A 537982-nucleotide genomic window follows, 5' to 3' on the forward strand; every position below is an offset into this window, starting at 1 on the left:
TTTTTACACTTCTGAGAAATATGACTAGATATTTGCTCTTCTATCTCCCTATGACAATTTGGGGGTCTATAGTATCTCTCAGGAGTATGATTGTTCTTTTTCTTCATCAATTCAACCCATATGGGCTCATTTGATGATCCTTCTCATAGTATTTCATGTTCTTCTCAACCTTATCTGAAAATTTTGCAACAAGGAATGTTGAGTCGTGGTTCCATCCCTTCCGATGTTGCCTTTATCTGTGGCAAAGCAGATGTAGGAAGGCTGGGACAGCACTGAAACCCTTTTGATACTTTCACATGAACTGCTCAAAGCAGTTGGATGCCATTGATGATGTCGGAGCCAATTCTGAATGGCAAGTCATTTAGCCTTGCATCAAAACTTAAGTACAGACACAATGGGCCAAATGACATCTTTCTGTCCTTTAACCATGCTATGATGTACGGTCACCAGATGCACCGACACTTTGGGCACAATAGAGCTGACCATATGCTGCATGGTTGACAGCACTAGTTTGTTGTTGCACTACAATCTCACAGAAGTTGGAAGTTCCTACACACTTTGCTACACAGTGCGGAGGTCCTGGCAGGCCACCCAATGGATCAAACAACTGATGGTGCACGCCCGCATTTTAAAGGCTGGCTCTGTTCCTCCTTATTTATGATCTCAATAGAGAGCTTGGATGTGAGCTTGCCCTGTACAGAAATGTCTTTGCTATTCTTTCCCACTGTCATTACTCCTTTTCATTTTTACAAAGTGATTTACCTACAGCAGACTTCTGAAAGCTGCTAAGGTATTCAGAAAGCTGTTTTAGGAGCTGGTGTTTCTGTGTTTGGAAACTGATATGAATGATGGAAATTTCTAGATGGACCCCTGGGTCATGGAAAGAGGGAATAACAACATTTAACACTTAGGAGCCCAGTACATTGGTGCAAAAGACAAGACTGAAGTTTTTGCAACTATTTTCAGCTAGAGGTGCCAAATGATCCATCTCAGCCTTCTCTGAAGCTCACCATATCACAATTGCCAATCTTCAGCCAATTTGATTCTCTCTACATGATATCAATAAATAACTGAAGGTACTGGATACTGGAGAGGCTAAGGGTTCCCACAATATTTCCCACAGTATTTAAGACTTGTGCTCCAGAACCTATTGCACCTCTGGCTAAACTGCTGTAGTACAGCTACAACATTGGCATCAACTTGGCAATGTGAAAGATTGCCCAGGTATGTCCTAAACACAAAAGCAGGACAAATCCAATATAGCCAAATACCCCCATCGGTCTACTCTTTAGCATCAATGATGGAAAGGATCATCAACAGTACGATCAATTGCCATTGGATAAGCAATAACCTGCTCACTGATGTTCACTTTGGGTTCTACTAGGATCACTCAGCTCCTGACCTCATTACAGCCTTTGTTCAAACAGGGTTGAGAGAGCTGAATTCCAGAGATGACGTGAGAGTGACTGCCCCTGATATCAAGGCAGCACTTGATGAAGTATGGTTTCAAGGAGCCCTAACAAAATTGGAATCAGTGGGAATCAGGGAGAATCTCTCCACTGGTTGGAATCATACTTAGCATTAAGAAGGGCGGTTTTGGTGGTTGAAGCTCAATCATCTCAATTCCAGTACATCACTGCAGGAGTTCCTCAGGGTAGTTTCCTAAGCCATCTTCATTATTTCACTATTTTATTAGTGACCTTTCTATCATAAGGTCAGAACCAGGGATGTTGACTAATGATGGCACAATATTTATTCACAATGCCTCAGATGCTGAAGTAGTGTCTGTCTAAATGTAGGAAGACTTGGACAATATCCAACTTGGGTCCACAAGTGGTGAATGATATTCATGCCACACGAATGTCAGACAATGACTATCTCCAACAAGTGAGGATCTAACCATCATCTCTTGCCATTAAATGGCTTTACCATCGCTGAATTCCCCCATATCAACATCCTGGGGTTAACATTGGCCAGAAGCTGACTTAGCTATATAAATATTGTGGCTACAAGAACAGGTCAGAGGCTAGGAATCCTGTGGAGGGTAACTCACCTCCTGACTTCCCAGCGCATGTCTACTGTCTGCAAGGCACAAGTCAGGAGTGTGATGAAATACTCTTCACATGCCTGGAAGAGTGCAGCTCCAGTGACACTCAAAAGCTGGAAACCTTCTTGGGCAAGCAACCTGCTTGATTAATAATCACCCTTGTACGAACATTCAATCACTCCACCACCTCTGCATTGTGGCAGCAGTGTGTACCATCTACATGATGCAGTGCAGGAACTCACCGAGGCTCCTGAGGCAGCATGTTCCAAACACACAACCATCTAGAAGGACAAGGGCATCAGACACAATGGAATACACCACCTGGAAAGTCTCCTCCAAGATACACACAATTGTGACTTGGAAAGTATCACCTGTTCCTTCAAGGTCCTGGAACTCCTTACCTAATAGCACAATGGGTGTGCATACACCATATGGACTGTAGCAGACCAAGAAAGCAGTTCATCATCACCTTTTCAATGACTATTAGAGATGGGCAATAAATGCTGACCTAGCCAGTGACACCCACATCCCATGAGTGAATAAAAGATATACAAAGCTGCAGCATATGGATGACATTGTGTGGATCACTAGGTTGTTATGCAGCACGTGCTCAGAGTTCAGGAAAAGATGGTCAAACATCCCACAGGATTCTTCTTCTAGCTTTGCCATTTGCCACACTTTGAGCTCTCTCTCTGCTTGCAACATTGATTGCCACTTTTTCTAAGGATTGCTGGTGGCCTGCCTCCATATTTGCAAAACACCCTCCTGCTGTGTGTCAATTTTTTCTACTACAAGCCTAGACATGTTCATGTGTGACCTATCAAAGTGATGTAAAGATCTCTACGGCATTGTAGCATCACTTCCAAGATAAGAGAACGTATTAGTGGGTGTAGAGAAAAGGGTCAGTAATTGTTAGGTCATTAGCAGGTGTAGCATGTGCATACGGATGCAGAAGCAGGTGCATTGATGATTGTTGCTGTGATTGCAGGAGATAGAAAACTGGGATATGTAGGCTTGCTCATGTTGGAGCCAGAGAACAATCACCCAGAGCTGTGCATATTGTAAGAACATGGCAAATGGGTGTTCTAAGTTAGCAGCTTTGATCAGGTCACTGAATTTCTTCCTACGCTACTGCTAGGCCTGTGGTGTCAAGACTTTGGTATTCTTCTGCTCAATTATCTCTGTCCGTTGTTGCTTGGCTGTGTATTGACTCATTCTGTCCAGTCTATGGGAACAATCACCTTCTGGCATTCTTCATTTCTTTTAAGACGTGCAGGCTGTCTTTAAAACATACAAGTCCTGCCAAATTGCCTGTCACTTCAGTGGATGAGCTGCCAATTGCAAGAGCAAGTAGCACTGACAACTCTACTTCATTATAGAAATAAAGCATAGTGTTCAAAATTGTGCAGACCTCAAGTCCACTAGTTCAGACAGATGTAAGATACCAAACCCATACTGACCTCAAAATTTGAAAATTTCCTTCTACATTGTTCTAAATATCCTTTCCAACTGTTTAATTCCAAAAAAAAGTCTGGAACCAATCTGCTTCATAAATGAATAAGAACTCAAAAGTCTGTGGTGTGATCAGATCCATCATAGCACCTTATTTTTACCCAATCTGAGTATTAATTAGATTTTTATACAATGTATCTGTCAAGGTATGTCACTCCCATTTTATTAAACACTTCGTGAACAATAAAAAAGAACTCTATAGTGAAGCTACTTGCTTCGAGAGGGGCAAACTGCAAAACGAGTTTCTGGTACAGTAAAGTATAATTTGTATCCACATTATTAGATATGGCATGTTTTGGACTGTAAAGAGGTAGGATCTCCCCTTGAGTTAGGGAGAAGACTTGACAATGAATTATGTTTAGATATGAATACAAAATCCCGCATTGTTGGAATTTTATTACATCCTAAGGAATAACAATGCATCCTATGTGCAAAAAGAAATTTGAAATTAGACCATTTTTGTCTGCAACATTGTTATTGCTGTGCCTAATTCCAAATTTATTTGACTTTATATTTACATTTGCTTTTTTGCTATAACATGTGGAAAGAAAGCTGGAAATGTCAACAGAAATTGCTTTGTGGTACTGCAAGGAAACAGCTCATCAACATTTTACATTGACAAATTCCATTAGGTGCATACAATAAACTTGCTAATTTACAATTCTGAAGAAACCAATGAATTGACAATCACAGATCTCACTTTAACAATTTAGGAAATAGAAATGTAAGACTAGAATCAGCAGGTACACATTTTGCTTAATTTTTTTTCTCCTTTACCTTTAATCATGTGGAATAATACTTAATAAGCAACAGCAGCAGTATGCAATGTATTAGAATCCATTAACAAACGTTTGACCCAAAGTCACAAGTTCAAAGAAGAATAAACTACCTTGCTAGTGATCTAGGTGTTCTCCCTCATGAAGAGGCTTTTGTAATTTATCACTTGTTCAAATATAAGCAATTCATTTTCATTGAAATCTAAAGCTCTGTAGGTTGGTCTCATGGCCATTACAAATTGGGATGGGACCTGAGGGAAGACAATTTTTATTCTACTTGTCTTAAATGAATTTGATCTTGGGTGTCTGCAGTGAAAAAATGAATGGGTATTCTGTGCGTAGCAAGCTTGCTCTGGAGATGGAGGCAGCAAACATGGTAAACGTTGCTCCGTCACTTCAAGGTGTAAGATAGCTTAATAGTTATTTTATTGGACTTCCAATTCAGATATTAGTCTCAATATTAACCCTCTGATGATGGGTAGAAGAACGGGGGTGGAAGTTCAACCCTAAAAAATGTGGAATCCATCCCAGTCTGCCACATATGTGCTAATTTTTATGGCAGCAGGGAAGGAGCAAGTGTGGCACCCTTGAGAAGTAGAATACTTCGTTAACATATAAATCAGGCATTCAGTGCCATTTGGAGCCCAGTTTAAATGCTACTGGCTGGATTCCGTATGAGTTAGGAAACTTGGCAGTGAAGTGGAGACAGGCACATTTTCTAACATGTTTTGTTGCCAGGTTTAGCAGGACTATATTCTCTGACCTCAAGGAATCCTTCAGTTTCCATTATACTTATAGCCTCTCTTTCCTTATTGCCACAATCAGTGATCTTTCACACTCCCTAACCCCAATTGGCAACCTGCCCCAGGATCCAATCTTCTGCCCATACCAACTCATGATCAAATTCCCTGCCAGCAATCTTCAGCCTAACCTCCAATCTGATCTCTGCCTCCAAACCTTGAAAGAGCAAAATTCAAAGAACCTGGCGAGAATAGAACTTTACAAGATAAATTAAATGTAACAAAGGTATCAGCTCAATTTTTTATATTTATAGATCGTGAATGAACGACCATCAAAAATGGTCCAGGTTAAGTGAAAAAGTGATGCCAGAGCCTGGTTTGGTTTGAGATGGAAGAAGAGTGCAATTGGTATGTCAGGAGGGGAGCACACATGGAAGAGCACTGAGAGCAGCATAAAGATTTAGAATGTAAATAACCATCTGATTGTCTCCTGATTTCTACTGACTTTGTGTTCAACACTGGGACAGAATTCACTGAACTAGTTTCAAGTGCCAAAGAGCAAAGTATAGCTCGGTGATTAAATGTATCAGTTACTTTGTCAATCAAATATTCATGCTATATCACACTGACATCTAAAAATAGATACCTATTTTCTTAAAAGCATTATTTAAGTACTCTTTACGTTAAGCACTTTATATTGTGGGTATTAAATATATAATTTTGATGGGGAAACTGTGATTAATAATCCGATTGAAAAGGGTTCTTTGAACAGGGAGGGGTGGTTTAGAGAAGGGAAAAAAGATGAAAAATATACTTGGTGATGTTTTATGCTGAAGTCCTGGAGCTGCATTTGAACCCCACAGCCATTTGCTCCTGAGTAGGGATGATACCAACTGAGCAACAGCTGACACTTGGTGGGAGAGGCAATCTAAAATTGGGCAAGATCAGGCCAAACATATTATTGTATATTTTTTTTTGCTGGTTTTGGATGCGGAGACGGCAGGGCTAAGCTTCTTGATGTTGCCAGCTTAAGAGCGTAGTTGCATTTAAGGGAAGCTAAAGGAGTAGATGCAGGAGAAATGAATGGATAACATGAGTTGAAGAAGAGTAGGAGAAGGCTTGTGTGGAGCATAAACACCAGCATTGATTTGTTGGGTTGAAAAGCCTGTTTCTGTGCTTTATGTTCTGTTTAACTCTTTATAAGCATATACTCCTCAATGGATTGACATACCAGTAAAAACTGGTGTGGGGGGGTGGGGGGGTTGGTGTGCGTTGGTGCGGTAGTGGTGTGTGCGGGTAAGCTGCTCTGTCGGGGAGTCAATGCAGACTCAATGGGCTGAATGGGCTCCTTCTGCACTGAAGGGATCCTACGATTGGGCATTTCCTCATGTTATGACTGTATCTATTGTAGAATAATTGGTAGAGATCAACTGCTACAATTAGTCAAAAACTCCATTATGCTACAATATAATTGCTAGGGTGGGAGAAACTGAATTGAGTGGACTAATTAAAATGGTCTTACAAAATTACATCTCCTTAAAAAAACAGGAGTAATGGAACTCAGTGAAGAGAAAAATAATCAGAGACAATTTCTGGTTATCAATTCCATAAGTGAGCCCATTGTATGCCACAAAGTTGCTAAGTTATTGACTGAAAGGAACAAACCTTCTGGAATTTTATAGTTTTTGGTATTCTCCAACTCATCACTGTATGATGAATATGTTTTCATCTATACGATCATCAAAGAAATAACAAAATAAGGCCAACTACTTCCACAAAGTCAAACCGCTGTGGAAAGCTCCTGATGTCCTGACCTTTCTCTCCTATAATTCATTTCATGGTAAAAATGTATGATCTTTAACAAGGATTTGCTGGTACAAATATTATCAGTACCCCTGTACTAAACAAACCCTTTGCTGCTACTCTAATTTTTCATTTTCTGTTGATTTACAAAATGAACATTTCATGTCACCCACCAAATAAAGTTTCTTTTAGTGCTAATAGATTTGAGCCATAAGCATGCAGCTGCAGTTTCATGCAGACATGAAAATAACCATAAAATTTCAATAATTACAAATCTACTTTCTTTTACCAATTTGTGCCATCAGGCGAGCATTTGCTGCTGCCTTTGCTCTCATACTTTTAGCTTTGGCAATGTTTAAAAGAATACTGAGAATGTTCGTGGGCACATCTAGGGACAGGGTAAACTTGGTTCGACGATTGTTCCTTGCATTATTCTGGTACATTTTCCTTTTTAATTGTGTTCGGTTGAGATATTTATATCGAGCAAACGGCAGTGTCCTTTTCTCCTTTTCTTCAGCAAATGAAGATGTATCAGTTGGTAGATAGGTGAAGCTTCTCTCCTTCAGCGAGGAGTTTTCTGGAGGTTCATCCTTCATTACTTCAGAAAGCAGCTCGTTGTTGCAAGAATAGCTTTTGTTTATTTTGTACAATCTGTAGCCAAAGATGGTTCTCGCAGTGCAACATACAGTTAACAGCAGCACAAGCTTCATAAAAGACATCATTTTATCCTATTTCAAAAACACAAAGGAGATAATTCAGATCAGTAACAACAGTGGAACAACAGCTATTTTTCTAACGGTGAACTAAAAAGTACAAAATATTGTTTAAATAGAAGATTGATGGAACATTATAAACATTTATTAGCAGCTTTGGGAACTCCACTCACAGAAGACTATGATAAGTTGCAGAACGTTTATCATTTGTCCTTGGTCTGTATGTCCACTTGGGAAATAAAAACTTACCATTACCAAAATAAAAGTCCTTCAAAGAGTAAAAGTAAAGAATGTGAGGGATCACACAGCAGTAATATAATTAGAGAAGAAAGTATTAAAGGGTCATCAGATCCAAAGAAAGGTACAGTATAGCTGCAACTTCATATTATTGCTGTTTTGTTGATGTCCTGTGAGATTTATGATAGACTGGCATGTGCCTGATGTGTGGAATATTTTTTCTCATTTTTAAGATGAATTATAATACAGAAAATACTTTTGGATTTTCCATGATGTTGCTCAATCATCAAGTCAAATGTTATGTTTCTTTAAGAAAAGACAGGAGTATTATACATTGTAATACATAATGTATAACTATGCTGCAAAGGTGTCTGTATGGATACATCCCAAGTTCAATTAAATAATAATTGACTCAGATCCTGAGTCAATTGCACGGTAGTCTCTAACGCTATGGATGGTTATTTGAAACCAATGAGAAATTGCTGTTTGCTCTTTTTAATGGATTTTTTAAAAAGTGAGGCAGCAAAATGTGCATGTGCAAGTGACACTTTTACTGAGAAACTCTTGAAAACATATCTATGTAATTAAGAAGTATTTTGTTCATGCTCAATTAGTTCAACTTTCCATTATACCTTTTTATTTGCATATTTATAATACCATCAGCCTATGTATATTTGTTACAATGTAATTACAACCTCCTTCCACTACAGGTGTAGTGCCACAATTATCAGCAGGGTATCATTAAAACTTGAAAACTGCATGTAAGTAGTTTCCATTATACACATGAACCATCAAAATTAATGACAAAATATAAATATAAGGCTGCTAACAATCCCTCTTGGCAGATAATAATTGTCATTAGACCAGCAAGTTTCTCCAACCCTTGTCAGTCTTTGCAGACTTTTTGAAAATATTCATTCACAAGATATGGGTGGTGCTGGCTAGGTCAGCATTTATTGCCCATCTCCAACTGCCTTTGAGAAGATGGTAGCAAGCCACGTGAACTCCTGCTGTCATGTAGTGCAGGTACATCCACAGTGCTGTTAGGGAATTCCAAGATGTTGACGGTGACAGTGAAGGAATGGCAATACAGTTCCAAGTAAGGATAGTGTGTGTCTTGAAGGAGAACTTGCAGGTGCGGTTCTAGCCCTTCTAGGTGGTGCTGTCAAAGAAATCTTGCTGAGTTGATTAGAGAAGCTTTGGTGTTTGATACATTTTGCTGCTGAAAGGTCATGATGTCTGCTGTCTAATGCCATCGATATAATTAGTGCTGCAAGTGATGTTGACTGCAGTGTTAAATTTTATTATTAAAACAACCAAGCCTTTTCTCCTTATAATGGTCAAACTCCATTTTGGATTCAAGTCACCTAATTAAACAGCTGGATATCTTCAACTGCTTCAGCTTGAATTAATATTCAAAATTAATTAACCATTCTGGACATTTTTGAAGCTCTAGGTTAAAGTACTTCAGTGACTTGCTTTAATCTCATCCAGTCTAATGAAATGCAACTTTCCATTCTGGAATGGAGGCAAAATGAGATTTCTGCAGTTTCAACAAACATAATAGGTTTGTACCAGGGCACTGGATAAAAGGACCAGTTATGTCCTTTTCTATTCAGTGTTAACAGTACAGTTGAGTCATTTTCTATGTAAGTTTTGTTGGGCTTGCCATTTTGCATCTAACTGTGGCCAATTTAACTTCTTAGTTAATAAAACCAAATACAATGGATGCCAGAAATCTGAAATAAAAACAGAAAATGCTGGAAAAACTCAGCAGGTCTGGCAGCATCTGCAGAGACAGAAACAGAGTTCTGAGTCCATATGACTCTTCTTTAGGGCTAAGAGAGGGAGAGATGTGATTAATTTTATACTATTTAAAAGGGAGTGGAGGAAAACAGAAGGCCAGGGATAGGTGGAAGCTCAGGAAAGACTGACATAAATGTTCTAGACATGACTTCTTAGTTCATCAGTTCAGAACTTTAATGTGCTTTTCCTATTGCAAAGCTAACATCAGGGAAGTTCTAGGACAAATTGATTTGGTTTATTATTGTCACGTGTATTAACATAAAGTGAAAAGTATTCTTTCTTGAGCGCTATACAGACAAAACATACCGTTCACAGAGAAGGAAACGAAAGGGTGCAGAATGTAGTGTTGCAGTCATAGCTAGGGTGTAGAGAAAGATCAGCTTAATGCAAGTTAAGTCCATTCAAAAATCAAAGTTCACAACTTTGCTGCAAGGGAAACAACAATTATTGTTTCCCCCTATGCTTGGCTATGTAGGATTAGAAAGGCACATTCTGCTATTATCCCTTTCAGTCAGTGTGCATATAGGACAGAATGAGGACAAGATCAAATTGTAGTATAACGCTTCCCATGATGGAATAACTCTCTAACAATCACAACTTGAAATATAAATACTGAATGGTACTTGGCAAAGCACTGGATTGCTACTAGCACCAGTGAAAACATTCCACAACATGAGTGACTGCCCTAAGGGGGAAAAAAGGAAACATAGGGAAAACAAAATGTAGAACAATAGAAGGACATTTTATCAACAAGCCCATTCCTTTCATTGACCATTATAATTCTTTAACATGACAATGGAATGTAGTATGAAAAAATGTGAAGTTCTCCATTTTGGTAGGAAAAACAGAAATGCAGATATTTTTAAATGATGAGAGATTGGAAGCATTGATTCCAAATGGATCTGTACTTGTTGGTGAGTCACTGAAAGCTAGCACATAGATACAGCGAGCAATTAGGAAAGCAAATGGTGTGTTGGTTTTTATTGAAGGAGGATTTGAGTATAGCAGTAAAGATGGCTTGCTGGAATTGAATAAGAGGCTTGATACGACCACAACAGGAGTATTGTATACAGTTTTGGTCTCCTTTCCAGACAAAGGATATATCTGCTATTGAGTGAGTGCAACAAGGTTCACCAAACTGATTCCTGGGAGACGGGATTGTCTTATGAGGACCCTGAGCTTGTATTCTTTCTAGAGTTTAGAAGAATGAAAGGTGATCTCATTGAAATATACAAATTCTTTCAAATAGATATAGAAAGGACAGGACACTTCCCTTGGTGGGTCTCAAATTGGGCAACACAGTCTTAGAATAAGAGGTAGCCATTTAGAGCAGAGATGAAGAGGAATTACTTCACTCAGAGGGTGATAATTCATTATAATTCTCTACCCAAGAGGGCAGTGGATGCTCAGCCATTGAGTTACGTTCAAGACAGTCTAGATGGTAAAAAAATTCTAGATAGCTTCAAAAAAGCTATGTGCTTCGTACTTCCTCTTTTGTGTAAGCATTGTAGTTAGGAACAAAGGGGGTACTTGATATGCATTCAAGAATGAGTGGAGAGGTAAATAAACAGAACTGACTGGAGGCAGAGTAGAAAAGCTGTCAATCAAATTAGAGTTAAAAGCACTGGACTGAAATTAAAGGTGATCAAGAAGGCGAATAACATGCTGGCCTTCATCAGTTGGGCATTGAGTATAGGAATTGTAAAATCATTTTGTAGCTCTTTAAGACTTTGGTTAGGCCGCATTTGGAGTATTGGTCGCTTCACTACTGGAAGGATGTTGATGCATTTGAAAGGTTGCAGAAGAGATTACCAGGATGTTGCCTGGTATGGAGGATATGGACAATGAAGAAAGTTTGAACAAACTTGGATTATTTTCACTGGAGCATCAGAAGGTGAGAGGGGACCTGATAGAGGTTTACAAGATTATGGCAGGCTTGGATAGAATGAATAATCAGAGTTTTTTTCCAGGGTCGCATGGTCAATTACTCGGAGGTATAGGTTGAAAGTGAGAGGGGGAAAGTTTAAAAGAGATGTAAGGGGCAAATTTTTAACACAGAGGGTGGTGAATTCCTGGAACACACTGTCAGAGGAGGTGATGGAAGCAGGTTCTGTAGCAACATTCAAGAGGCATCTGGATAGATATATGAATAGGCAGGGAATAGAGGAATATTGACCACATAGAGATAAGAAAATATTAGATTAGGGAGACATCTATGTTGGCACAAACATAGTGGCCCAAAGGACCTGTTCCTGTGCTGTGCTGTTCTTTGTTCTTTGAATGGAAAGAAAGGGGGCGATCTTACCAAGAAAATCAAAGTGCTGACAGAACGTGAAAATGGGAGAGGATTGTGATGATTTTTTGGGCGAGTTAAAAATCCAATCTTACCAACACACTGAGGAAAAAAATGAAGCAAGATCTGTTTCCTGTTAGTGGGAGGCTAAGCTCATCTCAAAGCCAGCAGATTACAGCAGAGGGCGCCACTATGCATGCACAGAATAGCTGGCCTCCCTGACTGATCGTGACCCCCACTCCGGCCTGCACGTGGGCCAGACAATCCCCCCTCCTTGCATGGAATGAGCGATCGCCTGTTGCAGAGTGCGCAGCATCCCTCTCCCACCTGCCTCCCCTTAGGTCCTGCCTGCCTCTGCCCAGTTCCTGCTGCCAGTGTGCCAGGCTGGTAGGCCTAATGGGCTTCCCCTGCCCACCTAGGTGCACCTCAATGGCCTCTGGTCCTAGTGATGAGGCCATCACGACAGGTAACGTGGACAATGTGATTCTCAAGACCGCTAAGGCAACTGAGCCTGGATGACTGCACCCCAGGCTCATTCGTAATATTTAAATTCTACTAGCATTGAATTTAAATATTACAGTCAGTCTTGCACCCTTTTCGGGCTGATCTCACCAGGTATCCGGTACTGGTATGATCATGAGAGGCGAGAAATCAGGTGCGAACTTGATGTTCCAGCTGTCATGTGATCTTGCCCTGCCTATCAATCAATGAGGCAAAAAGGTAAAATTGTTCTAAAGGTTTTCAAAGGATTGAAAGTTATTTCAATGAGATTTGTAGGAAGGCTCAGCAACTTCAAATTAAAGCTCTGTGAATAGAATGGGATTGAGTGAACCCTGAGGAGGGGTCTCTCTCCCCCAGTCCCCCCACTCCACCATGAAAGTGACATCAAACCTGCAGCTTCTGAGAGAGAGAAAGGGAAATCCCTGATGCAGTATGGAGTGATGCAGTGATTGAAAAGCTTGCCAGGTGACCAGGGAAATGGAGATTAAAGTGTTCCAAGACTCTAGGCCAGGGTGTCAGTGCCAAGGGGCAATGCAGGGAACAGAAAACCAGTTATTAAAGTGATGGGGAAGGGATGCCCCTATTGGTGTTCCCTTTGTTAAAGGGGGAGTGAGGAACACCTGTCCTGAACCACAGAAATCGGGCACTTTTTACAAAGGACACCCCGATCTCTAAAGAGTTGGGCTGGCTAGCGTGATTCATGGGATGTGTAAATTTGCATCCATCAGACGAGAGAATTCCACTGGACAGACACTGCCAATCATTTTTCCTGCTGGCATGGCCACTTAGTACTGGTTCAGAAGAATTGTGTCCCACTACTACCATTCTTGGACTCAGGCACTAGGAGAGTACAAGGAAATGATGGGAAAATTGAGATTCCTCATGAACAGGATGTTGCATCCATTCATGGTTTCAGAATTCATTCAAGATGTTCATGGGTACTTGTGATTACACTTGTCCAATTTCAGAAGGACATCAAACCACTTTCAGCATAACGTTACTACTTACAAGTGGCTTGAAATGGTCTACACTCCCTCTGTTGGTGGTTTCTCAGGCCCCGGTCTCTTGTTGCCCACCTCTTCCATAGAAGCTTCTGAAAATGTACAGGCTTTGTCTGCAGCCAATGCCCTCAATGTCACCTCTTCTGATATTTCAGAATTTGGTTCTCACATATTCCTTAGTTATGAGCACTTTTACACTTTCAGCAGCTGCAGCCTCCTAAATGCAACTAAAGTGCATTTCTCGCCTTCCAAGTGGCAGTAAGCCATTTGGAATTGGAAATCTCATTGATATTCTGCCTGTGGAAGAAGCCCTCTTCAGAAAAAGCCTGTGGGTGTGAGATGGAGATCTTACTAGATTTCCAGAAAGTGGAGAAAAATCCAACCCGGTATATTTGGAACGCAAACTCAATGGCACAATAATTCACATTGTGAAATTTACTGTAATTAGATGTTATTAAATTTGTTTAATCATAATTTTACTTTACAATTGTCAAATGAGTTAAAAATGATGAACAAATATTTTCCCAAAAATACATTGAACGATTCAATTTGTTTGCTTTCTCCTTTTATTAATAAGTTATTTTGACTGGTCATTCAGAATTGGTTGCCCTCATAAATTTGTAGTTGTTTCTTATTTCTAATTTACACCTTATCTGCTTATTCTGTTCTAACTTGCCGGTGTTTTACTTCGAGTTAATTAATAAACTGTAATGACAAAATGTGTGGTGCTACAAGAAATTTGCAGATACAGCATTTTTAATATAAATATTGATTACACTAAGCGTGCTACATTCCTTGTGTGCATTTATCAGTTGTTTACCTGTTGATATTTTTTCCTTTGGAAAATCTTACTGCCACCCTATTGCAGAACAATAGAAACTGGCACAAAAACTTATCTTAATCAAAAACTTTTATCTTAATAGAAGCTGGCAACTAAATGAGAGAAGTCAGAGAAATTACGATTTCATCTTATATCTCACCAAATTATGTCACATTGCAGTTTTGTTCCCAATGAAATAAGTCAACCTGATGATTGATTTCTTTAATTCTGCTTTACTGAAAATATAATTTTTGTTTTAAAAAGTTCAATTTTAACATCAAAAGGACTTATAAACCACATGCAGTAGTTTAGAAACTGCAAATTTTAGCACTAAAAATAAAATTTAAGATGCAGGAAACAAACTAGTGAAAATGCCTTCTTTGCAAAATGTTCTAGTTTTAATACCAGGGCTAATTTCATACTTCACTCAGTCCCCTAACGATATGTAAAAGGCTGAATATTGTAATATTTACCTCAGTAATAACCAGGATTGTATTTTGTTATAAAGTGAATATTCATAAAGTGGGAGTTGAGTGTCCTGATTACCAGTAATCAGTTTTAAGAATGTGTTCAGAAGCTAAAAAGAAAATTCACATGAACGCTGATATTCATAATTAAACAATTAGAATGTCTAAACTTCAAGGAACTAAAGGTTTAGGTTCAGAAATTCTACAATATTCCGAGTCCCATTGTTTCCATGGGCGGGATTTTATGGTCTTGCTCATCCCAAAACTATAAAATCCCACCTGAGGTCAACGGACCTTCCCATTGTCTGCCTCGCCTGCTCCGATTCCCATGGCAGGTGAGTTAGTAAAAATCTGCCCCATGAGTCTTTGATATGCCATTAAAAGACAAATCAGAAAAAAAAATTGGTTGGTGAAGTATGGGAAAATATAAAATTTTTCACCGTGGTGGGAATGGTGAGGGACTGCAGAAAGCAGTGGTATGAAGGTATCTGCAGTCCTCCTAGATGAATCTCAGAAAGTTTGCTTGCAGATACAGCAAGTAATTAGGAAGGCAAATGAAAAGTTCACTATAGAATGGGCTTTAAAAGTAGGGCAGTCTTGCTGCAAATGTGCAGGACATGGTGAGATCTGACCTCGAGTACTGTGGATAGTTTTGGCCTCCTGAAGGAAGGAGAAGATTCAATAAATTGTAGAAGTTGTCTTATGAGAAAAGGTTGAGCAAGTTGGGTCTAAACCCAACTGGAATTTAGAAGAATGAGAGTTGGTTTTATTGAAAGATACAAGATTCAGAGGGGGCTTCACAGGGTAAGTGCTGGGTGGATGATACCCCTTGTGAGGAAAACCTCCAAGGGGCACAGTTTCCCATTTAAAACAAAGATGAGGAAGAATTTATTATTTCAGAGGGTTGTTAACCTTAGGAATTAGCCAAAGAGAGTGGAGGCTTGGTCATTGAATATATTCAAGGCCAAGTTAGACAGATTTTTGGACACAAGTGAGTTGATATTTATATCGGGAATTGAGGGGGGTGGTGGTGGGGAGAAAGAGGGCAGGCAGGAAAAGTGGAGTTAAGGCCACTACCAGATCAGCCATAATCTTATTGAATGGCAGAGCAGGCTTCAGAGGCCAAATGGCCTATTTTTGCTCGTATTTTGTTTTCCCAAAGTTCTTCAACACCTCCTTTCAGTCTGCAAGCAAGACCCTGAGCTTCTTTTCAATTTTCTATCTTGCATCCACTCTCATCTTTTTTGCCTTTGACTTGCTTCAGTGAAGCTCAATGAAAGTTCAAGAAATAGTACCTTATCTTGTGACTGAGCACACTTACAGCCTTCTGAATGCAACATTGCATTCAATTTTAGATCATAAACCCAGACTACATTTTATTTTGCTTGTTCCTTTTGGAACCCAGTTATTTTGCATTTGGATGGCTGCTATTCTGTCAGTTACATCTCATCAGGACACTTTTTTATTTCCTTACTTAACCTATTAGCTTGCTCTTGCTTTTCATAGTGAAAATATTTGTCATTAATTGGTTTTCCCTCCACACTATTACAGACCTTCCCTATTGTTTCTTCCCTCTCACTCTCTCCATTTCACTCATCAAACCCTATTACATTTCTAACTTTTCTCAATTTGACGCAAGGTCACAGATCTGAAACATTGGGCGGAATCTTCTGCTCTCATCCATGGGGAGCTTGGAGGCAGGAATGGCATGTAATTAGGTGGGATGGTGGTGTTCCGGAATCTGGAACTCCCTGCCTGTGCCAGAATTACATGCTGACAATTAATGACCACTCAAAAAGCTGGACTGTCCCCATGTGGTGTGTATGCCATGTGATCACCACTGGGAGTGGGAGGGCATCTCAATCAAAGGCACTTAGTACCAAATCAACTGACTAAACACCAGGAAGGTGGGCCAACTGATGGTCACATCTCCCCACTCTTGCTGCTGATCTCTCCCCACCCCTTCTCGTTGCGACCTCCAGCCACAAAACCTCCCCCCACCGCCACCAAACCACATTATTTAACTGTAACTTTGGTGAGTCCAAGATCCTGGACTCCAGTACCTGTCCTCCGGGCAACCCTCCTGTGTGCCACTGCTGAGCAATCAAGGTGACATTTCCACCTCTGGGTCCTTATTCCAGAGTGAGGCCTGCTGCAGACTTTGCCATTGCCTGATTTGTTGTGGTTCAGTGGGTTTTTCCATAAAGAGGCAGTATGGACCTCTCGCCAGCTCTCCAGCTGGCAGGCAAGATCCTCGAGGCCTCAACAAAGTTCCACCCATAACTATTTCTCTCTCCACTGATGCTACCAGGTCCAAGTGTATCTAGGCATTTTCCATTTTTATTTCAAATTTCCAGCATCCACAGGACTTTGCTTTTGAAATGGGTGTACAATTGTAATCCAGAAAATTATACCCGAGAATAAGTCAATGCTCAGAGGAAGAGAAAATCAAACTAGAAGAAGGGAGGCAGAATGAGGTTGGTGCAGAGGTGAGGAGAAGTGTAATCTTACTGAATCCAGTCTTCCATCACCAATCACCCTTTGTTTACAATGCATTCGGCATGTCATTTGGTGGCTAGAGTGCAGGTCGACCTTGATCTTTCTACTCTCGGCTTGAGGGGAGTCAGCTGGTTTTATATGCCCTACCTGCTGCTCCTTTGCTATTGGGTGAGCCTCTACTTGCCAAATAGGAGAGCTCATATTCGGTGAGGCCCACATGGAGAACTATTACGATCCTCCATAGTCATAATATCCTTCCTCCCTCAAGTTCATTCCGCTGCCCCCCCCCCACCCCGGCCGCCATAGGGGCGCCTTTTGGGCCACTGAGCAATAGCCTGGGCTTGATAGGTAGCAGGACCAGATCAGGTGTTTGAAGCGGATTGGAGACCTTCACTTCTGAAGGAAATGCCATAAAGCAACTAAACTGGTTCTTCTTGAGGTCTCACTTCAGAGGGGTCGCCGATCTCTTCCACTTCCATTTCAGGATCCATGTCCTCATCACATGGAGTGGAGTAGTGGGGTTGGCATCCAGTAGTGGCTCGATATGGCAGTGGTTGTCCCCATGGCTGGCAATGAGGCTTGTACTGACACAGGCTCCCTGGTCCTGAGATGGTCCAGGTACTTCTAGACAATTTTACCCTACACTTGGGCCTCAGTTACTCAGTCATGATCCCAGGCACTCAACTGCGGCCATCTGCAAATTTCCTCAAATGGACTGGGTCATCAGTTCTGAATGTTCTGTCTGTTCTTACAGAATCATGGTTGTTTTTCCGGTTCCCTTGTTGGGACTCAACCCTCTCCACTAGGTTTGGGAGCAGTAAGCTGAATCTGGTCTGAAGCCTCCACACCATTAACAATTCCATTAGGGTGGTTCCTGTTGTTGTGTGAGGAGTAATCCTGTAGTTGAATAAAAATCACACCAATTTGGCCTCTATGGATAGTGCAGATTGTTTGTTCATGGAGGGCTTAAAATTCTGCACTTCTCATTCAGCCAATCCATTTGATGACGGGTGATAGGCTGCTGTGGTTATGCCATTGGAAAGCACTAAGGTCTAAAACTTGGTGCTGTTAAAAGCAATGCCGTTGTAAGAGACCAGGACTTTGGGTATCCCTTGCATGCATAAGCTCTGTCATGTGGACCAGATGGAATGCATCCCAGGGTTCTGAAGGAAATGGCAGAGGTGATAATAGATGCCTTAGTGATTATTTACCAAACTTCACTGGATTCCGGGGAAGTGCCGGAAGATTGGAAAACGGCTAATGTTATGCCGCTGTTCAAAAAAGGTAGCAGGCAAAAGGCAGGGAATTATAGGCCGGTTAGTTTAACGTCTGTAGTTGGAAAAATGCTTGAATCCATCATCAAAGAAGAAACAGCGAGGCACCTAGAAAAGAATGGTTTGATAGAGCAGATGCAGCACAGATTCGTTGAGGGGAAGTTGTGTTTGACAAATTTATTGGATGTCTATGAAGATGTGACTAGTGCAGTAGACAGAGGGGAACCGGTGGATGTGGTGTTTCTCGATTTTCAAAAGATGTTTGATAAGGTGCCGCACAAAAGGTTGCTTCAGAAGGTTAGGGGGCATGGAGTTGGGGGTAAGGTGTTAGCGTGGATAGAGGATTGGTTGTCTAATAGGGGGCAGAGAGTTGGTACCGGAGATGAGGGGGTTAGACTATGAAGTGAGATTAAATAGACTGGGTCTGTACTCGTTCAAGTTTAGAAGGATGAGGGGGGATCTTATAGAGACGTATAAGATAATGAAAGGGATGGATAGGGTAGAGGTAGAGAGATCCTTCCCGCTCAGAAAGGACAGCAGGACTAGAGGGCACAGCCTCAAGATAAGGGGGGGGGCAGTTTAGAACGGAGTTGAGGAGGAACTTCTTCACTCAAAGGGTGGTGAATCTCTGGAATTCTCTGCCCATTGAAGTGGTGGCGGCTACCCCGCTAAATATATTTAAGTCACGGGTAGATAGGTTTTTGACAGACAAGGGAATTAACGGTTATGGGGAGAAAGCGGAAAAGTGGAACTGATCCACTTCAGATCAGCCATGATCTTATTGAATGGCAGGGCAGGCTCGAAGGGCTAGATGGCCTACTCCTGCTCCTATTTCTTATGTTCTTATGTCATAACTTCTCAATGATAGTATAGTATCTGGTGGTATCCATGCAATGCATCTTCAACCATTTGGAGTCCGTGTCAACCATAATTAAGAACATGGAGCCCAAAAAAGGCCCAGAGTCTTCACACACTCGTACTCAGGGCCTACTAGGCCACTCACATGGATGTAGGGAGGCTAAGGGAGAGGGGGGATATTTGATTTTCTTGGTACAATTCACTGTCTGACCAAGTCCGTAATGTTTGTGTCAAGGCTGGGCCACCATACGTAGCTCCTTGCTAGCATTTTCATGTTCGAAATTCCAGGATGGCTATTGTTTAATTCCGTAAGTATTGGACATTGCCCTGGGCAAGGGACAACTACGTGGGAAATCCTCAACATTGAACTTGTCTTTCTTTGTCCAGTTGTGTTGCATTCCATTTTAGGGCTGTCCTCTAGATCCCCCATGTAATATTATATTTTTTAATTTAGACAGGACTGGGCCTTTTAGCGTCCAGGTCTTCATTTGTCTTGCAGACACTGATAAGGTGTTCAAAAAATTGAGGGTTTAATGATTGAGCTATCTCAATGGCCTTCTTTAGCTGCAAATTTGGTTCTGCCATTGTTAATTCCAGAGACCAGTCTATCTTGCAGCACATGATCCAGGAACGGCCTGATCTTTCAGTGTGTTCGGGATACCGCTCAGTGAGTACAGAGTGCAGGTCTTTTAACTGTCAGCCTGAGTGGAAGCAGCTAATTATAACCCCACCTCCCCTGCTGCTCCTTCCCTACTGAGCAACCCTCCACTTGCTTAATAGAGGAGCTCATAATCTATGAGGCTCACAGGAAAATCTACTGATGATCCCCCAGTGCAATCAGAACAGGAAGAATATATCTTCAATCTTGAGCTTTCTTCTCAAAAATTTGTTTCATCTCCAGTCGTTAATGTGTTGCTCTCAGGTTATTTTATTTTGTTTCGCAAAACAAAATCAAATTTGATATTCTGATGAACATGTATTTTTCAATTAATAACAGCAAATGCAAATTAATCATTCATTTATTGGTGAGAACTTGTGCACAAAATGGCTGCTTAATTTGCTAATATAATATTCTGTGCATTCAAGCTAGTTCACTATTTCATAAAATCCCTACAATGCAGAAGGAGGCCATTTGGCTCATTGAGCCTGCACATAAACAAGCCCACTAGGCCTCATCCCCATAATCCACATATTTATCTTGATATTCCCCCTGACACTAAAGGGCAATTTTGCATGGCCAATTAACCTAACCCATACATCTTTGGACAGTGGGATGAAACCAGAGCACCTGAAGGAAACCCCTGCAGACATGAAGAGAATGTGCAAATGCCACACAGATAGTGACCTGAGGATGGAATTGAATCTGGGTCCCTGAAAATGAAGCAATTTTGTGACAGTTGTGAAAGATGCAATAATGCACTATACAAATGCAAGTGTATTTTTACTTTTCAAAATTACATTAAGCTCATGAAGATATGTGGGTGTTAATACTGGTGACTTAAATAATTATTATGGGCACCTGCAAGTGGATCAAAGCTTAATAAGCATAAGATTTTAGTTAAGTGAGAAATTATTTATATGAATTGTAAACTGTAGAATAAACTACATGATATGGGGGAGGCGATGGCCAAGTGGTATTATCGCTCAACTATTAATCCAGAAACCCAGATAATGTTCTGGGGACCTGGGTTTGAATCTGCCAAGGCAGATGGTGGAGATTGAATTCAATAAAAAATATCTGGAATTAAGAGTCTACTGATGACCATAATACCATTGACGATTGTCAGAAAAACCCATCCTGTTCACTAATGTCCTTTAGGGAAGGAAATCTGCCGTTTTTACCTGGGTCTGGCCTACACGTGACTCCAGAGCCACAGCAATATGGTTGACTCTCAATTGCCCTCTAAAATGGCCTAGCAAGCCATTCAGTTGTATCAATCACTACAAAGTCTCAACAAAGAAATGAAACCCGATGGTCCACTTGGCATCGACTTAGGCACCGGAAAAGACAATGGCAAAACAAATAGCCCTGTCAACCCTGCAAAGTTTCTCCTTACTAACATCAGGGGACTAGTGCCAAAATTGGGGGATCTGTCTCACAGGCTAGTCAAGCACCAGCTAGACATAGTCAGTCTCACAGAATCATACTTTACAGATAACACCCCAGACACCACCATTATCATCCTTGGATATATCCTATCCCACCAGCAAGACAGACCCAGCAGGGGTGGTGGCACAGTCGGGAAGGAACTACCCTGGGAGTCCTTAACATCATCTCCGGACCTCATGAAGTCTCATGGCTTCAGGTTAAACATGGGCAAGGAAACCTCTGACTGGTTGCCACTTACCATCCTCCTTCAGCTGATGAATCAGTACTCCTCTATGTTGAACAACACTTGGAGGAAGCACTGATGGTGGCAAGGACACAAAATGTACTCTGGATGGGGGATTTCAATGTTCACCACCAAGAGTGGCTTGGCAGCAGCACTACTGATGGAGCTGGGCGGGTCCTAAAGGATATAACTGCTAAGCTGGGTTTGCAGCATGCGGTGAAGGATTTAACAAGAGGAAAAAACATACTTAACCTCATTCTTACCAATCTGCCATCTGCAGATGCAACTGTCCATGACAGTATCAGTAAGAGTGACCACTGCACAGTCTTTGTGAAGACAAAGTCCTGCCTGCACATTGAGAATAACCTCCATCATGCTGTGTGGCACTATCAGTGTGCTAAATGGCATAGATTTCGAACCGACGTAGCAACTCAAGATTGGGCATCCATGAGGCACTGTGGGCCATCAACAGCAGCGGAGTTGTATTCCAGCACAATCTGCAACCCCATGGCCCGGCATATCCCTGACTCAACCATTACCATCGAGCCAGGGGATCAACCCTGGTTCAATGGAGAGTGCAGTGCAGGAGGCCATGTCAGGAGCAGCACCAGGCATTACTAAAATTGAGGTGTCAACCTGCTGAAACTACCAAACAGGACTACTTGCATGCCAATCGGCAAAAACAGCAAGTGATAGATAGGGCGAACCAATCCCACAACCAATGGATCAGATCTAAGCTCTGCAGTCCTTCCACATCTAGTCGGGAATGGCGGTGGACAATTAAACAACTCACTGGAGGAGGAGGCTCCACAAAAATCCCCATCCTCAATGATGGAGGAGTCCAGCACATCAGTGCAAAAAATAAGACTGAAGTATTAGCAGAAATCTTCAGCCAGAATTGCCTAGTGGATGATCCATCTTGGTTTCCTCCAGTGGTCCCCAACATCTCAGATGCCAGTCTCCAGCCAATTCGATTTGCTCAACGTGATATCAAGAAACAGTTGGAGACAACGGTTGCTGCAAAAGCTATGGGCGCAGATAACATTCCAGCAATAGTACTGAAGACTTGTGCTCCAGAACCTGCTGCTCCCCTAGCCAAGCTTTCCTGTACAGTTACAACACTGGCATCTACTCAACAATGTGAAAAATTGTCCAGGTATGTTCTGTACACAAAAAGCACGACAAATCCAATCCAGCCAATTGTAGCCCAATCAGTTGACTCTCGATCATCAGTAAAGTGATGGAAGGGTGCATCAACGGTGCAATCAAGCAACATCTGCCCAGCAATAACCCACTCAGTGACGCCCAGTTTAGGTTTTGCCAGTGTCACTCAGCTCCTGACCATATTACAGCCTTGACTCAAACATGGACGAAAGGCTTGAATTGCAGAGGTGAAGTGAGACTGACATCAAGGCCGCATTCAACTGAGTGTGACATCAAAGAGCCCTACCAAAACTGGAATCAATGGGTACCAGGGGGGCAAACACTCTTGCTAGTTGGAGTCATACCTAATATATAAGAAGATGGTTGTGATTGTGGAGAGTCAGTCATCTCAGCTCCAGAACATTTCTGCAGATGTCCCTCAGGGTAGTGTCCGAGGCACAACCATCTTCAGCTGTTTCATCAATAATCTTCCCATCATCATAAGGTCAGAAGTGGAGATGTTTGCCAATGATTGCACAATGTTCAGCACTATTCACGACTCCTCAGAAACTGAAGCAGTCCATGTTCAGGTGCCACAAGATGTGGACAATATCCAATCTTGGGTTGACAAGTGGCAAGTAACATTCACGCCATGCAAGTGCTTGGCAATGACCATCACCAATAAAAGACACTCTAACCACTGCCCCTTGACATTCAATAATGTTACCTTCACTGAATCCCCAACTGTCTACATCCTTGGGGGTTGCCATTGACCTAAAACTCAACTGAACTCACCACATATACATACTGGCTACAAGAGTAGGTCAGAGGCTAGGAATACTGTGGCAACTAACTCACCTCTTGACTCCCCAAAGCCTATCCACCATCTATAAGGCACAAGTCAGGAGTGTGATGGAATATTTCCCACTTGCCTTGATGGGTTCATAATAAGAACATAAGAACATAAGAAATAGGAGCAGGAGTAGTCCATCTAGCTTGTCTACAATCAGTCCCTCCAGTCTGTTGAGCACCGCCTCTCTAGTAACAATAATGTCATTCAGGCCCTCCACTCCTACCATCCTTCCATCGCTAACACCCAGCAAATTATTCACGTCCTCCTCCGTGAACTCCAACAACATTCAAGGAGCTTGACATCATCCAGGACAAAGCAGCTGCTTGATTGGCACCACATCTACAAAGGTCCACCCCCTTCACTGACACTCAATAGCAGCAGTGTGTATAATCTACAAGATATACTGCAGCAATTCACCAAAGGTCCTTAGACAGCACCTTCCAAACCCATGACCACTTCCATCTAGAAGGATAAGGGCAGCAGATACTTGGGAACACCACCATCTGCAAGTTCCCCTCCAAGCCACTCACCATCCTGACTTGGAAATATATTGCCATTCCTTCACAATTGCTGGGTCAAAATCCTGGAATTTCCTCCCTAATGGCATTGTGGGTCAATCCACAGAAAATGGACTGCAGCGATTCCAAAAGGCAGCTCACCACCACCTTCTCAAGGGGAACTAGGGATTGGCAATAAATGCTGGCCAGCCAGGAATATCCATGCCTCACAAATGAATTTAAAAAATCATTAATTAAATATAATTATATTACCATGCTTATAATCTTATTATTCAATTAAAAATAATGATAATATGGAAATGAGAATAAAGGGAACAAGGATATTAAATGTGATTTGGATATTTTCTTGAACAGTGAGAGAAAAAAAGCTAGTTGAAAGAGAATGTCATAGAGAAAGTGGAACAGTTTCATTTCTCATTCTAATTTTTAAAAATCAAAGAATAAAAATACTTTGAAAATAAGCAAAGCTTCTCATAGTAATAGATAGGGAGGAGTGAGGTATTGTTGTAGTTATGTTACTAGACTAATAATGCTACCATTCTTATGCAGTATGGCTTAAACATAACTTCAGACTGACACAGCATCCTGACTCTGAACGGCCTAGTAAACCGTTCCGTTTTTTTAACTAAAAAAGCCACTCAAGACTACAATAAATGCCATAATTGTCAGTGATGGCTACATTCTGAGACTGAATTAAAAAAAGAGGGCACCCCTTGTCTTTAATTATTAACATCTGAGGCTCACTTGTATGAATGATGTGGGATGGTGCACAGTTTGTGATAAAAGGTGGGTTAATGGTAAGCCCTCAACAGTGCAGTAAGAGGAATGCAGGATAGAAATTGAGCAGATGGTTCAACATGGAAGAGACAAGGATAGGGACAGGAGAGGGTAGGGGTAGAAAGGGAGGGAATCACTGAAATATGATGGGGTAGGGGCAAAATGGAAGAAAAGTGCCAGGTGTGAGTGATGCAGGAGAAGATGTGAAGGGACCGACCAAGAGCTATATTTTTATTACCCCAAATGCAATCTACAGTTCCTGTTAGTGGCTCCTATTCTGCCACTGAAAGGGAAAGAAGTACAGAAAGTGTAAGAGAAAAAGAGAGGGAATCAAAAAGAGTTAAAAGAGAGAAAAGCAAAAGAGAAAGAGACACCGAAAAAAGATTGATTCCAGAGATGAGGGATTTGTCATATGAAGAGAGATTGAAAAGTTTAGGGCTATACTCTCTGGAATTTAGAAGATTGAGGGGAGATCAAATTGAGGTGTACATGGCTATACTCTCTGGAATTTAGAAGATTGAGGGGAGATCAAATTGAGGTGTACATGATAAAAGCTATGGATAAAGTAGACATGGAGTGGATGCTTCCTCTTGTGGGGCATTCTAGGACATCGTAGGATAAGAGGTAGTAAATTTAAAACAGGGTTGAGGAGAAACTATTTCTCCCAAAGGGTTGTGAATCTGTGGATTGCGCAACCCCAGAGTGCGGTGGATGCTGGGACAGTGAGCAAATTTAAGAGGAATTAGACAGATTTTTAACTGGTAATGTGTTGAAGGGCTATTGGGAGAAGGCAGGAGGAAAATGGGGATGAGGAGTATATCAGAAATGGTTGAATGGCAGAGTGGACTCGATGGGCCAAATGGCCTAATTCTGCTTTTATATCTTATGAACTTATGAATTAAGCAAAATCATGATAGAAGAGATGGGTGACCATATCTTCTTAATCAGCTGGCATAGATTTTTATCTTGCTGCCTGAGTATAAAATGGTGCTGCAGATTGGCTGCCAATTACAGAAACTGTTCAATTTTCATTTCTCTTGAAATCGACGCCAGTCCCATGCTTGAGCAGCAAGTTCATAATCAACTGGGTAAAATAGGTGATTTACCAGTTATATATTGGCCCTGTTATGTATTGAAAAATAACAAGGGAGACTATGCGTGCTCACTATTATTAAAGTGTAAATCCTGCAGAAATTTTCATGGAGCAACTTCCAACAGTTGCACTTGCACAGTTAAAAGTGAAAATCAGGATATTCCTGTCTAGGTTTCCCTGCTTCTCTTGAAGATGTTTTATACTGATTTCCTGTAGAGGCTTGATACTGAAATACATGCATTGCAAGACACGGGTACATATGATCAATGCCAACTTAACGTGTCACGAAAAGTTAGGACTTGCCTGTTCCAGTTTCTGTGAATTAGTTTGTTATTTTTTAATGGCATGAGTAGTCTTAATTATTTCCAATCAACCTCTCTAGCACTGAAAATTGACTTTTACTAGTGTACAGTCTCATCCCTACATCTTTGGATTATTGTTGGAGTTTAAAAAATATCTTTGTCTCATATCTCTATCTTAATTTCACCCTCCCTTCTGTACATGATTTGGCATGGAATTACATATTCTAACTTCAATGTCCTGGCTTGAGCCTATACGACTCAGCAAAGCTTTTGCAATCTGATTGATTAGAAGTGCACTGCAGCTTTCTAATCACATTAGGCCCATATTCCCTGTACAGGGCACCTTGCTGTTTTGGATTTCTAATCATTGCACATTCCAGCACAAAAAGATCAAAGTCCATGAGCACGTTTAACTGTAAAGGATGGTTAGCATGTTTACTTGCTGCTGATTCCAAAATATGAGCCACTGAAAACTCTAAACTTCAACTTTAAGTTGCTATAATATTTTGTACCTCAGCATAGGCACTTGTATCAGCATTGAACTTCCTAACTCACAGACCACAATCATTAAGGATAGGCAACAATACCTCCTCCACGATCATCCTCAACACTGGTGCCCCACAAGGCACTTAGTCCCCTATTCCCCTATAAGTACTCCTTATACACCCATGACTGTGTGGCCAAATTCCCCTCCAATTCGGTTTTCAAGTTTGCTGATGACACCACTGAAGTGGGTCGGATCTCAAACAATGATGAGACAGAGTACAGGAATGAGATAGAGAATCTGGTGAACTGATGCAGCAACAATAATCTCTCTCACAATGTCAACAAAATGAAGGAGATTTCAGGAATCGTAAAGGAGAACATGCCCCTGTCTATGTCAAGGGGGGTGAAGTAGAAGGCGTCGAGAGCTTCAAGTTTTTAGGTGTCCAGTTCACCAACAATGTGATCTGTCCCCCCATGCTGAGGGTACAATTAAGAAAGTCCACCAATGCCTCTATTTACTTAAAAGACTAAGAAAATTTGGCACGTCAGCTACGACTCTCACAAATTTTTACAGATGCACCATAGAAAGTACTCTTTCTGGTTGTTTCAACCAGAAAGAATACTTTGAAGAAATATGACTCCACACTTTAAATTGTTTTCTTCTTGGGTCAGAAATTCTGATTGGCTGCTGATGACAATTATTGCATTGTTCAGTATGATTAATGACTAGAAATAATTTTCAGTAGTGACTTTAATGGTAAATTAATGTGTAAGCGGGGCAACATCAAGAAAACAAGGGGTGATTAAGAGCAAGATGGTGTTTTTGTTCTGGTTGTTTCTGTTGCCTGGATTGGGTGGCATGTTGCCTGGATAGGGTAGCATGCCTTATGAGGATAGGTTGAGGGAGCTAGGTCTTTTCTCCCTGGAGAGATGAAGGTTGAGAGGCAACCTGATAGAGGTTTATAAGATGTTGAGAGGTATAGATAGGATGGGTTCTCAGAAGCTATTTCCCAGGGCTGAAATGGTCGCTACGAGAGGACACAGGTTTAAGGTGCTGGGGAGTAGGTACAGAGGAGATGTCAGGGGTAAGTTTTTCACTCAGAAGGTGGTGAGTGAGTGAGTGGAATTGGCTGCTGTTGGTGGTGGTGGAGGCGAACTCGTTGGGGTCTTTTAAGAGACTTTTGGATGATTACATGGGATTGAGGGTTATAGACAGGCCTGGTAAGTAGGGATATGATTGGTGCAACTTGTGGGCCGAAAGGCCTGTTTGTGCGGTAGTGATCTATGTTCTATGTTCTAAAACTTGGTATGGCTCCTGCTCTGCCCAAGACCGCAAGGAACTACAAAAGAGCGTGAATGTAGCCCAATTCATTATGCAAACCAACCTCCCATCCATTGATTCTGTCTACACTTCCTGCTGTCTCGGCAAAGCAGCCAGCATAATTAAGGATCCCACACACCCCGGACATTCTCTCTTCCACCTTCTTCCGTCTGGAAAGAGATACAAAAGTCTGAGGTCATGTACCAACTGACTCAAGAAGAACTTCTTCCCTGCTGCTGTCAGACTTTTGAATGGCTTTATCTTGCATTAAGTTGATCTTTCTCTACACCATAACTATGACTGTAACACTACATTCTGCACTCTCTACTTTCCTTCTGTATGAACGATATGTTTTGTCTGCACAGTGCGCAAGAACAATACTTTTCAGTGTATGCTAATACATATGACAATAATAAATCAAATCAAATCAAAATCAAATCATTGACAGAACAATGTATTCACAGTGCTTAAAGTGTCCATTATAAATGTGGACATAAGATTTTATAATAAATTATGTAAGAATAAGGATGGAGTGCATATAGAGGGGAGTGAATTGTGTATCCCCTTGGTTCCATTATCTGCAGCCTCCAAACTTGCTTCATCTGATCACTTGATCTTTACTGAAAAAAGTAACAGTACACGAACAACACAGATTGTTGTTAATGTGTAAATTGGCCAGCAACTTGTAGCAAGGAAGAGATGAATCTCAAAATGCAAATTTCCCAGATTGCTTGCTATTGTTTTGCCATTGGTCTTCATAAAAACACCATGTTTCTCTTAATCACCCCTTGTTTTCTTGATGTTGCTCCACTTACACATTAATTGACCATTAAACTCACTACTGAAAATTATTTCTAGTCATTAATCATACTGAACAATGCAATAATTGTTATCAGCAGCCAATCAGAATTTCTGACCCAAGAAGAAAACAATTTAAAGTGTGGAGTCACATTTCTTCAAACAGTGAAATCAGGATTTAAAAAAACATAATTTTAGTCTTCACTTTTCTGTCTTTTTCCCCATTTTCTCTTAATCTGATCTTTGTTTTGCTTTATTCTCTATTCTGCACTTGATTTGACATTGAATTCACTCCCTTCTCTGTTATTCCTTTGTTTCTTTCACAATCCTTAAACCTTATCAGCAGAGAAGATTTACCATTGTTCCAGTTGTTAACACAGGTCCCAGATGCCCTGGCCACGCCAATATCAGCTTGCACTTCCAGGGCAAAATCTTGAGATTGGGGCACAGAAACAAGTCTAATAGCGATGCCCCTCTCCAGTCATATAATATAGACACTGTGTATGTGGAATTAGAAGTTGTTTAATTGAATTTGTACTTTGATCTATTGGCTGTAGATGGCACATAAAAAATGTTTTCTAGCTTGTCCAAGATAACTTTCATCCTTATCACAGAATCAAATAAATAGTCATTATCAAAAATAACAACTTTTTCCATGGCCTGAGTCAATTTGAATTTTTTTTTAGCATTAATTAGCATTAAGCTAAGAGGAAATAACAAATTTTATTTGGACAACATCTGAAGACATATGTTTGGACCAGGTATATTAATTAGTTCTTGAAGATTCAGTCTTACTATCAAATACTCTTACTATCAAAACAAGTCAGACATATATATATATAGCCAGTTAAGAGGAAAAGCAAGCCAGAGAATACTTTGGCACAATTTAAAAAGAGAGGTGGAGTTACTGTTCAGATTGTAAAATCATTTAAATGCTTTTGATGTTGTTCTATAACAACTTGCATTATAAAATATTCTATATCAAAAATGCTGAAGTAATTTATTCAACCTCAAACTGAAGGGCAGGTGAACGAGTTGAAAAAGAAATCAGATTCAGGAACCAGAAATAAAATTAAAGACCACATTTACTAGATCTGTGTTGTCAATAGCCATTAATCCATAACTGCAGCCCAACCCTAAACTGCATGGGATCAGTAGTATTTTTTAAAAAATTCATTTTACGGGATTGTCTAAGAGGAGGCAGAGAGTTGGTATCAATGGGTGCTATTCTGATTGGCGGTTGGTAACTAGTGGAGTGCCGCAGGGATCGGTGCTGGGGCCTCAGCTATTTACCATTTATATAGATGATCTGGAGGAGGGGGCTGAATGTAGGGTAATGAAATTTGCTGATGACACAAAGATGAGTGGAAAAGCAAATTGTACAGAGGGTATGGAAAGTCTGCAGACGGATCTGGATAGGCTGAGCGAGTGGGCGAGGACCTGGCAGATGGAGTACAATGTTAGCAAGTGTGAGGTTATCCACTTTGGCAGAAATAATAATAGGAGGGATTACTATTTAAAGGGCGAAAAGCTGCAGCATGCTACGGTGCAGAGGGACCTGGGGGTCCTCGTGCATGAGTCGCAAAAACCCAGTCTGCAGGTGCAGCAGGTGATCAAGAAGGCGAATGGAATGCTGGCCTTTATAGCGAGGAGGATAGAATATAAAAGCAGGGAGATCTTGCTGCAACTGTACAGGGCACTGGTGAGGCTGCAACTGGAGTACTGTGTGCAGTTTTGGTCACCGCACTTGCGCAAGGATATTTTGGCCTTGAAAGGAGTGCAGAGGAGGTTCACTAGGCTGATACCGGAGATGAGGGGGTTGGACTATGAAGAGAGACTAAACAGACTGGGTCTGTACTCGTTGGAGTTTAGAAGGATGAGGGGGGATCTTCTGGAGACGTATAAGATAATAAGGTAGAGGTAGAGAGATTCTTCCCACTCAGAAAGGACAGCAGGACTAGAGGGCAACGCCTCAAGATAAGGGAGGGCAGTTTAGAACGGAGTTGAGGAGGAACTTCTTCACTCAAAGGGTGGTGAATCTCTGGAATTCTCTGCCCGTTGAAGTGGTGGCGGCTATCTCGCTAAATATATTTAAGTCACGGGTAGATAGGTTTTTGACAGACAAGGGAATTAACGGTTATGGGGAGAAAGCGGGAAAGTGGAACTGATCCACTTCAGATCAGCCATGATCTTACTGAATGGCAGGGCAGGCTCGAAGGGCTAGATGGCCTACTCCTGCTCCTATTTCTTATGTTCTTATGGGATGTGGGCATCACTGGTAGGGTCAGCATTTATTGCTCGTCCCTAACTGCCTTCCATTTCAGAGGGCATTTGAGAGTCAACCACATTGCTGTGGATCTGGTGTCACATGTAGGCCAGACTACGTAAGGATGGCAGATTTCCTTCTCTAATAAGCTTGGAATTCATACAATGGGGATTTTACAAATTAATATGAGACCATTTTTTCAGTCATGGTATAAGAAACAATATTTTGTACAAATGGTAATTTAGAAGTGTTATAAGCAGAACTTTATTTTTATTTTACCAAGAAAAGTTAATGACACAATTTGGGAAAATTCTGTCAATGTTGCCTTAACTGGACAAAGTTACATATGGTCGAAGTAACTCCTGAAAAAACCATAAGTAATACATATGATTTATTATTGTCTCATGATTTAACATACAGTGAAAAGTATTGATTCTTGTGCGCTATACAGACAAAATGTACTGTTCATAGAGCAGGAAACGGGAGAGTGCAGAATGTAGTGTTACAGTTAAAGTTCAGAGAAAGATCAACTTAACAACAGGTAGGTCCACTTCTATTCAACAAATAACTACAAGCAATCAGAAAAGCTCCATTTCTACCCTACTGCGCCTGAAACCCAACAGAAATTTAATCTGATCTAGTCAGGTTACTTCACCATTTTAAAATGCCTGTCAAGGTGTTTCAGAGCACAAGCGTAAGGTTTTGAAGACAGGTGAGGTGTTTGGGAGAGGGCGCGATCACGTGACTGCATAGGACGCGCACCGTAGCAGCCGCACGCGGACGCTTACCGTTTGAAGCGCGGGACGAGCTCGAGCGCGACGGTTGGAAGCGCGAGACGAGCGCGCAGCGGGGAATCGATGCAAATAGCGAGGGTCGAAACGCTCCCAAGTAAACGGGAGGGGAAACAGCCCAAGAACGGACAGTATCACGTCACACACACAAAATAAAGCCCGAGAACATAATTGGAAATGGTGGGAAGTAGGAAAAGAGCAGAGCAAGAGGGGTTACAATTCTAAAATTCACCCAGGGGAGTTGTGGGTTTGGAGAAATAATCCAGGGAACCGTTTAAGGAAATATGAAAATAAAATGGATTGGGGGGGGGGGAAAGTAATACTGGGTTATTTAAGGGAATATGAATTTATAAAAAAAATGCTGAAAATGGAATAATCGAGAATCATCTCAGATAGCAGCTCGATATCCGGGAAGAGAGGGCAATAATCCGGATAATCGTCTCAGAGAACGGGGAAACCCAAGGAATTGAGTAAATAATCCATTCGGGGAAATTTGCCCGAGTCCCGTTTCGGGATAATAGGAATCAACAGGGACCGGGAATTATAAGAAATGAGGCAAAAGTTGAACACTAGCGAGAAAAAGGAGTGAAAAGTCTGGCAAAAGGGATCGAGAGACCAATGCTGCTGACAAACTCGGCGAAAGAAGGGTATTCACAGGAAATATGGTTTGCAATTCATCATAGGATGGAGAAGCTGAAGAAAAAAAATGCCGTTAGGAATCTTAGATGTGGGGATTTTGCAATGGGACGGGGGGGGGGGGGATGTAGTTGTCAATAACGGCTACAAAACATTTAAGACAGAGAGCGGCCGGAAAATGTACAATCTTCGAGAAGCTGTGTTTTTTTAAAAAAGCAAAGCTGTGAGGAACATGAGCAATTTGGAAGAGTTTGGGAGACATGCCGTGTGCCGCTGAGAATCGGAGGAGTTTGGGGGCCAGCAGGATGGGGCAATACTGTGATAATTCCAGAGACTGGGAAGTTTGGGAAGAGGCACAGGGACTGGAATTGAGAATGAACATTTGCAGGGTGCCGTGCCACACCAGAGGTTTGAAAGGGCAGGGAGAAGAAAAACGCTGACAATTCCTGTCGTTGGTGGCTGGGGATGAGCGCAACTCAACAGCTGACAATCAGGAGGATGAATCGAGACAAAGAGGGGGAAGAGTATCCAAGATGTGGATTGTGGAGGAGGTGGGCAGAGCCATAAATTACCAGGAGATACGAGTCGCGAGAGTATAAGGAGACGAACAGAATCGCCAGGTAAAACCTGCTCCATCAACTTGTAACTTGGCGATTCTTCGGGTCTGGAACGGGTTAATCTTGTGAATAAAGGGAAGGGGTCCCATTCCGTCTCAAACTAAATGGGATCCGACCAAAATCCACATGGTGGGAATGTAACCCACATCGAGTCACTCATCATGTTAAATCGAGACAGTACGATCAGTTCCAAACGAGTAAGACCAGTTCACTCAATTGAAAAGTTTAATCAGGTAGTATTTGGAATTTATTCATTTCTAAAATCTTTTGCCATAACAACTTCTGAAAAAGTAATAATCGGGACTCTAGTCATTTTAAACCTTAAAAAAGTTAATTTTCACTTAGGTTTCACAACATTAGGTTCTATAACACTCTTAAATGTTTACTTACAGATTGCTGTTGTCAGCTGAATATCTCGAAGAGAGAACTCAGTTGTCAAACTTCAATGTTCTTTAATTATAAACTGGAACCAACAAGTCGCTCGATTTTACCTCTCGATTTCTTTCTTACATTTCCCCCCAACTTTTTTTTCCGTGAAATGGTTTGTTTCCCCCCTCTTAAAACAGCTCTGTCTGCCTCTTAAATCAAACTCTGAGATCACGGGGTTGGATTCGTAACATTTACGTCGTGCATCTTTAAAAGATGATTTCATTAAAACAGCACAAGCTACCAGCGCCACGGACAGGTTCATTCTGTCACATCTGACATTCCTAATGTCTTCAGATACATACATGAAATCCTTCCAGTCATTAAACATATTGATACTAAGTGGATAGCCGTGAACTGTGACTTTATTTCAAAAGTTCAACTATTCACGGTACTTTTTTCCCAGTCATAATAGTCACCTTCTTTAACTGCAGTATTATTATACATAACGTTAGCTGAAATAAACATTTCATCTTGTACAACTTCAGTACCCCTAAATTTTTCAATTATAACATTTTTTCTTGATTTACCATTGCGCATATATAAATTGTACAAATGCAATGGGCATAAATCATTCAAGTTAGCAGCATTATACAGCTAATGTAATTATGTTTATTCCTTTGTATCCTTTACTCATGAATTTATTCTTGTCTAAACATTTTCTTTGCAATAGTTAAACAATTCTCATTTGTATTCTTAAATGTTCAAAATCATTTTAATCTATTAATGGAACTATGAAAGAAGGAACAAGCATAAAGTGGGATGGTGAATGGAAAGAGGTTTGCATTCCTAAGAGTAAAATGACTCAAAAGTATTCTACATCATGTTGTTAAAATGCAATAGACTATCAAACTGTAGTTTTCAAATTTGCCTCATTTGCAGATAGTTACAATGAGCATTCAAGCCAATCTATTGCTGGAATTGGGGATCCTGAGTTGATTAAATTGCATGGCTTTGCTTCATGCTTTAATCATCTTTGTGGGGGACTGAACATGTTGGAATATTATTATGTAATTTTACAATATTACTTCAGAGCTGCTTAGACAGTGGAAATTCAAGTTCCCCTTAACACTGAATTAGCTGAGTTGTAACATGGTTAACATATGAAACAGCCAAATACATTTACATTTTAAAAATTTAATTAGTTTTTATTGGGGTATTTGCACTGATCAGGTTCAAAGCTATATTTGAAATGACCCTTTTGCGCAACAACCTATGTTAAAATTATAAATCCAGGAAATTGGTTTGAGCAACGGAGATAACGTCTATGAGTTGCTGAGCAACAGAATCCAAAGCTAATGATACTGAGTTTGATTGCTCCTGTTTATTTTGATGCAGATGGAGGATTTTAAATTTGGTTAAGACAGACACCTCCTCACCTATTCAAATATTATCATGAGATCTTTTATTGCTACATGAATAATGGAATAAGTTAACCTCTCACCTGAAAGACAGCACCTCCAATAATGCATTCCTCACTACTACACAAATGTTTCTGGCTAGATTTTGTGCTTCAGTATCTGATGCGCGTTTTGAATCCTCAACATTTTACCTTAGAGACGTTGCTGATCAATACTGATATTTCCATTAGTATTTGTGTTACCAAGATTTTTAACATAGCAACGTTTTCTATTTGACTTGATCATCAGACTGACAAGTTTCGTAAGACTAAGAGGTTAGCTAGTTAATATAGTAGTCTATTGTGTCAAAACTGTGGTTGATATAATTTCTGACTGCTAATGTACTTTAAGTTTTGTTGCATCACATTGCCCTCAAGTGAGATGAACTTTAGACACCTAATGACCCTTAAATGTAAGAAGTATATTTCCTACACAATTCTAAGAGGAACTGAATTAAAAGAGTTAAGAATTCTGTCTGATTGTAATTCCTTACATTGTTAAAGTTTTCTGTGGGGAGACAATGGTGTAGTGGCAATGTCACTGAACTGGTAATCCGGAGACCCAGGTTAGGGCCTTGGTTTCAAATCCGAACACACCAGAAAGTGAAATTTAAATTCAGTTAATAAACCTGGAATATAAAGTTAGTCTTAATAATGGTGACCGTGACAACTATCATTGATTGGCAAACCAGATGGGTTTTTACAACAATGTTCTGTAGGGAAGCAAATCTGCTGATCTTACCCTGTCTGGCCTGCACGTGACTCCAGGCTCACAATCATGTATATTCTCTGCAATGGCCAATGACGCCACTTACCCAAATTTAAGGATGGTTAGAGATAGGCAACAAATGTAAGCTTAGCCAGCAATTCTCATATCCCATGTTTCCAGTATTATAAGCATGTTGTTGCAGAACATTGTTTAGCTATTTGAACAGCTAACAACCTTAGCAAATGTTTGCAAGTTGTTGCACTTTTGCCTCAATTGGGTTATGGTTTTCATTATTGCAAAAGCTATATCCACCTGCTCTGCCACTTCCTAGCCCTGCTGTTTTTGACAAAGGTGCCTTTAACGACCAAAATCCCATAATCTCTCTGCCATCTAGAGTTTTCTGAGAAAAGGGAGATGTCAGGTACTCTGGTTTCCCCCCACAGTCCAAAGTTTTGTGGGTGAGGTTGATTGGCCATGCTAAATTGATCCTTGTGTCAGTGGATTGTGGAATAAATATGTGGGGTTACGGGAATGGGGCCTGGATGGGATTGTGGTCGGTGCAGACTCGATAGGCTACATGGCCTCAATCTGCACTGTAGGGATTCTATGATCTCTCTTTCCACCCATTAACTGGTAGATTCCCAGAGAAACACTCTGATGAGGGTTCGGGGTACTTATGGTTTGGATCTCTGGCAGCCAAGGCTAAACAAATTTCTGTTACCTATTATAAGTAAGTAGACAACCCTTTGGATGATCTGAAAAAAGGGCCTTGTGTCCAGATTGTACACGTGCAAAATGAGCCAAAGCCAGGATTTCAGCTGCTCTGAAAAGAGCCAGATTTTGAACTGCAAAGAAATTGGAAGTGGAAGGGAAGATAACATAGTTCAAATTGTTTACAACCAAACCAGAAGCTACAGCAATAAGCTTTATGTATTAAAAAAGTACTAACACTATATTAAGGGAGCAACTTTTGATGTACAAGAATTTATGGATCAGGGAGTTTGAATTGACAGAAGTTAGTGTTCTTAGACATGGAGCAACACAAAGCCATTGCTAAATGGATAGGACTTGAGTTCTCCAGTGAAACAAAAGGACAGGAATTCCTGAAAATGTTGGCTAAGCATTTTGAATTTAGTCAAGATTCAGAACAGATGGCAGAAACTGATTCAGAACCAGACCAGGTTACTTTGCAAAATTAGTGCTGGAGAAGCTGAAGATTAAGCCAGAGTTTAAAACCCAAGAAAAATAAAAGAACCAGAATTTCTTGGAACCATAGAATCTCTATAGGGCAGGAGGAGGCCATTTGGCCTGGTAAGTCTTCACCAACTCTCCAAAGGAGCATCTTAGCCAGGCTCTATCCCTATTACCCCACATTTTTACCATGGTTAATCCACTAAACCTACATATCTTTGGACACTAAGGGGCAATTTAGCATGGCCAGTACACCTAATCTGCACATCTTTGGATTGTGGGAGGACACTGAAGCACCTGGAGGAAACCCAGACGCACATGGGGAGAACATGCAAACTCCTCGCAGTCAGTGACCCGAAGCTGGAATTGAACCCAGGTTCCTAATGCTGTGATGCAGCGGTGCTAACCATTGTGCCACTGTAGGAAAGAGAGAGACCGGGAAGGTCAGAGGTAAATCATAACTTACCTGATGAAGGAGCAGCACTCTGAAAACTAGTGGTTTTTGCTACCACGTAAACCTGTTGGACTTTAATCTGGTGTTGTGAGACTTATTACTGTGTTTACCCCAGTCCAATGCCGGCATCTCCACATCTTGATTGTGACAAGTCGGACCATATAAAGTAACGCTCCTGGCAAAGGAAGCCATAAGCAGTATTCCAATGCAGTCCATATCTGTGCTCATGAAAATCCTAACCCTTGGTGCAAATGCTAAGGAAGGCACCGAAACCTGTCAGGGTTTTGTGATTATAGCTCGAATGGTCGCTGGTAGTTCCAAAGAAACAGGAAAATGGATTAACATTCTCTGGAATACAGGTTCTTTACAGACACAACTAACTGGAAAAATTGAGGATTCTCCATGCAGAAGAAGGACAAATTCCAAGTCATAGTCCTAGCACAAATTGGAAGAGGCATCGAGGGACCATTGATGAAAATTCACCTTAAAGAATGAATTCATTACCAGGTAGGTGGCAATAGGCGTAATCTCAAGCTTGCCCATACAAGTGATAGACCTTTCGCTAGGAAATGACCTCACAGATTGTAAAGTATTTCCTCACAAAACTCAAAAACAGCCCAGAGGAACTGTGCGAACAACAATTTCAGAAGCAGGAATCTGTAAAGTTGCAGACAGTTTAAAAGGTTCAGATGCTCTACAGGAGATGATATTGCCCATAAAGGTTGAAATTGCTAAGCCAGAGCCCATAGAATTAAACAGGGACCACAAACAGGTCAAGAGACAGTAAGGCAGATTTCCCATTCTGTCAAAGAAGCTGAGGAAAGTCACTTGTGTTAAAAAGGCTAAATCCAAACCAAATGAGTTAAAAAAGGCAGAATTCTCAAGTCAAAATGTTCCACAAAAAAGATTGAGATCTCAGAATAATCCGAAGGGTTAATAGCAACTAAGCCTGAAATAACTATTTCTGCCTGTGCTGAAGCATCAATGTGGAGTCACATAATTCAGATGAGAAACTAAAAGATATGGAACTCAGTTCAAACCATGACTTTGACAAAATAATTTGTGAGCTAAGGGATAGGCTTAAAATGTTTGAGAAAAAAGCAAAAACTCAAACTCAGAGGCTGTTGACATCCCAAAACTAATTAAATAAGATCCGATCTGAGTAGAATGAGAAGCTGAGAGATTTTTAAAGTAAATTGACCAAGGTAAATGGAGAAATTGGGTTTAAAGATGTGATAGTTGCTAAGCAATGACAAGCGTTTAAAGAAGTAGTCATAACCCCCAACAAGTATACGTTGCCTTAATTAATAAACACTGTATTGGAAAAGTGGTATAGCCATGGTTAACTGGAGAAGTTGAGGATAGTATTGGATTAAAAGAGGAAACTTACAATGTTGTTAAAAATGAGTGGTAAGCCAGAGAATTGGAGAGGTTTTAAAAATCAGTAAAGCATAATGAAGAAATTGATTGAGAGGTTGAAAGTATAATATGAAGGTAAAACCATCAAGAAATATAAAAACATACTGTAAAGAGTTTTGCAAGCATGTCGAAAGGAAGAGTAAAAGTAAACAACTGGATTCATGAGAAGCAGGGACAGGAGGAATTATAATGAGGAATAAGGAAATGACAGAGATGTTCAACAAATATATTGGGTTAGATTCTCCAACCTCACCGTAACTGTACGCCAAATTCTCTATTCTCGCTGATGATGGAGTATGAATGGCTGGAGAATTCTGACCATTATGTTTGCTTTCAGAATAGAAGACACAAAGAGAATAGCATAAATTGTGTAAGAGTCTAATAAAAATGAGGAACTTAAAAGTAATTAATACTAATTGAAAAAAGCACTGAAGAAAAGACTAAAAGCTGACACGTCTCCTGGATACAATGGCTTCTACACAATAATTTTAAGAAGTATCTGCAGCCACGTTCAATGCATTGGTTTAGATATTCCAGAATTGCCTAGATTCCAGAATAGTCTCTTGTAAATTGAAATGTCATGTTGCCAGTCAAGAAGGAAGGAAAAGAGAGAACAGAAACTACAAGTCATTTAGCCTGAAGTTAATAAGGGAAAATGCTGCAAGTAACAGGGCATTGGCAAATCACTATGATTTCATGAAAGGGAAATCATGCTTGGCAAATCTGTTAAAGCTTTTTTGAGGGTGTAATGAGCAGGGTGGATAAAGCTGAACTAATGTATGTAATATATATGGATTTTCAAAAGGCATTCAATTAGGTGCTGCACAAAATGTTATTAAACAAGATCAGGATTCTTGGAATTGGAATATATTAGCATGGAATGACAATTGGTTAACAACCTGAAAACAGAGTCTGAACCATATGATCAGCGGATGAATGAGGTTGATATGTGAACCATAGGTTACTGTTCTACCAAAGAGAAAATATGGTATGGCTTTAGTTTTGTCACTTTCTGGACAAATTAAAATCAGAGTAAGGGATTTTCTGAGATTGATGCCAATCAATTGGTTAGTTATGAAAGTTTGGACTTGCCAGTAGGATTCCTGGATCAAGCCTACAACAAAGATTACCTGTCAAATGTCTATGAGCTCTGGTAAGAATCTGATAGATTTTGGAAAAAGTCTGGTCATTCCATGGACGAAGATATCAGATATCATGGACTTAAGGTTGACAACGTTCAATTTGCGGATCTTGAATTGGTACTAGTGTTTACATACTAGATATGGGCAGCATGGTGGCACATTGGGTAGCAGTGCTGCCTCACAGCACCAGGGACCCAGGTTCAATTCTGGCCTTTGGTGACTGCCTGTTTGTGGAGTTTGCACGATTTCCCTGTGTCCGCGTGGATTTCCTCTGGGTGCTCTGGTTTCCTTCCACAATGCAAAGATGCGCGGGTTAGGTTGTTTGGTCATGTTAAATTAACCCTTAGTGTTAGGGGGATTTGTAGGGTAAATATGTGGGGTTCTAGGGATAAGGCCTGGGTGGGATTGTTGTTGATGCAGGTTCAATGGGCTGAATGGTTTCCTTCTTCACTGTAGGGATTCTATGATTCTACATAGTGCGAAGATGTCCCACATGACAATCATTTAGATTGAACTGGTGTTCAGTTTTTAGATAAGAGTAGTCTTGGATCAAATGTCTGTTGCCTTAAAATTCATGGGGAAACAGTCATTTTCTATAGCCTTCATAGAGCAAATGAGACAATCCATTGTGACATAAGAAGATGAGATGGTTGTCATTTTAAAATAGCCTAAATACTGGATGCAGTTATCAGTGCAAGGGAAAGATTAGAGACAGAGAGAATGGTGTTGAAATCAACTACAGAAAATCTGGTTAAAGCAGCAGAAGATGAAATTGGAACAGTACCAATAGAGTAATAGATGAACCAATTGCAGCAGTGCCTAAAGAAAGGTTAATGGATGCTTTAGAGGTAACTCCAAGTATAATTTGATGGTGAATTGCCAAGAGTAAAAAGATAGCATTTTGAAGTGACACTTGAAGATGGTTCTGAGGAAGAGGGCGAAGATAATGATGAATATGAACAGATTATAGTGGACGCAAATTTAATCATCTGGTGAAAGTATTAGTTGTGGACTCCTTAATTGTATATTATTAGTGCATGTAAAACAATAGTATGTTGAGTAGATTGGTTAAAATGTTATCTTGATTCAATAAATAGAGATGCTCCTGCAAGGTTAAGGAACATACACACACTATTTACTTTAGATTTGGTGATGATGTTACAATATGTTATTTGTATGTTTAATTTACACAAAGGAGTTCATTTTTTGATAAAGAGCCTGGTTTAATTGCAGTGGGAACAAGAGGCCTCAGTTCAGGATTGTACTGGGCAAGGCATCAAATTATCCCACCTGGGGCAAAGCACCAGAGCGTTTGTGCTGGGGGAAAGTGGACTTGTTGGCTCCAGGACGTTTGGAGCAAAAGAGAGAGAGAGAGGAAGACCGATCTTGCGAGATCTGAGCGATCAACAGAGAGAAAAGGTTGCTTGACTGTGCAAGTTACAAAGCTGGATGCTGGATGGAGACAGTCTCTAGTCATAGTGACTCATCCTGCAGTCTTCTATTTATTTTGGGAGATTTATTTTGGCACAGCCAGGGGAAGAAGAATCATTGGAATAGGCTTTGGTGGTAGATTTAAGAAACTCTTCTAAAACTGAGGAAAGTGCCTGAAGACAGTCACTCAAAGTAACTACTCGGTGAAATGGGGATAGGGGAACCCGTTGGAAGCTGGAAATGACTATAGACAGTTTGCTGTAAGAAGTGTAATTCAGTGGAGAGTGTGATGTGTGGTAAGTATAAAAGGTGACCTTTTATTTCTGTAGTATATTATGACCACATAAAAGGTGTTTCCTTAAAGTAGTCCATGAACCAAGAATTTGTAATTTGAGTGGTTCAATTTAAAAATAACCTAGCAGCCAAACTTTAGTTCTAAACAAGGTAAAGATTAGTTTATTACAAAAGCTACTGCTGAAAGCTACTTAGGTAAAAGTGATAAAGTTACTAAATAAATCACAAATGTAAAGATTAAATGCACATAAAGAAGAAAGATACTTATAGGTAAGATTTTAAATTAGCGATATTATTGGCACCCTATTGCTTGAATTCCTCCTTTCAAAAGTGAAGGAATTGAAAATTGAGGTTCACTTTAGCAACTTTGATGGACTCTGCAGTCTATCTTTTCAAGTGGACTCAGCATGTCAGTAAGTTTTTTGCGAGACAGAGAGAAGGTTTCCTATTCCTCACAAATACTATGGTTATGGAACTTGTAGATTGCTTGAATTATTTTGGCAGAACAGCAGTTTATTTCTTAATACCCTCCTCTTTACATTTCCTTAGCCAAAAATCCTCGCTGAAGGTGTTTCTCAGAGTTCTTCTTGGAGTTTTGCACGTAAGACCAGAGGCTGTGATTGCTTCTGCAATTGACTGTTCAGAAGTTGCCTTTTCAGTGGGGAATGCATATTTTTGGGAGAGAGAGAGAAGATTTCCTATTCCTTATAAATTCTAGGCTATGGCACTTGATAATTATCTGCACTCTTTTGGCAGAATAGTCGTGATTTTTTAAATACCTTTTGCTTTGCTCTGCCTTGGCCAAGAATTGTCTCAGAAAGTGTTTCTGAGAATTCTTCCAAGGGTTCTGCACACAAAATGGTGTTTTCAACCTGATTTTATCGCAACCAAAACAAAATGTCTGCTATGTTAATCCTGGTGAAGCGCTATTCCATCAGGCAAATAAGATAATTATGTTGAGGTGTGTTGAAGCCCATTCTTGTCTTCTCCTATTCCTTCAGAAATAAAAGGATTTTTCACGCCTTTTGGAATTCAGTGGATATCCTGATGGGGTCTTTCCATTTTTAATGACTTTTCATATCCAGGTGTAGACATAAGAGTCTGACAGGTTTGAATAAATCATAGAAGGTGTTGTTTGGCCTGCTTGTACTTCTATTTTGAAAAAGGCTTTTAAATTCAAGCTGAATGCTACTCAGAGGAAGTTATGGCCCTATCAGCAGCAGATTACCACTCCATAACTGACTAGCCTGCAATAAAATTTTTAAGCGTTGTCTCACCCAACTTTCCTGACTCAGGCTGGATGAGATTAAAACAGTGCAGCAGATGCTTGGCTTCAGCACTGAAATGCAAACAAAATGCCCCAGTTTAAATCTCCCATTGAAAAAACAAGCCAGGGAGGAGGCAAGTGTCTAGGGTAAGTGAACGAGATGTGGGGCTGGTGGTTCAGACATGGGAGTGGAGTCAGACAATGGAAAGCCAATATGGGGAAGATTGGACAACAGCTGGGGGTGGAGTTGGACTTTGGGGGCTGTGGGGATTGAACTTCAGGGATGCGATGGGATCAGGTTAGAGGAAACCCTTGTTGTTGGGAATCTTTTGAGGGGTTGGGATGCTTAATTGGGGAGCGGGGTGTGGGAGAATACCCTGGGGATTAGGGGATGCCCTGTGCTAGGTTGATCTGGACATTTAAAATAGCTAAGCCGAAATTAGAAATGCTTTTATTTCTTCTAATTCTTTCAGAGTAACCATTAGCATATCACTGACAAAACCATCCAGAGTTAGTGATCTAAATTGCTTTGTCTGACGGTTCCTAGTGCAGTGCAATTGTCCAGGGAAAGTTAACACTTCTGGATAATTGCCAAGTAAACCCTTACGTGGGAACTTCCAAGAGGGATTCCCCACTGCATCTTTGGGGTAGCCCCCAGAATCAATGTTATGGAGCCTGGACGTTACGGACTAACGTTAAGGTTTGAAAACAGAAATGTGCTTTTAAGGCAGTTATCCATAAAATCTATAGTCATAATTACTTGTCTGTGACAATAGGTTGCCTATGAAAAGAAAATACAGCATAGTCAATAGTGTTTTAGTCATTTGTTACAATAAAAGTTTTAAAATGTGAAGTCTTGTCATGTTATTCTTTCAGCTAAAAACTGGAAATTTGCATCTTGTTTTAAAAGTTCTCGGCCTTTACGGAGATTGTAACTATGGCAATTTCTGAAATACTCTTGAATGTAGTAATTTCATGTAAAATAGGTGGAAAAAGCCATTTTATAAGAAAGGATGGTGTCATTTGTGAGATGCCTATGTGATTAAGTAAACTTTCCACGCAGAAGTTAAAAATGAAACGACATGGAACACGAAAAGGCAATCATTTTTGGAAAGTTTGTTGATTTGCAGGTTACCCAGTCAGGGCATTGTCATACCCTCTTAACAAAATTTGTTGTTTCTGGTCAGAATATTTGGCAAATATTAATGGAATCAGGTTATAAGGATGAGAAAAAATGTCTTAAAGTTATATAGATAATTTGCTCATCTTCCTTGTCAGCAATTTAAACATTTTGGTAAATGTTGCAAGTATGGTTGATAGACAATTTACAAGGCTAATAGGAGAGATTAATGAGAATTGTAAAGCTGTTTAAAAAGCCACAGCCAACATAACTGTAGTTTATTATCAAGTATTTTAATGATGTAGTTGCATGGAGCAAAAGATTTGGGATGAAAATATTTTATTGAACTGGCTATTCTGCACCAGCATATAATAAGGAAAAAAAATTATCATAGATAAAATTATGGAAAAGCTGACAGGGAATGGACTTGTGATATCAACAATGTTCTTGGATCATGGTGATGAATTTTACAATTATACAGTCTGAAATATTGATGAGAATTCAAATATTATTATCATGAACACAACAACTGAGATCCTTTATATCATGTTATGATGTGTAAAGGTTTAGCTGACCAACCAGAGAGTAAGTTATTAATTACCTATCTGGGGCACCTCATTCAAAGAATCCATTTCAGATGGTTGGAGGATATAGTCATTATCAAATAATCTGGATGCACAATCCTACATTACTTTGTGTTTTCTGAGAATCTTCCTGCTCTAGAAGGTGGTACAATTAACAACATCTTTTCTGAGCAGTCAAATGCTCAGAGAGATAGTATCAGGACAATTTATAGAGTACTGAGTGAGGCATTGTTTTAGACCATCTGAGACACTTCAGTTCAAGCGATTGAAATGGAAAGATGCTGGTAAGCTAATAGGTCATAATAGTAGCTGACCCCTTTAAGGGGTGTACATCTGGAGGGGCAATGGGGAATGAGTTCAGGAATCTTGATAGATTGTGAGATTTTGCAGACCGAGTACATCCAAGAACTGGAAGTGTTAATATCGTGAATGACTGTGGGCATACTGATTGATTGACGTTGCAAGCCAGTAAGAAAAGGCGAGAGGCAAAAAATTGGGCGTGTGCCCAGTTTTTGGCTCTTGAGATGTTACTGGTCCCATTCTGCCAGTGAAATCACCAGGTGCGAGACTCATTTAAGTATTTAGTACCTGATTTTAAAATGCTTAGTGAGTCCCAAACACGATTGTACAGGCTCACTTATCCTTAACCTGCTCGTGGTGGAGGCCCTCACCAATGGTGATCACATATGGTCCCCACCAACGGGGACCTAATGTGATGGCCTTGCTGATGGGAACAGAGGCCATTGAAGCCCCTGGGTCAGTTGGAGGCAGGGTTGGCTGTGTCCCTTGGTTGGCACTGCTAGCTTGGCAGTACCCACCAAGCACAGTACAATGCCAGGGAGTGGGGCCTAAGGGGAGAGGGTGGAGTTTGATGGTGCAGGCCCATGACATGAGGTGGGTCCATGACAGGGAGGGAGAAGGTGGGGAGCTCTGCAGGGATGTTGCTGTGCATTGGGGATTGGCGGGGAGGGGAGTTTTCCCACCAATAGGCCGGGGTGGGGGGTAGGATCAGGGAGGCAATCAGCTGAGGAGGAGGGCGATACTACACCCACTGTGTATTTATCTGATTGTAAATGAATTGTTAAAGGTTGTTACATACTAGCTAGTGGTTGCCAATCCTTCTAATTACTAAAGTCACGATGATTATATAAGAACATAAGAACATAAGAAATAGGAGCAGGAGTAGGCCATCTAGCCCTTCGAGCCTGCCCCGCCATTCAATAAGATCATGGCTGATCTGTCATGGCTCAGTTCCACATTCCCGCCCTCTCCCCATAACCCTTAATCCCCTCGCTTATCAAAAACCCATCAACCCGCGTCTTAAAAATATTTAGCGAGGCAGCCTCCACCACTTCAACGGGCAGAGAATTCCAGAGATTCACCACCCTTTGAGTGAAGAAGTTCCTCCTCAACTCCGTTCTAAACCGCCCCCCCTTTATCTTGAGGCTGTGCCCCCTAGTCCTACTGTCTTTTTTGAGCGGGAAGAGTCTCTCCACCTCTATCCTATCCATCCCATTCATCATCTTATACGTCTCAATGAGATCTCCCCTCATTCTTCTAAACTCTAACGAGTACAAGCCTAGTTTATTCAGCCTCTCCTCATAGCTCAACCCCCTCAACTCCGGTATCAGCCTAGTAAACCTCCTCTGCACTCCCTCCAAGGCCAAAATATCCTTGCGTAAGTGCGGCGACCAAAACTGCACACAGTACTCCAGCTGCGGCCTCACCAATGCCCTATACAGCTGCAGCAAGATCTCCCTACTTTTATATTCAATCCCCCTCGATATGAAGGCCAGCATCCCATTAGCCTTCCTGACCACCTGCTGCACCTGCAAGCTGGGTTTTTGCGACTCATGCACAAGGACCCCGAGGTCCCTCTGCACCGTCGCCTGCTGCAGCTTTTCGCCACGTAAGTAATAGTCCTTCCTACCATTATTCCTACCAAAGTGGACCACCTCGCACTTGCCAACATTAAATTCCATTTGCCAGTTCCTGGCCCATTCGCCCAGCCTATCTAGATCCTTCTGCAGACTCTCCACACCCTCCGCACAATTTGCCTTTCCACCAATCTTGGTGTCATCAGCAAATTTCGACACCATACACTCGGTTCCCTCCTCCAGATCATCTATATAAATAGTAAATAGCTGAGGCCCCAGCACTGACCCCTGGGGCACTCCACGAGTCACCAACCGCCAATCCGAATAGCACCCATTAACCCCCACTCTCTGCCTCCTATTTGACAACCAATCCTCTATCCACGCTAACACCCTACCCCCATCTCCATGCCCCCTTACCTTCTGCAATGGCAGTCAAATTGCTGATATTTATTTCTCACGATTAATTGGAAATAATTCTAAAAACTCAGATTCTGCTTTGTTGAAATTATGTTGTATTCAGCTAAAATCAGATCCCACAATATTTTATTAATGCTGTAAAGAGAGCTTGCAGGGATCTTCATGTTGCAAGTTACTAGTATCCAATGGTGTGGTATTGCAGAATTTGAAGAATATTATTAATAAGGTTAGTTAGTTAGTTAGAAATTAAACTTGGGAGTCAAGCTTTGGAGGCTTTAAGTACACTAATTTAGATTCAAAGAAAGTTGGGCTGGTGTAACTTCAAATCAACAGTCCTATTTAGAGACTGTTACTCCCATCTCTGTTAATGATGCTAGGTCATCACAGAAGGATGACAGAGACAGAGCAATTGAGCAGTTGAACCCCAGTCGTGCACTCAGAAGAGTCTTGTTGCCAATTTAGGAGTGTTGGAGATAAGTACTTCAAGAAAAACACTCTAAAGTAGGGAATGTTGTAAGGCAAATAAAACATTAAAGGACATTTAATCTAGATAAATTTGTATGTAAGTTCCCACCCTTAATTGTCTTAGCTGTACTGAAGCTAGTCATCTTTAGCAATTCTTTGCATGTTAATCTCCCTGATTGGTATTCTAATTTACCTGGTTTCATAATATTTACTGTGGATCAAAATGGGAAGATAAGAAAATAAGCATAATTGTGAAAATTACTCTAGTTCCTGAAACATAATCTTTTGTGTAGGTAATGGATATGGGATTCTATTTGGCAAAATCCTTAAATAACATTCTATACAATGAAAGTGAACACTTGATATATAACCTCTAGTGGGTATACTATTGCTCACTATGGGATAATATGCACTGTATGAAATGTGTGAATGAGAAAACATTGTGAATTGCTCTTGATGGTTTGAAATAAATGCTGAAGAGAAAGGAAATCTTAAACGGATGGGTACAAGCCATCATCTGGCAGACTGTTTAACTTGATGAAATGTAAGTGTGAAGGAATTGTCAGGAGTCCTGGAGGAGAGGCTTGTCTCACAGTGTAATGCTTTGTAGAGGATTTGTTAAGTCTTTAGTTTTTTTGCCATTTTGGTTGTGTAGTCAAGTCTATTTTTGATAATTTTGTTTGATGAGAGATGGGAGTCAGTTAATTGTAAACCAATTGTCTGTTAATTATATTCAGGTGAAAGTTATTAATTGAGACCGACCAGCTGTGCTTGTATAAATAGAAGAACTCTCTGTGCCTTTCTGTTCGACACAACGGGATTCCCTGTATGGCCTGCCGCTGCACATCCGCCGCCTTTTTTCCTTCCTCCCTTGTTAAGACATGTCATGGCATTCTGTTCTACTGCTTGTTGGTTGGAGACGTCCTGGGCCTGGTCAAGTTAGCCCAGGCAGTGGGTGCTGAGGAAGTCATCTGACCCAGCTGTCTGCCCCTCAACTGTGACTACTTTCACGGCCTTGAATCTCCACCTCACTCTTGTTTTAAAAACATCCTCAAAACCTATTTCTTTAACCAAGCTTTTGGTCACCACTACCTGCGTAAGGCTGATTGGGGAGTGGGTTTTGGTATGTATAAAGACATAGGCAGTGGCTATGTCTTTGGGTGACTTCAAGTTATGGAGTATAGAATGTGAGAGACCAGCCAGGTACACATAGGAGTAGTTGAGTCTGGAGGTAAAAATGGCATGAATGAGGGTTTCAGCAGCAGGTGAACTGAGGCAGGGTAATGTTACAAAGATGGAATATGAGGTAGAAATTCATGCTGCACTGACATGTGAGACCAAGGTTCTGAATAAACAGTCAGGAGGTGATTTTCCCAGCCCACTGTGCTAAATTATGTAGATCATCATTTACATCTTGTTAGTGGACCCAGGACTGAGGTCTCCAGATCTGCTAGTTTCTCTTCCCATCCACCCACCTGGAGTGTTTCACAAACAAGGAGCTGGTGGTCTGACCCCGCTGGAGCGAAAGGGGGCCAGAAAAGCCCCCACAGAGGATTGTGGAACAGGGGGGTGCCAGCTGGCCATTGCCAGCCTGGCACCCAGCACTGCCCAAGGGAAAAAATGGCAATGCCCGGGGGCATCTTGGCACTGGCCATCAGGAAGTGCCAAGGGATGGTTCCTTATGGGGGTGGGTCCTCTGGAAAGAGCTTGCCCCTCTACACTTTGGATCAGTGACAGAAAGAGGGAGGCCAGCAACTGGGGCTGGCTGTGGGGGTGGGGCGGGGTCTGGACTGCGGGCAAGGGTGGGGGGGGTTTCGGGATTGCAGGGGTTGGTTGGGACTGCTAGTAATTGGGGGATGGGGAGCAGATCTGCGGGACTGGCCAGTGATTGGGAGGCTGGCATTGTGGGGCTACTGTGCATGCCCCGATTTTGGCACTGATAGAACAGCGCATGGGCAGTGGCCTGCTCAGTGCTCAGCTGCTGACCTCTCCAGTGGGAATTCGTCCCAGCCCCGGATTTTTAGCATGATTCACTCTAGAATACTCTGTGATGTGCAGAGTATGGGAGATTCATTTTAAAAGTCCTGCTGAAAAAAAACAACTGGATTTAGTCCAGTTTTTATGCAAAGTCAGCACTGAAAATTTTTTTGGGAGAATCCCACCCTTGGTTTATTTTAAAAGGATGTGCTAGTTGAAAACTGTCGCACAATTGTACGAACTGTTCATCTGCTAATATCAGCAATAATACTTCCAATGTTCTTGTGACCAAAACAAATTGTCTTTCTCTATATATTCTTAACAAGCAATAGAAACAAGATAGGTCATTCATAAGCCTATCCCTTACAACTAGCTACATGCAACTCATGTGATTACTGAAGCCATTAAAGTTATTCAATATATAGAGATAAGTCAATAAGTATCACCAGGGACCGAGGTTCAATTCCGGTCTCGGCTGACTTTGTGTGGAGTTTGAATGTTCTCCCCATGTCTGCATGGGTTTCCTCTGGGTTCTGTGGTTTCCTCACACAGTCCAAAAGATGTGCAGATTAGGTTGATTGGCCATACTGAAAAATTGACCCTTAGTGTCAGGGTAAATAGGTGGGGATAGGGCCTGAGTGGGATTGTTGTTGGTGCAGGCTCACTCAGCTGAATGGCCTCTTTGTGCACTGTCGGGATTCTATGACTCCATGAAAAGTAGGAACTTCCCCTGCCCCACCCTTTTTGATATTGGTTCCATTATAAGGAGTGCCCACAGGCCTCAGCCACTAAGAGATTGAATGGTATTTCTCAAACAAAGTTGGGACCTGGGCATTTGGGTGCTGAACATTTTCTGAGCTCTTTACTAGAATTATTCTGTGAGCCAGTCGAATAGTTGGTCTGGAAATTTTGCCCCTTTATAATGCATCAGTTTTGCAGATTTTTATTTTACTGATGATAAGATATGAAAGAAATCAAGAAACACATCAGCTATTATGTAATAAGAAAAAGGTATTTTTTGGAAACTGTGACTCGGACTAAATACTACATGTATGAACTTGGACTCCATGCTATTGGCAATGCGCCTTAATATTTTTTTGAGCTATTAATCACCATCACATACTGCAGGAATCTAGTGTAAAATATTCCCAATCCCTTCTCACTGCTTCCTATAATCTGTGACCATTGATCTTGTCATTAGAATTAATATCAACACCCACACGTGTTTATTCTTTTCAGACATTTTTTTTTGTTGTTAGTCCCTGGTCCTTTCCAGCTCACTCTGACTAACGTCAACTGATGCTTTGAATTTTGTAAATGCCAAGTAATTCTACGTCAGTGACAAATTTAGGAAATCTGAATTTAATCCTCCTTGAATTTTTTATGTAAATACATATTTACGTTGGTGATACTTTTTTCCTAAATTGTCTTCACTCTCTAGAATGTGGTTGATATTGGGATACAGTTAATTACACACCACTGCCTTCTCAAAGGCAATTAGGGAAGGGTGATAAATGCAAGCCAGAGATACCCATATCCTATGAAAAAATAAATAAATAAAACGGATTCAATGACACTAGGAATTTTTTCCATTATCTAGCTCAAATGACTATTTTTGTGTGAAGCTATACAAGGGATGTCAAAACTCTACTTGATTCCTTTATCTGACATCAAGACAATTACATACCAAATTTCATGTAAATAATGAACCATATCTGGCTAGTCATTGAGTGCTACTCATTGGGAAAAGGATCAAAGACCTGTAGTGTTCAGTTTCTGCTGTTTTTATACATCACATACATATTCTGTGGACCTGATGGAAAGTGCAGGAAACTTCCAGTGAGGGCTTCAAAATATTCACATGCTACAGAGGTGACATTATTAGTCTTTTATGATTTTCAGCCCATTTCCTCATTGCAATCTCACTTCCTGTATTTGTCTTCTTAAGCTGAGTGCTCACATGCAGATGAGCTGCATCTTTTGTATGTGTTTTTTTTTGTTCATCAGAAAGCCAGAAAGCAATTTAAGTTGACTTTCTGGGATCATTTTGTCCTTCAGTTCAATTGTGTGGGTGAAGTTATTAATAATCCCTGACCCTTTAAGGCCTTTAAAGCCTTTGTACCTGTTACATTATTCTATTAGATCATGGTCAACATGTATATCAACTCCATTTACCAGGCTTTGCTCCATTTCTTGATACTGTTACCTAACAAAAATCTGTTAGTCTTAGCCTTGAGAAAAATATGGTAAGATGAGGCCAGATATGAATAGTTGGGCTACTTTATTTCATAGCAGATAAAGCATTTGGAACAATAGTTATGATCATGTAATTCAATCAATGTTTCCTTAATAATACAATACAATGAATTGCTATGCTTCCTCACATTTTTCTACCATTTTGGCTTAAAAAAATGGTGTGACTTTCATGTCACTGTCACCTTGCTTTGTGCTAACAGGGCTGCAGCAAGATGAAAATTTAAAATAAATACTTGTTGCCTAGGGCTTCCAATATGATTTTTGAGTAGGTCTGAATTTAGGTGGCTAGCACACTCATCTCTGTTTCTTTTAGTTTATAATTGTAGGCTACATTTCTTAGTCTCCTTAAGAAGTTGTCAGGCTCACCTGGTCATAATGACGTGAAATTCACACTATTTTGTTTAAGTCAGAATGGTAGAGTGATGTGGCTTAGGCTCTAAAATTCAAATCAAATCCAATGGTTTGACTTTGGCTGGAGATGTGTGTTGAATTTCTCAAATTCCGCCTGGGTTTTTACTATTGTCCTATTTCCCAGGTATTGAACAGATCTGAAGCTTTCTCTCCTATATGCAAAATGATTTAACTGACCCTTTCCTTTTGTGCCTTTTACAAAATTACTGAGTGTCAATCTGCATTTTGCTTAACCTTCTCTAACACCTCTACGAGGATCAGCCTCCTAATTCAAAATGGGTTGCAATTGCACACTCATTTCTGTGGTGGTGGGCATCTTGTTTGTGCATGATTCATTTAATTATTCCTGCTGGTACTAAATTGATTTTTCACAATCTAATTCAGCATTTTGTTCATAATGCTTGGATTTTACTCAAACATCTGCTGCCACCATGTTATGTCTTGTGGTCCCCAGAGGTTTAAAATAATCACACTTTTGGACACATAAACTGGAACTTTCATTGATTGTGTTTTTTCAGGTCTCACCATAATGTTGCGGAATGGTACATTGTTGCAATAGTATGCTGACTGCAGTATTAAACAATGTGGCATCCTGGATATGATGTAGAGATGCTGACGTTGGACTGGGGTAAACACAGTAAGAAGTCTCACAACACCAGGTTAAAGTCGAACAGGTTTATTTGGTAGCAAACACCACTAGCTTTTGGAGAGCTGCTCCTTCGTCAGGTGAGTGGGAGTTCTGATCACAAACAGAGCATATAAAGACACAAACTCAATTTGCATGAATAATTCCAATCAGAGCATATAAAGACAAAAACTCAATTTACATGAATAATTCCAATCATTGTTCATGTAAATTGAGTTTGCGTCTTTATATGCTCTGTTTGTGATCAGAACTCCCACTCACCTGATGAAGGAGCAGCACTCCGAAAGCTAGTGGTGTTTGCTACCAAATAAACCTGTTGGACTTTAACCTGGTGTTGTGAGACTTCTTACTGCATCCTGGATATACAGGAATATACGTGTATCCTTAGATCAATTTGGAATAAAATGACAATATACCATAATGTAACAGGAACAATAAAAAAAACTGCAACAGATAAGCTAACAATGAATCAATTTGCTGTTTCAAGACATCCACTTAGTAAAGTGATTGAATTCTGGGCTTGATATTAAATGATGTGATCATTCTAATGATCTATGGCAGCTGCAGCTTCGACCCTCTAGGTTCACCTGCTTCATTCTTGCACCCACTCACTCTGAATATGGCATGTCTACATGTTACCTGTTAATTATCATAGATTCGTTAGAAAAGTAAGATTGCTACTGCATATTTTCATTACTATTTTTGTCCATAGTTTTGTTGTATTGAAGAGATAATTTAAAAGTATTGCACAATATCAACTGTTCAATATGTCATTTATGTATCAGTTGTCTGTATTCGTATCCTAATGAGAATATGGCCTAAACTCTCCTTAGCACAACCGAAAGATGGCAGGAAAGAACTTCCATACAGTCAAATGCATTTTCCAAAGAAGCATTAATTAAAGATGCAGGGTGGATTGAAGACAGTTTACTTGATCTCTGCCACTAGGATGGACATAATTTTAGCAATAGCATTTAAAATGTTGCTGCAGCTAAAGCACAAGATGACAAGCAGAGGGTTAGCATGGAGGTCAAAGGGACTTTTTCATGGAGGCCATCTTTGCTGTCTTCAGAGCCCTCCAATCAGGAGGGTTAAGTCCAAGGAGGAGAAATTTCTGCTGTTTGGTGGATTTCCAGCATTGAAGTTTGCAATTTCGCCATTCCAAATATGTCTCTGACCTCCATCTCTGTAGTCTGGCTGAGCTAGTCTAAATGAAGTGGAACAATTTAAAGCACTAGCATCAGCAAAGATGGGAAATAATGCAGAGTTGGGATTGGAGGAGCTGCAAGAGTGGGAGAGACAGAATCTGTGAAAAACTGCTCCTCCAGTCACAGATTCTGGCTGTCTCATGTTGGCTGCTCCGGCTGCTCCAGTTTCTCTCTTCCAGAAACACAGTCTATCTTTAGGGGAGCAGCTAAGGTGGGAATGAGGGAACCTGCAACTGATGATGGAAGAGCATTTATTTGAGCTTTCCTGTGGCTGTTATGCAGGAGACTTTTGGCTGAGTTCTCAACAATCACTTTGATTAGGTGCTCAAAAAGCATTTTGACATTTTCCATATTGCTGAAAAAGCTAAACAAGGAAAAGATGTAGCAAGATATGGTCAAAAACCAAGAGTAGGGCTCTAGGCTAGGGTGAATTCTGTACTGGGCCAGGGGTGGGGCGGGGGCCTGTACATGACCCGCCATTGTTTTGGATGTGCAAGGCTCCATGTGTTCAAGGATGAGAACCTGGCCCAGAATTGGGATAGCCACATCATGGGATCCTTCTCAGTTTAACAGGAACCGAAGCACAGAACTATGTGATTTTTAAAATTGTGAGGGTGATATACAGCTGGGGAATATTTGATACATTCCTGGAGAATATTCCCACAGTGTTGCATCAAATTGATGCTTAAATATGTTGATTCTTAGCATAGTTCAGCTGAATCTATCAAGATCCAGTCAAAATCAGTCAGTTCTGCAGAGAAAGTCAATTGAACCTGTGAACTTCCTGACTTGTAACACTATTGGACAGGTTGCTAGGACTTGGGGATCCTGGCTGCCATCTTTAAGTAAATAAACTTATGTTGGTGGTGGCGACTGAGAAGTCCATGACAAATGATCAACTATGCAGAAATTCATCTGGTCTGTTACTAGCTTACATAAACCTTTTCTTAAGCTTTAAATAAAACACTGCAGCTGGAAATCTGAAATAAAAACAAAGTGCTGGGTTGGAAATACTTGGCAGGTCTAGCAACATCTGTGGAGAGAGGAACACAGTTAATGTTTCGAGAAGCAGTTCTGAAGAAGAATCATATTTGAATTGTCTGTTTTTCTCTTTCCACAAATGTTACAACATCAACACCAACTCGGGCTCCACTGTGCTGGAAATGTTTGTTCATTAACTGTAGACCATTGTCTGACACTATGTCATTTGGGATGCCATGAGTCACAGCTGGAGGTCACAGTTTAACTGTTATATTAAGACTTCATGGTGAGTACATTCTTCCAAGGACACAATCTATTCTGTGACCTGCTGTCTTGGGACCTCTTGGTCATCTGACCCTGATGTCATGCTTACATAAACATTACAGTTAACAGTCAGTAAGCAGAAAGTGGGCATAAACAGAGCATTTTCAAGTTGGCAGGATGTGACGAGTGGAGTGCTGCAAGGAAGATTTGCTGGGCTATTTACAATGTATTCATGACTTAAATGAAGTGGCATTGAGGGTTCTAGCCCAGTTATCCATGGGCACAAATCCCACTTGGTCGCTAAATATGATGAGAGGCTAAAATTCTCTTGAACAAACTTTTGGGATTGAAGACAGGCAAGTCCCCGTGGTCGAATGACCTACATCCTTGATTTTAAAGGAAGTGGCATTGGAGCCAGTGGATCCATTGGTTAAAGTATTCCCTGGATGTGGGAAAGGTTTCTTTGGATTGGCAAATATTAATATAAATGCCCTTATTCAAAAAAGAGAAGGAGCAAAACTTTAGGAAACTGAAGGCCAAATAGTTTAATATCTGTCATTGGAAAATTGTTAAAATCCATTATCAAGGAAGTAATAACAGGACATTTAGAAAGTTGAAATGTAATCCATCAGAATCAGCATGATTTTATGAAGAGTAAATCATATTTGAATAATTTGCTTGAGTTCTTCAAAGATATAACAAGCAAGCTGGATAATGGGATCCTGTAGATGTAGCATATCCAGACTTCCAGAAGGCATTTGTTCAGGTGCCACACAAAACACGAGATTAGTTCACATGGGATTAGGTGTAATTTATTATCTTAGATAAGGATTGACTAACCAACAGAAAGCAGCAAGTCAGGGTAAATGGATCTTTTTCTGGTTGGCAAGATGTAATTCGTGGGGTGTCACAGGGTTCGTTCTTCAGTCCCCAGCTAATTACAATCCATGTAAATGACTTGGATGCAGGGATAGTAGGTACTATAGCCAAACTTGCAGACAAGACTGAAATAGGTAGGATAGTAAGTTGTGATAATTAAATAAATTTACAAATGGATATGGATAGGTTAAGTGAATCAGACAAAATTTAGCAAATGAGGTTTTCCGTGAATAAGTGTGAAATTATCCATTTTGGCTAACTATTATCTAAATGGAGAGAAACTTTGGTGCAGAAGGATCTGGGTCACCTCATGCATGAATCACAAAAAAACAATATGCAGGTACAGCAAATAATAAGGCAAATGGAATCTTTGCATGCATTACTAAAGGAACAGAATATAAAAATAGTGAAATGTTGTTGCTACTGTGTAATGCACTTCGAATATTGGATACAGTTTTGGTCCCCATACTTGTACTGTGCAATGCATTAGTGAAACTGTATCTAGAATATTTTATACAGTTTTGGTCCCCTTACTTGAGGAGGCTTGTAGTTGCATTGGAGGTAGTTCAGAGAGGTTCACTAGATTGATTTCAGAAATGGGGGTTTGACTTACGAAGAGAGATTGGGCAATTTGGGTCTATACTCCCTGGAGTTTAGAAGAATAAGAGGAGGCCTAATTGAGATGTGCAATATGATAAAGGGGATTGACAAAGTAGACATGGAGAGGATGTTTCCTCTTGTAGGTCATAGTTTTAGGAAAAAGGTTGGCAGATTTAAAACAGAATTTGAAGGTTCACTAAATTGGCCCCTGACATCAGAGGGTTGCCCTACGATGAGAGTCTGAGTAAATCAGGTCTATATTTTCAGTGTTTAAAAGAATAAGAGACAACCTTATTGAAACATTCAAGATCCTGAAGGGGAATGATAGGAATATGTGTTGCAAGATTATTTCAGCTAGGGAACCTAAAACATAGGGATAGAGTCTAAGGAAAGCATAGAAATAGGAACAGAAGGAGTTCATTTGGTCCTTCGAGCCAATCATTCAGAACTGAGATGAGGAGAAATTACTTCACTCAGGGTTGTGAAACTTTAGAATTCTTGACCTCAGGATGTTGTAGAAGAGCAAAGTGAGAGTTCCTAAAGCCAAACTGAAAGTGGATGCATAAAGAAATGGAGAAAGAAAAACAAAGTTATTCTTTACATCTAAGTTATGATTTTCATAACTTATCCAAATGACCATTCAGTTATATGAAAAGAACATTCCAAAAATTTCAATTTAATAGCTGCTATCCTTTTTAGTTTGCATCCTGTCAACTAAAGCAATTTATGATTCAAATATGTGTTGTTAGGTAGTTTGCACTAAATTCAACAACTTTGCCAACCTGAAATCCCTACACACTACATAATCTGTGCCTTTTTGTTTAGTTTTATGACATTCAATTGCCCGGCTCTAAATTTAAATAATATACTTCTGATTATGATCAACACCTTTCCTTTTTTCCTATTTCTATATCGTGTCAAGATAATGAGTTATTTTGGATACATTCATCTTTCTTTGAGTTCATGCTGAAAATGAAAAGGTTTCAAAACTGTTGGATATCTTGTGTGCATAATTATCTGTGTATGGCATGATAGCATTATAGGAACAGAATATATTTTCTTAATTTACTCTTTGCACACCTGCATTGTTCAGTAATGGCTTAATTTTTGAAATTGAGTTTTTAAAGCTGAATCTTCCGTTTTGCCTTTCATGGGATTTGAGTGCTTCTGGCAAGACCAGCATTTGTTGCCTATCACTAAATGCTCTTGATGAGGCGGTGGTGAGCTGCCTTCTTGAATCACTGCACTCCATCTGGCATAACTAAGCTATAGTGCCATTAGGAAGAAGTGGCATGTTTTTGACCCAGCAAATGTGAAAGAATAACAATATAGTTCCAAGTCAAGGTAATATGTGGTTAGGGGGAGGTGGAACTTGCTTGTGATGAAGTTCCCATATACCTGCTGCCTTTGTCCTTCTAGGTGGTTGAGGTTGAAGGTTAACAAGGTGCTTTTGAATGGAGCTTGAAAATTGCTGCATTTCATCTTGTATATATCACACACTGCTGCCACTGTGTGCCAATGTGGAGGTAGTGAATGTGTAAGGTGGTGGATGGGTGCCAATCAAGTGGGTGCTTTGTCATGGGTAGTGTTGAACTTCTTGATTGTTGGAGCTGAATTTATCCAGGAAAGTGGAATGCATTCCATCATTCTCCTAACTGGTAGTTTATAGATGGTGGACAGGAGGTGGATACTTTCTGCAGAATTCCCAGCCTCTGACTTTCTCTTGTATCCACAATATTTAGATGCTGGTCCAGTTAAGTTTCTGGTCGATGGTAATCACTGGAATATTGACGTTGGGGTATTCAGTGGGGGCAATGCCACTGAATGTCAAGGGGAGTTGGCCAGGACATCTGTCCAGCCCTCCTCCTCACCCTGCATTTCACGAATGGTGGGCCCAACTTCCAATTCAACTTGTGTTCCCAGAACAAAAGTCCCAACTGCAGGGAGTTATTTTTATAGGTTGGCTTGAGAGAACCAGGAATTCTCTTGTTTTTATGCTGCTCACCTAGGAGCAAAATCTGGGCTGTTGTTTAACCATTGGTTTCAACCAACTAATATTTTGTGAATGTAATGGTAGCAATAGTAATGGAAGAGTTTAGAAACGGCATCCCAATAACTATTGGGTCACACCTGGAAGACTGTATGATTTTGAAAATAAGGGAAGGTGTAGTTCTAATAGACAGGTATGATATATCACACAAACAGGGGGCAGTAGATTTCCATTTGTAATCCCACAGGGATGCAGGAGGAACAGAAAGTTTGAGAATGGAAAAAATTCTAGCTTTAGGAAGAATGTAGTAGCTGTTCTAGTCAATAAAAATTATAGTTTGGAGGATAAAAGTGATGGAAAGAAATCAGTATACTCTCATTGCCATAAGATGAGGCATGTAAAAGTGAATTGTTGAAAATTGAAAGTTAAATCAGTAGCAGTAATAGGGTACCTAAGAAGTTTTCAAAAAAGACTGTTATAAGAACATAAGAACATAAGAAATAGGAGCAGGAGTAGGCCATCCAGCCCTTCGAGCCTGCCCCGCCATTCAATAAGATCATGGCTGATCTGTCGCTGCTCAGTTCCACTTTCCCGCCCTCTCCCCATAACCCTTAATCCCCTTTCCTATCATTAAAGGAAATGGGTAATAAGACAGTACCAATAATAGAATTACAGAGTCTTCCCTCAGAACCTACATGAGTGACAGATATGGCTCAAAATATTCAAGAGGAATTATCTCCAGATACTGATGAAGTGAGTCAGGCTTGTGGAGGCTTTAGAAATTTGTCTCTATAGGGAATGTATTCCTTTTCTCCCCAACAATCCAAGCAAACAAATTAATATTTTGGGAGATACTAGGGCATTGATGGTGGCTGGATTTTTCTTCCAGCTGGTTTGCTGAAAGAAAAAGAATTGATAGAAGTAGTATTCATGGGAGTTTTTAATGTGTTGCCTTGGATAAAGTTAATTTACAAAGTAACTTAGTAAAAAGAGTTATTTCTGTGGGAATTCCTAATTCTTGCTTGCCTATTGAAGGTATTTACTTTATATCGGGTAATGATCTGGCAGGTTTGAGAATATAAGCATCTCTGAGAGTTTGGAGTGGGCTTGTTAAGGGGAAAGAGACTGAGATTTTGCAGGAGCAACATCTTGGATTGTTCCAAGATTGTGTGGTAACTGGGCCCCAGGCTTGTAAGGCTCGGCAGGATGAAGTGCAATTGAGAAGGAGAATAATTCAGATGTTTGATTGGGTAACACTTTCTTGGGGAATTTGTTCCCTTGGTTGGATCTTGGATGGGGAACCAAGATGACTAGAAACAGTACCAGTAGAAGCCTGTTGCTTACAGACATGTAGCTACACAGCAGAGAGAGGACCAGCAGAACAGATGAACAGGGAGGGGACCAGCAGAAAAGTGCAGCTTGGTGAAATTACTATCTATAAAACAGGCCTGCAGACAGAGAATCAGTTTCTTTGACATGTTTTAACAGAAGTGTCTTAGAATGCTCAGGTGATGTCAGACACCTACAACCTCATAGAAGATCACCTGCAACTTGCTGAACCCAATGGCCTTGCATTACCAATGGCTGCCAAAGGCAGCACCATCTTCAACTTTTTTGACTCCAGATTTTTCAGGGGTTTTATCACAGACATTTGCAGGTTCTCCCAATTGACCATACATAGATGCAGAAGACAGGTGTATCCTACCCAGAAGACATGAGGAAAACGTATATGTCTGTGTCATCCTGGCTACTTTCTAAAATTATCTTTAAAGGGACAAATGGCTCGACTGATGAAATGGCTGCAACTGACCACATGATAGTAGTTCTGGCAGTTGCTAAGCATTTTAAAAATAGACAATATGACATTCCTTGCATTTTATAAATATTATAACCTCTGAACAAAAAAGCGGACTCCAGGCTAGCAGCCTTCCTTTGACCTCCATCTCTCTCAAAGTCAGATCTTCAGAAAGAATCCTATATTTCGCCTATAAATGAACTAATTAGCAGTATACAAGAATGCTTTGCTGCATCTTCAATCTGCAACCGAGTTCTGAGGACCAAGACTAGGATCTCTGCAGGAAAGAACCTTCATTGGACATTAATTTACTGGACTCTGGACTCACGTGAAGAAATAACTCTTATTTAGTCTGTGGCCTTAGCTCTGTACCTATTTCTTTCCATTATCCTTTTTTGTTGTATGATAGCAAAAAGGGCAGAACATTGCAAACTCCTTTCCTGCATTTTGTGTGTATATAAAATAAACTAATCTTATCTTACCTTAGCTCATGTTTGCTGGGATTTTTAGAGGATTGGATTACTCCAAAATGGAAGGATTGTGAAAAATACTTATAAAAGGGGAAATCAAAAAGTCCTTTCTGTTTAGGGGTGTTAAGAGAAGAAATCAGAATTGCTTAAATCCTCTCCTACCCATGACAGGTGGATTATGAGATGCTAACTAGGGCTAGCAATGATACCAACTTTATCACTAATGATGCTAGCCACAATAAACAGCAGTCTATTTGGTCCTCTGGCTGACTTCCCACAGGCGCAGGGCACCATCAATTGCAGGTACAATCTGGGCATCCCAAGAACAACTAATTGTATGTCATTTATAAGGGCTTTTATTCTATCAATGTGCAGCTGGTGTGCAACCACAAAAAATATTTTTGTGCAGGTGTGTCCCCTCTGGTTTGCTTCTTCATTGCTGTTCTGTGTTGTCTTTTCCTACAAGGAGGGAAGAAGAAGAAAAAAGTGAGGGTAACTATGAGGGAGAGGAATAACATTGCATAAAGAGGAGGGGGGAGTGTGAATGGTGGATGAATCGGTGGGTATCTGAGAGAGTGCATTGAAAGAGAAGCGGGGGGGGAGTGTACCTGCAAGATAAGTGAGTGTGAAGAGTAATGTTCAGAAGTAGGTTTACAAGGCAGAGTGAGGGGATGGAGTCATGTGCATAGCAGAATTTAGGTTAATGCATCATTGTAGTCCCTGGACTACTTGGGTCATTAAAGTGCTTATTAAGTAAGTTAAGAACCATGGTGCTACTGGAATGGATAGAAGATTGGCTGACTGGCAGAAGGCAGAGGGTGGGGATAAAGGGGTCTTTTTCAAGATGGCAGCTGGTGACTAATGGTGTCCCTTGGGTTGGTGCTGGGACCACAACTTTTCACAATATATATGATTTGGAAGAAGGAACTGAAGGCACTGTTGCCAAGTTTTCAGATGATACAAAGGTATGTAGAGGGACAGGTAGTATTGAGGAAGCAGGGGGGCTGCAGAAGGATTTGGACAGGTTAGTAAAGTGGGCAAGGAAGTGGCAGATGGAATATAATGTGGACAAGTGAGGTTATGCACTTTGGAAGGAGGAATGAAAGCACAGACTATTTTCTAAATGAGAAAATGCTTAGGAAATCAGAAGCACGAAGAGACTTGGGAGTCCTTGTTCAAGATTCTCTCAAGGTTAGTGTGCAGGTTCAGTCAGCAGTTAGGAAGGCAAATGCAATGTTAGCATTCATGTTGAGAGAGATAGAATACAAGAGCATGGATATACTTCTGAGGCTGTATAAGGCTCTGGTCAGACCCCATTTGGAGTGTTGTGAAAGCTTTGGGCCCCATATTTAAGGAAGGATATGCTGGCCTTGGAAAGGGTCCAGAGGAGGTTCACAAGAATGATTCCTGAATGAAGAGCTTGTCGTATGAGGAACGGTTGACGACTCTGGGTTTGTACCCATTGGAGTTTAGAAGGATGAGGGGGAATCTTGTTGAAACTTACAGGATACTGTGAGGCCTGGACAGAGTGGACATGGAGAGGATGTTTCCACTAGTAGGAAAAACTAGAACCAGAGGGCACAACCTCAGACTAAAGGGACAGTCCTTTAAAACAGATGAGGAGAAATTTCTTCAATGGGAGAATAGTGAATCTGTGGAACTCTGCCACAAAAGGCCAAGTCATTGAGTATCTTTAAGACAGCGATAGACAGGTTCTTAATTAATAGGGTACCAGGGGTAATGAGGAAAAGGCAGAAGAACGGGGATGAGAAAAATATCTGCCATGATTGAATGGCAGAGCAGACTCGATGGGTGAATGGCCTAACTCTGCTCCTATGTCTTATGGTCTATGGTCTTTCTGCACTGAATCCAGGGAACTAGCTTATTGCCACTTCCAGCCACAGCTTCCTGAAAACTTTGCTAAACTCACAGCTGAAGGGAGGCAGGTCAGTGTTTTTCCAGTACTGGTTTTGACTGACTGATTTTCAATTTTCCAGTCACAATAGATGTTGGGGGAATCAGCCTCAGAGTTTGGTGAGGTGAGATATGAATTATTTTAATGGCTAATCAAGCCGACCCAAGAAAGACAAAATCTGCCTAAGTGCTGCATATGAGATTTTTCCTTGCCAGTGGTTTGGGATGATCTGTTTGCAGCCATTGTTTGCAGGGCTGATGTCTGCTTGGAGTTTCTGAAACCACATGTCGCTGTGGTCGGATGTCGCCGTTTGCATAAGTTATCAACTAGTGTTTCCTGCTGGTTACAATTGATGTTGAGAGCTTTCATGTCTCTTTTGATTAAAATTCATTTCCTTTTTATTCATTCAATCATGGGACATGGGTGTCTCTGGCTGGCCAGCATTTATTGCTCATTCCTAGTTGCACTTGTCAAGGTGATGATGATCTGCCTTTTTGAATGGTTGCAATCCATGTTCCGTGGGTTGACCTACAGTGCCGTTAGGGAGGGAATTTCAGGATTTTACCCAGTGACGGCAAAGGAATGGCGTTATATTTCCAAGTCAGGATGATGAGTGGCTTTGAGAGGAATTTGCAAATGGTGGAGTTCCCATGTACCTGATGCCCTGCTTCTACTAAATGAAAGTGGTGATGGGCTTGGAAGGTGCTGTCAGAAGGATCTTTGGTGAATTGTTGCAGCGCATCTTGTAGATAGTACACATTGCTGCTACTGAGTGTCGGTGGTGGAGGGAATGCATGTTTGTAGATGTGGCGCCAATCAAGCGGCTGCTTTGTCATGGATGGTATGATGTTACTGTACCTTTAAGAAAGTTTTTTTTTTAAATCATGGTTTCTGCAGTACTCTCAATTTCAGTGTTTTCTCAGTTCACAGCCTTAGCTGATATCATTATGGTGCTGGCTTGACTGGCAATGTCCTTTTTTTACTCCTTAAGTGGCTTGGATGGAAGTTGTTTGTTTTTATTTTGGGACTTTTTATAACTCTGCATTGTTAAGAGGGAAAAAAAAGTTGGCAGGTTAGGTGACAGAATTTCTTTCATTTTCGGTTCTTTGAGAAGGGACAGCCAGCTGAAAAAAAGCATTCTTTCACTCCTTGTTTATTTTGGAAATTCTGCTGGATATCTGAAAGCAAGGATTTGCCTTCCTGCAGAAAGATTCTGTGATTAGTGGCTTGACCAGAGAGTCTCTCCCTGGGGTTCTGAAAGCTGTTTTGACTTCATACTGTTCTGAGTGAATCCAGAAAACTGCAGACTTCAACCAAAGCACTCAATTTCCAGTATCATGTGAGCATTAGTCTTTGCTGTGTTGAACTTGTTTAAAGGGTTTTGTCTACGGAAGGTCTTGGTTTTGATTAGAAGACGTTAGTTATATTTGTTAAGGGCCATACATTACAGTGGCCATTTTAGTTCCTTGTTTGTAATTGATAAAAGTGCTTGCTAATTTTCTTTCCACATGTGTTAACTATTTGTTAAATAAACTTTGATAAAAGCTCCCTAGTGGGTCCTTTGAATCATATCTGAAATGAAACATCTCGTGCTTATCCTAGCCAATTCAAGATGCAAAGCCAATGATACAGGCGGGCTCCATACAACTCTTTTGTTTCTGATCTGAACCATAACAATGGGTTCAAGCTTCTTGGGTGTTGTTGGAGATGCACCCATTCAGGCAAGTGGGGAATATTCCATCACACTCCTGACTTGTGCCTTGTAGATGGTGAATGGTGGATAGGCTTTGGGAAGTCAGGAGGTAAGTTACTCAGTAATTTCTGACCTGCTTTTGTATCCACTGTATTAATGTGGCAAGTTCAGTTGAATTTCTGGTCAATGGTAACCCCAAGGATGTTGATAATGGGAGATTCAATGATGGTAACACCACTGAATGTCAAGGATGGTGGTTTTTGTCTCTTATTGGTGATGGCCATTGCCTGGCAATTCTGTGGTGCACATGTTACTTGCCATTTGTTAGCCACAGCCTGGATATTGTCTGGATCTTGTTGCATCTGAACATGGACAGCTTCAGTATCTGAGGAGTCACAAATTGCCGCAAATAGTGCTGAACATTGTGCAATCACAGTGAACACCCCCACTTCTGATCTTATGATGGGGGGAAGGTCATTTATGAAACAGTTGAATATGGTTGGGCCTAGGACACGACCCTGAGGGACTCTTGCAGAAATGTCTTGGAGCTAAGATGATTGACCTTCCACAATCACGACCATCTTTCTATGTGCCAGGTACAGCTCCAACTAGTGGAGAATTTTCCCCAATACCCATTGGTTCCAGTTTTGATAGGGCTCCTTGATGCCACACTCAGTTGAATGCGGCCTTGATGTCAAGGGCTGTCTCTCATCCCACTTTGGGAATTCAACTCTTTCATCCATGTTTGAATCTGTAATGGCTGTAATGAGGTCAGGAGCTGAGTGACCCTTGCAAAACCCATACTGGACGTCACTGAGCAGATTATTGTTGAGCAGGTGCTGCTTGATAGCACTGTTGATGACCCCTTCCATCATTTCTTTATTGATAATCGAGAGTCGACTGATTGGGCAGTAATTGGCTGGGTTGGATTTGTCCTGTGTTTTGTGTACACGACATACCTGGGCAATTTTCTACATTGTTGGGTAGATGCCAGTGTTGTAACTGTACGTAAGAGCTTGGTGAGGGGAGTGGCAAGTTTTGGATCACAAGTCTTCACCACTATCACTATAATGTTCTCAGGGCCCATTGCCTTTGCGGTATCCAGCGCCTCAAATTGTTTCTTTATATCACGTGGATTGAATTGAATTGGCCAGAGACTGGCACCTGAGATGCTGGGGACTATTGGAGGAGACCGAGATGGATCATCCGCTTGGCACTTCTGGTTGAAGATTACTGTGAATGCTTCATCCTTATCTTTTGCATTGATGTGCTGGACTTCTCCATCATTGAGGATGGGATTGTTTGTGGAGCTTCCCCCTCCAGTGAGTTGTTTAATTGTTCAGCACCATTCATGGCAAGATGTGGCTGCAGAGCTTAGATCTGATCGTTGGTTGTGGGATCCTTTAAAGTCTTTGGATGTAATTTGCAAATATTTGGCCTGAATTAACTGATTGTCATTACGGTATCCATTTCTTCGTGCAATTTTTAAAAAATAAATAATAAACAATCTTCCTTTTATAAAGTTTATAATTGGCATATTTTCAAAATCGGAAAAATGAGATGCATTCATTCTCAGTGTTTTTTCTCATTCAGATACTTTTGCAGTTTGATGATTAATCTACTGTATTTCATTACTTATTCATTCTACTGTATGCATTGCATATATTAGGTCTTTTCACAAGTTGGAATTAAAATATAAGGTACACTTCTGAAAAATTTCTTCACCCAAGGTGATGTGAGATTTTAGTATGTGATTGAACTGATCAGTAAAATTGAGTTATGGCATCCATTGTGTCATGGGAATTATAATAACACAGAAAATTGTTAAGGTGAAAAGAGAATTGTAAACTATTCAATTTGAAGCAGGCCACCAACCTTGTAGGTCACAGATGGCAGTTTCATTCATTGATCTTGTTTTCTTTAGAGATGCCTAATGGTATCAAACAGATGGCGAAGATGACTAAAAAATTGGCATAATAATGTTGGTTACTAAGGCATGGGCAACAAGTCAGTATAGAAATAGGCAGATGAGTAAATATTCTAGGCGTTCTGCTTAATTAGCTTTGGAAAGCAGAGTTTTGACATAGATCTTTCTCTAAGGATATTACATGGACTAGAGTCCATATAAAGCTCATGCTACCAAATCAACCTGTTGGACTTTAACCTGGTGTTGTGAGACTACTTAGAGTCCACATTAAGATAGGCTTTATGTGGAATTTGGAAGGAGTGGAATTGTTGGGTTCCTGAATTTAGGAAAGGAGAAAGAAGAGGAGTAGTATTAACATAATTTCTTCATAATCTTGGTGCTCTCAAGTGCTTTAATGTCGAGGAAGTACTAGGCAGCTAATTGCCACACAATAATGTCCCACTACCCGAAATGAGGAATCTGATCTGTTCTGGTAACAGAAAAAAAATGCATTTATGTAATATCCTTAATATAATAAAATATGTATTGCTGTAAAAAGAGATACGTTGAAGCTTTTCATCTTGCGCTCATCAGGACATTTCACAAGAATACCAATTTAAGGGGAAAACAACAATTCATATTGTGTGTAATGGTGGCCACAAAGGACATGGGGCATCATTAATGGATCTCCCATGGACTTCGCAGAATATGACTTTTCCTATTGAATGAGCAGGAGCTCGGCTAGGGAGAGATGTGCAGCAGGAGTTTAAAACCTATACTTACAACCTAGACCAGGGTATTGTAGGCCAGGAACACTGATTTGAGTTATTGTAAGCTGTGGACTCTCTTTTCTCAATATTGTGCAAGCTCTTTTCTTTATTTCAATACAACACTGTTGTACCAGAGGACTGGCCTTGGTGAGGTTATTACATAGGCGATGAAGATGAACAAGTTTTTTTCTTACTCCTGGTAACCTATCCTTAAGCAGAAAGCAACTTTTTCTCCACTGTAAAAAATGCCTTTGGCAAACTTGAACTTTATGATGTGAACAGAGAAGACTGGGCTCAAAACATAGAGTGTATGCACTTCTTCTTTCAGGCAAACAATATTAAGGAGAATGGAAGACAGAAAGTAATCTTACAGCATGTGAGGTTGCAGCATTCAGCCAAATCAAAAGCCTAACTTACCCCTGATTAAAAGACATTTAATGAACTTTCAGATTTGGCTAAAAACCACTATGAATCAAAGCTTTCTATCATACTCTAGCGATCTTGTGCAGGACTTTTGGGTTGCACTCGCCCTAAGGCCGGAAATTCCCATCCGAGGTCAACAGATCTTTGCATTGTCCGCCCCTGCCCGCTATAGTTCCTGTGGTGGGCGGGATGGGAAAATTTTGCCCATTGTTTTATGGGGAGGGAGACCCTGCAGGGAGCCCATCACAGACTTTTTGGCCAAGATGTGGAAACTGATTGGATATTGTGCATTTGGGTCATCACTAAATGGAACATTGAGAGACAACAACAATCCAAAAACAATTATTGGCAAAAGCTGACCTGGACTTAAAGAGAATTAAGAAAGAGCCTTGTCAACAAAAATGCAGAAAAAATGGCTTAAGAGCTAAAAGGGGCACCCAAAGGTGATGTTTCCTAGATAGGAAGAGAAATCATGAGTGATAGTAATCATCCCTCTACTGAGGGTACCTGCACAAGTAGGATGTCAAGATTCCTGATACAATGCAGCTTACATTGCTTGGCAGTTAAGGAAATGCAATGATTTCCCCCATGTGGAGGAGATCATGCTCTTGAAGTTTGCAAGTGCAAGTGCTGTTGTAGGTACAGTCAGCTGACTTGGCCAAGTCACAGCTGCAGAAATAAACAAAATTTGTGTTGCTCCAGAAGGAGGCCAAGGCTAGTACTAGCTCATACCATGCAGGTATATTCGCTGCCAGCTCAAGAAACGCAACTAAATCACATTGTCCCAATCAAGGTTGCCCCAGTAATGATAGAACTGCTGATAGAGGGGGACACAGGAGCCACATTACTGGGGAGCAGGTTTCTAATTACCCCCAAACTGGTATTCATTTTTTGAAATGGGAGAACACAAAGGCCAGACTAGCCAGCTACACCAACTCTGAACTGCTAAGGATAAAGGGCAATACTATGACTCCAGTGACCTACAGACTGCAATCACCTGACTCCAACACATTGTTTTGTGTGGGCAATGGCCAGGACTAATGGGAAGAGATTGGTTCCAGAAAATCTGGTTAAAATTGGTTGGAGATCTTCCGGCTAGGTGAGGGAGGCCTATATGAAATCATTAGCAAGCATCCTGAAGTTTTTCAGGAAAGACTCAAGTAGATAAGAGGGGCTCAAGCCAAAATTTATGATGACCCTAACACCAAGTCCAAATAATACAGCACAAGACCTGTCCATTACTCCCTATTAGAGCAAGTGGAAGCTGAACTCGGACACCTTGAAAACCTGGATCTTATAAGATCCATACAATTTTCGACCCCTGTCCTCAGCCAGATAAATATGTCCACATTTGTGGGGGCAATAAGTCAATAGTCAACTTGGTCTCTAAATTATATAGATACCCTATGCCCAGAATTGAGGACATGTACACTAAAGTAACTGACGGGCAGACGTTCATCTATCTGGACATGAACCATGCTTATCTTCAACTTGAACTACATGAGCCGTCCTCGAAATACATTACAATCCATTCACACAAGGGCTTGTATGAATATGCCTGCTTGCCCTTCGGGGTCTCATTGGCATGTGCCATATGCCAGCAGATGATGGAAAACATAATTCAGTGATGACCTAAAGTGGTAGTATACTTAGTCGCAGGAATCTCAGAAGACCATTTAATGAATCTGGAAAGGATATTAAAAGATTTTCAAAAGCTGGGATATGCTTAAAGAGAGAAAAATGTGCCTTTTAGGTGAAGGAAGTGACCTGTTTGATTTATCTGTGGATGCAAAATGTTTACATCCTATGAAAGAGAAAGTAAGGGTCATCAAGGAGGCATCAGCCCTGAAAATGCCACATTGTTAAAATCCTTCTTAGGATTATGGGAAATTCATTCTGGATTTGGCTACCTTACTGGATCTCTTGCACACCCTTGCTGAAGCACCAAAGATGGAAAAGGAATCCCAGACTAAGATGAAACAACAATTATTATTATTGTCAAACCTGTTCGCCTATTTTGATCCCAAGAAGGAATTCATCCTGATATGTGTCACACCCCTTATAGGAATGACATTGTTCCTTTGCATTGTTGGAAAAATGGATCAGAAAAATCTTTAATTGTGCATCCAGGACCCTCTCAGATGCTGAGCATGGGTACTCACAAATTGAAAAAATGGTTTGGCAGTCAGCTTTGACATAAAAAGATTTAATCAGTAAATTTGTGTTAGATGCTTCAAAGTAGTGACAGACCACAAATCTCTAGGCTATTCACAGAAGATAAAGCAATTCCCCCATTGTCTCTGCCCTATTACAGCATTGGGCTCTACTACTTGCTGCTTATAAATACCTTTTAAAACATTGCCCCAGAACCTGAATAGTCAATGTTGATGCTTTAAGCCACCTTCTGATGCCCATGAGTCCTACTCCTTTCCTGGCATTAGAAGAATTTGTGATGACCTTAAATTGTTTAGGGACCTTACCAGTATCTTCAAAGCAGATTAAGACCTTGATGCAGAGAGACCCAATTTTATGAAAAGTGAGGCATTTGATCCTGAATGGTACATTCCAAGGACGAACCTCAGAAGAGCTGAAGCCCTACTTGACAAAAAGGAACCAGCTCAGTATTGAGGGTGGTATCTTCTGGAGGTCTTGGGTGGTTGTCCTTCATCCAGGATAGCATTCAATGGAACTCAAGGAACTACAGGTGGCTACCTAGAAAATCGAAAATGAAAATGCTGACCTGGAGCTATGTTTGGTGGCCTGGCCTTGACTTGGGATCATAGAATCAGAGATTGGCAGGCTTAGTGTGAACTATGCCAGAAGAATCAAAAGTTTCCTCCTTTTGCCTCTTTGCACTCATGGGAGTATCTTGGTAGGCCATGGGTGAAAGGGCGCATGGACTTTGCGGGGCCTTTTATGGGCTTTGTGTTCTTGATCCTGATGGATGCACACTCTAAATAGTTCAAGGTACACTGCATGAACTCTACTACCTCGCATGCCACAAATGAGAAGCTGAGACAAAGCATCTGTCCAACACCAATAGCCTTCACCAACAGCAAGTTCCAAAACTTCATACTTTCTAATGGCATCAAATTTGTTGAGACGGCACTTTACCAACTGTCCTCAAATGAGTTGGCAGAACAGGCTGTGCAAACTTTTACAACTGGCATGAGGAAACAACTAGTGGTAAATGATCAGGTTTATGTGAGGAACTTTGGGCATGGTCCTGGCTGGGTCCCAGGAATCATAATAGAGAAGACCAGGCCACTGACAAGGTTGTGAAAAGTACCTAGACCACCTGAGGAGCACAGAGCCTGCCCTAGAATTGGCCTTGCTACCAATTGCATTAAGTTGCTCTTACTGTACACCCTAGTTATGATTGTAACAGTATGTTCTGCACTGTCTCCTTTCTTTCCCTATGTATGGTATGCTTTGTCTGTATTGGTACAAGAGACAATACTTTTCACTGTATACTAATACATGTGACAATAAATCAAATCAAATCAAATCATGGAAGCAGCCATTGCCTGTTCAGGACAACAGCTTGAGGCTAACTCAGATTCCAGTCTTCCAGATGATGAAGAAATAGACTGAGAGGTGGAAGCTGAGGAAGCAGATGCCATGAACGAAATGAACCCTGAAGAAGAACCCACTTCAGTGATACTTAGGCATTCCCTTCAAAAACAGAAGTCCCCAGTTAGATTCAAGCCTCCAGATCTGGTGATGTCTCAAGTTGTTTTTAAACCAGTCACCAAGTGGCAAAAAGTATACCTTCCTAATTTTAAAACTGACACTCACAGTCTGGACCAGGCTGTTGTAGGTCTGGAGCACTGGTTTTAGTTATTGTAAGCCACGGATATGGTCCTTTTCTTTATTTTAATAATGCACAACTGTAGTGGAGGACTGGTCTTTGTTATTACTGTATGAGAATAGAGGTCGGATTGGTTGACAAGTGGACTCTGATTGGTAGAAAATGCACCAGTTGATGGTGACTGACAGTTAACTGCCAGGCATTGTTTGAAATTTAAACTAGTTCCTTGACCTTAATTGGTCAAGTCTTTGCCCTGAGGAATGACTCAGCGAGTAAGTCAGACAAAAGGGACCTCTGTTCTGTCTCCTGGTTTGGATTCAAAATCATATTACAGAGGTGAAAAGCCAAAGTGGTATGTTAACTCATTATCCAGTATCTCATCATCACTCCTAATTTTACATCAAAATAATAAGCAAAGGAAGTATGACAGTGAAAGTAAATAATCATAAAAAGGATATTGACCAGAAATAGGCTGAAATCTTTACATTAGCTCAGTAGATTTTTGAAGAACTAATGAATGAGTCAACTCTGTATAACTCTAATCCTAACAATAGTTTGTGGCAGGAAAGATCTCAGTGGTTATTATTTCTCCCATGACTTTGGCAATTACTTTATCTAAACATAGAATCAATTTAAAACTTTCTTAAAATTAAAAGTATAATTTACAGTTATCTTCATATCTTTAAGCAAATCTGTAATAAATTCATTACATGCACTCCTCAGGTAATAAATTTAGGCAATTTGCAATTGGTTGCTTTGATTTATATCTATGAATATAACGAAATTGTGTAGATCTGAACCTGCATGATTGAAACAAGAATAATTTTGTTTTTAGGTTTCTTATTGCCTCCCTTCAAGATCACGATTCATGCTATGACACTGACTCCAGCCAGTTTCTGCCACTGCATTCATGTTTATGTTCACCCCTGCAATTCTTGAGGGGTGAACATAAACAATGAATATCAGCACAAAATAAAAATCACAGCTGCGCTTTATCCAGACCTCTCCTGGTATGCTTACCAATTACCATTTGGAGTAGCCACTCTGTTTAATTTTTTACCTCTTTTATTAGGCCGGAAGCATTGTGGCTAATTACTGTGCTCCCATCGATGCCCTGCTTGAGATCAACTTAACTCCTAACATATCAGGAGATACCATACAAACTTTATTTGTAGCTCATTTGCCTGCTAAACCATGAGAGTATTCTGATGAATGTTTGATTAGCGATCAATTTTATGTTGTAACAAACTATATATAGAGGGAGGGGAGTGCTGCATGGTTGGAGGTGCTAACTTTTGGATGAGATGTTAAACCGAGCATCTGTCTGCTTGGGTGGATATAAACAACCCAAGATACTGGTCTGGATTCTCTGATCTCTTTTGCCCCACCACTGCTGCCAGGAGGAATAGAGAATTTGGAACTATTTGATTGGAGAATTTGACTGGAGAATCCCAGCAGCATTTGAAGAATTCTGGCCACTATTTTGAAAAGAGCAGAGGAGTTATCCTTGGTGGTCTAGTCAATATCTATCCCTCAATCAACATCAGAAAAACAGATTATTTGGCCACTATCAGACTGCTGTGCGCATATTGACTGCCATGTTTCCTACATTACAACAGCGGCTACACTTCAAAATTACTTCATTGGCTGTAAAGTGCTTTTAGACATCTTGTGTTCGTAAGAAGTGCCATACAAATGCAAGTCTTTCTTTCTTTTGTGGAAGGATTGCATACCTCAGAAGGGGGCCTAAGTTTGTGTGAGGCTAACAACACTTGAAGCTAATCTGCATTTCTGAAAGTGAGCCTGCAGCTCTAAAAAGGGAGGTGAATTCTGGCTGGAACAGATGCTGAAACTGTTTGTGGAAGAGAATCTGAGCAGAAAAAAGTGTGAATTATGTCACAATAAGGGAGACACCATTCTCCAAGATTTCCCTTATACTGCACAGGGTGCCTTGGCGGAGAGAAGCACGGTGACCAATCCACAGGAGGCCAGGTGACCTCCAGACAAACTTTGCAGACAGTGGGACCAGCTAACTATGGTGATTGATGCCAAGAATCAAGCCCCAAGGATTCAGATGTGGTGCTGTTACAAGTTCAATTACCTCACCTGAGTGGTCAAGATCAGTGAATATATTTTCAAATTCCACATCCTGCTTACTGCATTTATCCTTACACAGTGCTCAATTCACCAAATACTAACAACCTTTGTCAATCATGACTTATAACTAATAGACACAGCTTCACTTCACCCTCATACATGTAGCATAGCTGCAAGCCTCAACCCCATACCTCATAGCTTGCAACCATGATGGTCACATCATCAAAGTAAATTACACCACACTTACTGACACATTTCTCATGTTTGTACATCAGGAGAACACAAAACTGGAGGCAGCATTGCCAAAATGGTGAGGGACAACTGTGCCTGTTTCCTTACCCCCATGTCTTCATACATGAATTGCAAAATATTAGCATGCAGGTTCAGCAAATAATTAGATAGACAAATGGAATGTTGGCCTTTATTGCAAGAGAGATGGAGTTTAAAAGTAGGGAAGTCTTGTTACCACATACAGGGTAATGATGAGATTACACCTGGAATACACTGTATGTTTTTGGTCTCCTTATTTCAGGAGATGTTATGTACATTATGTAATATTTCAAATTGGACATTACATAAAGTGTAATTCAAATCAGTTTCTTTCATAACAGTGCATAAAGTGCCTCACTACATTTGCCATTACAGGTTACACTATATCGTCATTTACATAACATGTTAAAAGTCCTCTACTGCATACAGCCTGAAGGTTTTCACATGGTTTCCATCCTCTCTGTATGTTATAGTAGGGGAGCCTTAAACAGTGGCTTTTCCCCATTGAACCTTTCTGGCAACTATTCAAAGCTTTAGTACATTCCTAAGCATCCACTTAGGACCTTGGAATGTGCCAGTCTGCAACTCTCAGTCATTGACCAATTAGTTTCAGACAGAGCAAAGACTGTCCACAAGTAGGACCCAGACCTTCCTGTTGCTTGCCAGTTCAACACACCACCCTGCTGTCTTGCCCACATTTCCATCCTTGGCCTTTTGCCATGTCCCAGTGAACCTCAATGCAAACTGGAAGAACAACCCCTCATCTTCAGATTAGGGACTTTACAGTGATCCGGACTGAACATAGGGTTCAACCACTTCAGAGCATGAACTCTCCCCTCACCCCATTTCCATTTATTTTATTTCATTTTGTTTCATCTCATTCTGTATTTTATCGCCCTCCTTCCCATTTCTCCGCCCCGCCGCCCCAGCCTATAGACCAGTTATTGCTGAGTTGTGGAGCTGATCAGGATAAACCTCAACATAAAACATTAAATTTCTTTCCTGACTTGAATTGTGAAGGCATATTGCAATGGAAGGCTGGGGAAGAACGGGGGGGGTGGGGTGTACGAGCGGATGTGGGTAGAGGTTTCTTCCTCACTCCACTCAACTCGAGGGCAGCAAGCATTGGTGCTGAGACTTAGGGCATGCAGGATAGATTTGACGGGGAGACTCCATCAACTAAGCCATGTCTTGATGCTTGTTTGAGTGTTTTGGCAATGAGGCATTCTGCCATATGAGTTTTTTAGCCTGCTCAGGGAACCATCCAATGGCGTCCATCATCTCCTTTTCCTGCAGGGCCTTGAGGATTTTGCATGTGGACTACCTTCTGTTTGACTTTTGGTCAAAGATGTTTATACAACCATTTCCGGGAGCAACAGGTAGTGTGGTACAGCAAACTGAATGGAACCTTTAGTAGCAATTTGGTCAGACTCATCCTTCGGGGAAGTACACATACTCATTTTTCACTGGGGAAGATAGAACTTAGCTTGCAGTGACGTTTGTTTTTTGCATACTGAGGTTCTATATGCAGCTTGATGTAGCTGAACACAAAGTTGGCCACCAGGATGAGGGTGGCATTGGGTATGCTTTTCTCTCTTTTCCTGGAGATGGGGTGATTCTCCCTTTCTGGCGGATTGGGTCAGGAGATGCACGTGTCGGTCATCTCACAAATTGTCCACGAGCGTTTACGACCTGTGCGCATCTCCCAACTGGAAAAAAATGGTGCCGCCGGGACCACACAGGAAACCAACATGCTGTTGATTTGCATTAATTTCCATATCTTAATATGCCATTATAGGGATCGACACAGCAATCCCTGCCCGCATTAGCATCTCCCATCTCTTTGGCGTGATGTCACTTTGATGCGAATCGGAGTAGGTATATAAGAGTCTCAACCTGGCATGGCAGCCTTGAACTGGCATGAGGAGGTAAGTGCTGCCAGCAGAGCGTGGGGGATGTTGCAGGCAGGCCCTAGAAATGCCTGGTGTGCTTCCTCCTGCTGTCTTCAAGTGCTGGCCCATGGACCAGTGATATCTGGGGTGGGGGGGGGCTTCTATTTTCTCAGAGCTCTCTGGTTGAGGTTCCGTGAAGGAGTCTTGCTCAGCCCTCCTTCCAGGGCAGCGCTGTAGCTTAGTGTGGGTGGCACCCTCAACATGTCCTGCTCAGCCTTCCCCACCAGGGCAGTGCTGTAACTCAGTGTAGGAGGCACCTTCAAGGATTCCTGCTCAGCCTTCCCCTCCAGGGCACTTTACAAGGACTTTGTCTTGCCACGGGATGTAGTCAGGGACTCAGATGAGTGCTGGTGTTCCAGGGTGAGGGAGGTGTGTACCATGTGCTGACTGAGGCCTAACCAGATGAAGCTGGGGTGCAGAGGTTCAGACGTGGACTGCATGGAATCTGCTGTCACTGGGCACACATCTGGCGCTGATTTGCAGTCTGTCCCTGCCCTGTGACATGGACCAGCAACACATGCCTGTAACAGATGCTGCAGCTGCACACATAGCAATGGCTCAAGGGTGTGCATTGCCCACGGCTGCACACCAACCTGCATAATCTGTGCCAGAGTTTGTCATGATGGGAATCTCACACAACCCTAATCGGGTCATGCATGGCACTATGGATTGTGTGGTGTTACCAGCATCCTCAAGTGGAGGTACTGGCCCAAGTGAGGGATTGGGGTGTGTGGGTCCATGAAGCCGATGGTAATAATCCCTCATTCAATGCTTGTTCCAAACCCACTGTGCAGATGGATCTTGGACTGCTCGATTTGGAGCTGGCCATTATGGTGGCAGCAAGAGGAGGAGGAGGCGGCTCAGGAGGTGGCGGGCATGGAGACCAGGAGCAGCCACTACCAATCCCTCAGGAAGAAGGGCTGGGGGCTACCACTGAGGGCCAGGAAGTGGGTGAGCAGACTCCCGAGAGGGTTCATAGAAGGCGGAAGGTGCCAAGGCCAAGAAGGTCAGGCTCCCCAATTCAATCTAGGCTCTCTTGGAGGAGGTGTGCTGGCACTGGCTGCGGCTCTCCAAGACCATGGTGCGACACCTTTTGTGAGGTGCTCGCACACCTGGCATCTCAGGGGAGGGGTGGCCTCCCACTCCCTGTTGACTTGAAGATTACGACTACCCTGAATTTTAAGCCTTCGGCTCATTTCAGGCACCCAATGGCGACCTAGTTGGGATCTCCCAGGCCTCCGTGCACGGATGTGTGCGGCAGGTCACAGATGCCGTATATGTCCAAGCAGGGCAATACATAAATTCCAATGTGGGCTGTGCACAGCAGTAGGCCCAGGCTCTTGGCTTCACTTCCATTGCTGGTATCCCAATATCCAGGGAGCAGTGGATGAGACACACATTGCCTTGCGTCCCACATCGCCTTGTGGACTGCAACAATTTGTAAACAGGAAATGGTTCCATTCCCTGAACACTCACATTGTCTGAAACCATTTAATGAGGATCATCAATGGTTGCAGGCAGATGTCCGGTAGAAAGGGCAGCGAGGGATGCCTTGATTGCAGCCTGCTTCACCTAGCTGGTGCTGTGCAGTGAGGGGGCTGCAACCAACACACATCCACCACATCCCAGGAGCAAATGCAGTCGTAATCTCCCTCCAAATTGACCTGGGCCCTCAAACCACCACATCACCTTTCCCCAGCCTCTGTCATCCCACCACCCTATCTCCCAGAAACATTTGAACCCGTTAATGCCCCTGGGCTGACAATGGTTGTGAGTCTTGTTTGAAGGCTGCAGGATGATGACGATTTGCTATTGTGTACACTGGGATCCTGCTCCTGGTGCCACTCAATTTCTGCCTGTACTCCGAATGCACTCTGCCACCCTGGCCCAGGTAGTCTTAAGGTTGGGGACACATGTTTCTTGGCCAATAGTCGGGGGGAGGAAGGGGTGGTCTACTGATTCTTTTAGGTGCTACCCCAGGATGCACATAGGAGATGGAGGTGTCCAGCAGTAGATCTCTGAATTTAGGCTAAGTTGTCGAGACTCACAGCCAAGGCCTGCTGTGTCTCCACTCAATTTGTCCAAATCACACTGAATCACATCCTCCTCCTCCTCATAGCTCCTCATAACTCACTCTCCCACCCAACTTGGTGTGACTGCAAATTTGGAGATATTACATTTAGTTCCCTCAGCTAAATCGTTTACATACATTGTGAATAGCTGGGGTCCTAGTACTGATCCCTACAGTGCCCCACTAGTCAATGCCTGCCATTTGGAAAAAGACTTGTTTATTTCATCTGCCAACCAGTTTTCTATCCATCTTAATATTTGTAACCCATCCTTAATTGCTAGACTGAATGGCTTGCTGGGCCATTTCAGAAGGGCAATTAAGAGTCAACTACATTGCTCTGCAAATAAATAGGACTTTGGTGAGGCCACACATTGCGGAGTTTTCATCTCCTTATCTGAGGATGCATGTGATAACTGTGGAGGGAGTGCAGCAAACATAAGAACATAAGAAATAGGAGCAGGAGTAGGCCATCTAGCCCTTCGAGCCTGCCCCGCCATTCAATAAGATCATGGCTGATCTGTCGCTGCTCAGTTCCACTTTCCCACCCTCTCCCCATAACCCTTAATCCCCTCTCTTATCAAAAACCCATCAACCCGCGTCTTAAAAATATTTAGCGAGGCAGCCTCCACCACTTCAATGGGCAGAGAATTCCAGAGATTCACCACCCTTTGAGTGAAGAAGTTCCTCCTCAACTCCGTTCTAAACCGCCCCCCTTTTATCTTGAGGCTGTGCCCCCTAGTCCTACTGTCTTTTTTGAGCGGGAAGAGTCTTTCCACCTCTATCCTATCCATCCCATTCATCATCTTATACGTCTCAATGAGATCTCCCCTCATTCTTCTAAACTCTAACGAGTACAAGCCCAGTTTATTCAGCCTCTCCTCATAGCTCAACCCCCTCAACTCCGGTATCAGCCTAGTAAACCTCCTCTGCACTCCCTCCAAGGCCAAAATATCTTTGCGCAGGTGTGGCGCCCAAAACTGCACACAGTACTCCAGCTGCGGCCTCACCAATGCCCTATACAGCTGCAGCAAGACCTCCCTACTTTTATATTCAATCCCCCTCGCTATGAAGGCCAGCATCCCATTCGCCTTCCTGACCACCTGCTGCACCTGCAAGGCATGCCAGACTGACTCCTGGAATGGCAGGACATGAGGAGAGATGGAGTTAGTTAGGATTTTGTGCACTGGACTTAGGAGAGTGGGAGGGAGGAATTCCAGAACCAGGGGTCACACATTAAGAATAAGAGGTAAACTATTTAGAACTGAGATGAGGAGAAATTTCCAGACAGTTGTGAGCTTGTGGAATTGTGTACCAAAGAAAGCAGTTGAGGCTGAAGCAATGGTGACCAGGATTCTCTGATCTCATTCACACTCCCCCCCGTCGTTCACTGTTGCCAGTGAAATTCTCCAATCTCATTCACCCTCTTCCCGCACCGCCCCCCCCACAACCACTGTTGCCAACGAAAAGTTGGCGTTCAGCCAAAACTCTGTTCACTGCAGCAGGACTGGAGGATTCCAGCTGCATGCAAGGTCGCAGAATTCGAGCCTGTATGTTTTTAAGAAGGATTTAGCTATTGATCCTAGGGTGAAAGGGATCAAAAGATGTGGGGGGAAAGTGGGAACAGGTTGCTGAATTGGATGGCCATAATGAATGGTGGAGCAGTCTCGAAGGGCTGAATGGCTTACTTTCGCTCTTATTTTCTATGTTTACATATTTCACAAAAATCAAAATTGTCAATGATCCTGTAGGCACATTCTGTGCAAATTTCCACTCTGCTTTGAAGATGATGTGTCATCAACCAGTTGATTATTTACTTTATATTTTAGTCAATACAAATAAAACTACAGGCAGAATCAGAAGGATTTATACACTGCTACTCAAGTTAGTCAAAACTTTTTGAAAAATCTCCTATATCAAAGAGCACTATGCATGAAGGACATGCATTTTTCATCAACTTATCTGTTCATCTTTGGCAGAACGTAATGACATTTGTTTCAGTTATTATAGTTCCACTAGAAGAGAGGCTAGCAAAGAAAGGAAGTATTTGGCAAAATCATTTTGCTTCAAAGGGAAAACTATGCATTTGAATAAAGTGTATATTCTGGTCTATGATAGTGACAATATGAGTACTTAACCTGAATATAAAATACCTTACTTACAGAAAGTTTTGAAATGATTGTAATTGTCAACTGTACATATGAATAATCATATTCAATCTTTGATGTTTCAGCTGTGTTAATTACCTAGAATATATAGCATAGAAACAGGCCATTTGCCCAGTTGGCCTATGTCTTGTTTATGCTTCACCTCCTCTCCTTTCTCATCTAACTTATGTCAACACAATCCTCTATTCCCTTCTCCTTTATCTGCTTATCCAGCTTCCTCTTAAATGTATCTGTAATCTTCACTTCAATACTAATTGTGGTAGTGAGTTCCGTGTTCTCAGCACTCTCTGTATAATAAACTTTGGGTAGGCAGAAGCAATCATTTTTGGTCCCTGCTCCAAACTCTGATAATGACTTTATCCCTCTCCCTGACATGCGAAATTAGGTCTGTTTCCAACCTTGGTGTCACATTTGCACTGCTGCCTCACAGTGCCAGGGACCTGGGTTCAATTCCAGTCTTGGGTCACTGTCTGTGTGGAGTTTGTACATTCTCCCCCGTGTCTGCATGGGCTTCCGCTGGGCACTCCAGTTTCCTCCCACAGTCCAAATATGTGCAGGTAAGGTAGATTGGCCATGCTAAGTTGCTCTTTCACGTCCCAAGATTAGGGGGCTTAGGTAAATATATGGGGTAAGCCTCGATAAGAATTGGTGCAGACTCGATGGGCCAATTGGCTTCCTTCTGCACTGTAGTGATTCTATGATTTAATGGCAGATGAGATGATCGGGATTCTCCCAAAAAAATTCGAAGTCCCCAATGTGCAGGAAAATGGGAGTAAATCCTGCTGGTTTTTTCAGTCTGATTTCCAGAATGAATTTCCAACACTGTACATCAAACAGTGCCTCAGCGTGACTCAAACTAGAAATCTGAGGGCACGGTCTATTCCTCCCAGCATAGCACTGAGTGGGCCAGTGCGCATGTGCCAATCTGTCAGAGTGGAGATCAGTGCATGCACAGTGGTCCCACATTGCAAACCTCCCAATTGCTGGCCAGCTGGATCACTGGCCAGCCCTGCAACTCCCCACCGCTGGCCTGCAGATCCCCCCACCCCTGAAAATATACAAAGCAAGTAGGAAGAGCTCGTTACCAAATGTCGTTCAAAGAGAAGGATGGACTCACCTTGAAAAAAAAATCAGAAACAGATGAACTGAATAGATGGATCAATGTTTCAATGAGACAAATGTAAAGTAAGATTAAAACCAGTGTATGCTAAGAGACTTGGAAGTTTCAAACTAGGAGCTGTTGAACATAAAGAAGAATCACCAAAAAGAATTAAATCTCTGGAGAGAGCCAAAGAAAAAGCTGCAAAAGTGGATAAAATGAAATCAAGAGGAAGGACAACTTAATGAGACAGTGTTAAATAAAGTTAAATTGGAACAAATTCAAAAACGTGTTGAAGACCGTATTCACTGCAGAGAACTCTTTTTCAACAAATACTAACACTTATATTTCTAAAAGTGTTGTGGGTTGCTTTAAGTGCTGATCACATGATTTGATGGTGATGTCATTAGGGTGTTTGCAGAGACTGCTGGTTTATTTTCAGTTTTGTACTCTGCAGTGCAGAGAACATCTATTTAAATAAACTTTTATGTGAGTTGAAGCTTCATATGCACACTACATCTTTTCCTTTTGTGCAAATATCCACACCCCGAATGTAGTGAGGAAACATTGTTTAAGAAAATTGGTGGCAAGCAGGTATCTTTAATTTTTTCTTAAGGAGTTATTTGTCTAAGAGGCTCATAAAAATGTCCAAATCTTTTTTGCCATTTTATTTCATTAATTATCTTTTCAAATGGAACAGTAAGTAGTCTCACAACACCAGGTTAAAGTCCAACAGATTTATTTGGTAGCACGAGCTTTCAGAGCACTACTCCTTCATCAGGTGAGAGTTTATTCCAACAGATAGAAGAAAGAGTGCCTCTACATTTCTTTCCTCAAACTATAGAAGAGCTTGTACAAATTTAAATATTTCCCTTGTGGGTTCTGGTTTGGAAATAAGTCCTTCTCCACCCTCTGATACCTCTCCTTTAATTGTTATCTTCACAGCTTTTTTTAAAGTTTATTTATTAGTCACAAGTAAGGCTTACATTAACACTGCAATGAAGTTACTGTGAAATTCCCCTAGTCACCACAATCTGGCACCTGTTCAGGTCAATGCCAACATGATTTTCAGAATGTGGGAGAAAATCGGAGCACCCAGAGGAAACCCATGCAGACATGGGGAGAATGTGCAAACTCCTTACAGACAGTGACCCAAGCTGGTTCCCTGGTGCAATGAAGCAGCAGTGCTAACCATTGTGCTACCATACCGCTGTTCTCTTTCTCTCTCCTTTTGTCTTTCTTCCTTTTCTAATTTCACATTTTCCAATTCCCTTTCCTGCCATTGTTGTCTTTCTGCCTGTACCCCCTGAAATGCTTGTTTTTTTTCCTTTCCATTCCCTCTTTTTTCCTTTTCTGTCTTTCTTTTTCTTTCACATTAGCCTACAATTCAAGTTGCTCCTTTCTCTTTCTCTGTTTCACTTGCAGCTAAATCTTAGCCAATTCAAGTGACTCACCCTTTGGAGAACTCAGTCTCTTGGCTATCCCTTCCAATTTCAAATGCTGTGCTATTCTTTTAATTATGTCTACTCTCCATGTTCCTGCAAATAATCCTAACTGTAACTTATCCACCAATTCTGTCCACTGAGTTTTATTAACCTTTTATAAACCACTCAAGGTTACATCTTCTTCTTAGCACTTGCCAAAGCCATTTTGCAGTCTCCCACTTTAAAATCCCCACAATATCACTCCTAAGTTCGGTTTCCTCCTCAGAAGCATTGCCTTTAAATTCACCAATTCCGAAACAATTAAGGAATTTTAAACCCTGCAAAGTGCTCTCAATTTTGTTATGGCACAGTAGAAGATATGTGCCAAGCTGCCCAAATCCCAAAGGGAAACTTAAAACAAGCTGCTACAATGATTTTCAATTTGTTTATTATGAGAATATATTTGAAGTCAAGATAAGTAACTCTCAGACCACTTGTAATCATTTTAAACAGTAAAGTTAAACATTTATTGAAATAAACAAAAAGGAAAATAACACTTAAAACACAAGAACACCATTCCACAGTTAACAGAACTTCTACAAATGTTTCCTGAAAAAGTTGACTTAAGTAAACTCAGAGCTAAACTCCCTTTTGATGGCAATAGCCCTCATAGATTTTAAATCTATGGAAAACTCCCATAATATTGCCACACAACCCCTGCTGCTCTAGGGGAGATCTTATACTGGCTTTTCCTCTCTGACAATGGTGACAAAACCAGTGTTCACACATCCAGTTTCAATATACACTGGCCAGAATTCTCCAGATATTCATTCCTGTGGGATTTCTCGTTCTGCTGACAGTGCACCTCACTGTCGGTTTCCAAGTGGCGTGAGAGGCAATCAATGGAAATTCTATTGACAACAGTGGGAGGCACAGTGGCACTGTGATTAGCCACATCTCGGGTCACAGTCTGTGTGGAGTTGACACATTCTTCCCGTGTCTGTGTGGGTTTTCTGCAGATGCTCTGGTTCCTCCCACAGTCCAAAGAATTGTGGGTAGGTTGATTGGCCATGGTAAATTGCCCCTTAGTGTCAGGGGGATTAGCAGAGTAAATATATGGCCAGGGTGGGATTGTGCTCAATGCAGATTCGAGGAGTTGAATGGTCTCCTGCTGCACTATAGGGTTTCTATGATCAGAGGTTGCTACCGCTAGTGAACAGTGTACCGCCTCCCGCAATGAGATACACGCTGCGGGGAGTCCAGAGAATCCTCCCCAGTGTTTTGTTCAATATGTCACATGGCCCTTTAGTTTCACTTTCATATTTTTTTTCTCCTTCGATCTTCCACTTTATTATTTCTACTGTCCAAATATAAGTTCCTCTTCTCAGAAATGGTCAACTTATTTTTTGAATTACTTTATGGTACTCTATTTATAAAGTACATTTACCCAAATACAATCTCCCAATTATATGTTTCCTTTGAAATCCAATGGTCAAATTTAAAATCACTCCTCTTATCTGCCAAATGTAAATCCCTGGTCCTTATTCTTCATTCCTGTTCATTATCATTTCAACCATTGCCTTCACGCCTTCTATTGTGATTTGATTTATTATTATCACATGTATTAGTATACAGTGAAAAGCATTGTTTCTTGTGCGCTAAACAGACAAAGCATACCGCACGTAAGGAAGGAAAAGAGAGAGTGCAGAATGTATTGCATGGAATGTTACCAGGTTTTTTCTAAGTGTCCAGCTAATCTGAAAATGGGAGAGTTCATGATCTTTTTTGGACAAGTTTTCACACCCAATCTTATGCACTCTGTCTCTAAAAAGATGAGCTAGTCAGTTTCTAACCAGAAAGGTTGTGGGTGGGGCTTAACATGCCAGACAACCTGTATGGGGAGGTATTACATATGTGCAAACCTCTGATGCTGCAGATGTGCATTCACAGTAGCAGGGGCCTGACAGATAGGGAGAAAGAGCTGTTAGGCCTCTGCTACTGCAAGTAGCCTCAACTAGCTCCCCCTGAAATGCAGCCCCCACTGCCACCCCTGCCACTCAGACTGATCACGACCCCTGTTCCCTCCCCCACCGATTGCAGGCAGAGTGGTAGTGGGCCCCTCTCTCTTCCCCACTGTTTGCAAGCGGAGTGGCAGTGGCCACTTCCCTCCCTCCCCCACTGATCACATACAAAGTAGCAGTAGGTCTCCTTTCCTTTCCCACCGATCGCATGTAGAGTGGGAGTGGGCCCCCTTCCCCACTCCCTCCCTCACCAATCATTTGCGAAGCGACAGCAGGTCTCCTCCTCCCTCCATCCCCACCGATCGCATGCAGAGTGGCAACAGGCCTTCCCTTCCCCATTGGCCTACCCCAATTGGCTCCACTCCTCACTGCCCCCGGCCCACTCCCCCCATTTCCCCACCCCCTGACCTACCCCCATTGGCCCCAACCCTAGCCTGCTCCCATTGGCCCCACCCCTGGCACTGCTGCCACAGGCCTCCGCCACTTGGCACTGCTCAGGTGTCCAGTGGACATTGCTCAGATGCCAAGCTGGCATTGTCCAGATGTCTGGATGGCATTGCCAATATGGCACTGCCCAAGGGGCACCACTGCCTTGCTCCCAGTCTCCCTGGGGGCCTCAATGGCTTCTGGTTCCACCAGTGAGGCCAACATGACTGTTCCCTGGGAATGGGTATTTTCTTCGCCAGAGAGAACCTCTTCCAGGTAGGCCATAAAGGCAAGCAAGCCCAAACGATTGAGTGTTGGGCTCGCCAAACAGATGTAAAGCACTATTTACATTATTTAAATAAATTTCCGGTGAAAAGTTGACCGAGTAGGAAACCAAGTGTGGTAAAATTGCAACAGGCATGAAATTCGGTGCCGTTCACTCGAGCTGCTTTATGCCCGATTTTACAACCTTTTTCTGCCGCAAATTGGGCATAAAGAGGTCGTAAAAGTCCGCCCAGTGTTACAGTCATAGCTAGGGTCTAGTGTAATTGGGTAGAAAAGCTTACTTTAGGGCGGACTCCAGATGTCGTCTCACCAATGCCTACACAACAGTAGCAAAACTTCCCTATTTTTATTTTTTTCGTGATAAATGCCAACATTTTGTTTGTTTTCCGAATCACTTGCTGTTTCTATGTACTAAATTTTTGTAATTCATACATCTGGACGCGTAGATTCCTCTGCATCATAACATTTTGCCATCTTTCTCCATTTAAATAATTTACTGCTTTTCTATTCTTCCAGTGAAGGTAGATAAGTTTGCATTTTCCCACATTATATTCCATTTGCTAATCTTTGCCCATTCACTCCATCTGTGCAAATCCCTTCATAGACTGTTCATGTTCACTCCACAATTTCTTTTCCTACCTTTGTCTCGACAGCAAATTTATTTGATTTTATTTGATTTATTATTTTCATATGTATTTGTACACAGTGAAAAGTATTGTTTCTTATGCACTCAGCAGCCAAAGCATACCGTTCATCGAGAAGGAAAGGAGAGAGTGCAGAATGTAGTGTTACAGTCATAGCAAAGGTATAGAGAAAAATCAACATGATGTGAGGTAGGTCTAACCAAAAGCCTGATAGCAGCAGGGAAGAAGCTGTTCTTGAGTCAGTTAGGAAGTGTCCTTAGACTTTTGTATCTTTTTCCTGACGGAAGAACGTGGAAGTGAGTATGTCTGGGATGCGTTGCTGCTTTTCCAAGGCAGCAGGAAGTATAGACAGTGTCAATGATTGAGAGGCTGTTTTGAGTGATGGACTGGTTGTTCACAACCCTTTGTAGTTTCTTGCGGTCTTGGGCAGAACACGAGGCATACAAACCTGTGATACAACTAAAAAGAATGCTTTCTATGGTGCATCTGTAGAAGTTGGTGAGAGTTGTAGCTGACATGCCAAATTTCCTTAGTCCTCTGAGAAAGTAGAAGCGTTGGTGGACTTTCTTAACTGTGGTGTTGGCATGGCGGAACCAGGTCAGGTTATTGGTGATCTGGATACCTAAAAACCTGAAGTTTTTGACTATTTCTATTTCTATTTCGTCCCATTAATGCAGACATGGCATGCTCTCCACTACGCTTCCTGAAATCGATGACCATCTCCTTTGTTTTATTGACAATGAGAGAGAGTTGATTGTGTTTTGATGTTTGCGATCTAATTGTCTCCATTTTAATTAAACTAGTCACCCACATACAAGGTTGTTTCCTAGTATATGACAATATGACAATGATTTCGCAAAGTAAAATGAAGAACTTTAATTTTCATCACAGTGGAATTAAGCTGCCTTTGTCCTTGACATCCAGTGTTGCAAAAAACAGAAATTACTTTTTCCCTCATTTGTATTTTGTTTCAGTACACCCAAACATGTTCTATGATGCCAGGACCATTTCAGAACTCCAAAAAAGTCCAGAGTGGCAGCTATGAAATCCTGACAAAGATAAGTAGCCAGGTAAAGCCAGAAATGTTATGCCAGGGGTGTCCCAAAACAATGCTGCAGGCTTGAGAGAGAGAAAAAGTAATTCAAACATAAACTAATTTGTGTGATTGGTTAACTTTGTATCTCACAACAGTTTATTTTTGAATTTGAGATGTCAAATATTCAAAATCAAGGAAGTCTTAGTAACTCCATGTTATTAAAGCGATCATTATATTTAAATCAGAGACAGCTGGAAATCCAATCAGAGAGTCTGTTTGAAATGTCAGAGATACAACTAGAAAGGTGAAAGAAGAAATTTAGGAAAATTTTCAACTGCTGCTTGTGATTTCTTGAAAAAAACAAGCACCTTGGACACTGTTCAATTTTCAGGCAGAGCTTTAAATGGGTTTTCAGAATTTCTGCACATATAAGATGGAAAGCTGTTTAATTTTGCAAAACAGGACTTACACGTTATAGCTTTAGTCCCACTATCCCCCTCTTTGTGAATTGGGATTGTCTTAACCTTCACTGGTGGGCTATAGTGTTGAGAATAACCAATGCTCATAGTGGCTCTTACTGGTAGAATGATTTAATTAGAAGTTTAGGGCGGCACAGTGGCATAAAAGTTAGCACTTTTAGCCTCATTGCACCAGGGACCCTCTCTCGATTCCAGCCTTGGTGACTGTCTATGTGGAATTTGTGTTTTCTTCCCATGTCTGCATGGGTTTCCTCTGGTGCTCTGGTTTCCTCCCACAGTCCAAAGATGTGCAAGTTAGGTAGGTTGACCATACTAAATTACCACTTAGTGTCCCAAAATGTGTAGCTTGGAACATTAGTGGTGTAAATATGTGGAGTTATAGGAGTAGGGCATGGGTAAGATGCTCTATCAGAGAATCGCTAAAGACTCATGCGCCAAATGGCCTCCTTTTCCACTGTAGGGATTCTATGAAAATCCAATAACATATTAATTCCCTCTTGAGCAAGTCATCCACTATGGGTGCCGCACTCAGAAATCAGGAAGGAGAGGAAGTTCTCTAAGGTGGATCAAAATCTTAGGCCCGTCAGTGAAAGTCTGGGTCTCTGCTACTCTTGACTTACTCCCTCTCCTTCTCCCGACTGTAACATCACCTTAATTCCACCTCACCCACTTCCTTCAATGACTTACCCTGGTACGAGCAGGTGAGTTCTGCAATTTTGATCCATCTGAAACTATCTAGTTGCTCTTTCTACTCCTTCATGGTAAGCAACTGGAATACAAATGAGACCAGGTGTCATTTGAATTTGATGCCACCCTCCCAAACCTTTCCCAGTTAGGTTTCCTTTTATGAGGACAGTGAGGATACTGTTCACATGAAATCAGTTATAACACTTAAATCCTAAAGGGTTCCTCTCAATCAGCACATGCTCAGATTAAAAAAGAATGATCACTATATTTAGAATTTTGCAGGAACCAGCTGTTTTGACATTAGATATTATACACTTAACTCATTATCTTTGGTGTAGTCAGCCACCAATCCACATTCTACTGTACACTTGAAACCTGCAGGGCTTAATATTTCTGTGAGAATTTTTACAAATGTGGTTTGGCAACAAGATTTGCTTGTATTAATTGATCTAGAGAAAGCTTATGATCGGGCACCTAGGGAGCCAGTCTGGAGATGTGCTGGAATTTGTGGAGTCCCTGAGAAGTACATACAACTGTTACAGAACATATACAAGGAATGTCAGACAAGATTAAGAGACAGTATGGGTGAGTGAGAGAGTTTTGAAACCAAAGCTGGATTCCAAAGTCTTTCAAAGTGTTTGCAGATTCCAAAGTGTTTGCAGATGGCATTGAGCTGTGTGATGGCCATGATGAGAACATGACTGAATACAAAGAACCGATGCAAAGCACTGGAAGAGATGGGTATGAAGATCAGTAAATCAAAGACCAATTTGTGGATTGTCAGTTTGAACCTAGGGAAGAGGATCAAAGTGAAAGTGTAATGATGATAGGTGAAGACTTGAGATGGTGTGTAGTAGAGTCAGTGATACAGAAGGTGAAAGTATAGAAATAGACATTAAGCAACAGATTCACTCTGGCTGGAGTGATTGGAAGAAGTACAGGGAAGAGTTATGTGATAGAGAAATATTGTTAAAACTGAAAGGAAGAATCTCTAGGATGAGCTAAATTGTGAAAACAACCTTGTCATTTGCAGAAGTGAGTCAGAATTAGGATGGTGTTACAGTCGGGAGAAGGAGAGGGAGTAAATCAAGAATAGCAGAAACCCAGAATTTCATTGTGGGGCCTAAGCTTTTGATCCATCTTAGAGAACCTCCTCTTCTTCCTTGCAATGATTTCCTTAGTGGGGCACCCATAGTGGATGTCTTTGCAGAAGGTGTGGAAACTTAGGCAACATTAACAAGAGAGGAACAATAATTGTACTGTAGCCAAATTTGCAGAAGACACAAAAATAAGTGGAAAGGCAAGGTGTGAAAGGGACATAAAGAGAAGTGTACAAAGAGATATTGTGGTAGGTTAAGTACATGGGCAAAAAAGTTCGCAAATGGAGTATAATGTGGGAAAATGTGAAGTTGTTCATTTTGGAAGGGAGAACAAATAAATAGAGTAGAACTTAAATGGAGATGTGCTGGAATTTCGTGGACAAGTGTCGTGGACTGTGTTTCGTGGACAAGTAGAACTTGTCCACGAAACACAGAAAATTAGCGCACAGGTGCAGGAGGTAAGCAGGAAGGCTATTGGAATGTTGGTCCTTATTTCAAAGGGTTTGGAGTATAAGTGTAGGCAAGTCTTGCTGCAACTGTGTAAGGTAATGGTGAGACCACATCTGGAGCACTGTGAGCAGTTTTGGTCCCTTTATTTAAGTAAAGATATAATTTAGTTGTAAGTAGTTCAGAGAAGGTTCATAAGGACAATCCGCAGTATGGAGGGATTACATAAGAACATAAGAACATAAGAAATAGGAGCAGGAGTAGGCCATCTAGCCCTTCGAGCCTGCCCCGCCATTCAATAAGATCATGGCTGATCTGTCGCTGCTCAGTTCCACTTTCCCGCCCTCTCCCCATAACCCTTAATCCCCTCTCTTATCAAAAACCCATCAACCTGCTTCTTAAAAATATTTAGCGAGGCAGCCTCCACCACTTCAACGGGCAGAGAATTCCAGAGATTCACCACCCTTTGAGTGAAGAAGTTCCTCCTCAACTCCGTTCTAAACCGCCCCCCTTTTATCTTGAGGCTGTGCCCCCTAGTCCTACTGTCTTTTTTGAGCGGGAAGAGTCTCTCCACCTCTATCCTATCCATCCCATTCATCATCTTATACGTCTCAATGAGATCTCCCCTCATTCTTCTAAACTCTAACGAGTACAAGCCCAGTTTATTCAGCCTCTCCTCATAGCTCAACCCCCTCAACTCAACCCCCTCAACTCAACTGTTTTATGAGGAAAGGTTAAACAGGTTGGGTCTCTACTTATTGGAATTTAGAAGAATGCAAGGTGATCTTACTGAAAAGGTAAATGCTGAGCAGATATTTCCCCTCATGGGAGAGCCTAGGACCTGAATAAAGGGGTACCAATTTAAGACTGAGCTGAAGAGGAATTTCTCCTCTGAGAGAGTTGTAAATCTTTAGAACTCCTTGCCACAGAGAGCAGTGGGAGCAGAGTTATTGTGTTTATTTGAGACTGAAATAGATTCTTGATCAGTAAGAGAAGCAAAGATTGTGGGGAAAGGACAGGAAAATGGGCACGAGAAATGTTGGATCGGCCATGATCCTATTGAATGGTGGATCAGGCTCAGAGGGCTGAATAGCCTACTTCTGTTCCCATTTCTTATGGTCTTATCGGATATTAAAGCAGCATGCCTTAATGACTATTCTCTGGTGGTTCTGACATCCATTGTTATGAAGTGCATCGGAAGGTTAGTCATGGCACAAATCAATTCCAGCCTCCCGGACTGTGTGGATCACTACAGTTCGCAACAGGTCCACAGCAGACACCATCCCCCTGGCCCTGCACTCAACCCTGGAACACCTGAATAACAAAGACACCTATGTCAGGCTCCTATTTATTGACTACGGCTCAGCCTTCAACACCATTATTCCTACGAAACTCATCTCCAAATTCCGTGGCCTGGGCCTTGACTCCTCCATTTGCAACTGGATCCTGAACTTCCTAATCCATGGACTACCATCAGAGAGGATTGGTAACAATACCTCCATGATCATCCTTAACACCGGTGCCCCACAAGGCTGGGTTCTCAGCCCCCTACTATACTCCTTGCCCACCTATGATTGTGTGGCCAAAGTCCCATCCAATTCAATTTTCAAGTTTGCTGATGACATCACCATAGTGGGTTGGATCTCAAACAGTGATGACACAGAGTTCAGGAACGAGATAGAAAATCTGGTGAACTGATGTGATGACAATAATCTCTCCCTCAATGTCAAAAAATGAAGATTGTCATCAACGTCCGGAAGTATAGTGGAGAACGTATCCCTGTATACACTAACGGAGACGAAGTAGAAATGGTCAAAAGCTTCAAGCTTTTAGGTGGTCAGATCACCAACAACCCGCCTTGGTCCCCCCACACTGACACAATAGTTAAGAAAGCCCACTAACACCTCTACTTTCTTAGAAAACGAAGGAAATTTGGCATGTCAGCTACAACTCTCACCAATTTTTACAGATGCACCATAGAAAACATTCTCCCTGGTTGTATCACAGCTTGGTAAGGTTCCTGCTCTGCCCAAGACCACAAGAAACTGCAATAGATTGTGAATGTAGCCCAATCCATCACACAAACCAACCTCCCATCCATTGACTCTATTTAGATTTCCTGCTGCCTCGGCAAAGCAGCCAGCATAATTAAGGATCCACGCACCCCAGACATACTTCCTTCTACCTTCTTTTGTCAGGAAAAAGATACAAAAGTCTGAGGTCACGTACCAATCAACTCAAGAACAGCTTATTCCCTGCTGCCATCAGACTTTTGAACGGATCTACCTTGCATTAAGTTGATCTTTCTCTACACCTTGCCTATGGTTGTAACACTACATTCTCACTCTCTCCTTTCCTTCTCTGTGAACGATATGCTTTGCCTGTATACCATGCTCGAAACAGTACTTTTCACTGTATACTAATACATGTAACAATAATAAATCAAATCAAAATACTCATGATATGTAAATACAGAAATGAATGAGTGGATGATGAGAAAGGACAACCAAAATGTTGTGGGGAGGGGTGGGGGAAAGGGTCAATATTAGGAACCAGTAACTTGTGATTAGTGAAGATTGTGGAAGCATCAAAGAATAGGCGACCGGACAGGAGAAAATGGAGAAGGGTGATCACTAGCATTGTGGTGACCTCAAATGAGATGGGAGAAGCTGAAAGGAGAACTGGTTTGGCAGCAAGTTCTATGAATGATTAAAGTTATTTCAAAGCAACCCTTGTGTAACTGGACTGAGACAGGGTAAAAGCTCATTTTAAGTTTGGGCACCAGCAACGAGGAAAAAAGGAGACATTGTGATCAAACCTTCCATCTCAGTAGCCTGGCTGAATGTGAATCCTATCCCCAAAGATATTTTGATTCATTGTATGTTTGTTCCTTAAGTAAGAAATATATGAATATCTTACAATCTATTGAATTCCAGAATGAAATTTTGAGATGTTCTTTCATCTGTTCGAAAAAAATAACTATTGAGAAAATGTGGACCATATGGCATTGTACAAAAATAAAACAATTTGCAGTAAAAGATGCAACAGAATTAAAGATATTAGCAGGCATGCAGTTCCAAGTTTAATGTGTAGGCGGTTCTTTTGCCTTTGTTAGCCTTACAAATAAAATTTCTGACAAATTCCATGCATGCTTTCTGATAGAGGGGAGTTTATGCTATTATGTGAAAAAAATCAAAGCCATATGTTTAAAGAATTAATATTGTCACATGGTCAAAATCTCTGATGTGTTGTTCTTCAAACTATTTAATTTTGTATCAAGCATTTTGATTTTTTCAATCAACTTTTCTTTCAAATGACTTGTAGCATTACAGTTCCAGGGTGTTTATAGTCCTCTAGATTACCAAAACACTCTTCATTAAAAAGTCTAATAACTGAATGTTGGGAGATTATTTGACTATGAGAGACAACATTTGATTCTGTCATGGCATCCACTTTCTAGTAGGGGGTCGTTGGAACATCATCAGTTATAGGATTCCTAGTTGATTTTTGCTCCCACAGAAGGATGTGCAGCGCAATAACAGATTCATAGAATCCCTACAGTACTGAAGGAAGCCATTCAGCCCATCAATCTCACCTTATTCCTGTAACCCCACATATACACCTTGCTCATTCCCCCAAAACTAGGGTCAATTTAGCTTGGCCAATCAATCAACCGAATCCACATATCTTTGGACCGCGGGAGGAAATCAGAGCAAATGGAGGAAACCCATGCAGACAGCTCTGAATCTAGGTCTCTGCTGGCTTTGAGTAATAGAGTCTTCAGTGAGTAAATGTGCCTGAATCTGTAAGTGCAGGTGAGAGGCTAGAAGCAGCTAGACCTCTGTTGCAGTCTGACCTGACATTTATCTGTTGCTGCTTCTTGTACTCCAGAAAACATGTGCAAGATAGTTTCACATTGGATAATCCATGTCCCAATATTGCAGATCTGTCAAAAACATTGGCAAGGCTTGTTGCATAGCCTCTTAGTGAAGACAGTGGAAAGAATGTTCAGAAGCAGCCACAGGACATTGCTGCAAGTCTGACTGCAAGGTTCTTTAAATGCACTTTGGTAACTAATATCTTCTCAACTGCCCTGGAAAAGCTAACTTTTTGGTCTGGCTATTTATTGGAATTACAAAGCAACAATGCTTCAATTGTGCTTCTGAACCACACCGTTGTTCCCACGAAACTTTGTAGGACTGAGAGGAGGGACCAGAACCGGCGAGCCTTTGGAATTCTGAGTGCCATTTTCTGTACCAAAGAGGGCAAAACCGTAAGCCAAACTTATTGCAACAGAGAAGTATTGGATTGACCCCTAAAACAGATGGCTGCTGTCCCCTGTATCAAGAGAACACTTTAAAAGTTAAAAAAAAAGTGTTCCCCTGATTTTGGAGATCCTGATCTCATTTGCAGCATGAAACCCTATGTGGGCACCAGTTATGCCAAATGTGGAAAAGGTAAGTCTCTTTAGACCAGAGCCTTGTTCTTTGTGGAGTTGGTCCAACTCTGCAGGCCTTTAAAAAGGGCAAGTCCAAATTTTGGGATCCCCAACTGCACGCCAGTGTCTGCCAATTTTCGCCAATGTGAGATAACGATGCAGGTAGTAAGCCAGGACCTTGCACTCCTTCCTTGCCAGTAACATTGTGGCAGTGGTTAACTTAAAGCCCACTTGCAATTTTAGTGGAGTCAGGTCCCCTAAGTAAGTAGACTTGGTTTTTGGCCTCTCAGAGGAGGCATGATCCACTGGGGAAGCAAAAAACTAGTTGCCTGCTTATGGAATTCTTTCATTGACAGGCTTGGAAATAAACTTAAAAACATTTGTTCTTTCAGATTCAATCATTTGATAAATTATTGTAAGTTAGATGTATTTTCATTTCAGCAATTGGGATCTGTAGTGTAATAATCTGAAATGACTTAAATGCCCAGAGTCCTTCAAAAATGAAAATAACCTTCAGCAGCTGTCATTAGAGAGAAAAGGAAAACAGTCCTCCTCCTACTCTTGGATTGCTTTAATTGACAGGTGGTCTAGTGTACCTTTAAAAAAAGTAACCATCTGCTTTTGCAATTTCAATAGCCTTTAGTATCTGGGGGCTGGAATGATTTCTTACGTCAGCAATGGCCATTATGAATGATTGGTTCAGTTTCAATTCAATAGATTGTGAGATATTCATAGATTTATTACTTAAGGAACAAACATACAATGAATCAAGACATCTTAGGGGACAGGATTCACATTCAGCCAGGCTGATGAGATGGAAGTTTCAATCACAATGTCTCTCTTTTTCCTGGTAGCTGGGGCCCAAACTTAAAATGAGCTTTTATCCTGTCTCAGTCCAATTACACAAGGGTTGCTTTGAAATAACTTTAATCGTTCATTAAACTTGCTTTCAGCTTCTCCTATTTCATTTGGGGTCACCACAATACTGGTGATCATCTTTCTCCATCTTCTCCTGTCCGGTCACCTATTCTTTGATGCTTCCACAATCTTCACTAATCACAAGCCTCAATAGGGGACTGCATAGGCATTTTGATTGAAAATTTTAAGAGGTTATTAAATGATTATTTGTCTTTGCAGTTAGTGAAATTTTTTTTGATTTTACAACAGAGCACTTGAGGGGGATTTATTTTGGGATGGCTTTTCTTGAGGGAGGGTATTTCCGGACAGCGTGTTTGAATGGAATCAAATTATTTGATTTGTGTATTTTTAGTGTCCATTTCAAAGACACCAACAGAATACTAAGGAGTGACCATGGAGTACACATGGGGGCTATAAATACTCATGGGAGGGGGGTATCGGGGTGGATGGGTTGTTTAAGAGTCTGAGGGTGCGATAGTCATCATTTAGAACTGGCTGATGCCCCAGGAAACAAAGACAGGTGTTCTAACCTCAGGGCCTGGCCATATATTAGCCTCCATTGCCACCTCAGTCCTCTCTCTAGAGGCAGTGATCTGATTCCTGTCTGCCCTTGACCTCCTCCTCAAGTGATTGAGGAGTCCAATGCACAATCTACAGTCTCTGTCACATGTGGAGCGAACAGTGATTGGAGGAACGGGTGGGTGGGGTGCTCAGGTTGCCATGTGCTGCTTTCATTGTTGATGTTTGGTTTCAGCTTGTTTTTCTCCACTTTGGGTGGTCTTGGGCCAGGGATTCCCAGATGTTGTATTTTTCAAGGTAGCTTTCAGGATGTCCTTGAAACATTTCCTCTACCTCCTTGGCTCACTTGCCGTGTCAAAGCTCTGATAGACACTTGTTTCAAGAGTCACATGTTAGACATGCAGATGGTGTGGCCCACCTAGCAGAGCTGATCGAGTGTGGTTAATGATTCAATATTGGGGATGTCGGCCTGAATGGAAAGTCTGACGTTGGTATGCCTATCCAACCAAGTGATTTGCATGATCTTGCTGTACATAGTAAATGGCCGTGATCTTATGACCTCATAAGATCATGGGGATTAGCGGGGTAAATACATGGGATTACGGGGAAAGCCTGGGTTTGAGGGTGCAGACTCGATGGGCCAAATGGCCTCCTTCTGCACTGTCAGAATTCTAAGATTCTTTAATTCTTTTGGTCATTAGGATGTCTCTGAGATCTCCTGGCATGTTCTTCTCCTTTTAGATAAGGGAGATTCAGTCACATATTTGTGCCGATACCTTTTCTTTGCCATGTTTTAATGCTTTCTTTGGGATTCCATCTGCTGCTGATGTTGTTCTTTAGCTGTTGGATGGTATTCCCGACCTTCTGCCAGGTTGGGGTTATGCTGAAATCGTGGCAGGTAGCATAATGCAGGATGGAATCTTCATTCTATCTCTTGTTTGCCTTCTCTCTCTTTCTCTCCTCCTTAGTTTCTGGGCTATTAACGCTGGTTTGATGAACATGCAAAACTATAAAATGTTTAGCATAGCAGCTCAACAATTTAAGCCTCCAAAGTAATGGCGATGATCTTTTGAGGAATATTTCAAATTCAATGCAGGTAAGGATGGATTTTTTATTGTATTTCAATATATTACAGCATGGTTACTTACGTTTATTCTTAGGTACAAAGAAACCTGCACAAGTAGTAAACACAAAAACAACTTTGTCTTGTAATTTGTGGCTATTACTAGCTTTCCTGCAGGGCACATTTGGCCTAAATCATGTCTGATTCCAATATTTGAGAGCAGGCCATCCAGTAATTAAATAACCATACCTAGGCAACATTTGCCATTCACAAATAAATGAAAAGAAAATCTCTGATTAATTACTAGTCATGGTATCAGCAGATTCTACCTTCAGATGTCAAATGGTTTTGGGATTCATTTCTACAAGCACCTCAAGTGCTTAATTCCTGGAATTTGTTTCCATTAATTTTCTATGAATACTAATAAGCCAGTAATCAACAGTAAATTCTTTCACATCTCTCAAGTAGTTACAATTATAAATAATGTTTGAATATGAACTTCTCTGCCTTTGTCATTGTATTGGCGTGACAGCTAATGATTGTGAGGATGATTACATTTTGTATGTTGTATTGTTGACAACTAATTCCAAGCTCGCATCTCCTATATCTCCGGTCCAACTTCCACCCATCTCACAGCACAAAAGACAAAGTCAAATTATATTTTGATGTATCACTATAGTGCTTTATGCCTCCTCATCCTCTTTGACCTCCCTACAAAGGGAATTGGAGAATGGAGTTAACGCTATAGCAGGGATATCTAACCTTCTGGATCCTTGTCATACAATGAGTGAAGTGGGCTGTATCTGATTGTTTTCAGTAAGACAGAATCATGATTAAAATATTACATCCAATTCCTGTTCTATTTAGTATTTCTTGGACATGGCATTTCCATTTCTTTCAATATTTCCCTCTCCTCTCTTTGGCTTTTATTTCAGTTTTCCTCCGCCTATTGTTTGCCTTCTCTCTGTTTCTCTCCTCCTTAATTTCTATCTCTACTTCATCACTTCTATTTATTTGTCTCTGCCCTTTAATTACTGTTGCAGCAATTTTAATCCAACTTACTTGAGGCATCAGCATATGCAGGGTTCAGATAGTATTACCAAACCATTCTAAGCCACTACCAATTTAACTGACTTTTTTTTAGATTTTGGACCAATGAATAACGCCTAACCAGAATGATATACGCAAATTCCTGAATGAGAAGGTCATCTTGTATCTGTCTAGGCAGTAGTGGGAGAGGAGGATTAATGTCTCCATGCAAACTATTCCAAGTTTTCCAATGTCCCAAACAGTACCTGTCTTCTGGACCAGGGACATGCTTTGCCACCGGCTCTCAAAGTTACCACAACCTTGGATTTCTTTCCCTTGGAATCATTTCAGCCTATGAAAACACATATCAGTCATGTATCCTTGTCTGCAGTAGAAAACTGCATTAAGCACGTAACAATGCCCTCATTACCTTTCCCATTGATGTCAAGAAGCCAATAGGAGAGATCAGAGTTCTGCAAATGTGGCCAGCTATGCTCACATACAGTGCATCATCGACTGCACATGTCACCAGCAGGATATCATAGCATGAACCAGCAGCATGTGTAAACAGAAGGGGATACAATTCCATCAATGTGCAGCTAGTAGCAAATCACAGGAATATCAATATGCAAGTTTGCACGCACTGTTCCTTTTCAATGTAAGTTTACCAATCCTACATAAGGATTGGTGAAACAAAAATCTTTATTTGATAATATTTTATGAAAGGTCTTTATTTGAAGAAAAGACTATATTCAGATAAGAACATAATAAATAAAGAACATAGATTTACTAATCTACCATCCTTCCCCAATATTTGACCATGTCTGAAATGCAGTTATAGATAAAAACTTAGGAACAACGTGAATTATGACTGAACTCTCCTCATCTCAGTCCTAAACGGTTTACTCTGTATGCTTAGACTATGACACCTGGTTCTATCTCTACCGTAGAACACAAATGTAGAAGCAGAGATTCAGCTGTCTTAAATTCTTTGGTTTGGTCACTATAAACATGACCCAGAAAGAGGGTAAGGTTTTCTGCCCTTGTTATGGCAGGACGTGCTACGAGGGATTCAGCAACCCAGCCAACAGTCATTGTTGATGTCATTTTCATGTCATTAATCCCCCCACCACATATTGACTCCTCACCCCACCATATATTCAAACCCCACTGATGTGATGTCACATCGGTGTGGTTTACAACAAGTTCACCCAAACATGAATCTGTCATTGCTAATAAAGCAGTGCCAGTCTGTGTCAAAGGCAGTGCCGGGGCAGACTCCAGTGGGAACATTCAAAAGGGCAAGTTTTGCTTGACTAATCTCATTGAATCTTTTGAGGTCGTAAGACAGAAGATGTAATATGCCTTGATTTCCAAAAGAAGCCTTGAAAAGGTACTATATAATGTACTAATCAGTGGTAGATGCAGGAAGGATGTTTCCAATGGTGGGGTGTCTAGAACCAGGTGTCATAGTCTAAGTGTACGGGGTAAACCTTTTAGGACTGAGATGAAGAGAGATATGTTCACCCAGACAGTGGTCAGCCTTTGGAATTTGCTATCACAGAAAGTTGTTGGGGCCAAAACATTGTGATTTTTCAAGAAGCACTTAGATGTAGCCCTTGAGGCAAAAGGGATCAATGGTTACGGGTGGAAGGTGGTATCATAGTACTGAGGTGGATGATCAGCAATCATCATAGCGAATGGTGGAGCAGGCAGAATGTGCCAAAGAGCCTACCCCTGCTCCTGTTTTCTGTTTCTATTTAAGACCAGACCCACGAAGGCCCGCGTTACGGATAATATCACTCGTGCATGCTCACACTTACTAAAGACATTAGTAAGACATTCAAATCGGAAGACAATTGCTATAAAACTCTAACATATTTGAATACAGTAAAAAGAAAAGAAATGTTATATTTCACACCCATAATGATTTAAAACAGACTACGATCATTGGCGGATTTTTAAACAGAGCTGCCTAATCTTCTAAGCTGAATTGTAGATGCCTGTAAATGAAGAAGGCTTAGTCAGGAGACTTCAGAAAGGGAGAAAAATATTATTTAACACTGAGAATGTTGCACATCAGTGATACATAAATCATGGAGATACATACATGATTAAATCATTGCAAGAGGAACCTTGAACCTGTAAAAATAAAATTTCTTCCAAATCTCGTGGCATTTTTCCCAGTTTGGGTTTTTTGGTGAAAATTGTTATTTTTTCATCCCTACTTGATGCTACCTCATTAGAGCAACAATTCAACTGGGCACCCTATGAACTACAGGCCATAAATCATGCTCATTAAACTGCAGGAGTTATTTGTTCTAATGAATCCCAAGATATGGTGTGTCATTTCCCTGTATATTCTGCTATGATGTTAACCTAGAAACAAGTCAAGGGTGCTATTTTTTTAAAAATCAGAATTAAATAAATATGGATTCACCATCTGGGAAGTTATTAACTGCCAGCTGAAAATTAGTTCATTTTTAGGTACAGATTAATTTGCAAACATTTGAACATGAATTTAAAAACTGACATTTGAGACAGAGTGGCAGTCTGTTTTTATCTCCCAGTCTTTTTCATCTCATTTATCTATGCTGTATATAATTTCACAATCACCAATAGCTTTTCTTATTTTGTAAATTGAGATTCAGCATGATTTTTTACTAACTAACTCTATCCCTAAATTAATATCACTGGCCAGTGATATTCATTGGGTCCTAGATTGGATTAGATCTGACAGCTCAATACTGGGCATCTATGAAGCACTGTGGCCATCAACAGCTTCAGAATTGTATTTCATCACAATCTGCAAACTTATGGCCTGGCATATCCGCCACTTAACCATTACCATCAAGCCAGGGGATCAACCCTGGCTCAATGGGGAGTGCAGAGGGAATGCCAACAGCAGCACCAGGCATACCTAAAAATGAGGTATTAACCTGGTGAAGCTACTAATCAGAACAATTTGCACGTCAAATAGCATAAACAGCATAGACAGAGCCAAATGATCCCACAATCACCGGATTGTTTAGATCCAAGCTCTGCTGTCCTGCCACATCCAGTTGTGAATGGTGGGTTTAAATAACTTACTGGAGGAGGAAGCTCCACAAACTTCTTCAACCTCAGTGATGAGGGAGCCCCACACATCAGCCCAAAAGACAAAGCTGAAGCATTCTCAGCAATCTTCAGCCAGAAGGGCTGAATGGATGATCCATCTTGGCCTCCTCCAGTGGTCCCCAGCATCACAGATGCCAGTCTCCAGCCAATTCAATTCACTCCATATGATATTAAGAAACAGTTGGAGGCACTGCATACTGCAAAGACAATGGGCTCTGACAACATTCCGACAATGGTATTGAAGACTTGTGCTCCAGAACTTGCAGCTCCCCTAGCCAAGCTCTTCCAGTACAGTAACTGGCATCTACCTGACAATGTGGAAAATTGCCCAGGTATGTCCTGTACACAAAAAGCAGGACAAATCCAACAGGCTAATAACTGCACCATCAGTTTACTTTCAGTCATTGATAAAGTGATGGAAGGGGTATCATCAGTGCTATCAAGCAGCAGCAGCTCAGCAATAACCTGCTCAGTGACATTGTTTTTTCACCACGGTCACTCATCACAACCTTGGTTCAAGTATGGACAACAGACCTAAATTCCAGAGATGAGGTGAGAGTAACAACTCGACGTCAAGGCTTCATTTAACCGGGTGTGGCATCAGGAGCCGTAGCAAAACTGAATTAGTGCATATCAGGGGAAAGCTCTTTGCTGGTTTGAGTCATACTTGGTACATAGGAAGATGGTTGTGGTTGTGGGGGGGTCAGTCATCTCAGCTCCAGGACATCTCTGCAGGAGTTCCTCTGGGTAGTGTCCTAGGCCCAATCATCTTCACCTGCTTCATCACACCGTCTGAAATGTTAGCCGATGATTGCAAAATATTCAGTACCATTCACAACTCCTCAGATACTGAAGCAGTCCATGTTCAAAGACAACAAGATCTGGACAATGTCTGGGCTTGGGCCGACAAGTGGCGGGTAACATTCGTGCCACACAAGTGCCGAGCAATGACCATCACCAATAAAAGACAATCTCACCACCACCCCTTGACATTCAATAGTGTTACTTTCACTGAATCCCCCACTGTCAAAATCCTTGAGTTAACCATTGACCAGAAATTCAACTGGACTTGCAACATAAAAATAGTGGCTACAAGAACAGGTCAGAGGCTAGGAATACTGCGGCGAGTAACATACCTGAGTTCCCAAAGCCTATCCACCATCTACAAGGCACAAGTCAGAAGTGTGATGGAATACTCCTCACTTACTTGGATGGGTGCAGCTCCAACAACACTGTTGGACACCATCCAGAACAAAGCAACCTACCCTAATTGGCATCACATCCACAAACATCTATTCCCTCCATTATTGATGCTCAGTAACAACAGTGTGTACTATCTATAAGGTATACTGTAGAAATTCACCAAAGATCCTTAGAAAGCACCTTCCAGACTTATGACCACCTCCATCTAGAAGGACAAGGGCAGCAGATACATGGGAACACTGCCACCTGCAAGTTCCCCCCCCGAGCCTCTCAAAATCCTGACTTGGAATATATCACTGTTCCTTTGCAGTTGCTGGGTCAAAGTCCTAGAATTCCCACTCTAACAGCATTGTGGGTCAGCCCACAGCATGTGGACTGCAGCGTTTCATGAAGGCAGCTCATCACCACCTTCTCAAGGGCCACTAGGGATGGGCAATAAATGCTGGCCAGCCAGCGACACCCATGCTGCTCGAATGAATGAAAGAAATATTTGCAGCTCTTGTTGGACAAGTTGGACACATAGACAGCAAGGGATTGTGATCAGAAGTGGGATATTTGTCCGATTTCTCTCCAGTTGAGGAATATTGGTAGCACAGATAGAGGTACAGTGTTTCAACTCAGCCAAAGTCTGTGATTCTGCTCAACATTCTGCCAATTTGCCTTATTATGTATTGACTTTTCTATTTCTTTACATTTCCATCAAGTAATTCTTCCATCTATGTTTATATAGTTCCGTGCTTGCACATAGTAAATGCATTTTTATTTTCTTCATAACCTTTTAAAATGCTTACTGCTTTTCTCATATTATGTGAGATTAGACTTGAAGTTTCCTCACTAATTTGCCTGATCAAAGTACAGGATACATGTTTCAAAGCCTGCAGATGCTAATTAGTCAAAGCGTCTGACAGATATGATAGTTGTTCATGTCAGAAAAAAGAGAACACAGAAAATGATTCATGATTCACTGAAATACTAAGCAATAGTGTTTTGTGCTTATATCACTGGAACATGGAGGCTAATATGCAGTCTCAACCAATTTATTGATGAACTACCTTATGGTAAATTCTTCCACAAAAATTCATATCAGACCTTTTTGGTAGATGAATACAACAGTATATATATTGTTATTTTCCCCACTTTTCCTTTTTGATTCTTTTTGCCAAGTACTGTTACTCTACAACTGCCAACTGGCATGTGCGAAATGTAGCCTGCATTACTGTCCATAGTTCTCCCTTCATGTTTGTGGGAAATGAACTATGTCTTCGCTCTGTGTCTATTCCCACTCATGTTGATACAGCTGAGATTGAAGCTTATCACCAAAAGATTGATAAATATGAACCTCTTTGGCTGTATGAATCATTGGTCTAACATCTCTATGTGTCTCAGTGTAATAGTAAGCCACTGTGCAACAAGTGTGACTTAATAATATTAAAGCTGTAAGATTTGTAAACTTCCCATGGCATTGCTTAGTCAGGTATATATTTTATACATACACACAAACAAGATGACAATGGAATTGCAAGTGTATCTACAGAGCTAGCTGGTATCTGGAGATTGCACCTACATTACAACAATTAATATAACAAATTTAATGAGAAATGTTGACATAGTTGCAATAGTAAATTACATAGCTAAAAGTCATGCCAAAATCATTGTCATCAATGAAATGAACACCTTAAGAAAAGTTCTAACAAATAGCTTCTGATACTTTCAAGCAAATGTGTCTACTGCCAGAAAGCTTTCTAATGAAGTTGCACATGAAAGATTACTACAAAACTCAAACTCAGTAGCTAAGGAGGTATTAGTTTGAAATATAGGAATGTGCTGAGTGGCATTTCTCTGGAATCAGTGCTGGAGCACTCATTGTTCTGGTCTGCATAAGAAATAGGATTTGGATGTGAAATGCAATATAATAGATGATACTTGTTAACACAATTGAATCTGGAAATGCAACCATGAATCTAAGGCGTCTTTCTGAACAGATAGATCAATAGTCATGCCAAGGAAATAACCAGATGCATGACTCCAACAGGCTTTTGTTTCTCTTGGTGACTGATGCAGCTATCTATGCTCACTTTCCAAATAACAGTAGAAGTACTGGAAAGTTGGCATTACATTAGCATTCTATAGTATTTAGAACTGACTTACATAAGTATAAGAAAATCAGAGATTCTTTGAGAGTTATGTTTGAGTTAGTTGCTTAGTACAACAGTTCATTGACAGCTTTTCTTGGTTCTGCCAGTTTTGTGCACTTCCAAAGTCAAATAATCCTGTCAACTCACTGCAGCCCTGCTTGATGAACCATTATTTTCTGTATCACGGAAGGCATCCTTCCCTTCCCCAACTTTGTCCAGCAAAATCTGTGATTCTGGGCAGACGTGGGTGAGAAACTTTGCCAAGAAGCAGAGGTAGTTTTAAGTAATCTATGTTTATACGGTTGGATATTAGAAGGCATAGATTTAAGTGAGTTTAATTCTGTGTTACTGGGTGAGAAAGGATAAAACCATGGTCAGATGCATGGTAAACAAAAGTGCTTGCATGTATGGGATTTTTTGGTTTCAATTTTAAACCGTGGGTGCAATTTTACCAGAATTTGGCAGAGTGCTGGTTCCGGCAAGAAAAATTGAGTGAATTGCACCACTGGCTCCAGCGTAATTTCTGAGCACATGTTGAATCTCATTGACAAAAGTTTTTATGGTCACGATGATCACGCCGTGCCTGCAGCAGCCTCCCTCTAATTCACCTGCATGGCTCCACTTAGTTGCGCCAGTCACTGTAGAGTTCCATATAAACGGCTTCCCAGCACTTGTTCCACAGCCACTGCAGGGGATGGCAGATAGGAAGCCTGAGAGGGAGCCCTGACCAAACTTCTCGATGGAGTGGAGCAGAAGCAGAATGTTCTTTACTCCCACTCCAGAAAAAGGCCTTCCACTAAGGTCACCACTCTTTTCTGTGCCTTTTAGCTTTGACGAAGAGTCACCTGGACTTGAAACATCAGCTCTTTTCCCTCCTTACAGTTGCTGCCGGACCTGCTGAGATTTTCCAGCATTTTCTCTTAAGGTCACTACCCTTTCTGGGATGTGTCGAAATCTCGACTTCCGCGTTTGACTTTAACATAAACACACATTAACACAAGATACTTAACCAACAGATTGTCTTTATTTTTTATTTGCCAGCAAGGGGAGAGTGCTAGATGCAAAGGGTCAAAACATCACTCCACTGGACAAAGAAAATCATCATGGTTTATACAATTCTACAGTTCACAGTCAGCTGGACACAATCCAATCAAAAGGGTTACAAATGAAATACACTACATATTGATCCAATAGAACGAAATACTGAACATCCCTGGGCTGTGTGATAACGGTATCTTCTGGGTCACCCAATATATCACCATCAAGCCTTGTGAACTGTCCTTGAGCCCCTTACCTCAATCTTTCTTTCAGTCAGACATCTTTATCTAATGTCTCTATTTTGATAGCAGCCTCTCAAAGCAGCTTCATTAAAACAGTCTCACATAAAGTTTATTTATTAGTCACAAGTAAGGCTTATATTAACATCACAATGAAGTTGCTGTGTAATTCCCCTAGTAGCCACAGCCTGGCACCTGTTCGGGCCAATGCACCCAATCAATACATGTTTTTCAGAATGTGGGAGGAGACCGGAGCACCTGGAAGAAACCCATGCAGATACGGGGAGAACATACAAACTTCACACTGACAATCACCCAAGCCAGGAATCAAACCCAGGTCTCTGGCGCTGTGAAGCAACAGTGCTAACCACTGTGCTACATGTGGCTGTTTTGATTGATAAAGGGGCCCTACTAAAGCCATTAGTATTTTATGGTCTTGTTAGTGAAGTTAACTGAACCTCTAAGAAATGTGGTCAAATCAACTTGCCTTCGGAATATTCCCTGATTATACTCTATTTTGATAAGTTTGTTCATTGTCAATATAAACAAAACATATGTATACATATATGTGGACTAACTAATTACTGTATAGCAAATAATTATTGTTACTTAGTATTAAAAGACGAATTACTACTGAAAACTTGCACATTACTGATTTAATGTAAATTCTACATCTAAGTTGATTAAGCAAAATAAACCTAGCAGAGCCTGGCAATCTTATAATAGTCCTTTCTTATCTATCTTTCTACAGATGCAGTGGCAGCCCTGGTGAGTGCAAGCTCACTGCAGAAGACAATGGGGCAGTAACGCTGCATAAAGATGAAGAATCTTCTTGCTCAACCTGGGTCAGTGATCCTCATGCAGTCATTTGCTGGACCCCTCACACACCACTTCCATGTCCACCTTCATCTCTCACCCAACCACTTTGGCCTTTGCCAACAGCTGCAAGGAAGCCCTCCTCCCCCTTCCCCCAATCGCCATGTTACCCCTGGTAATGTATAAGGATGTGGAATGATACTAATGTTTTTCTCTTTTAATTCACAGGTTTTAAGTTGGTCCGCCTTGTTGTCCAACGAGGGGCATACACGCGATGGGTCGTACTTGGGCTGCTCTTCGATGTTCGAGAGTAGCCTAGTGCTTCATGTCGTTAGTGTGCGCTTAAACTGGACCAGATGCTGGGCAACACGACAGCTCAGTGACTATCACTGTTTGCTGTGCAGACACATGGATTTGGGCCAGTGTCTGTGGGAGTTTGCGCATTCTCCCCGTGCTTGCGTGGGTTTTCTCCGGGTGCTCCGGTTTCCTCCCACACCCCAAAGATGTGCTATTAGGCTGATTGGAGGTAATAAATTGTCCCTAAATTAATTTCCCTCAATGTGGAATGCCATAATCATAAATAAGGGTCATGGGTGGAGGGGGGACTAAGAACATAAGAACATAAGAAATAGGAGCAGGAGTAGGCCATCTAGCCCTTCGAGCCTGCCCCGCCATTCAATAAGATCATGGCTGATCTGTCGCTGCTCAGTTCCACTTTCCCGCCCTCTCCCCATAACCCTTAATCCCCTCTCTTATCAAAAACCCATTAACCCGCGTCTTAAAAATATTTAGCGAGGCAGCCTCCACCACTTCAACGGGCAGAGAATTCCAGAGATTCACCACCCTTTGAGTGAAGAAGTTCCTCCTCAACTCCGTTCTAAACCGCCCCCCTTTTATCTTGAGGCTGTGCCCCCTAGTCCTACTGTCTTTTTTGAGCGGGAAGAGTCTCTCCACCTCTATCCTATCCATCCCATTCATCATCTTATATTTCTCAATGAGATCTCCCCTCATTCTTCTAAACTCTAACGAGTACAAGCCCAGTTTATTCAGCCTCTCCTCATAGCTCAACCCCCTCAACTCCGGTATCAGCCTAGTAAACCTCCTCTGCACTCCCTCCAAGGCCAAAATATCTTTGCGCAGGTGCGGCGCCCAAAACTGCACACAGTACTCCAGCTGCGGCCTCACCAATGCCCTATACAGCTGCAGCAAGACCTCCCTACTTTTATATTCAATCCCCCTAGCTATGGAGGCCAGCATCCCATTCGCCTTCGTGACCACCTGCTGCACCTGCAAGCTGGGTTTTTGCGACTCATGCACAAGAACCCCGAGGTCCCTCTGCACCGTCGCCTGCTGCAGTTTTTCGCCCCGTAATAGTCCTTCCTACCATTCTTCCTACCAAAGTGGACCACCTCACACTTGCCAACATTAAATTCCATTTGCCATTTCCTGGTAATGTTAAAATGGCGGCGCAGGCTTGTTGGGCCGAAGGACCTGTTTCCCGGGCTGTTTTTGTTCTTTGTTCTTTGTACTTGCCGCTCTTTTCCTAATGCTCTGCTATTAAATATTCTATAACAGACTCAATCATTTTCCCCACCACTGAAGTCAGACTATCTGGTCTGGTTTTCTCTCCACCCCCTTTTTAAATAGTGGGATTATATTATCTACCCTGTATATTAGCTATCCAATCTGTAGCAACTGTTCCAGAGTCTATAATATCTTGGAAAATGACCACCAATGCATCCAGTATTTCTCGAGCCACTTCCTTAAGTACTTTTTGATGGAGATTATCAGGTCCTAGAGATTTAATAACCTTTAATACCATCAATTTCCCCAACACCATTTCCCTACTCGTACTGATTTCTTTCAGTTCCTCCCTTTCACTAAACCCCGTGTTCCCCAGTATTTCCCCAGTATTTTTTACAAATAGAACTATCTGTAACTCCCAATCCCATTAGATCCCATATACTCATCCAGAAGTCTTTTAAAAGACCCCAGCGAATTCGCCTCTACCACCACCGATGGCAGCCGATTCCACTCACTCACCACCCAAATGTCCCAAACCTTGACACCAGACAGGCAAGACAGCCTTCTACACTCTTGCTCTTAGCTACAGAGAACTACACCTATATCCCTAACTTTCCTGCTACCACTAAATTCCTGTTTACTCCTTCTGTTTAAATGACTGTACCCACAGTGCCATGATTACTGCACTCATCCAGCCTGCAGCCCCCACATTCATTTATACAAGCTGCTAGAATCTCAAACTTGTTGGACAGTTTCAACAGCTGAGGCTCCTGCACTTTACACTTTAACTCTGCTTACCAGTGACACTTGCACTCACAACTTTCTGACCATGGATCAAATCAGACAACCCCAGTCTAAGTGGCGTGAGTGTCTTCCAAAAGTGTCAAGTTTACTTATTTCCTTCTTGATACATTGCAGTATCTGTAGCTCAGCCTCAAGATCAATAAGTCTGAGCTGAAGTTCCTTGACACTAATTGCATGTGACATGTAACTCATTAGCATGTCCAACAACAGTCTCCATCCCAAGTGCTGGTCAACAGACCTCAGAGCCGTAGGTCACTCTTTGACAGCCATTTTCTGCTGCCTTGATCTTTGCTTTATAAAACTTCTTTGCTTCACAATCACAAAACATTCAAAGTCACATGTTTCAGAAAGTTTATTCAGTTCCACCATTAATGTAGATACATTTTCATCATCCCTTTGCCTCTTCTGAGTAAGCCTGAATTGTTCTGAAATAAAAAGAAGCTTCAGGCTCTTTAACCCTTTAACTATTTGGACCATAACTGTACACATTTTGTCTTTAATCTGGGCAAGAATGTTCATTTTACTTAAAATATACATTGTCCGCCCACAGATAGTAAGCAAAATTGTCCTTTTTTGCATCTATTGTATGTTCATTGCCCCTCAGATAAAATGTAAGTCTTTTTACAAATTCACTTCCAGCAACTCTATTTATTAATGATTTTTCCAATACAATCTTGATAAAATAAAAATCAGTGGTAAGGTAGATCCTTATCTAAGTGACAAAGATGCCCAATGTACAATCTCTTCAACAATAAGCTGCCATTTAGCTTGTTGCCACAATTTCATCTGGTGTAAACATAAATTGTTGATAACAGCTGATTTTATTTCCAGATCATCTAAAATATTCTGTCAAAAAATAACATAGCAATTAAACAAGATCTTGGACTGTAATTACTCTCAACAGGGTGGCATCTAGTGTGCAGTTAACAGTATGCAAGTACCAGATATATTCTGGGGGGTCTTAGTTATTGTGAGAATAAATGCTAAAAATCCAAAAAGATCTGGAAGCTTTTAACTAACATTAAAACAATATCTGCCAATAATAAGATCAATTCAATTTCTACTCTGCTTCTTACAGTGGCTAAATCTTTTCCAATAAATTATGAAATTGGTTTTTCAATCACCTCGTCCAAGGAAATAATTTATTTAAATGAATATAAAATGGGGCCCATATATTGGGTCTATGTGCCTTGCATGGAGAATTAACAGCAGTCTTACAGATCTAAACTGGTGAATAAGTTTGTACTTTATGATGGATAGTTGTGCATATTCTAGCAGGATAAGCAGCAGTCTTTACCAATGAACTTTTCACAAATGTTTATCAAACCAAAATATACATGAAAAGTTCTCTCAACAATGCTGCACAGCAGCATGAAAAAAATCATGCTAGATTTAATTACAAATCAGAAATAGATTTAAGACAGCATTGCATTGATTCTGTGACTCAAATTCCTGTCAATTAAACTTGGTGCTTTTAAGTGAATAGACTTCATGAGGTTGGGATGCTTCTATGGACCTTTAAAAATGGTGTGTGGAACCAGGATGCAGAAGTCCCATGGGAACTGGTGCTCAAAACTGTTGGCATGGTGCCACTCACTTCAACCTCACCAATCTCCCTGTCACGGATACATCTGTCCATAACAGTATTGGTATGAGTGACCACTACATAGTCCTTGTGGAGATAAAGTCCTATTTTCACAATGAAGGCATGTTGTGTAGCATTACCATTGCTAAATGGGATTGATTCAGAACAGATATAGAGTGCAAAATTGGACATTCATGAGACACCGTGGGCCATCAGCAATATCACATCAATTACTGCTGCATGATTCCTTTTATATAAATAAACTATCGCTGAACAAGCTCTCGGCTGCAGTGTTTATGACGACAATATTCAAATTATTGCAGACGGTCTGAAATTCACAATTTTCAAATTCTCTTCTATTATCCATCACAATTCCTGTCAGTGTTCCTAGTCCAGTACCCATTTTTTCATTACCTTGTCTACGATGTTTGTCCTTTCCACTTATTACTATAGATAGGCTGAGTTTAGTAGTCATATCTATGTTCTATGTTCTATGTTCTATCCACAAAGTGTAATAAAAAAACCCTCAAAACTTATCCCATATATTTAAGTCCTTAGCCACTAAGTCTTTAAAATTCTCTAGCCGGTGGAAGAAACAGGATGTATTGGTGTTCTCTGGTATTTGACACAAATATCGTGTTGAGGTGTAACTTGCTGAATAAGAATCTCATATTCCTCATCAGCTACTCCAGCATTATGCAACTGAGTTTTTAATTTCTGTGATAAAGATTGTGTGAATTACCTGTGCAATTTCCAAATACTTACCTTCCTATCATTTGAACTCTTATTTCCTGAATACTGCCTGAACTTCTTGACGAGAAACATCTGGTTTCGTCAATGGTATGCAAAGATGCCCGGATCGAGTGAAATGTAACTCTACAGCCTTCCCAATCTTTATCATTTTTCATATCTAGTTTCACCTCTGCTTTATTCATTGACTACCAAAACATGAATGCAGTGACCTGAGCTGAATCCTATTTGAAAACCCAGTTGGAAGACTGCATAGATAGCTTAGCCGAACAGTCTATATCGCATTCTGAAGTCAGTGCTACTGGAATTTTGAATTGCAACAACTGCAACGCTCAATCATCAGCTTGTCACAAGTCAAGGGCTGTTTTGTATGCCTTTAATTATTTACTGACTTTGGACTCAGTTCTCACTTCTAATCTATATGAATCGATATGTATGCGTTTTACCATTTTCTTGCCTTTAGTGGTTAATAATCTCACTCTAACTTAAAAAAGCTTGGTTAAATTGGTTCCTTTTAAAAGATAAATATTGGGACTGGGTAAACGTATCCATGAGGGAAGGATCCTTTTTTTTAAGATTGACCTTGTGTGATCAGCAGAAGGGGTTGAATAACGCAAGGGAGCCAGTTCATCCCTTCTCACTCAGGGAGTAATAATTGGGGGGGGAAGGTTCAGCTGGACTTCCATTTTGATATCTTACTGCCCAGTGGTAGCATCAGCTGATTTCATAACACAAAAAGGGATAAACAACTAAGCATTACAAACCTTTTCAAAACTCTACCATTTTATTTGTCTTCTGATGTACATCAACAGAACTTCACACCAAAGCTATCCTATTTTAGTATAGTAAATTACATTTCATTTTGGATCCTATTTAATTTTTACATAGCATGGAAAACATGGTACAATGTATTCTATTAAACATAGTACTTATAAACCAAATGAGTAACAAAACATACATTAATGAATGGGGATGCCCTGAAATAAATTGATCAGGAGAGGTAAATAAAGAGGGGTAGGGAATGAAGTTCTGAAATGTGCATAGGACTCTTTTTCAACCCATTAGGTAATAAGGCCAATAAAGGAGAACTCACTACTGGATCTGGGAAATGTGTTATAGTAAAATTATGGGAACATCTGGGCAATAATTATCACAATATAATGTGGTATAATTTAATAATTTAATAAAGAACATAAAACAAGCTAGTACAATATCCTATAGGCGCATGAAAAAGGAAGATTGGGATAGGAATGGGATTATTAAGGCCATTAGGATAAAATCACAGACAGTGATGATGAAGTGACAGAAATATTAAATTATTATTTTGCTTCAGTATTTACCAAGGACGCAGATTGAATGTCCATGATAGTGGAAGATAAAGTAAGAAATTATACAATTGCATTTAAAAGGAAAAGAAGAACAATATTAAATAAACTAATCAAACTCAAAAAGGATTAAACCCATGGTTCATCTCAGATTGCATTCTAAAATAATCTACTACGACACATATCTAATAATTCATGATCCAAAGGAATAGGGGGGAGTGCCACAGCATTATTGTATGCCATCATTACATCTATACTTAAGAATGGAGGAACAGCATGTCCATGGATCCATATATCCATCAGTTTATCATCAATGATAGAAAAATAATGGAATATGTATTGAAAAATAAAATAGGAAGAATATCTAGGCACCAAAAATATAATGAATAGTTAACATGGATTTCAAAAGGAAAGTCTTACTTGCCAAACATCATTTGAGTTCTTGGAAGAGATGACAGAGAAAGTACGCAAGGATAATGCAGTAGATTTAGTGCAGTAGATGTACTGCATTTAAATTTCCAAAAGGCAGTTGATGAGGTGCTGCATAAGAGGCTGGTGCATAAAGTAAAAGCCCATGGAATTGGAGGAAGTACGTTAGCATAGATTGAAAACTGGCTGTCACATTGAACAGAGAATTGGAATAAATGGGTCCTTTTCAGGATGGAAAGATGTAAGAAGTGGTGTACTGTAAAGATCAGTTCTTGGTCACAATTGTTCACAATTACGTTCTGTTCCTTCTTCTAGGTCATTAATATAAGGTTTCTAGATTTGCCAATAATACGAAAATAGGCGGAAGGGCATACTGTGATGAAGAATTGTGATTCTGTAAAGCCCATGGATCTCTGGAGCAGGTAAGTCTGACTTCTTGGGCTGGGAGGAGTTGGGAGAGGGGCTGGGTTTAAGGAAGGGAACAGGTAGGGTGGAAAGGGGTGGTTTGATCTTAGAGGGGGCCTTTCTGTGATTGGCAAAGGGCAGCCTCTGAAGAGTGACCCCCCACCCCCCAATCCCTTCTTCCCACACCAAGCATTTCAGTGAAAAAAAATCAGGCTGCCTACTCTGGCTGGTTATCCACATCACAGCAAACGTTTTATGGGGCAGGCAGCATTTTCTGAAGTGTAACTAACACTTGATTATTCACTTAAATTTGGTGCATAAGAAGTCTCACAACACCAGGTTAAAATCCAACAGGTTTATTTGGTAGCAATTGACACAATTGACTCTGTGTCTATATATGCCCTGTTTGTGGATCCAACTCTCCAGTCACCTGATGAAGGGGCAGCACTCGAAAGCTTGTGCTATCAAATAAACTTGTTGGATTTTAACCTTGTGTTATGAGACTTCTTACTGCGCGTACTCCAGTTCAATGCCAGCGTCTCCACGTCATAAATATGGTGGGCAGGTGCTGAAGTTATGGGGGTGAGCTTGGTGCTTGGCAGGAAGGTGGTGAGGTGGGCACCCACCCTATCTTACTCCACCTCCTCCACTGAAAACACGTTCAAAATTTCTAATTTTGCAGAAAACACCAAATTGATCAAACATTTCACACTGAGGAGGATTGCAACAAATTAAAATAAGACATTAATAAACATAAAAATCGAACATATAATCAGCAATTTTAACAAAGGCAAATGTGAGGCATTACATTTTGATAACAAAATAAGAAGGTAGCATATTCTTTAAAAAAACAAGAATTTAAATAGGGTAAAAATACTTGTTACTAAAAATTGCAAAGCAGGTTAATAAGACCATAACCAAGCAAACCAAGTGTTCTTTTATATAGGAATAGAATTGAAAAGTAGCAAAGTTATTTAAACTTGGATCAAACCTTGGTTAGGCCAAGAGGCTAAAAGTTAACCAGCACTTATTTTGGACACAGAGATTGCAATTCATTATCTGCCCAAACCTTGTTCCATTAAGGTAAGTAGCAAAGAACCTTTGTGCCACCTCCTCATTTTCCTGATTATAACATCCAGCTGAGCATGATTCACACAGGTGCGTGGCTGGACTTACAACAGGGTGCCTAACAACATGTAATGTTGGCATAGGTTCCAGTTAGCCTCAAGTGCGTCAAGGCAATCTTCCCCTCTTAAAGGCAAGCTGCACTGACTATCATTGCAACTGGCTGCAAGAAGAAACTAAACTAATGGAGCATAAGGACAGAGAGAACTCTCAGGTTCACAGATGCAGCTTTAGAGGCTGTATTATTGAAGAGGAAGAGAAAGACCATGTTTCCACAGGAAATCAGGAGGCCCACAGGGAACATCCTCTGAAGAGAATGAGAGCAGGTGGCCAGGTCAGTGCAAGAAGGCTGGACCTGAGGCGATCGCAGCACTAACCCAAGAAATTCATTTACCTCATCGAGTAGTTAAGGTTAGTAAATGCATCTTCACAAGGCATCTCGTACCACACCACCAACCTCTCATGCTGCTCAATGCACCACACCCCATTATCTGCCCACTAGCAGTCCCTAACAGCTGTTCCATCTGTGACATATCTTCCAATAATGTCAGCCTCATAGTAGCTTTCACAACCTCCACATACTTATAGCCATTTGACTACAACAGGCACATCACCCAAATTCAATGGAACGCCCAAACTAGCCTTCTTCCTTTTATCTTTCAGCATAGAGTACCATGCAATAGAAGAGAATGGAGCAGAAGTAGCTGGGAACAGGCATGTTTGCATCCTCTGAATCCTGAGGAAGATACGGTGTTCTGCATCCTGGATTCCGCCAGATCTCATTTCTTCCACCACTGCTGAGAATTTGGGGATGATTGTACCTTCTTGCCTTTTCTCCCTTCATAACTCCTACATCACCCTAATTCTGTGGGACCTCATAGACCTCTTGCTTTCCAATCAATCACACATCCCTCACCACAATCCTCCTCTACTGATTTTCCTCTTTTCAATATTTAAGAAAGCCAGCTGTCCAAGCTAGCTCAGAAGGAAGAGAGACAGAGAGGCAGAGAGAGAGAGCAACACACACCACTGATGAAGAAATACCTTGATCTGACACTCACAGTTATCAATTCAGGTACTGGCAGTGCGCAAACTTTAGAGGCTAAGAATAGATTCAGGATCAACATATGGTGAGTCACTGGACATGAGTTGGCTGCAACAGGGCTAGGGGGAAGGGATAGCTTGTGTGCCAGCTTACTGGAGGGTGAGTTTGCAGATGAGTTCTGTTACAGGGGCTTCAGGTGAGGATTTTGATGGGGCAAAATACAGTAGACCACTGATAAGGATGCATACAAAGATGCTTGGTACATTGGCAAGCCTACTATGCAGTCTCTTGTCAATATTAAGGAGCATTGGGAAGTGTGGCTTCAACGTGGCGGAGGGTATTGTGCAGAACCTACAGCCCATCCTTTACAATGTCAAAATGGTGGCCAGCTCCATAATGACACTTGTGAACCCAACTATGCAATCTCTGATGGCTGCTATCTCAACTTCCAGTGTCATAAAGGCAGAAGTCACCCAATGTCTCCGTGCTGTAATGGAAACTCGGGCAGTAGTCATTGGATCCATATTTGCTGCCGTGCAGGCTCAAAATTATTGTGTCATGGCTGCCGATCTCAGGGCTGAAAGAGATATGTATGCTTCAACACAGGTTCTTCAGATTGATGAGATACTACCAATGGGAGTGGTGGTGGTGCCATCATGCCCTCTCTCAGGATGGCAGCAATCATGCTTTCCCTACTGCCAGTGCTTTAGCTGTTGCGTCACAGTCAGACTGCTGCCGAGATGTTGGAATCTGAAACTGGGATTCTAGGGCTGGAGGTGCTCAAGGTCATCCAGTAAAGTCACCTGCAACCTCCTCCAGTGAAAGTTAGCAGCCATTCTGTGGCCAGTGGGATAACATTGCATCGGAGCACTAGAAAAGGCAAAGGCAGTGCAACAAAAGAACTAAAGGAATACACAATGATACACAGTTTTGTTTATATGTGGACATGTTTTTGGATAAATATCATATTCAAACTGTGATGGGGCATTCCATATACAGGATAATGTGAGGAATGGCGAAGCTATGGTGGTGAAGGGAAGTTTTCCAAAAGGAATAGAGACTGAGCAGGCATTCTGAGAACTCCTGAGCAAGAGTCCAAGCAGCACCATCCCTGCCTCATTTTATTCCTTTTCCTCCTTCTCTTCCTAAAATGGTCTTTGAATGCCTGGTAGCAATGGCTACACTTTGGCGAGCATATGGAGGATAAAGCAAATAAGACAAACTTGGTGTGTATTGTATGGCACCTCCTGATTGATCCAGGCATTAGAACCATTGTTTGAGAATACCAGTGATCTGCTTTACAATGTTTTTGATGGCTGCATAGCTTTCCTTGTACACCAGTTGTCCTTGCGTAGTTGGGTGGTGAAGGAAGAGTCATCAGTCATATGTAGATGCCCTTGTCTCCAAGCAGCCACCCTCTGATTCTTGAAGGCTCCATAAAGGCAGGAATGGAAAACTGTCTCATGACATAGGCATGATGGCGACTACCAAACTAATGGACATTCATCAACATTATGGTTTGTGCGTAGCTGCACATAGATAAAATGTACCTCTTCTCATTGACATGCGGAGACTCCAGAGCTACTTGTGTGCAATCAATAGCTCACTGCACAACTACAAATCCCACTAGCCTGAAAAATCCATGTGCTCACTCATCCTTCTTCAAGTGAATATAGCATATAGGATCTCCATTACCTCCTGGACACTGGGCAGTATATTGGGCAATGTTTGCTATGTTGCCGACTTTGCCTGGAATGATCCAATAGTGTGGAAGCTGAATGTGACTCTGACCTTGAATGTGAATGTGAGCTGGCAGTGCAACCCTTGCCCTGGTGTGAGGCTTCAGGTCTCTTGAAAGAGATAGCACACTTCTTTGACTACATCCTTTTTGAATTTGAGTGCATTGCTCCTGATGAAGTGGAATTATGAGCAGTGCTTTCTGAAAACTTGTGGTCAATAGAACCTTCTGTGGAGTGCTAACCTCTACCTTCCCCTTCACAGTTCATCCCCTCTCTGCAGCTACTACTACATTTGTTGCTAATGTTGAAGATCTAGAGACACTACAACTACAGAGCCCCAGTTCTCTTGCAGATTTAGGTGGCCAAATTTTCTGCCATCCCTGAAAGGATGCACCAAGTAACAAAAAGACCTCAAAAAAACATTAATTTTCCAAACTTTGCCGTAAGTCAAAAGCACCTCACCTGGAAAATGGTAACTGTCCCTTTGTATAAGTGGGGCTGATGTTTCATGCTATTGAACTGTGTTCAGCTGAGAGTGATTAACACATGTGTACACTGGACTCCCACACTCCCAAGTTTCTAAAATGTGCATTAGATCAGCTGGAACAGCTGTTTGACATCACACTCTGACAGCTCCTGTGCTGTATAATTCAATGTAATTGCTTATGTAGCAAATCTGTACAACTTGCAACATCGTTTTAGCCAACAACTTTGTCTTGTCTAATATAATTCTTACTTTCTCAGTGGCATAAGGGCAAAAGCAAGTTATTTTTCTTCTTTTTACTTCTGTCAAGGAGCAGATGAAAAATCTTTTATTCCCCTGGGCAGCTGCGATGGTCGCAACCCCAGTCCACCTCAGGCCTGAAGCATGTTAACTTACTGCACAAATAGGCAGTCAACATTCCTTGAAATATCATGCTGAGAATATATATCAGTACGATATTGTGAAAACCAATGTACAATTTTTCGCTTGTTACAATAAAATTTGAGTTTTTTTTCAATTAAGCATAACTGCTTATTAAAAGTTTGTCCATATTCTTTCAATTTATAATTTTGTTTAATTTTTTGAAATAAAACAAGGCAAGAAAAATTTTAAAAACTATCCACATACTATTATGAATAGTACATGAAAAATCTAAGATTTTCTTCAACTGTAAGTATCAACATGAATTAATTTCTGAAAAATATAAACAGGAAAATAAATCGAACACATGGGTCATTGGTGCATTCAACTGATAGTGAAATCACAGCAATTTCTGTGGAGCACTTATACGTGAACATCTCTAGGGTTAGAACTTTCCCAGTTTTTGGGCATTCGTGCGTCAGGATGTCATTTTTCAGCAAAAAAATTCCTTGCCATTTTATTCAATTTGTTGTCTCATGTCTTATCTTGTTGAATACAGAGGCACATTAATTGACCATCAAGGTAAAAAATAATTCTTTTTTCAAAGGAGCAGGTCATCATTTATCTTCCTTGTGTCAATCCTGTGATAAAGAACAAAAAATTAAAGTCAGTCACCTTCGATAACTTTTATAAATGGCCTACATATTATCCACTATATTGCCTAAGGAAACAAGAATCACAATGTAATCAGCCCACTGGGTGTGAAAAAACAGCAAAAAAAGTTTGGACATTTTTGTTAGGTAAAAGTATTAAGGCGTAAACCAAAATGCCCCCCACTCCCCAACGCCCACCTATGTGTGAACACAAAGGGTGTAATTCACCCAGGTTGGAACCAGTCCGCCACTCAAACCAGCTTACCACCCATTGACACTGTCTACACTTCCCGCTGCCTTGGAAGAGCAGCCAGCATAATTATTGACCCCACGCATGCCTGACATATTCTCTTCCATCTTCTTCCGCCAGGAAAAAGATACAAAAGTCTGAGGACACGTACCAACCGACTCCTGCTGCCATCAGACTTTTGAATGGACCTACCTCGTATTAAGTTGATTTTTCTTTACACTGTAGCTATGATTGTAACACTATATTCTGCACGCTCTCCTTATATAGGAATGGTATGCTTTTTCTGTATAGTGCTCCAGAAATAATACTTTTCACTGTATACCAATAAATATAACAATAATAAATCAAATCAAATCAACTAAGTCCACACCAACAGGAAAAGCAGAGTGTTTCCCACTAATGCTGGTAGCATCTGTCAGGAGGGATTTACCGCCTGAAAGATGCAAATGAGCCCATCCTGAGAATCACGCTGGCCTGCCTGGTTTTTCCCAGATTGGGGCACCGTTTATAAAAGACACCCTGATTTCTGTAGTCAGAGACAGGACCCCCCAACAAAAAAACAAAATGGCGCCTACCCCACACCAGCTGCTGACCAATGGAACACCATCAACCTCTCAGCAAAGAGAGGCATCCTCCCCCCACCAAATAATGGGTCACCCCTTTGCCCTGCGGCAGCACCATACAGGCATGAAGGTGCCCTATTTTCCTCAGCCCCCATTCTCCTCAGGCCATTTCACCCAAGCTCCATTCTCCTTCCCACCTTCTTCAGCACCTACCACATCAGACCCCCACCCAGCCCCCTCCTCACTCAGACCCCACTCAGCCTCTTCCTCCCTCCTCACCCCCTCAGACCCCCACTCAGCCAGATCAGGGCCAGCAGGTTAGGTGAATCCTGATAACCCTCACATCTGTTGAGAATCTCAATTTAGCCATGGTGCCCAATTCAATGAGCAATCAGGATTGGCGACTGGGGTTTGCTCCTGTGAAAAAGGAAATGATCAGCATGTAATGCGAACCTAAGATCCTAGAAAATTGCTAACAAGGATATTTACAAAACTGCTTGTGAACCAGGCGGAGGAGATGTACTTCCTCTCAGCTCAACAAGCTAACCTGTGAGCACCACTCTCCACCATCCCCCCCCCCCCCCCCCCCACAAAATGATCATTACCCCAATTACCCCATCTTGAATTCCTGCCATTCCTCACCACCATTGTCTCATCCCATCAGTGACCACCATTTTGTTCCCCCCATGATCATTTCCTCTTTCACACTTTCCAAGTAGCAGTCCTCCTTCAGCTTCAAGCTTTCTTGCCCTACCAGCAGCCAGCCTTGTCAATCAGACTTCCTGTTAGGTGGAAGTGGAAGAAAAATGTAAATGACATCCAGCAGTTAAAACATGCAAATTGTTCAGGAAACCTGTACTGTTGGACTTCCCATCCTTATCTCTGAACAGGGGATCCTTAAACATTGGACCCATTCACTATTCGTTGGGTTGCACATTGGCACAGTGGTTAGCACTGCTGCCTCATAGCGCCAGGGAACCGGGTTTGATTCCTGGCTTGGGTCACTGTCTGTGTGGAGTTTATACCTTATCCCTGTGTTTATGTGGGTTTTCTCTGGGTGCTCCAGTTTCCTCCCACAGCCTGAAAAATAGGCTGGTTAGGTGTATTAGCCATGCTAAATTCTCCCTCAGGGTACCTAAAAAGGTGCCCGAGTGTGGCAATTAGGGGATTTTCACAGTAACTTCATTGCAATGTTAATGTAAACCTATTTGTGACATTAATAAATAAGCTTAAAAAAAACTATTTCTGTCTGAACTATCCTAAATCAGTCTGATTTCAATTGAATTACTCATGCAGTTTGCACCTCTAGGATAGGGCAAGTAAAATGTTTTTTATACTATGTCAGACTTAAATTAACAAGGACTCCAATTATTTTTAAGAGCATCTTGTTAACTTCCATGCTTAACTATCTCACAGCAGCTGGGAGGCACACTGGATAGGAACACTGTTCTTCCATGTCTACTGCCTATGCTTAGATCAAGTGCAGACTGATGAGATGAAAGTTTTTGCTTGTTTTAAGAATCACAGCAGAAATGCATATTGTCAAATCTCAACCCAGTTTCAAGTGGGTAGGAACAAAGAGTACAAAACTGCTGATATTATCATTGTCATTTAGGCAGGTCTATGTGTGGGAAATAGGAAATTTATGTTTGTTTAGCTTTGCTTGATTGGCGAAAAGCAGGATAAGCCATATTGTGCATCAGATTAACAATATAGTTGGCTCAGGAAAGCGTGACGCTGAGAGTTTCACAATATAGTTTTTAAAAATTGAATTGAAATTGATGAGTCCAGAAAAAGAAATCAATCATACCTTTCTCCCTTCCATACATCTATCTATACAGCCTTGCTTTGAAGGGAACCGATTGCTGTTTCCTCCACAGCCACTGTACACAAATGGTCTGCATTCATCGTTTTCTAGAGAATAATACCACAGCAGCTCATATTGTGAACAGGAACCTTCATCCATTGGCTGGCTACAAGGAGCTATATAGGCATTAAAAGATAAAGACAAACTTTAAATCAATCTGGCCTCAATCTCAAGGCACAGTGAAGCAATTTTTGTTGTGAAAATGTCAAAAAATATTCTTCTATATTACAATTCCCATAAATTTATATTGGTTGTTTCGTACAAGTCATTGACACACTAAGGTCAACACTGATACATATACCTTTTACTTGGTGTTAAATATGTCAAAGTGTTTATTGAAATATTTAGGGGGTGATTTTCCCAGCCTGCTGCGCTGCTCGAGTAGAGCTCGTTAGTGTTGCCACCCACATCTCTGCCACCCACACCTCCTCCCCCCCAACCTCCTCCCCCAACCCCACCCCCCACCCCCGCTATGGGAAGGGTTCTCACCAGCAGGGATTAAAGCTGGTTGCCATCAAGGGGGACTAGGTGTGATCATTCTGCTGGTGGGCACAGAGGCCATTGAGGCCCTCTGGGAAGTGGGGAGGGAGGGGGTGCCTCTTGCCACTATCAGCCTGGCACCTTAGCAGTGCCAGCCTAGGACCCTGGCACTGCCCACCAGGCATTGGGAAGTGCCAAGGGTAGGGCAAGATGGAGGGGCCTATAAGGGGGTGGGGCTGATTGGTGGTGGTATGGGGGCACCACTGTACACTCTGCAATGGGATAACTGGGAGGGGGAGGGAGGAGGTGATCAACGGTGGCCATGGCTGGGGATTGGGGAGACTGGGGCTGCACATGGGGGAGGTAGGGGCTGACCATGGAGAGCTGGTGATTGGGTCTAGCCCGGAGGTGGGGGTTTCAGGTAGACAAGTGATCTGGTGGGGGTCTGGGAGGCTAGTGATTGGGAGGGGGACTGGAAAAGAAATCAGGATATCTGCGACTGGAGGCCAGTGATGTGGGGGTGGGGGGAGAGGGAGTGGGGAGGGGGTAAACCAGTACACATGTACCAATCTAATCACTGACAGATCAGCAAATGCGCAGTGGTCTACTCAGCATGCTGATTCTGGCCTTTCCAGTAGGATGTGGCTTCACCCTTCCCCTTAATGCTGTGAATCCCTCTGAGGAATTCTGTGGAGCACAGAGTGCTGGAGATTCGTGAAACTAAGTATACCCAAAAGATCCCACAACCTATAATGAGATAACCATTAATTTGTTTGAGATTGTATCAATTGATGAATAGGAGTTCCATATCAATATAAACTATAATTAAAACTTGTCCATTATGTTATTGCCCTCATCATATCCTGCACTGAGCTCAATTTCTCTACATTACTTGAAATCTTGATAATTGCAGGCTGTGGGTCAACCTAATCTTGGTGGTGGGCAAATTACTGGACAAACTACTCCGACATAGAATATATCATCATTTTGAGAAGGATAAATTAATCAAAGACAAATCAGCTAGGATTTGTTAAGGAAAGCAAAAACAGAAAATGCTAGAAAACTAAAGTATTATCCAGTCTTGAAACGTTGGTTTTTTTCTCTCTCGACAGATGCTGTCAGACCTGCTGAGATTTTCCAGCATTTTCTGTTTTTGTTTCAAATTCCAACAACCGCAATAATTTGCTTTTCTCTTTGTTAAGGGAAGATTATGTGTCTAAGTAACCTGATTTAATTTTTTGAGGAGTCAACAAGAGGGGAGTATTTGATGTAACATACATGGATTTTAGCCAGGCTTTTGACAAAGTTTATATGATTATGTTTTGGACTGTGTTTTAATATAAGATCATGTTACCTGTTAAGAGGTTTGCTTGATAGCAAGCTGAGTGGTTTGATTGTTAGAGATTAAAAGGAGCCAGATTGTTTTGCTGGAAGAACATACAAGTGTTTCTACTTGAACATAAAGGCAAGCAGCCCTTGTGCTAACGTTGGATAGACTGCAAATTTCAAGGTCCTAGAAAAGATTTGAGAATGTTGGGCAGTAAAGCAGTTGCGCTTTAAACTCCAAGTTTAGTTCCAAGATAAAAGAGAGTTGGCTTCTCAAGAGTAGCTAATCAGCACCTCTACCTGGATACAAAGCCCATATGATTCATATTACTACAGAAATGGACTTTGGGAGGGGAAGGATTTCTAAGAAAACCCTGAAAACTTACACAGTTTGCCAGGGTCTGGGACAGAGTAAGATACAGTAAGAAGTCTGACAACACCAGGTTTAAGTCCAACTGATTTATTTGATAGTAAACTCGCAAGCTTTTGGGGTTTGCCCCTTCGTCAGGTGAATGGAGAGTTGTTACAATGTTTACCCCAATGTTTACCCCAGTCCACCGCTGGCATCTCCACATCATGACAGAGTGAGATGCCAGATGCTGAAAGTTTCTAGAGTTAACCCGTGCCAGAATATGGGTGGAAGTCGGATTGAAAATATCTAATTTGTAAGGAGATAAAACAAAGCTGGAAGATTTGCCTAGCTTGTGCTAAAGGTAGGATCTTCAATAATGTTCTTATCATTAAGGACAGTTTTGGAGATGGAATTTCAGGCTTCAGAAAGCACTTGGGAGCTAAGAATCATTTTAACTGATTTTGTGAATCAAATGTCTACTTACAGAACATTGGAATTTAGGAGCAGGAGTAGGCCTTTGGGTCTACTTCACTGTTCAATACAATCATGACTGATCTGATTGTGGTCCCAACTCCACTTTCCTGTTTGTCCCCCATAACTCTCAACTCCCTTGTCTGTCAAAAATTTATCTAACTCAACCTTGAATAAATTCAATGACCCTGCCTGCATTGTTTTCTGGGTAACAGAATTCCACAGATTCACCATCCTCAGAGAAAAAGTTTCTCATCTCCTTAAAAGGGCAATTACTTATTTTTAAACCATATCCCCTAGTTCTAGTCACCTCCACAAGAGGAAACAACCTCTCTGTAACCATCCTTCCAAGTCCCTTCATGATTCTATGGGATTTCTTTTCTTGAGATGGGCAGCAGGAGTCGGAAGTATTTCTGGTTCAGCTTGCAGACCTCAGGAGAAAGTGCACCCAAGGATAGGGTTTTCATTATGAAATAGAGTTAATATCGAGTCCAATAAGGCTCTTCTTCTGAATATTAAGATTTCTCTCTCCACCGATGGTACCAGGTCTGCTGAATTTTTCCAACGTTTTCCTGTTTATAACTGTTAGTTCAAATTTTTTTTAAAAGCCATCAGTTTCAACGGAGATCATAATAAAAAAATGTTCAACAGCTGGACTACAGCAGGCAGATTCATGGAGGGGGTTGCCTTTTTTTTGCAGGTCGATGCCACATCCATTCAAAAAGAAGTCTCATAACACCAGATTAAAGTCCAACAGGTTTATTTGGTAGCACAAGCCAGAGGCTTTTGGAGCACTGCCCCTTCATTAGGTGAGTGGGAGTTGTGTTCACAAACAGGGCATATATAGACACAAACTCAATTTACAAGATAATGGTTGGAATGCGAGTCTTTACAGGTAATCAAGTCTTAGAGGTACAGACAATGTGAGTGAAGAGAGGGTTAAGCACAGATTAAAAAATGTGTATTGTCTCCAGCCAGGGTAGTTAGTAAGATTTTGCAAGCCCAGGCAAATCGTGGGGGTTACAGGTAGCGTGACATGAACCCAAGATCCTGGTTGAGGCTGTCCTCATGTGTGCAGAACTTGGCTATCAGTTTCTGCTCAGCGATTCTGCGTTGTCGTGTGTCGCGTAGGCTGCCTTGGAGACTGCTTACCCAAAGATCAGAGGCTGAATGCTCGTGACTGATGAACTCCCACTCACCTGATGAAGGGGCAATGCCCCGAAAGTTTGTAGCTTGTGCTAACAACTAAATCTGTCAGACTTTAATCTGGTGTTGTGAAATTTCTTACTATGCTTACCCCAGTCCAATGCCGGCATCTCCACATCATGACATCCATTCAATCCAGCTGGTTACTTCAAAGACCTCATGACAAGCCAGGTAGTAGCCATGAAGTGCCGACCATTGTGAGGTCAAGAGTTGGTAATAATTGTTGGGTAATCTCAGGACCCCACACATCAAAATTTGTCACTAGAACATTTCTAGTCTCTCTCATCTAATAGCCGTCTGGTCATGCTGCTTCCTTGCAATATATTAATGAGCTAACATTTCTTACTTAAAGAATCAAACCCTTCAGTTAGCACAAAAAGGCACTGATTACAGGGAATGTGACTTTCTTCTCATGAAGTTAATACAAGGATTTTTACCAGTTAATGGGTTCTTCAGAAGTTTCTTCTTAAAGGATGTGGCCATTAGATCTTCATTATTCATCATAACTAGTTGGAGACATAAATTTAAGGGAATAATGAGCGATGTATATTGGATTAGACTCTATTTCAGCAATTGTTCCTGCCAAGTAATGTATTTCAGAAGGTAATTTTAGTTAAACTTAATAAGTATTTTAGTTAAACTTGATAAATGTCACAGAACAACTGGTTGTTGAACCAATCAGAAATATAATTATTTCCTGTTATTTCTGTTAAAGGGTCTCCTGGTTCATAAAAGGAAATTAAATATTTGATTTTTTGGTGCAGTTACGATAATAGAAATGCCAAATAGACTTTGATTCATTAATGATATTTATGCATAATTTATACTACTTTTTTTGAAGAATTCTTTCTTTCGTCCTTAAGATCAAGGAACATATTGCTGGAGGATAGAATAGCTTACTAGGTTGTGTCATTAAGAATGAAGACTGGGTAAATTCCTACTGAGTACCTGTGGCACAGTCCTACTTCTGGCCTCATTGAATTCTTGCACTTTGGGATACAACTATTTTTATTGGTTTATTATGTACAGCAGCCTATAAATCTGATCCTGTTCTTCCTGTTTAAGAGATGCAAAGTAGGTGCGTAAGAATGTAATATGGTGGATAACAAGTGGGCACTCATCTGTGCCTGAAGTTCGCTGTCCACTGGATCAGATTAAGCGACTGAGTGGGATTCCACGTGGGCACTTGAAATGGGTGTTAAGCCAACTGCAACTACAAATTTGGATCCCAATACTCGATTTAGGCCTTTTTGTGAGAAATTAGCAACAAACCAGCCAGTTTTTTCAAGTGCTTAGCTGTTAACCTCAAGTGATCCCAATAAGTTTATCACCTAAAAGGTAAGTTCATGTTTATTAACTAATTTAGCGTGGAGTCAGAGAGAGAATTATTCTGCCCTTGGATCCGTATTAAAACTAATGTCAATGGGGCCCAATACCTCCCTCTTGGACTCCCAACTTGATTGATCCTATTTTTGTTCTTATTTTGTAGTTTTCCTTTTCTTCACATAATTCCAAAGTTTATTTTGGTCCTGCTGTTGAAATTTACCACGCAACGGCACACTTGTTTGTTTTCCTAGTTCATTCTATTTATATAGTATTCTTAACTCAGCATGTCAGGTCATTGCCCAAGCTGAAATTTACTGAACAATACAATGGGACAAATGACGTTATTCACAAATGATAATATTAAGCTTTTTTTTCTCATTTACATTTGTATTTGGTTTTGATGGGGAAATGACATTCCAACACCATTGATTTGTAGACCATTTAAATGAATGAATGCAATGCAAGACCTACGATTTCCCAAAAACACTCCATGTGAATGCTATTCTCATTGGGAGTACTTGATCAGGGAATTAAAATTTCTACATCCTAAGCTTCTTTGATAAGACATTTCTATGATTCCAGCTGCCTAGGTGTTCTCTAATTTGATTATGTCTATCAAATATTTATGTCCAGATGGTTAACTCTTGCTAATTATCAATAAAAATCTCTTTAAGGTGCTAATCCACATTTGCTCAATACCATCGCTTCAATTTGACTTTCTTCCATTTCTTTTTAAACATTCACTTCTAAACTATCTCCTATCCCTTGAGCTCACCTTTATGTTTTCTAACACTCTTCAGTCTGAACTCTTAAGCTTGGTAACTATATTGGTTGATAAAGCAATTGTATCATTTAAGACTGAATTAAATTCTGTTACAAAATGTACAATGGAAATTCTCCCATGGCCCTGTAGGCATGTTCAATGGTGGGCAAGGGTGAGAATTTGGCGGGAATGCAAAAACTGATTTCATGTTGGCACGAATTTCCCATGGTATCTTCTGCTGGTGCCCGCCATGGCAGATCGAGAAACCCCCTCCGGAGGCTGGCATGAAACTGATTTACATCCTGTTAAAGGGTGGAATTTTCCATCCATGCCCAATTTTCTGCAACACCAAAAGGAGAACACCAATGCAAGTCATGTCTGGAACAATATGGTGTGCAGAAGTTGGAACTCACCTGAACAATGTCTGAGGCTGCCTCCAGGATTTGGAATAAAGACCACCAGCAACCCTGGACCCGTGGTTGGGGCAGAGATGAAATTCCAGATTCGCTATCCTGAGGATGTACATCTTTGGTCTCAGATTACTCCTGGAGATCCATCTTCATTTTAAGGAGGTCCAGCCTCCTCCTTCAATAGTGGGTTAGTGATGTTGGGCATGATTCCACTATGGCACCCAGATACAACAAAGGATATGCCATCAGGCTTGCCCTACATCGATTACAGCGCAAAACACCAGGTTGCATAATTAATAAGGTCAGGTCCCTCATTCCCACCGTGGGACTTAGTCCCTAATGGGCAAATTCTATCCTAAGTGTTCGATGTATCTCATGGTAAAATCTTGATCATTATTATCAGTATAATGGTTCCTGTGCTGTTGAGTTATTTAATACAATTAAATACTGCATGTTCATATAGCAAAAATCTAAAGGCCATATTGCTGGCTCTAACTCTAGATAGAGGAGGAGAATGGAATGCACAGCTAACAACCTATCACATAGAATCCTATTTGTTAAATTTTCTACTTTGGCTCTGAAACTCACTGGTGCTACTTAGTAAATAGGGACTTCATTAAGGAATATGAAAAATACCTAATGTTACTCCTTAATGTACAATGCATGAGAGAACCTCAGCATTTTACTGCAATGTGACAGACGAGGGCAGAGGAGCAATGGAACCTCAAATAATTCTGGAACATTAATTAACCTTTATATTTAGTTCATAACAGGATGTCTTGCTTATCACAAAAAGTAAAGGATGAGAAATTGGATTCATTAGCATTCACTTTTTAGGTGCTAGAGCGCCCATAGAGTTCTAAAGTGTGTGTTGCATGTGCATATTTGTGGGGCGAATCGCACCTGTTGAGCCATTACCATGCACAACGCAAATGGTCACCACAAGTGTGCTGATCATGATCTTAATCAGTGATCAATGCTGAATTAATGCCATTTTGGAGCTTGATGCCCTCCTTTTGCACAGCTGAACATGCTTAACAACATGGAGAACCCCCCATTAACTCTGTTTAAAAGGTTAATTGACTATGCACAGATACCGGTTGAATTCCTCTAGCGGTTGCTTTAAATCCACAAGAGCTTGGTGGTTTATATAGTTGTTCCAAGTTGCAAAAGTGTACAGGCCTTGGTTGGTATGTGCTGAAAGATCCTTTCCACAACTCAAAGTTTATGCACAAACTTTGCTCCCAGATATGGGTATGTTGGTAAACATTCTTCTGGGAATCTTGGGCCCTGTTTTACTATTTTAATCCTAAGTGCTGGTGGACATGAAACGGACAGTGTTTCAAATCCAACTCTTAGATCCATTCTGAGGTGCTGTCATATGCACTCTGTCTGAAAAATATCAGCAATTCCGAATCGCGCTGCAGAAGCCAGTGGACAGGCTTAACATGCCCGAAACCCTGCAGCTCCAGTTGGCACCACCAACTGTGCAGGTGCAGAAAAAAAAGATAGAATGCAACTCCCTTGGACTGGGTAATGCCTCCCCCTGGCCCCCACAGACATTGCTCTACTCTCATAACATTACTGACCCCCTTATCCCCCCACCCCCTCTGCCACCCAGACCGATTGCAGGCCCCTCTCTCCTTCGCCCCCCACCTATCATAGTCAGAGTGGCAGAGGATTCCTCCCTCCCCTCACTGATCACAGGCAGAATGGCAGCAGACTCCCCTGCTCCCTCACTGATCACAGGCAGCGTGGCAGTGGACTCACCCCCCCCACCACCACCACCCCCCCTCCCCCCAATCTCAAGCAGAGAGGTGTAGGATGCTTAGCACTTCCTCCTCACTAGTTGGAGCACCTGAATTGGACTTTTGCAGAGGATGTCTGTTTTGCACCAAATCTGGACGGATGAATGTTGTGGTAAACGGGGAAGTGCTGGTAAGGTTGAGTGTGCAGCCCATTAAGTCAATTTAAATGCATGCAAATACTTTTAAAGGCTGTCACACCAATTTTGGGCATGACCCGATCATGGCCATTTTCAGGCCTTGGTAAAGGGGGAACTGGCACGGAGATGGTGTGGGATCGTGCTAATCGACTCATGCCTGACTTTACCAAGTTTTCACGCCCAAAAATGGGCACAACTTGATGGTAAAATCATGCCGTAATGTAACATAGAAAATCAATAGAGGCCACAGAAAGGAGGACAAGCTGCGAGAATGTGGAGGAGGAGGGGCAAAGGGTTTTTGGAGAAAGTCATATCATCATAGGTACGAGGAGCCAATTCTTCAAGTTAAACATCAGGAACAATTGTTATAATCCTGGTCAGAAACTCCAAGGTGTTTTATGAAGTGAGCATAGATCATAGGTTTTGCACTTCGTAGTTTGGCACGGGTAAATATGTTTCACTCCAGGTATGATTCAAATGGCCCACTAGGGAGCATTTATCAAACAAAGTTTAATTAAGAATATAGTAAACATAAAATAAGACAGTTAGCAATAATGTTTTATAAATTACAGGCAAGAAAAAAAAACAACCATGATATTGTATAAATCTTAACAACTATGAATACTGTTCCAACACAACATTCTCACCAACATACACCCCTGTTTCAGTTCAGCACAGAAAATACATATGCTCATATGATACTGGATCTTGCAGCTTTGCAACACCTGCTGTGGCTTAATCCTTTGGATGGTGAGTTGAAAATACTGAAGCCTTTCAACCCTGATACTTACAGCACACTTCAAGAGACGGAGACACGCCTTTCCTCTACTAGCTGGAAGTTACCAAGAACTAAATTTCCAATCCCAGGGAGAGACACAAAATCATTGCTTGCAGTCTCTCACTAACACTGAACAGCTTCTCACTAAAACTGAAAGTCAAAATCTCTGGATTTCCCTATTTTAAAAAAACTGTCCAAAAGCACCTGATCTATTCAAATAGTCTTCATCCAACAATTCAAAAGGGTCATATAGCTTGTAAAACTCCAGAACATTGCATTAGGCCCAAATTAAAAATAAACAAACAGGCCCATTATATGCCTTCAACAGACATCACGGCAATGATAAAAAAGCAGAGAAACAGGATTAAAATACATTCCTTATAGGCACAGTAGCATAATCCAATGTGCCAGATGTTTAAAAGGCCATAGGTTTGGACACTGTACAGGAGGAATTTAAAAATTGCATTGTCAGAGGTCATCTCAAGATTCTGATGCCTCCAGGACAGATCTGAATTTTCAAAGAGTTGATGGAGGGACTAAGCGTTAGGAAAGGAAGTGAAAAATTCGCTTGTTGATAATTAATGGCTTAGCTCCCTAAAGATTTTGTTAAGGGGCCTTTGATTTCACGAACCTGTGATACCTCATCCATTGTGAATCTAATGTGTTGACCAGCCTTAGCAAAAAGGGCATCTGTTAACATGGGTGGTGCACTGGTGTGCAGCCGCCTGTGTAATGCTGCAGAGATCCACATGGACGAGGGCACGGAAGTCTGTGACCATCTGCTTAAAAGAGTTGCAGTCTCCATTGACACTAGTTCTCAGTCAAGCCTTTGCTTCTGCAAAAGTATACAGGGAGTTGAGTGGTAGGTGTTGAAGGATTCCTTATGCACAAACCAGTTTTGTTTTTGCCTGTAGGACTCGTGCTCAGGGTAGCGCCTTCTTCTCCTTTGTGCCCCTCATCCCTCTCCTCTTGCCTCCTGATGTCCAGCACTCTATTCTTCCTGTGCAAGCTGCTGCTTCTCATCTCCAACGGCTTTGATTTCCAAAGGTGCAACACCCTTACCCAGCTGTATCCTTCCTGGTGCTCAACTGAAGTACAAACAGTCTTGCCCACTGCTTAGATGACCGTGTGATGTCAAGAGGTTGCTGAGCCCCTGAGCTGGTAAAGATTTTAATGCTGGCTCCTCCCCTGACCTATGATGGGCTGTTGCAACTATACCTTCAAAGGGGTAAGGCCTTTAACTGATGACAAGCATGTACACTTATCATTTTGAAAATTTTCTAGATTTACTGGTCTGAGGCAGACAGCTGCTGAATATTGCTGCTCCCAGAAACACAGAAAACACAGAAACATAGAAAAACTACAGCACAATAAAGGCCCTTCGGCCCATAAAATTGTGCCAAACATGTCCCTACCTTAGAGATTACTAGGCTTACCTATAACCCTCTATCTTACTAAGTTCCATGTACCTACTTAAAAGTCTCTTAAAAGACCTTATTGAATCTGCCTCCACCACCATCGCTGGCAGCCCATTCCATGCACCCACCACTCTGAGTGAAAAACTTACCCCTGATGTCTCCTCTGTACCTACTCCCCAACACCTTAAACCTGTGTCCTGTTGTGGTAACCATTTCAGCCCTGGGAAAAAGCCTCTGACTGTCCACTCAATCAGTACCTCTCAACATCTTATACACTTCTATCAGGTCACCCCTCATCCTTTGTCTCTCTCCAAGGAGAAAACATCCAAAACCTTTGCAGAGATGGGCTTTTAACAAGGCCTTAATAACATTAATCGGCCTGTTCAGGAGCACAGACAAGTTTGAAGGACCCTGTTTCCCTGTGGCCTCATGCAAATTGGTGACACCAGAAACAGAGGCAAGATGTCCTAATGCACGTAACCTCCAGCGAACAGATCTGTGGAGCAGCCTTTCCAGATCTCCTCTCTGTAGTTCTGCAGCCTCAAAAATCCATGTTCAATTGATCCATTCCAACCCATGCTGTTGACCTTTAATTAGAAATATGTCTGTTCACAGACCCAGTGTGTTCCCTGCCCATCTTCCCTGATCAGGGAAGTTGGTGGTCTAGTCAGAAGACCAGTCAGATGAGGTGACACACTGAGTAGACCAGCTAGAGTCCTGGCTACTGGGTGACCCCTCATTATCATAATTTAGACAAACAGCTTGCAGGCAACTCACTGGTCACGAGATGTAAAATATAGTGGAAGTACACATTTTTTAGTGGTTGCAACGGCTGAGAGAGGCACTTTCTTTAAGAGAAAGGAAGCAACACAATGGAACTGCAGGAAGAAGTATGTGAGCATCAGGAGTGTGAATAAGGCCCCATGGATTTTTGGTGCACCCAAAGAGAGCAGCTGAACATGAGAAAGGATTTCCTGTCCTCCACATGGTAGACAGTCCCCACTCCACTCTGTTAGTTTCTTCTGCTGTCTAATCAGTGGTTCCTAAAAGGATTACTGGAGGACACCACCAAGAAGGAAAGCGTTTTCTCAAACTCACCTTCCTGTGGAGCCAGGAGCAGTGGGAATGTCAAATCAACTACTCTGGGGCATTGCCTCTTATTCTTCTCCTCCCAGCCCCCACCTCAAAACCCACACAAACTAATCCGAGGCTATTACTGGCAAATCAGCTGGACCGGATTGGTATTCTGGAGCTACTCCTGGTATTTCAAACATTCTGCACCCAAAATCAGATGGAAAGCAATTCCTCAGCCATTGATTTTAATGGAAAAAAATCAATATTATTAATGTCTCTGTCAGAAGTCCTTTCACCTACGTGAGTCAGTTCATTCATGATTGATTGGTATCTCTTTTCCAAGTACCACTAGTCTGATAAATGTAGCGTAGCAGTGCGGTTGTGTACATATATTTTGTAATCAATGGTTCAATGTTAACAATTTTAAAAGCTATTTAAGCAAAGCACCCCAAAAATAATCCCTAATGTTTTCACATGACTTAGCTTAAAAAATACTTTTTCCATGAAACCTAATTACCATTTTCAGCACTTTGATTTCATGCAAAGTCACTCAAATACATCTTAAAAGACGACTCTGGCGTGTGAAAGTTAGGTTTCAGATATTTTTAAAAATGCATTAAAACTATGATTCTGTTTGAAGCTTGTGCTAGAGGAGCTGTGAGAATATTTTACCAGCAACAGATTTGATGTAGATGATCATACAGTCTATCCAAAAATAGCAGCCATCTTAAGAGTCGTCTGTTATTTTCCTTCTGACTGCGCACGTAAATTACTCTTTGTCTATAATATCTATATAAATATACTTGAAAGGGTTCTATTTGAAGATGATATAGTGCTTTGCTAAACCTACAGATGGTCTCCTCTGTCTGCAAAGCTCTCAGTGGTAATGTAGGTGCTCACTATCCTCCACTTATCTGTCACAGAATCATTACAGGAAACCATGGGGGTTTCTCTGCAACAGTAATCAGGGAGCAAAAAAAAAGGCATACAGACCATTGGTGTTTAAAGCAGGTCTTTTCATGCATCAGCTCAGTGCTGCCCTATTTGCTGTTTTGGTGAAGTTCACTTTTCTTATGCAGAGCTCTTCAGATGGCACGGGATAGAATTGGGCAGGTAATATTTGCGCTACCTGAGGAGATAAAGGTGTTGGCATCTGGAACATAAGAACGTAAGAAATAGGAGCAGGAGTAGGCCATCTAGCCCTTCGAGCCTGCCCCGCCATTCAATAAGATCATGGCTGATCTGTCGTGGCTCAGTTCCACCTTCCCGCCCTCTCCCCATAACCCTTAATCCCCTCTCTTATCAAAAACCCATCAACCCGCGTCTTAAAAATATTTAGCGAGGCAGCCTCCACCACTTCAACGGGTAGAGAATTCCAGAGATTCACCACCCTTTGAGTGAAGAAGTTCCTCCTCAACTCCGTTCTAAACCGCCCCCCCTTTATCTTGAGGCTGTGCCCCCTAGTCCTACTGTCTTTTTTGAGCGGGAAGAGTCTCTCCACCTCTATCCTATCCATCCCATTCATCATCTTATACGCCTCAATGAGATCTCCCCTCATTCTTCTAAACTCCAACGAGTACAAGCCTAGTTTATTCAGCCTCTCCTCATAGCTCAACCCCCTCAACTCCGGTATCAGCCTAGTAAACCTCCTCTGCACTCCCTCCAAGGCCAAAATATCTTTGCACAGGTGCGGCGCCCAAAACTGCACACAGTACTCCAGCTGCGGCCTCACCAATGCCCTATACAGCTGCAGCAAGACCTCCCTACTTTTATATTCAATCCCCTTCGCTATGAAGGCCAGCATCCCATTTGCCTTCCTGACCACCTGCTGCACCTGCAAGCTGGGTTTTTGCGACTCATGCACAAGGACCCCGAGGTCCCTCTGCACCGTCGCCTGCTGCAGTTTTTCGCCACGTAAGTAATAGTCCTTCCTACCATTATTCCTACCAAAGTGGACCACCTCACACTTGCCAACATTAAATTCCATTTGCCATTTCCTGGCCCATTCGCCCAGCCTATCTAGATCCTTCTGCAGACTCTCCACACCCTCCGCACAATTTGCCATTCCCCCAATCTTGGTGTCATCAGCAAATTTCGACACCCTACACTCGGTTCCCTCCTCCAGATCATCTATATAAATGGTAAAAAGCTGAGGCCCCAGCACCGACCCCTGGGGCACTCCACTTGTCACCATCCGCCAATCCGAATAGCACCCGTTGACCCCCACTCTCTGCCTCCTATTTGACAACCAATCCTCTATCCACGCTAATACCCTACCCCCAACTCCATGTCCCTCGACCTTCTGCAATAACCTCGAAAGCCACAGAGTAACTGTTAGAGTCACAGGTGATGACAAAATACAAAGGTTAAAAGCTAAAATTTGTCTGTCAACATTATGTTGACAAGCAAGCTTGGCACTACCAAGATGTCACTTTTCTGTTTGCTGGCAATTTTAGGGAAAGCCCATTGCCACCAATTCAGCAACAGCATTTACCAGCTACCTACAGTTCAGGCTCTGTTGCTAACATTAGTGCTTACTCAGAAACCAGTCCACTCAAATCCAAGTCTTTTAATTATGCCCATCCAATTTTTATTCATGCTGTATTACTTTGAGTCAAAGACAATTAATTGGGCAGTTGGTAGTTAGATTGTCTCAACCAATTGCCATATGGAACATGGAAGCAACTAAATCACAGAAAGCTTTGGAAAACCATCTTGGCTGTCAAAGTGAATAGTCAGAAGCTTTTTCTCAGGGTGGAAGAGTCAATTACAAGGGGACATAGGTTTCAGGTGTGAGGTGCAAGGTTTAGAGGAGATGTACAAAGCATGTTTTTTACACAGAGAGTAGTGGGTGCCTGGAACTCATTGCTGGGGGAGGTAATGGAAGCAGATAGAGCAATGACTTCTAAGGGGCGCCTTGACAAGTATGAATAGGATGGGAATAGAGGACTATGGTCCCCGGAAGGGCAGGGGGTTTTAGTTAAGTCGGGCAGCATGGTCGGTGCAGGCTTGGAGGGCTGAAGGGCCTGATCCTGTACTGTAATTTTCCTTTCTTTGTTCTTTGTAATTGACTCTTCCACCCTGGGAAGAAGCTTCTGACTATCTACTCTGTCCTTGCCTCTCATAATCTGTAGACTTCTATCAGGTCTTCTCTCAACCTCCATCACTCCAGAGAGAACAAACCAAGTTTCTCCAACCTCTCCTCATAGCTAGTGCCCTCCATACCAGGCAACATCCTGGTAAATCTTTTCTATACCTTCTCCGAAGCTTCCACATCCTTCTTGTAGTGTGGTGACCAGAATTGAACACTATATTCGAATGTGGCCTAACTAAGGTTCTACAAAAGCTGCAACATGACTTGCCAATTTTTAAACTCAATACCCCGGCCGATGAAAGCAAGCATACTGTATGCCTTCTTGACTACCTTCTCCACCTGCATTGCCACTTTCAGTGACCTGTGTACCGGTACACCCAGATCCCTTTGTCTATCAATACACTTCAGGGTTCTGCCATTTACTGTATATTTCCTATCTGTATTAGACCTTTCAAAATGCATTCCCTCAATTTGTCCAGATTAAACTCCATCTGCCATCTCTCCGTTCAAGCCTCTAACTGATCTATATCCTGCTGTATCCTCTGATGGTCCTCATCGCTATCTGCAAATCCACCAACCTGTGCGTCGTTCCAGACCTTCTGATCAATCCGGTTACATTTTCCTCTAAATCATTTTTATATATTACAAACAGCAAAGGTCCCAGCACTGATCCTTGAGGAACACCACTTGTCACAGCCCTCCATTCAAAAACGCACCTTTCCACTGCTACCATCTGTCTTATTTCTCTCAGTATATTGGATAAGTAAATCCTCCATATCTATTGCATCAACCAACACCCAAGGTTTCTGCAGCTCAGGTGTTTTTACTATCCTTTTAATTTTTCTGTTTTCCCAAGATAAAGTGCAACGTTTATCATCCTTTCCTACCAAAAATATGATGAACCATGTGGCACTTGAATATCCAGCCAGAAGATTGGCATGTGAAGCATTGCTAAGGATGACCTATCTCATATAATGTGTAATTGTATCCCTGGGGAGATGTCAAGACACTTCAGGTTTTGTTAGGAACAAAAAGTATTTATTGATAAAGAGAAATCAGGTACAGGGGATTGCCCCAAGGCTACCATGGGCTGAGCCCCAGTTTTTACATGTTTACTACACGGCAGCTGGAAGATTCTGCATGAGAAAGGACTCTACCCTCTAGGGTGATAATTCGCTTTCCATTCCCTTTGGTCTTTCAAACAGGTGACTCTCTTCTGCTGTGCTGTCTTAAAGAGATAGATGCTACAATCACTACAATCTGGTTCACCAGGGCTGTGAACTTGAGTGTATATTTCTCCAAGTTTAATTTATGTAATGCTTTGTTTATTCTCATAACCTCCTCTATCATGGTATACTTCATCATGGTACTGAGCTCTAATATGTCACAACTAGCATGAGATCTGGTCCAAGTGCATAACCAGTTCAACCGCCCAATTAAATTTCTCAATTGATCAATTTCATCCATGGACGCTAGCTTCTCTTTTTGTGAAGGTCTGACCCAAAATATTCGCCTGAATTCTACTGCCACGCTTTCCATGGAATCAGAGTGGGCAAGAGGCAGACAACGGAAATGTTCATTGACCTTGGGCGGGAATTTCCAATCTTGCTTGAGCGAGGCTGTAAAATGCCCCCTACTGAGATGTGACTACATTTTCTAGATATGTTTAAACCCAAGTCTCTGCTCAAAACCCCAACGTACCAGTCTAGTTTTAGCTGTGTTGTGCCATGAGGAAGCACTTTATCAATGCATATCCACCTGTGTAATAAGGCTGGCTGTCTCAATCTGGTATTTCAGCATATAATACATATTTTTTCCAACTTTCCAGCTCTTTTTGTTTTGCCTCTTTTATCAGCTTATCTTCTAAAACTGGAAACTTTTCTGGTAGCTTAGCTATTAAAATTTCCCTATCATGAGGGCTTTACTTCTAATGGCATTCCTAATTCGTTCTGTAGCTCTCTTTCTGGTCAAGCCCTACTCCTCCCCTCCCCCCCTCCCCCCAGCCCTCCTTCTCTGTTCCTGGACTGCTGTGACATGATTTTTCCTGCCTGTGGTCAGATTCTTGTCTGTAAGTCCGAGATCTTTCCTTGTATCACAACACCTTTCTGGTTCACTGTCAGACCTTAAACTGTATTTTCTGGCCTTCTACATTTTTACTGCTTTTTGCTGATCCACAGATCTTGTCTCCTGACCTTCATCCTGTACATTTAACCATTATGTATATTTACCAGTGGCCTTTTCTGCTCTTCCTACGTTGGCCCCTTCTGGCATGTATGTTTCCTTTGTTCTTACTTTGGGCAGTTGTTCCTTTGAATACATTGCCTTATCCTGTGCTTCAATGCTACTTTGCTCATCATCAATCAATTTAGTTGGGTTCCTCATAATTGCCCATTATGTGCATGTGAAGTGCATTGTGCCTCTTCACTCTCTTCATTCTTGTCTAGAACCTGTAAAGATATAGTCAGTGCCAATTAGCCTTGGGGCATGAATCCTAATGGTCTGATTCCCATATTTTACAATTGCTACTTTTCCTTCACTGCCTATCACCTTATCAGCTTCCTTCCATTCTCTCTGCCTTTTTCTTTTGTAATGCACCAGGTCTCCCTGTCTAAGCTGCATTCTTTATGCGACAATGCTTGCTGAATTTTTTCTGAAACCTCAGCTTTAATGAAAACCTTTCTACTTGTATGAAAAGCATTCAGATGAGTAGTAAAAGTAGAGCTAATAAGAACATAAGAACATAAGAAATAGGAGCAGGAGTAGGCCATCTAGCCCTTCGAGCCTGCCCCGCCATTCAATAAGATCATGGCTGATCTGTCGTGGCTCAGTTCCACTTTCCCGCCCTCTCCCCATAACCCATAATCCCCTCTCTTATCAAAAACCCATCAACCCGCGTCTTAAAAATATTTAGCGAGGCAGCCTCCACCACTTCAACGGGCAGAGAATGCCAGAGATTCACCGCCCTTTGAGTGAAGAAGTTCCTCCTCAACTCCGTTCTAAACCGCCCCCCTTTTATCTTGAGGCTGTGCCCCCTAGTCCTACTGTCTTTTTTGAGCGGGAAGAGTCTCTCCACCTCTATCCTATCCATCCCATTCATCATCTTATACGTCTCAATGAGATCTCCCCTCATTCTTCTAAACTCTAACGAGTACAAGCCCAGTTTATTCAGCCTCTCCTCATAGCTCAACCCCCTCAACTCCGGTATCAGCCTAGTAAACCTCCTCTGCACTCCCTCCAAGGCCAAAATATCTTTGCGCAGGTGCGGCGCCCAAAACTGCACACAGTACTCCAGCTGCGGCCTCACCAATGCCCTATACAGCTGCAGCAAGACCTCCCTACTTTTATATTCAATCCCCCTCGCTATGAAGGCCAGCATCCCATTTGCCTTCCTGACCACCTGCTGCACCTGCAAGCTGGGTTTTTGCGACTCATGCACAAGGACCCCGAGGTCCCTCTGCACCGTCGCCTGCTGCAGTTTTTCGCCCCGTAAGTAAACTAATGCTAGCCCCCTCTAGAGCAGGGGGGGGAATCATCTAATAGGGCCCACGACAGCTTTGGATTCCTGCAATGCATCTATTGGTACGGACTGAACCCCCGACTAATTGCAAGAAGTTCTTTGAATGCCCACGCCAGCACCATTTGCAATTTACAATTTGGTTTATCGGCCAATATTTTATGTCTCTCACTGCATTGTTCCTCTCACACAGACCATTACTGAATAGGTTCTCAGCTGCAGTGTGCATAATGACAAGGTTCAAATTTTCACATGTCTAGAAATGTCTCATTGACAAATTTTATTATCTGTCAGGAATTTTGCTGGAGTCTCTAATCCTGTTCCCATCCATTTCTCCATGACTTTATCAATAATGATCTATTTGTCCTTACTGTATTTTATATTGGATAAGCTAAATCTAGTCACCATATCTATAAAGTTCAGTGGAAAAATACCCCTGTTCCATACTTTAAAGTCCATTGTTGCTGCATCATTAAACTCCCTGGAGAGGAGGAAGCTCACAACAGGATGTGGTCTTTCGATATTTTATACAAACTTCACACTGAGCCTTGATTTGCTCAATAAAGTTATATTTGTCATCAAGCACTCCAGCGTCTCACAGTAAATCCTTCAGTTTTTGTGGCCCCGAATATGGAACTTTCAAAAAATTTTCTTTTTGTCCACCAAATTCGTATACCCAGAATTAAGAAGACTTCTTGAATACTTCAGTGGGAAATTTCTGGCTTCCTTAATTGCAAGCAGTAATGATTTGACAAGCAGTAATGTAGATCCGGTCTTCCCAAACATGATCATTCTGCCATTCTTCATTTCTAATGTCATCTACACTTCCTTCATCATAGACCTGCTTAAGAGGAGAGATATGCCACAGGAAACCACATCTGTACTGATGAAAAGACTGATCTCAGCTATCCTGCAAGGGAGAATGACACTTTTGGAAGATGTTATTATGTTGTCATCTCCAAACCAAAGTATGAAGAGCTTTAATACTTGGCCTCTTGACTGTCTCATCAAGAGACTTCAGGTGACAGCTAAGCCAGTCCACCCCATGTACTACGGAATTGCAACCACTCAGACATGAAAATACTCATCGTTGAATTTAAATTGTCAGTGACTAACACAGTTCCTTCATGACAATCTCCATCATCACTTTCAGTCTCAGAATTATCTGCTTCATGGGTTATTTCAAGGACTTGATTCTTTTGCTGTTGGCAAGACATTGCATATTGTTATTTTGAATCATACCAGTAACATCAATTAACCATTCCCCATGCATTTCTTAGCTTTGAGGTTGCCATCCCAGACCCACTTTTAGTCTTGATTCTCAGATTGGTTAAAAGTACAGCAATCTTCAGATAGCCTATCAGTAAGTCTATCTCTGCACTGGAATCTGTTTCTAATGCTTTGTCAACCTCGAAACTCAGCCACTGCGGTATCTTGCAAAGATGGGCGACCAGCAAGCAGATCAACAAATGAACAGTCTATTACGGTAAGTAACAATGTACAGTGTGATAGAAAGACTACTGTACCCCATGACTCCAGACATCTAACTGCAAGAAAAACTACAGTCAACTTATGGATACACATTCTCTGGCCTGATTGGCTGAATAGATCACATGACCCTTCAGGAGCTTGCTCTTTAAAGGGCTACTACAGTCACCAATAAAACTTCCATCCTTTGCGGTGTCACAGAGTTGCCTGTGTTCAATAGGAAAGTAGCTGTAATTGACTCTTTTTCAAGAATTTTTTTAGGGCAGTAGCCATTTGGTCTAAAAGAGAGTCTACTTTGAAATTTGACCGCAGTTAATACTAAAAGTAATTCAACAGAGAAATGTGGGCACATTCAAGTACTTAAATGCCAATATGGACTCCAACATGTCAAGTTCAATCTCTTCAACTCTTACCATTTGTCAAAGTCCATAATATATTCCTCCATGGACTGATCATTTGTTTTCCTAAATCTGTCAAACGTTTCATATATTTCCAAAAGCAATCCTTTTTGTAGAATTTATCCAGTCCTTCTTCACTATCCAAATCATTCATGATCCACTCTGAAAATACTCTATTCCTAATCTTACTGTTTTCAGGAAATGACAAAGCCAAAGCTTTTTGCCTCTTTCAGGGTAATGAGGTAACCCATGTGCAAATATCAACTTTTTAATATTAATTTATGGGAGGTTGGTGTTGCTGGCTTTGCCAGCATTTATTGCCCATCCCTCATGACAACGTGGTGATGAGTTGTCTTCATGAACCGCTGCAGTTCATGAGATGTAGGTACATCCACAGTGCTGCAAGGGAACGAGTTCCAAGATTTTGACCCAGTGACATTGAAGGAACAGAAATATATTTCCAAGTCCAAATGGTGAGTGACTTGGAGGGGAGTTCCAGGTGGCGGTATTCCCAGGTATCCATTGCTCTTATTGCTGTGGATGATAGCTGGGTGGTCCATCTGATTTCATTCCTTCTTTTTGCAATGGTTGGATAAGACTGAGTGGCTTGTAGGCAATTTCAGAGGGCATTTAAGAGTCAGCCACATTGTTGTGGGTCTGGAGCCACATGTTGGCCAGACCAGGTAAGAACAATAGATTTCCTTCCCTAAAGGACATTAGTGAACCAGATGGGTTTTTACAACAATCAACATTGATTTCATGGTCATCATTAGGCTTTTAATTCCAGATTTATTATTGAATTGTATTAAAATTCTATCATTGCTGATACGGTTTTGCCTGCATGAAAATCAGTGCATAGTCAAGACCTGATAATTTGCATCATTCTTCTGCTATCCTATCATTTAAATTTGTCAGCAGCAGTATACTTCTTTTCCTTTAGAGAATTCTGGCCAATGTTATGTAGGCACAAATACTTTAACTAGAAAGGATGGAATTTCAACAGTTGAGAATTAATTGCTTCACATTGAAAATGGTGAATGTGTTCAACAGATTGTCAGAATTCTCTGGTCTCACACACCCCATTACTACTACTAGTGAGAACAGAGAGTTTGGCACTCAGCCAAATCTCCATTCACCACATGGAACTAAAGAATCTCTGTTCCCGTAACCTTGTACATTTTAGATAACAATAAATGAATATAAGTAAAGTAGGTTCGAAGTGGTCAAATATTTTTGAAGTCACAGTTTTTGTCAGAGAGATACCGCTTGGGATTAATTTCAACGAATTCTGGACTAAGCTGGACAGTTTTTTTGTCAAATAAAATGTTATGCGAGATATAAGATAGACAGCATGGTATGGTTTGAACTTTGGATCATAAGAGTTTTGTTCTGGATATTCTACTTATATGTACCTGTTCAGAGGTTTGAACACAAAATACTTCTAAATAAACCTGTACTTCACCTGTAGTGTTTGACATATGTTGCTCAAGTTGTGCTGCCTTTCCAAAGTCAACTTCATCTTCAAACTCAGTTTCTTCACTGTCATCTTCATAATCCTTCCCATCAAAAGCACCTTTCTTCCTTTCTGCACCTTTTCCCCAGTCTTCATCAGAATCATCTGTTCTAATAATCAGTTGGAAATCTCTTCCTAAAGAAGAAACAATATGGAGAAAGATTTGAATTTATACAGCAACTCACTAAATCTTAGAAACGCCAAACATTACTTTATTTACAACAAAGTACAATGATTGTAGGGTTGAAGGCAAAAGTAACAAGATCCCACAAACTGCAATGATATGAATGACCATCTAATATATTTTAGTGGTGTTGAGGAAAGAATGTTGGCTGTCCTTCAAAGAGTGCTTTGTGATCTTTAATATCCACTGGAATTAGCAAACAGGGCCTCAGTGCGATGTTCCATTTCAAGGACAATGTCTCCCACAATGAAGCATTCCCTTTACAGAGCACTGTATTGTTAGTAGAAAATTTGGCCAACTTCAGGAGTGGAGCTTCAACTGACTATTTACTCTTTATTGTCATTGCTTGTACTTGACCTTAAATTAATTCCTAAGGCCATATGAATCCAGACTTAAGGGATGGCTCAGGCAGTCCATCTTCTGATCACATCAACTTAATAGAGTTTTTTTTGCATTATGAGAAATCAATTTTTCCACCAACTCTGTAAAATTGAAAATAATTCACTGGAGAAAAATAATTCACTGGAAAAAAAGAATTCTTATGTGTACATAATCATTATAACATTACAACAGCTGGGTTTGCTTCCACAGTGATTAGTCTACAATCAATAGCATAGTATTAATACAATCAAAATTATATAATGGTTGGGATTCATGATCCTTTGGTGTGTATGGCTTTAATGCATAGACAATCCAGGAGAGATGAAGAACAAAGGACTTAGGAGAAGGAGTAAGCCATTCAGTCCTTTCAGCCTGCTCCACAATTCAACAAGATTATGGCTGATCTGGATTCTGAATCTGAATAAGATTGGAAAACGACTAATTGATTAGAATACGGCTAATGTTACACCGCTGTTTAGAAAAGGTAGCAGACAAAAGGCAGGGAATAATAGGCCGGTTAGTTTAACGTCCGTAGTTGGAAAAATGATAGAATCCGTCAAGAAAGAAGAAAGAGCGAGGCACCTAGAAAAGAACAGTTTGATCAAGCAGACACAGCATGGATTCGTTAAGGGGAAGTCGTGTTTAACGATTTTATTGGATTTCTATGAGGATGTGACTAGTGTGGTACACAGAGGGGAACCGGCGGATGGGGTGTTTTTAGATTTCCAAAAGACGTTTGATAAGGTGCCTCACAAAAGGTTGCTGCAAAAGGTTAGGGTGCACGGAGTTGGGGGTAATGTGTTAGCGTGGATAGAGGATTGGTTGTCTAATAGGAAGCAGAGAGTTGGAATCAATGGGTGCTACTCTGGTTGGCAGTTGGTGACTAGTGGAGTGCTGCAGGGATCAGTGCTGGAGCCACAACTGTTTACCATTTACATAGATGATCTGGAGGAGGAGGCTGAGTGTAGGGTAACAAAATTTGCTGATGACACGAAGATGAGTGGAAAAGCAAATTGCGTGGAAGGTGCGGAAAGTCTGCAGAGAGACCTGGATAGGCTGAGTGAGTGGGCGAGGACCTGGCAGATGGAGTACCATGTTAGCAAATGTGAGGTTATCCACTTTGGTAGAAATAATAGTAGGAGGGATTATTATTTAAAAGGCGAATAGCTGCAGCATGCTACAGTGCAGAGGGACCTGGGGGGTCCTTATGCATGAATCGCAAAAACCCAGTCTGCAGGTGCAGCAGGTGATCAAGAAGGTGAATGGAATGTTGGCCTTTATAGCGAGGGGGATAGAATATAAAAACAGGGAGGTCTTGCTGCAACTGTACAGGGTACTGGTGAGGCTGCAACTGGAGTACTGTGTGCACTTTCGGTCACCGCATTTGTGGAAGGATATATTGGCCTTGGAGGGAGTGCAGAGAAGGTTCACTAGGCTGATACCGGAGATGAGGGGCTTAGCCTATGACGAGAGATTGAATAGACTGGGTCTGTACTCATTGGAGTTTAGAAGGCTGAGGGGGGATCTTATAGAGACATATAAGATAATGAAGGGGATAGATAGGGTAGAGGTAGAGAGATTCTTCCCGCTTAGAAAGGATAGCAGAATTAGAGGGCACAGCCTCAAAATAAGGGGGCGGGGGGGGGGCAGTTTAGATCAGAGTTGAGGAGGAACTTCTTCACTCAAAGGGTGGTGAGTCTCTGGAATTCTCTGCCTGTTGAAATGGTGGAGGCTACCTCGCTGAATATATTTAAGTCACAGGTAGATAGGTTTCTGATAGACAAGGGAATTAAGGGTTATGGGGAGAAAGCGGGAAAGTGGAACAGATCCACTTCAGATCAGCCATGATCTTGTTGAATGACGGGGCAGGCTTGAAGGGCTAGACAGCCTACTCCTCCTCCTATTCCTTATGTTCTTATGTTCTGATCTGGTTGTGATCTCAACTCCATGTTCCTGTTTGCCCCTCATAACTCTTGACTCCCTTATGTATCAAGGATCTATCTAACTCAGCCTTGAGAAAAAAAATCAATGACCCAGTCCCCACTGCAACTGACCTTTAAGGGGCATCTTGACAAATACATGACTAGGATGGAAATAGAGGGATATGGTTCCCGGAAGAGTAGGGGGTTTTAGTTCAGTCAGGCAGCATGGTCAATGCAGGCTTGGATGGCTGAAGGGCCTGTTCCTGTGTTGTTATTTTCTTTGTTCTTTGCTTTCTGGGGACAAGAATTCCACACACTAATGAGCATCTGAGAGAAAAAAAAATCTCAGTTTTTTTTTAAACTGTGTCTCCTAGTTCTAGTCTCCCTACAAGTGGAAATATCCTCCCTGTATCTACCTTGGCAAGTCTCCTTGAGATCTCATACATTTCAAAAGTAAGAAAAGGGTTCTTAAATATGGTTCCACAGCAGATAAAGTCTCACTTCTACTATTCCCTTTCCTTGCAGAAATGCTTTATGTAATAGTATAATTGGTATTTATTGATGATCTGATTTTACATTGGGCTAGATTTTCTGACCTTGCCTGCGGCTGGGATTTTCCGGTCCCAAATTTTCCATTCTCAGTGCCAGTTGTAGAGAGGCACACGAAACTGGAAAATTCAGCCATGTGGCCAGTTCTAAAACCACACTTAATATTAAGCCAACAGATATTGCAAATATAAAAGACAATGGATAAAGTTGATTTTTAATGAATAATGTAAGAGATTTTTCTTTGTAACAAATGGCCTTCCCTCAGAATTTCAGTCTGAGAGATTGAAATGTTTTAGTCAGGGCTTTCTGCAATTTTGTTGGCAGGTTATTAATTATAGTGTAAAATAAGATATTCACCATCCGATTTAACAGCAATTTCTCGCCTGATTAAACTTTTCCATTAATTATGTGGATAAATATCATGAAATTAAAATTCATGCCATTTTTAGGCTAAGTGCAGTGGCGGGAAACATGGAGTGTTTCCCGTTGCGGTGGACAGCAAGAAAACACAACAAATCTTCCAGCTCTGAACTCATTAATTATGCACCTAGCTCTTTCACGCCATATTCAATTGAGGGCAGGGGGTGGGGGGGAGGGTGCAGACCAGGATGTCTGGTGCCATTTTGTAAAGGTGTCCAACATCATTGACCCACAATTGAAGAAAGAAGGTGGATCTCCTGAAAAGAAGATAGATCTCCCAAAGCACTCTGAGACTGAAAGATAGACCCTCCCCAAAACACCTAATTTGGAATATCCATCTGCAGATACACTGCCAACCCACTGCTGTGGTGTTCCAGGGTCTGGGATTATGGATGGCCTCTACCCTGAACTCTGGAGCCAGTCCCAGGCATTGTCCAGATGAGTCCTGACAACTGCATGCCACGTTGCTCCAAACATGTTTCAAGTCGGCATCATAGAGAATCTGGCATGAGTGGTCAGGCCTTCATCTGCAACCCATTAACAGGATACAAATGAAGTTCATGTCGGTCTCTGGCAGGTTTTCTGACTTTATTCCAGAGAATTGATAGAGTTAATAGTGAGAGACTGCTCCCTAGACTGGGCACAAACACGAGAGGTCATGATTTAAGGGTGAGGGGGGAGAGGTATAATTTGGAAGTGTGAGGAGGGTTCTTTACGCAGAGAGTTGTGGGGGTGTGGAACGCGCTACCGAGTAGGGTGGTGGAGGCAGGAATGTTGGACTCGTTTAAGGTTCAGTTAGATAGACACATGAGTGAAACGAGGATGGAAGGTTATAGTAGGGGCTATTAAATAAGGTTAGAACCTCGGGAGACACCAGAAAAGCAGGCTTGTAAGATTAACGTTTTTGTCTTCTTATTCCGCAGGTGGAGGTCCACCGCGTGTCAAACGAGGGGCATGCACATGGTGGGTCGTACATGGGCTGCTCTTGGAAGTTCCGGGAGTGGCCTAGTACTTCGTGTCGGTGTGTGTGCTTGATCCTGGACCGGTAGAAGGGCGCCGCAACAGCTCGGTGACTAGCACTGCTAGCTGTGCAGATACATGGATTTGGGCCTGTGTCTGTGGGAGTTTGCGCATTCTCCCTGTGGTTGCGTGGGTTTCCTCCGGGTGCTCCGGTTTCCTCCCACACCCCAAAGATGTGCTCTTAGGCTGATTGGTTTTACCAAATTGACACTATTCTCCCCTGAATCTGGCTAAGTTAGGGGTTCCATTCGTAGACATGCAGGGTAGAATAGGTGTAGGGTGATGCGGCGACACGGGCTCGTTGGGCCGAAGGGCCTGTTTCCCGTGCTGGGTTGTTCTTTGTTCTTTGTTTAACACTTAATCCTTTTATCTACTAAAATTTATTAAATTCAGTTTTGACTCCACACCACCCCTACCCCGATCTTAATAGTTTTTGGTGGGAGAAAGTTACAGATTGACACTTTTTTGTGAAGAAATTCTTCCTGACATCATCTCTGAATAGCCTAGCTCTAATTTTAAGATTATGCCCCTTGTTGTGGACTCTTCTACCAGAGAAAATAGTTTCTCACTATGTACTCTATGAAAACTTTTAATCATCTTAAACACCTCAATTTAGAGATCACCCCCTAGTTTTCTATACTTGAGGAGATACAAACCCATTCTGTGTAAGCTGTCCTTATGATTTTAATCATTTAGTTCTGGTGTCATTTGGATTATTATGAAATTGACAAAGTGACTACACATAAAATTCAATCAATTACGCTGACCTAGGAAAGTTACAAAAATATATTTATTTAAATATGCATTTTTCAATTTCATATACACTGCAATTGATATAAGTATTCATAACCAACTGTAAAGTTTTATATGTATCTCAATTTGTGTGATCAAGAGGATCTATTGAACTAGCTATTATGCTGTCTATTGAAATAGAAACGTCATCAGCTGTCCAGCAATAATGTTGCCTACTTTGGTTCACAACACAAAAAAAGTCATAGCTTTGATGAACCACATTATTTTCACTCATTCCTTGATCTATGTAGTCTTATATTCTTCTTGGTAAAGTAAAAGTGACCAGATGATGTTTTGGGAGTTTGCCATTACAATAATGTTATCCAACATTAGAATAAAAATCCAACATTAAAAATGCCATCATTATAAAACAAAGGACTTTTTTTAGTAATTTATTTTCTTGGTTACAAGAATACTCACATCCCTTAACATGTAGTTGCTTTAAAAGTGTGCGGTAGTGGTGCTAATAATACAGCTTCAAGTTTCATTATTCTTCCACTTCCCTCTTGCATCTGTGGTCCTCTAGACACACTAATTAATAGACTTCTGCTTTCCACTCACAACCTATTGGCCTGGAATAGTTATTTTCCTTTTCTTCTCCTCCAATAAACAGTGGAAGTTATCTCAGCTTCCATGATGCAAGTCATAAGGCCATACAAAATTGGTCCTATTAATAGGGCTGAATACCTATGGTTTGTGAAGTCTTCCTGAGCAGAATGTCCTGGACTGATTTGCACACTGAGAAATCACCGAGCTTTCTTGTGACCCATTTAACTATACTAATCTGTGACAAATATTTCAATCTGTTAACAAAATAGAAAAAGAATCTGACCTACAGGATCCCCAAGTGGCCCAGTTAGTGAGTGCATCATGCTGTGAAGAGATGACACCTTCAGACCAGTAAAGGTCCCAAGTTCAATGTGTGCTCAGTTAGTTCTCAGATTGAGCAGTTCTTGGACAGCTATAATTGCCCACAAGATTCATGTAGGGAATGCATTTAAAAAAAGCATTCCTGATCCCAATTGTGAGGTTCAAATGTCGTTGTCTGGTATGGATATAATTGAACTGAGACTGATGCCACCTTGTCCCCACCCATCATCTCCAGTTTAAAAAGTCTGTTGCCATATACACTTCATTCTGTTGAGTGCTGAGTGTCTGCAGAATCATACCTCAAAATTAATGAACATTCTAAGAACAAGGAGAATATCTGTCCTGCACCACATCGCATGAAAGAAGAAGAAAAAAATGAAATTGCTGTTAGCAAGCCAGCAAGCATCAAAAGAAAGAACAGACACTTTCTGCACGGACTCGTCCTTGGAACTGAAACAGTAGAAGTGAAGAGGCATTATTAATATGGACATAAAATATATAAGATTAATATAAAGATACATAAAAACCCAGAGAAGAATCATGAGATGAATGATCGAACAGATCGTCTCAGTCAAGTAATGGATGAAAGCTTTACAATTTTTGGGAAGTCTGTAGATAACTGACAGAATGAGGGAAGGCCTGGGGAACTAAAAGAAATGAAATGAAATTAAACAGGTTTGTAAATGAAGATCTAGTTAAATTCTAAGGCTGCTCATCAAAGTTGCTCAGAGTGACTTCTCTCTATGACAACACAATAAGTATGATGGGACAGCAACAAAATCCTTTGAGATCTGCAGTGGAGTCAAACATGGTTGTGCTCTGGCACTGACACTTTGACTTATTCTTTGTTTGCTGTTGTCAAATGTCATAATTCATTTGCAGATGGTGTTTACTTGCATACCAGAACAGACAGTCTTGTCCGCCTGAGATCCAGGACAACAGTGCAAAGTTGTTCTATGCCAATAATGTCATATTAATATTCCATACTGAGGTACACCTTCAGCAGCAAATGGACAGACTCTCTTACACCTGTAAAGAGTTTGCTTTGACCATCAGCATCAAGAAGACAAATATCATGGTCCAGCATTTTGCCACACTGCTATCAGTATTGACAATGCAACACTTGAGATTGATGATAATTTTACATATCTAAGTTCCACATTCACTACCAATTTGTCAGCTGATGCTGAAAGCAAGAGGTGCATTGTGAATGCTGCAACTATTATATCCAAGCTAAACGAAACAACTGCAATCCTCTGAGAACATCAAACTGAGTGAATCAAGCCTTTCAGTGCACCCCTCCAAAGGTAGTGAGACTTGGACAACATATTCTAGACAGGATAAAAGGTTTCCACCTTCACTGTCTCTGAAGCCTACATTTTCAGTGCACTCCACCAAGGTAGTGAGACCTGGACAACATATACGAAACAGAAGAAAAATTCAAACAATTTGCACCTTCACTATCTTTGATGTATCCTTGGCATCTGTTGGTGGGACAAGGTCACCAATTTGGATGTCCTGAAGCATGCTAATTCCATCAGCATACATTCATTAACAAGTCAATGGCATCAGCATTAATTTGGCCACATTCAGCAGATGAATGATAACTATTTACTCAAAGGTTTTATGCATGGTGACTGAAAACTGCATTATGACCTGCTGGACATCCATACTTCCATTGTAAGGACATCTGAAAGCAAAATTTGAAGATGGTGAATATTGACAGACAACTGAGAAACAGTCACCAGAAGCGGTAATTCTGGTGGCTGACTGTTTGCAAGGGTAGGAGAGATGGAAAGTTCAGCTGGCCATGAAAAGGGCCCAGAGAATCAGAGGCCAGCAGGTCCTGCACCTTTTCAGCCTACCGTTTTCAACTGAGCAAATGTGGCAAAAAACTATTATGCCAGAGTGGGGCATCTGAGCCACATCAGGTGATGGTTAACAGCCAGTTGAACACAAAAGTGTAAACTACTGTTTTATGAAATAGAAGACTGCCAATTAAGACTGAAAGTTACTTAAGTCAGTGCTTAGCCCAGAAAGTTGTATGGTGCTTAGCAAAAGAAAAACAAAGGTGGGAGAAATGACTATACGCTATACCAGTTTCTAGTGATATATGAGTTTATGGGAGATGGATTTCAGGCTCCAGCAATCTGCACACAATCTCTCCCAGTTAGAGGCGCATTAGCTGCCAAACTGGGAGTCAGCACTACCTCAAAAAATCCTTTGAATATACTAATCAGAAACTGGCTACCTATTTTGACATCACATTGTCAAATTCAACAGAAGCTGGGCAAAGCATGTGCTGTGCATGCTCTACTTAGTTTTTCCAGATCTATAGCAATCCAATCAGAACTTCTTAAGGACCATCAGTGGTTGGAAAGGCATGGTAAGTTTGTTTTGGAGTCAGCAAGTAAAGCACAGCAAATTTGAGGTTTAGGAGATGCAAGAAAGAAAAGCTCAGAGGAACGTCCATCATAATAATAAGATGGAGAAAGAAAGGTTATGACACAGAGAGATTGGGTGAAGTAATGTGTAACTTAAAACTGCAGCAGAACTCTCAAAAAAATGCCCAAACTTCCACTCTCCTTGCTTTAAGCCATCTACTTTTTCCCATTTATTTTAATTATGTGTAAATTTCGTTCTGAATATGATGTCACCACACCTGTAGATTTCTAAATGATATGTATGATATAGAAACAGGCCAGCCTTTCTTAAAAATTCACTTAGAGCATAATTTTCTGCCCCACAGTGGTGTGTTTTGCAGTGAAGGAGGCCTCTTGCCATTGGCTGCTGGTGGAACCTTTCTGTCCTGCCATAGTCAACAGGGTTTTTTGTTGTTTGCACCCTCAGCTGCCAGGAACCCGCTGTGAGGATCACCACTGGTGAGACCATAAGATTCAGCAAAAAAGCCTGCAATATCCCACTCTTAGAGTATGTGGATGTCATTGGTAAGATTCGCATTTGTTGCCCATCCCTAAATGCTCCTGAGAAGTTGGTGATGCATTATATTCTTTAATCACTGCAGTCTGCGTGGTTTAAATTCATACAAAATACAGTTAGGTAGAGAGATCAAAGATTTTACCCAGCAATGATGAAGGAACCTAATTTATTTCAAAATAATTGATTCACTTCATATACTTTATTATGACTTGGTTGGGAGGAAGGGGTTCAGGTGTGAGGAGATGGCCAGCTTTGTCCTTGATGTGTCAATCTCCTTGAATGTTGTTGGAGTTGCACTTATCCAAGCAAATGGAGAATATTCTATCATACTCTGATGTGCCTTGTAGATGTTGGAAAAGCTTTGGAAAGTCAGAAGGTGAATTACTCAGAATACTTCACCTTCTAACTTTCCAAAGCATGTATTACTCTGATTCTGGTGATTCTCCCAACCCACTGCTAAATATTTAATGCAGCAGGAGGGGAGATTCAAGCAGTGCCTGATGTGCGGGATCTGTACTCTGCCCCAATAGAGTCTCCCAGCACCATATTTCTGGCCGTGTTCACTACCTATGCAGGACATCATTTCCCTACCATTTACATAGCATTAGCAGGCATAGGGCTGAAATCTCTGGGCTCGCTAGCCTTCCCCCCGCCACCCCTCCTCCCTCCCCACCTACGGCCAGGAGTATTTCACTCCAGCGGGGTTTACAGCAGCTCCCCACTTTTGGAAAGCTGGCAGCCTGACATCTCTGGAGGGAAGGGGGTATTTGAGGCCCCCCGAGGGTCAGGCACTGGGGGAGATGCCCCCGGACATTAGCACCTTGGCAGTACCAGCCTCTGCCCCCTTGCACTGCCCACAGGGCAAAGTGCTATTGCCGATTGGGCAGTGCCAAGGAGGTGGGGCCTAATATGGGTGGACCTTATTGGCACAGGGCCTCCGGGGCAATCTGTAGAGGTAAGGGGCTCCTGCTGCCACTCTGCAGGATGCTGCCCTAAGGAACTTATTCAGCAATACCCTTGGATTGAGATGATTGGCTTTCAAAAACTACAATCATCTTTCTTTGTACTAGGTATGACTCCAGTTAATATTCAGCCCAATATGTCTGTGCCAGCATTTATGCTCGATGTAAAATTTTTCTTGTGCTACCAATATGACCTTCTATTTCTTTCTTCCTCATATAGTTATCTAGTTTTCTCATAAATGTATCAATACTGTTTATCTCAATAACTCCATGTGAACGCAGGGTCTGCATTCTGATCACTCTGAGCAAAGCATTTTCTCTTGAATCCTCACTTAGATTTATGTTGACCATCATATATTTGTGATTCTAGTTTTGGACACAGATGGAGACATCTTCTCCATGTCAATCCTTGATGTGTCAACTTGAGGAGAGGTATTTAGCCAAGGACCTGCCTGCCCTCTCACGTGGACAGAAGTGATTCCATGACTATTTTGAAAAAGAACAAGAATGTTATCTCTGCTCTCCTGGCCAATAATTAGCACTCAATCAACTTACAAAAAAATAATTATCGTGTAGCTGTTTGTGGGAGCCTGCTGTGCACAAATTGACTGCCACATTTCATTGATTACCACAGCGAATATACTTCAAAAGCACTTCATTGCCTATAAATGCTTTGAAACTTAGAGTGGCTGTGAAAAGCAGAAAATGCATTCTTTCCTTTTCCTTTTCAATTTCCCCAGTCTCTCCATCTAATTGATGTCTTTCATCCATTATGCCATTCTACTAAATCTCCTTCTGCACTTTCAGGGCTTAACATCCTCATGTTTAAGAATCTATCCTACATTTCGAGCAGTTATTTTATATCTGATTCAGTCCTCAGGAGCAGCTGAAACAATACATATAGAACATAGAACAGTACAGCATGGTACAGGCCCTTAAGCCCTCGATGTTGTGCTGAGCTATGTCCAAACCCAAGATCAAGCTATCCCACTCCCTATCATTCTGGTGTGCTCCATGTACCTATCTAATAACTGCTTGAAATTTCCTAAAGTGTCCGACTCCACTATCACAACAGGCAGTGCGTTCCACACCCCAGCCACTCTCTGAGTAAAGCATCTACCTTGGACATCTCTCCTATACCTCCAACCATGAACCTTAAAGTTATGCCCCCTAGTAACAGCTACATCCACCCAAGGAAATAGTCTCTGCGCTTTCGCTCTATCTATCCCCTCATCATCTTATAAATCTCTATTGTCGCCTCTCATCCTCCTCCACTCTAAAGAGAAAAGCCCCAGCTCCCTTAACCTTTCCTCATAAAACCTACCCTCCAAACCAGGCAGCATCCTGATAAATCTCCTCTGCACTCTCTCCAATGCTTCCAATCCTTCTTATAGTGAGGTGACCAGAACTGCACAGAATATTCCGAATGTGGTTTCACCAAGGTCCAGCATAGTTGCAGCATAACCCTACAGCTCTTAAACTCAAACCACCTGTTAATAAACACTAACACCCTATAAATCTTCTTCATGACTCTATCCACTTGACAACCTTCGAGTGGCAACCTTCAGAGATCTGTGGTTATGAACCTCACGATCTCTCTGTTCCTCCACATTCCTCAGAACCCTGCTGTTGACCCTGTAATCCACATTAAAGTTTGTCCTACCGAAATGAATCACCTTGCACTTATCAGGGTTAAACTCCATCTGCCACTTTTCGACCTAGTTCTGCATCCTCTCAATGTCTCTTTGCAGCCTACAAGAGCCCTCCACCTCATCCACTACTCCACCAATCTTGGTGCCATCAGCAAATTTACTAACCCACCCTTCATCCCCCTCTTCCAAGTCATTGATAAAAATCACAAAAAGCAGAGGACCCAGCACTGACCCTTGTGGGTAACTGGCTTCCAGTCTGAAAATTTTCCCCCCACCACCACCCTCTGTCTTCTATGAGACAGCCAATTACTTATCCAATTGGGCAAATTTCCTTCTATTCCACACCTCCTTACTTTCTTCATGAGCCTAACATGGGGAACATTATCAAACGCTTTACTAAAATCCATGTATACGACATCAACTGCTCTACCTTCATCTACACACTTAGTTACCTCCTGAAAGTATTCAATCAAATTTGTGAGGCAGGATTCACCCCTCATGAAACCGTGCTGACTATCTTGGATTAAGCTGCATCTTTCCAAATGGTCATAAATCCTATCTCTCAGGACCTTTTCCGTTAACTTACCGACCACTGAAGTAAGACTAAGTGGCTTATAATTACCAGGGTCATGCCTATTTCCTTTCTTGAAGAGAGGAACAACATTTGCCACTCTCCAGTACTCCGGCACAATCCCCATGGACAGTGAGGACCCAAAGATCAAAGCTAAAAGCTCCACTATCTCATCCCTTGCCTCCCAAAGTATCCTAGGATGTATCCCATCTGGCCCAGGGAACTTATTGACCCTAAGATTTTTCAAAATTGAAAATACATCTTTCTTCAGAACATTTACCTCCTCCTGTAACACATTCTCATCCTCAAAAACATGGCCCCTCTCCTTAGTGAACACTGAAGAAAAGCATTCAATTAATGCCTCACCTATCTCTTCTGACACCATGCACAAGTTCCCACTACTATCCTTGACTGGCCCTAACCTCACCCTGGTCATTCTTTTATTTCTCATATAAGAGTAAAAAGCCTTGGGATTTTCCTTTATCCAACCCACCAACGACTTCTCATGCCCCCTCCTAGCTCTCCTAAGCCCTTTTGATAACTCATTCCTAGCTACCTTGTACATAAGAACATAAGGACATAAGAAATAGGAGCAGGAGTAGGCCATCTAGCCCTTTGAGCCTGCCCCACCATTCAATAAGATCATGGCTGATCTGTTGTGGCTCAGTTCCACATTCCCGCCCTCTCCCCATAACCCTTAATCCCCTCGCTTATCAAAAACCCATCAAGCCGCGTCTTAAAAATATTTAGCGAGGCAGCCTCCACCACCTCAACGGGCAGAGAATTCCAGAGATTCATCACCCTTTGAGTGAAGAAGTTCCTCCTCAGCTCCGTTCTAAACTGCCCCCCCTTTATCTTGAGGCTGTGCCCCCTAGTCCTACTGTCCTTTCTGAGCGGGAAGAGTCTCTCCACCTCTATCCTATCCATCCCGTTCATCATCTTATATGTCTCAATGAGATCTCCCCTCATTCTTCTAAACTCTAACGAGTACAAGCCTAGTTTATTCAGCCTCTCCTCATAGCTCAACCCCCTCAACTCCGGTATCAGCCTAGTAAACCTCCTCTGCACACCCTCCAGGGCCAAAATATCCTTGCGTAAGTACAGCGACCAAAACTGCACACAGTACTCCAGCTGTGGCCTCACCAATGCCCTATACAGCTGCAGCAAGACCTCCCTACTTTTATATTCAATCCCCTTCGCTATGAAGGCCAGCATCCCATTTGCCTTCCTGACCACCTGCTGCACCTGCAAGCTGGGTTTTTGCGACTCATGCACAAGGACCCCGAGGTCCCTCTGCACCGTTGCCTGCTGCAGTTTTTCGCCACGTAAGTAATAGTCCTTCCTACCATTATTCCTACCAAAGTGGACCACCTCACACTTGCCAACATTAAATTCCATTTGCCATTTCCTGGCCCATTCGCCCAGCCTATCTAGATCTTTCTGCAGACTCTCCACACCCTCCGCACAATTTGCCATTCCCCCAATCTTGGTGTCATCAGCAAATTTCGACACCCTACACTCGGTTCCCTCCTCCAGATCATCTATATAAATGGTAAAAAGCTGAGGCCCCAGCACCGACCCCTGGGGCACTCCACTTGTCACCATCCGCCAATCCGAATAGCACCCGTTGACCCCCACTCTCTGCCTCCTATTTGACAACCAATCCTCTATCCACGCTAACACCCTACCCCCAACTCCATGCCCCCTTACCTTCTGCAATAACCTCTTGTGAGGCACCTTGTCAAACGCCTTCTGAAAATCAAGAAACACCACATCCACCGGCTCTCCTCTATCCACCGCCCTAGACACATCCTCATAGAACTCCAATAAATTTGTCAGACATGACTTCCCCTTAACGAAACCGTGCTGTGTCTGCTCTATCAAGCAATTCCCCTCAAGATGCCTTGCTATTTCCTCCTTGATGACGGATTCTAACATTTTACCCACAACAGACGTTAAACTAACTGGCCTATAATTCCCTGCCTTTTGCCTGGCACCCTTCTTAAACAACGGCGTAACATTAGCCGTTTTCCAATCTTCCGGCACTTCCCCGGAATCCAGCAACGTTTGGAAAATAACCACCGAGGCATCCACTATCACCTCCGCCATTTCTTTCAGAACCCTCGGATGCATTCCATCCGGTCCTGGGGACTTGTCCACAATCAGTCCCTCCAGTCTGTCGAGCACCGCCTCTCTAGTAACAATAATGTCATTGAGACCCTCCAGTCCTACCACCTTTCCATTGCTAACACCCGGCAAATTATTCACGTCCTCCTCCGTGAAGACCGAAACAAAAAAGTTATTCAAGACCTCAGCCATTTCCCCATCCCCTACCACTAAGTCCCCCCTCTCATCCTGTAAGGGTCCAACGTTCACCCTAGCCAGCTTCTTCCTTTTTATATATTTTATAAAAACTCTTGCTATCCTTTTTTATATTAAGCGCTAGCCCAGCTTCATAGTTTCTCCTACCCTTCTTTATCAACTTCTTTGTCAATCTTTGTTGACATTTAAACCTCTCCCAATCCTCTTCTCGCCCACTACTCTTAGCTACTCTAAATGCCTCCGCTTTTAATTTAACAGTTTCCTTCACCTCCTTCGTTATCCACGGCTTATTACCTCTCCTCCTACGGTCCTTTTTAACCATCGGAATAAATTTCTGCTGAGCACCAAGAAAGGTCTCCTTAAAGATCCTCCACTGCTCCTCAGCAGACCTACCTTCCAATGCGCTCCCCCAGTCAACATTCGCCAATTCTTTTCTCATCCTACCGTACTCCCCTCTGTTCAAACAAAGGACGCGTGTCCAGGAACCCACTTTCTCCTCCTCCATCTGCACCAGAAACTCCACCATACAATGATCACTCTCCCCAAGAGGATCCTTCACCGCAAGGTCCCTAAATCAACCCTCAAGCGACCCAACTGAACCTTGTTTTTTAATCCTTATGTACACTTCCTTTTTCCTCTTGACAAGACATTCAACCTCCTTTGTGAACCATGGTTCCCTCACTCGGCCATTCCTCCCTGCCTGTCAGGGACACACCTACAGAGGACACGCAGTATTTGTTCCTTGAAAAAGCTCCACTTTTTGTTTGTGCCCATACCTGATAGTTTCTGTTCCCATCTTATGCTCCCTAATTCTTGACTAATCGCATCATAATTATCCCTGCCCCAATTATAAACCTTGCCCTACCGTGTAACCCTATCCCCTCTCCATTGCAATAATGAAGGACACCGAATTGTGGTCACTACCTCCAAAGTGCTCTTGCACAAACAAATCTAACACTTGGCCCGATTCATTACCCAGTACCAAGTCTAATGTGGCGCCACCTCTCATCGGCTTATCCACATATTGTGTCAGGAAATCCTCCTGCACCCACTGTACAAAAAGTATCCCATCGAAACTATTCGACCTATAAAGGTTCCAATCAATATTTGGAAAGTTAAAGTCACCCATGATAACTAACCTGTGACCTCCACATCTATCCATAATCTGCTTTGCCATTTCCTCCTTCACATCTCTACTACTATTTGGGGGCCTATAGAAAACTCCTAACAACGTGACCTATCCTTTCCTATTTCTAACTTCAGCCCATATTACCTCAGTAGGTAGATTGCCCTCAAAATGCCTTTCAGCAGCTGATAAACTACCCTTGATTAACAATGCTACTCCTCCACCTCTTTTCCACCCTTCCCTACTCTTCCTGAAACATCTATACCCTGGAACTGCCAACAACCACTCCTGTCCCTGTTCTAACCACGTCTCCATAATTGCCACAACATCATAGTCCCAAGCACCAATCCATGCTCCAAGTTCACCTACCTTATTCCTATATGGATGAGGTGGGCCTCAGGATGGATTGTTATCTGAGGATGGTGCTATGAACTAAGGCTAGAAAAACTCAGCCAATCTTCCAGGTTTCAATTAATCCAATGGATTTCAATACATCAATGTTATAATAGTCTGTCAAAACTCATTTTCTATTCGTACATAAATAATTACCACTTGCGTGAGGTATTGAAGCCGTGTAAGCAAGGGAATTTATCTCAGAATCAATCGTCAACATCAAGCGAATAGAAGAGAAAAACAAAAATTTTAACATACTCTGCTGTCTTTCTCGTAGATTACAGTAAACGATTAAAATAATACACACATTTTGAAGCTTAGCCAAATGTTTTACTTCAATGCAGAGAATTTTGTTGTCACAATTTTTGTGTTATGTGCAGGTTGGTCTTGTTTGCACATAATTAGGATCTTTCTGGTCTGGAATTTCCTCAGACATGCCTAGATATACTGTAATCTGGGTGCAAACAAGATAATGTGGCAGGAGTGTCTTCAATTACCAGAGCCACTTGGTGCCAAAGCTATGGGAGAGCACTGAAGTGAAATAAAATTTGATTAACTCAGAATGATCAACTTTGTACTTGATTGAAGCTGCAGAGATGTAGATTGAATTTTATATCTTAGCAATTAAGGATAAGCTAATGAAATCACACTCAGAAATTTCAAATCCACTTTCTTGTGTTTTGTTAGTGAATCATTAACAATGGAAGAAACACATACAGTATTCTTCCATGTTTGTAAAGAATGTTTGGGCTCCATAGCAACCAAACATGACAAAAAGAATTGGCCATGCAATAGAAAATAAAACAATATCGCTCACCACAAAGGTAGTGGTCTGCAGAAATGAAGGCCAGGATTCTCCCAGCCTGCTATGCTGTTCAAGTAGCATAGTGGGCCGGGAGACATCAGTGGGGGGGCCTGTATTGGCACTCCTGCCCGGTGTCCGGCTGATTGCGAGTCTCCCAGGCCCTTTTTCCTAACACAATCAGCCCTGCGTAAGGAGAAATCCCCACCAGTGGGGTTTACAACTGCTCTCCACCAATGGGAGCAGGCTCACCCTATCAGTGGAGAAAGAGGCCATTGAGGCCTCCTGTGAGGCCGGTAGAAAGGGGTGCCTCTTGGGCAGTGCAAGCCTGGCACCCTGGCACTGCACATCAGGTACCTTGGCACTATCCTGTGAATCCTGGCAGTGTCAAGTGGGTAGGGCTACAGGGGGCAGGGCCCTCTGTGGACAGGACCTATTGGGGGTTCAATTGGTGGTGAGGGGACTGCTGCACACTCTGCAATAGGATTGGTGGGGAAGGAAGGGAGGGAAGAGGGAGATCTGAGCTGGCCATGGTGGGGGACATTTGGGGCTAGCCATTGGGATGGCTGGTGACTGGGGTTGGTCCGGGGAGGAGGGGTGGTATCCAGTGGGCCAGCAATCATGGGGTGGGGGTCGGGATTAACATCAGGAAGCCAGAGATCAGGAGGCCAACGATGGGAGAGGACAGGGTGCGTGCGCCGAAATCCCTACTGACAGATCTGGGCATGTGCAATGGCCTGATGAGCACTATGCTGTTGGCCTCTCGAGCAGGTTGAGGCCCACCCCCACTTTCTTTCTGCCACAGACTCATTCCAGTAAGAAATGGGGGGTGAAATCTCCCGTTTCCTGCCAGTTGGGCACTTTTCTTTTTGGGAGAATCCTGGCCAAATGTCTTCACTAAAGTCAGAGGGACACCTAAAAGTCTTGATTCCTATGAAGAAAATAGGAACTGCTATATGATATATGGGTGACAGGTAGTGAAGGAATAAAATAGAACATGAGGGTAAATTTAAAATAATATTTACAAGTTTCCAATTTACAGGTCTAAAGCTCACAAATGCAACTTTTCAGAGCAAAGATAGCTTGTTGCAGAAGTGGATTAATTGTCAGAACTGGAAATGGAAGATAAGTGAACCCCTTCATAACTCTGACAAAATAAAGGAGACAATAGTCACTTCTCCTTCTCTTGTTTAGTGTTAAGAGGTCACTCACCTTCCAGTTTCCAGTTATGACAAAAGGCCTATTTCAGAATTCCAGCACTTGCAGTTTATTTTCTTTTTGTGAATTGTACGCAGATTGGATTTTCATTAAATGGAAGGCCTGGGAAAGAAGCTCTGCAGTGAACAACGCAATGACTTCTTATTTAACAGAACTCTCTCGTGAAAGATTCTTCCTTGTGGCTACTTTCTGGATGGCTTTTGGAACAACTGGTAAAAGGCACAAGTTCCAGAAGGATGGAGAGGGGGAAACCTCAGCCAAGTATAAATAACATCTTAATTTACACACAAACATTATAATTTAAGTGTAAAAGTACTTTAAAGATTATTTCTCACCATTCTGTCGACCCACGTCTATTCAGACTCACCTGCACAAGCTGTTAAAATAAATAACAGGATCAATTAATTTGGGATTTTAGCTGCTCTACAACAAAGTTCACAATTGTTACAAAGGTGTACATTTCTGACATGAAAACAATACTTAGATCAGCTGGGATGGAGTTGTGTTCAGTTGGGAATGCAATACAAGGTATGATACTTTAACTGCTCTGGAATAAAATTTAGAAGTGTTCAATATTTTGAAACTTTTGATGTACTATTGATATAGTATTATATTGGAACATCTTTCAAATAAGTACATGATAAGGTGCCACACATAAGCCTTTTCAAACAGCTTCAGGCCTCTTAACACTGCTGTAAAACCATTCATAACTGGAAGTCAGCCAAAAGCCTGTCTGAGGGACCCAACGTATTAAGCTTTTGTTCCTCTATTTTGGGAATGCAGATCTTTTGCTTCTTCCTCACAATGATACATGAGATAAGGCTGTAAAATAGTTGGACATGTGAAGGATATAACCTATTACATTTCAAATAAATGCAATTGTATTTGGGGAGACAATCTATGAAATAATATGAAAACACTGGTATTTTTCCTTTTGTGCATACTCTACAACATGGTACATATGCAGCAATGCTCATGTTCAATTATTTGTTAAATTTCTCTCCTTTCTTGTTTCTTTTATGCTGTGGAATTCTCCTCCAAAACCCATCCAACGTTGCTATATTTCTTTCAACCCTCAGGACCTATGTTTTTAACCATGCCTTCAGTCACTTCCTCAATACATTTGCCCAAATCTTTGTTTGTCACCTTCATCAACCTTTTCCCCACTTTGCTTTTAAAGGTGGTGAGATATTTCATCATGGTAAATGCAGTTTATTAGTGCAGATTGTTACTGTTGAAGGTTCTGACTTTTGCTGGTGTCATGCTGATCAACACTGACAGCCCTCCAGTACTTTAGCTGATTGTCCAATTTTCAATTAGACATCTAGATAGGGATAGATTTTAGACTACTGGGTGAAAAGTGACAGCCAGCCTCTTAATAGTGCCATCAGGAACAATTCTAGTTAGGCTACTGCTGCGATGTTGAAGTAAATTCAGTGACAACAGAGAACTGACACTTCAAAGCAAATATGTATTGAGAAGCCACATATAACAACATAATGGCCTAGACAATTTTAAGAAGGGATTGAGCCAACAAACACACAACGTAGTGAAATCATGACTTAAAATCAATGCCACTTGAAAAGATTGGACAAAAATGACTACAATCTATCTCTTTCTGAATTGTGCATGTTTGATGTAGATGAGGCATAAGGAAGGCATGACAGCTAGGCTAAGTGTGCACGCATAATCAGGTAATTCTGAGACATAAGGGAAAGTCTGGAAACACACTGTAAGACAATGCATCAGGTCAGCTCCCAAACCCAAGGACCTGGTCACCCCTCTTATCCAAGTTAAGACTGTTCCTTGTACAACCAGTGGCAGTTTCCTTAACAAAATCAATCTTGAATTGACCAATTAATGTGCATTTGCCTCTATAATTGCTGGCCTCTATAATTTGCACTTAGGTAAAGAAACCTTGTCCTACAAGGGCTGGGTTCCACTAACATCTGAGACATGTTGTAGGTTCCAAATGGCATTGTGATACAGCTTGCTGAATCTAGGCCATACATAATCTGATCACTCTGTTGGCCTTCCCAGCCTGCTGAATAACTATAATGGTTACTGTTGTGCACTTCTGCTGTCTGCCAAGTTTTACTGAACAGAGCACTCCCACAGCAGACACTCAGCTAAGTGGGCACTTAACGTGGCACTGTAGCCCTCTATACATACATCTCAAAGGATCCCAATTTGCAGAGATCAAAGAAACTCCTGCTCTATCTCCCAATGGAAGGCCAAGGGAAAATGGCAAAGGAACAGAAATAGGGCAGCATCCTATAACTCTACCACAGCTCTATTTCCACCAGGCAGAGGAAGCTACAATACCTGGCAGGCCATCAAAACCATAGCAGGTATTGCAGTTGAGCCTAATATTATTCTCCCATGCCTACTCGCATGCACTCTACATTTGGAGTCACTGGATCATAATTGAGAGCAGAAAATCCAGTGAAATTCTTCCTTCTCCTTTATTCAGGATGTCTGAAGTCAATTTTAAAACTCGTTAGTGTTTGAGACCAGCTAACTCAGCACAGACCAAAGATGAAATTGGAACAGTTTCTGGTTTATCTGGCCCAGTACCAGGCTGAATGGTGGATTTTTGCACTGTGCATCAAGGAAAACTTCAACAGTTGAATAATCTGTACATGATGAGAGCTCCTGTTTTGAAGAAAATATATTAATTAAAATAATTCCTCAGCACTAACTACACACTGAGCTTTACAATTAACAGTACCCACATTCAAGATATTATTTCATCTGATAAATAATAAACCTGTATGTGTCAAAGGTCAATAGAAATTTTGAAATTAATTTAAGCATTCAATTCCTGCCTCGTGCTTAAACTAATGCTGGCATTTATTTATCAGTAAAATCATTCTTCTCTTTATTACTCCCTAATCAAATAACATTTTTAAACAGCAATAGAGTATCAAAGGGCCTTGTGCTCAGAATAAAATTAGTTCAATTTCTTGCCATGTTAAATGCATTACAGAACTCTCAGGTGGGATTTGCTTTCATTAAATCTTAACTCATTAGTGCTAAAAGCATTATGCTTCACTATTCAAAGGAAATATGTTTGTATTAACTTACATTGATATGACTTTTCATTGCCACCAGTGACCTGCATATCCAGTCTTTCTGAGCACTGACAAAATGAACCAGTCACTCATGAGCTCATCACGTGATCATCTATTCTTTCTCTCCTGAAGATGCCTAAGTATCGGGCCACTGGCATAGATTTGTTCCAGGCTTAATTAGACATCATCTTAAACATTGTGGTCAATTCTGACCAGGCAAGGTATGAAGGCCTTGGAGAGGATGCATGAGAGATCTGTCAGATTCAGACTGGTACTATGACTGACAGACTTCAGTTATGTGAAGAATTACAGAAGATGCCACTTTTCTCCTTCAGGTAAAGAAGGGCAAGAGAGATTTTAAAAGAAAAGTTCAAAATGGAGAGGAACAAATAGGGAAAAACTGTTTCCATTAATAAGAGGACTCGGATTTCAGGTAAATGGCAAAAAAAAAACCATGGAGAGGAGATGAAAGCCCAAATTTTCATTGTCAGGTTGGGCGTGCAGAGGTGGATGAATTCCTACCTCTACAAACCTGACCTTTAAAAAGTGGCTGCCAGCAGTTCTGATTTTCATTCTGAGAGGATCGGGCTAGATTGGAAGTCAGGCCCACCATCCCCAGAATGAGGTACAGAAGCTGCCAGGTGGGGAGGCAGGCTGGATGAAAGGCCTGCCTCCATGCTCCAACACTACCTTACACTAAATAAAGATTAGAACAAAAACAGCCCTCCTGATATCAGCCTACCCCCATACACTTCCCATATCTTATATCTCCAAGGGCATCCAAATGAACACACCAAATTCGGGCTCGCCCCTTACCTGGCTTAATCTGTACATTCTGGGTTCTGCAGTTCTGTTCTACCAAAATCCAACTTCAATGGAAGCAGCTGATGATTTAGATGGTCAGCTGCCACTATAAACTATCATGAATAAATTCCAGTCCTGCCCCATGAAAATGGGAAGTGGCATGTTCGGGGAAAGACATGGAGTTGACAAATTTATCCTCTATTTTAGCCACAATAGAGCCACCATGATGGAAAACTGATCCAAAGAGAACGTTTCTTGCTCTGCTAGTTTTAATCTGAAAGGCACTGCCTGAAAAGATGGTGGAATCAGATCCAGTAGTAACTTTCAAAAAGAATCTAGATATATACTTCAAAACTTTACAGGGTTTTGGGGAAGAGCAAGTGAGTGGGACCTTTGAGTCTTTCAAAGGCTCAACGTAGACATGATGGATTGAATAACTTCTTTCTGTGCTGTCTTGTACTATGCGTGAGACTAGTTGCTTTCTGCACACTCTTCCACTTTGAGAACTTTGAGGAGACATTGAGCATTGGCCACTATTCCTCTCTGAGGAAATAATATTTGGGACAATTCCACTCTGAAGAGACAGTGGACATGATCTTACAAAAAACTTCTTGGTTTAACCAGGATGGAGGGTGGGGGATGATGGGTGGATTCGTGGGGAGCCTGAGCTCACAAAATGAAGGCGGCTGCTGCGCTCTTGGGCGCTATTATGCAGGCACCCCAATCTCCCTGGAAGATCTCCTGCTCCCTCCCACTTGTCCCAGGCACTTCAGAATGCTCCCAAGCTCTGCCTGTGCTGGTTTCCCTCCCCCCCCACCATGCCCCACAGACATCGGGGCTTCTCTTGCCACTGATAGCCCCCTATACTTGTCCCCCCACATCCACAGACATCAGGACTCTCCTTGCCACTCGTCCCCATCTTCAGAATTTCTTTCCTCCCTGATTGCCCACCCTGCAGAGATGCCCCCTTCTCTCCCTCCCTGATTGCAATCCCTGCAGAGTTCCCTTCTCCCCTACATCGATCACCACCCCTGCTCCATCTTCTCACTTTGGCACCATGCCCTACCGGGCCTTTTCCCCCATCCAAGCTTTGTTTGCTATTTCCCATGTTGGTCCAATCTCCCTGGCATATCATACTGGCTTTCTTGGTGGCTGCTAGAGAGAGTTTGCAATAGGCCTGCCAAGCTTGTTAATTCCCCTGATGCCCCATGGTTCCTATGCGTCATTTTCAAAATTCAAAAAGTTCTCAATTGCCCAATTAATTGCTTTAATTACCCTCGATGCACAATGTCCTCCCACCATGTCGACTACTGTTGAGAAAAGCCTGAAAGTAACATGAAGACATTGGGCTTCCTTTGTTCCAATTTCCACTCCCCAATCCCCATGCTTCCAAATTGATTCCTGAAAAGTAAAAATTCCAGTGGGCAACACAGTGGCACAGTGGTTAGCACTGCTTACTCACTGTGCCAGAGACCCAGGTCGATTCTGGCCTTTGGTAACTGTCTGTGTGAGTTTGCAAGTTATCCCTGTGTCTGTATGAGTTTCCTCTGGGTACTCCGGTTTTCTCCCACAGTCCGAAGATGTGCAGGTTAGGTTGATTGGCCATGCAAAATTGCCCCTTAGTGTCAGAGGGATTAGAAAGGTAAATATCCGAGGTTATGGGGATAGGGCCCGGGTGGGATTGCAGTCAGTGAAGATTCAATGGGCCGAATGACCTCCTTCTGCACTGTAGAGATTCTATGATTCTATTCTATGATAGTTTCCAATAAGAGTCAGCCAGAAGTGATTTTTTTCCCCTCCTTTGTGTGTGAGTACTCAGAGAAGTTCCAATAAAAACTTACACCTATTTGATTCAGATCAAATATTTTGACAGTGAAGCCTGATTTCATCTGCTCACGTGACTTAAATACATTCTGACTGCAACAACCAACCCATTGGAGAAACTGGAGTACAGCTTTAAATATGGTGAATCATTGAATTCCCAAGTTCAGTTTGAAAGGCAGTTGAGGAAAAAAAAATCACATTATGAAGCATCCTGACCTTTAAGTAATTATTAAAGTCTGAATCTTTTACATGTGCAGTCTTTTAATAAGACTGCATTACCTCTCATTATACGTAAATGCAAAGAGATCCAATTTTCTTTTTATATGTTAGTTTGAGGGTTCGTGCTTCTGTAATATTCAATTATGCACAGATTCCACCTGCAATATGGAACAAACATAATGCCTGGGGAATTGTTGCCTATTGGGTCCTGTTAGTAATAAGAATTGTTAGAGCTTTAATGATAGATGTAACTATTATGTTGATAAATTGCATTTGCACACATACATGAAAACACATACTCCTGCTGACTTTGCGTTGGCATATTGTGAACCCATTTCAGAATTGTTTTCTATAAAAATCTCATTTTACTTTCAAGGCCACAGTAACATTGATTCATTCACTTACCACATTTGTCACTCATTTCTTTTCTGACAACTTCTTTCACTTCTTCTTCCTACAGACAAATGTTAAATATGAAGAGTTGTATTCACAGAACACCTTTCATGATCCCAGGATGTCCCAAGGTATCATGGTTCCAAAGACAGTTCTTCAATCCCTGCCCCAAACAGTGAGCTCAGAGCTGTCAACCTATTTGATTGTGAGGTAGGAAGCCATCAGAGCTGACATTCACACTCATGTACTTTCAAATTGGTCATCTGATATAACTAGGAGAAAATAATTTTGGCTAATCTTCACTCTCCCTTAGGACAGAAATCATCCATCCGTCTGAAACCGGTGATCTTAGCACAGACTGAAGCTGCTCTGAGATGACTTAGCACCATGCCATTCAGAATGGGCACCATTGAATCATTAAAAATCTCATAGATTTTCACTGCCTATATAAAAGAAAGAAGTATAAAGGTAATTCAATGTAAAATCAGAGTACACCCCCTTGTCAATCTGGGCTTGGTTAAAAGTGCTGTTGCTTCATCTAGATGTTCTGCATTACAATGCAGAGCAGCCATTAAAGGCAAAAGGAGTTAACAATAATAAATAGTATATGGCTGCTCCCCTCTAGAACTTTGGTTCTTAAGCCTAGTAAGTTACCCCTTCGTTTGACATTTTGAAAAGAGTTTCATCAGTAGCAACCTACTTTTTTTTGGACAGAGGAAGATACTTTTTGGGTGAAAAGTAGACCAATGAGTAGGAGCATGTGGTTAGCACTGCTCAGGCCACACTTATTGCTCATGCCCATTGTTGGTACAACTTTGCCAAATCAAACAGCTATGATTAACCACACAATATGGATGTGAACCAAACAGCCTATGCCTTAAGCATTCCCTTTCCTCAAATACATTACTGCACTGATTGAATTATTTTTTATGGCTAGCCAGCAGTTTTCAGAGGCAGTTTCATTAATGCAATCCCACAATTTATCCGATTTACCAAAATTAATTTTACAGCTTTTTATGCTGAGAAACTCACAACCTCAGAGCTGCTAGTTCAGTATAACCACTACATTACTGTAGCTACTATGGCCAAACTGGCAGCATTGGGAAGGCCAGTGTAATGGAATGGCACATTTTTGACATTGTCAAGATACTTCAGACTTTGTTAGGAACAAAAGGTATTTATCGATAAAGATAAACTATGTACAGGAATTCACAGCCAAGCCTACCCTGGCTGCTGCAGTCCTTACATGCATACTACATTGCTTCCAGAAGTATTCTACCTGAGAGAGGACTCCACCCCTTGGGGGATCACTCATTCTCGGTTCCTATTAGTCTCTCAAGTCAAGTGACCCTGTTCTGCTGTACTGTCTTAAAGAGATAGATTCCACAATCCTCCCAGCTAGTTTTGTACCATTCATTAAAAAAAAACAGACGAAATGAGAATTGGCCATCAGAAACTTCTTATATGTTTACAATGGCCTGAGAGAAAGGGGGGATTTTTAACCCAAAAATACTGTCAATGCTGGAAATATGAAATAAGAGATAATGCTGTAAACACTCAGCAGGTCAGGCAGCATTAGTGGGAAAAGAAACAGAGTTAGGATTTCAGGCTGATGATCAAAAATGGAAGAAATTAGAGAAATACCAATCAATAAGCAAGGTACAAGTTGGGGGGAAGGTCTGGGGGGTATAGAACTAAAAGGGAGGTCTGTGAAGGGATGGAGGGCAAAAGTGATCACATGACCAAACAGACTTCTATTTTTACTGCCAGCCTTGGATACAAGGAACTCAGGATAAAAGGCAAGTGTCCCGGCTCACTGTACTCCTTAACCTTTCCCCAAGGTTACTTACTGAAAGTCCAGGATCTCCTTTCTCACCCTTCAGACCAGTTGGGCCAACTTCTCCCTGTTCAAAGAGAAGCAAAATAATTCAGCAGTGAACAATTGCATGTATAATGCATGGATACATCTTCACTTTTCCTTGTTTTGCCTCCAGGCAGTCAGATAAAAACTGAAGAAAGTTCAATGTACTCTCATCATAGCATAGAATTTGCAGAACACAAAACTGGCTCATGCTCTACATAAACCGCCGCCCACTTTCTTTTGTCTAATTCTATTGGCATAACCTACTATTTCTTTCTCTCTCATGTATTTATCTAGTTTCCACTAAGTGTATCCATGCATTTCACCTCAATTCTCCTTGTGTTTGTGAGTTGTATGTTCTAACCACGCCCTCGATAAATGCTACATTATTTTTTCTGATATAACATTACAAATGGACTTGAAAATAGGTCTGAAACTGGGTACTGAAGCTTCCCATGGTCAGCAGGTAAACACACAGTCCAATGCTGATGTGTGTCATCTCAAAAATTCTAGGTTGTTTCCCAAGTGTCCTGAATTGGCTGATTGAAATAGTGAGTGTGCTTAAATTAGTATCAATATATCTGAGCTAAAGAGAATGAAATTACCCAGGTTCCCAATGACTTTACTTTTACATTGTACTTTTAATAGAGAAAAAATCCCAAAGTGACTCACAGTTTGGAATCAGAAAACTTGAGCAGAAATAGGAGGAGAGGCAGGAACCGGATGAGGGGAAGTGGCTGATTTTGAAGGTAAGGAGAGCTGTGACAGGAGAAAAGGGTTTTGGAAGAGAGTTCGGGAATGTGATTGGACTATATGTTTACCCAATACACCATGTTGAATCCCTGGCCACCACTGGCAAAGCAGAAGGAGGAGTAATTACATTTTAGAAGAGCATTGGAGGAGCAAGGTTGTAAGGCTGGACAGGCTTTCAAAGTTAGGGCATTATAAGATATGGGAAGATTTTAAAAGTTGACAAGGATTGGTGATAGGTAAACTGATCTTTGAGTAAGTGTCCAGGGGATGAGATTGAAGGCTATGGTCCAGAGTTTCTTTCAGGGAATAGATCGGAAAGTTCTGGCCGTGATGATGCTGGGCTGCAGAGAGTCAATTTTACCCACAACTTGATGTTGTGTATTGAATGTTACAAGATCGTAACTGTCATGGAATTAAAGTTGGTGGGAAAGATGTAAAACTATCTCTGACATGCATCTGAATGTTGCTTCCATATAGGTAATATCTCCAAAGGGCCAGCTATTGATGAGGAGAGGATTGAATCTTGGGGAACGTTGGAGGTGAGTGTATTAAGGAGTGAACATTGTGATATATCTACCAGCAAATTTAGAGCAGCTGAAAATGGAGGTCTGTAGAGGCTAAGGAGGTGAACCAAGATAGAGAGACTGATGAAGGATGACATGACTGGCTATACAAAAGGTGATATAGGGATATGAAGAGGATTGTAGCCACTTATTCTTTGTGATGAGTAGCCTATACTGAAACTTGCATGTGCATGACTTATTGGTTAATATAGCACAGAGGAGTGGATTTTGACTTTATATTTTGAGTAAAATGGGTTACATGAAATTTATTTCATTTATATTGTGACAAAGCCAGGAAAAAAAAATGAAACTTCCCTTGTGGCTAGAGTTCAGAGGCTGGAAACTGTAGTTTCCAGTAGGCCTTGGAAGGCTTTGTGCATTAGGCATCAGTCATAGATTGGTTGTATATGCGTCTTTGGTGGGTTTTTATTTTATCATTTTTAAGTTTTCTATGAATGTGCCATCTGGAGATTGGCTGGCAAGCGCAGTTGGGCAATTTTCATTTCCAGAATAGAAACAGCCCCTGAACAGATACATCTGCAGTTTGTTTTTGAACTATATCGGAACTATATTTATATCGGAAACCAGCACTGTGCACCGGAGCAGAAAGAAAAGAAAAGGAAGAAAGTGAAGAAGAATGTAAAGAAAGTTAAGTGATTGGGAAGAGGAATGCCATTCTGGAAATATGCCCAGAGGAATGGGACATGGGAGGGGGGCAAAGAGAAGGTCCCAAACCAGGTTGTGGGACAGAGAAAGATTCCAAGAAGACAGTTTATTTAAGGGACAAAGACACAAATCTGAAACAGGACCTGTTAACTGAAGTTAAAAGAAAGGAGCAGAGGAAAATACTCCAAATTAAAGAGCCAGAGCTGATGGGAGCAGACTTAAAACAAAGTAGCCTTGAAAGAAGCCAGAAGATCCCAGAAGATAACCAAAGGTTGGTGATTCCTTATATAAGAACATAAGAAATAGGAGCAGGAGTAGGCCATCTGGCCCTTCGAGCCTGCCCCGCCATTCAATAAGATCATGGCTGATCTGTCGTGGCTCAGTTCCACATTCCCGCCCTCTCCCCATAACCCTTAATCCCCTCTCTTATCAAAAACCCATCAACCCGCTTCTTAAAAATATTTAGCGAGGTAGCCTCCACCACTTCAACGGGCAGAGAATTCCAGAGATTCACCACCCTTTGAGTGAACTTACTACATAACTTTGCAGTGTAGTATTCTGCTCAGCTTGGCTGAATATCTGAAAGTGTGTGTGGAAGATGAAGCCTGAATGCACAGAGATTCAAGGGGAAAGGAACAATAGAAAGAGATTGAAACCCCAGAGGTGGACCCTTGTTGAAGATAACTAAAAGTGTCGCTTGGGAGAGAATTCCAAGTGAATTCTTTGAGCATGGACATTGGAAACCCTCATGAGGAAAGTAAGTTCTGAAGAGGACTTAAGAAGGCTACAAAAACACTGATAGGTTAAGTGAATGGGCAAAGATCTGGCAAATGGAGTAAGACGTGGAAAAATGTGAAATTGTCCATTTTGGCAAAAATAATAAAGAAGAAACATATTATTTAAATTGTGAGAGATTGCAGAGCTCTGAGGTGCAGAGGTATAAGGATGTCCTTTTGCATGAATCACAAAAGGCTAGTAAATAGGTACAGAAGTAGAATGTTAGCATTTATTGTGAGGGGAATGGAATACAAAAGTAGGGAGGTTATGTTTCAGTTGTACATGGCACTAGTGAGACCACATTTGAATTACTGTGTACAGTATTGCCACCTTATTTAAGGGAGATTGTAAATGTATTCAAAGCCATTCAGAAGAGGTTTACCATACTAATACTTGAAATGGGTAGGTTGTCTTATGAGGAAAGGTTAGACAAGCTAGACTTGTATCCACTGGAGTTCAGAAGAGAAAGAGTGACACATATAAGATCCTGAGGGTATTTTCAGGATGGATATCGACAGGATGTTTCGTCTTGTGGGAGAATCTAGACCTGGGGGTTGCCCATTTAAAACAGAGATGAGGCAACATATTTTCATGCAGATGTTCAGGCGTTTTTGGAACTCTCTTCCTGAAAAAGTAATGGAAGCAAAATCTTTGAATATTTTGAAGGCAAAGGGGGATAGATTCTTGGTAGCAAGTGGATGATAGCTGATCAGGGATACGCTAGCTGTAGATTTGAGGTTACTATCAAATCAGCCTTGATCTTACTAAATCGTTAGAGAGGCTGAATGGTGTACACCTGCTCCTTGTTCATATATATGCTCACGAGATAAACAGAGTTCAAGTGAGACCGGTTTGCTCATAGTGTAACAAGCATGTGGAGGGGTTGATGAGAAATTCATGGAATCTGCTTTGGTGATATCTGTTGCGTGATTTTAGAGTGTCTGACAAAAATTTCCTATTAGCTTACACGGACAAGTCCCCAGGACCGGATGGAATGCATCCAAGGGTTCGGAAGGAAATGGCAGAGGTGATAGTGGATGCCTCGGTGGTTATTTTCCAAACCTCACTGGATTCCGGGGAAGTGCCGGAAGATTGGAAAATGGCTAATGTTACGCCGTTGTTTAAGAAGGGTGGCAGGCAAAAGGCGGGGAATTATAGGCCGGTTAGTTTAACATCTGTTGTAGGAAAAATGTTAGAATCCGTGATCAAGGAGAAAATAGCGAGGCATCTTGAGGAGAATTGTTTGGTAGAGCAGACACAGTACGGTTTCGTTAAGGGGAAGTCGTGTCTGACGAATTTATTGGAGTTCTATGAGGATGTGTCTAGGGCGGTGGATAGAGGAGAGCTGGTGGATGTGGTGTTTCTTGATTTTCAGAAGGCATTTGACAAGGTGCCTCATAAGAGGTTATTACAGAAGGTCAGGGGGCATGGAGTTGGGGGTAGGGTGTTGGCGTGGATAGAGGATTGGCTGTCAAATAGGAGGCAGAGAGTGGGGGTCAATGGGTGCTATTCGGATTGGAGGTTGGTGACTAGTGGAGTGCCCCACGGGTCGGTGCTGGGGCCTCAGCTATTCACCATTTATATAGATGATCTGGAGGAGGGAACCGAGTGTATGGTGTCGAAATTTGCTGATGACACCAAGATTGGTGGAACGGCAAATTGTGCGGAGGGTGTGGAGAGTCTGCAGAAGGATCTAGATAGGCTGGGCGAATGGGCCAGGAACTGGCAAATGGAATTTAACGTTGGCAAATGTGAGGTTGTCCACTTTGGTAAGAATAATGGTAGGAAGGACTATTACTTACGTGGTGAAAAACTGCAGCAGGCGACAGTACAGAGGGACCTCGGGGTCCTTGTGCATGAGTCGCAAAAACCCAGCCTGCAGGTGCAGCAGGTGGTCAGGAAGGCGAATGGGATGCTGGCCTTCATTGCGAGGGGGGTTGAATATAAAAGTAGGGAGGTCTTGCTGCAGCTGTACAGGGCACTGGTGAGGCCGCAGCTGGAGTACTGTGTGCAGTTTTGGTCGCCGCACTTACGCAAGGATATTTTGGCCTTGGAGGGAGTGCAGAGAAGGTTTACTAGGCTGATACCGGAGTTGAGGGGGTTGAGCTATGAGGAGAGGCTGAATAAACTAGGCGTGTACTTGTTAGAGTTTGGAAGAATGAGGGGAGATCTCATTGAGACGTATAAGATGTTGAATGGGATGGATAGGATAGAGGTGGAGAGGCTCTTCCCGCTCAGAAAGGACAGTAGGACTAGAGGGCACAGCCTCAAGATAAAGGGGGGGGGGGGGCGGTTTAGAATGGAGTTGAGGAGGAACTTCTTCACTCAAAGGGTGGTGAATCTCTGGAATTCTCTGCCCGTTGAAGTGGTGGAGGCTGCCTCACTCAATATTTTTAAGACACGGGTTGATAGGTTTTTGATAGGCAAGGGGATTAAGGGTTATGGGGAGAGGGCGGGAATGTGGAACTGAGCCACAACAGATCAGCCATGATCTTATTGAATGGTGGGGCAGGCTCGATGGGCTAGATGGCCTACTCCTGCTCCTATTTCTTATGTTCTTATGACTGCATACTTACTGTAAATATTGGAGTGTAAGATATACTGTGTAATTTGTGTTATCCTTATGAATTTATACGTATCTGTAAAGATATTGGGCGTGATTTTCCTGCCCTGCTACTATGGTTGAGATTTTCAGCAGGACCCAAAAAAATTGGATTTGTGCCCAGTGTCCAGTAGGTCGCAATTCTTCCTGGCCATTTTTTTATACGCAATCAGGCCCACACTGTTCCCCAGCACGAGGCTGATTTATGTATATTCAAATCAAATATTCAGCAGCTCATTTCAACGTGTTTAGTGAAGCTATTGTCCAGGCTCATTTGGCTTTCCGACCTCGCCGGTGGAGATCCATACCAACGGGGATCAGCTGGTCCACAGCAGCGGGGATCAGGTGTGATGGCCTCGCCAGTGGGACTGGAGGCCATTGAGGTACCTCAGGAGGTTGAGGTCAGATGGGCAGTGCCCCTTAGGCAGTGCCAGGCTAACACTGTCATCCTGAGACCCTGGCATTGCCACCAGGCATTCTGGCACTGCCAGTCTGGCAAAGTGGCAGTGCATATCTGGCACAGGCAGTGCCAAGGGGGTGGAGCCAGAAGTGGCAGAGACAGATTGGTAGTAGGTAGGAGGGAAGAGGGGACTCCCAGTTGGGGGGCGGGGGGGGGGTGGCTAGCAATCGGGGTTGCTGATCAGGAGTCTGGTGATTGGGTTGTGGGGGTGGTGTTTGAGGTAGGAAATTGGGTGGCTGCTGTTTGACAGGCTGGCAATTGTGGGGGTGGGGTCAGAGCTGATGATCGGGAGGCTGGTGAAAGGGGGACCATCAGGAGGCCAGCGATGTCCGGGGTGGGGGAAGGCCAGCCTTTCTCATGGGGGAGAGGGCTATGTCAATGGGGGTCAAAGTGTGATGGGCCCCTGAGCACTCTGCTGCAAGCCTCTCTCACTGGTTTAAGCTCTGCCCCCAGCATGATTTGCTTGATGGCCTTTGCATTTCATCGAGTGCTGTAAATTATCAAGACTCACGTTGCTAAAAAAACAGGCAAGAAAACCTCATATTTTCCCACATAGGAGGTGATTTTACCAAAAGTTTTAAGTCCAGGATTGGGGTGAAACTGGGAAAGTTTCAGATCGTTTCTTTGGGCACGTGCAAAATTGCAACCTTATGCACTCAGTGAATGAAAAAGCAGCAGAAATAGTTTCTTGACTGCAGAGGGAGGGGGTGGGTCTTAAGTCTCCCAAACACTAGCTGGGAGCAGTAGAGGGCATCATTGCGCATGTGCACGTCTCTAGCAGCACAGACCTGTCACTCATCCCCTTCTGCTGTCAGCTTACTTCCATGGCCTCCACAAAGCATCCTGACAGCTATCGCGGGGCCCTGTGGCCTTTCACCTTCCCCACCCACCTGGAACGAACGTCCCCCTCCCACCCAGACCGATCCCCCTCCATCCGTGATCGGCCACTGACTGTCCCGCCCCAATGCCAGTTCTGATTGTCCCCCTGCCCCCCACTGATCCTTGATGCTGAGCACGCAGCGGCCCCACGCCCTGTGGCCCCGCCTTCTTGGCAATGCCGGTGCCCAGTGGGCAGTGTCAGGGTGCCAGGCTGGCACTGCCCAAGGGGCACCTCCCCAACCTCCCCAGGTGGCCTCAGTGGTTCTACCGGAGAGGCCATCACGACTGGTCCATGTTGCTGATGACCAACTGTGATCCTCATCGGAGTGAATCTCTCCTGGCAGGGCCACAGACGCAAGTAAGCCTGGCAATACCATCCTGGGTTTGTTAAATTAATCATAGAAAAATAGAACCTTACAGTGCAGAAAGAGGCCATTTCGCCCATCAAGTCTGTACTGACCACAATCCCATCCATGCCCTATTTCCATAACTCCATACATTTACACCCTGGCTGGTCCCTCTGACACTAAGGGGCAATTTAGCATGGCCAAGCTATCTAACCTGCATATCTCTGGACAGTGAGGGGAAACCAGAACACCAGGAGGAAATCCATGCAGACATGGGGAGAACGTGCAAACTCCATAAGACAGTGACCCAAGCTGGGAATTGAACCCAGATCCCTGGCGCTGTGAGGCAGCAGTGCTCATCCTTGTGCCACCGTGATCGCAGATTTTAATATAATTTAATTAAGTTATTCAGCCTTGCGCCGAAAATGGGCGCGTGGCTGATTGCGCCAAATATTCAGTGCCAGTAAGATTGCGAGAGGTAAGAAATCAGTCACAAACCAGCAGGGTAAGATCGCTTCCCCCTTAGAATTGTTTTGTGAGAACTACCCCAGTAGCTGGAATGAGGGAACAATATTTGACTCACTGGTGTTTGTATTGAAATCCTCTCAACTTTATTTCCAGTCCAAGAGAGTTTATTTTTCTTGATTAATAAACATTTTATTCTTCTGTTGGATGTTCATCAGCAAACTCATGTGAATCTGTTCAGTAACTACCCTCCACAGTTTCTAAAATCTAAAATCTATCAAATCAGATTGCAATCTGGGACCCAACTTGGCCAGTGGTAGCATCAGTTTGAATCATAACACCGTCTTTGTGGGTTTTTATTTCAATTGACTTCAATGAAAGTGAACGTGGGAGGAGATGTAATACAGGCTGCTGATTTGCTACCCCCTTTTATGTTGTTGCATAACGTCAAAATCCAACCCGAAACCCTTTCCCTTCTCTTGCTCAATTTTAATGAGTATTTTTCTCCTACTTCCACTCCACTACCATTTGCATTTCTTCCCATTCCTGTTCTTTCTGGTATTCTTCCTCCCCACATTCTCTCATTTAATGTTCAATATACTTCTTCCTCCATTGCAGCTATATCTTCCTCCTTCCTCAAACTCTTAACTTCTGTAGCCTTCGCTCTCTCCATGAACATTTGCCTTTTTGCTTTATTGCCACAAATCAATTTCCCCCTCCTTCATTGCCAGTCTCCTTCTCCATTTCATTGCCATCTGGTTCCACTTCTAGTTGTTATCCTTTCCCCCTTCAATTCCATTTCTATTCCATTTTCAAAGTCATCTGTATACCTATTTCATAGTCAGGCCAGTTGCTATCTGAATCTGCCTACTAATGCACAACACTGAGTCTCTTTTTTTCCTTAGAACTATCTCCAGCACAAATGGTAGGAATTGTAGACAGGACTGACTTCTGAAGAATTCCTTCCTACAATATACAAAGGCCAAACCCCTGCCAATAGTATTGTAAGTAATGCGGAGAGGAGAGAGGGCTGCTGCCCAGTGTAGTGGCAGTCAGATTAGGGTAGGTGTGGAACTACAAGGCTAAGGGACCTCACTTGCACTGATTTCTATATTAGAAAGCATTGAGAAACTGATCTGGTTCCCAAAGCATTGATGTCAATATGGAGCACTGACAGTTGATATGTATCCAACAGGATATGTACTTCCAATACTCCAGAATCTTACAGGTTTTATATAGTCATAGAGTTTTACAGCACAAAAGAGGCCTTTCAGCCCATCATATTTCCATTGGCCATCAAGCACCTATCTATTCCAATCCCATTTCCAGCACTTGGTCAGCAGCCTTGTATGCTATGACATTTCAAATGCTCATCTAAAAGCCTCTTAAATATCATGATGCTTCCTGGCTGTACCACCCTTTCAGGCAGTGAGTTCCAGATTCCACCCTTCTCTGGGTAAGAAAGCTTTTCCTCGACTTCCCTCTAAATTTCATGATCTTTATCTTAAATCTATGCTCCCTCTACTAGGAAGAAAAGTTTCTTCTTTTCTACCCTATTTATGTCTGTTATAATTTTGTACACCTCAATAAGATTCCCCCCTCAGCTTTCTCTGCTCTAAGGAAAACAACCTCAGCCCAGCGAGCCTCCCTTCATAACTGAAACACTCCAACCCAGGCAACATACTGGTGAATCAAGTTTTGTGGTTGTCAAGTCATGATCTATGTGTTGCTTCTCCTACTCTTTTCGTCTAGGTTTTGCCAACAAAAATGAAATCACTTAAGAGTTCTTACCTAAGAGTGCCACAGCTTGAACTGGTCATGTCTTAAAATGGCCACATTATAATTTGTTACCTTATTAATATAGAGCACTGACATCAATACCTGTGTATATGGTAATACAATGTGGCCTTTGGTTTACTATTTTTAGCAAATGTAAAAATACAATAAAATTCATGCTATGAAGGTGAGTGGGTGGCAGAAGATATACATTAATTGCTCATGGAGCAGAACTAGAATATACAGGAAAAGCAAAACCAACAAGTATTCTCTCCTTTTATGAAAGTTGAGGGAGGGTGGTGGTGGTGGTAGGGGGTCATCAATGAACTTTCAATTAGATGTTTGAGCATCCCAATCAAATACCACAGAAGTTGAATGTGACACTAATTGGTTGCGTTCTGCTGCTTTGTGCAATGATTCATTCTTTACTGTAAAATACTGAGACTGCCAGTCCGTGTGGCTTGTTCACTTGGAAATAAAATAACAAGCACTCACTAGGGGATGGAGAGCAGGGGAATTGAGTAACTGGATGAGTAAGGATCTTTGAGTCTACTTCATTAACTTGTGTGATCATGTCCATTGCAAGGATAAGCAATGAGATCAAATCTGGTGTATCTGCCATCTGTTGTTTTCGAATTAGTTTAATACAATTAATTATATTTTAAAACACCATCTTCAATCTGTTAAATAGGAGGTGGGAGGCAGTAAAGCTAAAGTAAGTAAAAGATTTTGATAATAGGATGAAAGCAGTAGAATGACTAGAATTAATTTCAGAGAAAGTTAAAGTTAAAATAAAAGAGGACCAAAGGAGAACTATTCCAAGTATAAGAATATAAGAACTAAGAGCAGAAGTAGGCCATCTGACCTCTTGAGCCTCCTCCACCACTCAATAAGATCACGGCTAATCTTTTCATGGACTCAGCTCCATTTACCCGCCCGCTCACCATAATCCTTAATTCCTTTACTGTTCAAAAATTTATCTATCTTTGCCTTAAAAACCTTTAATGAGGTAGTCTCAACTGCTTCACTGGGCAGGGATTTCCAAAGATTCACTACCTTTCGGGTGAAGAAGTTCCGTCTCGACCCAGTCCTATATCTGCTCCCCCTTGTTTTGAGGCCATTCCCTAGTTTCAGTTTCGCCTGCCAGTGGAAACAATTTCCTTGCTTTTATTTTATCTATTCCCCTCATTATCGTATATATTTCTATAAGATCCCCCCTTATTCTTCTGAATTTCAATGAATATAGTCTCAGTCTACTCAGACTCTCCTCATAAGCCAACCCACTCAACTCTGGACTCAACCTAGTGAATCTACTCTAGACCCCCTCCAGTGCCAGTATATCCTTTCTCAAATAAGGAGACCAAAACTGTACACAGTCCTCCAGGTATGACCTCACTATCACTTTATACAGCTGCAACATAACCTCACAGTTTTTAAATTCCATTCCTCTAGCAATGAAGGACAAAATTCCATTTGCCTTCTTAATTACCTGCTGCACCTGCAAATCAACTTCTTGTGATTCATACACAAGGACACCCAGGTCCCTCTGCTGTGCATGCTGTAATATTTTTACCATTTAAATAATAGTCCATTTTGCTGTTACTCCTACCAAAATGGATGACCTCACATTTACCAACATTGTATTGCATCTGTTGGACCCTTGCCCTCTCACTTAGAACTATCTATATCCCTTTGCAGATTTCAGCATCCTCTGCACGCTTTGCTCTGCCACTCATGTTAGTGCATTTGTGAATTTTGACACACTATACTTAGTTTCCTACTCCAAATCAACTTTGTAAATCATAAACAGTTGCAGTCCCAACATAGATCCCTGAGGTACACCACCAGTCACTGGTCACCAACCAGAAAAACACCCATTTACCCACATTCTTTGCTTTCTGTTAGTTAACCAATCCTCTATCCATGCTAATACATTACCCGTAACACTGGTCACCTTTATCTTATGCAGCAGCTTTTGGTACGGCATCTTGTCAAATTCCTTCTAGAAATCCAGGAACACCACATCCACAGATTCCCCATTGTCCACCGCACATGTAATGTTCTCAAAGAATTCCACCAAATTAGTCAAACATGACCTGCCCTTCATGAACCCATGCTGTGTCTTTCCCATGGGACAATTTATATCCAAATGTCTTGCTATTTCTTCCTTGATGATAGATTCAAGCATTTTCCCTACTATAGAAGTTAAGCTAACTGGCCTATCGTTACCCGCCTTTTGTTTACCCCTTTTTAAAACAGTGGCATCAGATTTGCTGTTTTCGATCTGCAGGAACCACCCCAGAGTCCAGCAAATTTTGGTAAATTACCACTAGTGCATTTGCCATTTCCCCCGCCATCTTTTTTGATACACTAGGATGAATTCCATCAGGGCTAGGACACATGCCTACCTTTAGCCCCATTAGCTTGCCCAACACTAGTTTTTTAGTGATAATAATAGTTTCTAGATCCTCACCTGCCACAGCCTTCTTGTCATCAATTTTAGCATGTTATTTGTGTCTTCCACTGTGAAGACCAACAAAAAAATACCTGTTCAATGCCTCAGCCATTTCCTCATTTCCAGTTATTACATCCCCTTTCTCATCCCCTAAAGGACTAATGTTTACTTTAGCTACTCTTTTTTGTTTTATATATCTTGTAGAAACTTTTGCTATCTGTTCTAATATTCTGAGTTAGTTTAGACTCATAATCCATCTTACTTTCCTTTATAGCTTTTGTGGTGGCTTTCTGTTGACCTTTAAAGATTTCCTAATCTTCTAATTTCCCACTAATCATTCCCACTTTGTATGCATTTTCTTTCAATTTGATACCCTCCTTTATTTCCTTAGATATTCATGGCTGATAATTTCTTTTTCTACAGTTCTTCCTCATCACTGATATATACTTTTGCTGAGCACTGTGAAAACTCACTTTGAAAGGCCTTCACTGTTCCTCAATCGTCCCACCATAAAATTTTTGCTCTTAGTCTACCTTAGCTAATTCCTTCCTCATCCCATTGTAGTCTCCTTTCTTCAAGCACAAGACATTGGTATTGGATATTACCCTGCTCCCTGGAACCCTCCATTAATAACTCTGAGTTAGAGTCAGAGACTTCAAGCAGTTCCAACATATTTACCTGGATAGTTAGCTAGGATAAAAGAAATCCTAGTTGTTAAAGATAACGTACTTAACACCACTGATGACTCTATCAGTAAGTGCACTGTGTAGCAGACTCAAAAGACAAAGTCCTTGTTATAACCCTTAACCTCTGCTGAATTAGCTGATCTTGGCAGAGGGTTATGTTTTGTATCAGTGTCCTGTGCAAAGGTAAAAATTCAGTCACGGTTTCTGCTCCTGATTATAGCTGAGTGACCCATACATGCAAGCAATAGCCCAAAGCCTCTGTTTTGGCCATACTCCACTGGCTTCTTATGCTCTCGCATTGTATCCTTTCATAGCCTTACTCTTTCTCCAGCTCTTAAGTTCCTGCTGGCGCCCTCCAGTCCTGTAACACAGGTCTGCTTCTTGTTCCCTTTTCAACTGTTTTGAAGCATCATTGCCCCTTGCACTCTTTGTGCACCTCTGCCTTACCATTTTATTCCCACCTTCATTAACTCTATAACACTCTCTTCTTTGCGCTTTTGCTTCCTTCTGACCATCTTCCATTTCCCACCATCTCCTGATTTCTCTGTCTACCATTCTATGAATTAAACACCATAAATTGGTGTTCAGGCATCTTGCCTGAACACTGGATTGCGCTTGCCTGTGATGGAACCCAATATAAAAAAGTTGAAAACTCACTGTCTAGCGTCACATGCAAAGAATAACCATCTAGTGAGAGAAGTCCACCAGAGAAGTGGAGAGAAAAATGAAGAAGGGGAAAAAGAATAATTCAGACTGTTTAGTTTTGACCCTTACGGAGTTGAGGAGGAACTTCTTCACTCAAAGGGTGGTGAATCTCTGGAATTCTCTGCCCGTTGAAGTGGTGGAGGCTGCCTCGCTAAATATTTTTAAGAAGCGGGTTGATGGGTTTTTGATAAGAGAGGGGATTAAGGGTTATGGGGAGAGGGCGGGAAAGTGGAACTGAGCCACGGCAGATCAGCCATGATCTTATTGAATGGCGGGGCAGGCTCGAAGGGCCAGATGGCCTACTCCTGCTCCTATTTCTTATGTTCTTATGTTCTTATGTTCTTAAAAATGATGCGTTAATGTGTTTGTAAGATATCTGAACTGAATTTGGTCACATCTATGACAGCCAGATATCTCTTCCTTTATGTCATGGATGAGTCCAACCATTGAGTACAATTGATATTAGTATTGATAGAAGTTATTGGAGCCACAGTTAGTCAAACACTGCCTTAATATCAAGGATCGTTACAGTATTATCACCTCTCCGTAGGCACTTTGCGCGTTTACCCATTAAGGTAATGATGAGTTTTGGAACTGAAGTGTCAGTGAGTAAGAGAGATGAGTTTTAATTTATAACAACCTGAAACAATATCTCATGAGAAACATATCTCATATGTAATAAAACATCCCAAAGTGCTTTACAGAAACATTTTAAAATGAAATGCAGTTAACTCCTGTTGTTTTCAACCACCTCTATCACAAATGTGTTTAACCATACTAATGTAGTTGTACATGTAATCACAGTTCATTGTCCCAAAACTTCAGTCACCCATGATTTAGTTAATTCTCACCTTTTGCAAGTTGTTCTCACATAAAAAGTATGCCTTGTGCATGTGCTGCATCTGCATATACGTAAGTTCATATTTGTGGGAATGGAACCCCCACAAATGGCGGTAGAATGACATCAAGCCACATTAAGTATTAAGGCAGGAGAGCAAACATTGGGTCAAAGACATAGGCTTTAAGGAGCGCCTTGAAGGAAGAGAGTGAGGTAGAGGTGGAGAGATGAAATTCGAGAGCTTGCAGCCTAGGCAGCTGAAGTAACAGCCACCAATGGAGAAATCATTAAATCAGGGATGCTCCACAGGCTAAACTTAGAGCAGCACAGATATTTTAAAGGATTACAGAACTAGAGGAGTTTACAATTAAAGAATGGATTTGAAAAAGAAAGGTGAGAATTTTAAAATCAATGCATTGTTTTAACTGGGAACCAGTGTAGCTCAGCAAATGCAGAGATGATAGGTGAAGGGCATTTGATGTGAATTGGAATACAGCAGCAGGGCTTTGGGTCACATCAAGTTTAAGGAGGGTAAAATGTGAGAGGATGGCCAGAGGTGCATTGGAATAGTCAGGTCTAGGAGTAACAAAGGCATAGATAGAAGTTTCAGCAGCAGAAGAGCTGAGGCAGGAGTTGAGATGGGCAATGTTACAGAGTTGGAAATAGGATGGCATGGATATATGCTTAAGAGATGATCTTGGGGTCAAATTTGATAGGGATATTTATATTTGTATTTATACTTTTTTTGAAGTTTCTGTTGAAATAGCATTGCATAAATGGTTGAACTCCCTTGGACATTAATTCTCTACAGGTCACTTATGACACTACTGATGATTCTGTCCCTCATTTTGGTGATAGTTGTGAGGAAGATGATTGGAGAGAAATTTTACTGAGTTAGATTTATTTGTCTTGGTTATAGGACACAATGGGGCATTTTCCCCATTATGTCAGGGAGGTGTCAGTGAGTTGTACTGGAACAACTTGAGCAACTCAGTCCGGTGTGTTGGTCTTAAATTCCTACAATCAGGATGTTGGCATAGCTCATACCCATTGCTTGTCCTGTGCATTTAGCCATTTCCAATGTCAAGTGGGGTCAGCCAAATTTACACTGTTTATATCATGTCTTTTAACACTCTGTATTTGATCCTACAGGTAGGCAGTGAAAGTCAGGAAATTTTCTCTAGCCCTCACCCCATTCACCCCCCACACATTTCATGTACCCCATGTCAACCCATGGCCCTTCATGGCCCCCATACTCACCCATGACATTTCATACCCTCCATGTTAAGCTGTGACACTTCAACGCCCTTCAACTGTTTCAACATTCTAATGAACATCCGGATTGTCAGTCAAAAATACATAATGAGGCTTGCCTGAAAGTCCAGACATCCATTAGAATGTCAAAACAGCTGTATCCCAGAACAAACATTCCTTGATTGACAGTTCTTGCTCTTTGATCTATTCTGTCAATTGTATAATGTTTATTAGCATCGGATAAAGAGGTTTCAAGTTCTTACAGTTTCAATTGTTGATACTTTTAAGAGTTTTGAAGATTGACACTTTTATGGGGTTGTAGTGAAAGGAACTTTTCTTAAAGAAACCGGAGATTTATGAATGATTGTTTTTGAAAGCTTTTTCATATATCCTTTTGTTACTATAGGATTCATTTTTCAGTACAAGAGGAAGTGTCATAGCTTGGCAAGATGGGTATGAGGAACCTGGAGGGTGGGTAGAGGAGCATAAGTTGACATGAAGGGCATGGATGGTCATGGGACCATAACTTGGAATGGATGGTATGAGAGGAATGGGAGGGTAGATGACCGTAGCTTGGCATGGGGAGTATGTGTAAGATCTTTAAATTTACCTTTCGAAATGGCTCTTTCATCTAATCTGTAATTCATAACATCACTAAGGGGCTGTGAACCATCAGTCCTTTGAAGGATGACCTGACTGTATGAATACTGTTAGCAACTGGGGATGTCTAGATGGGAGCTCATGACCTGCACCAGCTCGCATCCTTAACCCACATTGGTGAAAATGGGGATTCTTGGAATGGGAGCAGAAACATGGAATTGGGTCCCACCTGTTGCATTTTTACCTCCATGGAGCCTTCTGAGCTCCATGAAAATCTAGCCCATTTTTTTTTGTTTGTCTATAACTGGAACATTGCATAGCTGCTGTCATTAGTGTTTACTAACCTGATCTCCTTTTGCTCCAGGAATTCCTGGGGATCCTCTCTGACCACGACGCGTTCTCCCCCTCCTTCCTGCTTCACCCTATGAAGAAAATAATAGGAAGACATCAATCATTCACAAGTAAATATTTTAATAAGCAGTATATTTTTAGTCTTCTCCTGAAGAGGCTGATACTTTCAAGGGTTTGGTCCCATGAATGCCACCAGTGCTCTGGTATTTGATTACTGTGGATATTTTTGAGAGGTAATCATAGGGAGTGAGTATGAGCAGCCTATTCAATTATGGACAGCGCTAACAATTGGGAATGATCCTGAGCTCACCTAACATTCACACATATGCATTTTTCAGTAGGTGGGGAGCTTAGTGGACAGCAGGAATTCAAAACCAAAGTCATTTTTTCTTTCTCAGGCATTCTATTGAGAGATGTTGGTGTCCAACTGAGATCAGATATCTTTCATGTGTCAGGCAAAGGAATAATCACAATTCCCTAGGTACTAGCAGAAGAATGGTTAATCAAGTTAATCTTGCTCAACATGTTTAATAAATTCCAACATATTCAGAGCCTTACCGTGTCCCAGAGCCCTTCCTCTTCTTAGCTCAAATTACATACACTCAGTTACTTCAACTGGCATATTTGTGTTTAAAAATGAAATCTATTTGAATTGTAAAAACTGTAAGTAATTAAGCTATGGGAACCTTCTTATACATCAATCATTCCTTACCATCCTCCCACACAAAACTTTCTGTATTTTGATAGTGGCAGGCTAACTCTCCATCTTCCATTCCTTCTGAAGTACATGAAGATCAATAAGAGGCGTGGGAAGACCTTTCATCTATTTAAATAAGTGAGACTATTAGGTATTAATTGTCATTCACAAAATCGCACTGGGGAGGGGTCCATCACACACTTCAAACCTTTTTGTACTTTTGTAAATATTTTCTTTACAAAAGTTTTAGTTATTTAGGAAATTTTATGTTTCAAAGTCATAGGTTGGTACTGCATTGGGAAGACTACTGGTCAGAATTCTGAGAGTTCTGTTAAACTCGGCATCCAGCACTCAAGCTGCATTTACCAATTTGGGTTAACCTTCTATTAGCTTGAGTGCATAAATTAAGTAATGTCAGGCAACATTGTAATCTTAAGAAAATCAAATTATCCAATCATTACATTAAAGAGTCTGAAAATAGAAATAACTTCCTATGTCCAAGTTTTATAGAGGACTCAATAGGGCAGAAATTATGATGCTGGTCTACTGACACAGAACCCCACTAGACATGAAGACTGGATGCAGAATTTGATCTATAATGTTTCTTAAATGCTCTGGTCTTATGCTTAAATTGATGTCCTCCCACCCCAGAATGAGAGAAAGAGACTGGGGTAAAAACAAAAATATGATCAATAATAAAACTTATTTAAGGACCCCATGCAAACTGAGGATTTAGAGAGGTGTGGTGAGTGTCCCTTTAAGGGTAACACAGTAGAAGAGGGCCACTTGACTTAGGAAGAACTATACAGAGGCTAGCAGCCACCACACCCCCCAAACCCCACCAACAGCTGCCTCAGTCCCTGCATGTTTACTACATGTTTTCTGCCTGACTTCTGCCCATGAGAGGACCCCACCCCTGGGATGAATACCCACTCTCAGTCCCACTCAGTTCCCCAAACTAGGGTACCCTCTTCTACAGTGTTGCTCTTAAAGGGACACTCATTGCAAGAGGTTATATAAGGAGGAGGATGGGAAGAGGCATGGTAGCTATGGAAATGTGTAGGTGCACAATAGATAACTGTGAAAAATCCACTACCAGAGAAATACAAAATGCTTGGGGGAAAAAAAAATCACTAAGCAATATTTTTTCACCTTTGAATCTTTAGTTCAGTGCCTTCCTGGATTGATAACTCTTTGTTGGGTATGAATAGCCTAGGTGAAATGGGCTGAGAGAGCCATAGTGGGTGCCCTTGCACAAAAGTACATCTGCTGTAGCACTAAGTGACACTGCATTGAAATTTCAAACTGTTTTGTAATCTACATTTAAAATCTACAGAAGGAAGATGGCATCGCTTGACAATATCACATTCTCTCCTACACACAGGAAAGGTCTTTCACATGGGCTTATGAATAAATACACCCCAAAGCACTAACTAATTTTCATGGTCTAGCTTCAGATTGTGAATTGATAACTCGAGATATGTGCTGATGTATTCCATCATAAATAAAACATTAACTTAACTATAAGATTGCAGAATGACAGTGGCTGTATTATTCTTGCCCAGAATTTAAGTTCATCACATTAATTACAGCCAATCTTTGTATAACAAATGTTTAGGTACTACACCTCCTTAATGAAGTACATTCTTTAGTGGATAGACTGCTCATAAGTGTGATCCATTGTCAAACTCGTTCAAGATTTATTCAGTCTATAGAGATATCAGCTTTGAAATTCCTGGAGCCATTTATCTTTAAGACTGCCTGCATGGATAGGATACAAACTATTGGCTGGTGCTTGTGCAAAGCTATCAATCATCAACTGTTGCCTTCAAGAAGGTAAGGACAAGAAAAAGTAAAAAAAATACAGAGAAATACAATACAAAAGCAAAATATTGCAGATGCTAGTAATTGCAAGTAAAAACTGAAACTCTTGGGAACAATCAACAAAGCAATAAGTTATTTTATCCATTATCCATTTTACCTTTGTTGCAGGTTCACCTTTGGGCCCTGGCACCCCTGGTGGTCCAGGGGAACCAGGCTTTCCAGGTAAACCAGAAGCCCCTTTGAAGCCAGTGAGTCCAGGTAGACCCTTAGAACCCTGTATAATAAAAACAGAAATAAAAAGATGTCTAATATGAATCAAGACAGTATAATAGGCCTTTTATATACGTGTGCATGTTCATTTAATGATTAGTACTATTTTGAGAGTTGACTAACTCGTGGGTCTGAGAACATTTTGATTGTGTGGCATGTATAAAGCACTGCATCACACCAAAAACATAAGTGTGGTTAAAATTTAGCAAGCTCCATCTACAACATGCACAAGAGGGTTGGTTGTATTAATCTGCATTTCAAATAAGTGGCATTCCCTGTCTGTCTTTCTCTATTCCTTCACTGTTGGTAGGCCAAAATCTGGGAACTCCCTCCCTAACTATACTGATTGCACCTAGAGTCATAGAGGTCAGAGAAGTTTACAACATGTAAACAGGGCCTTCGGCTTAACTTGTCCATGCTGTCCTTTTTTTAAAAAAAACTCCTAAACTAATCCCAATTGCCGCATTTGGCCTCATATCCCTCTATTCCCATCATACCATGTAACTATCTAAATGCTTTTTAAAAGATAAAATTGTACCCACCTCTGCTACTATCCCTGGCAGCTTGTTCCAGACACTCACAACCCTCTGTGAGAAAAGATTGTCCCTCTGGACACTTTTGTATCTTTCCCCTCTCACCTTAAACCTATGCCCTCTAGTTTTAGACTTCTCTATCTTTGGGAAAAGATATTGACTATCTACCTTGTCTATGCCCCTCATTATTTTATAGACCTCTATAAGGTCACCCCTCAGCCTTCTATGTTCCAGAGGTAAAAGCCCCAGTCTATCCAGCCTCTCCTTATAACTCTCCTGCATATACTTACGCAACATTAACTACAAGAATTCAAGAGAATGGTTCATCACCATCTAAAAAGACAATTAGGGATACGCAACAAATGCTGGCCTTGCAACATGCTCAATTTCACAAACAAAAATTGGCCATAATCAATTTTTAACCATGTAATTCTGGGTTAACTGCAAAACCTTGTGTGGAAAAAATTTGAGAGAAAGAACTGGCACAAATCCAAAAGTTTTAATTATTCCTGTATAAAATGCAGTTTACCTGCTGAAATAGCATACCTCAATGAGTCAGCTGTTTCCAGCTGTGAAAATAAACAAATTCTTTTAGGTGTTATCAGAATATTTTTTCATAATTTATGTTCCAGGAAAGCAAGAGGAAATAACATGGACATGAGACCTAGGCTGGAATTTTACCGGCCTACCCACCAGGGGAATCAGAGCAGATGAGAGGCGGAGCATGGGAAGGTCTATTGACCTCGGGTGGGATTTTACCCAGGATGAGCGAAGTCATAAAATCCTAGCACTAGTCTTCATCAAGTCAGATCATGTGTGACCATTCTAATTTCAGACTCATGCTGTCGGGTTGATTTTGCACCTTGGAAAGGATTTTTAAAGATTCTTTCATGGGATATAAGCATGACTGGCAAAGCCAACCTTTGTTGCTTACCCCTAACAGCTATTGGTGAGCTGCCTTCTTAAATTGCTGCAAGCCAACTGGTGTAGGTTTTTGACACAGTGACAGTGAAAAAAATTGTGATATAGTTCTAAGTGGTAGAGGTTGCAAATTTGAAAGGTGCAGTCAAGGGGGCCTTAGTGAGTTGCTGCAGTGCATCTTGTGTTGATACACACTGCTGTCACTGTGCACCAGTGGTGAAGGGCCTAAGATAGTGGATGAGCTGATGATGAAACTGGCTACTTTGTTTTGGATCCTGTTGAACTATTTGTGTGTTATTAGGGCTGCATTCAACCAGGAGATTGGAGAGTATTCCATCATGTTCCTGACTTCTGACTTATAGATGGTGGAAAGGCTTTGGGGAGACATGAGGTGAGTTACTCACTGCAGAATTCCCAGTTCCTGACCTGCTCTTGTAACCATAGCATTTATAAGACTGGCACAGTTAAGTTTCTGATCAATGATACCCCTGGAAGTGACTTTTCTTGGTGTAGTGTAAGTTATAAATTTAAGGTATATATTCTGTCTTCACAGCAAAAGATAGAGAGAACAAGCATGAGTGGAATGAGGGGAAGATTAGAAAGATTGATAGAAACAGAAGTGATTTCTGAAATAATAGGAAGTTATATAGGAATTGTAAAGATGTTTTGCAGCAAAAAAAACTGCTGCAAAGTCAATTAGGAATTGACAACAAATGTTGGCCTTGCCACTGATACCCAAACCCCCTGAATAAAAATTTAAAATGTGCAAAAGCAGAGCGAAAGCATTAAAAGTGACATTTGTTAGAATTAAAAAGTGCCAACTTGACAAAAATATACTCCGGAATAAGGTAAGTGAACTTGGTGCATGGATTGGTACTTGGGACTATGACGTTGTGGCCATTACGAGACATGGTTAGAACAGGGACAGGAATGGATGTTGGCAGTTCCGGGGTATAGAAATTTCAGTAAGAGTAGGGAAGGTGGTAAGAGAGGTGGAGGAGTAGCATTGTTAATCAAGGATAGTTTAATGGCTGCTGAAAGGCATTTTGAGGGCGATCTACCTACTGAGGTAATATGGGCTGAAGTTAGAAATAGGAAAAGATCGGTCACGTTGTTAGGAGTTTTCTATAGGCCCCCAAATAGTAATAGAGATGTGAAGGAGGAAATGGCAAAGCAGATTATGGATAAGTGTGGAGGTCACAGGTAGTTATCATAGGTGACTTTAACTTTCCAAATTTTGATTGGCACCTTTATAGGTCGAATTGTTCGGATAGGACAATTTTTGTACAGTGTGTGCAGGAGGGTTTCCTGACACAATATGTGGATAAGCCAAAAGAGGTGGGGCTACACTGGACTTGGTACTGAGTAATGAACCGGGCCAAGTGTTAGATTTGTTTGTGAGAGAGCACTTTGGAGGTAGTAACCACAATTCAGTGTCCTTCATTATTGCAATGGAGAAGGATAGGGTTACACGGCAGGGCAAGGTTTATAACTGGGGCAGGGGTAACTATGATGCAATGAGGCAAGAATTAGGGAGTATAAAATGGGAACAGAAACTGTCAGGTATGGGCACAAACAAAAAGTGGAGCTTGTTAAGGAACAAATACTGTATGTCCTGATAGGTATGTCCCTGTCAGGCAAGGAGGAAATGGCCGAGTGAGGGAACCATGGTTCATAAAGGAGGTTGAATGTGTTGTCAAGCGGAAAAAGGAAGCATATGTAAGGATGAAAAGACAAGGTTCAGTTGGGTCACTTGAGGGTTACAAGGTAGCCAGGATTGAGTTAAATAAGGGCTTAGAAGAGCTAGGAGGGGTCATGAGAAGTCCTTGTCGGGTCAGATAAAGAAAAATCCCAAGGCTTTTCACTCTTAGATGAGAAATAAAAGAATGACCAGGGTGAGGTTAGGGCCAGTCAAGGATAGTAGTGGGAACTTGTGCATGGTGTCAGAAGAGATGGGTGAGGTGTTGAATGAATACTTTTCTTCAGTGTTCACTAAGGAGAGGGGCCATGTTTTTGAGGATCAGAGTGTGATACGAGTTGATAGGATGGAGGAGATAGATGTTCTCAGGGAAGATGTATTTGCAACTTTGAAAAACCTGAGGGTCAATAAGTCCCCTGGGCCAGATGGGATACATCCTAGGATACTTTGGGAGGCAAGGGATGAGATTATGGAGCCTTTAGCTTTGATCTTCGAATCCTCACCATCCACATGGATTGTGCCAGAGGACTGGAGATTGTAGAATATTGTTCCTCTGTTCAAGAAAGGAAATAGTAATGACCCTTGTAATTAGACCAGTTAGTCTTACTTCAGTGGTTGGTAAGTTAATGGAAAGGGTCCTGAGATATAGGATTTATGACCATTTGAAAAGATGCAGCTTTATCCAGGATAGATAGCACGGTTTCGTGAGGGGTAAGTCCTGCCTCACAAATTTGATTGAATTCTTTGAGGATGTAACTAAGTGTGTAGACAAAGATAGAGCAGTTGATGTCATATATATGGATTTTAGTAAGGCGTTTGATAAGGTTCCCCATCATAAGCTCACGAAGAAAGTAAGGAGGTGTGGGATAGAAGGAAATTTGGCCAATTGGATAAGTAACTGGCTGTCTCATAGATGACAGAGAGTGGTGGTGGAGGGAAAATTTTCAGACTGGGGGCCAGTTACCAGCAGTGTACCACAAGGATCAGTGCTGGGTCCTCTGCTATTTGTGATTTTTATCAATGACTTGGAAGAGGGGGCTAGTAAATTTGCTGATGACACCAAGATTGGTGGAGTAGTGGATGAGGTGGAGGGCTCATGTAGGCTGCAAAGAGATGCAGAGCTGGGCTGAAAAGTGGCAGTCAAGTTTAACCCCGATAAGTGCAAGGTGATTCATTTTGGTAGGACAAACTTGAATGCGGATTACAGGGTCAACTGCAGGGTTCTAAGGAATGTGGAGAAACAGAAAGATCCTGGGGTTCAATCCACAGATCTCTGAAGGTTGCCACTCAAGTGGATAGAGCCATGAAGAAGGCTTATAGTGTGTTAACATTTATTAACAGGGGGTTTAAGTTTAAGAGTCATGGGGTTATGCTGCAACTATACAGGACCTTAGTGAGACCACATTTGGAATATTGTGTTCAGTTCTGGTCACCTCCCTGTACACTATCAAGGGCAGGAGTCTTAGTAGTGTTGAAGAGCAGAAGGATCTTGGGGTCCGGGTCCACAGGACTCTTAAATCGGCCTCGCAGGTGGAGGATGTGGTCAAGAAGGCGTATGGTGTACTGGCCTTCATTAATCGAGGGATTGAGTTTAGGAGTCGGGAGGTAATGCTGCAACTTTATAAGACCCTTGTCAGGCCTCATTTGGAGTACTGTGCGCAGTTCTGGTCACCTCACTATAGGAAAGACGTAAAAGCTATTGAAAGGGTACAGAGGAGATTTACAAGGATGTTGCCTGGACTGGGAGGCATGCCTTATGAAGTTAGGTTGAGGGAGCTGGGACTCTTTTCCCTGGAGAGACAAAGGTTGAGAGGCAACCTGATAGAAGTTTATAAAATGTTGAGAGGAATAGATAGGGTGGATTCTCAGAGGCTATTTCCCCGGGTTGAAATGGTCGCTACGAGAGGACACAGATTTAAGGTGCGGGGAGGAAAGTACAGAAGTGATGTTAGGGGTAAGTTTTTCACTCAGAGGGTGGTGAGTGAATGGAATCGGCTGCCGTCAGTGGTGGTGGAGGCGAACTCGCTGGGGTCTTTTAAAAGACTTCTGGATGAGTATATGGAGTTTAATGGGATTGGGGGTTATAGATAGGTCTATAGATTGGTAGGTGTTGATGTGATCGGCGCAACTCGTGGGCCGAAGGGCCTGTTTGTGCTGTAGTGTTCTATGTTCTATGTTCTAAGAAGGATGTGGAAGCATTGGAGAGAGTGCAGAGGAAATTTACCAGGATGTTGCCTGGTTTGGAGGGTAGGTTTTATGAGGAAAGGTTGAGGGAGCTGGGGCTTTTCTCTTTAGAGTGGAGGAGGATGAGAGGTGACTTAATAGAGGTTTATAAAATGATGAGGGGGATAGATAGAGTGGACGTGCAAAGATTATTTCCTCAGGTGAATGTAGCTGTTACTAGGGGGCATAACTTTAAGATTCATGGTGGGAGATATAGGAGAGATGTTTGAGGTAGATTCTTTACTCAGAGAGTAGTTGGGGTGTGGAATGCACTGCCTGCTGTGATAGTGGAGTCGGACACTTTAGGAACTTTCAAGCTGTTTTAGATAGTCTCATGGAACACACTAGAATGACAGAGAGTGGGATAGCTTGATCTTGGGTTCGGACATAGCTCAGCACAACATCGAGGGTCAAAGGGCCTGTACTGTTCTATGTTCTATGTTCTATACCTACAAACTGCACCCTGGCATTACTTAATAGTTCAAAGCTTTGAGTACAGCATTAGAAATAAATTGTCAATTTTAGCAATGGATGTTACAGTTAGTTAAACCAGAACAAGGAGATGACTGAAGAAAGAAGACGACCATGGAGGACAAGTTGTTATGGTTTGCATAGGTTATGGTGAGCATAGGTGAAATCCAATAGAATAGGAGGATACGGTCACATGTTTGTCCTCGTGCACCAAAAGTGATAGGCTACACATTGAAAGCTGCTAAGTTACCAGTGATACAACGACTACAAATGTATGCCTGAGTATATTGGAACACCTAGGCACAGCTAATAAGAAAAGTCAGTTAGGGAAGATCAGACATTTATAACCAAACTGACTTTACACCTATTTAAGTTGGTGGTGGGAAAATCATGTAGAAATCAGGTATAGAACATATAATTATATACGCTCAGATAGAGGAAGGGGAAAATTTTGCTCAGTAACGTAAACTTGCTCAGTGTTTTGTTCATCTTTTTACATACACAAGAGAATACAGCTACTCCTGAGATACTAAAATTCAGAAACAGTTTGTCCTTATAACGACAGCGTGGGCTCGATGGGCCTTCTTTGTCATAATGATTCTAAACTAAAACCCCTTACCCTTCCAGGGACAATATCCCTCCATTCCCATCCTACTCATATATTTGTCACAATGCCCCTTAAAAGTCACTATCGTATCTCTTCCACTACCTCCTCCAGCAGCAAGTTCCAGGCATCTACCACCCCCTGTGTTACAAACTTGCCACATGCATCTCCTTTAAACCTTGCCTGTGATTTAACAACCATTCCAAGTACTTATTGTAGATTGAAATAACTAAGCTGGTGATGATGTTGCTGTTTTAACTGGATAGAGTGTTAGCGAATGCATCTCGGTATTTGACTTTGGCTGGGATTTTCTGCCTCACTGAAGAATCCATCGTGGGGATTGATTGTCCATTGATTTTCCGAAGATCCTGGCAGCAGCCAAGCTGAAATATTCTGGCCTTTATCTTTAATGACCTTTTCAAGAAATTAACTTTTTTTACATTCAGGATTATACTGTAGATTATGGAAATCTGGAATAAAAGCTGTTTATTTGCTTTGAATTAAGGTATCCAAGACTGTTCAAATACAAACTAAACATGGGGACAATCTTACCTTCTCCTTCCGCTGGTCGATGGACTGGTCGATGGACAGGGCAAGCCAGTAAGATCACAAGAGAGGTGAAAAATCATGTTTGCACCTGATTTCTCACCTGTCGCAATCTTACTGGCCCTGGTGAGATCAGCCTAATGCCTGAGAAGGGCGCAAGGCTGATTATAATATTTAAATCCATTTAAACCGAAGGGACAAGGTCAGAGTGGATAGTCAGAAACTTTTTTCCAAGGTGGAATAGTCAATTTCTAGGGGATATAGGTTTAGGATGTGAGAGGCAAGGTTTAAAGGAGATGCATGTGGCAAGTTTGTAACACAGGGGGTGGTAGATGCTTGGAACTTGCTGCTGGGGGAGGTAGTGGAAGAGATACGATAGTGACTTTTAAGGGGCATTGTGACAAATATATGAATAGGATGGGAATGGAGGGATATTGTCCCCGGAAGGGTAAGGGGTTTTAGTTTAGAGGGGCAACATGGTCAATGCAGGGCCAAAGGGCCTGTTCCTGTGCTGTAATTTTCTTTGTTCTGGATTTAAATGTTATTAGTGAGCCTGGGACTCACTTGCCTAAGCAGCTTCGTCAGTGAGGATCTTCACGTTGTGGCCCCGTCAACGTGAACCTGTCATGATGGCCTTACCAGTAAGACCAGAGGCAATTGAGGCCCCAAGACGTCAGGGGGTGGAGTAGTGTCCCTGTGGCAGTGCCAGCCTAGCAATGCCCACTGGGCACCTTGGCACTGCCAGCCTGACACACTGGCAATGCCCACTTGGCACCAGGCAGTGTAAAGAGGGTGTGGCCTGAGGGGATGGGGCCTATGGGGAGGTGGGCAGGGGGAAGCTGTGCAGTCTGCAACTGAAATCAGGGATTGGGGGGTGGTGGGCTGGGACAGGGATGGTGGGGGTGATCGCCAGGCTGGAAAGGAGGGGCCCAATTGGTCAGGGAGGCCAGCGTTCATGTTGGGGGGTGTGGAGGGAAGATTTGTACTTTCCAGGAAGTGGAAGTGGCTGAAAGGTCTCTCTGTTCTGTTGCACAGAACAGATCAATCTGTGCATAGGCGATTGCACCCTCTATTATGAGCTGTTGGCTTTCAGTTAGGCTCAGGCCCCTCCCCCTTCAGGTGAGAAGCAGAATTAGCATTTTTTCATACAGTGGCATAAGATTGGACATGTGGCCTCCCCTAAAAAAAGATTTAAAACTCTCTTGTTTTCATGCTCATTCAGAATTCAGAATTACTTTGCTAAGATCGCTGCACCACCGCCCCCCACCCCCCAGGCTTCTCACCATAATAGACATCTATGATAGCAATGTACCCCAGTTCCTATGTATACCTGTTGTGAAAAGGGACAAAGGTGGGTCTGATCCATTGTCATGTACATTGAAAAATATTAGTAATTTGGGTAATGTATTTCTGATGTGCTGGATGGAATTTAGCATCTACTGTAATCATACAACAACCAGAGGCTAGTGTGGACAGTGGAAAATAGAAATTGTAATGATGTTCAAATGAATATAGGGTAAAACATATTGGGATAGAGGCAGAGAAAATTTGACTCCAACTATCCAGTGCCCTACCTGAATACTTATTATAGATACTTGATGCTAACGGACAGTATGTGAGCTGGGCAAAAATTCAATTTTCTCACCTTGGTGAGCAAAAGAAATCAAGGTAGGAAAAGAACATGATTGATGCTTTGAGAATAGCAGCAGAGTTGACATGTCAATCAGAGTTCCCACAGCTGTCTTGTAAAAGAGTAATTACTACAGCCATCAGAGATTTGGAAAAGAGCAATGATACAGCATCCATGTTGCATAACTGCTTTCAAGCAGATCACTAGTAAATAGCATTGTGGGGTTGGGATAGCCAATTCATGTTCACAGATACCCTCCTACATCAAACAATCTGCAATTGTGATCATCAAGGTTGCGCAGAGTGAACCTAAATTTAACAGGTTTTAACATGACTCTTAAAATGAAAGCTTCAAAAAAGTAACAGCAGTATATTCTCCTGGCCTCAATAAGATTTTACAAAAAGGTACAAAATAAATCTTGTAGATTTAAGACTGATTTTATGTAAATACAGTAATGGGGAGCAGGGGGGCGGGTGTGGGGGCGAAGTTGAGCTGTAGTGTGGTGCGAAATGAGTGGTAGCAAATTGGATGCCCATTTAACACATGCCCATTTTCCTTTCAGTAAGGTCAGTAGGTAGGAAAATGGAGTGGCCAATATGCTGTCACCCATTTTGTACCCCACCAAAGTTTCCCTTTCTATGTATTCATTCATAAACAACATTTCTTACAACAAGACATGCATATTCTGTGACTCCTTATTTAAACTACATCAATCGTTCATTTCCTTAATTAACTTAAGGTCCAGATGAATCAATTTATGTGAAACAGCTTTGTTCTGAAAAAGGTAGGCTTGCCAGGTAAAGTGCCTTGAAAGACATATTGTGGGTGAATATGCTTGAAGTTTTGTTGCCTTAACTTTGGCAAAAAGTACAGAAATGAGGTGCTCAGTATAGATACACTGGAGGAGCAGTAAAATCCCAAGATAATTCTCAGCATGCTTAATTCCTGAAAATAATCAGCGCTCGGGTAACTTTTCAGGTATGCAGAAGGGTCCTCCCAAAATATGAACATATCTTCCCTTTTTGGATGCTAATTGGTCTGTTGTAATTTATGCTATATATATATAGTTACTTTGACGTCTCTGAAGTTGCTAACTTGTACAATACAGTTGAATAGTTCAGTCTCTTTTTCTCTATAGTTAACACTTCTGTTGTGCAGTAATTTTGCAATTCAGTCTCTTCTTGCATAATTTATAGAATCCCTACGATGCAGAAGGAGATCATGTGGCCCATCGAGTTTGCACTGACTCTCCGACAGAGGATCTTACCCAGGCCCACATCCCTTCCCACCCTGTCCTATCCCCATAACCCCACATATTTACCCCGCTAATCCTGCCAACCTACATATCTTGGAACACAAAGGGGTAATTTAGCATGGCCAATCCACCTAACCTGTGCATCTTTGAAGTATGGGAGGAAACCAGAGCACCTGGAGGAAACCCATATAGACACAGGGAGAACATGCAAACTCCACACCCAAGTCACCCACAGCTGGAATTGAACCCGTGTCCCTGGATCTGTGAAGCAGCAGTAGTAACCACAACTCCGTACCCCTGCTGATAAGACCACTTGTGTAGTTACTTGATTCTGCTGACTGAAGTGGTCTATTTTACAAGGGAAGGAATGATGAATGAATCAAATTCCAATGCTCCTATTAATGCAACAAAGAAACTAGAAGCAGGAGTAGCCATTCAGCCCGCTATACCATTCATTTTAATTACGGCTGATCATCGAATTCAATATCCTGATCCTCCTTCCTACCATATCCCTTGATAGCCCCAAGAGCTATATCTGATTTCAAGAATGTTTTGGCCTCAACTACATTCTGTGATAGCGAATTCCACACATTCATCACCATCTGGGTGAAGAACTGTTTGATCTAATTCGTGGAGTGTTGACAAGAGATGGGTCTACACCTGCAGAGCTGACGGAAGCCCTCAAAGTGGCACATGAGTTGGGGGAGTCCATCAACCTGCTTTCTGATGAAGTGATGTCCATGTATGCATACCTTGAGCTCTCCATGGAGAGGAAGGCGGATGCCACGGAGATCCTAATCCAGTAGAATGTCAGTTTCTGTCAGAGATATGTGCAAGCCTGCCATGGGTGAGTTCATGCAATGGCAATGCGAGAGTGGAATGGTGCATGAAGACACCCCTCCTTCCTCTCAAGGAGTCAGGCTGGAGCCCTTAGGCACCTGAAGGGAGGAGCAGCAGCAACTGGACACCCCTGGATCATCACTCAGGACTCTGAGGCTGTCTGCTCCCTCTGAATCTCCTCAGCTTGTGATCCCTTCAACCTCCTTGTTTGTCGCTGCAGAGGGAGCAACTGGCCCACCGGAGGAAAACCAAAATGGGGGCACTCCAGGTCTTGGTTCTCCAGAGGATGGCTGTCGGTAATCAAAGGCAACAGGGCAAACAACTCCACAAACCACAACCACCTCTGCTATGGATGTCAGGGTAGTATCTAAAAGAAGTAGCAGGTCATGTAGAATCAAGAAATTTTGTTCACAAGGGTTGCGTGGGCAAACACTGTCACTGTATTATCTGCAAATACATTCACTGCCACTAACACTTGCAATTCAACTGCACACAGCCATGTGATGAGTGATTCTGGAGGGAGAAGTGTTTGTGAGGGTCTTTCAGAGACTCATGCAAGCTCTCCCCCACTTGCATGTCATTCAACATAGTCATCTGACTGCCCCAATCTTTTGCAACGCTGCCTGTTTCTCTTTCTGTTGTCCAACTGCATCTCTGCCCACACTCTGACTGAACTCTCATGCGGCACTGTGCACATCTCCCACCATTACCTTACAGCCCGAACACTTCTCCTTCAGGAACATCCATTTGAGGGTGCACGTCCCTACCTGGCTGAAAACCTCACTCCCATCCACATTGATCTCCCCAAACTCCTCCTGCTTACCTTTGTATTAGTGCTTATCTCACTAACTACCTAGGGTTACCACCAATCGTCACCCCCCACTCTACTAGCTCACTCTACCTCCTCTCTCACCCATTATTCCATCCTACCATACCCACCCTTGGTTTGCTCCCCAGGAGGCAGTCACTGACTCCACAAACCCCTCCTTCACATGTTCATCTGGACATTCCACCCCCTCCTTTCTTTCTTCCTCCCCCTTCCCAATTCGTTATTCCCCCTCTCTCCTTCCTCCCCCATCTAGACTCCTTATCCCATCCAAGCTGCCTCCCTTACCCCTTCCTCTTCCTTCACTCCTTCCCTTAGCAAACTCCCTTGCTTATTTCTTCCTCCTCCGCTACAGCTACGTCTTCACTAGAACCATTCTCCCTCGTTACTCCATCCTCTTGCATTAAAACACCTGACCCCTTCTGATCCTCATTCCCCCTCTCAACTTCACCCTGACACCTTTGCTCCCTGCCCCCACAGCTTCATTCCTTCCAAGATCCTCCTCTCCCATTCACACCTAAACCTTTCTCTCTCACCCTTTGTCACATCCTCACCAGCCCATGGTAAAGATCCTGTAGTACCAAAGCAAGTCTGAGACATTAGTGAAGACCATAGAAGATGCTATGAGCCCATGATGAAGACTGAACTTCCAAAGATCCTCTAATATCAGAAAATGCTGGAAAATATCAGCAGGTCTGACAGCATCTGTGGGGAGAGAATGACCCTTTGCCAGAGCTGAATCATTTAAATTCGAAACATTGGCTCTATTCTCTCCCCACAGACGCTGTCGACCTGCTGAGATTTTTCAGCATTTTCTGTTTCCGTCTCAGATTCCAGCATCTGCAGTATTTTGTTTTTATATTAAGGTTCAAGATCAGTTATGCTGAAGACCTCTCACATTCTGAGAACTGCTTTGCAGTGGCACCATATGCATGAAGATCCACCCACAACGTGATGCACGTGTTCCTCCAGAGTCCAGTAGTTACAGGCCTTCAGCATCATATTCTCTTCAGATGTCTATGTTCTGAGCAAGGCCCTAAAGATAAGTCCCAACTTTTGCATGCCACATTGGTGCAAATGTGTTCTGGACTGCTGACATAATGGTGAGTTGGGCATGGGGGGAAGATTCTGGCAAGGCCTTCATTTGGACTCTATCAGCAGGATAAAAATTGTTTTCATGCCAGGCTCCAGCAGTATTCCCAATCCACATGGCAGGTAACATCAGAAGATCCTGCTGTAAATTCACTCCGGTGTGAAACTGACTTTTGGGTCTCATGCTGAATTCTTCACACACACAACTCCCCACCTCCCGCCCACCATTGATCCCGCCAGAGGAGGTGTGGGAAAATTCAGCCCTACCTCTCTAGTTGGTGCCCGAAATTCTCCCATTTCACCCACTGTGGGAATCATAGTGGATGAGACAGAAAATTTAATGGACCATTCAAAGGCTATTGATCTTGCGCGGGAATTTTCGATCTTGGGGAGCACACAGCTAGTGAATCCCATCTGGTGTTTGTGTACTTACTTGGATCAGTCCCACTGGGTAGAATTTTACATTCAGTGCTGGCTAAGGCAGGAAAAATGGCATGTAATTCTCCCTCCAGACTATATTGCACTCAGTGCACAAAGAATCTGGAGGTGTGATCCTTGCCATCATGCTGGTGAGCTGGGGCCTGATACAGCCTGCAATGAGGGTCCGGAAGGGTACCGCGATCTGCACTAAACACCCCCCCATTCCCCAAACCACAGATAAAAGGAATCCCCCACAAATAAGAGAATCCGCCCCACACTCCCAACCAAGAGGACCCGAGCTGGTACTGCCAGGGGGATAGCACCAATGCATTAAGTTAACATGCCCCTCTCTCCCCTTCTACCCCAGGGGAGCGAAGGTCACTAATTATATTAAAATTTACTAATTTGCGAGGGGCAGGGAAAGTTGGAAAACAAAATCTCGCCAGCAAGGATCTCATTTCCCGATCCTTGTGAAAATGTGCACCTACATCTCCATTTGCACTCAAGGCAAATGCTGGCACAAAATTGCCCTGTGCCTCTGTTTGGTTGCTTTCGTTCTGATGTTAGTTCATATTTCTTCTAGTTCTATTGTTGTCAGTAGTTTAGCAGAGTTGAGCTTTAATTGTACTTCTTGTGATCCTGCCAGTGATTTCTGTTTTCTCTCTGGTTTATGTATTCCTGATGATACCAACGTTGTAGATTGCTATATTTAAAAGGCATTAGCCAACGACAGAAACATGTTTTCATAGTAATTACAGTGTGGATGTACAGGAACTGGCACTGAGCCACACACTATCCAATTTGAATAAATTGTCAGCTTCTGTCCACAGCCCAGATGTACCCCCTTCTGCCTCCTCCTAGTCTCTTTGTAAAAATATCTACTGGCTATTTTTTGCTTTTTGATGCATGCCTGATGAAATCACATGCTAATAACTGGTAAGATGGCCACTTCCAATATAGAAGAAAAGCTTGACTTATATGGGAAAGGAATGATTTTGCAGTCCAAAGAACATTTTTTCTATATTCAGGCTGAAGAACATTTTAAATGCGAAATTCCTACCTATTGACAATGGGTTGGATTTAATGCAGCCTGTGAGAAACATGGTGGCCAGCCAATTCACCACAAGTGAGGCTGCAAATCAGTCTCTTGGTAGCTGGAAAACCTACCACAATTAAGTTGGAGGCTGGAAGGGACCCATAAAGTTCACTTGCTGTGGTGGGATGTCAATTAGGCTTATTATGAACCAAATGACACCAATTATTCCTGACCAGAATTTAGTAGTGACTCAGGGATTAAATACAAAAGGCACAGCTTTCCTGTGCAACCGAAGACCAGCAGGCAGGTTTGCCTGCCACTTTCTAAGGGGTCCTTTTACAAAGACACTCTTATTTGATCAAGGGACCTGGCACTGGAAAAGAGGTGGGCGGGGTAAAGGAGAACACTTAAAGGTACCCACCTGGAATTGCCTTCAACCTCTCCCATGATGCCCTCCCCACCACCACCATTCTGCCCCATTCACCTGGGTCCAGGAATTCCACAATTATCCCTGATGAAGTCCCTGGAATACAACCAGAACCAGCCACCACTGCCAGCAATTGAGAGCTGATTAGCTGACAGCACCTAAATCCCAGGGAAGGCCCAATTCTGACTATTTAAGTGCCTGAGCTCCTCCTCAGAAGTGAGAAGAGTTTCTCAACAATTCTGTAATCAATTGTCTGGACCCACTTCAATTACATTAAAATCCGCCCAGTGTATCTACCTTGATGTATGCCTTGACACCCATTTAATTTTACTGCATGAAAAGACAGCATGTTAGAGAGACTAACCTTTTGCCCTTTTTCTCCTGGAATTCCTTTGGACCCTGGAAGACCTGGAAATCCACGAGCTCCCTAGATCACACAGAAACATTCAGTGAAACATACAACATCTTTATCATAGTATTGTTACAACGCAGAAGGAAAATTTTTTTAGCCCATCGTGTCTGCACCGGATCTCCAAATGAGCAAAATGATCCGAGTGCCATCCCCCTGTCTTTTCCTTGTACCCCTGTACATAGTTTCTATTCAAGTAATCATCTAATGTCCTCTTGAATGCCTCCATTGAATCTGCCTCCACCACACTTCTAGGCAGTGCATTCCAGACTCGAATCACTTGTGTGAAAATATTTTTTCTCACTTCACCTTTTTTTTTTGCAAATCACTTGAAATCTGTGCCCTCCTGTTCCTAATCCTTTTATGAACAAGAACAGTTTGTCCCTATCTACTCTGTCCAGCCTCCTCATGATTCTGAATATCTTCTTTCAAATCTCCTCTTAGTCTTCTTCCCTTCAAGGTGAACAGTCCCAACCTCTCCAACCTATCCTCATACCAGCAATATTTAATTAAGCAGAAGGATGCTCTTCAATCTGCTTAGCATAACTTTCATTGAGTCCATGGAAAGGTTTTCTCTTCAACTGGGGGAGTCCTGTTTTTAGGATCTTAGTCCTGCACCAAAGATTTTCATACAGAATCCTGCTAATTATTTTTATTCAATCTACATAGTTTTATGATAATTTATTTGTATCTTACCCAAAGATTAATCCACCAAGATTTTGCATGGTATTACATGGAATTTTTAGTACTGAAGCAGGCTGTGTCTGTGTACAGCAGCACTTATGTCCTGTACAAGAAAATTCATTGTACCATATCCTTTTATTACTTTCCAATTAATATATTTATCTACCTTGTCCATAAATAAATCAGTGCTATTCACCCCTATCACAAGATGCTGTAGTGAGTTTCATGTTTTCATTACACACCATCTTAGCTGCAGATTATGAGTGCAGTTCTTCAGGGTAGTGTCCCAGATTCAAGCATCTTCAGCTGCTTCATCAATGGCCTTCCTTCCATCATAACGTCAGAAGTGGGGATGTTCGCAGATGCCTGCACAACGTTTAGCACCATTTGCAACTCCTCAGGTACTAAAGCAGTTTATATCCAAATGCTGCATGAGCTGGACAATATCCAGGCTTTGGCTGATAAATGGCAAGTAACACAAGTGCCAGGCAATGACTGTCTCTAACAAGAGAGGATATAACCATCATCCTTTGACATTCAATGATATTACCTTCACTAAATTCCCTCACTATCATCATTCTGGGGGTTGCCATTGACCAGAAACTGAACTAGACTAGTGATATAAATACTGTGGCTACCAGAGAAGGTCAAAGGCTAGGAACCCTGCGGCAAATAACTCACCTCCTGAACCCCCCAAAGTCTGTCTAATATCTACAAGACACAAGTCAGGAGCTGGTTGGAATTCTCCCCACTTGCCTGGATGAGTCCAACTCCAACAAATCTCAAGAAGCTCAACTCAACCCAGGACAAAGCAGCCCACTTGATTGCTATCTCTTCCACCAACATTCAATCCATGCACCACTGCTAAATAGTGGCAGTTGTGTGTACCACCTACAAGGTGGATTGCAGGAATTCACCAAGGTTCCTTAGGTAACACTTTCCAAACTCATGACCGCTATCATCTAGAAAGATAAGAGCAGTAGATACCTGGGAACACCACCACCTGGAGGTTCCCCTCCAAGCCACTCACCATCCTGACTTGGAAGTATATCATTGTTGCTGAGCCAAAATCCTGGAATTCCCACTAACAGCACTGTTTGGGTGTACCTAGACCACAGGGACCGCAGCAGTTCAAGAAGACAGCTCATCACTTTATGAAGGGCAACTAAGGATGCACAATAAATGCTGGCCAGCCTGTAGCACCCATATCCCATAGATGAATAAAAACTTTTACAGTGTGATCCTCAGGATTATCCTTCAGTATAAATAATTATTTGGGCCTCTTCAGCATTTAGAATTACCATTAAACCAAGTAATTGAATCTTACTTAGTCTGTGCACTGTATGTACATGTATTTGATTCCCATTACCAGGTACCTTATATGTTAGAAACAAGCATTGTGATATAATAAGGCAATACTAACCTTTAGTCCCAGAAGGCCATCTAAACCCAACTTTCCTGGTAGTCCAGGTTCACCCTTTTCACCCTTTAGAATAAAAGAGAACATGTTTAATGGTCAGACTGACAGATACTTGAGCCAAGCTGTTGCCCCTGCCTTTATGTACCCTCCTCTATTCAATTCCATGGGTGGAATTTTCCCGTCCCACCCGCCACTGGAATTGTAGCAGCCGGCGGCAGATTATACAAAGGTCCATTGACCTTGGGCAGGATTTTCCAGTCTTGAGGTGAGCATAGCTATAAAATCCTGTCCCACATGTTTATATTTTACTCACCTTCCAATTTCTCTTCAGATTTAAAAAAACAGAATTGTATTAGGCTATTACAAATGTAAGTTTATTAATAAACAAAAGTTTACTAAAGCCTGTAAAATGCAATGAAGTGGATTGGTAACCTTTTCTAATCTTGATCTAAGCAATGCATTAGGCTACAGATTATAATTGTTCTTTTATAATCTGTGTATTGTATCTTGCAAATTGTTTATAAGTCACCAAGAACATTTCCATTGCCTGCTGACTTTCTGTATTGGGATGCCCACCTTTGCCCCAGTTGGGGCCCTTAAGTGGCCAATTAATGGCTGGGCCATTTCCTGTCCAGTCTCAATATTTAAGCAAGCAGGAGGATTTACCTGAATAAAAATGAATGGACTTAGATCTCGTCCAGAAAGGATAAAGTGGAGGTTACCTCGATCAGAAGCCATCTTCTAACTTCAGAAGCATCCCATCCTAAGGTCCATTGAGCCTTCGACCTTTCTCCTGACTCCGCCATCTTGCCTGACACCCAGATCGCCCACTTTGTGCTCCTCAAAACCTTCCCTATCCTTCCCACCCTGAGACGCAAAAAATATACCTTGCCATTGGGTCACAGGACTTAGCCTTGGCTTCTTCCTGATGTTCCTCTCTGTCCTCTGTAGCTCTTGTTGCTGCAGGGACTCGAGAGCTGCCAGCCAATTAGATTGGCCAATAGCGTTCTAAAATGGGACTTCTTCTAGAGGGGTGGGAGAAGTCCTACCTGCAGCCAATTAATGCTCACTCAAACGTGACATAATTGTGGGGCAGTTAGATCAGCGGGGATGTGATCCCCCCAACAATTGGGATGGTGGGCAGAGAAACTTGGTCAGCTAAAAAACTTAGGCTGTTGACTCGGTTGAAGGCCAGTTAAAAACTTTGATTCCCTGCCGCTAGCTTAATTTTTTTCCCGATGGTTGTTCAGTCAGGCAGAAACAGACACACAGCCTCAGTGTCTTATTCAATCCTGAGCAGAGTCGCATACCCCAAACATCACCTGGATCATCTGCTTCCAACTTTGCACTTATGTCATTATTGTCATCACAGCCCTTGTCCATGCCTTTGTCACTTCCAGACTTGACTTCTTCAAAATACCTCATGACAAAGGATCAGTCTCTCAGTACCGTGCTGAAGTGCCAGCCTAGATTATGTACAAAACCAGAAACACTTAACACCAAAGTAGATGTGAACTATAACTGCTCTATTAGATGGCATCACTTGGCTGGTGGGAGAATTGTGCCTCATATGTCCCATATACCTTGTCAAAACACATTTTTCTTTCACTCTCTGACCAAGAGGATAAATTTTAACTGGGATATTTCAGATGGCGATGTTATTAATGAGTGTCAATTGGCTGCAGGGTGGGACTTCCACCCCTCACTCAAGTGGGAACATTAGGAAAGGCCTAAGCCTGGGTTGTGGGGGTGAGACAGTTGAAAGTGCGTCATTGGGGTATCAGGGAAGAAGCTGGGGAGGGGGGACAATTGGGAGGAAGAAGAGAGGTCCAGTAGACACCTTGGGTTGGGTGAATAGGTTGCTTGAAGTCAGAAAGGAGCTTCTGATGGAGACATTTTGTATTCGAGACCAAAGCCCATTCATTTTTGGGGTTCTAGGTAAATCTTTCTGGCAGCTTAAAAACTGGTTAGGGAATGGCCCTTGAGTGAACAATAATTAGCCACTTAAGGGCCTCAATTTGGGAAAGTGTTTTAGTCATTAACCTCTCCATAGGCTCCCAATCCTGATCATAGTTGGTGGATTTGCCAGTGAACACCAGTGAGACAGAAAGATCTGCATCATTCTTTATCCAAAGCAATAGTCTTGATTAGTACCACATTGAATTACATAGCTAAGAGAATGACTCAGGGAAAATTCAAAGTGAAATCCATATCAATAGAGAATGAAAAAAAAAGAATGCCTGTTACCTTTTCAGCCCCAAATCCTGATTGTCCTCTTTGTCCTGGAAGACCCCGTGATCCCTGAATAGAAAGAAAATATCTGTTAATGCTAACCCTAGTTCACTTTCTTCACACTGCACACATAAGAGGGGCATTAGAATCATATGGTTCTGTGTGGTATCGGGGTGGGGAGGGGAGCTTCTAAGGCCTCCATGGTGGGCTGGAGGGCAGGTTTATGAAGATTTTGATCATCCCGATCTCTGTGCAACCAGATTTGCCAGTGTATTCACGTCCTTTCCCCCATCCCTTGAAGGTGTGAATTTTTATGGCAAAGTGTCATAGGATCTGGAGAGAAAATCAACCTGTTTAGAAACATACTAGTTTTCTCGCTGCAAACAACTCTGCTATTTTTTGGTAAGATTTAGAACATAAGAACATAAGAACATAAGAAATAGGAGCAGGAGTAGGCCATCTGGCCCTTCGAGCCTGCCCCGCCATTCAATAAGATCATGGCTGATCTGTCGTGGCTCAGTTCCACTTTCCCGCCCTCTCCCCATAACCCTTAATCCCTTCTCTTATCAAAAACCCATCAACCCGCTTCTTAAAAATATTTAGCGAGGCAGCCTCCACCACTTCAACGGGCAGAGAATTCCAGAGATTCACCACCCTTTGAGTGAAGAAGTTCCTCCTCAACTCCGTTCTGAACCGCCCCCCCTTTATCTTGAGGCTGTGCCCCCTAGTCCTACTGTCTTTTTTGAGCGGGAAGAGTCTTTCCACCTCTATCCTATCCATCCCATTCATCATCTTATACGTCTCAATGAGATCTCCCCTCATTCTTCTAAACTCTAACGAGTACAAGCCTAGTTTATTCAGCCTCTCCTCATAGCTCAACCCCCTCAACTCCGGTATCAGCCTAGTAAACCTCCTCTGCACTCCCTCCAAGGCCAAAATATCCTTGCGCAGGTGCGGCGCCCAAAACTGCACACAGTACTCCAGCTGCGGCCTCACCAATGCCCTATACAGCTGCAGCAAGACCTCCCTACTTTTATATTCAATCCCCCTCGCTATGAAGGCCAGCATCCCATTCGCCTTCCTGACCACCTGCTGCACCTGCAGGCTGGGTTTTTGCGACTCATGCACAAGGACCCCGAGGTCCCTCTGCACCGTCGCCTGCTGCAGTTTTTCGCCACGTAAGTAATAGTCCTTCCTACCATTCTTCCTACCAAAGTGGACCACCTCACACTTGCCCCCATAGTATTAATTAAACTTGGGATGGCATATCATTTAACTTGGAAATGGAATTGACTGAGGAAACAAAGATCCATTAGCACGTGTTTCAGGCAGTTTAAAAAGCTCATAGATCATTTTATTCCATGATGATATTTGGACCAGAGAGAGATGGACTGAGCCACCAAAACACAAGAAACTAGAGTGGAATGGAATTGAAAGAGGGCACTGGAACAACAGTTTAGTCCAAGTGAAATGGGAGCAATTTGAACTGTTAGCAAAAAGATTTCATAGGAACACACTGAGTGGAATATTAGTCTTTTGAAATATTCTTCCATTCAGAAAAATGCAGGTCCTGATTCCAGGGGTTAGGAGCCCCACTGACTGTATGCTCTTGCTGAAAGTGTCCAATTATGGGTCAACTTAAAAGAGACCACTCCAATTAAGGACAGTAGGTGGGTGCCTGAGACTTCAAGGCTAATCATGAAATCTCCAACTTGAAGGGCATTCTTAATGGGAGAGATGGGCACTATTCAGGCAACAAGAAGAGTGCAAGGGTGTCTCAAAATGGAGGTGACCTCAGAGCATCAAATTTAATAAAGTTGAGGGCAGAAGCCAATCGGTCTCTTTGGAGTGGAGGACACCGCTCTGCTGGAGTTGTGTGGGCTTCGGGTGTAGCTTTTCCTATCTGTGGGATATGGAACCTCTAGCTTCAATGGCCATCAAGTCTGCTGCTGGGAGGCTACCTCCACTGAACTGCTGGGCTCAGTTCTCAGCAAAAGGCTACTCCTAGTGGAATCAGCTCTTTCCCAATTGACTACCTAATTGCTACTTATTGGCTTCTTGCTGACCAGGTGGTCTTTGTTGCTATGGCCCCATCTCTATCAAGATTGCCCAGAGGCAGGGAAACATCAAGCCGTAGATCCAACATAGACACTTCTGATTTCCCTCCCAATACCGTCTCTAAACCTGTCTCCTCAGTTCTCATAAGATTCTGTCCACTAATTTATTAATTATGAATTATGCATAATGGTTCAGCTCCACATAAATTCAGTCCATGTGCTGGTTTTTTACCAGCTGTCAAGGGATGGGCTGAGAAATGGGAGAAATGCTGTAAAGTCACAAATGAAAATGGGTGGTTGGAGTACTTATCGGCTTCCTAACACCATGGAAAATTATCAGTGGCAAGGAAGTGCAGGATGGTCTTTTAAAATTCTTTCATGGGATGTGAGCATCACAATCCCTGTGCTCTTGAGAAGGTGATGATGAACTACCTTAATAAGAACATAAGAACATAAGAAATAGGAGCAGGAGTAGGCCATCTAGCCCTTCGAGCCTGCCCCGCCATTCAATAAGATCATGGCTGATCTGTTGTGGCTCAGTTCCACTTTCCCGCCCTCTCCCCATAACCCTTAATCCCCTCTCTTATCAAGAACCCATCAACCCGCTTCTTAAAAATATTTAGCGAGGCAGCCTCCACCACTTCAACGGGCAGAGAATTCCAGAGATTCACCACCCTTTGAGTGAAGAAGTTCCTCCTCAATTCCGTTCTAAACCGCCTCCCCTTTATCTTGAGGCTGTGCCCCCTAGTCCTACTGTCTTTTTTGAGCGGGAAGAGTCTCTCCACCTCTATCCTATCCATCCCATTCATCATCTTATACGTCTCAATGAGATCTCCCCTCATTCTTCTAAACTCTAACGAGTACAAGCCTAGTTTATTCAGTCTCTCCTCATAGCTCAATCCCCTCAACTCCGGTATCAGCCTAGTAAACCTCCTCTGCACTCCCTCCAGGGCCAAAATATCCTTGCGCAGGTGCGGTGCCCAAAACTGCACACAGTACTCCAGCTGCGGCCTCACCAATGCCCTATACAGCTGCAGCAAGACCTCCCTACTTTTATATTCAATCCCCCTCGCTATGAAGGCCAGCATCCCATTCGCCTTCCTGACCACCTGCTGCACCTGCAAGCTGGGTTTTTGCGACTCATGCACAAGGACCCCGAGGTCCCTCTGCACCGTCGCCTGCTGCAGTTTTTCGCCACGTAAGTAATAGTCCTTCCTACCATTCTTCCTACCAAAGTGGACCACCTCACACTTGCCAACATTAAATTCCATTTGCCATTTCCTGGCCCATTCGCCCAGCCTATCTAGATCCTTCTGCAGACTCTCCACACCCTCCGCACAATTTGCCTTTCCCCCAATCTTGGTGTCATCAGCAAAACCTTCTTAAACTGTTCTTGCCCAGAAGCCAATTGAAGCCACAAGTGGCTAATTAAGGATCCTCTTCCCACCGCAGTTGGCATTTTACCATTTGGAAACTGCCCAGTAAAACCTAACGGTCTTCCTGTGGGCCGTGGAGAGTTTGGAGTCTTCCTGGTCTGGCACTCTGGCCCAGGGAAGGCCCCTGGTAGCAAAAGCCATCCCAACTGAAACCTTATTGTTCCCAGCAATTCCCAACCCCATTTATCTTATGGAGAAGGCAGCATCCATTTTCACAGCATCAGGAAGCTCATTGTCTGAGAACTGAGGATGCAGCTAAGGATTCTCCCAAAATGGCCTAGCCAGGGCTGCCCTCGCTTTTCCAGCCTGATCTCATGACCTGTGTGGCACAGAATTTAACCCATGTATGTATTGCCTACACTCCAAAGCATCCTAATGTCTTCCATCAAAATATCCTTGTTTTATGTTTCTATAGGAAAATGCCAATAACTTATTTGTACATGCAAGCTGCAGTTCATAACAATGGCAACACAATCTTATTCTCCATAATTCAGAGATTCTCGATACGTGGATCTCAGGTAACTGGCTGCATTGCAAAGGTAAACACCCAGGATTTGCTTATTCTAGCTACCAGGTGGTTTTGCAAAAAATGGGTCAACTCATTTCAACAACAAAACCTTGCATTTGTATATTATCATTAACACTGAAATATTTAAGGCGATTCATAGCTGCATTATCAAACAAAATTTGACATTGATCCACATAATCAGAGATTAGAACAGATTATTAAAAACTTGACCAAAGAGGGAGGTTTGAAGGAACATCTTAAAGAAAGAGAGTGAAATATGGAAAGGTTTAATGAGGAAATTCCAGAACTTACAGTCCAGGCTTAGATGCTTGGCTGCTCATGATGGAGTGAAGTTAAATAAAGGATGCACAAGAAGGCAGAAGTTGAGATGCACACAGATCTCAAAGGATGTAGGCTGAAAGAAGTGACAGAGAGCATTGAGATCGTGGGGGGACTTGAAAAGATAAGGCTGGAATTATCCAATCTCAGACACCCTGCTAACACTTCCAGCGAGCATGAAGAATTTGGCGCTCAGCCTAATTTCTATTCACAGCAGTAGGACCAGAGAATCCCAGCTGCAGGCAAGGTCTGAGAACTTTGACCCAGAATTTTAATATCAATTTATTTGCAGACTGCGTGCTAATGTAGGTCAGTGAGCATTGGCCAGTCTAGGATGTTGACTGGCAACCTTTTCATAGTCACATTCAATAATGTCATTGTTGGTCACATGAAAGCAAGTTAGAAATACCTGATAAAGACTTTTTATTTAACCTTAGTTCATGGAGGTACTAGCTCTTCCTTTGCCTGTCCCTTACAGAAGAATGACTAAGACCATAGGAAGGATAGATGAACCTTTGTCCTAGCACTCTATGACTGCTTGGGGATGCCTCAATCTGCTTTACCATGATACAGAATTGCAATTTGTCTGAGAAATTTACTTCTGTAAAACTGTACCTGCAAATAGTTAATATGCAACAGTATTAATGTTCCCTTACCTTCTCACCTCTGCGACCACTGTCTCCTTTTAAGCCTTGGTTACCTTTATCCCCCTGAAGTAGAAAGAAAGATTTGCCTTAGTATGTCTCAAAAATATCTCAAGGCACTCTATGTACAATGAATGGATGATTTATCTAAACACATCTATTTACCACATCGCAATATGCTACAAACAACAATGAAACAAAATGGCCAGTTCATTTGTTTTTGGAGGTGTTTGTTCAGGACAAATGTTGACTGGGATAGCTGCAAAATTCATTAGTCTACTTTTGAATAAAAGCATCGCCATCTTCAATAGTCAACTGAACCAGTAGGAGAGACAAACTGGATCCTATTCAAAAGATGGCAATGCAACACTCATCCCAGATTATGTGCCCACCTCCATGTATAGCACAGGGTCCACATTATTTCTTCAATTACTTAATACAAAAGGGCTGATGTTCACACTACTAGTAGAAAGCTGTGGCCAACAGGCTTGTATATCAGAACATTTTGCAGCTACAACCTTTCACAGAATGGAATCATAGAGTCCCTACAATGTAGAAGAGGTAGTCAACCCATCGGGTTTGCACTTACTCTCTGACAGAATATCTTACCTAGGCCCCCTCCCCACCCTTTACCACGGCTAATCCATCTACCATACACATCTTTGGACACCAAGGGCCAATTTATCATAGCTAATCCACCCAACTTATACATCTTTGGACTGTGGGAGGAAACCTGAACACACAGAGGAAACCAATGCATACACGGGGAGAATGTGCAAACTTCACACAATCACCCAAGGCTGGAAATGAATCTGGGAGCCTGGTGCTGTGAGACAGTGCTAATCACTGTGCCAACATGCCACCCTTTGTCTTATGCATTTTAACAAGCATTAGATTGTAAACAGTACATTTGACCACCCATTCAGAACATTTCCACAACTTTTCAATATGCTCATTAATGATAATATTCAGCTGGAAAATTGCTTCATGACTCTCAGTGAGGAGAGGGAAAATCTGGAATTTGAAAGGAAAAATTGCAAAATTGAGAAAGGTATCCCCCCCCTGCAGTAGGTGTTAAGAAATCTTCAAAATGTATGGTTTAAGATTTGACCAGATCTCGCATAGAGCAATTTTCTATTCATCGCTTCACTACCATTTGAATAGAATAGCCTTCCTGCATGATGAGTTGGAAAACGTAGCACAAGGAGGCACCCGGCCTGTCAGCTTACATGATTTGTGATGAGGAAAGTCGAGATTTCATATTTCCATTCAAAATGACAGAAACATTTCGAAGTTTTTCAGGTGATATCCACTGCTGTGTTGCAATGTTTTGTGATTTAGCTAAGCTATCACGTGTTAATTGAACCGCTGTCTGTGTGAGCTTGTGTGGGTGTGCATCTGTGAAACTGGGAACCAAGTACCTCATTAAGCAATTTGACAAAAAAGTTCTTAGAGGCCTATATTCGGACTGCTGGTAATTTTCACGCCCACTTGCTGCCATGCGGGAAATGGCAGTCCAGGCGTCAATGATTTTCTCCAGCATTACTGTCGGATGCAATGCGTGCAACAAACTCTTTGCATAAAATTAAACTGCTTCTTTATTCTCAATGGACGTACTGCAAATGGATGGAAATGAAAATGTATTTTTCTGAAATTGTCCTCTCAGCTGCTTTGCACACACATACATCCTCTCAAAAGCAGCTGTTTAAAAGTGGGACTTTCTGAAAGTTGGACACATTAGAATGTGCCATGCTCCATTTTTATCATTTTACTCAATTAAAGTGAACTGATCTGGCTAATTTGGCTAGGTGCTATATTGCGCTGGACTTGTTTACTGCTCCATGACTTGTACACCAGTCCATTCCTATGCTTCAAGTGACCCTTGACCCCATCCACCTACTATCCAAAGTACCCAACTTAAAATCTAAAAAATCCAAAATCTGGCACAGTTGAGGTTCCAAGGATGTTGGTGTTGAGAGAGTGTACCTGTATTGCTTTCAAAATCAGCAAAGAGGAAATACAAACTTTAAAGTGAAAATATGAAAAAAGGACAGTTTCTATGAGTTTTGTATTGAAATAATCCCCGTAAACAGAGATGAGAGCTGGTGACTAAAAGATTGACCGAGGAGGGAGGTTTGAAAGAATGTCTTAAAGGAAGAGAGAGAGATGCAGAAGTTTAACAAGGGAATTCCAGGGCTTACAGTCAAGACATCTGAAGGCATGGCTGCTAATGGGGGATCTAATGGTGAATGCTAAATTACATTGGCACTCTTGGATTGTTCCCCGGCCTTAAACTTTGCTTTGTATTTATAAAATTTCCCAGCTAGACTTTAAGCCAAGCCACTCACTATCCCAACTTGGAAATAGATCACTGTTCCTTCACTAAGACCGGACCAAAATACTGGAACACCTTTCCTAACAGCACTGTGGGTGTACCTGTACCACAAAGACTGTAAGCAGTTCAAGAAGGCAGCACCTTGCTTCTCAAGGGCAATTAGGGATAAACAATAAATGCTGGCTTAGGTAGTGATGCCCCCATACTTTGAATGAAAAAAGCAGTGTAAAGCAGTGCGACACATCATGCAATTTTTAATGTAATTTATTGAAAATTTTAATACACCCAACCCATTTATGTTAGTTTTAACTATAATTCTTTTTGATTTGATGTGATTTATTATATCATATGTACCGAGATATAGTAAAAAGTATTGGTTTGTGTGCTATCCTTACAAATCATATAATACATAAATACATTGGGGTAGTGGAACAGAGTGGAAGAGAGTATAACTGGGGTGAGATAGTCTTTGAATATGTTGACCGCTTTCCCGAGGCAGCAGGAAGCATAGACGGAGTCATTGGATGGAAGGTTGATTTGCGTGATGGACTGGGCTGCGTTCACAACTCTGTAATTTCATTCTCTCTGACTCCAATAGGTCTGCTACCATTTTATGCTCAATTGGCAGCAGGCAGGTCTTACATCCACCATTGGACAGAGGTCTTGTCTCAGAGAACTGTCGGCCAATCAGATTGGTAAATAGCTCCTCAGCCCCTCCAGGCACAGGGTTGCAATGGCCAGAAGATGTATTGCAGTGACATGCCTGAGCCTAAGTCCTAGGATCGCACTTCAGGCATGTACCAGGAGTCCTTAGGGGCAGGAGGTTAGGGAATGCCTTAAGGTGTTGGACAGGGGCTGATCTTGGTATTGGGAAGTAGGCCGGAGTGGGGGGAAGGGTCACATTTCCTAGTCGCTGAGGGGCCTTCAGATTGAGGCAGCCCCCACCCCACATTCCTGCCTGAGATTGAGAAAGTTCACTTTCTTCATTTGGCTCCCTGATCCAACCAACATTTGAAAATTGAGGCTTGGAGGGAAAAGTCACCTATGTGGTCATTAGGTGGGCATGGTTGGACTTCCCATCCACCCTGTCCACCCAACCGTGAAATTACAGGCCTGAATTTTATAGCCCCATCATGGAGGGAAAATGCAGCTAGCCATTAAAATGTCCATTGACCAGCTCAAGTGAAAAATCTCACCGATGGAAAATTCCACCCTGCATCTGGGTCAGGGCAGGCGGAGTATCCCGGAGGAATTCTGTCTATACAATTTTATGTCCCACCCTTCTGCTCCCACCGCCTCCCCCCTCCACCTCACGCCTTGGAACCCACCTTGGGGAAGTGTAAAATTCAAGCCAAAAGCTAAGTCCCATTATTTCCAGGTCCTGGATTAGTTCCAGACAATTCCAGTGGATTCTGCCCAGAATTACAGTGGGACTACACTGGAATAAATATGACTTCTTGGGGCTTTTAATAATTCCCAATTAATTCATTGGATAGAAATTTCTAGACATAAACCGTTATGGTAGAGATTGATTAGGGATTAAGAGGCAGATCGATGATGCATATATTTCAGGTCCAGCCTGTTATAAATCAATACATGAGATAAATTGAGGCACAAGTTTAAATGAATTGTTTTGCCTTACCAATTCACCTTTCCATCCTTGCAAGCCTCTGTCTCCTTTAATTCCTTTAGCTCCACTTTTACCATCAAGTCCAGCTCTACCCTAAAGTAGACCATCAGGAGAAGATGCATGGAAATCTGTTACTTTTTAATTTTACAGAACATACTGAGTTCACACATTGAAAATAATTTTGATCATTTGAGACTTTTTAAAAATTGAGTGTTACTATTTATGTTCATCAAGATTGAGGTGGTTAATGGGCCATTATTCCACAAGTATATTGTTTGCAGGATGCACTACTCCATCAAAGACTCATATCAAAGTAGGAACCACATGTGCTGTCAAATAGAATTGTCTTTGTGTTAATTAATACTCACTTTTTTATTATCAAACTGGGTCCAACTTAAAAGTTCTCATGTCTTTGGAACTAGGTGCCTTCTCCTGAGCTGGTTGTTGTCCAGATTGAGGTTTGTTTACCTTTGTTTACATGTGTGGGTGAATTGGTACCAATTAGTGGGCACATTGCATCTCTTGTCGAGCTTTTCCTGCCTTGTACCACACCATTGGCACTCCTCTTTACCAAACAGATTAAATAAGACAAACCTCCAACTGTGACAGTAAGGGTGCTGAGTACATCAGGTGATACACCATCACCAGAATGGTTAATGAAACCTAAACTGCTAGTAAAGAAAGAATACACTAACATAAGAAAACTAGTTAAGAAATGGCTGAAATACACAAACACTTTAATGTCACTATGTTTATTCCATGATCTTCAAGACATTTACTGTTGACTAGAAACACTGGATGGCTTGGTCTTAGGGGTATCATTAATCAGGTTTGAAATCCTGCACATCAGAACATTGGAATTTGTAATGTACTGGACTTTTTGAATTAAATGCTTCCATTGGTACTAGCCCTAGCCTAATCCCTGGAGCTACATTGTTCACAAAGTGGGCTGAGCTCCAGTGGGCCAGAATTTTCACCTTTTTTCCTGGCTATAAGATTACCATCTCAAACTGGATAGATTGTGACGGAAAATATAGTCTGAAGTGTCCAAGTAATCATGAGCACTGGATTGACAAGCTCATCAGTCTGCTAATGCAAGATGAGTTTGTGAATTTGAAGTCCGAATGTCCTCGGAACTACTATTAATCTGTGAATGCAGGGCAGGACTTTCCGGCCCCATGCGCCACAAGACAGGAAATTCATGCCTGAGCTCAATGGGCCTTTATGTGGCCTGGCAAATTTTCCGTCCAGTCTGCTATGATTCCCACGATGGGCAGGACAGGAAATGTTTAGTCATAGCTTCGTCAGAAATGTGATGAAAAGCTGAGTGTAAATGGAGGTCTCTGATGCAAAGCTGATGCAGTTACAGCAGTATTTGGAATAGCTCTGAGGAAATTCCTGTCTAATACATTTCAAGTTTGATAACTTTGTTTCAAAGGGTCCGAAACTGACAAAAGTCATTCAACTGATACTGGAAATTCCAGTGATAACACTGTGACACACAATGATCACTGCACCAAATTAAAGTGAATATTTCATTGTAATCCTGTTATTAGTTTTTGCATCTTTCTTTGACCCACCTGGACCAATCTAGCATTCCACTTATCTGCTCTGCTTGTCGAATTTGCTTTTCACCCCTCTTATATTGCTTTAGTTTAGGAGGACACACAATCAAGTTTAAATCCAACTACTGACAAATCTGTATTTTCATTGTAATGCCACCCATCTACATGATCACTTACTAATGCCAAGGATTGGTTATAGAATTGGCACATAATTACTATTAGTAATACATTTTGCAAAGCACAGCAGTATAAGGATACTGGGTATCTTATGTCGGGTCATGCTACTGTTAACGATGTGTGCATTACTTTCCTAAATAGCCTGTGTGAGCATCATATTCTGTGCAGATGAAATGTTCAAAGAAAAATGATGCCACTGAAATATTTTATGTGCAAAGGGAAAAATGATTCTTGATTAATTTGTCTATCTGGATTTATTCTGCCAACCTTCTTATCAGAAGGGCGAAAATGCACATGTCTGATTAATTGCATACTTCAAATACATAGACCTTTCAAAAAGTGATAAAAGGAACTATATAAGCACTTAACATTCTGAAGGAAATAGCTCCCAAAAACCATAGTGCCATGGGTATAATGTAACATTTATACGCAGGATGAGATATGTAAACATTACAGTTTTTCAATATAAACAGGAATCTATGAATAAGAATGAACATAGTTTTGATGCAGATCAGCCTAACCATGACTAACTGGTCAACAGGGACCAGTTTGCAGATAATTAAATGTGTATTAACCCAAGCTGAGAGATTTCAGTTTGATAGCCAATTAACAATAAAACTATCAAACAAATTAGATATTTGGAAATAATTGCTCATCACATCGTTTTGAAAAATGACTTTGAAAGTTGAAGTGCAGCTATATGACATAAAAGTATTATGTGGTAATTTAGCAAAAGGTCAATCTCAACAGATGACACCCGGAACAAAATATAAATGACCTTTGGCCTGACTCTAACATACTTTCTCCCCAATATTCCTTAGTCCCTATACCCCAGGGAAGGGTTCATAACATTCACGATCATGTAGTAGTTCTTATAGTGACCTTTCAAATGTAAAGCATTGTGCCATAGGCGGGCTCCTCATCTGCAGAAGTGTTAAGAGTCAAATCTCTTCTGGTCTTCACCCGTATTTCGATACATGAACATCTTCCAGTAGAGATTACTTGATAAAGATTGGAAGTTTAAATTCTGACTGTTACCTCCTTCTTGTCAAGGTATGCTGAAATCAATGGCAGTATCATTCCTTTTATCAAGGTCACCTAATAAAGCAAGGCTTTCTGGGCTGTTTGGGTCAGAACCATAAGAAAGAATACATTTATCCATTGACGCAATATAGACTTTCTCTGATTAACTAATATGAAAAGAAAATTGTTTAGAATTAATTCACTTGGTTTTAAATGGAGAATTTAGATCATCTTTATCTTCTAAAGAAGTATTCTTGCCTTAGCCAATTTGTTGTGGTCATTGGGCTACATTTAATGGCCACGATGATGACCCCATCCACTGGCTGGAAAGCCAATGGTAAAATTCTGCTGTGGCCATGTCCAAGAGTCTTGGTGGGATTAAATGTCAATTTAACTGCCTATCAGTAGGGTTTCCGAGTCTTTGAAGGTGAAGATCTCACTTCCAGCAGCGCAACAGGGAGTAATAGCCATTGTTAGGACTGAAGCAGGCCATTATAAGCAGCCAACGATGGAGATCCACAAAGGTGATGAGTAGTGTGGGCTCACCATGGCTAGTCAGGCAGGCCCTCGTGAAAGGGGCTGGGATGCTCTTCTAGCATGGACTTCTGTTGCTGAGGGTCCTTCTGTTGGACATGAAAAGCCCAATAAAGAGATACCTACCTGATCCCACAAGGAAGCTGCCATGGAAAACCCAGGAGTTTCCCCATACGGCAAATGGTAGAATGCTTGTGATAGTGGATGAGGCCCTTGAGTAGCATTTAATTGGCTTCTTAAGGACCTCAATTAGCTTGGGGTCGGGAAGGCTGACCCTTGATTTAATCAGGAGAGGGGTGGGGGTCAAGTTGGGAAGGCAAAAGGGCTTCCAAGGCACTTGGCATGACCACTTCCCAGCCTGCTACCCAGGGGAACAGTAAATTTTCTCCATTGATTTTGGATCAGAGCTATTATTGGAAGCTCTTCTTTCTAATCACAATTGTGAATTCTATTAATGGAAAAGTTTAGGACCAACTCACACTGTTCATGCCACTAGCGAAGTTGCGAAGATAAATTGAGAAGTAATTAGCTCTGTGCTTGCTGGCCTTCATTGGTTCACGTTCAACAATGGTTCAGTTTAAAAATACTCATTCTTTCCACAACCTTTCCAGTTCTCTGAGCTGCTCCACTTCTGGTTTCTTGCACATTCCCAATCTGAATTGCGCCATAATATAAAAGCAAATTTCTGTGGATGCTAGAATCTGAAACAAAAACAGAAAATGGTGGAAAATCCCAGCATCTGTGGAAAGAGAATAGAGTGAATGTTTCAAGTCTGGATGACCCTTTGTTAGAGCTGAAGACAATAGAAAATAGGATGAGATTTATACTATTAGAGTGTGGAGGTAGGTAATTGATAGAGTTATAGAGAAAAGGGCAAAGGCAATGTAAATGGTAGCGATCATGGTTAAGGAAGGTGCTGATAGCGGCCATTAATAGATCAGAATGTGTAAATGGTGGAACAAAGGTCAGTAGAGTATCAAAGGGCAACGTGAGACATGGACAGATGGTGCTAGTGGTGCTGGGGGAAGGAACACCTTGGGGTGGCGGGGTGTGGGGTGGCGGGGGAAGAAAGATGGAAAGCAAAATTTTAAAAGTGGAAAAGTGAAACGATGGAAGAAATGAAATTTTTTTAAAAAGCGAAAGAAGCCTTCAGTCCATCTGCAAGCAGGGCCCAGATACTCTGCTTACCTTTGTTCTGCCATTTACACATTCTGACCTCTTAATAACTGCTATTAGTATCCTTCTTAGCCATGTTCACCATCTACATTCTTTTTGCCTTTTTGTCAATGATATCCCCCCACCCTAACAATACAAATATCATCCTAATTCCTGTGGTCTTCAACACTGGTGAAGGGCCATCCAGACTTGAAATGTTGGCTCTATTCTCTCTCCACAGGTACTGTCAGACCTGCTGAGGTTTTTCAGTATTTTCTGCTTTTGGTTAATTTCTCCAACATTGGTGGCTATGCTTTCGGTTGCCTGGGGTCCTAATCTATGGAATCCTCCCCTTAAATCTCTCTGCCTCTTTATCTTGCTCTCCTTCTTGTTCTTTAAAGCCTACTGTTTGAATCAAACATTTAGTCACCTGTCTCAATATGACCTTATGTGGCAGTGTCAAATTCTGTATGATGATATTTTGCTGTATTAAAACCATGATTGTCATTACCCGATGCTAGGTTTTGTTAAAATCTTGAAAACTGTGGCGGATGAGAAAACTGAAGGGAGGGTGGTGAGAACATCTACAATTGTGACATCCTGTGAAAGAGAGTGGTGTAATGAGCCTTCTTTTAATTTTACTTGGATTTATGTAGAGGAGCAAAAACCTGCAGGATGGTTTATTTGGAACAAGAACAAGGAAGGTATATTTAGAGGAGCGCTTTGAAACTTGAATAGGTTAGGACTTTTTACGGGATTAAGAAAGAAAAAGAAACAAGAAAGAGAAAACTCAGCTTTTTGAACACGGGAGATGTTAATCTTATATATAGCAATTAAACCTTGAATAGATTCTTGTGTGATGTACAAGCAACAAGTTTCCTGCCCTTATCAGTTACAATATAATGAAAGAATTAATGAATCTTCGATAACACAGAGATAACGGTAACATTAATCTTCTTAAGTTCTCTGCCTAAAAGCAGGTCTAACCCACAGTATCATGATTTCCACCATGGATGGCACAAGGATACAGGTCCCAAATCTACCCCAGTTGAAATAGGGATCAAACTCTTTGCTGTTGGCACCAATGTGATCCACATCAACCGTCCAGTCAACAGGGCCAACCAACTCTCCACAACGAGTCTGATCTTTGGCAGTAACATTCACTTTTACATGTATGTTGTAGCCTGGAACTTTGGAAAGTGACAGTAGAAGCTCCAATTTCTTTCCATCACATGGCTAACCAGGAATCTCTCCCCCTCTTACTGCCTGCCATTGGTGTTTACAATGGAAGGGTAGGGTTTACAACCTATTTGATTGCCCAGCTCTCACAAACATCTTTGCTGGGTTCCGTAAGAAACATGCTTTTGATGGAATGATACACATATCACAGTGGGAGTTTGGGTATATTTGCTATATTACTAAGTTACTATTATTAAATCCATAGCAGCACGTAATAACTTCCTTATGTTTTAATGGGCTCCATCTGCACTTAAGTTCACATTTAAAATGGAGCAGTCAAATGAACTCCCCTTCCTTGATGTGCTAATTGAGAAATCTGCCAGTGGTTTCTTTACCATGGTCTACTGCAGGTCAACCTTCACTGGTCAACATTTGCGTTGGGATTCTTACCATTCCACATGCTATAAGATTGGGCTCATCAGAAACCTTGTAAATGGAACCTGAATCATTTGCTCACCATGAAGGTTGATGATAAAATAGGGAAAGTCAAAGGCATCCTGTGGGGTAATGAATATCCTGATCAGGCCATTTCATGTTGTATAGCATGTAAACTCATGAATGTACCTAAGGCTGTCACCTTTGGTCCTGAAAAGTGCCCAGTCTATCTCAGATTACCCTGGTATGGCAAGGTATCTCAACAATTTGAATAACAGGTAAAACTAGCTGTTACATGCTGCTATTATGCAGTAGCAACACAAGTGATATTCACTTTTAACATGATACTGCCATCAGACCAAAAAGACATTCTGACTATCACATAAATGAGTAACGTGGAATATGAATTTCACAACTGGTATGATGCCAGGATTATAGGCCGTACATCCAAAGACTGGCAGATTGCATCAAACAGTATATTCCAGCTGCTATTTGCAACATACAGGCTATAGCCAACTAGCTTGTGCTTGCAAAACTTAATAAACAGGGGGTGATTTTATCATTGCATTTTGGGTACAACGTGGTAATAAAGTGGGCCATAAAGCGCTGAGCGGAATTTGCACTGGTTTTCATGGCTGACGCCATTTTATGAGTGCTCAATATCCAGTGCTGTCAGCCTCTCACCGGAAGTGGGCAAGAGGCAGGTTAATATTTTTAAATATATTAAAATGGACATTTGCATCTGCTTACCGAGCCTGGCACTCAATCATCTGAGCTTGGCATCCCTTTTTGACCTCTCCAGAAAAGGTTTGCGCTGGTGAGGAATAGACATGCTCCCATTGAACAAAGAACAAGAACAAAGAAAATTACAGCACAGGAACAGACTCTTCGGCCCTCCAACCCTGCACCAACCATGCTGCCTGACTGAATTAAAACCCCTTACCCTTCCAGAGACCATATCCCTATGTTCCCAATGAATGGCGAGCAGTTGACGTGGCCTTGCTGGTGTAACAGGAAGCCCCCTGGGGAAGCTGAGGGCAAGTGGGAGGGAGTGCCCCATGGGCACTGCCAGACTGGGAGTGCCACCCTGGCACCTGGGCAATGCCCACTGGGCAGTACAAGGGGGTGGGGCTAACGGGGAAAGAGGCCGCTGCCACTCTGCAGTGAACGGTAGGGGGGACGGAGAGGGAGCCCACTGACACTTTGCAGCAATTGGTCGGTGTAGGGTGGCAGGTCCGCGATCAGTGGGGGGAGGGCGGTGGGCCTGCAATCAGTGGGGTGAGGGTGGTCCATGATCGATCTGGGCGGTGGGACAGGAGGGGGGATGTTGGCCAGGGCTACATCTCAGGCCGCAGGCCCCACGACTGTAATAGGGCGGGAGCTGCTTCGGGCAGAGAGGGGCTCTCTCTTGTCTGTCAGACCCCTACGACTGCTAATGCAAATATGCGCAGTGCCAGACGCCCTGCACATAAGCTCCACCCACCGACTTCTGCAGCATGAATCTGACGCACTCAAAATTTTGCAGGCAGACTGTGTAAGATGGGAGGGGCAGGGTACTAAAAATGGGCTTAAAAGTTGGATCTGAAACTCTCCCAGTTTCAAGTCCGTCTAGCACTTGGAATAAAAATGGTAAAATTGCTCCCACAGTATCCAAATTAGATGTTGTCCAATCGCAGAATCACATTTGCTAAATAATCCTCAGTGCGCTAAGAATTACACTGACAAGCAATTTAAGATTATCAATTTTTCAAATTTGTATTTATAGGATTATATATATATTAATACATAGAATCCTGTTCTTTGCAGACCGAAGGAACACGTACACATTGCACCTGTTTCAGCGAAACAAAATAAATGACAGTCATTTGTTGATTCATTCCACCAGGCAGTGCCTGGATCAATCAGGATCATGGTGCCTGGTTTAAATTTCAGACAATACTCGGCAGTTATCTGTCAGTCACCATCAATTGGTGCATTCTCCGTGGAGAACCAATCAGCACTCTGTCCTCATACAGAATAAATTGTTGCTTTCTCCTTTTTTGGTATTCTTGCCAGTATCTTGATGAGTGTTAAACAAAAAGTTTCGACACATTTCTTTTTTCAGCAGTGCTTAATGTTCTAAACTACCAAATGATTATTCATCTGATTGCATTATGAAATCATCTTTCTTTGGGAATAGAACTTGAACTTGGAATTTCTGTCTCAGAGGCAGGGACGTGACCCACTGTGCCACAAGAACACCTTGACTATATTAATAGGAATTCTACATATATAGGGCAGTATTTTCTCCCTCTCTACAGCATTTGGTGGCGATGGGAAGCTGTATGCCACGCATTGGCAGTGGGATCTTATGGTTCCTGCCATTGTCAATGGGGTTTCTAGTTGAATGTACCCCTCACCACCAGGAAACCCGTGATGAGTGTACTTCATTAGCAGGAACACGAGATCTCACCGACGTGAATAGCAGCAGATTTTGGAGATAGAGTCTAAACACAGAGTGCATATCATTAGTCTTTTCTCACTTTACTTTATCCAACCCTGTCAGTATGTCTTTTAATCACGTGCTCTTTCATGTGTTTATCCAGCTTCCTCTTAAATACATCTAATGCTGTTCAGCTCAACCATTTCATATTTCACTCCTTTACACTCTGCAAAAATGTGGTAGCAAATTCCACATTCTAATCATTCTCTAGGCAAATAACTTTCCTGACTTCCCTACTGGATTTATTAATAACTGATTCAGGACTGCATGGAGTTGGGCGGGAAGAAAGAATTGGCGATTGGAGGTCAGATCCAGGGTCCTACCCCCATTTCTATTTTTTGACCATTTTCAAAGTGGAAAGGGGCTGAGTTGAGAACTGATGACTTAGTGAATGGGGAACAGGACTATTAACCTGACTGGGGTGTGCCGCAGGCCTGCTGCTCTATGCAACCCCAGGCCATCCCAGTTGCTGGATGAAAATCCCACTGGCAGGCACAGTCTGGACAGAGATTGAATCATATTGCCAGGAAAACTCCTAACTTCTGCACCCATCATGAAAAGCTGGCCCATCTTCCACCCTATCAAATCCATTCATAATTTTAAAGTCCTTTACTAGGTCTTTCTTTCTCTGGAGAAAACAGTCCTAGTCTTCTTGAATAATGACATAATGTTACAATGTTGGTTCCTCAATAAAGTTATTACCATGAAAGTGGAAGCTACTATTCAACAAAGAGCAGGAAAGCCCTGGCCATTATTAATTCCTCAAAACAGCTTATCATATATATTTTCCACTGCTGTTTGTAGGATTTTATGGTGTGAAATTTACCTGCGTTTCCTTCCTTACAATAATGGCAACACTTCAAAAGTACTTCAGTTGACTTTAAAGCACTTTGGGACACCCCGAGGTCGTGTAAGGTTCTGTACAAATGCAAGTTTTTGTTTTAAAAAAGGAGGCACTTTATTGATGTCTTTTAAGACAGTCAAGTTTTTGGGCTCCTTTTAAGGAAGGAATCTTGTCACGATAGCTATCTGTTAAAGAAAGATTATTGCCAGCACCCTTTTAAACAACAGGTCAACCTGGTGATGGAATCAACAGTCTTTTAAAAAATTGCAGTTGCCATTTTAAAAAAAGTATGTTTAAAGGTAATGCAAATGAGATAAACAGTTTGATTTTTTATAAGATAGACCTGATGATTTGAGAAGAGAGCCTTCAAGTAAGAACAGAAAGCGCTGTAAACACTCAACAACACCAGGTTAAAGTCCAACAGGTTTATTTGGTAGTAAATGGCACTAGTTTTCGGGGACGCTGTTCCTTCGTCAGATGAGTGGAGAGTTCTGATCACAAACAGGGCATACAAAGGCACACACAGTGTGATCAGAAGTCTCCACTCACCTGACGAAGGAACAGCATTCCGAAAGCTAGTGGCGTTAACTAACAAATAAACACATTGGACTTTAACCTGGTGCTGTGAAACTTCTTACTATGTTTACTCCAGTCCAACGCCAGCATCTCCACATTAACACTCAACAAGCCAGAGTGCATCTGTGCAGAGAACAGACAAATCAAAATTTCAGGTATGGACACTTCAGATTTCTGATTGGCGGTTGGTGACAAGTGGAGTGCCGCAGGGATCGGTGCTGGGGCCTCAACTATTTACTATTTATATAGATGATCTGGAGGAGGGGGCTGAGTGTAGGGTGTCGAAATTTGCTGATGACACGAAGATAAGTGGAAAAGCAAATTCTGCGGAGGGTGCGGAAAGTCTGAAGAGGGATCTAGATAGGTTGAGCGAGTGGGTGAGGACCTGGCAGATGGAGTACAATGTTGGCAAGTGTGAGGTTATCCACTTTGGCAGGAATAATAGTAGGAAGGATTACTATTTAAAGGGCGAAAAGCTGCAGCATGCTACGGTGCAGAGGGACCTGGGGGTCCTTGTGCATGAGTCGCAAAAACCCAGTCTGCAGGTGCAGCAGGTGATCAAGAAGGCGAATGGGATGCTGGCCTTTATAGCGAGGGGGATAGAATATAAAAGCAGGGAGGTCTTGCTGCAACAGTACAGGGCACTGGTGGGGCCACAGCTGGAGTACTGTGTGCAGTTCTGGTTGCCGCACTTGCGCAAGGATATTTTGGCCTTGGAGGGAGTGCAGAGGAGGTTCTCTAGGCTGATAGCAGAGATGAGGGGGTTGGACTATGAAGAGAGGCTGAATAGACTGGGTTTGTACTCGTTGGAGTTTAGAAGGATGAGGGGGGATCTTATAGAGACATATAAGATAATGAAGGGGATGGATAGGGTAGAGGTAGAGAGATTCTTCCCGCTCAGAAAGGACAGCAGGACTAGAGGGCACAGCCTCAAGATAAGTGGGGGGCAGTTTAGAATGGAGTTGAGGAGGAACTTCTTCACTCAAAGGGTGGTGAATCTCTGGAATTCTCTTCCCGTTGAAGTGGTGGAGGCTACCTTGCTAAATATATTTAAGACAAGGGCAGATAGGTTTTTGGTAGGCAAGGGAATTAAGGGTTATGGGGAGAAAGCGGGAAAGTGGAACTGAGCCACTTCAGTTCAGCCATGATCTTATTGAATGGTGAGGCAGGCTCGAAGGGCTAGATGGCCTACTCCTGCTCCTATTTCTTATGTTCTTATGTTCTTAGAAGTAAAAGAAGTCCATACCTGAAATGTTAACTATTCTCTTGCCAGATGTCTTCTAATCTACTGCATACTTCATGCATTTACTGCTTTTGTTTCAGATTCCCATTTTCTGCATTTTATTTTTCTGCCTTTAAAGTAAGCCTTCCTTTCAAAACATTGGACAGGTCTGAAGAGCTCAGTAAAGATATTCCATATAATTATTCATTTATTATGATAAAATGGATATTCTAGCATTGCAATAATGCTTTGTGACATATCCTTCTGCTAACTGGAATTTTACCTATTAATCTATTGCTGGAGAATGTCAGCATGCATATACATTTATGTACTTTACATACAGAACCAATTTCACCCAAGGCCCTATTTATGACATGACTCACAGTGCAGAAAAATAGATCTGTTTTTTCTACATAATCAAATTTAATTAGGGAAGACAAAGTGCAGCAGAGGATTTTGGGAAGCTGGAGAAACATTAAAGCATTTTTGGTCGCTTGCTGCTGTAGGTAGATGTAATAAAAGGGCTCCCTCTGGTTGATGAAATCATAATTTACACAGCAACAAAGTTTGACTCAGGGATGGCATGCAAAGGCCCAGGCCCTTAATCAGCTGAAACTATCTAATGTTACTGAGAGGGGAATGTGGATTTCTTAGCTGCAATAGAAGAGGACAACGGGTAAAGTAATAGAATTGAGACATTTTGACAACTCATAATTGAAGCAGAAAATGGATTAAATTGGCAATTTCTCTTGAAAAAAGACAGGAGGGTGAAAAGGTTTCAATGAAATGTAAAGGTGATTTTGAACAGGATGTGAAAAAGCACTGTAAAGTCAAAAGGCAAGAACAAAAAGCTCCAAAATAAAACAGATTGAACATTGTAAAATATTAAAAATTTCATCCTATAACAAAGGTGCTCCATAAATACAGGTTGTTATTGTGCAACGCATGACACTGATTCTATGTGATATGATATTTCACCCATTATGCAATAGGTGGAGCCAAATAAGAGGAGATAAGAGAGACATTTTCAGGATGGTGATCTGTAACTCAGAGTGCTACAGAGATCAGTGCTGGGGCTACATATTAATGACTCAGATGAGGGGACTATTGCTAAGTTTGCAGATTACACAAAAATTAGTGGGAAGGCAAATGGTGAGGATGGTACAAAGAGACTGCAGAAGAATATAGAAAGGCTAAGTGAGTGGGCAGAGAATTGGTAGATGGAATATAATATAGGAAAATGTGAATTGTGCATTTGCGTATGAAGAATAAAGGAGCTGGATATTGTTTAAATGGAGAAAGGCTGCAGAAAATTGCAGCACAGAGAGATTTGGGGGTCCTCATGCACAAATCACAAAACGTTAGCATGCAAGTTCGGCAGTTAACACGGAAAGTAAATGGAATGTTAGCTTTTATTTCAAAGGAAATGGGCCATAAAAATAGCAAAATCTTGCTAAAACTATGCAAGGCACTAATTACACCACACCTGGAATGCTTTGAACAGTTTTGGTCCCGTTATCTAAGGAAAGATATATTGGCATTGAAGGCAGTCCAGAGAAGGTACACTAGGTTGATCCCAGGTTTGGAGGGATTTTATTATGAAGAGAGGTTGACTAGGTTAAGCCTGTAATCACAGGAGTTCAGCAGAATGAAAGGTGACATTATTGAGATATATAGGGTGGGATTTTATGGCCTTGCTCATCCCGAAATTGTAAAATCCCTCCCGATGTCAACAGATCTTTTCATGTTCTGCCCCTCACCTGCTCCGATTCCTGTGGTGGGTGGGGTGGTAAAATTCTGACCGTAGGATTCTCAGTGGGCATGACAGGGTAGGTGCTGAGAGATTGTTTCCCCTTGTGGAGTGAGGGGTAACCATTTAAGACAGAAATGAGGAGGAATTTCTTCTCTCAGAGGGTAGTGAATCTATGGAATTCTTTACTAAGAGTGCTATAGAGGCTGGGTTGTTAGGCATATTCAAGGCTGAAATAGATTTTTAACTGGTGAGGAATTCAAGGGTTAAGGGGATAAAGAGTTGAGGATTATCTCACAAGATCAGTCATAATCTCATTGAATGACAGACCAGACTTAACGGGCTAAATGGTCCACTGCTGCTCCTGCGTCTTATGATCATTTATAAAGTGCTTTAACATGAGCTGCTCCAGCAGTCTTTGGTCAGCAAATCAGTATTTAATTAGTGCTTTTAATCTAGGTGTACGTTGCCTTTAAGACAAGCTTTCTGTAATTAAACCACTTCTACTTCCAACTTCATTGACATTTACGCATCATAAAACAAGAGGAAGAAGAAACCTCAATTAAAGCATTATGCAGCTTGTCACATGTTTGTTCTGCTGCTGTTTAGTTATAGTGCAAATAGATTTATCCTTGAGGACAGCAGCCATGTGTGTAAAGCAGCACAAATATAAAAATGTCTCTTCAATGGCAAACAAGCCACAGGAGGTATTGATATAAATATGAACACAAATAATGATGCATTGCAAATGATCCTTTCTTAAACTCAGAAACCAGGGGGAAGAAACATGCATCATAAGGCAGGACATCAGCGAGGAAGAGATAGGAAAAGACCTCTGCATTTATTTTGCTCCTTATCATGTTCCCAGTATATCCCACAACACTTTACGTGAAAGGAATTTACTTTTTGAAGTGCAGTCAAGGTTTCAGATTCACAAAAACTGCATACAACTTGCTGACCATCAACTCATTTTAAAAAAAATTCTCAGGATGTTGGCATCACTGCCAAGACTAGCATTTTGCAGCATCAGTGAATAAACAGAGTTGGGATACATAGAAGAGTGATATTGGGACTTGAAACATTATTTCTTTCTCTTGCTACGAACACAGAAAGATGCAGAAAAATTGTTTCAGCTACAAATTGCAGTGATTAATATTATACAAACATTTATTACATTGTAAACTCAATTATTTTGCTTTTTGAGCTCTTTTGCATTACCTGCTTTAGAACCTTCTTCAGTAACATAAAAATAATAATTTTATGATGCATGAAAACATTTTGCTGCCTTTCTATTCTTACACTTCATTTTCTATTATTCTAAATTGTGTTAACTGATCCACTAGTGATGCTTTAATATAAAATTGGTTCCTTTTGGCCAAAGCCTTCATCTAAACTTACTGCAGTTCCGTTGCTGCCGTGTTCCCCAGTTTCACCCTGAAATGGAAACAATCACCTCAGCATTGATTGAAAATTAACTGGGGTACTGCAAAGTACTGACAGCATAGAAACAGGCTCTGCGGCCCAAAAATTTCACAGCAGATTTTATGCTCTGCACAAATCTTCTCTTAATCAAATCCCACCAATGCGCCTTTCTATTTATTGTAAGACTGCACCGTTTGATTCCTTAATGGTCTATAGATATTGCTAGCTTTACTTAAAATATTCAGAGTTCCTTATGACTGACTAGTCTCCCCTTGTTAGGGTGTTGGAGCTCGCTACTGAATGGACTTTTTCCCTGCACTGTCACAGAAGATGCCATCTCCTTGGCCCTACACTCAACCCTGGAACACCTAGATAACAAAGACACCTATGTCAGACCCCTATTCATAGACTACAGCTAAGCCTTTTTCCTATGAGACATATATACAAACTTCATGGTCCAGGGCTCAGCTCCTCTCTCTACAATTGGATCCTAGAGTTCCTTCTCGCAGACCGCAGTCAGTAAGGATAGGCAACAACACTTCCTCTACGATTATACTCAACACCAGTGCTCCACAAGGCTGTATCCTCAGCCACTTATTATATTCCTTATATACCTATGATTGTACGGCCAAATTCCCTCCAACTTGATGTTCAACTTTGTGGATCAGATCTCAAACAATGACGAGACGGAGTACAGGAAGGAGATCAAGAATCTGGTGAACTGGTGTGACGACAATAATCTCTCCCTCAGTGTCAACGAAACAAAGGAGATATCATCGATTTCAGGAAATGTAATAGAGGCCATGCCCCTGTCTACATCAATGGGGACAAAGTAGAAATGATCGAGAGTTTCAAGATTTTAGGTGCCTGGATCACCAATAACCTGCCCTGGTCCCTCCATGCAAAAGCTATAGTTAAGTAAGCCCACCAATGCCTCTACTTTCTCAGGAAACTAAGGAAATTTGGCATGTCCACTACAACTCTCACCAACCTTTACAGGTGCGCCATAAAAAACATTCTTTCTGGTTGTATCACAGCTTGGTATGCCTCCTGCTCTGTCCAAGACTGCAAGAAACTACACAGGGTCGTGAATGAAACCCAGTCCATCACTCAAACCAGTGAACTGTCTACACTTCCCGCTGCCTTGGAAAAGCAGCCAGCATAATCAAGAACCCCACGTACCCCGGACATACTCTCTTCCACCTTCTTCCATTGGGATAAAGATACAAAAGTCTGAGATCATGTACCAACCAACTCACAAACAGCTTCTTCCCTGCTGCCATCAGACTTTCGAATGGACCTACTTCATATTAAGTTGATCTTTCTCTACACCCTAACTATGACTGAAACTCTATCTTCTGCACGCTGTCCTTTCCTTCCCTATGTACAGTATGCTTTGTCTGTATAGCACGCATGAAATAATACTTTTCACTGTATACTAATACATGTGACAGTATCAAACTAAATTTAGAAGGCATTTTCAGTGATTTGACACATTTCCCCATCATCTTTTTCTCTCTGCATCCATTCCAATTTTCTCTTCTTACTCTCCTATCAATAAAATCTAATCCTTGTTCTTGAAATAGCTCCAAATACATCACCCTTCCTAGTGGCATGAGAGATCCAGATAGTGAGCTGATAACAAGCTACTTAACCATGAGAGGCATCACTGCTGAACCCCGTTCTGTAATTAATGGATGTAAAATCTTGGAAGAGTCTTACTCATATGCCAGGAATCCTAATTTATAAAATTTAGCTTCACAATGTTACTTAAATGATTCCAGAATCATAGAGTAGAATTTAAAGCCCCTCTTGGTGACGTGTTTGGCAAGGGGAGGGCATAGGTGGCAGGTGGTGGTATTCAGCTAGCAGTGAGTGAATGAGTCACTGCACAGGAAACCCGAAAATCAAAACCTGTTGAGATTGTTTGTGGGCTCTCAGATGCCTGAAAAGGCGTGAGGGGCTGAATGGCCTTCTCATGTTCACATGATATCTTTTATTAACTATGAACAAGCGTCTTAGGAGATAACAAATGGTGCTTGTTCTTCACACTGACATCCACGGTGGAATGTCAACTGCCATGACTTTTTAATTGTAAGTGCTAAACTGCATCTCTTTACTGGAAACTCGTCTCTATAATCATATATAACTGGAAGGGAGTTATAAGTCCAACCTAAGGGCTCCAGATTACACTTAAAACATCTCAAGCTTCACTATCACCGTGTATGCCACCATTTCAAACAAGCTGGTGTTCTTTACGGCACCAAGACTAGATGCAGGTACAAACCTTCTGTCCTGCAGGACCTCTGGCCCCAAATAACCCCATTGATCCTTTCGATCCTGGCTCTCCTTTGTGACCCTTGACAGAAAACACAAAAATAACCAAAGATCATTAAATGACCATGCACAATCCTAAAGAAGATCCTATCAAACAAGACCATGGGAGGAGTAAAAAAACATTCAGCCAATCAAGCCACACCTTCTACAATCATGAACAATCAACCAACTTATCGACTCTATCTTACCCACACATCCACCCATCTGAAAATGAAGCAAAACTTCAGATTATTCATTCAGACTCGCAGTCTGAAGATACTGAGATAAAATGGTATGATCCCTGATACCACTCTTGTAGCAGAGAACAATACTTAAAGGGTGCGTGTGGGCCAGACCCTTTCCAGCAACATTACAGTCCTTTCTTCATATGCTTCACACAACTGAGCCGCTCTGCCTTTAAGTGCGGGATTAGTGAATATGTCCCATGCAACATTTGATCATCTTGGTCTACACTTGTTCCCATTACATTACACACTGCATTGATTGCTCTTGCTGAGAATTTGTTCCATTTACCTTTGTTATTTTGAAGGAACCACCTAACATGTAATTTCAAGTGAGGTTTTGTGTCTTCGTAATTTTTTTTATTTCTGAATGTTTACGGGTTATTTGAGTTGTTAAAATTAACTGTTAGCATACAATGGAGGAATAATATAGTAGCTTGTCTTTTACCTTCAGCAAGTTTATTCTATATCCAGCTCAGCAGGGATACAAATTTTCCCACAGTAATTGCTCTACTTATGTCCACTTCTGGAGGTTGAACCAATAACCATGACTCATTTTAACAAGGCAATTAGCTCAACAATGTAATTACCAAAGCAGGCACTTGCTGTTACATTAGCAATGGACAGTGTGACTCCAGGAGGACAATTCTTCCAAAAAAATTCTAAGTGTCAAATTCACAGGAAAACTGGAGTAATTCACGCTGTTTTTTCAGTGGGAGTTCACACTAGAATCTTCCAACTCTGTGCAATGCAGAGGCCACTAGTATGAATATCATTAGATTTCAGAGGGCAGGGCCTATTCCCAGGGGCTGGGAAGTTGAAGTTAGTTGAAGTGTCAGTCTCTCATTTGCTGGCCAGCTCAATCGTTGGCTAGCCTAGGACCCCCACAGTACTGCCCCACCCCAACTGCCCCCTCCCAGGCCTGATTGTGACCCCCAAACATTCGACGGCCAGGCCCAACTCCCCCATCCTGAATGGCTCTACAGCCCCCCCCAGGGCCCCAACCACTATTCCCCGCCCCCAATAGGCCCCACCATCTTGGTACTGCCCCATGCCTGGTGGGCAATACCAAAGTGCCCCTGGGTATGGATACCGCCCCTTGGTCAATGTCAGGGTGCACAGGCTGACACTGCCAGGGTTCCCATGCCCACGGGGGATCACTGCCCCACCACCCAACCCCCTGTGGGGCCTTGATTGCCCCACTTCACTCCAGTAGGGGCATCCCGCTAGTTCCCCAAAAGTGGGGAGCTAGTGTCATTTCATTGGATTGAAACACTCCTGGCGGCGGTTGGGGAGGGAGGTCGGTGGTGGAGGTGGAGAGGCTAGCGGTCCCAGAAAATTCTGGACTTACTAATAGCATTTAAATGATATGTTGAATACTATTTAAATGCTAGCAACACCCGTCCCCTGCAGCTGAATTCCGGTGCCGCGCAGACGATACAGGAAATCCGGGTCTGGGAAATGCAAGCGAGGCATGAACGGTTGTTGTGCAATTCTTCCAGCCTGCTGCATTAATTTTTTAAATCCTGCAACAGGATGGGAAAATCGCCCCCCTGATTGTTGTAGAATGACATTGCCTATTGTGTCAAGAACAAAAGCCGCTTAATATTTATAGGAGGCAGCAGGTATAAGTAGAATCGGGATGAGCAAGGCCATAAAATCCCACCCTATATATCTCAATAATGTCACCTTTCATTCTGCTGAACTCCTGTGATTACAGGCTTAACCTAGTCAACCTCTCTTCATAATAAAATCCCTCCAAACCTGGGATCAACCTAGTGTACCTTCTCTGGACTGCCTCCATTTGTTTCGATAAACTCAACACTTTATTGATTGATTTCTACCCAGCAATAGTGATGACAGGGAATGAAACCTTCACCTTAAGTCCTGGAGGCCCATCTTCACCTTTCTCTCCTTTATCACCATCAAATCCTGGTGGACCTCTATCACCCTAGAAGAAAGGAAGGTCCATGATTACAAAAAGACAGCCATAGCTCCCATTAAGCTTATTTATTTTATAGACTGTGTACAATGTGTTCTATTATAGACTCCATTCAATAAATGTAATCTCTTAAGATAGAGTTATGTGACGTTACTTAAGCAAAACATTGAACTCCTATCTGATCTTCAATCCTGCATTATAGATCCTTGACTAGTTTCCTTTTATGGTAATGATATTCCCCAGTCCCTGCAGCTAAGGAGTCAACATGTTCATGCAGCTTTTGGTTATCTCTTCTGGGCATTATATTAAAGTGTAAACATAGGTTTTGTGGTCAAGTCTCTGAAGTGAGGCTTGAAACCACAATCTTCTGGCGCAGCAATACCATTGAGGTAATGCCAACACCAGATAACCTAAGAGGAAAAAACATCATTTCAATTTCAAATCTCACCTTTGGCTTGTTAATGGTATACTTGTTAGTGATAGAAATCTATCTGCTGTATATACTGAAATTCTCAGAACTAAATGCACCAAAACAGGCACTGTGGAGACAGAAATCTTACAATCACAGATTATTACAGCACAGAAGTCACCCATTTGGTCATCATGCCCATTCTGGCTTTTTTATTAGAGCCACTGAATTCATCCCACATCCTTGCCCTCATCCCACGACCCTGTAGGTTGTTCCCTTCAAGTCTTGCTTCACTTGAGGAATCTTTAACTGGAAAAGCCTAGTTATTAGGATCATAGAGGTATGTGGATGAGATAACTTTACACAACAAAATAAGCATTTTCTTACTTGTTCACCCTTATCTCCTTTGTAACCTTGGGGTCCAGAAATGCCTTGTGGGTCTCCCTAAAGAAAAGAAATGTAAATAATTACTGACAAGAAAATTGCCAAAATGTGAAATATATCAGAAACTATTGTTATAATAGATTGCTGAAATAATTTTCAAAGGTAATTGGATAGTTGTTTGATGAAAGGGGAATATTAACGCTTCAAGATTGGAATAAATGATTTATCTGGAGTAAAACAAAGACTTGTTAGGCCAACTACCACAAGTAATTAATTACCTTATCACCTTTAATTCCTGGTATCCCATTAGCTCCCTGAAAAGCAAACAAAAACATATTTGCATGATTGGTTCTTACTGAAAAACGGTTTAGCATTTCTAAGCTTATTCTGAACTGGAGAAGATGGAAATCATTTAGATCACAATTCATATGAAAAGATGTGGTTAAAGACAGTCATAAAAAAGAGGAGGGAAGTTGACAGATGGAGGGGTTGTGGGAGGGGCTCCAGAATGCAGGGTCTGAAGGCACAGCCATCAACAGCAGTGTCAAAGAAGATAGGGTTGGGTAAAGGTTACTGTAACAGGGAAGTTCAAAGCTATTAAGTGAATGAAAAAAAACGAGGATATGAATTTTAACTGGAAGCTAATGTAAGAGAAACGGTACTTTGTGCAGGATAGAAACATAGAAAGACGCCATTCAGTCCATTGAGTCTACACTGAATCTCCGAAAGAGCATCCCACCCAGGCCCTTTCCTCCACCCTATCCCTGTAAACCTGTACATTTACCATGGTCAATCCACCAAAACTACACTCTTTGGACACCAGGGGCAACTTAGCATGGCCAATTCACCTCACAGAGGTCTGACGACTTTAGGTTGGTGGAAGATGGAAGATCCTTAAGGGGAACAGTTGAATCATTGCGTCCAGCTGTGACAAAGGTTTGAATGAAGATTTCAGCTGTAGTTGGGACTTATTAACTTCCTAGGTCCCCACATATGTGGTATTCCTGTAGGGAACTTTCTTAAATAAGATTGTTATCTTGTCCCCAGGCACCAATCAGAGCCAGGGAGTGATCATTGGAGCAGACAGTAAATGTGTTACATTGAAGATGAGTCAGAATTTCCATCAAGTTGAAAATTTCAACATTTGGTCACATGCCAAAGAGCACTGGGTCAATTAACCAAAACTAACTTGTAGCTGTGAAACCAGACATTAATAGGATTGGAGGAGAGCAGGGTGGAGGGCAAGGATTCTGGATGAAATTAAGTTAATCACACCACCTCCATACCTACCCACACACACTTCTCTTTTATCAACTGAAACAGATACATTGGCCAGAATTTTACTGGCACGCCCGCTCCGATTCTGGGGGCGGGCGAGGCTCAGAGAACAGCATTCTTCATTGGCCTTGGGCGGGATCATACGAACCTCAGATGGATGTGCTGGTAAAATTCTGCGCATTGTTTTGAAGTTGAATCACCCCAAGTTGGATTGTATCTTCAGTGAAATGCCACTTAGAATGTAAACAAGAATAAACGAGATTGCTAGCAATGAACTGGATACATTCTGACTGCAATGTCTAAATGCTTGAACATTAACCTCTCTAGAACTAAAAGATACTATTGGTATCAGTGAAGGATAAATTATTTAACTCTGCAGCAATATTTGATGCATTTGGCGAATGGAGGACCGGAAAGAAATTTAAAGTACAACAGGAATACTGAAAAGATTTTCTTTCTGACTTTATGGACCAGAGTGGTTACGGAGTTATGAATGGGGCGGTAGTCATGTTCCAGAGGTATGCCCGTTCTAGGAATGACACTCACTCCTTCGCATGAGAGCCACAACAAAAATAGCAGAATCTAACAAGTGGAAATCTCAGTTGAACTTTCACATTGCATGCAGGAAAAAGTCTGCAATTGCCATCACTCTTTGAGCCAATATAACAAAGGCAAATGGAACCTGACATCAATTTGTATCATCTAGCTATACACACAGCAATTGGAGATTGACCTAGTTACCAGATCATCTCTAATCACCAGTGCAGCATTGCTTTTCTCCAGAATGCAGGGCCTGTATGCAGAGCCACCAACAGCAGTGTCAAAGAAGGTAAGGATGGGTGGACTGCTGTTGGTGTCTGTGCCAAGTATTGATTAAACCATTAAAAATGTCACCTTTCTGAGGAGTCACACATTCCAAACTGGCTCCATTGGTTAAGAGGAGCAGTAACCAGAGAACAAGAGTTGGTAACCAGAGGATTAGGGTTGGTAACCAGACGGTTAGGGTTAGTCACCAGAGGGTGAGGGTTGGCAGCCAAAGAACAAGAGAACCATTTTCAAGACAATGGAGAAAGAACATAGGACTGGAACTAATTGGATTGCTCTGTCAAAGAACTGGCATAGGCAAATAGACCTGAATGGGCACCACTGTGCTGCATGATTCTATGAATTAATCATTAAGATCTGTACTTCACCTATTTTGCTGAAGTTTTTACCTTTTCTCCTTTCTGACCAGGCAATCCTTTCAGACCCTGTCAAGAGGACATAAGATGCAGTTATTTTTTCAATTAATTGGCCTCTGTTACTGATGAAAAGCAAAGGCAACAGAACAGTACATCTAACTAGTGGAATCTGACGAAGAAGCAAATTAGTAAACCTTGGAACGGTACATCAGAAACTATGACAGAGCTCCTGTGACATAACTTATATTTAAAACTTAAAAAAGCAAAGACCTTCCAAAGATTTAAAACATAGCTTTGATGGGTTTTTAGATTGAAACACTTCCCCACTTCCTATGAAGATATTGACTCATACTGGATGAACCTCACAAGCCATGAGACAATTGGAAAGGGAGGCATCAATAGATGCAATGTATATTGGCAAAACATTATTTCTATCAATAATAGTAAGAGTGGAGTATGGAGACTTGGGGAACACATAGTGAAGTTGAATTGCATGTCCACACAAGTTTTTAAAGATCTCAAGTTGCTCTTACTAGTGAGCAGAAAATATACATGGAACAGGGACTTAGTTACTTGGTCTTGTAGAGTCATATTGATAGAATTATGTGGTCCCATGTAGTTCACAGGTCACAGGTTCTCCCTGCCTTGAGGAACTGAAGTGAAATGGACCATGAAGACCTACAAGGCTGCTTAACAGGCTAAAATAGCTATTGGTGGTTTTACTAAAAGAGATTAACATTTTGTTATTCCATTTCAAGCATTTGTTATTCATGCTTTGGGGATTTGAGATGGCAAAGCATAGGTTCTCAAGAAACTGTAAGGACAGAAATCTATTCAGCTCCCTCCACTCTCTACACTTCATGAACTCTACCTAAGACACTTCAACAAACAAGAAAGCAGATGCCAGAATTATTCTGAGTTATTTTGATGGAGTCATCAATGATGAATTTCCAAGAGATTTAAAATGAGCATATGTAACTCCCATATTCAAAAAGGGAGATAAAGCCATACCTGCCAACTGCAGGTGCATTAATCAATCAGAATTTTTTTTATTCATTCAATGCATGTGGGCTTCAGTGGCTAGGCCAGCTTGCATTGCTTAACCCTAATTGCCCTTGAGAAGATGGTAGTGAGGTGTCTTCGTGAGTCGCTCCAATCCATTTGGTGTAGGTACACCAACAGTGCTGTTAGGAAGGGGGTTCCAGGATTTTGACCTTGAGACAGTAAAGGAATGGCGATATATTTCCAAGTCAGGATGGTGAGTGCCTTGGAGGGGTACTTCTAGGTCGTGGTGTTCCCACGTATCTGCTGTCCTTCTAGATGGTAGTGGTCGTGAGTTTGCAGATGCCATCTAAGGAGCCTTAATGAGTTCCTGCAGTGCATCTTGGAGATGATACACTGCTACCACTGTGTGTCTGTAGTGGAGAGAGTGAATGTTGGCAGAAAGGATGCCGATCAAGCAGGGTGCTTTGTTCTGGATGGTGTCAAGCTGTTGGAGCTGCATTCATCCACATAAGGAGAAAGTATTTACACTTTGTAGATATTGCATAGGCTTTTGGGAATCAGGAGGTGAGTTACTTGCCACAGGATTCCTAGCCTCTGACCTGCTTTTTGTAGCCACGGGATTTATATAGTAGTCCACTTGAGTTTCTGGTCAATGGTAACCCCCAGCATGTTGATAGAGTGAAATTCCATGATGGTAATGCTATTGAATGTCAGGGGCAGTGGTTAGATTCTCTCTTGTTGGAGATGGTCATTACCTGTCACTAGTGTGGTGCAAATGTTGCTTCTCACTTGTCAGCCCAAGCCTGGATATTGTTCTGGTCTTGGTACATTTGGACATGAACAGTTTCAATATCTGAGGAGTTGTGAATGGAACATTGTGCAATCATCATGTTTGACCTGATGCCATGAGACTTCCTGGGGTCACAATAGGATCCATAATGAGAAATAAAACAGAAGAGCACATATATGGAAAGGTCTTGATAAATGACTTCCAAAACAGTTTTAGAATGGATGAACCTTGCCCAATCAATCTCATAGACTTTGTTTGACAAAGTAACACCTTGAAAGAAGTTAGTGAGAAAATAGCAGAGGCTCAGATGCACAATCTTTCAAGCATCTTTGAATATGAAGGAAATGTCAGACAACTGGAAGGTGGTCATCCTAACAGTCCTGTTTATCATTGCTGGGTCAATATCCTTATGGAATGGCTGACCTAGTACCATTGTACATGTTATAGTGGAAGACTTAATGATACCTGCCATTTGATTAAAAGGTAACTCCAGCAGGGACTGAGACCACTATATCCTTTTGACACCAGAGTGCTGATATTTCTGCAAGGCATGGAAAGTAGAGAAGGAGGAAATGATAAAAATATATATATATAATTTACCACCCTGACTTCTGAAGAAACACTTCTTTGAGACAGTTCCACCCATATCGATTGGCCATTCACATTCCAACAACTTACCATGAGTCCTGGGCTACCAATAGATCCAGAAGCTCCATTAACTCCCTAGCATTCAAAAAAAAGAATGCAAGTTAGATTTTTGATCAGTAATGCAATCTGTTAGCATTTAATATCCCCTTCTGTATTCATTCAGTATATTGAGTGTTTATCATTAAATGACAATCTGACATGACCCTTGTAAGACATTTTGATTCAGACAGAGCACTGAAGGTGAGGTTTTATGAGCTAGCTTGACTGCTGGTGTTAATAATATTATGTTTTAGTAAAATCATTATTTTTCATTCAATCTTAGACTACAACATTGTAATACTGAAACAGGTTTAAAACCAGAAAGTTACTTCTCAGTTACACGTGGTGTACCTCAAGGGTCTGTTTTGGGGCCACTGCTGTTTGCCAATTTTATAAATGACCTAGATGAGGGTGTAGAAGGATGGATTAGTAAATTTGCTGACGACACCAAAGTTGGAAGAGTTGTAGACAGTGAGGATGGATGTTATAGTTTGCAGAGGGACATAGATAAGCTGCAGAGCTGGGCCGAGAGGTGGCAGATGGAGTTTAATATGGAAAAGTGTGAGGTGATTCACTTTGGTAAGAATAACAGGAGTACAGAATATAGGGCTAATGGAAGGACTCTTAGTAGTGTTGATGAGCAGAGAGATCTCGGGGTACATGTGCATAGCTCCCTGAAAGTTGGCACCCAGGTTGATAAGGTTGTTAAGAAGGCGTACGGTGTGTTAGCTTTTATTGGTAGAGGGATTGAATTTTGGAGCCGTGAGGTCATGTTACAACTGTACAAAACTCTGGTGCAGCCGCACTTGGAGTATTGTGTACAGTTCTGGTCGCTGCATTATAAGAAAGATGTGGAGGCATTGGAAAGGGTGCAGAGGAGGTTTACCAGGATGTTGCCTGGTATGGTGGGAAGGTCTTATGAGGAAAGGCTGAGGGACATGAGGTTATTTTCATTGGAGAGAAGAAGGTTACAAGGTGACCTAATTGAGGCATACAAGATGACCAAAGGGTTGGATAGGGTGGACAGTGAGAGCCTTTTACCTCGGATGGTGATGGCTAACACAAGGGGACATAGCTTTAAGTTAAGGGGTGGTAATTATAGGATGGATGTCAGAGGTAGGTTCTTTACTCAGAGGGTAGTAAGGGCATGGAATGCCCTGCCTTCAGCAGTTGTGGACTCGCCAACTTTAAGGGCATTCAAATGGTCAGTAGATAGGCATATGGATAACATCGGAATAGTTTAGGTTAGAGGGTCATTAGATTGGTTCCACTGGTTGGTGCAACATCGAGGGCCGAAGGGCCTGTACTGTGCTGTAATGTTCTATGTTCTCAAAGGGAATATTATTTCTATCAGTAGCCTAATATTCTGTCATGCTCTTCAAAGAAGCTGAAAATATTACATAGTTTGGGCTGTAACCTAGTTATGATTTATTGTAATTTGTTTAAGATTACATTAGACAGTTAAAATATGCTATAGGTAGTGATAATCTCCCATATCTCAGAGACAGGGAGAGAGGAGAGAGAAGGAAATAGAGAGAGAGAGATGAATAGAGAAAGAGATTGATCAAGAGGGAGAGAAAAGTTGAAAGAAGGAATGAAAGACAGCTAGAGAGAGAGAGATGGATAGAGAGGGTTGAGAAATAGAAATGGATAGAGATATAATATGAGAGAGATAGACAGAGGTGGAGAGGGAAAGAGGACAAGAAAGAGGGAGCGGTGGACAGAGAGAAGCTTACATCTTGTGATGCTACCGTATCATTAAGAATTGCATTTTTAAGCATGTTCTTTTGTGGCATCACCTGTCTGCTTAGATATCCTTTTATTGCCACTTAAATGGTTTAAATGGGGTATTGTTTATTTTTACTCTGGGTCTAATGCACTTGCTGGGAGTTTACAATCTTTTGGATTGTTAGGCGAAGAATGATTACCAGGTCAGGTGACAGGAGTTTGTTTCCTTTGAGTTTGGTTCAAAGTCAGAGGCTGTCCTGGTTTTCAGGCTGCAGACAAGTTTTTTCTCTCTCTCTTCTTGGTATTGTAAATTCTGCTGGCTAGCTGGAAGTAGATCTTCTTGTCTTCCTGGAGTGAAATTCTGCTGTAGGTAGGTTTTCTAGCTAGTACATAGAGGCAAGGATTGCCTCTGTCTCTTGCAGTAGTTTGCTTGCTAAAAGCTAGAGGCAACAGTGGCATTGGGCGTGACTTTATGGCCTTGCTCGTCCCAAAACCATAAAATCCCGCCTGAGGTCAACGGACCTTCCCATGCTCCGCCCTTCACCCACTCTGAATACTGTGGCCGGCAGGATGGTAAAACTCTGGCCATTGTCCCTACCTCGAGGCCTGCCACTAGTTACAGGACTAGGAAGTCAGAGTTTCAATTCTCCAAACAAAGTTGCAAAATGATGCAAGCATTCTTATTTCCTGAGCTAATCCCAAAGAAGTTGTTTATGGGATTCGTTTGGTTGGAACAGTATTTAGCCGTTAAGGTTTATACAATACCATGGTTGTTTTTTTTTCTTGTTTGTAATTGGTAAAAGTTATTGCTAATTTTCTTTTTATATGTTAACTATATCTTTAAATAAACTTTGTTTGATAAAAGCTCCCTTGTGGATCATTTGAATCATATATGAACTGAAGCATCTCATGCTTACCCTAGCCAAATTCAAAGTACAAAACTTATGGTCTAAAATTTGGAGTTTATGACCGGGACTATATAGGAGAGAGATGGAGAGAGAGGAAGGCAGAGGGACAGTTGAATATAGAGAGAAAGAAATGTATAGGGAAGAGAAGGAAAGAGAGATAGAGAGAAAGGATGAGAGATGGATAGAGAGTAGTTGAAAAGAGATGGATAAAGAAGGAGAAAGTGAGAAGAAAGAAGAGATCAATAGAGAGAAAGGGATGAAGGGAAAAGGGAAACTGATATAAAGAGAGAGGAAGGGTAAAGAGAGAAAGGGAAAGAATGGTTTTAAATGGAAGAATCTCAGTATCTCACCCTACGACCAGGAACACCTCGATGTCCCCTTGGTCCTTGGGCCCCCAATCCAATGTCACCCTGTGATAAACAATAATTATTTATTTATTATGATTGAATAATAAACAAATGAAGAGTGCATCAGCGATAAGGCCAGAGTTTGCAAAAATAGTGAAAAGACAGAATTAAACGCTCTGTATCTGAATGTTCAACTGAATGTTATTGGATGAACAGCCAGCACAAATGGAAATAAATAGGTATGACCTGAAAGTCATCACAGAGACATGGCTGCAAGGTGACCAAGGCTGTGATCTGAATATTCAAAGGTAGCTTACATTTCAGAAGGATAGGAAACTAGGAAAATATGGCATCCTTGTAAATGAAGGATGGCATTAGCATAATAGCAAGAGGTGACTTTAGTTTTAAAAATCAAGATGTAGAATCAGTTTGAGTAGAGGTAAAAAAAAAGCAAAGGAAAGAAATCACTGGTGGGATAGTTTATAACTCCCTTAAAATAACTGCACCATAGGACAGAATATACAGGAAGAAATAGTGGATGCTTGTAAAAAATATATCACAATAATCATGGGTGATTTTAATCTACATGTAGATTGGGTGAATCAGATTGGCAAATGTAATTGGAAGGTGAATTCACAGAATGTATTTTTAACAATTTCATAGAGCAACATATTGTGGAGCCAATCAGATAGCAATCTGGTAATGTGCAATGAGATAGAATTAATTAATAGTCTCATAGTGAATGAACCTCTACATAGCAGTGATCATAGCATGCTTGAACTTTGCATTCAATTTGAGGATGAGAAGTGTAGGTCTAATACCTATGTTATAGTCTCATAAACAATTACATGTATTTTCATCCAGATTTTTCATGTTTGATAGATGTTTTTCCTTGTTGTTAAAACTAATTAGCACTCCTGTGGCTCTTCCTCCATGTTGACCACAATGTGGAGATGCCAGTGTTGGACTGGAGTAAGCACAGTAAGAAGTCTCACAACACCAGGTTAAAGTCCAACAGGTTTATTTGGTAGCACAAGCTTTCGGAGTGTCGTTCCTTCTTCAGGTAAGTGAGGAGCTGTGTCCACAAACAGGGCATATATAGAAACAAACTCAATTTACAAGATAATGGTTGGAATGTGAGTCTTTATAGATATTCAAGTCTTAAAGGTACAGACAATGAGAGTAGAGAAAGGGATAAGCACGGTTAAAGAGGTGTGTATTGTCTCCAGCCAGGACAGTTAGTGAGATTTTGCAAGCCCAGGCAAAGTCGTGGGGGTTACAGATAGTGTGACATGAATCCAAGATCCCTTTTGAGGCCATCCTCATGTGTGCAGAACTTGGCAATCAGTTTCTGCTCAGCGATTCTGCGTTGTGTGTTGTGAAGGCTGTCTTGGAGAACACTTACCCAAAGCTCAGAGGCTGAATGCCCGTGACTGCTGAAGTATTCCCCGACAGGAAGAGAACACTCCTGCCTGGTAATTGTCGAGCTGTGTTCATTCATCTGTTGTAGCGTCTACATGGTCTCCCCAATGTACCATGCCTCGAGATATCCTTTATTGCAGCGTATCAGGTAGACAATGTTGGCTGAGTTGCAAGAATATGTACTGTGTACCTGGTGGATGGTGTTCTCACATGAGATGATGGCATCTGTGTCGATGATCCAGCACATCTTGCAGAGGTTGCTGTGGTAGGGTTGAGTGGTGTTGTGGTCACTGTTCTCCTGAAGGCTGGGTAGTCTGCTGTGGACAATGGTCTGTTTGAGGTTGCGCGGTTGTTTGAAGGCAAGAAATGGGGGTATGGGGATAGCGTTAGCAAGATGTTTGTCTTCATCGATGACATATTGAAAGCTCTGGTAAAAATATCATAGCTCCTCTGCTCCAGGGAAGTACTAGATGATGAAGGGTACGCTGTCCGCCATGTCCCGTGTTTGTTTTCTGAGGAGGTTGGTGCAGTTTTTTTGCTGTGGCGCGTCGGAACTGTTGATTGATGAGTTGAGAGCCATATCCTGTTCTTATGAGGGCGTCTTTCAGCATCTGTAGGTGTCTGTTGCAATCCTCCTCATCTGAGCAGATCCTGTATATACGGAGGACATGTCCGTAGGGGATGGCTTCTTTAACGTGTTTAGGGTGGAAGCTGGAGAAGTAGAGCATCGTGAAGTTATCCATGGGCTTGCAGTACAATGAAGTGCTGAGGTGATTGTTCTTGATGGAGATGCGTGTGAACAAGAATGCAACTGATTCCAGAGAGTAGTCCATAGTGAGTTTGATGGTGGGATGGAACTTGTTGATGTCATCATATAGTTGTTTCAGTAATTGTTTGCCATGAGTCCAAAGGAAGAAAATGTCTTCGATGTATCTAGTCGGTTGAAGGTCCTGTGTGGTGAAGAAGTCTTGTTCAAACCTGTGCATGAAGATGTTGGCATATTGAGGTACGAATTTGGTCCCCATGGCTGTTCCATATGTCCGGATGAAGAACTGGTTGTTGAAGGTGAAGATGTTGTGGTCCAGAATGAAGCAGATGAGTTGTAGATTTGCATCTGGAGATTGACAGTTGTTGGCTTTGAGTACAGAGACAGTTGAAGCAATGCCATCGTCGTGGGGGATGCTGGTGTAGAGTGCCGAGAAATCCATTGTGATGAGGAGTGCTTCTGGTTCAACTGCTCCACGTGTGCTGAGGTTCTGTAGGAAGTCTGTGTCGCGACAGAAGCGGGGGGTTCTTTGTACAATGGATTTCAGGATGCCCTCGACGTAGTCGGAAAGGTTCTCACGCAGGGTCCTATTGCCTGATACGATGGGACGGTTGGGTATGTTGGCCTTGTGTATCTTTGGGAGGCAGTAGACATTTCCAATGCAGGGAGTATGTGGGATGAGAACACGGGGGGTGCTCTGAAGGTCCGGATCAAAAGTCTTGATCAGTCTGTTGAGTTGAAGGGTGTGTTCTTTGGTCAGATCTGCGGGTAACTGTCTGTAGTGTTCCTCGCTATTCAGTTGTGGGTACACTTCTTTGCAGTAATCCGTTCTGTTCAGCATGATGGTGGCCCTTCCTTTGTCTGCTGGTTTGATGACAATGTTGCGGTTGGTCTTGAAAGCGTGGATGGTGTTGCGTTGTGCTTGGGTGATGTCCCAGGCTGTCTTTGAGTGTGGCTGATGATTCCGGCATTGACGCACCTCCTGACGGCTTGGACATACATGTTGAGTTGACAGCAGCGGCCTTCCAGAGGACTCTAGTTCAACTCTTTCCCCTTTGGTTGCTGCGCCACAGATCTCTCTGTTGGCTGTTCCAGTTCATTGGCTGTCTCACTGTGTTCGCTGTTGACTTCTTGGGGTTTGTGGAAGAACTCCCGCAGCCTCATTTGCCTGATTAATTCCTCTGTGTCTGCTGCAAGACTGATGGGATTTAATTTGGTGGTGGGGCAAAAACTGAGCTCTTGGCTGAGAACTTCGATTTCGTCTGGTTGAAGTGTGTAGTCCGACAAGTTGACAATGGACTTCCCTGCAGTGGTACTGTTTTCTATTGTGGTACTGGGGAGGCTTGGTTGCTGCTGGTGATGATGTCCATAAAACATTAGATAGGGGTCATGGGTAGAGAGGTGGACTGGTGGTGTTGAGAGGGCGGCGTGGGCTCGTTGGGCCGAAGGGCCTGTTTCCCAGGCTGATTTTGTTCTTTGAGTTTCTCAAGTTTCCTGTTTTTGGCGTGCATGTAGATGGTGCAGTTCCGTTGTCTCCTCTGCTTGGCAGTGTTTTGCAGGTGGCAGGTGTCCTGAATGCAAGTTGAGAATATCTCAGTTTCCAGGTTGCAGTGTCTGCTGTAGAACTGGTGTATAAGGTGGTTGAGGAGTATGAGAAAGTCGGCATACTGACCTGAGTGGGTTCATGATCTGTAGTTCTTTCGGCATCTTGTCTGCTTTCTTGCATCTTTGTAGAAACTTGATGTCTGTGTCAATATGCACGGTCTTCTTGGAGATCCTCTCCACTTGGAGCTGGCAGTTTATGGTGTCGATGGTAGCCATGATGTGGAAATGTGGAATACTTCAGCGGTTATGGGCATGCAGCCTCTGACTTTCGGGTAAGCGTACTCCAACACAGCCTTCACAACACACAATGCAGAATCGCTGAGCAGAAACTAATAGCCAAGTTCCACACACGAGGACAGCTTCAACTGGGATCTTGGGTTCATGTCATACTATCTGCAACTCCCACGACTTGCCTGAGCTTTCAAGATCTCACTAACTGTCCTGGCTGGAGACAACCCCTTTAACCTGTGCTTAAACCTCTCTCCACTCACATTGTCTATATCTTTAAGACGTGATTACCTGTGAAGACCCGCATTCCAACCATTGTCTTGTAAATTGAGTTTGTGTCTATATATGCCTATTTGTGAACACAACTCCTCACTCACCTGAAGAAGGAGCGACATTCCGAAAGCTTGTGCTACCAAATAAACCTGTTGGACTTTAACCTGGAGTTGAGAGACTTCTTACCCTCCATGTTGAGCCAGGGGTGCATTCTAGTATCTTCCCGTTCAGTTATAACATCAACTGGGATTATAACAAAACAGTATGAAGGCAGAGCAGACTAAATGAACAGGAAAACTAGGTTAAAGGACAGGACAGTTAAGGAGATATTTCATAACTCTCAGCAAAGATACATTCCAGCAGAAAAGTATACAACATCTATGACTAACGAAGGAAGTAAAGGATAATATCAATTTTTTTTTAAAAAGTGTACAATCAGCTGAAATTAGCTTAACTCTTAACAATTGAACAATACTTAAACAACTTAAAATACAATTCTTAACTGCTAACCTCTCACTGTGAGTTCCAATTCAAACAATATTCCTCTTATAGACAATTTGAAATTTGAAATCAGCAAAACACAAGCTTACTTGCTTATACTTAAGTTAACAGTCCCAGAACTTTCAGAACACTTGTGGAAAACAAAACAGACGTGCCTTGCTTCTTTCAGAACCAGGCAGTAACTGCTTGTTTTAAAGAGAAACTGTGTATCTTCCCAGAAAGCTTAGCTTTTCCCATGATCTGTTCCTGTCAATCAACCTAATCAAACCTCTACTCGTAGAGGAAACCTAAGTAAACACAAAACCTAAGTAAACACAAATGTTTTAGCTCAGCTTAAAACAAAACAACCCAAATACTTATCCTGTTCTCCCATCTACCAATTTTAAGATTTCTTAGATAAATCAGCATCTTGCAAAACTGATTTGAATTCTAAACATATCCCTTATAAGAAACATGACATACATATATTTCTTAAAGACACAGTATTATCATAAAACAAACCAGCTAATGATCACATATTCATCCACATCCATGTATCTACATTAATATTTCACACACATGACTGCTCATCGTGCTTCAATGAGTCACTCTTCCATATCACGTTTTATCTATATGCACATTTTGAACCTTAGTTGCTCAACTTTCATATTCATAATCAACAATGAATCAGGAAATTTGGGAACCCTTGATGACAAGAGCTTAGTGAAAAAGAAGGAGGAGGCATACATAAATTTCAGAAATTGAAAATGGATAAAGCTTTTGAGGAATACAAAGAAAGCAGGAAAAAGCTTAAACAGGGACTTAGGAGGGCTAAAAAGGGACCATGAAATGGCAGGCAAGATTAAGGAGAATCCCAAGGCTTTTTATACATGTATAAAGAAGAAAAGGGTAGCTAAGAAAAGGATAGGTCCAATCAAGGATAGTGGAGGGAATTTGAGTGTGGAGCCTGATGAGGTGGGTAAATTTCTTAACGAGTACTTTGCATCAGCATTCACAAAGGAGAAGGATGTGGTGGATGGTGAGTGTAGAAAAGGGGATGTTGACATTTTAGGACATGTTGAGATAAAAAGGGAGGAGGTATTGAAAGTTTTGAAAAACATTAAGGTGGACAAGTCCCCAGGGTCAAATAGGATCTATCCCAGAATACTGAGAGAGGCGAGAGAAGAAACTGCTGAGGCCTTGGCCAAAATCTTTGTACCCTCTTTAGCCATGGGTGAGTTAACAGAGGATTGGAGAGTAGCTAACATTGTTCCTCTGTTTAAGAAGGGCAGAACAGATAACCCGGGAAATTACAGGCCTGTGAACCCTACATCAATGGTGGGGAAATTATTGGAGAAGATTCTTAGGGACAGGAGGTACTCGCATCTGGAAGAGAATAGGCTTATTAGCATTAGGCAGCATGGTTTTGTGGAGGGGAAGTCGTGTCTCTCAAATTTGATTGAGCTCTTTGAGGAAGTGACAAAAAAATTGACCAAGGCAGGGCAGTGGATGTTACATATAAAGTGGATGTTCCCCTTGGCAGGCTGATACAGAGGTGAAGTTATATGGGATCTGAGGTGAGCTGGTAAGATGGTTACAGAACTGGCTTGGGCATAGAAAGCAGAGAACTGCAGCAGAAGGGTACTTTTCTAACTGGAGGTTTGTGACAAGTGGTGTTCCACAAGGATCAGAACTGGGGCCTCTGTGTTTGTAATATATATAAGTGAATTGGAGGAAAATGTAGGTGGTCTGATTAGTAAATTTGCAGATGATACAAAAATTGGGGGAGTAACAGATAGTGAGCAGGATTGTCAGAAGGTACAGCAGGATATAAACAACTGGAAACCTGGACCGAAAAATGGCAGATGGAACTTAACCTGGACCAATGTGAGGTGGTGCAATTTGGGAGGTCTACTTGCAGAAGGAAAATATACAGTAAATGGTAGAGCCTTTAGAAATATTAGCATACAGAGGGATCTAGTAGTGTAGATCCACAGTTCCTGAAGGTGGCAACTCAGGTGGACAGGGTGGTCAAGAAGGCATATGGCATGCTGGCCTTCATCGGATGGGGCATTGAATATAGGAATTGGAAAGTCATGTTGCAGCAATATAAGACTTTGGTTAGACGGTATTTAGAATATTGTGACCATTCTGGTCACAGGAAGGATGTTGATGCATCGGAAAGGGAGCAGAAGAGATTTATCAGGATGTTGCCTGGTTTGGAGGATGTGAACCATGAAGAAGGGTTGAACAGACTTGGATTGTTTTAATTGGAGCTTTGGAGGATGAGGGGAGACCTAAGTTTGAAGATTATAACAGGCTTGAATTGTGTGGATTGTCAGAGTCTTTTTCCCGTAGTCGGAGGGTCAATCACTCAGGGGCATAGAATGAAAGTGAGATGGGGAAAGTTTAAAGGAGATGTAAGGGACATGTTTTCACACAGAGGTTGGTGAATGCCTGGAATATGCTGCCGGAGGAGGTGATGGAAGGAGATGTTCAAAAGGCATCTGGACGAATACATGAATAGGCAGGGGATAAAGGGATATGGACCACATAGAGTCAAGAAAGTATTAGATTAGAGAGGCATCTGTATCGGCACAGACATAGTGGGCTGAAGGGCCTGTTCCTGTGCTGCACTATTCTTTGTTCTTTGTCCAGAACTCAATAGGTAGCAGTGTACCATGGAGAAGCAGGGAGAAGCAATGACAATCATTAAAAATGATTATTCAAATACAGGCAGTGAGCAACAGTTCTGAATGCAAGAGAAAAGTCAATCAAATCAATCAAAATAATTTAGTGAATTTGTTCCGCCTGCCATCTTAGATTTCCACTATGCTTGAGCACTTAGTAAAATAAGGGATCTGGGAAAATATGTGTTCTTTCCCATTGTAATGTCACGAAATTCTTCCAAAGGAAATGTAAGTTCCTCATCCACCCTCAGCACTTTGTGCCTGTGACTACCCGTCAGACAATCTGATAATCTCCCAATAGCTATATTCTTATTCAACCTGTTAGACTTTCTTGAACCCCTATTCTGCCTGAAAGCAGGATAAGGAAGGGTACCTCCTACTCTCAACCAGGATTAAAGAACAGAACCCCAGCCTCCTTTGAAATTCCAACTCCAGTGCTCCTTCTGAAATACAATCATAGAATCCCTACAGTGAAGAAGCAGGCCATTTGGCCCATCAAGTCTGCACTGACTCTTTCACAGAATATCTTAACCAGGCCTTCTCCCCCCTGCTCTATTCCTGTAACTCCACATATTTACTCCACTAATTCCCCCTAACCTACATATTTTAGGAGACTAAGGGGCAATTTAATATAGCCAATCCATCTAACCTACACATCTTTAGACTATAGCTTTGGAAATAACAGTCAGGAAAATTAACTTATGGGATCAGCTACCCTTCAGGCCTTTGTTGGCTGGATACATATTTTAAAAACTTTCTTCATTTGATGTGGGTAACATTGGCTTAGCCCAACATTTTATTGCCCATTGGAAGTTACCCTTGAAAAGGTGGTGGTGAACCTTCTTCCTGGATTACTGTAGTCTGTGTAGTGGTATAAATGCTTGTAATGGTTTGATACTACTGAGTGACTTGCTGGACCATTTCAGGGGACAGTTAAGAGTCAACCACTTTGCCTGTGATACTGGAGTAACATATAGAGCAGCCTGGTAAAGGATTTCTTTCTTTGGAACTAGTTTCTTCATTAAACAGCTTTATGGTTATTTTCACTGTCTTTTTTGAAAACTGAAATCAGATTTTCAGATTGGGATTTGAACTAGATCTATCCGTCATGAGTTCAGACGTCTGGATTGCTAGTTCAATATCTTTACCACTACCCTACCGCAACCCATGTCGGAATATGATAGAAGGTAACAAGTGGAAAACAAAAGGAAATATGGCTCAAGTTAACTTACTTTATAACCTTTGATGCCAGGCTTCCCCGGAAGACCCTGAAATATAAAAACATTAAAAGGAAAAGGAAAGCCTTTTGAGTGTGAGAAATAGATACAAAATGGGGATGCAAAATATATTTGCTTCGTGCTGCTAATCGCACTATGAAGACCTACCTAAGTTTGCTGGAAGTAGACTGTGTTGCTGGCTGCGACATGCATGGCCCACACAATGTTCATTCTGTGAGGCTATGGCGCATGTATGTGCGTCCCCTGAATACACTTAAACAAGTTGATTTGACACAATCCTGATGTCAAACAGACTAACTGGCTGATATGATGTCAGGATCCCAAATTTGGACAATGTAATCTAAGCAACATCTGCATAATCTACTCATTAAAAAAAAATTAACATGAAGCAGCAACATGGGCCCCACAGTCGTGCTATTTAAACAGCCAGGTATCATGACGGCAGGAAGGTTAGATATTTGGAATTTTTTTATGGCAAAGTATCTGAAGACATCCTGGAGTGTTTTGGAGGTGTTTTAGTCAGTTTCTGCATTTGCCAGAGAGTGTTGCTTCATCCTTACACTAATGGAATTGACCTCTGTAAACAAAAGCTGCGAGAGGAATGGAATCAGCAGTTGCTGCCCCTCTGGGTCTGCTGGATGACAGAGAAATGATGGGAGAAGGAAAATTCTGTACCAATGTCTCTGCCAATATGGAGCCAGGCTCCTTCGCGCTCTCTGTCAAGTGACAAGAGGCTGTCTGGCACAGAAAACAATACACCCCAGCATCTCAGTGTCCATTCAAAATTCTCCTGTATGCCACCCCATTGAGGTCGTTGTCTGAATCTTCTGCAGGCTTCAGTTAGGCTAGCAAATAAATCATGCTTTACCTTTGGCTTGATTACAGCCCAAGTGTTGATCCTAACTCTAAAAAAGTCTCCAAGTTAAGTTCAGTGCCAGAAGTAAGCCTTTTCCACATTTCAAGAGAATGCGAGAGAGAGAGGGAGAGAGATTGCAAGAGAAAGAGAAGACTGGACAAGAAAGGACTCATGTGACTTGAGGAGCTGGGAAAAGGTAAATTAGAACCGGTAAAGATGTAATGAGATTTGATTTGAACATAGTGACGATGTAGAAGGAAAAGATAATGTAGGAGATGGATGAGTAAAAATGGACCTTTAGAGATAAAATTAGCAGCATTACTCCTCAACAACGCTAGTTTATGATGATTGTGGCTGGGTGTTTATCAATTTTAATCAATGCCGTTTTAACCAGAACGGTAATTAAAGACACAACAGTTTGGATACATGGTAATTGTCCATAACTTAATTGCTTCAAGCAGTCTGCATTATCAATGGGTAGAATAAATTATTTTTGGCTTAATGAAACTTGACAAACCCAGTGTAAACAGATACAGGCACTGGTGCTTAATTCATTCAATTTACATTAACTTCAGTATGTTTAAAAGTTTGAAAAGTGAGAAAGCAGAAAAGTCTTTGGGATTGAGAATGAGATTCTGCACAGAGAAAGGAGAGCAGCTCCATAAAAGGGACAAAAAGGGTGTGGGGGTGTAGGAAGGGGAGGGGGGTGACGGGGGAGGGAGGATGATGGGGGGTGGGGGTAACGGGGGGCAGGGGAAGGGGGTGGGGTGTCTCTCTGCCTCTCTGTCTCTCTCTCTCTCTCACTCTGTCTCTCTCTCTCTCACTCGGTCTCTCTCTCTATCTCTGTGTCTCTACTTCTCTCTCCCTCTGTCTCTCTGTCTCCCTGTCTCTCTTTCTCTCTCCCTCTGTCTCTCTGTCTCCCTGTCTCTCTTTCTCTCTCCCTCTGTCTCTCTCTCTCGCTGCCTCTCTGTCTCTCTCTCTCTCTCTCTCACTCTGTCTCTCTCACTCTGTCTCACTCTCTCTCTCTGTCTCCCACTCTGAAGGAGGGGAGGAGGGCTTGGTGAGGTGAGTGTATGGGTTGCAGCTTACCAACCCTCTGGAGTCGGTTTGGGAGACAGGCAGCCTTGTACTTTGCATCGGTCTTTACCAAAGAGAGGGAGATGAGGGATGTTGAGGCTAGGGAAGGGTGTGTGAATACATGAGAGCAGGTCAAAATAATGACGGAGGAAGTGTTGGGGTGTCTTAAAATGCATTAAGATAGTCAAATCCCCAGGGCCGGCTGGGATCTACCCCAGGATACCGTGGGAGGCAAGGGAGGAATTAGCTGGGCCTTAACAAATATCATCATGTCCTCTACATCACAAGTGAGGTTCCAGAGACGAGAGAATGGCCAATGTCAATCCTTTGTTTAAGAAGGGAAACAGAGACAATCCAAGTAATTACAGACTGATGGGCCAATCAGTGTTGGAGAAGCTGTTGGAGAAGATTCTGACAGACAAGATTTATTTGCATTTGGAAGTGAATAGAGCTGTTAGTGACAGGCAGCAAGGTTTTATGCAAGGAAAGTCATGTCTTACCAACTTGATTGAGATTTTTGAAGAGGTGATAAGAATGATTGATGTGGGAAAGGTGGTGGATGTTGTCTACATGGACTTTAGTAAGGCATTTGACAAGGTCTCTAATTGCAGGCTGGTACAAAAGATAAAGTCTCACAGGATCCGGGGTGTGTTGCTAGATGGATACAGAACTGGCTTAGTCATAGAAATCAGAAAGTAGTGGTGGAAGAGTGCTTTTCAGAATGGAGATCAGTAACTAGTGGTATTCCACAGGGATCAATGCTGGAACATTTGTTGTTTGTAATATATATATAAATGATTTGGAGGAAAATGTAGGTGGTCTGATTAGTAAGTTTGCAGATGATACAAAAATTGACAGAGTGCAGAGAGGATTGTCAGAAGGTACAGCAGGATATATATAGATTGCAGACTTGGGCAGAGAAATGGGAAATAGAGTTTAATCTGGACAAATGCAAGGTGATGCAATTTGGAAGATCAAATTCAGATGCAAATTATATAGTAAATGGCAGAACCCTTTGGATTATTGACATACAGAGGTATTTGGACATACAGGCCCATGGATCCTTGAAAATGGCAACAGCTAGATAAGGTGGTCAAGAAGGCAGACAGCATTCTTACCTTCATGCCAGGGCATCGAGTATAAAAGTTGGCGAGTTATGTTGCAATGTATAAAACTTTAGTTTGGCCACATTTGGAATGTTGCATGCAGTTCTGTTTGCCACACTACCAGAAAGACGTGAATGTTTTGGAGAGGGTACAAAGAAGATTTACCAGAATGTTGCCTGGAATGGAGGATTTTAGGTATGAGGAGAGATTGGTTAAACTCGGATTGTTTTCACTGGAAAGATGGAGGCTGAAGGGCAACCTGATAGAAGTCTACAAAATTATAAGAGGCATTGATCAGGTGGATAGTCAGAGGCTTTTTCCCTGGATGGAAAGGTCAATGACAAAAGGGCACAAGTTTAAGGTGAGGGAGATAAGTTTAGGGGAGACATGTGGAGAAAGGTTTTCACACAGAGGGTGGTGGGTATCTGGAATGCACTGTCAGTGGAGGTGGTGGAAGCCGTCATGTTAACAATGTTCAAGTTGTATCTTGATAAGACACATGAATGAGACAAACAGAAAGATAGAAGCCATTTATCTGCGCAGCCTTGGTGAGCTAAAGGGGCTGTTCCTGTGATGTATTGTTCTTTGTTCTTTGAAATGTTGGGAGGGGAACCCACCACCACTCTCAGGGGTGGCAGCATTATTGCATGGCTGCCCACCAATCAGAGTTGCCAATTAAACCAATTAAGAGGCAAACTAAGGGTCACTTGCTGCCCACTCTGACATTTTACCAGTGTCAAGGAGGAACATCTGCCAGCTAACTTTGTGGGACTAAGTAAACACTTGCAGATTCCCCTTGGATTCTTTTGAGATGGGGGTGGGGAAGGTTCTGACCTTCCTTTGTAGTCACTCTATGTTCCATGGAGGGGGCCTCCCACTGACAGTGGCCACCCCCATAGTTTAGTCCCAGTATAACGAATAGAAAAACATATCTTGTCTTTGAGGGCACGTTCACTGCATAATAACCTTGTTTCAGAAGCCAAAACAAGCAAAAAAGTAGTCACAGTGAGACACGGAAGCAATTGAGGAGATCCCTGCAGGCTCATTATGGGAGAGTGTAATTGACCAGGAAAGATCCAGTTTTTATCCCGTTCCTTAATAGTTTACACCCAGTGGCCTTAACAACAGCCAGTGTGGGAAGTAGAAACATTCCTATTGGCCCAGTGAGGTTGAAGCGCATTGTTCTATGTGATTGAAGCACACTGTGAGATGATGTATCTTAACAGCCAGCATTTTACATGGGGGCGTAAGTTTTACATGGGTTTCATCCGGGTGCTCTGGTTTCCTCCCACAGTCCAAAGATGTGCAGGTTAGGTCGAATGGCCATGCTAAAATTGCCCCTTAGTGTCCTGAGATGCGTAGGTTAGAGGGATTAGCGGGTAAATATGTAGAGATATAGGGGTAGAGCCTGGATGGGATTGCGTTCACTGCAGACTCGATGGGCCCAATGGCCTCCTTTCTGCACTGTAGAGATTCTATAAGATAAGTTGAGGACTTCTGCCAGAGTCAGTATTGGAGTCCAAAGTAATGGGTTTGGAGGACTGGGTGTAGCTGACCAAGAGGGACTTGCCTCAGCCCACAAAAGGAAAGCCAGGTTTCACCCAACAGCCCAGACTGCTGATAAAATATCAGCAGCAACAATCGGAGGCCATTTAAGGACCTCAATTCATGATTCTGATTGAACACATACCTGCCTGCCAGGTGACCCCATAATTCCAGGTGGTCCAGCTGAACCATTTTTGCCTCTTCTACCTCGAGCACCCTGTACAAAAACAGCAGTATTAATTTGTATCATTAGCCCATTGCAATAACTTTCATACATCCTAATAAATGATGATGATTAAATACATTCTGCTGCATTTTCATGACTCATACGGATCAGCAAAGTCGATCATTTCTCCACTCCAACCAGGCAGGCCATACATAGGATGGATAACATCCCTGCCACTTGGAAGCATAACCATCAGCCAGGCTTTGATTTCTGATTGCTATCAATATCAGGTGTGCTCAAAGATGCAGATGTATGAATATTAGGACTAGATCAGGTTGGCTATGCCATTCCCTCATGTGTCATCTGTCAATTTATTTCTGAACCTTTGACTAAGGATCCGGTTATTGTTACTGTTTCTGGGGTGTATCCCAGAATGAATAAACACCTTCAGGAAAGTAGGAGATAAAATATAATATTACTGCTAAGTGCACACTTTAGGGAGTCAGAGAATGTGTCCATTTCACTTCTTGTCCAAAACATTTGATCCCAATGAATTACAGGGGTGAAGGGAAATCAGGCAAAACTTTGGGAAATTGTATTAGTTTTGTTAAATATGTTAGTAAGAAGGCCATTGAAATGGACAGTATAAATATGTTCGAGCTGAACCTAATGCATTTCATGTATGAGAAGGAATTCAGTGACGGGTGGGGGGGGCGGGTGATGGCCTAGTGGTATCATCATTAGACTATTAATCCAGAAACTCAGCTAAAGTTCTGGGGACCCAGGTTTGAATCCTGCCACAGCAGATGGTGGAATTTGAATTCAATAAAAAAAATCTGGAATTAAGAATCTACTGATGACCATGAAACCATTGTCAGAAAAACCCATCTGTTTCACTAATGTCCGTTAGGGGAAGAAATCTGCCATTCTACCTGGTCTGGCCTACATGTGACGCCAGAGCCACAGCAATGTGGTTGACTTTTAACTGCTCCCCAAGGGCAACTAGGGATGGGCAATGCATTGGCCATCCAGCGATGCCCATGTGTCATGAATAAATTAACATTATGGAAAGGCAGCGTAACTAGTAGTTAGGACTGACCTCTGAAGAAAGGAAAGACTTGATAAGATTAATGGCATTCTTCACTCAAAAGGTGGTGAATCTCTGGAATTCTCTGCCTGTTGAAGTGGTGGAGGCTACCTCGCTAAATATTTTTAAGACACGGGTTGATGGGTTTTTGATAAGAGAGGGGATTAAGGGTTATGGGGAGAGGGCGGGAATGTGGAACTGAGCCACGACAGATCAGCCATGATCTTATTGAATGGCGGGGCAGGCTTGAAGGGCCAGATGGCCTACTCCTGCTCCTTTTTCTTATGTTCTTATGTTTTATGTTTTCCCACTGTCAAAGATTCCTGTGTTTTGATTCAGACTTCATAATGAAAAAAGTATAACTTTAAGAGCAGCAGCTAAGACAGTTTGGGGAGCTGAGAATAATAGGCAAGTCCCCATCCACATGGAAGAATAAATGACATGCAAATGTTAGACACCTGAAGATTAAAAAAAGAACTTCAACAATTTAAACCTTTTACACATGAATGCTAATGATTCAATTCTAGTCCTGTGAAAATAATCTTTCCCAAAATGATGTTAAAGCAGCAGATGAGCGATTTTAATGTTTAACCCTGCCACAAAAGTTTTCAACAAACTGAATCTGCCCTAATATAAGAACATAACAAATAGGGGCAGGAATAGACCATTTGGCCCCTCAAGCCTTTCTTGTAATTCAGTAAGATCATGACTGATCTCATCATGGCTTTACTATTTCTTATCTCCACCTCAACTGATTTCACATATTCATCTTCCGAGCCAAGATCATTTCAGTATTGATCTAATCCTTAATGAACAGAACCCCTCATCATTTTCCTGTCTTTGTGTCCATCCAAAATGTCAAATAGCTTTCAATAATCAGTTCCCATCCTTGATCTGTTGTAGGTAAAATGTTAGAATCCGTCATCAAGGAGGAAATAGCGAGGCATCTTGAGGGGAACTGCTTGATAGAGCAGACGCAGCACGGTTTCCTTAAAGGGAAGTCGTATCTGACAAATTTACTGGGGTTCTATGAGGATGTGTCTAGGGCGATGGATAGAAGAGAGCCGGTGGATGTGGTCTTTCTGGATTTTCAGAAGGCGTTTGACAAGGTACCTCACAAGAGGTTATTGCAGAAGGTAAGGGGGCATGGAGTTGGGGGTAGGGTGTTAGCGTGGATAGAGGACTGGTTGTCAAATAGGAGGCAGAGAGTGGGGGTCAATGGGTGCTATTCGGATTGGCGGATGGTGACTAGTGGAGTGCCCCAGGGTTCGGTGCTGGGGCCTCAGCTATTTACCATTTATATAGATGATCTGGAGGAGGGAACCGAGTGTAGGGTGTCGAAATTTGCTGATGACACCAAAATTGGGGGAAAGGCAAATTGTGCGGAGGGTGGGGAGAGTCTACAGAAGGATCTAGATAGGCTGGGCGAATGGGCCAGGAAATGGCAAATGGAATTTAATGTTGGCAAGTGCGAGGTGGTCCACTTTGGTAGGAATAATGGTAGGAAGGATTATTACTTACGTGGAGAAAAGCTGCATCAGGCGACGGTGCAGAGGAACCTCGGGGTCCTTGTGCATGAGTCGCAAAAACCCAGCTTGCAGGTGCAGCAGGTGGTCAGGAAGGCGAATGGGATGCTGGCCTTCATCGCGAGGGGGATTGAATATAAAAGTAGGGAGGTCTTGCTGCGGCTATATAGGGCATTGGTGAGGCCGCAGCTGGGGTACTGTGTGCAGTTTTGGGCGCCGTACTTACGCAAGGATATTTTGGCCTTGGAGGGAGTGCAGAGGAGGTTTACTAGGCTGATGCTGGAGTTGAGGGGGTTGAGCTATGAGGAGAGGCTGAATAAATTAGGCTTGTACTCGTTAGAGTTTAGAAGAATGAGGGGAGATCTCATTGAGACGTATAAGATGATGAATGGGATGGATAGGATAGAGGTGGAGAGACTCTTCCCGCTCAGAAAGGATAGTAGGACTAGGGGGCACAGCCTCAAGATAAAGGGGGGGCGGTTTAGAACGGAGTTGAGGAGGAACTTCTTCACTCAAAGGGTGGTGAATCTCTGGAATTCTCTGCCCGTTGAAGTGGTGGAGGCTACCTCGCTAAATATTTTTAAGACGCGGGTTGATGGGTTTTTGATAAGCAAGGGGATTAAGGGTTATGGGGAGAGGGCGGGAATGTGGAGCTGAGCCAAGGCAGATCAGCCATGATCTTATTGAATGGCGGGGCAGGCTCGAAGGGCTAGTTGGCCTACTCCTGCTCCTATTTCTTATGTTCTTATGTTTTGCAACCATGGGCAGGATTTTATGCCCTCGCTCATCCTGAAATTAAAATCTCACCCAAGGTCAACAGACTTTTTCATGGTCCACCCCTCACCCGTTCCAATTCCTGTGGTGGATGGACGATAAAATTCTGGCCCACGTCTCTGCAGCTACCCATTTATTTCTATATGAACTATCAAATCAAGCATCTTGTTATGAATGCTGCGTTCATTCAAATAAAAAGCCTTTAATTCTTTTTTGTTACCATTTTTCCCACCCTGACCTTATTTTCAGGTGCACTCTCATATTTATATTCTTTGTTGCTTCCTGTCACATTCTAGGTATCATTAGTTTGCATTTTTACCTCTCATTTCTCATTAACTTTCTAAATCTCCCCTCACATGAACCCTATTCTCAGCTACTTAGTTCAAATCTCTCCCTAGTTAGTCAATTCACCAAGGCACTAGTCCCAGCTTGGTTCATGTGAAACCTGACCCAATTGAACAGCTCCCTCTTTCTGGTCCCAGTGTCCTCATGAACTAAAATCCGTTTCTCCTCGGCAAATCTTTGAACCACACATTCAACTCTGGTCTGGAATAAATGTAAGGAACAGAGGAAATACAAAGTAAATTTACTATTTAGTCAAAAAAAGTACAGAAGTAGTTAGAATAAGTTCAGGATAAAAAGGGATGGAATAATTGAAGATGGGAAATAAACAGCCAAACAGTTTCATGGTTATTTTCAAAAATGTTTGTATTAAATTATTATGGGGTAAAGAATATTTTGGCAAAGTATTTATTGAGGTAAGATGAATATCACGAAGTATTTTGAAATCAGTGATGTGCAGGGAGTTGATAAGTTAAATGAACTGAAAACTGATAAATTCATTCGGGTGACTGGTATCATTTCCAGGAAGATGCAAGAGACAAAGGGTAGCATTTTAGAGCAGCAAATAAACTACTGAAAGCTTCACTGAAGCTAGAGAAGATCGAGCAGATGATTTCTGGAACTCTTCCATTGGTAGAGCAAAAAGACCTGAGTATCACTGAAGGTAGCAGGTTAGGTTCAAACATGGTTAATAAAGCATACAGTATTCTAAGCTTTATTCATAGCAGCATAGAGCACAAGGGCAAGGAGGTTACGCTAAAATGACATAAGCTACTGGTTTGGCCTCAGCTCAGGCATCGTGTCCAGTTCTGGATACCGCACTTTAATAAAGATGTGAAGGCATTAAGAGAACGTGCAGAAAAAAAAAATCACACAAATGGTTCCAGGGATGAGGAATTTTTAATTTTTCTATTATTTGTTCATGGAATATGAACATTGCCGTCTGGACAAGCATTGATTGCCCGTCCTCAGTTACCCTTGAGAAGGTGATGGCGTGCTGGCTTCTTGAACTGCTGCAGTCCATATGTTGCAGGAACACCTGCAGTGCTGTTAGTAAGGGAACCAGTCATAGTGAAGGAATGGCAATATAGCTCCAAGTCAGGGTGGTGAGTGACTTGGAGGGGATCCTTCTGGTGGTGATGTTTATATGCACCTGCTGCCCTTGTCCTTTATAAGTCATGGAGCATGTGGGTTTAGAAAATGATGTTTAATAAGACTTGATGTGTTGCTGCAGTGCCTCTTGTAGATGGTACCTATTGTTGCCATTGTGCACTGATGGTGGAGGGGGTGAATGTCTATTATGGTGCTGGATGGCAATTAAGTGAGCTGCTGTCTCCAGAATGGTGTCAAACTTGTTCAGTGCTATTAGAATTATACTTACCTAGGCAAATGGAGAGTATTCCATCACTCTCCTGACTTGTGCCTTATAGATGGGGAACAGCTTTCGAGAGTCATTTGGATGAGTTTGTCACTGCAGGATTCCTAGCCGCTGACCTGCACTTATAGCCACAGTATTTATATGGTTAGTCTAGTTGAGTTTCTCATTAATGGTGACCACCAATAATATGCCAAGGAGAGGTAGTTAGACTTTTTATTGGAGATGGTAATGCCTATTGAATCTCAATTTCAGTTCGCAAAATAAATTGGAGAAGATGGGACTGTTTATCTTGGAGAGCAGAAGTCTGAGAGGAGATTTGATAGAGATATTCAAAATAATGAGGTTTCAGAACAGAAATATTGTTCCTCCTTGTGAAAGTATCAAGAACAAGAGGGCACAGATTTACAGTAATTGACAAAAGAAGCAAAGGTGATGAGGAAAATGGTTTCATGCAGCGAGCAATAAAGGTTTGGAGTGCACTGCCTGAGATTGTGTTAGAGGCAGGCTCAATCATGGCATTCTTTAGGGAATTAGACTGTTATCTGAGAAGTAAGAATGGGACAATGCAGGGGAATGACATTAAGTGAATTGCTCCTTCAGCGAGCTGGCAGAGACATGATGGGCTCAATTGCCTCCTTCTGTCCTGTAATGATTTTGTGGAGAGATATTTATTTCACTGCCTGAGCGATTTAAATGCAAGTCTTTTTTTTAAATTAATAGTTCTTGTAGATAACAGGAAGTGACCAATGACTCAAGAATTAGAATGAAGAATCTTAAGATTCACCATCGATGTGTGTATTAAGCAGTCAATAGGTTAAATGGTTTTTACTTCTCAAATAAACTGGCTGTTGAGAGTATCACTGTGCAAGAATTACCTTGAGCCAACCTGACAATTACATCAAGATAGTCTGATTAAAAATATTGTGACTTCTTCAACTCTGAGCAGAAATCCGTCCCTAACCTAATCACTGCACCTCAACAGGATACTTGAACAATCATTAAAATTTTCACAGTTAATTTCCAGAAACATGCTGTTTGTGAATGACTTTTAATTGTAACCCAGGGACAAAAATGGAAGTGTTTCACAGTGCGAGATCTTCTGGCTATTATGTTGTTATTCAGTGAAGTGAAGATTCTCAGTAAATATTCCAGGTGATCGAACAATTGATGTGAAGAACTGTCACTATACCCCTAGTGTCTTGTACAAAGAAATTAAAGGGGCAAAGCATTCAATAAAATATGTTTGTCATACATTTGTAACACTGCCCAGTTCTGGTTACGTAGTCACGGATAAGGTATTTTTGCTTTGAAAGGCAATTGGAGGATAACTTTCAGTGAGGTGAGATAATAGCATAGTGCTATTATCACTGGATTAGTAATCCAGAGACCAAAGGTAGACTTCTGGAAACCCAGGTTCACATCCCACCACAGTAGATGGTGAAATCTGAATTCAATAACAACCTGAAATTAAAAGTCTAATAATGACGATGAAAAACCATTGACGTGAAAACCCATTTGGTTCACTAATGTCCTTTAGGGAAGAAACCTGACATCCTTACCCAGTCTGGCGTATATGTAACTCCAGACCCATAGGAATGTGGTTGACTCTTAAAAATGCCCTCTGAAGTGGCCTAACAAGCCACTCAGTTAAAGGGCAGTTAAGGATAGGAATAGATGCTGGCCCATTCAGTGATACCCACAACCCATGAATGAATAGAAAAAAATAGGAAGATTCCTAATAGCAGGGAAGAGGAACAGGTAGACTGTTTGTCATTTGAAATGACGAGACTTTCAGGCCCTACATTCTGTCAAAGTATCAGGGAATCATCTAACAGGCCTCTCCCCTTCCACCCCCACCCCTTCCAAAATCTCCTTTTCCCACAAGTAATGGGCCATTACAAGATGTTTCACTGCATAAACTTTTCCATGAGGTGGTTTGGCACAGTCCAACTGAATGGAGTGCTCCACAGCAACATAGCCTGAGCCAAGAATTAATGTGGCTGATGGTGAGAAAGAACGTCCCCATCAGATCCTTCCTGCATGCCCAGAGTCCCACCCCCTCCACAATTTCTTTTCCATTCATTCAGTGTTGTGGGCTAGGCTAGTGTTTGTTGCCTTTCCCTTTCCCCTTGAACTGAGAACCTTTTCAGAGGGCAGTTAAAAGTCAACCATGTTGCTGTGGATTTGGAGTCACATGTAGGCTAGATCAGGTAAGGATAGTGGATTTCCTTACTATAACAATAAACAATGGTTTCGTGGTCATCATTAAACTTTTAATTCCAGGTTATTTTTGTGGAATTCACATTTCACCATTTGCCACAGTGGGATTTGAACCTGGGTCCACCAAGTGTTACCCTGGGTGTCTGCTAACTAATCTAGTAACAATACCAGTTCCACTTCCCATATGTTGACCCTGAAGTTGGGACAGTGGAGACTGTTGTCCACCTCCCTCTTCCTTTACAAAGTTGGTCTGGAGAAAGATGCAGTTGGATTTGCTTAAATTTATCTTGAGCAAATCCATGATCTGTGCTCAACCACTGTTTCCAGTGAAAAATTATGAGATAAGAATCAACTGCAGCTGCAAGAGCAACTCTGTAAATGATCCTCTTTAGTCTGCCCGGAACTTGTTGGTCCTCCACTAAAATGGGTTGTCTGTGACTGAGTGTTGCAGACTGGAACATTTCAAGGTCTCAAACCACATGCTCAGGGATGCTTGGGGAAGCTGCTGCAAAGGCACAATGGGAAAGATAAGTGTCTAAGGATCTTCAGAAAGGATACACTGAGGAGTTTAAAGTTTTGGAAAACTCCTCTGACTGTATGTTTGACAAGTTCAATACAGCAGAGGCTATGGCCCCGACAACACTCTGGAAAAGCACTGAAAACTTGTACTCTAGAAATAGCCATGCCCCTAGTCAAGCCATTCCAGTTCATCTATCCAATAGTGTGAAAAATTGTCCAGGTATACCCTATACAATAAAGCAGAACAAGTCTAAGCTGGCCAACCACCACCCCATCAATCTACTCTCAATCATCACCAAAGTGATGGAAGAGGTCTTCAGCAGACTAATCAAGCAGCGCTTTCTCAGCAATAACCTATTTACTGACGCTCAATTTGAGTTTCCCCAGGGCCACTCCACTCCTGATCGCATTACAGCCTTGGTCCACACATGGACAAAAGAGTCGAACTCAAGAGATGAAGTGAATGTGACTCTTCTTGACATCAAGGCAGCATTTGACTGAGAGTGGTATCAAGGGGCTGTAGCAAAGTTAGAGTCTATGGGAATCAGGGGGAAAATTCTCCACTGGTTGGAGTTATATCTAGCACAAAGGAAGATGGTTGTGATTGTTGGAGGTCAATCATTTCAGTCCCTCAGATACTGAAGCCATCTGTGTCCGTATGCAGCAAGCTTGGGCTTGACAATGTTTGGGATAATTAGCAAGAAAATCTCTTGCCACAAAAGTGCCAGGTAATTACCGTCTCCAACACAGTGGGCGGGATTTTACGGCCTCGCTTGAGCGAGACCAGAAATTTCTGCCTGAAGTCAACAGATATTTCTGTTGTCCGCCCTCACCCACTCTGATTCCATGGTGGGCAAAGCAGTAGAATTTTGGTGAGAGAATCGAACCATTTTCCCTTAACATTCAATAGCATTGCCATTACCAAATCCCCTGTATCAACATCTTGACGGTCACTATTGAACAGGACTAGCTATATAAACACTGTGGTACAAGATCAAGTCAGAGGCTGGGAGTTCTGAAGTGAGTAACTCACTTCCAAACTTCCCAAATGTAAGATTTTGATAATTCTACTAAATTTATAGTTTGTTGTTTGTAACATACTTGGTTTTTATTCTTTAACCACATTTTAAATTAAATTGTTCAGGTTGAATTTATGCTACTGAGACAATGGGCAGGAAAGGCAGTTGGGATTTTAGGAAGGCTATTGGTTGTAAAAAGTACAATTGATTGCCTTCCAACTTAAATTGCTTAAGAGTCGTATTCTACAGCTCTGCCTGAAGAAATGGCTAAAAGTAGTTTGCTGTTAGAATGTCTAAACAAACCATGAATCGCTTTAATTGATCTTAACCAGAAGGAAACCTTTAATTTCTGATATTATGATAGAAAGTGTTTTTAACATTTGTTCTTCACAGTCTTTTGGGAATGGATTAAAATATGTTGACAAGAGAATGTGACTGTGTTTGTGACTACTGTATCCAGAGGGAATGTATTATTTTTTGCAGTGGGAATGTAAACTCTGAGGGGCCCAAGGAAACAAGGGATGAACATGAGTCTTTAGTCTTTATGGCTTTAGTTACAGAGATGGGGTTATGTGAGATGACTGGCATCCTAAGCCAATGGAAGAGCTGAATTTGGACTGTTTCCAAATAAGGGAGGAGGAATGCTGAGATTGAGGGATAAAAGTTGAAAATTGGAATTTTTGACATCACATTACTATGACACCTGCAACATGATGCTTCTGGACACAGTTCAATATCACTCCAAAGACAAACAAAAAGACATTGGGTTGGATTCTCTGATCTTGCTCACAACCAGGATTCTCCCATCCCGTTGCAGTGAATGGGGATTTGGTTGAGTGCCAAATTCTACATCCTTTCTGGCAGTGGTGGCGGGGCATGAACAGCCAAAAAATTCTGGCCATTGCCTGTGCTGGTAATGCTCAAGGACTCCTAGGGACTTGAGGGATGAGGAACTTCTACATTGTCTTCCTGGCTTAATATTAAATATTATGTAGAATATTGCTTAATAAATTCTATTTGATTCATACATTATAAGTATTCATGCCTTGTTAGGTCAAGCATAACTGAGGACCCTCATGTTAAAAATTAAGAAGTTGGACCTTATGGTTTTTAATTAGAAAGGTTTTATATCTCAAAATTCTAAAATTTTATGCAAAGCCTGTCCACCAGCTACAAGGAACAAGTTAGGGGTGTGATGGAATACCCTATATTGGTTAGATGCTCAAGAAGCTTGACATCATCCAGGACTGGCACCCCATCTGACATCTTAAACATTTACTCCCTCCACCGCAGATGCACAGTGCCAGCAGTGTGTACCATCTGCAAGAAGCACCGCAGAAAGTCACCAAGACTCCTTGACAGCACCTTCCAAACCCAATACTTCTACCACCTTGAAGGATAAAGGAGCAGATGCCTGGGAACGCCACCACCTGCAAGTCCCTCTTCAAGCAACAAACCATCCTCATATTGAACAATATCACTGTTCCTTCACTGGTGCTGGGTCAAAATCCTGGAACTCCCTCCCTAACAGTACTTTGGGTGCTACAACACATGGACAGCAGTGGTTCAAGAAAGCAGCTCACCACTACCTTCTCAAGGACAATTAAGGGTGGGTACCAAATGTTGGTGCATTCAGAGATGCCCAGGCTCCGAGAAACAATACATAAAAAACTGTAATGAATATTGTAATTGTAAGTTTAGTGAGTAACAGTATTGGAAGAAACTGAGGATCAGAGTGAATGGATCAGCGGGAGTGAGGAGCGGAGTGAATGGATCAGCGGGAGTGAGAATCGGAGCGAATGGATCACTGGTGAATTATTCACAAATTAGGGGAGACAAATTAAAAATGAGAAAGGTAGAAGTTAGATTAAGTCAAATAAAACCTTTTTTTACACAAAAATTCATAACACTGTGGATTAAATTGTCAGCAATATTACTGGAGGGGGCTGTATAAAGCAGAGGAAATTCTGCTGGAGGTTCCCAATTTCCCAATGTAACCTCAATGAAGAGATAGAAATCCTGGAGAAATATCAGTGTACATGCTGCAAGGACTGCTGTCTATCAATCATACCCCCAGGAGGTAGCTCTACTCATTGTGTGCACTCAGCTTTAATGTCCACTGTTGCCTACAGGTGCAATGCACAAGTGACTACGGTCTTGTTCGAAAAGGAAACACATCAATTACTCTCCTCTATGGGAGGAGACATTGGCTGGTATCTTGTGACCCCGTTTGGGGGAGGCACGTAAAAACCTGTCTGAGGCCAATGGAAAATTCCATTCTGCAAGCCTTGCCTGCCCCAATTTCGGGCAGGCATGCCAGTAAAATTCTGGCCATTAACTTGACCGTGGCCAAGATGTTTCCTACGTGCTTGAGGTCCTAAAAGTATTGCGTGCAGTCAAGTTACCCATTAACTGTGCAAAGCATTATGCTGTTTCACTACCTCCTGAGTAGGCAGGTGCACTGTCCTCAAGTTTCAAATAGGTTAGCCATCTCCACATCACCCTCCCCCCCCACTTGTGAAAGGCACAATATAAATTTCCCCTATACCTTCTTCCCTTCTTCTCCCCATTAGATTTACTCTCAATCTATTTTTAACTAACACTTATTCCCTTTCTCCATAGTTTTGGCAAAAGCTGAATATTTTAGAATTCATTTTTGGGACTTAATAAAGACTGAAACAGTAAAAAAAACCTTTTCCTGTCCCAGCCCCAACAGGTTCTCTTACTTATGTGTGTAATCCTTTCGAATTTGAACTGCTAGCAAGATTTTACACATCCCTGATTGGCCTTGTTGCCAACCCAAAATCAAAGCCTAGCGTTGAGTTTATATGAATTGCTAAGGTGAGCAGATGCTACAAATAAATCAGTAGGTTAATGGTTAGTTGGAGATAGTCAGCCATCCTTTCTGGGCACAGATTTCATTAATGGATCTTTGCATACCATCATACTCTGATGGTATGAGCAGGGCTTTGTGAGACTGTAAGGAGAATATATAAGTCAGCAATGTCAAAGCACAGTGCCAACCTGAATAGGACAACCTAAATGCCACTGCCAGGACCAAAGATGGGAAAACCTCACTCCACATAGAAAACCTCATCCAACAACAAGCCCTTCTTGTTGGATTCAAACAGTTAAATAAACTGGATACAAAATGTATCTCTGAAGAGAAAACTTATTTGAGGGATACGTTGAATGATGGTCGGTGGGGTTGTTCCAGCAAAAGAAATAATACTTGATTGCTATTTACCAATTGCTGTACATTGTTAATTTTTTAAGTCATGTGATTATAATTCACTGAAGATTTATTATCATCTGTAATTCTATGGATTTGCATTTACTTCCAGGTATCCACAGTTACTCAAACATTAGTTGGTATGTTCACACATAAATTGCGAAAAAGACTGGAGATCGTGGAAGAAAGGTTCAACAAAAACGCTCTAAATTTGTTTCAATAATTGCCTTTACTCCTGGGAATCCTGGCACTCCTGGAGGACCTCTCTCACCCTGTGATCCTGGGATACCTGTATTACCTGGGATGCCTTGAATACCCTGAGCCCCTGGAGGACCTTGTAATCCTGGTTCACCCTAATTTAAAAAAAAATACATGGTTAGTTTTGGGGCAACATTTGAGACCTCTTGCCTAAATTTGACCTCATAGGGATTTTGATTGTAATTCATTTTGGTTCAACGTTTCCTGGAAACATGCACTGAATCCAGGCACAGCGCTCGAAACGTGGTGAACTAAAGTCTTGTACAAGCACAATATAGTAAGTAGGCTTTGTTTTATAATGAATTCCCTGTGAATACATCAGCTTTAGCTATTGTTTCAGAAAAATGTTCATGATAAATTTACAAGGTGATACACTGAAACATTTAGATCACTTTAGTTCTGTTCTCCATAAACTGTATGAATGTTTAATATGGAACATACGCCCGATAATCACTCTTGCTCAAAGAGATTCACTCAGTGAGCAGCTTATTATAATGCAGGACTAACATTTAAATGTGGAAGTCATCCTATGTTAGCAACATCCCAAAGACGGCAATGAAATGAGTGGCTGCTAATTTATGGTAAAGCAATTTGCTGAATGTTTGGAAATTATGTCATGATCTCATGAACCAGCTTTTAAGCAGCTAACCTCCCATTATCTCCAGTGAGAGAACTTTTCCATCTGTTGCCACTCAGAATAAGTCCCTTCTGAAAGTGGGTGCTGCTTAAAAGTTGTGCAGTGTTGGGCAGAATTCTTTGGTGGGAATCATGCGCAATATACATGATCTTAAAGCAGTATGCTTTGAACCACTGATCTTTAAACTTAAGGGAAAACTCTGTGCTATGTACAAGATACTGATGGCCATCCTGACTTGAAATGTTAGGAACATAGGAATTAAGAGTGAAAGTAGGCAATTCGGCCTTTTGAGCCCACCCTGCCATTTTATATGATCAAGGCTGATCTCCATTTCATCTTAGCTCCACTTCCCTGCCTTTTCCCCATCATCCTTTATCCCACTTTTGATCAAATATTTATTGATCTCTTTCTTAAATCCATTGATTGATTCTGCATCCACTGCACTCTGGGGAAGTGAGTTCCACAGGTTCATGACTCTCAGAGAAGTAGCTGCTCCTTATCTCTGTCTTGAACCTCTCCGTCTTACTCTACAATTACAATTTTTTGTCCTAAATTGTTCTAGAAGGGGGAACATTTGTTTAGCTCTATTCTCTCTCCATGAATGCTGTCAGGCCTGCTGAGATTTTCCAGCATTTTTTGTTTTTGTTTCAGATGCCAGCATTCTCAGTAATTTGATTTTATCGAGCTTCTACAGATGGTACTTTTTGTTTTCAACATGTCACGCATTAATCAAACACATGCTGCGGATGAAGCAAGTTGCATACCTTTTGTCCAGGAGATCCAGATTGACCAACTGGACCTCTGAAACCAATGCCAGGCTCTCCCTGTAAAGTAAGGTGCAGCCATTGTAATATCCTCTATGATTGCAATGATGCTGCGAAAGATGTTTTCCAATTCATTGAACGTATACCCAATTTCAGTTAACACTTGGAATGCAGCCATGTGAGGAGACAGCTGACTACCACCTTTTCAAAGAAAATTGGGGATGAACAATAAATGCCACATCCTGCGAATGAATGGGGGGAATAAAACCTCCCACACTGGCTGAGATGAAAGATGCCACTTGAAATATCAGCTGGCTTATAATTTTCAGGTGCTGATTAACTTGTGAATTTCCAGCGTATTCTGTTTTGCTTCAGATTTCCATTTGATCCTTGGAGTCGACCATGCAAAACTGGAGAAGAAGTCTTATCTGTGGTTACTCTGGCTATAATTAGATAGATCAGAGTAGAATGCAAGTGAGGTGAGTCTCACTGTAGGCTGGACAATGGAGGTATTGCTAGATGAGGGAACACTGCAGAGGGGTCTAGGAGAGTGATGAAGTGGGATATTCCAGCAGTACTATATACGTTCAAATCCCTGGCACTCACATCCCCATCACCCACTCAGAGAAGCCAATGTTCCTTATCCACACAAGTTTCAGACAGGAACTTCCTACCTTGACATCTGTTTTAGGAACCTTTGCATTGTTTCCTTTCCATAACACTCCAAGAACTGGTGGGCAAAGGGCATTATAGTCAGGAAAACCAGGCTCATTGCTGTGTCAAGTGGATGGCACTTTATTCTACATTTGCTGAGAGTAGGCTTGGCCTTACTGTAATTGAGTCAACAATATCAGGCAGAAATTCTGTTAAATGTAGGAGGCTGTTTCATGTTCCAACTGTAACAATCCCCACTTTTATCAGAAGAAAAAAAATCAAAAAGTAGACATCAAACCAAAAACTATTAATATAAATTCTAATCTTACCTTTTGACCTTTTTCACCAATTTCCCCTTTGATACCCTGAAATAAAAATAAATAATTATTATAGATTCATGTAGCAAAGGACAACTCATATAAAGATTGTAACCATGAAGTGGAGATGCTGGCGTTGGACTGGGATGGGCACAGTAAGAAGTCTCACAACACAAGGTTAAGGTCCAGCAGGTTTATTTGGAATCACAAGCTTTTGCAGCACTGCCCCTTCATCAGGTGATAAAGGAGCAGTGCTCCGAAAGCTCATGATTCCAAATAAACCTGTTGGAATTTAATCTGGTATTGTGAGACTTCTTACTGTGTAAAGATTGATTCATTTTATGATCAAGAGGAGTTTCGCATTGTTTTTATTAATTGTTTAGGTAATTGATGTATTTCCTTGCTCTGAACAAGTTGATGTAATATCCATAATGATTCATATTGATGTAATGAACCAGTGTTCATAACTAGACGTATAAAGTGGATTTGGTAATGACAATTCATACCTGCTTTCCTGTTGTTCCAGGTTCTCCCTGCAAATAAAGAAAAACAGGATGGACCGTCTTTGTGATGGGACATCAGTACAATAGCAAAAAAAAGTCAAATATTACTTAGTTAACATAAAATAATTAATTTAAATTACTTCAGATCAAACATTCTGCTTGACTTTTCTGAGTCAAGTGAGAAATGCCTAAAATGGGGTTTAAACACTATTATTCAAATTTACTCAGATCTCCTTGATGATCTGCTAAAATTGTCAATATGCAAGATCAGATTACTCCATAATTGAAGAAGTGGCGGAGGATAGAAAATTAAAATAATTTCTTTAAATGTTTAATTTTTGAAACATTGATGAGAAATTTTGCTTTTTTGGAAGTAGCAATGAGGAATATAGCAATGGATTATAAGTTGTGATTTGGGAAATTAGATAATTGTAGTGTTGAAGCAGTGCCTCAGTTGGGACATTTGTGGAGTGTTGCATTGTCAGTGGTACTATATGTAAGATGAATGGCTGGATTTTTGGGGATCATCATGGGTGGGAAGGGAAAATTTGGCTGCTCTCCAATTTCCTGTCCCATCCATGACAATGCCCACCATGGTGGGACTGGAAAATCCCACCCAAATGTGTTGGATTGGAGCTCCACCTGCTCATGTAGGTGGATATAAGGGATCCTAAACAATATTCAAAGAAGAATAAAGAATTCTTCTGACCAACACTTTCCTTCAACTATTCACTTGTTGTGAATATTTAGTTTATAATTCATATGTTTTAGAATATAAGATTTTGTTTTATTAAAATTTTAACTGTCAAAAAATGAGAGTATTTAATTGAGAAACTGGTAAGCAACCCTGAAGTAAATGCAATTCAAACATGCTTGCAGTTAATTACAGTTGAAAGCTAACCTATGTTTATCTTACAAGATCAGAATAATAAAAAGACTTGAATATGAATGATCCATCTCAAAGCTTGTAAGAGAAGAGAAAGAGCTGCCAGAAGCAAGCTGTTCAGTTTCAAAATGCAGGCAGATTTAGCTTTGCTTTGGTATAGGTTGCCGCTTACTAGGTTGAGAGAGCTGTTAGGATATGATAGTCAGTTAGGTCTGTATTTCAAGCTGAGAAAATACTTTCTGAATTACGGTGTGGAATACATGTGGGGCTCTATCTCAGTTTGAATGTAATGAGGAAAAAGGAGGAGGTAGGGCAATTGCACCTGAAACCAATATCAATCTCCTGATAGTTATTCAAAACATTTCCATTTTTTTCTATTATGAAGAATATTTCCCAACATTTTTGACTATTTTCCCTATGTACCTTATGTCCTACTTCACCAGATTGACCCTTTTCACCCTGGGAAGAAACACCAGTACTGTGTAAGGCAGCAATATTATATCACGTTCTAACATATCAATCATGTTAGCACATTGCTGCGGTCCTGGTTATTGTTTCTTAATTAGAACAACAAACATTCTTCAGTAAAGTACTTCATTGACTGTAAAGCACTTTGGACATTCTGAAGCCATGAAAAGTGTGATAGAAATCCAAGTCTTCCTTTCATTTCCCTTTTTACATCTGAAGCTTCTCGGAACATTTAAGAGACAGACCAGGGGGATCCTGAGTATATTGGATCCCCGGCACAGAATATAGTTTAAAAATAGGGTGGTGAAAACTACATGTCTGATTTTCTGTCCATTCATTTAAATGAAGGAAAAATTGGGGATGATCATTACGAGAGTGCAGTTCTCTCAATCTGATTTTCCTCTGCTCACTTTGTTCAACACAGACACAAACAAACATTGTTCTACATTGTTTCATAAAAATATCTAAATTATTGCAATTTTCTGTATGCGTATCTAAAAATGGTAATGAATACAGAGCTTAGTGAATCTCTTCTATTGTTTACCAGGCTATGGTAATTATACAATACCAGAGATTATATAGATTTTGGGGGGGGGTGTTGAAACCTTACCAAATTATGGCTGTGTTTCTCTGCAGCCAGCCTGACTCACTACTGAAACCTGATGAGTAGATTTGTCACCTTAGCATCACGATTCTTTTCACTCAGTTCCAGGTAACTGTGAATATCGAATAGGTCAGACAATCCTGGTTGAGCCAGGTGTAGGAATTTTGAATGAAAAAATAGTTACCTTTTCACCTTTCGGCAATGGTAATGCCAGTGCAGGAGTGGCAATCTTCATTGCCTTATTCTGCTAAATGAGACAGGGATCCATGATTCAGGCAAACAAAAACATCTGATATGATACAGTACATTTTTCTTCATGAAAGCAATTTAACTTCTCTCTTTTTAACTTTCTGTTATTGAGGAAAGAATGATCCAAAAAAGTCTATTATGATATTCAATAATATGTTATTGTATAGTCACCTCAGAAATTGATGCAATTTTATTTAAATAGTCCACTCGCAAACATTGAAAAGAGTGATAACATGCAAATAGTAGACTTCAGTACAGCCTCACTCCTCCTATCTCAGCAACGTCTTCCAGCTCGATAGCCCTTTGAGATCTCATTACTGTTCCAATTGTGGTCTTTTGCTCATTGCTGATTTTAACCCTGCAATATTGGCACCCATACCTTCAGCTCTCTAGGTACAAAACTCTGGAATTCCCTCTGTAAACCTCTCTTCTTATACATGACTCTCTAGCTCCCTGTCCTCCTTTAAGATACTCCTTAAAAACTGTGTCTTTGACTGAGCTTTTGGTCATCTACCTTTTTGTTACCTCATGTGGCCTAGTGTCAAATATTATGTGATTATGCTTCTGTGAAGCAACCTTTTACTACATTAAAGGTGTCACATGTGCAATTTGTTGTTGTTACACATTCTCATTTCCATTAGCCAGCAGGTTAGGCTGACTGCAAATGATGCAAAGTGGGCAATCCCATTTCCCCTGCTTACTAAGATGTGACACTATTTTATGCAGTTCACAATGATAAAACACTGCCAGGTTTCCAACCAAAGACAGATTGGCCTTACTCTGCTATTCATCCTAACTGAGCTATTCAACTGCCAAGTCATAGAAATATATAAAACTGAGCCTTGCTCAGTGGTTGTGACATAAGTCATTTGGTTGCAGCTTGGTATTGAAATTCAAGAATGTGATTTGTCAGTGGCTGGTTATTTATGGATGAATTACATACACTACCTCCCCTGTTAAAAAAAGACTGCCATATCTTACCCTCAGCCTCTTCTTTATTTCTCTCATTCCTGCAACGCCAGGTAGACGCATCTGTGACACAAAAATGTTAACCTGTAAATATTATGATAAACACCTGAGATGACTGGAGGGGAGGGTGGGGTGATGTTGGAGGGGGAGGTTTGAAATTAAACGCATTTTATCTAAAAAAAATTCCTTCCCGGTACAGCTTCTGTGTAAATCTCTTCCAACCAGCTTCTACACTGGTGATTAAAAATTCTATGCATTCTAGTGTACATTTCTGAGTAGGTTTAGGGCATCTCGTCAAAGCCTTTGATGGCAGGATCAGTTCCATTAAAAGCATTACAGTGGAGAGAAATCCATAGAGCAGTCCAAGCAGCTCTATCTTTGCTTCTGAAAGTTTAAAGTTCTTGTGTAAGTGTCCTAGATATATTCATGTTGGAACCTCCAGTGCGGCTCAATAGCAGTAAAGGTTTGAACATTTGCCACTATTCCCATCAGAAGATCTGAGTTGGTTTATCACAAGGACTTATATTAATTTGTTTCATTGAAATGACCCTTGTGGTCTTTCATCATTACATTTATTGTACATGCAATATTAGATTGATACAGCACAGAGGAGGCTACTCTGCCCAGAGTGGCAGCTTTTTCAAACAACTATCCAATTAGTCCCACAACCCTGCCTTTTCTCATGAGTTCTGTAATTTTTCACATTCAAATATTTATTCAATCCCTTTTTGAAAGTTTTTGTTGAAAATACCTCTATTTCTCTTTCAGACAGGGCATTTCAGATCATAGCAACTCGCTGCACAGAAAAAAATTCTCCTCATCTCAAAGTCTGGCTGGGATGATTTATTAAATATAATGCTCAGTTGTAGTCAAATGTGGGAAGCTTGGTTTATATTCTATGTAGGGAACCATACCCAATGAGACGCATATTAGATGTATGAGAGTGATCTGCCCATGATGTTTTGATTATCAAAATATGGACTCCATTTTAATTGTCTTTTCTATTGTCATATTTATTGAGAATGTCCCTATATCTATAAGTGTATTATTTCTTAAGCAATTTCAGATGCTTCTGTTGAATGAGGTTAGGAACATGTATAGGCCACTCCGACCTAATTGTGTATCAGGAATATATTTCACCAATTTTCAAACTACCAGAGGTGACTCACTCTATTGTCATGGTTTGGGAGGTACATGGGGTTGGGGGGACACAATTTCATGCAGGAGCAGAATTTTTAGCCTGTGATCATTTTTATGATTTCTTGCAGAAGAATTGTCTCAATTCTGCTATTCAAGCCAGGGTTAGAGCAGGCAGATTTGAGGATGGAATATGATGATAGGACAAATTGACTTACCTGGTCTTCCTTCCACAAATCCATCCTTCGTACCCTCACCAAAATTTTTCCTGAAGTCTCTGATGGATTTTGTTCCACCTGTTTGAAAAAACCGTACAAGGTAATTGTCTTGCTCAACATATTGATATGCTCAAGTGCTTTAAAGAATGTCCTGTAATCATTGATTTGTCTTGTTATCTTTTTGATCATCTACCTGCTTTGGATACACTTTACAACCTTGTGTGAAGAACCTTAGAATATTTTCCGTTGTTAAAGATGCTATGTAAATGCAAATTGTTATACTTTGTTGTTGCAATCAGCATATTCTGTTTAATTAGAGAGTGAGCTAAAACCAGTGAATGAATGGAATAGAATGCAAAATGCAAATATAGCAGACTGCCTGTGTATCTTTCTGAGTGTGGCACTATCAAGAGTTTAGATTACAGAAATTTTCCATATTTATTATTTGTTAAAAAGTGTGCCTCAACAAATTCCATCAGCCCCAGTTCCATGCTTCAAACCAACATAGGGGTGAGAAAGGAAATGGCATAAGTGCAGTTTGATAGCACAGACCTTTGGAACTCCAACTTCTGCTGCGCAGGCTGGCAATATGTTGGTTTACTCCACTGACTATGTTTTCGAGAGCTGTAGGAATGCACCGAGCTCCTCATCTTCCAAGTACAAGGGAGAAAAGAAGTAGAGAGGCAAGAAGGCTTGCCTCCTTGTGGCCATTTGTACAATGTTCTCAGTCTGGGAAGCTACATGCTATCAAGAGAGGTGGCACAAGGGGTTTGACATGTGGGAAAATGAAGAGAACAAATAAAATAATTTAATCTGTGGATGTGTGATGGATCATGAACAATCCAGCAAATGGGAAGGCAAATCTTAACCCTTGTGCAGAAAGATATCTGCAGCTCATGCTATGCTTCTGCTGCAGCAAGACCAGAGAAATTGTTGGTTAAACAAATCTTGTTCACAATGGCGGAATGGGAAAATCCCATTGGCGTGAACAGTGGTAAGATTCCGGCCTAAGACTGAATGTGGGTAAGGGGCAAAATGGGTCTAAGGATGTGAAATTCAAAGCATGGTGCTGTAAAGACCCCAAGGCATGGTGCTGTATGTGTAAAGGTGATTGAGGTGCATAGAAAGCTGATAGTTGAGGTTCTTAGATGTGATTGTAAGAACATAAGAACATAAGAAATAGGAGCAGGAGTAGGTCATCTAGCCCTTCGAGCCTACCCCGCCATTCAATAAGATCATGGCTGATCTGAAGTGGCTCAGTTCCACTTTCCCACTTTCTCCCCATAACCCTTAATTCCCTTGCCTACCAAAAACCTATCTACCCTTGTCTTAAATATATTTAGTGAGGTAGCCTCCACCACTTCAATGGACATGGAATTCCAGAGATGCACCACCCTTTGAGTGAAGAAGTTCCTCCTCAGCTCCGTTCTAAACTGCTCCCCCCCTTATCTTGAGGCTGTGCCCTCTAGTCCTGCTGTCCTTTCTGAGAGGGAAGAATCTCTCTACCTCTACCCTATCCATCCCCTTCATTATCTTATATGTCTCTATAAGATCCCCCCTCATCCTTCTAAACTCCAACGAGTACAGACCCAGTCTATTCAGCCTCTCTTCATAGTCCAACCTCCTCATCTCTGGTATCAGCCTAGTGAACCTCCTCTGCACTCCCTCCAAGGCCCAAATATCCTTGCGCAAGTGCGGCAACCAAAACTGCACACAGTACTCCAGCTGCGGCCTCACCAGTGCCCTGTACAGTTGCAGCAAGACCTCCCAGCTTTTATATTCTATCCCCTTGCTATAAAGGCCAGCATCCCATTCGCCATCTTGATCACCTGCTGCACCTGCAGACTGGGTTTTTGCGACTCATGCACAAGGACCCCCAGGTCCCTCTGCACCATAGCATGCTGCAGCTTTTCGCCCTTTAAATAGTAATCCCTCCTACTATTATTCCTGCCAAAGTGGATAACCTCACACTTGCTAACATTATACTCCATCTGCCAGGTCCTCGCCCACTCCCTCAGCCTATCCAGATCCCTCTGCAGACTTTCCACACCCTCCGCACAATTTGCTTTTCCACTTATCTTCGTGTCATCAGCAAATTTCGACACCCTACACTCAGCCCCCTCCTCCAGATCATCTATATAAATGGTAAATAGTTGAGGCCCCAGCACCGATCCCTGCGGCACTCCACTAGTCACCAACCGCCAATCAGAATAGCACCCATTGATACCAACTCTCTGCCTCCTAATAGACAACCAATCCTCTATCCACGCTAACATCTTACCCCCAACTCCATGCCCCCTAACTTTCTGAAGCAACCTTTTGTGTGGCACCTTATCAAATGCCTTTTGAAAACTGAGAAACACCACATCCACCGGTTCCCCTCTGTCTACCGCACTAGTCACATCCTCATAGAATTCCAATAAATTCGTCAGACACAGCTTCCCCTTAACGAATCCGTGCTGTGTCTGCTCTATCAAACAATTCTTCTCAAGGTGCCTCCTCGCTATTTCTTCTTTGATGACAGATTCAAGCATTTTTCCAACAGACATTAAACTAACCGGCCTATAATTCCCTGTCTTTTGCCTGCTACCTTTTTTAAACAGTGGCGTAACATTAGCCGTTTTCCAATCTTTTGGCACTTCCCCGGAATCCAGCGAAGTTTGATAAGCAGATTGTACAGCAGATTGGAGGTCAGGCAACCAGAGACACTACTTAGAATGGAAGGACTTAGCTCCAGATAGGGATAGACCGGTAGTCCAAACAAGAATATTCTCAAAGATTGACAATTAAAAATGGGAAGCATTATGAATCGAGGACACAATTACAGTCATTGGAAGGAAATTTAAGTCTGCCTGCATTAAGGTAAGACAGATAATGAATTTGATGCTATATTATGATAACATTTTAGACACTAAATAGTGAAAAAGAAATTTGGATGGTACTTATTGGAAATTTAGAGAGGGTTATGGTGGTAAACTGATATAATTAGAGAAAATACCGAGGAAGAATGGAAAAAGGCACCTGGGATAGAGTAATCCCATTAGGCAACCTATTTATATTCACAGTGAAAGTAAGAAAAATGAGTCCAGGGTAAAATCGGGAAATGATCCAAGTTGAATTGGGTGAAAGGATAGCTCAGAATAATTGTTTGGAGGCATGACAGATCAAACTGTGAATTTGGAGTAGGAGATATTTAAACACAAGTGGGGTAAGGCAAAGGTTAAATACGGTGCAACCAAATTACAAGGCAAAAGGGCTCCGTATTTGACTGGATATTGGCCATGTCACATTTTGGCCTATATAAGAAATTCTGCCACTCTTCAAGATGGAGCTGCAGTGGGGGCTTCCTAAGTTGAGAATTCCTGTGCCCTAACCTTCACCGGGACCTGGCATACAATTGGTGTGAGTATGCACGACTCACCAGCTAATAATATCCTAACCTACAGGCCCACTTAGATGTTCAGGCTACAGCAGATATCTGGACCTCAAAGCTGAAAACCTAAAAGGCCTTGGGGATTGGTTAAAATGACTCCCTTTGAGTAATCTGAAAAATATTTTTAAATTGTACAAGAAATTGTTCGGTGACAAATAGAGTTCTGCATGCAGTTTTAGGATCTTATTATTGGAAGGATGGAATGTGTACACAGAAGATTAAATAGATATCAAGAGAAAAAGTGAGGGTATGATTATAAAGATAAACTCAGATTTTGTTTTCTCTCTACTGTATCAAAGAAAGTTAAGGGATCTAATAAAGATTTTATGATGAAAGACTATTTTCATAGCATGGTGAAGAATTAACAAGGAGGCATTGACTTAAGGTTATCATTCAAAATATAACTCAAGATGTTAGAAGAGACTTTTTCACACAAAATTGTTAGAACATAGAATGCTTAATCACAATAGCTAATTTTGTGACAGAGACTGTAACATCTTTTGAAAGAAATTGGAAAGGTTTTTGAAAATGTGGAATTTGAAAAAAAGAGAATTAGTATTAGTGCAAATCCAATGGGCCTTGTGCTATTATAATTATGAATTTGATTTTTTTTGCTTCAGTTACTTCTTGTCCTGAAAGCACTGGTTTGTGCTGTGGTGCAGTTACAAGGGTATTGAACATCCCCAACCTGGTATCTCAATAAATTTCATATTTTTCATCTTGAGCTAAGGTTTTATCAGGTTGTTTGACTCTGCTCACAAGGGTTGCCAACCCTTCAGGAATGAAGGACACTGAGATGTGCAACTCGAGGAGAAACGTCATGGAATACTATAAAAGATAAAGGGCAGCATTTTCCAATCCCATCCACCTCCAGGATTGTCTGGTGGGTCTTAACAGACCCGCTGTAACCCCTGTGATGGGTCCCACCACAGCAGGCCTGGATAATCTCAGCCTTTTTTTTCATTTTATTTGAATACTTTTACTCATTCATTTTAAAGATCTATCAAGGACGGAATGAAAATGTGATTTGACCAATAACCTACTAGGGTAGTTAAGCATCTATTTCCTTTCCAATTGGTTTGGGAAGGCAGTGCAGGATGGACCTCAGGTGGCCAGTGGCAAGAATGTGGGGAAAGGCAAGTTGGAAGCAGAAGATCATGTGATGTAGCCTCCAGGAATATGTCCAACCAGAACTAGCCATCCTAGGCATTTCAGCCAAGTGTGATTTTATCCTCATCTAACATCTTCAAATGCTTTACGGCAGGGATAAATGAGTAATGACAAGAATCAGTAACTTTTGCTGCTTTTTCTCTGCCATCTCTGGAGGTACTGAGGTCAGCAACAGTCTTACAATCATTCCTGCTAAGGTGGAGAGCAGAAATTGAAGCATGGACCACCTGGTCTGCATGACCTAGAAAAATAAGATTGTGCCTGTAATAAGGAATGAATCTGGTGCTATGAATGTTGCAAGCACCTCATGAGGCCAAGACCCAGCAAACTGCACCCCACAGTCCTGAAAAACTGCCATTATGCAGTACAATCCAGGTCTGGGATTCAGTGCCACATTACATTGTCCTTTATATATCTATACAATGAGCAATTCAAAACTTATACTTCCCAATTTATCAAAGTGCTTCAAGAAACGTAAACCCTTTCAAGAGGACCTTTGGTGTAACTCCTTTCTAATTGTGTAAAATGTTGGTTTGGCCTCAGCAGCAATATGGGGTGAGATCTTGTGCTGCACTCTCTGTGCACAGGACCATTAGCAGGGGCTCAAAATCTGGAAAAAAACCTGAATTCACCAACCCCATCAGCCACATTATAATTTCTGATGTTCCCCACCCTCTTGCCAGAGACATAATCAGGTTTATACCACAATGACCGTGAACCTGATTTTAAAAATTTTAATAAACTTAAATAGAATTGTTTAGTCCCCTTGCCAGATCACTCCCCATCAATAAATATTCATACTTTGCCAACATGTCAGCAAGGTTCTTGACAGGTGTGGCCAGACGTAAACCTGTCAAGGGGATCCCTTCAGAGGCACCAGAGAAGGTATAGCCCCCAGGAGAATGGGGCACAGCCAGGTAGTACTCTGGCAATACCCCAGCAATATTTCCTGGCACAGGTTGGCACTTGTCAACCTGGCAGTGCCATGCTGTGCCAGGGCACTGGCAAGTGGCAGATTTTAGGGGCTGTCAGTAGGGGCTCATCAATTTGCGGTATCCCCAATGTTGGTGCAGCTCTTTTGCCGGCTCTGAATGACTGCCCTGTCAGAACGACAGCGTAAACCATGCCCACTTTTTTTTCAGACTATGAAGTTCAAAATCTGGAGACAAGACTGGTCAGTGGAATTGGTGAACTTCACATCAGTTTTCTTGTCTGAACTGATGCTTTGCCAAATTCTGGCAAGACCGCCCTTTATATGTCTAGCTCTGGGCACAGCAACTTAAGGAGCATTTGAAGGCATTAGAGAGAAGGTTTACAAGAATGACCCCAACTTCACTTGTGGAAAGATGGCAGAAGCTGGAGACGGAGAACAGAATTTTCCCATCCCGCCCACCACGGGAATCATAGACACAGACCCTGCAAAATTTCCTTGATCTCGGGTGCGATTTTCCGGTGTTGGGGCGAGCGCAGCCAGAAAATCCCACCCAGGAAGGTTGAGGAGAAGATTTGATAAAGATGTTTAAAATCATGAGGGGTCTGGACAAAGTAGAAATTCTTCCACTGGTGGAAAGACCAAGAACCAGAGGACACCAATTTAATGTGATTGGCAAATAAAAACTGAGTCACGAGGAAAAGCATTTTTTTATGCTGCGGTTAACAAGAATCTGAAATGCACTACTCGCAAGCATGTTGGGGAAAGATTCAATTATGGTTTTCAAAAGAGAATTAGATCATTGTCTGAACAGAAGAATTTGCAGGGTGACAGGGAAAAGGCACAAGGTGAATTGTTCTTGCACAGAACTGGCACAGACATGAGGGCCGAATGGCCCCCTTATGTGCTGTAACCATTCGATGATTTTATAATTGTGTAGTAAAACATGGACTGTCAAGATAGCAAACTAACATCATTCAACATACCCCTTTTTAAAGTATTCATTGAAAGTTGAAATATGTACTGCAAAGTGTGACGTATAGATTTTGTACCCATTTACTATGATTAGACAGAAAATCTATTCCCATTAAAAAGTCTTAGGTAGTATCTATGTAATATTTCTATCACTGGAACTTCCTCCAAACTCCATCTCTGCTCTATTCCAATTCTAGTATTTTGCACATCTCTGATTTTTATCACTCTGATATTGGTGGTCAGGCCTTCTGTTGCCTCAGCCCTAAAAGATCTGAAATTTCCTCCTTGAACTGGGCTGTCTCTCTACTTCTCTCTTCTCCTTTAAGATGCTCCTTAAAGCCTAACCCACTTAGACCAAGAGTTTAGTTACTTATCCTAATATCTCCTTATGTGGGTCAATGTAAAATTTCATGTGTACTGCTCCAGTAAAGCAGTGTGGAAGCTTTTAGCTGTTAAAGGTGAGACATAACTGCAAATCAGCTGTTGTTGTTGCTGATGTAATTAGTCTAGCAGAGAACATTGAGTTACTGCAGACTTTTGAGGTTGGAGGTTTTTAATCCATCCCTAAAGCGGCATGGTTTTGTTCCAGTTCCTTCTGTAAGCAACTTCTAAATTATGGGGAAATATTTGTGAGTCTGCTCTGGATTTCATGGGCAAGTGAATGTTGGAAAACCGATTATTCATTAGAACATTGACTAATCCTCCAATATTCATTTTGCTGAGTGGAATGAGAATTCTGAAGCAGAAAGGTAAAACATTTTCCCTCTAAAGTTACATTGTAAATGTGATTTAATAAATTATTTTGTGGAAGCCTTTCCTACAAATTTAAAGTGTCTATTTCATGTCCTCCAGATTTATTCAATTTCAATAGAAGGAACATTCAATGGGTTTCATTAACAATGTGATCTTCCTTACCAGAACTTCCTTTACAGATTCCATCCAGATGATACTTAACACCCAGATGGTTTAATAAAGTTCACAAGGAGAATTTTTTGAAGACAAGGATAGTTTATTCATTTTTTAAAATTTAACAAGGCACATTTTATTTTTATCTTCCAAATATTAAACACAAGCACAAAATTCAACTTTATAAAACATTTCCCCTTTCCAATGTTTTACCAAACATTAACACAGCTGAAGATAATACTCTTATAAAGCAAGATAATTTATATATTTAAGAGGATGTTTTGGTGGGCTGAATATACACACTGGTAAATCAAATTTAGAAACCCTTGGGGCATTTTTAAAAATCTTTTTTGAATTTCTTGGTTGCAAAGTCATTTTAGATCATTTTCACAGAGGTGTAAACCATGTTGATATTATGCTGTGCTGTCTGTTCATCAAGAGTTGGATTAACCAAAGTATGAATTTTCAGGAAAGAGAGCTGGACAATCCATTCTTCTTTGATAGATTTCAGTGTGTATCTTTAGCTTGTCTGGGAACTAGTTAGCTAGATGGCCAGTGTATGCTTGAGAACAAGGTTGGCTAGATGGCTAGGGTATGGTTCAGAACAAGGCAGCCTTGATCCCTGTTCCAGCTGAGATAAATCTGGGTGTCTGCCTCATGCCCTGTCCCATAGTGAAATTGTGGCACAAGCCGTAATTTGATGACTCTTAAATAGTTGAGGATACTACCTAGAAGAGAAGATTGTGTTTGTCGAGATGACGATGGTGCTGATGGGCAATGTCAGATTCATTCACTGTTGTCACACTGTGGGTCATGTACAATGAGGGCTTACTGCAAGGTAAAACTCCATCATAACAATTGTTTTAAGTCCAATTCAACACCTTGTACTTGCTGGTGCAATTTTTCTATTTCCAAACCAGAGACACATTGCTAGTTTAGAGGCACTGAGTGTTACATCAGAGCAATTGTGAGTTGTCTACTTGATCCAGGAAGAACTAGACTGAACTTTAATGTAATTATCAAAAGAATCAGTTACCGTAAGGAAAAAAGTGTCTTAACTCAGCAAGTTATGATCTGAATATATAGCCTGATTAGGTGTTGGAAGCAGGTTCAGTAATAATTTTGAAACAGAATAGATTAAATACTGGAAGTGGGAAACTTGTAGAACCATTGGGCAAGAACAGGGAAGTGTAACTAAATGGATGGCTCCTTCAAATAGCACGTACAAGTATAATGTGCCAAATGGCTTCTTCCTATGTTGTATCATTCCATGATTATCACGATTCTCATATCCATCCAGAAGAGAAGGTTTAAATCCCTCCAGAGTAGGTTAAATTTGACCTAAAATCCCTGATATTAAAAAGTTTTGCTTTAAACCGAGCTATCTGACTTAGCACTCATCCTTAATCATATGAACAAGAGTAGGCAATTTGGTCAATTGAAATTGCAATGTTAATTTGTTACTTGTTGGCTCTAAATATGCCTTAATTAATGTTTCTCTTTGAAAATGCTCAATTGATTGACCATCTATCGTATTTGGAGGCAGTGCCATCCACACTTTCACATACCTTCTCAGGGTCTGGTTTTTACTAGTTCAGTTCTCATTTTAAGATTTTAGGGCAGAAATTTGATCTGCATCAGTTCTGCAAGGCAGGCAGCAATGTGGGTGTTCTTCAATTACATCAACGAAGAGGATTGTGCAGGCTGCCCAAGAATTGAAGCATGTCTGCAAAGCAATGTGAACACATTTGCCTACCTTGCCCCTGCTTTTGGATTCCCCTGCTCAGGGAATAGTCAGTACATACATGCCCTGCTCATTTGCTTGATTTCTTCAAAGTATTTTAATTAATCTTTCTGATTATGTTTTGCACCTGTGATCTAACCTTTCATAACGTGCCTAAACCCTATATTCCATTGTTCACCTATACCACTAAACAACACTCCCTAATGTCTTTGTTCTTCCAAATATATAAGCAAAAGCATAAAGTCATAGAATCCCTATAGTGCAGAAGGAGGCCATTTGGCCCATTGAATCTGCAATGACTCTCCGATACAACACTTCACTCAGCACTATCCTCCACCCTGACCCCGTAAACTCACATATTTACTTCACTAATCCCCCTAACCTACACATCTTGGGACATTAAGAGGCAATTTAGCATGGCCAATCCACCTAACCTGCAGATCTTTTGGACTGTGGGAGGAAACCAGAGCACCCAGAAGAAATCCATGCAGACACAGGGAGAATGTTCTAACTCCACTTGGACAGTGACCCAAGGCCGGAATTGAACCCAGGTCCCCAGCGCTGTGAAGTAGCAGTGCTAACCACTGTGTCAGACTTAAGCGATAAAATAATTAGAGATTACAGAGTAAATTTTATGAATGTGTGCTCCAGAAATTATCCTTGCTGAGTGGAATAACTAGCGGGACTTAGTGCACTCGCATCCTCTAGTTTTCCATCAATGGACACTTTGGCCAGAATTTTAAGACCTCGCTCAGGCGAGCTCGTAAAATCCCACCCAAGGCCAATGGGGCGGGCGAGGCAATAAGATTCCAATCTTATCTCACTGGTGCCTGAATCATCGTCTGGGCAGGGTGAACATGCATTAAATGCATTTGCTCTTCAAATTGAAAGGACTACAACATTTCAAAGCCAATTGGTCTGTTGAGTGATATTGCCATAAGGGTAAAAGGGAAACTCTATTAAGACTGGAAGACGGAAAGAATGAATGGACATTAACTACAATTTTGTCAGAGGATTTATTTTCACTAGTTATTGCCACAACATAATGTAGCAAAAAAGAAGCAAACCCCTGGAACAGTACATGTATTTTCTGTTTGTCGATACATTTTCAGAAAAGCAATCAATTTCCCTTCACTTAGTTACACAGTAATGGTGAGGAATAAAATTAACACTTAAAAATATACATTTTTTAATTAAAAAGGCCTATTAATTATTCACAAGAACCTTTTCTTTTTAAATGCTTAAGAGCTTGAATTGGATTTTTTTAAACGACATTGCAAATTTAAATTCCATTTTTCTTATTGGGAAGTTTCCTTTTTAATTATTATGTGTTTTTCCATTTAGGACGAGGGCAATTACTTTCATTTAATAGTAAAATATTCTATAGCTTCTTTGAAACAATTACTGATCAATTAGGGAGCATAACTTACAGCATAAAAGCAGTATAATTACTTGATTAATTTTGTTTTCATATTAGTTTGCCAATGTGATGAGGAATAAAATTGTCGCTTTGAAATTAAATTGTCATTTAAATACTTAATTGCATCCTGGACACCGATTTTAATAGTCAGGTTAACCTGTTTAGTATGGATGGGTAACACTTCTGAAATGAATTTCATATGAATTAATTAAGCGTTCACACATTAATATTCAAACAGCCTAATTTTAGTGCATGTGTCTTATTCTCAAGTCACTTTTTGCCAACCACTCAGTGAACTGTATTATTAGCCTCTGTATATAAAAAAGCATACATAAAAGCTTTAGCTCCTTGGCATTGCAACAAGCCCATTCCTACATGACCGTGAATTTATTCATTGCATTTTAAATAGACTTTGGATGAAACAGTGATTCTTATTCAGGTAACTCAAACTGCCCTAATTATGTTTAGCCTCAGCAAACCTTTAGTTTTCATTCCCTTTCTTTCTACATATCTTATCCATCTACAATTTCATATATTTTTACCATGTTCAATCTAAGTTATTATGTGCCATAGGGAACAAATCACAGACTGTTACATCTGTTAAAATCCATATCAGTTTCCTTTTTCTTTGAAAAAGAAGCCTGTCTATGTAATTATGTGTGAAGAGCTATAGATTCCCTTTGAAGTCCAGATCACTTGTCAAAACATCCCAGCAATTAAAGGTTCACATTAGAATTGGTAAATGAATGGAGCAGCTTAATTCCCCAATTCTCTGTCAGAATCTGGATCTGTGTGGGTATGTGAATGGTCCTGTGTAAGTGAAGGAAAGAAATTAGGTTTAATCCACTGGAATGCTTCTGCACAGAGGCATCTTTCATGTGAAGGCCTGCAGCATAGCAAGAAAGCATTTACACCTCATATAGTTCACAAAGCTTGGACAACGTTTTATTGCCTAGGTTGAAACACATATTTATTGAATCTTGATGTGGAGTTGCCTGCGTTGGACTGGGGTGGGCGTAGTAAGAAGTCTCACATCATCAGGCTAACTGGATCACCTGAGGAAGGAGCAGCACTCCAAAAGCTTGTGATTTCAAATAAACCTGTTGGACTTTAACCTGGTGTTGTGAGACTTCTTATTGAATTGTGGAAGAGGTAAATGATTACACCAGTCAAGTACTGACTGGTCTTGATTCATGGGCTGGGAAAACAACCAGGATTATTAATGATAAATGCCCATAAATTAAAATAGTTGTAAGTCACAACTTACAACTTTCAAGTACATATGAATAAATATTTCTCCTGGCTGCACAATAATACTAAGGCCAACTGTTGTCTAAGTTGATTTCTTCCCAGTGTATCACCCCTCCCTTTTAGTTTGGTTTGTTTAGTGTGATCTTCCCCATAAACCACAATATATAACCACAAAATATACATTAAAAAAAAAATCAATAATCACAGGTAGGCTGTAATTAATGAATTCCGTGCATGAAGTTTGAAAGGCATTCAAAATCCCCTCGTGTGGACGCTTGCAGACAGAAGGAAGGGCAATGAATACTTCTCTCTGACACTATAATCTCAGGAATGATGCAAGATAATTAATTTCAACAGAGAAATGGGACATTTCAACTTCATAACTTCTGGCTCAACTTTGTGACAGAATTAAAAGATAGTGTAATTAACAAACGAGTACTGGTGTATTTATCCATTCACCTCACTGCACTTTACATGAGTGTTTCTACCATTCAGTTCCTATGAAGCTGCCATTTTCACCCACTCCACACCCTGCCTATTCAGTAAACTTTTTACCAGTGCCCACTGAGGGCAGAGAAGCTCACTGATGTACTCAAATGAGGCCTGAAGCTGAATATGGCCCAGCCTCCAGTTCAATCATCCTTTTGAGCAGATTCACCAATGACTCATCGCTTACTTTGGATAAAAGATCAAAATAGCGCCCATTATATCTTCTTAAACACATTCAGGTTAGCTTCCTTCCTGAATGGAGATTAACAGATAACAGATGGAGAGGGGCCTCATTCAAAGGATTAAACTTGGAATTTATTATGCAATTCTTTTTTAGTCCCCGAAGCCATTTATAGCTGTCATTTGGGATTGGAATTAGCTCGACAGTGTCAATGTTACCAACTCAGGTTATGTTCAGTGCATTACCTGATCCGAATACTGCGTACCTTTGTTTCATGAAGATCTGTATCAGTGACATTGTAAAGGTAGTCCAGACCGGGACTATCTGCCTGCAACACAAGAAATAACATATCACAGGTATATGCCCAATGCACATGCCTCTGTACCATAGTTTGATGCCCACAGGAGTTCAGAGGTCAGAAGAAAGCGAGTGGGCCATTCAACCCCTCTAGCCTGCAACTAACCATTTAATTAGAATGTAACTGATCAGTATCTCAACTCTACTGTTCCGCCTTAACCCCAAGGAAGTGATTTTCCCAAAAAAAATCTAAGATTTTCCCACCTATTTTTTGGCTGAATTTAGTTGGTTGAACTTCTGGCATTCTGCGTCATAGAGTCCACTAGGGGATTCAGGCAGTAGTGGGAGAGTAGCTTTTTGTGGGAGGGAGTTCTAATTTCCCTGACCCTTTATGTGAAAAATTCACTTTGAATAACCAATTTTAAGATGAAGTCCACTAGTTCTCAATTGCCCCATCAGGGAAATAGTTCCTTGCATCTAGCCTGTCAAATCCTTTTAACATTTAAACACCTTGGCCATTTCGTCCCTTGATCTCCTTTCGTCAAGACAATAGGTTATGGAACTTCTGCTTTGAATTTAATCCTCTAAGCCACCCTTTCATTCTGGCGACTCAATGCTGCACCCTCTCCAAGGATAATGGGGGCAATTCTCTAGAAGCGCAACAGGTTGGAAGACATCAGCGGAGGCCATTTAGCAGGCTCCCTGTTGGGTACCACGACCTATAAGCGTGTCCGGTTCCAAGTTTGTTAGAGTCATCAACTGATTTAAATATTGAAATTGCTATTTCCATCTGATTAACAAGCCCGAGACTGAAGTCTTCGGGTCCACTAGCGTCTCCCTCCATTCCCGCCAGCAGTGGTTCACTCCAGTGGGGTATAGTGCTGCTCCCCATGAACAGGCAACATGTAGCTGGCCACACAGGAGGGAACAGAGCACATAGAATCCCTCCCAGGAGGTCAGGGGTAAGGGGGGTTGCCCCCTGGACAGTGCCAGCCTGACCCCCCTGGTACTGCCTGAGGGGCAAACTGACAAAGCCCAAGGGGAAGATTGGCACAGCCCATGTGCATCGGGCAGTGCTAAGAGGGCAAGGCCAGATAGGGTGGGGCCTACCTGGGGGACAAGGCCTATGGGAGTGGGGGGCAATCAGTGAGAGTGCTGCCGCTACTCTGCATAGGGCTCACTGGCAAGGCAGGGGGGTAAGGGAGTGATTGGGGCTGCCTATGGGGCGGGGGGGGTTCGATATCAGGGCTTGCCCGGGGAAGTCCAGGAGGCCAGCGATAGGGGGTGGGGGCTCTGATAGGGCAGTGGTGGGGGTTGCGTGGCTGATCAGCAATCAGAAGGCCGGTGATGCAGGGTTACTGTACGTACGCCAGTCTCGGAGCTGACAGATTGGCAATGTGCAATGGCCTGTTCAGCGCCACGCTGCTGACCTCTCCAGTGGGAATAGGCTCACCCACAGATTTTCAGAGCAAATTCTGCTGAAGCACTCTGCAGTGCTCAGGGTGTGGGAAATTCATTCTGAAAATCACTCAAACTCAGCGCTCAGAATTTTTTTGCAATAATCGCCCCAACACGTCCTTTCTTAAATTTGAACATAAAAGCCAAATTCCCTGACCTCACCTGCAGGCTGGGTTCTCCAGTCCTGCTGTAGTGAATGGAAATTTGACTTTGCTCTAAATTCACCATTCTGGCTGGCAGTGGTAACAGGGCATGCAAGACTGGAGAATTCCAGCCAATATTCCAGATGGAATCTGAAGAGCTCTACACAACGGAACCATAACTTCCTTCTCATGATATTCCAGCCATCTCAAGACAAAGACCAACATTCCATAAGCCTTTTTGATTGTCACTGATCCACTGGCTTTTAATGACTTGTGTACCTGGACTCCTAAATCCCTTTGTTTCCTCTGCAGTTGCTAGTTTCTCACCATTTTAGAAAATGCTCAAATTAAATGTTTTGTGTCCTAAGTGAACAGCCACACACTTGGCCCCATTGAATTCCTTTTGCCATTGCACATTTTACCAAGATAAAGTCTTGAGTCTCGATTTTGACACTATGAGGTAGTTTAGCAACATGAGAAGAAACTTACCATTGATATCTGCTTGCTTTTATGTCTTCTTGCCTTTTGCTTTTCCTGTTTAAAAATGCAAGAAAGAAAAGAGAACTTCAGTGCTGCTCAAAACAAGTAAGCTGAACACGTTGGGTGGAATTTTACTGTCACGCCCGCCCGAGGTTCATACAATCCTGCATGAGGCCAACGGAGAATGTCTTTCTCCGAACCTCAACCAATCCCAGAATCAGGGCGGGCCTGCTGGTAAAATTCCAGTTGTTATGTTTGCATGTAGGTAAATTATTTGAGTCACATTGAGTATTGATATTAAATATTGCAGCCAGAAATCATGCCACGTTAGTTCTGATTCCCCAGGACAATGACATAAATAGGAAAAAGCAATGTTTTCTGTGGTATTGGCGGAATTTCAGGGCCTGTACATTACGTCACAGCTTACTAAAGGAATGATTGGTTGAGGGTAATTGAGAGTAATTGGTAGATGCAAAGAATATTCCAGGTCATCCAATAAAAATTTCACGAGGAAAATGCACAGCAATTGTGAGGAACTGTATAGCACTCTGCAATCTTAATAGATACTGGATAGGGCCAACAATGACAATATACAGAGGTTTGATATGGGTGAACATGATGTTAAGCATGGTATTGCACAACACCAACTAAAATATGGTTGGGTGTCTGGGCACTTTGTTAACATTCCACTTTGACTTCAGCCAAGCAGTGGTCCTCAGGTGAATATTGTCAGAGAATCAGGGCAGGGGTCAGGATTAGGACCTGTTCCAGTGATTATATGGGTCAGTTCAGGAGCAGAGAGACCGAGATTGGCGGAGGTGGTGCGGGAATGAGCGTGTTTGTGGTAGTGGTGGGGGTGTGTGTATGGTGGTTGGGGGGTGTGGTGGGGCTGGGTGGGGGATGGAGTGTGGGGTTAGGTCAATGATGAGATGAGGAACTGTGTAGTGGTCGGAAGCAACAATCGGATCCTTTAATGTTAAGTTCCTTATACTCTTTGTTGGAGACATTCCCTGGGCCTGCTTTCTTTTAAACACAATGGACGCTGGCACCAGAATGGCACAGAGGTTAGCATTGCTGCCTCATAGGGCCAGGGATCCGGGTTCAATTTCAGCCTTGGGTCCTGTTTGTGTGGAATCTGCACGTTCTCCCCTTGTCTGCATGGGTTTCCTCCAGGTGCTCCAGTTTCCTCCCACAGTCCAAAGATGTGTGGGTTAGGTTGATTGGCCATGCCAAATTGCCCCTTACTGTCAAGGGTGTCTAGCTGGGGTAAATAAATGGGGATAGGGTCTGAGTAGGATTCTGGTCAGTGCAGACTCGATGGGCCAAATGGCCTCCTTCTGAACTGTAGGATTCTATGGTAAAAGCTTTAGCATTAACGAGACCTGGGGGGAATTTCTCCTGTTTTCAGGTTATGTGCCCACGCTGGTGGGAAAACAGGAGTGTTTCCCACTGGCTCTAGGAGTGTCTGTCAGGTGGGATTCACCCAGCAGAAAGATGCTAATGAAGTCATTTTGGGCAGCCCACCAGCCAGCCCTGCTGATCCGAAATTGTGGCAGAGTTTATAAAGGGTACTCTGATCTTTGTGCTCAGAGACAGGCTGCCCCCTCCCCCAAAAAATGAATTGGTGTCCTCCCTACTGAGCGAGGAGGGGCACTGATGGGGGAAGGGGCCTGTGTAGGGGGCCTGAGTGTACCTGCAGAGGAGATCCCCACGACAGGTTCATATCTGGGCGAACTTATTGTAAACCTCATTGACGTGATTTCACGTTGGCACAGTTTGATTATATGGTGAGGAGTCAATTTCTGGATGTGGACGTTTAATAATATCTAAATATTATTAATAAATATGATTAATATGTAAATAATGTGTTTAATATGTAAATATATTAAGATGAATGCAAATCATTTTCACGCCGATTATGAGTGTGAAACTGACTACGTCACTGGCAAGAGGCGGCAAAAATTGGAAGTTGCAATCTCACCGGTGAAATCTGCAACTCCGGGTTTCACCGAATTTTCAGTCCCCACCACTTTTCCCATGGACAGCAAGCATTGGCTCAAGATCACTCTCATTGAGTCCACCATCCCCAGAGACCTCAATCTAGAATGACTGAGAAACAGCACCATTGGAGTCTGATGTGCATTAAATTGTTGTCCTGAAGCGGTGTAACATCTGCACAGTGGGTAAACAATGGAACAGCAAGATCAATAATAAGGGTCCATGTCTGCTAATGGCATTTTAACTGGAAGGACTTGAAGTAACCATAGAAAGACTTGCAGAGTGCCAAAGGGCTGTTTGCTTTGTTTCTGGAGGTTATTTGTAATTAAATATCCAAATTTGGTAATGAGAAATTTGAAAGAAAGTAATTATGCTTACAGTGGAGCTATTAGGATAACTGTCAGCCACCTTGATTGCATCCAATAGATCAAAAAGATGAATGTGATGAGAAGTACATTTCTGTGCCATATTTGTCCCATTCTATGGGGGGAGGGGGAGTTGGAAGTGAGTCTGTTTAGCATCAGCCTTCCTAAGGTGCTGCTTTTCAATCATTCCAGTTCAAAGTCTCTAGGATGGTACTCTAGGTTGTGCCAGATTCATTTCATAGAATCCCATAGTGCAGGATGCTGACATTCAGCCCATCTAGCGTGCACCAACCACAATCTCACTCAGGCTCTATCCCCATAATCCATTTACCCTAGCTAGTTCCCCTGACACTAACGGGCAATTTACCAAGGCCAATCCACCACATATATTTGGGCAATGGGAGAAAACCCTGGAGGAAACCCATGCAGACACAGGGAGAATGTGCAAAACTCCACACAATCACCCAAGCTGGAAATCAAACCTGGTTCCCTGGCGCTATGAGGCAGCAGTGCTAACCACTGTGACACTGTGCTGCCCACATATATGTAACATTGTCGTCATCCTTCCATTTCTCCAAGATGTTGGATGTGTAGCAAACGTATTTTTACATGATGAACTTTCACCGATAGCTGAAGAGACCAATCCATGAGAGGCAGATTCTGCCACAAATGCCAAATATGATGTGGTCAGTGTGTTTTTGGCATTGCCGTCTTGCTAAGCCACTGAACTCAAAGGATGCCCCATTCCCATACGCCTCAGAAAGTTGGACAATCATTAAAGGCTTGTGGAAGAAAATAGAGATCTTTGGAATAGGCTACTAAGGCACCTGCTTAAAATTCCAAGTATAGACTAAGAGACAAATGGAGAGGTGCTTGAAATTGCACAAGCAAAAATAATATGACTAAGTGACATCCTGAAAGGAAAATGTCAGTATTTTGACCATTTAGTCAGAGCTGAAAAGATTCAAACCTTTTCTCAGGGCAAAGCGGAGGGCAGCAGAAAGAGGGATTGGCCTCGGCACACTTGTCACAGTCAAGCTCCAATGTGTAAGGATGACACCAGACAGACAAGTGTGATACGCCACAATAGCAGGTCTCCTGATAGGAGTAGCTAAAAGTAGGACAGGACAGGCAATACATAGAATCCTAGTATGATATGGTACAGAGGGAAACCATTCAGTCCATCTTGCTTATGGCAGCCCTTTGAAGAGCTGTCATACTGGTTCCAATTCCCTGTTCTTTCCCCAAAGCTCCATAATGTTTGTTTATTTTGTAATTATTTATCTTATTACCTTTTGGAATTTACTGTTGAATCTACTTCCACTGCTCTTTCAGGCAGTGCACCCCCATCATTACAACTCACTATGTAAAACAAAAATCTCTTCATTTCCCCAATTGCATTGTCCAAAAGCTCTGGTCATTGAACCTCTTGCCAGTGGAAACAGCAGCCAGAAATTTCCCATTCCGTCTGCTGTGGGAATTGCAGCAAACGAGACAGAAAATTCAGTGGACTATTTCAAGGCTCGTTGAGTTTGGATGGGAATTTCCAATCTTGGAGTGTGCATAGCCAGAAAATCCTGCCAAGTTTCTCCTTTGACTCTTTCAAAACCCCTCATAATTTTGAATATCTAGATTGCTTCGCCGGTCTAAGCTGAAAAATCCTAGCTTCTCTAGACTCAAGGAATAACAGAAATCATACATCCTCGCTATGGTTCTAATAATTATCCTCAGCATCCTCTCTAAAGCCTTAACATCCTAACACATGGCACCTAGTTGAGTACAATACCACAGCTGAGTCCTATCCAGTGACTTGTATAAATTTCAAGTAAGTAACAAATTGCCTGCTATGTTTTCTCTAAAATATTGCTCTTACCTTTATCCTTACACCAGATGATGAGACATTTCCATTCTGGTTTAAATGAGCTCCACCCAGATGAGGAGGATCTGCTGTATCTGAATGAGGTTCTTCCACCATTCCTTCCATTTCAGGGAGAGATTGGCCAGGAAGGCCATACTTCATAGATGAGCCCTGTACCTGTATCAAGGGGAAAACAAAATGTCCTTGTGAGGATATAATAAGGGAGCTAATTCTATTGGCAAAAAACAAATTTCTAACAAGGAAAAGATAATGAGTATTGGAGTGAATATACAGTGAATGCTGGATATTGAAGTGAATATACAGAGAATAATGGATACTGGAATGAATGTGCAGAGAATAATGGATATTGGAGTGAATATACAGAGAAAATACAGTGGGATCCAGAATAAAGAACAATGGGACCGCACCTTTCCCCACCCCATTAAAAACTATACATCTCGAACAGAACCCATCTGGACTCACTTTCAGCTCAGCCACTTGTTTTAAATCTTGAATTTTCCTTGTGGTTTTGTCTTTCTTGGAGCTTGAGAGCTGCTGCAGAACCTCCTCCACACCACTTTGAAGAAGCTTATCAACTAACTTCTTCAAAAGAGACAACTGTAAAACAGACCTCATTGAATCAATATATGGCTTCAGGAATCAATGGGCTGAAATATTGACCGTATGCGGAATATAAATAAACTTCACTGCAACGCAAATCTTTTTAAACTAAATACACAAAATATTGTCAGATAATCTTTCCTTTTTCTTTTACTTATTAATTCAAAGATTTATCTTTCTGTTTTAAAAAAATAATCAATTGAATGTAATTAAGATTAGTACACTGGTCAGCATTGACTCAGGATGCAAAGTCCCCCCTTTGTGAGTTTACACTGGCCTTGCAAAGAAGGACAGAGTTTCTACTCCAATATTGTCACATGGAAAATTTTACACTCAGGACATTAGCAAAGCCAATGTCCTTTTATATTTATTGCCCAACCAAAGTTGCTTTGAGATGATGGTAGCCGTCTTCTCCATAAACCAGTGGGGAGCCTTGTGATTTCCTCCCATGGTCCAAAAATGTGTGGGTTAGGTTGATTGGCCCTGCTAAATTGTCCCTTACATTAGAGGAATTAGCAAGGTAAAGATGTGGGATTGTGGGATAGGGCATAGGTGGGATTGGTGTTGGTACAGACTCAGTGGGTTGAATGGCCTCCTTCTGCACTATAGGAATTCTATGATTCTATGATAAAGACAGCTGATGAAATAGAGACTAAGAGAAAAAAACTATTTATCTAGCACAGGCAATCTTACCGAAAAAATTCTAAGTGCTGAGTGAGCGTGAAAACGGGAGAGTTTCAGATCTATTTTCTTATGGCACTTTGTGCATCAATTTTTATCCATCGGATTTCCACTAGTATGGGAAAGGGGCAGGGCCTAGGTTCACCAGAAAGCTGGCTGCTCACACTAGAGGGCACAATTCCACATGCACAGATCTCTTTGTTCTGTACATCACAACACCTGTCAGTCACCTCTCCCCCAACTAGATATCGCCCACCACCGCCCTGTTCGCTGGCCTCCTCAGACTCTATTCCCTTGGCACTGCCCAGTGATCAGTGGGCATTGCCAAGCTGGCAGGATCAGTACCAAGGGGCACTGACTCCTGCCCTGATGTGCTGAGGGGCCTCAATGGTCTCCAGTTCTACCTGCAAGGCCATTGCATCAAGTCCCCGTTGATGGGAACCATACGTGATCCCTGTTCACCGGCAAGGCTGTTAAGGCAAGGGAGCCCGGACAATTGCATCCTAGGCTCATTAATAATATTTAATTCAACATATAAATGGATTTAAGTATTATAATCAGCCTCAAGTCCTTCCCGGGCACGAGGCTGTTCATGCCCGAAATCCGTGGCTACTAAGATTGTGAGAGGCGAGAAACAGAATGTGAACTCAATTTTTCACTCTTGCATGATCTTACCAGTTTGCTTAGCCCATTGATCAGTGGGACAAGCCAGTAAGACCTCCCCCAGTGTCTTTCACAACCTCGGAGAGTTCCGAAGCATGCTATAACTCATGAAGTACTGGATTTTAATCACGATTATCACGCAATGTGGCAGACAGTTTGAACACAGCAAGATCCCAAAACAGCAATGTGATAATGGCTGGGTAATTTGTTATCAGTCATGAAAGCAAAATAATGCAGATGTTGAAAAACTGAAATAAAAGCAGAAATACTCATCATTCTGGCAACTTCTGTAGAGAGAGAAACAGAACAAATGTTTTGAGCCAAATGTGACTCTTCCTTAGAATTCTTGGGTCCCTTCCCAATGCCAAGTCCCTTGATCAGTGAGATCACTTGACTATTGATTAGAGACCTAATCCTGTTAAAATAAAATGCAGAGCAAAATCTGAAATTCCCCTTTAAAAATTTGGACAATTGAACTTTGGTTTTATTCTTGACTTAAGTTTAACTGACTGCCATTGTCTGTGTTGCTCTCGATTGTAAAAATAGCGCTGCAGTAGTTATGGTGCTGGTTAGGTATTATGAGTTTGTGATATTAAACCATCTACGTACCTTTATGCCATAAATATCAAAAAGCTTTTCTAAATCCTGTGGAGTGAAAAGAAAAATGAATAAATAATGCTGACAGGGTTAACAAATGATGTGTGGTACCATACAGCAGGCAGATATGTGAAGAAATATTTAGTACTAACAGATATTTTCTAACTTTTCATCACTCCTGCTGAATACTAATCTGAAGCATGCTTGCTGGTCAATTTGTATCTACAACAAAGGGCAGAAACCAAATGTGATGGCATGGTCTCTCGTGAGATAAGTTCATTTGTTGTTTTTATAAAGGATGTTCTAGAACAGAGAGATTGAAGGGTACGCGTATATAAACTTGGAATAGGATTTAGGTGACAGGGGTCTTGTTCACAGGCTGGAGAGCAGCCAAGATGCCCACAGCAACAATTTTCAGTCAGACAGCCATACCAAGTGCTAATCAGGCACTTAACTGGACAGTGGGGGGCCTTATCCAGAATCAAAGACACAGCTGGTGGTGTCCCACTGCCAAGAACTACCAGGCAATCAGAGGCCACAGCTCTTTCTTGTTTGACAGTGCCACTAGAGAGGCGGTGGCCACTGTTGGTAATGCCTTTGAATTAAGGAACTTCCCCCTCCCCCTTCTCCCAGAAGTCCACAAGCTTCTTATGGGAGGCGATGGCTTAATGGTATTATCACTAGATTATTAATTCAGAAACTCAGCTAATGTTCTGGGGACCCAGGTTTGAATACTGCTGTGGCAGATGGTAGAATTTGAATTCAATATTTGGAATTAAGAGTCTACTGATGACCATGAAATCATTGCTAATTATCAAAAAAAACCCATCTGGTTCACTAATATACTTTAGGGAAGGAAATCTGTCCTTCTTACCTGCTCTATCCTACATGTGACTCCGGACCTCCAGCAACGTGGTCGACTCTCAACTGCCCTCCAAGGGCAACAAGGGATGGACAATAAATGCTAGCTAGCATTTATGCCTGTGTCCCACAAATGAATAAAAAAAAAGTAACCCTTATGCTTTTCAGATTAATGATCCCTTCCATCACTTTTACTGATGATCAAGAGTCGGCTGATGGGGCAATAATTGGTTGGGGTTGGATTTGTCCTATTTTTTGGACAGTTTTCCACATTGCTGATTGATACCAATGTTGTAGCTGTACTGGAACAGCTCAGCTAGGGGTGTGGCAAGTTCTGAAGCATGCCTTCAGTACTTCTGCCAGAATATTGTCATGGTCCATAGCCTTTGCAGTATTCAGTTCTTTCAGCCACTTTTTAATATCACATGGAATGAATCAAATTGGCTGAAGAAAAGTATCTGTGATGCTGCTGGGGGCTTCTGGAGGAAGCCATGATGGATCACCCACTCAGCACTTCTGGTTGAAAGTTGTTGCACTGATGTGTTGGGCTCCCTCATCATTGCGGATGGGAATATTTCTGGAGCCTCCTCCTCTAGTGAGTTGTTTAATTGTCCACCACCATTCATGACTTGATGTGGCAGGACTGCAGAGCTTAGATCTTATTTGTTGATTGTGAGATCACTCAGCCCTGTCTATCACATGCTGCTTATCTTGCTTGGCACACAAGTAGTCTTGTAGCTTCACTAGCTTTATCACTTCATATAAAGAGAAACTGAAATATTTTGAACTTGATTGGGAGATTGCCAAGTTCCTGTGTACTATATAGTCTAAATCTATTTCAGATTGTACCTACTTATTGTAGTGCTTTCTTACCTTGACATCAATTCCTTTTCCTTGTGGTCCAGGGTCACCCTGCAAAAAAAAAAAATTAGTTATGCATTAGATTATTGGATGAATAAATTGAAAGTTAAGTGAGATACTCACTCATGCAAGCAAGGAACATAACACAAAAGGCATGTAATCTTTCACATTTGAGCCTAAAGTGTTGCTTGGCTGAAGCAGAAGAGGAGAGTCGCACATCTGAAACACCATCTGTTTTTCTTCCACGTGTTGTGGTCTGGCCGCATTGTGCAACATATCAATTGTCAAACCTCAATTTCAGAAAGTTGCATTAAATGCAAAATGGCTCTTCATCACAGAAGCATCATCTCATGTAGCCTTAATTTTTCTGGTTCCACTTTATCTTAGGCCATAGGTCTTGCTCCTCTGACCTTTTACCTCTTTCTCTTCTAAAGCTCTGGACATGGCATCCTCAATCCTATGTCATCAAATGATTTGCTTTGTAATTATTTCCCAATTTTCAGATTTAGCATCCAAACAATAAAGCACACATTGATAGTTTTCTGAAAGATAGATCTCATGGTGAGCCCCGAGTCCTTTATTTTTTTCACAATTAATACTTTCATCATACCCTTTAAATATCCACATTAAACATCTATTGCCAAGACTGAGACAATGCATAGCTGATCTGTCCACTGTCAATACAACCTGTAATAAGGGTTGACTCCCTCACTTTGTTCAGCTCCTCTGCTTCTATTGGGATCACCTTAGCACAGCACTGCTGTTACCAGGAACACATGTCTAGCATTCTACAATGCACATCAAAAGTGAATTTTTAATTTGCATTAAACTTGAGGAGGAAAGATAAAAGGGATGAAAGATAAAAGGCATGAAATAGAACCTTGCACGATTTCAGGATATTCCAAATATATTACAGCCAATTAAGCACTTTCAAAATATGTCAGCACAATTATGAGGTTTAAAAGAGAGTTATGTTTTGCAACCATGCAGTTTTGGTCGCCGCACTTGCGCAAGGACATTTTGGCCTTGGAGGGAGTGCAGAAGAGGTTCACTAGGATGATACCAGAGATGAGGGGGTTAGACTATGAAGAGAGATTAAATAGACTGGGTCTGTACTCGTTGGAGTTTAGAAGGATGAGGGGGGATCTTATAGAGACGTATAAGGTAATGAAAGGGATGGATAGGGTAGAGGTAGAGAGATTCTTCCCACTCAGAAAGGACAGCAGGACTAGAGGGCACAGCCTCAAGATAAGTGGGGGGCAGTTTAGAATGGAGTTGAGGAGGAAATTCTTCACTCAAAGGGTGGTGAATCTCTGGAATTCTCTGTCAGTTGAAGTGGTGGAAGCTACCTCACTAAATATATTTAAGTCACGGGTAGATAGGTCTTTGACAGACAAGGGAATTAAGGGTTATGGGGAGAAAGCGGGAAAGTAGAACTGAGCCACTTCAGATCAGCCATGATCTTATTGAATGGCGGGGCAGGCTCGAAGGGCTAGATGGCCTACTCCTGCTCCTATTTCTTATGTTCTTATGTACAAAAATAGTGTTCAGTCAATAGTGCCTTTTGTCTGTTTGTTACAATAAACGTCTTACATGTAAAATCTTGTCATGTCATCTATTCAAGTTCAGATTTATAAGTTATCAGTCTCCATGGAGATCATAATAGTGCTCACTGCCATAAAGAGGGAAATGTGGTAGTGTATTTATGCACAGTCATCGCCCATTAACAGTAATATTATAATGACCAGATAATCTGTCTTAGTCATATTAATTCACAATAAATGCTGACCACGACTCTGGGAAAACTCTTCTGCCCTTAGGACATCATAATCTCAGTTAAATACCTTAGATTTCAGTCATCCCCTACTCCTTCTACTTATCTCTCAAGACCGAATAGTAAACTCTAACAAAAATGGCTCATCCCCAAATTCAGAATCCAACCTGTTTCCCTTGTTCAACATTGCCAAAGATTAACCAGGCTTTAGCAAGAAGCAATACCATCGATATCTACAGAATTGTATAGACTTTCAGTATCTGCAAGCATAATATAAGCAGTTAGATAAAAAGTATCCTCCCTCCATATTGTACCAGGACTTCTGAAAAATATTACTTCTTGTGCAATTCAGTGAAATAAAGCAGCTATGAATTAACAAAGCTTCTTACTTTTTCACCTTTCAGCCCCATTTCTCCTTTCTCACCCTGTGGGTCAAAGCAGAAAAATCCAAGAATCTTAGGCTTGCCAGTGATTGTGGTCATCACAATAATTTTCAACAAGGAACAATTTATCACAAGAACAGCAGTTTACAAGAATTGTGTGTAACATCTGAATGTATTCCAACAGTGTATATTACAGGTGAGATTATGACAAGAATATCAATTTCATGATTATGTTTTACAAGGGCTGTGTATTACTGGAGCAAGTAGGAACTGGCCTTATAAGGGCAGCTATTACAAGAGCTGGAGACTATAAGAGTCATGTATTACATGAGTCATATATTAAAGAAACAGCTGTTACAGGAGCTGCATATACTAGGAGCTGTGTAGGAAACTTTCACAGTAGCTTCATTGCAGTGTTAATGTAAGTCCACTTCTGACACTGATTAAAAAAAAACTTTACTATGGTTGTATATTGCCAGAGTCATGTATTACAGGAGTCATGTATTAAAGGAGCCATGTATTGCAAGAGCAGATAGTACAAGAACATGCGTAATAGTACAGAGTGCATATTACAAGAGACTGTATAACAGGTGAGTGTCTTACAAGAGCAATGTTGGAGAATTTTCTTCTTGATTCTAAAAGATGATTAAATATCATTCAGGAATTTATTTCTCTTGAATTAAAAATTTAGTGCTTGATGATGAGAAGCTGATAAAATTGGATCTTTACCCTCCTGAATGTAGAAGAATGAGAGGTGACCTCATTGAAACATTCAAATTCTGAAGTAGTTTGACAGGGTAGATTAGGAGAAGTTGTTTCCACTGGCTTGATGATCTGGAACATGGGGACACACCCTCAGGATCAGGGCTGAACCATTTAGGACTGAGATGAGGAGATTTTTTTTCACTCAAAGGGTTATGAGTCTTTGGAGTTCTCTACCCCCGAGGGTTGTGGATGCTTCATCATCATATTCAAGACTGATACTGATAGATTTCTGGTCAATCAAAAGAATCAAGGGATAGGAAGAGCAAGCAAAACGATGGAATGTCAATCACGATCATATTGAATGGTGGAGGAGGTTTAGAGGCCTGTGGTCTATTCTAGCTCCTTTTTTTTAAGGATTTTAAGGAGGTGATTTTTGCTTATTGAAGAGGCAGGTTGCTTTTGTTAAACCATACAATGTTGGTGCATCTTCTGCTGCACATGATGGTGGATGAGTCTGGTGAATATAAGGGCCAAAACACTATGTCTTACCGGTGTACCAGGGGGTCCAGCAGGCAAAGGAATGAGTGGCAAATCTGTATAATTGAAGCCGGTCTCCTGCAATGACAAGTTGGTCAGTGCCATATTGATTGTCAATCTTTTGTAGTATTCTACATAAACATTTATAAAAGTTATTAATGACATTCATTCTCTTATTTTTTCAACCTCTGATTGAGTAAATGCCTCCAACAAACTCCTCCTCCTTTGCCCCCTCCATCCCACATCTCATCTACTCCGTTCAAATATAAAAGATGTTGAGATATCCATCAATGATGGGTCAGCTGTTCATAATAATCAGAAGCTGATGTGTGTTAATTCTTTACATACCTCATTGAAAGGTAAGGGAGTCCCTGGGATCACTCCTAGTCCAGGAGGTCCAGGCAAACCAGGTGCCCCTTTCTCTCCCTTTGCACCATCTTTTCCCTAAAAGTAAAGGAAAGATCAAGAGAAAAACCACTTGAGATCAACACAGCCCTTGATTTCTGAACGATCTTTACAGTCCCAGTGATCCATTTCAATTAAACATCAAATCTAATCAGGTGTGATCTTACAAAATAAATTCTAAGTCCCAAACAAGCATGAAAACAAGAGAAATTTGTGCCTTTTTTTGGGGGACTTAAAAATTGAATCTTACCTGACTCAGTTAAAAAAATCTTGCTAAATTTGGATTCTGCCGGTAGGGGAGTGAGTGGAGCCTAAAGCACTTGAAAGCTGGCTAGTAGCAGCAGAGGGCACAATTGCATCTGTGCAGATTTCTGTGTTCTAAGAGCTCAGAAACCTGTCACAGACTCCCTCAGCTATAGCTGGTCTTTGTGGCCCATCACCCCGCATCCTCCCTCACCCCTATGGGCTCCACAGCCAATCACCACCAACCCCATGCCCAGACCAATCGCCCAGCTCCAACCCACCCTCCCCTCCCACCAATCACTGTTGTATAGTATGCAGTGGTTTTCCTCCCCCCACTAATCACCATTTCAGAATGCACAATGGTTCCCCTCCCCCACTGAATGCCCATTGGCATTGCTCAGTGCCTGGTGGTCACTACCCTACCAATGTGCCAGGCTAGTAGTGCCCAGTGCCAGTGCGCAGTGTCAGGGTGCCAGGCTTTGAGGCCTTTCCTGCCCTCGACCTCTCAGGGGGCCTAAATGGCATCTGGTTCTACCGACGAGGCCGTCACGTCTGTCCCCCATTGATGGGGACCATACATGATCCTCACCAGTAAGAATCTCCACCGGCGAGGCCTTTTTGGGCACGAGGCTGATCTCACTAGATATACGATGCCAGTACGATCACAAGAGGTGGTTTCTTGGCTCTCTCGTGATCTTACCAGCTCGCTCCCATCGGCCAGCAGGTTGCAATGGTAAGATCGCCCCCTTCAACTTTACATTCTCTTTACATTGGGCCAGAGCTTTCTGGAAAAGGAATTACATATTAATGCACAGACTGGCCAACATGTTCAGGGGATTAAGTGATAAGTCACAATTTTCAAATCTCCAGCTGTGTAATCACACTGCTTTTTGCTTCACACAAAATCCACCTTGCTCTTAGCCTCCTTTTTTGTCTCTCTCTCTCTCTCTGCCAATCTAATGTTCCTTTCCCTTTTCCTTTCTCTCTTCCAGTACCTGATCTGACTCCATTTCATCCTTCTCTGCTGCCTTCTATTTCTTTCTCAATCCATAAACTCCAGAGATTAGGAGATAATATTGTTGGTCCCATCTTTCATTGAGACCCCAGATGAGTTCGCTATAACGTTAACAGTTCTCACATCCAGCAAGTTACAGCGCAAAAGTCTTTTGAGCTAAATGATATAGAAGAAATGCTGACTATTGGGTCAGAATGTTAGATACCCCACCCAGCAAGATTTAAGGTACAACAACACATTCATCGCAGTTTCACAGGAATATTAGAACATAAGAACATAAGAAATAGGAGCAGGAGTAGGCCATCTAGCCCTTCGAGCCTGCCCCGCCATTCAATAAGATCATGGCTGATCTGTTGTGGCTCAGTTCCACTTTCCCGCCCTCTCCCCATAACCCTTAATCCCCTCTCTTATCAAGAACCCATCAACCCGCTTCTTAAAAATATTTAGCGAGGCAGCCTCCACCACTTCAACGGGCAGAGAATTCCAGAGATTCACCACCCTTTGAGTGAAGAAGTTCCTCCTCAACTCCGTTCTAAACCGCCTCCCCTTTATCTTGAGGCTGTGCCCCCTAGTCCTACTGTCTTTTTTGAGCGGGAAGAGTCTCTCCACCTCTATCCTATCCATCCCATTCATCATCTTATACGTCTCAATGAGATCTCCCCTCATTCTTCTAAACTCTAACGAGTACAAGCCTAGTTTATTCAGCCTCTCCTCATAGCTCAATCCCCTCAACTCCGGTATCAGCCTAGTAAACCTCCTCTGCACTCCCTCCAGGGCCAAAATATCCTTGTGCAGGTGCGGCGCCCAAAACTGCACACAGTACTCCAGCTGCGGCCTCACCAATGCCCTATACAGCTGCAGCAAGACCTCCCTACTTTTATATTCAATCCCCCTCGCTATGAAGGCCAGCATCCCATTCGCCTTCCTGACCACCTGCTGCACCTGCAAGCTGGGTTTTTGCGACTCATGCACAAGGACCCCGAGGTCCCTCTGCACCGTCGCCTGCTGCAGTTTTTCGCCACGTAAGTAATAGTCCTTCCTACCATTCTTCCTACCAAAGTGGACCACCTCACACTTGCCAACATTAAATTCCATTTGCCATTTCCTGGCCCATTCGCCCAGCCTATCTAGATCCTTCTGCAGACTCTCCACACCCTCCGCACAATTTGCCTTTCCCCCAATCTTGGTGTCATCAGCAAATTTCGACACCCTGCACTCGGTTCCCTCCTCCAGATCATCTATATAAATGGTAAATAGCTGAGGCTATTTCCTTGTTTTTTTTTCAAACAAACTCACCTGGCCTTTTTCCTTCAAGCCCTTTTTGATATTAAGCCCTATTAACTCACTCTGCTTCCCACTCACTCCGCTGCCCGCTCAGACACTGCCCGCTGTCTACACCAGGCCTCCTTTTAAACCTGGCGCTGATTTAAAGCAGGTTGGTCCACAAATGCCTTTTCACCACACCCTCAGAATTCTTAAAGCAGTAAATACAATAAATAAATGCTTTAAGCAGTTCTACAAAGAGTAAAGTGCTTTAAACTTATTTTAAACAGGTTTTTAACAGGTAAAATCTTAGCTCTCTCTCTCTGCTCCAGCAAACAATGGAAGGCTTCACCGTGTGGCCCCTTGATAATATTGCCTATTGCACGACCATAAATGTTCTGAAAATTGGAAACCAAATTGTGAGTGATCCTTTCTTATGCTCAGATTCACTGGGAAGTGGAATAACAATGCTCAATCTTATTTCACACATGACCAGAAAAATTGTTTATCCTATTATTGCGGGCTCTAGTCAATCATAGACTTAGGAGGAGATTTGCAACATGTTAATACCAGTTCCTACAAATTTTCTGTGCCCCATTTTCCCTGGGTCTCCAGTGCAGCCATCAATACTCATAGAATCACACAGCACAAAGAGGTCTTTCAGCCCATCGAGTCTGCACTGACACATTAGAAACACCTCAACTCCCCCATCAGCCAGCACTTGGCCCATGGCCCTGAATGTTATGATGTGCCAAGTGCTCATCCAGATACATTTCAAAGGATGTGAGGCAACCTTCCTCTATCACTCTCCCAGGCAGCGCATTCCAAACTGTCACCACCCTCTAGGTAAAAAGGTTTTTCCTTACATCCCCCCTAAACCTCCTGCCTCTCACCTTGAACCTATGTCCCCTAGTGACTGACCCTTCAACTAAGGGAAATAGCTGCTCCTCATCCATTCTGTCCATGCCCCTCATAATCTTGTACATCTCAATCAGATCATAGAAACCCTACAGTACAGAAAGAGGCCATTTGGCCCATCGAGTCTGCACTGACCACAATCCCACCCAGGCCTACCCTCATATCCCTTCATATGTTACCCACTATTCCCTCCAATCTACACATCTCAGGATACTAAGGGGCAATTTTAGCACGGCCAATCAATCTAGCCTGCACATCTTTGGACTGTGGGAGGAAACCTGAGCACCCAGAGGAAATCCATGCAGACACGAGGAGAATGTACAAACTCCACACAGACAGTGACCCAAGCGAAGAATCAAACCCAGGTCCGTGGAGCTGTGAAGCAGCAGCGCTAACCACTGTGCTACTATGCCACCCTCAATCAATCTTATCAATGTTATCTGTTTCAACGATAACAACCTAAGCCTACACAATCTCCTTCATTTCTTAAATGGTCCATCTCAGGTACCATCCTGATGATTCTCCTCTGCATCCTCTCCAGTGCAATCACATTCTTCCTATAACGTGGTGACCAGAACTGCACATAGTACTCTAGCTGTGGCCTCACCAAAGTTCTATACATCTCCAACATGACTTCCCTGCTTTGTAATCTATGCCTTGATTGATAAAGTATCCCATATGCCTTTTTCACCACCCTACTAACATGCCCTTCCACTTTCAGAGATCTGTGGACAAATACACCAAGGTCCCTTTGTTCCACAGAGCTTCCTAGTATCCTACCATTCATTGAGTACTTTCTTGTCAAATTACACTTTCCAAAGTGCATCACCTCAGACTTTTCAAGGTTAATTTCCATCTGCCACTTATCCGCCCGTTTGACCATCCTGCCTATATCTTCTTGTAGTCCAAGAAACTCTGCCTCACTGCTAACCATCCATGCAAGTTTTGTGTCATCCACAAATGTATTAATCCTATCCCACACATAGTCATCAATGTCATTTATATAAATGATGAATAATAGGGGTCCCAACACAGATCCCTGTGGTACATCACTGGACACTAGCTTCCAGTCACTGAACCAGCCTTCTGTCATCACCCCCTACCTCTTACAACTGAGCCAGTTTTGAAACCACTTTGTCAAATTACCCTTATCCCACATGAATTTACCCTCTTTACAAGTCTCCCATGTGCGATCTTGTCAAAGACTTTGCTGAAATTCATATAAACTATATTAACTATGGGATTTGCTTGGAAAGTAGATTAATATGTAGATCCTGAAGACTGCCCCAGAGGGTTAGAAACTGGACAACAATTGCTGTCCTCTGGAACCAGGTCTACATATCTCCTTGCTTATCACCTGCAGTCGAAACTGGAAGTAGGATATGATGAAAGAATCCCTACTTATTCCCTGATTGGAAATTTTGCTTTTGCTGAGAAACAGACACAGATGAATACGAAATATTTCCCTCAGGGTAAGCCCCGCTGTGGACATTGACCAAACAGGACATTTGCAGTTATAGTAATTTTAAGGTGACTCTGTCTTACATTGGTCCCTGGCAATCCACCAATGCCTTTTGCACCCTGCAGAACAAAAGAAAAACATCATTGTACTTTTGTTTTGATGATCTCTCATTTAAATAAATGGGTGGAAAATCACATGGACTCCATTCTGAAAGTCTATATACTCTATGTTCTTCACCTAACTGATTGTTTGTACCTTAGCAAAGGCTGTGGAACAGAATCATAGAGCAGGGAAGAAGGCCATTCAGCCCATCATGCCTGCACTGGCTCTTCGATAGAACAATCCAATTAATCCCATTCCTGTGCTTGCTCCCCATAGCCCTTGTCGTACCATGTCCCCTTATGGGGCGAGTTATCGGGGGTGGGGGGGGGGGCAATCGCAACGAGGCACGTGAATCAAGAGTGGGGGCACAGGTCTTCTGGCAGTTGGAGTCAGATGTCATGGAGACCGGAAGTATTCTTATCTCTCCTGTATATAGTTATTTTCACCCAAATAAACCCCTGGTAGTTTATCTTCCTCGTTGGTCATCAGTTCCTTACAGCTGTTACAGCTCTGTAATTTTTTCCCTCTGAGTGTTCATCCAGTCCTGTAGCATCTTGAGGTTCCACTCTCGTGAAGTTCATGAAGCTTCTCAAGGGCAATTAGGGATGGGTAATAAAATTGCTGGCTTAACCTGCAATGCCTGATAACTGATTTAAAAAAAAATGAACCAGGCTGGAGTGAGATAGGGACAAGCTATCCACATGATGGGTAGATCCTGATTGGTGTGATGGTTTAAAAGATAGAGAGAGGCCAACTCATTTTACAAGAGTCCATAAACTGGAGTGGTGTAGTGTGGGCAGCCAATTTGTTACTAACAATTTTACACTTGCACACGAGTTCAGAATCTAGCTCATTGTTATACTGAGTCCTGCTGTCCCAGCACCAGGGAGGCACGGAATAGATAACAGCTTCCTTGTTGGGAGAGAGGGAAGGTCAAAGGCATGGTCACTCCATTCATTTTCTATCAGTAGGCCACCACCAATAAGATTTAATATCATTTAATCTGTTCACTTTCTTGCATTGGGCTGGCTCCTGATAGGAGCTTAGAAAGAGGTGCAGGGGGACAGTGGTTGAGATGCAGACAATTTTACCCAACAAAGCATTCATAACAACTTCATCATCGATTTCAGTAGTAGAGTCAACAGGTAAATTGAACTTTCTTATTGCATTGCTATGCCCTAAGGAAGCATAGTAAACTTACATCCTTCCCAGGTGGTCCACGCTTTCCATCAGCTCCTGGCTTTCCCTATAAAAGAGTATCAAACTCACTGTTTGAACAATCTTAAACAATATGATGAGACGTGCAGCCTGATACAAGCCTCATTCAGATCAGCATTCCAGTTATAAAAAGGAGCCCAGCCACATAGGTGTGAAAGGTCAAGTATGAATAAAATTCCCAATGATGCCACCAGAGACAGCAAACATTAGGAAAGATTTCTTCTGCAGAGAGGGAATAGAGCCAACGTTTTGAGTTTGGATGACCTTTCATCAGAGCTCTGACAAAGGGTCATCCAGACTCGAAACGTTGGCTCTATTCCCTCTCCATAGATGCTGTCAGACCTGCTGAGATTTTCCAGCATTTTCTGCTCTTGTTTCAGATTCCAGCATCCACAGTATTTTGCTTTTACCTTCGGAAAGACTTCTTCCCATTTCTCAACATGCATTGGCTGGAAATTCAGTTAGGGAAAGCTTGCTCAAATTTTCCAGCCCTAATGCCAAACTGCTGGCAGTGTGCTTGTGATTTCCCAATGGAGTATGGCTCATTGACATCACTTGGTACTCAGAAAACCAGCCTTGCATCGCAATGTTTTTGTGCCTTGCAGCAGAATTTGGCTGCTCTGGTTTCACAATGTCAATGTTACACTGTCCCACGTGCTTTAGCTAGTTTACATCGCAGGGAAAACAGAAGGAAAAAGAAGTTCATTTATGTAGGACTTTTCAAAATCTTAGGACATCCCACAGTGCTTTACAGCCACTGAATTAATTTTGGAAGTATAGTCACTATCGTAGGAATCAGGAGTGCCAATTTGCACACAGCAAGATCCCACAGACAACAGTGCTTAGCTAATCTGTTTCTTTTTCACTGATATTGTTTAAGAGGTAAATATTGACCAAGACAACACAGCTCTTCTTTGAAACAGTGATACGGGATATCTTTACGCCCAGTTGAGAGGGCAGATGGGGATCATGGTTTAAACATCTCTTCCAAAATGTCCCTGACAGTGCAGCACTCCCTCGGTAGTGATATGGCATGTCAGCCTAGATCTTGTGCTCAAGTCTCCTTCCGTAGCAAGATTGGCAGAGACTCAAATGAGTAAGTCCATGGTCTGGAGTATGAAATTATCTCAGGTAAAACCAAGTCCACAGATCCTAAGGGAAAATAAATAGGGAAGGGAATTTCTGGGATTTACAATATAATTTATTTAAAATGTAAAAAATAAATAATTCTCATTGTTGAAACTTTTCATAAAGTAAAGCAGCTACTTTTTCAGGAATGACTGGAGCCCAGCAAGTGATATGAAGGACATAGTGAATGTAAAACATTGTACTTACAGGAATTCCTGGAACACCGGGGAGTCCTGGATGTCCAACAGCTCCAGGGTAACCCTTATGCCCGGTTAATACCTGGAAGGAACATTAAAGCGTACATGAACCCTGAAAGTTAATGGGGGCGATTCTCCCCAGAAAATGCTAAATGTTGAATTTGTGTGGAAATTGGAATAAATCACACTGGTTTTTTCAGCAGGAGTTTCACAATAAATTTCCAGCACTCTGTGCACTGCAGGCGTCACGAGCATGAATCATGTTGAAAAGCTGTGGATGGGGCCTGTTCCCTCTGAAGAGGCTGAAATCAGCGCACTGAGAGGGGGTCCCCGCGCATGCACACATCCATGCGAGATTGCTAAGCAAATCCTCCCAGCATTGAAATCACTGGCTTCACACACTCTCCCACAGACATTGCTAGCCTCTCCCCATCCACAAAATATTCATTGGCCTCCCCAGCCCCCACTGACCCAGACATCGCTGGACTCCCCATCCCCCACTGACCCGGACATCGCTGGACTCCCCATCCCCCACTGACCTGGACATCGCTGGACTCCCCATCCCCCACTGACCCGGACATCGCTGGGCACTCCTCATCCCTTTCCCCCATTTCACACACAGAGCACTGTACTGCCATGCACACTCACCAACTATGAGCATTTGCCCTCATTGAGTGAGACACTTGAGCATTGCAACCTCCCTGGACACAGTACCTTGTTGAGCTAACCCAATCAACACCTTTGGAGATGGCTCACCCTCTACTGAAACCAGGTTGCATGTACATTAATCTCAAGGAAATTTACCTAAAGGGGCCATGACTGGACCAAACTGACTGCATTTGGACTCCCTTAACAGGCCAGAGCTGTATATAAGCTGCAATATGGACACACAGCCAGTTACGCCAGGAAGATGGCCCCAAAGAAAAGTGTGCTGAGATTTGTGGAGAGCAAGCATGCCCTCCTGTAAAATATGGTGGAGGAGAGGCGCCAGCTGCTTTACCCCACTCAGGATCACTGTCCAAGGGGTCACACAGCAAGCATGTTGTAGGAGGCGGTGGCATCGTCGATAAACGTCAAGACACTGACTCCTCGGTCTGGAGGGCAGCGTCACAAGATAATGAATGACGTTCTTCGGGCTGCAAGAGTGAGTGTATCCCATTCTGAAACCTGTACATGTGCAGTGCTACAATGTCAAAACATCCTCAGACACCTCAAGGGCAGTCACCAATGCCCTCCACTGCCCAGTACGCTTCCAACCCCTGTGGCACACCCCCCAATCAACACTCCCAGTGGGGAGCCATTTTCCAGAAACGGCCAATACGAGCTCCACAACCTCAACACACATTGCACCCCAAGTCCTTCCATACATCATACTGAAGTCTCTGGAGCTGCTTGCATCTCCCACTCTGACAGAGTATCTCATTCCAGTGAGGAATGCAATGGCTCCCCACTTTCAGGGAGTTCGCAGCCCGACCCTGCTGGAGTGAAAGGGCGGCAATCGGGCTGGGATTGTGCCCCCTGGGCACTGGCACTTGCACTTTCACAGTGCTAGCCCACTGGGCAGTGACAAGGGGGCGGGGCATAAAGGGCAGATCCTGATGGATATATGGCCTGATGGACGCAGGGCGTGGGGGGAGATTGGTGGGGGTGTCACTCTGCATGGGGAGCGGTGGGGGGAGCAGAGAGGCCAGCGATCAGGGTGGGCTGGGGGTTGGGGTCAGCATGGGGGCAGTCAGCCTGCTGGGTGGAATTGGCACTGCGGGGGTGGGGTGTTCAGGACTGTGGGGTGGGTGTTACTGTCGCTGGGGGAGAATTGGTTGGGGGGGTGGTGCTAGAGATTGCAGTAGGCTAAGAGGGGGAGGGGGGGGGTTGGGGCTGGACCCCAGAACGGTTGGGGGGGGGGGGGGGGGTGGGGGCCAGCGATTGGATCATTAGGGGGCAGGGACAGCCACTTTTGGAGGGGTAAGAGGCTATCCAGCGATTGAGCTGGCCAGTAATTGGAAGGCCATCAGTGCAGGACCATTGCGCATGTGCCAACCTCAGCACTGACAGATTGGTGCATGCGTAATTGCCCCTCATCATGCTGATTTTGGCCTCTCCAGGAATAGGCCCCGTCTCCTGAAATTTAATGATATTCACACTGGTGACTTCTGCAGGGCACAGAGTTTGGGAGATTCTTCCCTGAATTCCCACTGAAAAAAACTATGTGAATTACTCCAGTTTTCACGCAAATTCGACACTTGAAATTGTTTGGGGAGAATTCCGCCCACTGTGTACAGGACCAACACTCACTTCATTAACTCTTCTTATTTAAATAATTATAGAGATTCTTATTATCTGTCTTAATATTACTAGCTAGCTTTCTCTCTTACTTTTTCCCATCTTGTCAATCTTTTTGTCATTTGCTGTTCTTTATATTCTTTCCAATCTTCTGACCTCTTACTCCTTTTGCACAAATATATGTTCTTTCTTTAATACTGTCTTTAATATTTTTTAGATAACCATGAATGATGGGCCCTCCCCTTGTAATTTTACTTTCTCATTGAAATGTGTCTAGTCTACATATTCTGAAATATCTCATTAAATATCTGCACTGAACTTCAATTAATCTATTCATTCAGCACATTTGCCAATTCACTTTGGTTAACTCATGCCTTCATAATTGCCCTTATTTAAGTTTAAAATACAAGTCTTGGACACATTCTTCTCTCCCTTAAACTGAACATAAAATTCAATCATATTATGACGACTGCAATCTCTAGGTGCCTTCACAGTGAAATTATGAATTAATTCAATCTCATTACACAACACTAGGTCTAGTATAATCTGCCATCTGGTTGGCTCCTGAATGTGCTGCTTTAAGAAACTATCCCAAAAATATTCTATGAACTCATTTACTCTACCCTTGCCCATCTGATTTTTCCAATCTAAATGTAGATTAATATCCCACATGATTCTGACAAACTCCCATTTTTTCGATACTCTGTCGTACTGTGTAGTTACAATTAGGAGACCTGTACACCACTTTCACAAGTGACTTCTTGCCTTTACCATTTCTACGTCCTGGTTTTGTGAACTTAGGTCAGCCCTCTCTAATGAGTTAATACCACCACTAATTAACAGTGCTACCCCTCCACCTTCTCTTAACTTCCTGTCCTTCCTTACTATGATGTACCCTTCAGTTTCTGGTCCCAATCTATATCATGTTCTAGCTATGTCTCTGTAACAGCTATCAGATCGAATTTATTCATTTCGGTTTGCGCTACCGGTTCATCTGTTTTGTCTTGAATGTAATGTGGGTTTTAACATAGAACACTACAGCACAAACAGGCCCTTCGGCCCACAAGTTGTGCCGATCACATCTATACCTACCAAGCCATAGAACTATCTGTAACTTCCAATGCCATTAGATCCCATATACGCATCCAGAAGTCTTTTAAAAGACCCCAGTGAGTTCGCCTCTACCACCCTGACGGCAGCCGATTCCACTCACTCACCACCCTCTGAGTGAAAAACTTTCCCCTAACATCTCTGTACTTGCTTCCCAGCACCTTAAACATGTGTCGTCTCGTAGGGACCATTTCAGCCTTGGGAAATAGCCTCTGAGAATCCACCCTATCTATTCCTCTCAACATTTTATAAACCTCTATCAGGTCGCCTCTCAACCTTCGTCTCTCCAGGGAGAAGAGACCTAGCTCCCTCAACCTATCTTCATAAGGCATGCCTCCCAATCCAGGCAACATCCTTGTAAATCTCCTCTGCACCCTGCCAATAGCTTTCACATCCTTCCTGTAGGTGAGACGACCAGAACTGCACTCAGTACTCCAAGTGGGGTCTGACAAAGGGTCTTATAAAGTTGCAGCATTACCTCCCGACTCCTAAACTCAATCCCTCGATTAATGAAGGCCAGTACACCATACACCTTCTTGACCACATCCACCACCTGCGAGGCCGATTTAAGAGTCCTATGGACCTGGACCCCAAGATCCTTCTGCTCTTCAACCCAGCCAAGACTCCTACCCTTGATATTGTACTCCTGCATCCTGTTGATCCTGCCAAAATGGACCACTACACATTTATCCACGTTGAATTCCATCTGCCACTTCTCTGCCCAGTCTTTCATCCTATCTATGTCACACTGCAACTTCTGACATCCCTCCAGACTATCCAAAACACCACCAACATTCGTATCGTCGGCAAACTTACTAACCCATCCATCCACTTCCTCATCTAGGTCATTTATGAAAATGACAAACAGCAAGGGTCCTAGAACAGATCCCTGGGGCACTCCACTGCTGACTGACCTCCATGCAGAAAAAGACCCATCCACAACCACTCTCTGCCTTCTGCAGGCAAGCCAGTTCTGGATCCACAAGGCCAAAGCCCCTTGGATCCCATGCCTTTTCACCTTCTCAAGAAGTCTTGCATGGGGGACCTTATCAAACACAGGTACAGAGCTTTTAGTATTGTTCTTTTTTTGTAGCATCTTGTCTTATTTGCTGATCCATCCTTTCCTGTCATAGTCTATCTTTTCCCATAATAGTATTCTTCTCTTTTACCTTGTCTCCACATCTTCCCAAAATTGATTCCTTGTCCCCACTACTTAGTTTAAAACACTTTCTGCTTCCCTAGTTATGCAACTCGCTAGACCATCAGCTCCAGCATGGTTTGGGTGTAGACCATCCCAATGTATATCCTATTTTCCCCAGTACGAGTGCCAGTGCCTGATGAACCAGAACCCACTTCTCTCACACCAGTCTGTGAGCCACGCATTCATTTCTCTAATCTTATTTCTCCTCTGCCAATTTGTACATGGCTCAATTAATAATGCAGAGATCATGACCAATAAGTCAGCCAAGAAGCTTTGTTGACGGCTTCCAGATTTACAGATTCATTGCTGGGCAAGCAGGATTATAACCTGCCTCTTTTGAGACATGCTCTTAACTATGAGTTTTTACAGTAATATTACAGCATGTTATACTGAGGAACCTACAGTGATGGAGATTTATAGTCTACATGGTTAAAGGTCTGTATTCTCAGAACTGATGGAATGGATTAAGCTGGAAAGTGTTGAGCTAAAAATGGCAAGATGGTAATATGTTTGCGAAGATCTGAACATATGGCAGACTGAACAGGCAGTGAGAGACTAGAGGCATTGGCAAATAGATCTTTCAGCACTTTTAACCAATCAGGATACAATTATTGATGGACAGAACCTGAGCCCATCAACCTTGAAATGGAATCTACAAGTCGTAGAAAATCTACCATTTAACCAAAGCTTTTACTGGGAATGGGATTCAGATACATGTCTCGTCTGTTCAGATCAATAGTAGTATATTCCGAAAGCTTGTGGATTTACTATCAAGTAAATTTGTTGGACTTTAACCTGGTGCGTTGAGACTTCTTATGGAGGAATAATACAGCAGCTTCTATTTTACCTTCAGCAAGATTATTCTACATTTAGCTGAGTAAAATTGAAAACACCTTTTGATTCCCCCAACTGTTCCAGTGCTGTCCATTTACACTCTTGGAGGTTGAGCCAATGATCATCACCTGTCTTTAACAATGCAAGTAACTTATCGATGTAATTACCAAAGCATGCATAGTTCAGGAACAAAAATCAGCAAATCTTGAACTAATTTTGGTTTCTCTTCTTAACAAAATGGTCAGCTATCAATGTGACTGAAACCAGGCCCTGGCCTAGTCTCAGTTGGGTGTGATTGGCTCCCAATGTGAACATCCAAAAAACCCTTTCCCTTCCCCAGTGCCACGTTGAAGGTGTTACCCAAACTTACGTTTTTCCCAGCTTCACCTTTCTGTCCAGGTTCCCCCTAATTGCACAATAAACAAAAAAGTTAAAATTTCAAAAAGCAAAATTTTTCAGACATGGCTTAACGCTTGTACTTTTGTGAATCAATGTCAACCATTTGCCTTGAGCCAAACACTTCTGTTCCTCTCAGCAATTCTTAATTCTCGAGTGTTCCAGACTTCAATCCTTCTTCCTTGCCTGGAAGGGTCTGCTAAACCCTCCCTGACACTTTGCTAGGCAGGATGCAAGAAAAATCTACTGGTCAATCAACCTCTGAGTCTATGGATTTTATGTTCAAGCCAGATACTTGAACACATGGGCATAAATTTCTCAGAAGACTAAGGAAGCTTGGCATGTTGGCTATGATTCTCACTAACTTTTACAACACACTATAGAAAACATTCTTTCTGGTTGTATCACGGCTTGGTATGGCTCCTCCTCTGCCCAAGACCACAAGGAACTACAAAAGGTCCTGAATGTAGCCCAATCCATCACGCAAACCAGCCTGCCATCCATTGACACCCCCCCGTTGCCTTGGCAAAGCAGCCAGCAAAACGCAAAAACAGCTTCTTCCCTGCTGCCATGGATTTTTGACTGGACTTACCTTGCATTAAGTTGATCTCCCTCTACACCCTAGCTATGACTGTAATACTACATTCTGCACTCTCTCGTTTCCCTCTCTATGAACGGTGTGTTTTGTCTGTATAGCGCGCAAGAAACAATACTTTTCACTGTATACGTGTTAATAATAAATCAAATAGAAAAAATTCTACCTCTTCAGCTGCCCCAGAATCGGAGCAGGCGAGGTTCCCAGGACGGAAGTCTCCGTTGACCTTGGGCGGGATTTTACAATCTTGTCCAAGTGAGGCCATAAAATCCCACCCATAATCTAAGTTGGCACTTCAGCACAGTACGAAGGAGTGCTATATGATCAGAAGTGGTGTTTTTCCTTCTGCCCTTTCACATGGACATAAAATATTCCATGGCACTCCTTGAAAGTTTTCAAAGTGTCCAATATTTATGCCTTAACCAACATTAGGTGGTCAGTGCTATTTCTTGGACTTTGCTGTGCACAGATTGGCTGTATGCTTTTTAAATTGCAACAGTGACAAGATGTCTGTAAAGTGCTTTGGAATATCCTGAGATCGTGAAAGACACTATCCAAAAGCAATTTTGTCTTCCATCAGGAGGAAGTTTTTTATGGTATTATTTAACTTCTTGCAATCATACCACAGTTAAAAATGAAGTCTCTTTCCATGCAAAACGTAAATTCTCACCCGTTGGATTCCATGTCTTAATGTTCCTCATTTCACTCAAATCTGGATGGTTTCACTACAGATTCTGGTGGAATGAAGGACATCAGAAAGCATGGCTAGGAAACCTTGTTTTTCTTCTTCGCCTCTGAAAATGTGTTTTGTTGTAAAATCATCTCATACTTTCCTTCCTTCCCCCATTACTATTAATTTTTGCTACATCTTTAGCCCAGGTGGGAGTGTAGAGCATTCTCAGAAATCAAAGGGCCATTAGGAAACTTTCTTCACTGGGGATACTTTGAGGGAGAATGGATGTGTGCTATTCAAAGTTTCAAACTCAATGGATAAAATTGCATACAATGTGTGTCCAATTTCTCAATGTACATGAGCAAAGCTCTCAGTGGTAATGCAAGCCATTTGGAAAAATCAGTCCCCTATCCATGAGTGGCTGAGCTATTGGGAGTAGGAAGGTGCATGGACCATTACAGTCCCAGGCTAAATAGGGCAGCGGACAAGGAGAAATCATTGCCCTGAGTCCATTGGTGTTAAGGAGAGGAAGGTCAGTCAAAGTTCTTCCTCTTGATTACTATTTAGTGACCATCTCTTGAACCTCTGAGCTCCTTGCGTGTTAAGATCAAGTGAACTATAGGGTGGGGTTTGGGTCTCAGCCATGACAACAGCATCACTCTCTCTCATGTGGGATCAAGTAAAATACCCTCTTTATCAGGGGTCAAACATCAATAATGGTCAACTGGGAGAATGGAGGACAAGCATCTATTGGGATTGTTTTCTCCAGCACAGAGAAGACTCGGGAGGCAATTTAATAATAAAGTTCACAGTTCTGAGGAATTTTGACTTAGATAGGTAGAAACTATTCCTATTGGCAGAAAAGTTGGTAACCAGAAGACACAAATTTTAAATAATTGACAAAATAATCAGAGGGTAGATGAGTTTTTTTTAATGCAGTGAATTTTTTGAAAATCTGAGGACAAAATGGCACAGATATGGTGGGCTGAATGGCCTCCCTCTGTGTTGTCTAACACTGTGCGGCTCAATCTGGTGTCAGGAGATTAGAATGAGGATCTAAGATTAGTTTGAATTTGAGTGGTGATTGGGTGAGCTACACCTTTTCATACATCAGATATGGAACTTACCTTCTCTCCCTTTACACCTCCATTCTTTTGATCATCATGCTAGAAAACAAATGTATACAGGTCAGAACAACTTTCAATGAATTGGCACTCAGCAATTTGCCTCTCAGCGTTCTGATGAAAGGACATTGACCTGAAACATTTAAATCTGTCTCTCTTTCCACAGATGCCATTGGATCTGCCGAGTCTTTTCAGCATTTTCTGTTTAGCGTTTAGATTTCCATAATCTGCAATATTTTTCTCTTATATGAAAGTTAGTAACATAACATTCATAGTGCGTGGGGTGTCCTGTTCGGAAGACAGGAAGAAAAATACACATCCACGTCAACCTGGCTACTTCATAAAATTATTATATTTTTTGAAATGGACAAAGGTTTCACCGTAACACGCCAGACCAGCCTTGACGCACACCAGAGGGATTTCTGGCCTTCAGAAAACCAGCAGGGATCTTGTTTTCTTTGAATGCCCCTGTGACTACAGATAATCAAATTCCAAGGAAATGCAACAATATTCGTTCCATTTCTGGTCCCACTGCCGTGAATGGAGATTTGGCAGAATGTCAAACTCTCGGTCCTCACTTGCAGCAGTGGCAGGGCGTGAATGGCTGGAAAATTCCAGCCGGTACATCTGCAAGGTCAAATGGACCCTGATTCTTCTATTAAACATCTCAAGATTCCAAACCTGGGCAAATTCATCCTTTGTCCAAAATCAAGGAGAAGTGTAAGGTACGTAGCCTCCCCAAGATGCTAGAATCTGTAATATTGCCATGACAACTGTACCCATGGAGTCCACCATTACATCACCTAACAGGTAGCAGCAGAGAGAGCACTGTCCAAGGAAACTGCCTGGCCCTCACCTACACTGTATACTACTGGAACATTGAAACTTCTGCATCTGTGCCGACAGCTTTATTGATATCTATGTGCCTTCTTCTACTGGGGCATCATCACTTCTGGAAGACTATAACCCTGCAGCAGTTTCAGCCTGCTAACCTCGGAAGGAATATGCCATTGGGCTTTTGATTCTGGACTCCAGACTCAGGTGGAACCACACCTCATATTTTATTGTGATCTTTGCCCCATAACCTCTTTCTTTCCCTTATCCCTATTTTATTGTATCAATGCAAAAGGGGCGGAGGTTATGAAAATCCTTCGTGTGTTCACCATAGAATTCTCACAGCGGAGAAGGCGGCCATTCGGCCCATTGTGTCTGCACCAACTCTCTGAAAGAGCATCTTATCCTGGTCCACCCTGTGCCTTATCCTAGCAACCCCACACATTTACCCCAATAGTCCCCCTAACCTACACATCTTTGGACAAAAAGGGGCAATTTAGCATGGCCAATCCACCTAACCTGCATATCTCAGGATCATGAGAAGAAACCCAGGCAGACACAGGGAGAATAAAGAACAAAGAACAAAGAAAATTATAGCACAGGAATAGGCTCTTTGGCTGCCCACCCCCCCCCCCGCCCCCCCCAAGCCTGTGCCAACCATGCTCCCATCTGAACTAAAACCCTTACCCTTCCAGGGACCCGATCCCTCTATTCCCATTCTTTTCATGTATTTGTCCAGATGTCCCTTAAAACTCACTATCGTCTCTGTTTCCACTACCTCCCCCGCAGCGAATTCGAGGCACCCAACACCTTCTGTGTAAAATACTTGCCTTGTACATCTCCTTTAAACCTTGCCCCTCGCACCTTAAACCTACGCCCACTAGTAATTTACTCTTACATCCTGGGGAAAAGCTTCTGACTATCCACTTTGTCCATGCCTCTCATAATCTTGTAGACTTCTATCGGGCCGTCCCTCAATCTCCGTCGTTCCAGTGAGAACAAACCAAGTTTCTCCAACCTCTCCTCATAGCTAATGCCCTCCATGCCAGGCAACATCCTAGTAAATCTTTTCTGTATCCTCTCTAAGGCCTCCACATCCTTCTGGTAGTGTGGCGACCAGAATTCAACACTATATTCCAAGTGCAGCCTAACTAAGATCTTATAAAGCTGCAACATGACTTGTCAATGCGCAAACACTACAGAGACAGTCACCCAAGGCTGAACCCGAGTCCTTGGTGCCATAAGGTGCCAGTGCTAACCACTGTGTCATCCCAAAGAAGCAGGGGGGTGGGGGGGGCATTTCTCCCACCTGGCTGTGCTGCTTTTGTAGTGCAGCAGGCTGGGAGACATGAGCGGAGACCATTTTGCCAGATTTCCGGCACTGTCAAATCCACGCCGATTTCTGGTGTGGAGCGGCATAATTTATGCAAATGTGCCTCTCAATCTATTTTACATTTCATTGGTGGGCCCAGGACCAAAATCTCCAGGCCCACTAACATCCTCCCCCTGCCACCCCGCCAGGAGTGGTTCCATTGGGGTTTAATATAGCTCCCCACCTGCAGGGAGCCGGCAGGCCACTGGAGTGAAGGGGGGCACAATTGAGGCCCCCAGAGGGTCGGGCGCTGGATTAGGGTACCCCTTGGGCATTGCCAACTTGGCAGTGCCAGCCTGGGTCACCTGGCACTGCCCAAGGGGCAAAGTGGCAATGCCAATGGGACACCTTACCACTGCCCATCAGGCATTGGGCAGTGCCATGGACGTGGGCCTAATGGGGAGACCTCTGGGGGTCAGTGGGGTTGGGGATCCCATTGCCACTCTGCATTTGGGTTGGGTGACAGAATGGGAGGTGGCAATTGGGTGTGGGTGGGGGGCAGCCAGTTGGGGGAGTCGGGACTGATGGGGGGCCTCGGGACTGCGGAGGAGGTTAGAATTCAGGAGATAGGGGCTGCGAGGCAAGGCGTGGGCATTGTGTCTGGCTGGGGGTGAGGGGGGTTTGGGGCTGGCCTGGACATGGTTGGGAAGGGGACAGCAATCAGTCCATGGAGGGTGGCAGGGGTCACGGGGTTGGCCAGCAACTGGGAGGCAAGCAGTGGTGGCTGCTGCGCATGTGCAATTGGTGCATGCGCAGTTGATCACTCAGTGCTATGCTGCTGGCCCCTCCAGCAGGAATAGGCCCTGCCCACAGATTTCTGGAGTGATTCACGCTAGTGCACTCTGCAGTGCAGAGTGTGGGAGATTCATTTTGAAACTCCCACTGAAAAAACAGTGATTTACCCCAGTTTTTATGCAAATTCGACACTTGTTTTTTTTGGGCGAATTGCCCTTGCAATTTTGTGTAAGTGTAAAATAAACTAAACCTCTTATTTTATCTGATCTCAAATTTGCAATGGGGCTTCTGTTAGAGGATTCAATCCTCCAAACTGAAGGGTTTGGGAAAATGTGCCACAACTTACAAAGGAGGAAATCAAAACCACTTTTCTGATCATGGATCGGTAGTGAGAGGAGAAATCAGGGCTGTTTAAATTAATTGCTTACACTGGGAAGATCCAACCCAAAAGAAATATAAGATTCTACCTTTCAGTAAAGCTAAAGACATTCTCAACTTACCGTTCTATAGGCAGGTGGCCCTGGAGGGCCAGCTGGACCCTAGAAGATAAAAAGATAATCATTATGTATAATGAAAGACAATGGAAAGAAATATCATATATAATTATCACAGCAGACAGAGTAGAACCTGCACTCTGATCATTCACTCCTTCCACCAACTTCCTTTGGCTGCAGTGTGTACCATCTCCCATATAACACAACAACAACCCGCCAGAGCTTCTTCAACCAAACCTCCCAAACCAATGACATCTACTGGCTAGGAGAAGGGCAGGAGCTGCAGTGTGACAACAGTGCCTCTAAGTTTCCCTTTCAGTGGGACACCATGCTGACTTGGAGACACATCGGTGTTTTGTTGTTGGGTCAAAAACCAGCACAATGGGTGTACCTTAACCACATGGATTCTAACAGTTTAAAAATATGACCGTTTACCACCTTCTAAAAAGGCAAGCAGTAATGAACAATTAATGCTGACTTTGCTAGTGACACCCATACACCAAGAATGGATAAATTTAAAAAAAATATTCCTGTAATGCTGTGTGGATAGGCAAAAAATTGGGCCCACTATCCTCCCACTTAAATGAAGTCTGATGAAACACTAAAAGCAGTCACAGCGTACAGAGCCATACTGCAGTATGAATGTGACCCAACCAGCAGTCATCCACTTACCCTTGGTCCAGGAAGACCATCGATACCAGGTTCACCTGCTTCTCCCTTAAGACCCCATTCCCCAGGAAGTCCTGTATCACCCTGCAGAACAACAAGGTAAGAATTAATTTCATTTCAACTGCAAACTGTACTGATATATAGGATGGAATGTTATGGCCATTCACGCCAGGGGGATTTTCCCTTGCTGCTGCAGTGAACAGAGAGCTGGCTGCAAGCCAAATTGCACAACCTCACTGCAGTAGGTGTGTGGCATGAGTGGCTGGTAAGATCGCATCCATGGTGTTTAAAGTATTATTGCTTTTGATGCCATTGACAAAATATCTTGAAAGCAGACGAGGAGAATTGTCTTCACTCAATTGTTGGAATGTGGAACACTTCGCCAGAAAAGCTCATAAAAGCTGACTTCATGGATGGGATTTTACGGCCTCACTCAATCCAAGACCAGAAAATTGTGCTCATGTTCAATGAACGTTTCCATTGTCTGCCCCTCGCCTCCTCTGATTCAGTGGAGGGTAGGGTGGGAGAATTCCGGCGCAAAAATCAGCTTAGTCATTGAGTTTTGCAGCACAGAAAGAAGCCTTTTGGCCCATTGTGTTTGTGCCAGCCATCAAGCACCTATTCTAATCCCACTTTCCAGCATTTGGTCCATAGCCTTGTATGCTATGGCGCCTCAAGTGCGCATCTTAATGATTCTTAACTGTTGAGGGTTCCCGCCTCTAACACGCTTACAGGCAGAGTTCCAAATTCCCACTGGGTTAACTTTGAAGGGTGTTGGCAGTTGAGGAGGCAGAGTTTACAGGATTATGAACAAAAAGCAGGGCTTTTCAAAGGGTCAGCAGAAGTATGATGGGCCGAATGACTTGCTTTGTGCTGTGTCACTTAATGAATGAATCTGTGTCAATTTGAAATGTTCCAACTCTGATTCCTGATTTGCAGAGAGTTGGCTTATCTCTGTGGGGGCTGTGGCATAGAAACATAGAAAATATAAACATAGAAAATAGGTACAAGAGCAGGCCATTCGGCCCTTTGAGCTGGCATCACCATTCAATATGATCAAGACTGATCATGCACTTTCAGTATCCCACACTTGTTTTCTCTCCATACCCCCTGATCCCTTTAGCCATTAAGGCCATGTCCAGCTCCCTCTACTGACACAGCAGCTCTCTGTACTGGAGAACTCCACAAGCTCACAACTCTCTAAAAGAAGAAGTTTTTCCACATCTCAGTCCTGAATGGCTATCCCCTATTCTTAGACTGTGACCCCTAGTTCTGCACTTCCCCAACATCAGGAACATTCTTCCCGTTTCTAGCTTCTACAGTCCCATCAGGATTTATATGTTTTTATGAGATCCCCTCTAATTCTTCCAAATTCCAGAGAATAGATGCCCAGTTGATCTAATCTCTCTTCATACAGCAGTCCTGCCCTTCCGGGAATCAGTCTGATGAACCTTCGCTGGACTCCCTCAATAACAAGGATTCCTTCCTCAGACTAGGAGACCAAAACTGCACACAATACTCAAGGTGTGGCTTCACCATAGCCCTATATAACTGCAGCAAGACATCCTTACTCCTATATTCAAATCCTCTTGTTATAAAGACCAACATGCTTTCCTCACTGCCTGCTGTAACTGCATGCCAACCTTCAGCGACTGTTCCACCATTGCGAAGGACTGATGGTGTCAATATGAGGCAGAATGGAGGGAAAGGAAGTGGGAAAATTGTTCTCTAAACTAATGGACAAGCCGGTTCTTATTCGCCAACTCAGATTCCCAGGACTGAGTGGGAAAGTTTCTGACTTTACTTGGCCACCACGGAGTTACTAACAATGTAATCAAAAAGTTACATTAAAAGACTATTTCCCTTTTACCTTTTCACCTTTAATAATAACACTGTTGTTCAGGAAGTTGACCTGAAATGTGAAAGAGAAAGTCATGAATTTAACCACCTATGAACACAGTGCATTTTAGAACCAAGATTGAATGGCAAACTACATTAGGGACTTTCACAGTGAACAGAGACAATCACAGGAGAGGGAAGGTGGACAGACCACTTTGATATATCTACATTTCTCACAGGTAACAGAGGTCAGATTGCGCCGGCCATTCATGACCCACCGCCACTGTCATTGAGGATGGAGAATTTGGAGCTCAACCAAATCTCTGTTCACTGCAGCAGGACAGGAGAATCCCACTGGCATGAAAGACCAGAGAATCCACCCATTGAATTTACAGCACAGAAACAGGCCATTGAGCCCAACTCATCTCTGCTGGCGTTTATGCTCTACACAAACATTCTTCCATCTATCTTCATTAAAACACAGCCTGCTTATCTTGCTATTCCTTTCTCCCTCATATGCTTACCTCACTTCCTTTTAATTGTCTCTCTGCCAGTTGCCTTAACTGCTCCTTGTGATAGCAAATTCTGCATTCTAACCATTCTCTGGATTGGGAAGATTTTCTTGAATTTCTGATTGGATTTATAATTATATTTATGTCCACTGGTTTTGGACTCCCCACAAGTGGAGATATTGGGCTGAATCTTTTTGATCATTAGCGATGAGCTGGGAGGCGGGTGAGGTAGCAGAATGACAGAGGGAGACATTAGGTGGAAACCCTGAAGATTTTCTGCCACCACGCCATACTGCCAGCAGCTCCACTGCCCACTGGGTATCCAGTTGAGGCTCTTAAGTGGGCTAATTCAGGGTCACATCTGCCTTCTTGGGCATTTGTTGGGGGACCATCCAGCAGGTTTATGATCGCTCATGGCCCTCGTGGCAAAAGCGACCATCAATGCACCATGACACCAATTGGTGAGGCCTTGCTGCAGTTTCCCCCAACCATTGAGGCTCCCTGGAGTTGCAGCTGCAGCAATGGCCACAGTGAGCAGCGGCACCACTGAGGCTGACAGCCACCGGCCCACTGTTTGGATCAGAAGATTTTGGGGATGGGCCACCACCCTTAATTGGACAGTAGCCCCAGCAATGGCCTTCTAATTGGTGCCCATCAGCAATATGCCATCCAGTGTTCCACTGCTCACTGAAATAGGGATGCTTCCTGCTTTCAAGTATCTTGTCTGATTTCTTGCATCTTTGTAAAAACTTGATGTGTGCGTCAATATGCGCAATCCTCTTGGAGATCCTCTCCACTGGGATCCGGCAGTTTGCGGTGCTCCTGCTTTCAGTCCAGACAGCAGCATCTCACCATCACCAACAAGATTCAGCCCATTTTCTCTCTGTTTAACCTTTCAAACACTTTTCTACTATTAAAGTCCCCAATCAGCTTGCCTCTGTTTTTTTGTAGAAAAGAGTCACCTTCTCAGTTCTGTAAATCTGATGAGTGGATTGAAACTTGAGAAATGGACCGTGCGGATAAAATTTAAGAAGGAATTGGATAGATATCTGGGAAAGGAGGGGTATGAGAACACATGTGTAGGCTGTGGTATTTAATGAACCCAGCTAATGATCTCTCCCATTCCCAATCATCCTTTTAGTCTTGCTGTGCTGATCAGAATCAGTTTGTTGACAGATTACGCATCCATCGGTTTAGGTACAGTTGGTCAAGTATTGAGAGAATCAGAGGGCCGTTATGGTCTCTCAGAACGTACACACATCTAAATTTACTCATGACATTCTTTAACAAATACTTACAGTGGATCCAGGTTGCCCAGGCAGCCCTGGCCTGCCCTGCAATGACACAAATTCCAATCAGAACACAGTTAACTAACCTATTAAAGTTAGCTTTTGACTGTCAAAGTTGGACTAGTTCCTGAAGAAAGTTATATTTGTAAAGAACCTACTGTATCGCCTTTCTGTCCCTTTGGACCAATTACTCCCTGAAAGAGAAAGGAATAGTTACTGAGCGTAATTTAAAACGCATTTGCTTCTTTCTCTTAATGCTGTTATCTGGGGTGAAAGTTTTGCTGCCCATGCTCACTAGTGCATATCAGGAGCACGTATAATTTAACTCCAGGTTTCTGAACCCATCATTTTTCATCTTCACAAGTTAATGCTTACAAAATCGCAATTTGAAGAAACTTGCCCTCCCAATGTTTGCCGAGGCATGAGGCAGGGGAATTGTTATTCCATTATATCCAACAGCTACATATCTGGACCTTAATCAGCAAATCTAACAGCACAATAGGAGGCCATTCAGTCCATCATGCCTGTGCTAACTCTTTGAATGAGCTAGATTGCCTTAATCCTTAGGCTGTTTCAAGGATTTTCAGTTTCCCCAAGCTACTGTTCAAATTATGCCACACAGTACAGGAGAAAACACGAATATGTGACTGTATCAGAGCAATGGAAACATCCAGAGTTGTAATATCTGGAGGACTCTTGCATTCTGAGGAACTAAGTTAAACAGACAATACCCAGAGTACGCGGTGGCACAGTGGTCAACACTGCTGCCTCACAATGCCAGGGACCCACGCTCAACTCCGTCCCTGGATGACTGTGTGGAGTTTGCAAGTTCTTCCCATGTCTGCACAGGTTTCCACAGGTGCTCCGGTTTTCTTCCACACTCCAAAGGTGTGCATGTTAGGTGGACTGGCCAATCCAAAATGCCCCTTCATGTCCCAAGATATGTAGGTTAGGGGGGTTTGCCATGGTACATGTGTGGGGTTAGAGGGGTAGGGTCTGGGTAAGATAATCTGTCAGAGAATCAGTGCAGACTCGATGGGCCAAATGACCTCCTTCTACACTATAGGAATTCTATGATTCATACAAGATTGAAAGGACCAAATAAGATGGAGTTTCTGGGTCTAGATTTGGTGCCCCAGGGAAATCTGAGGCCAGCCTGAAATTGGGCCTTGAGCCTTGGATTGTTAACACTGATTGAATGAGATTCCCAAGCTAATCAGGAAGTGAAAAGACTCTTCATTAATGAATTGAATGATACATGACAGCCTGTGATCCCCATCTCCGATATTTTTATCAGTAGTAATTAAAAGTATTCCAAGAAAGGAGCAAAAAAAAAAGCACTTTTTTTTTGATGCCCTAATGATTCTTCTCCTGAGCTGCTCATCCTGGATATTGACAATTCCAAAATGATAATTCTGAAGCATGGCAATCCTATTTGAAACTCATCTAAAAGATTTCAGGGTCATCTGGGTCACCTAAAAAAATGGTTCCTACCAATTTAGCAATGGGACCAGGTTCTGCACATATTGGGCACTGAATATCTCATTGCTGCAATAGTATAACCTGCATCAGGAATGATGGATTTTATAAGCTTTAAGATTGTATTCCAAAATATTACAAATTAATTGCAGCACAGAAACAGTCCATTCAACCCAATAGGTCAATGCCAGTGTTTATGCTCTACATGAACCTCCTCAACACTCTAATGGCTATGATGAAGAGTCATCCTGAATTGAAACATTGGTTCTGTTCTCTCTCCACAGATGTTGTCAGAATTGCTGAGATTTTCCAGCATTTTCTGATATTGTTTCAGATTCCAGCATCCACAGTATTTTGGATGCCTGAGCTCTGAGCCAAGTTCATTATTGATTCTTGGCTGAGAACCATTAATGTTGAAATAGCTGTGTCACAGGGAAAGCATTGAGTGATTGACAGCTCTGGATCCCTGAGCTGTTCTATCAATTTCACAATGTTTATTTACATAAGAAAAAGAGTTTTTGTTTGCTTGTGGTTTCTGCTATTGATACTTTAATGATGATTGACACTTTTATTGGGTTATAGTGAAATGAATTTCTTTAGGAACGTGGAAAGTTATGAATAAATGACTCTTTTTTAAAGCTTTTTTTTAACAAATCCAATTAACACTCTGGGATTGATTGGTTCTGTATAGAGTGTTTAGTGGGCAAATGGCATAGAAGTCCCATAGCTCGGCATTTAAGGTGTGAGAAGTCATTGTACTGGATGAATGGGAATAGACTGGCGTGGAGGGTATGAAGCACTTGGGGGAGGGGTGGATGCACAGGCATAAGTTTGCGTGGGAACGTGGATAAGATATTTTCAGCTTAGCTTTCAAAAACAAGGTTCCTTCATCCAGCTATAGTTCATGACACCTCAGCGGTATCATGGATAATGAGTCCTTGAAAAGCTAGCCCAAATCCATGAAAATTGTGGAGGACTAGGACAGGCTGGTTATCGAGCCAGTCAGACTGGGAGTGGGCTCACAACAGCCCACACCCTTAACCTGCATTAGTCAAAATTAGAAGCCCCAGGAATGGGATTGGAAATCCTGGAACCAGGTTCCAGCTTTCCCACTCCATGAAAATTTGATCTGTAAAGTCCCCACAGTTTGCATTCACTTTATTGGAATTATCTCCATTCCCCTCTTTAAACTGGGTTTTCACCCAGTCACAGGAGAATCTCCACTATTTGCTTACTTTAAAAGGATTCTTCAAAGTCTCCTCAATCCATTGATGGAAAAATATCTCAGTTGTGCAACAGGAGGCACTGTTCTGAAGCCGAGATTGAGACAATAACGGAGGAATTGGCTTGAGTTGGGACTCAAGCACAGCCAGGTTGAATGAGTAAATTTCAGTGATGAAAATTTTTGGTAATTAAGCCCAGGTCCAACTAATTGGAAATCAAGGGGTGGGATTCTCCGGCCATGCTCACCCCAAAACCGGAGAATCCTGCCAGAGGTCAATGGACCTTTGCATGGTCCGTTTGCCGCCTGCTTCGATTCCCATTGCAGGCAGGATGGGAGAAATCTCCCCCAGATCTCTTCAATATGTTAAGCAATGGGTTATCTTAACTCTTATTCTTATTCTTCCTGTGATTAGAAAGGAAATGTTCCACATAATGTTTATCACCTACCATCTCTCCAGAGTTTCCAGAATCTCCTTTGTGTCCCTTTTCTCCAGGCCGGCCTGGCAGACCTAAAGGCCCCTACAAAATATTTAAAGAATATGTGAAAATGAAGAATTAACATGCGTTGCTTATTTTGTTTTTTGTGTTTACTGCACCCTCCATTTACATTTGCTGACTCCACCTCCGAGGCTGCCTGTCTCAGCCACTCTTGGCCAATGATTGGGAGTTCTGTGAAAAGTGATCACTCTTTCCTGTGCAGGGTTGCCTGCTGGAGACTCAGGAGGTCAAAATATCAGAACTATGTCCTGAGCTTCACTGGATTCTGCCTAGTAATTTACCAGGGCTCCTTTAACAGCACCTCCCAAACCTATGAAATTCACTATCTAAGACAAAGACACCCATCGCTTGTGAACCATTCTTTGCAAGTTCCCCTCTAAGTCACACACCATCCCTACTTGGAACTAGTACTCACTACTTTACATTCTATGGTGGAATCATTTTCACTATACAGACAGTAGTAGCTTAAGGAGAAGGTTCACCGCCTCTATTTAAGTGTAAATAATATTGGGGAATGAATACTGGCCTTACCACCATTGACCATATCCCCTGAATGAATTTTTAAAAAACATGCTCACAGATACAAAGACCTGCTAAATGTCTCTGGCAAGTTCCTTTGCCCTTGTACTGTCCCACCATACAAAGATCTTGGTACCATTTCCATCAATGATTTTTGACCAGCCGAGGAGGTTTAGCTGTAGAGCACTGATATAAAGTCTGGATGCCTAACTTGAGGTTCACGCCTTTACAAATATTTCTATTCAGCTACCAGCATTGGTCTTAACGTTTCTGTCCTAACCATTAGCGATGATCTGCAGTTGGAATTCTTCAAACTGGGGACAGAGAACAATGAGAATCCATTCACATTACATATTTTATCTGTCGCACAAAGAATTGCAAAGTTCAAGTGAGATTTGGAGATTAAATGACTCAGGACTTTGGTCATCTGTCCTTTCTTCTCTTTGACAAGAAAAATTCAGGCTTCATTTGCATATATTTGTCTTGTCAGGACAGTATTTAAATATGAATTACTCCTAAAAGAGCTATAAAATGTGGCAAAATCTCTTTGGATCTGATGTACAGGCCCTCTAAGTACAATAAGTGCTAAAACAAAAAGCAAATATTTTGCCCAGATCTATTTTTTGGAAGTGAAGTTAGTGAAACATTATGGATTCAGAGCAGGCAGATAGATCAACTGAATAGTAGAATAAGTTGAAGTACTGAATGGCCTCCTCCCATTCCTCACTTCCTGTCTCAGTGCTCCCAGACAGTCATTTGGCAGTCACCTATATTTCTGGTTGATCCTCAGATGATAAAGGTTGAAATGAACCATTCCATTGATTGCTGTAGTATAAAAGATGAACAGATGGGATATACTAATGTATGTCAGATGATGATGTACCACTGGCATCAGTGGTATGAATCACCATGCTCAGGATCAAGGTGCCTACTCTATAGCCTGTTTAGATGCAGTAGGGGGATGGATCATGCAAAGATCTGTTGATCTTGGGTGGGATTTTCTAGTTTTGGGGCAAGTGCATCCAGAAAAATCACACCTTTAGAGTCCACAAATAGAAGTACCAGCTCAGAACATGGTGGCAGCTGTTGGATACACTGGCCTAAAACATACATCGGTGTTGTCGAAGGAACTACAGAATGAAGAAAATCTTGATAGCAACTCACAACAAATCAACAGAAAAAGCAGACACACTGAAGAGAGGTAAGATAGCCATACCTAGTGAGCAGTCCCTTCTCCCTACCCCGCCCATTAGACTGCCTGAAGGGCCGGCAGTGAGGCTAACAATGGGAGTTATGGAAACATCACTTTCTCCAGTATTGAGCAGCATCAGGTTTTCATTCAACAAAAGTATCAAATCCCTTTCTTTATACTGTGGATCCAGAAGCAGTCAAAAATCTCCAGACAAAAGGTGTGGAGGAATCCATTGCAGACTTTGAGACTGTAACCAAAACCTTTGACACTCATTTTGGCCTGTAGCAGAACTTAGTCATGGAACAAGCACATTTTAACCAGGAGTCACAATGACTTAAAGAATGGATGGAATTAATTCTAACTGATCTGTATTGCCTCACTAGTTCTTGCAGATACAAGGTGCTGAAGATCAGTCAAATCCATGATCGTACAGTCATGGGTGTCCAAAACAAAAAACTCTTTGATTTTCTGCAGACCAAAGAACTCTTTCTTTTGGATCAAGCAATCCAGTAGCGAGGCAGGCTGAACTTAGAGAATTTGATCAGGCAAAACCGAGGCTTTACAAGACTTCACAGAACAATTCCTTCAGTTAGAAAGATTGCAGATGGCAATTAAAATAACAAATCAAAGAATTTTTTAATTCTTACCCTTATTCCTCGCTCCCCCGAGTAACCTGGAGGACCCATTTCGCCCTAATTAGAAGAGAAGTCAGTGATGTGGCAACAGGATCTAATCATTAGCAATATATTAACATAATACAGTGACTTTGCAGTGAAACAAAAGTTATAGAAACTGACAGTACCTTGCCTGGTTCACCTTTCTGCCCTTTTATACCCTATTAGAAACAACACATGATTGTTAAATCAGACCTTTGACAATTGGAACAAGCCGCAAAATTATCCTAATCACATCAGGGCTCAAAATGTTAACTCTGTTTCTCTCTCCACAAATTCCACCAGGCTTGCTGAGTTTTTACAGCACTTTGTTTTTATACCTTAAATAATTCAATTTGTTTCAAGAGCATTTCCTTGAATTTCCCGCATTTTAATCCCCTTTCATTATCCATCACACTTGATCGAGAAGGCAACCAGGAGGCCTAATCTCACAAGGTCTAATATCAGGAGGCCTAATCTCACAAGGCCTAATCTCATAAAGATAATCTCAAGAAGCCTAGTCCCATGAGGCCCAATCCCAGGACTGTATTCCCTTTCTTAAATTTGAGTGATTCCCAGATGACTGAATAAAACAAGCCTGACAGCCCATCATCTGCCAAAACACAGAAGCTAATGTGAGAATGTTTTCCCTTTAAATTGAAGCTGTTGTTCTGATGATTTGATGGATTATGTTAAAGGAAGTGTGCAATTCACAAGAACAATGAAAACATTCGTTGTATGAGGTGACTAACAAAAGATGAAAGCCAACAAAAAGAACTTGCATGCATTTCAGAACCTCAGGACATATTCCCAAGCATTTTACAGCCGGTGAAGTACTTTATCCAGTGTAGTTACTGTTGTAGTGACAGCTAATTTGCAAACCGCAAGTTCCCACAAACAGCAGTGCCATCGTGACCAAATAATCTGTTTTGATGATATCAATTGGAGAATAAATATTCACCAGGACACTGGGGAGAACAACCCTGTTTTTCTTTGGAGCAGTTCCTTGGGATCTTTTATATCCATTTGAGAGGAGAGACAGGGCCTTGGTTGAATATCTCATTTGAAAGATTATTTATATATTTGGAGAACTGTGTGCCTTATTGTTATAACCCATGCTGATGTTAAATGCAAGCGTATCCCAAGTTCCAGAAGGGTAACATGGAATACCAGTTTGTAGAGATGTGGCTGTCAAATAGGAGGCAGAGAGTGGGTGTCAATGGGTGCTATTCGGATTGGCAGTTGGTGACTAGTGGAGTGCCCCAGGGGTCGGTGCTGGGGCCTCAGCCATTTACCATTTATACAGATGATCTGTAGGAGGGAACCGAGTGTAAGGTGTCGAAATTTGCTGATGACACAAAGATTGGTGGAACGGCAAATTGTGCGGATGGTGTGGATAGTCTGCAGAGGGATCTAGATAGGCTGAGCGAATGGGCGAGGAACTGGCAAATGGAATTTAATGTCGGCAAGTGTGAGGTTGTCCACTTTGGTAGGAATGACTACTACTTACATGGCGAAAAGCTGCAGCATGCTATGGTGCAGAAGGACCTGGGGGTCCTTGTGCATGAGTCGCAAAAACCCAGCCTGCAGGTGCAGCAGGCGGTCAGGAAGGCGAATGGGATGCTGGCCTTCATAGCGAGGGGGATTGAATATAAAAGTAGGGAGGTCTTGCTGCAACTGTACAGGGCACTGGTGAGGCCGCAGCTGGAGTACTGTGTGCAGTTTTGGTCGCCACACTTGCGCAAGGATATTTTGGCCTTGGAGGGAGTGCAGAGGAGGTTCACTAGGCTGATACCAGAGTTGAGGGGGTTGAGCTATGAGGAGAGGCTGAATAAACTAGGCTTGTACTCGTTAGAGTTTAGAAGGATGAGGGGAGATCTCATTGAGACGTACAAGATGATGAATGGGATGGATAGGGTAGAGGTGGAGAGATTCTTCCCGCTCAGAAAGGACAGTAGGACTAGAGGGCACAGCCTCAAGATAAGGGGGGGGCAGTTTAGAACGGAGTTGAGGAGGAACTTCTTCACTCAAAGGGTGGTGAATCTCTGGAATTCTCTGCCCGTTGAAGTGGTGGGGGCTGCCTCGCTAAATATATTTAAGACGCGGGTAGATAGGTTTTTGGTAGGCACGGGGATTAAGGGTTATAGGGAGAAGGCGGGAAAGTGGAACTGAGCCACTTCAGATCAGCCACGATCTTACTGAATGGCAGGGCAGGCTCGTAGGGCTAGATGGTCTACTCCTGCTCCTATTTCTTATGTTCTTATGTGTGTTTTTTCATATGAGAAACAAACCAATCAGTGTGTGAACAATCAATAAAGAATATTTATTAAACCAAACCAAAACATAGACGACAAGAAGGACTATAACAGCCTATAACAGTTAAGGATAGTGATAGCAATAGTTGCATAATTTTACATGAAACTATTCCTCGGCTCCCAAACTACCTACGTTTTACCTGAACTCTGGGACACTCCTTTTCCAAAGCAATATTCCATACAAAGTGACCCTCTGAGCTAAATCCAGCAAATAATTAGAACAATCAGGTCTCATGTCTGGGAAATAGTCCTCCAGTTCAGCGAAGGTAGAAAATGCCGGCATCTCTTGGGAGACTATAGCTGCAACTTGCTACAGCTCTGATATGAGCTGTCTCTCTCTTCCTTTTCTTCTTATTCCTGTTAGTTAGAGTTCTACAGTTATACTATTTTGTTCCCTGTAGAGTTAGCTTTTGATAGGTACATGTCAATTTCTTTATCTCTCCACCTTGAAGTTACTACTTCTACAGCCCATTGTTTTCTCAATGACACATGTTTTTCACTGATAGGTTAACTTGCATCTTACCCTTTCTCCAGCTGTCTGCCTCTAATCAACTCCACGCTTTTACTCTGGCTGGAAGTCAACACCTCGATATGTTGCTCAGTGCCTGAAGGCACAAAAGTTTTCAGATTGTCCTTTCAGGAAAGGTCTTGATTTTGGAAAAGATTAAATGATGTACAGAGAACCATTGGAAACTAGTCCTCATGCAGTAAGGGGAGTGTATCATAGTGAGAAGATTGTGGTGGGAAGAGCATCTGTGCCTCAAAGATGAAGATCACCATCTTAAGCTAGTGATGGAAAGTGTGTCAACAAGAAAAGAAAGAACAAGTGGCTGGTGAGAAGATCTGAACAGGAGTAAATACAGTTAAAGACTTACTGAACATGGCAACAATGGTGAGGCATTGTGGTGCCAATTGCTAATTTGTTTAAAACAGTGGGCTAGCTAATAGCAGGGAATCATTATCATCTTGAAAACACTAGTTATAAGTGTGCTGAAAAATGTTTCAAATAACATTCAGCTTCACGTTTTTAGGTGTCCAGATCACCAACAACCTGTCCTGGTCCCTCCATGCCAACGCTATAGTTAAGAAAACCGATCAATGCTCTACTCTCTCAGAAGAGTAAGGAAATATGTCATGTCTGCAACAACTCTTACAAACTTCTACAAGTGCACCATAGAAAGCATTCTTTCTGGTTGTATCACAGCTTGATATGGCTCCTGCTCTGTCCAAGACCACAAAAAACTACAAAGGGTTGTAAGCGAAGCTTAGTCCATCACACAAACTAGCCTCCCACCCATTGACTCTGTCTACACTTCCTGCTGTCTCGATAAAGCAAGCAGCATAATTAAGGATCCCACGCACCCCAGACATATTCTCTTCCACCTTCTTCTGTTGGGAAAAAGATACAAAAATCTGAGGTCACGTATCAACCGACTCAAGAACAGCTTCTTCCCTACTGCCATCAGAATTTTGAATGGACTTACCTCGTATTAAGTTGATCTTTTCTACTTCCTAGCTATGATTGTAACACTACATTCTGTACCCTCTCCTTTCATTTCAATGTATGGTATGCTTTGTCTGCGTAGCATACAAGAAACTATACTTTTCACTGTATACAAATACATATGACAATAATAAATCAAATCAATCAACCAGCCCTTCAAACAGGAATAGAAAGGAGATGGTATTTGCACCATGCTGCCCATGTTAGCTAGAGTTTCCAATGTTTTAAAAATCAAATAATAAAATTGATGGTGAGCAAAAGGGTAATGAGTAGGTTGAATTGAGGATTCAAAGGGATAACATTTCTAGGCTTTCCTGATCTCTTAGTCCATTTCCAGCATTTACATTGTCCATTCCAGGTTTTTGTCAGTCTTTCTCCAGAGATAGAGAGGGAGATTAGAACAATGCTTGTGGAAATTCCAAGTGAATGATGTTGACAAATTGGATCTGGACACAACCATCTCAGTAATTTACAAACCACAGGCAGTGAGGAGCTAAGGTCAAGGGTTTGAAGAGGGAGGTGCAGGTGGAGGAGGACTTGTGGCCCAAAGAGCAATCATTGATGGTGGATAGAGCGATAAACATAAAAGGATGCCCAAAGTAAATGCAGTTCCTTGCCAATGATTTTTTTGGAAGGGCTATGTTGGTGAGATTTCCTGCTTAAAAATCAGACATGGCCTTGAACTTTTACTTACATCTTTACCTCTTAGTCCTATTGGCCCTGGACTTCCTGGAGCTCCGGGTCTCCCTTGCTCTCCATCCTTGCCAATTTCACCCTATTTAAACAAGAAGGCTTTAGCTCTGTTATTGGTTGGCCACTGCAAAGCAATTGTTGTCAGCAGAATAGAAAACAGAATTTCATCAAGAAAGGAAGGAAAATAACAATTTGAACTTACCTTCTCACCTGGTCGGCCCGATAAACCAACATTGCCCTGTTGAAATAACAAACTTACAATGTCATTGAGAGAAAACAGACAAACTTCCTAATAAACTGAAATGTTATCAATGCCCATAAAGTCTAGCAAAGCAAAGCTTTGCCAATTTTTTCCATACGATAAAATTTTAACAGAGATAATTAAAGTACTATATTGTCATTTCCATGTTATTTTTTCATTGTAAAATGTCAAATACAATGGATGGAATTTTATGGCCTTGCTCGTCCTGAAATTCTAAAATCCCGTCTGAGGTCAACAGATCTTCCCATTGTCGACCCCTTGCCCGCTCCAATTCCCTTGGTGAAATAGCCATCTCTTTCACGGTATAACAATGTGAACTTGTATTCAAATAACACTTTTAACTCAGTAAAACATCCTAAGATGTTTCACAATAGCATTACCAAAAACAACTGATACTAAGTTAAAAGAGAAGGTGACCAGAATTTCATTCAAAGAACCAGGTTTTAAGGGCTGCCTTCAAGGAGGACGGAGAAGTGGGGAGGTGATTTAGGGAGGGAATCCCAGATATTAGGGTCTTAGCGGCTGAAGACACAGCCACTAGTGGTGGACTAATTAAAATAGGGGATCTGCAAGGGGCCAAAAATGGAGGATTGAATGGATCTTGAAGGGTTAAGGGCTAGAGGTGATTACAGAGATAGGATAGGCATGAGACCATGAAGAGGTTTGAAAGCAAAAACAAGAATTTTAAAATCAAGGCATTGTGGAGCCATGATGGAGTGGAGGAAGACCTACACCAAGAGGGTTCAAGAAGGTGGCTTACCACAGCCTCCTCAAGAGTAATTAGGGATGAGCAACAAATGCTGCCTTGACAGTGACATCCACATCCCATTAAAAAGTAATTTTTAAGAAACTTTAAAATCACCATTCATATAGTGATTTTAACATAATAACATTTCCAAAAGTGCCTCACAGGGACATTATGAGACAAAGTATAATACTGAGTCAGATTAGGAGATATTAGGTCAGATGACCAAAAGCTCGATCCCTCCAGTGAAGTACCGCCCTGGTTACCGAACCGAAACAGTTCTTAACAAAATCATAAATCACATCCTATGTGACTGTGACAAAGGTAAACACTTCCTGGCTCGTCCTTCTTGATCTGCATGCAGTCTTTGACACAGTTGATCACTCCATCCTCCTCCAACGCCCCTCTAGCTGGGTGAGATTACTCTCACTGGCTCTGTTCTTATACCTAATTGTAGCTAGTGAATCACATGCAATGGCTTCTCTTCCCACACCATTATCTCTGGCGTCCCCTCGGCCCCTCCTATTTCTCACCTACATGTTGCTATTTAGGAACATTATCCAAAGACATGGCACTAATTTTCACATGTGCCAACTCCACTTCACCAACAACTGTCTCTTTGACCAAGCTTTTCATCATCTGACCTAATGTCTCCATATGTGGCTGAGTGTCGTACTTGGTTTTATAGTGCTCCTGTGAAGCACCTTGGAATGTTTCATTACATTAAATGCACTATATCAATAAAAGTTATTGTTGTTGGTCAAAAAGAGAGATCTTAAGAGATGTCTTCAAGGAGGAAAGTGAGGTAGAGAGTTGGAGAGAATTCCAGAGCTTGGGGCATAGGCAACTGAAGGCATGGCCATCAAAGCTGGAGACTTATGATTGAGAATGTGTGACAGACCAGAATTAGAGGAGTACAGATATCTCAGAGGATTGAGGAGGTTACAGAGAGACAGAGGGGTGAGACGAAAGAGATTTGAAAACAAAGATGAGAATTTTAATATCAAGACTTTCTAGGAGCCAGTGTAAGTCATCGAGCAGTGGGATGATAGATGAAGAGGACTCGACACAAAGAGCAAAGTTTTGGATGATGTCATGTTTATGGAAGTAGAATGTGGGAGACAAGCCAGCAGTGCATTAAAATAGCTGGGACTTGAGGTAACGAAGGCATGAGTAGGGTTTCAGCAGCAGATGAGTTGAGACAGGGGTAAAGGTAAGCAATGTTACGGAGATAGAAATATATGTCAATAATGATAACCAAAAGGACGTCTTGTGATGAGTGGGTAGAGTCCCTCCCTCTACCTCAGACCCTTCAGGTTTACGTCCTACCCGAGGACTTGACGGCTAAGAAAGGTGCGTTGATAATGCAATCAAAAAATTAAGTATCAACACATAGATCCTTCCAATACACATAGGTAATATGAGCAGGAGAATTCCTGGTCATCCATGTGATGGAAAGAAAATTGGAGGCTCCACCATCATTATTTATAGCTGTCGGCCACAGCAGGCATGGAAGTGTATGTTGCCACTTCTTGGAAATTCTTATGGGAACGTTCAGGTCATTTCCATCATTCCCCCACTCCCCATTTCAACTTCATTTGTGATCTTTTATCTTGGCACAACCTAATGATCAAACCTGGAATCATTCTGTTTAAAATGCTTAGCAATAAACAAGAAATACCATTTACCCACTGAAAGATCAAGCAACAGATGATCAATGAAAACAAATTATTTCTCCTGCGTCTCTGCCAGTATCAAACACTCCCAGGTCAGATACAGCATAGAGGAAAACTCCCAAATTCAGAAAAATACCTTTTACCTCAGCATGTGACAGTCTCATTTTCCACACCAACCCTCCTATGGCTGCCAGTCAGTACTAAATTAATATGGGTTAGCACTAAATGGGGTTAATTTAGAATGTTAGTATCAATTAGGTTTCAGTTGTAAGCAGGAATGGAAGTCTTGTGCAGTGGGTAGCATCCCTAACTCTGAGCCAGAAGCTCTGGATTCAAGTTGCACTTCAGGATTTGACAGCCATGGAAGATATGTTCATAACGTGGCCAAACAGGTTGATTATCAGCCTATATGTCCTTCCAGTATGCCCAATGGTAGGCAGCAAGAGTGGTTAGCCATACTGAAGAAGCCACTGCAATACTCCGCCAAGCATAGTCATGGACCAATCCAATGGAAGTCCATGGTTGCTGTGCCCTAGGGCATGGCGCCTGCTCAAGGAGTAAAGAGGAGCCATTTTGTTTGATGAGCCCACATCAATTGGAATCAAGGTTTTGACTGTTCAGAGTTGTTTCCCATTAGCCTTTAAAGTGAGAAAAGAGGAGACATCTTTATTCGCCTGAATTGTATCCAAATTCAGAAATTATACCAGACAGCAGATAGCACATAGACCACAACCTACAATTTTTGAACAGATACATCATGCAGGGATATAACAGGGACATATGCATTCTGCAGATCATTGAATGTTATGGGCTAAATGGAAAGTATGTGAAGCTCATTATCAACTGATAGGTTCAAAAGTTAATCAACAAGGTACACGCCATTCCTGTTGGAACAAAGCTGTCTCCCTGTCAAGACTTTTCTATCACTCACCCTCTCGCCTGGTTCTCCTTTGAGGCCGGGCTGGCCTGGAATTCCAAATCCTGGACTTCCCTTTGGAATGTAAATCAAGGAAAGTTAAAAAAAAATGCATCTTTTACAGATAGTTTAGATGTGTGAGAATAAAAGGATTTTGGAAAGTGTTGAGAAGAGCAGTATTCCAAATGAAAAGCGTGGTGGGCACTTGAGAGGGTTTGATTCTCACTGCCAGATGGGAACGTTACACACTGGTTGTGCAATTCAGGGATTCACTGGCAACATCACCATGATTTCATCAAATGTGTGCCCAGAGATTGAGTTTCCCGCCAGCAATGTGTGCACTTGTAAATCACCCCCCTACCTTCGCGATGAGTATCAGTTGGTAACGTTGTTATCCCCTGACTGGACACTGCTGCGAGGGTTGATGATCAACTGTCTCAAGCATCTCGTTTTCTGCTGGTTGCAGGAAATGTAAGGCTTTAGATGTATTGATGGTCAAAGTGCCATTTAGAGTACTGCTGCATCTCACCTTAACTCCTCTGTTTTGACAGAGTGTGTACAGAGAATGTTTCCTCTTGTGAGGAAGAGCATAACCAGGGGCCATCAATGCAAGATGGACATCAAGAAATTGAATCGGGAATACAGGACAAATGTCTTTACTCAAAGCATGGTAATGTGAAACTCGCAGGTATGTTGAAGTGAATAATATGATGAACTTAAGGGGAAGATACATAAGTGTTTGAGACAGAAGGGAATGGATGATTACAATGGTAGAAAAAGAGAGCAGCCTGAACACAGCATGTACTAGTTAGGCTGAGTGCCTGATTCTGCTCCAAAAACAGGACAGAAGCAGCCCAGATGTGTTTATGCTGGGCCCAGGTTGCACTGTTCCATGAGTAGCCTCCGGAGGTCCAAAGTCTGTTAGATAGGCCACTCACTGCCTTGTACAGAATGGCACACATTCTGCCCTTCTTTACAAGGCAGTGAATGGCCTACCTAGCAATTAGAATCCCTACAGTGCAGGAGGCGGCCATTCGGTCCAGCAAGTCTGCACCAACAACAATGCCACTCAGGCCCTATCCCCAAAACCCCACATATTTATTCTGCTAATCCCTGGGACACTAAGTGGCAATTTAGCATGGCTGATCAACCTAACCTGCAAATCTTTAGACTGTGGGAGGAAATCAGAGCATCTGGAGGATACCCACACAGTCACAGAGAGAATATGCAAATACCACACAAACAATGACCCAAGCTGGGAATCGAACCCAGGTCCCTGGAGCTGTGGCAGCAGTGCTCATCACTGTGCCACTGTGCTGCCTTTATTAATTAACGATGAAATCAAAATCCCACCTGCATCATCTGAATAAGTCAATGAGGTACCCACCTTATTCCTGTGGCAGGCAGGATTAGAACACATAGGAGGGGCAGTAAGTGCAGAGCTCTGATTAAACAGTTGCTGCAGTTTTGTTCTCCCAGACTAAAATCAGGGCAAAAGTGCCCCTCTGATTTCCTTGCAACTCCCTGTAAACAGAACCCATATATCACCCACAACTTGTCACAGAACCTTGTATAACACCTTTAATTGATCTTTTTGGTGAAGATCAAGCATCAGATCCCGCCCATGGTGGGGTGCAATGCCTTATCTTGTCAGCTTCGATCGTGTTTGTCTCTCTTGTGGGGACCATGAATTGGGTTCAATTTGAATTTGAATTTATTTTTGGAGCAAGCAAGGAATGGATTTGGGTTTGCCTGGTCCATTCTGAGCATTGTATCTGTAACTTTAAGAATGGAATGAAAAAAAAACTTTAGTTGATCATTTGCTGGCCTAGTGAACTTGTGCTACCACACTTTGTAGTGAGCTGCTTGGGTTTTACTTACATTTATGTTTAGCCATCACGTATAATGCCCATCAAGTAATTGGATAAATGATGTCAATATACCTTTTCACCTTCAATTCCTTGATTCCCTTGGTCACCTTTGGGTCCAATGGGTCCAGGTGGTCCGGTATCTCCCTAACCAGAGACCAGAAACAAATTTTCATCATCAATTGATAGGAGGGAGTGGGAACAGATTGAACAGATTAGCTTTCAAAATGGAATTGGATAAATACTTAAGGGGAAAAATAATCATAGATATATGGGGAAAGATCTGGGAAGTCTCTTCAAAAGAGCTGTGATATATTTAGTGGACCAACTCACCTCTTTCTGTGTTGTACAATGATCACCAGATGCCGGACTACTAATTATGTTAAAGAGATTGCTAAAACATCCCATTGACTGACTCAAAAAGATGACTGATGCAGGTCACATGACTCACAAGATTGGCTACAATTTCTGGAAATTGCCACAGCACTTGCAAAAACAAAAGTGTTCCACCCTCATCCTTGTGGAATCTGACACCTCATTGTAAGTACCTGTAATAATCCACAAAACCAGAGGACTAAAATGGGGAGAGACATTGAAACTTGTTATACGCACCATCTCACACCTGGGACTGTCAAGGCTAATTTAAGAAAGGACTATAGAAGGGAAATGGACATTATTTGTATCTTGATAAGCTTACCCCTCTAGCAGAATCTAGGGATCTAACAAGACAATGGCTATTAAAATGAATGTTGAATCTTCCAAAGGCTAAAGGCTATGACATAGCAAGCCATGGGACAAAAGCCAGGTCCAGATACAAGATGTACATTCCTTCATGGAATCATTGTGGAGGACGAAGTCACATGGCTTGAATGACCATTTTGAAATCTCTTTATTCAATTGAGAACTCAGAAAAAACAGTCTGTTAATTTACCTCCAACCTGCAAGATCAAATAACAGCTGTCTAGTTTTATGAAGGAACCTGTGACAAGTCTTTGCTGCTCAAATTCTGTTTATCTGGAAGCTTCTGACCATCATCTGCCATGAAGACCAAGTCTATGTACAATCTCACCTTGCTGCATCACTATCTATTTTGTAGGGATCCTATGCTGCTGTCCTTTGTTAGGAACTCAGGAACTAGAACTTCCCCATGAAGGAAACACCCCCCCTCCTCCCAACCTCCACCTCTGAACTACAACTCTCTAGACTCTGAAGATCACATGAACTGAAATCCATTTCTGTGCTTCTGCTACTGTTAAATTATTCTTAGTTGTGAAACACTTCTATATTGGTGTGTGTATCTACACATGTGTGCACATGCCCATGTGTGTGTGCATATGTGAGTTAGTGTGTGAAAGTGTAATCATCTCCTGGGTTTGAATGTGTGAATAAATTAACGTTCTGATTTAATCATGAGAATTTACTTCAGGTTACTTTAAAAATTGGACATCCTGTTTCTAAAACAATTGAAATACCTCTGCTTACACACGCAGCAAGAGGGTAAAGGAGTTCAGTATGTCTCCTTCGCCTCTCCATAATATCAATCAGAGAAGTTGGAAGGAGAGGATATTTCAAATGGTCGCTTAAACAAACTTTGTCGTTAGGATCATGACATCTCCAGAAATTAAAGATTGATCTTCTGGACACTGCTGAGATCAAACCCAGAAGGAACATCATTTGGGGATTAAAGGGGAGGTGATGGCCTAGTTGTATTGTCACGGAACTATTAATCCAGAAACCGAGCTAGTGTTCTGGGGACCCAAGTTCGAATCCTGCCATGGCAGATGGTGGAATTTGAATTCAATAAAAAATATCTGGAATTAAGAATCTATTGATGACCATGAAACAATTGCCAATTATTGGAAAAACCCATCTGGTTCGCTAATGTCCTTTAGGGAAGGAAATCAGTCATCCTTACCTGGTTTGGCCTCCATGCGACTCCAGAGCCCAGAAGTGTGGTCGACTCTCAACTGCCCTCTGAAATGGCTCAGCAAGCCACTCAGTCCAAAGGCTGGTCACCCAGTGACATCCATGTCCCATAAATGAATTTAAAAAATTATTTCCTTTGACCACTTTAACTGTTTAATTATGATATTACTGGAGATGGTGGCGAGACTGGGAGGGAGAACATGAAATTAAACTTCCAAAAATACGCCGAACCAGGGTTGGTACTCTATCTAACATGCACCAATTAATCAGAATTCCCTTCAACAAATCTTAGTAATCTAATAAAGAATAATGCTGACCCCATTGTGGCAGGTTATATCTATAGACCAAATGGCCAATTTCAACATTGAAATTGAACTATACTTACCCGGGCACCTTTATTCCCAATAGGTCCTATTATCTAAGTTGAATAAAACATGTAATTAAAATGTTTATATTAATATATTTATTTCTTATTACTGATTAAATAGATTTATACACAAGGGCTGAGATAAGGATTTCAGAAGAACCTTGTGAAATGTTGAGAAATTTAACACAAATTGTGCACATAGAACTAGAGGAGAAGGGTTTTAAATTAAGAAGCTTCAAATAACTTAATGTTCAAAAAAAGTTTAATTTCTTTTCAGGAAAGTGGACACATGAAGCAGATTCCCAGAGGAAGGAATGAAGGGACAATTGACTTCTTTGCTGGGTTGAGATCTTGCTCCAAGGCGTTTTATAGGAACATTTTGTATAAAATTTAACACCGAGCCATATAAGGAGATATTAATATAAAAGTAAAATACTCTGGATGCTGGAAATCTGAAATAAAAACAAAAAAAATGTTGGGAAAAACTCAGCAGGTCTGGCTGCATCTATGGAGAGAGAAACAGTGAATTCTGCCCTTTGAGTCCTATGGACTCAAAGGGCAGAATTTTCCCATCCCACATGCCATGGGAATCGTAGCGGCAGATCATGGGCCATGCAAAGTTCCAATGACCTCAGGCAGGATTTTCCAGTCTTGAGGCGAATGCGGCTGGTAAATTCTGCCCAAAATGTTAATTGTGTTTCTCTCGCCATAGATGCTGAGTTTTTCCAGTAGTTTCTGTTTTATACACGGATATATTGGGCCCGATTTTACGATCAAGTTGCGCCCGTTTTCAGGCACGAAAACTTGGTAAAGTAGGGCATGAGGCGAGTAGCGCGATCCGCGACCAGGTGGGGCAGGGGTGCAGGAGGGCCCACTGCCACTCTGCGCGTGATCGGGGGGTGGGAAGGGGGATGGGAGCCACGATCAATCTGGGTAGTGGGGTCTGGGGGGATAAGTAGGGCAGTAATGTTGTGAGGGATGGGGCTATGTCTGTGGGGGCCGGGGGAAGGCATTGTTCGGCCTGGGAGCAGTGTGGCGTTTCTCAATTTTTTTTTACTATGTATGCACAGTTGAAGGCTCTGATTGGAGCTGCAGTATTTCAGGCGTGTTAAGCCCCACCCATAGACTTCTGCAGCACGATTCAGAGTCACTGATTTTTTTTTCTGGCAGAGTGCATATGGGGGCACCTGAAAACGAGTCTAAAAGTCAGATCTGAAATACTCCCAGATTCAAGTCTGCCCAGAATCAAAATGGTAAAATACGGCCCATTAAGTCAGGACACCAAAAGATTGCTCTAAAAAGTAAGTTTTAAGGATTGTCTGAAGGACAGACAGAGGAACATCAATTCATTAGGTGTGTTATGAAACACAGAAGTTACCCCTTTCGCCGGATCACCTGGAAAGCCTCTATCTCCCTGTCAAAAAAACAAACAGAACAGAAATGAGAGTCCAGCTCAATGTTCTGATTAACTCAGTTCGATCGAAGAGTAACATTGAACAATTCACTTACTGTATTTCCTTTCAAACCTATAGGGCCTGGGAGTCCCTGTCAAAGAGGAGAATTAAGAAAGACTGGATGAGGGAAAAGTGTCAGGAAGAATCAGACAACTTTAAGGATTTTTCTGAATGAAATGCCCAATAGCTCAGACCAGCAACTGTCTGAACTGTAAAATATTCAGATGCAATAAATAACAGCAGTGTTTTTGTCTTACTTAATCTACTTCCAGTAAGGGGGTTTGACCCCTGACAGCCTGCAGACTGACTCAACATCCACTTCTCTCAGTGGAGACACATCATGAGAGTGTCCATTGCATCCTTGCCTTTCCCATTGTATTTCACACCACTTCCCCCACCCACCCTGAAAACTGAGGCACCCCAGGATCATCAACCAATAGAAGAATCTCAGCTTCCATGATCACAAATACCGCACACTGTTCAAGACCAGCCAGTCATCTAACTCACAAGATCTGCCCAACCTAACCACCACACACCCTTCCTGGAATGAACCTCAATACCAAGATATACAAGTAACTCACCTCCTGAGCCCCCATTCCCCAGGCACAAAAGGCTACCCCTCCATCTATAAGGCACAAATCAGGAATGTGATGGTATACCCTCTACTTTCCCGAATTATCTGGGAGATATAATAAAATGCTAATAAAGTCCTTCGATTTGATCTGTTAAATTTGCGCCTTGACATGAGGAACATGTGGACAGAAATGGAGACATAACAGGAATGTACTTTCACACCACTGGCTGGTATGTCAGCTTGCTGCCACCATTTCACCTCATGCCAGGTCGACATCATCCAGGTCAAAGAAAACTGCTTGACTGACACCCCATCTATTATTTTGAACATTTGCTCCTTCCGTCACAGTCACGCTTGGCAGCAAAGCGTACCATCAACAAGGTGTTATTTAATCAAGACTCCATCAACAACACTTTCCAAACCTGCAACCTCTACCACCTGGAAGGACAAGGGCAGCCAATGCAAGGGAACACCACCACCTGCAAGTTCCCCTCCAAGTCACACACCATCCTGACTTGGAACATTACTGTTTCTTCACTGTTGCTGGGTCAAAAACCCGGAATTTCTTCCTTAACAGCACCGGGTATGCTTTCAGCAGGTGGATAGCAGCAGTTCAGGAAATTGGCTCATTACCACCTTTTCAAGGGCAATTAGGGATGGGCAACAAATGCTGGTCACGTCAGTAATGTTAACATCCCATGAACAAATAAACTAAAGGATCCTCAAATCATATTCCTGCAAGTAATAAGAAATGTAGTCTATAATGTTACAGACAGACAATAGAAATCAAAACTGATAACATTTTCTTACAGCAATGCCTTGGGGTCCCTGTTCACCAGTTTCTCCATGGTCTCCCTGTAGATAATATTAAAAAGTGCTGAGAATTGGTGCAAAGTTTTCTATTACAGGCCAACAAGATACCCCATAAACTTCTCTACAGTATTAATAAGAATTCTCACAACACCAGGTTAAAGTCCAACATGTTTATTTGGAATCAGGAAATTTCAGAGCACCATTCCTTCATCATGAAGAAGCAGCATTCTGAAAGCTATTGATTCCAAATAAACCTGGTGTTGTGAGACTTCTTACTGTGCCCACCCCAGTCCAACACCAGCATCTCCACATCATGTCCACAGTATCAGTCAGTGTTGCTTAACCTTGTGTTAATATTGCATATTAAGTGAACAGATAAAATTAGATAAAATTACAAATTACCTTACCACCACCTTACCTTTTCCCCTCTATCTCCTTTGATTCCTCTTTTCCCCTACACGATTCAAAAAAAGTCATTAGATTTGCCAAGAGACAATAAAATGCTTCTTGTCTTCAATCAGCTGATTGTTTCCTGAAGCTGAATACATGTGGAGGGGTGGGGGGAGGGGAGGATATTTTGTCCGAATGTTAACATCTAAACATTAAGCATATTTGCACCAAATTCCACCCTCATCTCCCTTCACCTCAAGTGCTATGTCTAACTGATTCTTGAAAACAGCCACTAATCAGTTTAAAATAAAGTGGAAGTGAGGATTCATATGATAGTACGTTCACCAAAAGGGAAATTGTTCAAAGTAGTCACAACAGCAGTAACTGCAATAAAAACAAAAGCCTGAAAGGAGTGTTTCGCCACTGAAACACATTACACAAATGCAGCAGCACTGATTAATTATTTGGGCACTGAATGTCTCGGAATTTCCACAGTTGTGAAACTTTGGCCGGGTTTTGGGGGGGGGGGGGGCGGGCGGGGGGGTGGAGGGCAGGTGGGAATCTTCCCACTTGGAGAATGCAGTAATTATTTCAATGTTTCTGGGTCAAGTATTCTGAGCCAGTTGCCTGGTGTGATGAGAAGGCAATGTGTTTTCTTTTTGAGGGGATGAAAAATAATGGCTCTGTACTTATTTTGGAATTTTCTTATTTTAAGATCGGACTTCCCATGTCAAGAACTTACACTTTCCACCAAGCTTTGACAAGACATTAATTTCATACAAGTGATTACCCTAGAATGAAGTTAAAGTTTACTTATTAGTGTCATAAGTAGACTTACATTAACACCGTAATGAAGTTGCAATGAAAATCCTCTAGTCACCACACTCCAGCACCTGTTTGGGTACACTGAGGGAGAACTTAACATAGCCAATACACCTAACAAGCACATCTTTCGGACTGTGGGAGGAAACCGGAGCACCCGAAGGAAACTCACGCAGACTCGGGCAGAACGTGCAGACTCCACACAGATAGTGACCTTAACTGGAAATTGAACCCGGGTCCCTGGAGCTGTGAGGCAGCAGTGTTAACCACTGTGCCACCGTGCAGCCCCTGAACCCTACTCGAGTTAGCCAGGATTCGAATCTGGAAACTTCAGATCCACAGTCAGACGCGTTATCCATTGTGCCATTGACTGAACAATCCAGATGCCAGGAATTTTAAGTAATGAGGAAAGTTAAGAGAAGGCAGGTTTCTTTGCGAGAGACATTTCAAGATGACGTAAAAGAAAGTTGAAGATTTTATAAAAGGTGCTGGGCCAAGTTTATTTAGGAAAATTATTCTTTAAGGCAAAGATTCAAATACCAATGGATGACACAACCACATTAAATGATGCTAAATAACAACAACTTGCATTAATATAGCACCTTCAATGCAGAAATACATCTTAACTGGCTTCAGCCAAGGTGCCATCAAAACAAGTGGGTGCTAAGTCAGATGTGCATGTGAGGACATAAAGCTTGTTCACAGCAGCCTATATTTATACATAATGAATCCTTGCTTGAAGTTGTCCACTTCATTTCACTTTAACTCTTTCACTGTATACTCTTTGTGGCCAGTTTTTAAAATTTGACTTCTGCACTCTTCCTCCGCGCCCCCGCCCCCGCCCCCCCCCCCAGCCACCCTCACATCCCCAGTGCTGCACTCTGTCCTCGTCCACCCTCAGTGCTGCACTCTGCCCTCCCTCCTTCCCCCAGTGTTGCACTCTGCTCTCCCCCTTCTCCAGTGCTGCACTCTGCCCTCTAACCCACCCTCCTCCAGTGCTGCGCTCTGACCCCCACACCCCCAGTGCTGCACTCTGCCCCCTCCCACAACCCCGGTGTTGCAGTCTCTCCACCCCGCCCCTGGTGTTGCACTCTGCGCCCTCCCAGTGCTGCACTCTGTCCCCAATCCCTGGCATTGCACTCTGCACCCTCCCACCCCAGTGTTGCACTCTGGTACCTACCCCCACCCTTGATGCTGCAATCTGTTACCCTCACCCCCAGTTCTGCATGTGTCTAGTGCAGTATTTCAACTTGGACACTGTTTTCTCTATGCAAGAAATGTGTAAAAGAACCTAACTCCAGCTTTAACATTGATTCCTATGGGAATCCATAGGTTGTGAAGGTATGCAACCGCTATTATAACTGAGGACTTAACTGTCTTCAATTTTCATGGTGTTTTTAAAGGAGGAGGTAGAGGTGCTTAGAGAGAAAGCTCAAGCGTGTAGGGCCTACAGGCAGAGAATGGCACTGCTGTGGTTGTGAGATGAAGTGTAAGTGGATGCAGAGGAATGGAAAGTTTGGGACAGATGGTTGGAACTGTATAGCTGGAGGAAATTCCAGAGATTATGAAGAGATTTACACACAAGGTCGATATGCTCAAATTTGAGGCATTGGTGAATTGAGAGCCAATGCAGAAAGTAAGGTCATAAATACATACATATGAACATACATACGAATTAGCAGCAGGAGTGGGCCATTTGGCCCCTCGTGCCTTCTCTGCCATTTGATAAGATCATTGCTGATCAGGATACCAGCTTATCCTTTATCAGGATACATTACAGGCACCAGAGCTTTTAAAAAGCTGAAGTTTTCAGAAGATTGGGGGCAGATGGCAGGTCAACCAGGAGAGTTTGGAAACCAAGACCAAGGGCAAACAGCATGGATAATGGATTACAGTTTTTTAAAAGGCTATTTACGAGTGTCACAAGTAGGCTTACATTAACACTGCAATAAAGTTAGTGTGAAAATCCCCTAGTTGCAACACTCTGGCACCTGTTCGGGCACACAGAGAATTTAGCATGGCCAATGCACCTAATCAGCAAGTCTTTTGGACTGTGGGAGGAAACCCACGCAAACATGGGGAGAACGTGCAAACTCCACACAGACAGTGACCCAAGCTGGGAATCAAACCTGGGTCCCAGGCACTAGGAGGCAGCAGTGCTAACCACTGTGTCCAATAAGAGTTAAAAGTAAATGGTTGAGAATAGATAGTGATACTTCTAAGCAAAAGGTAATGGAGTTATACTAGAAGCTGGAAGGCATACAACAGAATTGGCTTCAAACAATAACTTGATGAAAGTCTGAAGTGTGAATAGATATGGCAATGGAGTCAAGATCAATCAAAAAAGGAATATATTGCTGAGTCGAGTGGCATTTTCTGAAAGGTTCTTAGCTCCTTACATTGTGAAGTGAGGTGCTAGTCAGTAGCTCAATGCAGAAGCTGGATGTTACACTGATAATATCCCAATAGCCTATGCGGAGTGCCTCAGCAAACGTACAAGTCTCCAAAGCCATCAGCTTAACCAACACTGTGATTTGCATGTTGTCTGTATGGCTCTTACCTTTTGGCCAACCTCTCCATTTTTCCCTTTGTCACCTTGATTTCCCTAAAGAAAAGAGAATGAGACAATAAAATGCTGGATCAATAAGTTTCTTAGCCTTGAGTTAATAAATACAGGGGGTCTGACATTCCTCGAGGAAGGATCTAAGTCTGGCAGGAGATCGGTGGAAATCTGGGAAATGGGAAACTTCAACACCTGGGATAGAAAATCAAATATTCTATGGTACTCTATTGCAGAATCCTACAATGCAGAAGGAGGCCATTTAGCCCATCGAGTCTGCACCAAACTCAATCCCATCCAGACCCTATCCCCATAACCCCATGCATTTACCCCAGCTAGTTCCCCTGACACTAAACGGAAACTTATCAAGGTCAATCCACCTAACCTGCACATCTTTGGACTGTGTTCCTGTTGTGTCGGTATCACAGACTAACATCTGCCAACATTTATGAACAGAAAAGTGATAAGAATCTGTTTCTGTGATGATGATTGAGGGACAATCATTGTCCAGGACACTGGAGATATAACTCCCCTACTCTTCTTCGAAATAACACCATGGGATCTTTTGCCACCCAAACAAACTGATAGGACCTTGGTTTAATACTCATCTGAAAGATAGCACCTCCAACATTATAATAGCTTCCTCCGTACTGCACTGAAAGACCAACCTTCATTTTTGTGCTCAAGTCCTGGAGAACCCGGAACTTTATAATGCAGTGGCAATTGTGTCACCCAACTGAGCCACAACTACAAAAGTAAAATACTATGGATGTTCGAAATCTGAAGTAAAAACAGGAAATGCTGGAGCTCCCGTATTCCCATGCGGCTGGTCACATGAAGATGGTATTTTTGAGGTACTCTAGTGGAACATAGGAGTAGATTGAACGAAACATTTAAAATAAATACTTCTTTGAAGAACTCGGATTGGAAAGTAATGGGATAGAAACTATGATGTTAGCCAAGGGATGAACATTGGTTTAGGCACCAGAGAGAGAGTTCTTCTTTGAAAATCTTTATGAATAACTACTAAAAACTTGCCTTGTAGCCTGGGATTCCTGGGGGTCCAATCATCCCCTACAAAAGTGATAAAATGATCATTAGCTCCTTATCAAAGAAAAACCACAATAACCAAATACTTATTCTTTAAGTACAGTAAGTGAAGGCAGCTCTTGAACCTAAGGCAGATTAATCCTTAGGTTATCAAATTCCAAAGACAACAAACAACTATCATCAGCACCACTTCTTCCTGTTCAACATGCAGAATATTCATCCAATTAAAATATGATGGAACAGTCCGATTCAGGCCTTTTCATTAGTTGAAATACCAACCTCAAAAGGCAATCAAAGCCTGGCTTTATTTTGGAATCTCTACAGTGCATAAAAAGGCCATTCAGCCCACTGAGCCTGCACCAACTACAATCCCACCGAGGTCCTATCCCCATAACCCCATGTATTTATCCTCCTAATCTCCCTGATGCCAGGGGGCAATTTAGCATGGCCAATCAACCTAACCCGCACATCTTTGGGCTGTGGGAGGAAACTGGAGCACCCAGAGGAAACCTGTGCAGATATTGGGAAAAAGTGCAAACTCCGCACAGACGGACACCTGAGGCTGGAATTGAACCAGGGTCCCTGATGCTGTGGGGCAGCAGTGCTAACCACTGTACCACCCATGGGATATAGTGGCCATTGAGAGCAATACTAATGCAAAGTGACACAAACCTAAATGTTAATATACATTTTCAGCAGGAAGACAAGAGGCAATTAAGGTATCTCACCATGTTATGGGTCACCATCTGGCTCCCAGACCATCATGTGGAGATGCTGGTGTTGGACTGGGGTAAGCACAGTAAGAAGTCTCACAACACCAGGTTAAAGTCCAACAGGTTTATTTGGTAGCACAAGCCAAAAGCTTTCAGAGCGCTGCTGCTTCATCAGGTGAGTAGGAGTCGTGTTCACAAACAGGGCATATAAAGACACAAACTCAATTTACAAGATAATGGTTCGAATGCAAGTCTTTACAGACTTAATCAAGTCTTAAAGCTACAGACAATATGAATGGAGAGGGAGATAAGCACGGGTTAAAGAAATATGTATTGTCTCCAGCCAGGACAGTTAGTGAGATTTTGCAAGCCCAGGCAAATCGTGGAGGTTACAGATAGTTGTGACATAAACCCAAGATCCCGTGTGAAGCCATCCTCATGTGTGTGGAACATGACTATCAGTTTCTGCTCAGCGATTCTGCATCGTCATGTGTCATGAAGGCCACTTTGGAAAATGCTTACAAGAAGATCAGAGGCTGAATGCCCATGACTGCTGAAGTGTTCCCCAACAGGAAAAGAACACTTCTACCTGGTGATTGTAGAGCATGTTCATTCATCCGTTGTCATAGCGTCTGTATAAGAACATAAGAAATAGGAGCAGGAGTAGGCCATCTAGCCCGCCCCGCCATTCAATAAGATCATGGCTGATCTGAAGTGGCTCAGTTCCACTTTCCCGCCTTCTCCCCATAACCCTTAATCCCCTTGCCTACCAAAAACCTATCAACCCGCATCTTAAATATATTTAGCGAGGCAGCCTCCACCACTTCAATGGGCAGAGTTCCAGAGATTCACCACCCTTTGAGTGAAGAAGTTCCTCCTCAACTCTGTTCTAAACTGCGCCCCCCCTTATCTTGAGGCTGTACCCTCTAGTCCTACTGTCCTTTCTGAGCAGGAAGAACCTCTCCACCTCTACCCTATCCATCCCATTCATCATCTTGTACGTCTCAATGAGATCTCCCCTCATCCTTCTAAGCTCTAATGAGTACAAGCCTAGTTTATTCAGCCTCTCCTCATAGCTCAACCCCCTCAACTCCGGTATCAGCCTAGTGAACCTCCTCTGCACTCCCTCCAAGGCCAAAATATCCTTGCGCAAGTGTGGCGACCAAAACTGCACACAGTACTCCAGCTGCGGCCTCACCAGTGCCCTGTACAGTTGCAGCAAGACCTCCCTACTTTTATATTCAATCCCCCTCGCTATGAAGGCCAGCATCCCATTCGCCTTCCTGACCACCTGCTGCACCTGCAGGCTGGGTTTTTGCGACTCATGCACAAGGAACCCCAGGTCCCTCTGCACCGTAGCATGCTGCAGCTTTTCGCCATGTAAGTAGTAGTCCTCAATGTACCACACCTCAGGACATCATTTCCTGCAGTGTATCAGATGGACAGCATTGGCTGAGTTGTAAGAGAACGTACCATATACCTGGTGGATGATGTCCTCATGTGAGATAATGGCATCCATGTCAATGATCTGGCACGTCTTGCAGAGGTTGCTGTGGCAGGGTTGTGTGGTGTCGTGGTCACTGTTTTCCTGAAGGCGGGGTAGTTTGCTGCGGACAATGATCTGTTTGAAGTTGAGCAGTTGTTTGAAGGCAAGAAGTGGGGGCATAGGGATGGCCTTGGCGAGATGGTCATCTTCATTGATGACATGCTGAAGGCTCCAGAGAAGATGTCATAGCTTCTCCCCGCTCCGGGAAAGTACTGGACAACGAAGGGTACTCTGTCTGCTGTGATTGCTCTTCATGCGCAGGTTCGAACAAGATCTCTTCACCGCACAGGACCTTCAACTGATGCTATACACTAGATACATCGATGACATTTTCTTCCTTTGGACTCATGGTGAACAATCACTGAAACAACTATATGATGACATCAACAAGTTCCATCCCACCATCAGACTTGCCACGGACTACTCTCCAGAATCGGTTGCATTCTTGGGCACACACATCTCTATCAAGGATGGTCACCTCAGCACTTCACTGTACTGCAAGCCACAGATAACCTCCCAATGCTCCACTTTTCCAGCTTCCACCCTAAACACGTTAAAGAAGCCATCCCCTACAGACAAGCCCTCCGTATACACAGGATCTGTTCAGATGAGGACGATTGCAACAGACGCCTTCAGATGTTGAAAGATGCCTCATAAGAGCAGGATATGGCACTTGACTCAGATTGACAGTTCCGATGCGCCACAGTGAAAAACTACACCAACCTCCTCAGAAGACAAACACAGGACACGGTGAACAGAGTACCCTTCATCGTCTTGTACTTCCTCGAAGCGGAGAAGCTACAAGATCTTCTCCAGAACCTTCAACATGTCATTGATGAAGGTGAACATCTCACCAAGGCCATTCCCACGTCCCCACTTCTTGCCTTCAAACAACCGCACAATCTCAAACAGTCCATTGTCCACAACAAACTACCCAGCCTTCAGGAGAACAGTAACCACAGTACCACACAACCCTGCCACAGCAACCTCTGCAAGATGTGCTGGATCATCAACATGGATGCCATCATCTCTCTTGAGAACACCATTCACCAAGTACATGGTACAAACTCTTGCAACTCGGCCAACATTGTCTATCTGATACACTGCAGGAAAGGATGTCCCGAGGCATGGTACACTGGGGAGACCGTGCAGACACTACAACAACGGATGAATGAACACCACTCGACAATCAGCAGGCAGGAGTGTTGGGGATCTTTTCAGCAGTCATGGGCATTCAGCCTCTGATTTTTGGGTAAGCGTTCTCCAAGGCAGCCTGTACGACACATGACAACACAGAATTGCTGAGCAGAACCTGATCGTCAAGTTCTGCACACATGAGGACAGCCACAACTGGGATCTTGTGTTCATGTCACACGATCTGTAACCCCCATGATTTGCCTGGGCTTGCAAAATCTCACTAACTGTCCTGGCTGGAGACAATACACATCTCTTTAATCTGTGCTTAACCCTCTCTCCACCCGCATTGTCTGCACCTTTAGGACTTGATTATCTGTAAAGACTCACATTCCAACCATTATTGAGTTTGTGTCCTCATATGCCCTGTGAACTTGATGGGCTGAATGGCCTAATTTTGCTCCTGTTTCTTATGGTCTTATGATCCTATGATTTGCTGATATCTGATGATGATGGTTAAGGTTTGAGCCATGGAATCAGTTGTTTTACCTTCTCTCCCTGTAACCCATTCTGTCCTGGTATTCCTGGGATGCCAATCCCATTGACTCCCTTAAAAAAAATTTATAATCAGAATTAATCTTCTTAAACCAGAACATCTGTTGCCATAGACAAATTGTCGATTATGCAATGTCACCATCCTGACGGCATTCACCAATTGAGACACAACCTTTCACCTGTCAGCTCAAGAGCTCATGCATTGACCCATATCTGCTTTCAAAAGAGAATTCACCCATCAGATTGCAACACACAGCACTATTTAACATAGCTTCTTCCTGTAAAATTATCACCATTACTTCAAGAATTAAACCAGAACGATTGAAGTAGACATTTACTATCCCACCTGAAATTTAAATGGCAGATTGGCCTATGACCTGGCTAAACATTGTTGTGCTTTGAAGGAGATAAACATTACACTGCCAGTTTTAAATGGTTCTGCGCCTCTGAATGAAGGAAAAGGTAGTCACAAGTAGATAACGACTAGGGTTGAATTTTATAGCAATGGCCAACCTGAGGAAGCATATATCTACTGCTGGACATTCCAGTTAAGGATAGCAGCTCACATAGCCCTCATATAATTCCCCATCACAAAAGGCCAGTCTAATCATATAGCAGCAGCAGCAATGACCAGTGTTGTTGCTGTACCTGTGAGGAAATGATGCCTCAAAAGCAAAAAAAGGATAAACTGCATTGGTTGGGGGGGCGGGGCGAATGGTGGTGGTGCTGGGGTCAGGTGAGTGGGGCTCAGCAGAAGGGGTGGTTGCAGTGTGCAGGCAGTGCCTTTTGATGGGGATGGACTTTGTCATCCAGGGGCTCTTCCATGGGTCATGAAAGTGCCCAAAGAAAGGGCTGTCCTCCTCACCTCCTCAGACCCAGATAAAAGACTGTAAAGTCTCATTGGATGATCTCCCCACATAGTGCCAGTTTCTTCTCATGGCCAGAATGCCTGCGAAGGTAGGAAGAGGAATTAATTGACCACTTCTGTGGTTCAGTCGAGTTCCTAGCAGATGGTTGATCTGCAATTACCCCGCCGGCGGAAGAATGCCACAGCAGCTGGAAGACATAAAGCAGCATTAACCCACCCTCTACCTCACGCCATTCTGCATCATTTTGTCAGTCTCCTTGTCCCCCAGCCCATTGCCAGTGGATTGATAAAATTCAAGTAGCATATATCTGTTTATATCACTTAGTGTTCTTCTCCTTTTGAGAAACAGGCTTCCCTTTATGCAGCACCATCGGCTGAGGACAAACTAAAGTGTTCTGCAGTGAATGAACTATTTGTGAAGTGCAGTGGCTATTATTGTTATGTAGGAAATTTAGCAGTTTTTTTTGTATGTGGCAAGGTTTTAGTGATAGTGGTTGAGGGATAAATACTAGTCAGGACTCCAGGGAAACTCCCCTGCTCATCTTCGAATAGTGCCATGGAATATTTTACATCGACTTGGGAGGGCAGACACAACTCTGGTTTAAATCATCTTCCAAAGGCAACACCTTTGGCTTTCTCAGTACTGAACTGGAGTGTTGGCCTAGATTGCATGCTCAAGCATCTAAAGTGATAGTTGAACCTACATCCTTCTTTCTCAGGGAGACCCACTGAGACAATGCTGACGTTTTGAAGGTTTGGTTTCTGCTGAACAGGAGGGTAAATTCCATGAACCAGGCACCCTCTTGCCCCTTGCCCAAGTGGTCAATTCTCACCTGTGCACCTGAACCATGAGTACTGATCCTCAACTGGGGAGAATCTGAGGAGGGTATCACAAATGTGTCTGATCTTCACCTCCCTGATACACTGACGCGCATCCTAAATCAGCAAGGTGCCTGGGGACCAGTCAGTGAGGTTTCCCATCGTCCCTACCCTGAATCATCATTATAATGTCCCCACTAGCACTACAGCTGAGGTCAGTTGGGATCAGGGACAGAGTTTTCCTGTTCTGCCCGCCACAGGAATTGAGGCCAGCAGGACAGGACCATGCAAAGGTCCGTTGACTTCAGGCGGGATTTTCCAATCTTGGGGAAAGCACAGCTGGAAAATCCCGCCCAAGGATTCCTTCTGATCACTATTTCTCAGTAGGAAGAAAATGGATCAATTAATTATGCGAGGGTTACTGAACCAAGGCAGGTAGATGGAGTTGAGATGTAGATCAGCAATGATTCAACTGCGTAATGGAAAAAGCCTGGGGGGCTGAATGGCCTCCTCATGTTTCTATTCCTATCTGAGCTATGGGAAGGAATGGTTGCATTCTCTGAAAGAGTAATTAGGTGTGCTCCATGAACACCAGCCCTAGTTAAGAACATTCAAGCGTATTGAAACACTGGAGCCGCAGCAGAGTCTGTTACCTGTTCGCCTTTCGATCCTGGGTCCCCAGGAACTCCATCAAGTCCAATTGGTCCAGGCAATCCTGCAATTCCCTGAACAGGAAAACGAGCAACAAACAAACATTTACTCTCTCATGCGTGGCTCCCTTCCAAGTTGTCTGTATTTACAAGCTGTATCCCTGATGGCAAGTCTTATCCCAGATCACCCTGTGGTCAAACAGTGACTCTTTTTATAACAATGTCAGAACACTGCCTTTCTCCATTCACCATTGAGAAGGTCCTATAAAATGTAATACTTACAGGAGTTCCGGTATCTCCCTTGTCACCTTTAGGACCAGGTTTCCCACGTTGACCCTGTAGAAATATCATGTTAATGGTCTGTTAATTATATTGTTTAAGATACACATGTGTAGGATTAATTGTTTAATTGAGTACTTAGAGCACTTATAATGCGTGACCGTTCCATGACTGCTGGGATGCACCATTGGCCCCAAAACCACATTTCGATTGAGTTAGTTAAGTTTTCTTTGGAGTTTTGTTTTATGTTACAGTGCGCCTTAAAGTGGCTATCATTTCAACTGAATTTGTTAATGTGTCTATTTGTTTATTGCAGTGCTTAAAAGGGCACTGTAACCAGAGGAGATGGTAGCATCACTGGACTTGTAATAGAGACCCAGGCTACTGCCCAAGGGATTCACGTTCAAATCCCATCAGGGCAATTAGTGAAATTCAAATTCAATAATTTAAGAAGAGATCTCGAATATAAAGGTGCTTCATGCAGCATCCTGTACAACTGTAGATGAAAGTGATTCACGTACTCCCAGGCTGCCTGCATTCTCCGAGGCCTTGAGGAATCCATGTTCCATGTGTCCATAAATTGTGAGAGGTTGCAGCCCCCTCTCAGTTTCCTGGAAGGGTTGCTTTTGAAGTTTTTGCCTTACTTCCAGCCCCATGCTCCTGATCTTTGTCCACCCAGTGTGGAGGGGAGTTAGAAGGGAGGGGGAACCTCCTTGTTAGCCTGCTCCAGGGCCTAGCCAAGATGATCCTGGCTTAAGAAAACTTGCATTCCAATCACTATTCTGTAAATTGAGCTTGTGTCTTTATATGCCCTGTTTGTGAACAGAACTCCCACTCACCTGACGAAGAAGCAGTGCTCCAAAAGCTAGTGGCGTTTACTACCAAATAAATCTGTTGGACTTTGACCTGGTGTTGTGAGTCTTTTTACTGTGTTTACCCCAGTCCAATGCTGGCATCTCCACATCAAAATGATCATTAACAGGTCCAAGTAGTGGGCAGCTGAGGTGGTCATCTTGTCTGATTGTCTGTCTTTCTTCTACTTGCCCGGACTTTCCTGGAGGAGAGACTATGAGGTGCCACCAGTGCACTTGAGGCCTTCTGTGACCAATGGGCAGCACAGAGGCTGGAATGAATCATCAGCCCCTAAAAGCACACTTTGATTTAGTTAAATTAGTTTCCTTTAAAGTCTTGACTTTGCAGTTCCCTTTTAAGGGTTGTCACTTCAGTTAATTTGCCCTATTTGTTTAATTATTGTACTCAAAAGAAAACAGAGATGACTGGAATGTTGGGGGGTGGTGGGTATTAGGAATGCAGCAGGCATACATAATACCTCATTCTCTAAGTTTCAATTTTTTTAGCATTTGCTGTAATCACCAAGCCAGGCAACATATTCTTCAGTAGATAAATGGAGCTCTGAACCCAGCGCTCAGTTTTACCAGCAGGCAGTCTTCAATGATGTGTGTAATTGATTGCTGTGTCCCACAGCAGCAGTCTGGGTTCCTTCATGTCAATTTACTGCATAAAGGCCTCGGCCAGTGCAGAAATGATTAAGGAGAGGAAGAGAAGCCAGGTCAGTGGGCTTTGGAATCTGTAATAAGGAAGTGATTTTTAATGGTGGCATGTTACTTCCAATGAGCCTCTGCTGTTATTCCCAGGCACAGGGATCTTACCCATTCAGGCTGGCATGCTGGGTGGTGAGCAGCAGGTGGATTGGTAAGGTCCTTGTGTAGGGGCAGGCTTGGGTAGGTATAAACTTCTCCAGGATCTTGCTTGCTGCAATCTCTCTCCTTACATGAGGGGAGGGATGTTGCTCAGGACTGGGAGCCAGGAAAGTTGAATTGATTGGAGGGTATCAGAGTTGATACACAGTGATGTGTTGAGCTGGGAAATCTGTAAATTAACTCTAATATTAAACAAGGTACAAGGACAGAACTTTCCCGTTCCCCCTTCCAAGGGAATCGTAGCGGGCGGGATGTGGACCCTTGCAAAGGTCTGCTATCCTTGGGCCGGATTTTCCAGTCCTGGGGTGAGCATGGCTGGAAAATCCTGTCCTGGTGTTTCATCCTTCTTGAAACTGGTTTGGAATCAATGATCACAAGACATTCAATATTGCCATTTAAAATATTCACATTTTGTGAGAAATCTGAAAACAGTAGACTTGAGAACTGCAAATTTAGTAAGTCATAGATGTACTTAAGGAATGTCCAGGATAGGAAAAGCCTATCAGTGCATCAATACCCACCAGTCGAGTGCATTAACTTTCCCATGTACCATCGTACTGCATGTTAATAAATTGTTTTAAGAATTTTCCTGCAAAAAAAAAACCTCAATGCTCTGTCTCTGTTTTATGTTATTTGGTTGATTATTCCAATTCGGTAAGTACTCTTTGAGTAAGTAAGTTCTTCTTGAAATCAGGTTTTAAATTATTTATTAGTAAATTCAACTTTTATCTTCTGACCACACACTTTGCATCCTTGAAAGCCCATGTTGCATCGTCTCACCAAAACACGGGTTTGGCAAACATTTTAAGTACAAAATAAGATAAACATCTGCTTGGCTCAGATTGATAAGGATCAGATATTAATTCATGGACTTGAGAATCCCTTAAAGTAAGGCTCGTTACTATTTATTTCCAGACAGAAAGAAGTTCAAAAAAGACCTCGGGAAGTTTTGTTCCCTCCATCATCATAGATGAGATATTACCAAGTGGGCAATTTTAACTTAACCTGCCCAGCGGGAAACAGGTTAAGCTTTGGATTGTCCACCCATTTTAAATTGGGTTTATTGATTTCATTGGAAAATAAGGTTGGGCAAGGGGTAAAATGAGTGGCTATTCTGATCCTATATTCACTACCCAGCTGAGACTAAAATTACTCTCCTAGAGACCAAGCCTCACCAAGCCTTCTCTGGCATTCCCGAACAGCCATTTCTACGCAGGGCCATCCCAAGAGAAGACTGACTCAGTCAATAGTATGAAAAATCATAGAATCATCGAATCCCCATACTGCAGAATGAGGCCATTCGGCCTATTGAGTCTGAACTGACCGTCTGATAGAGCATCCTGCCCAGGCCTTAGTTCCATGTATTTGCCCTGCTAACCCTCCTAACCTAAGGAACAATTTGGCATAGCCAATCCACCTAACCCGCACATCTTTGGGCTGTGGGAGAAAACCAAACACCTGGAGAAAACCCACACTGAGATGGGGAGAAAGTGCAAACTCCACACAGACAGTGACCCAAGGCTAGACTTGAACCCAGTTCCTCGGCGCAATGAGGCAGCAGTGCTAATCACTAGGCACAATGATCAGGACTGGGAGGAAAAATAAATGACTTACAAAATTAAACTTAAAATAAAGCTGATGAAGTGTAAAGTTTTCAGTTAGTCAGGAAAGACAGTCATCTCGGTGCTGATTTTCATGACCAATAACTCGAAGGTTTCTCATTTGTATTTCAGATGACTATTTTATGAACATTAACAGCAGGTTTCATCACCATAGAGAAGTCATAGCAATGTTTTCAATGAAACTAAACAGCAAAGATAAAATCAGTAATCACTTACCCGAGCACCTGAAGCTCCTTGCTCGCCCTGTAAAATACAATTGACAGTTTAGGGGATACATGTTGAAGGATGTTGGATATTGAATGGTGGAGTGGATGAGCAAAGTGGTTCCATCTACTGGGATCTGATCAGGAGTAGACTGACACCCCTGAAAAGGCACAGAATTCTTAGTGATTTTCATGAAGGCGATTTAGGGATGATAGGGAGAGGACAGTGGATAGTGTCCAGAAGGAAAAAGCAGTAACAATGGGGAAATAAGAATACTGGTCAAAACTGGGCTTATATATCTTAAAATGGAACATTAGTAAAACTGTGAAATAAGAATACTGGTCTGAACTGTTTTTCCCTTCTCGATGTTGATAACACTGCACTATGGAAACCTTCAAGGAGGAACTTGGGACATCCCCTGATACCCTATGTGGTCAGTGCACCTCTAGACCCAGGTCACATTGATGAGATAAAAGATCCCTCTCCTCAGGCACAGGGACCCTATGCATAATGAGACTACTGCTACTTTAACCTACAGTTGTGGGGTCCACCTCATGAAGCTGCTATTTAATAACATTAAGTCAGAAAGTTCAGCCATTAAGATCATATGGCAGGAAAGTAGGGTCATACGTAGAAGGAGGCCATTTGGCCCATTGTAGCTATGCTTGCTGTCGGAGCAGAATTTTTCAGATGGGAAAGTTTTCTAACAGATCATGGTTGCCCCGCAGCCATTTAACTTGCCATGGAACATTATGTGGCTGGAGGCGAAATTCCACTCCTCTCAGAGAGGATGTCCCACCTCAGGGAGCTGGTGACCAATCTGATTTTCTGGCAGTTCTGTAGAGCCAGCAGGGGCTGTGAACACTAATAGGACTACAAGCAGAACAACCAGTCTGAGTTCCAGAGCCCATAGCACCAGATAGGTTTCACAAAGGGATGGGAGGGGTGCCTCCAGGCTTGAGGGGAAAGAGGAGATGGGTCCTGAGGTCAAGGCCAGATGGGAGGGGGAGCAGTCAGGGATGGGGTGGGATAATGGAGGAAGGGAAGGCTTTAATGAGGCACCTGATATTGAAACAGGGCCAGTGATGGATGTGCCACTCACACCTCTCTCACTCAAGGCCCGACTAGGGTGACTGCTTCCCCTGATCTCTGCCCACTTTTCTCAAGCGTGAGGCCGGGCAAGTAGTGGCCCTAAAGTGGCCAATAACTGACCATTTAAGGGCCTCAATTGGGGTAAGCATAGGTGGCAACCCTGGGCATCACCCACCCCTTGCCTCATAGTTGCAGAGAGGCTGGAGCAAGCAGGTAAGTGACCGAAAGGCTACTTGGAGAAATTATTGGGGCTCTCACCTGCAAATCCACTGGCAGGGTTCTGTAAAATTGTGCCTTTGATGAAGATATTGAGTGAGTCTGACCCCTGCTCTATCCCTGTATCACCGCAAATTTCCCCCATCAAGTATTTATACAGCGTGGAATTTTCTCTTTTTGACACTGCGTCAAATCACGCAGGGAAAGCAGGGTGCAGGCTGTCAGCCGCACTGAAGGTTTTTCCCGCCACACATTGTTGAAAATAATCCTGGAGCCAGTTCCCATGATGTCACACCTTTCAGGCTTGCCCCGTCAGTAAGTGTTCCCTCATCTGAAATCAGTAGAAATAAAAATCAAAAGACAAATACCCCTTGGAATTCCCACCCCTTGGTGGATTTCCACCACCTCCACCATCCAGCTCCATCCCCCCCCCAGGGACCCCTTACCCCAAACTCCATACTGTTGGTGGGGGGGGTGGGGGGGGGTGGGGGGGCGGGGGGAGAGAGAATCTGTACGTAGGGGGATATTACAGCAGGAAGCCTGCCAATGATATTTAAATGTATGGTTGTGGGATTCCCAACCTTTCATGTGGGAATCCCATTATGTCATTGGTGGGGGGGTGGGAACAATCAAGTAGGGAAATCCCATGGCATGAGAGTCATTTTGGGTTTCCTGCTCAATTTTCTGCCTCTGCCACCATTCCCGTTCACCAAAAATGGGGGCGGAAAGTTGCCCCACAATTTTCTTTTGAAAATTACCATTGAATCTGCTTCAAGCAGTGCATACCCAATCATAACAACTCACATCATTAAATAAATTCTCCTCCCCCAGTTCATTTGCCAATTACCATACCCCACTAATATCTCACTCCTGAGGTGAATATTCATGCCGATTACTAAGAAAAGTTTGGGCAGGGAAAGCAGTCGTAAATTAGTTTTGCAGAAAATTTGAGATTTTAATATCAAGGCTCCTGAGACAACGCCTTCCAAAGCCGTGACCACTACCATCTAGAAGGACAAGGGCAGAAGATGCATGGGAACACCATCACCTGGAGTTTCTCCTCTAAGCCACACACCATCCTGACTTGGAAATATATCATTATTTCTTCAGTATTGCTGGGTCCAAATCCTGGAATTCTCTCCCTAACAGCAATATGGGTGTACCTACACAACATAGACTGAGCGGTTCAAGAAGATGGCTCACCACCACCTTCTCAAAGGGCAATTAGGGTGGGCAATGAATGTTGACCTAGCCAACGATGCCCACACCATATAAATGAATTAAAACAAAACAAATCCACTTGCATTAATTCACAGAAATCTTGAAAACAATATTTTTGAAAGGACAAGCCCTTTATTATTGTAATAGGCTGGTCACTTCTCATATGTTGTTGCTGATTAACCTCTTGGATTCTGTCCTGACTGGAGGCTCGAGAAACAGCGCCTCATCTTTTGAGTTAGTATATTACAGTCTTCCAGATTCAACAATTGCAGATTATAACAATTGCTCACATTTTTTCAGAAGGCAGTTACTGATAAAGCTTCTTGACTTTGTGCTCACTGTACATCAGGTAACAACATATCTGCTGCCCACTTTACATCTCTGCTCAATGGATTCAATAAAAGTAAAAACACAGGCAGGTGGGAATGCAGGCAGACAATGTGCTGCCACCCTCAGTACACTATTGCACAAAGTCAAAATCCAGCCCAATGAAGTGACAGCTGGCTGGTTGTGTTCAGTATTGGTCGGAGTCGTTCACAGCCTTTACTGAGCACTGTCAACTGCAGAGTGAGAACTCTACCATAGCTCTGATAGATGAACCCTTTAGCAAAATTCAAACCATTAAAGGAAGTAAAATTGTATTTGCACTGACTATTCAATTAGTCAGTTTAAAGAGATTGCTTGCCTTGACCCATCGATTGAGTGGCACAGTCCACTATTATAGATAACATTTCGGAGAAAACTCCTAAAAGGGCTTTAAAAAAGTGTTTTTTATTTATTTTATTTCAATACTTTCAATTATTACTTACAAAATATAAAATATAGCAGGATTGTTATATGAGGAGACATTGGGTTGACTGGGCTCGTTTTCACTCGAATCTACACGATCATTGAAATTCTAAGCGGGGTTACACAGACTGGATGCAGGGATTTTGCTTTCTCTGATTATTGGTGAGTGGAGGGGAGGGTCTAGAACAATGAGTCACAGTCTCAGAATAAGGGATAGGCCATTTAGGACTGAGATGAGGAGAAACATCTTCACTCAGAGGGTAGTGAATCTGTGAAACTCTCTACTACAGAAACTGTGGAGGCCGTTTACTGAAGATACTTAAAGAAATAGATAGATTTGCAGACTTTAAAGGCATTGAGGTACGGGGAAAGCACAGTAATGTGGTGTTGAGATAGAGGATCAGCTATGATCTTGTCAATTGGCAGAGCAGGCTCAAAGGGCTGAATGGCCTATTGCTGCTCCTATGTTCTATGTTTCTATATCTTTTGGATATGAGGTAAAAGTTTGTTTGCCTGTGGTGAACAATCATCCAAGAAGATTCATTTGACAACACCTTCCAAACCTGTGATCTCTACCAGCTGGAAGCACAAGGGCAGCAGGTGCATGGGACACCACCATCTCCAACATCCGCTCCAAATCACACACAACTGACCTGGAGCTGTATCGCCATTTGAAGGCCATTTACCAGGCTGGTTCCTGGGATGGCAGGTCTGTCATATGAGGACAGATAAAGTCAGTTAGGATTGTATTCATTGGAGTTTAGAAGAGTGAGAGGGGATCTCATAGAAACTTATAAAATTCTAACAGGGTTAGACAGGGTTGATTCAGAAAGAATATTCCCAATGGTGGGGGAGTCCAGAACTAGGGGTCATAGTTTGAGGATAAGAGGTCAGCCTTTTAGAACTGAGGCAAGGAGAAATTTCTTCACCCAGAGAATGGAGAATCTGTGGAATTCACTATCACGGAATGTAGTTGAGGCCAAAATGTGGTGCGATTTCAAGAAGAAATTAGATATAGGTCTTGGAGCTAAAGGGATCGAAGGATATGGAGGGGGAGAAGGTCAGATCAGGATATCGATTTTGATAATCAGCCATGATCAAAATGAATGGTGGGACAGGTTCCTTCATTGTCACAGGGTCAAAATCCTTCAACTCCCTCCCAATCAGCACTGTGGGTGTACGACGCCCCACAGGCTGGAGCAGTTCAAAAAGGTCATGCACCAGCCACCTTCTCCAGAGCAATTAGGATTGTGCAACAAATGCAACACCTTCACCATCCTGTGAATGAATGCATAAGAGTCTTAACTTTCCAATTACCACTGGAAAGCAGTGCAATGTGAGGGTAGAGGTGTTGTAAAACAAGGGGCTAGGCTGAGAACTCAAGCAACAAAACTTCCAGGAATATCGCCAACCAGAGCTGGCAACACCAAACATACAGTACATAAACATTCAGAATGATACTATTTTGCACAGTTACTGACCTTGATAGAGAGGCCTGGTTGTCCCTGAGGCCCTGGCTGTCCTGGAAGCCCCGGTGGACCTGCTACCCCTGGAAATCCTGGCTCACCACTCGGACCCTAAACATAAAAGTTGCTTTAGCAGTGAAGGCAAATTCTCAGGAAAGTGGAAGAGTCACCAGCTGATATGCTGCAGATTTTAGATGAGGATGAGAAAGTTAGCAGTGTACAAATCAGTGTCTGCAGCTTCTCTGAAATGAAAGCAAAATACCGCAGATACCAGAACTCAAATAAAAACAGAAAATGCTGAAAAGGCCCAGCAGGTCTGGCAGCATCTGTAGAGATAGAAACAGAATTAATGTTTCGAGTCCAATATGACTCCTCTTCAGAACTGTTTCAATTTTGAAGCAACAGTAATCACTGCTCTGTTTAGAACAATCCACCAAATATATTTCTCCCTTGGGTAATTTTATCTCACCAGCGGCAGGCAGAGAAAATCATTACCATATTTAATAATCACCAAAGTAATCAATTAAAAAATCCTCATCAAGCAGAGCTTTGACTTAACTTTTGTGCTTTAACCAAAACTTACTGGAGATCCAGGTTCCCCTCTCCGTCCAGGGATAATGTCGGTTCCTCCCAAAACATATCCAGGTTCTCCCTTTAAAAAGACAACGGAATCAGATGACCGGGATAATGGACAAGATGCTCAGTTGACCTACACAAAATAAAAACAAATCTGAAAGTAGTTTTGGACGCCCGCTTGAGTGTGACCGAGTTCAGTTCTGGAATGAGCTCCCCCCCCCGACATTTCAAGGTGAATAACTCTTATGCCCTCCTGATCTTGTTGCTGTACCCCACCCACTACAAGCAGCAGAAAATATAGGAAAGGGGGAGGCCATTCAGCCCTTCGGTCCTTTTCCACCATTCAGTTAAATCATGGCTGGTCTGTGCCTCAACTTTATTTACCTCCCTTAGCTCCAAATCCCTTGATCCACTTACTCAACAATAACCTATTGATCTCAGTCTTGAAGCTGAACCATCTAGAAGATGCACTTCAACAACTTGCCAAACCTTTGTCAGTGTTGCTGGATCAAAAGCCTGAACTTGCTCTGTAATAGCAGTGTGCGTGTACCACACATCACGTGGACTGTAGCAGTTCAAGAAGGTAGCTCACCACCACCTTTCCAAGGGCAATTAGGGATGGACAACAAATGGTGGCTTTGCCAGCAATGCTCGCGTTCCACGTCCCACAGCATCCACAGCCTTTATGAGTTGAAAATTCCAGTTTTCTACTGATTGAACTGGTCTGTCCTATTGGATGTCATGTTGCTTTGTGTTGCATGACTAGAACGAATATTAGAACGTATCAAATAATCACTAATAGCAGTGGTGAACTAAAGATGCACTTTCACAGACTTCATTAGTGAACACAAAAGATATTTATTAATAAAAATTGTACAGCAGCCTCATGGCTGTAGCCAGCTCCCAAAATGTCTCTGCCTAGGAGCCTTTCCCAACATAGGGTGATTCCACACTGAGTCCCAGTTGGCCATGTGATCCCTACTCTGCTGTTTTGCACTAAGGCGAGTTAATCATAGATTTATACAGCACAGAAGGAAGGCTTTGGGCTTAAGGTGTCTGCACTGACTCTTTGAGCTATCCAAATATCAATGCTCTCTCTAGCTAGCTGATAGAAGACAGAGGGTGGTGGTTGATGAGAAATATTCAACCTGGAATTCAGTTACAAGTGGTGTACCTCAGGGATCTGTTTTGGGGCCACTGCTGTTGGTCATTTTTATAAATGACCTAGATGAGGGTGTAGAAGGATAGATTAGTAAATTTGCTGATGACACCAAAGTCGGAGGAGTTGTAGACAGTGAGGATGGATGTTACAGTTTGCAGAGGGACATAGATAAGCTGCAGAGCTGGGCCGAGAGGTGGCAGATGGAGTTTAATACGGAAAAGTGTGAGGTGATTCACTTTGGTAGGAGTAACAGGAGTACAGAATATAGGGCTAATGGAAGAACTGTTGATAGTGTTGACGAGCAGAGAGATCTCGGGGTACATGTGCATAGCTCCCTGAAAGTTGGCACCCAGGTTGATAAGGTTGTTAAGAAGGCGTACGGTGTGTTAGCTTTTATTGGTAGAGGGATTGAATTTTGAAGCCGTGAGGTCATGTTACAACCTTACAAAACTCTGGTGCAGCTGCACTTGGAGTATTGCGTACAGTTCTGGTTGCTGCATTATAAGAAAGATGTGGAGGCATTGGAAAGGGTGCAGAGGAAGTTTACCAGGATGTTGCCTAATTGAGGCATACAAGATGATCAGAGGATTGGATAGGGTGGACAGTGAGAGCCTTTTTCCTTGGATGGTGATGGCTAACATGAGGGGACATAGCTTTAAATTAAGGAGTGGTAGTTATAGGACGGATGTCAGACGTAGGTTCTTTACTCAGAGGGTAGTAAGGGCGTGGAATGCCCTGCCTGCAGCAGTTGTGGACTCTCGAACTTTAAGGGCATTCAAATGGTCAGTGGATAGGCATATGGATAACATTGGAATAGTTTAGGTTCGAGGATCATTAGATTGGTTCCACTGGTCGGCGCAACATCAAGGGCCGAAGGGCCTGTACTGAACTGTAATGTTCTATGTTCTCTCATCACCTATAGCCCAACTAAAATGTTCTTATCACTTATATATCAAATTCTCTTTTGCCATTGAATCTGCTTTCACCTCCCTTTCAGACGGTGCATTCCAGATCACAGCAACTCACTGCATTGAAAAACATCCTCATATTGCCTCTCTTTATTGCCAACTGTCTTACATTTGTGCCCCCTGGTTACCCACTCTCGATAGTAGTCATGATGTGGATATGCCGGCGTTGGACTGGGGTAAACACAGTAAAAAGTCTGACAACACCAAGTTTAAGTCCAACCGATTTATTTGATAGTAAATTCACTAGCTTTCGAGGTTACCCTCTTCGTCAGGTGAATGGAGAGTTCTGGCCTCAGACAGAGCATATAAAGCACAGACAGTTTACAGATTACTGATTAGAATGCGAATCTTTATACCTAACCTGCTATTCAAATCCTAAAGTGGCCGACAATGTGAGTGGAAGGAGCACTGATCACAGGTTAAAGAGATGTGTATTGTCTCCAGACAGTACAGTAAGTTACAGATGTAACCCCCGTGACTTGCCTGGGTTTGCAAAACCTCACTTACTGTACTGTCTGGAGACAGTACACATCTCTTTAACCTGTGATCAGTGCTCCTTCCACTCACATTGTCGGCCACTTTAGTTCTTGAATAGCAGGTTAGGTGTAAAGATTCGCATTCTAATCAGTAATCTGTAAACTGTCTGTGCTTTATATACTCTGTCTGAGGCCAGGGCTCTCCATTCGCCTGACGAAGAGGGTAACCTCGAAAGCTAGTGAATTTACTATCAAATAAATCGGTTGGACTTAAACTTGGTGTTGTCAGACTTTTTACTGTGTTTACCCACTCTCCTGCAGTGGAGACAATTTCTAATATTGTCATCCTTAGAGGAACTGACTTTCCATTATAGTTTCTGTAAATTATTGCTTTTTTCCCCATCAGCCCACCAGGTATAATAATCTGTGAAAGACTGTACTCACCCTGTCACCTTTGGGACCTGGAGGTCCTTTAAATCCTTGCAGCCCCTAAGGGAAGAATGCCCACAGGTTACAGAAAATGCAGGAGAAAAATATGGAAGCAATAATGAGTGCCTGTAATGAGATTCTGTGGGAAGCTGAGGGTGGACAGGGGTTCTGAAGTATGAAGAAATCCTTCTCATCTCTTCTATCACAAAAACTGAAGTTGATAGCAATGCAAAGCAGATTCTGTCGACATCTGAGTGAGAAAAGTCTGCTTGGCTGTTCGGGTGGTTTTCTCAGACAGATCTTGTGAAAGATACTGGGTTCTGATAGGGGGCCCCCACTGAAACCTTGATCCGTGTTTCCGCCTCACACTCTGAATGACCTTGAGCACAATTCCAGGACTTCCTGTTTCCATTTCAGATTTGCAGTGGAAGATCATAAGAAAATTGACAATTTAAAGAAAAATATCTCAAGTCTTTTGGTCATTCTTTAGTGCATTGTGATTAAATATTCATCAATGTTCTTCAATCATTCAGTTTCTAAACATTAAAGGAATTTAATTTCCATGGGGAAATCCTTGTTTACAGCAGATGCTAAAACCAACAGTTCCATTAGATTTGATATCAGGAATTTGGTACGAGAGCCAAGAAGATGTTTAGTAATGATGCATGTGTCTACACATCATTGCTATGCTTTGTCAGTCTGTGATGGGCTGTGGTATTTACTAATTTAAATGTATCAGTGACTTTTAAGGGGCAATTGTTCTGACCTTGCACCTTGTCAAGATATGTCAACCATTGTACACTTGCCTCGTGTCAATTTCTGGCCACTTATAATCGTGGAGTAGTGCAGCATCGAAAGTGCTGTTCAGCCGATCAACTCTGGGTTGGCTCTTTCAAAGAGCAACCTATTTTTTCCCAGACTCCTCCTCTCCACAAATAATTGTCAATTTTCTCAGATTTATTCTTTTCACTAAAATTTTTCTCCATCAAATATTTATCTAATTGTCTTTTTGGAAGTTACTATTGAATTTGAATCGGTGTCTGGAAAACATTAATCGCAGGTTTTCTGATTTTGCTCTGAATGAGCAAGGCACCCTGCTGGGAGTGTACAGCTGGAAAATGATGCCATTATAGCCAAAATTGGAAATTTCAGCAAGTCCAGAGGGAGATGTTAGCAGTAAGGGCATTGGTGACACCTTAATCATTTGACTACATGTAAACATGAAGGAGGCCCCACAAACCCAACCAAATTTCCCAATGAACAAATGCTGACATCAGCAGCTCCCAAAGGACAGGCAAGAGATGGATGGTGGTTGGCATCAGCAGGGTAGCACGACAAGCCCCCAATACATGGATAATGGGAATGGGCCAAATACTGGGCCCCTCTTTCCTCCTCTATTAAAGGCCTCATTTCTTTCAGTGAACATTTGAAGCATTGTTCAGGCCTCTTCAGCAACTCTTTTGGCCTACACCACCAGATGTCCCACATCTTCAGTGGTAACAGGTTTTCTCGGTGTCAGAAATCCCACCAGGAGCTTACTCCCCATCTCTCCCTGGCATACTTAATGAAGACAAGGAGGAAAACCAGGATCTGGGCTCATGTAGGTTGCAGCAAGAGGTCTCCCCCCAAAAACCTTTAGGTCAGTCCACACATTGGCTAAATGGTATCTTCTTTGAAGGACTAATGATTATACATAACAGCACAGGTGGTTTAGTAAGCGAAAATCTGAATTCTATTCCAGAATTCGGTGATAGCGAATATCACACATATACTTTAGCAGATGAAATTAGATTCTGTTCAGTTACTTACTCTATCCCCTTGTATTCCTTGGGGACCCTACAACACAAGAAAAATAATGCAACATCTTGTTAGCTCATTCCAAGATAGCTCCTCTGGATCTGTGTTTGTAACCATCTTTCAGAGGGATAATAATTGATTGTTGACAAAGCTTCAAGTTGATGGTTCAATCAAGCACATGTTTAAACTGAGCTGTGAGATATTGTGTGGAATTCTCTGGTGCTGCACACCCCACTACTGCTGCCAGTGAGAACAGTGAATTGGACACTCAGCCAAATCTCCGTTTACAGCAGGAGGACTGGATAACCCCCGCTGGGGGTGAGGTGGGAGAATTCTGGTCATTATCAAACAGTCATGCAGTCATTCCAGATTAATTTGCTAACCTGCTCTTCTGTTGATTACATTAACTCATTTATTTTAAATGGTTAACATCACTGTATCAAAACCGTTTGGCTTGATTTCACATCAATAGACTCTGACGAACAAAGAAGTGTCCACACCATGGAGTTCTACTTCAATAACTGGACTCTTACAGTTGAATTCAACCCAGTTTTAACCAGATTCGGCTCAGTTCTAAACAATTCTATTATCATTGAATGAATTTGATGTTCCCTTTCAAGGCATTCAATGCTCTTCATTCAACATCAGGAACAAAAATGAGGTGTTTCTTTGCTTGGAAAGGGGTAAATAGATGGACTCAGACACATGTAACTACTTCTCCACAAAATGGCTCTCTGGCAATAGCTCAGTGTTTTATTAATTTTATTATAAGGTGAAAGATTTATCCTTGGTTAAAACTTCCTATTCTAAATGGAAAGTTACTTAAAAAATACAAACAAAACCATTTTGTGGAGAAGTGTTTAATAACAGGGAACATCAAATTCATTCAATGATAATAGAATTGTTTAGAACTGAGCCGAATCTGTTTAAAGATGAATTGAATTCAAAGTCCAAAACAAAAACTCCTGTGGGGGGGCTAGAAAAATGAATAATGTATGGGCACAAAAACATTAAGACCTAATGTCATAATCATTATATAATCTGCTTTATTATGAGTCAGGCAGCCAGTTTAATATCCTGAACAAAGGGTTCTGCCTAATTTTTCCCAGACTCTGGAATCCCTATCCACGTCCCACTTGTGGCAAACATAGGGGTGTAAGTCAGAGGAGTGGGCACTGCACATGTCCATCCATTCCAAATATGGAACTCGAGTCTCAGCTTCATTTAACTGACAAGTTGCTGATCGTCCGTAACCAATTGCAGCAATTTGGGCCAGTAGCGGTTCTCCACAAGATCTTGTGAGGAAAGGGGGCAATGCAGAGAGGGTGATCCTGTTGGTGATGTGCGGGGGGGGGGCGAAATTGCATTGCCATGGTGGGTGCATATGAAAGGCAAGCCCAGACTGACAGTGGCCCTCAGATAGGTGAAGGCTGTGTGGGGTTGGGAGTGCTGAGAATAGCTGATGCTAAGAGGGTGAATATAGACCGAAAGAGCCCTCAGATGTCTCATGGAGCCAGGGGGTGCTCTCCACCTTGGCAACCCACAAAATACAAAATTTTCCCAAGCTCTTGAGCTATTTTTCCAGTGGTTTTCACCTTTAAGATTCCTTTAAGGAATCCCTTTAAGGAGGTTAATTCATTCTTGACTGCAATTACCAGCAGGTGAATGTGGAGTACATGTTGCGCCCAGTTACTATCCAACTCTGTCTTGATTCTCCAAAGAGTTTGGCAGCCTGATTTGCATCAGCAAATCAGCCTATTTTGGGCTGGAGGCTCTAGTCACCAATATAAGTCGAGGGCACTTCTGGGGCTAATTGATTACAGGAGATCACCACACTATTTTGGATCCTGTTAGAATGCCTGAAAATAGATGCACTCAGGTTCAATTTATTACCCACTCACCACCCTCTGCACTATCATTGATCCACTGGCGGTAATTTTCCCATTATGGGAAACACGGCGTGTGGGAGGGCAGACCTTGCAAAGGCCTGTTGAACTCAGGTGAGATTTTCCAATTTTTGGATGAGCTAGAAAATCCCACCCACTATCTGTACCTTAAACCCAGCTACTTGGGGATTATCCTATTCCCCACATATAGAATCTTCCTTTTCTCCACTTATCCTCACCGCCCTCAATCCTGTGTTTAACCAAATATCCATCCAACTCCATTTTTAAATGTTGTTTATCAATGTAATGTCAACAGTGTTTATTTTCCGTCTCATTTCCCAATATCTGGATTCAATCCTTGAAAGTCCAGCCTTACCGTAAAGAATGGGAAAGAAGGAGAAATGGTTCGTGATTGACTTGAATTCCTTACCCTTGGTCCAGTTGAACCAGGTGTGCCTGTGCGTCCTGGCCGGCCTGGGAGGCCTGGGATTCCATCTTTTCCTGGTAGGCCCTGCATGGATACAAAACTGCTCAATCTTCGCAAATGATTTCCAACCATCCAAAATGAAATTTCGTAATATGCAGGACTGAATATGGAATCTCGATTTCTCAAAAATACAGTTAATGAGCTGCCTGCCTCTCGTTATTTCACCACAGCTTCTTGTTAAAAGTTTGTTTATTAGTCATGAGTGGGCTTACGTTAACACTGCAATGAAGTTACTGTGAAAGTCCCCTAGTCGCCACACTCCGGCGCCTGTTTGGGTACACTAAGGGAGAATTTAGCATGGCCAATACACCTAATCTGCATGTCTTTTGGACAGTGGGAGGAAACGGAGCACCCACAGGAAACCCATGCAGACACGGGGAGAATGTGCAGACTCTGCACAGGGCAGTGACCCAAGCCGGGAATCAAACCCAGGTCCTTGGCCTGTGAGTCAGCAGTGCTAACCACAGTGCCCCTGTTTTTAAAAATAATCTGAGGTAGATATTAGAGATCTTATTTTAAAAAGGGAAACCTTCAGAGACAATTCAAAACCCACAGTCCAGGAAGCAACTAAGTCTGAAACGAGGAAAGAACAGGGAGAGTAAGAGGCTGTTCAGCCCATCAATGTTGTACGCTCAATTAATGAGGTAATGGCTGATCGATACCTGACTCTCTGTAGTTGTTTAACTCTTTATGTCCCTTTGCCTAATAAAAATTTATCAATTTCTGTTTGAAATTTCTAATTAACCAGCCGGCCTCAGTAACTTTTTGGGGAATGAAAGTCTCAGATTTAGTGAAAAGCTTGTGATACGAACCCTGAATATTAAGGGAACAACGTGAGACATTTCTAAATCTTCACATTCTGGAATTGAATGAGTTAAAAATCATACAACAAATTTCAATTTCAGCAGAGTGGAGAATACTTGCCCTGAACATTTGATGTGGGCAAATCAGAAACAAGGGCCAGAATTCTCTGGCCATTCAGGCCAGCGGGATTCTCCAGTCCCGCCAGCAGCGCACCCCCTGCCTGCGGGTTTCACGGTGATGTGGAGTGACATCAACAGGAAATCCCATTGACAGTGGGGGGGGCGGGGGGGGGGCGCCAGAGAATCCCGCCACTAGGGAATAACAACCTCCCACTGTTGGGAAACACACGGCTGGGGGACTGGAGAATCTCACCCATGTTCTTTGTTTTCTTCACCACAATGTGGTTGACAGTTAAATGCCTTCTGAAAAGGCTTAGCCAGCTATTCAGTTCAGGGGCAATTAGGGATCGGCAATAAGTTCTTGCTCTCCCAGAGACATCCTATGAAAGAATTTAAACAAAAATCACAGAGGAAACCATCCCCCGAAATTCTAGTGTGTGGAGGATGAATCAATTAGGCTGCATCATTGGAGATTGGAGGCACTGGCCACAGTACTGATGGAAATGGGTCTAGATTTTCAGAGTCAGGTTGAATTAGAGCCCTATAAAAATGGCAATTTCAGGATTCCCAACCCCATCCCTGGTCTATCTAATTTTCCAAAGTATCTTTAAAGGGTATGGGCTGCTCCCTGTCAGAAGCCTGCACCCATCACTCCCAACCTGTCTGACTTCAATACAGAAATAAGTACCACCTATTTACACATTTTTAGGGCACTGGCCAGTTTTTTTTTTAAAAAGAGTCACGATTCATAATCCTTGGGAGTAATTGCATGAGGTAACCTTTCAATAGGCAAGTTCAAACGGTTCATGTTCATGCCCCCAATGCCAAGTTCTGCCCTTCCACCCACATCCTCAGGCATTTTATGAGCCCATGCCAAGCTTGGCACTTCTATGTCCATTGACTCACTGCATACTTTTCTAGAACCAATGAACACTGTGGTGTAAAGTTGTATTTGTAAAATAAAAGCTTTTAATAACCTAGGTTCTACGTTCTAATCAATTGATGGCTTTCTCCAATGGCAAAGTCTGGACAGCAAGCTAATAAAAGTTATTAGTTATCAAGTTATTATTGAGGCCTTTTGAAGTTTCAAAAACCACAAACACTTGAAACCACTTGACATGCATTAACAAATATTATGAAATTGATTGCAGAGATCACAGAACCTGAGCTGTCCGTGAAACAGTGTTTCCTCTGGGGAGCAGGTGTCCTGTTATTCTAATAGATGTCTGGGCTTGCCTGAAACCCCAGATATCTATTTGAATAATAGAAGGAAGTGACATAGGGGGTTATTTGAAGGTCAGAGCTTGGCATAGGGGACATGAGGGGACATATCAGGTAGGTGAAGCATGGGAAGTGTTTGGAAGATGAAGAGGTTGTGAGAGCTGGAGGGCTTTTGTTTTTTGTGAATGGAGACAAAATCCTATGGCACGTTTAAACAGTCCACCTCTGCATCCAGCAACCCTTGTGGTTTGCTCCATACTTTTTCCTTGGTTGGTTAGACTGATTCCAGCTTGTACTCAGCCCCCAGCCATGAAGATCCCACCTTGGCATGCACTTTTTCCTAGGGTGGGCAGTCCAAAAATGGCAATTTTCCTGAATTCTCCTCCCCACCTCACGGAGGAAAATCCAGGTTGATATTTGGGAGAGAAAGAGAGAGAGACAAGGTGGCAGCTGAAGACAATCTGACTTTGATGTGTAAAGAGGATGGAACAGCCACTGCAGATATGGGCAATGTAATACCACACTCTCTGCACCATGACAGTTGAAGGTTATAATCTAATGCCTTGCTGCCATCAAGTTACTGAGTTCTGATGAACTCCGTGATAGCTCCAGCTTATGTAAACAGAACAAGCAGAATGATTTATGGAAGGTAAGAGCTTATTTGCTCTCATCCATCAGGAAGAAAGAAATTGCATTAAAATAGTGCCATTCATAACCACAAGTCACCCAAAAGCATTTGCACTCTGAATTCCTGTCCATTTGATAATGGGCAGGAATTTGGCATTAGGAAGCACTTCACAGTTTGTGTTCCCAGCATGCACCAGGAGTTGGTGTTTCTGGTTTTTAATCAGCTCAGTGTATGTAAAGGAACCAGTTCAGATAAAGAACATCCTTTGTGTCTTTTATTTAATTCACGAACACACCGGAAAGTTAGATTGCACTCAAGCACACTGCTCAGTGATGTCGCTGGGATATCACCATGAGATAACTCATGTTCAATCTGTTCCTCCATTGAAATAAATACTTCATGCTAAGGGATCACCATTTCACGGTGCCACACTCGCAAAAAGAATCAGGATCTGTCTGGGAACATAGTTTTGCAATACTGACTAGATATGTCAATTATATCATACACCAGAGGAGGCGGCCATTTGGCCCATCTTTAGTAGAACTATCTGACTGGTTCCACTCCCCTGCTGTTTCATAGAAACCGTAGAATCCCTACGGTGCAGAAGGAGGCCATTTGGCCCATTGAGCCTGAATCAACAACAGTCCCACACAGGCCCCACATATTTACCCAGTTAGTCCCCCTGACACTAAGGGCAATTTAACATGGCCAATCAACCTAACCCACGCATCTTTGGAGTGTGGGAGGAAACCGGAGCCCAAGCAGACATGAGGAGAATGTTCAAAATCCACACAGTGATCCAAGGCCGGAATTGAACCCAGGTCCCTGGCACTATGAGGCAGCAGCACTAACCACTGTGCTACCATGCTGCCCTTTAACCCTGTTCAAGTGTTTATCCAATTCCTTTTTGAAAGTTGCCATTGAATTTTCTTCCACCACTTTTTCAGGCAGTGCATTCCAGACCAACTTGCATTGTAAAAAAAAAACTCATCTCCCCACAGATTTGTTAAGTACCTTCAATCTGTGTTCTCCACTACTGACCCTCCTGCCCCCAGAAACCAGTTTCTTACTTGTTCCATTGCAACCCAACCTGGTTTTGAACACTTCCATTAAACCCTGTCTAAGGAGAACTAGGCGGATTTCTCCAGTGTCTCCACTGGACTGAGGTCTTTCATTCCTTGTATCTGGGTTATTTGCGTCTGACCAGATTTGGGAATGCAGCCTTGCTTTTCAAATGCGCTCAGTGGCAGAATGAAAAGTGAACAAATGGTGATCATTACCCTTTCTCCTTTCTCTCCCTTCTCAGCGAATGCAAATGAATCGTATCCTCCGCTTGTGTGTAAACCCGTGAAACCTTGCTGGGCCTGAAAAACAACAGTGCAGCTTATTAATAATAGTGTTCTATCCACCCACTGTTACCACTGGTTATAGTTCTACCAAACAAAGGACATCAGACGATACGATTCATTCAACAGTAAATCAGATAGCTATATCGTTGTGGACTCAGTTATCACTTTAGCTCCACTGGCTAAATGTATCGATGCTCTGGAACTGAGCTGTACAGATAGGATCCCTGTTTGGTGCTGATTCCATCAAGGAAACCCTGGGACTATTATTGGCCTCAGAGGCAATATAGCTATTGAGGGACTGGGAACAGGAGCAGGCTCCTGTTTCTGTTCATTACCCAATGTAGCCTACTGGAATGTGTAGAGATGGCGGGAGAGAGCATGACTGGGCTTGGTGGTGATGCCTCTCCAGCCAAATTGCCTTCCAAGGCAGATCACTCATGCAGGTACCAAAGGGCAGTTAGTGCACCCAGAACTATATTCTAACATGAAAATGGAAATAGAAAAATAAATAAAACAGTTGCAATGATCAACCACAAATAATTTTTCTTAAAAACCCAAAACTCAGGTGTGATTTGAAGACATATTAATTCCTCAGAGTTCAATGGCAGTTACAGAGAACGGTGACTGATTTTCTCAATGAGATGAGTGCCTTCCAAGATGACAAACTGATTAATCATTCCTCTACTTTCATTCACTTTTGTCCATTTGCTAAAAACAATGCTTCTTACCCACAGATTTCAGTGACACTCACCGGATTTCCTGGCGGTCCCACTTCACCCTGGAATTAAGAGTCAAAGACTTTAGAGAGACTGTCCTTTGTTAGTTGTCCGGCTTTGTTGGAGATGGTCCATGCTGATGAATCCATAAAACTCTGGTTCAGCTGCTGTACAAACCAGGTGCAGCACAAAACACTTAACCCCAAGTTCAGAGCACCCTCATTCTCAACCATGTTCCTGTTTCCCACTATACTGATAAAGTTTCCAAAGTATTGTCAAGTTTTGTGTTATGAATCCATTGCCAGAAGGAACTGGATCAAAACTCATTTACCTCAGCAGATTAATTGAGTTGGAAATATATCGCTGTTCCTTCGCAGTCACTGGGTCAAAATCTTAGCATTCCCTCTCTAACGGCATTGTGGGTCAACCCACAGCACATGGACAGCAACATTTCAAGAAGACGGGTCACCACCACCTTCTCAAGGGCAACAATGGATGGGCAATAAATGCTGACCAGCCAGCGACGCCCATATCCCATGAATGAATTAAAAAGAGAGAAAAATGTTCACTATATTATAGAAACTCTCAGAGGTGAAAGCGTCCCAACCTTTAGTGCTGCACTTCTGATATTCTCTGGTTACAGTGCAATCTGTGGATTTTATTTACATTTTAAAGCACAATTTATTGTGTGTGGAATGGACTGGGTTCAAAAGGGGGCAGGTGAATTTATAAAGGATGATGACTGTGGAACAGACTTGTCAGTGAAACTGCCCAGTACATGAGGAAACTCAAAAGGGTGTGAGATGGTTTTCTGGGAAGATGATCCTGTGGGACATAGAGAGAGTACAGTATAGGATTTTATAATTTAGCAACAGTGGCCTTCTCTGGTCATATTTTCTTTCATTGAATATGTTTTTGGGATGTGGCCATTGGCGGCTGGGCCAGCATTTATCACCCATCCCTAATTGCCCTTGAACTGAACATAAGAACTAGGAGCAGGAGTAGGCCATCTGGCCCCTCAAGCCTGCTCCACCATTCAATAAGATCATGGCTAATCTTTTCGTGGACACAGTTCCACCTACCCACCTGCTCACCATAACCCTTAATTCCTTTACTAATCAAAAATTTATCCATCATTGCCTTAAAAACATTCAACATGATAGCCTCAACTGCTTCACTAGGCAGGAATTCCACGGATTCACAACCTTTTGAGTGAAGAAGTTCCTCCTCAACTCAGTCCTAAATCTGCTTCCCCTTATTTTGAGGCTATGACCCCTAGTTCCAGTTTGACCTGCCAGTGAAAACAACCACTCTGCTTCTATCTTATCTATTCCCTTCATAATTTTTTAGGTTTCTATAAGATCACCCCTAATTCTTCTAAATTCCAATGAGTTTAGTCCCAGTTTACTCAGTCTGTCCTCATAAGCCAATCCTCTCAACTCCAGAATCAACCTAGTGCATCTCTTCTGAACAGCCTCCAGTGCCAGTACATCCTTCCTCAAGTAAGGAGGCCAAAACTGTACTCAGTACTCCAGGTGTGGCCTCACCAACACAGTCACAACATAACCTCATTGTTTTTAAACTCTGTCCCTCTAACAGTGAAGAACAAAATTCCATTTGCTTTCTTAATTACATGCTGTACCTGCAAACCAACTTTCTGTGATTCATGCCCAAGTACACCCACGTTGCTCTGCACAGCAGCATGCTGCACTTTTTTGCCATCTCAGTATTAGTTCATTTTGCTGTTATTCCTGCCAAAATGGATGACTTCACATTTCCCAACATTGTACCGCATTTGCCAGCACCTTGCCCACTCAATTAAACTATCCATATCCCTTTGCACACTTTCAGTGTCCTCTGCACACTTTGCTCTACCACTCACCTTAGTGTCATCTGTGAACTTTAACATCTTTTAGTGTGCCAGCCAAATAAATAAAATCAAATTAACTCAGGGACAAAGCAAAAAGGGCACCTCCCTAAAAGGGGAACCACCCGAAACAAAAAGCAAAGTGGAAAGGAAACATAAAACATCAAATTAAAATGTGATTAAAGGGGTCAATAATACACCTGTGGTGCCCAGCAGGCATGGAAGGATCTGCAAACTTTGATACACCACACTTGGATCCCTAACTCCAAATAATCCATGTAAATTGTGAACAATTGCAGTTCCAAAACCGATCCCTGAGGTACACCACTAGTCACTGATCACTAACCAGAAAAACACCCATTTACCCCCACTCTTTGCTTTCTGTTAGTTAATCAATTCTCTATCTATGCTAATACACTACACGTAACACCATGTACCTTTATCTCATGCAGCAGCCTTTTGGTAGCACCATGTTGAATGCTTTCTGGAAATCCAGATACACAAATACAGAGGTAGAAATCTTTAGAAATATCAAAGCAAATAAATGGCTCAATTGGTAATTAAATAGATTCACAATTAGTGATATAAGTCACTGCCTTATCATTTCCATTATCTTATCCACAATGTCTATCAAATATAACAACAAGTGGCATTTATATGGCACCTTTGATGTGGTAAAAGCTGCTTAGGCACTTCAAAAGAAAATGCAGTGGGCAACACAGTGGCACCCTGAAGCCTCATGGCTCCAGGGACCCGGGTTCAATTCCAGCCTTGGGTGATTGTGGAGTTTGCATATTCTCCCTGTCTGCACGGGTTTCTTCCGGGTGCTCTGGTTTCCTCCCACAGTCCAAAGATGGAGATTAGGGGAATTAGCGGGATGAATATGTGAGGTTATGGGACATGGGGTGGGCCTGATCAGTTGGTGCAGACTCAAACAGCCAAATAGCCTCCTTATGCACTGTACAAATTCTGTGATCAGGACTCGTCACACACCAGGCACCTGAATTGCTTTACCAGCTGTGGCAAAGATGCAGGGAGGAGGGAGGAGGGAGGAGGGAGGAGGGAGGAGGGAGGAGGGAGGAGGGAGGAGGGAGGAGGGAGGAGGGAGGAGGGAGGAGGGAGGAGGGAGGAGGGAGGAGGGAGGAGGGAGGAGGGAGGAGGGAGGAGGGAGGAGGGAGGAGGGAGGAGATTATCACTGGAGTTTCGGACAAGACTGAAAGAGAGGCAGAAAAAGAAAGGGGTCCAGCTGCAAACAATGCAGGAAAAGCAAGCAACAGTTTTTAGAAGTGGTAACCAAAAAGGTAGATGAGGGCAGTCGGCATTGTCTACATGGACTTTAGCAAGGCCTTTAACAACGTACTGCATGGTAGGTAATTGCATAAGGTTAAATCTCACAGCATCCAGGGTGAGGTATCCAATTGGATACAAAATTGTATTCTTACCAGAAGCCAAAGGGTAGATTTTCAAACTGGAGGCCTGCGACCAGCCTCAGGGATTGGTGCTGGGTCCAGTGTTATTTGTTATTTATATTAATGATTTGGATGAGAATTTAGAAGGCATGGTTAGTAAGGTTGCAGATGACACCAAGATTGGTGGCATAGTGGACAGTGAAGAAGGTTATCACGAATTGCAATGGGATCATGGTCAATTGGGCAACTGGGCTGATGAATGGCAGATGGAGTTTAATTTAGATAAATGTGAGGTGATGCATGTTGGTAGATCAGGACCTACTCAGTTAATGATAGGACATTGGGAAGAGTTATAGAACAAAGAAATCTAGGAGTGCAGGTTCATAGCTCATGAAAGTGGAGTCGCAGGTGGACAAGGTAGTGAAGAAGGCATTCAACATGCTTGGTTTCATTAGTCAGAACACTGAATGCAGGAGATGGGACATCTTGTTGAAGTTGCAAAAGACTATTAGTTAGACCATATTTGGAATACTTTGTGCAGTTTTGGCCATCCTATTACAGAAAGATATTATTAAACTAGAAAGAATGCAGAAAAGATTTGCTAGGATGCTACTGGGATTTGAGTTATAAGGGGAGGCTGGATAGACTGTGACCTTTTTCCTCTGGAGAGAAGGTGGCTTAGGGGTGATCTGAGGTCGATTAAATAATGAGGAGCATACATGACGTAGATAGTCAATATCTTTCCCAAAGGTAGGGGAGCCTAAAACCAGAGGGCATAGGTTTATGGTGAGAGGGGAGAAATACAAAAGTGTCCAGAGGGCAATTTCTTCACTCAGAGGGTGTTGAGTGTCTGGAATAAGCTGCCAGAGAGTAGTAGAAACGGGTATAATTTTGTCTTTTAAAAGAGTTTAAGATGGGTATAGAGGCATATGGGCCAAATGTGAGCAATTGGGACGGGCTTATTGGTAAAACTGGGTGGCATGGACAGGTTGGACTAAAGCACCTGTTTCCATGCTGTTAACCTCAGTGACTCTATGGCCCTATTTTACTATTTTGATTCTAAGTGCTGAGCGGACTTAAAACTGGGAATGTTTCAGATCCGACTTTTAGATTCGTTCTGAGGCACCCCCATATGCACTCTGCCTGAAAAAATATCAGCAATTCCGAATTGCACTGCACAAGCCTGTGGGCAAGGCTTAACACGTCCGAAATCTTGCAGCTCTGATTGGCGCTCCAACTACGCATGTGCAGAGAAAAATGATAGAATGTTGTTCCCTTGCCACATCGTTCCCAGGCCAGATAATGCCTCTCCATGGCCCCCATAGACATTGCCCCACCCCACAACATCACTGACCCCCTTATCCCACATACTCCCATCACCCAGACCAATTGCAGGCTCTTCCCCATCTGCCCCACCAATTTCAGGCAGAGTGGCAACAACCTCCCTTCCTCCTACTGATCTCAGACAGAGTGGCAGCGAACCCCCCCCGCCCCCACAACCTTCTACCCCCCCCCCCCCCCCCCCCCCCGACTGATCTCAAGTAGAGAGCCACTGCACGCTCGGCACTTACCTCCACACTAAATGGAGTGCCCGAATTGGACTTCTAGGCAGCATGTTTGTTTTGCACCAATTCCAGATTGGCGAACACGGTAGTAAAGGGGGAAGTGCAACTCAGTAAGTCAATTTAAATGCATGCAATTTTTCGCACCCAAAGACGGGTGCAATGCGATGGTAAAATCAAGCCCTATGACTCTATAACAGGGAAAATTAAAATATTTGAAATATAGGGACCAATTCTGCTGCAATGACATAAAAACACAGGACAGAGAAATAATCTATTGTAACTCAGTCACCAGTTTGGATACCAGTCGGGTACAATGTTAAGGAAATAATATACTTAAATGAGAAAATATACAAAACACAAGATAAATATGTAAACGTTCTTACCTGTTCTCCCTTCTGACCCTGCAAAAATGAAATAAGAAACAATTAGTTGTTTTTAAATCTTAAAACAAAGTCCCTAATAGAAAAGATTTATCCATTTCTCTTCTATAATTTGTTTCGCCATTTGTCTTTAACAGTGTTTTGTACACTTGTGAAAGTGAAACCTTTGCTCCCAGTATCTGAATCGAACGCAAAGTCAGAGCAGGATACACCTCCCCTTGCACTATCTCGGTACAGCACCTTTATTCCTAAACTGGGAATGCTGTGTCAGTGGAATATTCTCAATTTTTGCACAACGCTTGCTATCTGGATCTGCAGATCAGAAATTCAGGTGCAGAGTTCAGGAGGCTCCATTAAAATTAATGAATGGAAAATCCTGTGGGACCCAATGGCCTCCATTCCCAAATTCCCAACATCAGGAACTCCTCATTAGGAGTACCAATATGAAATTCTGCTTTTCTACTTCTCATTCCTTGTGAAATAATGATGTTAATCTACTGGCGATCCCTCAAGCTATATCCCAAGGCCAGATTCATGGCTACATCAACCTTGAAAATGGAATGGTTTAGTCTGACTTCACCTCTACATGGCTAGCTCTGATGGTAGCAGTATAGACACCCATTATGCACCACATCTCACTGAAGTATTGGAAAGGAAATTGAGACTATGGTACGGAACAGTCATCTGACCCACCAGCAGCCACGTTGCTCTCCAGCCGATGATGAACTCTATCACTATAACAGAGAATTGATAAGTGTCATTGAGACTCACCTTCAAGCACTGGGATGCACAGGGACCTTCAGGTTTTCTGACATCTGCAGGTTTATGCTTGGGGGTTCCTGATATTACAGACTCCGTTCGTTGGTTGTTTACGTAGGTTTTGGTTTCAGATGCAGCTTCGTTAGGGAACTAAAAGACACACAAATGATCAGAAACCAGGTACTGTGACCCAAACAAAAAATTGATAGAAAGGGATAGCAAAGCACTGAGAAGCAATATCATTAGTTGCCCGAGTGACTAGCCATCATTGTATAAGGGCGTGGGCTCATGGTCAAGATGAAAAAACAAGTTTATTGTTCAGCTGTTACACTTTCAAAAAGTTTCTTCATTTATTTATTAGTGTCACAAGTAGGCTTACATTAACACTGCAATGAAGTTACAGTGAAAATCACATAGGCAGGTCAGGGTTTTATTGATAACTACATCAGATCATTTCAGCTCAATGTGACCTTTGTAAGTAATTACACTGGTTTGTCAGCTCTGACAAAGGGTCATCCAGACTCAAAACATTGGCTCTATTCTCTCTCCACAGATGCTGTCACACCTGCTGAGATTTTCCAGCATTTTCAGTTTTTGTTGCAGATTCCAACCCCCTCAGTAATTTGCTTTGGCCCTACACTTTCAGTTCCTTTGATGCCATCCTGAGGATTCATGGAATGACACAGTACAGGAAGAGACCAATCAGCCCATCATTCTTGTGCCAGCACTTTGAATGATTAGTTCCGCTCCCCTGTTCTTTCCCATTAGTCCTGCAAATTTTCCTCCGTCAAGTATTTATCCAATTCCACTCTGAAAGTTATTATTGAATCTGCTTCCACCAGGCAGCACAAGCTGAATCTAAACAACTTGTTGAGTCAAAAAAAATGTTTCTTGATATCATGTCTGGTCCTTTGGCTAATGGCCTTCAATCTATCTCCCTTTGGTTAGTGATCCTTCTCTCACTGAAAACGGTTTGTTTTTGTTTCCTCTATCAAATCCTTTCAAAATTTTGAACACCTCAATCAAATCTCCCCTTAATTACTCCAAGGAGAACAACCCCAGTTTCTCGAGTCACTCTGCATAACTGAAGTCCCCTTCCCCAGTACCAATCCAGTAAATCTCCTCTGCTTCCTCTCTAACTTATTCCTTAACCCTTGACTGTCAGAGATCAACGTAATCCAGTCTGGAAGGGACAAATTGAGTTAATAAATGTTGGAAGGCTGCAAGTGTGAACAGCTCCTACCTCAATCTTGGTGGCTTCGGCGCAGATTCTTTCCACCAATTCTCTTTCGATCAAAGGCAAATCATCGAATGTATTCGCAAAAAATACATTACTGCGTGGGCCACGGTAAACGATTCTTTTGAGTTCCTCTATGTCTGCACTTGCAATCCCCACAGAGATGACCTTAATACCTGAAAGATAAAGATTGTTTCATGTTTGAGATTCCATCTCATGGTTTGTGAAGTCATATGGGTCCCTTAGTAAAATTATTTCCTCATTGTCAATCTCAACTCCACACCTTCCATCTGTTTAAAGTTTAATTATTAGGGTCACCAGTAGGCTTACATTAACACTACAATGAAGTTACTGTGAAAATCCCCTAGTCGCCACACTCCAGTGCCTGTTCGGGTACATTCAGGGAGAACTTAGCGCGGCCAATGCACCTAACCAGCACACGTTTCAGATTGTGGGAGGAAACTAGGGCACTTGGAGGAAACCCACGCAGACACAAGAAGAGCGGGCAGACTATGCAAAGTCAGGAATCGAACTCGGGTTCCTGGTGCTGTGAGGCAGTAGTGCTAACCACTGTGCCGCCCCTTGAAACATCACCACAATAATTATGCAATATTACACAATGTAGAATTTAAATTGTAAATCACAGTATACAAGGAAGCCATTTGGCCCATCATCCCTGCACTTTCCAATTACTCCTCACTAATCCTGCTCTTTCCCCATTGGCCTGCAAATTCTTCCACTTGAAGTATTTATCTTCTTGAAAACTATTACTGAACCTATTTCGGGCAGCGTATTCCTGACCATTAAAAAAATACTGACTATTCTATTTTCCTCATGTCACCTCTTTTGCTAATTACCTTAAATCCATGTCTTTAGCTTAATGGCCCCTCCACCAAAGGAAACAGTTTCTCTTTAATTAGTCTATCTAAAGCCTTCATGGAACTTTCAAAATGTCTTACCTATTTCAGATAAGCAGAAATTTCTATTTTATTTTACGTAAGCAGTTAACCTTTCCTCTTCCTCTTTACAGCTTCTTGCATCATTATCTCTCTCTGCGTTGGTAGCTGAGAGGGTGCTTGAGTTCTATTCAGGCTCTTGTTAACACATCCTTATGATTGGCAACAAGCAACCAACAAAGTATAAGACCATAAGAAGTAGGAGCGGGAGCAGGCCATTCAGCCCTTCAAGCCTGCTGCACCATTCTATAAGATCATGGCTGATCTGATTCTGGCCTTCATTCCCCCTTTCTTCCCTGTTCCCCATCAGCCTTCACTTCCTTGTGAATCAAATTCTGTCTAACTTAGCCTCAAATGTCTACAAAGACAGGCCTTCGGTGCTCTCTGTGGAAGTGAATTCCAAAGAGTAACGAGTTCCGTCCTTTCTGTGGTTTAGCATCTTTATCCTGACAATTCCCGATTTCCCTTTATTGATGATTTGGATGTGGAAGCCACTGTTTGGGGAATAACAGCAATCTGTCCAAATCCCTGTCTGCATGACATTAGATCAAGAACAGGACAAAAGGTGAGACTATTGCTGTTGAGGAAGGAACCAATCACCCTCACTCTTTATGCTGCCAGAAGTCAATGTGGGTTTCCTCTGGGTGCTCCATTTTCCTCCCACAGTCCACAAATGTGCAGGTTGGGTGGATCGCCCATGCTAACTTGCCCCTTGCTTCCAACAGGATTAATAGGTTAAGTGGATTAGCCTTGATACATGTGTGGGGTTATGGGGATAGGGTGGGGATAAGGTGCTTCTTTGGAGATTTGGTGCAAACTTGATGAACTGAATGGTCTCCTTCTGCACTGATGTGATTCTATGGTTCCACGATTCTAGTAATACAACAAAGCTTTTGCAATTATTTATCATCTTGCCAATGTTTCTTGAAGACACCCATGACCATGCAGAGGCTATTTCCTCGGGTGGATGTAGCTATTAGTAGGGGGCATAACTATAAAGTTCATGGTGGGAGATACAGGAGGGATGTCCAAAGTAGATTCTTCACTCAGAGAGTGGTAGGGGTGTGGAATAGACTGCCTGCTGTGATAGTGGAGTCGGACACTTTAGGAACTTTCAAGCGGTTATTGGATAGTCACATGGAGCACTCCTGAATTATAGGGAGGGGATAGCTTGATCTTGGGATTGGACATAGCTTGGCACAACCTTGAGGGCCTTCTATTGCCCAGGAGGGCAAAGAAAGTTGAAAGATAAGAACACTATTAGCTTCAAACCCCACTCTAGGCCATACATCATGCTGATTGGGACTTATACCACCGTTCATTTATTCTAGCTGGATCAAAATCCTGGAACTATCTATCAGCGTTGTGAGAGTACCTCGCTGCGGCATCTGCAATAGTTCAGGAAGGTGTTCCACTATCAGGTTCCAGTCTAGATCCCTGTTCTGTACTGAGTTCACCAAACTGCTGCCAAGACTTATCACTGGTTTCAACTTTCCCACTGCATTGAGTGAGAGAGTCATCCAGGAGTTCCCATTGGCTTGAAGTACTACTAAGGTTCATTCTCAGGGTCTATCAGAAGATGTGAACTATTAACAGTTGATGGACTGTGTTCAAACAGACATACCTAAACCAAACGCCACTCTTGCTGGCAGTTCCACTTCATCCTGTGATCGTCCATCAGTTAGCAATATCAGAACGTGTGGGACATTCTGTCGCATCCCAGCAGTGATCTGGAATAATTCCTTTAATACGTAACCAATGCCTCTGGCTGGGAAACAGAGAAAAAAAATTAAACTCTGAATTCTGGGGACAAATGGGTAACACACTGTGTGTGCTCAGGCAATAGCTGTGGATAAAGTATATCCCAGACAGAAAGTGGAATTTATATTAAAGCCCCTTGGACTTCCAGATCTGGAGAAACGTGTGTGAAATATACAACATTAACTAGACCAGTGGGAAAATGAGTCTGGTTAACAATGCAAGGAAGGGCAAAACAAATGCATAGATGAGAGAAGGTAATAATGCTATCAATAGGTTAAAGTTAGGGTGAGAAGGTAAGCACAAGGCCCCCAAGTAAATTTGCAAATGAAGCTTCTTGATATCAGAGATTTGGGCTGGAATTTTACCACTGTTCATGCCAGCGGGATTTACCCATCCTGCCACAGTGAACAGAGATTTAGCTTGTCGAAAAGTTTTCCAACTTTGCTGCAGCGTGGCGCGAATGGACGGTAAGATCGCGCCTTTCTGTGCAATGTAAAATTATTAATTCAAGGCAAAGCAGAACAATTCAGCCATACGTTATCTAAGGAAGGATGATGGAAGTAAATAATGGGTGCGGGTAGATAGTGGAAATGGTTGGTAAAAAGATACGAGGGATGATTAGTGAGAGAATAATAAAGGTGGATGATGAATAGCTAAAGGAGATTCGATGGGTATCATAGATTGTAAATGTCAGTACCTCAAGAAAAAGCAGCACCAACAGAACATTCTGATTCCTCCAGTACTGAGACCATTATGTTGAGAAACTAGATTATTGCATCCAAATTACACCCAAACATAAGCAAGCAGTGTAAGTATGCAATTCTTTTTTAGGGGAGATAAGCATTGTCCTTTCCCACTGCCAATTTCATACCAATAAATATTTCAAATGTTTCACCTGTTCTGGTGTTGCCTCCTCCATATTGAACTCCCCTGATGGCTCTTAAAACCGAATTCCTGTCCTGGTATTGGTTAAGCTGGAACTCTGTCCTGGGATTGTCACTGTAATGAGCCACAGCAACCTGTTACAGGAGATAAAGGAACCACAGGAATGGTTAATAACAGCTAGAGACCAACTAGCAACCTCATGATAAAAAGCACAACCAATTCTCACTGAAAGGGGCATCAACCAAGTAGGGGATTATCAGATTATCAGTAAGATTATAACACAATAACGAGAAATTCAACAAGGAGTAATGCGCCATGCGCTTAATATCCCAGAAATAGCATTTATTTTTTTGGCTAGCACCAGGGAAAGATGTGGAATTTAGCTGTTCTACCAAGAAGGTCACAGGCTCAATAATTGGCCTATGTCCAGCCAACTGATCTCAGCTGGGATGACGTATAAAGCTGTCACAACAGGCCTCTGTGTCTCAGGGCTAGAAGTGGAAATGTCGACTGCAATTCCCTCAAATAAAAGACTATGTGAGTGCATGGAGACAATAGCCTTGTTTGGTCAAATTAACTTTTTGTACAACCAACTTTTCTAACATTTTTCTGTTCCAATGATATAGCTTCACTAACAAGTATCGACCAGCCTAAAGGAGGTCTGAATTGGTAACCTACTCCTTGGTTAAAAGTTCATTGAAGTCACTGAAGACTATAGGGCTTTGTGAAAACCCCATTTAGAGATCTTCCCAACTCAAAAGGGATATTTTAGTATTGGAGGCAGTTCAGAGAAGGACAAGGATGCTTAGGCACGGTGAAGATAGTTGATGTACGGTGATTTTATTTGCTAGAGAGAGAGAGAGATGGACTTAGAAGGAATCTGATTCAGTTCTTTGATATTATTACAAGCATTATTTGGGGTGGCACAGTGACACAATGGTTAGCACTGCTACCTCACAGCCTTGGGTGACTTGGGTGTGGAGTTTGCATGTTCTCCCCATGTCTGCATGGGTTTCCTCCCCCCAGGTGCTCCAGTTTCCTCCCACAGTCCAAAGATCTGCAGGTGGATTGGCCATGCTAAATTGCCCTTTAATGTCCAAAAATGTGTAGGTTAAGTGGATTAGCCATGGTAAAAGCGTGGGCTATGGGGATAGGGCAGAGGAAAGGCCTTGGGTGAGATACTTTGTCAGAGAGTGGAGGCAGACCTGATGAGCCAGATGACCTCCTTCTGCACTGTGGGGCCAATGCATTCTATCAATAACATACATGTGAGTAGATCGTTGAGATATTGAGACATGGCAAAATGAGAAGCCACTGAGTTAAACTCAAGTAACAAGAGAGGGAAGCTAGATGTTAGCAGTTTTTTTCTTTATTTGGTGATCGATATGGCATTCCAGAGGAGACAGTGAAAAAAGAATTCTTACAACTCTCAACTAGGGGTTAGGCACATCTTTCTAGAACCATATGATTGCGGAAGAAAGGAGGTGGATTTTAGGGAATAACTAACCAGTTTGCTTCTGTGTGATTAACATGACAGCCTTTCCAGGGTTGAAGAGAAATGTTAAAAGAGCTTTTGTGAATTACCAATGCCTCTCTGTTCTTTGCCATTCCTAGGGAGGGGATGAGAAAGCAGGGGGACAATCCAACAAGAAACCAATATGAGCACACATGGGCCAAACAGCCTTCTGTCTCTCAAACTGCATGACAAAGCATAAGAAAACATACAAAATGTCGCAGAATGTCTTCCTGCTCCCGCAGATTCAGCAATGTAGAATTCTTTTATTACCTGGCTTCCTGCAGGTCCAATCTTTGGGATGTATGAGACAATCCTGAAGAGAAAATCCCGGATCTTCTTAAAGTTATCCTGGCCAATGCTCCAGGATTCATCCACCAGAAACACAATGTCAGCCTTGGCTCTACCACAAACTGACACAGGAAAAAACAAAGAGTAGTCAGTCAGTCCAGGTCAGGAATTATAAATTCCTGGTACTCTCCAAACTTCTTTGCACATATCCTGCTCTCCAAATTAAAGCAGTTAGTTGCCAGGGTAACTATGAAGAAGATGATTTCAATTGACACAGCTTTTATAGCCTCCTGTGGTATCATATTCTAGATGTCACAGAATGGCAATATAGGCTATTCAGTCCACTATCCCTGTGCCGGCTCTTAGAGCTATTCAAGTGGTCCAACTCTCCTCACATCCCTTTCCTCACATCCCTGTACATTTTTCTTTGAAAGCTTTACACCTAATTTTCTTTTGAAAGTTACCATTGAGCCTGCTTACATTAACCTGAGTAATTATTTTTTTCCCTCATTTCCTCCCCGAGGCCTGATGGGATATATTCCAAGTTACTGCGAGAGGCAAAGGAAGAAATAACTGAGGCCTTAACAGGTATCTTCATATCCTTCTTGACCACAGGCAAGGTTCCAGAGGATTGGAGAATAGCCAATGTTGTTCCCTTGTTTAAGGAAGGAAGCAGGGATAACCCAGCAAATTATAGGCCAGTGAACCTGAAGTAGGTGGTGGGAAAGCTTTTGGAGAAGATACTGACTGGATATGTGCACATTTGGAAGAAAATGGAGTAGTTAGTAACAGGCAGCATGGTTTTGTACTGAGACGGTCAAGTCTCAACAACTTGATTGAGTTTTCTGAAGAGATGACAAAGATAATTGATGAGGGAAGGGCTGTGGATTTAGTTTATGTGGACTTTAATAAGGTGTTTGACAAGGTCCCACATGGCAGACTGATACAAAAATTAAAATCACATGGGATTCAGTGTGGGCTGGCTAGATGGATACAGAACTGACTTGGTTATAGAAGACGGAGAGTAGTTGTGGAAGGGTGTTTTTCAGAGTGAAGATTTGTAGTCAGTGGTGTTCCGCAGGAATCAGTGCTGGGAACTCTGCTATTTGTAGTATATATAAATGAGCTGGAGGAAAATGTGGGTAGTCTGATTAGTAAGTTTGCAGATGAGATGAAGATTGGTGGAGTTGCTGATAGTGCCAGGGATTGTCAGAGGATGTAACAGAAAATCGATAGATTGGAGACTTGGGCACAGAAATAGCTGACAGAGTTTAATCCGTAAAAGTGCGAGTTGATGCATTTTGGAGGATCAAATTTAGGTGTGAATTATACTGTAAATGGCAGAACCCTTAGGAACATTAACATACAGAGGGATCTGGGTGTGCAGGTCCATAGTTCCCTAAAAGTGGCAACACAGGTGGCCAAGGTGATTAAGAAGGCATATGGCATGCTTCCCTTCATCAGCTAGGGCATTGAGTATTAGAGTTGGGAATTCATGTAAAACCTTTTATATGATGTAAAACCGATACAAAACCTTGGTTTGGCCGCATTTGGAGTATTGCATGCAGTTCTAGTCACCACACTCCCCAGAAGTACGTGGAAGTTTTGGAGAGAATGCAAAAAAGGCTCACCAGGATATTGCCTGGTCTCAAGGGTGTTGGCTATGAGGAGTGGTTGAATAAACTAGGATTGAGGGGAGACCAGATAGAGATCTACAAAATTATGAGAGGCATAGACAGGGTGGATAGTCAGAAGCTTTTTCCAAGGTGGAAGTGTCAATTACAAGAGGGCATAGGTTTAAGGCGAGAGGGGGAAAGTTTAAGGGAGATGTGTTGGGGAAGTCAGGCAGGTCTAATGATGATTCAGAAGTTAAACAGATAGTCCAAGGACTGAATCTCAAAGATAAGGGATGCTGTTCTGAGTTAGCTGATCTCAGTTAGATCAGCAGTTAAGGATCTACATTTAGCCTTCGCATTCTTGGCCCAGGACTCTTGCTGTTGATTGTTCTCTGCTGGCTGTGTCCTGCAGCTCAGCCTCCCACCTCCCCGTTCCCCAACTCAATGCTTGATGTAAAGGTTCAAATACAAAGGGCTGGATAAGCAATCAGAGGACAGTTGAAGCTGGTGGAACTGAACACCAGCAAGAAGCCATACTGCCACAACAAAGAGAAGAGGAAGATGAGGGGAGAGGAGGAACAACGTCAGGCAGCAACAGGGGAGCAGGAGGGGGGGGAATCTTACGTTAATATCACTTCGATATCATGAGCTGCAAGACAGGGGAACATGATCAGAAACACACAGAAATATTCAGTTCCTCTAAATATCTTTCTATGAAAGTGAAATAGAAGGAACATTATTTGTTCTTGGTCCAACTCTTCTAATGAGTTAATAAGAATCTCCTAATGAGAATCTAATTCTCCCAATAGAAATTGTTTCTCTATAAGGTCCCTTTAAGATTCTGAAAACTTTGATCAATTCACTTTCTAAATCCAAGGGAATCCAAACCTAACTTGGACTGTTCTTGGGTCCCTCCTGGACTGTCTGGGTGAGCTTTGGAACATTTTGTGATGTCAGCTGCCACTTTGTCCTTTGTTTTTATATTATGAGTCGATAAATTTGATGTAAGTGGCTGGCCCAGGAAGACTGACATAATTGGGAACTCTCAAGGAGTGATGCAAGGAGCAGAATCTTCCAGTGTTTTTTCGAGGTGTTGGCTCAGTGAGAAAAACATTGTGCAACTCTTCGGCTGCACTGCCGGCTTTTCCTGCCATATTTTCCGACACTTAGAGAAAGAAAATGCTGGAACTGGGTCCTCTGAAGGAGCTCACCCCATCAGCAATATTGACCTTCCAGAAATTGAGGATCCATTTTTATGGTGCACCGATTTATCAGAACAAAAAGTACAACCAAAGATCCCCCCCCACCGCCCCACAGACACAGAAATCTCTCTCACACATGGGGAGACCCCCCAACCGCTGAAGTCCACAGCACGGGGAAACCACTCCCCACCCCCCAACCCAACACTCGCCCCGCAGATACAGGGAAACCGCCCCCATGGACCCCTCCAGAGGAAGACCCCCCCCCCAACTCTGGCACTGTTCCTGGTATATCCTGGCACTGCCCTCTGACCCTCCCCCACCCCATAGCACTAGGGTACTGGCTGGGCATGTTGCTCCCCTCCCCGCCGAGGGTGGTACTTACCTCAGTGGATTTACTTTGCCAGGTTCTCATTGCTCCAGGCCTGTGGTAAACCTTGCCGAGGAGTTCCAAATGTGAGAGGCAATGTGAGAGGCAATGTGGGGGGGGGGGGGGGTCCACTGATGATAATTCAATGTATTGTATCACTGGTGGGGGTGGGGGCGCTTGCATTGTAAGATCTTGCCAGCGCAAATCTAATTTTCGGTCTCTCACAGGAGTTAGTGCCCCCATCGTCATTTACGTCTCGGCAAATGGGGGGGGTGGGGGAACACAAATTTCCTGCTGCCTTCCTTGTTCGGTTGATCCATGCGCACTTACTTACCAGCTGTATCCTGCGAGGCCTGAGGTGCCAATACTCTCCTGGTCGTGGCAGAGGCTGTGGCAGTGATCCTCCTGGAGGGCATGGTTGTAGGCACTGAGGCCAATTTGCCTTGGCTGCTGTTTAGATGCCCGGCCTTGGGTCGGAACGCTGGAGCAAGGGCAGCTTTTGTTGCCAGGGCGACTGGCAAAATGACCACTGGCTTTGACGTGACTGAAGATTTCCTTTTGGAGCCTGAGGAAAGATCAAAACTGAGACAGGTTCTTTTGGGCAATGATGTTAAAGCCTAGGAATTATCTATTTCAGACAGGATTTTTTTAAAAAAATCTGCCTTTACTCTATAAACAATTTTGAGTTAGTAATTATTCTTACATTTCAATTAAGACTGTCGCCAATAGACTTTTGATCTCTAATCTTTAATCTGTGGTTAAACCATTTCTTTACAGTCTGACTTTCTGTCCATATATTTCTGAGTCAGTTCCCAAATTTAGTCCAGGGATCTGGTGCTGCCTTCTGAATGGAGTCAAATTCAGAGTCACATCATTGCCTGAGCACCCAGTCTCCAGAACGTTTGGGAGAATTGGGATGAGTTCTCAGTCTCCAATGCTGGAGGAGCAGTTGAATACAATTCCTCACTTTCTGTCATTTTGGCAAGTTAAAACGACTGCGGGATGCATTCCCCTTTTTCCAGCTCTGGTCCCAGCAACGAATTGGTCAAAACCTGGGACGAAGTTGTGGATCTCATAGGAACTTATAAAATTCTAACAGGGTTAGACAGAGTATTTTCAGAAAGAATGTTCTCAATGGTGGGGGAGTCCAGAACTAGGGGGATCACAGTTTAAGGAAAATGGATAAACCTTCTAGAACTGAGGTGAGGAGAAATTTCTTCACCCAGAGAGTGGCGAATGTGTGGAATTCACTACCACAGAACATAGTTGAGGCCAAAGCGTCTGATTTCAAGAAGAAATTAAATATAGCTCTTGGGGCTGAAGGAATCCATGGATATGGGGGGGAAGGCAGGGTCAGGAAATTGAATTTGATGATCAGTAATGATCAAAATGAATAATGGAGCAGCTAGAAAAGCTGAATGGCCTACTCCTGCTTCTAGTTTTTATGTTTCTATGTAACACCGAGAGCCAAGGTTGGGATGAACTGCTGGGAAACATTGCACTGAGAATACCTTGAAATTAAAAGCATTGGAACTCATATAAAATTTCAAGAAATCAATCGCAGCTACAGATCTGAAAATGAAGAGTTTAGATGATATTAAACCGAACATTACTGCACTTCCTGAGCATGGCGCTGTTGAGCTTGTACAGTCATCTGTTCTCCTCAGTGCCCCCTGGTGGATATTCTGGAGGACTGCAGGTTGCTTTCTGAACTTGTCACATTCAGAATGTTGTTTATTTTGCTTATTGATTCCAGTGATGTCCTTCCTGATTCCTACAATCCAGCGTGGATGTTTCCCAGCTGCTTGATTAGCCTGTATTTGATAGATTTCATAGCTTTGGACAAATACGTGTAAGAGCAGGCTAGTCGGGGGACAACTTAGGGGAGCATCATACAGTAATGGCCGTTATCAACATGAGGTTCCTGAGCTTGCATTGACAAGTGGTCATAGGAACACAGGAACATAGCAGTTAGGAGCAGGAGTGGGCAAATTCAGCCCTGCGAGCCTACTCCACCATTCAATCAGATCATGGCTGATTGAATCTCAAATCCACCTCCCCTCCTGACCCCCACATCCCTCTTTCCCTTTCCTTAATTAGAAATGTGTCTATCTCTCTGTTGAAACCATTCAACAATTTGGACTCCATCGCACTACGGGGCAGCGAGTTCCACAAATTCACTATTCTGTGAGAAGTAGTTTCTCCTCATCTCAATTTTAAATCTACCGCCTCTCACCTAGACCTGTGATGTCTTGTTCTAGATTGCCCCATAAGAGGAAATATTTGGTCTATATTTATCAATCACTTTTAAGATTTTACATACCCCTCTCATCCTTCTGAATTCCAGCCAGGATAAGCTCAAACCATTTAATCTCTCCTTTTACAACATTAGACTGTACTGCTCTAAATTAACCTCATCTTCAACCTTGTGGACAACATCAGGAGAGTTCCACTAATGTTGCCAAACCAATGCATAAATATGACGTCCTCTGAAGTAGACATTAGTGCGAGATGGTGTAGGTGGGGGAAAACAAACCAATACATAACCCAACCACAATGTTTGAGGTCTTTCCCTCGACATAGCTCGGAATCTGCCTAGCTTCTTAAGCTACAATGATAATTGCACTCACGTGTCTGGGCCGAGACAACTATGGGTGTTCCTTGCCTGCTTCCAACCATAGCTGAGACTCGAATGGTGTATGTGGAACTCTCTTCCAATCCACTTATCACGTAAAGCGTTGTGTCAGCTGGGACAACTCTTGTCCTCTCAGGACCTCCTGAAGAGAGAATTAAATAGTGGTAGTGTAATATTCTTTACTGTTTTGGGTTCACGTACAGAACGATAGGCAGGAATCGGAGCTCTCCAATCTCCATTCTGGCAACTCTGCCCTAAGCGTGGTGGAAATTGGAGTACCAACTTTGCTGGATGCATTGTTAAAGGTTTCATCTCAGCCTCTGTTCCAATCTTCAATATCCTTCTAATTAATTGCTAAAGTGTTTCAGAAAAATTAAAAAAAAACACATTTTTACTTCTAAAACATCTTTGATTTTGCTGCTGCATTTTCTCACAGTGGCTCCTTGGAGATTAATCTTTAATTGCTGGAGACTGCAGGAAAATTTTGAAGGGTTGACAGCCTGAAGTGGAACGTCTGGTTACAAACATCAGCAGAGTTTCCATCAGCTGGTCAGTGAATTTCAGGGTTACGGGCTGAATTCTATGGGGTGCTGCAGTACTACACTCAGGCGATGGGGAGGTGAGCTGCGGTGTAGTGGAACTTTGCAAGTGTTTGGGGAGGCTCAGCAAGGGGGCTGAGGATTGGGGTTTGAGAGGCCAATGTGGGGAAGGAAACGTGGGGGAGATACGCCTTGGGAGCTTTGATGGGCTCAGAGGGGCCATTTAAGGAGGAATCTCACCACCCATCACCAGCTCGTGCAGAGAAACCTGCCCAGTTGGCTACAGTGTGGAGCTCTTCCATCACTGGTTAACTGCCAGTAGAAATTAATCATCTGCTTAAGGACCTCAGCTGGTCTGACAGGCCACCCAATGCCAGCCCCACTGCTGGCGTGATTGCAGTGGTGGAAGAGGTGGAGTTAGACAGTGAGCATGCCAACCACTGGATTTTACAAGCCCCTCTGTCTTCACACCTCCTCGGCAGGGGATCATAAAATCCAATCCCACAGCTCCAGGGGGGCTCCTGACTAATAGCAAAATTCCAGGGAGTTCATCCACTGTGACGTCCATTCACTCCCAGGGCTTGGGATGAGAATGTGACCCAAGCTGGCGAATGTCTCCCAACTCTCTGCCCTTCCACTAATGATTCACCAAATTTATCCAGGGATAAAACTACACAACTGGCAAAGTTCAGCGTTCATTCCCAAATCTTTTTCTAAGTTAACTAGAGGAGATTGTAGTACCTTTGGGTTTGGAGAATTGACTGAGATTCCAGTTCCAAACCACTGTGTAGTGTCCCATGCTGGAAATACACGCGCTTATTCAGAGAAGACGGAATTAGGCTCAGGGATGTGTGATGTCCCTAGGAGCAAATAGCATGTCGACATTCACTAATTAGGCTCAAATATAAATAGCAGCCACTTGGGCACTGTAACAATGGGCCTCTATTCAACCAGGAGTGAACATCTTCAATAGAGGAAGAACTGACCAGAGGAAACAAAGGGCCATGTTTCACAGGGGTACTGCAGAGTGCACTGTCATATAGGGTGCAGGAAGCAATGTTTGTGTTACAGGATTCCTCAACATTATTGAATAGAGAAACACACACAAAATATTCTCCCCAACAATGCTGTCATCACAATTCTGAAGCACGCATGCTCACTCACGCAGTCAGTCAGTCACTCACCTTATAAATAGATAAAAATATATAAATTAGAAACCTTCTGATCTTTTTATGGCCAGATGGGTGACTGAATTGGATGTGACAGCTCCCATCAACGTCATTTTCAAATGGCTGACCTGAATATCAGAAGTACTGTACTTCTGATCGTGTTCCCAGGAGGCACAGTTTGATTGATGCAATCGGCCACTAGTGTATCCAGTGTGGCCTTTGATCTTGGGCTAAGTGTGAGACTTTCCTGGTGATGTGGAGTGGCACCACAGCATGGCTGCTCTGCCTTTGGGGGAAGCTTTGGCCATTTGAACCCTGAGATCCTTCATGCTTTCCCCATCCAATAAAGATGGGATACAGCTCATAGCCTGGATTTCTCTGCAAATCTTACAAAGATCAACCGAGGGAATAACACGGATGAACTCAGACTCCCATTTTCCCACTTCAGGCTGAGATTGGGAAATCTGCATAGGGAAGTTCTGCAATTCACCACTGCACCAGCACACTGTGCCGATCATCCCTACACCATTACACATCAAAGGAAAATTAATGAGCGTAAGCAGCAAAGTGGCTGCATCTTCTTGATGTGGATAATTTGCAGGACAATAGGGAAAGAGTGGAGCTCTTTCTTGCACAAGCATGATAGCTGAATAATATGCTACATTATTTTCTGCTTTATAGATTAAAGCAGAAGATCAATTTGTTTGGATATAAAATGGGTGATGGGCTGCAGAGTCACAAATGCAATTGACAAGTTCCGTAAAGAAAGGGAACAGGGATAGCCCAGGAAATTACCAACTGGTGAGTCTGACCTCAGTGCTTGGTAAGTTGATGGAGAGGATTCTGAGGGACAAGATTTATGAGCATTTAGAGAAGTTTAGAATGATCAGGAATAGTCAGCACGGCTTTGTCAAGGGCAGGTTGTGCCTTAGGAGCCTAGTTGAGTTCTTTGAAAATGTGACTGAACACATTGATGAAGGAAGAGCAGTGGATGTGGTTTACGTGGACTTCAGCAAGGCGTTAGATAAGGTCCCCCATGCAAGACTTCTTGAGAAGGTGAGAGGGCATGGGATCCAAGGGGCTTTGGCCTTGTGGATTCAGAACTGGCTTGCCTGCAGAAGGCAGAGAGTGGTTGTGGATGGGTTTTTTTCTGCATGGAGGTCGGTCACTAGTGGAGTGCCCCAGGGATCTGTTCTAGGACCCTTTCTGTTTGTCATTTTCATAAATGACCTGGATGAGGAAGTGGAGGGATGGCTTAGTAAGTTTGCCGAAGATACGAAGGTTGGTGGTGTTGTGGATAGTCTGGAGGGATGTCAGAAGTTGCAGCGTGACATAGATAGGATGCAAGACTGGGCGGAGAAGTGGCAGATGGACTTCAACGCAGATAAATGTGTAGTGGTCCATTTTGGCAGGACCAACGGGATGCAGGAGTACAACATCAAGGGTAGGAGTCTTAGCAGTGTTGAGGAGCAGAAGGATCTTGGGGTCCGGGTCCATGGGACTCTTAAATCGGCCTCGCAGGTGGTGGATGTGGTCAAGAAGGCGTATGGTGTACTGGCCTTCATTAATCGAGGGATTGAGTTTAGGAGTCGGGAGGTAATGCTGCAACTTTATAAGACCCTTGTCAGACCCCACTTGGAGTGCTGTGCGCAGTTCTGATCGCCTCACTACAGGAAAGATGTGGAAGCTATTGAGAGGGTGCAGAGGAGATTTACAAGGATGTTGCCTGGATTGGGAGGCATGCCTTATGAAGATAGGTTGAGGGAGCTAGGTCTCTTCTCCCTGGAGAGACGAAGATTGAGAGGCGACCTGATAGAGGTTTATAAAATGTTGAGAGGAATAGATAGGGTGGATTCTTGGAGGCTATTTCCCAGGGCTGAAATGGTCGCTACGAGAGGACACAGGTTTAAGGTGCAGGGGAGCAAGTACAGAGGTGATGTCAGGGATACGTTTTTCACTCAGAGGGTGGTGAGTGAGTGGAATCGGCTGCCATCGGTGGTGGTAGAGGCGAACTCGCTGGGGTCTTTTAAAAGACTTCTGGATGAGTATATGGGATCTAATGGCATTGGGAGTTACAGATAATTCTATGGCTTGGTAGGTATAGATGTGATCGGCGCAACTTGTGGGCCGAAAGGCCTGTTTGTGCTGTAGTGTTCTATGTTCTATGTAGTGAAACTCCGTTCTCTGTCTCTCATTCCATGTTACCCAACATCATTCGTATCGACTGGGAATTGGTGGAGTTCACCTTAACTTCAACTGTGAATATGTTTGGTTGTCTCCTAAACAAGTTTACGAATTATGTAATAGGCAAATGCAGGGAGAAGTTAAATCCCATATTACAAGGGTGCAAGTGATCAAGTCAAAACACCTACCTCGCAGTAGAGCCCAAGATATTCTATATCCTGAGAAGCCAGGCATCTTCTTCCAGGAGAGTTTTAAGCTGTTGGATCCAGCTTCTATAACTTTCAGTTCCTTCACTGATTGGACCTGTCCAGAATCCAGAGAAGCTGTAAGTGATGAAAGGACAGACTGTGTTTACAAATAATGAATGAATCCTGTATGCTTCCTCCATGTGACCTGCAATGGAATATGTCAGTCAGAAGTATAGTCATTATTGTAGAAGAATCTTCCTCTCGATTCCTTTCAAATTCTAAATACCTTGCCTCAAATGTGCTTCCTTCTCCTTAAGTCCTCACTGCTGTAAGATTGATCCCAGGGACTCTGGTGCATATCCTCGCTGACAATGACCCTTCACACAATCCCCAACTCAAATTTAGCGCTTCTCAAGGGTTCACAAATATTGAACATTATTGCTCTCTCTGTCTTTCTTTCCATCTACAATGCAATAGACTTCTAAAACTCAAGTGGCATCAACCACCCATTGCTATTTGAATTACCAAGTCTTCTCTCTTGTTATGTTCAGCTTGTGTAGTGTCTTGCGCAAAGGTTTGTGACTTTTCAACCAGATGCTCAAAAATAAAAGAAAATGGGTGGAGCATTCGGCCCCTCAATTAGATCATGGCCTATCTGTATATCAAACACATACGGAGCCTTTGCTCAACATCCTTTTTACCAGCTAACAGAAGGATATCAATATTAGTCCTGAAAACTGATTTTCCCTCAGCGACCACAGCCTACTTGAGGAAAGTGTTCCAGATATCCATGAGTCTTTGAGAGAAAATTTGTTCCTTGATTTCACTCGTTTGTGAGGTCTATCCCTATTTTTCAATTATTTCCCTTCATTCCGATTCCCTCATCAGAAGAAATTATTTCTCCGTATCTGTGCTGTTGACATCTATTTAGCTTTTAGCCACTCAATTCAGACTGCCCCTCAGTCTGTTATTGTCAAGGGAATGCAAACCAAAGTTTATGTTTTCTGTCCTTGTAATGTAACTCTTTAAACCTCAATTTTGATTTGATTAATTACTGTCACATGTATTAACTTATAGTGAAAAGTATTGTTTTGTGCATGCTATACGGACAAAACATACCATTCATAGAGAAGGAAACGAGGGAATGCAGAATGTAGTGTTACAGTCAAAGCTACGGTATAGAGAAAGATCAACTTAATGCAAGGTAAGTCTACTCAAAAGTCTGACAGCAGCAGGGAAGAAGCTGTCCTTGAATTGGTTGGCATGTGACCTCAGACTTTTGCATCTTTTTCCCGAAGGAATGAGATAGAAGAGAGAATAACCGGGGTGCTTAATTATGCTGGCTGCTTTGCTGAGGCAGTGGGAAGTGTAGACAGAGTCAATGGATGGGAGGCTGGTTTGCGTGAAGAATTCACGACCTTTTGTAGTTCCCTTGTGGTCTTGGGCAGAGCAGGAGCTCTACCAACTTGTGATACAACCAGAAAGAATGCTTTCGATGGTGCACCTGTGAACATTGGTAAGAGTCGTAGCTGACATGCCAAATTTCCTTAGTCTTCTGAGAAAGTTGAGGTGTTAGTGAACTTTCTTAACTATAGTGTCGGCATGGGGGGACCAGGACAGGTTGTTGCTGATCTGGACACCTAAAAACCCGAGCTCTCAACCCTTTCTACTTCATCCCCATTGATGTAGACAGGGACATGTTCTTCTTTACGCTTCCTGGAGTCAACGACAATCTCTTTCGCTTTGTTGACATTGAGGGAGAGATTATTGTTGCTACACCAGTTCACCAGATTCTCTATCTCATTCCTATACTCTGTCTCATCATTGTTTGAGATCTGACCCAATATTGTTCTAGTGATGTCCCAGTTTTCTCTCCATAATGAATAGAAATGAAGATATTACCAGTGGCTCTCTGTCCACCTCACTCATATTACGGGGCTGTCACAATGTTTTCATTGTTGCATTTAAAACTATCGTCCCCCTCAGGTAGCCAGACAAAGTTGCAGAGTGGTTTCAAGAAGATTTATTAAAGACTCTAGCTATAGGACTTCCAGTTAAGTCATCAAGGCCAGTCAGAGTGCAGAATTCAGAAATACACAAGCAGTCAGAGTTTCAAACTTGATTACAGGTAATCAGCATATACCAATAAAAGCATAGGAGTTACCTCTATCCAATCATAGTTATTGATTAAGGTTATATCATGCATACATAAGGATATAGTTGTCCAATTATAACTTGTGTATGTCTTCGTAATTATATCACCAAACAATGATTGCTATATCTCTGTCCGATGGTATATCAACCTCCCTTTCCATTGTCCCTTGTCTTAATGGATAAACAATGAGCAGCACATTGTTCAATTGAATGGTCCTTAATCTTTACCTGGGTCTGCTTTGATCAAGACCTGTGGTTTTCACGTTTTTTTCCTATGTGACTGAGTTTAGCAGCTTCAGTGAAATGTGCTTTTTAAACTTGTGTGATTATTAACCCTTTCACACATCACCTGTCATCTGAGATAGAGACACAGCAGGTCCCTCGGAGTTCCCATACACAGCATTGATGCTAATTTTATAGTGAGTCTCAGGCTTCAGGTTTCCAATGTGGTAAGACAGTGTGTTGCGATCCACATATTCAGTCTGCGTAACACCTCTCCCTAGCAAAAGAAAAAACACGTTGAAATATGAGGACTTTGGGACAGATTCATACAGACTCACTATTACTGCAGTCAGGTCAATGCTTTGATTACATAGAACTCAATAGCATTTACAGCACAGAAACAGATTATTCAGCTCTGCACATTTGGGTCAGTATTTACGTTTCACAGTGGCAACCTCCATCCTCCTTCATCCAATCCCGGTAACATATCCTTCAATTTCTTTCTCCCTCATGCATTTTATCCAACTTTTCCTTAAATGCAGCTTTGCCATTCACCTCAATTACATTTTCTTGTAACAATTCCATGTTATAACCACTCTCCAGGAAACAAAATTTCTCCTGAATTTCCTACTGGATTTATTAATGACCATCTCATGTTTATGGTTTTTAATTCTGATCTCCCCATCAAGTGATGAAAACATTTTCTCTCTGACTACCTATCAAAGCTTTTCATGATCTTACAGACCTCTATCAAGTCAATCACAATCTTCCTTTTTTTAGAGCAAAGATAGGCACTTCAGGTTGATTGGCCACGCTAAATTGTCCCTTTGGTGTATGGGTATAAAACTCTTTGCCACAGAAGGCTGTGGAGCCAGGTCTTTAAGTGTTTTTAAGACAAGATAGATGGGTTCTTGATTAATTAGGGGATCAGGGATTATGGGGAAAAGACAGGAGAATGGGGATGAGAAAAGTATCAGCCATGATTGAATGGCGGAGCAGACTCGATGGGCTAGGTGACCTAATTCTGCTCCTATGTCTTATGGTCTCATAAGTTAGGGGAATTATTGGGGTAAATATGTGGGGTTACGGGATAGGGCCGGGATAAGATGCTCTATTGAAGAATTGGTACAGACTCATAGCCTTTTAAACAGCCTTCCTTGGCATCCAAAAGCCGCTGTTGGTGTCTTTAAACTCTTTTTCAGGCCCAACTGCTGTTAGCACACTCCCCCAAAATGAAAATCCCATCTTTGTTTGCACTTTGACACTAAGCTGGAAAATTTAGGTTGATTGTTTCTTGTTCTGGAACTCCCAACCAGAGGAAATAGTTTCTCTCTGTTTTACCCATCAACTTCTTTAATCGTCTTAAACATCTGGATTAGTTTTCCCTTTAATCTTCCACACTCAACGGACTGCAAATGTTACAGAATCCCTCAAAGAAGCAACAGTGAGGACAGATAGAAGAGATATTGTGGAAGCAGTTAATAAGAATTTAAGCAAATAGGTTAGATAATGTGAACAAAATGATTCAGCAACAGTAATCATTGCTTGCAGCCACAAATAAACATCAGAGAAATCACCAACAAAAGATGTCCCTTAGCCACACAATTTAGAGAGACAGTTTCTCTTTATTTACCTGATGTTGGGCTCCATGTTATCTGATACTCAGTTGCTCCAATAGTAGTACCCCACACCACAGACACTGAGGAAGTGGTATATGTGGTTACTCTGAAGTTTGATACATAGCCAAGTGGAACTGCAATACAGAATAAGCCATCAGTTAATTCAATTCCCCAAATATTCTATGTCCTTCCCTGGTCCAAAAGGCACCACCTCTTTCTGGGGTATGGTTGTACTGATCATGTCTATTTGTGTAAGTGGTCATTGTGAATGTAAAAAGCAAGAATATCGCACTCCTGGGAGTTAGGTATCATAGACCAGCTACAGCCTGTACTCATCTAGTGTCCCCACATACTCCTTTACAGCACTATCGTGAGTAATGATCAGGAATGGAAAATCTTTTCCGTGGAAACATGAAGAACATGGCCCTGTCTACATCAATGGGGATGAAGTGGAAACCATCAAGAACTTCAAGTTTCTACGTATCCAGATCATTAACAATCTGTCCTGGCCCATCCATGCTGACACTACAGTTAAGAAAGCCCATCGATGCCTCTACTTTCACAGAAGGCTAAAGTAATTCAGCATGTCAGCTACGACTATCACCAATTTTTACTGATGCACCATAGAAAGCATTCTTTCTAGTTGTATCGCAGCTTGGTACAGTTTCTGCTCCGACTAAGATCGCAAGGAACTACAAAAGGTTGTGAATGTAACCCAATCGTAAACCAGCTTCCCATCCATTGACTCCATTTACACTTCCCACTGCCTCGGAAAAGCAGCCAGTGTAATCAAGGACCCCACGCACCCCAGACATACTCTCTTCCACTTTTTTCAGTCAGGAAACATTTACAAAAGTCTGAGATCACGTACCAACCGACTTAAGAACAGCTTCTTCCCTGCCACCATCAGGCTTTTGAATGGAACTACCTTACATTAAGTTGATCTTTCTCTACACCCTAGTTATGACTTTAACACTATATTCTGCACCCTTTCCTTCTTCCCTATGTGCTCTACGAATGGTATGCTTTGTCTGAATAGCACACAAGAAACAATACTTTTCACTGCATCCCAATATTTGTGTAAATAATTTATAAAAAGAAAATCAATAAAAAATAAGTTAATAAGTATGAAGCAGTTTCTTTTTAGGGTACTTTTAGATCACAGTTTTCTCAACTATGATCATGTTTGCTGGTTTCTTTCTCCTAGTTACAGATATTAAAACAGAAAGCTACATTTGGTCCTTTTTAATTTCTGGTTTACATCAACACGTGAATGAAACTGTGATAGTGGACAAGCATCATTTGGATTGGCAAAGAAAACAGACATGACAGTAAGGGCTTGTAGCATCTGAAACTCAGATGATTACAACAACCGAATGATGCACTGACCACTATCATCCAGTACACATACATAAAACCATTGCTATCCCAGGCTTCATTGGAAAGTCTTAGTTCTGAAGGTCCACATATCTCATGAAGATCCTAACAGTTCAATATTGATCTGTGTTATCAGTTCCACTGTCTTCCATGTTTCCAATTTAGATCCTAATAGCTTCCCCTGTTGTGCCCACATGACACTTCGTTTGGATTCTGACAAGTTAGAATGTTCCTTGCACCTTTGTGAAGAATTCTAACTGTTTATGTTTACAACTTGTGTCGCTCTCCTAGATTCTCCTGATTTCTGGATTTATCTCCAGGGCATTCCAACCTCTCTCCAGCGGAAGTCAGGAGATCTCCCAGCTAGGCACAAAAATGGGATTTTCATTTTGTGGCAGGTACTAATAGGAGTTGGGCCCGCTGTACATGAATAGAGTTTGGACATACCCACAGGGGCTTCTGGATGCCAAGGTGAGCTGCTTAAAGGCTTAACTGAGTACTTAAGTATCTGACCAAGGTATTGGGTCTATGGTGTACCACAATCTCTCTCCAATATACGGATGAATGACCCACCATCTTAACCTTTCTCCGATGTATCAGATGAACAGCCTATTTGCTTCCAATATTCTGATGGGTTGCACTGATTGTGTCTGCACGTGAGTCTAAGTAAGGAAATTCTGAAACAAAGTGAAGTAATCTGGCTCCATCAAATTCATTCTTGACCCATCCTTTGGCCCATCAAACCCATCCTTCCACAGTCCATACGTTGAACTATGGACCACTCCATGCTTTTGATATTCTGCGAAAAGCTTCTGAAGGTGAATGAAGCAAAGCTCTAGAATATGCAGAGTTCAGAATTGTAACATGATCCTCAACAAGCACGTATCTCAGCTAGAGTGCAGTGGAGTGGTAAAGATTGGGAGCTTCTACAGAGAAAGCGAGAGAAATCATAACAAATATAAAGCCCAGTGACCAAATTCATAATGATCTAGAACAGGTTGGATTCTTCACTCCCACATGGCCCATGAAGATTGAGGGGGGGAGGAAGAAAATAGAAACATTGTTTAAAAATAGGCTACCACAATGTAAGAATATACATTTTCATAATGCAATAGCAAGAATGGATGCAAAGCTTACTCTTTTCAATTTAACACATCTGGTGTGCTAAATAAAGTTGCATCTTTATTTATCCATTATGGACATATACTCCATCTTTTCAGAGTTTGGGTGGTCTCGAAAGAGGGAACTAAGCAATTCTTACTTATCCCACAGAGGAAACCAGCTAGGAGTGGGACCAAAGTTCAAAGAGCCAACATAAGTACGATGGCATGAATGGCCTTCTATTTTGCATTATGATTCTAGGAGGTTGACAATGTGAGAAATAAATAATGCCATTCTGATGTTTGAGATTGGAGTTGAGAGACACTGATGGATGGAATACATCGAATTAACTTCCTACACTGACCTTTATCTGACCTGGAAGTCATCCAAGACTTTCATAGGAAAGTGTTCCCAATAACATCTATAACATCTTTCTCAGAAGGATATTATCTTCATGGCACCTGGAAGGATCTCCCCATTCCATGTTAACCTGTAAAGCAGTTAGAAAGTGTCGTCGGTGTCACTCACTTGTCTTCACAGTTGTTGTTATCCCAGGGCCAACAACAGAATTGAAGACGACATAAAGTGATAAGACGTATTCTGTATTGGAAGCCAGATGTTTGAGTTGATGTGATGTTGTGCTGCTGTTCACAGCTACTTGCCGGGGTCGGTCTCTCCCAGTGAACTCTGGTAACAAGGAAACAAAGTGTTAAAGCAAACATCGCCTATTGAACATTAACAAAATAAGACCTTGGGGCTCAATTGAATTTTAATTTCACCTGTTCTCAGAACATCTTGGAAAAGTTTCAGCTATTGCCCATCCCTAATTGCCCTGTGAAGTTTATTTATTAGGCTTACATTAACACTGCAATGAAGTTACTGTGAAAATCCCCTAATTGCCACACGCTGGCACTTGTTCGGGTACACGGATGGGGAATTTAGCATGGCCAATGCACCTATCCAGCACATTGTTCAGACTGTGGGAGGAAACCGGAACACCCGGAGGAAACACACTCAGATACAGGGAGAATGTACAAACTCCACACAGACAGTGACCCAAGCTGGGAATCAAACCCGGGTCCCTGGCGCTGTGAGGCGACAGTGTTAACCACTGTGCCACCATGTCAGCCTCAAGGTGCTGACCCTCTCCTTGAATGTCTACAGTTCTTGTGCTATAATAACTCCAGGAGTCAGGTGTAGCGGAACAGCGCTTTATTGTTCAAAAAAAAAAGCAAAAACAACAAGCCTATGGTGAACACTACAGGTCCTAACTGGGCCAAGCAATAGCGGACTCAGTCAGGGGCCTGCTTTATACAGGGCTCAGTATACAAGCTCCACCAGGTTAGTTAATTGCTAATCATCAGGGAGCTCGTATTCAACAGATCCTATAAGGAAGTCAATCAGTGATTCCTCAGGGGGTTATCACATGCTTCAGCCCCGGTTAGGCTCTCTTGGGCTTCATGGCTCTGGCTTCTCTCAGGCCCCCACTCCCTCTCAGATCCCCACTCCTTCACTCAGCCCCCTTCCTATACTCAACCCCTACTCCTTCACTCAAGCCCCCGCAACCCCAGCTCATTTGCCTGAGAGCTTAAATAAGTATTGCCAGCTTGTCCAATCTAAGGCTAATTTCTCAGTTCATTGGTTGTTGATAGGTTGACTTGTGCCTTGAAGGCAATTATGTCACTTTATTGGCTACTGAAAGGCCCACTAGTCAACCTATCAATAAACCAAGTGAAACAACTGTCTTCAATTGGTCAAGCTGGAAGGGCAGCTTTTCAAAAAAATTGAAATGGCAAGACCTACTACAGAATCCCTGGAGGAATCCTGCAGAACCCAGTCTGGGAAACACTGGCATATGGAACTACATGGAATACGGAGCATGGAGACAGGCCATTCGACCCAACTAGTCTGTGCTGGTGTTCATTCTCCGCATGTTTCCTCTTCAATTATCTCATCTTAACCATTCAGCGCACATTTCTATTTCCTTTCTCACCAATGTTCATCTTGTTTCTTTTTCGAAAGTATCTACACTATTTGCCTAAACCTCTTCTTGTGGTAGAAATTGCCCATTTTCTAAACACTTAGAGAAAAGGAATTTCTCTATATTTCCCCGTTTGATTTATTGGTCACTATTTTGCATTTGCAGCCCTTAGTTTAGGATTCTCCAACAATTGAAAACATTCCCTCAACATTTATCTAATTGTCCAATTCATTCATAATTTTAAGAGCCTCAACCAAGTCAAGAGCCTCAACCAAGTCAAGAGCCTCAACCAAGTCAAGAGCCTCAACCAAGTCAAGAGCCTCAACCAAGTCAAGAGCCTCAACCAAGTCAAGAGCCTCAACCAAGTCAAGAGCCTCAACCAAGTCAAGAGCCTCAACCAAGTCAAGAGCCTCAACCAAGTCAAGAGCTCACCTGGCTGAGTCCAGTACCTAGGAATAGGCATCTGTCCAATCCTATGGGTGATATGGGGAACTACCGAGAGGACACAAGTAAGGAAAGAGTGGTGCATCTCCACAATTAAAACAAAGCTAACAAACTTGCTGTTCTCAAATCAAGCCAATAACACAATTAAAATCAATGCTTTCCATGGCTCAATTCACAGCAATGTATCCAGTACCTGGTGTAGGGCCCCATGCCAATCTATATCCAGTAGCACCGGTGACAGCATTCCAGGTGATGACAGCACTGTTTGTAGTAATGGATGATGCTCGCAGAGTGTGGACAGAACTTGTCGCCACTGAAAAAATACAGAAGCCAATAAGACAAAAAAGTAAAAGACATAGTTCTTACTTATTCATCAGTTAATACCTTGTGGAGGAGGCAGGAGGGATTTTATGGATTCCACAAGTACAGGAAATGTCACGTATGGGATGACTTTAACTAGACAGGATGCAAAATTTCTATTTCCCAGTGGTGGCGGGTTGAGCTGCTGTGATAAAGTCAGTGACATGTAAAAAAATTACATCACCATGTGGTGGGATCATACTTCAATACATTTGCATGCCCTGAATGCTCCAGAATATGAAACAGTTTTCAATAAAATCCAGCCTCCAAGATAAAAAAGTCAGTGTCACACGAGAATCTCCTAACATCTGGTTCAAGATCATTTAGAAGTGGTGTGTAGCTGTCAACATTGTACAGTTGTATGTAAGATCAGCACGTTTTTCTTGTTTAATTCTACAGCCTGGCACACAACAAAATTCCAACACTTTTCTCTACCTTCACCTGGTAATGGGCTTGGTCTGTGATTGGGGGCGGGGAAGTGATTTCTCTGGTCTATGTATCTTTTAATTTTCACTTACACAGACTCCAAGAACAGGATCCATTCTGAATTCTTCTTGGAAAATATATCTCCATTGCCCAAGAGATTGGATACTGGCACTGTGACTGGGATTCTTCATATTACAGAGCTCCTGATCTTGGAAAAACTGTGAGGAAGCTGTTGCTATTCCTAATGACCAGTTCAAAAGGCCAGTTCAGTGCATCACTTGCCAACTAGACCACGTTTGGCCACTGGAAAACCTGATCCTCCATCTAAGAACTTTTTCCAATGAAAGCTTGCAAACATGCCCACACAAGATTGCCACATGCACTTTGGACACATTCTGCTGTGGATTCTTTGTTGTTATATAGCACTGATATAGCAGCTTTAACATAGCAAAATGTACCAATGAACTCCACAAGAGTGAATATCAACCAACATGACAACTGGTCACAGGGCTATTCGGTGAAAGATTAATTTTAAGAAGAGTCTGAAAGGAGAGAGATAGAGAAGTTTTGGGAGAGAATTCCAGAGATTAGGGCCCAGGCAGCTGAGTGTGGGGTCAATTAAGACTGGGAATGTGTAAGAGGCTTGAACTGGAGGTGCACAGGGACCTCAGAGGGAGATGACAGAGACAAGGAAGGCCGAGGTGAAGCCATGAAGGAATTTGAAAGCAAAGATGTAAATCTTTAAATTGTGGCACTGCTGGAATAGGGAGTCAACTGTAGGCCAACAAGCACAGGGATAAGCACAATGCGCAAAACTACAATTTCATTGTGTGCTGACAGAAGATTTAGTGCAAAAAGTACTTACAAGTCTTAATCTTCCCAGAAACTACTGGGCCTTCGATATCACCAAAGATTGGGTTGACAGTTACAGTGTATTCAGACCCAGCCTGTAGACCTTGGATCATATAGAACTGGTAAGAATCACCCAGATTGACATTCTGCAAGTCTCCCTCTGTCGATAAGAAAATACAGCAGCAACGATGATCAGACTAAAGCTTAACATTCAATAGCTTTAAAGACTTTGTATAGAATTTGTTTCCTTTCACCATGTCAGTAAACATTATTGTCTGCACAAAACATGTCCGCGGAACAATCTATTGACACTGTTAACAAAAGCAACTTTATTATTTTGTCCTTTCCTTTACCCCTAAACTTTGAATTTTTCACAGCCAAGGAGGAACGTCACCACACTGTCTAAAGTCATTACAGAACTTGTCTACTGACCAAATTAATCAGAATAATGACAGTGGATTTCTTAATACAATTGTTGTTGCAAATCAGGATTGTTAGTCTTTCAAAAATAATTCCTATTTTTTGGGCCCTACTGGTTTTATATTGACGAGTATTTGTTTTCATGTTCTACAGAATTAAATTAAAACTGGTAAGCAATTTTTTTTATTCATTTGTGGGACATGGGCGTCACTGGCTAGCCTGTATTTGTTGCCTCTCCCAAGTTGCCCTTGTACCTGAGTGGCTTGCCAGGTCACTTCAGAGAGAAATTCAGAGTCAACCACACTGCTGTGTGTCTGGAGTCACATGTAGGTCTGACCAGGTAAGGATGGCAGATTTTCTTCCCGAAAGGACATTGGTGAACCCGATGGGCTTTTCTGACAATCAACAATGGTTTCATGGTCAGCAATAGATTCTCAATTCCAGACACTTGTACTGAATTCAAATGCCCTCATCTGCTATGGCAGGATTTGAACCCGGGTCCCCAGGGTTATGGAGTTAACTTTGGTAATGCCATGTAACCCAGAAATAATGCCTCATAGTGCCAAAGTCCCAGATTCTATTCCAGCCTTGGGTCACTATCTGTGTGGACTTCGCACATTCTACCCGTGTCTGCGTAGGTTTCCTCCAGGTGCTCCAGTTTCCTCCCACAGTCCAAGGATGTATGGGTTAGGTTGATTGGCCATGTTAAATTGACCTTTCGTGTCAGGGAGACTAGCAGCGTAAATACGTGGAGTTACGAGGATAGGGCCTGGGTGGGACTGTTGTCAGTGCAAGTTCAATGGGCCAAATGGCCTCCTTCTTCATTATAAGGATTCTATGTTTATATTTTATGATAAATTTAGGAATGGGGTGGCTTCAATGGAAATAGAAATGGACTAGCAATTCTCTATTGCATGTTTTACACTACTGCACAAAAAAAATCAAAATTTTCCCCAAGATTTGTTATGCATGAGGTGCTATTTAAGACTATAATAAGACATAATAGCAGAAGTAGGCGATTCGGTCTATCAAGCCTACTCTACCATTCAATGAGAACATGGCTGATCTGATATGATGATCCTCAACTCGACTTTCCTGATTTATCCCCATAATCCTTTATTGTCTTACTGATTAAAAATGTGTCTATCTCAGCCTTGAACATGCTTAACAATCCCACCTCCACAGGTCTCTGTGGTTAGAACATTCCACAGATTCACTACTCTTTGAGAGAAGAAATTCCTCTTCACTTCCAGTCTTAAATGGGCAACCCATTCCAATCAAGAAAATATTGAATGAAATGTCCTGGATAGATCAGTACCCACAGTTCTAAGAAATGCTCAGAAACGCTCATTGAACAGAAGGTAAGTGCTCTGTCCATTGACAGAGTAATTACTCTGCAAGGAATCTTTCTGGAAAGAGCTCCCTGGCCTCTCTCAAGTTGCTGCCTTAATTGCAACAAATCAAATCAATCCAAAGAAACACAGAGTCCCTCCCAGATACTGACAGAGGGTCATATTGAACTTGAAACATTAACTCTGTTTCTCTCTCCACAGTTGCTGCCAGACCTGCTGAGATTTTCTGTTTTTGTTACTAATATCCTGAATTGGATGGCGAAAAGGAGATCCCACACGGCAAGGATGAAACTTGTAAATGAAATGTCCAACAGTATTTATACAAAGAATATGTTTTCAGAACAGGAGGGTTGTCCTGGGGCTGCATGGTGGCTTGGTGGTTGGCTCAGCTGCCTCATAGTCCTAGCAACCCGGGTTCAATTCCCGGCTTGGGTCACTGTCTGTGCGGAGTCTGCATGGTCTCCCTGTGTCTGCATGGGTTTCCTCCCACGGTCCGAAAGACATGCTGTTTAGGTGCATTGGCCATGCTGAATTCTCCATCAGTGTACCTGAACAGGCGCCGGAGTGTGGCGACTAGGAGATTTTCACAGTAACTTCTTTGCAATGTTAATGTAAGCCTACTTGTGACACTAACAAATAAACTTTAAAAGCTGTAATAGGTACTGTAAAGCACTTTAACACAAAAGTTGTTATCCCAGCTTACATCAGTTAACTGATAGCTGTTCACCAATGACTAAACTTGGGACTATAGGGATGTGGGTAGTTCAGGTCCACACTGGATTTACACTCACCAACCACTGATGTAATACAATAATTATTATGACCGAGCATACACATTTAAAGGAACAGTACCTGAAGATCCCCAGGTAAGTCTGTAGCCAGTTGCGCCTTTCACTGGAAGCCACTTTGCCTGCACGGTATCTGTCATGGCATTCTCCAAGATTAATTCCTCTACCGCCATAAGTTTCACTACATAAAACAAAAAGATTGTCTTAAACTCAAACTCCTACCCTAATACAAACACGCAAGCACTTTCTATAAACCATCCTGTGTCAGCATGGTGGCTGTGTTCCATTTACATTCAGTCACTGACAATGAATGTCCTACTTGCCCATTGTAGACACTGAACTATAGAGAAACTATCCATTATTAAAGAGTGATTATTGTGCACTTTAGCATTTGGGTTCTTTCAGATAATGTCAGCAATTATTCTTGCTTCTGAGGCTGTGGGTTCAAGTCCCATCCTAGACACTTGAGCATGTAATCTATGTTAACATCTCAGTCCAGTACTGAGGGAGTACGGGACTGTCAGAGGTACTGCTTTTCAGATGAAACATTACCCTTTCAAGTGGCATAAAAGATCCCATAGTATCACTCAAAAAGCTAACTGGTTTTCCTTTGTTTCACAGTCATACTTATCCCTCAGGCAACATCACTATCCGGTCATTAATACATAGCTATGCATGGGAGTTTGCAGCGTGTGAATTGGTTGCCATTTTTCCTACATGACAACTGCAATTTTAATCGTGCTTAATTGGTGATGAAGGACTTTGGGACAACGTGAAAGGTGATATATTAATGCAAGCTTCTTTCTTTATATCCCGATTTAAATAACTGGTTTTGTAAACGCTGGAACCTTAAGCTGATGAAAAGCAGCAGCACCAGGCGTAGAGAATTGGGATTGCGACTGTGCCTTGTGACACGAGTAACAAATGAACCAAAAGTGTTTGTATCAAATTACATTCCATATTATAATCTTTGGTATTCCAGGTCAGGTGGGGTGAAAGGCCAGACTCTGGATCCAATCTAAAAGCAGTTAGATGCTGCGATGAACACCATTCTGCAAGTTGGACCAACTAGGAATGGCACTGTGGCACCGTGGTTAGCACTGCTGCCTCACAGTGATAGGGACCTGGGTTTGATTCTTGGCTTGGTCACTTCGGTATGGAGTTTGCACACTCTCCCTATGTCTGCGTGGGTTTCCTCCAGGTGCTCCGATTTCCTCCCTCCAAAAGGTTAGGTGAATTGGCCATGGTAAATTTTCTCTCAGTTTACCCGAAACAGCGCCGCAGTGTGGCAACTAGGGGATTTTCACAGTAACTCCACTGCAGTCTTAATGTAAGCCTACTTGTGACTAATAAATAAACTTTACAACTATCAGCCCCTCATCTGTATTTATCTCTGAAAATGATTTATTTTCTTACACAATGCTCTCCAAGATGAGTGCCGGCCCCAGAATTTACCCTATGCAAGTAATCCCTTCAGGAAAGAGATCTGGATAAATATTGGACTGGGGAGTAAATTGGATTTTATGGGGACAGAAATGATCCATCATTGAATGGAAGGCAGTAGATATTGTGATGCTGGAGCTTGCCAGCTTGGGTTAATGGGTATGGTGGTGTCAATAGATACAGCAGAGAAACTGAAGGACAATTTTTAAGGAATCTGTGATGCTACAAGATGAATAAGATGCTTTTACTAGAATACTTGAAGAACTAAATTTGAAGTGAGATATGAAGGGAAGACAATCCAAGTGCAAATATTCTAAAAAAATGGTAAAAAGATTCAGTATCACCTCTGATCCCTTATCCTATCTGATTGGAAAGTTCTTCAAACTTTACGTTGGTGGTGTATTAATCGGTGGGAAACCAATTCTATTTAATTTGATTAAATAATTACCATTTACATCTCCCTAAAGGAAATACCAAATGTTTTGCAAGTCATGACATTCAGCTGTGGCATTTCAGAACTAAGTTTATATTGTTTATCAAACTGTGTGTCTAATCTGAGTAATTTTGGACTGCTTAAGTTTAATTATGATGGTGCTGCATTCAACACAGGAGGCAAGTCATTTACATTTCACTGCTCCTCTGCACAGTAAATATTAACGATTCGCTTTACGTGTTTTGCCGGTGGTCGACACGGGGTCACTGGGGCCCTCAGGATACACAGCATAGATGCTGATGGTGTATTCCTTGTCCTCCTGCAGATTGTCTATTAGGTGAGACGAGACATCTCCTTTGATATTCTGCTGATAGGCCAGTCCAGGTCTGTTGACTGAAGGGCAAAGTGGTTTTAGTGCAGGAAAGCTGCTGAGAGCCCCATTTATACTTCATATCTTCAAGGATCGCTATCACTCTGGTGAAGGGACTAAACTCTGTGTTGTTAACAAATACTCACTGACACTGTGACCTCATTACTTTGTCACTGAAAAGATTGACACTTTATTGAAAATATTGTGAAAATGTAGATCACCCAGGTCTCTAAATACACAGATGGTAAGTGCTAACATGGTCCTCACACATTCATATAAGGCAGACCCGATCTGTGCTGCCTTCAATTATGTGCATGTTTCTGTGTGTACGAGTGTGTGTTTCTGTATGCATGTAAGTGTGCATGTGCATGTTTCAATGTGTGTGTGTTTGTATCTGAGTTTGTGTGTGCATGTGTGTGTGCTCATGTGCGTGTACATGTTTCAGTGTGTGTGTGTGTGATGGTGCATATGCATGTGTGTGTGTGTGCAAGTGCATGTTTCTGTGTGTGTAAGAGTGCGTGCACGTGTGCATGTATGTGTTTCAGTGCGTGTGTTTGTGTATATGCATGTGTGCAAGTGCATGTTTGTGTGAGAGTACGAATGTGTGCACATGTGCATGTATGCGTTTCACTGTGTGTTTGTGTGAACACATGTGTGCAAGTGCATGTGCATGTTTATTTGTGTGTGTGCACACCGGAGATGAGGGGGTTAGACTATGAAGAGAGACTAAATAGACTGGGTCTGTCCTCGTTGGAGTTTTGAAGGATGAGGGGGGATCTTATAGAGACATATAAGATAATGAAAGGGGTGGATAGGGTAGAGGTAGAGAGATTCCTCCTGCTCAGAAAGGACAGCAGGACTAGAGGGCACAGCCTCAAGATAAGGGGGGGGCAGTTTAGAACGGAGTTGAGGAGGAACTTCTTCACTCAAAGGGTGGTGAATCTCTGGAATTCTCTGCCCATTGAAGTGGTGGAGGCTACCTCGCTAAATATATTTAAGACACGGGTAGATAGGTTTTTGGTAAGCAAGGGAATTAAGGGTTATGGGGAGAAAGCGGGAAAGTGGAACTGAGCCACTTCAGATCAGCCATGATCTCATTGAATGGCGGGGCAGGCTCGAAGGGCTAGATGGCCTACTCCTGCTCCTACTTCTTATGTTCTTATTATGTTCTTATTATGTGCACATGGTGCATATGTGTGCATGTGTATGTTTTTGTGCATGCATGCATGTATTTGTGTGTATGTTTATAGATCCCAGCACAGGGATGACATTCAGCTATGACGGCGTGCACCATCAAATTGCCACTGATGCTTGTTATTTAAACTGACACACTATGATTTCCCAATTGGACGGGGCACCGTTAACACACCAGCTGAAGCAGGGCTTTGCTGGGCAGCCAATGGAGCAGCACCGCAGTGACATTTGCAAAGCTGTCTATTCTGGCAGATTGCTGGACTGATCCAGTCCAAAACCTCCCTCCAGCCATAATGCCACTGAAAGGCCATAGATTTGTCAGCCAGACCATTTTTAATAAAACAGTGACAAATAATCAGTCGGCTGCAATAACCTTCCTTTTAATTCTCCTTCCTTCAAAATTCTTATTTAAACAACGGACAGTGATGACATTGGTTGGTATTACTCGGACATCAGTAAATTAGATTGACCAAAAGGAAGGTAATAGAACATAGAACATAGAACATTACAGTGCAGAACAGGCCATTCGGCCCACGATGTTGCGCCGACCAGTTAAAAAAAAACAATGACCCACTAACCTAAACCAATCCCTTTTCGTCCATAAACCTATCCACAGACCTCTTAAACGCCCCCAAACTAGGCGCATTTACAACTGCAGCAGGCAGGGCATTCCAATCCCTCACCACCCTCTGGGTAAAGAACCTACCCCTGACATCTGTCCTACAACTACCCCCCCTTAGTTTAAAGCCATGCCCCCTCGTGCTAGATTTTTCCATCAGAGGAAAAAGGCTATCACTATCCACCCTATCTAAACCTCTAATCATCTTATATGTTTCAATAAGATCCCCTCTTAGCCGCCTTCTTTCCAGCGAAAACAACCCCAAATCCCTCAGCCTCTCCTCATAGGATCTCCCCTCCATACCAGGCAACATCCTGGTAAACCTCCTCTGCACCCTCTCCAAAGCCTCCACATCCTTCCTGTAATGTGGGGACCAGAACTGCACACAATACTCCAAGTGCGGCCGCACCAGAGTTGTGTACAGTTGCAACATAACGCTACGACTCCCAAATTCAATCCCCCTACCAATAAACGCCAGACACTGTATGCCTTCTTAACAACCTTATCTACTTGATTCCCAACTTTCAGGGATCTATGTACACATACACCTAGATCCCTCTGCTCCTCCACACTATTCAAAGTCTTCCCGTTAGCCCTATACTCAACACATCTGTTATTCCTACAATAGTATTAGTATTTGTTGCCACAGTTTGAGTTTTAATAAAGAATTCTAATGGTGCCTCCGTTGTTAAACAGAAAGTCAACATCTGTATTTCTTTTTTAAGTTGCAGCTAAAAGACAAACCACATAACTGTTTCTTGTTTTTCGATTACAGAACCTGGCTCTTGCCCTCAGGGTTAAGTCACAGATCTTTCCTAAAACTTACTTCTCGGTATGTAGATCTTGTAACCTGCCAAGGGCTCCAGAGGAAGAGTCCAGGCCACCTTCAGACTAAACAACGCTCGTTCTATCACACGGAAGTTAGTCACACGAGGCAGGGCACCTGCATTATATCAGAAAGAAAAGATCAAAGTACCAGCGTGTAACTATCCAAAGACTGTGGCTGCAATGTCAACAGTTACTCTACAATGATGTTACTTCATTACCCACACTTAGTCAACACATATAGAGTAACAAGACAGGATGGCATGGGAGCACAGTGGTTAGTGCTGTTGCCTCACAGCACCAGAGTCCTGGGTTCAGTTCCAGCCTTGGGTGACTGTCATAGAATCATAGAACCCGACAGTGCAGAAAGAGGCCATTCAGTCCGTCGAGTCTGCAAACACAATCCCACCCAGGCACTACATATCCCTACATATTATACCCACTAATCCCTCTAACCTATGCATTCCTAGACACTAAGGGGCAATTTCTTAGCATGGCCAATCAACCTAACCCGCACATCTTTGGACTGTGGGAGGAAATCGGAGTACACAGAGGAAACCTACGCAGACATGAGGAGAATGTGCAAACTCCACAAACACAGTGACCCGAGCCAGGTGTCCATGTGAAGTTTGCATACTCTCCCCACATCTGCGTGAGTTTTCTCCAGGTGCTCTGGGTTTCTTTCCACACTCCAAAGATGTGCAGGTTAGGTAGATTGGCTGTGCTAAATTGCCCCTTAGTGTCAGGAGGACTAGCAGAGTATATACATGGGGTTACGGAGATAAGGCCTGGGTGGGATTGTTGCTGGTGCAGGTTGGAGTTAAAGTACTCCTATTTAAAAAAAATCATGCTGTCCCTGTAACATGTTTATCAGTTGCAGATCTTCAAGGAGCCTGTCTGCTTTCAGACTAACCTTATTTTGCATAGGCCTCATATCATTCTGCTTTTTAACCTTCATCAGAGGGTGAACAAGGTCAGATTTTTTCCATAACAAATACCAAAGGCGAGATATCACTCAGGTTTGTGGTATTTTTGGGGCGGCACGGTGGCACATTGGTTAGCACTGCTGCCTCACAGTGCCAAAGGCCCAGGTTCAATTCTGGCCATGGGTTTCTTTCTGTCTGTGTGGAGATTGCACATTCCCCCCCCCACGTCTGCAAGGGTTTCCTCTCACACTCCAAAGATGCGCTGGTTAGGTTGAATGGCCATGCTAAATTAACCCTGGTGTCAGTGTATGAGGGATTACAAAAAACAGGGCCTGGGATTGTGGTCAGTACAGGCTTGATGGGCCAAATGACGTACTCTGTAATGTAGGAATTCTATGATTCTATGATATAGGAACATGCTATGCAAATGAAGGATTAGCAGAAGTCAATTTTTCATCGAACGAGAAAGGGCGGAAAACCAAGATTTAATTGGCAAATATGTATGTCAATGAAGGATGTGAACAAAACGCTTGTTCCTGATTTGCTGTAATTGACTATAACTGACGAGTTGTTTCTCTAACATCAGAGCTACTCCAGCCATTTCGATGGAGGGCAGAGAGTTCTCCTTGTGCACAAGTAATTAAAGACCTTGCATTGGATACATGGTGTCCAGTGCTGTTTGTATTAAGGGTTAGGGTTAGGTGTGTTAAAGGTTGCTGGTACCCAAGGATCTCTGGCAAGGTTCGATGGCCTCCTTCTGCACCTTATGGATTCTGTGATCTGACATCGCTGTCCATTGTTACTCTATTGCGCTTCCTGATTTCACTCCTGAACGGCCAGCCTCTAATTTTAAAAAGAAAACAGAAGAGACTTGCATTTATGTAGCACCTTTCATAAGCACAGATACCTCAAAGCACTTCACAATCAATTATGTACTTTTCGAAGTATACTCACGATTTTAATGAAGGAAACAAGCAATTTTTTTTTTGCACAGCAAGCTCCTACAAACAGCAAGGTTACAATGTCCAGATAATTGGAAATTGACTGAGGCCAAAGGGGGGATAACTCTCTTGCTGGCAGCCGGGAACTTGATTTAGTTTTTCATCAGGAAGACAGCAGCATAGCACTGCTCAAGCCCTGGTGTGGGACCTGAACCCTTGGGGCAGCATAGTTGTAAAGTGATTAGCACTGCTGCCTCACAGCACCACGGACCCGAGTTCGGTTCCCGGCTTGGGTCACTGTTGGGGCAGAATCTGCACATTCTCCCTGTATCTGCGTGGGTTTCCTCTGGGTGCTTTGGTTTCCTCCCACAGAGTGAAAGAAATGCTGGTTAAGTGCATTGGTCACGCTAAATTTTTCCTTGGTGTACCCAAACAGGCGCCAGAATGTGGTGACTAGAGGATTTTCACGTTAACTTCATTGCAGTGTTAATGTAAGCCTATTTGTGACACTGATAAATAAACTTTAAAAATCCTTTTGTTACTCAGAGGCAAGACTACCACCATCTGAGCCCAGGTTGAAAAGATGATATGCTGTTGTGCTGGATTCTCCCACCAGAGGGAAAAGTTTATTTTTATCTCCTCCTAGCTTTCATCATTTTTAGACACCTATTCTTACTTGTTTTCCCGCTGGCAGTGGTGAGGTCCCCAATCTCATCTGCATACACGGCGACCACACTGAAGGAATACTCGGTGCTGGGTTTCAGGTTTGTCACAATTATCGCATGCTCATCACCATCTATAACAATCTGCCATCAAAAACAGAGGAGAAAACTCCATCACTACATCATATACAGCACATTGGTGTTTACTATTTCAGATGATGGGATCAAGATTCACGCTGAAAGGAATATAACAGAAGCCGGGAACAACATTAGGAAAAGATTGGATGACTCCGAACTTGGATTTATAAACTCAGCAGACTTGAGGAAGATTCTTCCTCTAGCGATCTCAAGAAAGGACGAGCAGATGATGAAGTGATATTTAATTTCAACAGCGTGAGATTCCAATGAGGATATAAACATAGAAACATAGTAAATAGGTGCTGGATGAGGCCATTTGGCCCTATCAGCCTGCTACACCATCATTATGATCATGGCTCATCATCAAACTCAAAAGCCTGATCCCACCTTCCCCCCAATATCCTTTGATCCACTTAGCCCCAAGAGCTATATTTAACTCCTTCTTGAAAACATACAATGTTTTGGCCTCCCTGCTTTCTGTATAAATGAATTCACAGGCTTATCACTTTCTGGGAGAAGAAATTATGTCCATCTCAGTCCTAAAAGGTTCACCCCTTATCCTTAGACTACGATCCCTGGTTCTGGACATCCCCACCATTGGGAATATCCTTCCTGCACCTTGTCCTGTTAGAACGTTACAAGTTTATATGAGCTCCCCCCCTCATTCTTCTCAACTCCAGTGAATATAATCCTAACTGACTCGACCTTCTTCATACATGAGTACCATCATCCAGGAATCAGTCTGGTAAACCTCTGAACTCCCTCTATCACAAGAACATCTTTCCTCGGAAAAGGAGACTAAAATTGTACACAATATTCCAGCTGTGGCCTCACCAAGGCCCTGCATAATTGCAGCAAGACATCACTGATATATTTCAAATCCTTCTACTATGAAGGCCAGCATGCCGTTTGCCTTTTTTACCCCTGCTGCATCTGCATGCTTATCTTCAGCAACTGGTGTATAAGGACACTCAGGTCTCATTGCACATTCCCCTCTCAATTTATAGCCATTCAGATAATAATCTGCCTTCCTATTTTTGCTACAAAAATAGACAACCTCACATTTATCCACATTATACTGCATCTGCCATGCATTTGCCCACTCACTTATCTTGTCCGAATCACACTGAAGCATCTCTGCACCCTCTCCACAGCTCACCCTCCCATCCAACTTTGTGTCATCTGCAAATCTGGAGACTTTCCCTCATCTAAGTCATTAATATACATTGTGAATAGTGGGGTCCAAGTATCAACTTGTCATCAATTTGATGGATTGGTAGCAAGCTCATTCCAGTCATTAATGTCAATGCTGCCATGCTTCAGGGAGAATTTCAGAGTGTTTTTAAAGTGTGTTCTTTGTGATAGCATTCCCACAAAAGCAACATTCATTTATTGAAGGCTATTAATGCAGAAAAATGTCCCAGCTGCTTCACAGCGATGTTAAGTTAAACAAATGGGGCATCATTACTTATAACATTACCATTCACAGTATGGGTTAGAAATTATGAAACAAAACACCTGACTGAGTGCTACTTGCTGCCTTCGCTCCTACCGATGATTCAGCTGCTTTTGATTCCCCTCTTCTGCCCCATCCTCCCTGAGTCAGTGACTGTTAAATGAAGAAGCTGGGTGGAACCAGCATCACCCACCTGCCTCTCTGCCCCTGGTACCAGCCGTCCGGCAGATGAATATGGGCTGATGACAACTCTGTAGCTCATCACGTCTCCTGTAGCTGGAGTCCAGGACAGTCTCATTGAGCTGTAACTCAATTCACTTATCACCAAGTCCCGGGGGCCAATGATTTTCTCTGCCACTGGTGAGAAGAAGGGACAGAAAGGATTAGATTTATCTATCACACGGCAGTGAGAGCATTCATTACCATAATGCTGCTCTGCCTCTGTCCTATTTACTTATGAGCTCCCCTGAGAGGTGATATTTATTTCAAATTTCCTTTCATTTCCCAGCATTCTGATTAACACCTTTAGGAAGGTCTGGATGAATGTCTGATTAGCAGGGGAATTGCAGTTTATAAGGATAATTAGCAAGACAATCCAACGCTTTGCAAAACATAATTGTTCTTCAGCTGCTGACAACTGGGAGATTCTGTGCCAAGGAAGGCAGCCCATTACAGAATGTAGCGTACAGGATGGTGAGCTAGAGTTTTCAGGAAAGACTTTTAATTCCCGGCTGAACCTGCTTCCCTGGGTGTCCGATAATGGAAAGTCTGGTGGAGACCTTGTACACCCTTTGTCTTCATCACCATGGCCATCTCTCTACCTCTGTAACGTTGCCTGGCTCCATCCTGCCTCAGCTCAACTGTTCCTGTGTTAGCTCCAAGCTTGAATATTCCAGTTCTCTTCTGGCTCTCCATAAACCTGAACTCATCCAAAGCTCAACTACCTGCCTCCAAACTTGCATCAAGGCCACACCACCCCTTGTTTTAGCTCAGTGACACTGGTTGCTAATTGTGTATCAGTTGTGCTTAATTGTATTCAGGTGATTGGCATTAGATGCAGTTTTATTCAAACACTTTTAAAGAGACATGTATTGAAACTGTGGGCTGGTTAAATTCAGTGCATGCTTGTAGTTTTTCACTCTGTAAATAAATGCAAAACCAAGTAAAGTTTGGTTCCAGTAACATCCTTCACCAAGGCGCTTTCTGGAGTATAAATGTGTGTTCCCCATCCAGGACCACTTCAATTTTAAAATTCTCATCCTTGTCTCCAAATCTTTCCATTCTGTTGCTCCTCCTTATCCACATATTCACTGTATCCCAATATATGAGACTATAATAAATCAGATCAAATTAAATTTCCAGCCTTGCAATCCTCCAATGTCCCTCTATTCCTCCAATCCTAACCTCTTGCACATCCTTTATCTGCATTGCTCTCTCATTGGCATCTGTGCCTTCAGCTGCACAGACCTTCAGTCTCCCTCACCTCCCTTACTCTGGCTCTTTGGGCAGCATGGTGGCACAGTGGTTAGCACTGCTGCCTCACAGCACCAGGGACCCAGGTTCAATTCCAGCCAAAAGGAGGCAATGGCATAGTGTTGTTTTCGCTAGACTACTAATCCAGAAACTCAATTTATGTTCTGGGGACCCGGGTTCAAATCCCGCCACAGCTCAATATCACTGCAACTTTACCAGACAAAATCCCTGCATCAATCACCCACTGGAATTTGAATTCAATAAAAGATATCTGGAATTAAGAATCTACTGATGACCATGAAACCATTGTCAATTGCTGGAAAACCCTATCTGGTTCTCTAATGTCCTTTAGGGAAGGAAATCTGCCATCCTTACCTAGTCTAGCCTACATGTGACTCCAGAGCCACAGCAATGTGGTTGACTCTCAACTGCCCTCCAAAGGCAACTAGGAATGGACAATAAATGTTGGCCAGCCAGCAAAGCCCACGTCCCATGTATGAATTAAAAAAAGTTGATTGTCTGTATGGAGTTTGAATGTTCTCCCCATGTCTGCATGGATTTCCTTTGGGTTTTCTTCCACAGCTGAAAGATGGGCAGGTTAGCCATGCTAAATTGCCCCTTAGTGTCAGGGGGATTAGTAGGATAAATATGTGGGGTTACAGGGATAGGACCTGTGTGGGATTGTTGTCTGTGCGGCTCGATGGGCTGAATGGCCTCCTCCTGCATTGCAGGGATTCTATGATAATCTGTTCCTTTCAGCTACCTGTTATCGCTTTTCATAGCTTGGTGTCAAATTTTGTTCAGTTGTGTGAGCAACAGGTAAAGATGCTGTTAACACATATATCTGTACACCATAGAAAAATAGCCTAAAGTTAGGTAGACTGGATATAGTCAGGCACATTGATAAGCCACATTATGGAAACAACTGTGATTTTAGTCACATAGGGCATAAAATTCGCTGCTGCTAACACAGCAATAGTCAGGGACAATAAAAAGACTGCCTGTGGTGTAGGAATAACACTAGATGTGTGGGTCCAAGTTATAAAAAGCAAATGGTATACAAGATGTGTTGTTTCTACAACTAAGCATAAAAGGGGGAAAAAGGTCACTGAGATAGTCGGGACAGCAATGATTAAGTTGGCAAAGGATTGATTATCGCCAATCTGAACTGGACATGTAACAGTGTTAGATAAGACGGATGAGTTTACTAATGCACTGTTGTGATAACAGGAGACATTGTTAGATGGGGAGTAGAGGGGATGGAAACTTGGGGAATAGGGGGAATCTCGAGCCAATAGGGGAATGACAACACATAGATGGGACAGGGACCACCAAATAGGGGAGAACAACACATTGCAAAGCCATTACAATGCTTGTAAAAAAGTATAAAATGTGCTGCAAATCGATGTAAGGTGTGCCTATTTTATTGGACACCCGGTCTTGCAAGAACATTAAATAAAATATCTTGCTCCTTCAGAACTTGACTTGACTAAATTGTTTGACTGTGAGCTGCGTTTCTCACAGTTGCACTCCTGAGAATCATCTCTGCAGAAGCTTTACTGTGTTTATCGACGCTTTATAAATGCAAGTTGATGTTGAATCATCATTCAGGCAGTCCAATGGAGGCCTGCCCATAAGCGGTTTAATTATGCAAATTGGAGTCCTACGTCTGAGTAGGATGCCAAACACAATTTCCACGATTTGGGAAATGCCAGTTCCTCTCCCTCCAGTCACTGAGAGAGGAAACACTGGCCCTTAAGGGAGTAGTCTGGCAGCGCAAGTCCACACTCACTCAGAACTGGAATGAAATGTCCGAATCCAATTCATCTGGGCCCAGCAAGTCTTCTCCCCCGGGATCCAGGATTTAATTCTGCAGTCTGGGGCCAGGCATTTCCTGGAGCTGTGCTGTACTGCTCTGCTTTGACAAGCATTCCCACCGTTCACAGTTACTTACATGGTGCAGGTCTCATTGGCCGAGGAGGTTCTGAAGCTGTAAAACAAAGCCTTCTTGAAAGTTTGGCCAAAATGGTGTTGAGTAGATGAAACTCCTCCACGAATAAATAATGCTCTTCAAATGGATCAGAGGCAATTCTCTTCAGTTCATTTTTATCTGCACTTTTAATTCCTTAAAGAAAAGTAAGGACAAGAAATACATTATGAAGACACATTCATTTAAGTCTTAATCCATGAGCCTTAATGCCTGTTGTATGTTATTTTGTGGTTATTGGCATCAGCTAGCTAAAATGCTTTAAATCCAGGGAATGGAACAGTTTGCATTTGAAGCCCTCAGTGCCAGCATTCCAGGTCAGGCACACTGTGGTGAGAGCAGAGCAAAGCATCCTAAACACTGGCCTAGGAAGCTGCCTTGTCTCTAACCTTCGAAGAACATGCCCTTCCAAAACACAACAGCTACCCTGGGCCTGTCTGAGTGAGATTGTCCATTAGTGCCACATTAGGAGCTATTATGTGCTGTCCATGCCCACTGAAAAATAGATTGAGATATTTCCCTGGACACTCATTTTCCAAATCCTTACAGCTAACAAGAGTCACTTTCAACCCATCTGTTGCGCTTGACTTGAATCAAGATTCCACAGCAGTCCAGCTTCCTGATATAGTGCAATGCCTGAATTTTTATTTTATACGAAGGCAGAGACATGGTTAGAAACATACAACATGGAAAACAGAAGCAAGAGTAGGCCATTCAACCCTTCGAGCCTACCTCACCATTCATTATGATCTTGGCTGATCTTCAAATTCAAAATCCTGATCCCGCCTCCCCCCATATCCCTTGATCCTTTTAATCTCAAGAGCTAAATCTAATTTCTTCTTGAAAACACAAAATGTTTTGATCTTAATTACTTTTTGTAGGTAGGGTCATGAATGCAAAGTGTTGCTGGACGATGGAATAAATGTGGCACAATTTCGTTTCATTGTAATATCCTGGTTCAAGCCAAGCCAAGGCAACTGATTTAGAAAATAATCAAGGGACGTGTTGTAGGACTTAACTAAGCCATGAAGATCAGGAGTCTCACATTCCGTCTAGTTAATTCTGCTGGGAAGTGTATGAGTATTGAAACGAGGTAAGATCAAGCCACTTGCAGTTAAAACCAGAACTGGGAACATGAGTATGTGAAATTAAATTTGGATTCTTTATCCAGAGAGCCTGTAAAATATGGAACTAGCAATCACAGAGAATAGTTGAGGCAAATAGCATAGATAAAGAAAAGCTAGATAAGCACACGAGGGAAAAAGATAACACGCAGATGGATAAGCTGATGGGGTGAAAGGAAATAAGCTTGGAGGAACAAAGAACAAAGAAAATTACAGCACAGGAATAGGCCCTTCGGCCTCTAAGCTTCCACCTACCATGCTGCCCGACTGAACTTTCCAGGGACAATATCCTTCTATTCCCATCCTATTCATGTATTTATCAAGATGCCCCTTAAAAGTCACGACCGCTATCTCTACCACTAAAAATCGCTTCCACTACCACCCCTCCTGCCAGCAACAAGTTCCAGGCACCAACTACTCTCTAAGTAAAAAAGGAGGATTTAAAGTTTATTTATTAGTGTCACAAGTAAGCTTACGTTGACACTGCTGTGAAGTTACTGTGAAAATGCCTGAGTCACCATACTCCAGCAAATGTTCAGTTAAATGAAGGAGAATTTAACAACACACCAATGCTCCTAACCAACATGCCTTTTGGGAGAAAACCCATGCAGACGTGGGGAGAACATGCAGACTCCACTCAGACAATAACCCAAGCTGGGAATTGAACTCGGGTCCCTGGTGCTCTGAGGCAGCAGTGCTAATCACTGTGCCTCCCTGTAAATTGTAAAGCTTGTTAGTGTTGTATCCACAATCAAGTAGCTTGAAAATCCCCAATAATGAAGTCTGAACAAAAGTTTCCTTTGGTTCATTGCCTGTTCCCCCCCCCACCTCCCCTTTTCCCTGGCCTTGAGCTGGTTGAAAACTATTCATCTACAAGCTTTCCAATTTTGACAATAGGTCGACAACGTGAAATGTTAACTCGCTATCCCTCCATGCGTTGCTGAATTCTTGGTCCGCTGAGTGTATTGCAGAATATTGTTCCTTTTTTTCTGAGGTAGTGACAGACATCAAACATCGGTTGAAGCAAACTCCTCGAGGAGAGGAGATAAAGAAAAGAAGATAATTAACAGCAATCATAGATTAAAAGTAATTCCCTTTGTGATGATGACATTGCAACACCACCTGTTTCTGAAACAATAATCTATCTGATTGCCTCATCTCAATCTGTTTACAGCCAAGAGACTAGAACAGAAAATTTCTTACGTGGGGTGGGGGGGATGAGGTGGGGGTGGGGGTGAGGGGTAGACAACACAACTGTCTCAATAAAATTGGACACTGGGAAAATATTCTTAGGGAACTCACAACTCTTCTCAGAAGCTGCAGGCCTTTTTATTTTGCCTCCACCAGTCCTCCCCTTTTGGGTCACAGAATCAGTCCCATTTTCAAACTCAAACACCACTGCAGAGAGTTGAGCGTGCAATTTCCACTGACAACTCAGCGCTGCCAGTGTTCTCCCTACTGTCCTAGATAAATAGATGTTCCTCAACCAACATCACCAAAACTGATTGTCCACTTTCTTCCATCAGGAAAAAGATATAAAAGTCTGAGGTCATGTACCAACCGACTTAAGAACAGCTTCTTCCCTGCTGCCATCAGACTTTTGAATGGACCTACCTCGCATTAATTTGGTCTTTCTTCACACCCTAGCTTTGACTGTAACACTATATTCTGCATTCTCTCCTTTACTTCTCTATGAACAGTATGCTTTGTATAACACTCAAGAAACAAAACTTTTCATTGCATACTAATATGTGCAACAATAATAAATCAAATCAAATCATTTCAGATTGTGATATCTTCCTGTGCCCAAGTTTAACTGCCAAATTCCTTGCATTACAGCATTGAACACACTACCAATAGTACTTCATTAGCTGTAAAATGCTTTGGTGAGTGCTGAGGTTGTGAAAGACAATAGAAATGAAAGCACTTCTCTTTTCCCTCCTAATTTTGCAAGTCAAGTTCCTAACCAGTTTAACAACATGTTTAGACTCACCACCAGATGGCGGCAAGAGTCCTAGCAACACTCAATTCGCTGGCAATGACAAGGCTTTTAAGCAAATGCAGCAAACAACACACGGGAGGCTTCAGGAAAATGAGTGCAATTAAACTGCAATGAAGATATTAACACAAACCATTAATAACACAGCATTTGGCTTTCAGCAACAAAGAGGCTCAGAACAACTGCATCCATTCCGCACAGTGTCACCCCTGAGAAAAGTAGGCAAATTCTCTCTGTCACAGGTTGAAAGCACGTGACCTGGTGCAGTAATCTGTATCAGAATGAACCAACTAACATCACAATATTTGGCTGTGCTGTAAATATGTCATCGCAAAATGCATCCTAACACATAAAATATGCCTTGGAAGTATGAACACCAGCTTGTTAAAGCTATGTTTTACAAAAAAATCAGGCTAATCGTATTTTAAGTTTCACAAACTGTGATACAGAATACAAGAATAAGGAGATAATGATAAATTTGTTCCATGGAGGCAATGTTTAAACCACACTTGCAGTTTTGGATGCAGTTAGTGCACTTAACTACAGAAAGCACAATAAAATTTGCAGGAATATACAACGTGGATTCCCCAGAATGACACTCGGAATGAAGGATTGTAATTATGAGCAGAGGTACTGGGACTATTCTTTATTTTGTCTTAATTCAGAGGAGTGAGAATAGGCCATTCAGCCCCTTTAGCCTGTTGTATCTGATCCCAATTAGATCATGGATGATGTGTATCTTCATTTCCATCTACCTGCCTCAATTTAATAACCCTTACCCAAAACAAATATTTCAGTTTATTGACTGGGGAGAGAATCCAAATTCCTACTACCCTTTGTGCAAAGAAATGTTTCCTTTCATCCCTCCCTGGTCTAGCTCTAATCTTATCCAAATTATAATTCATGTGTTTTTTTTCTCAAGCAATGGCTGTTTTATTTGAATTGCGTGATTCACATTACTGCTTAATTTCATTTTCTCTTCAGTGAAATGTCTTTGAGTTAATAAAGAATAGACTGCATTCCACTGGAGAATCAAAGGTTAAGAGAAGGTTTCATTGAGGCTATTTGAAATTACAAAATGTTTCAATGAGGTAACAGAGAATGGCTTTCCCTGGGGTTGGGAAGTCAGTAACAAGGATTCAACAATTTACACTCGTCACTTAGAGAGTGGGGTGAACATGGCTTGGTGAAATTTATTTGCATGGTGTTGTTGGAGCATATCATTATCCACAGGAAGAGGTTGAGATAGATGACAGCATGGTGGCATAGTGATTAACACTGCTGTCTCACAGCACCAGGGATCCTAGTGCAATTCTGACCTTGGGTGACTATCTGTGTGGAGTTTGCACATTCCCCGATATCTGCGTGGGTGTCCTACAGGTGCTTCTGTTTCCTCCCACAGTCCAAAGATGTGTGGGTTAGGTTGATTGGCCAAGATAAATTGACCCTTAGTTTCAGGGGAATTAGCAGGGTAAATATGTGGGATTATGGGGATTAAGCCTGGGTGGGATTGTTATTGGTGCAGACTCGATGGGCCAAATGGCCTCTTTCGGCACTGTCAGAATTCTAATGAGTTCTATGACATTGCCTCTTTCAAGGGGGAGATATATTTGAAACCAAGGAAGGTGCAAGATTCTGGGTGGAGTGCAGGTCTCAGATTGTATACATTCCATGGATGATTCAGTGTCCGGACATCATGGATATCCAGTTACGTGATAGTCCCAGTGATTAGGAGAGAGACTTTTTTTTGATTTGATTTATTATTGTTACATGTATTAACATACTGTGAAAAGTATTGCTTCTTGTGTGCTACACAGACAAAACATACTGATCATAAAGAAGGAAATGAGAGAGTGCAAAATGTAGTGTTACAGTCATAGCTAGGGTGTAGAGAAAGATCAACTTAATGCTGTCTGACAGCAGCAGGGAAGAAGCTGTTCTTGAGTCGATTGGGACGTGACCTCAGGCTTTTGTATCTTTTTCCCAAAGGAAGAAGGTGGAAGAGAGAATGTCTGGGATGTGTGGGGCCTTTAATTATGCTGGCTGCTTTGCTGAGGTAGCGGAAGTGTAGACAGAGTCAGTGGATGGGAGGCTGAAACATACCACGACATTGTCTCCACGTTATTAGCTATTTAATGATGCTCCCTGGGTATGCAAAGGAATTTATGGACAACAGGATTGGTCCCGTGTATTTCAATAGAGGGATAGAACAACAAGCACCCCAGATAAATAGGAACTGGCATTCAACTACCCATGGCATGGGTGGGGGGCATTGAACACTGACCTATACTGATCAGGGTCACTGAACACAAACCCACTCTAACAGGGGTCCTAAATATGAACCCACTATAACCAGAAACCTTGAATACTAACCCACCGTAACCAGGCTCACTGAACATTGTAGACTGAATAGCCACTGAATACTTACCCACTGTGTACACAGTCACCCCTTTGTCTTGCAGTCTTGCTGCTGGCTCCTCAACTGAGTCTGCAGACCTTCCATCTGTGATCAAAATCATTATCTACAAAAGATTAGCACAGGGAACAATATAAAGTGGCTGAAAGAACTGGTTGAAGGAACCAAGATGCATGAACACAATTATTAGAACTGTGTGAAGATCAATTTTTTGGAACAAGATAAAGACTCTTGGTCAAATCCAGTTGATGCTTCGCCTCAAAGATCAATCTCACTTCTCCAGTTATGTACCACATCCCTGAATACCTTTGAATTTTGTTACCCAAAGTCCTTTGCCAAGTAGGTGAATTGGGCCATGCAAGTGTTGTTTGGGACATGTTGACATCAGTGGCCAATGCAGCTATGAGGGTTGCTAAATACTCTGGCACACCTTGTTTCATTCAATTTCATCACTTAAGGCATCATATGGTATGACTGGGTCCAAAGAATGGTCTCTGATAGGCACAGCAGAACAGGAGGGGCTAATCACTCAACCGCTCAAGTCTGCTCTGCCATTTAATTAGATCATTGTTGGGCTGCAATCAAACCCCATTTAATCAATTTTGCTCCATATTCCTTCCACAAGAAAAATCTATCAATCTTTGTCTTGTATCACGGTTAACCAGGCATTCACATATTGTTTCTGTGCTCTCAAGTCTGGTGTTATAGCCTCCCCCAGGCACTAACCATCTGCTAAACCAAGGCATTGCCTGATGACCTTGGCACGTCTCCAATGGTCTGTCCCTTCTCCCTGAAAAAATGTTTAAGGCAGAGGGAATCCCAATGGGGATTGGCCACAGCACTGGAGCTGCAAAGAGGGCTCAAAGAGGCACTGGAAGAATTATTCCCTGAAATCCATCTGACAGGAGAGAAACAAAACAAATTAAAATGGCACAGAAAAGTTTACTGAATGAATATCCCTCCCATGGCCATGCCACTGTTTCCATAGCAGCCCTGCATACACAATATTTCTAGCCAATATTTGCTTCCACCTCCCTCTCAAGAGGTGTATTCCAAGTGTTCCACAAATGTCAAGGCTGCATTCTGAGGATGTATGTTTCTTCATTTTAGCATTCTAATGAAGGATGCTGTCCAGTCCTTCTTCTCCCCGCTCCCTCAAAATGCTCGTAATGCGCTGAATGGTTCTGGAGATCTGGCATGACAAATCTCCACTCAACTTTCCGATCGCCCTTGTTCAGTTTACAGTACTTTACTTGGAAGGACCCAATCAGACAAACTATTCTTGGCCACCTCACTTAGCGAGGCCACAAGTATGACCAATATCCAAAAATGTAAAATCATAACAGCATACAGTATAGATGGAGGCCATTCGGTCTGTCCTGCCTGTGTCGGCTCTTCGAAGAAGTAACCCATTTAGTCCCACCCCACCTGCTCATTCCATTAACCCTGTGAATTATTTCCTTTTAGATTGATTCAATTCCCTTCTAAATGTTTTGCTGAATCTGCCTCCACTACCCTCTCAAGAGGTATTTTCCAGGTGCCACATAAATGTAGGGGCTGTCCTAGTGATGATGGATCAAAGCACAATTGGGTCAGAGTAGAGGCAATATTATGCCAACTGATTTTAAACTACTTGGTGTTGAATCTAGGTGCCAGAAATTGAAAGCAATCCACTCTTGAACACTAACATTCATAATCTCATTGGGAACAAAAACTAATAAGCAAGCTACTAAGTCAGAAGATAACTCCTACTAGTATTACTAACCTTTGGTGCATTCTCCCTTATCAGTGCAGAGCTGAATACAGACTGCGCGAGAAAGGAAAGGACAGCTCCTGTTTTTGTGTTTCCCCCTTGAAATGGAAGGTCTCTGATGGCCACTAACACTTCTTCAATTGTCCCATAGTCAGTAAGTGCAATTGCTGTTCTAGAAGCAAGAGTTCAGCAAATGAAATTGACATGTCAAAGGCAAACCATTACCTTATACATCTTAACATTTTTTTCTATTGATAAATCTTAAGGTTAAGGGGCAAGGTTCACTGAGCAGGATCTTGCCAAAACCAACAAGGGAAGTGAAGTCAAAGTCAGTACAGTGAGGACGAAGGGAGGTGGGAAACCTGCCAGAAAGACAATTTGAAGATTATGAGCAATAGGAGATGAAAGTATTAGGTGGCAATAATGATCAACTTCATCAAGTCTTTCCTCCTTTCAAAAACTATAGACTTTTAACTCGCAAACACAGTACTAGATATACACTATGCTTGAGTTTATAAAATCCTACAGTGTAGAAAGAGGCCATTCAGCCCATTGTGCTTGTGCCAGCCCCTTAATGGATCTATATAATTAGTCCAATTCCCCTTTCTATTTCTGAATGAAGGTACAGGGGTCAATAATGTGGGTGTTGGAGATTGAGGATGCTAAGAAGTCAGAACTGAAGAATCGCAGAGATCTTGAAGGATGTAGGGCTGGAGAGCACGAAAGCAATAGGGAACAGCAAGGCCATGGAGGGATTTGAATTTAAGGATGAGAATTTGAAATTCGGGACATTTCCAGACTGGGAGTCGTTGTAGATTTATTAGCACTGGGATAACAGGTAAAATTAACCCAATCGCACGAGAAAATTGAAATGCTATGATTTACCTGGGGTGGTCACTATAAAGGGTGACTCCAAACCTGATGCCATCCTTCCCTATTGAAGCCTTCTTAAATGATGTTATGATGCCACTGAGGAATTCCTTTACACTTTGGAAGTTGGTCTCTCCCACACTCCACGATTCATCCACTGTGAATATGATATCAGCTGCTAATGCTGTGAGACACACTGAAACAAAGCACAAAGCCCAGGTTAGAAGGCAATGATCCACAAAGGAAGCTGTATGATACATTGGGTGATCAAACTGCCCTTCAATCGGTTATCAAAATCCAGTTCTGACCAAGAAACTGAAAGTCTCCTCGCTCTTCCTCTTGTGAAGGACTCAAGGCAGCGTTCAAGATAAACAAGTAAGACTTGCAATTATATAATACCAATCAGGATATCCCAAACCACTTTACAACCAATGAAGTATATTTGATGTACAGTCATTGCTGTTAAGTACATAAGAACATAAGAACTAGGAGCAGGAGTAGGCCATCTGGTCCTCGAGCCTGCTCCACCATTCAATAAGATCATGGCTGATCTTTTTGTGGACTCAGCTCCACTTACCCACCCACTCACCATAGCTCATAATTCCTTTACCGTTCAAAAGTATATTTATCCTTGGCTTAAAAACATTCAATGAGGTAGCCCCAACTGCTTCACTGGGCAGGGGATTCCACAGATTCACAATGCCATGTACAGCAAGACCTGGCAGCAATGTGATTATGACCAAATAATTTGTTTTGGGGATATTAGTTGACAATAAATATTGGTCAGGGCTTGGAGAGGTCTTCTGCTCTTCTTCACAATAGTATCATAAGACCTTTATATCCACATCAGACAATGGTGTTAGTTAAAGAATGACATCTTTGGCAGTGCAGCACTCCCTCAGCGCTCAAACCTCTGGAGTGTGCTTGAACCCATAACTTACTGACTCAGAGGCAGGAATAGTACCCTGAGTCAAACTGGCACTTAATACCTTGATAAAGTTGTACATTCATTCCAAAGTAGATCCAATTAGTAAGAAATAAGAACATAAGAAGTAGGAGCAGGAGTAGGCCATCTAGCCCTTCGAGCCTACCCCGCCATTCAATAAGATCATGGCTGACCTGAAGTGGCTCAGTTCCACTTTCCCGCTTTCTCCCCATAACCCTTAATTCCCTTGCCTACCAAAAACCTATCTACCCGTGACTTAAATATATTTAGCGAGGTAGCCTCCACCACTTCAACAGGCAGAGAATTCCAGAGATTCACCACCCTTTGAGTGAAGAAATTCCTCCTCAACTCCGTTCTAAACTGCCCCCCTCCTTATCTTGAGGCTGTGCCCTCTAGTCCTGCTGTCCTTTCTGAGTGGGAAGAATGTCTCTACCTCTACCCTATCCATCCCTTTCATTATCTTATACGTCTCTATAAGATCCCCCGTCACCCTTCTAAACTCCAACGAGTACAGACCCAGTCCATTTCGTCTCTCTTCATAGTCCAACCCCCTCATCTCCGGTATCAGCCTAGTGAACCTCCTCTGCACTCCCTCCAAGGCCAAAATGTCCTTGAGCAAGTGCGGCGACCAAAACTGCACACAGTACTCCAGCTGCGGCCTCACCAGTGCCCGGTACAGTTGCAGCAAGACCTCCCTGCTTTTATATTCTATCCCCCTCGCTATAAAGGCCAGCATCCCATTCGCCTTCTTGATCACCTGCTGCACCTGCAGACTGGGTTTTTGCGACTCATGCACGAGGACCCCCAGGTCCCTCTGCACCGTAGCATGCTGCAGCTTTTCGCCCTTTAAATAGTAATCCCTCCTACTATTATTCCTGCCAAAGTGGATAACCTCACACTTGCTAACATTGTACTCCATCTAGCAGGTCCTCACCCACTCACTCAGTCTATCTAGATCCCTCTGCAGACTTTCCACACCCTCCGCACAATTTGCTTTTCCACGCATCTTTGTGTCATCAGCAAATTTCAACACCCTACACTCAGCTCCCTCCTCCAGATCATCTATATAAATAGTAAATAGCTGAGGCCCCAGCACCGATCCCTGCGGCACTCCACTAGTTATCAACTGCCAATCAGAATAGCACCCATTGATACCAACTCTCTGCCTCCTATTAGACAGCCAATCCTCTATCCATGCTAACACCTTAACCCCAACACCATGCCCCCTAACCTTCTGAAGCAACCTTTTGTGCGGCACCTTATCAAACGCCTTCTGAAAATCGAGAAACACCTATTTGTAAACTGAGAGTCGGGGCTGGCAAACTTTGCACTAGCCAAATGTACATACCTTTGCAACATTGAATGTAGTAAGTCATGTTATTGTCACAAAACTTGCCGTTATTAGTAGTAAGGGATCATGAAGAATCGTCACAGACTTTTTTCAGGTACTTGTATACCTGATCGGAGCAAGGAAGCTATAAAACCTCCTCATTGTTAGAGTTCAGATTCAGAAGTTGTGATTCTTTTCACTCATAGCATCATAGAATCCCTACAGTGCAGAAGTAGGCCATTCAGCCATCGAGTCTGCACCAACAACAATCCCACTTAGACCCTATCCCCGTAACCCCAAATATTTACCCCACTAATCCCTCTAACCTATGCATCCCAGGACACGAAGGGGCAATTTAGCATGGCCAATGTGTCTAACCCATACATCTTCCAAGACCAATTTCCTCAGAATCTTATCTTGATGACCTCTCTTTGATTTGTATAACTATGATAAAATGTAACATTTGTTTAATATGCCAGTCATATCATGCAGCAAAACAGCAGTTCCATATCACATTTTATTATCTGCTTATTATATTAGCACATTGTTTGATGCTGTTAGTCTGTAACGTTAGCCACCAATTGGGTATTCAATGCAGGTTGTTCCAAACAATGTTTGGAGAATGCTTAACTGTCCAACTCCTCCTTAGTTTCGGTCTGTTCTTTTACTTCAACCTCCTCTTTCATTCTTCACTTCAGTTTGTCTATCTGTATGTATGTCTATATCTCTTCTCCCCATTCTCTCCCTTCACTCCCCCACATTTCCTGTGCCATGCTCCCTGTCCCTGTTTGTATTTGTCAAGCGACCAACCACCTGCTGCCTGTGGCTGGATTTACAATAGTACAGATGGATCGAATAAAGTCAAATTGTTTGCAGCACGGAGAGCAAAAGCCATAAATTATTGGTGGCAAGTTCCTTTGACTGCTTCCAGATTAGTATTAAAAAAAAAACAAAAACGGATGCTGGAAATCTAAAATAAAAACAGAAAATGTGAATTAGGCTCGGCAGGTCCGGCAGCATCTGTGCAGAGAGAAAATGGTTAACTTTGAGTCCAGATGACCCTTGTACAGAACTGAAAAAAGGATAGAAATGTGTCATAGAATCACAGAATCCCCACAGTGCAGGAGGCCATTCAGCCCATCAAGCCTATACTGACAACAGTCCCACCCAGGCCCTATCCCCATTACCCCACATATATACCCTGCTAATCCCTCTGACACTAAGGGGCAAGTTAGCATCTTTGGAGTGTGGGAGAAAACTGGAGCATCCGGAGGAAACCCACGCAGACACAAGGAGAACATGCAAACTCCACACAGTCACCCGAGGCTGGAATTGAACTCGGGTCCACAGTGCTGTGAGGCAGCAGTGTTAACCACTCTGTCACCATGCTCCCCTTGGGGGGAGTGGGGGTGGAGAATGGAAAGTCAGTGATAGGCTGGAGCTAAGGAGAGATTGACAAAAACGTCATGAATATGAGACAATGGGACTGTTAATAATGCCATTTGGGACTGAACAGTGTTAATAGTGGCAACAGAAGGATAAAACAAATTGTTAGTAGGAAACAATGTTGGTGGGAGCAAAATTGAACAAGGACAGTGGGAGAGGGATGGGGTTGTGTTAGGACAAACCAGGGGACAAAAGGGAGCATCAAGTTGGAGCGGAAAATTCACAATCTGAAGTTGTCAAACTCAATGTTGATTCCAGAAAGCTGTAATGTCCTAATCAGAAAATGAAGTATCGTCTGGTTTGTGTTGGGCTTCACTGGAGTATTGCAGCAGGCTGAGGACAAATATGTGGGCATGAGAACAAGATGCTGAGCTGAAGTGCCAAGTGAAGGAAAGGTTGGGGTCATACTTGCAGATTATCTCCCACACATCATGTTGAATTGTGGAGTTGGATGCGTATTTGATCCCTGGTGTAAGATTGGTCCTGGATTAGGAGAAGCTGTTGCAATGAACATGGTGCATGATGTAAGTGAGGCATGCTGCATCTTGGAAAAGGTTGCTTCTGACTGTGGTTGATTTCAGTTTAAAGCATCTGGCTTGAATGGAAAACCATCCTCTTGCTTCCATGGTCCTCACCTTCCCTATCATCAAGCCCCCGCCTTACTTCCCACCTCCCCATTTTGCACCACCTTCACCTACCACCTCACCAATGTTCTAAGTTCTGTTGACAGCACTCCCACCTTTGAATGAGAAGGTTGTGAGTTCACTTCAGAGACTTGAACACAAAATTCCTGTGCCTTACTGAGTGAGGGTGTGCTGCATTATCAGAGGTATGGTATTTCAATGAGGTATTAGATCATGGTCCTGCCCTCTCTCTCAGCCTGGCATGAAATATTCCATAGCAATGCTTCAAGGATGATCTCTCCCAATATTTATCCTTCAACCAACATCACAAGAAGTATGTACCAGCATTTTTCCAGCATGTCTGCCTGAGGTTGGTGCAATCCCACCTGAGGCCAACAGAGAATGCTGTTCTCTGAGCCTCACCTGGTCCCAGAATCAGGGCAGGCATGCCAGTAAAATTCCAGCCATAGTCTCTGGTTATTATGACCTTGTTTTTGTGGAACCTGGATTGCATATTTCCTGCATCAAAACACAAATTACACTTTCTTCATTAGCTATAAAGTACTTTAGGAAGTCTTGTGGTTGTCAGATTCACACAATAAATACAAGCCTTTCCTTCTCCTGAAGATCAAATTTCAGCTGAATTCAATATAATTTCAGATCTGGTCTGTAAGGATTGGAATTGAAACTCTCTGAATCATGTTTGCAATACGGAATCAAATTATAAAACAGTCTTGACTTTAATGTTCCATTAAACTATTGGTCTGATGACATTTGGCAAACATTTGGAGAAACAACAGCCCTGTGTCAGGAATGCAGTTACCATTCAAGACCATTTACCTCATCGTGCTGTTCATTCACAAACTCAAAATGACAACCCTACCCTTTTCATTCCAATATGATAACACCCTTCTCTAAAAGCCACTAGATGTTTCCAGCATCTCTATAAAATGATGGCTAATATCAGCGTGATGTTAAATCAGATTCGTTATGGGTGTTCTACTGTATATCAAGTGGCAACCAAACGACTTTGAAACAGAATAAAAAGAACCATTTTTTAAGCAAGAAGTTCGAAATGCTATATGCCTAAAATGATACATATGTTTTTTAAATATTGCATGTATGTTGAGCAAAAAAGTTATTGTGATCTGAATGTACTGCCTGAACGATGGTAGAAGCAAATTCAATTTTAATAATTGGAAAGATCTTTCAAAGAGGTGACTTAGGGCAGAACTTTCCCACCCTGCCCACTGCAGGAATTGTAGCAGGCAGGACAGGATCATACAAAGATCCGTTGACTTCAGACAGGAATTTCTGAGTTGAGTCGAGTTCAGTTGGAAAACCCTACCCTTAGACTCCCTTCTAGGTGACTTGATTGTATGATTCACGTCAAGGCACGTGGAGTCAATGTCCAAGAAGCAGAATGGATGGAAAGATGACAACAAAACAGAAACAGAACCACAGAACCCTACAGTGCTGAAAAAGGTCATTCAGCCATCGAGTCAGCACCAACTCTCTGAAAGAGTACTTTACTCATGCCCAGCCCCCTTCCCAATTCCCAGAATCCCACACATTTACCATGGCTAATCCACCTTTGGGCCAGCACAGTGACACAGTGGTTAGCACTGCTGCCTCACTGCACCAGAGACCCTGGTTTGATTCACGGCTTGGGTCATTGTCTTAGTGGAGTTTGGACATTCTCCCCACGTCCGCGTGGGTTTGCTCTGAGTGTTCCAGTTTCCTCCCACAATCTGAAAGGTGTGCTGGTTGGGTGCATTGGCCATGCTAGATTCTCCTTCAGTATATCTGAACAAGGACTGGAGTGTGGCAACTAGGAGATTTTCGCAGTAGTTTCGTTACAGTGTTAATGTAAGCCGACTTGTGACACTAATAAATAAATAAACTTGAAAAGTTTAAACTTTAACCTGCACATCTCTGGACACTAAGGGATAACTTTAGCATGGCCAATCTATCTTACCTGCACATCTTTGGGTACAAGTAAAGACTGACAAATGGTGTCCCAAAGGAATTTGTCTGCGCTTTTCCCCAGGTACATTAATTATTAAAATTCTGAACTTAAGTGGAATGGTGGGGTGGTGGTGTTGGCACGGCAGTGTAAAAGCTAATCACGTGAAGGATTGCAGCGGATCACAGGTAGATTCGAACAAGTCTGCCAAGAAAGTAGACAAATGTGAAATGCAGTTCAGTACAATCATGTGAGATATGCTTCACTTTAGTGGGGGTGCTCAGACAGACACTACGCCTTTTAGCTTTGACAAAGAGTCATCTGGACGCGAAACGTCAGCTCTTTTCTCACTTTACGGATGCTGCCAGGCGTGCTGAGATTTTCCAGCATTTTCTCTTTTAGTCAGACAGACACATTTTTAAAGCATTCTCGCGGTATTGATTCTCTGTTGGTAGATGGCACTAGACAGCCGAACAAATTGAGTGCTTCTCCACAGGTCAGTTACAAAGGATTTGAGAGATTTGACACATATCTTTCCTGGGCCGACATGCTCACACAGTTGCTACAAGTAGCCCAATAGTGCAAGGCCTCATAAAGATACTGTAAGGTAATAATAGTTAGCTGATCTCCTTTAGAGATTATTGGTTATTTACCTAGCTTCCCCTTGTATCCATCTTGGAGGTCTCAGCCATTTTGTGTGGTAGTGAGTTCCCATTCTCACCACTTACTAACTAAAGAAGTTTCGCCTGAAATCTCGGAGATTTATTAGTGACAATGTTACATTTTTAACCTGTTAGTTCTGGACTGCCCTGGAAGTGGAACAACTTCTCTGTACCTAACCTATCAAATCCCTTTATAATTTTCAAGGCCTCTAAACTGACCAGCAACATTCTCTTTTCTGGAGAAGCAGTCACAGCCTGTTCACTCTTTTGATACTGGTCAGTGCGGAACATTCTCCTGTTTCCGGTTTGAATGTATTTGGCCAGCTGAGTGTGCTACAGTGAGGAGAATTGGGGTGTAAATAAAGCTGCTGATATCCCAATTGGATGGTCAATTGATGAGGCCATTACACCTTCCCCACCCAATGTCCCCACAATTGCACTGTGTTCAGATGAATCAATGTCTCTAAAACTGGGCCCTTGCCTTCTCAAGTTAACACAGAAGGAAGAGCCGCCCAAAAGCACACAGACCATTTGAGGAAAACAGAGAAGTCCCAGCAGCCAGTGTTGCCATCAGGAAATGTTTTGGCACTGAAGTACCTGGTCATCCTGTGACAGGCACAATCAACATCCCCATGGAAACAGATAGAATTTGACTCTTGTGCCTGAAGGGGAATCTGTCATTGTGTTTTCAGCTGACAACCATCCTGTGGAGGCATTATGCTACTCCACAAGGTTTCAGACACCATTTGAAAGACCCAGGGGGTGTGGCGAGCTGTTAAGATCGCAAGAGAGATGATTGCTCCTGGTTTCTCACCTCTCGGGACGATACCGGCACTGAATTGCCAATGTAATCCTAATTTAAATATTATTAGCGAGCCCTGGAATGTAATCGTTATGGCTCACTTGCCTTAACAACTTGATGGTGTAGTCTTCATCAGCAAGGGTCATGTATCATCACCCCCAGCAACAGGGACTAGATGTAATGGCTTTGCTGGTGGGACTGGAGGCCATTGAGACCATCTAGGTGATCTGAGGTGGGGGCTGTCGTGCCCCTAGGGCAATGCCACCCTATCACTACCAACCTGTGACCCTGGCACTGCCCACCAGGCTCCGGGCAGTGCAAAGGGATAAGGTGGGGCCTAAGGGGAGGGGAAGGTCCTGAATGGGAGTCAGTGCATGGGGAGTAGCACAGTCTGCAATTTGAGATCGCCAGGGTGGCAATCAACCAGGGTATGGTGGATGGGGCAGTGATTGATTGGTGGGAGGTGAACCAGTACACAATCAACTGGGGGGAATGATTGGGGCAATAATTGGCCGGGGTGGATGGAACTGGAGGGGGGTGGCTACAACCTGTGGGATGCTGTGATCAGGGGCAATCAGATGGAGTGGGGGGTGACAATGTCCTAGGACACCACGTGCAATAATGCCCTTGAGCAGTCATCAGCTGGCCTCCAGGCATTCCGTCCACCCTCTCTTGCTGATGAGAATCACACTTTGCTTCATTTCTTTCTCGAAGGATGGGAACATTTTTGATGAGATGAGATTTTTCTCGTATTGATTGTCTACATTTCCCACTGCCTCAGAAAAGCAGCCAGCATAATCAAGGATCCAACGCATCCCAGACACACTCTATTCCACCTTATTCCATCAAGAAAAAGACGGAAAAGTCTGAGGTCATGTACCAACCGACTCAAGCACAGCTTCCTCCTTGCTGTCATCAGACCTTTGAATGGACCTACCTTGCATTAAGTCAATTTTTCTCTGCACCCTGGCTATGACTGTAACACTACATTCTCTCATTTCCTTCTCTATGAATGGTATGCTTTGTTTGTATAGCATGTAAGAAACAATACTTTTTCAGATAATAATAAATCAAATCAAATCACCAAAAAATCAGACCTGAAGCTCTCCCATTTTTACGCTCAATCGGCACTTAGAATTTCTTTGGTAAGATCACCCCTTAATTTATTATTGACTAAATTCATGTCCTAAATGTTTAATTATCTTGGACTGTGTAAATTGAGCATTGACATTTGTATAAAAGGACTTAGAGGATGTGGTGATTGTCCCCTTTCGGATTAATCTGCAGAGTAATGGTCATATGACTGGAGAACTGGGGTGAGAATTAGGGTCAGGGGTCACCTGGTAATTGCAAGCTCCTGTACCAGAACTACCTTGGGAGCTGATTGCAACCACGAGGCTGCAAGCTTCTGTATAATTTTAACCTGTAAACAAATGAGTTTTGTTTTCCTTATCTGGTTAATGAGCATTTTTACAATAATTATATGTTCTTTCTTGTGATTTTTATTTCTGGTGTTTGCTGCAAAATACCCAGCAGAGTCCTGGCGACTGAATATATCGAATGTGTGAGTTGTAGTCACTTAAAGCAGATGCTGGTTCTTATTTCCAACATGATGAACATGAGATGCTCAGTGAGAAATTGGACTGTGACCAACACTGAGCTATGAAATGCAACCACCATAAATTTCACTCAACAAATGTCTTTCATACTTGTTGACCTGTTTAATGGTGATTTTTCTTTCACGTGTTCTTTGTTTTGGTGTTTGCTAGATTTGGCTAAGTTTCATTGTTGGATCCAGATGTACCTGTTGGGATATTTGATGTTGGCCCCAGGAACAGAACATGTTTCCTCTTTGGCCACCCAACTTTAGGATAATGTACTCCCAAGTTAATAACAGTATAACCAGAGCTGCACTTAAGAAGGATCAACCTGAAAGCTCAATTGGCAGACAGCACTTCTGACTGTGCAGCACTGCACAGGGAATAACAGCCTAGATTTTGTGCACTGGGGCTTGTGCCCATAACCTTCCAACTGAGAGGTACAAGTGCTACCCACTGAGCCACAACTGGCACCCTCATTGCCAATGCACACAATGTTGCATCAATCAGGCAGTTCACCTCACTATTTCCTTTAGGGAAGGGAGTATGACTGCAGATCAGCAATGTGGTTGACTCTCAAATGCCCCTTAAGATAGCTAAGCAGGGCACCCAGTTCAAGGATAATTAAGGATTTGCCAGTGATGCCCACATCTCACAAAAGAGTTATTTTAAAAAAGGGTAATGACCAATTTTGCACTAACTGATGCTGAGTTGTGAGACTCCATCATCCTGTGGACATTTGGCAATCAGGAAAGCATAAGAAAAATGTCATTTTGATTGGTTGTGATAAGATTCACCAGGAGAAAATGAATCATTCACTTCTATTTCTATTTATGTAAATAATGACATTGAATTTAACACTTAAAATATAGTCAAATACTTTAGAAAATGTGAGACTTGTATTAGAAGAGATACTGAACAGGCAGTTGATTTTCTATCACCTGTTTTACTCTATCACACAAAAACAAGATCTGTGCACAAGGAGGTTTTGGAACAAAGAGCAAAAGAACAAAGAAAATTACAGCACAGGAGCAAACCCTTCGGCCTTCCAAGCCTGCACCAACCATGCTGCCTGACTGAACTAACTCCTCTACCCTTCTAGGGACCATATCCCTCCATTCCCATCCTATTCATGTATTTGTCAAGACACCCCTTAAAAGTCACTATTATATCTGCTTCCTTTACCTATCCTGGCAGCAAGTTCCAGGCACCCACCACCCTCTGTGTAAAAAGCTTACCTCGTAATCTCCTTTAAACCTTGCCCCTCGCACCTGATACCTATGCCCCCTAGTAATTGACTTTTGTTTTGTATTTGTCCACATTATATAGAACTAGAACACTACAGCACAAACAGGCCCTTCGGCCCACAAGTTGCGTCGATCACATCTATACCTACCAAGCCATAGAACTATCTGTAACTCCCAATCCCATTAGATCCCATATACTTATCCAGAAGTCTTTTAAAAGACCCCAGCGAGTACGCTCAACCACCACCGACGGCAGCCAGTTCCACTCACTCACCACCCACTGAGTGAAAAACTTACCCCTAACATCTCCTCTGTACTTGCTTCCCAGCACCTTAAACCTGTGTCTTCTCGTAGCGACCATTTCAGCCCTGGGAAATAGCCTCCAAGAATCCACCCTATCAATTCCTCTCAACATTTTATAAACCTCTATCAGGTCGCCTCTCAACCTTCGTCTCTCCAGGGAGAAGAGACCTAGCTCCCCCAACCTAAGGCATGCCTCTCAATCCAGGCAACATCCTTGTAAATCTCCTCTGCACCCTCTCAATAGCTTCCACAACCTTCCTGTAGTGAGGCGACCAGAACTGCGCACAATACTCCAAGTGGGGTCTGACGAGGGTCTTATAAAGTTGCAGCATTACCTCCCGACTCCTAAACTCAATCCCTTGATTAATGAAGGCCAGTACACCGTACGCCTTCTTGACCACATCCTCCACCTGCGAGGCCGATTTAAGCGTCCTATGGACCTGGACCCCAAGATCCTTCTGCTCTTCAACATAGCTAAGGCTCCTACCCTTGATATTGTACTCCTGCATCCCATTGGTCCTGCCAAAATGGACCGCTACACATTTATTCGCATTGAAGTCCATTATGACTGGAATTGAGTTTTTAATGTGACATGGAGTGGCAAAAGCCGATATATGCTTTCCATTACCCAAAAATGCCATCTCTCAATTTGAAGAAGATATACACAGGCAAAATAAAAACAAAAATTATATATTTTCAGGGAGGGAATACAAAAGCAACTTAGGAAAAATGCCCTCTTTCAAATTGAGACTGCTATGAAGAGAGCTCAACTTGAGAACATCACCAGTGTTGGAGATACATCGCATGGGCTCCACCGCTTCCCATGCTACCATAGAAAAACTACAACTAAGTTCCTGCATACACGGGATACCTGAAGTCCTAGTTTCTTAAAATGGCATTGTTTTTACAAACACCGAGTTTCAGATTTTCATGCTTTCCAATGGAACCAAATACATTAGGACAGCAACCTATCACCCGTCATCAAATGGACTGGCTGAACAGATGGTGCAGCCTTTTAGGTTCAGCATGAAGAAGAAACCTGCAGCATCCATTGAAACCAAACTGGTGCGATTTTTATTGGAGTACAGGACTGCCCCTCACGCAACAACAAGAACAGTCCCAGCGGAATTGGTAATAGAACAGAGGCTTTGATCAAGATTAAGCTTTCTGTTCCCAAACCTGACAGGAAGGGTGGAGTCCCAACAAGAGAACTAGAAGAACTATGATTCTGCAAGGACAGAAAGAACATTCAAAACTGGTGATCCAGTCCACATGTGGAACTTCAAGGACAGTTGCAACTGGATCATAACAGAAAAAGTAAGGCCATGTCTTAAAAGGTCCAAGTGCAGGGCAAAGTTCTGAGGAAGCACCTGGAACATCTCAAGAGTAAGGATCCCATGCCAGTGAAGACCTCACATTGAGCCATGGGGACAACTACTGCCAGTGTCAAACCATAGCTAGAAGTCAACCCTACATCTGTCCTTCTGGGTGATGAGGACACAGGTTGCAAAATGGAAGCTGGAGACACCAGCAACCCAACTGAAGCAAGAAGAGAATGGACTTATTGGCGATAGGCAGCATGGTTTTTTTGAAGGGAAGGTCATGTCTCATAAACTTGATTGAGTTCTTTGAGGAAGTGACAAGATAAATTGACCAGGGCAATGAACGTTGTATACATGGACTTTAGTGAAGCCTTTGATAAGGTACCTCATGGCTGGCTGATACAGAAGGTGAAGTCATAAGGGATCCGAGGTGAGCTGATAAGATGGATACAAAACTGGCTTGGGCATAGAAAGCAGAGAGTGGCAGTGGAGAGGTAATTTTCTAACTGGAGGTCAGTGACAAGCAGTGTTCCATAAGGGCCTCTGTTATTTATAATATATGTAAATGACATGGAGGAAAATGTAGGTGGTCTGATTAATAAATTTGCAGATGATACAAAAATTGGGGGAGTAATGGATAGTGAGGAGGATTGTCAGAGGATACAACTAGAGACCTGGGCCAAAAGATGGCAGATGGAATTTAACTCAGACAAATGTGAGGTGATGCAATTTGGAAGATCTACTGCAGAAGGAAAGTATACGGTAAATGTTAGAGCCTTTAGAAATATTAGCATATACAAGGATCTTTGTGTGCAGATCCACTGTTCCCTGAAGGTGGCAACTCAGGTGGACAAGGTGGTCAAGAAGGCATATGGCATGCTGGCCTTCATCGACCGGGGTGTTGAGTATAGGAGTTGGAAAATCATGTTGCAGCTGTATAAGACTTATTAGGCCGTATTTGGAATATTGTGTACAATTCTGGTTGCCACTGGAAAGATGTTGAGGCATTGGAAAGGGTGCAGAAGAGATTTACCAGGATGTTGCCTGATTTGGAGGGTATGGACTATGAAGAAAGGTTGAACAAACTTGGATTTTTTTCATTGGCGTGTCGGAGGTTGAGAGGAGACTTGATAATGGTTTACAAGATTATGACAGGCGTGTATAGAGTGGTCAGAGCCTTTTTCACAGGGTAGATGGGTCAATTAATTGGGGGCATAGGTTGAGAGTGAGGGGGAGATTTTAAAAGAGATGTAAAGAGCAAGTTTTTCACATAGAAGGTGGTGAATGTCTGGAACGTGTGCTGGAGGTGGTGGTGGAAGCAGATTCTATAACAACGTTCAAGAGGCATCTGGATGGATACATGAATAGGCAGGGAATAAAGAAATATGAACCATGTAGAGACAGCAAAATATTAGATTACAGAGGTATCTTTGTCGGCACAGTCTTGGTGGGCTGAAGGGCCTGTTCTTGTGCTGTATTATTCTTTGTTCTAAGACCGCAGAAAGAACTGGCATCAGCAGGTTTACAGCACTCCTTTTGGAAGCAATGTTCTCCAATATGCTTCACACCCCCTGATCTGCTCCAGCTTCCATTCGACCCCAGGCCAATGGCCAAGCGGTGGAAAAGACCCCCCATGGCAGGGGTGCTGGAGAAGAAACTGGCTCAAGGCAGGAGGGATTTTATGATGTTCACGGGTAATTGTCAACAGATGTCCCTCTGGAGGCCTATTAGAGTACAAGCTGCCCTATTTAAGCAAGGGGAGGCTTGTCCAATAGGAAAGGAGCAACAGGTGTGTTAAAACCAGCTGATTGCACTCAGACCAACAGTTGAAGAACCCAGCAGCTTGATCTGTACTCTGTAGCATTTATTCACACTGTAAAAAAGGGTGTTGGTGACGGAAGACTGACCTTGGCGGGATTATTACAGGCAGCATACAAATGCAAGTTGCTGGCAATTGTCCAGTTTTTCAGATTAAGACCATACGACATAGGAGCAGAATTAGACCACACGGCCCATCAAGATTGGTCAGTTTTATGAGTGTTGAGGGCTAACGCTTTCACACAAACTTTCAGCTGTTGACGGACTGAGGCAAATCTGCTTAGAGGGAGAGCAGGGGGAGCGACCCCTCCCCCTGAGCACATTCTTCAAAAGTGGCGCCTTTTCAACAGGGTGTTCCTCATGGACCTCTCAGATCTTTTCCTGAGATCTGAAGTCCTCAATCCGTGTGCTGTAATCGCAGAATGCAATACGGATGCGGGGATTTCATTGAAAAACAGTTGGCTACTGAGGTAGATTATAATAAAGTAATAGATACCTTTGCTAGAATGAAGCCTAGGCGAAAGAGGTTGTTGTAGTTGTTCCATACTTTTTTCATATTGCTTCATTTTGTTTTCATTTTAAGTTTAAAATGTAAAATAATTAAATAACACATATGTTTTTATTATGTTTTGATTTTAAATACAAAATAAAAATGTATAATGAATTTAAAATTATTTGGAATGCGTCGTGACGCCTTTTTTAATGTGCTCGCTCCCCCTAACTTTAGAAACTGGCTACGCCCCTGAATGTTACATGAAATAATTTTGTGTCAGTCGGAAATTTTGAAAGTTGGTCTATTTTGCTGCATGGTTTTGTGCATTTAGAGGTCTTAACAGTGCCATCTGAAACTTTGTCAAATAGGGAGAGAGGCCTTAAAAAAGTCCCCACTGAGGCATCTCTATCCTTTGCTAAAGAGGGCCAGTTTGACAAGTCACTTCCCTTGGCTTATCCTTACAAAAGACTGACAACTCTTCTTACACTGCACACTCACTAACTTTTCTAAAACTCAGTCAGTACATTTCCGGTCTTTCACAGTTTGTTGCGTGACACGAGCAACAAACTCATCTCAGCAATATCTGTCAGATAGTTAACAATGAGATATCTCAGTAACACAACCCAAAGGGTCTGTGCCATTAAACTATATATGGATGTTGAAGGGAAGCCCCTACTGAAGTAAAAAGTCAAAATTGTTCCTGGAACAAAATCTGAAGGAAAATACCACGTGCTTCAACAAAACATACCGCTTTACTAGTGTCCCAGTGAGGATTATACATTTGAACTTATAGTATGAATCAGTTCCAGTTCTGACAGATTCATTCACATCATTACAAAGAACAAAGAACAGTACAGTAAAAGATCTTTGGCCACCAAGCCTGTGCCAACACATGACGTCTTTCTAAACTAAAGCTCTTTTGCCTTTAGAGGTCCATATCCCTCTATTTCCTGCCCATGCATGTATCTGTTGAGAGGCCTCTTAAATGTTGCTATTGTATCTGCTTCTATAACCTCCTCTGGCACTGTGTTCCAGGTACTTAACACCATCTATGTAAAAGACTTCCTCTTGCATTTCCTTTAAGCTTTCCTCCTTTAATCTTAAGCCTATGTTCCCAAATAGTTGACATTTCTACTCTGGGAAGAAGTCTCCCACTATCCATGCCACTCATAATTTTTAAATTTCTACCAGGTCACCCCTCAGCCTCTGATGTTCAAGTGAAAACAAACCAAGTTCGTTCAATCTCTCCTTATGGCAAATACGCTCCAAACCAGACAACATCCTGGTAAACCTTTTCTGTGCCCTCTGCAAAGCCTCCATGTCCTCTGATTCATCAGTGAGCTGTTTCTCAAGTTTAAAGCTTTCTAAGGCAAGGGCTTTACTGGGGCTATAAAGGCAGGGAAAACAAAATTAAGAAACAGATCAGGCATGATCTGATTGAACGTTGAACAGATTCAATGGGTTGATGGCCTCTTCCTGTTTCTACATTCTTGGGTTATAAAATGGAATATACTGTCTGAAAGGGTGGTGGCAGCTGATTCAGTTGTAACTTTCAAAAGGATATATATCTGCAAAGGAAACATCTGCAGGTTTATAGGGAAAGAGTAGGGATATGGGAATAATGGGATAGTTCTTTCAAATAACCAGGACAGACACTCCAGGCTGAATGGCCTCCTCCTGTGCTGTAAACCTTTATGATAGTGGCAATTTTAACCTAATGTACCCCTTGGGAAACTAAAATCAAGGGAGAACAGTATTACACAGGGTGTGAAACCAGATTTCCAGCTGGTTCTATGGATTTTCCATCCAAAAAATAAAGTTAATGCTACTCCTCATGTATTTTTGTTCATTATTTTTTCCTTCTCTTTGGTCTCTCTCTCACTACACACCATCCACCAAGTCGTCAGAGTGTGGAGAGAAATATTTCATTCACAACCTAAGTGATATTGTTAAACCAGACATACTACAACAATCTGCTTGCCCAATAAGACAGCTCATACTCCACAAAGCCCACAGGGAGACCGGCTGGTAATCTCCTGTGGCCTTCGTGACTATCATAACAGACGTAAAACTGGACTGGGTGTAAAACAAACAGGTACTGCAAAATCTCTCCCTTGCTTTGTTCTCCTCAACTTAACACCAGACTGTTGTTTAGCAACATTCTGAAATGTTAGGAATAATTCCTTTCCTATTTCCGCCTAGCTAGCAGCTTCTTAAACCTCCAGCTAAACCTCCACACCAGAGTTTGAATCCCACCACAGCAGATGGCGAAATTCAAATTCAAAAAAATTGAAAGCCCAACGATTCCCATGAAACAATTGTCCTAAAAACCCATCTGGTTCACTAATGCCTTTAGGGAAGGAAATCTACCGTCCTTACGTGGGTCTGGCCTACTTGTGACCCCAGATCCACAGAAATGTGGTTGACTTTTAAAACGTCCTCTGAAGTGGCCTAGCAAACCATTCATTACGCTTTTAATTCCAGTTTTTTCTTGAATTCAAATTTCACCATCATTGTGGTGGGATTCAAATCCGGGCCCCCAAAGTATTACCCTTAGTCTTTGGATTATTAGTCTAATGATAATACTACTGCGCCATAGCTGCTCCAACTTTAAACTCTGACCATCCCTACATTTTTCAGCAGATACACCAAACATATTTCATTAGCCTCTTTCTTGCTTTATTAAATGTTCTTTCTTGTGAATAATTTCCAGATGGCTGATTGGTACTTATTTCAAACCCATACCAAATGTCCAGGGGCCTCACCAAGTCATATGTTCCACACCTGTCTTCATTAACACTGACTCACCACAACAGGACCAGGCTGTATAAAAGTCATGAGCATGTTCAAAAAATGTTGTAAATGTCTCCCTCCATCCACAAATGTCATTTCGTCCTTTCCCATATTGTGCATCTTCCTGTGGATCTCTCTCATCGTGTTCACATTCAATTTGCCTCGCTTATCTCTTCTCTCTCTCTGTCTGCCTCATGCAACCGCTCTGATCTTATGGGTACTGGATTCAAGTTCATGCCTCAGGCATGGAGTGAAGTATCTAGGTTGGCACTTGAGTACACAGGGAGGACTGTGCTGACAGAGATGTTGGGCGGACTTTTACCGCATGTCCCACGGCCAACGGAGAATGTAGGGTGGGCGTGCCGGTAATATTCCAGTCACTGTCTTCTGGAGGGGCAGTTAAAGCAAAGTTCCATTGACCTTATCAGAAAGAAATAAGAGTTCCTGTGGCACTATGTAAAGAAAACTTTGGGTGTTACCCTAATGTCCTGGTCAATGTTTACTCCTGAACCAACATAGGCAATAACAGCAACTTACATTTACGAAGCACATTTGACATGATTAATATCCCAAGGTGTTTATTTATTAGTGTCACAAGTCGGCTTAAATTAACACTGCAATGAAGTTACTGTGAAAATCCCTTGGTCGCCACACTCCAATGCCTGTTCGGATACACTGAGGGATAATTTAGCATGGCCGATCCACCTAACCAGCATGTCTTTTTAGACTGTGTGGTGGAAACCGGAGCATCCAGAGAAAACCCACGCAGACACGGAGAGAAGATGCAGACTCTGCCCAGACAATGGCCCAAGCCAAGAATCGAACCTGGGTCCATGGCGCTGTGAGGCATATTAATAAAATTATTTTAACTATAACACACAAGAAAAATCAGGATAAATTACCCAAAGCATGACTGAAGAGGTAGGTTTTAAGAAGCATCCCTAAAATGGAGAAGAAGTAGAGAAACTGAAAGGTTTAGACAGTGAATTCTAGAGCATTGAAACACAACACTAATTCCAATGATGGAATGATTAAACACGGTAAGAAGTCTCACAACACCAGGTTAAAGTCCAACAAGTTTATTTGATAGTAAACCCACAACCTTTCGGGGCTACCCGACGAAGGGGCAAACCCTGATGGCTTGTGGGTTTACTATCAAGTAAACTTGTTGGACTTTAACCTGGTGTTGTGAGACTTCTTACTGTGTTTACCCCAGTTCAACGCCGGCATCTCCATGGAATAATTAAAATCAGGATGGTTAAAGAGGCCAGAATTAGAAGAGCAGTGGGGTGCGAAGGTTGTATGGCTGTTGTAGTTTACAGAGATAGTAAGGAATGAGACTATGGATGGTGTTGAAAACCAGGATAATAAAATTTTAAAATTGAGGTGTTGTCAGTCAGAAAACCAAAGAAGGTCAACAAGCATGGTGCAGGTGGGTGGATGAGATTTGGAGTAAGTTATGATATGGGTAGCATTGTGTCATGGACAGAATTTATGTGCTAGTTGCCTACGAGGAAATATTTTATATATAAAGGATATATATTTCCTTACCCTCAAAGAGTATATCCCAACTTAAAAATTCCAGTAGCAAGTTTTTGTGAGTTTAAATTAATAAAGATTATTATTTATTTTCACACATCATTGTGTGAATCATCATGTTGATTCCAGTCATCTTGTATTGTGGGTTGAACATCTTGAGAGTTTGAGACAGCAGAAACCCCCACATGTTGACAGTGGGATATTCAGTAATGGTAATGCCATTGAATGTCATGGGGTGATGCTCAGATCCTCTCTGGTTATTGCCTGGCTCTTGTGTGGCATGAACGTTACTTGCCACTTGTCAGTCCAAGCCATTGATATTGTCCAAGTCTTGCTGCATTTGGACGTGGGCTGATTTAGTATCTGAGGAATTGCGAATGATACTAAGCTGTGTACAGTCATCTGCAAACATTCCCATTTGTGATCTTTTGATGGAAGAAAGGGTGTTGATGAAACAGCTGAAGATGGTTAGGTCTAGGACACCACCTTGTTGAACTCCTGTAGAGGTGTCCTGGAGTTGGGATGATTGATCTCCAATCACCACAACCATCTTGCTTTGTGTTAAATATGATTCCAAACTCCTTATTCGCCTTGATTTCTATTGACTCCAGTGTTGCTACAGCTCCTGATGCCACACTCAGTCGAATGTTATCTTGACGTCAAGGACTGTCACTTTCACCTCACCTCTGGCATTCAGCTCTATTATCCTTGTTTCAGTCACGGCTGTAATGAGATTAGGAGTTGAGTGACCCTGGCGAAACCCAAACAGAGTCCATGAGCACGTTATTGTTGAGCAAGTGCTGCTTGATAACGTTGTTGGTGACTCCTTCCGTTAATAGCGTGAGAGTCATTGCTCACATTCTTTTGTGTCCCTGCATCCTAACCACAACAACAAATATGAGATATTAAACAGGAACTTACCCGAATCAGCGTCGGAGTGTTCACCTTTTCTTCAGCAAAATTGAGTAACCCATGCAAAGGTCAGGAATTTAATGCAAGACTACACCGGGGTTTAAAAGAGATGCAGTGGAAGGGTAGGGTAATTCCGAATTTGGGTTTTAGGTCTATAAGTTGTAGAAGGTGAGTCCAAGGGATCTCAACAAAAAAATCAATTGGGTGGCAGACCAAATCAAATCATCATGGTACATTATGTTTTATTTTAGCACATTGAGTTAGAGGAAGAAAATAGAGAGGAATCAGTCGTTCAATATTGAGGGAGTACTGCATAGTCAGAGATATCAAAGCTGATTCTCCCATCGCAACACACTAATTTTTTGGCACGTTGTGTTGTGAGATGCGTTTGTTGGCTATTCCGCAGGATTCATGCATGTGTTCCAGGCATGCGGTTCAGACCATGTTGGAAGCCAGTGGGAAGACCAGGTAAGTGATTTTAATCTGTTTTTAATGCAACTTAAATGTCATTTTTGGGCCAAGGACTGAATTCTCTGCGCCCAATAGCATCTCCCACCCCGCCAGGAGTATTTCACTCTGGCGGGGTTTGGAGTAGCTCCTCACAGTCAGGGAGACCTTGTTGGAGTAAAGGGGGGGGGGGCCAATCAGGGCCCCTCCAGGGTGTCGGGAAGCAGAGAAGGTGGGTATAGGCTTCCTGGCAATGCCAGCCTGTGCCCTGGCACTGCCCAAGTGCCCATGCCATTGTGCACAGGGCAGTGTCAAGGGGACAGGGCCTATTGTGGGCAGGGTTTAAGAGGCAAACAGTGGGAGTGGGAAGTCCTGCTGCCATTCTGCATGGGGATCGTTCGTGGCTGGAGGAAGGCCAGTGATTGAGGTGGGCTAGGGAGTGGGTGGTCTGCTGGGGGTGTCTGCCTCCCGTTGGGGGGATTCTGCCAGGATGGTGGGTTGGAGTGGCAGCATTGAATGCTGGCCAGCCCGGGAACCAATTGAGCTGCCCGGGAAACATTCAGTGCTGCCACTCCAGCCCCCCACCCTGGCAGAATCCCCCCAACAAGAGGCAGACAACCCCAGCAGACTACCCACTCCCTAGCCCGCCCCGATTGCTGGCCTTCCTCTAGCCACGAACAATCCCCATTCAGAATGGCAGCGGGACTTCCCACTCCCACGGTTTGCCCCTTAAGCCCTACCCACAATAGGTCCTGCCCCCTGGGCACTGCCCTGTGCACAATGGCATGGGCACTTTGTCACTTGGGCAGTGCCAGGGGTACAGACTGGCACTGTCAGGATGCCTATGCCCACTCTCCCTGCTTCCTGATATTCTCAGAGCCCCGTTAAGTTCTTGGAATAAAACATCACCTTCACATCTGGCTGCATTTGTCAAGATTTACTGAGTTTTTTTGTGTTGTTGTCACTTTGATAGATTGCAGGGGTTTAACAACATGCCTGTAGGGAGTGGGTGATCCAGTGGGCCAGCACACTTTCCTTTCAAATCTGGGACCCAGGAGGAGAAGAGGAATGCTCCTCTCTTGCTAGGTCTGAAGGCTCAGGGTGAGGACTCCAATTGCAGCTTTCACATAGGTCCCACTGCTGACACCTGAACATGAAACTCAGGCCAGTGATCGAGTGCAGTACTGAGGAAGAACTGGTATCAGAGGTACCATCTTTCTGATTGTAATAACTCCATGGAGGTGAAAGTCCGGTCACCAAGTTACTTTATTTTCACCATAAGGCTGATAGATTGGGATTTACACCAATTTTCCTGCAAATTCGGCACTTAGAATTTTTTTGGGATAATCAGGCCCGTCATCTTTTGGATGAGACATTGAACTGAGAGCCTTCCTTTCCATTCAGATAGATGTTAAAGATTCCATACGATATTTAAAGAAGAGCAGGCAAGTTCTTCATAGTGAGAGCAAAGATCATTACAACTGATAAAGACAATTGTAAATTGAGAGCGAGATTGGGAAAAGTTGCTGAATTTGTTCATTCTTGTCATGCTTCAGATGCACATAGCAACAATATTCAATGTGTGCGGCAAATGAATTCAGCACCAAATTGTGTTTCCTGCTGAGAATGTAAAGAAAAGCAGAAAACCTTGAATTCCTATAGTGGTTTCCATAATATCAGGACATTTGCAAAATACGCTGAAGTGTTTCGAAGTGTACAGAAAGATTTCAGAAACACCCATGAGATAATGACAAGGTGATGTGTTTTAGTGGTATTGATAGAGGGATAAATACTGGCGAGGAACATCCCATCACTCCTTAAAAATAGTGGTATGGAAGCTCTTACATCCATCTGAGAGCTTTAATGTCTCACCAGTGTGATGACTTCAGCCAACGAGGTTGGCTTGCTAGACTATGAACTCCTGATGAGTCCTAATTGAAGCCTCATGCTCCCTATTTAAAGCAGGTGTGTCAGACTTCCAGACTTTTAGCAGGGAGCAACTGGTTGTGTACAGACGTATGGTGAAAATAAAGTAACTTGGTGACCGGACTTTCGCCTCCATGGAGTTATTACAATCAGAAAGATGGTACCTCTGATACCAGCTCTTCCTCAGTACTGCACTCGATCACTGGCCTGAGTTTCATGTTCAGGTGTCAGCAGTGGGACCTTCATGAAAGCTGCAGTTGGAGTCCTCACCCTGAGCCTTCAGACCTAGCAAGAGAGGAGCATTCCTCTTCTCCTCCTGGGTCCCAGATTTGAAAGGAAAGTGTGCTGGCCCACTGGATCATCCACTCCCTACAGGCATGTTGTTAAACCCCTGCAATCTATCAAAGTGACAACAGCATGAAAAAAAAAGTAAGTCTCGACAAATGCAGCCAGATGTGAAAGTGATGTTTGATTCCAAGAACTTAACAGGACTGAGTATTTGAAAAAAAACTCCAGCTGAATAAACAAATCAATCAGTGAAAGATGAAGTGAGAATAAAGCAAATCTTTACTGAATGTCGCTAGACAATGATGCACCTGGTTTATGAGTAGACTGAGAAAGTCTATTATATATTAAGTTGATCTTTCTCTGCACCATAGCAATGACTGTAACATTATATTGTGCACCCTTTTCTTTCCTTCTCCCCATGTACTCTATGAACTGTATGCTTTGTCTGTGTAGTGCACAAGAAACAATACTTTCCACTGTATCTCAATACAAAGAACAAAGAAAATTACAGCACAGGAACAGGCCCTTCGGCCTTCCAAGCATGCGTCGACCATGCTGCCCAAGTGAACTAAAACCCCCTCCCCTGCCGGAGACCATATCCCTCTATTCCCATCCTATTCACGTATTTGTCAAGACGCCCCTTAAAACTCACTATCGTATCTGCTTCCACTACCTCCCACGGCAGCAAGTTCCAGGTGCCCACCACCCTCTGTGGACTAAAACCTGGTGTTGTCAGACTTTTTACTGTAAAAAAAACTTGCCTTGTGCATCTCCTTTAAACCTTGCCCCTCACACCTTAAACCTATGCCCCCCAGTAATTGACTCTTCCATCCTGGGAAAAAGATACATGAGACAATAATGAATCAAATCAACTCAAAATCAAATCAAAAGGAGCTCACTAAATTCATATATTATCAAAGTTTCTGTGGTAAACAGTTGATAACCTGTAACACATACTAATACCTCAATAATATGCTCTTCTACTGATCACTGGGTTTGTGCAGCAGACAGAATGTTTGTCAAGTTCATTTTTACAGTACTTTAAATTTGAAAATCTCCAGTTGAAGACCCAGGTAAGCACAGTGGAAAGCAGTAAAGGAAAAGAGAAGAGTTTGTGTTCAAATATTGCTGAATCCTTTTGTCTTACACTCAACGTGGGTATCCTGATCAGATCATTGTTCACCCTGTATTGCGCAAAGATGCAAACAAGCCAAAGGCCATCACTTTCAGACCTGAAAAGTGTCTGATCAATCTCAGATTTTCCCAGAAAAGCAAAATATCTCAAAAATTTGAATGACAGGTTAAGCTATTTCATGCTGCGACAATGGAAAATACTCCATGGATAGAATGCCTCTGTCAATCCAAATAAACATAAGGCCTACCACACAACTGGGAAATGTTGTATATGAATTCAAGCATCAGTGCAACAGGCTGCACAGCCCAACAATTAGCTGATTGAGTCAAACAACGTGGTCCTCCAATTGCTTTTAATAGGCAGAGTACACACTGTACTCAACCAGCCCATACGTGCAAAACCAAAATAAAATGATTAATACTGGATGTGATTCCATAATTGGGCAGCACTTGCTGAACAATCATGAGTGCGATAATCGCCACATGAACAACCAATTTAAGATAATCAGGCAAGCTCATAATGTGGCTTGTTTACACTTGCTAGATGCGATAAACATTCATATGCAGTGACCAGTTCTCTGATCATTATTCTATCCAAGGTAGTAAGACAGTGCAATGGCACAGAATGTAAACACAAGTCTCATTCAGTACCACATACCCTACTGCCACCACACCTACACCCCACAATCAAACATACAATATTGACTCGTGAATACAAGTCCATGAGTAGAATGCTGGGCTGAAAGCAGGCATTTCCTTCCCCATTCCACCAGAAACTAGGGAAGAATTGGCAGGAATTCCTGGACTATTTTTTGTCCATTCCCTAAAAGTCAATCTTGGAGATGTATTAGAAGAATTCAACAAAACTGGGAAGCATTCTCCACACCAGCTGTGGATGGTGTATAGCTCAGGTAGAGATGGGTGAGAGATAGCAAGCCACATCTAACGGTCTAAGGATCAAAGCCGACACTGATTGTTACAGAGTAGCTGAACTGTCTTTGGAATGGGCATCAATTAATCAACCTAAACTATTCAGTGCTGACTGGTTGCACTTTAACAATAGTTTCTGAATTGGGAAATACATGTGAACGGTTCAAAGTAACTGCATCAAACTCAGAACATCCTGGAATTGTCTGGTGTTAAAGATTCATCAAAATAGAGAAGGTAGATAAATTCCACAACAGCCACAAAACCTGACTGAACCAAGTCAAGCAAACATGTGGCACAGATGAATTTATCATCTTAATTGGTGGTAAAGTTGTTGCAATGCCAGAAAAATTGCTACTTAGTCAATATCTATCTCATTACAAATCAGTCCATCATTCGATGTCTGGATTGACAACCTTGTCTGAAAAAAAGAATAAAATCATCCTCATGACCTTTCCATAAAAATATGGATGCTCTGGGAATTATTTACAATGGCAGTTATAAACTGTTCAGCTTTCATTCTCTTATTGCCTTGTAATCACTACCATGTGTCCATTAGCCTCTCTATCACCTTCCAGATGCTCTGGGTTTGCTACCGCTAATTTAGTCTGTTCAGAGGAACTGATCAACTCAACAACTACTAGTATGATGCAATCAGTAGGGATGGAGTAAGATACCATGCCTAGGATACCTTTCAGTCCTCATGCGTATTCTCCACTCTCATGGGCATTGACCCAACGGGAATGAGGAGCAAGCAGGAGATTGGAATTAGACTGGGCGGCTTACTCGGACAACAATATTGCCATTGTCTTGATGGGCTCAATGGCCCCTTCCCAAATGCTATCATAAACTATAATTGAGTACTCATTCTGTTCTCTACAGTCTAGATCATTCTTTTCCAGGAGCTCTCTCTCGACTGGAATTACTCAACTCTCATCACTCTGTCTGCTATCTAAAAGGAAAAGAAGATGGGTGGCACAGTGGTCAGCACTACTGCCTCACAGCACTGGGGAGCTGGGTTCGATCCCAGCCTGGGGTGACTGTATGGATATTGCACATCCTCCTTGTGTTTGCGTGGGTTTCCTCTGTATGCTCTGGTTTGCTCCCACAGTCCGAAAGGCATGCTGGTTAGGTGCATTGGCCATGCTAAATTCTCCCTCAGTGTCCCCAAACAGGTGCCAGAGTGTGGCAGCCAGAGGATTTTCACAGTAATTTCATTGCAGTGTTAATGTAAGCCTATTTGTGACACTGATAAATAAACTTTTAATTCACCAGCTGGATTTCCCATCAGGAACACATTAGTGGTTAAAATCTAGGCCATGGAATAAAACCAACCAGATTTTCGGAGCCTAATATCTTATCTAACTTTAGAATTATCATTTGTCCTACGGATTAGCTCTTTATTTGTAGCACCCTGATAAATGGGACTTGTATTCTTTCTGTGTTTGATGGCTCTAGAACATCGCAGTGTCTCCTTGTAGTTTCATCAAGCAAACGTTTACCTTCCGGCTGAATTTGGACTCGGCAATGTACAAGTGTGACCAATAGAGTAACGATCACCACGCTCAGTCTTCCCCTCACACCTTGCTTCATGTTGAAGCTCCAATTCAGTCTTGGAGTATCAGCTCCTTGTTGGGAGTCCTTATCTAAATGTCATTGAGAAAAAAAACACAAGATCAGGAACAGGAAATGCATCAAAATTGAAAATAGATCTGGAGAGTAGAGTTACCATGAACCAGTCTCTTATCTTTAGAGCAGTGTTATCTAATAGAAATTGCCCACTATCTGCACGTGTAACTCTGATTTTGGCCTACAAGAATTTCACCCAAATCCATAGCAATACATAGAAGTTACAATACAGGAACAGGACATTCGGCCCAATCAATCCATGTCAACATTTACCCTGCATGTAAGCAAATAATTTTAATAACACTTATCCAGCTTCTTCTCACATTCCTTCAATCTCTTTTCCTTAATCAGCCGGTCCAATCTAATACTGAATGTTGATGTTGTTCCTGCCTCAGCCACTTGCCCGAGAAGCTAATTTCATAACCTTAGAATTCTTGTATTAGGAAGTTTCTCCTGCCACTCTGCGATATTTTGCTCTCAACCTAACTCCTGTATTGGATTCTCCTGCCCCCTTACTCTGGTCTTGATGGGGCATTACCAGGAATGAATTCTTGTTAGGGGCAGCTAGCTTACACACGGTGTTAGCTGTCCACCCAGGAATTTGTCTTTCATATTAACAGTCCAAGGGAAAAGTTTCATCTAGAGAAAGGAAAATCTGGCTTTGAGTGTAAGAAAGTTATTCCAGCAAACCAATCCCCAATCTCCTCGTGCTTATCCAAAAAAACATTTGCATACATAGAACATAGAACATAGAACATTACAGCGCAGAACAGGCCCTTCGGCCCACGATGTTGCGCCGACCAGTTACAAAAACAATGACCCACTAGCCTATACCAATCCCTTTTCGTCCATAAACCTATCCAGAGATCTCTTAAACGCCCCCAAACTAGACGCATTTACAACTGCAGCAGGCAGGGCATTCCAATCCCTCACCACCCGCTGGGTAAAGAACCTACCCCTGACATCCGTCCTGTAGCTACCCCCCCTTAATTTAAAGCCATGCCCCCTCGTGCTAGCTTTCTCCATCCGAGGAAAAAGGCTATCACTATCCACCCTATCTAAACCTCTAATCATCTTATATGTTTCAATAAGATCCCCTCTTAGCCGCCTTCTTTCCAACGAAAACAACCCTAGATCCCTCAGTCTCTCCTCATAGGACCTCCCCACCATCCCATTCCCAGCCTAACACTCCCATTGCAGTACTGAGGCAATGCTGTACAGTTAGAGGTGCTGTTTTTTGGATGAAATGCTAAACCAAGGCCCTACCTGCCGACTTGGGTTAGTGCAAAAGATCCCGTGATGCAATTTTGAATAAGCACAGCGGAGTCATTGCAGAGCTGGCGGTAGTGGGCAATCTGGATTATTTATTTTTAGCCTCTCTACCCCAGGAGCCACTGTAGGCCAACAGTACCATTCCTGTAGCCTCATTAAGAGAACTGCATTGAGTTCTGTGTACCACACCTCAAAAAGGATGCAATGGTTTTGGTGCAGCACTGATTTACCAGAATGATTTCTGCTTCTGCTCCTTCTTGCTGCCCAGCTCTCTCTCTCTCTGGCTTCTCCAGTATTTTCCTCCACACCTCCTGTAAAAGTTTATGTTTCTTCTACTTGTCCTCCTGCACCTGCCGCCACTTGTTGACCTCCTGCTGGCATCGCTGGAGGACCTTTTCCAACCGCTTGGCCTTCAAGAAGAAGTTGAGCTTAGATGCTGCCACCTCTACAGCTTTCTTCTTTGTTAACAGTTCCTCCCAGGACAGAGACTGAACCTCATTCATTGCCTTCAGCTCCCCCCCCTACTTTCAACCTGTTCAGAGCCAAGCTTCTGCCCAACCCTTCTTCTTCAACCTCCACTCTGGTTCATGCTCTATCCCTGTCTGCCAAGGGCAACCCTTTTTGTCCTGAGGGGCAGCCCAGAGACCTGATCCAGTTTGCTACCTGCCGTCCACTCATGTTTATGACATCTGCTAGCAGTAATAGAGTGCTGTACAAGAGATGTCCTACGGTGGGCTGGGTCTGGCTCCTGACCTCACTACAATGTCAGATATCAGGGCACCACAGCTGGTATGGCTCCTGCTCTGTCCAAGACCGCAAGAAACTACAAAGGGTTGTGAAAGAAGCCCAATCCATTACTCAAAACAGTTTCCCATCTATTGACTCTGTCTACACTTCCTGCTGCCTCGGCAAAGCTGCCAGCATAATTAAAGACCCCACACACCCCAGACATATTCTCTTCCACCTTCTTCCATTGGAAAAAAGTTGCAAAGGTCTGCGGACATATAGCAACCGACTTAAGAACAGCTGCTTCCCTGCTGCCATCAGATTTTTGAATGGACCTTTCTCACATTAAGTTGACCTTTCTCTACACATAGCTTTGTCTGTAACACTACATTCTGCACTCTCTTGTTTCCTTCTCCTCGATGTACTCTATGAAGCAGGAAGGGAAGACCGGGGGAGACATCTTGATTGACTTAGTACAGACCCCGGTGGCCTAAAAAATAGATATGTCATAGATACGCTTTGTCCATGTAGTGCGTAAGAAACAATACTTTCTACTGAATTCCATTACATGTGACAATAATAAATTAAATCAAAATCAAAGCAAATCAAACCCAACTCATCTCTCCTAACCACATGAGAAAAGCAACAAACAGTCTGTGTACAGCAATCTTCCACAAACAGCAATGTAGTAACAACCAGGTCATCTGTTTTTGTCATGCTGAATGAGGGAGAATTATTGACCAGGGTTCTGGGCATAACTCTCCTGCTCTCCTACGAAAAAGTGCCGTGAGATCATTAATATATCACCCAAGCAGGCTAATGAGCCTTAGATTACATCTCATCCAAAAAAGCTGCACCTTTATCAATGTAGCACCGACAGGAATGACAACCTGACTTTGCGCTTGAGATCTGGAGAGGGACTTGAACCTGGAACCTTGTGACTCAGTGGCAAAAGTCCTACCAATTGACACATCGGGAAAGAGGTGCTTTCCTCTAGTGGCAGAGTCATAGAGGTTTATAGCATGGAAACAGGCCCTTCGGCCCAACTTGTCTATGCCGCCCCCTTTTTTTAAACCTCTCAGCTAATCCTAAGTGCCTGCATTTGGCCCATATCCCTCTAACTATCTAAATTCTTTTTAAAAGACAAAATTGTACCCATCTCTACTAATACCTCTGGCAGCTTGTTCCAAACACACACCACCCACTGTGAAAAAATTGCTCCTCTGGACACTTTTGTATCTCTCCCCTCTCAACTTAAACCTATGCCCTAGTTTTAGACTCCCCCACTTTTGGGAAAAGATATTGACTATCCAACTTATCTGTGCCCCTCATTATTTTATAGACCTCTATAAGGTCACCCCTCAGCCTCCTCCCTCCAGAGAGAAATGTCCCAGTCTATCCAGCCTCTCCTTCTAACTAAACCATCAAGTCTCAATAGCATCCTAGTAAATCTTTTCTGCACACTTTCTAGTTTAATAATATCCTTTCAATAATCGGGTGACCAGAACTGCATACAGTATGCCAAGTGTGGTCTTACCAATGTCTTGTACAACTTCAACAAGACGTCCCAACTCCTGTATTCAATATTCTGACCAATGAAACCAAGCATGCCAAATGCCTTCTTCACCATTGTCTCCATCTGTGACTCCACTTTCAAGGAATTATGAACATGTACCCCAGATCCCTTTGTTCTGTAACTCTCCCCAACACCCTATCATTAACTGAGTAAGTCCTGCCCTGGTTCAATCTACCAAAATGCATCACCTCTCATTTGTCTAAATTAAACTCCATCTGCCATTCATCAGCCCACTGGCCCAATTGATCAAGATCCCAAGTCTTGGGATCTTGACCTTGAGAGGTCACAACAAATGGGAATTAATCTTAAAATTAGAGCTTGGCTGTTCAGGGGTGATCCTTCACACAAAGGAGTGATCTACACAGGGTGCTCGATATCCTTCTTCCCAGATAGAAGGTCAGGGAAAGCCCACTGAGGGGAACATTCCTCCCCAGAGCCAATTGCAAAGAGATAGGGTTTAAAAACAGGGGAGACCTGCTACAGCTGTTCAGAGCATGGGTGATTTTACACGCTGTGTACTGTGTACATTTTTGATCTCTTCACCTAAGGAAGGATACACTTTCATTGGAAGCAGTTCAGAGATGGTTCACTAGGTTGATTCTTGGGTTAAAGTTGTTGTCTAACGAGGAGTTTTGAAGAAATGGAGATAATCTTACTGAAACATATAAGATGCTGAGGGGGTTTGACAGGGTCAGTACTCAGAGAACGTTTCCGCTCATAGGGGAATCTACAACTAGAGGACACAGTTTCAAAGTAAGGGCTGATCCCACTCACCAGCACCTTGGGTCAGAAGTGTGGCACTAGATTGATTTGGGTGGGTGTTTGGGAGTCTCCCCAGTTGTCATAACAGATTCATAATAGTCTTGGCGACACAGTATCCTCAGAGACTCCTTTACCTCAATGTTTCAATAAATCCCATTGAAAGGTCTAGTTGACTCTGGCAAAACTGAAGCAGTAGCAGTAAAATTGTCCAATTCACAATCTCTGTTCTATGATGAGGGAAGCAAGAGGGGGTAGGAGGATAGAGTCTGAGAGGCAAAGGAGACACGACAACCTGGAGGGGTAAAACCTTGGGAGGGGCCTTCTGATGGGCCTGGGGATCAACTAAAGAAGAACCTCCTGCCCACCACCTTCTAGGTTGAGCACTCAGCATCTCCCATCATCTGTTAAATCCCAGCAGCTGGGAATGAGACCCAAAGCTGGAATTAATTGCCCACTTAAGAGCTGCCACCCCAGTCATTGCTATACTTGTGGTGAGGGCAGGGGCTGGCCACTTACCCATAATGAGATCTTCCTTCTGCCTTCAATAGCACTGACTTGGAGATGCCGGTGTTGGACTGAGGTAAGCACAGGAAGAAGTCTCACAATGTCAGGTTAAAGTCCAACAGGTTTATTTGGTACCACAAGCTTTCCGACTGTCGCTCCTTCTTCAGGTGAGTGGGGAGTTGTCAATAGCATTGGCAGGGGAGCATTAAAGCCAGCCCAAATATAGTGGAAATCTGGAGTCCTCCAAAGAGTTGTAAATTTCAAAACTAAGATTGGTAGATGCTAGTTATGTCCAACCCAAAACTCCACACAATACATGAAGCAGGGATCATTCGGGATTTCCCCATCTGGCTGCCTGGAGTTTTATGATGTGTGATTTAAGCACATCAAAGTAATGCTGGCTCATTTTATACCATTAATAGAGAACAGCAATTGAAAGCCATATGGTATTGATACCTACAGAACTAAGCCACAGGATGGTAGCTTCTAGGGATACAGGGTAACGCTTCCGAGGGTAATCATATTATCATGTAACATGCTATTGATCTCTTCCTATATTCCCTTACTTTAGGTACAATAATGAACATAGAGACCACAGTGTGATTAAAGCAGGAAGGGGAGTCATGGGGGAGACATCTTGATTGACTTAGTACAGATCTGAGGGCCTAAAACATAAATATGTGACAGCCTTTGATCCAGAAGCAATGCTGTGAGGAAAATATATAACTTCATAGAAATCCTACAATGCAGAAGGAGGCCATTCGGCCCATTGAGTCTGCACCAACAACAATCCCATCCAGGTCTATCCCCATAACCTCACACATTTACCCACATAATCCCTCTAACCTACTCATCCTAGGACACTAAGGAGCAATTTAGCATGGCCGATGCACCTCTTCTGCCCATCTTTGGACTGTGGCTGGAAACCAGAGCACCTGGAGGAAACCCACACAGACACAGGGAGAATGTGCAAACTCCACACAAACAGTGACGCAAGCCAGGAATCGAACCCAGGTCCCTGGAGCTGTGAGGCAGCAGTGCTAACCACTGTCCCATCATACCGCCCTGGGTCAGACATAACAAGCACCTTTCAATCTTAGTTTTGAAATTTGCAACCTGGAATTTAAGAATATTTGAAAAAGGACTTTGAAGAGTTTGTATCAATTTTAAAGGGACCAAATGTAATTTTATTAAATAATAAGAAATACTGACCCATGTGATCTGATGATCTTTGACCTGGAAGCAACAGGAAGAAAGTTAACACATAGAAGCCATGTGGCTGGCAAACACAAAGGAAGTCTGCAGCAAAGAGAAGAATGAGGAAGGTACATTTGCAAGATGCTATGAATAATACATTTAAATTGGATAGAAAGCCGAGTGTTCGAGCAGAGATTGTGAATTGGACAATTTTACCACTGCTGCTTCAGTTTTGCCAGAGCCAACTAGACCTTTCAACGGGATTTATTAAAATGTTGGGATAACGGAGTGTCTGGGGATGCCATCAAGACTGTTATGAATCTACTAGGTTCTACGTTCTAGATCCTGCAGGAGTGTGCCATACGGGTGCATGGCACACTCTGGGACCTCAAGTTGAATGTGGCTGCTGGTTGAACGTGACTCAAGGGTCGAATCAATTGAGTGGCAAAGTGAGGCATCCTATACACCATAGGCAATGTTAGAAAACTTTGGAATTTTACATATTTGTCCCTCAACAAACATCACTAGAAGATCTCGTTTCATGACTCTCACAGGATTTAGAGCCCACATTGTCACTTACGCTGATGGCTAACACAGGCTCATAGTTCCATCCTGTGTATATGGTAGTAAATTATATAAAGCCAAATATGTGTTAATGATTTCCAGCAATCTCTTTAAGGTGCAGAATTGGAAAAGCAGAGCAGCACATCTTCAGCACAAGCTTGACATGGTGAAATTCGGGAGCAGGATTCTAAAACAGTTGTTAGCATCCTATAGCAGATTCATGGAGTCTTGAAAACTCTTGTTTTCAAGTAGCTGTCTTGGACATTTTGACACTCTTCCCTGTTCTATTCTGTTTATATGCTCTCAATAAACATTTCACAAAGACTCGTGTTTACAGAGCACTTTTTATGACCACCAGATGTCCCAAAGGTGGCACAGTGGTCAGCACTGCTGCCTCACTGCATCACAGACCCGGGTTTGATTCCCGGCTTCAGTCACTGTCTGTGCAGAGTCTGCACGTTCTCCCTGTGTCTGTATGGGTTTCCTCCAGGTGCTCCTGCTTCCTCCCACAGTCCAAAAGACATGCTGATTAGGTGCACTGGCCATGCTAAATTATTCCTCAGTGTTCCCGAACAGACACCGGAGTATAGCGATGAGGGGATTTTCACAGCAACCTCATTGCAGTGTTATTAAATGTAAGCCTAGTTGTGACACGAATAAATAAAAACTTTAAGTACTTTTGAAGTGTAGTCACTGAGGTATACGACATTAACCAGGGATAATGTGCCTGCACATCTGCAAAATTAGTGTCATGGTATCTTTTAACTCCACCCATGAGGGCAGGTGGGACCTCGGTTTAACATCTTGAGCAGGATTTTCCAGACAATACTACTTGCAGGATGGGGAGGTCTAGGAGGGGAGGGGGGAGGTGTTTTCAATTGGGTTGCAGTGAAACTCCAACAAAACTCTATGGACTGCTCCTCTCACCCCGAAAAATTACCTGCAGTTATGTGGGAAGAATCTTAAAAATAAAGGGAATAAGTTAAAAGATAGCAGCCATATCTAGAAGGATTAACATTTAAGTCAGAGGACAGACAGGGATGGGAATGGGCCAAGCAACTTTCAAAGAAAGCTTGACTCCAAAGCTGATTTTGATTAAATATGTCTGCATTTTGGATAAGTAAAGTGGAACCAAATGTGGAAGGGAAGCAGAAACACCTGAGAGGATGATGTTTTATGAGCTCCAGATTCCTGGAGAAAATAGGGAGCAGATGAAAGGAAATACCTGGACATGATTTTAAACTAATACCTTCTCCCGCAACAAGCGAGGAGATGACTGGTTAGCACTACTGTTGATCATACCCCATCACAGCTGGACAAGCTGCACTCAAAATTTATCTACAGGAATAGCCACACCTTATAAAGGCCCGGGAGTTGAATTATGATCCCCTGTCCCTTCACAGGAACCTGTCTGATACTGTCCCTGGAAGGACAAGAAAGCGACAAAAGCAAGCAACAGTGAAAGGAAAGTAGGTGGCTCTATCGGCATAGGAACAACACAAGTCCTGACAAGTGCATCGTGCTATTTGTTTTCAGTCAGTGTTGCTCACTTCACCTCCAAGTTCTGGCTTGCAGCAGCTGCATTTTCAGGAATGCTGAGTTGAGACACTGATTTTGTGTGCTCCTTTTGCCTTTGTGGAGATCCAGTGGCTGGAGTGGGTCCCACACAGGGTATAAGACACAGGCTGAGCATTTCTCCAGGCTTACCAAAAGACATAAACCCCATAACAAACAGCTATGTCTTTACAGAATTGATTGCCTCAACCTTAATTATTTTAATTAGGAATCAGCCCATTTGTACAAAAGGGATGTTAGGGCTTGGAGCAGATGGGCAACACATCTGGAACCAGGGGTTAGGCAATACCATCTTGAGTCACAGACTTTTCTGGACCTTCCAAATTGGGTTTTTTATTATTAGTTGCCCCTCTCTCCTTGTACACATTGATGTGGGTGGCTAATATTTTCAAACTATTTTCAGCCTACCTAATGGCTGGGGAATCTCATTCCAAGCAATTTGTAGATTTCGGAAGATTAGATCTGTGCTTTGGAGGAATGAGCTTGCATGAATTACAATTCAATGGGCAGAATTCTCCCATCTCGGTGGCCACGGGAATCATAGCGGACAGGATACGGACTGTGAAAAAGTCCATTTACCTCAGGTGGGATTTTCTGGACTTGGGGCGAGTGTGGCCAGAAAATCCCGCCCGGTGAGTTTTCATAATCAGCTACAATAAAATATGCAGTCTGGGAAGATGAGGAGAGTGGCCAATGTTACCTTGTGACCCGCTGAAAAGAAAAGCCTTATTACACTCTGGTATTGTTGAAAACGCCTCTTCTTAATTCATATTGATAAAATCCAATCCCTATCCCCACAAGTAAAATAAATGAACTCTCCCAAAAAATGCTAATACTTTTTTGTAACATCATTTGCTAATAAATTTATGATTGTGCACAATTAGAAAGTAATATTTAGTTGTGACTAATGCTGAATTAGCTGAGACAAAGTTATAATTAAGATAGCCTTGGCCATTCACAGAATACTACAGTGCAGAAGAGGCCCTTCGGCCCATCAAGTCCGCACCGACGCATGAAAGGTCCTGACCAGCCCATCTAATCCCACTTGCCAGCACTTGGCCCATAGCCTTGAATGTTATGACTTGCTAAGTTTTCATCCAGGTACTTTTTAAAGGATGTGAGGCATTCTGCCTCCACCGCTCTCCCAGGCAGTACATTCCAGACCGTGCAACCATTTCTTATTCCCTCACATACAGTTGGGGTTAGACCCACAGAAACCAAGAGGGATTGGACAGGAAATAGACAAAGCAATTTATGCCTTCAGAAACTCAGAGGAGGGGAGACTACTGATCAGACACCTTTTTCCTTGCTTCGCCTTTCACAAAGGCACAAAACTGCAGATTCAAGGAAAAAGTCAGAGCATGATGAGTCTTGAAACAATTGATTTGTGTTGAGAGGGAGAAGGGGAGGGGAAGGGTACCTTTCACCAGCCAATAACCCATTTCATTCTCTGAGGTCAAAGTGAATACACAAAGCATTCCATGGGAATGCACACCTCCCATTTGAAAAGTGGGTTTTTGGTTTGGTTAATGTTTGCACACATCTGTTCAAGTGAACATCAGCATTAGTTGGTGATTATTAAAGGGGAACGAACTGTCTTCATGACAAAAGTGTGCAGCAACACTATTTGGTTAAGGACGTAGGGAAGAAAAGCCAAATATCATTTGCTGCTGGACTTGCGGTCCAAATCACTGTTGTACAGCAAACAGCAATATGTAGGATCAAAACAAGACCATGGAAATCTGTCTGGTCAACTCTGCAATTGACAAATGCTCATTACAATTTCTGTTTCTTATATCAGTCAGCTGGTTTCTTACGCAGGTAAACCTATTTTATTTTTAATTCATTCACAAGATGTGGGTATTGCTGGCTAGGCCAACATATATTGCCCATCCCTGATTGTCCTTGAGAAGATGATGGTGACCTGCCTCCTTGAACTGCTGCAGTCCATATGGTGCAGGTACATCCACTGTGCTTGGTAGGAAGGGAGTTCCTGGATTTTGACCCAGCAAAAGTGAAGGAACAGCAATATGGTTTCAAGTCAGAATGATGTGTGGCTTGGAGGGAATTTGAGGTGGTGGTGTTTCTGTGCATCTGATGCCCTTCTAAGTGGTAGAGGTCTATGTTTATAAGTTTCCAAACAAAACTACACAGAAATGCACACAGCTCAGGTATCTGCTTATTTGAAATGGAGTTCACTCATGATTACATTTCCAATTTAATAATTCAGAGAACATGAATTCAAAACCCCACTAGTGACAGTTTGCATCTTTGAAATATTTTTCAAAATCAGGATATAAAGAACTGGGATTGGTAAAATTAACCATGGAGTTGTCAATTGTTGTGGCAATCCATCTTCCCTTTCAGGAAAGAAACTCACCCTTGTTACCTCATCCAGTCAACGTGTGATTCAAGTCCTACCCCAACATGATTGAATGTTAATTGCCCTCTGAAGTGACCTTGCCAGCCACTCCATTGTATCAATTTCCTATCCCAACACTGCATTCTCAGGCAACTCATGATGGACAATAAATACCAATTTGGCCAACAATGACTGTATCCTGAGAATTAATTTTAATAACCATTGTCTACATAGTTGTTTAAGCAAATCTGTTGATGTTGGCAAGAGCCCTGCCTTAGGATCCTACCAAATACACCTATGTTTTAGTTTAACTAACTAAAACATTGTAGTTTGTCAGCAAAGGTCACAGGTAGGCTTCCAGATGCTTATTATGCCAGGAGCACCCTCACAACTCAGGAACCGACTTGCATTGTTACTTGCAATGCCAAGCAACAAGTCCCAGTGATGGTTCTATTCCTCCAAGTCATACCCCACTAGTATAATAACTTGTGATTGATTATGGTTGAAATCTTGGTTCCAATGGTGAGTTATGCCAGCCTGCCTCAGGTATCTGATTACTGATGCTGACACAAAGCATTGGCTTTAGTTCCACTGATCTTTCGGCAGATCTGCCACTTCAACCCCCAAGAATCCACTCATCTCCTAGTTTGTCATCAGACAAAAGATATCTGCAATTTGAACCCTTGCTAGATGCACATCAGGTATCAGATGCCCTTCTGACTGACCGGGCAAGCAATACAACTTGCTATAAAATGTGCCATCTGTATAGCCACAATCTTCCTAGCCTAACACAAACTGTATCTATTGAGTAGTGTCATCTGTTGCTCAGCTAGAAGCTCTCTTTCCCCTGAGTCAGAAGGTTTGGGATCCAGATTTCAAAACAAAAAATCTAGGTTGTCACTGCAGTGCGGTACTGAGCGAGACCTACACTGTTGGAGATGCTGTCTACACCCTATCTGTCCTGTTGTTTGGTTGGAAAAGACCCTATTACACTATTTTGTTGAAGGTCGAGGGAGGTTATCTTGGGTGTTTTGGCCAATAATTATCCTCAATCAATATCACCAGAGCAGATTACCTAGTCATTTTCACATTTTGTTGTTTGTGGGAGCTCTTTGGCAGCTCTGTTTGCTACATTACAACACTGACACCTCAAAATAATTCATTGGCTATAATTTGGATAGTGTGAGGTCACTTGTTTTTAATTCATTTATGGGATGTTGGCATTTATTGCCCATCTCTAATTGCCCTTCAGAAGCTGGTGGTAAGCTGCCTTCTTGAACCACTGCAGTCCATGTGGTGTAGGTACACTTACAGTGCTGTCAGAGAGAGTGTTCCAGTATTTTGACCCAGCGACACTGAAGGAATAGCGATATACTTCCAAGTCAGCATGGTGAATGACTTTGAGGGGAACCTCCAGGTCGTAGTATTCCCAGTATCTGCTGCTCGTCTTTCTAGGCAGGTGGTCATAGGTTTGGAAGGTGCTGCCGAAGGAACCTTGGTGAGTTCCTGCAGTGCATCTTATAGATTTTATACACGCCTGCCACTGTTCATCAGTGGTGGAAGGATTGAATGTTTGTGGAAGGGGTAGCAATCAAGCAGGCTGCTTTGTTTTGGATGGTGTCAAGCTTCTTGAGTGTTGTTGGAGCTGCACTCATCCAGGCAAGTGGAGAGCATTCCATTACACTCCTGACCTGGGCTTTTAGATAGTGGATAGACTTTGGGGAGTCAGGAGGCAAGTTACTTGCAGCAGCATTTCAGCCTTTGACCTATTCTAGCAGTCGCAGTATTTACATGGTGAGTTCAGTTCAATTTCTGGTCAATGGTAATCCCAGAATGTTGATAGTGGGGGGTTCAGCGATGATAACACCATTGAATGTCAAGGGGCAATGGTTAGATCCTCTCTTGTTAGTCATCGCCTGGCACTTGTGTGGCATGAATGGTACTTGTCACTTGTCAGCCTAAGCCTGGATTTCCAGGTCTTGTTGCATTTGGACATGGACTGCTGCAATATCTGAGGACTTGCAAATGATATTGAACATTGCACATTCATCAGCAAACATCCCCACTTCCAACCTTACGATGCAAGGAAGGTCATTGATGAAGCAGTTGAAGATGGTTGGGCCTAGGACACTACCCTCAGGAACTTCTGCAGTGATGTCCTGGAACTGAGATGTTTGACCTCATGGTAGATTATCTACAAATGCAAGTCTTTGTTTTTAGAATATCCACCGATTGCAAATACAGAGCCTCAGCAGCAGTTGTTAGCTTCTCTGAAACCCAATCATGTTAGGCACTAGATGTATTCTCATAACGCAACAGTCATCACCTGCACTAACCTCAACTCCTCAAAAACATTCCATGCTAAATATCCTCTCACTTAACCCATTCAGAACAATTATACATAAAGTACTCACACAATATCTCTACACTAACTACTCTCATGTTCAAACCATCTGTAAACTTTAACTCAAAAGAGTAACATTTCTACTTCTGTCTGCCCACTACAGACCCTTCTCTGACAGAGGCACACATCAAGAGCTCATGCATGTTCAGTCCAAGACTGTCTCTCTGCTGCCAAGTGAAGGCCTACAATGAAGGTAGGACTTGTCCAGAATTCATTGAGCCAGTGAATGCCCTCTACTGCACAGCTGTTGGATTGCTCCTTAACAGAGTTATGGGGAAAAAGCAGGATTAGGTTATTGAGTTGGATGTTCAGCCATGATCATAATGAGTGGCAGAGCAGGCTCAAAGGGCCAAATGGTCTCTTCCTGCTCCTATGTTTCAATGTTAGTCACTACACATTATTTTCACTTCCTGTGCATGGTACTGGAAGGGTTGCCAACCTGGTTATACGCACATTTGGAGGTTTCAGTACATAATCTCTTGTCTCCGACCTCTCAGCCAATAGTTTCCCATTTCCATTTTTTTAATAATTAATAAGTAAAATGCTTTAAAGAAAATGAAAACAAGCCCCTGTGGTTTTTCTTTCAGGCTGGAAATTAATCTTGAATTTTTGAAAACTCCAGGGCAATGGAGGATTGGCAACCCTAAGGGTGTGAATGGAAGTCATAATTTGGCTGATATTACTATAGTATCATAGAATCATTTGTGTAGAAAGAGGCCATTTTACCCATCTATCCTGAATCAAAAACAATCCCACTCAGACCCTATTCCCATAAACCCACATACTTACCTTGCTAATCCCTCTGACGCTAAGGGGCAAATTAACATGGCCAATCAACCGGACCTACATATCTTTGGATTGTGGAAGGAAACTGGAGCACCCAAAGGAAACCACACAGACCCATGGGAGGAACAAGCAAATTGCACACAGTCATCCGAGGCCAGAATTGAACTTGGGTTCCTGGCACTGTGAAGCAGCAGTGCTAACCACTGTGCTACCATACCATCATGTCAAATGGAACTCGTAGCACCAGAGTGACTTCAGTCAATATAGCTTGTGAAGTACCTTGGGATGTTTTAATTGACGTTAATGGTGCTGTATAAATGCAGGATATTGTTGTTGAGTCACAGCAGCACAGCTCAATATTCTCTGTGCATGATATAACTGTGGTCCAAGAATGCAGGATTATGTGTCTAATGTCTGGTTCAGCTGGATTCACCAATTTCTTGGCTAAACTAATGTATCTCACCCCTTCTCCCCTTTGTAAAACATCGTAATCAATTAAGAAATCCATTTCTGAATATTCAAACTACTCCATACTAACAATGCAAATTGTGGCTAAATAAGGATTGGGGATTTTAAAAATCTTTCGTAAATACAGAGAAACACTTACTTGTTCAAATTAAAAGATGACAAGCATCCTAATTTATGGACAATTCGCCACAGCTCCAAACTCCCTTGAATGAGACGAGTCACAAAAAGGTTTAAACTTTGCCTTTGATGCTGGGCGATGGAAATTCTTCAATCAGAAACGGCTGGTCCCGAGGAGAAAGTTTCCAGAAGGCACAAGGGGAGAGACTTGGGATTAATGTCAGCTTCTTTTCTCCCTGTGGCTACAGTGAAGGGTTGGGCAGAGCGAGCAATGCTAGGGAGCTGGAGGGACTCCGGTCAGTGGGAGGAGTTCCCTCGGCACACCGCTCGCTCTTGCGGAGATGACAGTGTCAGTGATGTATGATTCTCCTTACAGCCCGAATCTTTTACACGGCAAGATGGAATGTGAATCTACCTAACAGGCAAAGCAATTCCGTGAGAAGGGAATGAATGCTTGGGCAGAAGTCTTGCAGTCAGTACACTCAACCTTCTCTTCGGCTATCTTGTTAGTGTTTTGTTTCAAAAAGTTGGGATGACAACAGGGAGAATCCGGGAGACTTTCCCTCGTGGGTTCGAGAATAACCAGGCAAAGTTGTCCTGAGCCCTATTATTTGCAAATAAATACAGCAATATCTAAACTGCCTCAAGGCAAACTCCAGGATTTGAATCTTTAATTGTAACATGCGCTAGCTTGTACATCCAGCCCCACCCTCCATCCCCATAGACCCTTTAAAAAATAATTAACAGGCGGTTATCTCAGAAATGTTTTCTTCCCAGTGGTGGAAGGAAGGAGAAAAGTCTGTAAAACACCTTCATATGGGCTGCAGTGAAAATTCCAAAATAAGGTTTATTTATGGGGGTCACAAGTAGGCTTACATTGCAATTAATTCACTGTGAAAATCGCCTAGTCACGACACTCTGGTACCTGTTCAGGAACACTGAGGGAAAATTTAGCATAGCCAATGTACCTAACCAACATGTCTTTCAGACTGTGGGAGAAAACCCACAAAGACACAGGGAGAATGTGCAAACCCTGCACAGGCAGTGACCCTAGCCAGGAATCCAACCGGGGTCCCTGATGCTGTGAGGCAGTAGTGCACACTACTGTGCCACTGCACTGTCCCTAATATGTGAGTCCCAAGGATGAAGTTTTGAGCACAATTGCCAGAGTATAGAAGGTAAAGGGGATGACCTCATTGAAGTCTTTAAGATGATTAAGGAAGTCAATAGGGTGGATGAAGAAGAAACTATTCCCTCTGGTGAGGGAATCCAGAACAAGGGAACAAAATATTAAAATTAGAGACGGATCGTTCAAGGCTGATGTCAGGAAGCACTTCTTCACAAAAAGTGTAGCACAAATCTAGAGTGTGCTCCCCCTAAAAATTATGGAGGCTGAGGGTCAATTCAAAATTTCAGAACTGAGATTAATAAATATTTTAAGTGGGGAGGGGATCAAGGATAATGGAACCAAGGCAGGTGGATGGAGAATTGTTCTTATTCATTCACAGAATGTGGACACCACTGGAATGGCTAGTGGTTATTATCCCTCCCAATTTCTATCAGAAAGCATTGATGAGCCGCTTTCCTGAGCCACTACAATCCATGTATGCTGTTAGGTAGGGAGATCTGTGATTTTGCCCCAGCAACAATGAAGGAAAGATAATATATTTCCAAGTCAGGGTGGTGTATGATTTGGAGGGAAATTTGGAAAGTGATGGTGTATACACTAGTCCCTCTTGTTTTTTGAGGTGATAGAGCTTACAGTTCTGGGAGGTGCCGCAGTGCATCTCTTAGACATTGCAGTCCTGGTGCATTCTGGAAGATGTTGAGTTTCTGACTGTTGTTGGAGCTGCACTCACACTGGCGTGTGGACATTATTCCTGATTTCCTTTTATGGGATGTGGGCGTTGCTGGTGATTAACTATAATAAATGTGTGGGGTCACCAGGGTGGGATGGGGTTGAGGTGGGTCTGGGTAAAATGTTCTTCTGGAGAGTCAGTGCAGACTCGATAGGTCGAATGGCCTCCCTCTGCACTTTAGGGATTATATGGTTCTATGATTTCATTTTCTGTGGAGGTCCAAATTGAACTTTATGCTGTGCAGTGAACATCTCCACCTGATTTTTTAACGAAGGGATGGTTATTGATGAATATGTTGAAGGTGTTTGGGCTTGGAATATTAACCCAAGGAATTTCTATGATGATTTAGGGCTAAGATTATTGGCCTTCAACAACCACAACCGCCTTCCCTTTGAACCAGGTATGACTCCAGCCAGGGCAGTTTTTCCTGATTCCAACTGACATATTTAACTAGGACTTCTTGAAGCCCATATCTGCTCAAATGCTGCATTGATATGAAGGGCAGTCACTCTCACCTCACATCTGGAATCCAGTTTTCTGGTTCATTGTTACAGAAAGGGGAGGGGAGATAAACTGAAACCCCCAGTTTCCTTTTTTTCTGCCCATAATCAGCGTTCTTTTCTTTGGAAATGTGGACTTGTGAGTTCATAAGCCTCTTTTAGAGTGTGGTCAATTTAAAGAAACAGCAGCAGTCCTTTGTGAGTTCAGGAATAAAGAAGATTATTATTCAAACTCACCCTGAAAAAAATCTAAATGCTACATTCACACACTACCCACTTAAGAAAAATACAGTTAAAGAAGACTGTGAACTTCTGCAAGTGTTAAATCAAAAGAATAGCTGACAGTTCATGGGTTTGATTTGTTGCAGATTAGTTGGTGCAGACTCGATAAAATTGAGTCTTTTGCCACGATTGAATTGCAACTCCAAGGGGTCCAAAATAGTTCAAGTCAGATGGATTGTTGCAGAATTCCCTCAAAGAAATGACGGTCAACACATCACAAAGTTAGGCACTTGTGGCTTTTATATCAGGAGGTCTATTTCCTTCACAGATGGGCTTGGAGTTTTAAAATCAGGTTGGGAGGAATTTAAAAGACTTTACAGCTTCCTGGTTTTGATTTTTTGATTTGATTTATTATTGTCACATGTATTAACATACAGCGAAAAATATTGTTTCCTCCGCGCAATACAGACAAAGCATATTGTTCATAGAGAAGGAAATGAGAGAGTGCAGAATGTAGTGTTACAGTCATAGCTAGGGTGTAGAGAAAGATCAACTTAATGCAAGATACATCCATTCAAATGTCTGATGGCAGCAAGTTCTTAAAGGCAAAATCTTTTCCACAGCTGCTCTCATCTTTGGTGTATTTCTACAGATTTCTCAGCCTCTCTCTGGGTCTTCAGTTAAAAATTGTAATTTCAAGTCAGCTTTGATCACATGAACAATACTGCCATCATCCAACCAGAATGGTTTGGAAGTTCAAAGTCATCAACAAAGGTGAGATAAATGGCGGTTTTCACACTTAACTTGTGGATAATTGGTCTCATTAACTTTTCTTAAAGTGCAAACTGTTTAGGAACCTGTTGATTCTGTGTTTTGAGTGAAGTTCAAATAATGGCAAGTGTGAATTCCACAGAATTGAAGAAGTTAGAGCCTGAGTAATTGGCAATTGCCAATGGAGGGGTGAAATTGGAAATATGCAACCATCAGCAATTGGAGGAATGCAAAGTCCTTGGAGACTGTAGGGCTGTAGGAATTGGAGATAGGGAAAGGTGAAGCCCATAAATGGATTTGTAAACAAGAATGAGAATTTTCAAATTGAGTCATTGTTGGTCCAGAAGCCAATGAGACTTCTTTAAAAGCAAACAAACATTGGTGATTTGTTAAGAATAAAAGTGTATCTTTTTTCTGCTGCCTTCAAAATAATTGTAAAGTTAATAGGCGGGATTTTCCGGCTGCACCTGCTCCAAGGCTGAGGTCAACAGACCTTTGAATGGTCCACACCTGCCCGCTATGATTCCCATGGCGGGCAGGATGGGAAAATTCTGCCAATTGTGTTGAATAATAAACTGCAGAGGGCTTTTTTTTTCATCTCTGTTATTGTCTTTTATTGTACATTTTATTGTACATTTAATATCTGCCATCTTAGCCACAGCGGCAAGTTGATATAAAAGCTGATGTGTCTCGAGTACGTTTTTCAACTGATTTCCTGACAGAGAATGGTCGACAAATAATCAGACAACTCTGGTTCTATTGTAACAGAAACACAGCATTATAATGGTCATCTCCTACACCTTCCCTGTATCTTTGTGTCACATTCCCACACATTTACTGTTCTCAATGCCATATCTGAGACTTGAGTACAATGCAGCTCCATTTTCAATTCTCATTCACTACTCAGTTCATACTCCCACCATTGTGCTACACTCTGAAAGCCCTTAATTATGATCCATGCTCCCTTTGAGTTTGGCTTTCTACTGTTAAATTTACTCAGAAGCATTTTATAATGAGCTTGGGAGACTTTATAAATTTTTTATGGTCATTATTGCGGCACCCCTCCAGACTCTGCAGAACAAAATGGCAAACATGGCACATTCCAGTTTGGGAATGTCCAACTGTTTGGAAAGTCTGTTCCTCTACAGATACATGATGGGTAGGCAACTGAAAGAGAGAGACATCAATGAGGGTCATTGTAACCTAATTCCTTGGATAGGCATCAGTTTTACTTCAAACGTTCCAACAACAACAACTAGGGATGACACGGTGGCACAGTAGTTAACACTGCTGCCTCACAGCTCCACAGACCCAGGTTCAATTCTGGTCTTGGGTCACTGTCTGTGTGGAGTCTGCATGTTCTTCCTGTGTCTGTTAGGGTTTCCTTTGGGTGCTCTGGTTTCTTCCTCCACTCCGAAAGATCTTCTGGTTAGGTGCTAAATTTTCCCTCAGTGTACCCGCACAGGCCCCACACTGTGGCAACTAAGGGATTTTTACAGTAACTTCATTGTAGTGTTGATGTAAGCCTATTTGTGACACTACTAAATAAACTTGAAAATAAAGTACTTTAGTAGCTGTAAAGCAATTGAGACATCACCTGAAAACGGGTGAACTGTAGCCTACGTCCTCCCACTGGTGTGAAAAGGGGAGCTCTGATGGATGCAAATCTATGCATCCTGTGATTCAAGGCAGCCAGCCCCGTGAACAGGGAGCTTTTTTTAAAGGGCACCCTGATCTATGCGTTCTGCTTCCTCTCCCTCAAAAGGTTCACAAGGATGATCCCTTGGATTGGGGGATTGCCTTAAGAGGAAAGGTTAAACAAGTTGATATTCTACTTATTGGAATTTAGAAGAATGAGAGATGATCTTATTGAAACATATAGGATTCTTAAGGGGCTTGACAGGGTAAGTGCTGAGACGATATTTCTCCACATGGGAGAGTCTGGGAATAAAGGGGTGCCAATTTAAGACTGATGTGGAGATGCCGATGTTGGACTGGTGTTTGGAATCACGATCTTTTGGAGCGCTCTCCTTCACCTGATGAAGGAGCAGCGCTCTAAAAGCTCATGATTCCAAATAAACCTGTCGGACTTTAACCTGATGTTGTGAGACTTCTTACTACTTTAAGACTGGGATAAGGAGGAATTTCTTCTCTCAGAGAGTTGTGAATCTTTGGAACTCCTTGCTACAGAAAGCTTTGGGGGCAGAGTCAAAGACAAAGAACAAAGAAAATTAGAGCACAGGTACAGGCCCTTCAGCCCTCCAAGCCTGCACCAACTATGCTGCCCAACTTAACTAAAACCCCCTACCCTTCCAGGGACCATATCCCTCTATTCCCATTCTATTCATTTACTTGTCAAGACGCCCCTTAAAAGCCACTACCGTATCCACTTCCACTACCTCCCGGCAACGGGTTCCAGGCTCAGGTTTTACACATGTTACTGTCCATGGAAAAAATCTGCCTCGTACATCTCCTTTAAACCTTGCCCCTCGCACCTTAAACCTATGCCCCCTACTAATTGACTCTTCCACCCTGGGGAAAAGCTTCTGACTATCCACTCTGTCCATGCCTGTGAAGAAACCAGGTTTTTCCAACCTCTCCTCATAGCTAATGCCCTCCATGTCAGGCAACATCCTGGTAAATCTTTTCCGTACCCCCTCCAAAGCCTCCACATCCTTCTGGTAGTATGGTGACCAGAATTGAACACTATATTCCAAGTGCGGCCTAACTAAGGTTCTATAAAGCTGCAACATGACTTGCCAATTTTTAAACTCAATACCCCAGCTAATGAAGGCAAGCAAGTCGTATGCCTTCTTGACTACCTTCTCCTCCTGCATTGGCACTTTTAGTGACCTGTGTACCTGATACCCTTTGCCCACCAATACTCTTTAAGGGTTCTGCCATTTAGTGTATATTTCCTATCCGTATTAGACCTTCCAAAATGCATTACCTCACATTTGTCCGGATTAAACTCCATCTGCCATCTCCCCACCCGTCTCCAACTAATCTATATCCTGCTGTATCCTCTGATGGTCCTCATCGCTATCCGCAATCCACCAACCTTTATGTCGTCCGCAAACTTACTAATCAATCCAGTTACATTTTCCTCCAAATCATTTATGTATATTACAAACAGCAAAGGTCCCAGCACTGATCCCAACTGGTTGGACTCTAACCTGGTGGTGTGAGACTTCTTACTGTGTTAACACCACTTGTCACAGCCCTCCATTCAGAAACGCACCCTTCCACTGCTACCCTCTGTCTTCTTTTGTATCCACCTTGCCAGCTCAGTTCTGATCCCATGTGACTTCACCTTTTGCACCAGTCTGCCATGAGGGACCTTGTCAAAGGCCTTGTGTATATTATAGGCTGAGATAGATATCAGTGAGGGAATCAAGGGTTACAGGGAAAAGGCAAGAAACTGGACATGACGGATGGAGGAGTAGGCTCAAGAGGTCAAACAGCCTACTATTTCTTATGGTCATATTAAAAACTGAATGGTGTCCCCCCACCACCTTCCCCATCCCTAACTGACCAGGAAGGACTATCTATCCCTCACATTTTCTGCTGGAGAGACAGGTGAATGGCAGTGGAGTGTGAATGTCTATCAGGCTCGAGTTGCTGCCCAGTACACATAGGAACCCAGTCAGGGCCGGCAGGGTGGGGCGGGTGAATCCTGATAACCCTCACGCCCAGCTGGAGTCCCGATTTTTGGCTGACATCAACGGGGCATCGGGATTCCTGCTGGCTATCTGAGGAGGGGTTGACCTTGCCACTTTGATGAGCTCGGTGAAACTCCCCCATAGAGGTTGTGTAGAGTGTTAGATAAATGCAAGTCTTTCTTTCCTTCCAAAGCGAGTGATGGGAGTGGGGGGGTAAAACAGTGTTACTCCCAGTGCAGGTCATAGATCTGAAATATTAATGGTGTTTCACTTGACTGATGTTGCCATAATCTTCTGAGTATTTTCAGCATTCAGTGGGTGGTGGGCAGGTGGGGGGGGCATGGAGTGAGGGGGGTGTGAAGGGATGGGGGGAGGGGGCTGCATTTGTTGGTGGTCCCTGCCTTCCTCAGTAAAAATAGGGAGACTCAGAGACACTGTAGATCTCATATGTGATCGTGCAGCTGAATACTCTTCCGCTTCGCCCAACCCCATCACTTCGCTGTTCACCCCCTGTTCACCCTGACAATCTCAACTTTGTACTCAGCAGCACACCTCCAGGACATCATTACACAGTGTTTGAGTTTGTGTTCATGCAATCATCATGAGTGAAGCACACATGGAAGAAATAAAGTTTAATCGAAAGTGCAATTAATATATTATCTTTTCAGCCCAGGTTAGCATTTCCCCTGCAACCACCAGCATCCAAAGACACTTAAAACGTGAGCTTCATATAAGAAAGAAAGGATTTACGTTTATATAGTGTCAATGCAATTTAGAGACAAATAAAGTCATACAGTCAGAGAGGTTTATAACACAGAAAATAGCCCTTTAGCCCATCGTGTCTGTGCCAGTCAACATACACCTATCTATTTTAATTTTATATTCCAAACTTGGTCCATAGCCTTGTACGCTATGGCATTTCAAGTGTGCATCTAAATGCTTCTTAAATGTTGTGAAGGTTCCTACCTCTACACTCTTCCAGGCAGTGAATTCCAGATTCCCACCACCCTTGGGGTGAAAAGGTTTTCCCTCAAATCCCCTCTAAACCTCCAGCTCTTGACCTTAAATCTTTGCCCACTGGTTATTGGCCTCTGCCAAGTTCCTTCCTGTCTATAGCCCTCATACTAATGAGGTTCCCCCCTCAGCCTTCTCTGCTCTAAACAAAACAACCCCAGCCTAACCAGCCCCTCTTCACCGCTGAAACGCTCCAGCCCAGGAAACATCCTGGTGTATCTCCTCTGCACCCTCACTACTGCAACACATGACATATTCACATGTTTTTCAATGAATCATTTCAAACAAAAAGTGAGGGTTGCAATTTAAAAAAGAAACCTTTGGGAATCTCTCTCTTTCAGTCATTCTAGAAAATAGGCTCTCGCTTTTGAGATAACTAAAACAACTGTGGTCATATGCTCAACAAAATGGTAAGTTTTAAATATGGGCAGAGTTTTCATACAAGCCATGAGGAGTCTGACTAGATTAAATAGGAAGACACTGTTTCATTGGTGGGAGGGTCAGTAATCAAAATAAAACAAGGTGTAAAATAATTGGCAAAGAAGCCAGAAAGGGAGATGAGGAGAAATATCTTTCCCCTCTTCCCAGTGCCAGGTCCCATAACCAGCCCGAGTATCTTTGAATATTGGGAGCTTGCAAACAGCCCCACACAGCTTTTCTTGTCATGCTCCCCTCACGGCGGGTCTCCATCACTACCAGGTTAGTACTAGAAGCAGTGGGTGAGGCCCCGAAGGGGACACAGCCTTAACTGGTGGTGGGTTCACTCATAGGCTTAATCAAGATGGAGATGGGAGGGCAACTGGAATCACCCACCACTATCCTACCTGATTAAATAACTTTGGCAATTAGGTGCCATGTGTCCAATAAATCATATATGCTGCAGCCACAGTGGTGGAGAAGATAGATATTAAGATGTTCTAGTTATGGAGGACGTAGATGTTAAGTACCAATAGCAGGGCACCAATCAAGCAACTGCTTTGTGTGAATTATATTGTGCTTCTTGTTTGAAGTTTATTTATTAGTATCACAAATAGGCTTACATTAAACACTGCAGTGACATTACTGTGAAAATCCCCTAGTCGCCGCACTCCGGCACCTGTTCGGGTACACTGAGGGAGAACTTAGCACGGCCAATCCACCTAATCCGCACAGGATATCACTTTAATGTCTCATCTGAAAGCTAACATTTCCGCCACTTGAGTATCAGCCAATGACCAGAGTTTAATGCTCCCCCACTGGTGGGGAGCAAGAAATTCCTCAGCAGCACAGTGGCAAAGAGGTCAACACTGCTGTCTCACAGCACCAGGGACCTGGGTTTGGTTCTGGCCTTCGGTAGCTCTGCAGTTTGCACGTGGATTTCCTCCAGGTGCTCCTGATTCCTCCCACACTCCAGAGATGTGCAGGTAGGTGGATTGGCCATGCTGGATTGCCACTTGGTGTCCAAAAATGTTGAGATTAGTTGGATTAGTCAATGTTAATGCGCAGAGTTGCTTGAGTAGGGTGGGGAGGAGGGCCTGGGTGGGAAGTCCTTTCAGAGAGTCGGTGCAGATTTGATGGGCTGGATGGCCTCTTTCTGCACTGTAGAGATTGTATAATCCTCCGCAGCGTACACATTTTTGCGTAAACTGAAAGCGCTACCTAGCACAAAACCTCCTGAGGCCGAAGCTGCAGAAACGGGGATAGTTTGGGATGATTTTATTGGGGACTAACAGTAAGATTATTAGCAGTTTCTTATCAGTCTCATTAATCATTTGGAAAATCCAATGTTCACAACCATATCAATGATAGGCTCTTGTTCAGCCTCTGCAGCCCAACCCAGTTATGCATCTCTGATCGACCAAATGCACGTTCTTGACAAAGGCTATTGGCCAACTGAAATGCCACAACGGAGAATCAGCAATTGCTTCTCTCTGCAAGGATTTAAATTGTCATTTATTTCTGTAATCAATGCATTCAGAAATGTCCAGGAAACTGAACAACACATTTCCCAGGATTTACGAGTATGGCTAAACTGCACACCAGAAATTCAAAGCAGTGCTGCAGAATGTGAGTGAAGATTCAATCACTTTAATTATAAAACCAACATGCTCAAGATTTCTCATATCAGCAATGTGTCAGACTACACAGACATCTCCCCCCTCCCCCACCAACTCCCACCCAATGCATTGGGATCCAACACCCTATGTCATAAAACCTGGCTGTGATGTTACTGATCGGCAGAAGTCCGAAGGACAAGATCCGCCTCCCCCTCTAACACAAACGTGGAACTGGACCTGCTGTGTAAATCATTGTGAAGCTTTGGCTGTGGCAACTGAAGAAGCATCTTGGTGTCAAGTTTCTGGATGTTACTGAATCTTCTACAGACCATGAAGTCACTGGAAAATGTAGTGATGAGTTTGCCGTGCTAAGTTCAGATGAAAACATTGCACCTGAACAAATTTACGTATCTGTCAAAATGAGCCTGTTCTGGCAGTACATCCCTAGGAAAACATTGGCAACGGTTGAGGATAAGTTAACTGCCCTTGCTTATGCCAATGTGGCTGGCACACACAAATGTAAAACAGCTGTGAAGACCAAATATCTCTGTGGCTTGAAGGGTATTCGGACATTACCTGTTCACTGTTACACCAATAAGAGAACCTGGGTGACCAGGGATATGTTTTCTGATTGGCTTCACAACTACTTTGTACCAAAGGCACATGCATATCATCGCCTCCATGAAGAAAACTGTGAAATCATGTTGCTCCGAGATAATGTTTTTGCTGTCTACTTCCATGTTCCCCCACACAACGCCCATCTGTCCTCCCATCCCCCACACCCCTCCAACTTAAACGTCATTAATTCAGCTGATGGATCAATGTCATTTTAGGTCCATGAAATGAACTGATAAAATCAGTGACTAGAAATGTAAACACTAAAATCAGTGATCACAGGGAGGACATAGTGAATCCGATAAAGTGCCCATAAACAATATCCTTAAAATGTTTGATGGGTTAATGGATGAACTTGAGCAGCGTGCATTTATAAGTAAGCAAGAAATAAAACATCAATCTATAAAACAAAAGACAAACTTATAAGCCAAAAATAAATGTTGATGGGGCAAATGAAATTGGAAGAACTATTCAATAATGCCTCACAGCAGAGTACATTGACAGTTCGAACCATCTTGGTTTAGGGAATTTCATTGAAACTGAAAAGATTCCAACAGGGTTACAGTTTAGATTCAGAAAGAATGTTCCCAGTGGTAGGGGAATCCAGAAATAAAAGTTTATTTATTAGTCATAAGTAAAGCTTACATTAACACTGCAATGAAGTTACCGTGAAAATCCCCTAGTCGCCACACTCCAGCGCCTGTTCTGGTACTCTGAGGGAGAATTTAGCATGGCCAAGCACCTAAGCAGCACATCCTTCAGATTGTGGGAGGAAACCGGAGCACGTGGAGGAAGCCCATACAGAAACATGGGGAAAACATGCAGACTCTGCACAGTCAGTGATCCAAGCCATGAATCGTATCTGGGTCCCTGACGCTGTGAGGCAATTGTGCTAACCACTGTGCCACCCCCAAATATCTCAGGACAGTTCGGCAAAGGAGAAAACTGGTGGGAACAAATATTGCGAACAATGGAAAAAAAAACCACATAGACAATCAGCAATGCAAGCCAGTGATCAGGAGCTGGTTTTCTCTCACATGGCCATTATTCATAGATATACGAGCCAAGTGGTTAAAAATTCTGAACTGTTAACCCGAGATTGGGTTATTGAAATCTGATCACAGCAAGTTGTGAAATTGAATTTTGAAAAATTTACTAAGTTTTGGAAAATAATTGTGATAATCATAAAAATCCAGCTATCTTACTAGTGTCCTTTCAGGAAAGAGAACCTATCATCCCAACTGACCTGGCCTAAACTGTGCAGTTCCACACTATTTGGTTATGTCTCAATGCCTTTCAGAATCATGACAAATCTTGCTTTGTCAGTGTTTCTCAACATCCTGGCTGCATTGTGATCATATGTGGTCCACGTGTTCAGCTCACTAGTGCAGTGTGCAGTCACCCATTGAGTCAAGTAGAGTATGGTTTTAATTTAGGTTCATTTGTCTTTATGGGTAATAGGAATCACATAAGACACCAGATGCCTAATCCACTATACCATCCACAAGTTGATTGTAAGGAATTAAACAGTCCGATCCATCATTAAGGATAATTATCATTAAGGATAATTTTTGACGCGTTCTTCAGTTTCTACATGACAATTAAAAGGCACTGCTTGTAAATCAGAAATACAATAGTAAGTAGTCACAGGTTTCCTGCAGCAGTTCCAAACCTCTGAAGCAGCTGAAAACAGTTACAAATGAGCACATTGATTTGAAAGAAATTCGGGTGGCAGTGGGGGGCCTGGGGGCTGGTTTTCAGAATAGATTTTGTCTTCTGGGCCTCTTTCTTTTTACAGATGGTTTCCTAATGCTTTCCAGAGCCACAGCCTTTTTGTCAGGTATTGCTTGAGTGAGGTGCTTGGGGATGTGGATTTGAAAGGAGCCATGCTGCAGTTTGAATCACCTGTAAAAAACATGGTCAAATTAAATAATGTATTTAAATGCGCTTAGAATGATGCAGCACAGAAAAGATCACCCAGCACATCATTCCTGTGCTTTTAAACTGTTTTGCTTTTGATGTACTTCCTCCGTCTACCCCACCCCACCAACATTAACCTCTCCACACATCACCCCATTTTCTTTTGGGCACCGTGAATGCAAAGGTATTCAGATTGGGTGGACTGGCCATGGTAACATTGCCCCTTAGTGTACCAAGATGTGTAGGTTATGTGGATTAGCCATGGTAAATGTGCGGGGTTAAGGGGATAGGGTGGGATGAGAGGGCATGGGTAAGATACTCTGTCAGAGAGTCAGTGCAGACAGGATAAGCTGAATGGCCTCCTTCTGCACAGTAAGGATTCTATGATTCAGTGGGCACTATCGGCCTTCTGGTATCCTTTCCATCTCATTTCTGGGCTCATGTGCAGAGCCAGTGCAATCTCCAGGCAAGCTAGACATTCTCCTACAGTGGTAAAATTTGGGGCATCTACTTTGGTTACATTTTCAACAAATTCAAGCAGGCATGACTTATCCTTCCCAAAGCTGGTTCTCCCTGACCAGCAGAGCATCAGGTGAAAACCATACCGTGCTAAAGGCACTGTACCTGAATGCGTGAAACATTGGCAGCAAAATGGATGAATCATTAACATGGATAAAAATAAATGGGTTTGAGTTAATATCAATTACATAGATGTGATTACACAGGCTTGGAAATTAAATATTCAAGTTTACTTGACTTTTAGAAGAGCTGGCAAAATGGAAAAGGAAGGCGAGTAGGTCTGATAATAAATAGACAGTTGACGGAACACCACGAAGTACAGTCACATTGGATGGAGTTAGGAAAAAACAAGGGGAAGAAAACAGAAAATGCTAGATAATCTCAGCAGGTCTGGCAGCAATGGTGGAGGGAGGAGCATAGTTAAAGGCTGGGATTTTCATAGAGAGAATCATAGAGACCCTACAGTGCAGAAAAAGGCCATTTGGCCCATCAAGTCTGCACTGACCACAATCCCACCCAGGCTCTACCCCCATATCCCTACACATTTACCCACTAATCCTTCTAACCTACACATCTCAGGACACTATGGGGCAATTTTATCACAGCCAATCAACGTAACCTGCACATCTTTGGACTGTGGGAGGAAACCGGAGCACCCAGAAGAAACCCACGCAGACACGAGGAGAATGTGCAAACTCCACAGAGACAGTGGCCAAGACAGGAATCGAACCCAGGTCCCTGGAACTGTGAAGCAACAGTGATAACCAGTGTGCTACCGTGCTGCCCAAATTTATTATGACCAATGCACCTAACCAGCACTCTTTAGGATTGTGGGAGGAAACCGGAGCATACGGAAAAAATCCACGAAGACACAGGGGAAACATGCAAACTCCACACAGTGACCTAAGTGAGGAATTGAACACGGGTCCCTAGAAGTGTCAGACACATAATGTTGAGCAACGAATTGAAATCATACAGATTTTCCACACCCTACATAAAAAGTGAAGAATGCTTCTGCTCGGTTTCGAACTGAGGACCTCTCGCATGTTAAGCGAATGGGATAACCACTATACTACTTTCCAGCCATGCTCGCCCCAAAACCGGAAAATCCCACCCAATGGGCCTTTGCATGGTACCCCGTTGCCCCACCACCCCTCCTGCCCACTATGATTCCAGTGGCGGGCGGGACAGGAAAATTCCCCCTGATGTTTCAAGTCCATGTAATTCTTCTACAGAACCAGAATATACACAGGTGTTAAGTTAAGTGGGCAGGAATGTGGCAGAGAGTGGTGAATATGTGGAATTCACTACCACTAACTGTAGCTGAAGCCAAAACATTGTCTGATTTCAAGAAAAAAAATAGATACAGCTCTTGGGGCTAAAGGGATCAAGGGAGATGGGAGGAAAAAGGGATCAGGATATTGAAGGGCCGAATGGCCTACTCCTGCTTCTAGTTTCTATATTTCTATGAAGATAATGTGGGGAAGTATAAAATCATCCACTTTGGTAGAAAAACAGAACATTTTTTACATGGCAAGAGACAGGGAAATGTTGATATTCAGAGAGCTTTGAGTGTCCTTGTAGATGAGTCACAGAAAGTCAGCATGCATATACAGCAAGTAATTAAAAAAGCAAATGGTATGTTCACTTCTAATACCAAGGGATTGGAATGTAAAAGTAAAGTCATATTACAATTATGTAGAATCTTAGTGAGATCGCGCATGGAGTACTTCTACAGTTCTGTAGAAGTCATATGGACCCAAAACATTAACTGTGCTTCTCTCTCCACAGATGCTGCCAGACCTGCTGAGTTTATCCAACATTTTCTGTTTTTATTTCAGATTTCCAACATCTGCAGTATTTTCCTTTTATTATAAGGAGAGGAAAACATTGGCAGGAGTAATTTAAAGACTTCCTATCAGTAGTTGTTGTGTCAGGTAGCGCATAAATCAGGAAATTAGTGAAGCATACAACAACGGTTACACAGTAATCACAGGAGACCTTAATTCACAAGTAGACTAGGAAAACAAAATATACCACAAGAGAAAAGTGGTTCAAATGTGGCATTAAGAAAAGCTAAAGGTGGCATTAAAATAAATGAAAAAGCTTACAATATAACCAAACTAAGCCTTTGGATTAGGAGGATCTTAGAGTTCAGCAAAGAATGACCAAGCAATTGATAAAGAACGAAAGGTAGGAAAGAAGTAAACTTGCAAATGAATGAACATTAGTTTCCATCAGTATCAAAAATGGAAGATATCAGAGGACATAAACTTGGGTCCATTACAGGCAGAGGTAAGGAAAACTATAATAGATAATAAGAAATTGGCAGAGATATTAAACACATAGTTTGTATCTACTTTCATAATGGAAAATATAAAATACTTTATGAAATAGCAAGGAACTGAGTGTCTCGTAAGAGTAAGGAACTCGGAGAAATTAGTATTGAGAGAAGTACCAAACCAATTAATGGACTAAATGCCAAGAAATCCGCTAAGTCTGATAGCCTATATCTTACAATCTTAAAAGAAATGTGTACGGAGATAGACAATGTATTTGGATTTCCAAGATTTCTTTCATTGTCCCTACAGATTGGAAGGCAGAAGATATATAACACTGCCAATCAAGAAATAAGGAAGAGAGAATCTGGGGACTGTAGGCCAATTAGCCTGATTGAAAATGTTGAAATCTATTATCAGGGTCATGGTTTCAGGATATTTGGAAAATTATAACACAACTGGACTGAATCAACACTGAATTCTGAAAGGAAAATTGTGCGTTGACAGTTCTGTTAAGAGTTTTTTTAGGGAGCAACTGGCAGGGTAGATAAAGGTGAAGCACTGAACGTAGTATGTTTGGAATTGCAGAGGCACTTAAAGTATCGGTTATTACACAAATTGGGATAATATGTGAGCATGATTGGGAACAGAAAACAGAAAGTGGAAATAAATTATTCATTTTTAGGTTGGCAGGCTGTAACTAATAAAGTACCTCAAAGGATCCTTCATGTATTTACAATTTATCAATGTCTTAAATGAGGGAACTGATTTAATGTCTCTGTTTGCTGACAACCAGAAATTAGATGGAAAAATTAGCTGTGAGAAGGATGCAGAGAGGCTGCAAAAGATATACGCAGGTTAAATGAGTGGACAGGAATGTAGCAGATGGAATATATTGTGGAGAAGTGTAAAATTATCCTCTTTGGTAGAAAAAGTAGAAAAGCTGAACATTTTTTACATGGTGAAAGACTGGAAATGTTGGTTGTCAGAGAGCTTTGAGCGTCCTTGTAGATAAGTCACAGAAAGCTAGCATGCATGTACAGCAAGTAATTAGAAAAGCAAATGTTTACTTTTAAGACAAAGGGATTGGAGTATAAAAAGCAAAGAAATCTTTCTGCTATTATATTTGATCTTGGTGAGATCACACTTGGATTGCTGTTACGGTTTTGGTCTCTTTACCTGAGGAAAAATGTACAGGGTCCTTGAATTGAATATATTCACTGGACTAATTTTGGGATAAGGGGATTGTCCAGTGAGGAGAGATTGAATAGATTATGTTCATATTCCCTAAAGTTTAGAAGATGATATAATTGAAATAAATACAATTTATCAAAGCAGATGCTGGGACGGTCTTTCTGTTGGTTGGGGCGTTTAAATTTAGTGATCACAGATTCAGGATAAGAGGTCGGTCATTTGGCAGGGAGATGAGTTCACCATCCAAAGGGTTGAAAATATTTTGAATTCTCTACTCCAAAGATCAATGCTCAATCATTGATTACATTCACCTCAGAGATTGATAACGTTTTGGATACCAGGGGAATCAAGGTAATTGTGGATAGGGCATCAACATGAAACCATGATCTTATCGAATAGCAGAGCAGGTTCAAAGGGCTTTACCAGCCTGCTCCTGCCCCAATTTCTTATGTTCTGAGAGCTTTGGAAAAAGTGGTTCCAAGATCATCTATAAGTTTATAATACTTAATTTTGAATCATTTTATTAATAGTACAATACTGGTTTTGTTTTTTATAGCACCTTTTGCACTAAAACATCTCAAAAGACTCCCCAAGGTGAATTACTCTTGAAGCAAAGACCTATTAGTTTTAGGCAAATGCATTAACCTGTGTTTGCTGCTAATATCCCAGAATCAGACAACACTATGAAAAATGCAAAGATCCAGCAACATTCTCCTGACATCAATACTTAACCATTGCTTAAAAGCTGGTTAGCTCTGTTGTTGCTTGGCCAAGACTTATGCAGAAACCAATAGTACAACTGGTTTGCCCATGACTTATTGCAGTACGCAGGTGCATGTAAAGTAAAATAGAATCATTGAATCCCTACAATGCAGAAGAGGCCATTCAGCCCATTGTATCTACAATGACTCTCTGAAAGGGCAGCTTACTCGGGCCCTCTCCCCCGCCATCCCCATAACTCCACGCATTTGCCATGGCTAATCCACCTAACCTACACATCTTTAGGCGCCAGAATAATTATTCTCGGTAAAAATATAGTTGTGCATTCCAATGTACAGCTCGTTAATCGGTGAATTTAGAGTTTCACAAGTGACCTAAAAAGCAAATGCAGTACTTTTACCAGAAAGATAATGCAATGATTTCTAAACGAAACAATTTTTTCAGTCTGTTAGGGCTGACAGTAGTTTTGAGAAGGAGTGAGATGAAAGGAAACATACCGCAACACTATATTGTCCCAAAGGACTTTCAATCATTGTACAGGTCAAGTGGAAAAAAGCAAAGTGTGAAAGGATCTGAACAGAAGTGTGCTAATGTTGTATGGATGAGTGATTGGGTGTCTGTGCGTGGCTATGCCTTTGGGAAAGATCTACCCAAAGTAACCCTCTCGCGTTCTCTTCTTATTACAAAAAGGTCAAAAGAATCACAATAATTAACATTCCAGGAAGTCTTTCTGACCAGGTGTTCGATCAGACTGGGATGCAAAAAAATATTTATCCAGAAAGAAAACAAGGCTGGTGAGAAAGCATTGAACAGTAATTGTGAGAGGCTTTTTTTTCATCTTTGGACAATACTGCTTTGGAAAGGCGAAATTATTGACAGCTAGTAAGGAGATCTCAAACATGTAACATCTGCAGAAGGCCATTTCCAAACAGGTGGAGCTTTTAGGTCACATGTTTCTCTTTTTCCAGTTTAGAATTATCCCTCTAAGCAGCTTAAGCAGTATCTTGTAGAACATAATGGCTACTTAAGGGCCTTTTCCCATCCAGCCTCAAATTTTAGGCTAGTGTGTGGGCATGGTAGGAAACAGAGAAAGAAAACATTTCTCCACCTGGGGAGGGGAGGGAGGTGGTGCCTCAATCTGAAGGCCACTTTGGGTCCCTGTCCCTCTGGGACCTTGGAGCACCAGGCCTCTCCCCTGCCTGGCCTACCACCCCAATAGCACAACTCCCTTCCCTCCCTCCCCACCACCCCTCCTCTTAACACTCCCATGCCCTCCCACGTCCCAGGACTTCCAGGTCCAAAAACAGAAAATGCTGGAAAATCTCAGCAGGTCTGACAGCATCTGTGGAGAGAGAATAGAGCCAATGTTTCGAGTCTGGATGACCTCTCGACACAGCTAAGAGCAAAGAAAATCAGAAGAGATTGATACTGTGAGATCTGTAATTGGACAAAGGGGATGTAAATGAGGATGAAGAAGGCTGAGAAAGGGGCTAAAAGTGTCCATTAAGTGATCAAAATGAATGAATGGCAGAACAGAGGTACAGATGGTTAAGGCAATTGCCCTGAAAGGTGGGTGGGGGGAGGGGTTAAGATGGAGAGGGGGAATGGAAGAGTGGAAAAATGGAAGTGAAAAAGAAGGATGATAAAAACAGATGAATGAGATGAAGAAACAAAGTGAAATAAAATAAATGGAAATGGGGTGAAGTTGAAGGAGAGAGTTCATGCTCTGAAGTTATTGAACTCAATGTGCCTAATCGGAAGATGAGGTGCTCTTCCTCCAGTTTGTGTTGGGGTTCACTAGAACATTGCAAAAAGCCAAGCATGGACATGTTGGTAGGAGAGCAGGGTGGTGAATTCAAATCCTACCATCTGCCATGGCAAGATTCGAACCCAGGTCCCCCGAATATTAGCTGAGTTTCTGGATTAATACACTAGTGCTAATACCAGTAGGCCCTTACCTCCTCTATTATGTGCTGATTCTGGGGGTCAGGTATTCTAAGCAGCTCTTACATGCTGTAACTCTGCCCATACTCCTGCACTACTGACACATGATCTCATGGTCAGTTTTGACCTCCTTGTGCATTCGTATTCGCTCTCCTAGGATGCTTTGCTGACACCCTCTGTCAAGAACACTCCATCCACATTCACAGTCTTTAGCAGCAGGCATTTTAGATTTTTTTTGGTCGCTGTTTTCAGACAAAAATCAGTGAAGAGGATTTGAGTCTCCTCATTGGATGAAAAATGATGAAGAGATGGTCGGCGAAATGGCCAGTGTGACAAATGGAAAAGTCACTTCTGAGACTAAGGTTAAGGATCAAAATTATGCTCTTAACAGAAGGATGCTTAGCTCATGGGTGTGAAATTACTTTAGCCATTACAGTAGCAATGGTTGACCACATTTGTTAAGTTAATGGGCGGAATGATTTCACATGAGTGCTTTAGTCAGGAGAACAGTGATGGTCTTTCCTACTCTTGTATTTTCCCATGAAAATTTTTTTCAACTATGCCTTGCCTTATTCGTCCGGGTCTTTGTGATATAAAATCTTATGCTGTATGTTAATGGAGGGTTTGCTCCTTAGATTAACAAAATAAACGAGGGATGACTGAATATTCCAAAGCTAATGCAATGTTCGTCATGCACCTGTATGGTTAGCATGCAGCTTGTTTGAAATTACATATAGATCAATAGACACCAGGTAGCAAGGTAAATAAAGGATGAGATAATTGATACTAAACATGCTGTTTGCTGTTGGATACCTGTGCAGGAGGTTAGTCCTGGTCAGGTTCTGAAGGCAATTTGCCACATGTACCACAGGACTTTACATTAGTAGAAGGATGTAGATTTCATAAACAAGAGTACAAGAGTACAGGGTACAAGAGCTATACATTGAAAGTGCAATGGTTAACCCAGTGTAACAATGTTATGTGTGGTTTTGGAAACCCCATGAAGAGAAGAGGTGGGGCTGGATTTTAAGGACAACCAGAATGTTTGGAGGTGGGTAAGCTGGCGTGGCTCACAAAATGGAGCAAGTGACCTTCACACCTGCCCTCAACTTCTTTCCCTTATTATGGCAGACTTGCGCCTATTAAAGCCCTTAAGTGTCTCATTCTGTCACCATGACTATTTTACACTTGGCAGAGAAAGACACTAGCCGTATGGGTAGCCTGATAACTTCTACCATTTTAAAATTAATTTATAGAATGTTGGTTTTGCTGGTTAGACCAGCATTTATAGCCCACCCCTAATTGCCCTTGAGGATGTGGTGGTGTGCTGCCTTCTTTAAGCTCTACAATCCCTGAGGTGTAGGTAGACCCAAAGAGCTGTTAGAGATGGAGTTCCAGGAGTTTGACCTAACAACAGTTAAGGAACGATGATATTTTTCCCAAGACAGGATGATGAGTGACTTGGTGGGGAACATCCAGATGGCGGTGTTCCCAAGTATCTGCAGTTCTTGTACTCATAGATCAGTGATTCCCAATAAGTGAAGAGCCCCCAAGTGTGCCACAAGAAAAGATTCCAAAGTATTTAAATTCATGTAATTAAACTAAAGTTAACTATTGTCTTCAGCTCTGCGGTTAGCATCTCCAAGACAAATCTTGGGCCTCGTGCTCATGCATCAGCTGGGAAAGAACCACACACGTGTGATTTAGGTTTTTTATGTTGGTCAGGCCCATATGCATGGCCAGTGGGACTTGGAGCTGAAGACAAAGGTCATATGTGTTTGCACAAAAGCAAAAACTCAGAGAAAATGGGTGTACCTCAAAAACTTTCTATGATATAGAGGTTTTCCATGTCGCATAAAATGCTGGGAACCATTGTTCTAGGTGGCAGTGGTCATGGGTTTGGAAGGTGTTACCTAAGGAATCTTGGCGAGTTCCTGCTGTGCATCTTGTAGATGGTACACACACCTGCCACTGTTTATTGGTGGTGGAGGGATTGAATGTCGGTGGTGGAGGGATTGAAGAGGTAGCAATCAAACAGGCTGCTATATCCTGGATGGTGTTGAGCATCTTGAATGTTATTGGAGCTACAGATCCAAACAAGTAGCTTGTGCCTTGCAGATGGTGGACAGGCTTTGGGGAGTGAGGAGGTGAGTTACTTGCTGCAGAATTTCGCACCTTTGACATGCTCTGGTAGCCATAGTATAAAAATATCTAGGCCAGTTCAATTTCTAGTTAATGGTAATCCCCAGGATGTTGATAGTGGGAGATTCAGTGATGGTAATGCCATTGAATGTCAAGGAGTGATAGTTAGATCAGCACATGCACAGTGGTTCTGCACTGCCGGCTTCCTGATTGCTAGCCAGCTCAATCGCTGGCTAGCCAGGCAGCCCATGCAATGTCGGCTCTCCATCCCCCCAAGGCTGATTGTTAGCTGGCACCCCCGGCCATTCCCCGGTCCAACCCTGACTCCCTCACTCCCGGCCCACTATGACCTCCAGCCATCCTCCCGCAACAGTCCTGACACCCCCCAGCAGTGCCAAGCCCTCCAGCAGGCTTAATTCCCCCCCATCCCCGGCTGCGCCCCCCCCCATCCCTTTGCCCCTTAGGTAGTGTCGGGGGCACAGTCTGGCTCTGCCAAGATGCCAATGTCCAGGGGACACCCTACTTGCTGCCTGAACCCTCAGAGAGCCCCAATTACTTCCCCTTCACTCCAGCAGGGTCGGGCTGCTAACTCCCCCAAAAGTGAGGAGCTACTAATCCCTGCTGGAGTGAAATACTCTGGCGGGCTGGAAGATGTTAGCAAGCTCGGAGAATTTAGTCCCGGGCTCGCTAATCATATCTGAATGATATTAAAATGACCATGTAAATGATCTTTGCGCCTTCATGCCGATTTCCAGCTTGGATCAGACGCCGCCGCAAATCCGGCGCTGGGAGACACAAGCGGGACGTGAATGCTTGAGTGAACCCTATGAATCAGTCGACGCGACAATCTCCCGATGGGGGAATCGTGGCCTCAGTGCTGTACGCACACAGAGAAAGATTAAATAGGCTGAGGGACATAAGTCATAAAACCTCCTTTTTTATAACCAGGCTATATAAAAATTCCATTCCAACAATAATTTCAGCTCACAAATGTCTTAACAAACCAGTCGTCCAATTAACAAGAATGAAGCCCAAGGGTACAGGCAGTGGCTGAGATTTACAGAACCATTAATGGGATGCTGGCAATGGAATTGATCTGAATGATCTCTCGCTGCATCAGGCTGCCAAAACCTGCATGTTTAAGGTAAATTTATTCCATGCCCATAATTGAAACTATTCAGTTACTGTTGGAGCTAGAGGGAAAATTTACTAGCAACAAAATTAAAAGCAGAATCTTTTTCGAGCTTTCCCGAATGCGGCCCCTTCTTTCAAATTCCTCTCCAGGGAGTAACAGCAAGAATTACAGAAGCCATATTCCAAACATGGACAGCACCTGGACAAGGTGTAGATATTCATCCAAAACCCAAACCCACAATTTACAACCAAATGATAGTATGCATGCTGGGTGGATTCTGGGTTAATATTCATGGTTTGCATCTATTTGAAGCAGTCTAAAAATAATGTTTTAACATTACGAGATCCAACATAGCTTCATCGTGAGCAGGGAAATTGGTAATTCCAAGTCCTGGCAAACCTCAGACCTCCGTACATGTGCAGGGCAGGAGCAAGCTACACATGCACACAGATTGCCATATTTACTTTCTATTGGGCTGAAGACTGGTCCAGTGCGCTTGTGAAAAAAATCATCATGGAAACCTGAGTCAGCTGAGTCAGGCGTGGGGTGCCAGAACCACAGCAAGCCTCAGTGGACAAATAGAGGGGGATAGGCAGAGATACCAATCAAGGGAGGGAGAGAGGACAGATCCAAATCAAGGGAGGGGTACAGGTGAGATCCAAATCAAGAGGGGCAGGCAGAGGTCCCAAAAGGAAGTCCCAGATAAGGGGCAAAGACAGGGGACAGAAACAGCTTCCAGTTAAATTCAGTTAAAATGAAGGAGCAGAGAAACAAGCTTCAATTAAGCGAAATGGGCCCAGATAATCGAAGAGGGCTCAGACGAGGAGGCCCTGAAAGATCCAAAAAGGCAGCCGATGGACGGTGACTCCACACTGTGGGTCACTGAGGCAAAGGTATCCTTGTGGGCCAGTAGTGTTCTGTCTGGCACAGCCAAAGAGCTGAAGTTGTGTCTGTGAATTGGTGTTTCAGTGTACTCAGGAATTCAGGGGAACAGAATCTCGGAAGGTGAGTGGAAACCCTGCGAGGCTGAAACCGTCTGAGTAGGAACAACTTTTGGAGAGAATTCCAAGATGAGATCTTTGAAGGCGAAAATTGAAAAGAGACTTTCAGTGAGATTGGTTGACTAACAGTTTTCTCAGACTGGGTTTGTTGTTGGGAAATCTATAGAATTTTGTTTTGGGGTCGCAGCTGTCATTGATTATGCAGTGTGGTGTGCCTGATCATAGTTTGCCTGTTAATTCTCCTGTACCTCATAATTGTCCTGAATGTTAGAGTATAAGACATAGTAAACTGTTTTATCTTTCTGACCTTGTGTAGCAAGTTTAGTTTTGTTTGCTCAAAACACATGGAATCTTGCGGCTTTATTCTATTGACAAGTGTCTTGAAACTCAAACTTTGTCTACTTTAAACCAAACATTATTGGTCCAAAAGGTCTTTCTAACAACCTGGGGGTCTGGTCATGGATTGTAACAACATCTTTCGAACACAGTGTTAAACTGAAGCACCACCTGTGATTTTAGGTGAATTTTTAAAAATTCATTCATGGGGTATGGGCGTTGCTGACTGGCCAGCATTTATTGCTCATCCCTTGTTGCCCTTGAGAAAGTGGTGGTGAGCTGCCTTCTTGAATCGCTGCAGACCACGTTCTATGCCGCTAGGGAGGGAATTCCAGGATTTTGGCCCAGCGACTGTGAAGGAACAGTGATATATTTCTGAGTCAGGATGGTGAGTGGCTTGGAGGGAAACTTGCAGGTGGTGGTGTTCCCACGTATCTGCAGTCCTTGTCCTTCTAGATGCAAGTGGTCGTGGGTTTGGAAGGTGCTGTCTAAGAATCTTTGGTGAACTGCTGCAATACATCTAGCACAGATAGAACACTGCTTCTACTGAGCGTTGGTAGTGTAGGGAGTGGATGTTTGTAGATGTGGTGCCAATCAAGCGAGCTGCAGTTCCTAGGTAGTGTCAAACTTCTTGAGTGTTGTTGGAGCTGCACTCATCCAGGCAAATGGGGAGTATTCCATCTCACTCCTGACTTGTGAATGTAAAAGATCCCATTGCACTATTTTGAAGAAGTGCAGGTGCATTCCCTCCAGTGCCCTGGACAATATGTGTACTTCAACCGATATCATCCAGAGGCAAATTAACTGGCCGACCTCACATTGCCGTTTGTGAGAGTTGCTGTGTGCCAATTGGCAAGATTGTCTGCACAGCAGAAGTACTTCACAGTCCATGAAGCAATTTGTGATGTTCTAAGATTGTGAAGGGCATGTTAGGAATGTAAGTCTTTCTGTCTTTGACTGATGGTGTTGAATGTGTTGTTCTGAAGTTATGGCTTCGTTAATCTCCATCTAAGCCTTGCTGTAGTGTAGGATGAGAAACAGAGTGGAGGTGCTAGAAAATTGAAGCAAAGCAGAAAATAGCGGAAACGCTCTGTAGATGAGGAAGCAGAGACAGAAAAACAAATAACACTACATAGGTACAATGATCCTTTGGTGTAATAAATTTGTTGAAGGCTTATATCTGACACATACTGCATGACCTGCTTAACCTTTCCAGCATTTTATATTTCTGCCAAAAAATGTCTGTATCTGCACGGTTCATTCATAACTCATTTGATTGCACTCTTGCCTCTAAATCAGAACGTTATGGGTTCATGTCCTCAAGGCAGAGACAAACACAAAAACATCAGTCTGAATTTTTCAGGTGGTGGGGTCTCTTTTCATGCTATCTAAGAGAGTTAGCAGGGAATAAATCTCCACCGACTCCGAATGCCCTGCAGCTAATTTACGCCCCTCACTGGGGAGGAGGTCCTGCCTCAGAGAATTGGCAGCCAATCTGATTGGCTGTCAGCTCTCTGGTCCCCGCAGCAACAGTGCTGCAGTGGACATAAGTAGTTCAGGGCAGCATTGCTCCCTAAGTCCAAAGAGCAAAGCAAGGGGGGGAGGGGAAAGGAGGTCTACAGATCTTCTGATGAAGGCAGGAAACCCAGTGGGAAACCCAGTAAATGGCCTCCACTTAAGTCCCCTTAAGGGAGAATCGCACCTCCCCCACCGCCCCCCCCAGTTACTTTGAGTCAGTCTTCACAATAAAAGACACTACTAACATTCCAAAAATTCTAAATAATCGATGGGAAAGGGGGTGAGAGGGATGGGGAAGAAATAAATACAATAACTATCACTAGAGAAATTAATGAGGATGAAGACCAATGCATCATCTGGAGCTGATGGGTTGCATCCCAGCATATTAAAGGAAGGAACTACAGAGACAGTGACTGCACTAGTGGTGATCTTCCAAAATGCTCAACTTCTGGAAAAGTCACAGAAGTTTGGAAAACTGCCAATGTAACACCTTTATTTAAAAAAGGGAGACAAAAACAGGTAGCAGTACACCAGTTAGCTTAACATCTGTCACTGAAATAATGTTAGAGTGCAGTATAAAGGATGTAAGAGCAGAGCATTTCGAAATACATAATGTAATCATGCAGAGTCAGCATGACATTTATGAAGAGGAAATCATGCCTGATAAACTTATTAGAATTTTTTAAGTGGTAATGAGCAGGATAGATAAAGGGGAACCAGTAGATGTAAAATACTTGGATTTCTAAAAAGTGTTCGGTAAGGTACTGCACAATATTGGGGGTAGTATGAAGTTAAAAAGTAAAGTTTATTTATCAGTCACAAGGAAGGCTTACATTAACGCTACAATGAAGTTACTGTGAAATTCCCCTCGTCGCCACAGTCCAGCGCCTATTCAGGTCAATGCACCTAACTAGCATGTCTTTCAGAATGTGGGAGGAAACCAGAGCACCCGGAGGAAACCCACGAAGACACGGAGAGAATGTGCAAACTCCACACAGACAGTGACCCAAGCCGGGAATCGAACCCAGGTCTCTGGTGCTATGAATCAGCAGTGCTAACCACTATGCTACCAAGCCACCCATATTAGCATGGATAGAGAATTGGCTAACTAATAGAAGGTAGAGAACCAGGTTAATCATACAGTGCAGAAGAGGCCCTTCAGCCCATCAAGTCTGCATCAGCATGCAAGAAATATCTGAATTCCCACCTATCAGCACTTGGCCCATACATTCGAATGTTATGACGTGCCAAATGCTTACCCAGGTACTTTTTAAAGGATGTGAGGCAACCCACCTCTACCACCCTCCCAGGCAGCACATTCCAGACCATCACCACCCTCTGAATAAAAAGGTTTTTCCTCACATCCTTCCTCAACCTCCTGCCCCTGATCTTGAACCTATGTCCCCTTGTGACTGACTCTTCAACTAAGGAGAACAGCTGCTCCCTATCCACTCTGTCCATACCCCTCATAATCTTGTACACTTCAATCAGTTTTCTCTGCTCCAAGAGAAACATCCCAAGCCTATCCAACCTTTCTTCATAACTTAAGGCAGTATTCTGGTGAATCTCCTCTGCATCCTATCCAGTGCAATCACATTCTTCCTATAATATGACGACCAGAACTTCATACAAGACTCTAGCTATGGCCTCACCAAAGTTCGATAGAACTCCAACGTGACTTCTCTGCTTTTGTAATCTATGTCTCAATTGATAAAGGCAAGTGTCTCATATGCCTTTTTCACCACCTTACTAACATGCCCTTCCATTTTCAGAGAACTGTGGACAAATACACCATGGTCCTTTTGTTCCCCAGGACTTCCTAGTGTCATGCCGTTCATTGAATACTTCCTTGTCAAATTACTCCTTCCAAAGTATATCACCTCACATTTTTCAGGGTTAAATTCCATCTGCCACTGATCTGCCCATTTGATCATTCCATTTATATATTGACACTCACTGTTAACCATGCAGCCAATCTTAGTGTCATCTGCAAGTTTACTAATCCTAAACCTGCATAATGATAAATGATGAATAATAGGGGACCCAACACAGATCCCTGTGATACGCCACTGATCACTGGCTTCCAGTCACTCTCTATCTCCTACAACTGAACAATTCTGAATCCACTTTATCAGATTACTCTGTATCCCATGTGAATTTACCTTCTTTATAAGTCTACCACTGGGAACTTGTCAAAGGCTCTACTAAAATCCATATGAGCTACATCAACTGCACTGCTTTCATCTACATACCTGGTTACCTCACATCCTCAAAAAATGCAATCGCTGTCGAAGCCATGCTGACTATCCCTGGTCAAGCCTTGCTTCTCCAAGTAGAGATAAATGCTTTCCTTCAGAAGTGGGGTTGAGAGGGACATAATGTAATTAGTGGAGTACCATAGGGATCAGAACTGGGGTCACATTATTTACAATACTTATTAATGACTTGGATGAGAGGAGAGAATGTACTATTGCCAAGTTTGCAAATGACACAAAAATAGATAGGAAGGCAAGTGGTGAGGATGACACAAACAGCCTACAGAGAGATATACACAAAATGGAATATAATGCAGGAGAATGTGAAGTTGTGCACTTTGGTAAAAGTAATAAAGGAACTGAATACTATTTAAATGGAGAAAGACTGCAGAAAGCTACAGCACAGGGGTCATTTGGGCATCCTCGTGCATATATCACAAAAAGCCAGCATACAAGTTCAGCAGGTAATATGGAAGGCAAATGGAATGTTTGCCCTTATTTCAAACAGAATGGAGTATAGAAATAGGGAAGTCTTGCTAAAACTATTCAAGGCACTAGCTAGAATACCAGGAATACTGTAAATAATTTTGGTCCCCTTATCTAAGGAAAGATACACTGGCATTGGAGGCAGTCCAGAGAAGGTACACTAGGTTGATCCTGGGTATGGAGAGATTTTCTTATGAGGAGAGGTTGAGTAGCTTAGGCCTGCACTTATTGGAGTTCAGAAGAATGAGAGGTGACCTTATTGAAACATAATATTCTCAGGGGGCTTGACAGGGTGGATGCTGAGAGAATGTTTCCCCTTGTGAAAGAATCTAGGATAAACAGGGACATCTTAGAGTTAGGGTCATCCGTTTCAGACAGAGCTGTGGAGTAGTTTTCTTCTCTCAGAGGTTGATGAATCTTTACTGCAGAGGGCTGGAGAGGCTGGATCATTAAGTATGTTCAAGGCTGAGATGGACAATTTTTTACCAGGAAGGGAATCAAGGGTTATAAGGTGGGAAAGTGGAATTGAGGGTTATCATATTAGCTCAGTCATGATCTCATTGAATGTCAGAGCAAATGCAATGGGCTGAATGGCATTCTACTGCTCCTACATCTTATGATTTTATATTGAAGGGCTTCAAATGGGACAAGGACTGGCTTCCTTTCTAAGGCCTTGCCGGCCACAGTGGAAAATTGCTGCAAAGTCATTACGGAACCCCGACAGTGCAAAAGGAGGCCATTTGGCTTATGAGTCTGCACCAACTCTCCAAAAGAGTATCTTAATCTGGCCCACTACCCTATCCCCGTAACACCATGCATCTACCATGGCTAATCCCCACTACCTTACACAGTTTTAGGGGCAATTTAGCATGGCCAATTCATCTAACCTGCACATCTTTGGACTGTGGGAGAAAACTGGAGCACCCAGAGGAAACACACACAGACACGGGAGAATGTGCAAACTCTACACAGATAGTCACCCAAGGCCAGAATCGACCCCAGATCCCTGATGCTGTGAGACAGCAGTATTAAACACTGTGCCACCGTGCTGGTGGAAAACGCACAGGGAATATCACCCTTTCAATTTCATGCTCCCTGCCAGTGGGGGAGCATTAAACCCTGGCTATAGACTGACACGCAAGTGTTGGAAGCATTGACTTTCAGATGAGACATTAAACTAAGACTCCATCTATGCTCTCAAGTGGACATAAAAATCCCATGACACTACTTCGAAAAAGAACAGGGGAGTTATCTCTGGTCTCCTGGCTGATATTAATCCTTCAATCAATATCACTAAAAACAGATTATTTGTTTATAATCACATTACGGTTAGTGAGCAAATTGGCTGCACATATCCTACACTTCAAATGTTCTACATTGGCTACATGGTCTCGCTAATGTAATACGCCTCGGGACATCCTTTCCTGCAGCGTATCAGGTAAACAACATTGGTCGAGTCGCAAGAGTATGTGCCGTGTACCTGGTGGATGGTATTCTCATGTGAGATAATGGCATCTGTGTTGATGATCTGGCACATCTTGCAGAGGTTGCTGTGGCAGGATTATGTGGTATCGTGGTCACTGTTCTCCTGAAGGCTGGGCAGTTTGCTATGTATAATAGTCTGTTTGAGCTTGTGTGGTTATTTGAAGGCAAGTAGTGGGGATGTGGGGATGGTCTTGTCAAGATGTTCGTCTTCATCGATGACATGTTGAAGGCTCCGGAGAAGATGTTGTAGCTTCTCCACTCTAGGGAAGTACTGGACGATGAAAGGTACTCTGTCCACCATCTCCCATGTTTGTCTTCTAGGAGCTCGGTGTGGTTTTTTGCTGTGGCGTATCGGAACTGTCGATTGATGAATCAATTGCTGTTCTTATGAGGGCATCTTTCAGCGTCTGTAGGTGTCTGTTGCGACATCTATATGATATACCTACATGTTACACCGAGGCATGGTACATTGGTGAGACCATGCAGACGCTACGACAACAGATGAATGGACACCACTCGACAATCACCAGGCAGGAGTGTTCCCTTCCTGTCGGGGAACATTTCAACAGTCAAGGGCATTCAGTCTCTGATTTTTGGGTAAGCATTCTCCAAAACAGCCTTCAAGACACACAATGCAGAATTGCTGAGCAGAAACTGATAGCCAAGTTCCGCACACATGAAGACAGCCTCAACCAAGAGGTTGGGTTCATGTTACATTATCTGTAACCCCCAGAACTTGCCTGGGTTTGCAAAATCTCACTAACTGCCCTGGCTTGAGACAATTCACATCTCTCCACTCGCATTGTCTGCACCTGTAAAGACTTGGTTACCTGTTAAGACTTGCATTCCAATCATTATCTTGTCATTGAGTTTGTGTCTACATGTGCCCTGTTTGTGAACCCAATTCTTCACTCACCTGATGAAGGGGCAGTGCTCCGAAAGCTTATGCTACCAAATAAACCTGTTGGACTTTAATCTGGTGTTGTGAGACTTCATACCATGCCTACCCCAGTCCAATGCTGGCAACGCCGCATCATAACCTAAGGAGTTCCACTGATCAGAGTTCAAAGACTTTGGAATTCCTTATTTCCTCAGTTTACCCTTCCTTCTGCCATTAAACCTTACCCTGATTATCACCAATCTACACGTTTTTAATTTATTTAATCCTCTCTTCAACTCAATTTGACCTTAGTAATTTCCTCCCACACAATGGTTCAACTGGTTTCTCAAAAATGAAAGAAAATACAAATGACCCTAAGCTTTCTTATTCAATGCTGATGGTAAAGTACTTTGTCCACACTCAATTGAGGTTGGAAATTTGCATTTCATTATCCACCATTTTGGGATGTGGTGACATGTCAAGGTATTGTGTGACATATTTGGAGTCACTGTGTTATGATAAGGTTGCACATACATTCCAGCATTACAAGGACTTCGAAATTAAAGATTGGAATGGCTGAAGTGTTTTGATTAAGAGAGTGAGGTGGAAGGTGGGTCAGTAATCAAAAGACAAAGATTTAAGAAAATTGGTTAAGGAATTCAGGAGAATGTTTTAATGCAGAAAGTTGAAGTGATTTGGGACGCACTACCTGAAAAGCTGGTGGAAGCAGATTGAATGATAATTTTCAAAAGGAAAATGGATAAATATTTGGAAAGGAAAAACATGAAAGAGAAAAGAGCAGGGAAGTAGGGCTATTTGTATAGTTCTTTCAGAGAACAGACACAAAGTGCTGAACGGCCTCCCCACTACTGTAATTCTATGTTGGAAAATCTCAATAGGTATGGCACTATCTGTAAGGAGAGAAAAGAGCTGACGTTTCGAGTCCAGATGACCCTTTGTCAAAGCTAAAAGGCAAAGAAAGTGGGAGGTATTTATACTGCAGGGTGAAGGAATGAAAGATGAATCATAGCCACAAAAACAAGGGGAAAGGCTGCTAATGGCAGTCCATAGAGAGAATAAAAGGTGCAGATGGCCAAATAGCAGAGAAGCCGAAATCAGAGGGTAAACTGTGACACATGAAGATGTGGATGGGGAGAGGGGAGGTGATGAATAGGAGAGAGGTAAAATTGAGAGAAAACGGGAAAGGGAAAGTAAAGGGGGAGGAAAGGTACGGAAAGGGGTGATATACACAGTTTACCCTCTGATTTCAGCTTCTCTGTCATTTGGTCATTTGCACCTTTTATTCTCTCTTTGTGCTGACATTAGCAGCCTTTCCCCTTGTTTTGTGGCTATGACTCATCTTTCATTCCCTCGCCCTACAGTATAAATACCTCCCACTTTCTATAACTTCTAGTTTTGACAAAGGGTCATCTGGACTTGAAACGCAGCTCTTTTCTCTCCTTACAGATGCTGCCAGACCTGCTGAGATTTTCCAGCATTTTCTCTTCTGGTTTCAGATTCTAGCATCTGCAGTAATTTGGCTTTCATGCTATAATTCTATGATTGATTGCAAGACTAACCCATTTGTAAAGTCTTCCCAATTTGAAGGACTCCCTCTAATGACTGAGTTTCCTTTTTCAAACCAATTATCAAAGCAATGCCAACTTGTACCCTTTCAAGGATACATTAGGAGACACAACAAAGATTGGTTTGGCTGGAACCTGCCATGCCTTCCTTGGTCTTGCATTGATCACTAAATACTGGGTCCTGAGCTGGCCTCCACTGCAATTGTTACTTTTTAAATACAAACAGGTCGATACAAATAATTGCCTTACCCATCCATAGGCCTGAGGCTGATCTCGTCACAACCCATTATTAACCCATCTTCATGGGCTTATCCTCCATTTAGACATTATGAACTCAATGGTTATTGTTAAAAGTGCTGATCTGAGAAGATGAAAGGAGCTGAATAAGGTCAATAACAAATATCCAGGAACATTGTTCACTTGGTGTCAGCTTCAAATACCAGATAGTTATAAAAGATTCCACGATATTATTTTGAGGAAGAACAGGAGAGTTCTCCCAGGTGTCCTCGCCACCGTTTATCCCTCTTCCAACAACATTTTAAAAAACTATCTGGTCTTATTTGCATGGCTGTTTATAGAATCTTGCTTTGTGCATATTGACTCCCTCTTTCCCTAGGCCGTAACAATAACTACATTTCAAAAGTGCTTCAGTGACTGTAGAGTGCTTTGAGGGTATCCTGAGATTGTGAAAGATGCTAGACAAATCCAAGTTTTCTTTCTTTCTAAAAAATCTAAGAAATAGGTTAGAGAGACAGTTGTGCTTCAGAGAGAGGAAGGACTAAGGGATAGCTTGAGAGAATGAATAGGTGGGATTAATCAATGAGAAAGCAGCCATCATGCCTTCTGGGCACAATGACCTTTTTGAGTTTCAATACCACAGCATTAAGGTATAAACAAACATTCCCTCGCATGGTGAAGGTATAGAAACCATTCAAAAATGGGTAAAAATGTGTACAAACAATAGATAACTTCTTTACAAATTCTTAAACAATGTGTTGTTTCCAACCAAATGTTAAATTCCTCTGTGCACCTGGGCAATAAACAGCACAGTCACTATTTTTGGAAGTATTTCAGTCACAGTCCAGTGCCTCAGGAGACAAGTGATATATTTTCACAATAAAACAGTTCAGGAGGTGTACTGCTTCAAGCTACAAAAGTCCTAGTTGTTGTCAATTGTTTTATTAAAGGCTCACAGTGACAAATTTATTTTTATGCGCTTACTTCCAGCTGGATTGTTAGTGCTGGGAACAGGACAGTTGCCACCTGGTGCTCCCAGGCTCAATGCTGCATGGGATAGCTACAAACTAAAGCTGCCTTTTGCCCTTAAACTAACAACATGCCTTAATCCCAAAATCCAATGCCACCTTCCTACTGTCTGAATGCAGTCTTCTCTTTCCCTCTCCAAGTGAGATTGCAAAGCAGTGCTAACCTGCAGCAGATTGTGGGTTTATTGGACATATGGCAATCTGAATCCAGTTTCTTGTGAATAACAGCTCAGAGTACTAAACTTCTGCTCATGCACTAATTAATAATCTCATTCCAAGACACCACAAAGATGATGGAAATGTCAAACTAGGTGTTGCTGAGTCATATAATCATGTAATCCCTACAGATCAGAAGGAAGGCATTTGGCCCATTGAGTCTGCACCAACCCTTACCAAGGGTGATTCCATAATCCCATGTACCCCACTAATCTCCCTAAGCTATATATCTTGGGACAATAAGGGGCAATTTAGCATGGCCAGTCCATCCAACCTGTGCATCTTTGACTGGTTCTTCTGCAACTGTATCAGGGCAAATTTTTGGAAGAACATGTCAAGCAGTAATACTGTAAATGTTTTGCTTTACAGCATCAATGGTGAAGATGCACAGTGTGAAACCAGGCTTACAATTACAACTTCAATTACAACTTACAATTACTACAATCAGTGGGGTGGGGGCGCAATTGGGCGGCTGGTGGGAGTGGTTGGGGAGTTATTTTTGGGCGGTGTGGGGCTCAAGATCAGCCCAGATCCCTACAATTCTGGGTTTGAGGCTGGCTGCAACAGCAGAGGCCTAACAGCGATCTCCCTCTCCCTCAGTCAGGCCTCTGCTATTCCAATTGCGCATGAGCAGACACAAAAGTCTGTACATGTGTGATAGCTCCCTCTGCTGACTGATCAGGCTGGCTGATGAATTAAGGCCCACAACTGCCTGTAGTAGCTAGAAAGAGTCAAGCCCATTTTTTTATGCACCAAGTATATACAATTGGGGGTGAAATGTGGCCCAAAAAACATATCTGCCATTTTCATACTAGGTGGACACTTAGAATTTTTCTCGTAAAATTCTGCCCATCGGGGCCAGGAGCAGTGACATTGGTGCATAATATTGCCTCGGACTTCAGAGGGTATTCTCAAGGTTTCAGCATTATCAACCCTTCCTTATAACTTCTCTATGCACTCATGCACCTTCCTATATAGATCTCAAGAGACCATTTTGCCTCTTCCAGCATTGCATCTAGGTGTGAGCCATGACATCAACACTGCTGACCTTTGCAGCCACCACCATCCAGGCAGGTCAAGTGTAAGAGAGAGAGGGCTCCTCCTCATGTCAACTGACAACAGGACATCACACCTGGTGGACATAGCCTGGAGGAGGGAATCATCATCAAAATGTGGGGAAGGCAATGCTTCTCCCCTCACTCCTTTCTCTCACCCACCTATAGAGGAAATTGTGTTAGAACTAAGCAGCCGCTGAAGATTTAGAACTTAACATTATGTCAATGATGAGAATTCATGCCCTGTGTGGTCGCTGGCTGGAACACTTCATTCCAAGTCTCTGTAGAATTCGAAATATTTTTCAGAATTGTAATACTCACTTCAGCCAATCTTGCTGAAAACAAAAACTTCAATAAATCACTGGGCCATCTAACTCTGTCCCGTGCCAAGTGCCCCTTTAAATAAATGGCCATGACCTCCTTCCAGGTCACCGTCTTTGATTTCGGCTGCCAGACCTCTCACACCTTCGATTGGGCAGAGGGAATAAGACATTGCAGACTGAAAACCTGTCCTGTAGTCATTGGTTGGTTCACTGCTGTTTTACATAGCATTTGATGACAACAGGAATCCAGCAAAACTTCCAAGCATATGTTCCATTCATCTAAACACACTTTTTTATTCATTTGTGAGACATGAGCATCGCTGGCTGGCCAGCTTGCCCGGGAGTTGCCAGAGAGTCAACCACATAAATGTGGCTCTGGAGTCACATGTAGGCCAGACCAGGTAAGGACAGCAGATTTCCTTCCCTAAAGGGTATTTGAACCAGATGAGTTTTCCCAACAATCAAAAATGGTTTCATGGTCATCAGCAGATTTTTAATCCTAGTTATTTTTTATTGAATTCAAATTCTACCACCTACTATGGTGGGATTCAAACCCGGGTCCCCAGAACATTAGCTGAGTTTCTGGATTGATAGTCTAGCGATAATACCACTAGGCCATCACCTCCCTGCTGTATTAATCACTCCATTGAAACACACCCAGACCCAGTCTCCAAACCATTCCTCCAGCTCTTTTTCAATTGTGTTGTTTTATGTGGTGCCTATCCCCTCTATTTTGGCCTCAGTGTCCAGACTGAAGAGAATGTGTCTTGGCATTGTATTCCTCCAAGTTTCTAATTAAACAGGAGTTCATCAGAGGTGAAGGTGTAAACTAAGGACTTCTGACCCACATTTGTGCTCATTCCTTTGAAAGTACATAGGTACTAAGGGCCTCGGGCTCTGTCAGTGCAACTTTTGATGGCAATAAATATTCTGGGTGAATCGATGTGCCTAATTAGCCTTTTATTAAATTCCACATGCAGGCTGTGACAGAAAATACACAGGTAAAGGCAGGGATCTGCAGCATCAATGCAGCACAAATACAGGTACAACACCCAGCTCCCAGCGGGTGAAAGGTTCAAGTACATGTGAAGCAAATTAGATCAGCAGATGAGGAATGCTCAAACATCAAGAAAAGCTTAAACCCATCTACCACACCTTCCAAACACCTTTTAATAAGTCCAAAGTTTGATTCCTAACCAACCCATATGGAATTTATTCCAAGGACCAACCACATTTTGCATGAACTGCAACATAACATGGCTAAATTTGTCTCTCACTACTTTGACCCTGTGTTGCCTTCAGACATGACCTCGAAATATCACCAATAAACTTATCATAGAATCCCTACAGTGCAGAAAGAGGCCATTCAGCTCATCGAGCCTGCACTGACAGCAATCCCACCCATGCCCTATCTACATAACCCCATGTATTTACCCTGCTAATTCCCCTGACACTAAGGGGCAATTTAGCATGGCCAATCCACCTAACCCAGACATCTTTAGACTGTGGGTGGAAACCGGAGCGCCCGTAGGAAACCCACGCAGACATGGGGAGAATGTGCAAATTCCACACAGATAGTGGCCCAAGGCTGGAATTGAACCCAGGTTCCTGGCGCTCTGACCACTGTGTCATCCCCTTGAATGCATCCAAAACTCTGCTGCCCTATCCTAACTTCCACCAAATCTCATTCACTAACCTACACTGCTTCCCCATATGGAAATACTTGATTTTAAATTTCTCATTCACAGGCTTTTGCACAGTCTTAATTATAATCACTCCACCATTGATGTTGTGCCTTGAGTTACCAAAGCCATAGACTCTAAAATTCCTTTCCTAAATCCTGCCACAACTTTGAAGACATTTGTTAAAACCTAACTCTTTGACTAAGTTTTTACTTATTTGTCCTAATATGTCCTTATGTTGCTTGGTGTCACATTTCATTCGACAATTGAACCTATGAAGCACGTTGGGACATTTTATGAAATGAAAGGTGCTATATAAATTCTCAAGTTGTTGTCCTACTATCAAGTGAGGACAGGCTTTCTTCAAAAGAGTGCAAGGTTATGGAATCATTCACATGGGCCCTAGAGAAATATTTACCATGGCCAGTCTGCCTCTGCTTAATGGCTCAGTTTATCTTTAAACCACAAGGTTTTCCATCCATTAATTTCACTGGATAGGAATTTGTGGGTTGCATGATTGAAATGTTTTACTTGGTGCCAATTCTATGTGGTGAATTTGGAATCTCACTAAATTACCTCCATAGGTGTGGAGCTACTTAATGGCTTGAATTTTACACACCCTGGTGAGTTCAAGGTGGGGGTAGGGCTGGTAAAATTGCATGGTGGAGACTCCTTCCAGGACTTACCTGTCCTGATCTGGAAAGAATTTTACAGTGGACTGGGCAGGATCTCTGTGGAGAAACCCACATTTGCCCCAATGAGGTGGGCATTTAATGGCCACTTAAGGGCCTTTTCCAAACCAGCCTCAGGAGGATGACAGATTAGACGTTGGTGGGGAGGATGGGAGTGCTGTGGAGTAAAAGAAATCATAGCCCTACATCTCAGGTGAAAAAAAGGGAGTAGCTCCTCCACCAGAATCCCCCTTCAGATGAAGGCCACTCTCTATTGTACACCTGGAGATCTCCATCAGCCCCATGTGGGAACTCCCACTCAGCTGACAAAGGGGCAAATCCCGAAAGCTAGTGGCGCTTACTACCAAATAAACCTGTTGGTCTTTAACCTGGTGTTGTGAGACTTCTTACTTCTAGTCCTGACATAGTCAGCTACCTCCATGGGTTCCTGGTGATGGGACGGGTGAACCGTGCAAATTGCAATAGACTCTGTCAGGACCCAAAGAAGCTGCCGGCAATGAATGATGAGCTGCCTCCGCTTTGGGAAACCCCATCTCTTGCAGCCACTATAGCGCTGGGCCTGGAGGGCCTGGACAGCTGCTGGGCAATCTGACTGGCAAACAATTCTCCAAGGTGGGATTTCTTCCCTGCAATGGATGGAATTGTCCCACCTGCTGCCAATCAATTCTCATTGGCAGCAGGCCTTAAGAATTGGCAAGGATGTGTTCAGGCCAATGTAATTACTGCATCTGAATCATCACATCTGATTCCCTGGAGGATTTGGGCAGCACAGTGGCACTGCTGCCTCACAGTGCCAGGTACCCAGGTTCAATTCTGGCTCAGGTCACTGTCTGTGTGGAATTTGTACATTTTCCCTGTGTCTGCGTGGGTTTCCTCCAGGTGCTCCAATTTTCTCCTACATCCCAAAGAGGCACAGGTTAGGTTGATTGGCCATGCTATGTCCCTTAGTGTCAGGGGATTAGCAGGGCGGATTTTTTGGGAATGCGGGCTCAATGAGTTGAGTGGCCTTCTTCTGCAAGGATTCTGTGATTCTATGATATAACCAGGGAAATAACGTACAATTGAGTAGATCAAATACATTCACTCAGCACTATTGCTTCTTTTTGATAATAAGTATACCTGGCAAAGTTTATTGGGGGAAAGTAAAAAGGGAACTGGTTGCCCAGCTAAAGATAGAATCAGAGTCTGGATCTTACCTCATCTGGTTTTGCCAGATCTCTGAACGGAATATTTTCTTTTCTTCGCTTCCCTTGATTCCATCTTTCCAAAAACTTGGTGAACATGTATCTTTCCATGGCAATGGGAACCTTGTTGGAGTCAATGCTGTTATAATCTTCAGTGGGAATAATGTCCAAATACCTGAGCAGAAGGGATTGTTTCATTTCCACTATACATCTCACCAAAAACAAAATCTTCATGCAGATCATCAGTGAGCTCACTTTTGGAATATGTGGCAGTTAGAATCCTACCGGACTAATGAGTGCAAACTTTCTCTCTCTCTTGTAAGGGGCATAAATGGACTATCTTCACCTGGTGCCCAGGATAATTGTGAGCAATATCTGTACTCAGAAAAACATGGTTGCAATAGAACGAATCTTGAGAAGAAGAGGTTGGAACTAAAGGTGGTTAATAGTAAGGAAAGACTCACAGAACTAAACTTGTTTCCACTGGAGAAAAGTAGATTTAGAAGAGATATGATAGAAGTTTGTGAAAATTGGTAGGATTCTGGGAGATAAGTATCTTAGACTCGAAAGTAAACCAGGATCAATAGTTTATTGTACAGTTGCAATATGAAGGATTTGGAGCAGAGACAAACAAACAATGTTGAGGTACAGATAAGCCATGATCTAACTAAATGGTTTGAGGGGCTGAATGGCCTTCTCCTGTTCCTATGCTCATAGAGCTGAAAGCCATTTGCTGCGATTTTCTACTTCAGTGCTCCAGTGGGATTGGGGATGCAGAAGCAGGGAAATCATACATTCCAGGACCTAACCAAACTGATCACAAAGTCCAACATCTCCTTTGATTTTCCAACTATAAAATTAATGGTGCTAAAATTTTACTGAATTTAAAATCCCACATCAATATACCTGAAATAAAACATGGGCTGAAAATTATTCCTTTTCCCAGAGTAGTAGAACAGAATTCCAATGAAAGAAAATAATTTTACATCAATTTAACAAAAATATCTGGTCAAATATCTAGGGATAAGTATAGATAGAGGTGATTAAATTCTGTGTGGAACAACAAACACTACTAACCACCACCGCCCCCACCACCGCCCCCACCCCCCCAAGGGGTGTCTGGAGTCTGCATGTTCTCTCTGTGCGTGGTTTCCTCTGGGTGCTCCGGTTTCCTCCCACAGTCCAAGAGACATGCTGGTTAGGTGCATTGGCCATGCTAAATTCTCCCTCAGTGTACCCAAACTGGCGCCAGGGTGTGGCGACTAGGGGATTTTCACAGTATTTTCATTGCAGTGTTAATGTCAGCCTACTTCTGACGAATAAATAAACTTTACCTTAACTTAAAATCCTATTAAATCTCACTGAATTTCCTGGAGGTTAAGGTCACCTTCTGAATTCCCTTCAATGGACTAAGCTAAAATTATGACAATTTATCATTGTTTGTTAGATTAAAATTATTACAATTTGATTCATAAATAGATTTGTAATGAATTTTGCAATCTCTAAGTTGTGCACACCAAGTTATTGAAGAATTTGGAGTTATGTCTGCTGTAGGTACCTGTTGTATGCTTCCAACTCCATTGTTAAGTGGTCTTCGTAATCCTGTTGTTCTTTTTGAAGGTTCCTGAGAAGGACATCAAAATGAATTTAGAAAAATGGAGAAAGGGGATTGCCAATGCACAATGGCACAAATTTAGAACCCAAATTTTGATTACAATTCTTCACTTCAAGGTGAATAAACTCATTGGATTGGGTAAGGAAAATAGGCAAAAATCAAAGAGTCATAACAGGTGTTATGACTGTAGTTTTTTTTAACATGGATGGGGTACGATGGGCTTCATGGCTTTCCCCATCCATATTTACCTTATGGTTTGATGATCTTGTGATCAGGAACCAAAGGCAGCCCATCATACCTCAGCAAGCTCCTTAAAAAGGCTATCCAATTACATCCACTTCCCTGTTATGAGAAGAGATTGGATAGGCCACTGTTTCCAAGTTTATGAGGGGCATAGATACGGTTCAAGAAAGACTGGTTCCCCAAGCTGAGGGGTCATTAGCAGAGGGCGTAGATTTAAGGTAGAAAGATTAGAGGGGACACGAGAAAAATCATTTTCATGCAGAGGATGGTGGGTGTTTGGAATTCACTGCCTGAGTTGTTAGATGACGCTGAAACATCAACTCATTTAGAAGGTACCTGGATCTGCATCTGAAGTGCAGTAACCTGCAAGGCTCCGTTCCAAGTGTGGGAAAATGGGATTAAAGTGAGCACTAGTTTCTTTTTTCACTTTTTGGGCCAGCACAGACATAATGGGCTGAATGGCCTCTTTCTGCACCATAACATTCTGATGGTTCGATGGGTCCTCAAGAGCCTGCAATCTTTTCCTTTTCAAGTACATATTGAATCCCACTTTGAAATTTGCAACTCAATCTGCCTCCAAAACACTTGCAAACAATTGAGCTTGCGTTTATTGAAGTGGCCTCTTTCATCATCACCTTATGTCCAAAACAACTTTGCAGCCAACAAGCACTCTTTTTGAAGTGCAGGCCTGGTTGTAATATAGGAAATGCGGCTGCCAAAACCACACATATCAAGCTCCCACAAACAGCAACATGACAGGACTGGATCTGTTTTTTGGTGATGATATTAAGGAATAAATATTGGATTGAACACCACACATAACTCCCTTGTGTTCTGTGCAATCGAGCCATCGGATCTCTTACATCCATCTGAGAGAACAGAAGAGACCTCAGTTGAACTGAAAGATATCACCTCTGACAATACAGCACTCCCTTAGTACTGTACTGGGAATACCTTTCCAGATTGTGGGTCTCTAGTGTGCTTTCTGGCAGCCTCCTTTAGGAAGTACATTCTGGATTATAACAAATTACAATATGAAATAAAGTTATCTCAATTTCCTCTCCTGTTCCTTTGTATAAAATCCTTTGAACAGAAGGAATGTATTGTGATTAAATGTGCATGAATCACAAAACGTTGCTTTGCAGGTGCAGCAAGTAATAAGGCACATAGAATTATGTCCTTCATTGTTAGAGGGATGGAGTTTAAAAGCAGTGAGATTATGTCGCAGCTGTATAAGATGCTGGTGAGGCATGAATGCATTACCTCACATTTGTCCAGATTAAACTCCATCTACCATCTCTCCACCCAAGCCTCCATCCTATCCATATCCTGCTGTATCCGCTGATGGTCCTCATCGCTATCCGCAAATCCACAAACCTTTGTGTTGTCTGCAAACAAGTTACATTTCCTCCAAATCATTTATATAAATTACAAACAGCAAAGGTCCAAGCACTGATCCCTGAGGAATGCCACTTGTCATAGCCATCCATTCAGAAACACACCCTTCCACTGCTATTCTCGGTCTTCTATGAACGAGCCAGTTCTGTATCTACCTTGCCAGCTCACCTCTGATCCCATGCAACTTCACCTTCTGCACCAATCTGCCATGGGGGTCCTTGTCAAAGACCTTACTGAAGTCCATGTAGACAACATCCTTGGCCCTACCCTCATCAATCATCTTTGTCACTTCCTCGAAAAACTCGATCAAGTTCATGAGACACGACCTCCCCTTCACAAAACCATGTTGCCTCTCACTAATATGTCCACTTAATTCCAAGTGGGAGTAAAGAATCCGCTCCAATAATTTCCCTACCACTGATGTAAGGCACACCGGCCTGTAATTACTTGGATTATTCTTGCTACCCTTCTTAAATAAAGGATCAACAAATTGGCTATTCTCCAATCTTCTGGGACCTCCCTTGTAATTTGGAGATGCCAGCGTTGGACTGGGGTAAGCACAGTAAGAAGTCTCACAACACCAGGTTAAAGTCCAACAAGCTAATTTGGTATCACAAGCCACAAGCTTTCGGAGCATTGCCCCTTCATCAAGTGAGTGGGAGTTGTGTTCACAAACAGGGCATATATTGACACAAACTCAATTTACAAGAATTATAAAGATGATGATAAGACATAGTTGCAGACAGTGGAGGATGTATAACAAAGCATTGTTTGAGCCCAGTGTCTCAATGGATTCCTTCAGGAATTAAGTTGGTTCAAAATATTCCCAATATTAACAAGCATATGTAAGAAACCTAGAAAAAATCAAGGCCCACAGCGAACAATACTATGAAGAATGGGAAGATTAAGAAAGACAAGGTAGATCAACAAATGAAGGGTAGGGTTAGCACCAAATTTAGGTTTTAAAATGATATAAACTGTGGCAGCAAGGAAAGAGGTAAGGAGTTCCACAATTTCAATACCATGTGTCATAAATATAAAATAATCACGGATAAATCCAATGTTGAGTTCAGGGAAAGGTTAAAATGTGAAACTCACTGCCATAAGGACTGTTTGAAGAAATTGGCATTGATGCATTTATTGGGAAGCAAGATTAACACTTAAGGGAAAAAACAATGATGAAAGGGTGAAGTAAGAAGGGTAAGAAGAGATTTATTTAAACTCTAAATGTCCGCTTAGACCAGTTAAGATGAATAGCCTGTTTCTGTGAAGTAAACCCTATGTCATTCTAAGTAATTTTGAAGTCCTCAAAAAGAACGAGTTTGAGTCAAGGCAATCCATCTTTATTTTAACACAATGGTGATGCAGGGAGAAAGTGTTATTTGGAGCTTAAATGAAACAACAGGAGAAAGTTCAGAAAAGCAATACGACCTTAATGGTATCAATAGAATAAAGAATGACTCCGGCAGAGATTTGAGAGTACAGATGAGTAAATAACCATCTATCAACTACTGTAAGTGCAAGTGAAGTGTCTGAAGAGTCTCCCAAGGCACATGTTGATTGTTCAATCAGTGATGGACTTTGACTTTATAGAGAGTTAAAGGTTTCGGAGCAGCAAGAAATTATCTGGTATATAAGAGATACGTCAACTTCTTGGAGCCAGATTCAGGGATGTGGGAGTTTCATTTCTGATAAGAGAGTAAGAGCATCAATAAAGGTTTACAGTTGGAATACAAATATTTACTTACTGTATCTTGCTGTGAAGGTAACGTATGGCACTCTCAGTATCACTTTGTTTCTCCTGAACTTTGCTCTGGAATGTCAATCGTGCTGACTCTTTCAGGTCCTCCTTCATCTGACCTTGTATATCTGTGTGAGGTGTAAACATTGACCCATCTGTGTAACAGTCCCTTAGAAGGACATTGTCCAGGATTTCAGCTGTTGTGGATTGCCTGATGGCAATGCTGTAACATTTGTCTCGAGTTAAGGGATTACCCTAAGTGAGAATTTAAGAACACATCAGTCACTTTCCGTTCACGAAGCAGCAAAGTTTCAGAAGAACATCTGAATTTCACAGTGTTCCTCTGCTGGTGCAGTTGTTCTGCTTCTGGAGGAACAATTATTCATATAGGTGATGTTAAAGGAGGGAGGACAGGTTAGGTAGGGTTGCACATGTACGACTTTACCTTGTTTGTCATTGTGGTGCGTCTCTCTCATCCGTGTGCCTGAGATAAACAAATCCCCTGTACCTTCCTTGATTGCACAGAAAAAGATCATGTGGCACAGCTGGTCTATATTGGCATTCATGACCCTCATCCAACCCATCTTCATCTGACCTCATCTTCATAAACTTCTGTTCCTTTTTCCATCATGCACTTAGCTAAATTCCTCTTAAATGTATCAAATGCTGATTTTAAAAATACACTAATGGGATGTGGATGTCACTGGCTAAGCCAGAATTTACTGTCCATCTTTAATTGCCCTTAAGAAGGTGGTGGTGAGCTATCTTCTTGAACCGCTATCGTCCATGTGGTATAGGTACACCTACAGTGCTGTTAGGGAGCGAGTTCCAGGATTCTGACCCAGCCACAGCAAAGAAATGGTCATATTGCTCCGAGTCAAGGTGGTGTGTGGCTTGGAGAGGAATTTGGCGGTGGTCAAGTTCCAATGTACCTGCTTCCCTTGTCCCTTTAGATGATAGTGGTCATGGGTTTGGAAGGTGCTGTCTAAGACTGGTCTTGCCTCAAATGCTGCCTGTAGTCAGATGTTTCACATTTCAACCACTCTCTTGGTAAAGAAACTTCTCCTTAGTTCCTTGCTGAATTTATTAGTGACTATCTTATACTTAAGATAGACTAATTTTGGAGAGCCTGCACAAGCAGAAACACTTTTTCTATCTCCTACTCTGTCAAACCCCTTCATAAATTTACAGGCCTCTATTCACTCACTTCAGCTTATCTTTTCAATCAGTGGTTGCTTGCACTTTAAAATGTGCTCAGTTGCTGTGAGGAGACACAGTGCATAAATATTTAATCCACAAGTTCATAGGGAGCCTCGGCTCAGCATCTTTCAACGTCAACAGTTAGTGTGGCAAACAGAAATTTGTTCCCAAACAGTTCATTACAGCTCAGTGAAGGCATGTGTTGACAGATTGAATTGCAGCAAAATCTGAAATGTATGTCTGTCACAAGATTCAGGTCCAAGTTGGGTACAGATCATGGGATGGTTATTCTTGCTGTCTGCCTCTCTTGCACAGTTCCATTCACGCCTGATGGCCCTGGAGGAGGAACATGTTTTGGTATGCTTACTACCTTCTACAAATGGTGGGCACTGCAGGGATTGGAGCGTTGACTGGACAAGGTTTTATTTAATACATTGTTAGAACAAAATGGCTGAGTGTCATAGAGTTAGAGAGGTTTGTAGCATGGAAACAGGCCCTTCAGCCCAACTTGTCCACACCGCCCAGTTTTTATCACTAAGCTGGTCCCAATTGCCCGCATTTGGTCCATACCCCTCTTACCCATGTAACTGTCTAAGTGCTTTTTATAAGATAAAATTGTGCCCACCTCTATTACTACCTCAAGCAGCTTGTTCCAGATGGTCACCACACTCTGTATGAAAAAATTGCCCTTTTGTATCTCTCCCCTCTCACCTTAAACCTATGCTGTCTAGTTTTAGACTCCCCTACCTTTGGGAAAAGATGTTGACTATCTTCTTATCTACGCCCCTGGTTCTTTTTATTCTACATATATGGGAAAAGGCCTTGTTCTGATGCCAGACCAAGATATATTCCTACTAATTGTTAGTCATCATTGGAGGTCATTTTGACTTTGTGCAATGCTGCAAAACAGGGAATAGGAACATGGGAACACAAGAGCAGGCCAATCAGCCCCTCAAGCATGCCCTTCCTGGAAGCAAATGGGTGGATCATTTTATATTTCTCCTGGCTTTTAGTTACATGGATTTCAACAAATTTTCCATCATTTAATCTAAAAAGTAAGTTGGGTGAAAAATAACCCCTAGAGGATGATAACTGTCTTTACTTTGAGTCTCAGCCGCTTCAGTCTCCTGAGGTTTCCGAGAACGTGCAGAGTGTCAGTGAGGGAAGGAATCACATTGTCTGAAGCATCAAGAACACACAGCCCCAAGGAGCTTGACAGAGGTAGTAAGCTGCAGATACGGTTAACCTGAATGTACAACTCGCAGAGTTGGGGAGCGTGCTGGACACCATCTAGGGACTCCAACTGAAACAGATTAAAAGCACAAAATGTTGTGATCACAACTCCCACACAAGACAGCGAGACACAGAATTACAAAAAAAACTATTGAATTTCATGGCACTACAGCATAGGCCAGTTTGCGCATGGAATCATATAATCGTAGAATGGTTGCAGCAGAGGAGGAGCCCATCATGCTCATACTAGCCCTCTGCAAGAACAATTTAGTTAGTCCACTCCCCCATCCTTTCTCTGTTGTCCTGCAATGCTTGCCCTTCAAACAATTATCCTGTTTGAAAGCCACAACTGAATCACACTTTCAAGCCGTGTGTTCCAGATCCTAACTACTTGCTGCATAAAAAGGTTTTTCCACATGCCATTAGTGCTTGCTTTGTGAATTACCATAGCCTTTTCTCTAAAGCCTTCACATCCTTCCTTAAGTGTGGAGTCCCAAATTGGGCCCAATAATCCACTTGTGAATAAACAATTTTTTTTTAAAGACTCATCCTAACTTCCCCTGTTGGTGTCTGCTATTTCTTTATTTAAAGAGCCCAGGATACTGTCAGCCTTTTGAACCACTTTCTCAACCCCCTCTGCTACCTTCAACAATTTGTGAACATTTACCCCCAGATTTTTGGTTTCCTACATGCCCTATAAAACCGTGTGCTTTAGTTTATATTGTCTCTCCTCACTCTTTCTAACAAATGCATCACTTCACATTTCTCTGCATTAAATTTCCTCTGCTTCATGTCCTTCGGTTCCACCAGTCTGTCTACATCACCATCCTCCTCACCATTTGCAACACTTTCAAGTTTTGGATAGAAAGCTTATTAGCAGATGGGAAGCAAAGAGTTGGCATAAATGGGTCTTTTTCTGATTGACAGGCAGTGACTAGTGGGGTACATAAGAACATAAGAAATAGGAGCAGGAGTAGGCCATCTAGCCCTTCGAGCCTGCCCCGCCATTCAATAAGATCATGGCTGATCTGTCGTGGCTCAGTTCCACATTCCCGCCCTCTCCCCATAACCCTTAATCCCCTCTCTCATCAAAAACCCATCAACCCGCGTCTTAAAAATATTTAGCGAGGTAGCCTCCACCACTTCAACGGGCAGAGAATTCCAGAGATTCACCACCCTTTGAGTGAAGAAGTTCCTCCTCAACTCCGTTCTAAACCGCCCCCCCTTTATCTTGAGGCTGTGCCCCCTAGTCCTACTATCCTTTCTGAGCGGGAAGAGTCTCTCCACCTCTATCCTATCCATCCCATTCATCATCTTATACGTCTCAATGAGATCTCCCCTCATTCTTCTAAACTCTAACGATTACAAGCCTAATTTATTCATCCTCTCCTCATAGCTCAACCCCCTCAACTCCAGCATCAGCCTAGTAAACCTCATCTGCACTCCCTCCAAGGCCAAAATATCCTTGCGTAAGTACGGCGCCCAAAACTGCACACAGTACTCTAGCTGCGGCCTCACCAATGCCCTATACAGCTGCAGCAAGACCTCCCTACTTTTATATTCAATCCCCCTTGCTATGAAGGCCAGCATCCCATTCGTCTTCCTGACCACCTGCTGCACCTGCAAGCTGGGTTTTTGCGACTCATGCACAAGGACCCCGAGGTCCCTCTGCACCGTCGCCTGCTGCAGTTTTTCACCACGTAAGTAATAATCCTTCCTACCATTATTCCTACCAAAGTGAACCATCTCACACTTGCCAACATTAAATTCCATTTGCCATTTCCTGGCCCATTCGCCCAGCCTATCTAGATCCTTCTGTAGACTCTCCACACCCTCCGCACAATTTGCTGTTCCCCCAATCTTGGTGTCATCAGCAAATTTCGACACCCTACACTAGGTTCCCTCCTCCAGATCATCTATATAAATGGTAAAAAGCTGAGGCCCCAGCACCGACCCCTGGGGCACTCCACTAGTCACCATCCACCAATCCGAATAACACCCGTTGACCCCCACTCTCTGCCTCCTATTTGACAACGAATCCTCTATCCACGCTAACACCCTACCCCCAACTCCATGTCCCCTGACCTTCTGCAATAACCTCTTGTGAGGTACCTTGTCAAACGCCTTCTGAAAATCAAGAAAGACCACATCCACCGGCTCTCCACTATCCACCGCCCTAGACACATCCTCATAGAACTCCAGTAAATTTGTCAGACATGACTTCCCTTTAACGAAACCGTGCTGCGTCTGCTCTATCAAGCAATTCCTCTCAAGATGCCTCGCTATTTCCTCCTTGATGACGGATTCTAACATTTTACCTACAACAGACGTTAAACTAACCGGCCTATAATTCCCTGCCTTTTGCCTGGCACCCTTTTTAAACAACGGCGTAACATTAGCCATTTTCCAATCTTCCGGCACTTCCCCAGAATCCAGCGACGTCTGGAAAATAACCACCAAGGCATCCACTATCACCTCTGCCATTTCTTTCAGAACCCTCGGATGCATTCCATCCGGTCCTGGCGACTTGTCCACAATCAGCCCCTCCAGTCTGTCGAGCACTGCCTCTCTAGTAACAGTAATGTCATTAAGACCCTCCAGTCCTACCACCTTTCCATCTCTAACACCCGGCAAATTATTCACGTCCTCCTCCGTGAAGACAGAAACAAAAAAGTTATTCAAGACCTCAGCCATATCCCCATCCCCTACCACTAAGTCCCCCTTCTCATCCTCTAAGGGACCAACGTTCACCCTAGCCAGCCTCTTCCTTTTTATATATTTATAAAAACTCTTGCTATCCTTTTTTATATTAAGCGCTAGCCCAGCTTCATAGTTTCTCCTACCCTTCTTTATCAACTTCTTTGTCAATCTTTGTTGACATTTAAACCTCTCCCAATCCTCTTGTCGCCCACTACTCTTAGCTACTCTAAACGCCTCCACTTTTAATTTAACACTTTCCTTCACCTCCTTCGTTATCCACGGCTTATTACTCCTCCTACTGTCCTTTTTGACCATCGGAATAAATTTCTGCTGAGCACCAAGAAAGATCTCCTTAAAGATCCTCCACTGCTCCTCAGCAGACCTACCTTCCAACGCGCTCCCCCTGTCCACATTCGCCAATTCTTCTCTCATCCTACCGTACTCCCCTCTGTTCAAACAAAGGACGCGCGTCCGGGAATCCACTTTCTCCTCCTCCATCTGCACCAGAAACTCCACCATACAATGATCACTCTCCCCAAGAGGATCCTTCACAGCAAGGTCCCTAATTCTACCCACCTCATTACATAACACCAGATCCAAGATAGCTCACTCCCTCGTCGGCTCCAACACACTGTTCCAGGAAACTATCCCGGCAGCATTCCAAGAACTCCTCCTCGAGCCCACCGCGTCCAACATGGGTCGACCAATCTATATGTAGATTGAAATCCCCCATAACTACGGCGGTCCCATTCCTGCACGCTGCACTTATTTGCGCGTTAACAGCCCGCGGCACCTCCAGATCATTATTCGGGGGCCTATAGACGACACCCACCAGCGTCTTCCTCCCTTTGCTGTTCCTAATCTCTACCCACAACGATTCCACTTTCTGCTCCTTGGCTCCAATATCATCCCTTGCTACCACCCTGATGCTATCCTTAATCAGCAGAGCTACGCACCCCCCCTTTTTCCTCCTGCCTATCCTTCCTAAACACTTGATACCCCTGGACATTCAGCTCCCAGTCCCTGTCACCTTGCAGCCACATCTCTGTAATGGCCACCAGATCATATCCATTTGTGCTGATCTGCGCCACCAGCTCATCCACTTTATTCCGAATGCTTTGTGCATTCAGATAAAGTGCCTTCATCCCAGCCTTCACCTGGACCCTATTTGCCGTAACGCCACCAACCCTACTCACGCCCCCTACTCCCTCTATTATTGGGACATCCTCGGCCTCTTCCCTTACCTGTACAAGGATCTTAACTGTTCACATTATATATTAATGATTTGGACAAGGGAACTAAATGTATTATCTCCAAATTTGTAGATGATACAAAGTTGGGTGGGAGGTGAGCAGTGAATAAGATGCAGAGATGCTTCAGCATGTTTTGGACAGGCTGAGTGTGTGGGCATATGCATGGCAAATGCAGTATAATGTGGATAATTGGGAGGTTATCCACTTCGGTAGCAATAATAGGAAGACAGATTATTGGGTGTAAATTAAGAGAGGTGGATACTCAATGGGATCTTGGTATTCTTGTGCATCAGTCACTGGAAGTAGTGCACAGGTACGGCAGACAGTAAAGAAGGCAAATGGTATGTTGGCCTTCATAGAGAGAGGATTTGAGTATAGGAATAAGGGTGTTTTACTGCAATTGTATAGGGGTTGGTGAGGCAAGACCTGGAGTATTGTGTGCAGATATAGAGTCCTTGCTATAGAGGGAGTACAGCGAAGGTTTACCAGATTGATTTCTGGAATCGCAGATCTGTAATATGAGGAGAGACTAAGTCGGTAAGGATTATATTCACTGGAGTTTAGAAGAGTGAGAGGGGATCTCATTGAAACTTATAAAATTCTAACAGGGTTAGACAGGGTAGATTCAAAAAGAATGTTCCCAATGGTAGGGAAGTTTGGAACTATGGGTCATGTTTTGAGGATAAGAGGTAAACATAGAATCATAGAAACTAAAATGAGGAGTAAGCCATTTAGCATTTCGAGCCTGTTCTGCCATTAATTTAGATCATGGCTGATCGTCAAATTCAACATCTCGCCCCCTCCCCTCATATCCCATTAGCCCCAAGAGCTATAGCTAATTTCTTCTTGAAATCGTATGATGTTTTGGCCTCAGCTACTTTCTATGGTAATGAATTTCACACATTCACCACCCTCTGGGTGAAGAAATTTCTCCTCACCTTAATTCTAAAAGGTTCACCTATTTACATTTATCCATATTATACTGTATCTGCCATGCATATACCCACACAGTAAAAAGTCTGACAACACCAGGCTTAAGTCCAACCGATTTATTTGATAGTAAACTCACAAGCTTTCGGGTTTGTCCCTTCGTCAGGTGAATGGAGAGTTCTGGCCTCAGACAGAGCATATAAAGCACAGACAGTTTACAGATTACTGATTAGAATGTGAATCTTTACACCTAATCTGCTGTTCAAGTCCTAAAGTGGCCGATAATGTGAGTGGAAGGAGCATTGATCACAAGTTAGAGATGTGTATTGTATCCAGACAGTACAGTAACTGATGTTTTGCAAACCCAGGCAAGTCACGGGGGTTACAGATAGTGCAGCATGAACCCAAGACCCTGTTGAGACCGTCCTCACCTTGCCGCTCAGAAAGGACAGCAGGACTAGAGGGCACAGCCTCAAGATAAGGGGGGAGCAGTTTAGAACGGAGTTGAGGAGGAACTTCTTCACTCAAAGGGTGGTGAATCTCTGGAATTCTCTGCCCGTTGAAGTGGTGGAGGCTACCTCGCTAAATATATTTAAGACACGGATAGATAGGTTTTTGGTAGGCAAGGGAATTAAGGGTTATGGGGAGAAAGCTGGAAAGTGGAACTGAGCCACTTCAGATCAGCCATGATCTTACTGAATGGCGGGGCAGGCTCGAAGGGCTAAATGGCCTACTCCTGCTCCTATTTCTTATGTTCTTATTTCTTACATTCTTATGTCCTCGTGTGTGTGGAACTTGGCTATCAGTCTCTGCTCAGCGAGTCTGCGCTGTCGTGTGTCGTGAAGGCCGCTTTGGAGAATGCTTACCCGAAGGTCAGAGGCTGAATGCCCGTGACCACTGAAGTGTTCGCCAACAGGGAGGGAACAGTCTTGCCTGGTGATTGTCAAGTGATGTTCATTCATTCAGTAATCTGCATTCCACATTCTAATCAGTAATCTGTAAACTGTCTGTGCTTTATATGCTCTGTCTGAGGCCAGAACTCTCCATTCACCTGACGAAGGGACAAACCCGAAAGCTTGTGAGTTTACTATCAAATAAATCGGTTGGACTTAAACCTGGTGTTGTCAGACTTTTTACTGTGTTTACCCCAGTCCAACGCTGGCATATCCACATCATTATACCCACACACACAGCCTATCCAACTCAGGCTGATGCCATCTCTGCTTCCTCCTTCAGAGCTGAGGTGAGGAGAAATTCAATAGGTAGCAATCAGAAACTGACTAGTTTTTTCTTTCATCCCCTCACCTGGATATGTGAAACCAATTGTAGAAACCTCCCTCTCGTTATGACCAAGGGCAGGGCTAACACCTGCAACGTTTCCTCAAGGGTGTGTTTCAGGACAGTGCAGTACAATTACTCAATGTCCCCTCAAGTTAACGTCCTGACGCAAACAGCATTATACGTTTCACATTCAATCTTTACTGATCACCCAATAGTATCGATCTGTACTCAACTTCAAAGAACCCACCCTTGTTTTCAAATTCACCATGGCCTCATCTTACCTAGCTCTGTAATTTCCTTCAGCGATCCATGCATCTTCCATTCTGGCTCTTTGCACATCCCATCAACTTGCATTTATTCAGAACTTTTAACATAGTAAAACTTCCCAAGTTAAGGCAAAATGTTAGGAAGTTGGATAGGTGGTGACCAGGTGAGGACAGCACGGTGGCCCAGTGACTGGGGCAGCACGATGGCACTGTGGTTAGCACTGCTACCTCACAAGGCCAGGGACCTGGACTCAATTCTGGCCTCGGGTCACTGTCTGTGGAGTTTGCACATTCTCCCTGTTTCCTCCGGGTGCTCCAGTTTCCTCCCACAGTCCAAAGATGTGTGGGTTAGGTGGATTGGCCATACTAAATTGTCCCTTAGTGTCAGGGAGACTAGCTAGGGTAAATGCATGGGATTGTGGGATAGGACCTGGGTTGGATTGTTATTGGTGCAGGCTTGATGGGCCGAATGGCCTCCTTCTGCACTGTAAGGATTCTATAATTTTATTAATCTATAATTCTATAAATCATTACCTGGTTGCCGCTGAGGGACAATTTAGTCAAGCTATTGAGAATGGGTAGGTTGGCAATGCTCCTGATTCGGTTATGCGAGAGGTCAAGAACTGTCAGTGTCTTGCAGCTTTCTAACCCTTGGAGAGTTTCAATATCATTGTGCGCCAAGCTCAAAACCATCAGGTGAGGTAAGGCACTGAGCCATGAAATGCTGCAATAAAAAACACACACATATCAAGAGAGAAAACGAACTTCAGCCCAAGTGTTTGGCGATTTTCCAATGAAGGTTGATCATTTCACTGGCAATTTTCAGGGGCTTAGTCGTAGAAATTCATCTTGGGCATTAATGCAAAATGGATGGAACCACATTGCCTGCAATATAACCAATATTCAATTTCATTGACTCCAGTTAAAACCCTGCAAACTCTGACTGAGGAGGGTAGTAATTTTTTTCAGATTTGAGATCAAAGGAGAAAGGGAATTCAGGGTAGATTGCAGTGAAATGTATCAGTTGATTATAAGTCAGTAAACATCCAAAGAGAAAGAGCATGTAAAGTTGCAATATTTGACCTTGAGGTAAATTTTGCAACAAATATGAAGAGAAAGGCACACTCAAGTAATGGTCAACCACTGCCTTTATTAAACAGAGAGAAGGAAGTTGTGTTTGCAGGACATAACTGCTGTCTTAAACTGTTAGCTCAGCATGCTACCCAGCACAGGACAGAGTCCCTTCATATTTTCAGTCACCATTTTATCTATTTGTACTGTAATTCATCAAAAAAGGCCATATAATCCATCAAGCTGGTGCCAATCAGCGCTGGCATAGTGGTATTGTCGCTAGACTAGTCATCCAGAAAGCCGGGGTTTGAATCCTACCACAGCAGATGGTGAAATTTGAATTCAATAAAAAATATTGAATTAGAAGTCTAATGATGACATGAAACCACTGTTGATTGTCACGATTGTCATAAAAACCCATCTGGTTCTCTAATGTCCTTTAGGGAAGGAAATCTGCCATCCTTCCCTAGTCTGGCCTACATGTGACTTCAAAGCCACAGCAATGTGGTTGACTCTTAACTGCTCCCTCAAAGGCAATTAGGAATAGGCAATAAATGCTGCCCAGCCAGCAATGCCCACATCCAATGAAAGAATTTTTAAAAAACTCTTTGAAAGAGCTATCCAAATAGTCCCACATAAATTGCCATTGAGAAGGTGGTGGTGAGTCACCTTCTTCAACTGCTGCAATCCATCTTTTGTAGGTACCTCACAGTGCTGTTGGAGAGGGAGTTCCAGGATTTTGACCCAGCAACAAAGAAGGAATGATGATATATTTTCAAGTCTGGATGGTGAGTCCTGGAGGAATTTCCATGTGGTAGTGTTTTCATTTATCTGCTGCCCTTGTCCTTGTAAATGATACCAGTTGTGGGTTTGGAAGGTGCTGCCTGAGAAGGCTTGGTGAGTTCTTGAAGTGCATCTTGTAGATGGTACGTACTGCTCCCACTGAGTGTCGGTGTGGAGAGAGTGAATGTTTGTGAACCTCTTTGTCTACTGGTTACCAATCCTCCTGCCAGAGAAAGAAGTTTCTCTCTATTTATTCTGTCACAAAACCTCAAACACAATTCCTTCAGAACAAAGAGCACTTTGACAAAGGGTCATCCGGAAACATCAGCTTCTTTCTCTCTTTACAGATGCTGCCAGATCTACTGAGATTTTCCAGCGTTTTCTCATTTGGGGTCCTTGAGAACAAAGCTTTCTTTACATTAGATTAGGTTAGGGAATTGGCGTGTCCCACGACGTTACTGTTAGGGGATTAGTGGGGTAAATGTGTCGGGTTATGGGGCAAGGGAGGGGGTGGGCCTGGGTAAAATGTTCTGTTCCAGAGTCGGTGCACACTCGATGGGCCGAATGACCTCCTTCTGCTCTGCAGGAATTCTATGATTCTATACATTCATATTTTCGATCACAGTAAAATTTGTGTGCTGCAGGAATAAATGGTGCTGATTGGTCAGAAATGCTGATGAACAATGAGTCACATTACTCCAAGCACAAGAACAGGAGCAGCTCTGTCTTTGAGGAATTGAGGGCTGTGGGAAAGCTACTGGGCCCAATACTGTAAATCCACCACAACTGAAGACCAAGCTGATACCAAGAACTTCAGACTATCTATTAGAATAAATCGATCAAACAGATTATCACCACAACTGAAGGCCAACCCCAACATTGGTGTTTCAGAAAAATGCCATTTCCAATCTTCAGACCAACTTTTGAAACAAAATCAATCTGTCAGGAATTCCAATTAATAGATAGTTCTGGTTGGTACATTGCTGGATGACACAAAGTTTCTTTTTATAATTAAAATCCCAGAGGTCTGAATATAATAATTTGAGATAACTGATCACAACGTGAAAGGGAAAAGCCACTCAGTCCATCAATCACATTCCTTCTGTAATTCCTTTACTCAACTTATTTAAACTCCCGCAAGATCTGCTAAATGGAAAGCAAAATATTCAAGGAGTTAAATCCTCTGTGAAATTCTTCCCCAAGCTACAAGATGATCTAATGAGATATAAGACTCCTAGTCTAACACTGTAATTTACATAATTCAATCTAAATAGCTCAGAGCTCTTCTCTCTGTGCTCCACAGCTTTCCAAGGCAAGGGCTTAAGCCCTGGTTATGTGCTTAGGACTATCCATTGTTGCTCTTTCATTGACTTGTTCCGTGCTGCTGTTATGTCACAGTCTGAGGATGGTAGATGCCCTGGCTCATTCAAGGACTAATAAATGACAATGAGTTTAAAACTAAGATGCTGCAATATCAATGATATAGGAAAATGTATTTTCCATAAGGTTGTAATCTATTATCACCAAGTCAGCAAGTTTAGAGCACAAACATGGCAAGTAAAGTCACTCAAATACAACCCGTCACTGAGCTGCCTCCTGATGCAGGAACGGAATAATTCGGGTAGGATTAATGAGAGGAAATCAGTGGAAAGAGAAGGTTAAGAAGCCCTTGCAAAAACATGAGGGCTCACAAGCTCTGAGTTATTCTGATACTTCCTGAAGATTATCAATGAAATTGGCATTTACCTGCATAGAAAATTGAGTGACACATTCAGCTCATGTAGATTCACAAAGGGAGACAGGCTCTCATATCGCAGTTCTTTCAATTCATTTAAGGAGATGTTGATTTTTAGAATCCTGCATTGGAGACAGAATGAGACCAGGGGCTTATTTTCACAATAGTAATTGGTGTTGCACATTTTAAGTTCAGATATTCTAAAGGATCGATTTAGGGACTTGCAAAGAAAAGGCCAGCAAAGGCAAGCTGTTTGCCAATTTATATTCACTCAGACTGAATGCGCCAAGGGCCAGACTTTCACTAACAAGGCACCCACTGATCCATAGAGCTGGGGGTGTGATCGCATTAGACTAGAAGCAGTTCGGGTTTGTCTAAGGAGGCAATAATAGAGGGTCCATCTCATGTACTTCAGACCAACTGTAGTGAAGGCCAATAGTCATCCTTCACACCTCTTCACTCCCCTCACCCACCCACCATGCATCTTCATCTTTCCCATGGCATCTCTATGCTCAATGAATTACCCACATTGTAGTCCCTCTTAACTACTCCACTATACGCAGTACTCAGGAGCCATGTGGTGATGATACAAAATTAAACTTCCTACAATCTAATAGAGTTCTTGCTCAAAGCTGAAAACTTCTCATTCATGAAATTCAATAAAAAAGCTAAATCCCCTTAAACAGTCAATCGACTAAAAAACAATTGAACATTTATTTCACCAAACACATCAAAGGCACGCAACAACTCAATAACCTCTTAAAACAGTCGATCAAATATTAATATAGACTCCGCATTAGGATTATTCAAGTGAGAAAACTGTTTTGATAAAGAGTGGATTATCTAGCTGAGATTTGAAAATCGGCTAAACCTTCACAAGGGCTCAGAATGGCACGATGGCACAGTGGTTAGCACTAGTGCATAACAGCATCACGGACCTGAGTTCAATTCCGACCCTGAGTGACTGTCTGTGTAGAATTTGCACATTCTTCCTTGGTCTGTGTAGGTTTCCCCCAGGTGCTCCAGTTTCCAAAGAATAAAGAAAAATATAGCACAGGAACAGGCCCTTCGGCCCTCCAAGCCTATGCCGATCATGATGTCCTAATTAAACCAAAAAAGCCTTCTGCCCTTACTCGTTCTGTATCCCTCAATTCCCTCCCTAATCTTGTGCCCATCCAGATGCCTCTTAAATGATGCTGATATGCCTGCTTCCATTGCCTCTTCTGGCAGTGCATTCCAGGCACACACCACTCTCTGCATGAAAAACATCCCCTGCACATCTCCCTTAAACTTTCCCCCTCTCACCTTGAACTTGTGCAGCTTTGTAATTGATATTTCCACCCTAGGAAAAAGCCTCTGGCTATCCACCCTGTCTACGCCTCTCATAATTTTGTAGACTCTATCAGGTCTCCCCTTAGCCTCCGTCCTTTCAGTGAAAACAATCCTAGTTCATTCAACCTTTCCTCATAGCCAACACCCTTGCGGTGAGGCAACATTCTGATTAGCCTTCTTTGCACTGTCTCCAAAGTTTCCACGTCCTTCTCGTAGTGTGGTGACCAGAACTGCACGCAATACTCCAAATGCGGCCTAACCAAGGTTTCATAAAGCTGCAACATAATTTCCCAACTTTTGTCCTCAATGCCCAGCTGATAGCAAGCCATATGCCTTCTTAATCACCTTGACCAGATGTGTTGCCACTTTTAGGGAATTGTGGACCTGCATGCCCAGATCCCTCTGTATGTTAATATTCCTCAGGGTTCTTCCATTTACAAGTATAATTCACAGCCAAATTTGATCCTCCAAAATTCAACACCTTGCATTTGTCTAGGTTAAACTCCATCTGCCTCGTCTATGCCCAAGTCCCCAATCTATCTATATCCTGTTGTATCCTCTGACAATCCTCGGCACTATCAGCAACCCCACCAATCTTCATGTCATCTGCAAACTTACTAGTCAGACCACCCACATTTTCCTCCAAATCATTTATATATATTACAAGCAACAAATACAACAACAAATACCACTAGCTACAGATCTCCATTCTGAAAAACATTCTTCCACCGCTACTCAATAAAAGCAAATTACTGCTGAAGTGGAATCTGAAACCAAAAGTCTGTGTGCAATCAGGACCCTGATCTTCCGATTGCTTGCCACTTTAACACATGATCCTGCTCCCATGCCCACATGTCTTTGTATGCTGTGTTGAAGTTCAACACAAACTGGAGGAACAGCATCTCATCTTCTGGCTAGGCACTTTAAAGCCTTACAGGTCTCAACATCGAACTCAACAACTTCAAATGATTTGCTCTACTCCACCTCGACCCCTTTGTTTTCATTTTGTTTTATTTAATTTTTTACTGTTTTCTACCTTGTATTCCTTTATTGTCTATCTTCATTTTTCTTCCTCCCCTACTCTTTGCTATTTACCATTTATATAGATGATCTGGAGGAGGGAACCGAGTGCAGGGTGTCGAAATTTGCTGATGACACCAAGATTGGGGGAAAGGCAAATTGTGCGGAGGGTGTGGAGAGTCTGCAGAAGGATCTAGATAGGCTGGGCGAATGGGCCAGGAAATGGCAAATGGAATTTAATGTTGGCAAGTGTGAGGTGGTCCACTTTGGTAGGAAGAATGGTAGGAAGGACTATTACTTACGTGGCGAAAAACTGCAGCAGGCGACGGTGCAGAGGGACCTCGGGGTCCTTGTGCATGAGTCGCAAAAACCCAGCTTGCAGGTGCAGCAGGTGGTCAGGAAGGCGAATGGGATGCTGGCCTTCATAGCGAGGGGGATTGAATATAAAAGTAGGGAGGTCTTGCTGCAGCTGTATAGGGCATTGGTGAGGCCGCAGCTGGAGTACTGTGTGCAGTTTTGGGCGCCGCACCTGCGCAAGGATATTTTGGCCCTGGAGGGAGTGCAGAGGAGGTTTACTAGGCTGATACCGGAGTTGAGGGGATTGAGCTATGAGGAGAGGCTGAATAAACTGGGCTTGTACTCGTTAGAGTTTAGAAGAATGAGGGGAGATCTCATTGAGACGTATAAGATGATGAATGGGATGGATAGGATAGAGGTGGAGAGACTCTTCCCGCTCAAAAAAGACAGTAGGACTAGGGGGCACAGCCTCAAGATAAAGGGGAGGCGGTTTAGAACGGAGTTGAGGAGGAACTTCTTCACTCAAAGGGTGGTGAATCTCTGGAATTCTCTGCCCGTTGAAGTGGTGGAGGCTGCCTCGCTAAATATTTTTAAGAAGCGGGTTGATGGGTTCTTGATAAGAGAGGGGATTAAGGGTTATGGGGAGAGGGCGGGAAAGTGGAACTGAGCCACAACAGATCAGCCATGATCTTATTGAATGGCGGGGCAGGCTCGAAGGGCTAGATGGCCTACTCCTGCTCCTATTTCTTATGTTCTTATGTTCTTATGTTCTTATCCCCCCTCCCTTACCTTTTCTCCCCCACTTCCCCTTTTCTACGTTCTAGCTCTGTTCCATTTCCCCCCTCCCCCAACATCTCCATCTGTCACAGCTTACAACTTTTCTGCCATTTAGCCATTCATACCTTTATTCTCTCTGTGAACAGCTATTAGCAATCTTTTCCCCTCGTGAGTCATCTCAACACAGCAAAAATCCTACCTGAAATCTTCCAGCTCTCTGCCTAGACTAATTAACTCAGCTTCATACAGACTGAGGAAAATGAATTTGGTATTCAGCTGCAATTAGTAAGGTATGAGTATCACATAAACATTAGATTGATATGGATTAATTTTACATTGAGTTATTACTTAATTAATGGGTGAGTGTGAGTTTGAATAAAATCAAAGGTGAATATTTATCCACAGGGACTCTGTTTACAAGCTGGATGATTAGATCCAGAATTATAATTACTAAACCATTCTGAAACTTGAAAAACAAGACAGGTTCCCTTCTTGCCCTGGTTGGTTAGAGGATGTGACCCACTGCATGGTGTGCTACCTGCTCTACTTTTGAAAAATTAATTTGTTAATACAACAAAATGTATCTCTTTACAATCCTGGGGTGTAACTTTTTCTGTATAAATGTACCTGCAGGCTCTTTCTCCAAACATAAAATTAAACACCAGCTCTTTCAGACACGACATTTTCATGTCAAGAAAGAAGTGCGGTCCCTCTCTTCCAACATTCCAGGTGAAAGGAATTAGGGTCATTTCAGTGCAATGGTCTTCAACAAACTGATGTTTAATCATATTTCCAGCCATCCTCAATGAATCGTCAAGGTCTTGCCTTCCAACTGAAAGAAGAAACAAATTAACTCACAGGCAGTTAACTTAGGGGAGATGTTGCTGTTGTTGGAATGTCACATCACTGGGTTACTAATTCAAACTCATTCTCTGGGGACGTTGTTCAAATCCCATCAGCTGGTGGAATTTCAAGTTCAATTAATTATTAATTTTGAAATTGAAAATAGTCTTGATAATAAGAACATAAAAACTAGGAGCAGGAGTAGGCCATCTGGCCCCTTGAGCCTGCTCCACCATTCAATAAGAACATGGCTGATCTTTTGGTGGACTCAACTCCACTTACCCGCCCCCACACCATAACCCTTGATTCCTTTACTGTTGAAACACCTATTTATCTTTGCCTTAAAAATATTCAACAAGGTTGCCTCAACTGATTTGATTTATTATTGTCATATATATGAATATAATGTGAAAAGTATTGCT

The 537982-nt window shown here is 42.4% G+C and overlaps 4 protein-coding genes across 5 annotated transcripts; all 4 read right to left on the reverse strand.

Annotated features, from left to right (window-relative positions):
- Positions 1-7153: 7153 nt before the first annotated feature.
- ucn3l (urocortin 3, like) lies at positions 7154-17706 on the reverse strand. The gene is made up of 2 exons (XM_080207868.1): positions 17662-17706; positions 7154-7606 (listed from the first exon to the last, which is right to left on the reverse strand). Exons 1-2 carry the CDS (start codon positions 17704-17706, stop codon positions 7154-7156), a joined length of 498 nt encoding a protein of 165 aa, XP_080063994.1.
- A 122576-nt stretch (positions 17707-140282) lies between these two features.
- Positions 140283-330808, reverse strand: LOC145355625 (uncharacterized). Its single transcript, XM_080207869.1, has 46 exons — positions 330772-330808; positions 327780-327815; positions 327631-327666; positions 325852-325893; positions 323985-324065; positions 323319-323357; positions 319881-319919; positions 317460-317495; positions 311675-311746; positions 310323-310367; positions 309103-309138; positions 304062-304157; positions 303726-303791; positions 302478-302513; positions 300327-300365; positions 298605-298640; positions 296514-296648; positions 296046-296207; positions 291819-291863; positions 289677-289759; positions 276932-277082; positions 275589-275639; positions 274543-274605; positions 271910-271945; positions 269501-269620; positions 261008-261103; positions 257150-257221; positions 252415-252450; positions 240727-240771; positions 238287-238322; positions 236073-236108; positions 235798-235854; positions 234939-235010; positions 232789-232860; positions 230478-230513; positions 216150-216230; positions 212185-212238; positions 207204-207257; positions 204960-205022; positions 202808-202870; positions 187808-187924; positions 185123-185200; positions 168942-168995; positions 167104-167152; positions 142598-142788; positions 140283-140456 (listed from the first exon to the last, which is right to left on the reverse strand). The coding sequence occupies exons 1-46, from the start codon at positions 330772-330774 to the stop codon at positions 140283-140285; spliced, it is 3120 nt and encodes a 1039-aa protein (XP_080063995.1). The 5' UTR covers positions 330775-330808.
- Positions 330809-330960: 152 nt separating this feature from the next.
- Positions 330961-462938, reverse strand: col7a1l (collagen type VII alpha 1-like). The gene is made up of 45 exons (XM_080207870.1): positions 462907-462938; positions 436898-437078; positions 436025-436179; positions 434272-434365; positions 428688-428858; positions 425454-425617; positions 423681-423810; positions 421139-421255; positions 418367-418522; positions 416318-416434; positions 413707-413853; positions 412249-412368; positions 410159-410317; positions 407167-407286; positions 405661-405804; positions 403158-403292; positions 399073-399219; positions 396777-397007; positions 393240-393379; positions 391464-391587; positions 390432-390575; positions 387858-388027; positions 386627-386764; positions 385859-385876; positions 380670-380696; positions 379850-379933; positions 375741-375821; positions 373437-373463; positions 371643-371687; positions 368600-368668; positions 368032-368127; positions 363245-363271; positions 359689-359742; positions 359410-359481; positions 357064-357123; positions 353110-353145; positions 352072-352116; positions 345477-345509; positions 343241-343312; positions 341313-341372; positions 337901-337936; positions 337700-337780; positions 333336-333368; positions 333181-333225; positions 330961-331655 (listed from the first exon to the last, which is right to left on the reverse strand). Exons 2-45 carry the CDS (start codon positions 436938-436940, stop codon positions 331617-331619), a joined length of 4206 nt encoding a protein of 1401 aa, XP_080063996.1. The 5' UTR covers positions 436941-437078; positions 462907-462938; the 3' UTR covers positions 330961-331616.
- Positions 462939-489488: 26550 nt separating this feature from the next.
- Positions 489489-530424, reverse strand: LOC145355652 (uncharacterized). Of its 2 annotated transcripts, XM_080207897.1 has the most exons (6): positions 530237-530424; positions 523142-523342; positions 520847-521094; positions 517401-517466; positions 515855-516017; positions 489489-489930 (listed from the first exon to the last, which is right to left on the reverse strand). In XM_080207897.1, exons 1-6 carry the CDS (start codon positions 530393-530395, stop codon positions 489862-489864), a joined length of 906 nt encoding a protein of 301 aa, XP_080064023.1. In that variant the 5' UTR covers positions 530396-530424; the 3' UTR covers positions 489489-489861. The 2 variants fall into 2 exon arrangements, with proteins under 2 accessions (XP_080064023.1, XP_080064024.1); XM_080207898.1 differs by lacking the exon at positions 515855-516017.
- Between the last annotated feature and the right edge of the window lie 7558 nt (positions 530425-537982).

This window comes from Carcharhinus amblyrhynchos, chromosome 19, assembly GCF_965287045.1.
Source record: "Carcharhinus amblyrhynchos chromosome 19, sCarAmb.v2.hapA, whole genome shotgun sequence".
Lineage (NCBI taxonomy): Eukaryota > Metazoa > Chordata > Chondrichthyes > Carcharhiniformes > Carcharhinidae > Carcharhinus > Carcharhinus amblyrhynchos.

Coding starts and splice junctions, on each gene's coding strand:
- ucn3l (XM_080207868.1), bottom strand. CDS start 17,706: ATGGATCCTGAAATGGAAGTGGAAGAGATCGGCGACCCCTCTGAA. Junction 7,607..17,661: donor AGATCGGCGACCCCTCTGAA/GTGAGACCTCAA, acceptor TTTTTGAAATAG/GATAAAATGATGTCTTTTAT.
- LOC145355625 (XM_080207869.1), bottom strand. Junction 304,158..309,102: donor GTGGATTGCCAGGGACCAAT/GTAAGACAGAGT, acceptor CTTTACTTTTAG/GGAAAAGATGGTGCAAAGGG. Junction 240,772..252,414: donor CTGGCATCAAAGGTTATAAA/GTAAGTTAACTT, acceptor TTTGAATGCTAG/GGAGTTAATGGAGCTTCTGG.
- col7a1l (XM_080207870.1), bottom strand. CDS start 436,940: ATGGCATCAGGTTTGGAGTCACCCTTTATAGTGACCACCCCAG. Junction 391,588..393,239: donor TTGGACCTGCAGGAAGCCAG/GTAATAAAAGAA, acceptor CTCCTGTAACAG/GTTGCTGTGGCTCATTACAG. Junction 353,146..357,063: donor ATGGGTTACAGGGAGAGAAG/GTAAAACAACTG, acceptor TCACTTTTGTAG/GGGATGATTGGACCCCCAGG.
- LOC145355652 (XM_080207897.1), bottom strand. CDS start 530,395: ATGGTTTTGAGCTTGGCGCACAATGATATTGAAACTCTCCAAGGGTTA. Junction 521,095..523,141: donor TGAAGCGGCTGAGACTCAAA/GTAAAGACAGTT, acceptor ATTCTCACTTAG/GGTAATCCCTTAACTCGAGA. Junction 489,931..515,854: donor ATCTGGCAAAACCAGATGAG/GTAAGATCCAGA, acceptor TGTTTTTTACAG/GTGATTCAAACTGCAGCATG.